Source organism: Pinus tabuliformis, chromosome 8 (genome assembly GCF_031772625.1).
Source record: "Pinus tabuliformis cultivar Carrire ecotype Pingquan chromosome 8, CPIR1, whole genome shotgun sequence".
Lineage (NCBI taxonomy): Eukaryota > Viridiplantae > Streptophyta > Pinopsida > Pinales > Pinaceae > Pinus > Pinus tabuliformis.
The window spans coordinates 114,954,666-115,531,381 of record NC_142294.1 but is presented as its reverse complement, the minus strand read 5'-3'; the positions used below and the strand labels follow the sequence as shown (position 1 = coordinate 115,531,381).

Here is a 576,716-nt window from a genome sequence, read left to right as displayed (position 1 = left end):
AAGAATTCAAGCAAAGAGATATATAGATGCCCTTTGTAAGCATGGGCATCTTCAATGGAGTATCCATGTCAGAATGTTCCTAGTTGTTGGCCAACGTGTCTATTGTAGATAAAATTGCTACAAAGTTTATGCTCCTTAAACAACACCTTTCTAACAGCTTCCTTAACTTTTTGCATCAATAACCTTTACCATTCAATGACAATACCTTTGACATCAATGATAATACTACTAACAATCTCCCCCTTTGGTATTGATGGAAAGACTAAACATTGCTACTCATGGAAGATAGTCGTATAAAATTTATTGGAAATCATTCATGGCAATAGGGCACTGGCAACAATTGTGGTTGGCCCTTGGGTTTATAGTGGTTAGTTAAAAATGTTGCATATGTCCTAAGTTTTATAAAAAACATACAACACTCGTACAACATTCTTTTTCATACCTCTTTTTATTTGCTTATTCTCCCCTTATCAATACAACAATGGTTGAATTTGACTTCAATATTTGCAATGTCTGTTTATTTCTCTAATGCTTGTAATGTTTGCTTATTTTCTCTCCCTTTGACAGCAATGACAAAGGGTCTAGTCTAATACACTCCTCCTAAGGAAATATAACAACGTTGTTGTTGATTGCTATGAAAAGGATGATGGGAAGTTAATACACCTCTATATAAATATATGCAAGAATCAATGATGTTGTTCATTTGATTGTTATACATTGCTCCCTCTGTGATTATCCTTTGCTTTTTTAATCAACCATCTATCTTTAGATGCCCCTTTTGAAGTGAAATTAGTGAAGAGAAGAATAAGGTACTACTCCCAACTTTTGTCTTAAATATTCAAAGGGCTATTTTTCCAAATGCTTGGTGAATATATAAACTACTCGTTCTGTAGTTGATATGTATTCCAACTTTATAATCTGATCGTCTACCTCCTCCCTAAGGAATTGGTACTTTATTGGAATATGTTTGGTCTTAGAATTAAGGATATGATTCTTTGATATGCTTATTGCACTTGCATCATTGCATTTAATAAGAATCAGTTCATTATATGTTACCTCTATGTCTTGAAGAGTCTGCTTCATCCATAGTAGTTGTGCGCAACAAGTTGTAGTTGTTATATATTCAACTTCAATAGTAGATAATGTAGAGGCCGAAGTTTGCTTCTTGCTCAACCATGCAACCAATGATTCTCCTAGAAAAAATGCATGACCACTTGTAATTTTTTCTGTCATCTATGCAAATGGCCCATTATGCATATGTGTAAGTTGTCAGTAAGAAGTTTTTTCCTCTTGGATACCATAGTCCATCGTTTATTGTGCCTTTTAGATATCTGAAGATTATTTTTGTTGCTAAGAGATGGATTTCCTTTGGTGATAAATGATATCTTGCTACTAATCCAACTGTTAGTGTTATGTCTGGTCTTGAAGCTATTAGGTACAATAAGCTTCCAAACATAGACCTATATAACTTTTGATCAACTTCTAGTGATTCATCCTCCTTGCTTACCTTGCATCCAAAAAGCATTCGAGTGGTGGCAGTGGTACATTCCTCTATTTTGAATATTTTCAACATTTCTTTTAAGTCTTTTCCTTGAGAGATGGACATGGCTTTTGAGTTTTGTATGATTTGCATACCAAGGAAGAAGGAAATTTCTACAATCATAGACTTTTTAAAATTAGATTTCATTTCATTAGCAAACTATTGAACTAGAGAATCCTTATTGCTTCCAAAAATTATATCATCAACATACACAATCACAATCAATATATTTTCATGATCAGACATTATGTATAAATTGTTGCCAGCTGTCCCTCTCTTGAAAACTTGCTTTTGTAGATATTTGTTCAATCAAGAGTATCATGCTCGTGGTGCTTGTTTGCGACCATAAAGTGCCTTCTTTAATCTGTATACTTTGTCCGAATTGTCTAATAATTGGAAGCCTTCAAGTTGTTCTATGTATACCTCTTCTTCAAGTTCTCCATTGAGGAAAGCGGACTTGACATCAATATGATATACTTTGAAGTCTTGATGACATGCAAATGCAAGAAACAACCTGGTTGCTTCTAGTCTTGCCGCTAGAGAAAAAGTTCCTTTAAAGTCTAATCCATCTACCTATGCATAACCTTTGCATATCAATCCCTCTTTATTTCTAATAATATATCCTTGTTCATTTAATTTGTTCTTGAAAACCCACTTCATAACTATGATATTTTTATTTGACGCTCTTTGAGTCAATTCCCAAGTCTCATTCTTTTCTATTTGGTCCAATTCCACATTCATGGCATCTATCCAATGTTCATCTTTGCTTGCTTCATAAAAATTCTTAGGTTCAATCATGTGTTGGGTATGTGTTATATTATTTCCATGAATAGCCCCATGCACAGACCCAAAGATGATGGGTGGACCTACCCATGGTTTTGTGCATGTGTTTTGCACATGATTTTGGGCATGATGGTTTTTTGTAGATACGGTCAAGGGAACTAAAGTTATGTTCTAATCGAGGGTTAATGGATTGGGATTTATGAATACACACACACACGCACACACACACATATATCCCAATTTATTAACCCTAAAAGGGATATACTGAAAAATCAATCTAGTAGTCCCAGTTTTGGGATCAAGGGGAAAATCTCGATGTATATTTGTTTTATGTTCTCATCATTTTAAATTTTTCTATTTTAAGAATTCGTTTGAAGGGAATTTTTGTATAGGTTTAAAACCTATGTCATGGACCACATGGTAATATTTGTTTGATTTGAAGCATTAACAAGTTTTCTTCTTGTTTGGACGACTACATCCTTGTTACCAAAAATTTTACTTCTAGGATGGTTCTTTTATACATGCCTTGAAGGTGGCTTTGAATGAGTGTTTGTTATCTCTAAATATTCTCCATTTGTTGCATTTTCAAGCTACTCTTCCTCTTCTTCTTCGATTTTCTGATCGGCTGGATTGATAAATCCCATATGCTTGCTCTTGAAAGGTAGTTCTTCATCAACTCTAACATCAATGCAATCAACTATTCTATGCAATATTTTATTGTAGCATCTATACCCTTTGCTTTTTTTCGAATACCCTAATAAAATTATTTCATCTACCCTAGCATCAAACTTACCCAGTTTTTCATTATTGTTTCTAATGTAACAATTTCTACCAAACACTTTGAAGTGTTTGATTAATGCATATTTTCCATGCCATAATTTATAGGGTGCCTTGTATATGTTAGGACTGAGATGTTCTTTTCTTAGAATGTTGATTGTTGTGTGTATGGCTTCTTCCCAATAGTTCTCTGGTATATTTATTTCATGCATCATAACCTTATCCATTTGTTGCACTGACCTGTTATGCATTTTAGGTACTCCATTTTGTTGGGGGGTGTTTGCAATTGTATATTGTCCCTTTATTCCACTTTCATCACAAAAATCCTTAAATTTGTTAGATATAAATACTCCAACTCGTGAATACACTTTATCCTATAGCCTGTTTGATTCTCTGTCAGCGCTTTGACGACTTTGAATTTCTCAAATGCATCTCATTTCTTTCCTAAGAGGGTTACCAACCTAGTCTAGAAAAATCATCAATAGTTAGCATGAAATAATGCTCACCTCTAGGTGCCTCTATTTTATAAGGTCTGCACATATCCATATATACTAGTTGAATCGACTTGTTGGTGTATAAATGGTATTTAGTCTTGAAAGGAACTCAAGCTTGCTTGCCCATTTGGCACAACTTGCAGATAGGGTTCTCCATTGTGATTTTGGGTAGATTTCTTATTGCACCGTTTTTGTTGAGTTTAATGATATGATCAAAGTTTATATGCCCTAGCCTTCTATGCCATAACCAACACTCATCTTGTTTCCCATATGAAATTCCCCATTGCCTTCCTTAATAACATATATTTTGTTTGAAGTTCGAACTCCCTTAGCCATTACCTTTCCTATTGTGGATGATTTTATTTCACAATTTTAGGCCCGAAAATTGACATCATACCCTATGTCGCACACCTGGATCATGCTCAACAAGTTATGTTTTATTCCATCTACAAATAGAACATCTTGTGCTTTGCCTCTGCCATTATTCAAACTCATCATTACTTTTCCCATAATCTTCCCTGGTGTGGCATTACCAAAGGTGACATTTCCATACTTGTTTTCATTTAGAGACAAGAACTTACTCTTATCATTGGTCATATGCCTAGAGAAACCATTGTCTTCGTATCAATGGTTGTTTTGGTTTTGAGTGTATAGGACAAGGTCGCATTTGTCCTTCTTCTCTTCCTTCTTTTTCCATAATTTTGGTTCCTCTTTCTTTTGTTTAGCTTGAGACAATGGTCTGAAATTTATAAGTTTACATTCATAGGATTTGTGTCCATGGTTATGACAATAGAAGCATTTAATGACATCAAAAAGGGGGCGGGGGGAGGGGGGGAATGGATTGTTGTTCCTACTTATGGTTCTACTTGCACTTGGAAGTATGTTGTTGGTTTCATTTCATCTTTTATTTCTTACTTGGTTTCTTCTAACATATGCTTGGTCAGTCACACCCTTGTGACCAAAGTTATTGCATAAATAACAAAAGCCATAGAAGAAATTTCCATACCTAGGAATAGTTGGAGCTTGTGACTATGATCTGTTGGGCATCTGATAGTTTTCTCTTTTAAAAAAATAGGAGTTCTGATAATTTATTGCCTTATTATCAAAATTTCTTGTATGTTGTTGAGTGTGGTTGCTAAGGTGTATTTTTACCTTGATGTTGTTGAATGGGATTGTTGCTTTGCTGCTATTGAGCGGGATGGTTGTTGTGTTGCTACTGAGGTGCATTTTTACCTTGTCGTTGCTTAGTGTTGTTGTCACTTTGTTTGTCCTTTAACTGATGATTGTTGTCATTGCGTTGATTTTTGTTTCCATTACCTTTTGTAAGTGCTTTGATGAAATTTATGGGCTTTTTCTCTTCAAATTCATTCTTACTAGTTTCTCCTTCATAGCCCAGGCCAATTTTCACGAGAGGATATATCTGAGCATTCATAATTTCATCTAACTTATCAAACCCTTTAATGTGATTTAAATTTATATTTAATTTAGCAAGAGTTTTTTCTAACTTCTCTCTAATAGGAACTACCTCTTCTTCCAATTTTTCACGTTCTTTGCTTTTCTCTTTTAGCTATAGTAATAGGATATCTTCAACCTTTTTAGCCTCTTCCAATTCAACCTTTAATATGAGAAGTTTTTATGCTTTAGGTTATTATTTAACATACTGAATCAATATTTCCTTTTGTTTCTTTTTTTTTTGCTTAAGCCTGACAATTTCTTCTAGAGCACTCATTAGTTCTCCTTTTATATCAACTTCACCCTCTTCTTCTTCACTCAGTTCACACATTAGGTTCTTAATTTTTAGATTCTAGGGTCATTAACATAAATTCACTGATTCCTTCTTCATTGAAAGATTCATTTGTGTCTTTGGAGGAGTTGTTATCTTCTCAGGTATAAAATCTTCTCTTTTTAAATTTTCTCTCACTCTTCACTCATTGTATTTATTATTTTCTTTACCTTTTGAATTTTTCTCTTCCTTTTTAAATGGGCATTTTGAAGCATAATGTCCTTCATTTCCACAATTAAATAATTTAAAAAGAAGTTTGACTTTCTACTTACGAGTTCCTTTCTTCATTCTTCTTATATATTTACCTTCTTCTTCATATGAGCCTGAACTTGAACATTCTTGGTCTTTTGTGAATTTCATGACTGCCTTAAATGTTGCTTCTCTTGATGTATACTTTCCATTTGTGATTCTCATTTCATATATTGTTAGTGAACAGTGATTGACCCATTGTTAAAGTTTGAATATTAGACATTTCTTCAATAACTAATACTTCAGGATTAAACTTGGCAACAAGATATGTCAACACATTTTGGATTATGGTGGATTCCTTAATGGTTTCATCAAGACTCTTCATAACATTTACAATTTCATCAACTCGAAGAAACAATTTTGCTATGTCTTCATATTCACTCATTCTAAAAGACTCAAAGTGCATTATGTCAACTTGTAACTTAACAATTTCACTTTATCATCACCTTTATGAATGTTTCTTAATATATCCCACATTTCCTTTGCAATCTTACAAAGAATTACTCTTACAAATTCTATTTCAATTAACCCACTAAGGATAGCATTCATAACTTTGGCATTGAAGGGAAATTTGAGTTTATCATCTTTATCAAAAATGACATGTGGTTTTTCATAATCATGCTCTATAGCACCCCAAATCTCTACTCCAAGGAACATTAAATATGTCCTCATTTTGACTTTCCAAAAGGTATAGTTAGTTCCATTAAACAAAGGATATTTGTTCGTAGTATTCCCTTCTTGACTGGCGATATCTATGGAGTAGATCTTCCTTCCAGTTGTTAGACTGATGTTGAAGGAACCCACTATGCTATCAATTGTTGGAAACTAGGTAAATACTGAGAGGAGGTGTGAATTAGTACTTATGACTTTTATCAATGAGCAATTTTAACAAATTTTAATTTATTCTTTAACAGAGGTTAGAGCCACATAAGTATTCAATATTTAGCAATGAAATTGACAAAAAAAAAATGAAACTCATGTAGACACTGTATGTAAGTGGAAACCCATAAAGGGAGAAAACTACAACTTTTGTTTTGATGTAAATGCAAGAACTCACTCCTTTTTACATCAATGTTTGTAGGCAACAACCTACAAGAGGCTCCAATATCTCCCTTTTTCGCAAGATACAACTCTCTAGAAGCACCAACTCCCTCTTCACACAGGCTCCAACTCGTTGTTCCTTTTTAGACCACTACTTGAAGGAGACACTAATCCCCTAATAGATAGAGAAAATAAATAGTTTTCTAATTGGCTTTTGTGATTTTTTAAATGTTGTACCTTTTCTTATCTTTGACACTACTCTTATTTAATCTCACTGCTCCTCATTAATATTTTTCTCCTCTTTGACACTGCTCCTCATTCTTAATCAACTCTACTTCATCTTTTGAATCTGACATATTTAACTTAAAAGTTCAACAATTCTTCCTTATCTATTTTTGTCTCTCTTTCCAAGCAATTTTAAATAAATGGATCGGGTCTCTTTAAAAATCAAATCATCAACAATTTTGAAGTCTCAATTTTTATATTAAATCTCTCTATTTGTTTGTATTCTCATGCAGTAGGATTTAATCGGTTTGGTCTGTCTTTCATGCTCTACGTGGTCCACCCATTCGTTTCAAATTCTTTCCAGGACCAAATAGTTGTAGAAAATTAAAATAATGGTTCCAATCAGGATCAGAATTGAACTCGTTTTAGAATCAAAATTCGAATCGACCTCATCAAAACTTGTATGATATGTACGTGTAGTAACCATGATGCCCATCTGCGTCGAAAGTTGAAGGAACACTACATTAAGAATTGTGATAGGATCTAGGTACTCTGGTCACAATTAACCAAAGTTGCTTTGATTACAAACCAGAGCTCACTTTGAAGGGCTTGTTGGTCACAAGAGTGCAACAATGGATCAACCATCGAAGTGGTATCTCAATATTGATTTAGATGCAATCATGGGCAATCATGGGATGCAAAAGGAAGTTCTCACAGAAACCTTGCGAGCCTTGAAGGATTGCAAGAATAGGGGGTGGGTAAGAAAATAATATTGAACATAAAAATAAGTTCTTCGCATAAATAAGTATTTAAAAGAGTCACTTCTGAATGATATTACATACCAATACATAGTTTGTCTCAAGATATAAGGTCCCTCTTAAAGATATATAATATAACTGGTTACATATTAAAATTGGATAACCACATCCTGTAGATCGGCGCAATAAGGCCACATAATATATGCACTTGTGGATAAATATTTCATTGCCCCTAAAGTGATTCAAACTACTTTGAAGGATGTCATGGTTGACCTAGGTGCTCAAGTTAGCATTATGTCCCTCGTATTTTGATAAATGTTATCATCTGAATTTCCCCCATAAAGAATTAGCCCCGAGGGAGATTGATTGGTTAGTTAAAGAAAGCACTACAACAATGTTTTGTATCTCACTTTTGGATTAGTGCATGCTAGTCTGAGGGGGTTCTTCCTAAAGACTTGAAGTTTTTGTCCTCAAAAGTCAATAGTAAATGTGCTTCAAATTTGCAAAATAACTCATTGTGGTGTCTACTTTCACAAGTTGTATATTTTCTCCAAATTTGAAGTTTTGAGTCACTCCAGTTTCGTTTTGTATTGACTTTTGTTCCTAGTCATCCTCTTTTCCCTCAAATTTATTAGGGCCAATGAATCCCTCAAGTTTTCCATTGTTGTCGATGTAAAACAATTGTTCTCTAATTGGACTTGCATTTGTTATGCCATCAACAATACTTTCTTGACATGCTCGATCCTGAACTTCATTCTTTTCCACAACTATATTATATTCTTTTGTAACCTCATGGGTCTTAAAAGTGGTATCCAATTGTGAAAATTCCTCCTTGCAGGTAGCTTTTGTAACAATCTTTAGGTTATTTTTTGGAACATAATCATCCATACATGAACAAAGGAATACATCATTATTGTCCATAAGATTGGACTTATTTAATGGATCACTAAAGTATATTCCAAACAAATAATTCAAGCAAGGAGATATATCTAGACCCTTTGTAAGCATGGGCATCTTTAATGAAGTATCCATGTGAGAAGGTTCTTGGTTGTTGCCCATTGTGTCTAATGTTGACAAAATTCCTCCAAAGTTTTTGCTCCTTAAACAATACCTTCCTACCAGTTTGCTTGACTTTTTTATCCGAATTGGATCATTATATGGTTTGTCATCCATATTGATGCATTTGGAGTGGAAAAAGTGGAGGAATCAACTCACGGGACCAGTTTTACTAGCGGGACCTAGTTTGGCGAAACGAGGTCTAAAACCTTTTAGGAACATTTTGAGGCATCAAATGACGTTTTTTGGGGGTAAAACTTTGGCGCTTTGGCGCACACCTTTTCATGCTATTCTAAACATAGATACCTTTCCAATCGGAGTTTGTATGAAAAATTTATGCCACTAAGAAGTTGACCTTCCTGTTTTCACACCTATAGTTCGGGAGGATGCCACGTCATCCCCCGTTATTCATGGAAAATGGGCTAGCCACATGTTTGTGATGTAAAAGACTCTAGAAAAGTCTATTTTTTAAACTCTAGTTGAGAGTTGATGTAGTTAAACATAACCACTAGTAGGCTATCAGGTTGTGTTATAACTGGACCACTTGGAGGAAGAAGCATTGCATTCTTTTGAGAACATTTTGTTCCATACCTAAGCAAAGATAGCCAGGAGAGATAGGAGGTAGAGCACACACAGAGGATATGTGCATTGTAGCAGCCCACGGGCCACAAGCATTACTTCTTTGTACTTGCGGCCATATTTACAGACAAAGAAACAAAGTGAAGTGGCCTCACCTTCTAGCTAGGTTTTCTCCTGAAAGGGTTTCCTAGAGAGCATATCTTGTTTTTTATGTGTGTGTGAGCTTATTTTTATCGTTCTCTACTTTTCTACATAATTTATATTCGCATGCATGCACTAATTATAGTTAAATCCACGGATCTTAAGTTTAATAAATTGTAATATTGTAAAATTTCAGTATTTTAATATATTATTATTAGATCTATTGTGACGAACTGTCTAGCGGAATATCCACGATAGTTTACGAATCACTTCTGGCATCAATACTATTTGTTATTCAATGACCATACCTTTGACATAAATGACAACACTACTAACAAGTTACATTCTATTCAAGTGCATTTTGTTCATTGGATGAGTAGAGTGGTTGAGAGAGAGAGAGAGAGAATAAAGAGGGTTTATGCATCCCATGGGACATATTTCTCACTTCTTTATACTTGCATCCATTTCCATTCAACGAAAGAGAGATCAAAGCAGCCTCACCTTGCTGTCAGGTTTTCTCCCGTAAGGGTTTCCTAGGTCATATATTATGTTATTATGGTTGTGAATGATTACATTTGTGTGTGTTCTCTATTTTAAGTATTTCATATTTTGCATAGATAAACCCAACATAATAATTAACAAACGCATAAATCTAAGGAAAAACTAACCCTCATTGTATAAATTTTGGATTTTCATTATGTCTCTAGTAGATATGTTGAACTATCTAGTGGAATATCCACTACAATTTATAAAGCATATTGGTTTCAAAGCAAGTGTCTTTAGGTATTTTGTCAGAAGTTGTTGGGGATGTAGATCAATTTAAGTATAAAGTTGTAAAACCCTAGCCATTGTCAACAAATCTATTAATATACCTGGAGATCCGACATGTTGAGTGCGTTGGAATATTCTTTGAGTATGTGTTTTCGTTGATGTCAAGTTCAAGGGGAGTTATTTAAGTGTTGTCAACTAGGAGCAAAGCCAATTTAAAGTGAGGAAAGACAAGCTCAAAAGGTGTCAAGGCCTGAGTAATGATGTCAATCTTGTGCCAAACCAAGAGAATTGTTACGCATAAGCTTAGAAGGGGTCAAGGCACACGTAATATGTCAAGACAAGCTCAAGAGGGAGCGTTGATAGTTGACGAGTAGTGAAACAACAAGCTATTAGTCACAATGTCATTCACAAGGAGCTTGGCAGTAAGCACCCATGCGTCTATTGGACCACTAGTTAAGACCTTGTTTACACACAACAATGAATTAGGCCAACATGTGATGGATCAGTAAGCCCATGGTCAGAGCGCTTGGTCACAAGGATACTAATAGAAAGCACCTTGGCATATATTGGATCATCGGTTAAAGTTTCCATTTGCACACAATAGAGCGACGACTAGTGAACTGGATAAACTTGTAATGGTACAGCCACTAACGGATCTATAACGGGCTATGCGGGCTATGCAATTAGTCCATAAACTGAGGCTGGTGGTTCAACCGGATCAACTGCTGCTTCTGTCCCTCCTTGTGCATTTGGATTTGCTACTGACCAGCTTTACAACGAGATCTGCTGCCTTAGCTACTGGGTCAGTTCGAACTATAACTGGCCCAGGAGGATATGAATCTGCTTCTGGCGCTGAACCCTTGCCTGGAACTGGATATGCATTATATATAATAGAATATATTGCCTTCGCTATTGGTGGTTCCGAGTAAACGGGCTCCGGGTCCATTCAATAAAAGGAATCCCGGACTGGAACTGGACGAAGGAAAGTTGAGACTAGACACTATACTATATGTATCTTTGCCCTGCCCTTTAGCCAATATGTGTTTCTTCCCACCTCTGTCATGTGCTTCCCTCTGCCCCCTGCCTATGTGTATTCCGACCGATTGACGATGCCGATCGACAATGTGTTATGACCGCTGTGTGCCCCTGCCCTGTGTATTTCCCTTGTTGATTCATGTGCTTTTCGCCAATCGATGTGGAAAAAGATTTGATAACTTGAAATGCCACACAGCTCTGTTTTCGTTACTAAATTTTGTCTATTTTGATTCTCCCGCACACCTGGAATCCATCTTACCGGCCTCGGAGTGCCTCACCGCTTTAGAGCTCTGGGGCATCTATTTTCTTTAGATAGACATGAACACTCTTTATATTTATATACGTAATTTGCTGATTGGAATCACACTTGTTTGAAGATGCTGCTGGGTACCATTATCACTATTGTCCCAAGCGTTGGCCGGATCCCGATGAAGGATTACCAATTGCTTTAGAGTAAGATCCCTCACCATATGAATAGTGAGTGACCCCTAAGAAGTAAGGGCCCTATTTCTACTTTTTTATACCTACTTCTTATTTGGATACGACGCTCTTCCGACGACGCTCTTAGACCTGAACCTCTTCATATTAGGAGGGAAATTTTTGATATACGCTATATAAGGATCTTCCTTATTGCGCACCCGCCTTTTGTTTCTTATTCGCTGCTGCGCACCTCTTTCTGCTGACACCTGCCGGATGGATGGGGTTGATTAGCAGCCGAGAGATAAGGTGGTGGTTTCCCTTTAACAGAAATCGTTGAACTGCCGGATTGGATTCATTACAGCCAGAAATCACTTCAGCTTATATCGTTGAACAACTGCCAGATGGCGGTCCATCAGAGAGCGAGCCTCGTTGGTATGGATGGATGTTCAGACAGGCTTCAGACTGCTAGGAGGGAGATGCCCACACAGCCAGGGGATGGTTTATCACACTTGCAGGAATCTTAGGAGGTTCGGGCACTTTCCTTGGGGCAACGCGCCATCTTTCACTCTTTCATTTCCCATATTGCCAGGTTAACATCTATCATCTTTATACGCCCACTTTGCTTACTGAAATTCCCACTTATTGTAAGGCTGGGGTCACGTAGGAGAACTCTTGATAGGCCACCTTTCAACTAGCGAATTGACCAGTTTCGTTAGGCCACCACCTTTCAGTGACACGCCATCTTTCTGTACTGACATTCCCACTTATTAGAAGGCCAGGATCAGGCCCGGTAGGGACTCACTATTCATATGGTGAGGAAATAAACATTACCAGCTACTTGCATTGAGTACCTAGAATGCATGGACACACATTGGGATCGACTAGCGGCTACTTTCGGCTCTTGGATCGAGTGCATCGACTAGCAGCATTGAGTACCAGCAGCATTTACTGTCACCGGCATCGACTACTCTTGGATCGGCTCTTAGATTGAGTGATCACCACCTGGATCGACTATCGGCATTGACTATTGAGTACCGGCACCGAGTGGATCACAACACCTAGATCGACTCTAGGATCGACTCTTTTCATTGAGTGCCTCTACACTTGGCTGGCATTGACTCTTGGCCATCGCCACCTGGCATCAAGTAGCATCATCGACTGCATCAACACCTGGGTCGACTACATTGACTACCGGCATTGAGTACTGGCACACCTGGATCTACTATTGGCTATTGGTCGGAAGATGGAAGAGGAGGACATGTTTTTATTTACACTTCGTTTCTTCCAGTCATGATGCGCAAGCAGGCTCGACCACTATTTACCCACCCACCCCAATCCCCGAGGGGAGAGGACTTCAATGCATAATTACATATATAATATATCGAATTGATGGCGGCGATGGCGGCCTGTTGTTCTTCAAGTTTCATTTTACTTATTGGGTGGCCCCTATCAAATAAGTAACTAAAAAAGTCACTAACGTACCTCTCCTCTCCTCTCCTTATCAGTCGAGCCCCCTAAAGGGTCCTTATCAGTTGAGCCCCATTGCCGGTCCTTATCAGTCGAGCCGATGGCGGCCTTATTAGTCGAGCATGCTACGCACCCTAACGAACCTCTCTTTTGGGGCCCCTCCCCCAAAACAGAGTTGTTCGTCTCCTCTCCTCTCGATGGCGGCCCTCTCCCTCTCCCTTCTGGTCGAGCACCTAAAGGTCCTTATGGTCGAGCGATAAATCCCTCACCATATGAATAGTGAGTGACTCCGTCCCTTAAGGTCGAGCAACTAAAGTTTCAATTTACTTATTGGGTGGGGGGGGCTTAAGGTCGAGCCCCGTTGCCGGTTTGGGTTTGCTTATATAACCGATAGGGCAAAAAAGTATTCACTCCCTATTCAATAAGTGAACGGGCAAAGCGCTATGCCTTCCCCTATAGCCTGACTAGCTAAAGGTAGGGAAAGGTATAACCTCATTCGGAGAAAAACTGCTATATTGAGGGAACCCTAGTTTACACCATACGTTACGACACATTGATCCACCACGGGGTGGATGGGGGCACGAAGCAAGCACCGGCGGAACTGGTACCACGGAACATGGTTTGCTTTGAGGCTGGTCGAATAACCCCCGGCTGGGAGAAGAAATGAAACGGGACGAGACGGGAGGGACAGGCGGCCTGGTCGAATAAAGAAATGACCTCGAATGGAAGAGGAGGGCAGGTAGCTTTTTTTATCCAAGTGATTTCTAATTGATTGATCGATTGACGGCCTACATAAATCTGTGGAGTGGTGGGGCGTCCCAAGGACGAACGACTGCCTACAGTGACCTACCTAACGGGGGCGTGGTGGGAGAATGAATGAAACCGAACGAACCGCAGACCTTATATCTTCGATCTTGCTAACTGTCCGGATCTCAATTGCTGCCCGGCTCTTTATACCTCCTTAGATCTCTTCTCTCTATACCTACTGATCTATGATCTATACCTCCTCGACCTTGACGCCTACAAAAAACAGACCACCAAGACGAACCTACACGAAACCACCACCAAGATGCAGATACAACATGGCGATACGTTGATTCAACTTTGAGTAGAGTTTGCAAAATACGGTGCTAAAGCGTAATTACATATATAATGAAATGTCTCTTTGTATACGAGATTCTTTTCCAGGAGAAAGACCTACCCTTATTTCTCACTAAAGCTCGGCACCTTCATCGCCCTACCTGCACTTTGCTAGCCCTACCCCTCCTTCTCAAGCCCTCTAAAGCTCTACCCAAACTTGATACCTGTTGTGCCCTACAACAACCCCCCATTTCATATCATCTGTATTTACAAACAATTAACATATGAAATGGGTCCCTTTTAAAAAAATTAATTGGTATTAATGAATTTTTTCGAAAAAGGTATGATAATCAAAAGTGTTAGTGAATTGGAGCCTTTTTTCGAATAACAATGTTTCCAAAATAAAACAAACTTTTGTTATTGCGATAAAGCGATCGCAAGATCGCATATCGCAATGACAAGAGAGATGCATTTAAACAGCACTTCGGTCCTTGCCGATGCGATATCGCTATCGGCGATCGGCGGTATTCAATGCATACACAAAAAAGAGCACATATCTTATACCCCGATGCGATGCTATATCGGCGATCGACTATCGGCACTGCCTCTTATGGGAAAACGCTTTAAGTTTTAAACCCCGACCCGATGCGATATCGCTATCGGCCGTCAGCGGTATCCTATGCACTCTCATAAGGCGCTCAGGTCTTTCCCCGATGCGATGCGATATCGCTATCGGAAGTCGGCAAATCACTTAATATGCATCTGGTAATGTGTTCACATGCTAGTCCGATGCGATATCGCAATCGGCGTTCGCCAGGGCTACTTTCAAACGATAGTGTAACTCTTTCCCCCATGCGATGCGACATTGAATCATCGGTAATCGGCATTTTCAAAAAGTGATTGCTTTAAACTTTAAAGTTATATTTAAATCCGGTTGATAAAGCGCAGTTTTCAAAATGCCGTTAAATGCAGGGATAAGGTAATGCATGCGTATTTAATAACTTTGCCCCTTCGATTAACGAATACTTGCGTCTAAGGCATATCATATCTGTTGCACGCGTTGGGAGGTCATCCAACTGAATAACAACGTAAAGGTCATTTAATGGGTAGCAGGCCTTAAAATCACCATTAATGCATATGCGATCTCTTACCAGTGATTGGATCCGCAGCCATTTTTTGAAAATTAATAGCGCCACGCTTCAAGTGATATATATCTTTCCAATTATGCTTTGTCTTCATTATTTCTCGTGTTACGATTTCTCTTGCGCTTGTGTAGAGTTCGTTTGTTGAGAAAAGCCTGAACATGATGGGGAAGAAAAATAAGAGGAGTTCTGGTTCTACTACAACACCTGTTGCAGGTCAAGCTGCTTCAATTTCGAAGAAAGGCTTAATCTCGGACACTACGTGCACTGGTCTTGCTAGGACCACATGGCAGGGCACATATAATCTGTTGGAGGCCGAGCAACCAAAAGTGACAGTGAGAAAAGCTAGTGTTGATGTACTAAGGAAATCTGATGCAACGCTCAAAGACTTGGCCGACTCCTTTTTACACAGAATAGCGGCCAGAGAGCAGGTTCTCCCTTACACAGATGTGGTGCGCTGGGCAATTGAAGAAATCCCCATCACTGATAGAACTTTCCATACAAGGGACGGAAGGATTTTCGGGTCATTCAAGCCTGATGACTTGAGGCGAATGTATCATCTGCCTGAACCGGAGCTAGTCTACAACAGAACCTTCGTGGAGAAATTCGCAAAAGAAAATGAATCACCATCCGAACCCCTCCGAGATTGGAGGCAGAACCCAGCCAAGCACAAGCATGAAAGTTCGGGTAAGTACTCCAACGTTTCTTTGGCTTCTCCCTATTGCTATGCGGGGATTATGATGTGTAGATTGTGGGGATTACATGACTCTGTTAATATCAATATTGACATGGTTCCCTTAATGGAAGCGGCTATCAATGCTATAATCATGGATTGGGCCACTATTCTTTCTGATAAGTTGGTCGTAGCTGTTCGTGAATTCAGAAACAAAACTATAGTCACCGAAAGGAAAATCCCGCCATTTTATTATTCTGCTTACATTATGGATACTCTGTGTCTTAATTCTGAGTTTCCTGTCCTCGGTTGGAGATGGACCACCCAAGCTCCAACACCCATTCATTTATACCATCAGAAATTGTGGAAGTCCTCTTACAAGGACCATTTGTACCAAATTTGTAATGGTTTCATGGTGCCCATTTACTATTCTATTTATGACAGACCCATTTCCAGAATTTCCTATGAAGCTTCTTTTGACTTACCAGCCGTAGCAAGTTGGTTCGGGGAGGAGTATTTCACCTATATCAGAGTTTTTGGGAGTAAGGCTAGGCCGCATGTCCTCCCTTTATATATCCCAGACAAGCTGTTAGCCCGGGAAATCTGTTACCAGATTATGGCCGAGAGTGTCACACAAACTCTCAAAGAAGAGAAGAAGAAAGGTTGGCCCTCTTTTCCTTTAAGAATTGGGGTTTTTACTCTGCTTAATTACAAGCACGCAGAAAAAGAAGCGACAAAAATCCAAGCTTTATCCTTGGCCACTCTCCCAAGCAGACTCTATGATCCAAAGCAAACTGCCTACACTGCCCTAGAACAAGCAAAATTAACAAAAGTTGATCATCAAGAGGATATGTTTGATGACCTGTTCGCAGGTACCGAGACAATAAGCCAAGCCAAACAGCTTGCAATAATGAAATACAATGATGAGGCGTTGACTGAGTTTAATAAACTTAGGGAACAGAGGTTGCAAACTCTGCCCCTAGAGTTATTATCCACAACCCCAGCGTCTTCCTCAAGCGAGCCTGGTCGGCAACAGATACATTCACCTCCTGTTACAACTAAAGAACAGGATAAACAACAGGAGGAAAGGCAGAAGAAGCTGCAGGCTGAGAAGCAGAGAAAAGAGCAAGCAGAGAGGCAGAAAAAGGAGCAGATAGAAAGGCAGCAAAAGGCAAAGAAGGAAGAAGAGCAGAGGAAGAAGAAGGAAGAAGAGAAACTAAAGAAAGAACTGGCAGATAGGCAGAAAAAGGAATTGGAGGAGCAGCAGCGGAAAACGCAAGAGGAGCAACAGCGAAAAGCACTTGAAGAACAGCAGAAGTTAGAACAAGAAAAAGAACGGAGCAAAGCCCATACAGAGCAACATAAGCAAACCTCCATCGATCCTGAATTGATTAAACAATGGAATCAATTCGATTCCATTATCAGTAGTAAGGAAGGCTCCAAAGACAAAGGCTCCTCTAAAACAAGCGATGCGCCCGATACCACTTCTTCTCAGGTTCTAGGAGGAACCAGCGGCCCACCCATTTCACAGGGTGTCGAGGTAATCAATAAGGACCCTTCTGATCAAATTGTTCTCCAGGTGGAAGAAATTCCTCCCCTGGATATTTTCTACAGCCCAAAGCATAGAGCCGTTATTAAGCGCTCTAAGAAAAGACGAAGGCTTGATCAACCTTCTATCTTTCCTAAGCAAACAGTCACGGGCAATATGGTCTGGAAGGAGGATTTGGATCCCTCCGATGATCTAACAAAGCTGTCTCAATTCGCGGGAGCGTATTCCGCAGCAACTATCGACAAAGCATCAGAGGTGAGTCTTCTCTTGAAGACTAAGGACCATGAAATATATGCATTACAGGCAGAGGTAATTGAAGCGAAAAACAAAGCAGCACAGGTGGAAGAGCAGTTGCTGGCTCAACAGCAGGAAAACAATTTGTTAACCCAGCAACTGCAAATTGAAAGACAAAGGATAGACCAAAGTGAAACTCAGAAGGCAAAAGAATTGTCGGAGGCATTGTCACAGTTGAAATCATCAAATGAGCTGATGATGAAATCGAAAGATGAGCGAATAGCTCAACTATCAACACAGCTCGAAGGTATCAAGAGCACACAGAATGTGAAAGTCTTCAGAGCAGAGGCAACTCAAATAAATGGCGCATTACTGTCTCAGATCAGACTTTTATGTCAAAAACTTGCTAAGGCTGAGCAATTATGCGAAATATCTACAACAGTGTGTGAGCAAATAGAGAAGGCCAGGAATGAGCTAGATCAGGCCGAAGAAGCCATATCCGATTATATTGAGTGGCAAGACACTGACGAAGGGAAAGCGGCGAATTTGTCCCGAATCCATGAAGCGTACAAAGACATCCTCTTCACGGAATGGAACACTCAGGTAATGAAAGCAGAAAGGGCGGCTTCCAGGTGTAAAATAATTGCCAGCAATATGATCGACCTAGTCAATGATACACTTTATTTGGCGAACATGATCTCCAAGTGCACACCTGGAAGCATAACAACAGCAGATATGCTTGAACAAACAAATTACCATGACTTGGAGGAACAGAGGAAGTTAATTACCGGAGTAAATACTTTAACCTCTGATGCATATTGGCTCTTTCTAGTCAAGCCACATACTCAAAGGTCTGCTCTCAAGTGTTTAACAGATGCCCTCGGATGCCTGATCCCCGACATTCAAGATGCTACATATGATGCCCAGCTAACTTCGCGTCTCAACACTCCACCAGAAGTAGAGCCAATCCTGGCGATATGTCAGCTAAGGAGTAAAGGCAAAGAACCCACCGAATGAAGCATTGCCGCCAATTGCCAGATTGCCAAGAAAGATGGAACAAACATTTATTGATGCCAATTTAATAGCTTTTCAGTTGTCTAGATATTTAGATTAGTATAGTATTTATAGACCCTTTCATTGTTTTGGAAAGGGTCGTAAAATTTTGTAATAAGACTTAAAGGCTGAAGTTTGCACTATTGTGCTTCAGTCTATATTCTTTTTGTGAAACTCGACCAACGGTTCTTAATTTTGATTAGAAGGCTGTTTTATACAACTGCGCACGACTGTCTGTTGTTTGGAATGCTTTCCGATTTGAAGGAAGGACTGCGACATAGTGATTAATATACTGGATTGATCGATCAGCTTACATGGTACTATTATCTGTATCTGTGTTCTTTCTTATTATATGAATTGCTGTGTTATTATCTTTGCTATTGTTGAATGCATGTATGCGATATAACAGCGAATCTTCATTTCGTTTCACTATTGAATGTTTTGGTGATTTGTTATCTCTTTCACTCATGTATGTATCAATGATATGAATGATTAAGTGTAGTAATTCGCTCTAATCGCTCTGCATAACTAATTATGCAGAGCAATGTTTAAATGGTTTAAACGTCTATGCTTAAAGTGTTAGAGTCATCTATATGCCTGCCTTAAAGCACAGATCATCAAACGCTACGCTTTGCCAAGTGATAAGTCCCGGGATCCAATTATAGTTATTACATTTTGTTCGTAGTTTATTTGTCCGCTTATTACCATCTTATGTCATAAGTCATTCATCCATCCCATTCACTTATAGTTCTTGGGAAACTGGTCCCATTATCCCCAGTCGGAACCACTATTCCAAACGGAAAAGGAGCTGCACTAAGGTTCGGACCGGGTGGTTTCCCCTTTGTTGTGGCAGCGATTTTCGAGGCCTCAACAAAATTGGCGCTAGAAGGAGGGCCTAACTGTGAATGGCAAGCCGACCCAAATCGGCAAGTCATTCTAAGAGTAATTCTCCCTCCAAATCTCCTCGTTCTTCTCAATTACATGCTGGTTCGCCAGCCCATAACCAAGAAGAAGAGGAATCTACCATCACTGCTCAATCCCATCATATCCCAGAACAACTAAGTCTTGAATCTCCTGAAGTTTAGTCTCTAATCCATAAACTTCAGAGCTTCTCGATTTCACCACAGAAATCTGAGATATCAGAAAGCAGTGCGACTTCGCAGTTCAACCTCACTCATCCTCTTACTAGACTTCAGAGCGAAAAACTTGGTATTGAACCTACTGAGTTTCCTTTACCCAAAAGGAAAAAGCCAAAGAAAAATACTGAAGGATCTGATAGTGGGGATTTTTCTTCCACATCCTCCATTTCATCTCCTCATCTGCAAAGTCAACCACCCACCCCTCCATTACAAATTGTTGTTCATCAGGGAACAGGAGCCTCAATATCCCAACCTATTCACTCTTCATCTCCAATACCTCACCCAACATCTGGAACCCCGACAGTAGTGACAACCACTGTCGCTAGCATAATGGCAGATCCATGGACTAGGCCGGGTGCTGTCAACATGCCTGGACCATTACATGATCTACCAGATGCACCCGAAAAATGGCTGCCTAAATTTAATCTAGATAATGGAACCCAAGCTGAAGAACACATCAACAACTTCATGTTAGCAGTTAACCTAAAAGGAGTGACAGAGCAAGATGTCGTAGTAAGACTGTTCCCTTACACTTTACAAGGATCAGCAGGATCCTGGTATTTTTCCTTACCCTCTGGTTCGATTACCAGTTGGAATACATGCCAAGAGCAGTTTCTCACCAAATATGGAGATGATCGGTCCCTAGCAACTTTAATAAATGACCTCTCCAATTTGAGAATAGAGCACAGGGAACCAATAAAGGAGTTTAATGCCAGATTTAATAAACTACTGAATAAAATCCCTACCGCTTCTAAACCAAGTGAGCAAATCCGAAGCAAATGGTACATCACTGCCCTACCTGCCAACATAGCTATCTTTGTAGACAGGGCTGGCAAACCTACCTTAGCTGAAAATATGAGAGAAGCACTTGCAGTTGAAAAGCGCATCAATGCTCTTGAAAAGAAAGCTGCTCTAGAAGATAGAAAAGCTAAAAAAGTCTCGTTTAAAGAAGATTCCAAGAAGAAAACCCCAAAGGACCCATATGACATGGAAGGTTTACAAAAGGTCCTTAAAACTTTGTCTAATGAAATGGTTGAGATTAAAAAGCAGGTGGCCGAAACTTCAAGCAAAAGACCATTTAGGACTTTTAAGAAAACTGAATCAAAGCCGCCTAATGTTATATCTAACGCCGATTCAGACCAGGAAGAAGAGGAAGAGGAAACACCTTCACAGACCGATGATGAAGAAGAACTAGCTGAATGTCATGGAATGTGGGATTTTATACTCCCAAACTCTGACACTGAGAATGAAGAAGAAGCCTTTCCGGTTACTACAAGAAGTAAAATTGCTTCTGAACTTCCCCAGGCAACTTCAAAGAAAAGGAGCGCAGGCGCTACTACAGCAAAGGAAAAAGTTCCCCCAAAGAAGCCACCTGTGGTAGTTCCTCAAAACCAGCCTACAACTTCTAGTACTCCTTCGACATCCAAGACTTTAGTGGTATCTGATTCAATGGAATATAACATTGTTGATGATATGAAGAAAACCAAGGCAAATATAACCATGTTTGAACTCAGTAAACTGAAACATCAGCAAAAGTTACTTCTCAAAGAGTTAAATGTTGTTCCCTCTATTCCCCTTCCCAGTGCAAGAGCTGCCAACGATTCAGGCCAGCCTCCCGCATGTATGGTTGAAATTACCGATTTAGTCTTAATCGGAGATAAATCAAATTCTCACACTCCACCCTTCCTGCTCACTTATGAGATTTATAATAGAAACCTACACAACTGTTTAATAGATTCAGGGGCCTCATCTAACATAATGCCAGCTTCAGTTTGCTCTAAGCTGAACATTGAACCCCAGAAGTCTGCCATTCATATTGTACAGTTGGATAGAACTAAAGTGCAGGTTGTGGGAGAAATTAATTCCGTAACCATCAGGTTGTCAGCCGACCCTAGAATTGTTCAAAGAATTGACATCTTAATTGCCGACATACCTGAATTTTATGGTTTAATATTGAGCAGAGATTGGTCCGAAAAACTGCACGGGTATATTTCTACAGATTGGTCACATATGTGGCTTCCCTACAAGGGAAAGCCAAATCAAATAAGGATCGATCGTGAGAAGCATATGACCCACACAGTTACTGAATTCGAGCAAGAAAACCAACCTGTGGCATTCAATAATAACATCTTGGGGAACTATTCAGCAGAATCATTCTTTGGCAACTTTGTTGCCCAACCATCTCCTTTTTCAGTCAATCATTTTACATCTCAAATTGAAAATTTTTCACAAACTGATAGGTCCAGGTGTTTTAATGATGCTGAGAAAATTGTAGATACTTTTGTTAATATTCCTTTATTTTGGTCTTTGTATTTTGATGGCTCTAAGTCCTCTGAAGGTTCAGGAGCTGGATGTATATTGGTTAGTCCGCAAGGAGAAAAGACAATGTTGTCTTGTAGGTTAGAGTTTGAGTGCACTAATAATACAGCTGAATATGAGGCTTTAATCCAAGGATTATACAAAGCAATCGGCCTGGAGGTGCGATATCTAAAGGTATTCGGCGATTCGGAAATCATTGTCAAACAGGTTAGAAATGCAATTCATTGCCTTTCGACTCACCTTAAACATTACCAATCGCTCGTTCAAGAGCTTACCTCACACTTTTTGGCATTCAACATTTCTTCTATACCTCGATCTCAAAATTCAGCCGCAGATTTACTAGCCAATGTAGCTTCAAAGCTTCTACCTTCTGAAGACTACAACCTTGATAGATTTTCTGTAGAATTACTTTTCAGACCCTCAATTCCTGACAATGTCACTAATTGGAGAGTATTTAATCATGATGATGATATTTTGCAATTTTTAACTTCTGAGAATTCTTATGATAAGCAAGTTATTGACGAAGATGATCATGATTCCCAGATGAAAGAAGTGCTCAAAGAAAATTCGATCCCCAAACCAGTGGTAAAATTAGAAGATCTTTATGATATTAAAGACAGGTTTAAACCTGTAATTAACACAAAGCTTCAAAGTTCTACCCTTAGGTTTGAATTGATAAATCTAGGAACTAAAGAGTCTCCTCAAAACATCAATTTAGGAACAGGACTATCTCAGAATGAAAAGGAAGCATTTATTAAATTGTTGAGAAAGAACAAACAGGTTTTTGCTTGGAAATATGATGACTTAAAGACATATGATACATATATTATCCAGCATACCATTCCTATGCTTCCTGATAAAAAACCAATTCAGCAAAAATTAAGAAAAATACACCCAAATTTGGAGAGCCAGATTAAGTCGGAACTTAATAAGCTTTTGAAAGCCAAAATTATTTTTCCAGTCCGACATTCAAACTGGGTCTCTAACATGGTGCCAGTCAGGAAGAAAAATGGCGACATTCGAATTTGTATTGATTTCAGGAATTTAAACAAAGCGAGCTTAAAAGAAAACTTCCCATTACCCACTATGGAGCAAATTCTCCAATCGGTGGCAGGTTCTGAATTGATGTCTTTTCTAGATGGTTTTTCAGGGTACAATCAAGTTCTGGTACATCCCGATGACCAGCTTAAAACTACATTCAGAACAAAATGGGGAACCTATGCATATCAGAAAATGCCTTTTGGTCTTATAAACGCCGGAGCGACATTTCAGAGAGCTATGGACATGGCCTTCAGAGGGTTAATTAATCGATCAGTAGTCGTCTATCTAGACGATATTACTGTGTATTCTAAGAAGAGAGATAATCATTTGCACGACTTAAATCAGATCTTTCAGAGATGCAAAAGATATGGTATTTCTCTAAACCCAAAAAAGTCCTTCTTTGCTCTAGACCAAGGAAAACTCTTAGGTTTTATAGTATCCAAAGATGGTATTTATATTGACCCTGATCGGATTAATGAAATTTCTGAAATCCCTTTCCCACATAACAAAAAATCAATGCAGTCATTTTTAGGTCAGATTAATTTTGTCAAACGATTTGTTCCAGATTTTTCACAGATTGTATTACCACTTCAGACAATGATCAAGAAGAATTCAGTCTTCAAATGGGGATCAGAAGAAAAACAAGCTTTTGATGTTATCAAACAGTCAATAATCAATGCCCCAGCCTTGAATACTCCAAATTTTTCTAATCATTTTACACTATATACTATTGCATCCAACACTTCATATGCCGCAGTACTCACACAACTGAATGATAACAACTTAGAAGCACCCATATCATTTTTCAGTTCAAATCTTCAAGGTGCCGAATTGAATTATTCGGATGTGGAGAAACAAGCCTTTGTTGTGTTCAAAGCAGTCAAACATTATAGACCCTTCCTTTTGAAAACCCATACGAAAGTTATAGTACCTTTCCCAGCGGTAAGACAACTATTAATTCAGAAAGAATTGGGTGAAAAAAGAGCCAATTGGGTTACAGCGCTTCAAGAGTATGACTTAGAAATAAAGCCAGCAAAGATTGTTAGGGGCCAAGGTTTTTGCAGGATATTGGCAGGAGCATCGAACATTCACGAATCAAGCGATGAAGATCAGATTAAATCCATCAATCAGATAAGTGTCACTGATTCTGAATCTCAATATGCTGATTTGATATTTTATCTGAAGAACGGTTATGCTCCTCTAAATTTATCTTACAAAAATAAGAGGGCCATTAGGTTGAAAGCTAAGAATTTCACTCTCATTGATGATGTATTGTTTAAACAAAATTATGATTCTATCCTGTTAAGATGTCTTGAGAAACCTGAAGCCCAAAAGGTTTTGCAGGAGCTACATAATGGACCAGCTGGGGGACATTTTGGAGCTGACACAACAGCTCATAAGATTATTCATGCTGGATATTATTGGCCTACTCTATTTAGAGATTGCCATGAGCACGTAAGAAAATGCCTTAATTGCCAAACATCTGGTGGAAGACAACGAAAATCAGCTTTCCCTCTTCAACCTGTCAACATTGAACAGCCATTCGAACAATGGGGATTAGATATCATCGGGGAAATTACTCCACCATCTTCCAAACAACATAGGTATATCCTTACCGCTACTGATTATTTTACTAAATGGGTAGAGGCTATTCCTTTGAAGGCGGCAAATGCAGAGGCAATCATCGAGTTCATTAACCAATTCATCATTACCAGGTTTGGTGTTCCAAACGCTCTTGTTTTTGATAATGCTTCTTATTTATCAGGAAACGCTATATATGATTTTGCTATTAAAAGAGGGTTTAAACTAAAATATTCTTCCAATTATTATCCCCAGGGGAACGGTTTAGCCGAATCTACTAATAAGAATCTCATCAAAATCATTAAGCGAACTGTTGAACAGAATCATAGAAACTGGCATAAATCTTTGGTCTTTGCATTATGGGCTGATAGAATAACACAAAAGGCTTCTATAGGGACCTCTCCTTTCAATCTGGTATATGGAAAAGAAGTCGTGTTGCCTACAAATCTTGTTCTTCCATCTTTAGCCCTAGTGCAGTTCATTCAAGAGACTCTGTCTTCTTCTATCCAACTTAGACATGACCAAATTCTCAAATTAGAAGAAGAAAGGGAAAAGGCCAGAATCACTCATGCCAAACATCAACAAATCATCAAAGCATCTTTTGACTCAGCATCATCCGGTTCCAAACAACTTCAAGTTGGTGACTTGGTTCTCAAATGGGACAAGGCCCATGAAGATAAAGGTAAGCATACCAAATTTCAGAAAATGTGGCTTGGACCATTTCAGATCTGTGAAAAGATAGGCCATTCAACTTTTATATTGCAAGATTTATCAGGGTTGAGAGATTCTCTCCCCGTCAATGGCCTGATCCTGAAGAAATTCTTTAATTGAGAAGGTAACCCCTTCTCCTTTTGTAGATTTGCGTAGTTTGTAGGATTGGTAGGAAATAAAACTGTAGAGTATCTCCATTGACCTTTTGTTGTGTTTGACGAAGCTGTCTCACAAAAATAATATAAATACTTGTTTTTAGATAATAGAACCCTCAATCAAAAGAAATAGTTTCTAGGAAATTAGATATCCTTGTGTTCTGAAACTATAATCTAAATTTTGAAGACTCCTTTCAGGAGGTAAAAGTTCTGAATCATTTTCTGTTTCCAAAACTAGTCTCCAAAGGTTATCTGTTAAAAGATAGAGGCTAACCCATTTTCAGTATCTTCAACTCTTCACCTGTCATCCACCTACTCTTAAGGAGAAAATTGTTCACCCCATTCACTAAAGGTTATGATTACTCAGAGTGTAATTCTAAAATATAAAAGATTAAAGATAAGAGGTCTTATCATAAGCCTGCTTACCATGTTCATAGGGAAATAGGTTAACTGACATTACCAATACTGCCTACCAAAACAGGGTAATGGCTTGAAGTTTCAAGACAAGGGGTCTCATCACGAGCCAGCTTGATCAGTTAAATTATTACCAGTGAATGGCATTGTCATAAACTGGCTACCAAACCAGGACAGTGGCTTTTTATCTTATTTATTACAAAGAAAAACAGATGAAAAATAAAATATGAAAACATTTTATGGATTCATTCTGTTAATCACACTCTTATGTGAATGGAAAAGTGGACAATACTATGGTTAAAAGGTATCCCTGTCGAGACTATAAATGTCTGCTGGCAACAGAGGCTCTACCTATGACAAAGGAGTTAATTATAAAAGCTGATGTGGGAAAGTTTTCTATTTTATCATTATGAACCAATAAAGACTTGTTTTTGAAACTTATTATGTATTTGGTTTCTTGAAACTAAATGGGACGAAGTTAACAAAATGGAGTTCACTTTAGTCAGAACACATGAATATCTAGTTATATTAGAAATTTCTCCTTCTGATTGAGTTTCTATTTATGAAAAGCTTGAATGTTTATGTTAATTTCAGAGATAACTGGTTCTACCAACAAATCGCCAATTGTTGTGCCCTACAACAACCCCCCATTTCATATCATCTGTATTTACAAACAATTAACATATGAAATGGGTCCCTTTTAAAAAAATTAATTGGTATTAATGAATTTGTTCGAAAAAGGTATGATAATCAAAAGTGTTAGTGAATTGGAGCCTTTTTTCGAATAACAATGTTTCCAAAATAAAACAAACTTTTGTTATTGCGATAAAGCGATCGCAAGATCGCATATCGCAATGACAAGAGAGATGCATTTAAACAGCACTTTGGTCCTTGCCGATGCGATATCGCTATCGGCGATCGGCGGTATTCAATGCATACACAAAAAAGAGCACATATCTTATACCCCGATGCGATGCTATATCGGCGATCGGCTATCGGCACTGCCTCTTATGGGAAAACGCTTTAAGTTTTAAACCCCGACCCGATGCGATATCGCTATCGGCCATCGGCGGTATCCTATGCACTCTCATAAGGCGCTTAGGTCTTTCCCCGATGCGATGCGATATCGCTATCGGAAGTCGACAAATCACTTAATATGCATCTGGTAATGTGTTCACATGCTAGTCCGATGCGATATCACAATCGGCGTTCGCCAGGGCTACTTTCAAACGATAGTGTAACTCTTTCCCCCATGCGATGCGACATTGAATCATCGGTAATCGGCATTTTCAAAAAGTGATTGCTTTAAGCTTTAAAGTTATATTTAAATCCGGTTGATAAAGCGCAGTTTTCAAAATGCCGTTAAATGCAGGGATAAGGTAATGCATGCGTATTTAATAACTTTGCCCCTTCGATTAACGAATACTTGCGTTTAAGGCATATCATATCTGTTGCACGCGTTGGGAGGTCATCCAACTGAATAACAGCGTAAAGGTCATTTAATGGGTAGCAGGCCTTAAAATCACCATTAATGCATATGCAATCTCTTACCAGTGATTGGATCCGCAGCCATTTTTTGAAAATTAATAGCGCCACGCTTCAAGTGATATATATCTTTCCAATTATGCTTTGTCTTCATTATTTCTCGTGTTACGATTTCTCTTGCGCTTGTGTAGAGTTCGTTTGTTGAGAAAAGCCTGAACATGATGGGGAAGAAAAATAAGAGGAGTTCTGGTTCTACTACAACACCTGTTGCAGGTCAAGCTGCTTCAATTTCGAAGAAAGGCTTAATCTCGGACACTACGTGCACTGGTCTTGCTAGGACCACATGGCAGGGCACATATAATCTGTTGGAGGCCGAGCAACCAAAAGTGACAGTGAGAAAAGCTAGTGTTGATGTACTAAGGAAATCTGATGCAACGCTCAAAGACTTGGCCGACTCCTTTTTACACAGAATAGCGGCCAGAGAGCAGGTTCTCCCTTACACAGATGTGGTGCGCTGGGCAATTGAAGAAATCCCCATCACTGATAGAACTTTCCATACAAGGGACGGAAGGATTTTCGGGTCATTCAAGCCTGATGACCTGAGGCGAATGTATCATCTGCTTGAACCGGAGCTAGTCTACAACAGAACCTTCGTGGAGAAATTCGCAAAAGAAAATGAATCACCATCCGAACCCCTCCGAGATTGGAGGCAGAACCCAGCCAAGCACAAGCATGAAAGTTCGGGTAAGTACTCCAACGTTTCTTTGGCTTCTCCCTATTGCTATGCGAGGATTATGATGTGTAGATTGTGGGGATTACATGACTCTGTTAATATCAATATTGACATGGTTCCCTTAATGGAAGCGGCTATCAATGCTATAATCATGGATTGGGCCACTATTCTTTCTGATAAGTTGGTCGTAGCTGTTCGTGAATTCAGAAACAAAACTATAGTCACCGAAAGGAAAATCCCGCCATTTTATTATTCTGCTTACATTATGGATACTCTGTGTCTTAATTCTGAGTTTCCTGTCCTCGGTTGGAGATGGACCACCCAAGATCCAACACCCATTCATTTATACCATCAGAAATTGTGGAAGTCCTCTTACAAGGACCATTTGTACCAAATTTGTAATGGTTTCATGGTGCCCATTTACTATTCTATTTATGACAGACCCATTTCCAGAATTTCCTATGAAGCTTCTTTCGACTTACCAGCCGTAGCAAGTTGGTTCGGGGAGGAGTATTTCACCTATATCAGAGTTTTTGGGAGTAAGGCTAGGCCGCATGTCCTCCCTTTATATATCCCAGACAAGCTGTTAGCCCGGGAAATCTGTTACCAGATTATGGCCGAGAGTGTCACACAAACTCTCAAAGAAGAGAAGAAGAAAGGTTGGCCCTCTTTTCCTTTAAGAATTGGGGTTTTTACTCTGCTTAATTACAAGCACGCAGAAAAATAAGCGACAAAAATCCAAGCTTTATCCTTGGCCACTCTCCCAAGCAGACTCTATGATCCAAAGCAAACTGCCTACATTGCCCTAGAACAAGCAAAATTAACAAAAGTTGATCATCAAGAGGATATGTTTGATGACCTGTTCGCAGGTACCGAGACAATAAGCCAAGCCAAACAGCTTGCAATAATGAAATACAATGATGAGGCGTTGACTGAGTTTAATAAACTCAGGGAACAGAGGTTGCAAACTCTGCCCCTAGAGTTATTATCCACAACCCCAGCGTCTTCCTCAAGCGAGCCTGGTCGGCAACAGATACATTCACCTCCTGTTACAACTAAAGAACAGGATAAACAACAGGAGGAAAGGCAGAAGAAGCTGCAGGCTGAGAAGCAGAGAAAAGAGCAAGCAGAGAGGCAGAAAAAGGAGCAGATAGAAAGGCAGCAAAAAGCAAAGAAGGAAGAAGAGCAGAGGAAGAAGAGCAGAGGAAGAAGAAGGAAGAAGAGAAACTAAAGAAAGAACTGGCAGATAGGCAGAAAAAGGAATTGGAGGAGCAGCAGCGGAAAACGCAAGAGGAGCAACAGCGAAAAGCACTTGAAGAACAGCAGAAGTTAGAACAAGAAAAAGAACGGAGCAAAGCCCATACAGAGCAACATAAGCAAACCTCCATCGATCCTGAATTGATTAAACAATGGAATCAATTCGATTCCATTATCAGTAGTAAGGAAGGCTCCAAAGACAAAGGCTCCTCTAAAACAAGCGATGCGCCCGATACCACTTCTTCTCAGGTTCTAGGAGGAACCAGCGGCCCACCCATTTCACAGGATGTCGAGGTAATCAATAAGGACCCTTCCGATCAAATTGTTCTCCAGGTGGAAGAAATTCCTCCCCTGGATATTTTCTACAGCCCAAAGCATAGAGCCGTTATTAAGCGCTCTAAGAAAAGACGAAGGCTTGATCAACCTTCTATCTTGCCTGAGCAAACAGTCATGGGCAATATGGTCTGGAAGGAGGATTTGGATCCCTCCGATGATCTAACAAAGCTGTCTCAATTCGCGGGAGCGTATTCCGCAGCAACTATCGACAAAGCATCAGAGGTGAGTCTTCTGTTGAAGACTAAGGACCATGAAATATATGCATTACAGGCAGAGGTAATTGAAGCGAAAAACAAAGCAGCACAGGTGGAAGAGCAGTTGCTGGCTCAACAACAGGAAAACAATTTGTTAACCCAGCAACTGCAAATTGAAAGACAAAGGATAGACCAAAGTGAAACTCAGAAGGCAAAAGAATTGTCGGAGGCATTGTCACAGTTGAAAGCATCAAATGAGCTGATGATGAAATCGAAAGATGAGCGAATAGCTCAACTATCAACACAGCTCGAAGGTATCAAGAGCACACAGAATGTGAAAGTCTTCAAAGCAGAGGAAACTCAAATAAATGGCGCATTACTGTCTCAGATCATACTTTTATGTCAAAAACTTGCTAAGGCTGAGCAATTATGCGAAATATCTACAACAGTGTGTGAGCAAATAGAGAAGGCCAGGAATGAGCTAGATCAGGCCGAAGAAGCCATATCCGATTATATTGAGTGGCAAGACACTGACGAAGGGAAAGCGGCGAATTTGTCCCGAATCCATGAAGCGTACAAAGACATCCTCTTCACGGAATGGAACACTCAGGTAATGAAAGCAGAAAGGGCGGCTTCCAGGTGTAAAATAATTGCCAGCAATATGATCGACCTAGTCAATGATACACTTTATTTGGCGAACATGATCTCCAAGTGCACACCTGGAAGCATAACAACAGCAGATATGCTTGAACAAACAAATTACCATGACTTGGAGGAACAGAGGAAGTTAATTACCGGAGTAAATACTTTAACCTCTGATGCATATTGGCTCTTTCTAGTCAAGCCACATACTCAAAGGTCTGCTCTCAAGTGTTTAACAGATGCCCTCGGATGCCTGATCCCCGACATTCAAGATGCTACATATGATGCCCAGCTAACTTCGCGTCTCAACACTCCACCAGAAGTAGAGCCAATGCTGGTGATATGTCAGCTAAGGAGTAAAGGCAAAGAACCCACCGAATGAAGCATTGCCGCCAACTGCCAGATTGCCAAGAAAGATGGAACAAACATTTATTGATGCCAATTTAATAGCTTTTCAGTTGTCTAGATATTTAGATTAGTATAGTATTTATAGACCCTTTCATTGTTTTGGAAAGGGTCGTAAAATTTTGTAATAAGACTTAAAGGCTGAAGTTTGCATTATTGTGCTTCAGTCTATATTCTTTTTGTGAAACTCGACCAACGGTTCTTAATTTTGATTAGAAGGCTGTTTTATACAACTGCGCACGACTGTCTGTTGTTTGGAATGCTTTCCGATTTGAAGGAAGGACTGCGACATAGTGATTAATATACTGGATTGATCGATCAGCTTACATGGTACTATTATCTGTATCTGTGTTCTTTCTTATTATATGAATTGCTGCGTTATTATCTTTGCTATTGTTGAATGCATGTATACGATATAACAGTGAATCTTCATTTCGTTTCACTATTGAATGTTTTGGTGATTTGTTATCTCTTTCACTCATGTATGTATCAATGATATGAATGATTAAGTGTAGTAATTCGCTCTAATCGCTCTGCATAACTAATTATGCAGAGCAATGTCTAAATGGTTTAAACGTCTATGCTTAAAGTGTTAGAGTCATCTATATGCCTGCCTTAAAGCACAGATCATCAAACGCTACGCTTTGCCAAGTGATAAGTCCCGGGATCCAATTATAGTTATTACATTTTGTTTGTAGTTTAGTTGTCCGCTTATTACCATCTTATGTCATAAGTCATTCATCCATCCCATTCACTTATAGTTCTTGGGAAACTGGTCCTATTATCCCCAGTCGGAACCACTATTCCAAACGGAAAAGGAGCTGCACTAAGGTCCGGACCGGGTGGTTTCCCCTTTGTTGTGGCAGCGATTTTCGAGGCCTCAACAATACCTTTGGGTTTCAGTGTGTGCCCCAATACCATAAAGACTGGGATAACCCTCTAATCTACTTGCCTGCCCCCTTCCTTCCCGCCCCCCTTACTTCTTATAAAGCCCACACCTCCTTGCACTAGGAAGCACAAGCCCCTCCGGGACCTTACTTACCGCCCTTTCACTTTCAGAATTGAACTAATTCACCTCCACATATGATGCTATTAAGAGTCTCCTTACCTTCTCCATATCACATTCCTTATCTTTGTTTCTCTTACTAACGTGAATGTACTTCTCAAGAGATCGAGGAAATGTGGAACGAAAAAGCAAGGTGCGAAGCCGCCAGAGAAGAAATAGGAGGGGCAAGGTGATTCAATTGGGAGCATAATCTAACCAGAGAGATTCTTCTCGCTCTCGAGCCGGTGCCACCTCAACCAAGAGAGTTCGATCGTTTCAATATTCTGTCCCACTGCACCAGATTCATAAGGGTAATATTCCCCCATCGAATAGCTAAGGAGATGAATTGGCCTATAACTACGCTTTCCCCCGCTCATTGGCTTTGCCATACTTCACTTGACCATACCTACGCCCTTCAATATCATATTTCTACTAATCCTTTCCCGCCGGTTCTGTTCAATCTGATTATTCCATTTTAGCTCTCGCAGGAGTCACTATAGCACCCCCTCATTTTGAGCTATAGCAGCAGTAGCACTACCTGTTATTTCTCTCTGGGAGTAGCACCACCTCTTTGTTCGCACCAGGCATTTCTATTCTGATACAATTATAACGTTCCGATACTTTGCCTTAGCATCCTCTTGACATATCCCAACGCTAGCAGATTCAGTTACCACATTGAGCTACCAGATCCGGAGAGCTCACGCAGATAAGGATACTAATTTGACTTAACAGTTCCAGTCCCAGACCGTATTGCACCAACAATGATGAGGAACTGACTCGGAGACACACACTTAGATGGGAAAATCGCTTGGAGAAGCGTATCAAGTACTTCGACCCATAGGACCCGCTCCCGCTATAGATCTAACTCTCCCACTATCCGGCCCCGCTACCGCCCACCGCCTCACTTTCAAATTGACCACCCCCTATTCTTTATTGTGTAGGCGAGGAAAGCTGGTGGGCTTGGCTGCATCTGCTTCTGGGACTGGACATGGAACTGGTCCACTCACCCCTGCTTCTGACTATTCAACAGCTTATTCAACTGGATCAATGTCCGCTGCTTAGGTTCTAGTTAATAATAAACAGCTCAATCAACGACTGGTGATTGCAGTAGGTCGGTCCAACAGAAAGTAATCCTTCCGGCTAAAGCAGTCCCTTCAAATAAGGGGCTGTATCGTGTCACCTTAAGTCTGTGTTGTGTCTAGGCCTGAACCTTGAAAAGGGAGCCTGCCTGTATAATAAAGAAAGCTAAATTGGGTCAAAGCTCTGGGTCAAAAGAAAGGGCAGTGGATAGGGTTCCTAACTCAAAGTCTGTCTGTAAAAGCAGGCACCCCTTGCCTTCCTTCTAGCTGGTGCTGTAGAGTGAGTTTACTGGCCCTCCTTCCCAGAGATATGGTCGGGTGAGCGATCACTTGCTATGCTTTCAACCTGAAACGAAAACCGAATCTCATTATATTACGTATATAATTCATGACCGGAAGATCCTGCTAAGAAGGTGCTTGAGCTCCCTCATATAGGAAGCATAATTACGTGTCTTGTTTAGTTCAAACGCGCCGCCTAAATCACTCCGTAAGCGGCGAGTTGGTCTCCGGTGCAAGTAGACTACTTTATTGGGAGGGAGCACCAGCAACAAAATCGATCGGAGAATCATCAGCCTTTCCCTCCCTCTCTCTACACACTCTTTCAGAGAATCTCTTAGCGAGAATTAGGAGGGATCCTTGCCCCCCGGAGGGACAAGCGGCTTCGCACCTTTGTTCCCTCGTTATTTCTAAGCTCTTGTTAGCATAAACTCCTATCTCTCTCTCAAATGGAAAAATGGCATTTTAGGACGTTCCAACCAATAGCTGGGACGGGCGCTTGCTAGCTGGCTGGCCCTGTCCTCCCTACCAACTTTCAAAGCCAACATATTTTATGTCCCCCGGAGGATTACTTTCGCTCTGAGGGAGGCGCATAGTGGAATAAACTGATTCGCTGAAGCCTCTCCATCACCAACCGATGCCCAAGGAAAGAAAGAAACCAAATCGGCCGATGGATGCCCACCAATCAAATCGAGGTTTGTAACAGTTACCCAAGTGGGTTCCTCCTTATCTAAGCCTCGGGAATCCTTTCTTGGACCGGCCATCTCGACGACGAACCAAATGAAAACCTTGCAGGAGACGAGACGGGTTGGAAGCCGACAAACAATGCTTTATGTGAAGCCCTTCCATCCGATCATCCAATGCTATAAGTTTGGGGGGCATTACAAAGTAGGATAAGTGAGGCAGGCAGTCAATATCGGTGGGTAAATAGAAGAGGTAGTTGGTGGTGATAAGAGGTACTAAAATGAAAGGGAAGCATATCCTAGCAATGTGGTCTGTCTTTATTCAGAAATTGTATCTGGGTGACCAGGTTCAGTTCAGCTCATCCCCCCGAGAAAGAATTATAACCTTTACTATTTACCTTCCATAGGCTCACTTACCTTAACTTAGAGCATTTGTATTGACTTCTTCAGCCTATTTCCCTTTACTTACGTGCATCCACCTGTTAGACCTTACTTTTACTTACCGCTTCAACCTACTTAGAATATGGGGGGAGGGGAGGCTGGATGGATGGAGTGCTGCCTGCCCAACCAATTCATTCTACCAGGAAGATTAGTAGAGTACGGCATCTATTCACTCTTGACTTGACCCTTACTTAAGTGCATTTACCTGTTCCACCAGACCTTTACTTACTGCTTGCTCTTACCAACCCATTGATTCAGCCAGAACTGATGAAATCATATCAGATCAGATATCAGATGATGGGGTGGGGCTCAACACTTAGAACCTTGACTATGAACCTTTTGTCAGCTGCCTCCCTTTACCTTGACTCTTACCAACTACCCACCTGCTTAACCTCACGACTTACCTCACCTATGCCCCATACAGCCTTGCCCATCTTCCAATAGAGAGAGCTTTTGGTTGGACCGCCATCTGGAAAACTACCGCAACATAGAGAATATATGCTTTGGCGGAGGTTTTCACATCTTTCTCTCCTCTCCCTCTCCTCTCCCTTATGGTCGAGTACCTAAAGGTTCAATTTACTTATTGGGTGGGGGGGCTATGGTCGAGCCTGCTTACGCATCCTCTCCTTATCAGTCGAGCACCTAAAGGTCCTTAACAGTCGAGCACCTAAAGGTCCTCTCCTTAACAGTCGAGCCTGCTTACGCATCCTCTCCTTATCAGTCGAGCACCTAAAGGTCCTTATGGTCGAGCACCTAAAGGTCCTATTCTTGCCATTTGAGGATGCGCAAGCAGGCTCGACCACTATTTACCCACCCACCCCAATCCCCCGGAGGCGGAGGTTTTGATGCGTAATGACATATATAATTCATTCATGCATAATGACATAGAGAATATCGAAATCTCTCTCCTTGCACTAGGAAGTGCAAGACCCTCCGGACCTTCTCTCAATCTCTCTGGTTCAGAAATGACATAGAGAATATATGCTTTTCATCTCCCTCCTTCCCTCACTCACATCTCTCTGGTCATGTCAGAAATGACATCTATCAGATCAGTCATCAATCTGGTATGACACATATCTCATTCATGCATAATGACATATATAATGAATGAAATGACGTAGATAATAGATAGAGATGATGGCGGCCTGTTGGTCGAGCCATCCTTCATTTTACTTATTGGGTGGCCCCTCTCAAATAAGTAACTAAAGAGCAACTCAAGTTTCAATTTACTTATTGGGTGGGGGGGCTTTTGGTCGAGCCTGCTGTCGCACCCTTAAAAGCCATCCATTTATTGAACAACTAGCAAAGCGCTCTGTCCCGCTGTTTATGTGTCTCACCTAGCATCTCCTGCCTCGTAGCTCTCTTATCTGCGCCTAAGCTTAGTTGACACGAGGACCGGCAGGATGCGTAAGCATGCTCGACTGTTAAGGAGAGGGGCTTGACCATAAGGAACTTTAGGTGCTCGACCATAAGGGAGAGGGAGAGGAGATCCCATTCAAGCCGAGCGAAGGACGCTACCGAGCGAGCGGCTCCCAACAAAGGACCGGCAGGGTGCGTAGCACGCTCGACTAATAAGGAGAGGGGCTCGACCATAAGGATGCCCCCGGCAGGGTGAGGTAACGAACGCTCGACTGTTAAGGCCGCCATCGCTCGACTGTTAAGGACCGGCAACGGGGCTCGATTGATAAGGAGAGGAACTTTAGTTGCTCGACCATAAGCCCCCCACCCAATAAGTAAACCCAAGAGGGAGAGGAATTCATTCAAGCTAAGCTTACTAGAGCCTTTCTCCCTTTCGTCATGTCAAGTGATCAACACGGAGTGGCCCCTGCCTGACTTGTCTAAGCTACTGCAGCTGTCCGGGGTAGTAAGTCCTATATACTGCGATAGGAAGGAGTCATTCCCAATATCCAAATGCTAGTGAAATGGGTGTTTTTCAAATGGAGCTACCACCGGAAGCTAGCGAGATGAGAAAACATTTCATGATGCCAGGAATCTGCTATGAACTCTGAGGCAGCCTATCATGAGGAGGTGAGATGGTATGGTTCATACATGTCTATGTATAAAGGGACTTTGATCCCGGGATCTGAAGATCTTTACTCTATAAGGAACAATCTCGCAAGTTTCGCCACATCACGTTCCTATAATAACCCCGTGCGTGCGCTTCCCCATTAGGGAACAACAGCCAAGATTGACCCCTTCATATAGATAGATGGACTGCCTTAAACAGCTATAGTGGGTTTCCACCCATTATTGCTTCTATTCCTCCGCGGTAAATAGGGGTCCTGACAGACAGAGGTTTTGGTTCCATGCCTCCCCCTCCTATAAGAATTCATTCGGGTGCTTTCGGGTAGAAATAGATAGCCAGAGTCTACTCTTTATATTCTTCCAGACTAATGGGCGACATGAAGGGATAAGCAAGCCGCCTTCTTTCCCTGTCAAATCAAATGCCGTAAGAACTTTATACGCTTTGTAAGCCCCAGGATCCCTGGCAAGTGCTTTCCCGGCCGCTGGACGGAGTTCGGACATAGCGGAAGCTGTGGGAAATGACTACTGGGGCTACAGGGTCTAGCTTGCTGGCGGTATAGATGAGCGACTGAGTTATTAGGTGGTTGTGGGTGCTCCCGCCTACCACATACAGTGGTGTAAGCCGGTAGTGTGGTTCATTCCATAGAGGTGGGGGAAACGGGGAAGAACAGCCCGAGCTTATGAGCCCGGATTCTTAGATTACGGCAAGGTTAGTGGTCATGCGCTGTGCCCTACTATTACAAGAAAGTGGCCAGGCCTTAAAGAGTAGGATAGCGATCAAGAGTATTCAAGTAGGGCAAGAGTCTCATCTATTCAATAGGTAGGGCAACAGAATAAGAATATCCTCTAACCTCTACCTCTTTTTTCTATAGGTAATCGTATTCCATCTCATTATTAAGTCTAGTCCACCCAGATGGATCTTTGATCACATTTCATTCCTCATTCTAGTTCTCGTCCATTATCTACGTATTAACAAGCTTCGGATCCTCGCATGCGACATTCTAGTTCCCGCTACCATTCGTATTCCATTTGACCAGGGCCAGAACCATACCAGATCGATGTATTCTGTGACCCACTATTCCTTCTCGTGCCATTAATTAATAATAGAGCGGGAGAAAGGGCGGTGATACAGTTTCCATTTAGGTATAAGCTTCGGATTCACCAACCATGGGACATGGAACTGGGTAGGGCTTATTATTATCCTATCCGAACAAGATAGAATGGATAAGAAAATAGATTCTCTCTATTTTTTTGAGCAGAACCAGTTGATCCAGCTACAGAGCCATCTAAGCCAAGCCATGCAGCTATTGTTTCTCCAGCAGCAGGAGAGGCATAGGTAGGAGAAGCACCAAAGGTATAGGTATATATAGAAGGCAGTAGATTCTCTTTTTGAAGCACACGTAGGGAAATGGGCATATCCAGTAGCTTACCCACAACCATATTGCCTAGCAGCATACCTTACAGAGCCAGATTCTGTCTTTCGAAAGCTAGATCCAGATATTGAGTTTAGAGATCGAGATTCTTCTGACCTTAGTGATCATGGTGAAGAGTCTGATGATCGTCATCGTGATCCAGTTCCCCTATAGATCCAGTTGGTTTAGTCAATGAAGCAGTTGCTTCTGTCGATCCAGCACCAAAGGTGAGAAAACCAGAATCCAAGTTCACAGCCGGAGTGGAAGCATAGCCCGTTGATCCCGCAGAGACAAAGGTGGGTACAGAGGCACAGTAGGCAAGGACATAGGCAGTGGTTCACCTTGTTGGAGATCCAAATCCAAAACCAATAGTTTCAAGGCCATTGCCCACAGTCAGTCAATAGCTTGGTGCAGAGCCCGCATAAGTAAGCAGGGATAGAGACAGAGACAGGGACAAAGCTAAGTAGGGAGGCATCGGTAGCAGCGGCAACAATCCGGAAAATCCAATGTCACCATCCAGCCAGCATCCATCAGTCCCGCATGAATCCGGAGAAGTGTATAACTGGCTTACCCACTGGAATGAGATTCTCACTGGACCGCCTAGCATTCGATACCTATTCTCATAGGCATTGGGTTACCACTGGGGTAGGGCAGTACCACCATGCATTTTGTCCCTAGTGGTCCAGCTAGTAGTCCATCTCTATACCATTTAGTAGCAATTCTCTCATTTCAGTAATAAGAATGACCTGCATGAATCCCAGATCGACAGGAGAGAAGTCCATCCATGTTGGATTGGTCGAGGACATTGACGCTTGATTGATCGGGACAGGTCATTTACGCTTGATTGCCAGATCGAGCACTCAACCGACTTCAGGTCTATTTGGTTTCACCATCACACCACCAGCGTAGCTCATAACACCACCATCATAGCTGGTGACCAGCATGCGTTAGCTCATGACCGGGATCAAAATGACGTATGTAATATGATCGATCACGCGAGAAATCAGTTTGACCTGAATGCGGGTGATTCATGACCGGTTGGTTGGAGGATGTCGAATCGGAATCACAAGAAATCGGAATTGACCTAGACCTAACCTATCGATCATATTACATATGTAATATGAATGTAATATGCTCGCGCTACAATGACCTCTCCCTCGACCTATCCATAAGCGCGACCTCTCCCTCGACCTAAAGCATAAATGACCTTTTCATTCGATCGAGGTTTCTTTCTTGGTCGAGGACCTTTAGGCGCATAAATGGGTTTAGTCAGGGGTCAGGTTGCTCCAATACCAGGGGTTGGTTTAGTGGTTCCAATACCAATAGGTAGGGTTCGGTTCCAGGGTGGAGTTGGTTCCAATACCAGCCAATACCAGGGGCAGGGGTGGAGTTGGTAAGGAAGGATGGCTCGCCTGACAAAGGTTCGTTATTGCTTTCCCGTCAGGGTGAGGAGATCAAGGTGAAAAACAGAAGGGATAACTCCACAGGGAGAAGTGCGAGCCAGCCAAGCCGTAAAGCATTCACCCATCGAAGGCCAAAAGCAGTTGACCGAGGGGAGACCTGCGATAAGGAGCGGGGTCTAAATAAGAAACATCTATGGAGTTGTGTCTGTCTTTGCTAAAGCGTAATGACATATATAAAGAATGAGAATGAAACAGCTCAATTATTGGCCTAAATATTGGGGTGTATTCGGTGACATGAATAAGAACAGAGACGCCCCCCCCTTATATAATGGTCGAACCGAAACCAAGAAAGCGAGCCGGCTTTCGTCTCTCGACGCCCGCTAATCAGTTTGGCATAAATGGAGATATTGTTCGATCCACAGAAAACACATGCCTCAGGAGTGGCTATCCTCCCCCTAAAAGAGCGGCCAAACGCCGCTCAAACTCTTCGGGTAGTAGTTCATGTAACAAGTCGCAACCAAAATGTATCACTCTATCCTTCTCAATCAAGTCTTCCTCCGGGGGGAGCTCATCAGAGACCCTTCCCCGACAGGCTCATCAGGCCATACCACGAGTATGCTGCCCCTGCCCCGCTTGGGCATCGGAGGCCAAAATGAAGAGATAAAGAGATGATCTCCTTCCCTTGCCCAAATGGATGGAAGGGTGAAGGGTTCATCAACGGCTCATCAACATTTCAATAACTAGGCTAATCAGTTACAGATACGAGAGCCAGTCCCTTTCTCAGAAACCTTGATGATAGATCGATGTACGAGATAGATTGATGTACGATAGATCAATGTGTGAAGGGGATAACCCCAGTTGTGAAGGGTGAAGGGTGTTAGACCGGTTAGAGAGAATGACTAATGAATGACTGGCTAATACAAGGCCCACGAATGACCGGCCTATAATGGATAGACTGGCTAGATAGCGCGCTGGATGCCCACAGATTTGTCACTAATCTATAGATTTGTCACTCATCTATAGCCCACCTTAGATAGGCTTTCCACCCTATAAATGACTGGCTTTCCCACGCTGGATGGACTCAGCCGTTGGACTTCGCCATTGGACTTCGCCAGCGAGTGAGAGCGGAGCGGGAGGGCCCCTTCTTATTAATATAGTGGACGGGCTTTCCTCTCCTTATCAGTCGAGCCAATGGCGGCCTTATTAGTCGAGCGTGCTTACGCACCCTGCCGGTCCTCCCTTTGAGATATTCTTGAGAGCCCGACCAGATAAGACAAGGTTATCACTTCCATACTTGAGTAAGCTATTGGCTTACTGGAGTAAGCAGAATGGGGTGAAAAAAGAGGTATACAACAATTCTGATTTTGCATGAAGATCATTCACTTTACTACAGAATGAATTCACTGGGGAGGGTGGATGTGGCATTGGATCGATAAGCCCATGGTCAGAGCATCTGGTCATAAGGAGACTAATAGAAAGAACCTATGCATCTATTGGACCATTGGTTAAAGTTTCAATTTGCACACAATAGAGCGATGACTAGCGAAACGTTGGTCGACACACGTGGCAAGTTGGTGGCACATTTTATGAGGATGATAGCTGGAGAGGAAATGGTTTCCATAATGGACATATGTGGCATACAGATGATGTGGCAACAGCTGGGGGTGACATGTGGCAGATGAATTCGACAATTTTGATGGGTCAAATGGTTAGTTGGTGAGTGACTCGTGGCAAGCACATGGGAGCAAGTGGACACATGGCAGGTTCTTAGTGGCAACAATGGATGACATGTCAAAACCTATGGTAGGTGATGTGGCAATAAATATCATCTTGGAATCGTGATCTTGGGACTTTGATGTCGAAGATTTGGTTCGACACCTTTGAGATCCGAGAAGGGATTATGCCATTAGTCACAACCTTAATCATGAAGGGGTTAGCAATGAATCACACAAGAGCTCATCGTATTGGGACTTCAATCTCAAATATTTTGTTTTGAGTCAAATGTTGAAAGGATCTCTTGCCTCCAAGATTCGAGAAATTTATTTAAAGCTAGCAGTCACAACCCCTGGCCACATCGACCTTGGGAATAAATTCCCAAGGGCCTTTCGGCCACTAGAACCCTAGATTCAGATGATGGTGCTTAAGCATTAAAATTGGTCGATCCACCAATGTCAACAAGAGATAAACCCAAGGTTCTAGTGCTAGGACACATGTGTCACTTGAGAAACAGAGCTTGAGGGCTAAGGTCAGAAATTTGAGGTCTTGTGCACCAAATATTTTAAAAGGATGCTAATGCCAAACTTTACTGAAAATGGCTTGATGCCAGCGGCGGATTTGAGCGCCAAAATTAGCTAAAATCAGTTAAAGTAATGTGGTCATGTTTAGTTACACAACTATATATAGAAAAGGAATGATGTGAGGAAATAATGTTCCCCACACATATTAGCTAGTGAAGTCGTCTCATGCAAATCAATGAGAGGAAGTCCATGGATGTATGCAAAGAAGAGATGCATTGTGTGAGATCGATGAAGAGCAGAGCCAATCCAGAGAAAGTAAGGAGGGCATGAAACTGACCAATGTGTGATGAAGCCAAGATGAAATATGATGGGTGAAAACCATGGATCGATGCCCATGGTAAAGAAATGGCATAATCTATAAAAGCATAGGAGAACTCTTGAAGAGTGGATTAGTTTGTGCAAACAAAAAGATCAATAGACTTGGAGCTACTGCATAGAAGAGGAAACACAAATCTAAAGATGCTTTGTGCTAGTTATTGTAGAACTGAGACAAAGTAGGTAGATAAGAGAACTATGTTGTAGAAAATAGAGTGAGCTAAATGAAAATTGATGGTTAGCTGAGAGAACTTATGCACAAGAGTCCCTGGCAGAGGCCAAAAGAACAAAATGTTGAGATCATATCTAGGCGAGAAGAGAGAGTAGGAAAGGATGACCAATGAAAAGAAACAAAGTTTGTTGCATAGAAAGAAAAGATTCATAGCAGATGTAAATGCTACAATCAAATCTGAGTTAAGAGAGAAGAGATGTTGAGTAGATTTGAATGATCTAATCAGATATGGGCCAAAGATGAAGAAATGCAGTGCAAATAAAATCTTTGACTACAAAAGAAGACTAAAGAATTGGTGTATGGGATCTCTATCAATGCAGTTAATTTTAGATCTAAAAGAACCGAGGACTAGAATAGATCTGAAATGAACAAAGGAAACCTTGAGAAAGACCAAGGTAGAGTAACGAATAAGAAGTTATATGAGATTTTTTATTTTATTTTTTAAGATTGTGGATCTAAGTTTCAAAATGCACTTAAAGAGGGATTTAATAAGTAGAGGAAGCAGTGCTTGCAGATAAGGGGATTGAAGTCTCTTTTAGGTACCTCCAGCCAGTTGGTGCCTACAAACAGTGGGAGTTGGTACTTCCAACGAGTGGGTGCTTGCAAGAAATGGGGGTTGGTGCCTACAAATAGTGGGAGTTGGTACTTCTGGTAAGTGGGTGCTTGTAAAGAAACAAGCGTTGGTGCCTACAACAACTAATGTAAATTTATGTTGGTGAATGTATTTACATTATAATTAAAAGAATATGTGTGGTTTTCTCATATATGGGGTTCCACGTAAATATCATGTGTTCAATATTTGAGTGATTGGTGCACTGTTGTATTGTTGAATGTGTTTGATTGACCAAATATTTTTTAAATTTTTTAAAATAATGATTCAACCACCCTCTCATTATTTTTTTGGTTTCCAATGCGTTAGAGGAGAGGTTCTCAAGGCCAAAAGAATATGTTGTAGAGATCAATCGTAACACGAATCTCCTTATGGCAACTTTTGCAAACAAGTTGGGAATCTAAGAAGATGAAAGTTCCAGCTCGGAGGTCAAGTCAAAGGGGAAATATAGGCATTGGGAAGAACTAGAGAAGGAATCTAAGAAATGAACTGAAAAAGGAATAACCCAATGTGAGTGTCATGAAACATCCACAGTCCATGTTCAAAATGGAAGAAAACATCGGCATCAAGCCAACAAGGTGCGTATGAGGATTTAAAGTTAAATCATTGGTTATTGCAGTTCGAGGTTTATTATAGTGTTCCCCATATGGAGGAAGAGCAAAAAATTTCATTTGCTTCTTTGAAATGAGTGGTCCATGGCCTAACCTAAAGGGAGAGCCACACAAAAATCTTGAGGTTAGAGGGAGATGCTCTAATGCTTAAGTGAGGACATTTCAAAACTCTCACAAAGTCATAGTTTTACCCTATCAGGTATGTAGACCAGTGGAACTGCTGCCATTACTTCAGACAGAGATAGGGGTGTTGGAAATTGTAACTAGGTTCGGTCTTCGTAATGACCTTTTCTAATCATGACATTGTATATTTTGTATAAAGAAATAATTTTATTTTATTCTAGTTTATTCAAAGCATGGGTTTCATGCTCAAGTCTAGGTCAAAATCATGTTCTTCGTTATTTTAGACCTTTCTAGGTCTTTCTAAGTCTTTCTAGGACAAAGAAGAATTTATGTCATGTATTATAGTCCCATTTGGACTCTTTGTAACAAAGAAAAATATTTATTTTTGTCAAGAAAAATACATTTATTCCTCCAAGACCAAGTCGGACCTAGCCAAGGGCAAGTCGACCTAAAGGAGGGTTTTTCAATTCCCCCAAGAAGGCTATAAATACAAAGAGCTCAACTCATTTGTAGCACCATTCATCCACAAGTTCGATTTGCAATAATGAAGGAATAAAAAGAGTTGGAAGGACGAAGGAAGGAAGAAGAAAGCAAAGTCTCTTGGGTTTATCTCTTTTCTTTCCACACATGTGAAAGTTCTTAGCGTTTCTATGAAGTTGCCAGTTGCAGGAGGTTGAAATTGCAGGGTAGAAATTCTAGAGCGAAGTTGCAGAAGGTCGAAGTATTGAAGTTGTCTTTTAGAGATCTTACTGGGGGGTTGACTTGGTTCTTGGGAGGATTTTGGGATTTGGTATTTGGGTCTTGCAAGTCTCACTGTAAGAAGATTCTATAAGAAGAGAAGTTTTCTTTCTAGGTTTTCCCCTTGGAGGGTTTTTGCCTTGACTTGGAGCCTATATCATGTGTACTGTGTCTCTTTGCGATTTTCATTCTTTTGGTAATTATTTGATGAAAAAGTACTAAAGAAGTAATAAAATACCAACTAACATCACAAGTAATTATCAAGTTAAGGAAAATCATCTATAATCTATAAGTCTCATGACTTTTCAACATGGTTTCAGAGCTAAGGTGCAAGAAGGAGACTCAAGATCACACCCTATATGGAATTATGGCAACGGTTATGAAGGGTTTCAAGCTTCTTATAAATCTCGCTACCTATATTAAGGGATACATCTTGAAGATATTTTCCAATTTATAAATGATGAATGGAAGTTTATTTTCCACTTTATTTAGGACTTTCAAGGACAAGAATGTACTGGTTATCGATAGTGGTGCTTCCAGACACGACATGAGAGTGCATCCAACTCCAAACTCTGTCAAATGGAACCCCCTCTCAGTCAATCGAACTTGGAGACAAGGAGAGATATCTAGTGAAAGGGATTGGATCTACTTCGTTGGATCTCGAATATGGTGGAAGTATTCACCTCAACGAAATCCTATATGTTCCAGGTTTGAAGAAAAAATCACTTTGAATTTCTTGTCTAGAGGATAAGGGTGATACATTTGCTTTTGTTTATGGCAAGGTTTTGGTTTGGGGTAAAAGATCTAGTGTTAATGATGTTATTGGGATTTGTGATGGGACATTATATAGACTTTTTACACCTATATCTAAATCCCTAGTTCACTTGAATGTGAACCCTTTCGAACTATGGCATAGAAGGTATGGACACCTTCATTATACGATTTTTCAATCTCTAAATCAAATGGTCAATGGTATTCCCGAATTGAAGGAAGAACATGAAGGGACCTATAAGGGTTGTTCTCTAGGAAAGAACGCGAAGAAGCCATTTGCAAGAAGTGGTACTAGATCTAAGGAAGTTTTGGATCTCATACACTATGATGTGTGTGGTCCTATGGCAATAAAATCCTTTGGTGAGAATCAATATTATGTGACCTTTATTGATGATTTCTCAAGTAAACCTTGGTTGGTCCTCCTCAAGAACAAAGACAAAGTGTTCGAAAAGCTTCAAGAATTCAAAAATGAGGTGGAGACGCTTACTGAAAGAAAGATCAAGATTATAAGACCTAAGAATGGTGGAGAATATACCTCCAAAGAATGCATATTTTTTTTCAAGAAAGCAAGGATTAAGAGGGAGCTCATTGTTCCTTATAATCCTGAATAGAATGGTGTGGTCGAAAGGAAGAATATAACAATTGAAGAATGTGTCAGGGCCATGCCACATGACCAAGATCTCCCTCAATTCCTATGGGGAGAAGGATATGTGACAGTTGTTTACTTACAAAACCAAAGTCCTCACAAGATTCCCAACAATATGACTCTAGAAGAAGCATTTACAGGAAAGAAGCCAAGTGTGGATCATCTTCGAATATTTGGGTGTTATGTTTATATTCATATATCAAAGGAGAAAAGGAAGAAGATGGATCCTACCAATATGAAGGGCGTCTTTGTTGGGTACAATGCTTCATCAAAAGCTTACAAAATCTATGTTAAGGAGGATTGTCGGATCGAGGTAAGCAGTGTTAGAAATTAATTAATGGATCAATGAAACACATACAATATGGTAGAAACACGAAAAAAAAAAAAAAAAAAAAAAAAAAAGCATAAAACAACATATACATAGATATACGTGGTTCTCCCAATTTGGGCTACATCCACAGAGAAACAACCAGTCCTTCCTTTTATATTATCCAGCAAAACAAAGAGATACAACCTACAACAGATCTGTTGTAATTTCCTCTTCGATCTCACACAATGTCCTCTCTCTTTCTTGCTCAAAATAATAATCCACAGCCACAATACAATTCCCTCATATAAACCAAGGGGGTGCCTTCTAGGGTATAAAACCTTAATTTAACATAACTTCTACCGTCAGATCATTTGCCTAATGAATGCCCCAGATTGACTAAGAAATTACAATATTTTACAAGGAAAGTTTTCATATATTTTTAGCTTTGGGGCGCTTCCCCTACAGTCCCCGCAAGGGGGGGCTCATAAAATTCTTCACCAACCCCCCCCGGGAACCCCCTGTGTTGAGAAATTTAGGGCATCAAGAATTAGGTGATTTATCTTCTTTAGATACTTGCTTGTGAATGCTTTTTACTTCTTATATTAGGATCTTCTTTTACTTATGTTATTATGTTGTTCTTCTTCATCAAACAACTATGAATGCATAAACACAAAGAGACAAGAGACACATAATATAAGCTATCATCCATGGCCAAAACCTCTCACTCTTCAAGAGGAAAACCTAAACAAATTATTCTTCTTATAGAGATTCCAATTGAAGAATACCAAGAACAAGACCCTTGACCTATTTGACCTATCCAAGACCTAGACACCAAGATTTTTATCTTGCCTTCTTGATTCAGTTATAGTCAACTGCCTGCTCCTTCCTTCTGCTTCGAATTTCTTTCAAATCTTGACTTCCTTTCCTCTGCTTCATGCCTACAACTTCTCGGCCTTAAATCATAAACCCTAGCACGTGTAGATGATTGTCTTTTTTACCTTTATTTCCTTCGCTTGAGGTGAAGGGTTCCTCTTTGGAAACTCGACTTGTGTTGCACCTCATTTTCTCCTAGATCCGACCTTCAAGTATCACAGTATAACCTCAGCTTCTTCTACAATATACAAGTCTGCAATTTCATATGTGTGGAGGTAAGTTGGCCCTCAAAACAGTCCCAAATAAACACTAGAGACCTCACTGCTCTTTCCTGCTTCCTCGCTGGTTATTAGATTCCCTTGATGACCCTCGCACTTCTTCCAAGCTTCAGATCTTGAACGAATTGTATCTCTGAAATTCTATTCATGTAAAATGTAAAATACCCAAGAAGGGTCCTTCATACATGACATTGACTCAATTTGACTTTATGACCAATCCTAAGGACTCACAATGGGAGTCATACTAAAAACAAAATTCAATGCTCATGAAACCCATGTGACATGCATTACAATAATAATTGTATTTTTCTTCTTTACATCAATTACATAAGATCACAATAACACATGTCATTATGAAGACTGAACCTAGTTAGATTTTTCAACACTCCCTCTTAACTAGGAAGCTATTCATAATGGTACTTGGTCATTCTCACTCTGAAGAATTCTCATAAGAAGAGTCAGGTTGGTAACTTGTCTGTATAGCATCGTATAAACCAGCATTGTCACATAGCAAGGCCTTGACTGACATCTCTATCTCTCCACAATATCAGAGCACAATGTTGGCGAGAACAATGATGTATAAACACCCTCATCATAGTCTCTCTCAGAACAAACCCCACCAGGGTCCTCAGGGTGTGTTCCACCATGACTATTCTTATCTTGGATTCCTAGTCCTCAAAATAAATTGGTCTTCAATGACTACACTTATCTTGGATTCCCTAATACATCCTCAAAGAGCATCGAATGCTAGATGTTTACCCATTCCTCCATTTTGTCTTCCCAAGTGAAGACAAGAATGATGTGTTTATATATCCCTCTAAATTAGGGAGGACATATATATTCCAATAAAGGAATGTACTCATTCCTATGGAAGGAATGTACCTAAGCTCCCTCTTCACTTATGAATTTCCAAGTTTCTTCAAAGTAAGAAACTTGTTTCAGGCTCCCTCTTAATTAGGGACCTACAACACCTCCTCGGGTGGAGATGACAGGACAACCAATTGGTTGAAGAACTCCTCCTCACAATGTCATGAACTTCTTTTCGTTATCTAAGAGTCTTCATGTTTGGGACATCTACATAGGGCACCGACCATCCATCACTTTCATCCATGAGTAAGCCATGACATCATCAGAAAGTGATCCATTAGTCCATATTTGGCCTTCCTTCATGCCATGACACTTTCTTCATGCCATTTTTACTTAAGGATATTTCATCCTTCTACATGTGCATCGGTGGTGGAAGACATCCATATATCTTCTCTCGACAACCCTGCATAAGCCCATCCAGATATTTGTTCAAAAATAAAGGAATGAACATAAAATCAACATTACTTTTGTGATGGTATTTCATCATGTCATATTCTAGTTTGCATCAACATCCCGCATACATATCGAGACATCTCCCAAAGATATATATTGTCGAGGGCCTCTTTCTTTTTCAGACTCCATTAGAGCCTTCATATATTTCATGGAGATATCCTAGTCAAATCTTCTTGGTCTTTTGGATCTTGATTGATTTTTAACATGGCTGCATATTCCACGATATCTTCCTTCCTTTCTTCACACATTTCATTCCCAAGAGCTTCCAATCAGCGTTCCTCAATTGTAGTCAGCCACCATATACTTCATATGAGGACATATTATATTGATTTCATCTAGTGAATGTGTAACCTGTGCATTCCTACATACCTTTTGAGAGAGGAGATCCTTCCTTTTGATTATGATATCAAGATAGAGCATTGATCCATGTTACCTACAACAATATGACATGACTCTTTAATATTGAATATAAGCATACTTACCTCATATTCCTTTGGATCATCCAGACTTCCTGCAACATCTTCCTTGATTAAAAGAGCTTCAATCCCTTGATTTTCTTCACTTTTATGTCATCATACCATCATCCCATGAATTCCACAAGTTTTGAATTCTTGGTGAAATAATTGCTTCTCCTCATGATCGGTGAACCTTTCAATGAAGATTCCATCAGAGAATCTTGAGGATCTAAAGTATCCCCATCAACAGATGTTTCCATTTGACATATGTATGATGAACCTTGTACTAGATGACCTTGCCACTTGCGTTTTCAATTAGATTCCCAAGAGTTATATACTTGACTTCCATAGATTCTAACTGTCTTTCCTACTTCTCTGTGATGATGTCCTGAGCTCTTTCTTTCAATGCTTCTATGATGCCTTGATGCATCCCATTATTTTACTTAGTAAATCATGATAGCTATATATTAGAATACTTGGGAACTTGAAAAAAACTTATGTGAGGAAGATTATCTCAATAGTGGAGATATATTACTTCCTCCTTCTTGGATTTCTTATTTTCATCTTCCTCCACTTCCTTGGTGATGTGGGCTTTTTATCTTCCTCTTTTTTTATTGTTCGTCTTGAGCTTAGGGCAATCTCTCCTATAGTTCCCATATTCTTGACACACATAGCATTGTATTTTAGCCATGTTCTTCTTCTTTTTTTAAGGACCAAATTTTCCAAATTGTCCCTTTCTCTTTGTCATTGCAGCATAAGCTTGATTTTGCTCACCTATTCCCACATCATATTTGGCCTTTAATCTAGATTCTTCAATCTTGCATAGTGACCATAGATCTTGGAATGGAGTAGCTTATTTATTCCCATAAATACTTGAAGTAAATTTACCCTGTTCCTTCGGTAGTGCATTTAATACAATTGTAGTCATTTCTCTATTAGACATAACTTCTTCCAGACCTTGTAGTTGATCCCAGATCTCAGATATCCTCATAAAGTATGAGGTTATTCCATATTCCCTTGACATCTTCAGCTTGTAGAGTTCTTACCTTAATGATATGACTTCTCCCAGAGTGCTTACATAATACAATTCTACCAGTTTGTCATAGATTTCTTTTAAAGTTTCGACTTTAGATACATTTGGGATGAGGGGATCCTTGATGGATTCTATGAGAATACTTTGAGCCCCAACTTTCCCTTTCATATACTTGGAAAGATATTGAGTATCTTCCTTTCTTGGTTTAGTGATAGAACCTTTGACATGTTCAATAACCTCATTTTCAATGAGATTCATATCTGTCCTTTTCTTGCATGTAAGATAGTTTGAAGCCCCAACCAATTCGTTTCTTTCCTTGCAAAAATACATTTTGATAGATTCAGATGTGGACATAAGTATAATTACTTGATAGGATGCTCCTTCTTCTTGTTTCTTCCCTGATGTTGATGATGATATAGAGGATATAAAACTTCTCCTTGATGAAGGTAGTTTTCTTTAAGATTTTTCTTAGATCCCACAAAGAGTGAGATGACACGGCCTTTTGATATAACTTCCTTTGGATGAATAGTCTTCAAAACAATTTGACTTGAGTAGATGTAGGGTTTTGGCCTTCTCCCTCTTGATGATGATCCCAATACTTCTTTGTAGACTTCTTTGATCTAGGGATATGATGTTTCCTTTGACTTCAAGATGATATTTGCTTTGATGCCTTCCTTGAGATTTTATCCTTGAGTGTCCCTTGATAAGATGCCCTTCCTTGACATAATCACCCAGCCAAGCAAGAAGTGCCAAAATTTTAAGTGGTCATAGGAAATTAAAGTACAACCGAACGAACAACAAGAAAAGCAATAAGAGAGTAACTGTTAAAGTCACATGGAATGTAAACAACAAATATGGATGATAAAAATTGAATGCATTGTTATTGACATGATATAAATTTATAGTACATTTGTGTGACTGTTGGGTTCCACGTCCCAAGGTCTCTTGGACTCTCATTGTTGTTCACATTCTTAACCAACCCATAGAGGGTTAGGTGTCCAACATTCCCCCCCTTAATCTGAAGGGGTATGTATGAGTCCAAGAAGAGAGTTGTAATACAAAATGTGCAAAAATGCATGGCAACATTAGGCTGAATGTGCTCTCTGAAATGTTGGTATAAGGGGAGTGGTTTAAGGATGACCACCAACACTGGAACGCTTAATGCAGTTCCCAAAACTCTTTCGAGTCTGGCATGAAGCTTAGGTCTTCTACTAGAGGAAGTGCTCCTGGTGTTTTTAAGAGGGAAACATTCAACCATGAAAGGGAGGTCTCACCCCGCATAAAAGGGAGAACCTCAACCTGAAAAGGGAGGTCTCAACTTGTGATGGTTTAAAGATGACCAACAACTCTGGAATGCTTAATGCAATTCCTAGAACTCTTCCAAAACTGGAAAGAAGTTGAAGTCTTCTACTAAAGGAAGTGTCCCCAATTCTTTGAAGAGGTATCACCGAATAAAGGCGTGCTCAAAGGCATCTTTGTTTCTAGCTACAACTCTAAATCTGGTATTGGCAAGTTATGGCTCATGCTCTCTTGATGTGGCTTTGAAGCTTATACATGATCATCACTTCCCCCCCTGTCAGATACAAGGTGAGAAGATTTAGAGATCTCAACTGCAAGACTTTTCAATATTTGAGAACAAATCTGGTTGTACGAGCAAAATATCTTCTTGGTTGTTGAAGCCCATTGCCATGAAGCGATCCATCCAAGATGAATCTTTGTTCTTGCAGGAGATTTGTTTATGAAGCATCTGTTTGAAGAATGACTGGTTTTATGGCAGTGCTTACATGGATGAAGATCAAAACAATGAGCTTTCTTATGGCCAACTCGGTCACAGTGTTGGCATTTAACAACTTTTGACCGCGAATGTGAAGGAGCAGAATCTGGAATAGGTGAAGGTGAAGTCTCATCAAGAAATCCTGCACTCTAAAATTTGATGGGGTTGGAATAGTTTGGAATATGAAAGGACACATCCTTGTCATATCCAAGACCAGTTTTGCACTTGTTATGGACAAGTTCTTCCCAAGGTCTGATGATGGGCTTGAGAAGCGTATGCTGAATTTCTACTTATGCATTCAACTCTGCTCTTGAGGTATTGCATCTGAATCAATCTTAATCTCATTGATATGATTAATTTCTGGTAGCTGATAGGAGTGTGTATCAATTTCTGAATAGAAACAGATTCAGAATGACAACTCTTTTGTTTTAATTAGTCTTGCTGAAGAAGAGATTCTAATTGCAAAAAATCAATCTTTTGATGTGCATCTTGTAGACATATTTGAATATGAGCAAGATTGACTTTGTTGATTTTTATTATGTCTCGAGCAAATAAACCTCAAAAAATAGTAAAACAATGAGAACTCAACGCTAAACTTAAAACTCCAATACAACACAATCAACAACAGAGAGGATATACTGCATATACCATACAGACCAACTTGCATGTACTCCCCTATTGCATCATGTTTGGGCAAACCTCTGCATTAATTGGCAACTACCAGTGCTCCCTTAATCTAATCACCTGTACTCCGTTAAGGACAAGAAGAATCTAAAAGGCTCAAACTGAATATATGACTATGGATGGAGTTCTAAATAAATTATTAGTTCAACGCAATTAAAATAAGCAACATCTCATAATTTTAGCCAATGTCCGACATAGTCTTTCAAAAATTTCAATGCACAGGAGTACTGGAACATGCCGATTTCAAATAGAGGGATTCCAACAGGTGCAATGGGGGACTTACATCACCAAAATTCCACAATAAGTATTAACAGGATGAAAACCTCGAAGTTCTACTCATAAATGGCATTGTTTGTGCATAGACAAATTCATTCACACAACATATAATATTTGTTTAAGTTACAACCTTCAATTCAAATCTTAGCTCACAATAATTCACTTTCAAACGCACAGTAGAGCATGACACCTCCAGTCACTTTACTATGCCAGTGCAATCAACTTATACATTGCTCAAATATATCAGCTAACATATGCAAATATATTAGCTAACATATGCAAGATATGGTTCCAATAGATCTTAAGTTTAAATTCCGTTGCAGCCAATTCTTGGAACTATGCTTCTCTAGAAGAAGAAACTGCATAATTTTTGCTGTGATCGATTTGTCTTAGGAATCTCCCTTGCCCAACATTGTGCATGTAACATGTGGTTTAAAATAGCAGAAGGACCAACACAGCACCAGAAAGGGATCGAGGAGGTATTACATAATTTCTGTTATACGAAACACACTTACAGCGCCAACACAATAATATGAATCCAAGCTCAGCGCACATGCAATATATATACCCATCGGCTTCCCAACAGAAGCAAGAGATAGACTTGGAATATAATGAAATTATTGCCTAAGAAAATCTGGAATACCTAGACCTCAGCTGCAATTTTAACTATCTTGTGGTTGCTCCCGTAAAAATAGTGATTACCAGGAGCTCAACGGTTTTCATTTCATTTAAAAATTTGTGTGCAATTTTTGAGTTTGAACTCCTGCAATTTCATTTCATCTAAAAAAATTGCACGCCAGACTGTTTGAAATCCTTTGCACAGTGGTGACATTGAATGCAGATTGGTGGATGTGAGGTGGAGCATGGGGAAGTTGGAGGCTCGGAGCAGTGAAGCGTGCTGGAGACCGAGCAATGTAGCTGCCAGAAAATTTGGAAGAGAATGAGCTGGAGGTGAGACCCAAAGCGATATCTGAAAGGACTCAAACGTTAGACGCCCGAAGGTTGGAAAGGCCATTAGTGACCTCGTGGTTTCATGCGCATTACAGGAAAGTCACCTCTGGTTTCACACACTTTCTTCCAAGGAAGGGTACCAAATATGCAGTCCCATAAAGATGAAGTAATTCTGAACCTGCTTGTCTAATTTCTAAAATGGTGGTTCAAAAAAACTCAGCGGACAAAACCAATTGAATATATTTTATTAACAACGAGTGGGAGTGTTATGTACCTAGGGGGGATAATATGGGGTACCAAGGGAGGTACCCAAGGTAATAATGTAATAATGGGATGGGTCATAGTAATAAATAAGGTGGTTAACCCATGTCATGTAAGGGACCACAAGTAGTTAATAATAATGTAAGGGGCCCATGGTATTAGTTGATGGTATGAGGAAACCATGGTAATGATGCATGGTATTGTATGTATGAGGCCTATATAGAGGCTAGAGACTCCACATGGAGAGATATGAAGATGAAAAGAAGGATTCTTGTATGAACAGGCATATGGCTTGTGGAGTGTTCTCCTTACCAATTGTTGTAGCTCTGATACCACTTGTTGTAGATCTAACCCGGAAATACTATAGATCTGATATAAAAATATGAGATAATGCAAAGAAACCCAGAAATAATATGAAATGATTCTTTATTGATCAAACCCTTAAGGTAGGGCAACACCATACATTCACTCCTTAAGGAAGGAGAACACTCCACAAGCCATATGCTTGTTCATACAAGAATCCTTCTTTTCATCTTCATATCTCTCCATGTGGAGTCTCTAGCCTCTATATAGGCCTCATACATACAATACCATGCATCATTACCATGGTTTCCTCATACCATCAACTAATACCATGGGCCCCTTACATTATTATTAACTACTTGTGGTCCCTTACATGACATGGGTTAACCACCTTATTTATTACTATGACCCATCCCATTATTACATTATTACCTTGGGTACCTCCCTTGGTACCCCATATTATCCCCCCTAGGTACATAACAGGGAGTCCAATAGTCACAAGGATTCACGCCATGTCTTGGATTTGTAAATATGAATCGAAATCGAAATGAATGAAACAACATCTCTCCAAACCGAAAACGAAAAAGATAATCTCTCAATTTGTTGTTCTTTTCCTTGCTTCGTAACGGTAGTGGAAAAACGTTAATAAAATACCTTTGAAATTTCAAACCATGAATGCTCACATGGAAAATCCTTGTTGGTAGTAGTAGAGAGACAAGATGTAATGTAATGTTTCATATGTGGTAGAGGCAGACTAACATACATGTAGTGTTGTGAGAACGAATGAGGAGGAACGGTTCAACAAAGATAACAGTTGAGCAACTAGGAAAGAATAGTTGAGAAAATTAGCAGCTTGAATTTAGCTTAAAGCCCTGGCGGATAGGAAGCTTGTCAGTGGCAGGAAAATGATGGAGGTGTCAAGAAGAGCATTTGCTGCAATTTCGCTGAGAGAGAGAGAGAGAAGTGTTTGCTAGTTTGATGGGTGATATGATGACACACTAATAATTCTTCTGATACATGTGCAGAGAACAGTGGGCAGGTTTGTTGGATGGTAGCAGAACTGACAGGCAGAGAAAGGTCACAAAAACAGTGCCTCACAAAAGATTGAGCAGATTATGAACATACCTGCTTTGATACCATGTTAAAGTCACATGGAATGTAGACATCAAGGATTGATGATAAACATTGAATGCATTATTATTGACATGATATACATTTATAGTACATTTGTGTGACCCTTGGGTTCCACATCCCAAGTTTTCTTGGACTCTCATCGTTGTTCACATTCTACACCAACCCATAGAAGATTAGGTGTCCAACAATAACTTTTCAGGATAAGAGATATTTTTTATCGTTATTTTTATTTTTTATTTTTATTTTTATTTTATTTTTAGGATAATACACTACTTACAAGTAAATACTACAACTAAAAGTTTAGAAAAATATTTACTTATAAGAATTACAAGTACTTGGAGCGAAGCTTGCAAAACAGTAAAGATCACAGAAAACTTACTTATTCTTTGGGGATTATTGTTGCATTTGTATGTGTAATAAACAAGGAAGGGACTTGAAGGCCCTTTCGGAGATGTGAGATATTTCGCAAGAGAACTATTGTAACTAATCGCTCAGAACAATTAAAAAAAATCCTCTGAAACTAATATTCTCTGGTTTCTTGATTACCAACAATTAAACAAAAATATCAATCCCTAATAGTCTCAATTAAGGAAAAATTCTGCCACTCCTACTAAATGTTGGTTTTGAAGGGATACTTAAATATTCCGTGGGAAATTAACTACATATATGTAGTAAGATTTGAAATGAAATGAAACGATATTTTAAGGTCTACGAGACTAAAAATAGTCTATGAGACCATTAGTTCCCTGTTTTTTTCTTTTTGCAATTCAATCCTTTTCCGATTCAAATTGATGATGAGCTGGCCCAACCTTCCAACAATCCCCTTGCTAAAAAGACAATGCCAAGAAACTGATGCTAACATGTTCTCATAACTTTCTCTGATGTCTTTGAATGCATCACATTCCAAAATGAAATGTCTTTAGGCCTTTACCACCATCCTGTTTCACATCGAATTTGATGTGAGTTGGTCCTTAATTGAGCAATAAGAACCTTTTCCCTCCAATGAACTCTTTTTATTGTAAATCACACGTAGGGTTGAATTCCTCAACGTAATATTTCTTTTTTCTACCCAACTTTTTCCCCATACCTTTTTACAAAACTTCTCCATAACAAAATCCTTTAGCTCCTTGCTATTTGTGGGACAGGCATTGAGGTAGATATTCCATTGTTGCATCCATGTGTAGTTTTGTTTCATCCATGATTTCTTTCTTTCGCTCATGCCTTCATTGAAGATAACATTAGGCCATCTACCTACTCTCATTTGCTATATTATTTTTAGATATCTTCTGAGCCGCATCATAGCAATTGCTTCAATGGGAGTTACTCATGTTTCACTCAATATTATCTCATAAGGTACTGAAATTTTTATTTTGAACTTGCTCATGATCAAGCTTTTTTGGATTTTCTTAATTTGTTTCCATTTTGAGATGGGAGTGTTGTGAGCCCACAATTCACACCCATATAGCATCACTAGACAAAGTAGGAGTCCAAAAAGCACTTTATTGTTTTCCAATCCCATAACTATGCCTCTCTACATATGTTTTAAAGAGCATATAATGCTTTCCCCTCTCCTAAAATTATCTTCTTTCTGCAGTCCTCCCAATTGGGTTTGTTGTTGAAATCAATCCCAAGGTACTTGTATTCTTTTAATTCTTTAAAAATGTTGTCTTCAAAGAAGAAAGTATGTTGGCTATTTAGAAAAAATCATTATTTTGGTCTTCCTAGTATTGACTTGCATCCCCTCTACTCTACAAAATGCCTCAAGGGAATATAAGTGCATTTGCAATCCATGGGCTGATTTAGAAATCAATACAATATCATCAGCATATAAAAGAAGCTTTATCACAAACTCCCCCAACCGAACACCATCTCCACCTTGCAGATTTAGCCACTCTTCCAATTTATCAATATATAGACCAAAAAGAGTAGGGGATAGAGGGAAACCTTGCTTGACTCCAATGTCACTTCTAAAGCTTTCTGAAATACCTGCTGAGGTTCTAATTTTGACTTTCACTTCTTCATAAAGTCTATGGACAACGACTCTATAATGCACAGGAATTTCAAGTTCTTCCATTCTACGCCACAACTTATCCCTAGGGACTGTGTCAAATGCTTTTTTGAAGTCAACAAAGCAACAAAATACTTCTTCTTTATCCTCCCAAACCTTTTCAACAATGTGTCTCAACATGATACCATGATCCACTGTAGAATGTTTCGGCCTAAATCCTGCTTGTCCTCTTGCCCTCTTTTCTTTTACTTCTTCCCACTTACTAATTTTGTCTTCTACCATGCTGCTGAAAAGCTTTGCAAACAAAGGATTGATCATAATTCTTATATAGTTGGATGAATTATTAGTGTATCCACTTTTAAAATGGGGTATTGCTAGGCTAGTTGTCAAGTCTCTTGGGAATCCTAGCTGAATGATGTTGTTGAATATTTCCATGATGTGCGGTGCAACAACATTCATTCCCCATTTTAGATACTCTGCTTGAAGTTCAACCAAGTCCTTTGCCTTTCCTGCTTTCCGCTTCTTAATTCTATTCTCCACCTCCTGTAATGTGAAGAGCTTTAAATTTGTGTTGATCCTAGGGGGGGAGTCCGCTTCAGATTCTTTCTCATAGAGTTTCCTTGCATATTCAAACCACTGATCAGTGGTAACATTATTTTCAATTTGCTTCTTCCTTGGTTGCAGCTCCTGCGATAAAAGCTTTGGATTATTCTTGCTTAAATATATTAACTCTTCTCTCCTTGTTTGCATGAACTCATCTTTTTTCCTTTTTAGTATTTGCTTATATAACTTTACATTTATCTTCTCCATTTCTTCCTTTTTAAAGGTTCTCCTTGCCATTTTGCATTCCTCATCAAACCAAGCATTTACAGGAAAACAATTTGATTCTTATTTCCTATTTTTTGCTCTTTTTCACTTCTCAAGTGCACTTTGAATTATATTTGTTAACTCATGACTGTTGAAGCTTTTGAAACCAAATTTCTCATTCTGAATTTATCTCTCTAACATTGCCTTCAAGATAGTACTATTTTATTGTGTTAGAAGAATTTTGCCCCTTGATAGTGATTATTGAGAGCATTAGGTTTTCCTCCTATGTTGCCTTTCTTCTAACCATAATAACCTTATATAAATTGGGTTATGGTCTGATTTTAAGTCCCAAATCTGCTCTCCAATACTAACTTTGTCTATCTTTTTTATCAAGCTTTGTCAACACATCACATAGTAAATGACATTTACCCCATTGTATGTGTTGCAAGTGAAGTTCCCGGACCTTTTCCATCTATCTAGACCATTGCAAATAATTAAGTTGAAAGCCCCACGCAGTGCAAGAAACTCCTTTCCAAAATGATTTCTAACTTTGTCATCTTCTGAACACCTCTCCCATTGGGGATTCACCTCTTAAGTGAGCCAAATAGGATTGTTATCCTCTTTGCAACAAATAATGCTAGCTTGATTATTTGTTGTTCTAGCATTGAAATCTCCCACTAAAAGAACTTCTCCCTGCTGAGAGTACATGACAATATCTTGTTTTAAAGCTGCATATGGATCCTTGCTGTCAATCCCCTTATTTTCGTAAGTTTTTAAGACTTGAGGGGCAAAATAGCATGTTGTAATTCTTATGTGATTACCATTCGCTGATATTTTCAACCATAAATATTGTTTATTTGCATCTTTTTAATTAACTGAATGTGATGACCTTCTTTTTATTTCACTAAAACTAGTATTTTCCCATACCCTTTTCCATTTTCTGCTACCTTGTTCCAAACTGCCAACTTCAAATAACCGTCAAACACGAGTTTCGCAACCATTGTGCTCATGAGTTTCCATGAGACAAATTATGTCTCTACCTTCCGCAATAGGCCTTAACCCAGGTCCTCTCCTCCAAGGATAACCTCTACAATTCCAACAAACTAAACTTAGGTAGACCTAGGTAGGATTTGACTGCTACGCAGTTTGGCACACAAGACTCAAATTTGAGTCTTCACCCCTTTTCTTCCATGCTGCTCTTGTTGTTTTTGTCCCTATTATTGAATTATTTGTTTTTTCTTTACTACCATCTTGCTTCCTGTTTTTCTCGAAGGCCCAAACACTGCAATAACGACTTTACCATTGTACAACCATGCCCTTTTCCCTTCATTTCTTGCTGATCTAATTTTCTTCACTTCATCCCTTCTCTCCTCTTGTTGTTTTTTGGTTAAATATTCATCGAGGAAGAAGTGTAAGCCTTTCAAGAGTTTCTTTTTGCCCAAAAGTTGGTGTTTGTCTTGTATGCTTGCCATGGTGACTTTTATGGGTCGAGGTATATCTTCACATATCCTCCCAACCCTTCTTGCTTGGCAAATTTTCCCTTTCCAATGTAGTTTCTCTTTCAGAAAGTCTCTTGTCAAATTGAGAGTACTTTCATTCTTCCCATAATCTCTCATTCCCCTGATAATAAAGTTTGTTTTCCTGTCCTGTCTTTATTTTCTTTCTATTTCCTGTGCTCTGTGAGCACTTGCATCTTCTTCTTCTTCTGTCCTTATGTAACCATTAGCGTGTTCAGCTCTAGCTTTGATTTCTTTTGGACTATCTTTCCCATTGTTCCTTTGTGCCTTCTCTTTGGGAATTTCTGTTTGTTGAGATACTTGTGCATCTACCTTAGTTTTTTAGAAATTATCACATCCCTATTTGTTGTTGTTAATTCTTTCATGTTTTTTTACGCTATCTTCATGCTTTGCCATTCTTGTTTTCCTGTCTCTAGAGCCTCTTGTAACATTGTTACTTGTTCTTTTAAAATTTTATTACCTTCCATTAGACATTGGTTTGCAACTGTGATCCTTGAAATTTTGCAGTCCCTTTCCTGTTCTCTAGCTTCCAAAATCTCCAGCCTTGTTCTGGCCTTCATCAGTTCTTGGACATATAGATCTGAGATCCAAGTAAGAGGTGTAGATGTGGTAGTTTAAATGATTGATTCTTCTTTATTTTTGTTTCTCTTATTTATTTTCTTTCTTTGGATCGGTTTTCTTCTCATTTGTCCCCATTTAAGGCGAGCATGCCTACGCCTTAAAATTCCCTCATGTTGCTTTTCATTTACCCAAATCCACTTTCCTGTTTTGTCTATTGAAGCAATTTTGACTTGACTCAAATGATTTGTTTCCACAAAATCTGAGATTTCCTTGCTCTTTATGCCTTGGCTCTTCTGAGCATTTTTCATATTCTCGGCAACTCTCGGTTACTTAAAAAGAACTCCTGTGTTCAAAAGATGGTTGTGGTTGAATACCAAGCAACGATGGCTCTAGTCGAACTAGGGTTCGAATCCCTGCACGTCGGTCCAAAATCCCTCAGGGTTTATACTCGCGCTAGGATTTGTATACTTATTTAGGTTAGTGAATTCATTGTCACCCAACCAAAATGTGGACAACATTGAATATAAATGTTATTAACCAATTATTACTTACATTATCCATTTGTTCTCGCGGATTTGACTTAGTCAGCTTCGTCGTTATTTACAACTGCTACCAATGCCTTTTAAAATTTTTCGCTTATACTCGGTAGTTGGGGTTCCGCCTTTTTCCTTTTTGATTTGGATAATTTCCTAATACTTATAAGATAAGAATCTTTCATCTAGTTAAAGCATTTCCCCTTCACTTTCAATAATCATTCCAAATTAAATTCATAATCGGGATAAGAGAAAACATGACTTTCAATACATGATCAATATCTCTTTTGTTGATTTTAGAGTTTGTGAAAACTATTTCAAAAAATCTTCCCAATTTCTTGAGGTGAATATCCATGAAACATATTATCATTCCCATTCGTTTTCCTTAGATGTCCTAAAATCATTGGTGATTTAGTATCTCAAGGAATATTTTGAAGAACATTTACAATTTTTTTCAAATTCTATTCACTTGGTGGAGTTGTGTAAGGAGTTGCACTAGCAAAAAATACTAATGTAATTATAAATTAGCGAGAATACTTCCCCATGGAGGGTGTCCTAACGCGAGTTCACCCCTCTCGAACATAATGTTTGTTCATAACAACAGGTGTCGTAGCATGCTAGCAACCTATCCCGTGGTTCGCTCACAAGGCACCTCGAAAAAATTCTCCAATACAAATTCTAGGCTCCAATATTATGCGAAGTAATAGGCAAGTACTAGATTGCGTTGGTAAATTTCTTATAGGATGGTGGAGGTATTTAATGATCATACCAAAATGATGGCCCCTACTCATAGAGAGAACACTTCAGACCAATCCTCTTGAGAAATGGCAACCATGGGAGCCCTTCGCTATAGGATCACTAAGACACAACACAATCAAAACAACATCTTTGAATAGTGCATCACACTCTCACATAATGTTTGGTATATGAATGATCAGAACTAAGCTCCTTGGATGACTTTATTACTTCGATCATAATGCTCTAGGTATCCTACCTGTGAATGTCACAAATGAGATGAACGCAGTGGCATTATGTGGAACACTTGTTGGGAAAATTTTCTTTGATTGGATGAGTGACAAAGTGGGATGAAAGAAAGTCTATGGTATAACACCCATGCTCATGGTTTCTTCCTCCATAGCATCTAGTGTTTCTTGGGTCAGTACACCCAAGTCAGTAATGACCATGTTGTGCTTTTTCAAGTTCGTTTTGGCCTTCGGCATCAACGGGGATTATTGTTTATCCACCACTATTATGTCTAAGTATTCCAACCAGAAAACCTGAAGGGCCTTGATGGCAATGATTTTTGGTATGCAAGGCTTTAGGATTATCACAGGTGGTGCTGTGGCCATTATTGTCTCAGCAATATTGAGCAAAGTTTAGAGGTGGATGTTAGCTCTGCTACATATTACTGATATTCGAAGAATCAGAAGCAAGCTCGGTCCTTGTTTTTTCTCAGAGAAAGGCTATAATGGTCATCCTCACCTTCTCCTTTACCTCTTTCACTCTCCCTTCATCTCCATTTCCTACGCTCTTTTGTTAAAAATCGTATAAAACTCCATTTTTCTTAAGCCCCAAGTGCTTAAACCCATACCCCCATAAACCCGCGCCCACAGGACCGCACGCCTTCACAAACCCTCCGCTGCAATCTTAGCCATTGATCTCTGTCACCCCGATCCAACAATCCCCCGTCACATCCGACAAAAAACCCGCGCAATCAAATCTCCACCGTCCGATCGTCTCCGCTGCAATCGGACGGCGTTCGCTCTCCCCATGCCCGCAAACTGTCGGGGCGATAATGCCCGATGGAAAGCGGTTTCGTCCTTCCCCCGCCACCATGCGTCACACTTTGAATGGAATCGCATGCCACTATCCTTTTATCGCCTTGTGCCCGAAAGCGGTGCGACCAAAACAGCTTACCGCTTAGCCTCCCATCGCCACCCGATAACTCTTGCGCGTCTCCTCCGCCTGATAGCCGTAGGATCTGCACGCCCGAAATCTAACGATTCACGCTCGCCCCGCTTCTGTATATCCCAATACTCTCCACCAAGCAATCCCCGTCGTCTATCCTCTTGATCCGACGGCTGATCTTCCTCCTCCATCTGACCCGTCTATCTGCCATGCAGTATACGTCCATGAACTGTTTCATTCACCCGAAGGATGAAGATGACTAGTTTCCAAAACTGTTTGCAGTTGCTCCCCAACAACCATATTTAACCAATAGTATGGCCGAGAAGGAAGAGGACAGAACCTGAGCAGGTGACTGCATTTAATAGTTATGGGTCCTCATTGATACAAGCACTCCAACCACCCGAGAAGGACAGCAGAGCACCTGGAAGGACTAGATTCATCCACTGAAGCAAACAAACGCACCAGAGACTCCATTAGGCAGTTAAAGCGGTTGGTGGTCAATTACGACCCCTCCATACTTATAATAGCCGAGTACCTTTGAAATGAAACTCTATATATACCCCCAAACAAGATGTAATCAGGGTTGATGGTTGATGGTTGATGTTTTGATGTAAGGTTCAACTTCTGGAGACTGTAACTATTTTGACACTTGCAGCGTCTCATCTTCATTTTCAGCTAATACAAGATTCTTTTGCTGTTAATTGCTCACTTTTCATGCTTCTTCTTTTCCAAGTTGTGCTTGATATGCTGTATTCCTGAACTCTGGATGTTTAGCATTAGAGTAGTTGTCATCCTACCTTTGTGTTAAATTCTTGCATGTATCAGTGAATGAGTTATTCAGGTTTCTGTTCACCTAGTGCCAGAGAGTTGTCATCCTGTCTGTGCATTAGGGAATTAGATTTGCAGACTTCTTTACTGGTTGCAGCCGGCCATCACATGGTCATGTGCATCTGCTGGTGTGGTCAGTATTCTCCATATTCACCCAATCCTTAAACTGTGAGTAATTGGTGGTCTAAAGCCTTGTAGTCTGGGGGTGTTCACGCATGTCTGGAGTCAAGCAAAATAGAAGTGGTTATCTGGCTTGGACAAGCATCATTCCTTCCATTCATCCATTTGCAACAATAAGTTGAATTTATATGTTCCCGAGCATCTCTGAGCTACAACCTAGGAGAGTTTCTTGGGGTGATAACATTAATTGGCGTCGTTGCCAGGGAGAGGAGATTGAAGCTCAGCTTCCCTGGGAGAACGACACAGTTCCAGCTTTGATGATAGACAAAGTCTGGACACATTTCTGGTTGTAATCATCTATCTGGCGACTCTACTGGAGGATCAACCTAGTGGCGACTCCACATTATAGTTCTGGCTTAGTTTGTGAGACATACTCAGAGAAATCCTCAGAAATCACCAGCTGACCCAGTTCATGACCCCGAGAAGATTGTTAAGCAAAAGAAAACATCACAGAAAGGAGCATCAGGATCAGGTAAGCCTACAAAATCTTATGTATCTCTGTAAGAGAATATTATAGATGAGAATGTGCAGTTTGAAGATATAGAGCCTAACGTTGTTAGTGAAGAAATACCTTCAGAGATTCATAAAGCTCCTTGTTCATTTAGTTCCCCTTTGGATCTCAGTCCAAAGAAAGCCTCCCATACAGTCCATCATATTCCTTTGTCTCTGTCATCTATTTCACTGCTTTCTACCATCCAATCTACTAGTATCCTTCCACCTATCCCAGCCATGGCAGGCCAACAGGCACCCACAAAGATGGAAAGAATCATAGCTGCAAGGTATGGACCCCTGGTCTTGCCTGTCCCTTTGAATGCCATGCCTGCTGGAGAGTATCATAAATATATGCCCAAGTTCACTGGTACAGAGGGAGTAACAGCTGAAGAACACCTTGAATCTTTTTATAGCTATGCTGATAACCTAGATATCAGTGAGGATGATGTGTGGATGAGAGTGTTTGTCCAGAGCCTTGATGGAGAGGCTAGAAAGTGGTTCAGAGAACTGGCACCTAGGTCTATAGCAGACATTGAAGCATTAGATGATGTATTTTTGAAGCATTGGGGAGATAAAAAAGACTTGCTATATTACCATACAGAGTTTGGAAACCTCAAGAGGGAAAATGGGGAATCATTGCCTGATTTTAATAAAAGATTCAATCGTATGTATAGTAAGATACCAGCTGAAGTAAAGCCAACCCCCACCTCTGCCAAACTCACTTATGCCAATGCTTTTGACTCTGATTTCTGCCTATTGTTGAGAGAAACAAGATGTGCCACTCTAGCTGAAATGCAAGATGCAACCCTAGAGGTGGAATCTAATATTATGGCTGCAGAAAAACTCAAAGGTCATGCGGACAGAAGGAGGCACAGAGGTGAGGCTTCTTCTTCCTCTGCTTCATCTTCAGAACCTAAATTAGATAAAATGACTAATATGATAGAGTCATTGGCTGTTGAGATATCTAAGCTGAAGATTGAGCAAAGTTCCGGAAAGGGAAGGCTTCCAAACACATTTGCTCCAAGAAACCTAAACCCTTTCAGAAGAGCAAATGAACAAATGCAAATCATTCAGAGGGGTAAGGAAGCAAATGAAGAACAAAACGTTAAAGCTCCTTTCCAAAACGTAGTCATGGAAGAAGAGCAGTTTGAAGAAGAGGATGAAATTCACTACATGGAAGGTAAAGGCAGTGCTGCCATTTTGACATTGGCTGCCTATGAAGAATCATTACTGCAGGACCAAACCAGTCAAAAGTGGGACAGAGAGGCTGTTCTGCAAACTGATGAGCAGAAAAGATACAATCTGAGGTCAAAAGCAAACAATGTCAAGGAGAATCCTGCCCAAAAAGTTGTTGTCCCAACAGAGCCACAGAATATCAGACAGAAAAGGCCAGTAGCTGACCCAGTCATCCTCAAAGCACTAGCTCAAGAGGTAAGAGGTCCTGACAAGTCCTCTTCCCCTTTCAGCTTTGAATAATAAGTCCAGAAATTAAAAATATCTGTGCCTCTGATAGAACTTGCAAAGAGTGAAGTTTTTAGAAAGCCTATTCTTGATGCTCTTGAGTTAAAATCCATACAGGCCCCCATCGACTATGTCAATTTGAAAGATGATAAGTCTGTTGTTGTGCTTAGCCCCATGAATGAACCTGCTAATAATAGTTCCCCATCCTTCTATGTCTCCTTGACCATTCATGACAAAACCCTCCATAACTGCCTGCTAGACACAAGGGCCAGCCAAAATTTGATGCCTAAAGTTGTCATGGAAGAGTTAGGCCTTGATATCACCAGATCATATCATGATCTATTCTCCTTTGATTCAAGAAAGGTGAAATGCTTAGGATTAATCAAATATTTGGCTATTGCCCTAACTCAGCTGCGCATGAGAGCATGGTGATGAACATTGTGGTGGCAGATGTCCCTCCTAAGTTTGGCATGCTGCTGTCCAGAGGATGGATCAAGAGACTAGGTGGGACATTGCAGAATGATCTATCTTATGCCACTGTCCCAGTCTTTGGAGGAGAAAGCAGGAGATTGTACAAAGAAGCACAACTAGCCTACATCATTAGTGATGAGAAGGACCCTTCTAATCATCCCATTTATGTTGTGGACACTGACTTTGGAGCATGTATTCTCCAAATTGAAGAATCCCAGAAGGCCTTATTGCAGCTAAAGAAACCAATAGTCCAGGCCGAGGGAGAGCAAGGAAGTCAGGTTTGGGAGATGTTCTTTGATGGAGCATGTTCAAGGGAGACTGCAGGAGCAGGCGTGGTGCTGATATCTCCAAAACAGGATAGCACACATTTGTCTTTTAAGTTGGCTTTCCAAGTCACCAACAATATAGCAGAGTATGAGGCTCTGATATTGGGCCTTAACGCAACAAAAGACAGAGGAATCAGAAACATAAAGGTGTTTGGAGATGTTGATCTTATCATTCAGCAAGCGAAGAAAACTTTTCAAGCAAAGCATCCAAGGCTGAAGGCATATAGAGATGAGGTATGGAGACTTAAAGATTCATTTGATTATTTTTGTATCTCATACATACCTAGAGTTAAAAATCAGCTCGTTGATTCCCTTGTTGTGTCTGCTAGCATGTTTATCCCTCCATGCCTCCCAGACTAGTCTATGAAGTTCAAATGAAATATAGACCATCCTTGCCTGATAATGTCTAGCATTGCAAAGTTTTCAAAGATGATGATGAAGTGAATAGGTTTTTGCAAGTCATTGATGAATTCTCCAAAATGCAAATTGATCGAGAGAATGAAGCCTTGGAAGAAAGTCCCCAATCCCATCTTAGAAACAAAATTGGAAAAGATATCATTGTCCAACTGCCTAGCAATCAGATACCTAAGGGTCTGGTCCCTTTAGAAAGGTTGTTTGACCAGAATGATGTGCCTTATAAGGCTGCCCAAAAATAAGACCAATCTACAGTCTCTACGCATAATATAGGGAATCTAGACCAGCCAAGACACATAAATCTGTCCACCCATCTATCTGCTGCCCAAAGTTCCAAGTACTGTAATTTAATGAAGCAATTTGCTGATGTCTTTGCCTGGGAATATAGTGACCTGAAAACATATGTCAAAAAGATCATCCAGCATAAAATTCCTTTAGAGAAAGACACCATCCCTTTCAAACAGAAGTTGAGACCAATAAATCCTTTGCTCCTCCCTCTGATTGAAAAAGAAGTCAAGAAGTTAATGGCTACCAAAATCATAGTCCCTCTCAAATATTCAAAATGGGTAGCTAATTTGGTGGTGGTGAGGAAGAAAAGTGGAGAAATCAGGCTCTGTGTTGATTTCATAAACTTAAACAAATGCTCTAAGAAAGACAATTATCCTCTACCCAAGATGGAGCACTTGCTACAAAAGGTCTCAGGGGCTAAAGTGATGTCTTTCCTGGATGGATTTTCAGGGTATAACCAGGTTGTTGTACATCCAAATGAGCAAGAGAAGACTGCATTCACCACTCCTTGGGGCACTTTTATGTGCTCTAAGATGCCTTTTGGGTTGATGAATGCTGGAGCCACCTTTCAGAGGGCTATGGATATAGCATTTGTAGGAGAGAAGAATAAGTTTGTCCTTATCTACTTAGATGATATAACAGTGTACTCCAGCAACCATCATGACCATTTGCAGCATTTGAAGAAAGTGTTCTTGAAGTGCAGAAGGTTTGGGATTTCAATCAATCCTAAAAAGTCACAGTTTGCTTTAGAAGAAGGCAAGCTGTTAGGACATGTGGTTTCTGCTGCAGGAGTCCGGATTGACCCAGAAAGAGTAAGAGCAATACAGACCTTGTCTATCCCGAGATCAAAGAAGGATATCCAGTCCTTTCTGGGAAAAATAAATTTTGTAAGGAGGTTTATCCCAAATTTTTTAGAACTTGTGAAGCATATTACCTCCATGTTGAAAAAGGGGTCAGAGATCAAATGGACTTATGCAACAAGCAGATCCTTTGAGTCCATTAAGAAAGCTATTATGGAGGCTCCTACTTTGATCAGCCCAGATTACAGCAAGGAGTTCCATATATTTTCATTTGCCTCTGATGACACCCTTGCAGCAGTTTTAATGCAAGCAGATGAGGAAGGTTCAGAGCATCCAGTGGCATTTTTCAGCAAAACCTTAAGGGATGCTGAGCTGAGGTATGATATCATTGAGAAACAGGCATATGCTCTTATAAAATCCTTGAAAGCTTTCAGAATTTACATTCTGCATTCCAAGATAATTGCGTATGTACCTTCTGCTTCAATAAAAGATGTCCTAACGCAGCCTGATGCTGATGGAAGAAGGGCTAAATGGATTGCAAAGCTTATTGAATTTAACATAGAATTGAAGCCCACCAAGCTTATCAGAGGTCAGGGCCTTACTAAACTAATGGTCGAAGAAAATTGCAGAATGTTAGATATGAATTTGATAAGCATAAATTCATAATATAGTCAGGCAGCAGAAGAAACAGCTGAACCAGGGAGAGATTAGTCATTGGCAGAAAATCTAGCTTCTCGTGATTGGTACTCTGCAATAGCTCAATACTTGCTGAAGCTAGAAGTTCCTCCAAGCCTTGGTCCAGGCCAAGCCAGAACGGTTAAGCTCAAGGCAGCTAGATACTGCATTCATGAAAATCTGCTCTACTGGAGGGACCTCTCTGGAATTCTTCTGAGGTGTCTGGACAAAGAACAATCCATGGAAGTGATGCAGTAGTTTCATTCCAGCATATGTGGAGGACATCATTATTGGAAAAATACAACTCACAAGATCCTCAGGGTTGGATATTAATGGCCCACCTTATTTTCTGATGTCTTTACATTTGTTAAATCATGTGACAGGTGCCAAAGATTTGAAGGGAAGCAGCAATTGAAGTCCCTTCCCTTAAAACCCATACATGCTAGTGGCCCTTTTCAGCAGTGGGGCTTGGATTTCATTGGAGAAATCAATCCACATTCCAGTGGCCAACATAGATGGATCTTAGTTGCCACTGATTATTTCACTAAATGGATTGAAGCAATCCCTACCAGAAAGGTTGATCACTATGTGGTCGTGAGGTTCTTGACAGAGAATATCTTCACCAGATTTGGTTGTCCACATAAAATAATTACAGATAATGCAGCAGCCTTTAAGGCAAAAGAATTGGTGGATATGTATGACTCAATGGGCATTAAGCTGGTTCATTCCACCTCATATTACCCTCAAGGAAATGGTCTAGCATAATCTTCCAACAAAAACCTGATAAGGATAATCAAAAAGCTATTGGAAGACAACAAAAAGAATTGGGATTCTAAGCTCAAGTATGCACTATGGGCTGACAGAGTAACCACCAAGAAATCCACAGGAGTTTCTCTTTTCAAGCTGGTATATGGCACTGAAGCTGTATTCGCAATTCAATTAATCCTCCATGTGGCAAAGTTCTTGCAAGAAGAGCAGAATGAGGAAGAAGACCTGGCAAAAAGGGATCACTGATTTAGCAGAGGTACATCAGATCAGAGAACAGCTGGTTGAGAAGTCTGTGGCACATCAAAAGAAGATCAAGGAAGCTTTTGACAGGAGGGCAAAAGTAGACAATTTTCAGGTTGGAGACTTGGTGCTTAAGTGGGATGCACTGAAAGAGAAGAAAGGTAACCATGGGAAGTTTGATGCTTTATGGACAGGGCCTTTTATCATTTCTCAGATCCAAGGGAACAATACTTTCATACTGCAGAGTATGGAAGGGGAGACAGTTTTTGATGGCCCAGTTAATGGGCGTTTTCTGAAAATTTATGTTCTTTAAGGTTTTCGGGCCTTAAGTTTGTAAATATGTTATTTTAATCAGTTTTAGTGTAGACTCAGTTAGACTCCATGCCCAATGGAACATTAGGGAATTTTGCTCATTTGGTTTTGACAGGCAAGGCATTGGTCTGCAAGTTCTTGAGACCTCACAAGGAGGATCTCATCCCTAGAAGGAGCCAGTGTTAGCTCTACAACATATTGTTGATATTCGAAGAATCAGAAGTAAGCTCGGTCCTTATTTTTGCTTAGAGAAATCTTATAATGGTCATCCTCACCTTCTCCTTTACCTCTTTCACTCTCCCTTCATCTCCATTTCTTACGCTCTTTTGTTAAAAACCGTATAAAACTCCATTGTTCTTAAGCCCCGAGCACTTAAACCCATACCCCCATAAACCCTCGCCCACACGACCGCGCGCCTTCACAAACCCTCTGCGGCAATCTTAGCCATTGATCTCTGTCACCCCGATCCAACGGTCCCCCGTCACATCCGACAAAAAACCTGCGCAATCAAATCTCCACTGTTTGATCGTCTCCGCTACAATTGGACTGTGTTCGCTCTCCCCGCGCTCGCAAACTGTCGGGGCGATAACGCACGATGGAAAGCGGTTTCGTCCTTCCCCCGCCACCACGTGTCACACTTTGAATGGAATCACATGCCGCTGTCCTTTTACCGCCTTGTGTCCGAAAGCGGTGCGACCAAAACAGCTTACCGCTTAGCCTCCTGTCACCGCCCGATAACTCCCGCGCGTCTCCTCTGCCCGATAGCTATAGGATCTGCACGCCCGAAATCTAACGGTTCACGCTCGCCCCGCTCCCGTATCTCCCGATACTCTCCGCCAAGCAATCCCCGCCATATATCCTCTTGATCCAATAGCTGATCTTCCTCCTCCATCTGATCCATCTATCCGCCATGTAGTATATGTCTATGAACTGTTTCGTGCACCTGAAGGATGAAGGTGACCAGCTTCCAGTATTGTTTGCAGTTTCTCCCTAACAACCATATTTAACCAACAGTATGGCCGAGAAGGAAGAGGACAAAACCCGAGCAAGTGACCGCATTTAACAGTTATGGGTCCTCATTGATACGAGCACTCCAACCACCCGAGAAGGACAACAGAGCACCTAAAAGGACCAGAATCATCTACTGAAGCAAGCAAACGCACCAGAGACTCCATCAGGGAGTTAAAGGGGTTAGTGGTTAATTACGACCCCTCCATACTTAGAATGGCCGAGTACCTTTGAAATGAAACTCTATATATACCCCCAAACAAGATGTAATCAGGGTTGATGGTTGATGTTTTGATGTTTTGATGTAAGGTTCAACTTCTAGAGACTGTAACTATTTTGACACTTGCAGCGTCTCGTCTTCATTTTCAGCTAATGCAAGCTTCTTTTGCTGTTAATTGCTCACTTTTCATGCTTCTTCTTTTCCAAGTTGTGTTTGATATGTTGTATTCCTGAACTCTGGATGTTTAGCATTAGAGTAGCTGTCATTCTACCTCTGTGTTAAAGTCTTGCATGTATCAGTGAATGAGTTATTCAAGTTTCTGTTCATCGAGTGCCAGAGAGTTGTCATCCTCTCTGTGCATTAAGGAATTAGATTTGCAGACTTCTTTACTAGTTGCAGCCGACCATCACATGGTCATGTGCATCTGCTGGTGTGTTCAGTATTCTCCATATTCACCCAATCCTTAAACTGTGAGTAATTGGTGGTCTAAAGCCTTGTAGTCTGGGGGTGTTCACGCATGTCTGGAGTCAAGCAAAATAGAAGTGGTTATCTAGCTTGGACAAACATCATTCCTTCCATTCATCCATTTGCAACAATAAGTTGAATTTGTATGTTCCCAAGCATCTCTGAGCTACAACCAAGGAGAGTTTCTTGGGGTGATAACAGTGGATGCAAGGATGGTCCTGGAGGTAGTAACACTGTATCATTCTTATGTTTAGAGTGAATAAGAATACGTTAAACAACTCGCTTCATGGCGCTCATCGCAAAAGATGGGAAAAGGGAAATGACCGACTTGTCCAGGGTTCTTCACTTAGAAGTCGAAGTATACCCTCAAAAATGTTGAAGGATTTAGACAGAATGAACTGAGGTTCTGTTTATTTTCCAAAGAGTTTGCAAGGAAACATGACTGGCATCTATAGGGCACTACAAGCATACGGTTTTCTTAGACATCAACTTCTATAGCAAAATTATATTCCAAACGAACATCTTTAGTGCCATGGAATGGCTTTCTGATGTTGTAAAAATGAATGCCATTTAATAAGTTTATCAAATAGCAAGAGTGTAATTGATTATTTCTCTAACATTGACTCTCTGAGGCTATCGGTTCCCAGTCGCCTTCCAAACATAGGAGAACATGCAAGGAGCAACGCTGGGAAAGTATCAGCACAAGCAGAGGCTAGAATCTGAAACTTGAGGTGGACCTGGTTTGATGACAACATCAACGAGGTAAAAAATGATTCGACTGAGGACGATGAAAATGGAGTGCCAGGATTGGCTGGGTGAATGAATAGTGTCTTGCTCGCCCCAAAGAGGATTGGCTCAGGTGAATGAATAGTGTACCTTCACCCCCAACCCCGCAAAGAAAACATTTTGGTGTAAAAATTAGAAAACCAATGATTTATGTTAATGAATTTAATGTCACCCAACCAAAATATATACAACATTGAAATTAAATGTTATGAACTATTTATTAATTACATTAGCCATTAGTTGTTGTGGGGTTGGATTGGCCCCAAGCTTATGGAACTTTTTCATAATTCACAAGTAATACTAATGCTTTCTCAACTTCTTCAATTTTCTTTGGTGGTTGGGGTTTAATTTTTATTTTTTGATTTGGGATTTTTTTTTTTTTGGTTCAAAGAATTTTTATTAATTCATAAAAAAAGTAGTATATCTTATATTCCAGATTGTTTTCATTCTCTCGGTTTTGCTTCGACTAGATTTGTTAGCTAAGAGAATGATATAAAAACATAAAATATATTGACAAGATCTACATGAATTCCATAGACAAAAAAGTCTTACAACCTAAAACGTAAGCAGAACAGAAAACAACCAGCAAAGAGAATTTACAATTAGTACATTGGCAGCGCCTTGGCCCAAAGGGTGGCCCATACCTTCATGGATATGAAAGTCGCCCCATTTCAATTCAATTTCATCAAGCCTTTTATTGTTTTAGCGTTGGCTTCGACAAACAGAGGCAAGACGGTCTAAGACTTCCCTTTGGCTAAACTGGATGTCGTTAATGTAGGAAATGGTCTCACTGTGGTCTTTGTATAGTTTTTCATGCAGGACATCCAACCTAGCCATAATGTCCCTCAGCTGTTAAGTAATTATTGCAAGTAAGGGCAGTTGCACCTCCCACCCTGGAGACTCATTGATGATGACCTCACCCTCATCATATGTGTTGACCTCCATTTCCTCATTCCTCACCCCCAAGTTTCCCTGATCACTTGACATCTCTTTAAGGCCACCACCCCGCTGAGCACGACCCCTCTCACGGTTCATATTTGTCGCTACTACGCAACACCGAGGGGTCAAAAATCCTGAGTCACCCGCACTCAGTTACTCACCACCGTTCCAACACTTGAGTGGGTGTGTTTCCTCCCATCACAATACTCGCACTTGAAAGCTCGCTCCCTGAGCGGTTACCTGACTAACCAAGTCGACCCCCTAAGAAGGCCATGATGTAGCACCACTCCGAGAAAAAATGCCAACTATCCCTTCCCCATAGCATTTTTTAGCACCAACAGTTCTTCTGTTATTATTCGAAACGTCGCCACCCTGCACCAACAACACCCTAACCAAGTCCCTTGTAAAATGGGGCCACATCGAACCCCTTTTCCAAACGCCCAGAAACAAATAACACGGAGAGACATGATCCCAACAGAGAATCAGGACCGAGAACTCCAGGTAAATCCCAATAATAGAGAATTGAGTGAAATTACTAACGAGGAAGAAACCTCCACTTACCCAAGTACCACCGCTACCCAACGAATTATGTCTAGGGCCGAACAAAGTCTCTCAGGTCAACGATACAAGAGTTGCGCTCTTCACTGCAATCTTGGTCGAGGAACAAACCCCGCTCCTTTCTCCTGGACCCCACACCATTTGGTTGGTCAACCCAACCATAAGCTCACGAAACTCATACCTTCTACAGTCAGACCAGAGCAGACACAAACTACCCAAACTAGGGGGCATGCACAGGAAATGAGCCTATGCAGACTCAATCGAAGTTCCTTCACTTACTGTCCCTCCCATACCTATACATAAAACAACGTTGAGAGCTCCATCCATCACAGTTATATAACCCATTGAGACCTTCTCGATGTTTCTCATCAACCCGCTTCACTTGGCTTGGCTACTGCCAAAGATTAAGCCACGTTGCATATTAATTAGATTCATAATTCCCTCTATCTTCCTGTATTGTCGGTTCATCCACCCCTATTGGGGTATTTCTTAATTTGGAATTTCATAAAACTATAAGGTAGGGATTCTTTGTCTAGTTAAGTCACTTCTATATCATTTTCAATAGCCATTCCAAGTTGAATTCATGATTAGGATAAGATAAAGTACTCATTTAATTCCATTTTAAATAATAATAAAAAATCTGTTGTTGACTCCACGGTTTGTGAAAACTATTTTGAAAATTCTTCATAACGAGTTGAGTGAAATATCTATAAAACCCATTTCCATACTCATTTATTTTCCTCACGTGTCCCTAAACCATTGGAAATTTGGAGTCTTAAGGAATACTATGAGCAACACTTATACTTCTTCCAAATTGTATTCCCTTTATCTCATGAATTGCATTCCATTTTTCTAACGAATTGTGTCTTACATTCCTATCCCTTGCAAATAATCAAATATTGTATTTAAAAAAATTACTATCATAATGTAATAATTTTTATAAACACAAGAAAAAACATTGTTGCTTGTATATTTTTTTACCTATTTGTTTATTAAGCTCAATAACTAAACTAGAATTGAGAATTGGTTTACAAAATATAGCCATGATAGAATTATTACAATTCACTAGAATAGACTAATTTAGTGGTGAAAATTATATGTAAATTAAAAAGCACAACACACATACATTATTATGATCCAAATACTTAAAAAACTAGAAGTATACACACCATGTACATCAATGTGAACTAGGAACATAACTCCAAGATAGATAAGAGAGATAAGTTACACAATAACTCCTCAGGAGTAGGAGAACCTCCTCCAAATAACCAAATATATCACACATCCAAATCACGTTCTCAATAATGACTATATGGTTTCTATATATAGTTATTTGCACATTGCACATGTTGCCCCTTTCTTATCACCCCAACCCTATTATGTAACACCTTGTTTTCTTCTTGTGTGTGGTAACTGTAACTTTGTGTCATTGTAAGCCATGACATGGACTCTTTGGTAATTAAAAGTATGATAGGCAAATTTTAGATTATATATAAATATAATGAAAAGTCATTGACCAATTGATTGGAGGGTGGAGGACTAGTACTAACCATGATACCATAAGCGAGAATAAGTGAGGGGTTGGGAAATCACCTCGCTTGATAAGAATACAACCATAGCCAAAAACCCATATTACCAAATTGCCAAAATTTGAATTTGATATTATTTCCCTCTTGCCCCCTTCCCCATGGTTACTTAACGAAGATAATTGGGTATAGATGGCGAACTCTGTTACGAGAATTTTTTTATTTTTATTTTTTATTTTTTATTTTTATTTTTTTATACTTAATGAAGATAATTGGGTACAGATGGCGAACTCCGTTCCGAGAATTTTATTTATTTATTTATTTTTATTTTATTTTATTTATTTATTTATTTATTTTATTTATTTTTTTTAGAAGAAAAAGTAGCATAGTATATATTATGTTCCAAAAAAAAAATAGTGCTGTATTTACAAATGTGGAGGGCATTGTCGTTACGAGAATTTTTTATTTTATTATTATTATTATTATTATTCAAAAGAAAAAGCAGCATAGTATATATTATGTTCCAAAAAAGACAGTGCTGTATTTACAAATATGGAGGGCATTGTCCCGGATATGTTCTCCTATTCCGCAGATATTTGTCATCTATATGTCTTTCGTTGCTACATTACATAATTTTGGACAGCATATAGAAGAATTTTCAACATAGAAATATTGCAAAGGATTTTCAGAATAAGTTAATACCTGCAAGTTGGGGAATTTTACAGAAAAAAGGGAGCTTGTAGCATACCAGAATTTATCTACCTTATATGCCTGGCATGTTGAAAGGCTGGATGATATGTGAACTTGATTCCATGGAGATGCTCAGATGCCACTGACCCACTGTATATTGCATACCTTTCTTTGAAAGTTCATCCGCTATCTCATTTTGATTGCGTTTTATGTGAGAGATAGGGAAAAAATCAGGATTCCATAGTGATACAATCCTGGTCAACCATCCACTAAGGCAGTCATTTTTTATGACATGAATGCCATTCATGTGATCAATGATTATTTTAGAGTCCCCATGTATATTGATAGGGCTGATGTCCATGAAAATACAGAAAAGAAGCAGCCCGTGCAGAGCCATGGCCTCTGCTTTGTTGTTTGTCCCGTTGCCACCATTCCAATACAGGAAATATTGGAGATCATTTGATATACCAATGTAAACCCCACAGGCGCATTTTCCATCTTTTGCCACACCGTCAAAATGGGCCCTTGGGAAGAACAATCGCTGAGAGTCCGAGGCTGTCACCTGTTGTATTTTCTGAAGGGGGATGTTATGGAGAATGGAGAGATAAAAAGGAATAGCCTTATCAATAATACGCCCAAAACTCTCCTTGCAATTCTGGAAGATTCTTTTGTTTCTCCACTTCCATATGAACCAGCAAACAATTAATGGAATGGGACGCCAGATAGATTTTTGAGATCCCCACCATTCAAAAGCATCCTCCATGGATGGGTGTGAGATTGTTGGTAAACCAAGGTAGTTCTCCATTTGCACCCACAAACTCTGAGATAGAGGGCATTTTAAAAAAATGTGCAGATTGTCTTCAATGTTGGCAGAGCATATGGCTGGTCCCTGCCAGCCTCTTTTCTGCAAATTAGTCCAAGTGAGGTTTTTATTGTGGAAAACTAACCACGAAAATATAATGATTTTTAGTGGGCAGCTTGTCTTCCAAAGAGAGTATGGAAATATTTTTTTTGAGGTCTCCCTTCTCTGTTCTATCAGAGAAATATATATGTCTCTAACTAATACAGTGGATCTACCTTTTTTTACCTGCCATTCGATGCAATCCCTGTCCTCTGTTTTATAAAAACCTGCATTTTTCAAGTTCCAAGCAATTCTGTTCCATTGGGCGGCCATTTCTCCTTCTAGTCCTAGATCTCTGTCCGATTTCCATTGTGGAATGTTATCCTGCCATCCATTCATAACCTGTGCCCAGAAGAAGAGACCTTTATGGTGGAGGTGTGATAGAAACTGTGGAGTGATTGGAGGATCCATTTCAACTCCTTTGATTTTATCAACTCCAATAAGGATGTTATTTCCAGTTTGTAATTTCCATATACAGTTCTTGCAAAAAAAAGGAAGGGTCTTTTGTAGACTTCTCCAGATCGCCGATCCTTGTGAGGGCCATTTAAAATTGTTCATGTACCAGAAGTAAATGTCTTCATTCCTCATATATTTCATTCTAATGGTTTGACTCCATAAGCTATTCCCAAAGACCGCTCGCCACATTGATTTGCATAGTAGAGCTATGCCAAAGCAACACAGATTCATGATGCCCCAGCCTCCCTTGATTTTTGGGAGAGTGATGCTTTCCAGTTTCGTGAGATGATACTTCCTCTTATCCTTGCATCCTCCCCAAATAAAGGTTGCCATTAAATTGTTCAGTTTTCCAATTATAGCCGAAGGTATGTAGAACAGATGCGCCCAATATACACAGATTTGAGCAAGAACCGACTGAGATAAGATCATTCTGCCAGCAACAGATAAGCATTTAAATTCCCACCCTGATATTCTCTTATAAAATCTGTTTAATATCAATGACCAATCAGAGGAGTTGTAGCCTGTGGGTTTCAGATGATACCCCAGATATTTTACCCCCTCTGTTATGGAAACAGCCTGGAAGTTAAAAAGCTATGAGATATAAACCATCTCTTCTGCAGAAACCTTACCATAATGAAAAGTAGATTTTCCTCCATTGACATATAAACCTGTGGCCTTTTGAAATAAATTTATGATCTCATGCATTTTATGCCAAGTATTCCTGCAAAGCAAAGTGAACAGAAGAACGTCGTCCACAAATAGATTGTGCGAGAGAGTGTTACCTCTAGAGATGGAAAGAGGTCTAATTTTCCCCGCAGCAACCACCTTTTTGATGTGGAGACTTAGGGTATCCATGACCAAAATGAATAAAAGCGGGGACAGTGAGCACCCCTGGCGGAGACCTCTTTCGACCGAGAAAAATGGTGTGGGGTACCCGTTAATGAGGACCGCATAGTTGACTCCTTCCACGCACGCCATGATTCATTTAGTGCACAGGTCTGATAGCTCGATCTTGATAAGTAAACATCTCAGATAGCTCCAGTCTATGCAGTCAAAGGCCTTTTTTAGATCAATTTTAAGAACAGCAGCATTAATATTCCTTGTTTGCATAGAATGCAAAGCCTCCTGAGCTATGGCCACTGCTTCTAATATGTTTCTGCCACTTAGGAACCTGTTAGCGCTTGAGATTTCACCCTAGGCTAAGGAAGGTAAACCTTCAAGGCAACATCAAACCATTTCACCTCGTAGCTAGCCCTACGGGGTATGAGAAGGCTCTCTCCGGTCAAAATCGGTAGATCTTTCAATAGGATGAGCTGACCCAATTAGGAACACTGATATTAGGCTAGTAAACTGATAAGGAGGGTTGATTTAAAGTTTTTGGGGTTTTTGGTGGCAATTGGAGGGAGTGCAATTCAGGGTGTGGGGATTGAGCTCAGTTTTTGCAGGTGGGTCTTTGGGGCAAGGAAGGAGTTTGTGCTGATGCCTTAAGATGAGATGGATGATCAAGGAAGAAAGAGAGGGAGCTAAAGAGGGCAAACAATGACTTTGAATCCTCTTTAGGCAGTGGAAAACATAAATATTAAACAAAATTGAAAGCTGAGCATGACATGCATGAATTCAAACTTTATCACTTCTTTTGTTTAATTGGCAGCAATAGAATAAGAGATGGAACACATAAACACACTTACAATGACAAGTAGGAAACACACCATCAACACAATAATCCACAAGAATCCACAATGATGTCTGCAAAACCCTGGCCTTCCTTTTCCTCAAATTGCAGAGATACAAGTAAAATATACAATAGAGCTTCTCCCTCAAGAGTCCAACCATGAAAATCAGTAAGAGAAGGCATAATATAGATCATCTAACTCCTTTCCCCACCTCTAGGGGTCGAGCTCAGCTTTCTAGGAGCAGTTTGAACTAATTCTAAACTAAGCACTAGATAATAGGCAATCAAAACAACTTGCCTCTAAAACTTAGGTAACCCATCCATGCATTTAATATTCACTATTTACATCAAGGAAACTTCTAGAAGGGTTAAAGGAGAGTAAATGTATCCATGTGCCATGAAAATTATCCAAGAATCCATCATTTACAAGCATTAAGAGTCAACCATAGTAAAAACTGAGTTTTGCAGGCCGAAATGGTCAAACTGGCAAAATTTCCCTGAGTGGTCGCGCCCCTGCCTTGGAGTGGTCGCGCGCATTGGCAGCTGTGTTTGAGGGCCTTCCTGGTGTCCAAATCAGGTGCAAGATAGCTCATTGGAAAGGTCTGTGAGTCTAATTTCCAACACAACTAGAATTTCTGAATTTGGAGTTGATTTGACCCCTCAAAAGTCATTTCTCCCAAGGCAGCTTTCTGCAACTCAAAAAAGGGGCAGAAAGTCAAAATTTGCATGTATTTTGAGCTTTTGTAAGTCCAAATCTCCATAAAAATTTGACCCCATGCATAGGCAAGTGTATTTTTGCATGAAAATTCCAAAAATGCAAAGTTTTTCTCATTCTGAGCTGTCCCCACGAGTGGTCGCGCGCGGGGTGAGACCACTCCAACGGCCAAAACCTGTAAATTGCACAAAAAATTCACAAATGACAAAATTTTCTCCAAATTTCTTGAAATTTGGGCTGGGAGTCCCCAATCAAGTACCATGCTCAGTAAAAGAGGCTTTGGCCAAAGTTTGGAGTGGATCGGGCGTTTTCCTTCGTTTTTGTGCTTTGGCCAACCGTCCTTGGAGCACCTTCGTTCTCGCCGGTATTTTTAACATTTCTCTCAAACCATGACACCTGTGTAAAAAGTGAAGGAGGTTTTTCTTCTTTGGCATGTTATAGACAAAAACCTCTCTCAGTTTTCCAAAATTCATCTTTGATTGCCCTGGAAGATCATTTGAGTGCAACTTGTCCCGATGTGTGAAACAAGGGATTTTGTCGAAATGGAGCGAAATGAAGGGGATAGGGGGCTTCTAAATTCTTGGGGAAATTTTTGGGAGTGGGGAGGGATGTTAGGAAGCATGGGAAAGTGGAATCTCAGAGATTGAGTGAGGGGAAGGGGTCGAAAAGGACAAAACACAGGCCAAACCTAGAAAATTGCCAGGTTGTAGCTAGAAACTAGGGTTTGTGCAAAAATGAGGAATTTGGCGGATCTAAGGGATGGGAAGTGTTTGATAAGGTACTTTAAGGATGGGGAAGGTGTATGAACATCAGGAAACAAGTTTTGCCGGTGATTTGACCATCCAAGAGAAATTTCCTTCAAAACCCTAGGAGAGGGAAATGACCTTGCCTGGGCGCAACATGAAGCATGAACAAGGTGTAAAATGACTCATTAGACACTGACATGATAATGACAACCCTAAGAATGATGATAAACTCAGCTGAATGGTGACATGGACTGACATTTGGGCAAACCCTAGACCTAATGCCTAGTGACCAAATTTTGCTTGAAGACTCACTGAAATGACAAAATTTGACCTTGACACTTCAAAATCACTTTGTAAGAGCACATTTGATCACTGTAGGAAGGTTGGAAAGATTGACACTAACATTGGCTCCCATGGGGATGGTAGCTCCTTGGAGGTGCCAAGAACCTTAGACCTCTGGGAGAGCAGACCAGTGCCTTACAATCATTGGGCAATGGAGTCATAAACTCAAGCTGAAATGCAAGACTGAAAACTGACACAAACTAACTTAACCACAAGGCTAAAAATTGACTCATAAAGGACTCATGACTCAACTAAAAACTGACTCGATACTTAAACACACTCGACCAACTGAAAATGATGCTCAAAGTGGAGCTTATTCATCAAAACCTACTCTAACAGTTTAATTCATCACCTGGTCAAGTGAAATGAAACAACCAATGTAACCAAGTAAGTGTCCCATTTGCTGTTCGAATTCTCCACAAGTGCTTGCTTATGAACAACAAAAGAGAACTATTGAAAGGCAACTCCCATGACAACTTAGAAACAGACCCATTGAATGATATGAATTCTCTATCCGCCTCCAATAACACTGCATAAGGATCTTGAAATTCAAGCACACTGGAACTTAGCTCATCCAATGGATTACTTCTCTTTTCCTCATTACATGAATGCAAACTTTGATTTGAACCTTGTGACGAGACCTCTGTTGAAAATGACAAAGAAACCGGCTGTCGGATCAAATTCATATCAGCACATGTTTCAAGCTCACATGTGGTCAATGGAGAAAGACTTTGACTGCAAACCTCATCCAAAACATCAGCTATTGGATTATGAAAAACTTGAAAAGACTGCTGCAATGTATCCATTGAAAATGTATGACATCCTTCTAGCTGTTCATCTTTTTCTTGAGAGATTTTATGAGAATTCTGCCTTATAAACTGAAATGATTCAAAACAAAAAGGTAGGGAACCTTCTTGTATCATTTGATCACATATGTCAGCTTCCATGCTTTCATCTGCAACTTGAAAACCAATGGCATTTGGGGGCTACAAATCTGAATATGAGAAGTCTTGAACAAAATTTTCATTGCTCTCAAGATGGTCCAAATCAAGACTTGTTGACAGCTGATTTCTAATTTCATGGAAGTTGTCTCTAATGAACTGACATGAATCAAAACAAAAAGGAAAAGATCTGCCACTTACTTCAAACTGTGCTGCACTTTCCTCGTCAATGTCATAGCTGATATGTGATGGCTGAACATTGTATTCAAGCTGCTGAAAATGAACCTCTTCCTCCCACAAACTAGCTGTTGGTTTATCTACAAGATTAGCTTCTGTTTGGAGAACATAATCATCGTCATATTGATCAAACCGAGGCAAATCATCGGTATAAAACATATCATCAAGCATGCAGGTCATATCAACAGTTCTTTCTTCTCCAAGGTGATCTACAAAGCAATCATTATCAGATCTACGACAACTAGGATAAGAAACAAAATGTTTTGGAGCAGCAACTTGTTCTTCTTCAATCAGCGAGCCATGATCCTGAACATCATAAGCATTTCTTGCATTGATCTTGTACATCATCTTTTCCACTGCACTTACCAAAATATCAAGCTTTACCTCTAGAGATGTTGATTTTTCCGGATCTATGTTTTTCATCTCTTCTTCCTTCAACCTTGCCCTTCGGATCAGCAGATGAGCTTCTACATTCACTGCACTGTTTTGCATCTCGTGAAGTGTTGCAATATTCTTTTCTCTCAACTGAAACTCCATCTCCGGATCAAAGGCACTCGGATAGTGCAAGAGAGCAGATCTAGGAGTAGGCCTTATATCAATTGGGATTGAATAATAAACTTGATTAAATCTGGCTGAAAACTGTTGTACTGTCTCCCCTGGCAATCTTTTCAGATGGTTATACTCTTCTACAATCAAGAAAAGGTTTTGCCTGATCATCCACCTGTCGAGAAAAACTTTGACGAACTGCTGGAAATCTGAGATGCTCGCATCAGGCAGGGCTTTGAACCAACTCTTCACTTTGGCTTGCAAAGAAAGAGCAAAAAGCCTTATACTAACATCTTCTTCATCAACTTCAAAAAGATCTAGAAAATCCTCAAAATTCTGGACATGTTGCTCAGCGTTGACATTCTTACATTCACCATCAAACATCGGCAAGTATAGATCATAGTTTTTGGGGAAAGCATGAAGAACAGGAGGTAAAACAAGAGGCTTATACCGATCTGGAATTTTACAAGGTGTATGGGTATGTACAACAGGTATATAATCGGACTTGGTCGCTTGGGGTTCATCACAAAATTCGGAAAAAGGATCTTGATCAAGCTCAAAAGCATGCAAATCTTTGGTATTCACAATCTTCGAAGGAAAAGAATTAACTGTAGGCTGAGGATCTCTTCTCAAATACAATATACTTTGCAAAGCCTTCTTGACATTCTTGGGAAAAGAGAAGAAATAATTTATGACAAAGAACAAAATGTCTTGGATGAAATTCCAACTTGAATACCTGATTTTGCCATATTCTCCTTTCATGTTTTTGCTGGTCGGGATCATCCTCCAGTGGAGTCTTTGGATCTGATCTCAAAACTGATTTAGAGTCGCCAGGTGAATGATTTCAGCCTTTCAAGTGTCTGATCGTTGTCCACCATCAACCATCAGATCTGAACTTGATACATGTACTGGGGTAAAATGCAAATGAAGCGCTGCGTTCACAAGCTCACGGAGATTGACTGAAGCAGCGTTTATCTACTAACGCTGATGTAAAACAAGAGCGTTTTCGAAGGCTACCTGGCGTAACTTCAGGCTCCGTCTAAGACTTATGAAATAACACGTCAATGAGCAAATGATTAGTTGTTCTCCCCAGTATGGTCGCCACTATGTTAGCGCTTGAGATTTCACCCTAGGCTGAGGAAGGTAAACCTTCAAGGCAACATCAAACCATTTCACCTCGTAGCTAGCCCTACGGGGTATGAGAAGGCTCTCGCCGGTCAAACTCGGTAGATCTTTCAATAGGATGAGCTGACCCAATTAGAAACACTGATATTAGGCTAGTAAACTGATAAGGAGGGTTGATTTAAAGTTTTTGGGGTTTTTGGTGGCAATTGGAGGGAGTGCAATTCAGGGTGTGGGGATTGAGCTCAGTTTTTGCAGGTGGGTCTTTGGGGCAAGGAAGGAGTTTGTGCTGATGCCTTAAGCTTAGATGGATGATCAAGGAAGAAAGAGAGGGAGCTAAAGAGGGCAAACAATGACTTTGAATCCTCTTTAGGCAGTGGAAAACATAAATATTAAACAAAATTGAAAGCTGAGCATGACATGCATGAATTCAAACTTTATCACTTCTTTTGTTTAATTGGCAGCAATAGAATAAGAGATGGAACACATAAACACACTTACAATGACAAGTAGGAAACACACCATCAACACAATAATCCACAAGAATCCACAATGATGTCTGCAAAACCCTGGCCTTCCTTTTCCTCAAATTGCAGAGATACAAGTAAAATATACAATAGAGCTTCTCCCTCAAGAGTCCAACCATGAAAATGAGTAAGAGAAGGCATAATATAGATCATCTAACTCCTTTCCCCACCTCTAGGGGTCGAGCTCAGCTTTCTAGGAGCAGTTTGAACTAATTCTAAATTAAGCACTAGATAATAGGCAATCAAAACAACTTGCCTCTAAAACTTAGGTAACCCATCCATGCATTTAATATTCACTATTTACATCAAGGAAACTTCTAGAATGGTTAAAGGAGAGTAAATGTATCCATGTGCCATGAAAATTATCCAAGAATCCATCATTTACAAGCATTAAGAGTCAACCATAGTAAAAACTGAGTTTTGCAGGCCGAAATGGTCAAACTGGCAAAATTTCCCTGAGTGGTCGCGCCCCTGCCTTGGAGTGGTCGCGCGCATTGGCAGCTGTGTTTGAGGGCCTTCCTGGTGTCCAAATCAGGTGCAAGATAGCTCATTGGAAAGGTCTGTGAGTCTAATTTCCAACACAACTGGAATTTCTGAATTTAGAGTTGATTTGACCCCTCAAAAGTCATTTCTCCCAAGGCAGCTTTCTGCAACTCAAAAAAGGGGCAGAAAGTCAAAATTTGCATGTATTTTGAGCTTTTGGAAGTCCAAATCTCCATAAAAATTTGACCCCATGCATAGGCAAGTGTATTTTTGCATGAAAATTCCAAAAATGCAAAGTTTTTCTCATTCTGAGCTGTCCCCACGAGTGGTCGCGCGCGGGGTGAGACCACTCCAACGGCCAAAACCTGTAAATTGCACAAAAAATTCACAAATGACAAAATTTTCTCCAAATTTCTTGAAATTTGGGCTGGGAGTCCCCAATCAAGTACCATGCTCAGTCAAAGAGGGTTTGGCCAAAGTTTGGAGTGGATCAGGCGTTTTCCTTCGTTTTTGTGCTTTGGCCAACCATCCTTGGAGCACCTTCGTTCTCGCCGGTATTTTTGACATTTCTCTCAAACCATGACACCTGTGTAAAAAGTGAAGGAGGTTTTTCTTCTTTGGCATGTTATGGACAAAAAACTCTCTCAGTTTTCCAAAATTCATCTTTGATTGCCCTGGAACATCATTTGAGTGCAACTTGTCCCGATGTGTGAAACAAGGGATTTTGTCGAAATGGAGCGAAATGAAGGGGATAGGGGGCTTCTAAATTCTTGGGGAAATTTTTGGGAGTGGGGAGGGATGTTAGGAAGCAGGGGAAAGTGGAATCTTAGAGATTGAGTTAGGGGAAGGGGTCGAAAAGGACAAAACACAGGCCAAACCTAGAAAATTGCCAGGTTGTAGCTAGAAACTAGGGTTTGTGCAAAAATGAGGAATTTGGCGGATCTAAGGGATGGGAAGTGTTTGATAAGGTACTTTAAGGATGGGGAAGGTGTATGAACATCAGGAAACAAGTTTTGCCGGTGATTTGACCATCCAAGAGAAATTTCCTTCAAAACCCTAGGAGAGGGAAATGACCTTGCCTGGGCGCAACATGAAGCATGAACAAGGTGTAAAATGACTCATTAGACACTGACATGATAATGACAACCCTACGAATGATGATAAACTCAGCTGAATGGTGACATGGACTGACATTTGGGCAAACCCTAGACCTAATGCCTAGTGACCAAATTTTGCTTGAAGACTCACTGAAATGACAAAATTTGACCTTGACACTTCAAAATCACTTTGTAAGAGCACATTTGATCACTGTAGGAAGGCTGGAAAGACTGACACTAACAGAACCCATGCTGTTCTTTTGTGATATGAATAGATAAATTACGGCAGATTCTCTCGGCTATTATTTTAGAAATGATCTTATAGATGATATTGCATAAAGAAATCGGTCTATAGTCAGCAAAGGCAGAGGAATCTTTTTTTTCGGAATCAGCGCTATATAGGTGGATGATATATAATGATGAATACTTCCTTGTCTTCTAGTTTCTTCCACCATTGCCAAAATGTCTCTTTTCATAATATCAAAGAAGTGGATAAAAATGTCTATGGTCCAGCCATCTGGGCCTGGGCATTTATCTTTTTTAAATGACTTCATTATAGAGAGAATTTCTTCCTCCTTTACTGGAGCATAGAGCCTTTTGATTATCCTCCTCATCGGACATTTTAGGAAACGGGTCTATACCCCATAGGATATCATTAATCAGCCTGTCAGTCTCCCGTTTGTATTTTCTTTTAAAATGATTGACAGCTTCATTTGAAATGTCTTCTTGTGAGTGTAGCTAGACTCCTTCATTCTTTATTTGCCAAATAGAGTTGGTTGCACATCTATTAGTAGCAAAACGATGAAAGGACTTGGCGTTTCTATCACCCTCCTTCAGCCAAGTGGCTCGATTTTTGAGTTGCCAAGAGATTTCTTCAAACTTTAATATTCTCTGTTTCTTTTTTTTAAGTGTCTAAATCCGAGCCCGAGTACTCCATGGAATGTTCTGGGAAGACATACCCTCTGCAATTTATGTTAGTTCTTTATCAATTTCCTTCAGTTCTTTGTAATTAGAATGTTTCTTCTGAATTTGCCATTCTTTCACTTTTGATTTTAGACTCCTCATTTTTACAATCAAGTTCTCCGATGGAGAGACATCTGTTGAAGAACTGTTGGCCATCCAAAATTCGTGAACCATATTGTTGAAAGCTTCCTCTTCTAACCAATATCTGTTGAAATTAAATGGGTAGCTTTTCCGCGAAATTGGATTCATCCACTGTAAAGAAACCGGTCGATGGTCCGAAATGAAAACAGGGAGAGTATGTGATCTCGGAATTCCATATTTCTCCAACAGATTCTCATGCATGATGTATCTATCTAGTCTCTTAGCAATATAAGCTTCCCCCGAACGACCATTGTCCCACGTGCGAGACAATGAATTGGGACAGATGTCAACAAAGTTGTTTTGAAGCATTGCTTCCCTGATTTTTTCTCCAATAGTATCTATTTTTTTCCCCTTCCCCCAAACTTCATCTGGTCCCATGGTGCAGTTAAGATCTCCCGCAATGAGGTGTGATTCATTGTCCAAAATTCCAGAGGCAAAAAAGAAGTCCCAGTAGGATACTCTATCCTTATAGGGCGCGTAGACATTCAAAATATGAAACCTGTCAGCACAACCTCTATATCTGACTGTAATCAAAATGCCTCCAAGGCATCGAAAAGTACTGGTAGAGATCCACCTCAGATCCCATAACATTGCAAGACCACCAAAGAAACCCGACGCCTCTGTTGCCGCTATATACCAGGTTGGGAACATTCGCCTAAAGTAAGAGAATTGGAGTGGCATTTGGTATTTTTCAGCGACTCATACAGGTGGCGAAGACTCGTCAACTCCATTACGAGATTATTAAAATCAAGGCATAACTGGAGAGGCATATGGTATTTTTCAGTGACTCGTACAGATGGCAAAGACTCATCAACTCCGTTACATGATTCTTAACATCAAGGCATAATTGTAGAGGCATCTGATATTGAATGAAGTCGCAGTCTCCTTCTCCATTTGGTGAATTTTAGAAGCATAAATCAGACCCTGATAAATATTATAAGGGTTGGTTTCTCACAGTTCTTCACCAGTTCAATGCCATCTGTTGAGTCCCAAACTTGCATCTTCCCTATATACCTTTTCAGCCTTCTTTTCCATTTACTTGATCCACCAAGCTGTCCAATCATTGCATATTAGTCTAAAAAGAGCTTATGAAATGGTTGCCTAACTATGTTTATGACTGCTGTTTGATTTAGATTTTTGTTCAATCAGCTGTGGAAACTTGTCACTTTCTACAGCCAGCTCAAGTTTCCGCAGCCATTTTGTTAAAGACTATGTTATAGGTGTCCAATGGAGAATCTGGCCACATGGGAAAGCTGCAAATGACATGTACATGGAGCGTATCCCCTTGGTTCAGCCGAATCACTCACAAATAGCCATGGTCAAAGACGGTCAAAGGAGGGGTCAAACCAAGAGTTTTGCGGTGGCACGACTCTATTTTGCCCACGTGAAGTTTTGCGTGGCAAGATCCTCAATCTACGGAGGTGTGTTAACACCTGTGGATCAATCCTTGAACCGAATCGAGCAGCCACCACTCCATGGATTTATCTGTCATGATTACCATACCACTAGATCTCAGGCCGTGGAGATTTACGTGTCTATTTGGCAGTGTAGAATCTAGGAATCAGTTATAGCATTTTCACTTATAAATAACGCGTTATCATACGTTGGATAGTTAGCTTTCATATGTAATCTTGACTGTGTTTTCCGAGCCCACTGTACCGTGCTCTATTTCTATGTTTTTACTGCACTTTAATATATGAGAAGACAACATTCTTGAGTTCCATTTGTGACTGAGTATTGATTGGCTGAGGTTGCAAAGGGCCCCTGTACACCAAAGCTCTGTATCTACTGTATAATTTCTCACCTTCTTTCATTATGTTACTGCTTTTATAATTAGTTGCTTGTATATACTTCCTGATATTTATACTAACTGTTGTTTATCTTTTCTTTTATGCTTTCTCATGGTTGCTAGCTGATCAGTTTTTGTCTTTCAGGGTCTTGTAGGCGGCCAGGAAAATTACATAGTTTTAATGACTACTGACATGAGATCATCTTGTCCTTTCTGCTGATTCATTTACTGAGTTTTAATTCCAACATTGTCATTTCTTTCAGTTTTGCTTTGCTTATTTACTTTTCTGCAACTTAGATATCATATTACTCATCTGTTTATGATTTCCTTCCTATAGCCAAGCGACTCAATTAGTGAGGAATCAGAATATTATTTGATGTAGTATGATTTAGTTTGCTTTCTTGCAAGTTAGTGATTAAATTACTTATGTCATTTTCAGGAATTGAAATATGAATGAGTAGTTAAATCTTAGTTTCATTTTATGCAATTTGATTTCCTGCAATTTAGATATCATATTACTCAGCTTGTTTATGATTACTTCCTATAGCCGGAGCGAGTCAAAAGGTGAAGGGTCAAAATGTGGGTTGAAGTAGTGTGATTTAGTTTGCTTTGCTTTCAGTCTTTGAGTTGTTTTGAGTTCAGTTTTTATTTTCTTTTCATACAGCAGTAAGGATACTGGGCCATTGTCACTAGTTCACTGTTTTGGTACATTTATTTTCTTTTGAGAATTGATTTCATCACAATCAGTTTGAAACCTTCTTTTTGAGAACTTTAAAGTTTGAAAAATCATTGTAGAAATCACCATTACCATCCATACTTGACTTTCAATTTCGCCATCTCACACTAGGGAATCCACAGAAGATAAACCCAAAAACAAACCAAAAACTCAAAAACGACAAAGAACTAAGAAATCGGTTATCTTGCATATACAGTGCACTTCACTTCAGCAGTTTACGACTCCCGGATTGACATTTTAAATAGCAATTTAGGACACACTAAATTGACCAAACATTTTGGTGCCGTTGCCGGGGAAGTGAAACTAGGTAGCCAATTTCTTAAAAAAAAACAAGAAGAAAATTTCAAGGAAGGAAAAATTGATAACTTCTCAAAATATGCTCTCCTCTTGCACCTAGTGTGATCTGGAGGATCATAAAAGAGAAAGTTATTGGTTTAATAATTTCTTGAGTATGCTCTCTTCTTGCACCTAGAATGACCTAGAAGATCAGAAAGAGAATTATTAGCCCGACTTGAAGAAAAATAAAAAAAAATGACATGCATAGAGCAAGAGATTCTAGGGGAAGGTTTTTAGCTAGGGCCAAGAGTTCGATTTTTACAACTCCATCTACTTCAAGGAATAGACAAGAGACACCTCCATCATCTCCAACTCACACTCCTAGCCTTAGGATTCCTGGAATTCAAGAGGCAGTAGTTGAATTAGGAGACTCTCCCACACCATCCATCGAATCTGAATTAGGAAAAGATCCTTTCTTTCCTTCTACAGGGAGACACATTGTAGTTGAAGAAGTAGAATCACCTGAAGAAGAAGAGGGAGAAATTCCTCCTCGTTCGCCATTAGTAGAGGAACCAGAGGACTCTGAAGTCTCTGAGGAAACTATCATGACAGAGGAAGTAGTAAACGGATTCGGTAGAGGTAGAGGTAGAGGAGGAGGAGGAGGAAACAATGGAGGAGGTAGAGGTAACAATGGGGGAAATAGGGATGGAGATAACTCATTCAGATTTCCTATAGTTGATGAGGATTCTCGAGCAACAATGAAAAACATCTCACCATCTGTCCTCCCAAACTTTCATGGGTTAAGAAATGAGGATCCTGAAACATTTCTATTTGAGTTTGAAGTCGTGTGTCGAACTTATGATTATCTGGAAGACTCTCAAAAACTCAAATTGTTTCCTTCAACATTGAAAGGAGCTGCTTTGAAATGGTTCATGGGATTAGTCACTCAATCCATTAGGACTTGGAATGATATGAAACAAACATTTTTGGATAGATACCTGGACTATTGTATGCCCACCAATCACAAGGATGAGGTATTCAAAATGGTGCAAAGAGAAGATGAAAACTTAGAGGATTTACTTGAAAGATTTCAATACAACCTGAAAAGAGAAAAAATGAATAACTTAGATGAGGAAACCTTGAAAGCCCTTCTATTAAAATCCATTAGAGATGAATGGATAGATATTTTGAACATGATGGGAAAAGGAGATATATCTCAACTTCCACTTCATGATATAGCAGAGCTATGTGTCCATCTCTCAAGGGGAAAATCTAAAACCGGAAAAGGGCCTAGAGATCCTTCTCTCATTAGAGCAAACAAATCTGCAACTAGATCAGTAAGTAGGGCTAAGATTGGCAACATGCTTGATGAATTCAAAACTGATATATTAGGGAGTCTTAGTGAGCAACTAGACACCCTTAAAATACAAAACAAGCAGTAAGCAGAAGCTGAAGCTTTGGCCATCTTCTTCCCAAAATGTAGAAAGAAACATGCTCTAAGGGAATGTCCCTTGGATGCAAAAGTTGTAGAAACATGTGTGATTTGTTCAGAAAACCATGAGACCAAGGATTGTCCTTCAATTCCTGGGCTCAAAGTTATCTTTCAAGAAGATCCAAATTCAATTGAGTCTCTCTGTTTTGTTGCAAGGAGACCTTGGCAGGGGCAACAAAATCAAGGGTTTAACAACTCTATGAACTTTCAACCCCCACCAAATTGGAATCCTTGGCAACAACCTTGGTCCCAACCTCAAAATCCTTTTCAATCATGGGTACAAGGTATGAAAAATCCTTATGGGAGATTTGCTCAATTTTATCAATATCCTCCATCTTTTCAAAATCATCAAGCTCCACAACTTCCAAATCAAAATCCACAACTATCATTGCCATTTCCACAACAACAACAACCTTCTCAACAGAATCCAAATTCTCAACTCTTGCTTCCATTCCAACAAAAGACAAATCAATTACCTTCCAAGCCATTCCCGAACCCCAACAATAAAAACCCTCAAAATGCTTACATGGTAGAAGGACAACAATTTCCTACCTATATGATTGTTCCTCTCAATGATGTACAACTCAGATCTGGTAGAGTTTTAGATAAGCCTTCTATAGATGCTCAAAAGCAAAGCATTTCCGAGGAAGATTCTCTTGAAGCCAATAAAGGTTCCGAAGCATCTCTTCAAAACCCAAGCACTCAAAAAGAAAAAGAGACAGAGTCAACCCCCACAACTCCTATAGTTGAGCAACCTGCATCTTCATCCACACCTCCTTTTCCTGAAAGATTACAAATTGACAAAGGGGTGGAAAAACAAATCCTGTTGCCTGACTATGATTTTCTAGATGAATTAAAGAATGTTTGTATCAAGATTCCCTTGTTACAAGCCATTAGAGAGATTCCTATTCTAGCAAAAACAATAAAGGAGTTGAGTCTTAAAAGACCAGGAAGGAAACCGAGAGATACAAGAAGAATCCACCTGGTAGGAAAAAATGCAGATATCATGATGGGAAAAATTACTATGCAGAAGTATGTAGATCCCGGTAGTCCAATTGTCAAAACACATATCAATGGGGTAGAAATTCCAAATACTTTGATTGATTTAGGGGCTGCTATCAACATTATGAGTAGACAGACTATGGAGTAGCTAAAACTTCCTAATCTTCTTTTTACACCTGCTTTACTGCAACTTGCAGATCGATCAATTATCAAACCAGATGGTGTATTAGAAGACATTTCGGTCTCCTTAGACTCTTGGGAATATCCAGTAGATTTTATGATTTTAACTCCCAAGAGTAATTTAGGAGGACACCCTCTCATCTTAGGAAGACCTTGGCTAGCCATAGCTAATGCTTTTATTAGTTGTAGGTCTGGGGATATGTATATTTCTAATGGTAATTCGACAAAGAAATTCAATCTGTATCCTCCAGCAAAAGCAATTTATAGAAATAGGAGATAATGAGTGGGTTGATGATGAGGATACTATACAACCTGTCTTTACCATTTCTGAAATCAGTGAAGATAGTCAAATTCTGAACACATTAGAAAACTTTGAAACATCTTCAGAATATGACCACACACAATTTCAGTTAGATTCTGATATTGAGTATCTATCATCTAGACAAATGTCTATTTTCTCTATGGAAGAGTCTGGTAGTTCCGCCATTGAGATCTTTCCAGGTAAAACATTGAATATCAACAAAAACTTGGAAAAATCACAACAGGGAGAGCTAACCAAAATCTTGCAAAAACATTCTACTGCATTTGCATGGGAGTATACCGATATGAAAGGTATTGACCCTAAGACTTTCATTCATCACATCTATATCGAGGAAAACAGTAGACTAATCAGACAACCTCATAGAAGGATGAATCCAAACCTTAGGGAGATAGTGAAAGAGGAGCTCCAAAAACTACTCAATGTAAACTTCATTTATCCAATTTCAGATAGCCGATGGGTTTCTCCTTTGGTTATAGTACCTAAAAAGAATGGTAAATGGAGGGTATGCATTGATTACAGGGAATTGAACAAAGCAACTTTGAAGGATCACTTTCCTTTACCCTTTATCAATCAGGTATTAGATACTTTAGCAGGCAAAAAGTATTTTCCATTTTTGGATGGTTTTAGTGGCTATAATCAGATTCAAGTAGCACCTGAAGATCAAGATAAGACCACATTTACCTGTCCATTGGGAACTTTTGCTTACCGAGTACTTCCTTTTGGATTATGTAATGCACCCGCAACATTTCAAAGGGCAGTACTAGGAATCTTTTCTGATCTAATCCATGATTGTGTAGAGGTTTATATGGATGATTTTACAGTCTATGGTAATTCATTTGAAGAGGCATTAGAGAATTTGGAAAAATTCCTTATAAGGTGTAAAGAAACAAACATTTCATTAAGTCATGAAAAATGCTTTATGATGTTTACTGAAGGTATTGTTTTGGGACATCATATTTTGGGGGATGGGATTAAAGTTGATAGATCAAAAGTTGAAGTCATCTCCAAGTTGCCTATTCCAAATTGTCAGAAAGATGTTAGAAGTTTTCTTGGATTTACTGGATACTATAGAAGATTTATCGAAAACTTCACCAAAATAGCATCTCCACTCTTCAAATTACATACAAAAGACTGTGAATTCAAATGGGATCCTAATTGTTAATCTGCATTTGAAACTTTGAAAACAAGAATATCTGAAGCACCCATTTTGAGAGGGCCAAATTGGAAACTTCCTTTCCATATTTCTATAGATGCTTCAGATACAGCTCTAGGAGCTGTGTTGGGTCAAAAGGATTTAGTTCCTTATGCCATTTACTACACCAGTAAAAATTTGACTCCCACCAAGTTAAACTATACTGTGACTGAAAAAGAGTTCTTAGTTGTTGTTCATGCAATCAATAAGTTTAGACATTATATAACAGGCTATGAAACTTTTGTCCATACTGATCATTCTGCAATTAGATATCTAATGAACAAACCTGTTACTAATGGCAGAGTTACAAGATGGCTCTTACTTTTACAAGAATTCAATATTACTGTGTTGGATAGACCAGGGAAACAAAATACAATAGCTGATTTCTTGTCTAGAATCCAAAATACTAACGAAGATTCTCCTGTAGAGGATAAGTTTCCAGATGAATATTTATTTGCAGTAACTACTAAAACTCCTTGGTATGCAGATATTGCTAACTATTTTGTTACAGGGAAGCTACCTCCACATTTATTTCCTAGTGAAAAAAGAAGAAGTATTCAGGAGAGTTCGAATTATTCATGGATTTCTAACGAATTGTTTAAAACAGGGCTAGATTGTGTGATCACAAGATGTGTTCGGGAAGATGAAATGCCTGACATCCTCAAGGCATGTCATGATGAACCATGCGGTGGACACTTTGCTGACAAAAGGACGGCCTATAAAATCCTTTCTTTAGGATATTATTGGCCTTCTCTCTTTAAAGATACAAAACTATATGTTAGAAGGTGTGATAGCTGCCAAACAGTTGGGAGACCGACTCTTTCAAATGAAATGCCATTACAACCACAGGTACTCATCGAACCCTTTGAAAAATGGGCTTTAGATTTCATTGGACCCATTAATCCACCATCTAAATAGAAGAAGTATATATTGGTATGCATTGATTATGTCACTAAATGGGTAGAAGCCAAAACATTGCCTTCTGCCACTGAAAATTCAGTTGTTAATTTTCTTTATGAGGATATTTTTACTCGTTTTGGTGTCTCAAGAGAAATTGTGACAGATCAGGGAAGTCAATTTACATCTAACTTGATGGAGAAGCTAATGGAAGAATACAAAATCAAGCACAAAAAATCTACTCCTTACCGTCCACAAGCAAATGGCTAAGTGGAGTCTACAAACAAAGTTCTTGAGAGCATCATCACCAAAACTGTCCATCTACAAAGAAGAGATTGGGCAGAGAGGCTTCCTGAAGCCTTGTGGGCCTCCAGAACTAAATGGAGGAATACAACAGGACATTCTCCCTATGAACTTGTTTATGGGAAAGAAGTCCTGCTCCCCATTGAATTTCAAGTCAAGACTTTCAAGATGGTAGTTCAGTTGGGGATGAATCTATCAGAAGCCCAAAAGCACAGAATGGAGCAGCTGAATGAGCTAGATGAGATCAGACAAGAAGCAATTTTAATAACTGATCTAGTTCAACATCAAAGAGCTAAGTGGCATGACAGATACATCAAAGAGAAAAAGTTTCAAGAGGGAGATTGGGTACTACTGTTTGATTCCAAGTTTAAAGACTTCAAAGGTAAATTTCAGACTCATTGGCTTGGGCCATATGAGATTGACAAAGTCTTTAGCAATGGAGCGGTAAGAATCAAGACCACTGATGAATTTCAAACTCCTCTCATTGTGAATGGCCACCGATTGAAAATTTATCATAAGCCACTCTCAAAAGAGGAATTTGTCAAAATGTTTCAAGAGAATTCTACAATAAGGCTGGTGAAAAAGAATCCTTCTTCCCCACGAGCCTAGACTTTGTTTCTTTCAGTTAAAAATAAAAAATAAAAAAAATAAAAAATAAAAAAAATTGTATAACTGAAAACCAATCACAGATTGGCGGTCTTATACAGAAAATGTAGAGTGAAAATCAGGAACACCTGACACTCTATATTTTCCAAAAAAAAATAAAAAAAAATCTCTTCTCTCCTTCTTTTTCCATCTTCACGCCACCTCATTTGCCATTCCACTCCATCTTCATCTCATTTTCATTTCACTTCACTCCACTTCATTTCACTCCATTTCACTCATTTCATTTCATTTCATCAATAAAAGTCCCTTTCAGGACTATTTTCACTCAGTTAGTTATTATCTAACTATCTTTGTTCAGCTAAGAGGGTGCTGTGTCAGTTTCCGCAACTGGTAGCAGTTTCCGCAGCTAGAAGCAGTTTCCGCAGCCACCACTCTGTTTTTCAAATTCACAGTCAAAATGTTAGTGCAATAATCATGAAAATGCAGGTGTGATTGAGCATATGTTATGAAGACATGGAGCATCTCCAAGACATCAAGGAAGAGCAGTTGGTTAAAAGCTAATGAGCAAAAAATGACAAGGTTTCCAAAGGTATGAGCAATTTTTTTTAATCAAATAGCAATTAAAGTCACGATTATGCATACTTATCAAACCATAAAAGCTCTACTATGTGCAATGATAGCCCCATTACCCACTACCATTCCACGATATTATTTTGCACACCATGCATTCATTTCTTAACGGTCTCATGATTGATTTTCGGGTTTAAACTCATAGTCGAATGCACTTATATTCACCACCTGTAATCATGAGATGTGACCTATCCCATTACGGCTCCTCTCCACTGCATTTTCTGCAGCCATCCATTAAAACGTGTAATATTTCGTACGCATCCGTTAATTCAAAATCTCGACCTCACTCCATCTCCTTACCATTCTATTAAGACCATCCTCTTCACATACGTCTGCACTTCATCTTGTGGACTCATTGCGGCTGCTCATCCTCTGTTCCGCCTGTAATCCCGAAGCACTCCCGTTACCTGCTATCCATCTACCGATTGCAGCCACTGTATTTTGCTATAAACCCTACAACCGAGCCACCTTCCCTCTGCTAAACCCTCACACGCAATTGAATTTTCAGTTGAAATTCAAAACAGAGGAAGGAATGGGAAGATTACTAAGAGCAGAACCAGAAGGACCTAAATATTTAGAAGGTTACCCTCAAGCAAAAGATTTGCTGAAGAAAGCCAAATGGTTACGCTTCATCCAAAAATTTAAGGGCTATAATAAAGAGGTAACCAAAGCTTTTGCACGGTCTTTCGATGGCCAGATGGTGGAAATTGGAGATTTGAAGCTCACGGTGACTGAAACAACAGTAGCAGCTGCCACAGGCTTACCCCAGGAAGGTGAGCGATGGTTTAAAAACAAAAGCGTGGATGAACAGGCATGGAGAATTATGCTAAGAAACCCAGGTATGGACACCACTGTGTTTGCAAAAGGAATTTATGTTCATGAATTGAAAGAAGAATGGGCCAGTCTGCTGTTAGTTATCCAAAAATTTATCACTTGCGAAGGACGCTTTGGTTCAATGTACATGTACCATGCTAGACTGTTGATGAATTTCTTAGAGAGTCAAACTCTTAATTTGCCTTATTTCTTACTGTTGAGTTTGAAAAAGATGAGTATCACAGTCCAAAAACACATAGGAAATATAGAACCTCATCTATATCATCATGGACTTGTAAAGATTCTCATTGAGGACCAACTGAAGAAAAACAAAGATACCTGGGAACAATTCTTGATAAGAAACTACTTTCAAGAGCCATCTAAGGCATCTGAAAGTAGTACACCAAAGACACCAAGAAGGAGTAGGAGAAAAGAAAAGAGTACCATAGTCCAAGACTCTGCTACTACAGAAACTCAAGAAGTTGGTCAAAAAGAAAAAGAGAACAGAACCAAGGACAAGAAACAGAAAAAAGTGAAAGGCAAAAGAAACATACAAGAAGTCTACCAATCACCTGATCCATCTATAGAGGAAGATTATCAAACACTGTCGGGGAGATTAGTGCATCTTCAAGAACAGGCTGCTATAGCAAAGAAAAAGGAAAAAGGGAAATAGAGCATACAAGAAGGGAGTACTGCTCCACCATACTTAAGGAGAAGCACCAGGCTTAGAGGAAAGGGAAGTAAAACACAAGTAAAACGGCCCCACTTCATTGACTTGGGTGGGGAAACACCCGAGAAACCTCCAGCTGGCCGTAGTCCACCTCGTCCTCAGCCAAGTATTGAAACTAGTCCTCCACATGTTGATGAAAGCCCTTCTCGGCCAGAGCTAGAAAGCAGTCCTCCTCCTCCACAAGATTTTGAACTCAGTCCAAGAAAGACACCTGAAATAGATCCCAGTCAACAGGAGGTATATGACTACCTTGAATCTTTAGAAAAAACAGCTGCAGGTCCGAGTACCACTCTGCCCCACATGACACCGGATGCACAAATCTAATCCTTAAAGCAAGAGGTATTTGAATTAGAGGTTCTAAACAGGCATATCAAGCAAGAAAATGAAGCACTTAAGGAGAAGAGCAAAGTATATAAAATTATTCATGATAACACTATGCTTCATTTGGGACTATGGCAAAAGAAAAACAAGAAACTAAAGAAAAATTGCAGAAAGTTGAGCAGAGAATTGATCAATCTCAAATTCAGATGTCTAATAAGGAAACCCAGGATGGTGATAGCACCAAAGAAGAAGAAAAGAGGACTAGATGTCCTAGCAGAGGCTTCAGAACATATGGATTAAAGGGGAATGACTAAATTTTGGTTGCATGAGGACATGCAACACCTTCACAGTGGGGGTATGTTGAGTCCCAAACCTGCATCTTCCCTATATACCTTTTCAGCCTTCTTTTCCATTTACTTGATCCACCAAGCTGTCAAATCATTGCATATTAGTCTAAAAAGAGCTTATGAAATGGTTTCCTAACTATGTTTATGACTACTGTTTGATTTAGATTTTTGTTCAATTAGCTGCGGAAACTTGTCACTTTCCGCAGCCAGCTCAAGTTTCCGCAGCCATTTTGTTAAAGACTATGTTACAGGTGTCCAATGGAGAATCCGGCCACATGGGCAAGCTGCAAATGACATGTACATGGAGCGTGTCCCCTTGGTTCAGTCGAATCACTCACAAACAGCCATGGTCAAAGACGGTCAAAGGAGGGGTCAAACCAAGAGTTTTGCGGTGGCACGGCTCTGTTTTGCCCACGTGAAGTTTTGCGTGGCAAGATCCTCAATCTACGGAGGTGTGCTAACACCTGTGGAGCAATCCTTGAACCGAATCGAGCAGCCACCACTCCATGGATTTATCTGTCATGATTACCATACCGCTAGATCTCAGGCCGTGGAGATTTACGTGTCTGTTTGGCAGCGTAGAATCTAGGAATTAGTTATAGCATTTTCACTTATAAATAACGCGTTATCATACGCTGGATAGTTAGCTTTCATATGTAATCTTGACTGTGTTTTCCGAACCCACTGTACCGTGCTCTATTTCTATGTTTTTACTGCACTTTAATATATGAGAAGACAACATTCTTGAGTTCCATTTGTGACTGAGTATTGATTGGCTGAGGTTGCAGAGGGCCCCTGTACACCAAAGCTCTGTATCTACTGTATAATTTCTCGCCTTCTTTCATTATGTTACTGCTTTTATAATTAGTTGCTTGTATACACTTCCTGATATTTATACTAACGGTTGTTTATCTTTTCTTTTATGCTTTCTCATGGTTGCTAGCTGATCAGTGTTTGTCTTTCAGGTTCTTGTAGGCAACCCGGGCAAATTACATAGTTTTAATGACTACTGACATGAGATCATCTTGTCCTTTCTGCTGATTCATTTATTGAGTTTTAATTCCAGCATTGTCATTTCTTTCAGTTTTGCTTTGCTTATTTATTTTTCTGCAACTTAGATATCATATTACTCATATGTTTATGATTTCCTTCCTATAGCCAAGCGACTCAATTAGTGAGGAATCAGAATATTATTTGATGTAGTATGATTTAGTTTGCTTTCCTGCAAGTTAGTGATTAAATTACTTATGTCATTTTCAGGAATTGAAATATGAATGAGTAGTTAAATCTTAGTTTCATTTTATGCAATTTGATTTCCTGCAATTTAGATATCATATTACTCAGCTTGTTTATGATTACTTCCTATAGCCGAAGCGAGTCGAAAGGTGAAGGGTCAGAATGTGGGTTGAAGTAGTGTGATTTCTTTTGCTTTGCTTTCAGTCTTTGAGTTGTTTTGAGTTCAATTTTTATTTTCTTTTCATACAGCAGTAAGGATACTGGGCCATTGTCACTAGTTCACTGTTTTGGTACATTTATTTTCTTTTGAGAATTGATTTCATCACAGTCAGTTTGAAACCTTCTTTTTGAGAACTTTAAAGTTTGAAAAATCATTGTAGAAATCACCATTACCATCCATACTTGACTTTCAATTTCGCCATCTCACACTAGGGAATCCACAGAAGATAAACCCAAAAACAAACCAAAAACTCAAAAACGACAAAGAACTAAGAAATCAGTTATCTTGCATATACAGTGCACTTCACTTCAGCAGTTTACGACTCCCGGATTGACATTTTAAATAGCAATTTAGGACACACAAAATTGACCAAACACCACCCAAGAGAATGCCCATAAATTGCTCATATTTGGGATTTTTCTCATTCGTGGGTGCTTTTAGATTCGCTATACAAAGCAGTTGAACTGTTTGAATAAGGCATGCGAGAACTGTTTGAATCCACCGATTGTCTTATTGTATGCATGTGATGATCATCCTAGCGTGCCAATGTCATCCTAATGCAAATGTCCAATGGTAAAGAAGACTAATTACCATGCACATAGACCATCGATTTTCCCATGGTTGCTCTTTGAAGGTTCGAATGGAGGTCAAATTGGTTCTCTGTGTGAATGAACACAATGATGAATTATGTAATGTCATAGTGGGTGAATTCAATTATTTTGGTCATAATGGAGTCAATTTATTGCGTTGATTTCGTCGAATGGATATGCAACAAGTCTCAATACATCAATATGGTCTTTGCATAAATGTGAATGCCTTGATTAAACTCTTGTGGATGGCATTGATTCTCCAAATATATCGTTGATCTTGTCCATCGATTGAGACGTTAGACATTAAGCTTAAATATGGCTCTAATGGTTCAATGTTGGGGTCGATTGGATAAAAAATGGAATGCAAAGGTTTCATAAATAGTATGTTGGTGTGAATAAAATTATGTGTTGGCTACCCAGAATTAAGTTGTGCATATAAATTTGAAATCAGAACGATGAAGTAATAAAAAAGGAGTTGATTTATTTTGGATTGAAAGAATGTCCTTTTAGTAGAGATCCAAGACTAAATTTACTGGTAATAATGGAAAATCTATGAGGCCTCTTAAGTGCTAGAGAGAGAAATGGAAAATCGTCAACGACGATGATCTTATTTGGGGAATGACCACCCTCGGATTTGAAGAAGTACAAGGAGCTCGAGGGGGAGAGGTCTTCAATGGAAACGCTCCCCAGACTAGGGGGATATGACGATGTACCATTTCCATCAAGAAAAATATTTGTTCCTAGTGCCGAAGGGGTGGCTCTTTGACGCGCAGGTCGAAGAATCGAACCGACCAAGGGTCGAGGTTGTCTTGCTCTTCTGCTCACTGCCAAGAACACCAACTTTAGGAGGTACCCACACACAAGGTCAGGGGTCAGGTTCTCTTGAGACGAGTTTGGAGGGCTTCCCTCCGACCACTAGCCCACAACCGACAATTCTTGGGCAGGTAGAGGATATAGATGTCTGGAGTCTAAATACCTGGTAGATTCATTGGTTCATTCACTGGGTACATACAGAGAGAAATTTCGCCAAGGATCATCAAACAAGTCTCCTCCACAAGCACATGGCAACAAGAAGTCCAAAGGAAAAGTCATTGATGATTCTGTCTTATATAGTCCCACATCCACACCTCTCACCTAGTCATCTGATCTTTATGTGAAAGAATGTTTAAATGCAAAACAAAGGTTGGAGGTTTTAGAAGCTAAAGGGTAGGAAAGAGATCATAAAATTCATATAATAATGGCTGAGAACAGGGCGTTAGCAGAAAGCAATAAAATTTTAAAAGAACAAGTGGCATTGCTACAGGAAGCTCTCCTGATAGGGAAGACAGAATGGTAATGCATGAAGGCGGATGTGCAAAAAATAAAGAAATTTGTAGTGGAAAGTATAGAGGTGGTGAATGTGGAATCATCCCACGATAAAGGGAAAATGATTGCCCAAATAAACAACCATGAAGAGAACGCAAGAGAAGAAACGAAGGGAGATTCCACCAAAGTTTTCAAAACTTGGGCTCAAGTTATTAGTAATTCTGCTAATAAGGAAGGAGAAACAAATATTCAGGTTGACAACATGCAAGATAGTGAAGACAAGGAAAGACAAAATAGGGCAGCAAACATAATTATTAAAGGGGTGAAAGACTATGGGAAAAATGAATGTACTCTTGACCTTGCAAGAGACTTTTTGAGGGAAAAGTTGATATGGCAAGGACAAATATGCCAAGCATGGAGGGTGGGTAAGTTTAACGGGAGAGAGCCAGGTCCATAAAAGTCATTATGCCTAGCTTGCGTGATAAATATATTACTCTAAGCAAGAAACATCTCTTGAGGGGTTCTCATTTTCTCCGAGAAGAAGATTTAACTGTAAAACAATAGGAGGAAAGAAGGGAGGAAATTTTAAAGGTTAGGGCAGCAAGAGATGAAGGAAAGAGAGCATGGATTTATAAAGGCAAAGCCGTGATAACACAATTTGGACCTCCTTCCAGATAAAAGTAGCAAGATGGTAATAAAGAAGAGGCAACAAACTCTTCAACAGGAAATCGCAAAGCAAGGTCGGTATGGGAAAACAGGGACAAAGACTCAAATGTGAGTCTTGCATATCAAAATAAATAGCAATCAAGTCATACCCAGGTCTCCTTAAGATTAGTTTGTTGGAACTGCAGAGGTTACCCATGGAGATGATGACCTGGGTTAGGGCCTATTGTGGAAATAGAGACATAATTTGCCTCATAAAAACACATGAGCATGAAGGGTGAAAGACATCTTTGTTTGAAGGATACTGGAAGATGGCAGTGTGGAACAAGGCAGCAGGGAATGGAAAAGGGCACGGGGGTATCATGGTTTTAGTAAGAGTGAAAGAAAGTTGTCTCAAAAAGAAGACTCAAATAAGAAATTCATTTGGTTTAAAATATCATAAAATGGAAACCACATCAGAATTGTAGCATGTTATTTTGCACCACAGGTTTCAAAAATCTACAAAGGTAGAGGGCTTGACCTCAAAGATCCATTTGCAGCTTTAAAAACGGATATTGGAACATATTTGTAGCTAGGTGAAGTCCTTATAGTGGGTGATTTCAATGTTAGGACTGCATGTGAGCAAGCTAGAATTCTTTGTTGTAAAGATGATTTTGGCCCTATTTGGCTTACAGAAGAAAGTAATCATCAGTGGGAAAGAGTTTCAGAGGACAAGGGTTGCAATCTCTTTGGTGAACAATTGCTTACTCTATGTGGGGCCTTTGATTTAGTCATTTGTAATGGCTTGACTAGATGGGCAAAGTCCGGTAATTTCACTTGCAATACTTACAATGGAGCAAGTGTGGTAGATTATGTTGCTCACATGGTTTGTGTGAGAAAATGGAAGAAGTTTTGGTTGGAGATCGGCTGTTGGATTTGAAATCAGATCACAAACCAATTTATTCATGTTTCTCTTGGATTGGAAAGAAACAATTAGAGTAAAAAATTCAGCATGTCCAACAAAATCTCCCACAGGGCAGAATTCTTTTGACCCCAGAAAATTGTAATACCTTCAAAATGACGCTAGAGAGGCTCTTTGAGAAGGAGAAAATTATAATTCACAGCCTTCATAGTCATGAATTAACACATTTAACTCAATGCACACTTGCAAAGTGCAAAAGAACAAAAATTAAGAAGTCCAAAACAAATTGCTTTCTAGTTAATGCTTGGTTTGACGAGGAATGCAAAAAGGCAAGGAGAATGTGGAAAGAGTCAAACAAGGATAACATAAAGCTCAAATCTTACAAGCAGTTATTAAGCAAGAAAAAGGCTGATTTCATGGTTTCAAGGAGGGAAGAACTAATCTTCCTTGGGAAAAGTAATCCCAAAGTATTCTGGAAGGAGCTCCAACCAAAAAAGATACAAAACGGAAATAATATTACAGCTTCTAAATGGTTTGACTATGCAAAACATCTCTATGAGCAGGTTCCCAAGGTTGACCCTGCCCCCTTGGTCAACACTGATACTAAACTCTTCACGGTATAAGAGGTAGAGATAGGTATCAAGAAGTTGGGTGTTGGAAAAGCAAAAAACTTAGCTGAACTCCAAGCAGAATATCTAAAGTGGGGCTCAAAGATTCTTGCACCTCACATTACAAAAATCTTCAACAACATCATACAACAAGGGCTCCCCACAGATTGGACAACTAGTCTGGAAATACCTCTTTTCAAGAGTGATGACGTCAATAATCCCTCCAATTATAGGACCATCATGATAAACCCTTTGTTTGCAAAGCTATTTGGAAGCATGCTAGAAAAAAAAAATAGCAAGTGGGCAGAAGAAAGAGATAAGCGTGCTAAAGGGAAAGCACGTTTTAGACCTAAACATTCCACAGTTGATCATTGCATAACTTTAAGGCACATCATTGAAAAAGTTTGGGAGAAAAAGGAAGAAGTCTTTTGTTGCTTCGTTGATTTCAAAAAAGCGTTTGACTCAATTCCTACGGATAAACTTTGGCAGAGAATGGAGGAACTTGGGGTTCCTAAGCATTTGAGAGCAACTATGCATAGGCTATATGAAGAGGTGAAAGTCAAAATAAGAACTTCAGCAGACATTTCTAAAAGTTTTAAAAGTGATATCGGGGTCAAGCAAGGTTGCCCACTGTCTCCTACCCTTTTTGGTTTATATATCGACAAGCTTGAGGAGTGGTTAAATTGGCAAGGTGGTGATGGTATCTATTTGTGCAAGTTTATTATAAGGCTTCTTTTGTATGCAGATGACCTTATTCTGATTCCTAAATCAGCTTTTGGTTTGCAAGAGCACTTACTATCCCTTGAGAATTTTTGTAGAAGTGTGGGGATGCAAGTCAATATCAGCAAAACAAAAGTAGTGGTCTTCTCTATTAAAGAAAACATAACCAACATAAGTTCTACTTTGAAGGCAACACTCTGGAAGAAGTTGTGGATTACAAGTACCTCGGAATTGACTTCAACAAAAATCTAAGTTGGAATGGTTGTAGAAAGAGAAGAACTTTGGGGGGTTGGAAAGCATTTTATGTTTTTCAAAATAGGTGTAGAGAGGCAAAGTTATGGGACTGGAAGACCACTCAAACTCTTTTTGGGGTTCTAGTGATTTCGGTGATTCTCTATGGTTGTGAACTGTGGGCTAGCAGTACCTCTGACATGCAGTGGAGACAAATTGAGAAAATTCAGAAGCGTTTGATTACAAACAAATTTAAGATTAAAAGTGCAGTTCCTTATGATATCTTGTTAAGTGAAACAGGGACTGCTCCTATTGAAGCAATTGCTATGGTGCGAGTCATAAGGTATTTACAAAAAAAATTGAGCAAATGGAAGAGGGTAGATGGCCTAAGGTTGTCTTTAATGATAAATTGTACAAGAGCAAAAAAACTTGGATGTAGCAAAATAACAAATGGTTTAGTAAATGGGGTATTTGCTTGAACGCATGTCCCATAAACAGCAAAGAGATAAAAGTTTTTGTTATGGAAAAGTTCCACAAACATACTTGGGATAAGGAGCTAGGAAGAAAGAAAAATTACTATATTGAAGTGTTTAATCCCACTCATAATCATCAACCAAAAGCATACATAGAGGCCAATATCTCCTAGAGAGCCAAAATTATTATTGCTCAGTTAAGGACTAATTCTCATCAACTTCGTTGTGAAACAAGGCGCTGGAAAAGGCCAAAGGAAGTGTAGGAGGAAAAGGTATGCATTTTTGTTCTTCCGGAAAAGTGGAAATAGAAAAACGTTTCATTTTAGAATGTGAGGCTTTCAAAGACAATAGGGAAAGTTATGCAGATATGCTGGCAGCTAGCTCTTGGGATAATCTATTTAGCGAGGGGTTTGTCGAGAAATTGGAAGCATTTATTATGAAGCTTCACAGAAAAGGGTCGAATACATCAAGTAGATGAAGAGACAATCTGTCCCATAAGCTATTTTTAGCCCATGGACTTTAAAATAATTTCTTTCTTTCTTCTTCTTCTTGATTCAACTTTTGAAGTTCACTGTTAATGTTGCTGTTGACTTCATATTAGGTCAAGGTGAGGCTTCGTTGCCTTCATACCACTTAACGCTGACAAAAATGAGTGTCGTATTATTAATACGACAAGGTCTATAGTATTTAATGGGATGTCGTATAAGATGATGTTCATCATCAAAATTAGTAGTAGGGGATGTGGCAACTTATTAATGTCATTACTTATAAAAGGACAAAAAACAATAGTTAATTTAGCAAATTTGGAAAAAAAAATCACAATACAAAGTAAAAATTTGACCGTACAAATTAGACAAATTAGATTAGTAAGCTAAAAGCTATCATAAACATAATGAATATTCTTGAAAGAATTATAATTTTTTAATTAATCTTATAAATAGAAAATTAATTAATTTTATTTTATTTTTTAATTAAATTTATTATTTATTTTGTTAAATTATATATTTTACTATGAATCGAAATATTTATAAAAATTAATACACTAATTTTTATAAATTTATATTAAAATAACTTAAAATATCTATAACAATTTCTTTAAATGTTTGAAAATAGTATATTTGATTTTTAGAAATGTTTTCATTCATATTAAAATATATAAAATTAAAATTATAAAAAGCTACCGAGTTTTAGGATTATACTTCAATGTCTGTCAAAAAGTAACATTAAAAGTTTTAGATATTAACTTTTTATAAATTGTTAAAAGCATAAGGATTCTCGAGCCATGTTGCAAATGTAAATGCTTAGAATTAAGTTTAAGTCTTAAACTTCCTAACTTAAAAATCACATTGAAAAAAAAAATAAAAAATAAAAAATCAAATAACTAAATTGTTATGAAAGTATCTATTTTGATTGGGGGAGGCTTGAGTGGGAGGCATTCTTAAGGATTTTGTTGAAAAAATATAAATAAAATTGCATAGCAGTTGGGGAAAATGACTAACAACCCAGCAGAATTTTTGGCCTTGTGGAAATGACTTGAATTGGGCTTGGTAATGAGAATACAACAATTGATAGTCTATGGGGATTCCATGATTGTCATTCAATAGGTGAGGGAACTTCAAGCGAGCAAGAAGAAGGCCCACACATCAATTTTAAAGAGAATAAGCCTACAACTGTCAAAATTTGAGAAGGTGGATTTCTTTCATGTTAAACGCCATCTCAACTTTGATGCTAATGTAATGGAAAACAAGGGAGCTAATATCAAACAAGGAATTTTGGTCTCACACAACACCAATGGAATCTTCAATCCTTTACCATGAAAAACAATTGTAATATTTTGGAGGGGTACTATTTGTTTTTATTAAACATACATATATGAGTTGTTAAGTAGTGGTCGGAAAATTAGGTTTATACAAGCCTCACTCTACAATTTATGTTCCTAGATTTGTATTCTCTTCTCGTTAGGCTACAAAGATCAATGTCCACTTGCCTTGTCAATACGCAGACATGTAGTGAATGGGACAGATGGATCTTTGCACGTCCCTAATAAAACTAAAGGATGGTAAGGGTGATCAAAATCATTCCCGAGGCAATCTAAGCAAGTCTCAGGTACAATTCGGTTTTAACGTAGAAGCATATGTGTAGTGAATTAAATGGCTCATATGGAAGAATGATGTGATGTCTGCATAACACAGTTAATGTCATTCAAATTGAGGAGGGTGTTTCCGAAATGGAGGCAATGGGTTTTGGCTACAAAAATTGTCCAATTTGTATTCTTTCATTCAAATACGTTCCATGATGTTCCTACTTATAGGAAGGCAGAGTATATTGTGGGTCAAACTTCAGTATGGCACAATCATGTAGCTCTAAAAAGGACGAATTCACTACTTGTTGAAAGTTGTAACTAGGTTCGGTCTTCGTAATTGTCATTGTCATTATGTATTTGTATATATTATGTAAAAACAAAAAGAAAGAAAAAGGAATTTTATTTTTCAAGCATGGGTTTCATGCTCAAGTCAAATCATTATTTTGGATAAGCATGTTCTTCATGCTTCTTGGATTTATTGAGTCAAAGAGTCAAAGTCATATTTAGACAATATTGTAAAGAAAAATGAAAAATAAAATTTCAAATTGCAATTTAGGTCAAAACTGCCTCAAGATGCCAATTCATCCTACCAATCATGTCGACCCTAACCCAAAAGACATGTTTGTTCGACCCCTTCTATACAATTATAAATAGAAGGAAGTTGGATCTCATTTGGACACACCCAATACACATAAGAAGTTCTGAAATTTCGCAGAAAAAGGAGGGTCAAAGTTTGAAATTGAAGAAGGGTTTGTGGAAGTTCTATCTTACAATATCTATTGTTGAATATTTGTTGTTGGTATCTTCTAGTTGATGAGTTTGTATTGAAAAATGAAGGTTTTACTTGGCATCTAGAAGTTCGTCGTGGGTCTTGGATATCTCACTTTGATTTGATTATATAAGAAGGGAATTTTTATGGGTTTTCCCCTTGGAGGGGTTTTTCCCTGGCTTGGAGCTTATATCGTGTGTTCATTGTTTCTTTCGTGATCTTCATGTTTACGTTTTGGTAATTGTTTGATGAATAAGAACACAATAAAGATTAATAAGAAGGCCAGTGAATTTCACCAACAATTATGAAAGAAAGAGGAATATAACTTAAATCGCAAATCCTCCCAAATTCTCAACATGGAATTAGAGGTAAGGTTTGATTAAGGAGGCTTGAAGATCACTACCAATTGGAAAAGATTCGTAGGCTAATACAATCTTAAAGATGGCATTCCTACAAGTTCGTTGATCTTCTGTAATAGTTTATGAGGATAATTAACACAAGTTTCTATGGAAATCCTATAATTTGAAGCTTATTATTGATGATTTTGTGGTATGAATTAACTTATGTGGCACATACTACAAGGCTAGATGAATATGTCCCAGTGGCTTGGGTCTCTACTTAATATATAGTGAATCACATTCTACAGTGGATTGTGTGACTTTGAGGTTGACATTCTATGATATAGTGGCTCGGTCTCTAACACACATTTACAAAAGATTGGTAATATACTTCGTGACTTGTATTTGGTAACTCACACACTTTGTTGGCTCGTATATATATTACAAAGGATCTCTCTCTCTCTCACACACACACACACACACATATGAATTTATCTTTGGGGTGAGATGGGCTTCTATTAGGACTTAGGGTTTCCCTCTAGGGAAATTCATCCTGAAGTTGCCCAAAATGTCAACACCACAAGGTGTGATTAATGTGTTATCACAAAGAGAGATCAAAGTGCCATTGAGATCTCTGTTTGTGGTATCACATTGATCATGCTCTATGGTGTTGACATTTTGGGCAGGTGTAAAACCCTCCTCCCACACTTACCCAAGTTTACGGGTCCACCAGGGTAAATATGTGACGAAGAGCTATTATGATAGGATTTTACCTCCCATATCACCTTAAGGAAGTGTAACCGACGAACCAACACTTTACAAGCCTCCCTAAGGTGTTACAGGACCACCAGGAGCTAATCAACCAATTCAAGTGCCCAAACCCTGAGTCAAATTACTTTTTCACAAAAAAGACCCCAGTCACATGCACAAGCCTACATCCATGTGACTGTAGGACTCTAGTCGCTCCCATAAGCCTACAAGGAAGAAACTATAGCCTTTTTCAACTAGTTTTGTGCCTGCTACAGCGATATTTGAGCCACTTTTTCAGGGCTAGTCTCCAAACTTGCTGAGACTTTTCAAGACAACAAAGGACATAAATACAAAGCTTCTAACACAAAACTTGATCAAGGACTTGGACTAACCAAGCCTAACCATGACAGATATTTTGTTGAACACATTGTGAACATGTAATCTACAAGCTATAAATGCATATCTAAACATAAGGGATTCTTACCTGAAAATCACTAATAGGGTCTAATACCTTCTCATAATAGTTGCAATAACAACTAATAGGTCATGCATTCAATCGCCATTCATTTACTAATCAAAACATTGTTAAGATCCATAACTAGAATATGTGATGAAACCATGCATATAACCAACATATAACCAGAATATTAACAATGATAGATCAACCATTAAAGCCACATAATAACAAGTACAAAAACTCATGAAATGCAAGGGAAAAGGAGTTTCCATTAACATATGCAAAAGCCAACCAAGTTAGGGACTTCCATTACCACCCGACCATAGATTGGGCTGAACTAAATCTTTCTTTCAACCAATCACCCCTGTGCCATATTCCAAGCATGAATGTGGAACTTACAACAAAACAACCAGGCTTTCCCACCAAGGGATTCGTAGGCCCAAACAAGAAACATACACTACTAGGATTTACCGCAATCCCACTATATACCAGTCCAGGGATCACTAGGCATATACAAGCATGGATGTCTTCGAATCTCTCCACCTAAACCGTGAGGAATTTGTCTGTCTCCACCTCTAGGCTTTACCATGTATCCCCCCATTACTGGTTAAGGGATTCCTAGGCCTAACGAAGCTCTACCCTCTAGTATTTACTGTGTATCCCGCCATTCACTAGTTGAGGATTTCTAGGCCCAAAGAGGGCATACACAATCAAGATTTAGCGTAATCCCACCTTCGTCGATCCAGGGATTCCTAGGCCTTATGTTTCTCCCCTTAGACCACTCTAATCAGTTTTGAAACCATCTAGAAATCCAGGTCAACCAAATAACAAAAACCTTATCACACCATGGCTATTCGGAAATGGAAAGGCAAGGTTGAAGGCCACTGTCACACCTGGAAAAACCCATGCCAACGACAACAAGAGAACCAAAAACACACATGCATGTCAAAACTAGTAAGAAAATCACACATGCAACTCGATACCTACAAGTAATCTCATTGTTGTTACTTGATCCAACTCTTCCTTGCTTGATCTTTGCTTTCCTTTTCATTCTTTGTCCTTCCTTTGTGTTCCTTCCTTCAATGCTAGAGGGCTCCAAGAATGATCAAAGTGTGCAAGATTATGTGGGAGAGAGAATAGAGAGAGAGATACAAGCTAAAACTGTCAAAATGCCATGAATTGATCCTCATAAGCCTTTTTATAAGTGAGGCCTCTATTTTCTTCATTTTTCCTTTTATTTCCCTCTAATGCAACATAATGACCATTCACCGTCCTTTTCTTCTAATTTCCTTTACTTTCATAAATAAAATGCCAAATAATTCCTCTTTCCTTTTCAAATCCTTTGCTATTGCCTTTGCTAATTTCCCTTAGCCATAATAAACCAAATGAACACCCACTGGGATGTTTTTCCCAACATTCAGCTTGGAATACATATCCCATGACCTTGGTCTTATTTTGTCATTATTAACTTTATTACATGGATTGTGAACTCGGGGTTGTTACAAATCCATCCCCCTTAGTGGAACATCGTCCTTGGTGTTCAATGACTCCTATAACCAGCAAACTGTTGAAAACAAAACATACTACCCATGGGGCTTTATATCACAACTCGTTGCAATATTTACAATGACCACTGTTGAAACATGACAAACATATTGTTTACCAGAGCTTTATAACACAACTCATTACAATATTTACAATATCAACCACATATATACTCATACACATATGCACATTTGCTCTAACCAACAAATAAAGGGATACGATACCTGCATCTACAATAAGGGAATCTAGAGGCTCACATCTCCACCCTAAAAAATACTACCAGGATTCAGATCTTTCCCAGGAAGTCCAGAATCCACTACCAAAGTCAAACTGCATCCAATGTTTAGCGCTACAATCCTATGCCACTTTTCCTCTCAATGAATAGTTATTGACTCAATTTGCCAGCTCCCACTCCCAATGTGCATCTGATTCCATATGGAAATGCTAATGACCAAAACAAATCCATCCATGACCTTCCCTTCTCTGGTACATAGTCCCTTTGACAATCCAGCCACCCCCTTCCATGCAGTCACTCACCCTCTAAGTTCCCCGACATCCCCCTTCCCGGGCGATCTGTCCCTTGGCAACGTTTCCTCGCATCGGAAGATACAAAAACCAAGGCATATCCCTGCCTCAAAACCATCACACTGGTCATAGCATGCTCATGGAAATCAATGGACATTATTGGTTACCAGTGTCCCATAATGGCCCTGCTCCTAAAGTCCTTTACCAACATACTACTACCTGTTCCAATTCCTTTTGTTGTTGCTGCTATGGCAGTCAATACAACCACCCAAACCAGACATTTCCATGTTTTCTTTTACCAACCACATAATTTCCATTAGATTTAAAATAAATTCAAATAAATTGAAATCATACCTCATTGGTAGCTCTTCAATAAGGTACACCTGCAATTATGTTTACTTCCTGTCACAACAAGTCAAACTAGTTGCTTGATGAAATCATCATGTATAAACATATCACATCTAGCTAGCTTAAAGCACAACCATCATAGATCAAAATCATGAATCACATGCAATCATCATAAACTAGAATCATATATCACATGTAACCATCATAAATCAGAATCATAGATCGCATGCATAATAAAACTGAAATAAAATGCATATACTTATCCTTTAATCAGTTTGTTGTTTCTACCTTTGTCCTTTGTCCTTTTCGTACACACACTAGATCAATTGCCACACTTGGCAAGCATAGAGTGCCTTCGCTTCTCTTCAAACTTGTACACATACACACAATATACATCACACACATACACCCACACCTACACCAAGTGTACATCACAACACAATACATACACCTACACCTGGTGTACAACACAACACATACACCTACACCAAGTGTACATCACAACACAATACATACACCTACACCTGATGTACATAACAACCCAATACATATACCTACACCCAGTGTACAACACAATACATATACCTCACAGAGTACAACAAAATGAATACATGTCACGATACAATGACTACACAATGCATAAAACACAATACCCCATGTGGACAATACAACATGTATGACATACACATAATACCATATGGATAACAGTACCACGTGTACGATATGTACACAGTACCCCATGTACATAGCACCACCTACATAACGTGTACACAACACCACATGTACACGGCACCACCTGCACAACGTGTACAGAACACCACATGCACACAACACCATCTGCACAACGTGTACACATCACCATTTTCACAATGTACACAATATCACATGTACATAACACCAATTGCACAACATGTACACAACACCACATGTACATAGAATCACATGCACACAACACCTTATGTATCGCATGTATATAACACCACATGTACAAAACACCGTGTGTACAACATGTACTTAGCACCATATATACATAATGCCATATGTACCATGTGTACACCACGTAACATGTACAAAGCACTACATATACAACATGTACACAACACCATTTGTACATAGCACCGCATATACGACATGTACATAACACCATTTGTACCTAGCACCACATTTGAAACATGCACACAACACTATACATACACAATACCACATATGCTACATGTACATAACACTAGTACTGCACAACCTAAGACAACACTGTCCTTACCAAGCAACCTTGCTTCTAATGCCTTATCTATGTTTGTCCTAGCATGTCGTAGATCACACTGCTTTCATTCATGCAATGTATCCTTCAGCGTTACCTATCATAACATAAACATAGGCATAATACAAGCATACAATATGAAATCATATCCACGTGATATTGACCTCATAGATCTGTTAGACTACTCTTCCACTTGATTCCTCGTAAGACCAGGAACCTCTTCATGTCATTCACCTGCATGAACAATCATTCTTCCACAATCATGATCCCTAATGACCCTGTCAGACAACGACATACATCCATACATATAAACATATAAACATTAGCATAAAACAATCACGATCCCTGGCGACCCTAGTACACAACAACATACATACATACATATATAGACATCAACATAATCATGATCACAACATAATGACCACATATCATAAGGTCAAGGTTACGAGAACTCCCTTTATCCATGGACAACATGCACAACATTGAGAACAACAGTTCCTAACACATCCAACACATATGACACCCCAAAGCCATTTACTTTACCTTTCTTGTTACCTTTCTCATGATTGTCTGACCACCACCCATTTATCCCAATGGACCCAACCAAACCAATCGACTATCATATTCTTGCCTTCAGTTGCCCTTTACTCATGCAATGAGCTTCATGTAGGTCTTACATTACCTGTTGGGTTCCATTCAACTCTCCCCAAGCTCAATTAACTTTCCTCTTTCCCAAACCAATTCCCAAGATGCTCAAAACATAAAAGGCAAGCACAAGAAACAAATAAGAAGAAAACCATGAAAAATAATAACAATACGACACCACAAACAAAGTGGCATGGTCGTGCACCAGACATAAACGAAATTGCAAATCAAGCACAAGCAAATCACAAAACACTGAAAGCACAAACTAGCAACAAACACCATGACTCAACCCCTTCGTTCCCAATGCCTCCAACGAAAAGCTCAACCCAAGATTTCTTCAAGATTTCATAGCAACCTATTTTGCCATGCAATCCCATGCATCATATTGGCATAAACACATAATTGTCAATGCATAAATAAATGTAACAATATACCAATTATCTTACCTTGTTGGGCAAAGGACATTGCCTTATAACTTAACACATCCATGCCTTCTCTGAAGTGACTCCAATTCCATTGACGGGTCCAACCGTAACTAGAAACTAGTTAATATACATGTCAAATACATATTCATGAATATAGCACATATCCATATAATGTCAAACGAAATTAAGGTTAAGAATACTTCATATATTCATACAAAACACCCATTCATTTGGAACTGTGGTTTCCAAACATTGCCAAAGGAATTCTTACCCAATTCCTTCCTTTTACCTTTTTCCTTACTGCAATTGAGTCTTATTATGTCCTCTCACATCACCAATCTATTAGTTATATAAACAAGTCAAACACTACCTTATCATGCTAATACCAAGCATATTACCATTCAACCTGTTCACACATGTTAATCACACATTCCAAAGATCAAGACACGTGTCTATTAATTTGAAATCAAGTTTTACCGAGACTAATAGTCATGTCATACTCAATAGTCAACTCACAGTCATCAATCATAATACTACAACCATCCCCTACCTACACTCAAGTATATATCAACTATCTCAACACATATTGTATTAGTAAAACCATCTTAAAACAAGATCATTCCTTCATGCAATGCTATAGAAACATACTCATATCTTGCAATTAATCAAACATTCAAACAACCTATAAACATACCATGTTAAATAAACCAAATAGATGACATAATCAAACTCATAACTCAATGTATCTCAGGGGAGGCTATCACATCTACACAAATCAATCCATATTAGTATGACATAATATCACAAATATATCAACTCATACCTAAATGTCATAACCCTAACCATTTGCACAGGCTAATCCATATTACCATGATACATATAACATCAAGATCTTAACGCAATAACCATACTCATCATGCATATGACCATAATGCATACAACAACAAGTTACTATCATTCATGACTATCTGACGCATATGCATATAACCACATTGATTAACTAGCATCTATCATACATGTAAGTACAACAACCATAGAATGACAAACATGTTCCTAACCCTAATTCTCATAACAACCATTAACCAACATAGCTCACTGTAGTTAAGGGAGGATATCTCATCTGCAAAATCAACCAAATTAGCACGATACATGTATAATCACAATCATAACAATATATAGATATCATGCATGAAAATATCAACTGCATATCATGACTTCATGCATGAAAACCATGCTCATAACAATGCATGTATAACGACATATAGTCACTAACATGCATTCATGACTAACGCATCCCAACAACAACATCATCAACTCCTACATGGCAACACAACTGTAACAATGACTACCACCATGTATACATAACAAGCACATATACATCCTTCATGCATGCATGACAAATAGATTCCGCCCGTCCAGTCCAAGTGTTGAACCATGCTCTAATACCACTCTGTAACACCCTCCTCCTACACTTACCCAAGCTTACCGGTTGACCAGGGTAAATATGTGACGAAGAGCTACTATGATAGGATTTGACTTCCTAAGTCACCTAAAGGAAGTGGAACCGACGAACCAACACTTATATACCTCCCTCAAGTGTTACAAGACCCACAAGAGCTAATAAACCACTCTAAGTGCTCAAACACTGAGTCAGATTTATTTTTCACAACAACAAAAAACCACAGTCGCATGCACAAGCCTGCATGGGAGATACTATAGTCTTTTTCACCTAGTTATGTGCCTGCTACCATGAGATTTAAGCCATTTTTTCAAGGCTAGTCTCCAGACCACTACCGAGAACTTGACGAGACTTTCTAATACAATAAATGAAACAAAGATAAAGCTTCTAACAAAAAACTTTATCAAGGACTTGTCCTAACCAAGCTTAACCATGATAGACATTTCATCAAACACATTGTGAACATGTAATCTATAGGATATAAATGCATATCTAAACATAAGGGTCTGATTCTTACTTGAAAATCACCAAGAAGGTCTAATACCTTCTCATAATAGTTGCAATAACATCTATTAGGTCATGCATTCAATAGCCATTCATTTACCAATCAAAATATTGTTAAGAGCCATAACTAGAATCTGTCATGAAACCATGCTTATAACCAACATATAACCAAAACATTAACAATGATAGATCAACCATTAAAGCCACGTAATAACAAGTACAAATACTCATGAAATACAAGGGAAAAGGAGCTTTCATTAACATATGCAAAATCCAACCAAGTCGGGAACTTCCACGTACCACCCAACCATGGATTGGGCTGAACCAAATCTTTCTTTAATCCAATCACCTCTGTGTCATATTCCAAGCATGAATGTGAGACTTACAACAAAAAAACCAGGGCTTCCTCAAGATTTACCACCATCCACCAAGGGATTCCTAGGCCCAAGCCCTCATATATACAACTAGGATTTACCACAAATCTGCCAAGGGATTCCTCGACTTAAACAAAAAAACATACACTACCAGGTTTTACCGCAATCACACCATATATGGGTCCAGGGATCACTAAGCCTATACAAGAATGGATGCCTCTAGATCTCTCCACCTAAATTGTGAGGAATTTGTTTGTCTCCACCTCTAGGCTTTACCGTGTATCCCCCCATTACCAGTCAAGGGATTCCTAGGCACAATGAGGCTCCACCCTCTAGGCTTTACTGCATATCCTCCTATTCACAGGTCAAGGATTCCTATGCCCAATGAGGGCATACACAATCATGCTTTACAACAATCCCACCTTCACTAGTCTAAGGATTCCTAGGCCTTGTGTTTCTCCCCTGAGACCATCCAACTTAGTTTCAAAATCATCCGACAATCTAACTCAACCAAATAAGAGAAACCCCATCACACCATGGTTATCCAGATATGGCAAGGCAAGACTAAAGGCCATTGTTACACCTGGAAAAACTCATGCCAATGAGAGTAAGATAACCAAAAACACACATGCATGTACCACGCATGCCAAAACTATCAAGGAAATCACACATGCAACTCGATACTTGCAAGTAATCTCGCTATAGCAATTTGATCCAACTCTTCCTTACTTGATCTTTGCTTTCCTTTGCCTTCTTTGTCCTTCCTTTTCTTTCCTTGCTCCAGTGCTAGAGGGCTCTGAGAATTCTCTAAGTGTGCAAGAGTATGTGAGAGATACCTCCAAGCTAAAATTGTCAAAAGGCCATGAACTGATCCTTAGAAGCCTTTTTATTAGTGAGACCTCTATGTTCTTCATTTTCCTTCATTTTTCTTTCAATTTCCCTTATATGCAAACTTGTGACCTTTCACTTTCCTTTTCTCCTAATTTCCATTATTTTCATAAATAAAATGCCAGTTAACGCCTCATTCCTTTTCAAAGCTTGTGTCATTGCCTTTGCCAATTTCCCTTAGCCACAATAAACCAAATGAACCCCTGCTAGGATGTTTTGCCCAACATTCAACTTGGAATATGTGTCTCATGACCTTGGTATTATTTTGTTTTATTAACTTTATTACATGGATTTTTAACCTGGGGTTGTTACAAACCCCTCCCCCTTAGGGGAACAATGTCCTTGATGTTCAATGACACCTATAAGCCAATAAACCACTGAAAACAAAACATACTGCACATGGAGTTTTATAACACAACTCTTTGTAGTATCTATAATGACCATTGTTGAAACATGACAAACATATTGTTTATTGGAGCTTTATAACACAACTCATTATGGTATTTACAATATCAACCACATATATATTCATACACATATGCACATTTGTTCTAACCAACAAATAAAAGGATACGAAACCTACATCTACAATAAGGGAATCCACAGGTTCACACCTCTACCCTCAAAAGTAGTACCGAGATTCACCTCCTTCCCAAGAAGTCAAACTGCATCCAATGTCCATCGCTACAATCCTATGCCACTTGTCCTCTCAGTGAACAGTTACCGACTCATTGTTCCAGGGAAAACTCCCAATGTGTATCTAATTCAATCTAGCAATGCTTATGACCAAAACAAGTCCATACCCGACCTTCCCTTCTCTACTACATAGTCCCTCGGCCAATCTGGTCACTCCCTTCCATGCAGTCACTCACCCCCAAGTTCCCTGACATCACCTTTCCTAGGCGATCCATCCCTTGGCAAGATTTCCTCGTATTTGAAGATACAAAAACCAAGGAATATCCCTTCCTCAAAACCATCATACTGGTCATGGCATACTTATGGAAATCAATTGACACTATTGGGTACCAATTTCCCACAAGTGCGCTGCTCTTGAAGTCCTTTACCAGCATATTGTTGCATGTTTAAATTCCTTTTGTTTTGATGCTAATTCTATGGCAGTCAATTCAACCACCCAAACCGAGAATTTCCATGGTTTCCTTTACCAAGCACATAACTGCCATTATATTTAAAATAAACTGAAATAAATTCAAATCATACCTCATTGGTAGCTCGTCAATAAGGTACACTTGCAATTTTGTTTACTTCATGTCACAACAAGTTAAACTAGTTTTTTTATCAAATCATCATGTATAAACATATCACATCCAGTTAGTTCAAAAAACAACCACCATAGATCAAAACCATGAATCACATGCAATCATCATAAACCATAATCATAGATCACATGTAACCATCATAAATTAGAATCATAAATCACATGCATAATAAAACTGAAATAAAATAATGATACTTATCCTTTAATCGGTCTGTCACTTCTACTTTTATCCTTTGTCCTTTTCGTACACACTAGATGAATTGCCACAGCTAGAAATCAACCAGTGCCTTCACTTCTCCTCAAACATGTACACATACACACAATGTACATCACACGCATACACCCACACATGATGTACTACCCAACACATACACCTACCCTCAATGTACAACACAATGCCTATACGTCCACAGAGTACAACACAACAAATACACGTCATGATACAACGACTACTAAACACACATAACACAATACCCCATGTATACAACACAAAATGTACAACATGCACACAATACCACATGTACAACAATACCACGTGTACAACAATACCACATGTACATAATACTCCTTGTACACAACACCATCTACATAATGTGTACACATCACCACATGTATGTGACACCACCCACACAATGTGTACACATCACCACATGTATGCGACACCACCTGCACAACATGTGCACAACACCACCTACACAACATCACATGTATACAACACCACTTGCAGAACGTGTACACAACACCACTTGCACAACATGTACACAACACCACTTGCACAACATGTACACAAGACCACATGTACAACATTGACACAACAACACAAACAACACCTTATGTACCGCATGTACACAACATTGTATGTACAAAATGTATTCAACAACAGATATACACAACACCATATGTACCATGTGTACACCGCACCACATGTAGACAACAACGTATATACAACATGTACACATGACCACTTGTACATAACACTGCATATATGACATGTGCATATCGTCATCTGTACCTAGCACCACATATGCAACATACAAACAACATTATATGTACACAATATCACATACGCTACATGTACATAACACCAATACTACACATCCTAAGACCACACTATCCTTACCAAGCAACCTTGCTTCTAATGCCTTATCCATGCTTTTCCCAACATGCCGCAGATCACATTGCTTTCATTCCCTTGATGTATCCTTCAACATTACCTATCATAACATAAACATATGCATAGTATAAGCATATAATATCAAATCATATCCACATGTTACTGACCTCATAAATATGTCAGACTACTCTTCCACTTGATTCCTCGTAAGACAAATAACCTCTTAATGTCATTCACTTGCATGAACAATCATTATTCCACAAGCATGATTCTTGATGACCCCGTTAGACAACAACATACATCCATACATATATACATATAAAAATCAACATAAAACTATCATGATCCATCGCGACCTTGTCAGGCAATGACATACATACATACATATATACATATATAGACATCAACATAATCACGAGCACAACATAATTACCGAATATCATAAGTTTAAGGTTATGAGAACTCCCTTTATCCGTCCACAACATGCACACATTGAGAACAATAATTCCCAACATAGCCAATGTATATGACACCTCAAATCCATATACTTTACCTTTCTTGTTACATTTAGTCCAATGGACCCAACCAATCCAATTGATTGTCATATTCTTGCCTTCAGCTACCCTTTACTCATGCACCGAGCTTCATCCGGGTATTACATTACTTGTTGGGTTCCATTCATCTCTCCTCGAGCTTCATTAACTTTCCTCTTTCCCATACCAATGCCCAAGACCCTCGAAACATAAAAGGTAAGCACAAGAAGAAAACCATGAAAAAAATAACATTACGAAACCACAAACAAAAAGTGGCATGGTTGTGCACTAGACATAAATGAAACTACAATTCAAGCACAAACAAATCATAAAAGACCAAAAGCACAAACTAGCAATAGACACCATGACTCAACCTCATGGTTCCCAATGCTTCAAAGAGAAAGCTCAAACCAAGCCTTCTTCAAGATTTCATGGCAGCCTCTTTGGCCATGCAATCCCCTGCCTCATACTGCCATAAAAACATAATTGTCAGTGCATAAATAAATGTAACAATATACCAATTATCTTACCTTGCCGCACCAAGGACATTGCCTTGTAACTTAACACATCCATGTCATCTCTCAAGTGACTCCAATTCCATTGACGGGTCCAACCGTAACTAGAAACTAGCTAATATACATGTCAAATACATATTCGTGAATATAACACATATCCATATAATGTCAAACAAAATCAAGGTTAAGAATACTTCATATATTCATGCAAAACACTCATTCATTTGGAACTGTGGTTTCCAAACATTGGCAAAGGAATTCTTACCCAATTCCTTCCTTTTACCCTTTTCCTTGTTGCAATTGAGTCTTATTATGTTCCGTCACATCACCCAATGTCTACTAGTTATATAAACAAATCAAATGTTACCTTATCATGCTAATACCAAGCATATCACCCTTCAACATGTTCACACATGTCAATCACACATTCCAAAGATCAAGACATTGTGTCTATTAATTTGAAATCAACCTTTACCAAGACTAATAGCCATGTCATACTCAACAGTCAACTCACAGTCATCAATGGTAATAGTACAACCATCACCTACTTACAGTCAAGTATATATCAACTATCTCAACACATATTGTTTTAGTACAACCATCTTAAAATAAGATCATTCCGTCATGGAATGTTATAGACACATACTCATATCTTGCAATTAACCAAAAATTCAAACAACTTATAAACATATCATGTTAAATAAACTGAATAAGCGACATCATCAAACTCATACCTCAATTATCTTAGGGGAGGCTATGACATCTGCACAAATCAGTCCAGATTAGTATGACATAATATCACAAATATATCGAGTCATACTTGAATGTCATAACCCTAACCATCAACACATGCTGATCTAGATTAGCATGATACATATAACATCAAGATCTTAAGGCAATAAACATACTCATCATGCATATGATCATAATGCATACAAAAAAATGTTACTATCATTCATGGCTATCTGACGCATATGCATATGACCACATTGATTAACTAACATCTATCATACATCCAACTGCAACAACCATAGAGACAAACATGTTTCTAACCCTGATGCTCATAAGAAACCAATAACCAACATGCCTCACTGTAGTTCGGGGATGATATCTCGTCTGTAAGATCGACCATATTAGCATGAGATAATCATAGTCATAACAATATATAGAGATCATGCATGACAATATCAACTCCTTATCATGACCTCATGCATGACAACCATGCTTATAACAATGCATGTATAACAACATATAGTCATTGACATGCATAACAAATGCATATACAACCAACATGCATTCATGACTAATGCACCCTAACAACAACATCATCAACTCCTACACGACAACACAACTGTAACAATGACTACCACCATGCATACATAACAAGCACATATATATCCTTCATGCATGCATGAAAAACAGATTCTGCCTATCCATTCCAATTGTTGAGCCATGTCTGATACCACTCTTTAACACCCTCCTCCCACACTTACCCAAACTTATCGGTCCATCAGCGTAAATATGTGGCGAAGAGTTACTATGATAGGATTTGACCTCCTAGATCACCTTAAGGAAGTGGAACCGACAAACCAACACTTTATAGACCTCCCTTAGGTGCTATAGGACCTCAGGAGTTAATCAACCACTCCAGGTGCCCAAACCCTGAATCATATTTTTTTTCACAAAAGAAAACCCTAGTCGCATGCACAAGGCTGCATCCATGTGACTGTAGGCCTCAAGTGGCTCCCATAATCCTGCAAGGGAGAGAATGTAGTCTTTTTCAGCCATTTCTATGCCTACTACTACGATATTTGAGCCACTTTTTCATGGTTGGTCTCCAAACTAGTGCCCGAAACTTGATGAGACTTTCCAAGACAATAAATGACACAAATACAAAGCTTATAATACAAAAATTGATCAAGGACTTAGCCTAACCAAACCTAACCATGACATACATTTCGTCGAACACATTGTGAACATGTAATCTACAAGCTATAAATGCATATTTGAACATAAGGTTCTGATTATTACCTAAAAATCACCAAGAAGGTCTAATACATTCTCATAATAGTTGCAATAACATCTATTGGGTCATGCATTCAATAGCCATTCATTTACCAATGAAAACACTGTTAAGAGCCATAAGTAGAAACCATACTTATAACCAACATATAACTAAAATATTAACAATGATAGATCATCCATTGAAGCCACATAATAACAAGTACAAATACTCATGAAATAAAAAGGAAAAGGAGTTTTCATTAACATATTCAAAAGCCAACCAAGTAAGGGACTTCCACATACCACTCGACCATAGATTGGGTTGAACCAATCTTTCTTTAAGCCAATCACCCCCGTGCCATTTTCCAAGCATGAATATGGGATTCACAACAAAACAACCAGGGCTTCCTAAGGCTTTACCATAGTCCACCAAGGGATTCCTAAGCTCAAGCCCTCATCTTTACAACTAGGATTTATCGCAATCCTATCAAGGGATTCCTAGGCACAAACAAGAAACATACACTACTAGGATTTACAACAATCCCACCATATACTGGTCCAAGGATCACTAAGCCTATATAAGCATGGATGCATCTGAATCTCTCCACCTAAACCATGAGGAATTTGTCTGTCTCCACCTCTATGCTTTACCATGTATCCCGCCATTATTGATCAATGGATTCCTAGGCCCAACGAGGCTCCACCCTCTAGGATTTACCATGTATCTCGCCATTCATTGGTTGAGGATCCCTAGGCCTAACGAGGGCATACATAATTAGGCTTTACCGCAATCCCACCTTCATCGATCCAAGAATTCCTAGGCCTTGTATTTCTCCACTGTGACCACCCCACTTACTTTTGAAACCATCCGACAATGCATCTCAACCAAATAAGAGAAACCCCATCACACCATGGCTATCCAGAAATGGCAAGGCAAGGCTGAAGGCCACTGTCACACTTAGAAAAACCCATTCCAATGACAACAAGAGAACCAAAAACACACATGCATGTACCATGCATGCCAAAACTAGCAGGGAAATCACACATGCAACTCGATACGTGCGAGTAATACTATTGTAGCTGCTTGATCCAACTCTTCCTTGCTTCATCTCTGCTTTCCTTTGCCTTCTTTGTCCTTCCTTTTCTTTCCTTGCTCCAATGTTAGAGGACTCCAAGAATGCTCTAAATGTGCAAGAGTATGTGAGAGAGACAATAGAGAGAGAGCTCCAAGCTAAAATTGTCAAAATGCCATGGACTAGTCCTCATAAGACTTTTTATTATTGAGGCCTTTATTTTCTTCATTTTCCTTCATTTTTCTTTCAATTTTCCTCTCATGCAAACCTGTGACCTTTCACCTTCCTTTTCTACTAATTTCCACTATTTTCATAAAATAAAATGTCAATTAATGGCTCTTACCTTTTCGAAGCCTTTTCCATTGCCTTTGCCAATTTCACTTAGCCATAATAAACCAAATGAACACCTGCTAGGATGTTTTTCCCAATATTCAACTTGGAATACATGTCCCATGACCTTGGTCTTATTTTGTCTTTATTATCTTTATTACATGGATTTTTAACCCGAGGTTGTTACAACAGCTCCAGGATGAATTTCCCCAAAGGGATACCCTAAGACCCAATATAATCCCATCTCATCCTAAAGATAAATTCAAATCAATTAGAGGAAAAATATTATTAATATGATTGGGACACTCCTACTGCTATTATTTTTGTGGCAAATCAATTTGGGGTAATTTCTCATTAAGGAGACAAAAATATATTTAAGGATCAAAATGAGCAAAATTTGAATTAAAATGTTTCCCGCCAAAAGATTATAAAGTCAGACTCAACAAGGATTATAAATAACCTTCATCAAATTGTATCAAAGGAGACCCTTGGATCTCATTCTAAGGCATCAATTATTATCATTCTCTATGTTCTGAATGGCTTACTTTATTTATGTTTTGTTTTCAATTCGTGAAGGGTAATAACTTAATAGAAGCTTGTGCTACTTCTATGAGTCTCGTGGCTCATCAATGAATTCACATTACATCTCTATTCATTACTATGGCACCACATTATGTTCCAAGCAACTCAGTTCCTGTGGCTTCACTTTAGATAACAACGACACCACATTATGTTATAAGCAACTCGGTTCGTGTGGCTTCACTTTAAATAATAGTGGCACCATATTATGTTACTATTAGGTCCCTATACTACTAGTGTAACCCCTTATTGTTATTAATGCAACCCCCTTATTGTATTATTGTGCCCATATAGTCCCCATGTTGTTATTATTGTGCCCCATAGAATCCCACTATTGTTATTGTTGCGCCCCCACAATATTATTATTATGTAGGCTCTAATTTTATTGGGACCCCTTAGAATCCTATATATAGAAACGAGGTCTTGTCATTTGTATCATCCAAGATTTGTTCATTTATGTAATGTAAAGGAGGTTTCTTCCTCGAGGAGGCTAATTTTTAAGTCATTGATCTATAGTTTCTTCTATTTTGTGAGCTGGTTGAATAACATTTGGTATTAGAGATTTGGATTCTAGGGTTTCGCTGCTTCAAACAAGCCATTGTGGAATTTTCGCTATAACTTTTTTTCTATGAAGTTTCAAAAGTTGAAGTTAAAACCCATTTTAGCCGAAATCTGAAGTGAACCTCGGGTTCGAATTTTAGATATTGTCTCACTATATTTTCGGATATATGATCCAAGGAAGTTAGGGTTTTTGTAGGCTCCCAAATTACATCCCAAACAATTGACATTGGGAAAATTGTCATAACTTTCTCTCTGAGCATCGGATTGAAATTTTGTAAGAAGTTACAGAAAGAGGATGGAGTGTAGTTTTTTGTGGATCGTTTTCAGGTCTGAAAGTCGAAACAGTGACACATGTCACTTCGTACAAGTTCACTCTACTGAAAAAATATATAATCAGGTCATCTTGGGAGATTGGACATAAATCTTTCTTAGAGAATCCAATTTCGATCAGACTGGTGGCATTGAAAAGAGGAAACAGAGAGATAACACAAATCGGAATTTAAGACCTTGGCGATCCGAAATTTCAAAGATACAACAGATTCAAGATCGAGCTCCTAAAAACAAGAAAAAGAATGACTCTAATCAAGAAAATAAAAACACCTAGTAAGAAAAATTGGAGGGATGATTTGAAGAATGTGATCAAAGATATGATCAATAAGATAAATGGTATAGAAGAAAAAATGAATGGCGAAATGGAAGATTTGAAGAAAGACATGGAAGGTTTGAAGGAAGGTGGGACAAAGTCACTACAAGAAAGACTTCATAATGTCAAAAAGGTAGTAGAGGAAACTCATGATGAGAACAAAAAAAATGTTAATCATGATTTCATAGACTCTAATGTTGGATTGAAGACCCACCATATTCCAAATATAGATATGAGGAAATTTGATGGCAAGGATTCAGTAACTTTGATACTACAGATGGAGCAATATTTTGATCTACATGATGTGCAACTGCCACAAAAGGTATTTATTGCATCTTTATATTTAGAACCGAATCAGTTTGTATGGTATAGATGGATTTGTTCTTGTAAACCACTTGTCACCTGGTCAATTTTCACAGAGGAAATGATAGCACATTTTGAGGATACAAAGAGAAACACCTTCTTTAGCCAATTGATAAATCTCTAACAAAAGGGTTCAATGGCAGAGCAAATTGAGGACTTCAAAATTTGAATATAAGGGTAAATGATATTCCAGGGAAGCATAGGATTGAAGTCTTCATAAATGATAACATCCAACATGAGGTTCGCCTTTGGGAACCTGATTCATTGGAGAAGACATACAAGTTGGCAAGAAAAATTGAAAGCAAAATTATGGCAACAAGGAAGCCTACCACTCATAACTATAAAGATGGAAGTGTTGTTTTTCCTAACCCTTCACCACCTACAAGGTTGACACCAGAACAAATGGAAGAAAAAAGAGCAAAAGGGCTTTGTTAAAATTGTGATAAAAAAATACAGTAAAGGTCATAAGTGTGTTGAGAAGAAATTAATTTACATAGATGGGGAAGAGAAGCAAGAAAAGGAACAAGAAACGTCAAAAGAAGAGGATATACACCAGGAACCAATCCCAGAGAAAGAAGAAATGAATCTGACCATATCTTGTAATGGATTGACAAGAATTACCACTCCTCAAATTCTTAAGATAGAAGGGCATATCAAGAAGAAAAATGTAATAGTGTTGATTGATTTGGGCAGTGCCCATAATTTTATTCATTGTAAGATAGCAAAAGGAATTGAATTGCTTCCTATATCCAACACCAGAGTGTCAAGTAATGGATGCAAATGGAGGAACCGTAAATTGTTCTGGAAAGTGCCATAATATCAAGCTATCCATGTGAGAATATGTCTTGAATAGTCCAATGCTTTCCATTCCAATGGGCGGTGTTGATGTTGTACTAGGAGTCCAATGGCTACAATAGCTTTTAATTTCCAAAAACTTTTCTTGAATTTTTTTTGGAAAGGAAAGGAAGTTGAATTAAGGGGTATTGCAGGGAAACTGGGAAAGATAATCATCTCTAACAGGATGAAAAAGCTTCTAAAGAAAGAACAATTGGGCGTAATTGCACAATTATGTTCACTAGAGGTTCCCACATCGAAATCATTTATTTATCTAGATCTCCAAAAAGTTTTGGACAATCATTCTAAGGTATTTGAGACTCCCAAAGGCCTCCCACCTATTCATGATCATGATCATGCTATTCATTTGATTCCAGGAAGTGTTCCCCCAAACATCAGGCCTTGTAGATATCCATATGCCCAAAAGAGTGAAATTGAACGTATGGTTGCAGAAATGTTAGAGGTTGGCATAATTCAACCTAGTCAAAGTTCTTTCTTTGCTCCAGTGGTGTTGGTACACAAGAAGGATGGATCATGCTAAATGTGTCCAGATTATAGGGAGCTCAACAATCTTACTATTAAAGATAAATTTCCCATTCTTATCATTGATGAATTATTGGATGAACTACATGGAGAAATTTAATTCACCAAGTTGGATCTTCGTTCCGGGTATCATCAAATCAGAATGAAGACTGAAGACATTCTAAAAACAACATTTAGAACTCATAAGGGTCATTATGAATTTTTGGTCATGCCTTTTGGCCTTACCAATGCACCTTCTACATTCCAACCTTTATCCATTCCAAGTCAACGTTGGGAGGAGGTTTCAAAGGATTTTATCATAGGTTTACTCAAGTCTGAAGGAAAGAGTGTCATCATGGTTGTAGTCGATAGACTTACCAAGTATGCACACTTTTGTGCATTATCTCATCCATTTAAAGCCAATACAATTGCTACTACATTTATGGAAAAAAATTCAAAAGCTACATGGAAACCCAAAGATTATTGTAAGCGCTAGAGATCCCATTTTCACTAGAAATTTTTTGAGAGAATTATTTTCTTGTTTGGGTACTAAGTTAACTCATAGCTCATCTTATCATCCTCAATCTGATGGGCAAACTGAGATAGTGAACAAATGTTTGGAAGGATATCTTCATTGCTTTGTCATTGATAAACAGACACAATGGGTCAAGTGGTTGCCTCTCGCTGAATGGTGGTATAACACTTCCTTCCAAATTGCATCAAAAATGACCCCATTTATGGCACTTTATGGATATCATCCACCGTCCATCACATCATCTTTAAAATAAAATTCTAAGGTTCAAGCAGTGGAAGATCACATCGAGCATCAACAACAAGTTTTAAAACTCTTAAATGATAACCTCACTTTGGCGCATAATAGAATGAAAAAACATGCAAATCAACTTTGCAGTGAAAGAAGTTTTGATGTAGGTGACTGGGCATTTCTACGACTACAACCATACAAACAAATTTCCCTTAAACAAGCTAAGAAGGATAATAAATTATCACCAATGTATTATGGTCCGTACAAGGTGTTACAAAAGATTGGTACCGTGGCATACAAATTGGAGCTTCCTGCATCTTCCCGAGTGCACCTAATTTTCCATGTTTCATGCTTAAAGAAGGTTACAGGTGGGAAGATCCCAGTTCAAACAATATTGCTAGAACTTGACGAGGAAGGAAAAATGACATTGGAACCTGAAGCAGTCACAGAAACAAGAAATCGATAGCTACGAAATCGATCAATTTCAGAGTATCTCATCAAGTGGAAGAACTTACCCGCTAAATCTTCCACATGGGAGGATGAGAATTTTATACAGAAGCATCCAAAACTACTATAGCATTGATGATAACACTTTTTTGAAGGAGACGGGCATGTTAGGTCCCTATACTACTAGTGTAACCCCTTATTGTTATTAGTGCAACCCCCTTATTGTATTTTGTGCCCATATAGTCCCCGTGTTGTTATTATTGTGCCCCATAGAAGCCCAATATTGTTATTGTTGTGCCCCTACAATATTATTGTTATGTAGGCTTTGATTGTATTGGGACCCCTTAGATTCCTATATATGGAAAGGAGGTATTGTCATTTGTATCATCCAAGATTTGTTCATTTATGTAATGTAAAGGAGGTTGCCTCCTTGAAGAGGCTGATTTTTAAATCATTGATCTATCTTTTCTTCTATTTTGTGAGTTCGTTGCATAACAATTACGACCAACTCTATTTTTGTGGCTTCGCTTTAGATAATAGTGGCACTGCACTGTGTTTATCTGAGGCTTGTACGTTATGTCAGTGGTTGTTATGGCTTAATATACCCTATAACATTGCATGGCTCACGACTAAATTTCAACGAGGCGATACAATTAACAAGCAACTCACATTTCATATGGAGGTTCATATTATACTTCTGGCATCGCATTTTTATGAGGTAACAAATTTACGGTTGGCAATGTAACAAATTTACTTGTGGCATTGCATCTATTTGTGATTGTATTCAATTTTATGGCATGCATACAAATTCCTTTTATTCATATTCAAATGTTCTTAAGTGATTCACATACCTCCCATTTTGGCTCACATATGTTATATGGTTCGCATGTATCTTTTATTGTTTGCATGACTTCATATGGCTCGTATACATATGTATACAGTTTACATAAATCTTTATGGCTCACATTATTAATTGTGCTATCACATCTCTGAGGATTGTATCATTTTCTATGCCTGTGATTCGTATCATTTTTTTTGTGGTTCACTATCTTACTGTAGCTCAACAACTCGTTCTTTATTATCATGGTTCATTCTTCATTAAATGGCTTGCCATACTCTCTACAGAAACAATGAAAAAGATAGTGACGTTATTATATAAAGTAACTGTATGAAAGATTAATTGTAATATTGCAATGACCTTAATATGACAAGTACAAAATACAAATAACGCCATGATATCTTGTAAAAATCCAATACAAACAATGTCATGATCAATACTGAGTGCCACACAAGCTTCAGGTGGGAGACAAGGTTTGGTTGCATTTGCAGAAGGAATGCCTTGCAAGGGCCCATCGAAAGCTTCAACCACTTCACTATGGACCTTACACTGTCACCAAGGCTGTGGGTGACAATGATTTTGAGTTAAGTATCCCTCCATTGCTTGGCCTGCACCCAATGTTAAATGTGAACAACCTTCGCCCATACTTTCCACCATTATTGGACACATCAGAAATCACAGAGCAGTTGAGACCGACAAAGCTCAACCCAGGCTGCATTATCACAATTGATCAGATCGTGGACACATAGATTAAGAGTAGTCGCCAACAGAGGGTCCAACTGTATTGGGATGTCAAAGCAGGCTCACCAGGGGCTAAGTTCAACAAAAGTTTCCCCGGCTAATGGAAGCACTTAAAGCAATGAAGACCATTGCTTCCTAAGGGGGGATGATTGATCCATGTGTATATTGGCCGCGACCCACCTATTCCACTAGCTCATAACACACTTTTCTATTTTGGTAGTTTTTTCTACAATATTTAGGTCTTGAATTTTCAGAGTCCTTTTAAGGTCATAAACGACTTTTTTTTGGGGAAATGAGCCAACAATAATCGTAGACTTCCATTGGCAATAAAAAAATGTATTTCTTAGATAGACCTTTCTAATGGGTGATCGTGTGCACCAAATGAAGATCATATGCCAATGTTATGACCCTAGGAAGTTGACATTCTAACTTACCCCATCGGGGCCCAAAAGCCTTTGACGCTTCATATCGTTGGGTTAGGCTGTTGGATGTTTAGGGTTTATCATTACTTCTTTATGATTAAAAGGTCTTCGAGTATCATTGTAAGATCATTCGACGAAGGCATGTATCCATCACATCTCTTATCAAAGACAAGCTACCACCATTCGAGCTAGTTTTTTTTCATTCTACATGTATATATTTTCAACATTTTACATTTAATAATAGAAGTGAAGTTTCACTATATCTCTGTGTTTTTGTTAAAAATATGTATGTCATTTCTTTCCCTTCATAAAATTGATTAATTGGTAATTAGAGCGGTCTACTATTTATCTATTTTTTTGTGCGTGTCCCCATTGACGTCAGGGTATAAGGAGTTAGGACTTGAACTGCTTGAGCCCTTGCAACACCGTTCTCATTGACCTTGACGGCCTCCCATGGCTAAAGAATAGAAAGACGAAGGAGTAGGAGATCTTATTAAACTATTGCTCAAAAAAGCTCTCGTGTGACAAAGGAACAAAGTGATTGATACATTTTTTAGACCCATTGACAAATGGCAGTAGGCGACACATCTTCATCAAGTTACCACTTTGGAGGTGCCACCCTCTTTAAGGTACAAGTTAATTTTGGTAATCTTATATTTGAAGAGCGTATAGATGCAAATGCCTTAGGCACATGATTAAATACGCTAGAAGTGTATTTTTTTGGTCCATACATTTTTTGATAGAGAAAATATTACCTTTGCACTCCTTAAGGCTGCCCCCCATGACAAGGATTGGTGGGAAACTTATTGTGACCAAAGGGCCATGGAGGAATCCACACTACTTTCAACCGCACCTACTTGGGACTCTGTTAGGGATGTTGTTAAGGAACAATATTACCCTATTGGAAGCTATGAAGACCAATAGATGAAATGGACCACACTAAGACAGTAAAGGGACCAAGCAGTGCTAGAGTTCACATATCTTTCATACCTTGTGCACCAAGTTGGGTATCAAAGACTCTGAGTGACATCTGCTGCTCAAGTACTGTTGTTGTCTACATAGATACATCCAGATAGAAATGAAGTTCCTAGACATCTCCTCGCTTGACGCAACATACTGATATGCTAACAAAATCAAGCAAAAATTTAAAAGAAGAAGTGAGACTTTGGATCTACAAATCCTTCATAGCAAAAGTAAGGCAAGGGCATCCCCGAATTGTAGAACAAAGGACAAAGCCCATGTGGACCACCCCACAGTGACCCATCTAAGTCGGAAACAAAGAATGGTAATGAATAGACGAAGAAAGACACGGAAAAGTGGTGCGAGTTCCACAAGAGCCCCACTCATAACACCAATGAATGTCACACAAGGTAGTAGCTGGTGGCCAAGCTAAAAGCCTCAGATTCAGACGCAAGTTCCAACATTGAACCAATCGTAGACAAGGGGAAATAGATCATTGATGCATAACTTAGTGCCATCGTTGCCACCACCAAGGTCCAACAAAGTGAGCCTAAAGATTCAGAGGTAGGTGAGAGCCTCTTTCATTGACAAATGTGGGTGAAGGGTGCTCCACTATGTTTCATTGTTGATAACAAGAATCAAAAGAACCTCATCTCAATAGAGATCGCTAAGCGGTTGGGCTTGTTGACAACACCACACCCACAATCATACACTAGCGAGTGCCTCCACCAAGGGCAAGATCTTTGTGTCAACCAACAATGTCGCCTACCCTACAAAATCAAGCCTTTCAAGGATGAGGTATTGTATGTTGGTGCTCCCCTTGAAGTTTGTGATTTTCTATTAAGCCAACCATGTTTTATCATTCAATGCCTTCATGATGAGATCTGTGATGAAATGTGGCCAGGTACAACTAGATATGATGGAGAATTGGTGGATGACATTGTAGTAGCCAGTGGCATAATAATAAATATTTGATGGATAAACTATTGAAGTGTCAGGATGCTATCACCGAAATTGTGCGAAGCTCGGTCGAGCTCAGATGCCCCTTGGAATAGTTTAATTCCCCCAAAGTGACTTTCATCCTCAACTCTTCCACATGAGGTTTGAACACGAGACTTGGTGAGGATTAAACCCCAATCAAATCAACTAGTTTACACCTCATGCATACTCAAGTACCAATATTAGTTAATTAATTTAATTGTTAAGACACTTGGTAATGCGATCTTTATTTTTATATTTTTAAAATAAGTTTTCACCCATTTTAATTTTTTTTAAAATATTCACTTTAATATTTATATTTAAATTTTATAAAAAATAGTAAACTAATATGATTTTTTAAAAATAAAAATAAAAATTAAAACATAATTGAAGTTAATTATATTTTACTAATAACCTTATTACAATATAAACTACAATTATGAAATACTCTTCTAGATAGAACAGATAACATTTAGAGTGCTTTATAAACCTTAAAAGAAAGAAAACAAAAGTCACCACTTCAATGTAACATTAAAAGAATGAAAACAAAATTGACCACTGCACTGTAACATTAAGGCTAGACCTTCTTGAGAAACACCTTTGTTTGAAAAAAATAATGAAAAGCTCTTAGATCGAACAAATAATATTTCCGTGCTTTATAAACTTTAAATCCGAAGAACAGTTATCTCTATGCATCACAAAAGTCTCAAATCTCGAAACAAAATTCACCATTTTCCTTTTCGTTTGCAATGTAAACTTTGCGTGAATGTATATGTCAATGTCGGGAGAGAAGGAAGCTCTCATATGTATTGATATACAGCCACTGCTTCACCGCAAAGGACAGGCCGACCAGCGCAGCGAAGTAGCAAATGGAGGCAGCACATGAAAATGAAATTGAGAATGAGGCATCTTCGTCCTCTCCTCAACCTTCGCCATTATTTCCCGTGCAATCTTCTTCCGATCCGAAAGTCTTAAAGGCAGCCGGCCATACACCATGGTTGTCAAACACCAGCTTCGACTCCATCATTCTTCCCACCAGTACTACCAGTTCTGCAACCCCACCTTCGGATTGGTATGGCGCCCTATTAGAGGAAAATGAGGGCACTGCTAGGAAAGCGTCATTGGAGGAGCCTTCCTATCCGATTTTGGGGTCCCCAACCTCAGAAGGCATAGAAGAATTCCCAGAAGAAAGTAGAAAGAGAGCAAAAAGGAGTAAATTGGAAAAGAAGAAGAAGGAGAGGGGCAAGGATGGAGACAGGAGTTCAAAGGTTAGTGCACGGGCTAATTCAGAAGGGAAATTGGCGAAGGATTATTACTTCGACACGCATGGAGACAGGGACAATTTGGCATTCGGGTCACTTTACAGGTATGCTTTCATAACACTCAAACTCAAAACCACTACCTTTGCATATGGGTCCTTCACCATAGTAGCGAGATTCGAATATGAATACGGAACCTCGTTCTTATGAATTTTTAATCCTAACTTTTTGTCCACATATGATTTCGCTTCAAGGAATCCCGATTGCTGTTTAGAAGCAATATGCTATAACATTCAAATGGTCTCATCAATAGAGAGTTATACAAAGAAGAGTGGATGGCAGGGCATAACTGGGCATATCTAGGATCAGTGAAGTCTTGACAGATTGAAATGCCTGTTGAATTGATCACAGCTGTATCCTAGTCACCTGGCGTTTTCTTTTGTTTGTTTTATTTTGGCAAATGCTAGGTGCAGTTATCGTCTACACCAGGGTTCAAGTCTCCCAGCAACATGTTTACCACTTTGTGGGTTTTGCTTGTGCACTTGCCTTTGCGGTGGGCCAGTTGCAAGTCCGGAGTGAATTTGGTGGAATAGATAGCCGTCGTGGCTTATCAGCGGGAGGATTCCGATTCAGTAATCTGGTTCTATTGATTATATTCCAGTCAGGCGAGAGCGAACTTGCTGCATCAGTAGAGGAAATACAAGAAATAAAATAAAGGAATCTGCCAAATTTCAAGTATCGGCAACCAAATTTGCTGGGTGGTGAACTGAGTAGTGCCATGTTTAATCTCTAGGTTAATTGTGGGCGGTAACTTATAAATTGACTATACTATGAGCCTAGGAGGCAGCGGAGGGATTTGACACATACAACCTGTTCATAACCTATGGAGAGCGACGTTTAGAAACTGCCGCTTTTAAAACAAAGATCAGAGTGTGGGGGGTAGCGTAGGGGGGAGGAGCGGAGGGAATGGCGGGATGGAGAACTCAATAATCAAGTTATTCCCGTATAACTTTAGCTGAGAAAGCTTGCCATTTAAGAGGAATAACCTCGTCTCCTTATCGAGTATGTTCGTCTTTGTGTCCTTCAGTAGTTTTTCCCTGTGTTTCTTGGCCTGTTTGTTCTTTTTTTTACTAACTTTGTTCTTGTAATATCTTTCTTTGGGTCCTTTCTTTTTCTGTGCCTTGATTGCTTCCTCCATTGCTTCTCCAAATTCCCATATTTAGTTTGTTTTTTCGCAATCTCAATAGTGCTCATAATATGAGCTCTTGACTTACACATTGCAAACTTTAGAAACTGCAAAATTTTATTTGTTAATTTGATACAGTTTTTCTGTTGAAATGTATGTGTGGATATCATAGCTGCTGCTAGCAAAATCAATGAACTTTATCAGGTTTGTGGTGTCAAATTTCATTTATTCCTTTAGCATTTTCTCTGAAAAGGGCAGGATTGGAGCCAAGTGAGCTTCTGCTTACTATTGAAGATCGTTGACAAGTTCCTTGAATTTCTATCTCAGCAACCCATTTTTTCAGCTTGGATATTTTTCCTTGAGTACTGTGTGGTTTATAGACCCTCCTCACAGAATTGCTACTTGAACTGATTCCATTTCTTTTCTTAAAACTGTTACAGCCATCTTTACAACTTATTTATTTGTGTCTGTGCTAAAGGGACCTGTCTTCCCTAGTATGGAGATTGCTTGACATGATGCATATACCATTATTGATTTCTTTCTGTAGTTTTCAATCAGTAACACCACGATGCTTGCGCTATCCAATTGTTGTTTTGTCTAGAATCTAGATTACTGTAAAAGACATTTCTCTTTAATTTCTTGATAGATTGGAGGAGTCTTTTCTTGAGGGGTATGTGAGATTTTACACATGTGTAGACAGAAATGCGCAGAGAGTAAGATAGTGATAAAGTAATTTTTGGAAATATTGAGGGGGGGGGGGGTGCATTAGTATTTCATTATGGGGGTGCATTAGTATTTCATTATTTTTAACCATTTTTATCTTTTAAAACATTTGATGACATAAAACATGAAACATGGATCTTTTCAAAAGAAACACTGATACAAATTTTCTTTGTAAATATTTTGTAAACTTCCTTGTACAAAGTAAGCACCAACTTTCAATTTTTGTAGGCACCAACTTACAGGAGATTTCATTCCCCTAGCTGAGCATCGACTCAACTAATGTAGGCACCAAACTAGAGGAGGCACCAATCCCTCCAACTGAGAACCAACTCAGCAAACTGTAGGCACCAACCTATGTCTTCAAGTTGTTCCTTAGATATGTCATCTAACTATGCAACCCTCAGGTTTGCGCCTTCAAACTTGATCATAGCCAGTTGAATGTACACCCTAACTTTTTGCTCTTCAATTAGGCTTCTTGACTTGGCTCCTTAGACTTGATCTCCTACATGTCAGTTCTCTGTATTTGATCAAAAAGAGGTCTGCCCATCTGGCACTTCAACTTCCTCAACTCTTGTTGTTCACTATTCAACTATCATTGCTTAGGCTTATTATATGTTCAAAGAGAAGGTCTGCCCACCTGGTAGCTTGTACTCAACACTGTAGATTTCTTTCTACTACATAGGGATTTTCAACACACTTGGAACCAAACAGGCCTTTACAACCTTGAAGGTCTGCTTCCTGCGGCCTATCAACCTTTGCACTAAACACTCACCTTATGCAGCCCACAAGCCTACCACAAAAGTTGTCCACGATAGCCTTCTTGTTACTGCACCTTTGTCCACTATAGGGCTTGGTCCTATCATCACCGTAACATCACAACTACTTCAGCTAACAACTCCCTTGACACTGCCTTAGCCAACTATACTCAGCCTTGCAATAGTTCTCCAATAGAGCTTGGCCACTTAAAAAATCAGATTAGAATTTGGTCTTTAACAGGACTGCAACTTCGGCCACATACCAGTCTTGAACTCGGCATTTAAACTAGTGTTGTTAAAATCGCGATTTTATCCTTTTTTCGGAAAATCGCGATTTTATCCCCTACCCGCTTAAATCGCGATTTTTATACCAAAAAATCGCGGCCTTTTTTTTATACCGATTTTTTCGGAAAAAAGCGCGATTTTTTTGAAAAAATCGCGATTTTTATCGAAAAAATCGCAGATGGTTGGGGCAGCGGGCTTTTAATAGGCAAAAACGATTTTTTTTATGTCATTATGCTGTCTGCGGGCGGAGGAGGAGGAGAAGAGGTGAGGGAGAGGAGCTGAAGGGTTTCCGTCGAATTTGGGAGCGAATCCAAGTGGTTTTAGGAGAAATCCAAGACAAGATCACCAATTTGTCCATAAAAAAGGGATGTAGATTAATATTTTTTTGTTTTGCTTCTATAAAAACTTTGTTTTACATTGTTTTTAAAGAATTTTTTGTAATTTTTCATTGATTTGGGATGGGTAATTTGTTATGACTATGAGAACCAATTTTTTATTTTTATTTTCTCATTTTTTTTAAACATTGTTTATTTTTTTTGAATTTTCATTGTTTTTTGGCATTTGCCATTGGCATTTGGTTGGGTAACTTGGGTTTGGAAATTGGGATTTTGGAAATAATTAACTTGTAATTTTGTAAATGCTAAATTGTAATTTGTATTATGTAATCCTAAATTCCTATTTCCTAATCCTTATTTTTCCATAGGTTTGCAAATTCAAAATTCAAAAACAAACATGCCAAGGAAATTGGATCCTTTCTGGGAATATGGTGAACCTAAAACTCCGAATGATAGACAAAACTTGTATTGCAAGTTGTGTGGAAAGGAGATATTTGGGGGGGTGTACAGGTTGAAGTTCCACCTTGCACAAATCCCTGGACATGATGTGGGGCCCTGTCTAAATACAACTCCTGAAATTATCCAAAGAGCCATGAGAGCATTGGGAGAATTAGAGCACACTAGAGAGGCCAAAGAAGAACTCAAAAGGCAACTAAAAAGGTCAGCTGAAGGAAGTGGGCCAAGTGGCACTGGTTCTACTGCAGCGTCAGTCAATCCGGTAGCTGCATCATCATATTTTGTTCCTCGAACCACACCTGGTTCACAACCAACTATCGGTTCAATGCTAAAAAGAACTGAAAAAGAACAAGTTGACAGGTTGATGACAAAATTTCTCCTCTGGAGTGATATTCCTTTCAGCATTATAAGGAATAATCCATTTTTCCAACCTACTGTTGATGCTATTGCCAGTGTTGGCCCGGGGTACAAAATCCCTTCTCTTCATGATTTCAGAGGCCGACTTCTTCAAGATGAAAAGCGTGACTGCACCCAAAGATTGGAGGATTTTAGGGCATCATGGGCACAAACAGGATGCACTGTTATGTCAGATGGTTGGACTGACCAAAAGGGGAGAACCCTTATAAACTTCTTGGTTAGTTGTCCCAAGGGGACTATGTTTATCAAATCTATTGATGCAACTCATCAAATCAAAGATGCAAGAACTTTATGTGATTTGTTGGATGTGTTTATTTTGGAGGTGGGTGCAGAAAATGTTGTCCAAGTCATAACGGACAATGCTGCAAATTATGTTGCTGCTGGTAGAATGCTTATGGACAGGCATCCTACTTTATTTGGACACCTTGTGCTGCCCATTGTATTGATTTGATGTTAGAGGACATAGGGAAAATTCCCTTTGTCAAAGAGATTGTTGATTCATCAAAAAGCATCACAAAATTTATTTACAATCACACATCTGTGCTTAGCTTGATGAGAAAATGCACCAACAACAAAGAGTTGGTGCGCCCCGCTATTACACGGTTTGCGACGAGTTTCATATCTCTTCAATCCCTCTTGAATTCTATGTGGGATTTGAAGAGAATGTTTCTTTCAGAGGAGTGGCGTGCTTCGTCAATGAGCCGCAAACCAGAAGGAGAGGCCGTGTGCAGACTAGTTTCATACCAGGAAGACTTCTGGGCGGGAGTGCAGGAGGTGTGCGCTGTTACTGAACCTTTGGTAAAGGTTCTTCGGTTGGTTGATGGTGAGAAGCCCGCAATGGGCTATTTGTATGAAGCCATGGACAGGGCCAAAGAAGCCATTCGGTCCTACTATGATGATAAGGGAGATGATGGGTTTCAGAGACAACTCCTTCTATGGGAAGTCATTGATGAGCGATGGAACAACACACTCCATCGTCCCATTCATGCTGCTGGGCTTTTCCTGAACCCTGCATTTTCTTATGCATGTGGGTTTGATTTTGATGTTGAGGTCGTGGAAGGATTATTAACCTGTGTCCAGAAGATGGTGAGATCTCCAGAAGAACGTATAGAGATCTCTAGACAAATTGAGACATATAAGATGTCAGGTGGCACATTTGGCTTTGAGATGGCTGTCACTGATAGGACGATTAAAATGCCAGGTATTTTTTAGTTTGTACTTTGTAACTTTGTTTCAAATTTCATTGTCTCTTCAAATTCCATTTTTTTCTTATGTTTATTTAAAATTTTATTTGTAATTTTGTTGTAGACGCATGGTGGAAGATGTATGGTGTTAGAGTACCCCTTTTGCAAAAGCTTGCCGTACGCATCCTCAGCCAAACATGCAGCTCCTCGGGATGTGAGCGCAATTGGAGTGTATTTGAAAAAATACACAACAAGAAGCGCAATAGGTTAACACTTAAACATTTAAAATATTGCAAATTTCCAAATAAATTTTTGAATTCATTAAAGTTTTAAACAATATTTTTTTTATAATATTAATTATTAATTATTATTTCATGAACTTTGTACAGGTTGGAGTCCCATAGACTTAATGACATGGTCTATGTCTACTACAATCTTCGATTGTGGGTGAGACAACTAGAGATGACACCTGATACGGAAGCCATCTCATTGGATGGGATTGACACCACTGCTGAATGGAGGGTTGAGACCGAGAGGCCTCTCATGGATCCCACTGATGATTGGTTAGTGCAGGATGAGGGGGAGGAGGAGGGGGAGGAGGAGGAGCAGGAGCAGGAACAGGAGGAGGAGCAGGTGGAGGAGGAGGAGCAGGAGGAGGAGGTGACACCGCCTACCCGGGCTACCACTACCACCAGTAGAGGATGTGGTCTCCGTCTACCTCAGCCTCCTGTAGCTGCTACTACTAGTTCTTCAGCTTCTAGAGCACGTCAGACTCCACTGCCATTTCCACCAGCACAGGCACCAGCTTCTACATCTAGAGGGAAAGAGAAAGTTGTGCCATTTTCTCGCAAGAGGGGCAGAGGAAATCAATAGGATTAGACTTTCATTTTATTGTATATGACATTATGACATGATGAGATACATTATCATATTTTTTGTTGATATTTTGAGGCTGAGTTGGGACTCAGGACTTACTATTCAGGACATGATTCAATGTTATGTGTGATTTTAGCGCTAGAAATGATATTAAACATCTTATATATTAGTTTTTTTATCATATTTATGTGTCAATGTATTTATTTTATGTTGTAGATGGTTTAGATATTAAAAAAATTGAAAAAAAATGAAAAAAAATGAATATTTTTGTGCCAAACGCTTTTTTCCCGCTTTTGTCGATTTTTTCCGCTTTTTTCCCGGCGCCGATTAAATCCCGATCGTGCTTTTAACAACATTGATTTAAACACCAGAAACCAGTCTTTAAACCAAACCTGAACTTGGCCTGCAATGCACCAGAACGTGGCCCTCAAACCACACTTGAATTTGGCCTTCAAATTTCTAGGATTTGACCTCCAAAAGAGGCTTGAATTGGGCTTTCAAACACCAAAATTCGGCTCCTAGAATAGACTTGAAACTCAACCTCAACAAGCCTGAAGTTTTCCTTCAATAGGGCTAAAACTTGCCTTCAATAGGGCTGAAACTTGGCCTCTAGAATAGCTCTGCAAATAACCAGGATTAAAAACCTTCCCAAAGTGTGTCAAAACCCTTCCAAAAATGTGCCAAAAATCCTTCCCACAGAAAAGCTCTTCAACTCGGCTTCACTTCACTTTGGTTCATGAGGTATGAACCTCATAATTGCTCATCCGCTTGCTTAAGCCTTAGACAGAACCAAATTGTCTTGAGCGAGGGGTTAGATATGCTCCCTCTCACGCCTATTTATAGTGCATTTGGGGTCTAGACTAGGCTGACTTGTCCATTGGCTGGGCTGACTTATGCAACTAACAGGATATATAATGAATATTCAAAAATTCATTTCTCCTCAAGCATGAGGAGTTAGAGGGATTGCCATATACTGTTAGAAAGGTCTCGAAATAAACTTTCCAACCACATATATTATGCTCCCATTTGGGCTAGTTAATTGGAGTAAAAATGCATTCAAAGATAGGGTATCTGGTTTTGAAACCCCATAGGTGGACTCCATTAACCTGCAACCATCGTACATAACTGTCCATGCTTTCCTTTCTTCAATTGCCTTAGAGCATTCAACCTTGCATGTACTTGAAGAAGCTTTCATCAAGAATTTAGACCTGTGTCTTGAGCATTTAGTGTTGATTTTCTAGGACACGTGCTAGAATTAAGTTTTTTTCAACAAAAAACTACTTCAATGATCAATTAAATATTAGTTTCACATTAAATTTAATATCATTTAGGCAGTTATACTGAAGAAAAACATCAACTAATAAACATGAAAGAGCAGTAAAGTAACCATGAAACAATGAGACAAGAGATACAAAAATTAGGCTTAAGGCTAGGGCAAAACCCACAAGGGGTAACCCATAAATGCTTTCCTTACGAGAGAGAGATAAAGTTCCAGATTCATCAGTACAACATAAATAACCATGACAGGATAATAGCCAAACCAGTAACCAAGATTATGATAAAGTGCTATGTCAAAAACCAAGTTCTTGAAATTTCAGGCCTCCCTAGAATTTTGGTGTCCTCCTGAAATTTCGGCCCTCTTGTAATTTCGCTAGAACAGAGATGCATAAGACAAAAATTGATGTGTCCAACTGAGGAGAAATGATCTCCTTTATGTAGCCTTCAAGTGGGGGTCGAATGGGTGCCTCTTAGGGGCCTTGCCGACCTAAAACATCATGAGGCTGACTTGAACTAATTTTAGAGGCAAATTTAAAAATTCAAATTTCCCATTTCTTTTCCAGCATTCCCTCTTATCCAGGGAGGTGCTTTCATTCTCTCTCTCAAGATCAATCTTCTTGACCAATCACAGGTCTTCACAGCCCACAACCTAAGGAAGAAATCACAAATACAAATCTCTCTGTTTGGTAGGATCAATCTCCCCGACCAATCATAGGTCTCACACTGCACAACTTAAGGGAGAGATCATTAGTCCCATCATAAGGAAAGATACATAGCATCCAACTCATCTCAATGCATCTCCCAGACCACAAGTTCTCACAACATACAACCTAAGGAAGGAATCATCAAATCAATACATCTCCAAGACCACAAGGTCTCACAGCACGCAACCTATGGGAGGAATCATCAAATCAATGCCCTCATATCAAATCATCAGACAAATACCCACATCTAAGCATGAGGAGTTAGAGTGTTAAATTTTAGGTATGTTCTATGCTTGGAGCAATTTATTTCAATTTTCACAGTGAGCTAAATATCTTTTCCAGATTAGCAATCACATCAGCATAATAGTAAATTGCAGATAGAACATAAACATAAATCGCAGAAGACAAGCCAAGACAAGAGGACACAAGATTTGGCTCTAGCCAGGGACAAACCCCAATGTGGGGAAACCCTTGATCAATTCTTCTTATATGTTCTTCAATAGTTCAGCAAAGAGAAAGAGATATAGTACATATACAACAGAAGTCAACACTTTGACTTATCTAAATAAGATCATAGATAATCTCTAAGAAGATGATACATGAGGTAGCTAAACTCAGTTGAAGACATGCTGCTTCAACTAATTCTCCAAGGTGACTCCATCACCATGTTGCAGCTATCATTGTGCTGCTCCTCATCATCATGTTGGACCTCACTGTGCTGCACCTATCATCACTATGCTACATCTCATCATGCTTCACTAAACATGATTGTACCCATCACTGTACTGCTGCACTATGCTGAGCTCTTCATTGCACTATGCTGCACCCAAATGCATGCTGCAATACCTCATCATCCTGCTGCTGTATGCATTCTTGCTGCTGCTATGTGCCCATCATTACCATGCTGTCTCATCGCTGCACCAATGTCCAACAACACTGATCTACACCATGCTGCAACATCACTACTAATGTGTGCACTATGCTGCACTGTACATCATGCTATGCATGTTGCTCCTATGTGCACTATGCTGCACTGTACATTATGTACTCATTGCTGTTATGATTGTGTTCTGGTTAGGGCATCACTGTGGCCCACGTCAGCCCTAAAACATACCCAATCCTATCACTACAAGATCTGCACCTATGGAGGCTCTGGAGGCTCTCGATCACCCAATCAAGCCTCCAACTTGGCTCCCACAGGTTGCTCAACAGGCTGATCCAAATCTGGTGACAACATTAATCCAACACACCACACAAATTGCTACTCCAAGTCTACTTTGCTTCTGTTAAGATAGTGACTGGTTAGGGCACCTCAGACTGCTGCAACAACCCTCAAACAGTCACCCAAACAACCCTTAATCTCTGCGGCCTACCCTAGTGTGAACCCTCTGCCTCCACGCTGAAGATTAGGGCACAACATAACCCCAAAACAGCCCACGCTATCCCTTGTTGTGGTGGTATGGCCTGCGGCCTACCACACAACCTTGCTGTAGCTTACGGCCCCTTCAAATAGAGTTTCTAGCCCACACATCAAACCCAAAACAACTTGAAACTAACCTCCTCTGCCTCGGCCCTCTAGGAAGGTACCTCGACCCTCCTAACAACAACTCGGCCTTCACAAAATGACCCTGAAACAACCTCCAAAACCCACGCTGTTCTGTCCCTCTTTGCTGCGGCTAAAACAGAGAATGTCCTCTTCTCCAACGAGCTGTCTTCTTATGTTTGTGTTGCACACATGGATTAGGGCTGTCTTCTTATGTTTGTGTTGCACACATGGATTAAGGCTGTCTTCTTCACAATATGATAATGTCTTCCTTGACAGTGTATAGGATAAGGGTTGACTACGCCTTCCTTGATTTAGGTCATGTGTAGAGTTGCTAGGGCATCTAGGACTGCATTTAGACTTCATGCTTAGGCTCCTTCCCTCCTGCGTCTAGGGCTTCCTCCTCTTAGACTTCTCTTCCACTAAAACCCAAAACAAGTGGAGAGAAATCAAGAGTGAAGTGTGTACAAATGACTATCAAGTCACCTCCTTTTATACTAAAACGTTGAGCACATGTGGGGGTTATTTGTTTTTTGGCCAACCTTGACGAATTGTCCAATAACACAAATAAATTCATATCTCCATGAATACTTATTGGAATCGGATGATCTTTAGATCAATCCTACATCTCTCGATGGGAGGGATCCAAGAAAAATATCAGCTACCATAAATAAGATGACCCACATGGAGTTTGGCCCTAGTTGCCAATTTTAACACTCCCTCTCAACTGGGAGAACTCCATCCGCTGATCCATCTCCTAGACTGTACTATCTTTGCCATTAGTGCCCTGCACTGCTCTGCTCTGCTCTATGCTGCTCTGCTGAACCATGAAGAAGAAGAATTGATCGAGAATGTCTCATACCATTCTCTATTGACTCGAAGTCAGTCCCATATGAAGAGAGTGTGTCATACCAGTCTTACTGATCCGAGATTAGTTTTAAAAGAGAGTGAGTTATATCCCTCTTACTGACTCGAAGTCAGTTTCATTGATCCCAGATCAATATCACAAGAGAGTGTCTCAAACCACTCATACTGATCCCATATCAGTTCCAAGAGAGAGTGAGCTATATCACTCTTACTGACCCGAAGTCAGTTCCAATTGATCCCAGATCAATGTTGGTCATCCTAGCATAGGGAGTATGGTAGATACACGATGCGTCCATCGGTACTACTATGGTCCTTAACCCCATTTCCCTACTCTTTGGCCGAATGAGAGGTACTTCCCATGAGTCTCAGACTGCATGGGTAGGATGCCTCGCAGGAGAACCACTCATCCTGACCACAAGTCGCCACGGGGTATCGCAGGGGAAGGCTGAACCATACACCCTGTACACAATGCACCACTAGGGGAGGGTGAGTCGCCCTATGGTCGCTTGTTGCTCCAAGAAGTACCCCAACCCCCCCGGAGCTCCCAGAGCTCAATGCATTTATCATACATGACCTTCATAAGAGGGTCTCTCAACGACTCCAAGTCGTTATGGAAATTCACAAATTTGACCTTTCCCCGGGGCTTCGACAAAATGTCTGCGACCTGCACATCAGGCCCAATGTGATGGAGTCTTCTTGCTCATCGATGTTCCATATCCCAGATAGAGTGGTCCCTGACGTCTATATGCTTGGAGCGATCATAACACATGAGATTCCTCAACAATCGAATCCTCCTCTGGTTGTCACAGAAGATCACGGTGGTATCCATCATGTGTCAAACAACTCACTGAGGAGCTTCCTCAACCAGGCAGCTTCACGCGAGGTCATACTCGTAGCTATGCATTCGGTCTCAGCGGTGCTTATAGCAACCGACTTCTGCTTCTTGCTCATCTAGGATATCGAAGCAGAACCCAAAGAGAACCAGAACTCAAAAGTGCTCTTGCGATACTCCACACTGCTTGCCCAGTTAGCATTTGAATAATCGTGCAGCTTCACATTTCCGGTAGTGTATCTCAATCCATGAGAGATTATGCCTTGAAGATATCTCAAAAGATTCTTGGCACCAATCCACTGAGGCTCAACCATTTATGAGCTCAACATGCTAACTGCAAAACATATATTCGGACGAGAGTTCACTAAGAACATCAATGCTAGAATGAGTTTATGAAACTCAGAGGCATTTCCCAAATCAGGTCCGACATCCTTACCACATAACTTCTGAAAGTTAAGATCCATTGAGGTAGTCATGGGCTTGCAGTTCACCATTCCAAATCTGGAATCCAACTTCCTCTTACTTTTGCAAATGATAGGGTCTGCACCTATCAGAAAGAGGTCGTCCTCAGAAGGTGCCAGTATGAGAGGTCTATCATCCACAACCTTCAAGCAATGGTTTGGATCAGCGTCACTCCAAGTGAATCTCAGTTTCATCAGACAATTATCAATCCTCTCATATTAAGCCCGGGGTGTTTTGCTTCAAGCCGTAGAGGGCTTTCTTCCACCTGCATACATGAGATTCCCGATCATGAATCTCAAACCCCTTGGGTTGTTCCACACCTATGGACTTGCTACATGACGGGAATGGTCCCCTTGTAAGATTTTCCTTCGGTACATCTCAGACATGTACCTTCATTGCCTTCTTGAATTTAGGCATCCTTGTCACCATCTGACTCACATTCGGTAGGGCCCCATAATAAGCAGACCTCTGGTGCTATAGATGAGATGTGTTAACTGACATGCTCTCCAATGGACTTCCTGCAACTTGATACAAATTGCCAACCCTGAACCCTTGAGTAAAAGCATCTTTGAAAATTCTATTTTCAAACACGTACCTTTCCATCGATGAATGCCACCTTGAAACCTTTGATTTCCATTGCCGAAATGGACACCAGGCTCTTCTGCTATCAGGTACATAAAAGAGAATCTTGTAAATGAATAGAGTTACCCTTATTCAATTGAGGGGTAACATTCCCTACACCCTTTATGGGATAGGTGGCATTGACTCCAAGTATAATCCCACGATTGTTTCCATCTTTAACAAATTAGAGAGAGCACCCTTCTATTCGATGAAGTGCCTTGAAGCACTACAATCAATTAGCCATATTCCCAAAGAGTCTGGAGAAGAAGGCCAATATAAGATAATGCTTCTTTATCTTATCAGAAACAACATTTAATTCTTCATACCTAGGGTATCTTGCTTTCTTTGAAGGGTCGACTATTTCACCTGCATTACCTGTCATTCCTCCGATCATTGAAGATGTTCCTGCAATGATTGTTATCTTCATCAACTGATGTGTCCCTACCATTAGGACACTCCTTCGCATAATGGCCGAACTTATTACAAGCAAGGCATCTGCCTTTCCTTCCACCCTTAGATCCAGACTGCCCATTGAAGTGATCTTTAGGTAGGCCATGAGAAGTTTCCATTGCGCCATTCTGATAAATATTCTTTGCTTCGACTTCACCCTTAGCGAATTTGAAGAGGGATGAGGAATCCATTGATCCTTTTTGTCCTTTACCATCTGCCTTTGGTGATTTCTCTTTCACTCTTGCTTGGGCTTTGTCTTTCTCAGTTTTGATACCATGTTAAATTTTAGGTATGTTCTATGCTTAGAGCAATTTATTTCAATTTTCACAGTTAGCTCAATATCTTTTCCAGATTAGCAATCACATCAGCATAATAGTAAATTGCAGATAGAACATAAACATAAATCGCAGAAGACAAGCCAAGACAAGAGGACACAAGATGTGGCGCTATCCAGGGACAAACCCCAATGTGGGGAAACCCTTGATCAATTCTTCTTATATGTTCTTCAATAGTTCGACAGAGAGAGATAGTTCATATACAACAGAAGTCAACACTTTGACTTATCTAAATAAGAGCATAGATCGCCTCTGAGAAGATGATACATGAGGTAGCTGAACTCAGTTGAAGACATGATGCTTCAACCAATTCTCCAAGGTGACTCCATCACCATGCTGCACTTATCATTGTGCTGCTCCTCATCATCATGTTGGACCTCACTGCGCTGCACCATGTTGCACCTATCATCACTACGCTGCATCTCATCATGCTTCACTAAACATGACTATACCCATCACTGTATTGTTGCACTATGCTGCACCCAAATGCATGCTGCAATACCTCATCATCCTGTTGCTGTATGCATTCTTGCTGCTGCTATATGCCCATCATTACCACACTATCCCATTGTTGCACTAATGTCCAACAACACTGATCTACACCATACTGCAACATCACTACTAATGTGTGCGCTATGCTGCATTATACATCATGCTATGCATCGCTGCTCCTATGTGCACTATGCTGCACTGTACATTATGTACTCATCGCTGTTATGATTGTGTTTTGGTTAGGGCATCACTATGGCCCATGTCAGCCCTAAAACATACCCAATCCTATCACTGCAAGATCTGCACCTATGGAGGCTCTCTATCATCCAATCAAGCCTCCAACTTGGCTCCCACAGGTTGCTCAACAAACTGATCCAAATCTGGTCACAACATTGACCCAACACACCACACAAACTGCTACTCCAAGTCTGCTTTGCTGCTGTTGTGATAGTGACTGGTTAGGGCACCTCAGACTGCTGCAACAACCCTCAAACAGTCACCCAAACAACCCTTAATCTCTGCGGCCTACCCAAGTGTGAACCCTTTGCCTCCACGCTGAAGATTAGGGCACAACATAACCCCAAAACAGCCCCTCGCTGTGGTGGTATGGCTTGCGGCCTACCACACAGCCTTGCTGTAGCTTGCGGCCCCTTCAAACAGAGTTTCTAGCGCACACATCAAACCAAAATAACTTGAAACTAACCTCCTCTGCCTCGGCCCTCTAGGAAGGTACCTCGGACCTCCTAACAACAACTCGGCCTTCACAAAATGACCCTGAAACAACCTCCAAAACCCACGCTGTTCTGTCCCTCTTTACTGTAGCGAAAACAAAGAATGTCCTCTTCTCCAACGAGCTATCTTCTTGTGTTTGGTTGCACACATGGATTAGGGCTGTCTTCTTGTGTTTGGTTGCACACATGGATTAGGGCTGTCTTCTTCACAATATGACAACGTCTTCCTTGACAATGTATAGGATAAGGGTTGACTGCGTCTTCCTTGATTTAGGTCATGCGTAGAGCTGCTAGGGCATCATCTAGGACTGCATTTACACTTCATGCTTAGGCTCCTTCCCTCCTATGTGTAGGGCTTCCTCCTCTTAGACTTCTCTATCAAGTCACCTCCTTTTATACTAAAACGTTGAACACATGTGGGGGTTATTTGGTTGCTGGCTGACCTTGACGAATTGTCTCATAACACAAATAAATTCATATCCCCATCAATACTTATTGGAATCAGATGATCTTTAGATCAATCGTACATCTCTCGATGAGAGGGATCCAAGAAAAATATCAGCTGCCATAAATAAGATGACCCACATGGAGTTTGGCCCTAGTTTCCAATTTTAGGACTACCACATCTAACAGATCTTATTAGACGATGTTATATGGTGGTTTGTATCAATTTGGAGTCAATGACAACTGACCAGGAGTTGTCCCAAAGGGATCCTAGGCAAGGGCATTTAATGCTTGCATGTACAAGGGCAACAGACAATGATGCCATCCATAGCTCCAAAAACACCCACAAATCTAGGGGTTGTTTGAAATCCTAGTAGGAAGTCTAACATGTGAATTTTAGAGTTGTTAGATGCATTGTAGATCTATATTTGTTTGAATTATTTCTAGGGTTTGCAATTTGTTGTAGTAAGGTATAACGTACCTCTAGAAGAAACATTGAAACCCAAGATGTGATAAGCATGATGTGAATGATGATGTTCTTGATAACTCTGATGAGAAGGATGGAAGCCATGAAAGATTCTTCGATGTCGTAGAAAAGAAGTTGAGCCCCTAAGTTGAGAGGGAGATTGGATGAAAGTTGATCTCCTTAGGTTAAGAGGGAGCGAGAGTATATTCCTTGTATACGAATGATTAGATCTGTCTTGATTAAGGGGAAATGATGGATATGGTTCTCTACTTCATGTGTCACGCACTAGACCAGGACTAACAATTGTAAGTCTTAGTAAAGGCCATGAGTAAGAGAAGAAAAATGCACAATATATTTTGAGGGGTTGCTGAGATAAGAAGAGCCAGATCTATTTGTAAAATATGTTGCGGCATGAGAAGTAGGAAAGGAAGATGCATTGTTGAGGAATCTTCTGTTAAGATTCATTGGGAAAGCTCTAAGTCCTACTGTGAAAAGTTGAGAAGCAACATCAAGTTGTCTGGAAGACTCCAGAGGTTTGTATCTATTTATGTACATTTGAAAGTTTGTCACTGATTGGGGTTGTGTTTGTACATATAAATCTCTCAAAGGTTTGATAGCATGTTCTATATGCTTAGAGTTGTCGATCAGTTTGATTGTGAGAGATTTGTTGCCAATCTATTTGATCGGGGAGGATTTGCTACTGATTAGAATAATCGAGAATTTAAGGCTTTGTGTGTGAGACATTGCCTGGAAGGACATCTAGTTGGCACTATGTGTGGCGTTGGTCATAGAGCTTTGACCTCATATATGCACCTAGATCCTTAGGTTGATGGTTAGTAAGTAACCATGATGGTACCTAGAGAGGGTGAAAGCTTTAGTCCATCTTAGTCCCACTTGGATAGATTGCCTTGGTCAGGAATCTAGTCTGTGGCACTGCAGTGCCTAAACTGTTGAGAGACCTTGGATAGATTGCCCTGGTCAGGAATCTAGTCCATGGCATTGCGGTGCCTAAACTCTTCATAGTTCATATTGTTTGAGATCTTCCGTATGAATACCACCCTAGTTAAGAAAAAGTGTTGAAAAATGTAACTAGGTTCGGTCTTCATAAAATGTATATGTCAAAAGAATTTTGTTGAAATTTGATGACTAAAAAAAGTTTCCTTCTGTTCCAACTCCGTTTTAATTTCACCTTATCACTCCCATTTAGTTAAATGCCCTTTCCCATAAACATACATTCAACATATAGAATTTTGGAAATGAAAATTTCAAATTAAAACACATGGGACTGTCAACACATGTTGAAAATAAATATGGACATAACCAGACCAACAACACACATAAAAATACACATAGATTTTTGGTCAACTTAGACCCAGGCAAAACCCCTTCAATCTTCCCCGGGGAAAACCTATTAGAGAGCTCCTCAAATTTATTTATCTTTCAAGTTTAGGAAAAATACATTTGCAAACAAAACATAACAGCAAAATACAACTTATCTCTTCAGCCCAAAACTCCTTGAAAACTGTGCCCACTTTGCCTCGATTTCTGTGCTCACTTGAAGCTGAAAATTTGTACCGTACGAATACGACTGTACGTACTGTACCGTACGGATTTTCGTACCCCTGTATAGATTGTACGGATATTTAAAAAAAAAAACTTTTCTTGAACGGTGTGCAGCTCACAACTTTCAATGTTGTTCGTACTGTACCTTCTGTTGTCTTCTATGCTTTGATTTCCATGCCTAGCTTTGCCCAGAAATCACTCCTTCAGCTTGTTGCAAGAAATTTCTTATTCAGAATTTTTCTCCAGCGCTCAGCCTCCTTTCTCCAATCTGCTCATGAAGAATGAATGCAGTCTCTCTTTTCTTTTCCCCCTTTTGTTTCCCTAAATGACTTTTGGGCAACCCTAAGATCTAATGGCTCAGATTCATTTAGATCAAGGGATGAGAATAAATGTGCATTTAATTCTCACTTTCTATTTTTTAACTCACTCATTAAATAAAGTACCCACATTGTACTTTATGTCTAAAGTCACTTTTCACTTTATAATTTAACATTGACTTTACCACTTATAAAGTCACTTTCACTTTATAAAGTCACACTTAGGAAAATAATTATTTTGGACACTTTTCCCTAGGTAGAGACTAACCCATGGGAAACCACTTGTCTAAGGTACATTAAAAATCAACAAATATTTATTATTGTTACAATGACTTATGAAAGCATGGGTTTCATGCTTGGGTCATCATTTTATTAGTCAAAGTCCCCATTGTGGACTCCTAGGATTAATAAAGAGTGATTAGAGTCATTGTATATTTTATGAGGCCCTTCTTGGGCTTTCGAACGATGCAAAATGAATTATTTTTGAGTCAAAAATGAATTATGTAACCTCCACACCAAGTCGGTCTCAAGAAGATCAAGTCGACCTCAAGGAAGGCAATTCGACCTCATTGGAAGGCTATATATACAAGGCAGTTCAAACTCATTTGGAGTATCTCACTCTCTCTCATATAGTTCGATATCTGAAGCTAGAAGCTGGGAAAAATGCGAAGGTGAAGAAGGAGGCTAAAAGGAGTGCGATTTTGGTTAAGAGTGAAGGGAAGGACAAAATCAAAGTTTTGGTATCTCTCTCTTTCTCTCTCATGTGGGCTAGTTTTGGAGATCAAAATCTCCCTGCCAAAGTCGACGCTGCCAAGTAGAAGTTGCTAGGGTCGAAGCGCTGCTGCTACTAGGTTGAAGGTTGGATCGAAGAAGGAGAGGCTGGCTTGGTGTGGAAAGACTCTAGGTTGAAGAGTCTAAAGGAAAACTAATGAAGGAAGAGATTTTGACTGGGTTTTCCCCTAGATAAAGGTTTTGTTGTGACAGAGTGCCTACATCTTGTGTCTTGTGTTTTTGTGATCGTCATGCACACATAATTTGGTGATTGCTTAATGAAAGATAATATAACAAATAAGTAAAAGAAGCCAACATAATTCACAAGTACTTATCAAGAAAGAGAAATCTAACCCTAATCCTACTAACATTGTTTGCCCATAATGCATACTTGATCTTATTTTCCCAAGACCGCTTATTATCTCCTGCAATCTTCATAATGATGGTTATCAAATTTTTGTTGCTTGATTCAACAAACCATTTCCTTGGGGATAATAATTTGAAGAATGAGATAAAACAATGTCGTACTTGAAGCAGAAATAAGAGAACTCGGAAGAGTTGAAAGCTTTGGCGTTGTCAGTCGTAATTTTGGCAAGAACACCAAATTGATTGATAATCTGATTCTCAAGAAAGTCTATGACAACCTTCTCTGTGGCCTGCTTTGTTGGAATGGCCTCAATCCACCCACTTTGTGAAGTAATCTATTGCAGTGAAAATCCATGAATAGCCATTGCTAAAAAGGAGCTTCTGCTACAACTGGCTAAAGAGGCAAGGCTGCTAATTTTTGCTTTCCTGTAAAAAGTTGGCACTCCTGGAAATTTCTAACAAATTTATGCACATTTGAGAAAATGGTTGGTCAATAATATCCAACACGTAGAATCTTGTGGGCCGTGGTCTTTGCCTCAAAATGGCCCCCACAAAACGTTGCATGAAACTTAGTGATAAGCTTCTTAGCTTCATCCTCATTAATGCACCTGCATATTATCCCATCTGGATTCGTCCATCCAAGTCCATCGTTCAAAATAATTATCTAGACACCTTTAATTTGAGAGCCCTCCTTTTATGAGCTACCAAGTGATCAAGACATGTCAGATTTGTCAAATAATAAATAATGTCCTTGTACCATTCGATCCTCCCCAACTTCTGAAGCTTGGGGGAGATAGAAGGCTCAACCAATTCATTCTGGCCAACCAACTCTAAAGCTTTCTCATCACTTTCTGTCAACATCTGAGCTAGTCCTTGGCCTTTGACAAGCTTGGTTGGTTTAATCTCAAGAACATACTCTTGGATTTTAGTTACCCATTTGGCACGAGTTCCTAAGCAATCAGTTTGAGTCAATATATCTTTGATAACAGAGTGCAAAACGAAGGCAATGACTTTGGAATAACCCAGATATGTTTTGAAATGCTTAAGGGACTTGACCAATGCAGAAGCTTGTTTTGCCATAATGCTGTAATGTTAAATTATGGTATGTTCTATGCTTAGAGCAGTTTACTTCTTTTCTTCTTATTAGCCACTGATTAGCAATCACATATACATTAAGTAAAGTGCAGATAGAACATTAAGCGATCAACAAAAAACAAGCCAAGACAAGAGACACAAGATGTGGCGGCTAGCCAGGGACAATTCCCAATGCGGGGAAACCCTTTGATCAAATCTTGTTTTATCTTCAATAGTTCAGTAGAGAGAAATAGTACAAAATCAGAATTTTGTAATTTTATATCAGCAGCTGCAAACCCTAGATCAACAAAGTCAAATTTAGTCAAACGAGATGAAATTGACCTCCAATATGCTTGGTCAATTTCTTGGTCATTTAGTCCTCGAACAACCTAAAGAGGCAGCCCATAAACAACCCCAAAAACACAGACAAACTGTAGTTGACTGAAGTCAACCTGTTGCCCCAAACTAGGGCAGTGAACGCTGGTCAAACCAGAGGTCAGATTGCCTCGGTTTGTGTGCTAAAATTTGCGGCCTGCCTAGGAGAGGCAGCCACACCAAAACCACACTCTTCTAAGGTCAATGCTTGGTCAATGTATCAAAGAGACCTTCTGCAGCCCTGGTCAAACTCGGTCAACGCAGTCAACTATTTTTGCATCCTTTTTCCTGCATCCTCCTTCAGCCTATGTCCTCTTACTTCCCACATGAGAGAGATCCTCTTCCTTGTGTGTACCCAATATGCAAGGAGAGCGAGAAGAATGTGAGAGATTAGGTGAGTTGAAAATGAATCAACCTCACTTGTATTTATATGATTTGCTGGGCATGTGTGCCACACATTTAGCTGCTGGCCGACCTTGACAATTTGTCAAGTAAAATACAAATAAATTCATATCTCCATAAATACTTGTCGGAATCGGGTGATCTTTAGATCAATCCTACACTCTTGACAAAAGGAATCTAGGAAAAATATCAGCTACCATAAATAAGGTGATCCACATGGAGTTTGGTCCTAGTTGCCAATTTTAACACTCCCTCTCAACTAGGGAGAACTCCATCTGCTAATCCGTTTGATCGTTGGTATTGGCCCTGCCATCAAATGCACCGCCTTGCACTGCTTGGCTCTGCTCTGCTGAACTATGAAGAAGAAGAGATGATCGAGGATGTATCATACCATCCTCCACTGACCCGAAGTTAGTCTCAGAGTGTGTCAACCACTGTCACTGATCCGAAATCAGTATCATTGATCCCAGACCAATGGAGGTCATCCTAGCATAGGGAGTACGGTAGATACAACGATGCGTCCATCGATAGTACTACTAATGGTCCCTAACCCCATTTCCCTACTCATTGATTAGATGAGAGGTGCTTCCCATGAGTCCCAGACTGCATGGGTAGGATGCCTTGACAAGAGAACTAATCATCCTGTCCACAGGAGAACGAATCATCCTGTCCAACAGTCGCCATAGGAGAACTAATCATCCTAGCCCACAGGAGAACTAATCATCCTATCCCACAGTCGCCACGGGAGAACTAATCATCTTGGCCCACATGAGAACTAATCATCCTGTCCCACAGTAGCCACGAGGTGTCACAGGGGAAGGTTGAATCTTTCACCCTGTACATAGCGCACCACCAGGGGATGGTGAATCGCCTTGTGGTCGCATGTCGCTCCAAGAAGTACCTCGCACCCCTTGGAGCTCCTAGAGCTCAATATATGCATCATCCACGACCCTCATAAGAGGGCCTCTCAATGACACCAAGTCGTTCTCGGAAAGTCAAAAATTTGACCTTTCCCAGGGGCTTCATCAAAATGTCTGCGACCTGTTCATTTGTACCGATATGTTGGAGCCTTATTGCTCTCCGCTGTACCATATCCCGAATATAGTGGTACCTGATATCGATGTGCTTGGAGCGATCATGAAATATGAGATTCTCTGATAAACGAATCCCGCTCTGGTTGTCACACAGGATCACGGTAGTATCCAATGTGAATCCAAACAGCTCACTGAAGAGCTTCCGCAACCAGACTGCCTCACAAGAGGCCATACTAGCAGCAATGTACTCTTCCTCGGCGGTGCTCAAAGCCACCGACTTCTGCTTCCTGCTCATCCAGGATATCGAGTCAGATCCCAAAGAGAAGCAACACCCGGAAGTGCTCTTTCGGTCCACACTACCTGCCCAATCAACATTGCTATATCCATGTAGTTTCACATTTCCGGCAGTGTATCTCAAACCATGTGTGATTGTGTCACAAAGATATCTCAACAGATTCTTGGCACCAATCCAATGTGTGTGGTGAGGCTCAACCATATGTTGACTCGACGTGTTGACGTCAAAGCAATATCCAGACGGGAGTTCACCAAGAACATCAACGCTCCGATGAGTTGACGATACGTGGTAGCATTTCGTAATATAGGTTCGGCAACACTACCGCTTAACTTGTTGAAGTTGAGCTCCATCGGGGTAGTCACGGGCTTGTAGTCCACCATACCGAACCTTTCCAATATCTTCACCACATATTTTCCTTGAGATAGGAAAATCTTCCCTAGTTTCTGCCAGACTTCCAGTCCTAGGAAATAATGCATCAGTCATAGGACCTTCATCTCAAACTCAAAAGACAACTCCCTCTTACATTTGTGAATGAGAGGGTCTGCACCTGTTAGAAAGAGGTCGTCAATGTACAACACCAGTATGAGAGGTTTGTCATCTTCAACCTTAAAGTAAAGGTTAGGAGCGGCTTCACCCCTAGTGAATCCCAACTTCATCAGGTAGCTATCGATCCTCTCATACCACGCTCGGGGTGCCTGCTTCAGCCCATAGAGGGCTTTCTTCAACCTGCACACGTGAGATTCCCAATCATGAATCTCAAATCCTTCGGGTTGTTCCACATAGACTTCCTCTTTGATCGAACCATGCAAGAACACGGTCTTGACATCCATCTGATGTAGGTTCCATCCTTGCGAAGCAGCAAAGGCTATGAACGAGTGGATGGTGGTATATCGGGCAACAGGTGCAAATATCTCATCATAGTCTATTCCTTCCTTCTGAGAGAAGCCACGAGCGACAAAACGAGCCTTATACTTTTCAACACTTCCATCAACTGCATGCTTTATCTTGTAAAGCCATTTCGAAGTGACAACTGCTTTGTCCTGGGGTTTGGGGACCACATCCCAGACATCGTTTTTCATGATGGACTCATATTCCTCAGTCATAGCATCCTTCCATACTTGATGCTTGGCAACTTCTGCAAAAGATGAAGGCTCATTTTGGATGATTGTGCTCATGATGGTCAAGTATCCCTGATACCTGGCCGACTTCTTACTTTCCCGGAAAGTCCCTCTGGGTGCAATGTGCCCTTCAACATCGTCAAGTGTCCCCCTAAGGCATGAAAGCCTTTTCCTAGAAGAGGAAGGCTCTTGCGGAGGGGGCTCGATAGGATCCATAGGTTCTTTCACATCGGGCATCGTCTCATCTTCCTTTTCCTTCGGTTCCCTGGTGTCAGCGTCTTTAGATCCCCTTTGAGTAGGAAGATTGTTGACTTTGCTAAGAGCCATATCTTTGTCAAAGGTGACATCATGGCTAATCTCGATTTCCCTTTGACCAACCACATAGATTCTATAGCCCTTAGTATTTTCGCTATAGCCCACGAAGATTCCTTTCTTTCCAGATGCACCCAATTTATTCCTTTTCTCCTTCGGCACATGAAAATATATAGGGCTTCCAAAAATTCTAAAATGAGATACGTTAGGTTTCTTACCAGTGAACATCTCTTCGGGAGTCTTGGAACCCAATGCTTGACGAGGGCATCGGTTTTGCACATATACGACAGTATTCGCAGCTTCGGCCCATAGAAACTTTGGAAGTCTTTGATCAAGGAGCATAGCACAGACAGCTTCCACAATCGTACGATTCTTCCTTTCCACCACACCATTCTGCTAAGGAGTATATGGTGTTGTAGTCTCTCTCTTAATGCCAACCTCTTTGTAAAAGTCATGAAACTCATTGGATTCATACTCAATCCCATTGTCAGTCCTTAAGATCTTGATCTTCTTTTCGGTTTGATTCTCGATCAAGGCTTTGAAGCGACGAAATCAAGAGAACACTGCATCCTTATTTTTCAAGAAGTATATCCAAGTCTTACGAGAATAATCATCTGTAAAAGTGAGGTAATATAAATATCCTCCCAAGGAGTTCATAGGCATCATACCAAATATGTCTGAGTGAACCAACTGCAATATAACGGAGGTCTTGCTTTGGCTTGAGGGGAATGGTCCCCTTTTGAGCTTTCCTTTGGCACATCCCAGACATACACCTTCTTGCTCTACTCTGAACTCGGGCATCCCTGTCACCATTTGTCTTGCGTTGGGTAGAGCTTTATAATGAAGGTGAGCAAACCTCCGATGCCATAGTTCGGACTAAAGAGATGTGTCACAAGACATGACACCCAGCGGACTTCCTCCGACCTGATATAGTGAATCAACTCGAAACCCAAGAGTGAAAGCTTCTTTAAAATTATTTTTCCATACACGTACCTTGCCATCGATGAAGGTCACCTTGTAGCCTTTGTCTTCCATTGCCGAAATGGACACCAGGTTCTTTTTGAGATCAGGTACATATATGACTTCTTGCAAATGAATTGTATTACCCTGATTCAATTTAAGAGTGACATTCTCTACGCCTTTCATGGGATATTTTGCGTTGTCCCCAAGAATAATTTCCAGGTTGGTCTCCTTCTCTATTAGATTAGAGAGAGCTTCTTTGAAACCAGTGAAGTGCCTTGAGGCGTCACTATCAATAAGCCAATTTCCCAGTGAGTTCAGGGGAGTAGTAGTAGAGAGGGCCGCTGGTAGACAATATTCATCTTGCTTATTGTTAACAATGTTAGATTCATACTTGGAGTTTCTCACCCTTTTGAAGGGTTGTCCTCTTCCTTGATTTTCGGCATTTCTTTTACCTCTGCCATTGGACCTGCCTTTCCTTTGATTGCCTTGAGAGTGATTTTGATCATCGTCATGGTGTGAGTCCCTTTTATCAGGGCACTCCCGCGCATAGTGGCCCATTTTGTTGCAATTGTAACATTGTCCTCTTCTTCCACCTTTCGTTCCACCTTGCGTTCCGACCTTTCCTTTGGATTTAGCCCTAGAATTGTTTCTTCTTTTAGCATGAGAAGAAAAGGCAGAGGGATTGCCTTTAAGTGGAGACATTTCTTGCTCTTCCATCCTTGTTTCTTCTTGAATACATCTAGCCATCAATTCCTCAAATCCTGGTATGACATTATTGTTGAGAAGAGTGGTTCTGAATATATACCATTCAAATGGGAGCCCTCCGAAAGTTGTGATAGTCATTTCCCTGTCAGGAACGACTTCCCCAATTGATAGGAGATCATTCTCGATCTCGGTGATCCTTAAGAAATATGCTTACATACTCTCATCTTTGACCTTCTTAATTTCCTTCAGCTTATTTCTAAGGAACAAAACTTGATTTGCATCATTAACTTTAAATAAGCTCACCAGTCTATCGTAGATTTCCTTGGAGGTGGTCAGCGCGGAAACATAGGCCACTAGGCGCTTGTTGATAGAGTCCTAGATGATCTTCTTTGCTTTGACTTCTCCCTTGGTCCACTTGCTTCTGGCAGCAACAGATGCATTTGATGGAGGCGTAACAATATTGCCTCACATGGTCCAACACTTCCTGATCTTCTAAAGTCAGATTGAGAGACATCTTCCATCTGTGATAGTCAGACTTCTCACAGAGCTTGTCTTCGGCGGGGAAGAGTGTTGAGGACCCCATGAAGTTTGTAGGATAGCCTTGCCAACCTTTGGTGATTGCTCTTGCTCTTGCTCTTGCTTGGGCTTTGTCTTCACCTCAACTCTGATACCATGTTAAATTATGGTATGTTTTATGCTTAGAGCAATTTACTTTTTTTCTTCTTATTATCCACTTATTAACAATCACATATACATTGGTCAAACCAGAGGTCAGATTGCCTCGGTTTGCGTGCCAAAATCTGCGGCCTACTTAGGAGAGGCAGCCACTCCAAAACCGCACTCTTCTAAGGTCAACGCTTGGTCAACGTTGGTCAAAGAGACCTTCTACAGCCCTGGTCAAACTCGGTCAACGTAGTCAACTATTTCTGCGTCCTTTTTCTTGTGTCTTCCTTCAGCCTGTGTCCTCTTACCTCCCACGTGAGAGAGATCCTCTTCCTTGTGTGTACCCAATATGCAAGGAGAGAGAGAAGAATGTGAGAGATGAGATGAGTTGAAAATGAATCAACCTCACCTGTATTTATATGATTTGTTGGGTATGTGTGCCACACATTTAGCTGCTAGTTGACCTTGACAATTTGTCAAGTAAATACAAATAAATTCATATCTCCATAAATACTTGTCGGAATCGGTTGATCTTTAGATCAATCCTACACCTCTCCACAAGAGGAATCTAGGAAAAATATCAGCTGCCATAAATAAGATGACCCACATGGAGTTTGGCCCTAGTTGCCAATTTTAACATGTAATTTAACTTTGAATTCTGCAAGGATTTGCTCATGAAGGCTATTGGCTACTCATGGCCATCTTTGTTCTTCTGCAAGAGGACACCTGCTATAGTATCTTTGGAAGCAAATGAAAAGACTATAAAATCCTTTGAATAGTCTGCGCTAACCAGGACAGGGGCTTTAGCTATAGCATCTTTGATATCTTGGAATCCCTTTTTACCTTCGTCTTTCCAAACAAATTTTGCATCTTTCTTCAAAAGGCATTGTATAGGCTTAGCAATTTCAGCATAGTTTGGAATGAATCTCCTAAGGAAATTTGTTTTTCCTAGGAAAGATTGCAGGGACTTAAGATTATGTGGCAATGGAATTTGTTGAATAGCTTCAACCCTTTCAGGGTCAATCTTGATACCATCTTTGGAAATGATGTGACCCAGTAATTTTCCTTCGGTTACCCCAAACATAGATTTGGCGGGGTTTAATGATATGCCAAACTCTCGACATCTGTCAAAAACCTGCTTAAGATGGTTTATATGAGCCTTACCATCTTTTGAGAAAATGGTGAGATCATCTTGGTAAATTTCAATGATTTTGCCAATTAATTCCTTGAAAGCATAGTCCATAGCCCTCTGAAAAGTAGCCCCTGCATTTGTTAACCCAAAAGGCATTTTAAGATATTCAAATGTACCCCAAGGCGTGGTGAAGGTAGTTTTATGACGATCTTCTTCCTTAACCTAGACTTGATTATAACTAGAAAACCCATCCAATAACGACATCATACCGGATCCGGTGATCCTTTGAAGCATATTTTCCATGTTAGGTAAAGGATAATTGTCTTTCTTACAAACCTAGTTAAGATTTCTGAAATCAACACACAGTCTGATAATACCATTCTTCTTTCTGACAATTACCAAGTTAGAACACTAGGAAGAATGCCGAGTTTGTCTAGTGATTCTAGCAGCAAGCATTTTCTGTAACTTCTTTCTGAATGAGAGGGGCCAACTTATTTGATTTGCCTAAGTTTCTGCTTAAATGGTTTAACATCTTCGTCTTTCAAGGGGATAGTATGTCCTATAACATCTGTTCTGTAGGCCTTGAGCTCATCATAGATAAAGACGAAGACATCACGATACTTAATGAGCAAATCAATCCGATTTTCCTTCTCCTCTTTACAAATCCCTTTACTAATTGCAACCATTTTGGGTTTTTGGGAAAACCAATGTTTACTTCAATAAATTCACCAGGATCGATTTTCCTCTCATCAACCCTTTTGGTGGCATCATTTCTGTCAAAGAGTTGTTACACAACTACCATATTTCCAAATCTGGGGTTTGTCACATCCTTACATTTAGAATCAAACCCTTCTTCCTTGGAGCAAGCTTGGAAATTTTCAAACTCATCCAAGTGATTAAGAAAACGAAAAATTTGCTTTTCATGATCAAACACCTGCCAATGTTCTACATTATCTGGGATTGAAGGTCTAAAATTGACTTCATTTTGGCCTTATCCTTTATCAAATTATCAAATATTTGGAAAGTAGAAGCAGCTACAACAAGTTCATCTGCTTGACCATTTTCTTCTCTAGGAATGATTTGCAGACCAAATGCATCAAACAATTCAATAGTATCCCATACAACGTTTCTGTACCTTTTAAGTCTATCACTTTTACATGAGAATATACCCTTAACCTGCTTGATGATAAGATTAGAGTCTCCTTTCACACTCAATAATTTTATTTTGAGGTCTCTGGCTATTTCAAGGCCCAACAACAAAGCTTCATATTCAACTATATTGTTAGTAGCTTCGAACTCTAACTGGAAAGCAAACTTAAATACATGCCCTGAAGGTGAGGTCAAAACAATTCCGGCCCCTTTACCCTGCTTTGAGCGAGCACCATCAAAACTTATGTGCCAAATCTGCTCCTTAGATTCTTTTTTATTTTCAAGCAAGGTTATAGGGTCAAGATGAACAACATAATTCCCAATGCTAGATTGCATCACAATAGGTTTTTTCGGAGGACCCTTGGGAGGAGACACCTTTTCTAGAACCTTCTTTATTTCCATCGAACCACTATATGGTAGACCAGGCAAGGGAGGTTGGTGCTCAATTTTGGGAAGTTCTACTTGAGTGATTTTAACAGTTTCTTTGACCATAACTCTTTGGACATGACTTTTAATCATTTCACAGATAGGCACAATTTTTTTGCATGGCTAATCCATTCCCCTAAGTCAAAATCCAAATCAACCTCCTCCTATTTGTGCTAAGAGTTCTAACATTATGGCCATTTTCGATAACTTCCATATGATCTTCTAAAGGCAAATGAAACTCTTTTCCAAACATATTGATTTGATTTGTAGCTGTTGGAAAATTACTATTTAGGATATTCTTAGCAATAACACAAGATTCTTCATCATGGAAATTTTGACATGGTTTGCAAAAAGGATGGAACACCATATTTGCAGATTCCAAGGGATTAGGAGGTCTCTGCTCAGTTGGAGAATTTCTTTTTGGCCATGTTTTATTGTTTCCTATATTGTTATTATTGTTCCTAGGCTGAATATTCTGAGCTTGATTTCTTTCCATCTGAATCAACCTAGACTGCATCGCACTTATTCGTTGAGCATGTTCAATTCTCATTTCCTTAACCATTTGCGTTAATTCTTTAATGGGATCATGCTCTACCTCCTTAATTTCCTTTCCTTTACACTTGACTCGATCTCTTTCAAAACTAGGAATCTTAGACTTACGTAAAGCCTTCTTATCTTTCTCTAATTCTTTCGCTGTATTCTAGGCAACACTTAAATTCATAGGCTTGGTACGTCTTATGATTTATCTCATATTGAGTGTCAACACAAAAAGCTTCAAGATATTGTTCTAAAACTGTCTTGTCAGGTGGCTTGTAATCTTGAGTCATGTCTCTGAGTATACCATTGAATCTTTGATTAAACTCTTCAATTGTCTCATTTTCCCTTTTCTTGATGGAGTTAAGCTCTTTAACCAAATATTTACCTTCTCTCTTGTACCCATATTTATCTTTGAATGCATTGGTGAGAGCATGCAAAGAATCAAAAGCATTATCAGGCTTGTCATGAAACCATTCCAATGCATCATCTTCTAATGAAAGGACAAATAACTTCATTTTGACATCCTCATTATTTTATGCAGTGGGATGAGCATAACTTTGCAAAAAAGTTGTGAACTTCTTTATATGAGCATCAACATTGATTGCATTATTCCCTTGGAATGTTGGAAACTTGTTCATAGTAGAGTCATCTGGAAGATCATGAGGATACCCTTAAATGTTGGAAAAGCTGCAAGGCCTGTAATAATCCATGAAGTCCTGATTTATGGGATCAAGGAAAAGCAAATGGATATCAGGGAGGGCTTCCTGTCCGAAAAAAATTAAATGCATACTACAATGTAATTTGTTTAACCAAGCTCTCAGAGCCTTTTTAGGGTCGAGAGTGGGGTTAACCAAGCTACCAAGATTTCTTCTAGAGTAAGCTCTTGTAAATGGATGAATAAGTGGAGTTGCCACTCAAATAGGAAACCATCTGGAATGTCTAGGTGCTAATGTTGTAGATAGAGAAGATGAAAGGATTAGTGAGAAGACAAAGGATAAGGTGATGAAAAGATGAAGAGATGAGGAAAATATCACAATGGTGCCAAAGAATGTTGTGGCATTGGTGGGATAAGGAATGATGAAAGAATGAGAAAATGAAGATGATCAAGAAGAATGTTGCAACTCTAAGGTCCAATAAATTGATCCCCAACAACGACGCCAAAAAATATTGTTGCTCAGATTGTACAGGCATTGCGACAGTGACTCAGGTCGGGGGCTATAACTCTGATCCTCGACCTCTCTTTTCTAGTTGTCTCCCAACAACATGCTATGGGGGATTGTCCCTATGAAATGTGAAAATGCAAGATTCGTTGGCAACCAACAAGTCCAGGAGACACGATTGACTGGCCTAGCCACTTGGTTGATTTTAACTAGCTTTTGGAGATTAGATTAAATTACTTATGAGACCAGTGCCTTATGGAGTCAACTTACTTGCTTTAGATCAATTATGAACCAGGTCACTGGATGAACAACCGCTGCTTAATGGATGCTTGACTATCCTAGATGAAATGCAAATCCTACAAACTAGGTGAAATGCAAGAATCTTGGTTGCTTTTAATTAGATGCATATTCTGTTGAATAATGTAACTAGGTTTGGTCTCCATAATTGTATTTGAGTCATAATGAAATGTATTTATCAAAAGAAAGAAAAAGAAATTATTATTATTATTATTATGACTTATTAAAGCATGGGTTTCATGCTTGGGTCATCATGTTTTAGGTGAAAGTCCCCATTGAGGACTTCTAGGTTTTATATTAAGTCATTAGAGTCATTGTCCATTTAATGAGACCCTTCTTCAGCTTTTGAATCATGTAAAAATAATTATTTTTGAGTAAATTAAGTCATTTGTCACCTCCATACCAAGTCGGCCTATGTAAGGGTAATTCGACCCACAGAAAAGGGTAAATATACAATGCAGTTTGATTCATTTGGAGCATCCAACTCACAAATTCGATATACAACAAGAAGGAGGAGAATTGTTGGAAGGTCAAATTTCTGGGTCATCTCTCTCACACGTGTGAATTTGTTGGGTTACTTCTGGAAGATCGAAGTACTGCATCAAGATCAAAGTTCTTCTGTGTTGAGAAATCTAGGGCATGAATAGTTAAATGATTTCTCTGCTTGATAATTGCTTGTGATATACTTTAACTTCTTAGCTTATAGTCTTTTCTTCGTTATGTTATTACTGTGTTCTTTTCATCAAGACAATTACCAATATGCACAATAAAAGACAAGTGACACAGTATGTAGGCTTATCAGCAAGGGCCAAAACCTCTCACCTCTTGAGAGGAAAACCCGATCAAAATTCTTCTTCTAGATCTTGAATTGATGATTACCAAGACCATGACAAAGACCCTTGACTCCAGTATCCTCCCAAGAACCTTGTTACTAACCTTGATGCTCTGCCTCTTCCATTACTCGACTTTCTTCTTGACCTCGAACTACTCTCCTCGGCTCCTTCTAGAGACACTCGGTCTCTATACTTCACACTGCTTCTTCTCGACTACTCCTAGAGAAACTCGGTCTCTATAATCTCACTGGCTTCCTCTAGAGAATCTTGGTCTCTAGATCCCTATCTCGACTACCCAGAACAAGTATCCCAAAGGAATCCTTCCTTCGCTGACCCAGAAGAAAATCTTCTTCGTTGTCCCTGAAGAAATCTCCTTCGGTGCCCCAGAAGAAACCTTCTTTGCTACCCCAGAAGAAAGCTTCTTCGTTGCCTAGAAGAATCCTCCTTATTACTTCTTTGCACTTCTGTTTAGTAGCCTTCTTCACACTTCTTCACCGAATGCTTGATGAGTTGCTTGCCTTTGAGTGAGGTCGAGTGTGGCTATATATACACTTCATCTCATGTCCTTTAAGCCGGCATGATCACAAGAGTTGGGCTGATTTCTTCTAGCATGTTTTCCATCGATGGAGGCCGACTTGAAGATGATAAGTGACAAGGTCGTGAAGGATACTTTACATAGACAAGTTTGACTGTATACAAAGTGTAACATGACGACTTCATTACATGACAATGACTCTATCATTTTATGACTAGATGACAAATAATTCTTAAAGACTCTCAATGGGAGTCTTGACTCAAAAACAAAATCTCTTGCTCATGAAACCCATGAAGCAAGTCAATACAATAATTTTTTTTTTCTTCTTTACATCTCATTACATAAAATCATAATGACATGTCATTATGAAGACCGAACCTAGTTACACTTCTCAACATTTTGTTGCTGGGTCGAAATTCTGTTGGGTTGAAGTTCTGCTGCTAGGGAGGTCGAAGTTCTGTTGCTGCAAGATCGAAGTGCTAGGTCGAAGGTGTTGCTGGAAGGTCATCATATATAGAAGTAAGGAAGGGATGACTTGGTCAAGGTCAAGGAGTCTTGGATCATCTCGTGAAACTAATAAAGGAAGGGTTGTTGATTGGGTTTTCCCCTAGATAGGGGTTTTGTCTTGGCTTTTTGCCTACATCTGGTGTCTTTGATCTTCGTGTTATGGTTTTGGTAATTGCTTGATGAACTAAGTTAAAAGAAGAACATAATAAAGTTAATAAGAACATAAGAATATCACAAGTATTATCAATATAAAGAAAATCTTTTTGCCTTTTTGATTTTCCAACATAATCTAGGTGTATCCTTCCCCTTAACTATTTTGAAGCTATTCTCTAGAGTAGGTTGTGAGAAAGAAGCCAAGGGGAAGCAATCAAAGACTTGATTAATGTTAAAATTGGAAACTAGGGCCAAATTCCACATTGGGACAACTGATTTGATGGAGATGATGATTGCATTAAATTCCTCTTTTCGAGAGGACCAAAATTGATATAAAGATCATCCAATTTGGACAAGTAGAAGTGTGTTTTTGAATTTATGCCCCACACATGTGCAAATTATTCAAGTTGGCTACATCATTATGTAGGCTCATGAAGCCCAATGGATGTGACTCTTCACCCTCAACGATTTGTATAAATACAAGTGCCCTTTCACCTCATTTGGCATCATCATCACACACATTTCTTCTCTCTCCTTCTCTCATTGGTTCGTACAACTATTGGGTATATCTTCTCTCTCTCACACGTGTGGCAGAAGGACAATTTTTCTGGGCAAATTGCATGGTCAAAGTTCAGGACTGTTGCAGGACTTTGACCAGCATTGACTGAGCAATTTGACTCATCCTTTGACTGCGATTTTTGTGGTAAAATATCCTTTTTTTGGTAGGTCGTATAGTTTGGCATAGGAACCGAGAATTTATGGGCACTTTGACCACAAAGTTGACCAAGTTTGATTACAGTTTCTAGGACTGTTTTTGGGTTGACTTTGACCAGTAAGGAAGGCGAATTTGATTGGGTTTGATCGAGCTTCAAGTGGACTGTCTGACTGTTGCGTTGACCATTTTTTACTTTTTGGTTAGGGTTGAGTTTGAAAGCCGCTTACTGCAGATTTAATAGGGCTGTTTTGACATTGATTTGGCAAGTCAATTTTGACTTTTGTACTCTCTCTCTTTGTTGAACATTTGATATAATAATAAGAAGAATTGGTCAAAGGGTTTTCTCCACATTGGGGTTTTTGACCTGTGTTGCACGGGTACCCGCACCCGGGGGTGGGGTTCTCGAACCTGTCCCAGGTTCCCGCACCCAAGTACCGGATTCGGGTACGGGTTCTTCCCAGACGAACCCAAAAGAACCGGGTTCTTCCATGAAGAACCAGGTTCTTCAAAAAAAAATTGGGTTCTTTTCCTTTAACGGGTTCTTGGGTTCTTCAGGTGCTTGGGTTCTTCGGGTTGGGTTCTTCGGGTTCTTCGTAAAAAAAACTATATTAAAAATTTAATTTTCAAATAATTTTTTTATTATTGAAATTTAAAAAATAACTTATAACAAAGGTAAAACTTATAACAAAACCTAAAAAACCCTAAATCACTTCTTGTAAATCAATTTGGAATGAAACATTCTTCCACGGTCCTTACCATCAAAACCTGTGTTGCACGGGTACCCGCACCCGGTTTTTTAAGTTTTTTACAAGTCTTGTTTTTTAAGAATTCTTGTAAATCAATTTGGAATGAAACATTCATTCCCGAGCCAAATAACCATCAAATTATAAATTGTAAATGCACACATACAGGGTCAGAGATTTTCGGTCAAATAGAAAGTAGGATTGAGACCAGCCATAAGCTGTAATTAGCTAATGCTGTTAAATGGCGAAGGGCTATTTTGGACAATGGCTAAATTAAGTATCAAAATCTGCCAATTTCTCACAGCATTTTGATAGCATCATGTTAAGATTAAAACTGGGAAAATATGCCTAAATCATATATGGTCTCTACAGACTTGTACACCAAGTAATCTCTAAAAACTGCGAAGATGTTTTATGTTTAGATAATTAATATTCAGGTAGAGCTTCGCACTCAAAGACAAACTATCCCTTAAGCCATCAGATGGCTGCTGTGCATTTTATTGGGAAACAAAGACTGATAAGCGTGTTTTGTGGAAGGGTAGGGCTGCCACTGTTTTTGGGATTGCTTTACAACAGAGCACACCATGCATGGGGCAGGTGGATGATTAGACATCAAGAAAATTCTAGACCACTATCAGGTTGAGAAGAATCTCCTATGAAAAAATTGTGTTTTTATATGGGGGAGACTAAACATTCAAAGCAAAGTTACAAGCTCAAGCTCCAGCCAGAATGAGCAATTTCAATAAGGAGAGAAGCTGTCTTGAAATTAGAGCAGGAGGCAGAAATGCTAACACTCCTTGGTTGTGTAGGAGGAAGGGTTTGTACGACCACAACCTGATTCATTGATAGGCATCCTTGCAAATGAACCTAAGCTGCATAGTTATTTTAAAGCCTGTGTGTGACAAAATCTGTCCCAAGTTTCACCAAAATCGCTGAGTCTAGCATTTATCCTAGTATGTATTTTGAATTTTTAGTGTTAGTAGTAGCCTTGAGCTCTCTCACATAGCTGTCACAGTGTCATGGTTACACGGAAAAGATTCAAAAGAACAGTTTTTTGGTGATAAATTTTGAAATTTCAATGTCAATGTTGAATGTTCAATGATGTGCATGTTTAAATGATTATCATTAAAGTTTTCTTGTTTAAAGTTGAAAAAATATACAAATTCAAATTTCATATATATTATTAATTATAAATTTATAATTTATAAAATATAATTATTAAAATTTAATATTATTATATTACCCGACGAACCCACGCACCCTGTTTCCAAAAATGCCGTCCCTGTCCTAGTCCCTGTCCCCGTCCCCGTCCCCGTCCACGCACCCACGTTTCCTGGCAACATAGGGTTTTTCCCTGGCATCCGCCAAATTTGATGATTTCTCCTCTTGGTTTGTCATCCGCTTTTTTTTATTTATGTTCTATATACAATTACTGTCAATGTGATTGCTATTAGAAACTAATTTGGAAATTGTCATTGGGTTGGTTAAAAGTACATTGAAGTAATTGTGCTAAGCATAAAACATACCATTGTTATCTAAATTTAACAATTAACGATACCTCCCCTTAGGTTCTAGCCACCTGATGCCTCCAGTGCTGCTGAGATTGTGGCTCTGATGACTGCAAGGTCACCGTGTTAACCACTAAAGAGGTGCTAGGATCCTCAAGCTAGATGAGAAAGGTGGTCCTATTCTCTATCAACCAAGCTTATGCTTGGAGGTAAGTTATTAATGCAAGACTAATTCTAGGATGAGATGCAAGATATGTTAGGTGCTTCTTGAGTTAAGTTTGTTTAATGACTTTAAGTACTTAGTTATGATTAGTCTTAGGACAAGAGTACTTAACAGTGAATTAAGAGACAATCTTATACGCAAGATAAAGTGACAACTTAACAAGTGCTCAAAAGATATGAGAGATAACTAAGATACAATTTGCCCAACAAGATAAATACTCTTCACAAGGATTATTATTTATTTATTTATTTATTTTTTTTCTTCCACAGAAAGAAGCGAACCATCCATTAATAAAAATAGAGAGTTACAGAGCAAATGCAGAGCATTTCGGAAGGACTCGTTCTTTGCTTTAAAAAAGGGAGAAAGAAAAGAGTCACAACTGGTTGACAAAGACCAGCGCAGCAGCCTCAACTGGTTGACATAGAACCAGCGCAACAGCCTCAGCTGGAGGACAAAAAAAAACAGAAAAAAAAACAGAACAGAGAGAGAAACCAGAAGAAATAAAGTACAAGAAGGGGAGGAAATTATGATTTTCTCCCTTTTTCTTCTCAACCTTTCGCCACTCCCCTTGAGTTGGTGAGGATGAAAAAAGAACAAGAGAAGAGTCCTCCACAATGCAAGGAGCTTCCTTATCTGTATCTGAGTGTTCTGGAGAATGATGTCTTTTGGCCCCGCTAGAGTCCTCAAGAACTGGATTTTTCTTCGGAAAAGAGGCCATCATTCCCTGTGCTGCCAAATTCTCAGGCTCTGGCGACTTATGATCCTGATTATTTTCTATGGGGGTGGTTGCTGTGGCTTCACCCCCAATTGGATCATCGTCATGTTCAGGTGGAGGATTATCTGCCTCCTCGTCTTCTGTTTCTTCTTCTGGATTCACTGTGTGTTGCCAGCCTCTTGGTTTTCTTCACAAGGATTATTACTCACAATAGATATCCACTTTAAACATGAACCAAAAATTTAATGACAATGAGAGCACTTAATTAGCCAATGATTCTTCAATGGTAATTGCTTAAAGAGACGACAAGATTATCAATGCTCTTTTAGACAATTAAAAGCCTTCCAAGTTATGTCAACAAGATAATGCCAATTAGGATAATTAGATTTCCGACAAGACAAGATTGCTCAAAAGATTGATGACATTAGCAATTTGAATTATGACAACAAATTACTTCAGTGTTTGTTAGACACCCATTCAATTGCTAATATGAAGAACCAAGATTTGCCAAAATGCTCAAGTCCAAGCGGATGATCACTTTAGTTAACACCAACTTAAGCACTGGAAAACATGCAACAAGAGATTATTGACTTAATGTCAAGTGCTTTAGAGAGTGTTCTTGTTTGTGTAAACTTGGAACTTATGGACAACAATATGTTAGTGTTCTTAAACCAATACCACCAATATTAACAATTTATTCCACAATAGAGATTTAACCAATTCAAGGATAGCATAACATAAATTTTCTTTAGAGCGCTTAGGATTGCAAATTATGAATGCATGCGAATGCCAAAATGCAAATGAGACAACCAACCTCTTTGCCAACACAAAAATTTTAAATGAATTAAGCTCTTCTAGGTACCAATGCCACTGTTAGGATTGTTACCACTCAAATTGGCAGGAGTCCTAGGAGGGAATCCTAAAGGGACAATTCCTAGGTCAAGGGCAACAATGGAGCAATAGCTCACTGTCACCTCATCTAAAGCTCCCTACTCTTTACAGACTTTCACTGATGGGAGCATACTCGATATGATAAGGGTCACAAAGATGAATAGATCAAAGATAGGATGAAGGGTGATCCTAGAAGCCTATTTACAAGAGAGGCTCAAGATTGTGGCTTGCTTGTCTTGGAAGACAAGATGGAAGGTTCTCTAGGAAGGGCTTGGGAATAATTTCAAGGGTTAGGTTTTGAGTATGTGTCTTATAAGGTCGATCCCTAAGCCCTAGAATTCTTGTTGAAACTTGGGTTTCAGGTGATCTTTGAAGAATTAACCTTGATAGTGCATGGGACCAAGTGTACTCGAGGTTAGGTCAAGGGGATAGGATTTAACAACCAATGATATACTTGACCTAATTAGGGAGGGGAAATGGATCAAGGAATGAATTTTCAATGAAAGGCAATGCAAGGATCTTAGTGAGGTTTCTAACCTAAGGGAAACCAAGGGCAAGAATTGGTCTTCGAGCTAGGGCTTGCGATATCTCAGGATCCCATTGTCAGAATCTCATGAAATTTGGAGGGCTTCTTGAGGACACACAGACGTTGTTGTGGACCGAAAATTGAATTATTTGGATGGCTATATTGTGAGATAATTGATACCCTTGGTGACCTATGTAGGCTAGGCCTAGAAAAAGAGGGGAAAGTGAAAGAAATAAGCTTTAAAGCGATCACCAGAGGAGGACCAGTGCTTTGTCCTTTAGGAGAGATGGAGTCATGGAAGATTTAGAGTTTGGATTGATTTCCACTTGTCAAGGAGGCCTAAAAGACAACTTCTTTGGGCATTAGGGCTTAATGGAAGTAGCTTTAAGGTCATTTACACTTTGTTCAACAATATTTGGTGACTTGTCAAGACAAGGATGTCTCTAGGAACATTCATTCATTCAAACATGGCCCAATCATTATACAGCACTATTTAGAGATTTAATTTCCACAATTTTGTTCCAAGAAAAGCAGCAAATTAACCCTACAATAGCGAAAATCCCAATATCATGAATATAGCAACATAAAGAATCAAAATAGCAAACATAGTACTTACATGTAAGAAGAATATATCCAATCACCAAGATATGCCAATCGTAAAAGCTCCAAGGCAAAGAAGAATAACCAAACATCGAAATTCATCCATTCATCCAAAAAGTCTCATCCTCAAAAGATAGCGAAAATCTCACAAGAAGATCTGATCAAATCCCAGTGATGATGAGAAATGAACTCTCATTTGTATTTATACACTCCTTATGAGTTCAATTTATCTATTTGAGCCTATATTAGCCCCTAAAATAAAAATAATGCGCAAATAACTAACTTTTGGTGACAAGCCCACCAAACTAGCTCTTAAACAGACTAACAAGCTTCTCAAGAGGTCAAATGATCAATAATACATATCGTTGAGCTCTCTATGAAGCTTGATGAAGTCCATAAGTGACTTAATGATGAATAGGATTCCCAAAAGTGATGGACAAGGGGTTGGTCCCTTGTTCCACATAAAAAATCTGTGGTGATCCCAATGGGTATGAGGGCACACAGGTGACCTCATGGGTCTCCATGTAAGTTGAAGATGCCTGTAGACCAGTAAGGGCTCAGATGATGGTGCAAGTGATGCCACATCAACATACAAGTCTTGGATCATTTGCCAAGCGCATGGTACAACTGTGGGGTTGTCTGGGCAAAGGTGAACCAAGTGCATCTTCCTTGTCCAATAGGTGAATCTTGAGCAACCTCTGAACATCTCTAGGGATCCATGGAGTGCTGTCTACTACTGTGGAGGCCCATGGCTCTCAACACACACCCTACATGTGCCAATGTAGCACTCTGGAGGGTTAGGACCCTGTATAGGGAGACCAAAGCAAAGATGGAGACCACTTGCAATCTTGCATAAGAGCCAATGCATCCCCTAGCCTTCCAGTACAACAAGTCATCAAGAAAACTAAGTAAAAGAGCTTACAAACCAGGACAACAAGTGGGGACTTCATAATGTCATGCCCTTCCATAATGGGCTTTGGCATGTGCTATTGTCTCCAAGCTCCAAATGGGGTTAATCAAGTATCTTATTAGGTGGTTTCTACTTCTAAAGGGGATAATATGTCCAAGGTACATCCTTTAAAATATAGTGGCATGTGATAAAAAGATGAATGGAGTAGGAATGAAAAGGGGAAGCCTTCAGCCACATGATGGGCTACAATGGTAGCTAGGAAAAGGGAAGCCCACATGTGGGTATATAATGTATAGGAGGGAGCAATCATGGTAAATGAGGTGCCCCGACCTTGATTTTTCCACCCTTCTTTATACGCCTTTTACCTTTTATGATTTTTCTTTAATTGACTGCTCGGGGCTCAAGGGGTAAGAGCATGATGTGTGAGATATAGCATTGGATACCCCCTTAAGGTAGGGCGGTTCATTGTCCCCAGGGGTTGCGACAATCATGGGTTCCTGAATGATAAAGGAGGCTCATCTAGGGCCTGTAGTAACCAGGGTGATGGCCATGATGATGGGGTAGAGCTCATGTATTGGCTCTTGCCCATATGCTAAATGTGTTTGTCCCGGCCATCTTTTGCATTTTGTGGTACATTTTCCTATTGAATGTAGCCAATTATGCTTTTACTTTTCTTTACAGCCACATTAACCTTCGGGGCATCATTCCAGGCCCCGACCCAAGGTGTGGGCAAGGAGAGGGGGGAAGGCTAACCTTATGTGTACCCAGGGAGGAATGTGGACCTAGGTGGGAGAAATGATGAATGGGATTATAATGAGTAGAAGGGGAGTAATATATATGGATGAGGGAGCGTGACCACACAACCAAAATCAGGGTTTCCCATGTAATACCATCCCTAAACCCTAAGTGTTAGTAAAAGAGATCCCACGAGACTAATGTCCAAGGTTAGCATCCAAAAGAGGTCTAGGGGACAAGAGCACAAACCTAGCCTATTCTTTCGGCCGAATCCCTCCATTAAACCATACCCAGAAGTGACCATGATAAGCAAACTACAATAATCAATTACCAAATGACAAGGCATACCTTTAGGTTCGGGAGGCCCACCTTCAAACATATGATCATGGAAGTTCGCTGAGGGACCACATGGCTGGCTTAGGTAGCAGAGGAATCACAACGAGCTAGTGGGTGGCTGTAAGGGGTTGCTGATTGAGGACCATCTTGGAGAATTTTTTTCTCCTAGTGATATGACTCACAAAATGATGGGTAACATCTGGCTCCAATTGGGATGCGATCTCTTGTAGAAGTGGACGAAGCTACTCGAACGAGAGGTCATGAGAATTCCAACAATCTCTTGGTTATCGTAGACCTGTTACCTGCACATATAATAGAAGCAAAACACGGGGCAACATGCTTTCGTAGCGTCTCATGATCGCACATGCTTGGATTGGGCCCATAAAATTGACTCATAGAAGTGAAATGCAGTTTTTAAATCTAAATGCAACTAATCTATTATGAGAAATATCATATGACATTAGTTCTAATGCGAAAATCAGCATGCAATGCATCCTACCCTAACATGCATATGGTAAGGCCAATACTAAGTTTAATCATAAAGCCAATGCAACCAAAATATCATCATATCACTGTACTTATGCCTGCCAGTATGATTACTCATGAAACAAAACCCAAGGTGAATGCGGACATAATCATATGTTGGATGAAATGTGTGGGAGGTGGGAACACATGATCTCCATTCGATGTAAAAGGAAGCCCTATGAGAAGGGGGGTAGATCAATCTAGAAGTGCGAGGCTTTCCCTCTAAGTACACAATGATGGAATGAAAAATCACTTTATCACAATCATTGCTTATAATATTATGCTTTGTAGATGCCCCAAGGTCGTGATGAGAGGGGAACGAAGGGTGAGGGATAGAAAGAGTGCAGCAAATAGGTTGCACACGGTGATGGTCACGTTGGAGAGGAGAGGTTGTGGAGTGATCATAATCTTGAGGATGTGTCAAAGGAGATAAAGTATATTCAATGAGGGGTTCTTCCTTGACACCATATTCAAAAGGGGGAAAGGGCTCATGGTCACTTGAGACCATATGAAAAGGGGCGAGGGACTCACTTGAGGAAGACTCGAGATGATGAACAAGAGGGAAAGGCAAAGGGAAGGGTAAAACATTATACTCAACGGGTTCTTCAAAATCATACTCTAAAGGCGTAAGTGATTTGAATGTGGACTCATAAAGAGGATGGGTGGGAGCCTTATCGATCTTCGTAGTATCAAAGATTGGGTCTCTCCTAAAAGGAGAATCAATTACTTCCATCTGCCCTTCTTCATGCAAAGGAAAATAATAACTCTCCTTCCTAAGGGTATCGATGGGTATGCCATCACAAACAATGCCCGAGAGAGGGAAAACCAATCTCAGTCTCATCTTCCTTGTCGGTATCAAATGAGAGCACAATCAAATTGAGGACCAATGATTTCCCACCTCTCCTTTTCAATGTGGAAGTAATCTCCAATGTCATCTTTGAAGGGGCTAATGGGATTAGGTTCTCAAAAGAAGATTCATCGAGAGTAACATCCTTGAGAAAGGCAAGGTTGATCTCAATTTCACTTTCCATAAACTCATCCTTCCCAACACGTGTTTTCACAGTGACCTCGTTCATCATGTGGACCTAATGAGGACTTGTCTTCTTGCTCATCACTAAGATCGTCAAGGTTATCTCCAACTTCTTCATCTTGACTAACGAGACCTTCCCTTCGGAGGGCTTCCTCTAGGCCTTCACAAGCAACTTCATTAGATTGGAATTTGGGTCCCTTATACTCTATGAGTTTGTTGAGTAACTTGATAAATGATGAAATGCTTTCAGGCTCACGAGTCGAGCCAACCTCAGTGCTTGTATTCAATAGAAGCAATAAATAATTCCGTGAGGCTGTCTAGATGAGCCACATTAACTACAGAAACATGCTTCATAAGTTTTGCTATGTGGTCTATTGCTGTGGGTGGATCACCCTTGAATTGTGGCATATTTTGCATAAACTTCTACTCCAAGCCATTTGGGTATCCTGGAACCCATGTGATATCCAAAGCAGGAAACCACTCATGAAGTTTTTTAGAAGCCATTGATCTTTATATATTGATATCATGGGAGTCGTCGGGGTGAGCTAAAACTGCCTTAACAAATGCTTGCTTCACCCTACAAGCATTGAATTTGAAATTCAATGAAGAACTAGGGCTTCATTCTTCCAACGTAGTCGTCAATAATGGTATTGTCAATATGTTGTATGGGGAACAAAACACACGTCTCATGTCCCCGACAACGACGTCAAAATGTTACCGCTCAAACTGGCAGGGGTTCTAGGAGGGGATCTTAAAGGGACAATTGCTAGGTCAAGGGCAACAATGGAGCAATAGCCCATTGTTAGCTCAGCTAAAGCTCCCTACTCTTTACGGACTTTCACTGATGGGAGGAGACCCGGTATGATAAGGATCACACAGATGAGTAGATCAATGATAGGATGAAGCGTGATTCTAGATTGTGGCTTGCTTGTCTTGGAAGACAAGATGGAAGGCTTTCTAGGAAGGGCTTGGAGAGAATTTCAAGGGTTAGGTTTTGAGTATGTGTCTTATAAAGGAGATCCCTAAGCCCTATAATTCTTGTGGAAACTTGGGTTTCAGTTGATCTTTGAGGAATTAACCTTGATAGTGCATGGGACCACATGGGACCAAGTGGACCTGAGCAGTGTTGCGGGGGAGCGCCCCCCCCCCTTCGAACCCGCTCCCGAAGCGCGCTCCGGGCGGGAGCGGGTCGGGAGCGCGCTCCCAAAATCGCTCCCGGACGGGAGCGATTTTCGGGAGCGCGCTCCCTTAAAAAAATTTACGCTCCCTGCTCTGATAGGGAGCGTTTCAGGGAGCGATCGCTCCCGAGCTCCCGGAGCGTTTTTTAATGCCCGGGAGCGATCGCTCCCCGATCGCTCCCTAATCGCTCCCGGGCATTAAAAAACGCTCCGGGAGCGATTTTTAACCGGCCGGGAGCGGTTCGGCGGAAAAAAATTCCGCCGGACCCGAAAAATTAAAAAAATTTAGCTAATTTTTTTTGTTTTATAAGCCCAATGGGCCAAAAACTTGTCATTACAACTTTGTTGAGCAAGTGATTGAGAGCTTGAGCAAGAGATTGAGAGCTGGAGCAAGAGCTGAGGAGCAAGGAGCCAGAGCTGAGGAGCGAGGAGCAAGTGCCAAGGAGCGAGGAGCAAGCTTGCAGAGGTATGTAACTTAATCATTTAGTTAGTTTAGCTGGTTAGGTAGTTAATTTGGTTAGTTTCATTTACCTGTTTGAGTTTAAAGATCATTAATTTAAATTAAATTAATAAATTAAATGAATTAATCCCAATAAACTAAATTAATTTGCAGATTCAAGACTCAAACCCTACAAACATCAAACACGATGGACCTGAGCATTTTTATTGGCATTTTCCTCTTCCTGGTCCCCTTTCTGGTTATTATGGTGGTGGAGAGTAGGAAACGGAGGGGGCCTGACCCTGAAGAGGTGGATGAAGAAGCCGGAGGAAGTCAAATAGATGAAAACCCCAGTGAGGAGGATGTGGAGGGTGAACATGAGGGTGAAAAAACTAAACAAGACCAAACTCCATTGTGGAAATATGTTCAGAGGCCTGAAACAGGGAGAGGGGGTGGAACCACTAAATTTCATTGCCCCCATTGCAACACTGATTTCACAGGCTCATACACCCGTTTGAGAAGACACCTTTGCGGGAAAAGGGCATGGGATGGAGAGAAACAAATAGGAATCAGAACTTGCAACGGGGTGTCAACAGTTGATAGAGCCAAATACATAAAGGAAGAGGAGGACGCCCAATACAAAACAAAAAGATCAAGGGGTTTCTTTGAACCAAGCTCACAAAGAACTCCTTCAGCATCCTCCCAAGGCAGTGGATATGGACATGGAGGCTCAGGGTCATCATCTTTACGCCGTAGAAGCATATCAGATTTCCTTGATGAGGGGTGTAGGAATGATGTGGATTCAAAAATTTACAGGTTCCTCTATGCAAATGGGATACCATTCAATGTTCTACGCTCACCTTATTGGCACAAAATGGTTTCTGCCATAAATGATGCCCCTAAAGGATACAAGAGCCCTGGGTATGACAAGGCAAGAACAGTTGGCCTTGATCATGAAAAAGCAAAAATATCACATTCTTTGAATAAAATGACAAGTTCTTGGACTGACAATGGGGTGTCCATTGTATCTGATGGATGGACAAATGTAAAAGGCAAGCCATTGATAAGTGTTCTTGCTGTGTCCCGAAGTGGTCCCATTTTTCTAGCTGCACATGATTACTCAGACAAGTTCAAGACCGCTATCAACATTGCAGAAGCATTGCTTGAAACAATTGAGCGTATTGGACCATACAATGTCATCCAAGTCATCACTGATAATGCTCCTAATTGTAAGGCAGCGGGAGCAATTATTGAGGATAGATACCCGAACATATTTTGGTCTGGATGTTTGGTTCACACATTGAACCTTCTGTTGCATGATATTGTCAAAAACAAAAATGAACAATACCAATGGATTGGGGATTTGTACAAGAGAGGAAAAAAAATGATAAAATTTATTACAAATCATAGCAATACCCATGGCCTTTTCCGCAGTCACTCGAGATTGGAGTTGCTGAAGATTGCGAGGACTAGATTTGGTAGCTATTACCTCACCTTCAGGCGCCTTTTGAAGGTAAGAGAGGGTTTAGCTAGCATGGTATCAAGTCCAAATTGGCAGGTGTTAAAGGAAAGGGCTACAAATGTAGCTGACATTGCAGGTTTTGATACGGTGGAGGAGGCCGCTCTTGATGGGCAGTTTTGGACAGCTGTGAGACAGGTATTGGATTTCACCAAGCCAATTTATAACATGATTCGGTTTGCAGATACAGACAAACCGGTGATTGGCGAGGTGTATGAGCAAATGGATACCATGTTGGGGGAAATAAAAGACATTGTTAATAACAGAGATCCCGACTTGTACAATCTGATTCACGATTGTGTGTGTGAACGGTGGAAAAAGCTTAACCTTCCACTACATTGCTTGGCGTATATCCTTACGCCAAAATACTACTCAGATTCTTGGTTGGGCAAACCTGCAGCAGGGGGTGGTGTTAGGACCAAACCCCATTTAGATCGAGAGGTAACTAAAGGATATCTGGATGCATTAGAAAAGTTGGTACCTGACAGGGAGGAATGTGCAGCTGTGCGCCTTGAAATAGGCAGATACTTCACTGGCAGTGGTTTGTATGGTAACTTCCATGCAATGGACGACAAAGATAAATTTGATTCTCTCACATGGTGGGAAACATATGGCGGCGACGGACTTTTGCGAAAATTGGCATTGAAAGTTCTTGCACAGGTTGTAAATTCTTCTTCTGCAGAGAGGTGTTGGAGCACCTACAGTTATATACATAATGTGAAAAGAAACAGGCTCAACGAAAACCGAGCAGAAAGCTTGGTTTATGTGCACTACAATTTGAGGTTGTTGAGCCATTACTGTGATCGGGCCAATGAAGATCCCACATATAAAATTTGGGACAGTCACCCTGAGGACGACAATTTAGAGGATGGCATTGTACATATGGAAGAACTAGAAGATGAGCTTGTACGGGATGAAGCTGAAGCAGCTGCAGCAGCCATGCCACCTCCACCATCCAGTAGCAGTTCTCGGGGCCCGAGTCTTGTTCCATTGCTGTCGCCACCTCCATCGACACCCTCGCGTGGAGGCTCGAGTTCTGGTCGTCGGTCTGGGAGGGAGACTCCTAGAAGACCGCCAAGACCTACTTATACTCCTGGAGACTCTCGTGGCAAGGGCCACTTGTAGATTTACAGTTTACTTGTCTTTTTTAGTTTCTATTAGACTTGTCACTTTAGTTTTCATAACTGTTCAGTGTTGAGTTTTGAGTCCTTGACTCTTGACTCTTGACTCTTTCATATCATTATGACATTATGATATTTTTTGTAAACATTATATCACTGTGACAATGAAAATTTGAAGTTTGAAGTTGGGCCTTGGCAATTATAACTCATTGGTAATGATTGTGAATTATGAATATGATGCTTTGTGAAAGACTAAAGTTGTTTCATTTCATCTCATTATTCATGTTTCATTTTATAAATTTTTAACATTTCATATCATGTTAACAGTTAGAAGTTAGGACTTAGAAATATCTTCGATATTACTTCTTGTAATGGTTAAACTTGGCTTACAAGTACAACTTGTTACTTTGGTGATCAATGATGATAAATGTTATTGAATTGAATGTTATTTTAATTTATTATTTTACTAAGGTTGATGACGATTATAATTTCTAGATGATTGATGTGATATGGTTCAATGATCAATTTATGTTTTTTTATGTTTTTTATGTCTATTTCATCATTCTACATGTTTTTGTTGACATATATGTATCAAAAATTAAAAAATATAAAATATATATATATTTTTAAAAAATCGCTCCGGGATTCGCTCCCAAACCGGGAGCTTCTGAAAATGGTCGCTCCCGCTCCCGCTTCCGCTCCCGCTCCCCGCTCCCGCTCCCGCTCCCAAGTAACACTGGACCTGAGGTTAGGTCAAGGGGATAAGATTTAGTAGCCAATGATATACTTGACCTAATTAGGGAGGGGAAAGGGATCAAGGAATGAATTTTCAATGAAAGGCAATGCAAGGATCCTAGTGAGGTTTCTAGCCTAAGGGAAACCAAGGGCAAGAATTGGTATTTGAGCTAGGGCTTGCAATATCTCAAGATTCCACTGTCGGAATCTCATGAAATTTGGAGGGCTTCTTGAGGACACACTAGCGCAGTTGTGGACCAAAAATCGAAGTATTTGGATGGCTATATTGTGAGATAATTGATGCCCTAGGTGAACTATGAGGGCTAGGCCTAGAAAAAAGGGGAAAGTGAAAGAAATAAGCTTTAAAGTGATCACAAGAGGAGCACCAGTGCTTTGTCCTTTGGGAGAGATGGAGTCATGGAAGATTTAGAGTTTGGGTTGATTTCCACTTGTCAAGGAGGCCTAAAAGACAACTTCGTTGGGCATTAGGGCTTAATGGAAGTAGCTTCAAGGTTGTTTACACTTCGTTCAAAAATATTTGGCGACTTGTCAAGACAAGGATGTCTCTAGGAACATTCATTCATTCAAACATGGCCCAATCATGATACAACACTATTTAGAGATTTAATTTCCACAATTTCGTTCCAAGAAAAGCAACAAATTAACCCTAGAATAGCGAAAATCCCCATATCATGAATGCAACAACATAAATAATCAAAATAGTATTAACATAGTACTAACATGTAAGAAGAATATATCCAATCACCGAGATATGCCAATCATAGAAGCTCCAAGACAGAAGAATAACCATACATTGAAATTCATCCATTCATCCAAAAAGTCTCATCCTCAAAAGGTAGCGAAAATCTTTCAAGAAGATATGATCCAATCCAAGTGATGATGAGAAATGAACTCTCATAATTTGTGTTCATACACTCCTAATGAGTTCGATTTAGCTATTTGAGCCTACATTAGCCCCTAAAATAAAAATAATGTGCAAATAACTAACTTTTGGTGACAAACCCAACAAATTTGCTCCTAAACAAAATAACAAGCCTCCCAAGAGGTTGATTAATCAATAATACATATAGTTGGGCTCTCTAAGAAGCCTGATGAAGTCCGTAAGTGCCATAATGATGAATATGACTCCTAAAAGTGATGGATAAGTGGTTGGCCATTTGTTCTCCACATCATAAACTTCTGGTGCTCCCAATGGCTGTGAGGGCACACAAGTGACCTCATATGTCTCCAAGTAAGTCGAAGATGCCTGTAGACCATCTGTAAGGGCTCAGATGATGGTGTAAGTGATGCCACATCAGCGTACAAGTCCTGGGTCATCTGCCAAGCGCATGGTACAACTGTGGGGTTGTCTGGGCAAAGGTGAACCAGGTGCATCTTCCTCGTCCAATAGGTGAATCTTGAGCAACCTTTGAACATATCTAGGGATCCATGGAGTGCTGTCTATTGTTCTGGAGGCCCATGGCTCTCAACACACACCCTAAATGTGCCAATGTAGCCTTTTGGAGGTGTAGGACCCCATATAGGGAGACCAAACCAAAGATGGAGACCACCTGCAATCTCTTGCAATCTCGCATAAGATCCAATGCGTCCCCTAGCCTTCCAGTACAACAAGTTATCAATAAAATTGAGTAAAAGAGCTTACAAACCATGGACAACAGGTGGGGACTTCATAATGGCATGCCTTTCCATAATGGGCTTTGGCATGTGCTAATGTCTCCAAGCTCCAAATGGGGTTAACCAAGTATCGTATTAGGTGGTTTCTACTTCTAAAGGGGATAATATGTCCAAGGTACATATTTTAAAAGGTGGTGGCATGTGATAAAAAGATGAATGGAGTAGGAATGAAAAGGGGCAGCCCTGGGCCACATGATGGGGTACAATGATAGCCAGTAAAAAGGAAGCCTACAATTGGTTATATAATGTAAAGGAGGGAGCAATCATGGTATATGAGGTGCCTCGACCTTGATTTTTCCTCCCTTCTTTATACGCCTTTTGCCTTTTATGATTTTTCTTGCCTTCTTTATATGCCTTTTGCCTTTAATTCATTGCTCGGGGCTCAAGGTTTAAGAGCATGATGTGTGAGATATAGTAATGTATACCCCCTTTATGGTAGGGTGGTTCATTTCCCACCAGGGGTTGGGACAATCAGGGGTTCTTGAATGATAAAAAAGGCTCATCTAGGGCTTGGAGGAACCAGGGCGATGGCCATGATGATGGGGTAGAGCTCATGTATTGGCTTTTGTCCACGGGCTAAATGTGTTTGTTCCAACCATATTTTGCATTTTGTGGTACATTTTTTTGTTGAATGTGGCCAATTATGCTTTTATATTTCTTTACAACTGCATCAACCTTCGGGGCATCATTCCAGCTCGATCCAAGGTGTGCGCAAGGGGAGGTGGGAAGGCTAACCCTATGTGGACCCAGTGGGGAATGGACCCAGGTGGGAGAACTGATGGATGGGGTTATAATGAGCAGAAGGGGAGTAATATTTATGGATGAGGGAGCGGGACCACACAACCAAAATCGGGGTTTCCCATGTAATACAATCCCTAAAGCCCAAGGGTTAGTAAAAGAGATCCCACGGGACTAAGGTCCAAGGTTAACATCCAAAAGAGGTCCAGGGAACAAGAGCACAAACCTAGCCCATTCTTTCTGTCGAATCCCCCCATTAATCCATGCCTAAAAGTGTCCATGATAAGCAAACTACAATACTCAATTACCAAATGACAAGGCATACCTTTAAGTTCGGGAGGCTCACCTTCAAATATAGGATCATGGAATATGGGTGAGGGACAACATGGCTGGCTCAGGTGGCAAAGAATTGACACAACGAGCTAGTTGGTGGTTGCAAGGGGCTGCTGGCTGAGGACCATCTTGGAATTTTTTTTCCTCTTAGGGATATCACCCACAAAATGGTGGGTAACAAGGATCAAAATTGAATATTCCTATGACAATCCGCAAAATTTCATGAAATATGCCAACCAATGGATGCCTATTAAATGCAATTAACTTATTAGCAGTGTTCCACGGGGACTCGCCCCCACCTGTAGGGGTCTAGTTTCCTGGCTCCCCTGCGCTTCGGGGACTTGGGGACGAGAAGGGGTCGTTTCCCCACGCTCCCAAAAAAAGGGTACACAGGGGGACGTGCCAGGGGGATGTTTCCTTGTGTTGAGGGGTCGTTTCCGAAAAGTGGATCGTGGGGGGTCGAGGGGGGACGTGGGGGGTCTAGGGGCACGATTTTTTTAAATAAACTTTTGTTTATAATTAAAATTTAACATTAGTTTTAATACTTTAGGGTTTCAATTCGTTCTCTTATAAATTTAATTCATTGTTCGCCCTGGCCCCTCATTCCATTCGCAAGACGCTCTTAGTTCCTCTGCAGCAGAGAGGAATTGGTCCACATATAGCTTCATCCACTCTATCAAGAGCAATGTTACTTGGGAGCGGGAGCGGGGAGCGGGAGCGGGAGCGGGGAGCGGGAGCGGAAGCGGGAGCGGGAGCGACCATTTTCAGAAGCTCTCGGTTTGGGAGCGAATCCCGGAGCGATTTTTTAAAAATATATATATTTTTTATATTTTTTAATTTTTGATACATATATGTCAACAAAAACATGTAGAATGATGAATTAGATATAAAAAACATAAAAAAGCATAGATTGAACCATATAACAACAATTATCTAGAAGTTATAATCTTCATCAACCACGTCCGCAAGTTAGTAACATAGTAACATACAACATATTGAGTCTCATGATTCATCAATCTTAAAGTTTCAAGCTTTCAAAATTCAATATATAACATTTATCATCATTGATCACCAAAGTTGTACTTGTAAGCTAAGTGTAACCATTACAACAAATAATATCTAACATGAAATGAAATGTTATAAAATGAAATGAAATGAAACAACTTTCAACTTTCATGAAGCATCATATTCATAATTCATTACTAATGAGTTATAATTGCCAACTTCAAACTTAAATTGTCATATATTGTTTAAAAAAATATCATAATAAATATGAAAGAGTCAATAGTTATAAAAGCTACTAGAAACTAGAAAAGAGAAGTAAATCTATTATCTATTTCTTATGCTTGGGCCTCTTGCCACCACGAGAAATGTCTAATTTTTTAGTCTTGTTGCAAAATCAGGATCTTTGTCATTAATATCACCCTCCAAGCATTAATATCCAGAGGTATCTTTGTCATTACCTTTGTATCTGTATAGGGATCTTTGTCATTAATATCACCCTCTAAGCATTAACATAAGATAGAAAAAGCATAGCATGTCAAGTCAAGATTTTGTTTGAGTGATGCGTACATTTTTAGAAGGGTCATGATAGAGGAGTTCGACAACCAATGTCACTAACATCAAGGTACATAGAGGGATTGGTACTCTTGATTAAATATGAGTTCCATACCCTAATACATGACAAAATTCAATGGAAACATTGCAATCCCCCAATCCTGAAATCCTGAAAAACTGATAAGTCTGCTGGATTTTGAATGAAATCTAAAATTCTACTTTCTCCATATGAAATCCAATGAGGACGAAACCACTCTCAAACATCCTGAGTCATTTCATGGTAATGTTAAAAATTTAAGTAAAAGGATGAAAATGAAAATTAAAGAAAATGTCACTTTTACTTTAAGAATTTAACATTACCATGAATAGCATATCAATACTAGGGCCTAGACTTGATCATTAAGTTGCCCCACTAAAAAACTATTTGTTTCTTTCAAAAAAAATTGCATTTCGAACATTACTACAAAAAAAAAATGCAAAAAAGGCAAAACGCTCCCGAAAACGCTCCCGAAAAGGCAAGGAGCGAAATTTTTTTTAGGGAGCGCGCTCCCGACCCGCTCCCACCCGGAGCGCGGATCGGGAGCGGGAGCGAGGGGGGGGGGGGCGCTCCCCCGCAACACTGATCAAGAGGAACAAGCTTACCTCTAAAAGAACGGAGAAGTTAGTTGTTGTGCACAGTGCCCTACGTCTTGAACATAGGAAGACACCTGAGTATTTGAAGGGACCAGCAACACGATGGGATGTTGATCCAGAGTATGATGCACAGGTAGATATGGAGGAGAGACTTGATGAGAGACAGATGGCGTTGGTTGGTGTGCCACTTAGCATGTTTGAGAATGCTAGTGATTCAGATTTAGATGGTGATATGGTTGATCCTTATTTATTCATGCAGTAGCTAGATGCAAAGACTAGTAGGGCATTACCTTGAGGCTTGAGCAAAATTATGCTCGTTTATCTTTCGATATGTTGATGTTCTTATGTTATTCTGACTCTGTAAAATTTTGACTCTTGATGTATCAGACTTGACTTTTATAATTTTATGTCAATATTCACTGTTCAGTATTTAATGTTCATAGTAGGAAGTGGAACATCAATATGGTTTAAACTTTAATCATAATGTATGATGTATGATTATAAATTAGAATTTTAAATTTATATGATATTAGATAATGATATTTTTATCAATGATCATGCTTTGCGGCTTTTCAATTCAAACCCAATTGTCATAGTGGACTCAATTTATAAATTATATTTTATATTTATAAGCTTTTAAGACTTTGACGTCCCCCCACGTTTCCTAAAAATTGGTGGGGAGCTTTTGCATAGGCCGCTCCCACGTATCCTCGCTCCCTTGCCCCCTTGTCCTGGAACCTTGGTGGAAAATTGCTTATTAGTGTCTTAGGCAACTTATGAGTTATTTTTAGGGCACTTTTAGGAGTGTTTTACCACTATTATGAAATGATTGACGGGCTATAGCAGGATCGTGAGAAGCACAAGGGTTATTTGTTGCAAACCTATAGGCCTTAAGGCCTAGAAGAAGACCCACTTGCCAAAATTTTCTGGTGGAATGGCTACCTGCAAAACATAAAATTCTACCCAATTGTTTTGCAAAACAAACAATGTATTAGCTCAAAAAATTATATGATAGCCAAACAGTGAGGGAAAGAGGCTAAGATAGTCAAGATAGGACAACGCTTGGCCCTAGAGGGCTAGCATTGGGGTAAAGGAAGGCTCTAGGCTAAGAAAGGCCCGCAATGAGGAAACTTCAAGGCCTTAAGGGGCTACGACTCAAGGCCAAGGTCTCCTAGAGGCCTGCGGGACCCAAGGAAGAGCCTCTAAGAGGTTGCCGCAGAGGTAAGAGGGCCTATAAGCTCACGACAGGGAGGAGGAACAACCCTTAAAGGGTTGCAGCAGGCTGCCAAGGGGACAACGAAGAGAGGAGAATGAAAACAAAGGGATAAGGAGGCTAGACAGATGGAAGGAAAGGAGGAAGAGGCTAAGGAAGAGCTTGCGGCAGGGCTAGAGGAGGCCGTAAGGCCGACGACAAGGAGAGAAAGGCTCATGGGAGGCAGGCCAAGGCCCTTAGAGGCTTGCGGTTAGGCCTGGAAGGCTTGGAAAGGCTGACGACTTGGGCCATTAGGCCAAAATTTGCCTATGGTTAGGCTGGGAGAGGGAACGACTAGGGCTAAGAGGCAACACTGGGCCTAAAGGCCCTAAAAAAATTGAAACCCTTGCCATAATTTGATTTGCTTTAGATCTTCAATATCGCTCAATTTGACTTCAAAATTCGTTGCTGCTGGCCCTACAAAAATTTCTAGAGTCTAGATCTTACCCTCAAGGGCTTAGATCTAGCTCAAACCCCAACAAATCTTCTTGAAGCTCACTTGCACAGATAAAAAATAAAAATACCCAAAAGCCCAATATATACAAAAATTTGAAATAAAGCCCCAAACCCCAATTAGCTACAAAACTAGGGTTAAAAAATTTTATTTACAAAAATTATTCCACAAAATAATTTACAAGTATACCTACAATTGTACAACGCTTGAAAATAAAAATATTTTTGAGAAATAACTTTTTAAATGATGAATAATGACAATAGATCAAATGTTTTTCGAAAGTTATGGTATTGCCCACATACTTAGTGAAGTAAGAAAACCAAACAAAATTCTCGGAGCCCAAACAAGGTCGATTCTCCTCCAAAGTTTGTGAACATGGAGCCTGTTGCACCCATTTTTTCAACATTCCAAGGAAGCAGGGTCCAAGAGCTTGAAGAATTTTTTTCAAAGTCAGAATCATTAGCCAACTGTTCATTCTGTCATTGTAATCCCATTTTGCAAATCTGTAATGTAAATGATGCTATTAAGACCGTGTATTTATGTAACCTGGTTAAGCCTATTATTTTTGGCAACGAATTTCATCCTAGGAGGTTTTTCGTTTCATTCATTATTTGTGTTTTAAAAATAGATGATCGACAAAGTTTTTTTTCTCCAGCCTCACCCCAAAACTAGGGTCAAATTTATCATCAAAGTCTTAGGTGAGTCCTAGTGTTTTAGTCGAGTCCATTGTAAAAGTGATTTGGGAGTAATTTAAGATAATTGGTTAAATTATTTATTACAGATCACTTGGTTTACTAGATCATATTGTGTCATAGAATTGGGTATGTTTGATGAGGGTTTATAACGAATGGGTATTCCCCCTTTGAGGGTTGAATTTGTAAAATCTTATTTAAAAAAATATTTTAGTGGATGGTCCCTCATACTTAGACACCATGGCTAAAATATTTGAGGGTGGAAAAATAATTAATCCCCTAAAGAATCAATTAATTAATTTTTCTATCAAAAATAAAATTAAATCCTTAGCCAGAAAATTAATTAATTTAGAGAAAAAATTAAAATGTTAGAGAAATTAAATTCTCCAAGTGGAAAAATTTGTGGGTCTAAAAGAAGTTAATTTTTGGAGGCCCCCCACCAAGGAAATATTGGAATTTCAAGAAAATTTGGACCCTTGGACTTTGGTGGTTAGTTCAAAGTCAAAATTTCGAGGAAATTAGCTCAAAATAATTATTTTTGAGCTAATAAAAAATGGTTTTAATGAGAAATTCGAAAATTCCTCAAAAATAAATATTTTCGACGGTAGAGATTAAAAGTTGATCAAGAATTTATCAATGGTGGAGATTATTTTGACAGGGATCAAGCCAAGTAGCTATTATTTTCCACTTGGAGCAATTTCTCTATAAATTGAAGCTTTTTGCTTCTATCTTATCTTAAGATGATCTAGTCCTGAAGTAATTTTGTAAACGTTGGTGTGAAACCACTGTTCTGTTGGGAACGTTTGAATATCATAATAAAGGACTTTGAAAAAATCCAAGAAAAAAAATCCCATTCAATGACACTCATACAGGACATAATTGTGGACATATAAGCAAATCCAAGAAAAAAAATTGATATCTGTTCATTGAAAATCCTTCTTGTGACTATTCATGCGGTCACGTCTTTTCAATTAAAAAAAATCAATTGGAATTAAAAGGTGAAGTATTTTATGAGAATATTTTTCTTAATTATAAAGAGGTTAAAACATATTACCTTATACCTTAATTGAAGTATTACAATGCTGAAGTAATATTAAAAGGGTTCGCAAGTTTAATAAAAAAAATACAAAGATATAAGGTAGAAAAGGGAAATATTAAAAGTCAACACTCACAAAGTACTTTAATATTGAGTTAGTGGAATATTAAAGAGTTAGTTTGAAATTTTATTAAATATTATTTTAGTGGGATTATATAAAAAAAATTCAAAGGAAGATTTTCAATTCAAAGGAAGGCTTAGTTAAAAAAAAAAAGCGAAAGAAGCAAAAAATAATTCAATATAAGACGAGAGAGAGGCATTATTATAAAACCCTAATAGTAAAGCAACTTGGAATCAACTAGTGAAGAGAAAAAAATGGAGCTAAATTTGAAAATGATGAAGGACGGACGATTTTCCTATAAGGATATTTTTATTACACATCGCAAGTTAATTACATTAAGAGGGACTATCCAAGAGAAAAAATTCAATATCGCTATTAGTATAAGCAATAACGAAAACTACATAAATATTAATCTGGCAAATCTACTGCTAATTTCAGATGCCAATATACGCGAAACAACGAATCTTTTTGGAAAGAAATACGGAATTAATAATTTACAAATAACAGTAGACCATTATGAGTACACATCCCAATTTAATGTTGTAAAAATGTATGACATGGAGGTTGGCATAATTCTGGGTCAACCTTAGAGAATTGGGTGTGCTCATGTTAAACCTAGAGAAAACAAATTTGATGTTTTCTTATAAGGGAAAGATGATCACATTTCGAGACATAACAATGAAATCAAAATCGATAATGTCCTCATCAGAAGATTTTAAAAATGTCATGAAATTAATACCTCAAACAAATCAAAATTCAATATCGAAGAAGCAAAATGAGCTTGAGGAAGCTATATCCAATAAAAATGAAGAAAATTCTTGTTTAAAAGATCATATCCAGAAACTTCTTGCACAAGTTTTAAAGTGTAAAATTAAGAAGCACAGTTAGAACAAGAAAAAGAAAGTTGTGACAAAAAATTCAACGAAAGTTATCAAAGAAAGAAGAGGAAAATTTATGCTTAAAAGACCTTAACAAAAAATTATTAGAACAAATCAAGTGTTTAAAAGATGAAAAGCTTGAAGGCCAATATAAAGTTGACTCAGAAAATGAGGAATGCTTACGTCTCAAGAATCATAACCAAAATTTGCTCAAACAGATTAAAAAACTTAAGGATGATAAGAAATCATTGACGAATAGGTTTGAAGAAATTGTCGCAAAAGAAGTATCAAAATCGCTAAATGAAGTAGTTCAAGTTGGGGAAGAAGAAACAAACATCGATCCCACTAATCTCACAGTTCAGGCAAATCCCAATCCTACTGAAGTAAAGACGTACTCAGAGGTTGCCGTTCAAACGACGAACATTCCAAGTGATGATTCAGTTGCCAACTCAACAACAACAACAACAACGTGTAAAGAAAATCAGGAAGCAACGACTAACATGATAAGGGGAAGTCCAACCAAAGGAACTATGTATCAACATCCGAATCACAAGAGTAGACTTTCCGATCAATCTACGTTCCAGTATCATTCATAAAATAAACGACAAGTTTATGTTCCCATGAACACTAAAGTTTGCAGAATCCAGTTCCACGATAACGATTCATCACAAAAGTTTATTCCGGAGAAGATCAATCTAGGATGGTCCGATCCGTTCTCAATATGACAATTTTATATATCACTTCAAGGATCATATCAACTTGTATCAACAAAGATGACCGTCCCAAGAAGAAAAGACATTTGCATCAGATAAGAGTTCAAGTCCTTTCATCATCAAGCTTTAAGGACAAAGCTTTTTGAAGGGGAAGGCAATGCTATGAACATAAATTATGTAAAAATAGATAATAAGTAATAAGTAAATCAACTAATGGTTAGTTAGTTAATAATGAGAAGGCGTGTCTTAGAGACATCCTGTTTGTGAAAGGGTACTTATCTGGCTATATATACAGGACCTTCATTCTCATTTGTAACCATCCTACATCAATTTCTTAATACAATATACATTTACAATTACTATCCTACAATGGATGTCTTCGTGTACGAAGTATTCTAAATATTTCTGCTGCGTATACGACTTTGGTTGTTACATTGTCTCTCATCCATCCTCCTCCGTCTGCCATTCCTCCCTCTCGACTTCTTCCTCTACCCAAGTTGCAACCTTCTAAGGCTTGCGACAACCCCTTGTGGGCCTCCATCACCCTAACGCAGGTCCTTGTTAGCCTCTGCTCCTTTGCCTTGAGGCTTTTTGGCCTCTAGGCCTTAGCCGCAGCTGCCAAGAGGCTTGCTCAACCCTCTTCTAGCCCTTCCCTTGCCCCTTGTTGCCCTCATTCATCTCTGGTTGAGTATTTCATTTCAAGACTGAAGATTGGTGTGTTTTGCAGAGGTATTAGTGTTTTCCAGGTGGCGTAATCATTAGACAAAATTTTGGCAAGTGGACTAGTTCTTCCAAGGCCCCAAGGCCAAGGGTTTGACCTTAAAACCCTCTCTTGCTCACTGTTTACCTACAATAGTCATATCTTTTCTTAATAGTGACATCAAATACATCTAAATGCTCTAAAATCAATTGATAAGCCATCTAACATAATTAGCGACTCATATAAGCGTTTGGGCATTAAGTATTTGGCTTAGATCTTCTATTTTTGTTGACTCTCATCTCAGTCATTTTCTGCATAATAAATCTGATATAACAATGACTAAGGTGCATCTTAAGAAGGCTAATTCACTCAAAATTCATATTGGCAAACTGGGTTTAACACTTGGGTTTATATTGCTCATATTTAACACACATATGCACCTTATTCGTCATCTAAAGGAGCTATAAAACTTGAGTAATTTTACTGCTGTCCTGTTGTTCGTTGACTATCAGAAGTAACATAAGAAATTTCCTTGCTTATGCTCTACAGGTTATAATTGTCTTGTTTCATGGTTTTATAACAAGTTGGTTTCTAATTGTTTTAAGTGCACTAGCACATTTGTTGTTGTGAGTTTAATAAAGTTTTCATAAGATCACATCTAACTCACTCTCTAAAGCACACGATCTAATGACCTTATTTCCCTAAGTGAAATTATCTAAGAGTTCATTAAATCTTGGTATCTTGTTTCTCTTTTGATACCTAATTAGAAACTTGGTCAATAAGTGCTCTCATATTGTCATTGACGAATCTACATTGGCATTGAAATTTCAAGCTTTATTTGTTTAAAGGCCTCTAATCTATATGAATTGGTGTTAATTGAGCATATCTGGAATAATATTGGCATTTATCTCATTAAAATATCTTGGGAGCTTTTAATTGAAGCAAGAGCACGGATAATCTTGTGGTAATAATCGTTGGTGTTTTGGTTGAATTTTTCTAAGTGCTTCAATTATCATTGAATAAATTATTACGAGATTTTGGCACATTCCGTACATGTTGAATAATTGCATATTGTGGGTATTTATCATATCTTTTTGGCAGTTGGTAACTTGGCACATTCTCTTGTGGTTAAAGATTGTCTCTCAATTTCCATTAATAAGTACTTATTGTCATAATTGAAGATTAATCATAACTAAAGTACTTAACATAAACAATCTTAACTCAAGAATCACTCAATCTATCTTGCATTGCATTGTAAGTCTAGGTGCATTAATAACTTACCTCTAAGCATAAGCTTGGTTAATAGATATTTAGAGCCACCCTTTCTCAATTTAGCTTGAAGAATTTAGCCCCTTTTTAGTGGTTAACACAGTGACCTTGCAGTTGTCAGAGCCACAATCTCTGCAGCGCCAGAGGTGTCGGATGGTTGGAACACAAGGGGAGGTATCGTTAATCAAGCCTCTACTTGCTTCCTGTTGGCTTCCATCCCACAACCTACTCTAGAGACCAACTCCAAAACATTTAAGAGGAAGGTTACACTTATAACAAACATCTAACTTAAAATCAACTAAGATTTTGCATTTCACTTGGTTGTTAGAATTTGCATAGAATATAATTTAGTGAAGCATCCAAGCAACGAATGTTCATCCGGTTACTTGGTCTCTAATTGATCTAAGAGCAAGTTAGTTGACTCATTTAATAATTAAATCTAATCCTTTGAAACTTGCTAAAATCAACCAAGTGGCTAGGCCATTCAATCGTGTCTCCCAGACTCGTTGGTTGCCAACTTGTCTTTCACTTCACAATTCCATAGGGACTACCCCCCATAGTTTGATGTTGGGAGACAGCTAGAACAAAGAGGTTAGGGATCAGGGTGACAACCCTCGACTTGAGTCATTGTCGCAGTGCCTGTACAATCTGAGTGACAACAGAGCCCAAGGGCCGAGGAACCCACAAAATTTATATATTTTCTTCAAGAAAACTTGTTAGACATATGGCGAATCAAATCACATAAAATAGACTCAAAATATATCAATAGAATGTTCTTATCACCATCTAATGAATAAACAGGCTTATAAAATTTTAAGCACAATACACCACAGATCATCGGGCAAAGAACAACATGAACTGAACCCCAAAGTCTTTTATTACGATATTTCAAATGTTCCCAGCAGATCAATGGAACAAAACTAGTGTTACAAAATTACATCGACTAGAGTCCGAGCTTTCATCATTGTGACTTGAGAAGCACATGGCTTCTAATTTATAGATAAATCCTCCAAGTGGAAAATAACCACTAGTTGGCTTGATCCTCGTCAAAATAATCTCGATCGTTGATAAATATTTGATTATATTTTAATCTTTGCCGTCGAAAATATTTATTTTCGAGGAATTTTCGAATTTTTCATAAAAACCATTTTTTATTAATCCAAAAATAAATGTTTTGGATTAATTTCCTAAATTTTTTGACTTTGACTTAATCACCAAAGTCCAAGGGCTTAATTTTTCTTAAACAATCCATTTTTGCCTTGGTGGGGGACCTACAAAATTTGACTTTTTTTTGACCCACTAATTATTTGGTCATTTTCCACTTGGAGAAATTAATTTCTCTAAAATAAATTTTTTTGACTCTAAATTAATTAATTTTTTGGTTTAGGACTTAATTTTATCTTGCCAGAAAAATTAACTAATTGACACTTGAGGGGATTAATTATTTTTTCACCCTCAAATACTTTAGCCATAGTGTCTGATTGTAAGAGACCATGCATTAAAATATTTTTATATTAGATAATTACAAATTCAACCCTCAAAGGGGGAATACCCATTCGTTATAGACTCTTATAATATTTACCCAATTCTGTAACACTATATGATCTAGTAGACCAAGTGATCTGTAATAACATAATTTAGCCAAATAGCTTAAATTATTCCCAAATCACTTTTACAATAGACTCGATTAAGAACACTAGGACTCACTTAAGATTTTGTCAATAAATTCCACCGTGGATTTGGGGTTTGCGCTGGAGGGAAAAACTTTGCCGATTATCCATGTTTAGAAACACACATAATGTGGTGAGACGAAAAACCACTTTGGATGAAATTTGTCGCCAAAATCATAGGCTTACATAGGTTGTTACATAAATAAACTGTTGTACTAGTATCATTTACATTATAACTTGTAGAAAACAGGTTTACAATGATACATCAAAGCGCTGACTGATGATTCTGAACTTTGAAAAATTTTGTACAACTGCTTCATTGGACTTGTGACAAAATAGGTGCAACAAAGCCTTCATCCTTGGGACTTCTTTGTAGGGAATTGGTCATCCATCACTTTCCTTTATGAACCATGTCGGTCATGTCATCCTTTTCTTCATCGGAAAGTGATCTTCTAGTCCATATCTGGCTTTTCTTCATACAACTACTTTTTCCATGTCATGTTTTTCTTTAGAATCTTTCATCCAAACACGAGTACTAGTTGTATGTGACATCCACAACTCTCTTTCGGTAGCCCTGTGTTAGCCCATCCAAATATAGTGCAAAATAAAAAATGAACATCAAATCAAAATCATGATATTTGCGTGTTGCAAAATCAACATCCTGCATTCATATTGACACACCTCCAAGATTTTCAGTTGTCAAGGGTCTTCTTTCTTTGTAGACATTCCCAAGGTCTTCATATCTTTCCCATGGAGATATCATGGCCAATCCTTCTAGTCATAGAATGTTGGTTTCCTTTTCATAGTTACATCTTTCACGATCTCTTCTTTCTTTCTTCACATATTGCTTCCCGAGAATATTTCATTCATAGTTTCTTCCTATTTTTCAACCACTTCATATTCCATATGAGGATATTTTATGTTGATTTCATCTAGTCAATATGTGAACCATGCCTTCATGCATCCTTTTGACGAAATAGATCCCGTTCCTTTGATCATACTCATGAGGTAGAGTATTCTCCCATGCAATCTGCAACTATATGATGACATGACCTAATCTATCAACCATATGCATACATACCTCTTTTCTCCTTTTGGTCATCTAGACTTCCTTCAACAACTTCCTTTGAGGGTACTTCAACCATCTCAACGTGTTGCATTCCTTTGTCATCATACCATCATTCTTCCAAACAATGAATCCAATCCAAGGTGGAATTCTTAGCGGGGCACTTGCTTCTTCCAAGAGATGAACTTTCAAATGAAGATTCCAACAGAGCATCTTGATTATCCTCATCCAGCAAATGCTCCTTTCCAATGATGTATGATGAGTTCTACACTAGATGACTTTCTTATAACCATAAGTACTACTTATGTTTTCAATGAGTTTTTCAAGAGCTACTTCCTTCTGACGATGACTGCCATAGACTTCTATTTCAGCTATCTCTCAAGCTTTTTTTGATGATGTCATGAGCTCTTGCTTCAATCATATGCTATTATGATGCCATCTCGTAAAATGATGCATCCTATCATGCTTCTAATGCTTCCTACCATGATAGTTATACAAAAACTGAAAAGAACTTGGTGGAGAAGATTATCTCATTCATAGTAATGATCTTTCACTTCTTCCTTCTTTGATTTCTTCTTTTCAACTTCTTCCACTTCCTTAGTGATATGGGCTTCTTCCCTTCTTCTTTTGTTGTTGTCCTTCTTGAGCTTTGAACAGTCTCTCTAGTAGTTCCCATATTCTTGATAGCCATAGCGTTGGACCTTGACCATATTCTTCTTCTTTTTCAAAGGACCAAACTTCTCAAACTTCCCTTTTCTCTTAGCTATGGTAGCAAATGCTTGTGCTTTGCTTGTTTGATCCTACATCACTTTTTTCCTTCAACCTTGTTTCTTCAATTTTGCATAATGACCAAAGTTCATTGAATGGGGTAACTTCCTTCTTTTCGTAGATGCTTGATGGTAGTGCATTGAGTACTATGGTGCAAATTTTCCTTACCTGACATTATTTCTCCCAATTCTTGTAGTCGATCTCTTATTTCGGATACCCTCATAAAGTATGAGGCTATTCCTTCTTCCTTTGATATCTTCATTTTGTAGAGTTCTTGTCTTAACGATATCACTTCTCCAACAATACTTACGGAGAATAATTCTACTAACTTCTCATATATCTTTTCTGCTGTCTCCAACTCTAATACATATGGAACGAGGGAATCTTTGATGGATTCTATGAGAATCCGTTGAGCCCTTACTTCCCTTTTCATATACTTTGCATGAGCTTGAGCTTCTCCTTTTGGAGGTTTAATAATTGAAACCTTGATATGATCAACAACTACATTTTCTATGAGGATCAAATCAGTGCTTTTCTTCCATGCAAGAAAGTTTGATGACCCAACCAATTTGTTGCTTTCCTTGCAAAGTGAAGTCATTTTGATAGATTCAGATGAGGACAGAGAGATACTTGTGAAGATGCTCTTTGTTGACTATATCTTCAACTTGCTGCCTTCTTGATTTTTGATGATAATAATGATGATAAAAGATGTCTTCTTGATAAAGATATATTCCTTCAAAAAGTGATCTTTCAAAGAGGGGGAGATCACCTTGGTCCCTTTGATGATGATGATAACGCCTTCTCGTGCTTCCCTTGGATGAGTGAACTACAAGATGCTTTAAAGTCTTTATTTTAGTGGAGGTAGGGTTTTTGAGGTCGTCTTCTCCTTGAGATGATGATTGAGCAAGGTTCCCAAGATTGCTTGAACTAGGGTTTTTAGGTCTTATTTTAGTAACTTTCTTCAAGATGATGATGTAATCCTTGTAGTGCCTTTGAGATGAGAGGTCCCTTTTGACGACTGATTGATCCAGGTGGCTCCAGACACATGCAGAAGTCCCAGAGGACTCAGAAGGGTCAAAATTCAAAGTGGTTAGATCGTTCCCAAGCCAACACTAGATCGAAGTGCTTGTCGCCCTGATTCCAATGGTGTGAGCGACACTCAAATCCGAGCTCGTATGAGGGAGAGAGCGAGTCAAAGTTTTGGTCAAAGTTGCCATGTGGGCCAGGTTTAATGGTCCTACAAATTGACTGAGTCCCGAACATGGAATCTAGCTCCCGAGGAGCGGGCGAATTTGTTGGATACTTAATTTGTCTAATATCCCTTATATTAGACAAAATAAAAAAATAACCTATTATATATATATATATTTTAAATTAAGTGGCGGGCCATGACCCCGACCACCTCCCTTGGACCATATATATAAAAAAATGTCAATTAAGAAGTGCTGACAGGACCTGACCCTTGCCGGCACAACCGCATAACAAAATTAATATTAAAAGAAGGGCCGATGGCCATGACCCCGCTGGACCCTCCAACCTCCACCATTAATATCAAACACGTATGGGCGGTGGGTGGGCCACCTCCGGTGGACTTGGCCCATGCCCCACCCATTACCACTTAACACAAAAATTGTTACGCCGTTACAAACCACGTTCATAAAAAAGGTTAATGTGTCACCCATATTTAACTTATAATGGTTATGTCTAGCAAAGAAATATCGCGTGTGTTTGGCAGGGGCGGGATTTGATCCCCCGACCTCTTGGCTTTGGTGCCTCTGCCTTAACCAACGCGCCCAATAGATTTCCTTGTTAAATCCGCCCAACCATGTTTACCCTTGACTTCATTTTTCACGGGGGACTGAACGGAGGAATGGAGTCGGAACAAAGTCGTGGTAACGTAGAAGGGTCTGCCTTGGGCACAAAAATCGAGATAGATGCCTAGAATATTCTAGGGAATATTCTCATGTAGATTCTTTGAGGATCTTTAAGATTCCCAGGGAGGTAAAAATTTCTTTTTATCAGAATGTAATCAAGTTTACAGTCATTTTTCTCAGATTTTCGCAGGGAATGCAACGGTGAGGTTGGATATGCCTTTTGAGCAGCGGATTTGTAGATTCGCAGCGAAGGAGAATCTTCAAGAATCTTGAGGGAATCTAAAAGATTCCTTGGAAGTTGAATTTTCCCAGATTCAAAATGCAACCAACTTTACACTCATTCTTCTCAGAATTTCGCAAGGATCTCAATGGTGAGACCATTTTGCTGATTTGAGCAGCAGATCTTCAGATGACCTGGAGGAGGGAATCTTTGAAGAATCTAAGGGGTATCTAAAAGATCCCTGTAGCCCCAGATTTTCACTTTGTCAGAATTTAGAAATTTGACAGTCGATTTTACACTATTCGACACCACAAATTTGATGGTGTAATCAGATTTTCCATTTGATCATTCCATTTTTCGGCCACTTTTCAAAGTGGAGTGCAGGTGTCAACATTCAATGTGCGAGCAGTCATTTCCATGATATTCGATGCCACGAGATTGATGGTATAGCCAGATCCAACAATTTATCATCCTCTTCTTCAGATAACTCCTTGATGTGAGGTATATGCAGTGTGATCATGTACTTCTTTGTCTCTTTGCTTGAGATGCATTGTGCTATATAGATCCTTGTTTGATGTTTGATGTGGGATCTTGTTTTGTTCTTGATGTGAGATGTACTTATTGTCATGTTTTGATTGAGATCCCTTTGTCGCCATGTTGACGGGATACTCATGTGTCGCCATGTATGTTTGAATTGAGATCCCTTTGATGCCATGTTGGCAGGATGCTCATTATTATCATATGTGAAATTATGTCATGCTGATAGGAGTCCTTTTGTGAATGAGAGTTCCTGTAGTGGAACATCTCGTGGAGCCACTTCTATGTGAGGGCATATTCCTTGCATGATAGAGAAAACATATTCATGTACATCATCACTCTTTCCAGCACTTAATGCAGCGAGCTACATCATCTTGACACTAGGGCTTGGAGACGTAGTCCCTCTTGGACGAACTTCGTTATCAACGTCTCTTGTTTTATGTTGCTGATTCTTGTCATGTTCCCTCTTCTTTACAACATGCATATATGTTCCTTTATGCTCTTTTAAATGCAATTCTAACAACATCACGGAAGTAAAAGATTTTGGTTAAATCCGGGAGTTGAGTCAACTCGGATCACTGATGCTCTTGATGATCTTCTTGTGCTTCGGTCCTTGAGTGTCCTTCTTTAAGCTGCCCTTCCTTGACTTGTCACCTTATCTCTGATACCATGTTGACAAATCTAGGGGAAACAAGTTAGGTGATTTCTCTTAACTTTGATAACTGCTTGGGATATATTTTTACTTTTCTTGATTTACTTCTTTCTTGTGTTATGATTAGTGTTCTCTATCGTCAATCAACTATCAAAACATAAAGAACAATGAGAAAATAGGACACAAGATCTAGGCAATCAGGCAGGGTCAAAACCTCTCCAACTTGAGAGGAAAACCCACCAAAATTCCTTCTCTTCTTATAGACATTCAATTGACAAATTCCAAGACCTTTGACCCTTGACCAAGAACCTCCAAGACCAATTCACACCTTGCTTCTAGTAATTCCTGCAAATTTGACTTCCAACAGTTTCGTCTGCAACTTTGACCTATCCAGTAGTTTCTTCTGCAACTTTGACCTATCCAGCGACTTATTTTGCAACTTCAACCTATCCAACAACAATTTCGACCTATCCAATAGCTTCTTCTGTAGGAACTCTAACCCTTGCACGTGAGATAAGATAAGATAAGATAATTTTATTAATGTCCAACAAATGACCATAATAGGTCAACGGGACTGTCGGTTACAATGATTACATCATGCCAAGCCAGTGGAGCAAATGGTCCCCTTTAACATTTCTTTTAAAAAGCAGAAAATACATCTATAATCTAAGTAAATGTGAATGTAGAAGCCAGAAGCTCTCGGCTTCGAAACAAAGCACTGCGATGAAGCAGAGAAAGAGAAGAAGAAGAAGGAGAAGAAGAAGCAGGGAAGGAGTCTCCTGTCTAGTTCCTACTCCTAACATCCGAGGTCGAGAGAAGAAAACTAAGAGAAGCTTGTCAAAGTTTGCTGTCTTGTGGGCATACTCGGCTGTCGCTGCTGTCGCTTGGAGGTTCTAGGGTGCCTCCCAGGGGTGGATCCAATCCTGGAGCGCTGGTGCAGTCTGGTGGGTCAGCCCCCTCGGGACCGCACTGATCTGGTCTCAGTGTTTGTGGGTCGGTCAATGGTTCTTTTGGTGCCCTGCGCTGATGGTAGCGCCCTAAAGAAGTTCGTGATCTTCTGCGTGGTGTTCGATTTGGTGGGGGGCTGAAGAAAGCGGGCCCGAAATCTGAAGGCCTCCTGGAGATAAAGTGCAAGGCATCTCAGATCAACATATCTGAGGAAGTTGGTCAAAGTTTGAGAAGACTTGAAGAGACAATGGAAACGACCTCGAATCTCGTTGTAAGCAGGGCATTCGAAGATGAAGTGTGTCTTTGTCTCTATCTCCTGTAAGTGACAGAGCTGGCAAATCCTATCTGCCCTATCGATGTGGTGATCTGTCTCCGCCCGGAGTCTGTGAGACCCAACTCTGAGCTGCCCGAGGGGGATTCTAAGGGCATGCATCCAATGCTGGAATGTGTACTGGGGTCTGATGATGAGCCCATCCCTGATCTCTAGGCAATGCTCCGTGTAGAAGGCCATTTTTGGACCCAACCCATTGGGAGGATTGGTCCATGTAATCTGAATGTATCGTCTGTAAATATCCTCCTTAATGATTTTATTCAGCTCTTGCTGATTGGGAAGGAGGTGGCTTGGAGCATTCAAAGAGTACCGAAAAGGAGGGAGATGGTCAATCTGGATTCCTGAAGCCTCCAGAAGCTCTGTCACACCGGTGTACCAACATATGGATCGGCCTGTTTGCATACGGGCGATGTTCTCCGAGGAGCAATATACTAAATATGGGTATCTGTCACTACCCTTCCTCGCGTCTGCCAGGCCTCAGAGCCTGTGCAGGAGTGACACTAACCTGAATTTCACCTCTAGGTGGAAAGGTTGAGCCCCGAACTCTGCTAGAATGATGTGCCGAGGAACTGTCTGCTTGCACCTAATGAAACGACGCAAAAGGAGGGTTTGGACCCGCTCTGCTGAAGCCGAATCTGACTCTGGGAGAGAAGGACCCCAAATCTCTTAGCCGTAAAGTACTGTGGGGCGAATCAAAGTGTCCATGATGCTCATTTTGGACGAGATGTCCTGGAAATGGTGCCGGAAACACTGCCTCGCCAGAAGGGCTGGGCGCAAGCTGAAGTGAGGCCCTGAAAACCGAACTCCCAAATATGTATAGGTGCTGACAATCTCGATCTCTTCTCCTTTAAATAGGAAGTGGAAGTCCGAGGTTTTCTTGACTCCATTGAAGATAATCACTTTGGTTTTACCTAAGTTCACAGTTAGATGCCTCCGGTCACAAAAAGCTGCGAGAGCATCCAGCTGTCTCTGAAGGCCTTCTTGGGAGGAGGCAATAAGGGCAATATTGTCTGCAAAGAGGAGGATGGAAATCAGGACCTGGTGAAGAAGACACCCATCTGTATCCTGGATATGCTCCCGGAGGAAGGACTCAAGCTCATCGATATAGATCCCGAATAAAGTAGGAGAAAGGGGGCATCCTTGCTTGACTCCAATGGTGCTTCGGATGAAATCCGACATTCCTCCGACTGTGCAGAGATGGCCAAGGACGACCTCATAGAGGCGCATGATAGCTGTCAGGAGAGTCGAGGAAATGCTAATCTCTCTTAGCCTCTGGAAAAGATCTTCCCTTGGGACTGAGTCAAAGGCCTTCCGGAAGTCTACAAAGTAGCAATACACTTTAGAGGATCGATGCCTAGCCTCCTCGATCACCGCACAAAGAGTAAGGATGTGGTCGATCGTCTGGTGGTCTGGGCGGAATCCTGCTTGGCCCTTGGCCCCAAGTTATCTCTGCTCAAGGAAATGGGAGAGTGCCCTGTGGAGTGCTGTAGCATATAGCTTGGAGAAACTGTGCCCAACCATGATTGTCCTGTAGTTGTTGGGGTCAGAAGTAGGCCCTGACTTGTGGGTCAGGTAGATAATGTGGTGTGACCAACCATCCGGAAATCCATCCCGAACCACCTGGTTGAAAAGGTCCACCAGATATTCTACTAGGGGGCGAAGTCCATGCTTGAAGAATTCTGCCTGAAAGCCTTCTTCATCTGCTGCCCTGCTGCTATTCATTGTCCATATTGCCTCATTGATATCTTTGTCGGAGAAAAGGTGGCAGGAGGTGGGGGGGAAGTGACCTGAATTAGAGGTTGCCCAGGAATGTCATACAACTGGGAGGTGTGAGAGAACATTGAGGCAGGATCAAGGTCGACTAGGGTAGTCGAGTGCCGGGAAAGGATGGTCCCCCATAAATCTTTAGGGGAGCAAAGGAGGAGAGTAGAAAGAACCTGTCTCCTATGGGCAATGAAAAGGCGCTTCTTGAGGCGAAGGAGGCGACAGTAGGCTGAACAGAGGTTTGGGTATGTTGGTAAGGAGTTCCGGAATGCGTGTCGGAGGTCCTGATGCATAGACTTGCATTCTTGGTCATACCATTTATTCATAGGGCAATTTCCCGGTTTGCCGGAGGTGGTGGTGGTACGGGTAGAATGGGGGAAGGATTGGAGCACAGCTTCCTAGATTGCATATGAGAGGCACTGGTATTTGTCCTTGGCGGAGTTGAGAGAGGCGAATTGGGACTTTGATGGAAGTGTCTGTCTGAGGATAGAGGAGAAGAGATAAGGGTCACCCTCCTCAAATCGAAAGGTGGTTCTGGGAGGGCTGCGAGGAAGAGTAGGAGATGGATCCGGGAGGTTAAACTGCAGAGAGAGTGAGAGAAGTGCATGATCTGCGAGAGGGATGGGGGTGATCGAGAAATTTTTGATGTAAGGGAGGAGATCTGGGTTTGCAATAGCGTAGTCAACCACACTTGCTCTGCCTCCAAATGGTCTACAAGTAAAGAAGTGCGAGGCTGGGAAACATGATAGGCCATTCAGAATTACTAGCTCATGAGATTCTCCCAACTGTAGCAGATATCTCCCATAGGCTGTGGTGGGTCCCAAGTGATCCTCGGAGGTCCAGTGCATGCCGATTGTGGTCGGGTCAATCCCCCAAGTGCAAAATATATCCTCTCTCCGGTCGTGCATAGAAGCCTGGAGGTCTTTGGTCCGGGCATTGAAGTCCCCCGTGAGAATGACGTCCCCTACTGCCGAAAACTTGGTGATGTCAGAGTACAAGTCTGTAAAAGGGTCTCTGTTTGAGCTATTGTGAATTGCGTAGGAAGACGAGATAGGTGGGAAGTAACAGACTGCAACATAAATGTCTCTCGGAGGTGATGTTCTGGCTCTGATTTGAATCCACATGAATCTGGCATACTCATCGGTTGCGACCACCGATACTCTGCTCCTGTGGCTATCACGGACGAGGCAAGCAAAACCCCCTGATGCCCTAACACCTCCTGAACTTCGTGTCTCCTGTCTGCAAACTGCGGTCCACTGGTATCCTGTAATGTCGGGGAGAGGTCGGACTGGGCTCGCATGAGTCTCGGTAACCAGGGGGATGTCTGCTGAGCTTAGGGATTCATATAGTAGGCCTGGTGAAGACCAGAAGGAGCCATTGCCATTCCAGCAGTGAACTGAGAGACTCGTGCCCCGCCTCCTCTCCGCTCGGGCTCGTCATTTGGAGCTACCTGAACGGGATGCCCATCTTGGGGGGAAGGTGTCCCGAATAACTGCCCGAAGGTTTCTAATCACTGCCCATTTCCCTGTTTGTCGCTGCTGCAACCTGTTCCCTGGCCTGTTACAATACAACTACTTGAGCTCTTGTGAGGTCTTCATCCAAAAACACTTTATTCGGAAGAGAGAATAGCTTCCGCTTGGCTCGGCTCGGAGTGCCTGAAGTCCATCCGAGGAGTCACGGAACCTGAGGAAGAGGGTAGAGTCCTGCCCTATCCAGGCTTTGTCCAAGGTTACGTCTGGTATGTTGAGAGTGTCGCATAGAGACCTGTTCCCCAGTTCCATTGGGTCCGCTGAGGGGGGAGGTGTAGGGAGTCCTCTTACCTTAAGATTTAATTCTCTTGCTCGTCAGGTTTTTTCCTCCACGAGCTTTGCCTGCACTACTTCCTCCACTGCTATGAGCGGAGGGGCCTTGTTCTTTCCTCTGACCACCTGTGCCCATGTGCTGATATGCGACTTCGTTTCCTGTTTAAAGGATATTTGTTGGGATCTAATTTCCTCCTGTTTGCTTTTAAGATCTCTGATCTCTGCCTATAAAATCTCGTCTGGATTCTGCCTCGCACTTTGTTCTCAGTATTCCTGCAGTGTTTTTCTGAGAGATGCGTTGTCTCCCTCTACCGATAGAACTATGTTTGACAAAGTGCCGATGTCGTCTCGCAGCCCATGATTTTCCGCCTCTAGGTGTTCCATTTTCCTCATAATTTGTCTAATTTGGGATGTCCAGAAAGCAAAATCTGTTTCTAATGCAATATCGGTGGGGCTATATACATTATCACCTTTATTTTGGCACTGTTGTAAGTACTTTAGTGGACCTCTGTTGTTGAAATCTTTGGACAGTGGCGTTTCGGCCTCCCTGGGGTCCTTGTTGTGTTGCTGCTCTTCATCATCAAAAACAATATTTCCAGCACCCATAGTGAAAGATTGCCTCGATTGCCGAGACTTCACCTTTGTGATAGCACTATGATCGTGGAAACATGAACCCAAACAGTGATCTCACTGTGATTGTTATTTGAGCAGTTAAGATTGTGACAACACTAGATTCTGTGGCTGCTTCGAGCCTTTATCACTGTGGCAAGACCGAACCCTTAACTCTGTAAAAGCGCTGAGCCCTTAACTTCACTGTGATCTCCGAACCTTGCAACTAATCTGAGTTTTGTGATGCTGCAATTCTATCTGAGAAGGATGTCGTGGGGCCAAAGTGGACAGGATTCGTGGTTTTGTTATGCGGACAGGGTTCGATCAGATAGAGTCAGGGGGGCAGGGACAACGACAGTTAACAGGGTTGGCGGAAATGGTAGGGACGTGGGGCTGGAGCGGCAACGGGGTTTGGCGGTGTCGGAGCAGGGAGTCGAAGCAGGAGGTGGGACGCGGGCGGGGTTTGGCGGTGTCAGGAGTCGGGACGCGGGGGCTGGAGTAGGGAGTCGGTATTCCTGCTCCTTTCTTCTTTGCTTGAGTAGATTCTCTCTCCTAGAGAATTCGACTTCCAAAATGGTGCTTCTTGAATCCCTGACCTCACTTCTATAACTCGAATTTTCTGCAGCAGCTTGATCCCCAATTCCTTCATACGTGTGGAGAGAATTAGCCCAGAAACAATCCAAAACTCGATTTTATCTTCCTCCTTTCGTCCTCTTCTTCTTTGCACTCCTTTTCTTTCTTGTGATCGAACTTGAGTGTGATTGATGTGTGTTCTAAGTGAAGTCGATGTCTCCTTTATATAGGCTTTTCATTGGGTCGAATTGCTCCTTTAAGGCCGACTTGATCATGAGAGTAGGTAGACTTGAATATTGGAGGGTTCTTTGACTTGCCCTTGACTCAAATAAATTGTTTTTACAATATGTAACATGCCCAAATGGGTCTTTCATACATGACAATGACTCATAAGCCCTAGAACCTCTCAGTGGGAGCTTGACCTAAATTCCTCTTGAGCGTGAAACCCATGCCTCAGGAAAACAATAACAAATTTATTTTTCTCATTACATTAAATACATAAAATGACTGAACCTAGTTACATATTTCAACATATTTTTCCTGTATGAGTAGAAGAAACTTGGATATTGTGGTGTCTATAGTATTTATTTGATGTTTCAGATTTCAAAATAATATAGGTTATATTATTTTGACCTGCTAATTTCATTATCTATTCACATGTTGGTTTCCGCTGTTATGAATATGATTCCTGCGGTACGAATTCCTTTCTAATTGAGTGAGATTTATTCAGCATGAATACCTTGTTTGATTTATTTGTTTCTTTGATTCCTCTACCTATCACTTCTCAGCTAAGTCACTGGACACGTCCCTCCCCCCCACGTGTTGCAAATCCTGCATGTTGAACACAAATCAAGCCTGACACATGTTCGACATGAGTTTGACTCGTGCCAGACATGAGCCCTACTGGTGTCCTGAAAACATGTCCTATGAAAAAAATCCTAGGATTAAATTAATATTTTTGTGATTAAAGGTCAAAATTAATTACGATTTAAATTAATTTGTAAACGTGTAATATTAATTGAATTTTTGTTTAATCAATTAACGAAAATAAAAATTAAATTAATGAAATTTGGCTTTAAGAGGGAAATGGTTTCACTTACCTGTGATCTCTATTGAGATTGAAAGTAAAAGGATAAATCTGTGGGATGAAATTTAGTCTTCTCTGAGATCTTGAATGTCATCATCAAGCAATGAATATTGATTCTAGATCTACATTCTAGTCTCATCTCGAGTGAGGGAAGGCACTGAAAAGTGTCAGGTCATCCAGTATAGAGGGCTTTTGTTCAAAATATCAGATCAATCTCAGAATTGAAGGCATTTTTCAGGCAACAGATCCACATTTCCGGGTAGAATTTGACCATACCTCCCAGACTTCAAGGCAACCAGTTCAACGTTGAAAAACTATATAAGGCAGCTCAAGTTCGAAAGGTAGGGGGGAGGGGTTTAGAGAGTTAGAATTTTGGCAAAAGGAGACTGTGTTCTTTAAGCCCAAGGGGCCATTTTTGTCCGTAAATTTTATGAGTCAACAAACATATAGTTGGACTCATGGCTTGAATAAAACAAAACCCTGTTTTCTCTAGTCTTATGTATATTTCTTATATTTCATACCTTTATTCTTCCATGTATGAGTAGAAGAAACTTGGATATTGTGATGTCTATAGAATTTATCTGAAGTTTCAGATTTCAAAATAATATAGGTTATATTATTTTGACCTACTAATTTCATTATCTATTCACATGTTTGTTTCCGTTGTTATGAATATGATTCCTGCGGTATGGATTCCTTTCTAATTGAGTGAGATTTATTCAACTTGAATACCTTGTTTGATTTATTTGTTTCTTTGATTCCTCTACCTATCACTTCTCAGCTAAGTCAACAGACACGTCCATGCCCCTCACGTGTCACGAATCCTGTGTGTCCAACACGATTCGAGTTTGACACGTGTTGGACCCATGTCAGACACGAGCCCTACTGGTGTCCCGAAATTTGGACACGTGTCATGTGAAAAAAACATCATAAAATCGATTTATTGCCTCATTCTCACGCAATTCAGTCAAATTTTTCGAGCTCTCGAAGGTTTTGAAGTGCAGCTAAAGGCGATTAAGCAATATTAGAAGGGATTCCAAGTGTTGGGAAGTGGATTTGTCCAGGGCCTACTAATGCTATTAATGGTAATATTAAATTCTTAAAGTAAAAGTGACATTCATTGTCACTTTTACTTAAATTTTTAACATTATCATGAAATGACTCAAGATGTTTGAGAGTGGTTTCAACCTCATTGGATTTCATATGGAGAAAATAGAATTTTAGAATCCACTGAAAATCCAGCAAACTTAACAGTTTTCAGGATTTTAGGATTGGGGGGATTATAACGTTTCCATTACAGTTTTCATGTATGAGGTTATGGAACTAGCATTTAATTAAGAGGACCAAGCCCTGTATGTACCTTGATGTTGGTGGCATTGATTGTTGAACTCCTCTATCACGACCATAGTAAAAATGCACCCATCACTCAAATAGAATCTCGATTTGACAAGTTAAGCTTTTTCTATCTTATTTTAATGCTAAGAGGGTGATGTTGATGACGAGGATCCCCAATATAGGCAATGATTTTGATGATACATAGTACTAGTTATTTGTTTTAGCATGATTTTTTTGGACTATAAAGGCCGTTTAGATCCTCTTTGTTGATATATTCTTGGTTCAAAGATGGATTGCATTTGCACTCAATGCTATTTTGGTTATATGCATTAGTTGTATATTGAATTTGTATCATCATCATCTACATGTTTTATATATTTCATATTTTATGTGAAATTCTCTAATTTTTTATACTTTTTAATATATATTATATTTTTTAATATATAATAGATAACGTGTCTTCCATGTCCTGTTTTGGGGGGTCGTCATGTCACCTGTCGGATACTCGTATTTTTGTGTCCTACCTGTCGTGTGTCCTCGTGTCAGGTGACTTAGCTTCTCAGCTATCTGTGCTTGGTTCTTCATGACTCCATGCCCATTGGACTAAGTCTTCCGCTTTGAGATTTACAGTCTATTTTATATTCCAGTCTTCTACCATCATTGCTCTCAGCCCTGTCCAACTTATCCTTTATCATCTAAGCCTGGCCTTTGTGCTTAATAGTTTAACTGCTGTTCAGTAACAGAGAGCAGCAAGTTTCATTGTAATATCTGAAGGAAACCCCTCTGACTGGAAGGGCAAGTTTGCAATCTAAAGCTTGGTTCAAGATGTGCTTGGCATGTTCCTTTTACAGCCAGGAACATCTCAAGTGACAACACCATATACAACAGTGGATGGTCCATTCATTTAATTCGTATTATCTTTTCCCATGCATAACTATTAAGTCCCAGTTCATCTGGACTTGCAATTCCAAGGCTTATATTTAGTATAGTTTCTAGGTTTTCTTTCTAGCTCCTTTCAGTTCTCTACATAATAAAACAGACATAGAACTAGGGTACACTTGTTCTTTGGTTATATAGATTGTTTAATTGCCAATAGAAATAAAAACTGTTTCTTCACAAGATTGGCATTATCTCGAGCTTTTATTCTTTAATCCAGAAATTGTCTGCCTCCCTTATTTTTGTATCCTTTTGACCTTTCTTATAATGTTACGATCTTCTGACATCAGTTTATTTTCCACAGACCTTTTTTTGTTTATGCTTATCAAGTTAGCTTCAAAGGCATTTGGTGTTAGATCCTGATCGTCTTGTCTGGAATATATGCAGATTGGATGTTGCTCGCTATAGGCCACACCGACTAATGGAGGAGTTACATCTGCCTGATTATGTTTCTTCCTACAAGGGTGAGAAAGTTATAACAATTTTGGATCCAGAAGGGGATAGCATCTCTTTAGATGATAAAGCAAGAGAAGAAGGACGTTATTGGTCTGCCAGATTTGTATCTATTGAACGGCGCAAGGACCTGAAACGTATACATGCTATTTCTAGTGGAAAGCCCATGTACTTTCCTTCAGAAGATTTTATTCCTTTGGAGCAGGAACCTGTCAAAGATCAGCGGAGTGAGCTGGAATCAGCATCAAACATGGAATGTGGAGAAACTTGGGATGAATTTTTCATGCGCAGAACAAGGGAATTCAATAAAATGACGAGGGACAGACCACATGATGAAAGTCTGTGGATAGCTTTTGCTATTTTTCAGGTGCAGCATATCCTCCTAAAACATCCTTCTCAGATTTCAAGAAAAAAGAAAAATAGAGCTTTCTTGGGTACTATGAATGGATTCTTCTCTTTGATTTTTGTTTGTTTGTTAAAAAATGAAGGTATATTGCCATATACAGGAAAAAGGTAATACCAGTACATGTATAAAACTGGCAGGCATTTGGAGAATCTTCCTTCCAGGACTACACTGCATAAGTATTAAAAAATGCCCTGTTTTACTTAGGATCAGCTATCTGCAAGATGCAATCAGCAGGGATGATCACTCCGAATCTTCATTTGAGCTTCCATCCTCAACCTTTGGACTCAGCTCCAGTTCCTGTCTTTTCACATAATGTCGCCCCTGGTCCTCTAATAAATCACTGCCTGTCCTCAAAACTTTGTAAGCCTCACTTTCATCATCAAACTTGTCAATCCAAATATTCAACTCACTTTTATGAATAGCTATTAGTTTTCCCACTTACAATGAAATTTTTGAATACTTTTCCTTAGGATATATGTAATGTTAATTTAAACTCTTATCAGCCCTGATTTAATTTCACTCAGCGATTTAACAATACTCAGAAAAATATTTTACCAAATAAATTTCAGAACTGCTGAAAACTAAATATGCTGATAATTAACAGGTAAATTTGCAGTGGAAATAAGTGAGAAATCAATGACAGGTGCAACAAATAATTCACACACAAAACCCTTTTGAAAATTTTGTTTACTCAGAAAATATGGGTTAGACCCACAGAGAAATACACCGGAAATTATAGCTGATAAGAAGGGCTGTAACTTGGCCTCCTACTTCCTCCAATTCGTCCTCTAGATTTCCTCCTGAAATCTTTTCAGCATCCTGCTGTTTCTCCTTGGTCAAATCGAGCCATCTCGGCAAATCACTTGTTCAAGCACTGAACAGTGATTGTGTGTCTTAGCATCTTTCCTTGGGCTCAATATATAAATTCATTAAGGCCTAAATCGATGTTTGAGTTTAAATCATCGTGTTACAAAAGACAATTCACTTAAATTAAACAACTTATTTTTCATGGGCCTTCTTTTCCTAAACATAAGAAGTTATAAATAGCTTGCATGTCATGCATGACTCATGCAACCTTTATTCGTGTCTCATGCCTCATGCAACCTTCATGCATACCTTGCATGTCACATGTAACTGTCATGCATACCTTGCATGTCGCATACAAACTCCCAAAGAGGCAAACCAAGATCTTTCCATCCAAGACACCAAGTTAGAAAACCTTTTGCAACTATAGACTTCTTCCTAGCCAGGAAGGGATTCTCTACCATGCGCAACTTTTCTCTGTAAAACACGAACTCTCCTGTCTCTAGAGGCTTGGTAAGAATATCTCCAACCTGCTCCCTTGTGGGTATCACAATCGGTCCCATCTCAAGATCAAATAAACCTTTGAGCATCTCGTGAAGCCAGTTGGCCTCACAACCCGCTAGACTTGCTGCCATGTACTCCACCTATGCTGAGCGAAGTGCCACTGAGTGCTGCTTCTTGTTGAACAACAAGATCATCGCTGACCCCAAGCTGAAACAATATCCAAAAGTGAATTTCCTATCCACTGTACTCCCTGCCCTATAAGAATCATTGTACCCCTGCAGCTGTTCTCAATGAACTCTGACATACCTCAGTCCAATGTCTACAGTACCATGACGGTACCTCAACACATGCTTCCCTGCCACCCAATGAACTTGCCTTGGCTTCATCGTAAACTGGCTGAGTGTGTTCACTGCGAAGGAAATATCCTGCCTAGTGTTGACCACATACATCAAGGACCCAATAAGCTGCTTGTACAGAGTGGGATCCACCACCTAACTCTCAGAAGCATCGATGTTTCTCAAGTTGGTGATCATCGGTGGAGACATGGGTTTGCAATCCTCCTATTGAATCTCCTTAGGATCTCAACTACAAACTTGCCCTGCCCAAGGAAGATCTCTCCTGGCTGCTGCCACACCTCCAATCCCAGAGAGTAGTGCATAAGCGTGATGTATTTTATTTCAAACTTAGAAGTGAGGTCCTCCTTGCATATCCCAATGAGCCTCTTCGATCCTATCAAGAATAGATCTTCCACATACAACACCAACATAAATGCCTCGTCCTCAACAAGTACATAGTACAAGTAGGACTTTGAATCACTCTTGGTGGAGCATTAACCAAGAAGGTACCCATTGATCTTGGAGTACCGTGTGTGTAAATCCTGCTTCAACCTGTAAAGGGCCTTCTTCAATATGCATAGAGCAGAACGCCTCCCATGCACCTCAGATCCCTGGGGATGCTCAAAATACACCTCCTCAATCACCACATTGAGGAAGCCAGTCTTCACATCCATTTGGTGTATCCTCCACTCCATCTCCAAGGCAATAGATATGACCACCCTGATAGATGCATATTTGGTGACAGGTGCAAAGGTCTCCTCGTAGTCCACTCCCTCCTTTTGGGAGAACCCTCTTGCCACCAACCTCACCTTGTACTTCTTTACACTGCCATTTGCTGCTTGCTTAATTTTATTGATCCATCGAGAAGTGACCATAGACTTTCCCTTCTGCCTTGGCACTATGTTCCACACGTTATTCCTCATGGTGGAACCATACTCCTCATCATGGCATTCCTTCAGACTTGTTGATCTATTCCCTCCTCAAAAGTAGAAGGCTCAGAATCATTGATGTTGCTCATCAATGCCATATAGCTGGAAAATCTAGCTAGTAGTCTACTCTGTCTAAACATCTTGTTAGGAGCCTCCACATGATCCTCTACATCTCTCAATGTCTGCTCAGCCAATCTCGGCCTCCTCCTAGTAGAGCTAGAAGGAACATTTCACTCCTCCTCTTGAACTGAATGTTGTGTCCCTACTGCTAGTGCTACTGGATCCTTCTCAATCTTTGGAGCCTCTCACTGCCACTCCTCTACCACCATTGCTTAGTATCATGCGACCTCCTAGAGGTCCTACCCTCCTCAAATTTGACATCCTGTCTGGTGATGACTCTCCTCTATCCCGGATTGTTGACCCTGAAGGCCTTTGAGACTTCACTGTAGCCCACAAAGATCCCTCTCTTAGGAGAGGGATCTAGTTTAGTCATCTTCTCTGAAGGAATATGGACAAAAACTGGACTACCAAATATGTGAAGGTGGTTCATCTCCGATCTTGCAAAGGTGGCTCATCTCTGATCTCACTCCTGTAAAAGCATCCTGAGGAGTATTGTCCTCCATTGCCTTGTGAGGACACTTGTTCTGCAAGTAAACGATTGTATTGCAAGCCTTGCCCACAAGAACACAAGCAAGTCCTAATCATGGATCATTGCCTTCACTGCGTCAATTATGGTCCTATTCTTCCTTTTTGCAATCACACAAGGGTTGTAATCACACAAAAGCAGAAAATTCTGCCCAAAACAACCTTCCTTCAATTTATATTACTCAGGAAAATTAGAGCCTAGACTCACAAAGACTACATAGAAAAATTACAACTGTTAGAACCTCCAAATCGACCCCTTTGGAAATCCGGCCTCAAGGAATTTGATCCACTAGAACTCGAACCTTCTAGAAGATTTTGGCCTTGTTGAATTTAGCCTCTCTCACTGACCAACTCAAGCCCCTCTTCTCACTTGGTACAAGGGCCTTGGTGAATTCAACCTCTCTCACTGACCAACTCAGGCCCCTCTTCTCACCTGTACGACCCTTGCGCACTTGAGAAAATCACCGTTGGCAATTTCGGCCCTCCAAAACTCAACCCTCCTCTTTAGCAATTTAACCTCTCTCTCCAAGACTTGGCCTCCCTGAAAATTGCTCCTATAATATCCTTGTTGCAATCCTTTTCCCTTCTCCTCAGTTTTGGAGTGTCTCATTCTTTGAGAAAATCATTCCTTGACAAAATCACTCTCTCAAGAATAGCAATGTGTCTCTTCATCCTCTCCATACGTTCTCTTTATAATTTCTCCATGGGCCAAATCTCTAATCTCCAAAGTGATAGACGACTAAGATTAAATCCCAACCTTCTTAGATCAACGATGGAGATTAGATCTAAGTCACTTAAATAATTTAATATTTATCCTTAGATAAACATTAGCCCAAAGTCAACATTAATTAAATAATTAATTAATGTACTTTTCCTAAGTTAAAACTTAGGAAGGAGACCATATTAGTTGTTTCTCTCGAACAACCACCTAGAAAGGACTTCTTTCTTGCATGTGAAGACACAAGCATATGTAGAAGACCTTCCAAAGCTACAAAATCAACACTCCCTCGTAGCAAGGAAGAGATTCTCCACCACCCTCCACTTGTCTCTGTAGAAAACAAATTTCCCCTTCACTATAGGCTTGGTGAAAATATCTGCTACTTGCTCCCATGTAGAAATGTATTGTAATCTCACAACACCTCTTTGGGCCATGTCTCTGATGAAGCGGTACTTGATCTCTATATGCTTGGACCTGTCACGAAACAATGGATTCTCCAAAAGCTTGATGCAACTTTGATTATTGCATTGAATCACCATAGGCCCCATCTCAAGACCATATGAGTTGCTTCTCTTGAACAACCACCTAAAAAGGACTCCTTTCGTGCATGCCAAGACACAAGCCTATGCAGAAGACCTTCCGAAGCTACAAAATCAATACTCCCTTGTAGCAAGGGAGTGATTATGCACCACCCGAACTTGTCTCTGTAGAAAACAAATTTCCCCTTCACTATAGGCTTGGTGAGAATATCTTGTTGAGAAATCAAGGCTTATAGGAATTAGGGTTTGATTCCTCTTTCTTGATAATTACTTGTGAATTATGTTGGCTTCTTTTAATTTTTTATTAGTTTATCTTTCGTCAAACAATTACCAAATTATATGTATATGAAGAACACAAGAACAAGAGACACAAGATGTAGGCACTCAGCAAACCCCTTCAAGGGGGAAACCTAGTCCAACTCTTCCACTAGTAGATTCAAATCAAGATGAGAAATCCAAGACCCTTTAGACCTATACAAAGATCTCCAATCACCAAGTCAACCCTTCCTTCCAATAGATGATCCCTATTAAAGTCTCCAAGTGACAACTTCCCAGTAGCAGCTACAATCCAGAATTTCGGTCCCCAGCAACAAACTTTCGGCCCCCAGCTTCAGAATGTGGGACCTACAGTAGATTTAGAGTTTCGACCCCAACATCTACCCATAAACTTCGGACGTGTGAGAGATAACTAGCCCAAAAACTTGTTTTAGGTCTTCTCAACTTCTTTCGTCCTTCTCTAGCTACTTTTCTTTCTTTTTTGCTTCTCTTCCTTATGGATCAAACTTGTTTAGTAATTGCTTCAAATAGGTCGAATTGCTTCTCTATATATAGCCTTTCTACTGGGTCGAATTACCCTAGTGTAGGTCGACTTCATGGTGACAGGGCCGACTTGGTGTGGAGGTGACAAATACCCTTTTTGAATCGAAAATAATTCTTATTACATGATACAAAATCCCATGAAGGGTATAATAAAAATGACAATGACTCTATTGACTGAAGACGAAACCTAGAAGCCTTCAATGGAGACGCTGACCTATAAAACATTGACCCAAGCATGAAACCCATGCTTTAATAAGTCATTTTCTTTAATAATAAAGTTTCTTTTAACAAGTACAATTATGAAGACCGACACTAGTTACATTCTTCATCATATCTGCTACTTGCTGCCATGTAGAAATGAACTGCAATTTCACAACTCTCTGGATCCTCTCTCTGATGAAGCGGTACCCCATCTCTATATGCTTCAACTTGCCATGAAACAATGGATTCTCAAAAAGTTTGATGCAACTCTAATTATTGCAGTGGATCACTGTAGGTCCCATTTCAAGACCAAACAACCCTAGGGCATCGTGTGAAGCCATATGACCTCGCAACTCGCTAGATTCGCTGCCATGTACTCAGCCTCTGCCGAGCTAAGTGCTACATCTTGCTAAACCATGAGAGCACTGCTGAATTCAAGATGAAATAACATCCAGATCAGTGTTGCAGGGGAGCGCCCCCCCGATCCCGCTCCCAATCCGTGCTTCGGGCGGGAGCGACTCTGGAGTGCTCTCCCTAAAAAAAATTGCGGTCCTTGCCTTTTCAGGAGCGTTTAGCCTTTTTTGCAACTTTTTTTTTTGCAGTAATGTTGCAAATGCAATTTTTTTTCAAAGAAACAAATAAGTTTTGAGTCGGGCAGCTTAATGATCAAGCCTATGGCCCTAGTATTGATATGCGATTCATGGTAATGTTAAATTCTTAAAGTAAAAGGATGAAAATGAAGATTAAGGAGAATCCTTTTACTAAAATTTTCAACATTACCATGAAATGACTCAGGATATTTGAGAGTGGTTCCGACCTCATTGGATTTCATATGGAGAAAGTAGAATTTTAGATTTCATTCAAAATCCGGTAGACTTATCAGTTTTTTCAGGATTTCAGGATTGAGGGATTGCAATGTTTCCATTGAATTTTGTCATGTATTAGGGTATGGAACTTGTATTTAATCAAGAGCACCAATCCCTCTATGTACCTTGATGTTAGTGACATTGGTTGTCGAACTCCTCTATCATGACCCTCCTAAAAATGTACGCATCACTCAAACAAAATCTTGACTTGACATGCTATGCTTTTTCTATCTTATGTTAATGCTTAAAGGGTGATATTAATGACAAAGATCCCTATACAAATACAGAGGTAATGACAAAGATACCTCTGGATATTAATGCTTAGAGGGTGATATTAATGACAAAGATCTTGATTTTCTAACAAGACTAAAAAATTAGACATTTCTCGTGGTGGCAAGAGGCCCAAGCATAAGAAATAGATAATATATTTACTTGTCTCTTCTAGTTTCTAGTAGTTTTTATGACTATTGACTTTTTCATATTTATTATGATATTTTTTTAAACAATATAATGCACTGCGTAAACCCCCTATACTTAAAATATATGACAATTTAAGTTTGAAGTTGGCAATTATAACTCATTAGTAATGAATTATGAATATGATGCTTCATGAAAGTTGAAAGTTGTTTCCTTTGATTTCATTTTATAACATTTTATTTCATGTTAGATATTATTTGTTGTAATGGTTACACTTAGCTTACAAGTACAACTTTGGTGATCAATGATGATAAATGTTATATATTGAATTTTGAAAGCTTGAAACTTTAATATTGATGAATCATGAGACTCAATATGTTGTATGTTACTATGTTACTAACTTGTGGACGTGGTTGATGAAGATTATAACTTCTAGATGATTGTTGTTATATGGTTCAGTCTATGTTTTTTATATTTAATTCATCATTCTACATGTTTTTGTTGACATATATGTATCAAAATATAAAAAATATATATATTATATAAAAAACGCTTCGGGATTCGCTCCCAAACTGGGAGCTTCTGAAAATATCGCTCCCGCACCCATTTTCGCTCCCGCTCCCCACTTTCGTTCCTGCTCCCAAGTAACACTGATCCAGATATACTCTTCCTGCCCACTGCACTCCCAACCGAGTCTGTATCTATATAACCTTGCAACTGCACTCCACCAACTCTGACATAGTGGATGTAATGGTTTGAATGGTAATTTACTTTAAAATTTGAAGTAATAGAAAGCTTTTAAATGTATATGGGAAGATATGCCAGATGGCTTTTAGTGCAATTCAATGTTGGAATCTTTCTTTTTGTATGAAAAAAACTTGGTGTCTGCATTGGTGCTTGAAATAATGAGATAATGATAAAAGTGCGTCTTTGTTGGCACATGAGAGAGCTTTTGCTTCTAATAAAGTATTTAGGATGCTATAGATACACATCTCTATTTGCAAGGCAGTACATGGCAGGCTATAGGAAACTCTACTTTAGTCTCAATATAAATTTTTGTTAAGAACAACACAATCTAGTTGTGTTGTATTATTTTAAATTTTTGTTAGGCACAAAACGATCTAGTTTTTGGTTGTAGAATTATTTCTAATTTCTAATAGTGACAGGATGAGCTTGCCACTGGGCAAAGAAAGAAGTCAGTTCAAGTACAAGCTTTGGAGAAAAAGATATCTGTACTGGAGAAGGCCATTGAATTCAATCCTGACAGTGAGGAACTGTTGCTTTTTTATTTGGAGACATGTAAGAAACGAGATAACATTTCTGTTTTGATGCAAAGATGGGAAAATGCACTAATGCAACATTCGGGTAGCTATAAATTATGGAGAGGGTTTCTGCACCTCTGCCGAGGAGAATTTTCTTCATTTACAGTCTCAAATATGAGAAAGATGTATAGCCATGCACTTCAGGCTTTGTCTTCTGCACGCAATCAGCTATATCGGAAGGTTCTTTACTTTAATACTTCATTGGATCATTTAATTCATTTGATTTTAGAATGCTCTTGCAAGTCAGATTGGATATGCAGCAGAAGGACAAAAAAATTAACATTTAAGCTGCAGATATTTCTGTTTAGTGTGGCTATTTTTTATAAAACGCTTTGGTAATATGCAGTGCATTCAATGGATTGGCTATCCTCTGTTATATCTTTAACAACTTAGAAGTAGCATTGTCAAGAAAAAATTGGTTGAAATATTTGATGAGATGCTCAAATGGAGTCATAAAACTAGCTAGCAGTAGTTTATAGAAAGAAAGAAATAATAAATTATATCAAAGTCTGTAGATGATAAAAAACAGTGAAAAAGACTGAAAAATTACAAGCATATTGGATATATCTCAGTGGAGTGCCTAAAATATCTCTTCAGAAAAAGGCAGAACAATAGAAAGCGTTGACAAGCAATTTATGAAAAGTGTTGCCATGGCAACTACTATAGATGATGCAAGCTTGGACCTGTAGTGCCTTCTCTGCACTTGGTGTGCTGGTGTTGAGAACATAATTGACTTGAATTTGCAAGTTTGAAATGACAAGGAGACAGAGTCAATGGATGAATAATAAGTTGTTTGCACATCATTGAATAAAGAAGAGAAAGTAAAAGACACAATTGGAATTTTAGAACATCATTCACAATACAACGGAATTATCATGGAAGCTGTTTTCAACTCACGGTCTACACAATTTAAAAATGATCGACAGAGTGAAATTTGAAGCCCTAGGTGACTGCTGTGCTATGTTTCTCTTAATTAAATAAATCATATCTGAATTTATATGAGCACAGAAATAAATGTTTTGAAAATGCAACAATCACACATATAGTTGAAAAATGAACGGCGAAAGCATAAACATGATACACCGATAATTACACCCTCAAATCAGCTCTTCAGTTAAATATGTGAAGCTTATAGGGAAACCTCCACAAGGTGTCAAACTGACAGCTGTACATTATACACAAAAAATCGGATCTGCACTTAGATAAATTTACCTTTTAGGCAACTGAGAATCTGTTTGCCTGAATTGCTATACATTACTATAAGGTCTGTACTCTGGCTTGCTTCTCTACCTTGTCCCCTCTCCCATGCTCTGAATCTGCTCAACTGATCTCACTTGATCTCTTGAATCTTCTTGGTGCACATAAATATATGTATTCAAACACTCTCATCTTGTTCTATTTATGTTATGAGAGAGATAACTAATCTCCTCATTTCTAGCAACTAATTTACCCAATCTTAAAAACTGTTAAATTTGGAAACTAAGGCCAAACTCCACTTTGGACAGCTCATATGATGCAACTGATATTTTTATTGGATTCCTCTCTCCGAGAGGTGTAGGATTGATCTAAAGATCATCTCATTCTGACATGTACAAATGGAATTATGAATTTATTTCTATTATGGACAAATTGTCAAGGTCGGCCAGCAAACTAATGTAAGGTTCAGAAGCCCAAGAGTCACGTCTATTTATCGTCAACGTTTGCATATAAATAGAAGGTGCCTCTTCTGTTGAAATTTCTAAGTCTATCAGCCCACGGGGCTTTGGATTGACGGTGAGTGGGTGTGCTGTTAAGGCACTCCTTGCGATAGGTCACCGGTTCAAATCCCCCGTGGGTACTTAGGTTAGTCTAATAGATAAAAAAAAGAAATTTCCAAGTCTACCCGTTAGAAATTTATTCGGTATTCTTCTGGTTTATTTCTTCTACTTGTTTAAATTTGAACAAGTTATTTAAAACATATAAATAACGAAATAAACACAATACAGTCTCAACATATACAGATCATTAGTTGAAAGAAAACAAACACACAAGTGACACCGTTATTTTTGGACAAATGTCCCCGGAAAAACCCAATGCGGGAAAACTGGTGCAACTATTCTGAGGGTTTATTATTATGCAGTATTTCCTTGAGTACAACTGGGTGCTCTGGCTCACCCGACAGAGAAAAATAACCGGCAGCAATACCTCTCTATTCGGAAACAGGTATTCAGAAAACCTATTTGTTAATTTTAGGTATGTTCAATGCTTAGAGCAATTTATTTCAATTTTCACAGTTAGCTCAATATCTTTTCTAGATTAGCAATCATTAAAGTAAACTGTAGATAGAACATAAACATAAATCACAGAAGACAAGCCAAGACAAGAGGACACAAGATGTGGCGCTAGCCAGGGACAAACCCCAATGTGGGGAAACCCTTGATCAATTCTTCTTATATGTTCTTCAATAGTTCAGCAGAGAGAGAGAGATAGTACGTTTATAACAAAAGTCAACACTTTGACTTATCTAGATAAGAGCATAGATCATCTCTAAGAAGATGATACATGAGATTAGTTTAAGAGATGCTGCTTCAACTGATTCTCCAAGGTGACTCTTTCACCTATCATTGTGCTGCATTTCGTCATCATGCCGCATCTCACTGTGCTGCACCATGCTGCACCCATCATCACTACGCTGCATCTCATCATGCTTCATTAATCATGACTGTACCCATCACTGTACTGCATTATGTGCCATTGCTGCACCATGTTGCCATACTGACCTATGTGTTGGTTGCATCTTGCTTTCTTGTTGTCCCTAGCTTGCTTGTTGTCCCTAGCATGCCTGTTGTCCTTTGCATGCTTGCTGTTGCATGCTAGCTGTCCCTTGCATGCTAGCTGTAACATTGCATGCTTGGTGTATTTGCTGCTAAGTACCATACAACTGTCCCAATGTTAGTTAGTTGTCCTTTGCATGCTGCTCTCCTTCGGAGATAGATGCTCTCGCTGTTTCGACAGTTGCGGCAATTTCGGCTGCTCCTGGCAGTTCTGGCATTTCCGACAATTCCGGCTATTCCCAACAATTTCGGCAGTTACGACAGTTCCGGCTTTTGCTCTTTGCATTAGCTTTCCCCGCTGTTCCGGTAGTTCTGGCTGTTCCCGGCGTTTCTGACTATTCACCGCAGTGCCGACAATTCCGACTATTCCCGGTAGTTCTGGCTTTTCCTGACAGTTCCCAGTAGTTCTGGCATTTTCGGCTATTCTCGGCAATTTTGGCTATTCTCGGCAGTTTGGCAATTACGACTATTCCCAGCAGTTCCAGCGATTCCGGCTATTCCCGGCTATTCCGACTATTCCTGCAATTCCCGCTATTCTCGGCAGTTTCGGCTTCTGCCCTCTGGATTAGGGCAGCATTATCCCTTAGGAATCTAGGATCTCTCCTCCTACTAAAACCCAAAGACAAGTAGAGAGGAAGAGATCCCAAGTGTGTTGAAATGACTTGAAGGCCACCTCTATTTATACCAAAACGTTGAGCACAAGTGGGGTTTATTTGGTTGCTGGCCGACCTTGACGAATTGTCCCATAACACAAATAAATTCATATCTCCATGAATACTTATCGGAATCGGATAATCTTTAGATCAATCCTACACCTCTCAATGAGAGGGATCCAAGAAAAATATCAGCTTCCATTAATAAGATGACCCACATGGAGTTTGGACCTAGTTGCCAATTTTAACACTGTTCCACGAAACCCTCTCCAACGACTCTGAAGCACTGCGCTGGCCCTTCTGGCCTCGGCATCAGCCCCAAACCCCTCTGTGTTAGCCCTCTGAGGCACTGCACAGCCTCTGGGACCCTCTCCATCACTCCAGCTGCACTTTGCATGGATGACGCAGTCCCTCTGGTCTCTGCTAGGCTCTGCGTGGCCTGCTCTGGCTGCTGCTTCTCGCTCTCTGCTTCTGCGCTGGTCTCTTGGCACTGTCTCTGCCTCTCTGTCCAGTACTCACTGCCCCTCGCTGCTGATCACTAATTTGACTTTGCTTAGCAACCCTGCTTTAGCAAATCGAATGACTGATCACTCTGATTTATCTTCCAACTGACCCTCAAGCCTCCTCTTACACTTTTCTGGTTGGTCCTTCAACGACCGAGATTAAATCTCTAATCAATGACTAAGATTAGATTTGGCTTGATCCATGGATTTTGGAACCTTCTAACCCAGTTTTATATTAATACCCATTAATATTTTATTTTTCCTAAGTTTAGACTTAGGAACTCCATTAAAAATATTTATTATTTTAATATCTTCTAAACCGGTTAGAATCTGCCCAAACCATTTCTGGGTTTTGGAGATCTCATATGTTTTAGCTTCTCCACCAATTTTCATAGCTAGAGCACATCCGATGCTACCCCAAATCAACACTCCCTCTTAGCGACGACTGTGCTCTAGTAATACTTCTCTCTGAGCATTACTATGATTATTTGGCACCGGTACCTGTGCTTATACTAGGCCTCCCAGCGCAACATCCTCTGCACTGCTGTATCTTGTACTGCTGCCCATGGCCCTATCATTGCCACTGCTATATCCGTATGGCAGCTCCCTCTGCATTCGTGCTGCTACTGGTCCATCCTCCCAATACTGCATCCCCTTCTCATCATGCTGCATCGTGCTATTGCATACTGCTACTGCACTGCAACTCAATTACTAAGAAGTAAGTAACTGATTCACCCAACTTCTGACATCCTTGTCAAGCTAGAAACACTCCTGATGCTAAAGCTCTCTCTGCCGCTAACAAGTACTCCCTCTACTGACCTCTGCGCTGCTGCAACAACTCCCTGCATCTTGCACCGTTGCAAACCTCTCTGTGCCATCCTGCACCGTTGCAACACTCCCGTACTTCTTGCATTGTTGTAGTTTGCTAGCCTCGCGCTGCGCGGGGACTCCTGCACTGTAGCACTCTCTGTCGCTTCATCTGCATTCGTCTCTATCGACATCCGCCAGTCCTGCTACTCCTCTTTGGGGTTCCCGTAGCAAGGTACAATCCAAGAGGTTGGGTACCTCAAGGATCTTGCCCCTCATTACCTATAGTCTTCTTGACTACAACTCGATGTCTCCTCACCTCTTCTCTAGAGGTACATGAGCACTCATGGCACAATCGTCATCCTCCTCGACTTCTTTCTCCGCTTTCGCTGGCATTGCCTTAGAGTCAGACGCCTCTCCCTTGTTGTTATTGCTTGGACACCGGTTCACATCATAACCTAGTTCCCCACAGTGGAAGCACTTGACCTTGGAGAGGTCCTTCTTCTTCCTCTTCTCCTGCTTTCCCGCAGATGCCAGAGCCGCATCCTCTTCCTCTTCCTTCTTGATCCTGACCCCTTTGCTACTACTTCCCACCTTGCTCAGTCACCTGATCTCCTCTTGATGAAGAGCCGCCCACAATTCTTCCCAATCTGGAACATCCGTGCTGCCTAATATCCCCTGGATGAATGTCTCCCACTCCTTGGAGACTGCGTTAAGTGCTGTCCTTACCATCAACTCTTCATCCGGCATGGCTCCTATGGAAGTCAGCTGGTCCCGAACCTCCTTCAACCGACCGAGGAAGTGATCTATCTGCTCCCCTTTCTACATCTGGTATGACCTTAGCTGATTCTCAAGTAACATCTTCCTCTGCACGAAAGTATGTTGTTTCAATGTCTTCAAGGTGTCCCACATCTCCTTTTCCGTTTCCTTCTCGGCAATATGTTGGACCACATGATCCTTGATCCCATCAAGGATGATGCATTTTGCCTTGGTCGTTGCCTCCTCGTACTTTTCATTAGCTACTGGGCCATTATTCTCAAGGCAAAGCCCTTGATGCGATGTCTATCTAGAATGGACAAGATCATGGCCTTCCAGACCACAAAGTTGGATGTCTTGTCCAACTTGCCTTGATCCCTCAGCCCATTCACGACCATCTCGCTGCTCATTTGTTGACTCCCCCGAGTCTCTCTACTTCCCGCCTGGAAGTTCTCTATTGGTCTCCCTCTGAGTCCTGATTTCCTCTTGGAAATCCTTCTACCAATCGTCAAGTTTCCCCTCTTCGATCGTCTGTGCACCTGCAACACTGATCCGGATTCCTTGGCTAGAAACCCGCCTTGGCAGCGACTCCCTCTACCTTGGTTTTACCCTATTAGGTACTGTTCTGACCACAGTACCCACCGACTTCACTCCCGCAAACTACCCACAGCTTCCTATGCCCCAGCAACTGAAGGAATGAGCCTCTAGTCTCTGCGCAATCCCGACACTAGTAAAAACAATTCCCTCAGTCACTGTGTCAGCCCTCCTGGTCTCTGTGTGGCTCTGCGTGAGCCTCCCTCTGCCCACCTCAGCCTCTGTGCTGGCCTCTCTCTGGCCTGGACTGATGACGTAGTGCCTCTGCGTCAACCCTTCCTCTGTCGCTTTTGCGCTCTGCTTAGCTGATGCCTTCAGCTCTCCTGTGATTTGCAACCACTCTTTGATACCATGTTGAAATTTCTAAGTCTATCCGTTAGAAATTTATTCTGTATTCTTCTAGTTTTTTTCTTCTACTTGTTTAAATTTGAACAAGTTATTTAAAACATATAAATAACGAAATAAACACAATACAATTTCAACATCTACAGATCATCAACTGAAAGAAAGCAAACACACAAGTGACACCGTTATTTTTGGACAAATGTTATGAATATAATTCATAACAAGTGACATAAATAAAATTAATGTAAATATTAAATAATCAAATATTAATGAGGTTAAATAGTCATTAAGTGAAAAGGCATGTCTAAAAGACATGGCCATTCACGAAATGACACTTGCTTAAGTATATAAATGCGGGTCCTCATTGTAACATTCATCACTTATACATCTTATATATATTAATAAATTATTATTTTAAATACCTGTGTGTATTTTTACATTCAAGTTTCCAAGCTATCAGTTTTCTTGCTTCAGCCATAGTTTTTATGCTTCAGTGGTATCAAAGCCATGGCGCACAATATAATGATGCAAGTCTTTGAATGTTGTTTGCTGCACAATGTACCATTACGTTCACGTCTTGATTGCATCGAGCAGTGTTGTATTCAAAAAGCATTTTAGCGATTAGAAAAATCAATTGCAGAAGTTAAAGAATGTCGAAAGGAAATTAAAAATAAGGAAGATGATGAAGAGAAAAATGTGGAAGAAGAAAAAGAAGAAGAATTCGATCAAAATGTTGATAGTGTTGAATATAAGCATGATACAGATCAAGATGATGATTCAAATGAAGATGTTGATGATGATAAAATTGTAGCAATTGAGGAAGTTAAGAAGGATATTAATGCGTTAACAAAAGAGCAGCAAATGGAAGTTGTAATGAGTGATGCTCCAAAGTTAGTGGGGCTGCTATCAAAATTTAAGAATGGACTTGATAACTTGAAAATTGTTCAGGTTCTACTGCAGAAGGTGAAATGTAACAAAAATGTAACCAAATTAGGAATGAACTATTTGGAGGTGAAGCAGCGGTTGTTGCTGTGCTATTGCCAATCCATTGTTTTCTACTTACTTTTAAAAGCAGAAGGTCGTTCTGTCCGAGATCATCCTGCGATTGCTCGTCTTGTGGAGATACAAGATTTCTTGGATAAGATTCGACCCATTGACAACAAACTTGAGAATCAGTTTGAAGGAATACTCAAGGAAGACAACACTGATTCAATTGAGGGTGCTCCAGCAAAATCTTTTGTGGACTTTATCTCAGCTAAGGATTTTATGTCAGAATTCAAGACAAGTGTGGTTAAAGCCAAGTCAGATCAGTCTGTGCAGGATGGTGAAGATAGAAATAAATCATTGACAGATTCAGTCATGCCCAAAGAAGATGTTGTCAATGAAAAACTGTCATCAATGACCCTGGAGCAAGAGCCGCGCTCAGTTCAATGGTGCTTAACACATGCATTGGATTGCAATCTGTCATGAAAGAAGCTAATGAGGGTGGTAGTCCATCGTCTGCTGTGATGGAACAGTGTCAAGAGGCCATGTTTTCTCTTTATTATTTGATTCAACAATTTCCACACAATTTTGCTGCACAGGGTATTTGTGATGAGTCGGTTGAGTGCCTAGATCCTCATTCTGACGGCCCAACTGTTTATGAAATAGTTGCAAAAACAATTATAGACATTTTAAAGTCCACTGTATTTTCAAGGGACTGCACTATAGCTGTTGGCGTTAGTTTCTATGTCACTGCTCTGATATGCATTATTGAGCTAGAGCTTGCGCTATTGTTTTCCACTGCTATTTTTTGTCAACTGAAGTTCTTGCTGGCCATCAGGGCATACAGGCCTTCCATCAACGACCTGTCTGCTATGTCATTGCTGCAAGGTTGAACAAGCAGTGTCCGCGTTTCCCTGTTTCCCTGGCTTTGTGGCGTAGAAGACCAGCACTCCGTGACCTCCGTGATGCTGGTACTCTATTACTATGTCAAACGTTGTGGGTTAACGTCATTGGAGCCACGAGGTCACGGTTTTGAAGTAACATGGGTAGAGGAGAGGCCACGGTGTGACGCCGGGAAAAGCACGGGAAGGGTCACGGTCAATAGAGGTGACTCAAAACAGATCCGTTGGCTGCTTACTCTGCCATCCACTAGACCTACCCTCGAACCGAATCTCCCATAGCAAAACTGTCCGACACTTTTCCTTTTCACTGCAGTCAAAATGTTGCAGCCAATCGAAGTTCAGGTTCCGTCAACGGTCACGTGGTACCGCTTTTTTTAACAATGAAACTATATATATATATATATATATATATATATATATATATTGAATTATAGAATTATATTTTATTATAGTTATAATATATAGTTTCTAGTTAATTAATAAATTCTATTAATTAAAAAAGAAAAAAAAGAAAAAGAAAAGAAAAGAGGAATTAAAAAAAATTGAGTTATTAAAAAAAAATTGATAAAAAAATAATTATTAGAGTTATAAAAAATAATAATCCAAGGGAATATTGTTGATGGGCTACATGACGAGAGGATGGCCAGATTATCCAAATTATATACATCAAGGCGACAGACAATAAGTGAAGAAAATCCACAACGTTAAAGCCTTGAGGACAAAGCTTCCGAAGGGAAGGGCTATGTTATGAATATAATTCATAACAAGTAATTAAATAAAATAAATATAAATATTAAATAATTAAATATTAATTAGGTTAAATAGTCTTTAAGTTAAGTGAAAAGGCATGTCTAAAAGACATGCCCATTCACAAAAGGACACCTGCTTAGGTATATAAATGCTGGTCCTCATTGTAAACATTCATCACTTATACATTTTATATATATTAATAAATTCTTATTTTAAATACCTCATGTATTTTAACATATTAAGTTTCCAAGCTATCAGTTTTCTTGCTTCAACAATAGTTTTTATGCTTCAACAAATGTCCCCGAAAAAACCCAATGCAGGGAAAACTGGTGCAACTATTCTAAGGGTTTATTATTATGCAGTATTTCCTTGAGTACAACTAGGTGCTTTGGCTCACTCGACAGAGAAAAATAACTAGCAGCAATACCTCTCTATTCAGAAATAGGTATTCAAAAAACCTGTCCCACGAAACCCTCTCCAGGTACTCTGAAGCACTGCACTGGCCCTTCTGGCCTCTGTGTCAACCCCAAACCCCTTTGTGTCAGCCCTCTGAGGCACTGCGCAGCCTCTGGGACCCTCTCCGTCACTCCAGCTGCTCTTTGCGTGGATGACGCAGTCCCTCTAGCCTCTACGCTATCTCTGCTGGGCTGTGCGTGGCCTGCTCTAGTTGCTGCTTCTCGCTCTCTGCCTTTGCACTGGTCTCTTGGCACTGTCTCTGATTCTCTGTCCAGTACTTACTGCCCCTCGCTGCTGATCACTGATTCCACTTTGCTTAGCAACCTTGCTCTATCAAATCGAATGACTGATCACTCTGGTGTATCTTCCAACACTCCCTCAAGCCTCCTTTTATACTTTTCTCGTTGGTCCTTCAACGACCGAGATTAAATCTCTAATCAACAACTAAGATTAGATTTGGCTTGATCCATGATTTTTGGAACCTTCTAACCCAGTTTTATATTAATACCCATTAATATTTTATTTTTGCTAAGTTTAGACGTAGGAACTCCATTAAAAATATTAATTATTTTAATATCTCCTAAACTGGTTAGAATCTACGCAAACCATTTCTTGGTCTTGGAGATCTCATGTGCTTTAGCCTCTCCACCAATTTTCATTGCTGGAGCACATCCGATGCTACCCCAAATCAACATCTTCCTCATTTGCTCACTTCACTTCTCACACATCTCTCTCCCCTCACATGATTGGGTATAGATTTCTGGGTAGCCTCTCCACACATGTGAAGAAGAAGATAGTCATTTTCTGTTTTGGTTCTTGACCAACATTGACCGAATTTTAGGAAGGGTTTTGACTAGCGTTGAACCTGTTTGATTGCGTTTTTGTGAGGGAAATTTCTGTTTGGGCAGACCACATTTCTGGGCACAGAAATCGAGGCATTCCTTACTGTTTGACCAACGTTGGCTGCAGAGAATTGACCGCAGGTTTGACTTCTGCTTTGACCAAGTTTGGCTGTGATTTTCGGGACTGTTTTGGGCTGATTCAAAGGACTGTTGGAGGCCAAGTTGATTGGGTTTGAATGAACTATTTTGGAGGTCAAATTCTGCCATGTTGACTAGCGTTGACTTTCCGGTTAGGGCTGCCCGTGGCTGTTGTTTGACTGGACAGATTTCACTTTGATTGGGCAAGTGAATATTACATATTGTACTCTTTCTCTCTGCTGAACTTTTGAAGAATAATAAGAAGAATTGATCAAAGGGTTTCCCCACATTGGGGTTTGTCCCTCGCTGGCGCCATATCTTGTGTCCTCTTGTCTTGGCTTGTTTTCTACTGTTTTATTTATGTTCTATCTGCATTTACTGTCATGTTGATGTGATTGCTAATATGGAAATTGATATTGGGCTAATAAGAGAATTGAAGTAAATTGCTCTTAAGCATAGAACATACCATTGTTATCTAAAATTAACATGGTATCAGAGTTGAGGTGAAGACAAAGCCCAAGCAAAAGTGAAAAGAGAAATCACTGAGAAGAGCAATCACTGAGATTTGTTGGACAAGGACAAGAGTCAATGGCCTCCACATCCTACTTCAAATTTGATGACAAGCTTCATGATAAGTCTGATTATCATGTATGGAAGATGTCTTCTGATTTGACTTTAGAAGAGCAAGATGTTATGGGCTATGTGCAAGGAAAGATTACTGAACCTCTTAATGCACCGGCTGCTGCTAAGACAAAGTACAAGAAGGGTGAAGTCAAAGCAAAGAAGATCATCAGGGATTCTATTCTTAAGCATTTAGTTGCTTACGTCTCCGATTTGAACACATCAAAGGAAATATATGTCAGGTTGGTTGGCATGTTCAAAGCTAGCAATGCAAACCAAGTTCTCTTTCTCAAAAACAAGATGAAGGATATAAAGAAGGGAAGAGGTTCAGACATTCAATCCTACTTCATGAGGATTACTGAGATAAAAAATGATCTTCTTTCGATTGGAGAAGCTATTGTTAATAGGGAGCTTACTGTCATCACCCTTGGAGGATTCCCTCGTGAATGGCATGTGTTCAACACTACTATTCTTAACAACAAAAGGATTCCAGGGTTTGAAGAATTGCTGACTAGATGTTCTCAAGAAGAAACAAGGATGATGGAACTAGATATGCCTTCAAATAGGAATGATCCTACTGCATTCTCTGCTCATGCTAAAAAGAAGAACAACGCAGGTTCAAAGAAGCAATGTCAAGGAAGACTGGGTTTCAAGAATGGAAGGAAGGGAAGATGCTTCATTTGCAACAAGTTTGGCCACTATGCTAGGGAATGTCCTAATGGAAGGGATACACCTCATGATGATGACAACCACCAACAACAATCAAAGTAATGGCAGGTTCAACAATAGAGGAAAAAGGAATGCTCCCGCTTCTCAACATGGAAATGGTCGCCCTCCCAAGAGATGAAGAAACACCAGGTATTATGAATCTAATGTTGTTGATAACAAGCAAAAATAATTTTATCTTATATCTTCCCTCTCTATTGCCTCTCCTTCAGATACCTTGGGAAATTGGTTGATTGATAGTGGTGCCTCAAGGCACTTCACTAGGTATAAGGAAGCTCTTTCAAATCTGATTGAAAAGAATACAAATTTGGAAATTATCCTTGGAGACAATGCTATCTATCCTGTGAAGGGAGTTGGGAATGTTACTCTTCAATTGAATCAAGGTAACGCTATTCATCTACAAGAAGTACTATATGTACCTGATCTAAAGAAGAACCTGTTCTCCGCAACGGAGGACAAAGGATTCAAGGTGACATTAATCGATGGAAAAGTACGTGTGTGGAATAAAAATTTCAAAGATGCATTTACACTTGGATTCAGGGTTCATAGTCTATATCAAGTTGGAGGAAGTCCATTGGGAGCTATGTCTTGCGACAAATATCTTCAATCCGAATTATGGCACCCGAGGTTTGCCCATTTACATTATAAGGCTCTACCCGATGTGAGGAAGATGGTAATAGGTATGCCCGAATTTAAAGTAGAACATAAAGGTGTTTGTCAGGGATGTGCCGAAGGAAAGCATACAAGGGGACCATTCCCCTCTAGCGATAGTAAGACTACCGACATATTGCAATTGGTTCATTCTGTTCTATCTGGTATGATGCCCTAAACCCTTTGGGAGGATATTTATATTATGCTATCGTTGTGAATGATTTCTCTCGCAAGACTTGGATTTATTTCTTGAAGAAGAAGGACAAAGTATTCTCATGGTTCTGTTCTTTCAAAGCTTTGGTTGAAAATCAAACCGGGAGGAAGATCAAGATACTGAGGACTGATAATGGAACCGAATATGAATCAAATGAATTCAATGACTATTGTAGAGAAGTTGCCATTAAGAGGTAGACTACTACCGTATACACTTCCGAGCAAAATGGTGTTCCTGAAAGGAAGAATCGTTTTATTATAGAAGCTACTCGTGCCATGCTTCATGATCAAAGCTTTCCGAAGTTCTTATGGGCCAACGCTGCAAACACTGCCGTGTATGTTCAAAGTAGATGCCCTCATCAAGCGTTGGACTCCAAAACTCCCGAAGAAGTTTTCACCGGTAAGAACCCTGATGTTTCTCACTTTAGAATTTTTGGTAGTCCTGTATAGAAAAGAGAAGCAAATTGGATGCTTCTGGGAAGAAAGGAACCTTTGTGGGCTACAATGAAACTTCTAAGGCATATAGAATCTATGTGCCTGGTCAAAGAGAAGTGGAGATAAGTCATGATGTCACCTTCGATGAGGACGCTGCCCTTGGGAAGATTAGTCGCCTTCCTATTTCAAGGAAGGAGAAAGAAGCAGATTCAAGAAAGTAGGGAGAACCGCAGGATGAGCCGATGCCCGATGCTGAAGGACCAACGGATCCCATAGATCAATCCCCTCATGAGCCCTCCTCCTCAAAAAGGATACCATCATGGCTTAGGGAAACTCTCGAAGATGCTGAGAGACATGTTGCACCTAGGGGAACATTTCGTGAAAGTAAGAAGCTGAATAGGTACCAAGGGTACTTAACTCCCACCATTGTTCAATTTGAGCCTTGCACATTCGAAGAAGCTGTGAAGCACCAAGTTTGGAAGGGTGCTATGAACGAAGAGTATGATTTGATTGTGAAGAATGATGTCTGGGATGTGGTCCCTAGACCCAAGGACAAATCTGTTGTCACCTCGAAATGGATCTACAAGATCAAGCATGGAGCTGATGGAAATGCTGAAAAGTTCAAGGCTAGATTTGTTGCTCAAGGCTTCTCTCAAAAGGAAGGTGTGGAGTTTGATGATATATTTGCACCTGTTGCCCGATATACCACCATCCGTTCGATTATAGCCCTTGCTGCCTCGCAAGGACGGAATCTACATCAGATGGATGTCAAGACCGCCTCCCTACATGTTTCAATTAAGGAGGAAGTCTATGTAGAACAACCCGAGGGGTTCTACGTTCAAGATCATCATACACATGTATGCAGGTTGAAGAAAGCCCTCTATGGATTGAAGCAAGCTCCCCAAGCTTGGTATGAGAGGATCGACAACTATCTGATGAAGCTTGGATTTTCGAGAAGTGAAGCTGATCCAAACCTTTATTTTAAGGTTGAGAATGATAGACCTCTCATCTTGGTACTTTATGTAGACGATCTCTTTTTGACTGGTGCAGACCTTCTTATTCATATTTGTAAGAGGGAGTTGGCTTCCGAATTCGAGATGAAGGACCTAGGATTGATGCATTACTTGCTAGGGTTGGAGGTTTGGCAAAAGCCAGGTGAGATTTTCCTTTCTCAAGGAAAATACATTGTGAAGCTACTTGAAAGATTTGGGATGGGGGACTGCAAGTTCGTGACTACTCCGATGGAACTTAACTTCAAGAAATGATGCTGAAATGTTGCTGGGCCCGATTTGGGAAATCCTTTGAGTATCGTCAACTTGTCAGGGCCCTGAAGTTCTTGGTGAAATCCCGTTCGGACGTATGTTTTGCAGTGAACACATTGAGTCAGTTTATGGTCGAGCCTCATCACATTCATTGGATTGCTGCCAAGAATCTTTTGAGATATCTTCAGGGCACAATCACCTATGGATTGAGATACACTGCCGGGAATGTAAGGCTCCATGGTTATTCTGATGCTGACTAGGCTGGCAGTGTGGTGGATTGTAAAAGCACATCTGGATGTTGCTTCTCTCTAGGTTCTGCTTCGATATCTTGGATGAGTAGGAAGCAGAAGTCGGTTGCTTTGAGCACCGTTGAGGCTGAATACATTGCTGCTAGTATGGCCTCTTGTGAAGCTGTTTGGTTGAGAAAGCTCTTTAGTGAGCTGTTTAGAGATGTGCTGGATACCACCATGATCTATTGCAACAACCAAAGTGGGATTCGTCTTTATGAGAATCTCGTGTTTCATGACCACTCCAAGCACATTGATATTTGGTACCACTTTGTCCAGGATATGGTACAACGAGGAGCAATAAGGCTCTATCATAATGGGACTGATGATTAGGTCGTAGATATTGTTACGAAGCCCCTGGGGAAGGTCAAATTCTTAACCTTCCATGAACGACTTGGAGTCGTGGAGAGATCCTCTTATGAGGGTCCCGTATGAGATGGATGTTGAGCTCTGGGAGCTCCGGGGGACTTGGGGTACTTGTTGGAGCGATGAATGACCATAGGGTGAGTGGTTCACCTTCCCCTAGTGGTACGCGATGTACAGGGTGAGTGGTTCACCTTCCCTTGTGATACTCCATGTTGAGATATGCATAGGCTGAGTGGTTCAACTTCTCCTATGGCATATGAGCAGGATGAGTGGTTCACCTTCTCTTGCCGATACATCCTACCCATGCAGTCTAGGACTCATGGGAAGTACCTCTCATCTGGCTAATGAGTAGGGAAATGATGATAGGGACCATAGTACTATCGATGGATGCATCGTGCACTACCGTACTCCCTATGCTAGGATGTTTGATAGTGATCTAGGATCAATGGAAACTGACTTCGGGTCAGTGGAGAGTAGTATGATACACTCTCAACCATTGGAGACTGACTTTGAGTCAGTGGAGAATGGTATGATACATTCTCGATCATTTCTTCTTCATTATTTCTTCACGGTTGAACAGAGCAGCGCAGAGAAAGGATGACAAAGATGGTACTGATTGTCAGATGCTTTGGTAGGTGGAGTTCTTCCTAGTTGAGAGGGAGTGTTAAATTTGGCAACTAGTGCCAAACTCCACCTTGGACAGCTCATATGATGCAGCTGATATTTTTATTGGATTTCTCTCTTTGAGAGGTGTAGGATTGATCTAAAGATCATCTCATTCTAACATCTACAAATGGAATTATGAATTTATTTCTATTATGGACAAATTGTCAAGGTCGGCTAGCAAACTAATGTAGGCTCAAAAGCCCAATAGTGACGTCTATTCATCCTCAACGTTTGCATATAAATAGAAGGTGCCTCTTCCTCATTTTCTCACTTCACTTCTCACACATCTCTCTCTCCTCACATGATTGGGTATGGATTTCTGGGCAGCCTCTCCACACGTGCAAAGAAGAAGATAAGTCATTTTCTGTTTTGGGCGTTGACCAGCATTGACCGAATTTCAGGAAGGGTTTTGACCAGCATTGACCTGTTTGACTGCGTTTTTGCGAGGGAAATTTCTGTTTGGTCTGGCCGTGTTTCTGGGCACAGAAATCGAGGCATTCCGTACTGTTTGACCAGCGTTGACTGCAGAGAATTGACTGCAGATTTGACTTCTGTGTTGACCAAGTTTGACTGTGATTTTTGGGAGTGTTTTGGGCTGATTCAGAGGACTGTTGGAGGCCAAGTTGACTGGGTTTGACCAAGCTGTTTTGGAGGTGAAATTCTGCCCTGTTGACCAGCATTGACTTTCTGGTTAGGGCTTCCTGTGGCTGCTGTTTGACTGGACAGATTTCACTTTGATTGGGCAAGTGAATATTACATATTGTACTCTCTCTCTGTGCTGAACTTTTGAAGAATAATAAGAAGGATTGAGCAAAGGGTTTCCCCACACTGGGGTTTGTCCCTTGCTGGCACCATATCTTGTGTCCTCTTGTCTTGGCTTGTCCTCTACTGTTTTATTTATGTTCTATCTGCATTTACTGTCATGTTGATGTGATTGTTAATCTGGAAATTGATATTGGGCTAATAAGAAAATTGAAGTAAATTGCTCTTAAGCATAGAACATACCATTGTTATCTAAAATTAATTAATTTACCCAATCTTAAAAACTAATTCCCAAATCTTAGCAACTAATCTCCTTAATCCCAGCAATTTCTTTATCTCAACAATTAGGTGTATTGTTAAGATTATGTCAAATCTAACTCACTAATATTCTATGCAAACTTGGACCTGTAGTGCCTTCTCTGCACTTGGTGTGCTGATGTTGAGAACATAATTGACCTGAATTTGCAAGTTTGAAATGACAAGGAGACAGGCAATGGATGAATAATGAGTTGTTTGCAAATCATTGAGTAAAGAAGAGAAAGTAAAGACACAATTGGAATTTTGGAACAACATTCACAATACAGCGGAATTATCACAGAAGCTGTTTTCAACTCGCGGTCTACACAATTTAAACATGATCGACAGAGTGAATTTTTAAGCCCTAGGTGACTGCTGTGCAATGTTTCTCTTAATTAAATAAATCACATCTGAATTTATATAAGCACAGAAATAAATGTTTTGAACATGCAACAATCACACATATAGTTAAAAAATGAATGGCGAAAGCATAAACATGATACACTGATGATTACACCCTCAAATCAGCTCTTCAGTTAAATATTTGAAGCTTATAGGGAAACCTCCACAAGGTGTCAAACTGACTGCTGTACATTATACACAAAAAATCAGATCTGCACTTACTCAGATAAATTTACCTTCTAGTCAACTGAGAATCTGTTTGCCTGAATTGCTATACAGTACTGTAAGGACTGTACTTTGGCTTGCTTTTCTACCTTGTCCCCTCTCCCATGCTCTGAATCTGCTCAACTGGTCTCTCTTGATCTCTTGAATCTTCTTGGTGCACCGTGCACATAAATATATGTATTCAAACACTCTCATCTTGTTCTATTTATGTTATGAGAGAGATAACTAATCTCCTCATTTCTAGCAACTAATTTACCCAATCTTAAAAACTAAACCCCAAATCTTAGCAACTAATCTCCTTAATCCTAGCAATTGCTTTATCTCAACAATTAGGTGTATTGTTAAGATTAAGTCAAATCTAACTCACTAATATTCTATCATATCTAGAATATTTCGTCTAGATATCTGAGACTAGGAGAATATAGGAAATTTGTGTTATGAATATAATTCATAACAAGTAAATAAATAAGATAAATGTAAATAATGGAATATTGATTAGGTTAAATAGTCATTAAGTTAAGTGAAAAGGCATGTCTAAAAGACATGCCCATTCACGAAAGGACACCTGCTTAGGTATATATATGCGCGTCTTCATTGTAACATTCATCACTTGTACAATTATATATATATATAATAAATTATTATTATTAAATACCTCTGTATATTTTTACATTCAAGTCTACAAGCTATCAGTGTTTATGCTTCAGTGGTATCAAAGCCATGGCGCACAATATAATGATGCAAGCCTTTGAACGTTGTTTGCAGCACAATGTGCCTTTACATTCACGTTCTGAATGCGTTGAACAATTTAGTAAAATTCAAGAAGCATTTCAGTGATTAGAAAAATCATGTGCAGAAGTTTCAGCATGTGTAAAGAAAAGTTATGCAGAGGAAGACAATGAAGAAATGAAACTAGGCAAAGTAGGGGAAGAAGATGAACAATATCATGAGGAAACTAACAGTCTGAGATTTGAAGGCGGTGAGGGTGATGTGAGTATTTCTGCTATGGTTGTCTCCATTCAAAAAGTGGAACTGAAAGAGCCTGAATCTGGTCCAATTAAGGTGGTGCCAGTTACTGACAGCAATGATGTGGTATCTATTCCACTACATGATTCCACAACCACTACCATATCTGAGAATGCAAGGAATGCTTAGGCTTTGCAGAATGCTGAAGAAGAGCGGGATAGAATGGTCAGAGAAGCACATAACTGTGCCATCGAGGCACAAAATAAGACAAGAAATGATGTAGTTATGACTATCCATGAGTTCCTGTTTTCACTTGATATTGACAATATCAACTTGGTTAAGTTGTAGCGTTACATGAAAGAAAGCAAAATCATTCATAAGCTAAGTAGCTATGTGGAGAAACATCTTCTTCCAGAGGGTGAACTTTTGCAATCTCAGCATATTGTAGGTTGGAATGTTGGAGTGGGAAGCAACGCGCTATCTAGTTTTCACACATTGGCAGATTTTCTTCTTGCATTAACAAATGTTGACAATGATGGAAGGATTATTGGTTCAAAGACAACCACAGCTAGTCTAGAGGAACATAAAGAAGGATTCCTTAAGTTTTTGATGCTTGATGCAGACAAGCTTTCTGCAGAGATGGTAGATCAAGCCCACATTGTTGTTTTGGCAGGTGGAACACTTCAGCTAGTGAATGAGATAAAGGAACAACTATTCCCTCACCCACTACCAGATCAACTGCACTTATTCTCTTGTGACAGTGAATGTGTTACCATTGATCGCTGCAATTTTACTAAAGAGCAGTGGCTTGAGTTCGTAGAGCTTGTAGGATCCCAAATAGAGGTGCATGCAGTTGTGCTTGACTTGCCTACTAAATTATGCATAAGCAGGGCAGTAAAACGTACTGAACACAATTAGGACTTACAACATGAATTTGCAATGAATATCGTATTGAATTTATCCAATTTTTCCAATGTAGTTTTGTTGGCTTTTAAGATTTATGCAATGGTTAGAAGTGGATCCATAGCTATTGCAGCATCAACATTGGAATCCTTGTTAGATCTGATGGCAGGAGGGATTCTATGGTTCACACATCTGTCAGTGAAGAATATAAACATCTACAGGCACCCAATTGGGAAACTATGGTTACAACCTGTTGGGATTATTGTATTTGTTGCCATAATGACAACTCTAGGATTCCAGGTGCAGATTGAAGTTGTTTGGACATTGCAGCAATACACAACCTTTGTTCCGACTGTCGACGAGTCAATTGGCATAAAAGGTTGCATTCCCCTTCCGTCAAGCGACCCGTCCTCCGTTAAACGGTGCAGGTTAATCAGTGCATCAAAAGCGACGTATTTTCAGTCAAGGGTCAATTTGCGTGTCTTGCGTCGATTCACTCAGCATGATATGTATATGGTGTCGAGCGTCGATTCACATGTAATACAAGCCTCTGCCGCTGTCCACGCCGAAAACGAAAACGTATTAGACTTCTCCCCGATCCCGGTTGTCATCGCTTTTTCCCCAACAGTCCAAACAACCATTGTACCCTTCCATACCCTTGTCGTCAGTGAATCGTGTCCCCGCGTCTGTGAAGCGTGGTCCTAGCCGTCTGTCGTGTCATTTAGTGGGCAGCGTGAATCTGTCGTACGTACGTTTGGTTTTTGGTTCAGATATATATATTATAGTTATTTATATATCATATAATTATATAACATATATATTATAATTATAATTTAATTAATTAATATATTTTAATTAATTAAATTATTATTTAAAAAAAAACAAAGAAAATTCTTAAAAAAAATTCTTAAAAAAAAAGGAAAAAAACAACAACCTTGGACTCAAAATAGAGTTACTAGCGAATTATAGACACTGAGCAATTAGTGACAGAGACCTTCCATCTTTCATATGCCGAGATGACAACCACAAAGACAATTGCCAGTGATATAGCTTTGAGGACAAAGCTTCTGAAGGAAGGGGCTATGTTATGAATATAATTCATAACAAGTAAATAAATAAGGTAAATGTAAATATTAAATAATCAAATATTGATTAGGTTAAATAGTCATTAAGTTAAGTGAAAGGGCATGTCTAAAAGACATGCCCATTCACAAAAGGACATGTCTAAAAGACATGCCCATTCACAAAAGGACACCTGTTGAGGTATATATATGCGGGTCTTCATTGTAAAATTCATCACTTGTACAATTTTATATATATAAAATAAATTATTATTATTAAATACCTCTTGTGTATTTTTACATTCAAGTCTATAAGCTATCAGTTTTTATGCTTCAATTTGACTTTTGTTTTTATTTATTTAATTAAATTACAAGATGGTATTATTTCCCACTTTTACTTAGTGGTCACTAGAAGTTGCCTCAAACTACTTCTCACACCCTCACACCTAACCTTTGCAAGAGGTTCTTGTTTGAGCTATATTTCTTAACACAGAGTTCGATCTATTGCCAATATAAATGTCTCTACTTGTAATGATTATTGTGATGTACATAAATATACTTTTTATTTTCAAGGAAAACCTTGTGGGGAAACTCTTGAGAAATTCCTTGCATTTGTGGATGGTATGCAGTTCAAACCTGTTGGCACTGATTTGCAGACATTGAGTGAGGCATGCAACAAAGGTAGCCAACTCGAGGAATCAACCCCAAGATATCCTGCATGATGGTCAAAGCAGTCAACCACTCAAGCTAGCCATTGATATTGAATGAAAAAAACAATGACTAATAATAATGATTAATAACTAGAGGTTAAAACCTTTCAGATATGTGGCTGGTGAATGATATTTATACCATCACAAGAGTCTTGTAAATTATCAGTCACATATATGTGTGTGTGTTCCTTCCCCTCTCCTATTTTTACTGAATGCTTTTATGGCTTTTGGACAAGTTTGTTTGTAATAGTGGCATTAGAACCTGTTACCACTATTTTTAGCATATATATATATATATATATATATATTTTGTTGCTCAGTATTACCTCACTTGATGATGCAGGGCAGATTGATGATATTTATACCATCACAAGAGGTTTTGTAAATCATCTCAGTTGTATTTTTGAGAATGAAGATTAGTGAATTTGATTTGAAGACCATCACCAATTGATGCTCCTCGTTGTATTGATGCTAATGATATATGGCACGTATTGTAACTCCTCTCAGTTGAGGAGATATGGGCAATCAAAGGTCAAGCCCCCATCCAGTGATTAAAGTCCCCAATACCAAGATGATGTGGCATTCCATCATTTGATGACCAAGGAGGAGTTTCATTAAAAAAATTGAATTAAATCATTATGATCAAAATAATTATGGGGTTTTGGGGTTCATGTCAAAGTTATTTTCAATTACATCTCCTTATGGATAAGTCAGCATAATTATCTGTGGGTTTCTTGGCTCCAAGTAATTTTCAAAATCAAATTTGAAAATGGTTCCCTCCAAAATTGATCAAGTCGCCTTACACCCTCAAAAAGCCTCCACGTCTAGTATAAAAAGGAACCCATCTAACCTTCATATGCATTAATTCCTAAGTAACCTGACACAGGGATTCCGGATCTTGAGGGGAGGCCCCCAAGATCTAAAAGATTGAAATGGATCTTGGGAGGAGAGACCCCCAAGATCTGAAAACTTGCATTGCCAGAAGAAAAATAGGAGAATGCCCAATAAACAAAACCACAAAGAAACTTTTTATTAAAACCCACTGATCTGGATTTAAACAGGAACGCAATAAAATACAAAGATAACCATAAAGACAGATATGCAGCGGAAATATTACTTCATTTCATTACTGTAATATACTGAAATATGCTTACAAACAGAAATGGAAATAACCAGCTAGGGCGATGGTAGCTTATCTCTGAGAAGAGATGTGGTGGCTACATGCCTCTGAACTGTTTTGAACTGTGTTACAATGAGGCTCGAAGGCCTATTTATTGTTGAGAAACAATGGAAAACCCTTCACATTCCAAAACCTAACCCTAGAAGATGAAACGCCAAATTGTGGGCCCCGTTTTTGGGTAAGTTGGTACATCAACTTCCCGGGGTCGCGAATTGGTCGTATTATCTCCGTTTGACGCGCATGATAGCCCGTTGGAAAGATCTCTCCGAGGACTACGACAGAAAAGACGATTTTTTGAAAGAAAAATCGTTGGCGGTAGATTTCCCAAAAAACGTCGTTTAGGGCCTCAAAACGGCTCCGGAAGTTTAGGACTCGAAAAACTGCTAAAAATAGTAAACTGCCCTATAATTAAGGAAACTAAAAAATTGAAAGGGACAGTTGTGGGGGTCTAGATGGGATAGGTGGGTGGCCACCAACATCCACCTGGATCATACCATCACAAGAGTCTTGTAAATTATCAATCATATATATGTGTGTATGTTCCTTCCCTTCTCCTATTTTTACTGAATGCTTTTATGGCTTTTGGACAAGTTTGTTTGTAATAGTGGCATTAGAGCCTGTTACCACTATTTTTAGCATATATATATATATATATATATTTTGTTGCTCAGTATTACCTCACTTGATGATGCAGGGCAGATTGATGATATTTATACCATCACAAGAGGTTTTGTAAATCATCTCAGCTGTATTTTTGAGAATGAAGATTAGTGAATTTGATTTGAAGACCATCACCAATTGATGCTCCTCGTATCGATGCTAATGATATATGGCACGTCTTGTAACTCCTCTCAGTTGAGGAGATATGGGCAATCAAAGGTCAAGCCCCCATCCAGTGATTAAAGTCCCCAATACCAAGATGATGTGGCATTCCATCATTTGATGACCAAGGAGGAGTTTCATTAAAAAAATTGAATTAAATCATTATGATCAAAATAATTATGGGGTTTTGGGGTTCATGTCAAAGTTATTTTCAAATACATCTCCTTATGGATAAGTCAGCATAATTATCTGTGGGTTTCTTGGCTCCAAGTAATTTTCAAAATCAAATTTGAAAATGGTTCCCTCCAAAATTGATCAAGTCGCCTTACACCCTCAAAAAGCCTCCACGTCTAGTATAAAAGGGAACCCATCTAACCTTCATATGCATTAATTCCTAAGTAACCTGACACAGGGATTCGAGTGTCAGATTTGGACACGTTGACCCCCCGGAACAGGTCACGTAGGATTTGTTATATATATATATATATATATTAAAAATTACATATTTCTTATACAAATTCTCATTAATTATACAAATTCATTGATTTCAAACATAGATCTTCATCTAGATGTTAGTTTTACTGTTTTCAAAGTAACTTAGTAACATTATAACATGCATCATTGCATAGTACATACAAAATTCAAATACATGTCACTGTCACATAAATCATAAATGATAAATCAATGAATCATAAATTCTAAATACATAAATGATAAATCATAATACATATTCAATTCATCAATGATCCAATAGGAGAAAGACAAGATAGTAAGATAAAGACACTGACAGCTGTAGTTTTCTCATTAAGTCATCAAATCAAAATGTGTTACGTAGGTAGTGCAATGCCAATGGCAAATAGAAATAGAAAATATAAAACAACTACAGATATACAAGCCTCAAGGCAATAGGTAGCCCATGACTCATGAGTCATCAATCCTCATAGTCATCATCAGAATCATCATCAATGTCCTCATCATCATGGTCACCACTACGTTCCTTTGCATCCTCCTCCTCCCCTGTATCCATAGACGCCTCTGCATCTGTTGGTGTGGAGGATGACCCCTCTACAATATCACCGTCATCAAATCTAACAGGCTCTAGCACTGGATCATTGAGATCCATGTTGGCCAATGCCAACTCAACACTGCTGTCCTGACCCATATCATCAGGAAAGACATCCCACATCTTTGTCTTTCCCTTCAACCACTCTTCTCTCTGCCTGTAAATAAGACGAAGGTTGGTGTGCACATACACCATTGTCTCTACCCTAGACTGCTCAAGCCTGCTCTTCTTCACACTATACAAATTCCCATATGTGCTCCAATTCCTCTCACAACAAGAGGATGAAGTCACCTGAGAGAGGAGCCTCATGGCTAACTGCTGAAGAGGATTGCTTGTTGCCCCATGATTTGCCCACTAAGAATAGGGCTTCTTAGCCCCCCTGTCTCTAATCACATCATATCCTGCAAATTGACCAATGCCAGTGGAAAACTCTGCAAAGGCATCCTCCACCTCATCAAGCAATGCTCTATCCTGAAAAACCTGCCTGAATGCATCTTTCATCCCCTGTAAGATTTCACCATCCATGTGAGGAGGGCATCTGCGGGAAGGTCCACCATTCAACCACTCATGGCTGTAGTATTTTGGGTTCAATGAGTGAGCCAAATAATGTAAAGGTGTGTAATTCTTGTCCCATTTGCTGACAAGAATATCCTGTATAGTACCACAGAAGGCCTTTGTTGATGTATCATACTTGAGGCACTCACCCTGTAGAATAATGCTCCTCACAGATTCAATCATGGAATCCCATCCCTCATAAACCTCTCCTAGGATGGGTTTGTCTGTATCTGCAAATCGAAGCAAAGAAATGATAGGGTCCATGATCTGAATAATAAGATCTGCCCTCTCCCACCAAGCATCATCTAGCATTGTGTCCTTCACTCTTTTAGAGGCTTCTTGATCTGTCTTTCTCCAAAAAGACTAAAACTCAGAAATAACCATGGCCCCAAGAGCGGTCTTTACCTCCCTCAACCTCTTCAACATGATGAATGAAGAGGCAAACCGTGTATCAACAATCTTCAACAATGATATATTGCTGTACTCCTTGTAGATAGTGAGGGCATTTGTATGATTTTGCACAAAGTTACGGATATGTTGTGCATCCTCAATAATGTTACCAATCCAAAGCACATCAGAAGCAATGGATTTCAGTGCTAAGTTCAATGAATGGACAATGCAAGGTGTCCAAAACACTTGTGGATATTTAGCTTCCACAATCATGCCGGCAGCCATGCAAACAGGTGCATTATCTGTAATGATTTGCACACAAGAATCAACACTTACATCTTCAATAACTTAAATAAATAACTCACCCATAAATTGTGCATCCTTGTATTTTCCGAGTGTATCCACTGCTTTCAAGAAAACTGGACCATTCAAGGAAGACACTATGTGGGTGTCGTGCTGGATCTGTCCATCCATAAAAAACAATGCTAACCCCAGATGTTGGCCATGATGCTTTAATAGGCTCAAGCATTTTTTGCACCTCTTTTTTTGCCTTCGTCAACAATTTGGTTCTAAGCTTCTCTGAACCAGGAGGCACATACCATGATGGAGACCCGTGAGTTAGAACTTGGCACATCTCAATAAATAGAGGTGAGCGTGCAACATTAAAGGATATGAAGTTTTGATAGAAAAGGAAGGCAATTGTGATATCAAGCTCTTCCCGTTTCTCTTTTTGAAAAATGTTGTCCATTGGACCAAGTGAAATTGCCTTGTCCATTGGACCAAGTGAAATTGCCTTTCTTTTTGTTGCTTGTCCCCCAATAGATCTCTCAAATGGAAATTTGGTGGTGCCTTTCCTCAAAAATGAAAGGGGGTCATCATTCTTGGTTTTTCTTGATTTTGCAGCCACATTTGCCATACCGACAGTGAACTCTTTTTCCATTTCTTTCCTCTTTTGTAAAGGAACAACTTTACAAGCTCCAACTCCACAACCTGGTAAAGCCAACAAATGGCCTTTCACACGGTAATATGTGTTTGTGAAAGTATTGTGGCAAAAGTTGCATCTCCAATGCATATTGCCTCCTCCCTTCCCCTTGGTGCTTGGCCCATCCTCTCTTCTGACATATTTCCAGAAGAGATATTTCTCAATGTTGTCTTTAGGAGGAAGTCTTCCCTCAACATTACTTGCAGCAGACTCTGATGATATTGGGGGAGGAGGGACATCTCTAATGGGGAAATTCTTCCCCTTCATTTGTCCCCTACCTACTGCCCTTGATTGAGCCATGAATACTATAAAAAAATAAACAAAAAATGCACAAATTTGTAAAAGAAATGCATATACAAACTGCTATAATAGAAATGCAAAAAAATAGAGATGAAATGCACTTACCTGATGCTTGAATCTCCTTGCTGAACGCTCCAAACCCTTAGCTCCTTGCTGCAAACTTCTAGCAGCAAACCCACAACTAGTAGCAAACGCACAAATCACTGTTTGCAAAAAGGAATGAGAGAAATGGTAAAAAATAAAAAGTAATGCATTGTTTTAAAGCCCGCAGGTTTCACTTTTAAGGGATTCGAATCCCAAAATCGGGACACGATGTGTCCTAACGGGACACGACCGGGATTCGATCGTGTCCCGTTTTTGGGATTTGAATTCCCTCGAATCGTGTCCGATTCGTAGGGTTCAGACACTTCACCAAAAATGGACGAATCTGGTTTCAGAGATTAATTCTATGCACATCTTTGACAAGTAGGTTTGCGGCTTAGCATAGTCTATCATATCTGAAGCTGTAAGTGAAAATTGGAGAAGGGTTTGGACATATAATTTTTGATTATGGTTTTTCGTAAGTTTTTTCGTGGCATAATCTGAGGCAAATCCGTTTCCAGTTCAAAGATTGCTTCTGGGCTATTTGCATCTCTCTAGCACTGTTTTTGGTCTGATATGCGGACATTGTTAAGGGCATACACAAGGCATTTCATGGTTTATAAAGTTTTATTTTGTTTGTTGAAATTTTGAAGTTCTATGCTGTAACAATTACTTGATTCAATAACTTCTTTAATTTGCAATATTAGTTAAGCAATTGTAGATAGAACATAAACCATATACACAATAGAAGACAACCAAGAACTCAATAAGCCACAATGGGTTTAGGTCCAATGACCAGGGTGAAACCCACAAGGGGAAAACCCAACTAGATTCTTCTTCTATTAGAAATCAAATGTTCAACAGAGATACAAAATACAATGAGAGAAAGAAGTTCACCCAAATCTAAAGAAGATCTTTGATAGCAGTAGCTGATGCAAACATTGAATTAGTTTGGCTCACCAAGTTTTGCTCTTACTCTTCAAGTCTCTCTCTCTCTCTCTCTCTCTCAATTCTTCTCTAGTCTCTCTAGTTCTCTCTTTCTCAAGTTCGTACTCTCCTTTCACAATGCACAAATGAGTAGTAGAGAGGATGAGAGGTACAAATATATAGGAAGAGCAAGGAGGTCAAATTTATGAAGGAGTAACTCCAATGCCTTGAGGAGAAGTTACATATGCCAAAATATGAGTTAACTTCTGCCATAAAAGAGGTATGCTTGCCTTAGTAACTCATGCCATCAAGAGGGAGTATGCTTGCCTTCGTGAGTTGTGCCTTAAAGAACGCATGCCTTAGTAATTCAAGCCATTAAGAAGAAGTGTAACATATGCATTAAAGAGGTGTAAGAGGAATCCATTTATGACGAGTCATTAAAGTGTGTAAGAGAATTAAAGAGAGAGAGAAATGAATCCTTTAAGAGAGAGAGAGAGAGAGAGAGAGAGAGAGAGTAATGTATCATTGAATGAGAGAGTTCGATTTGCCATCAAGAAGAGAGATGTGAAGTGGCATTATTGAGTGCCAAGTAGGAGAGGTGACATGTAATTCCTCTTTAGATAATATTCTTGTATCATAAGTGTAATAATAATAATATAAATAATATTGATGATTAAATTAAAAAATTTAAACAATTTAGATTGATTAAGGATAAGGTAATAAGTGATTTTCCATCATCTATACATGATTTCCAATTGAAGCAAGGTGACTTACTAATTTTGGAGAGTCATGGTTGCAATGGTAGACATGACTTTCTATATTTAGAAAGTCACTCTAGAATAGTTATAAATGAAATTTTATTCAAGGAAATTCATCCCTTAGTTGCCAATTTTCAACTTTTTTTATTATGGACATATTTGGATTATCTGAGGCTATACCAAAGCATTTTTGAAGCTGAGACCATTTGAGGCTTTCATGTTTGAGGCACTTCGACCTTGTCATAAACCTTTGCACTGAAGCAGAACAAACCTGTAACTGTTCATGGATTTCTGAGGCATAAGCTCGTCATTCTTGGGGCTAATCCAAAAGTTTTGAAGCTCTATCCTATGGAAAATTCGTGACTGTGATCACCAGATTGATGAGACAGAGTTTTAAAATGCCAGCTGAGTTTGGGAATGACATTGATAGAGTTTGTATTTTGAAGTAAAAGCTGAACTTCATTGTGCAATCAAAGACCACAACATTCCTTATACATATATCAACTGCAACAACTTTGTTGGGATTTTTGTCTCAAATCTCAGGCGGAGGACTTTGAGTTCCTCTGAGAAATAAAGTTGAAATACTTGGCAACTATTATTCCACGTTACCTTCTTTTTGCTCGATGACGGATTGATTATAAATGTGCCCTGCTCCTTAAATGACATGGCCGTCCATGGATATTTCCAGCAGAGGAATCAAGCACAATCTGGAAGACACGTCGAAATGCTTGTGAAGTATTGATTGGTATTCATCTCCACCGTGCCAAGTCATTAGTTATCGGTCTTCAATAGATGTGGATGCTAAGGAATTTGGTGAATGATACTAGGAGTGCGAACTTTATCCTCAGGCTCGAAGATTCATGATATTATTTCAATTACCCCCTGACTTTTTGTTGAATGCCTGGAAGTGAATTAGTAAATTGGAACCAATTTAACTTTTGCCCTTGATATACACTACACTTATGCATGGTAATTGGCGTGAATGATTCACACCTTTAAAAGACTGATTCACACGTGGTTCAAGTCTAACGCCCTCTCTTTATGTCTAAAATTGTAAGAGCAAGCGAAATAACAAGTTGGTACAAGTTGGTATGGAAATTCACTTGCGAAGTAAAGGGGTAAAAAATTAAGCTTTATTTGTTCCATTCAGTTCATTTCGTCGCATAATTAAATGCAAGTTTCTTTTGTATAAATATTAATTTAATATAAAGTTTCAATGGCTTTTCGAACTTAGTGCACTTGTTTTGATCCAAATTGGATTCTGAAAGAACCTTCATGATCAGGGCTCTGAGATGAATACGTCTGGAAGCTTGGAAAGTGTTACTGACATATATGATTTGAAGTCTCATGAGCAGATTGCAATATTCTTAACAATAGCAATGACAGTGCTTGTGACATTGCAAGGCTGATTATGTTTTACTTATATATTGCTGATCTGAACAGATAGGGTTTGAGATAACATAGAGTGTTTGTATGGTTTTGTGGCAAAAGTTGAGACAACCTAATGTTGGACACATGACATACTTGTGGCACATTGTGTTGAGAAACCGGAGGCTTGCAAATTAGATTAGATTTCTCTTTCTTTGATAACTGCTTGTGAAATTTGTTGGCTTCTTATTAATTTAATTATGTTCTTCTTCATCAAACAATTATCAAATGTACAAAACATGAAGATCACAAGAAAAACAGTGAACACAAGATATAGGCTCCAAGCCAGGGCAAAACCCCTCCAAGGGGAAAACCCAGAAAAATTCTCTTCTTATAGAATCAAATCAAAGTGAGATGTCCAAGACCCATGACCACAGAAAGACTTCAACCCTCTAGATGCCAAGTCAAACCCTCCTTTCTGCACAATAAATCCTATAGCAAGAGACCAACAAGAAATCTTCAACAAGAGATGTGATAAGGCAAAACTTCCACAAATTCGACTTCAAGGGAAACCCTTCTTTAGTGTCAGACTTTGTCCTTCCTCTTCTTCGCTATTCCTCTTTGCAATATTTTATATCCATTCATGTGAATTGTGTGTCCAAATGAGCTCAAATCACCCTTTATTTATATTGTCCAAAGGGGTTCGAATAGACATGTCCTTTTGGGACAGGGCCGACTTGATAGGCAGGGACATCTTGACATCTAGAGGTAATTTTGACCAAAATACATATTCAAAAATTCTTTTTCCTTGATCTTTACAATAGTTCCAAGTAGGACTTTGACTTTTTGACTCAAGAAACTTGATGAGCGTGAAGAACATGCTTATCTAATAAAATAATAATTTTGAATTGAGCATGAAACCCATGCTTAAAAATAAAATTTCTTTTTCTTTTTCTTTTTATATATAATACATAATGATACAAATTATGAAGATTGATCCTAGTTATAGTTTTAAACACATTGGACTGTGCTTGTGGACATGAGTTAGCAGTGATAACAATGGCATTTATACAGTTCAGTGACAGGGGATACAAGGCCTCGTATACATTTGTGAATCAAAGGTTGTTTATGTGTGTTGATAGGCTAGTGTAACTTGAGCATAATTGTTGTGGCAGTGGACTTGAGAGTTTTAAGCAGAGGCAAAACAACAATGTTATTGATAACAGTTGTTGAGCTGAGAGTGTTGGGTGCTACCACATTCACCAACTAGGGTTTGGTATTGATGTTAAGCAAAAGCGAATTTGATTGAGAAAAAATTGTATTGTAGTTTGTTTTTATATTGTTTTTGAGAAAAGGTGGATCTAGTTTGAAAATTGTGAAATGTGGTCCACCGTGGTGAGCTGAAGGTTGGAGCCTTTAAGGCAAGGGGCAGCTTGTTGAGCAAGGCGACAAGTTGGCGTTAGGGCAGGTTGGAGCTTGCACAGGATGTTGGAGCATCCTTCCAATCGGAGCTGGTAAACCAGGGCATTGGAGTGTCCTTCAGGTTGGAGCCTGTAAACTAGGGGTTTAGAGCCTCCTTTAGTTGGTGCCAAAAATATTGGAAGTTGGAGCTTCCTAATTGATGAAAATTATTGAAGACAAATATTAAGAAGCATTTGGTGGTTTTTCTCTCGGAAGGGTTTCCACCTAAAAATCCATGGTGTATTGTCTTTATTGTTGTGCATTTTTGAATGGTGTTGATGATTGCTTTATGTTTATTTGATGCTATTAATAATTAATGCTCTATGAATATAAAATTAATTAAATGAAGAGAAATACTTATTCATTCCCTTCTCAGTATTTCCAACAAAGAAAGGAGCTCTAAATGGCCTCTAAAGTGCTAGAAAAATCATAATCATTGCCTATATTGGGATCCTCATCACCAATATCACCCTTTAATCATTAAGTGATGGGTACATTTTTATTAGGGTCATGATAGAGTATTTTAACAATCATTGTCACCAATTTCGAGATATATAGAGGGCTTGGTGCTCTTGATTAAATGATGGGTTCGTATTTGTTGGAAATAGTACCAAGGAGAGGTGTTACTAGGCATTTATCCCTTTAATTGTAGTAGACACATTAATGGCTTTTGTCTTGGTGACATTTATGAGTTATATTAATGTCATGGGTGGAAAAGGTACCTAGAAGTGTTGTACCATGTACTTTTCTAATATTAAAATCACTTGTACTTTATAAAGTGACTTTATGTGTAAAGTACTAAGTGTACTTTTCTAATATTAAAGTGAGTTGAAAAATCACTTTATGAGAAAAATAGAAAAAGGTACACAACTTGAAAAAGGTACTAGGAGGCTTTTAAGTAATGGGGCCAATGTGTGAGGGGGGTCAATTGTGAGAGTTAATCTCAACCACACATCTTGAGATTTGGAGATTAAATCTCATCCATTGAATCCTAGGTTTAGGGATTCAATCTTTTCTAAGAGACAAAAGGGAAAACAACTTTATTGATAGGAGAAGAGGAGAGCAACTTGAGAAAGGAGGTAGGGTTTTGAGTAGAAGAAAATCAAACAGCAAGAGGAGAACTTCAGTTTAGTTGAGATTTGAATCTCTAGAGGCCGAGTTGAAGCATCAAGGAGGTTCGAATCTCTGTGGTAAGATATAAGAACCTTCAACAGCGAGGTTGAATGGCATTCCAAGTCAAGGAAAGTGTTTAGGCTCCAGAAATCATTATCTAACTGTTAGCTCAGATGAGGCCGAGAATTTTGGGCCTAGGCAGTGTATTTTTCCAGCCAGAATTTGCTGTGGGTATGGGCTGAAGAGAGTGTTGTCTGCGTGCTAGTATGAGGGTGAATCTCAGCTTTGTTTTCTGGGTGAGAAAACGTCAAACAAAATCCCTTCATATATGCTCAGTTCAGACCAAGTTTCCAGTGGATTGTCACCGAGAATTTTCGGACACTAACAACGCTGAAATCGAGGTAGTTTGGCCAGAATTTTTGGCTTGAACTTCAAGGAGGAATTCAACAGTTTTTGGTTCTAAAATTGTTGCAAATGTCAGAGACAATGGGCACTGAATTTGAGGCCAAGATATCAGACTAAGTGAAGATTGTGAGAAGACTCAAGTTCTGTGATATTTGACTGTACACTTAGCTGTAATAGCAACAAAGAAGAAGGGAAGAGATAAGTTAAACTCATCTAGTATTTTCTTGTTGTAATTTTCCTTTAAAAATCAAAATAAAATCCTCCTTTGAAGACCGATTTTCCCCAAGAGGCTATGGGGTTTTTTCCGTGGTCACGTTGACCAAAAGTAAATGTCTTTCATGTTTGAATGCTTGCCTAAATTTTGTATTAATTTGAGCTGGTAGGAAAAGTGAAAAATAGTAGCAGTACTCTTTGAATGTTTACAATTAATGCATTCTGAAATTTATATCAGCATGACAAAACATGTGCGTTGGGCGAAATAAACACATGCAAACTTGTATACTGAGGTAAGGGTGCAGATCATTAATTTTCTACAATATCGTCGCACATGACAAAATTGAGCGGAAATGTTGCAATCACCCTTATCCTAAAATCTTGAAAATTGTAGTCTACTGGATTTTGAGTGGGATCCATAATTTTTATTTTCTCTACATGAAATCCAATGAGGCTGGAATTGTTACTGCAAAATCTAGCAATCTTTGTTGAAAATCGTGTAGCTTGGGAGGTACTCCCACAAGTCCTAGGTCCTTTACTTGTGAGGAGAAAACCCACTTTGTGGGAAAAGTACCCAAGCCAGTGGGTTTTGAGCCCAAAGTCGTGGGCTTAGAACCCAGGTTTATTATTTGTTTATTCTAATTATTGTGGAGGAGACTCTTTAAGTGAGTTAAGGGTCACTAAGACAATTAATTGGAGAGCTGTATATTTGTGAGATCATGAGAGTTTAAACACACATAGTAATCCATTCTTGTGAGAACACAAGCCAAGGGGAGAAGAGCTGCAAATCCTCAAGGGTAGCTGCAGCTAGAAGGAGAGCAAGTTTTATGGTATGTTTTCGTTTTGTAAAGTGATTGTGCCCTAGGAAGGTCGAGTATCTTGTCTTCCATGTGAAGGAGGGTATTTTTGTTTGGTGGTCATTTCTGTTTGCTGTAGGAGGCTGACGTGAACTCTGTGCTGGCTGAGAGGATGGTCGAAACTGTACAACCGGGCTGAGAGGCCTCAGTACTAATTGCAGAAGGACAACTGACACATCTGAGGAACGTTGCAGGCAAGTAGTGGGGCCGAAAGGCCTCAGAAAGGCTTGTGGAACAGGTCGAGGTGCCTCAGGCTTGCGGTGAGGCCACCGAGGCATGGAAAGGGCTACTATTCTAAAGAAGAAGGGTTGTTGAGGTGTAAACTTGAAGTTTGTTAATCAAAGGAAGGTTGAACAACAAGGTTGAAGGCTGATTATGCAGTGAATTTGAAGGACTAAATTGATTGTGAGCAATTGTTGGTACAAAGGAAGAAAGGAGCTTTTCTCCGTGGTTTTGGAGGCAATGGATAGCTAGGTACATTAAGGGAAAGAGGACAAAAAGGGATGGAAGTGAGAGACTGATACAACAAGTCAAGTATTTGTTCTTTGTTGTTTTGGGTAGATTGAAGGTTAAAAGGAGCTGACCTCAAGCCCTAGTTGTATACTTTTCTATACTAGTCTTGTATCAGGTTTCATAAAGGGCCATGCTCCTTGGTATGAGAGCCCCATGTTTGTTTTATTGAAGGACAAATAATAAGAAGTTTTGGGCCTATAATACTTGTGTACTTTATTGTTTCACTGCTGTTATATTTCAGCTGTGCAAAGCTGTTTTGGTTGAACACTGCTAGTATGTTTGTGTGCTAAGTCTAGCCATAGACCAAACCTAGGGTGTAAGGAAAATTCAACATGGAATCAAAGCTACTTTGAAGGGATAGCTGAATCAAAGTGTGCAGAGGAAGTAGCCTAAGAGGGAGTTGGGTGATTTGTTGTTGAAGGACTAACAACATGGATAGGTTGGATGGGCTAAAAGCTGTCCAACTATAGCCCTTGGAAAGAAAGGATCAGAATGATCTTATTAGTGAACAAGATATGGGAGTTTGTTGGCAAGGAGATTTCTAAGACAACAACTCCTAATGAGTTGGCTGAATTTGAAGAGTTGGATGCGAAGGCCAAGCTGATCATCCTAGATGGAGTAAAGGATCACTTGATACCTCATCTTACCAAGAAGAACACTACGCATGATGTGTGGAAGGCTCTTCAGGACTTGTTCTCGAATAAGAATGAGAACCCGTTGATGGCATTAAGAGAGAAACTTCAGAGCACCAAGATGATGGATGGTGACAATGTAGCTTAATGTCTCACAAGGGTTTCTCAAGTTCATGATGAGCTTGTTGCCATTGGTGATAACCTTCTATAATTTGAATTAGTGAGGATTGCCTTGAAGTGCTTCACCGAGGAATGGATGCCATTTATGGAAGGACTAGTTGCTCGAGACAAGTTGCCAGATTGGAACAAGTTATGGGATGACTTCATCCAAGAGGAACTGCGGGACAAGGATCTACTGATGGAGAGAACGTGGCTTTCGCAAGTAAGGTGAAGGGTCAAGCTAAGGAGGACTCGAGCAAAGTGTTTCACTTGTGTGAGCATGGTCACTATGTGAGTAAGTGTCTGCGTTGAAAGAAATGAGATAATGAGAAGAAGAAAGAGATAGTAATGGCTTCTACATCTATAGCCGAGCAGGATGACTTTGTAAGAAGGTTCGAAGAGGATTTTGCTATAGTCTCACATTTCCATGAGGGCACCATTGATAAGGGTGCATGGTTCATTGATAGCGGAGCGTCGAAGCATATGACACGATCACTGGAAGTATTCAATGTTGATTTTTCATGATATCCTAATTTGATAATTAATTACTTTCCAATGATGCATTAACAAATTGATGTTATATCACATTCATCATTAAGCAATTATCCATAGGAAATCTCAATAATAAAACAATAATGACAGTAGGATCATGAAGAGACAACCAAACACAAGAGGCACAAAAATTGACCTTGGGAAAACCCTCTTCTAGGGAAAACCCAACAACCTTTTCTTAGAAAAATTATCCAATTCAACAAGAGATACAATTTGATCTTCTAGTAAAACACAAAGTCAAAATGACCACAAACATACCCAGGTCAAACCTGATCAACTAGAGACAAAACCGACCTCCTGAAATTTTGACCCCCCCTGAAATATTGGCCTGCTGCCTCAAAATTAGTCTACCCACACATGTGAAGTAAACAAATTCCAGTCAACTAGAACAGGGTTGTGTTAAGAAATCTAGGGGGCAAAAAGAGAAGGTGATATCTCTTTACTTTGATAATTGCTTGTGATGTATTTTTATTTTACTTGATTAAATTTTTGTTTCCTTTATTATTATTGGTGTTCTCTGTCATCAAACAACTACCAAATCATAAAGAACAATGAGACAATAGGATTCAAGATATAGGCGATCAACTAGGGCCAAAACCTATCCAACTGAGAGGAAAACCCACCAGAACCCTTCTCTTCTTATAGAACTTCAATTGACGAATTCCAAGACCTGTGACCCTTGACCAAGACCTTCCAAGACCAAGTCATCCTTCCTTCTTGATGAGCTTTCCTTACATAACTTTCATCAACAATCTTCGACCTTCCAACAACTTCGATCCAAGCAACAATTTTTGCAACTTCGACCTAACAACTTCAGCAACTTCGACCTAGTAGCTTCACAACTTCGACCTTGATGCAACTTTGACCTAGTGAATTCACAACTTCAATCTAGAGGCATCTTCACAAATTCGACCTTGCTGCTTCAGAGCTTCGACCTTGCAGCTTCAGAGCTTCGACCTTGCAGCTTCACAACTTCGATCTTGCAGCTTCACAACTTCGATCTTGCAGCTTCATAGGTTCTATGCAGTTTCATAATTTTGTCTAAGCTAGAAACTATAGAAATCCTAATGAAAGAGAGAGAGGCCCAAAAACTTTTATCTTGATCTTCTTCTTCTTCTTCTTCTTCTTTGTCATTTTCCAACTTCTATCTTGAGGAGATTGAACTTGCTTTAGTGAGTGTGATGTTGATTTCTGGTAGCATTAGATGTGCTCTAAGTCTCAAAATTTGCAGGGAGGCTTAGACACATGCATTCTCCAATACCTAGAAATTGTTTTGGGAAATTCCGCCCAGAGACAGTTTTATTAAAATAATTAATTATTTTTAATGGGACCCTAAGTCTAAACTTAGTGAATTAAAATAATTAATGGGTATTAATCTAAACTGTGGGTGAAACTTCTAGAACAAGGCGACGATCAAGTCAATATGATTCTAACCATTGATTAAAATCTAATTTGGGTCGTTGATTGATTAACGAGAGGATTATAAGAGGCTTGATGGGCACTCACACTAGAGGCAGATACTCAGTTAACCGAGTAAGACTGATTTTCTCACTGGTCGAAGTTCGGCAAGAGAAAATCGAATCAGAGGGAGAGTTGTTGGTGAGAAAGGAAGAGAGGGCATCAACATCTTTCGAGAGTGCAAGGCAACAAGACGTAGAGTAGGAACAGGGTGACGCAGAAAGAGGCAGATTGACGCAGAGCCTGTGTGGGCAGCTAGATGCTGGGCTAGTGTGAGAAGTTTGACGCAGAGGGATGCAAAAGGATTTTGGGGAAGAGGAGTACTTCACCTGGATCAGAAATTTGTCAGGAAGCATTTGTAAAATTTCTCACTCCTGTTTTGCTGGTTGTAATTTGTACATGAGAATTTTGCTAAAGAATAATAAAGAAACCCTCATATGCTGCACTGGTTTTCCCACATTGGGTTTTTCCAGGGACAATTGTCCAAAAATAACTGTGTCATTGTGATTGTATTTGTGCAAGTATTTTTCCTTACATTTACTTTCAGCAATATTTTAATTATGAAGGCTGCAGTACAATATATTTCGAAGATAATAAGTAGAAGAAATAATATTAATCACTGCAGTTGGATTTCTATTTAGAAATTTTGACATGGTATCAGAGCTAAGGGAAAGTAGAAGCCGAAAGACCCAACGTTGAAGGAAGAAAATAAATTCGAATTCTTGCAGGGGCAGTAATTTGAATCTCCAAGGGGCTTGCGCAGTTCAAAGCCAAGAGGATTAGATTTCGTGGGAAAACTCTCTCTGATTGAATCGACATAGAGGTAAGTCTTTCCGATCGAAATTTGTCAGTGGTGGAAGGAACAATGCAACAGAAGATTCAGCGAAAGGGATTGTTTCAGGTGGGACACAGTTTTTCCCGCAACAGTTTCTAGGACAGGTTAGCGTCGGAAATTGGCACAATATGGGTACTCAAAGTGTCTCAGATTTATCTACCAGATTAGATGAAGAATTAGGATGCCTAACAAATTCAGCGTCAACAGATGTTTGGTACATTGATAGCGGGGCTTCAGTTCATATGACTGGTGTACGAGAACATTTCTCGAGCTATCAAGAAGAGCAAACGAATTTCCAATCACTATGGGAAACAAAACAAAATGTACTCCAGTAGGGAGAGGCACCACAACATTTCATACGGAAGCAAGGACCAACCTCCGAGCCACCAATGTTTTGCATGTGCTAGGATTAGGAATGAACTTGATTTCAGTGTCCCAGTTACAAGACAACGGATACGATGTATACTTCATGGGAATGAAAGTATACGTCAAGCATCCAAGTTGGAAGAAGAAAAGGCAAATTGGGATTCGAAGCAGCAAGTTGTATAGATTGCATCTTGAGTCACCAATGGCACTAATAGGCAGCAACTATAATGGTGAGAAGGAGCGAAATGAATTATGGCACAGGCGAATGGGCCATTTACACCATGGAGCATTGAGGATGCTCAAAGAGACTATTACAGGGGTACTAGTCCTTAGTAATGAACATGATGACTTATGCAGAGGATGTGTACTAGGGAAGTATGCTAAAACAACTTTTTCCAGAAGTAACAATAGAGTAGAATGTGTATTAGGATTGATACACTCAGATATCCGTGGTCCTATGTCCACAAGAGCTCTTAGTGGTAGCAGATAGTGGATGTAGGGGCGCACAAATGTCCTCACGGGTCTCCAAATAGATCGGAGATGCCTGAAGACCATCTGCAAGGGCTAGGATGATGATATAAGTGATGCCACATCATCATATAGATCATGGACCATTTGCGAAGTGTATGGTTCAACTATGGAGCTAACTGGGCATGGTGAACCAGGTGCATCTTCCTTGTCCAATAGGTGAACCACGAGCAATCTCTGAACGAGTTTGGGGATCATTGGAATGTTTCCTGTTGCTGTGGAGGCTCATGCCTCTCTACACACACCCTACATGTGCCAATGTAGCCCTCTGGAGGGTTAAGACCCCGTATAGGGAGACTAAACCTAAATGGAGACTATCTGTAATCTTGCATAAGATCCAATGCGTCCCCTTGCTCTCCAGTAAAAGAAATTGAAGCTGTAGATGCTGAAACTAAGTGTTCCAATGGAAAGATCTCGAAAAATTAGGCCCATTTAAAAAAAACAGCTCTAAAAACGTCTTTCAGATGTAGAAGTTATGGCTTTTTGAAGAAAAAATGTTGAAGATGTCAACGAACTACGTGAATTTTTAGAAGTGAATTATAATTTTATATTTAAAAAAATTCCCCCCTTTTCCAAACTTAATTTATTTAGCTCACTTAAAAAAAAATTACTTTATGTGACCCACTTTTATAAATAAGTGAAAGTCACTTTTACAATGACACTTTATGATCTATCCACTAAATTGTAACTTAAATAAAAGATAAAGAGACTTTAGAATTATAAGTGACTCACGTTTTATAATGAGTGAGAACACTTTTACATAAAGTAACTTTAAAACATAAGTTACATGTGCTTTTTGAAAAAGTAACTCAACAAAAAGAAAGACTTGAACTAAAGACCTCTATTGTCATAAAGTAACTTTGGACCAAGTGAGCTAGTTTAAAAGGTTAGTAATTTTTGGAAAGGAGGAAAGGGGTTTTTTTTGCTCACTAAAGTTTTGGAGTGTGTGCTTACTTGAAAAACCCCTTTTTTGCCTACAAAACAACAAAAACGCACAACCCAAAACGAACAAGCAAAAGTAATCCAAGCCTAATGGCTTAAAGTTAGATTTGACTGAAAACTATATATTTTTCTCAATGTTTTTGATTTTCCGAGATCACATTAAGGTGCGACGAAAAATAGCACATGCATGAGAAAAATCATTTCTTTCTGTTTCTGGTTTTCCCAGATCACACAGAGTCGCGGGGCAAAGAGCATATGCAGAAATGAAAGATATAGATCTGGTAAATAAATTTTTTTATAGAGGACTATAAACCGAAATAAACAAAGAGATAAGTAACTATAACTACAAATAAACACTGTATACCTCCAGAGATTAAAAATGACGTAGTTAGGGCTACCAGAAACCTTTTCGCGTGAAACAAAAGGGGTTCCTCACTGGAATAGATGCTCCTGAGTCCTAACACAATAGAGCAGTGCTCTCAACTCGAAAGCAGTAAAAAACAATAGATCTAGGAAACAACAGTTGGATGCAGTTGTACCGGCTTCGGATTTGAATTAGCAATGTATGCGGCCCTCGAATAGCTCTGATACCATGTAGGAATTTACAGGGTAAATTCCTTAGATAGAACACCAAAGGACATCACTCAAAAATAGATCACAGATTAGTACAACAATATTCTAGACGTGGTTAAAGCCCTCAAAGAGGGAAACAATCCACGACCTGAGCCAATGCGGCCACTTAAGGCAATTTATTAATGTAAAAGAAAGAAAATTTACTTAAGCTTCTCTCATGAACGATCACTTAACAAATGACCCTCTATGCACTTTAAATAGAGATCATGGACCAATAGGGTGTTAAGCCGCAGATCAAGTGTCGGTAATACCAAGGAGAGAATGAATCGTCGGATCACTTCATGTCTAGAACATATCGTGACCGTTGGATTGTAAGTTACAAAAGGTACATACTAAAGAAACACAGTTTACCTAACTATACACTAGACCAAGTTGTATTTAATTATTTCCTATGTGTCAAAATATCCTAACATTTGACCTCTCTTGGCACTGTTCAGTGCAAGGGATTGAAGTGCTGTTGAGCATAGGAATTTCAAGCCGAATTCCACCACGGTTTGGGAGGATTTAGAGTGTCGCCCTAGTTGAGCTTTTGGAGGAGTCCATTCCGGGCTTCCATAGAGCCATACTTGCAGTAGATTATCCAGTTCTACGCACTTCTTGGGCATAGAGGCAGTACGAACTAGCTCTTATACCTTCGGTGGGCTGAAGATTGCAAGGGTATTTCCTCGTTGTTTTGTCAAGGTTTTGGTGTCAATCTCTTGGGCTGGTATTGGGCCATTCTTGTTGCCCGATTTTCTTATCTTTTGGCAGGGCGTGGAAGAGGACTGTGCAGTGCGCAGGGCTTCACAAGCATTTGGTGGATAGAGTTGGGAGTTGAAGAAGAGTGAAAATTTGTGTCTTTCGGGGTGATTCTCAGGGGATTTTGGGAGGATTCTAGTAGTGAGAAGTGAAGGGTTTTCCAACCCTTCATTTCAGTGAGTTTCCCTCTTCAGCTAGCCAGTTGGGCAACTCGCACTATTTGGGGGTCAATTTTGCCACTTGGTTTCAGCCCAAACCCTTTCTGGGTTTTTGTGGGCATGGAGGAGAGGCCACAACTGAAGTTTCAGAATTTTTTTAGTATACAGGGAAAATTCTTCAGTTCCAGTTGGTAACCAACAACAAAATTTCCTGGCAATGCTCATTTCTAGTTTGGGGTCATTTCCACATTTGGGTCGGTGAGATTCCTCCTGGGTTTTGCATAGCTTGCATAGCATGCGTAGGTTCTATTGTTCTTACTCATTTATGTACACAGATTTCCATCATTAATAAAAGGGCTCAACTATTCTGCACTATCTCATTGGTGTTTTGATTTGCATGCTTGGGTTTTAAATTTGTATTGCTATTCCTAGTTCATTGCTCTGTTATTTACTGTTAATTTTCGCTTAAGAATATTACAACGAGTTACCTCTTTCCTAGGCTTGCTTTTTCCACCCCTTTGGTGCACCTTTTACTTTAATGGTTTGTCTTTCCTTCTTGCATAGCTTAGGAGACCCAACTTGCTTTATGCTTTTCCAACACCCCTTAAAAATGTAGCAGTTTATCGCTTATTGTGGTTGGCACATTCATAAGTTCCTTTGTATAGATAGAGCATGAAATAGTTAGGAATTGGGTGATGGCTAATGAGGGGTGGTAGAGCTTTTGCTAGGATTTTGTCGATGTGCTTATTATGTCCCAACTATCTTTTGCATTTTTTATTTTCTTTCATTTGTGGTTTCAAATGCGTCTACCTTTCCTTTAGATGCATCAACCTCTTAGGGCAAAGTTTAGGGCCTTGACTCAATGTCGAGGATATAGGGTGCTAGTCCCAACGACCAATGACAATCAACCCAAAGAGTGGAAGTGGATATAAGAGAGAATTGGAATGTGGTAAGTATAGATTACAATGGGCGTGTTATATCAATAAATGCCTCCAATTTGTGCCCCACCTAGTAATGGAAGGAAAAAGCCTCAAGGGAGTTCTTGATGGACTTAGGGGCAAAGGATAATCTCCCAGCCTCTAGGTGAAGTATGGGAACCAGGGTACAATCAAGAGCAGTCAATCATACATCTTGGCTTCTGGTCCATATTAACATGCCCCAAGCATTAAATAAAAGCACATGATTATAGATATGGTTATTGTACCTTTTGATAGATGACCAACCTTCTTTCAAGAAGTATGCTAGATGAGAGAGAGCATTGACCGAAGCATAGTTAAAGAGCTTTCAAGTAAAGCTATCTGTGGATCATCATAGGGCTGCAGGATGGCTGGCTGACCAATGGGGAGAAATTTTCTCCTAGTGGTTAGCAACCTATCAAGATCTACACTTAAACATTTTGAAACAATTAATGGTAATGTTAAAATTTACGTAAAAGGGTACCTCACCTTTTGACCCCATTTAAGGCGCTAATTTTACTTTAATGGTTGAGATTTTGAGTGGGAATCCTCCCTTGGCCTTTTAGGGGGAAGTTGGTTCTAAAGAGTGGGAGTTCGAGTGAAAGTGATAGTGGGCCCTTACCCTCTATGTGCCCATCTTAGTAGGTTGAACAGATCTTTGCAACCCCGCTAATCAGATAAGGAACAGGGCCTTTCATGTTTCAAGATTACAAAATAGATGGGAGACAATACCTTTAATCTTACTTACCCATCCATATAAGCATACTGCAGTGCAAACAAGTTGAAACATGTCAAGTAAACAATACTCGATGAGGATTTGACAGAACCATTGTTGCCAAGGATAATTAACTTGGTGCAACACCAACATTTTAGGTGGGGAAGAAACCATTTTGCAGAAGAAGGTTCATGACACCCAGAGAGGTTTGTGAAAATTTCTAAATCTAACACATCAGAAACCCCTACTGTAATATTTGGTTTATTATCTCCTACTTGTTATATACATTATCAAGTTATTTAATCATATAAACATCAAAATAAACACAATTGCAACCTTCACAAATATACAGATCAACAACTGAAATAAATTGAGACAACACAAGGGACACCGTTGTTTTTGGATAATGGTCCCCAAAAAAACCCAATGCGGGAAAACCAGTGCAACAGATATGAGGATTTTATTATTATGCAGTTTTCTGAATACAATTAGGGTGCCAGAAATGGCTCACCCTTCAGAGATTTTCTTTGGCAGAAGTACCTTTCTTCGAAGATAGATATTTCGACTAATCAACAACCGGATGATTAGCCTTACAGCGACTTCGACTGCTCCCTTAGCTGGACAGCGAAAGCTGCTCCAAGCTACCCTCAGGAACTGTGCCACCCTCCAGAGACTGTGTCACCCTCTACGGCTCTGCGTCAGCTAACCAGCTCGCAGTCTACCCCACGAAAATTCCTCAGCACTGCCTCTTCAGCCCAGTATCAGCTTTGCAGTCCTCTGCGTTGCCTGCGTCAGCCTCTGCTACCTCTGCTTCAGCCTCTTGTGTTAGGGTCCCACCCTAACGCCCTTATTTATGTCACGGGATCACGTCATAGTCAAGAGTCAATAAAGCCCATATTAATATTTGTAAATGGTTAACCCGCAATTAATGACGGGACCACAGTTAGTTGCAAATGGGCCGTAGTATTAGATAGATGGTATTAATAAAACCCACGGTATTGGCCCGTGGTATTGCATGTATGAGTCATATATAAAGGATAGAGACTCCCTGCGAGGAGCATCGTGTCTTATTTTGTAGTCGAGCTCTGCTCTATTGGAGGTTGCCCCCTCGAAGAGGCAAGTGAACATTACTCTCTGAATAATAAAATCATTGCTATTTTGTGTTGTGGGTATCTTTTCTTCGCATATTCTGTATTTGGGTATCATTTTGCAGGTTAAGAGCATAACAAGTGGTATCAAAGCACTTTCCAGGGCCGGTGGGATCTCCAATTCTTAGCAAATTTTTTTTCGGCTAGAGACGTGTTCCGACGTCTTTAAACCACGGGATCTGTCGTTGAGCGCATAAACCTGCGGATTTGGGAAGGCATGCACGCAGGAAATACAAGAGGTGGTCACGTCTGTTGGACTCCCTTGTAACCCCTGTGGGTACCCCTTCGAGTAGTAGCGCATTAGACAGAACCGCGCATGGACTGTCTTCCACGTACCCTCTGGGTATATCGGAAGCCCCCTAGGCTCCCTTGAAACCTCGCCATAGATAAACCGTCGGCCGTCTTGTGGCTACAGTACACCGAGAACAACACTTGGAGAGATTACTCGCCCGTACGATAGGGTAGTCGGGTTGTACGGCTAAGGGTACGGTAGATCCTCCTTAGTTAGAGCCCTGAAACATTGGGCCGAGTACTACTGCCAGACCCTTATGTATATTGCGATCTGTAGCACTTGACACTCCTCAAGACCATAGTTCCCTTTTCTGTCGGGGGATCGCACATCATCTTGTGCAAAGGAGTGCAGTAGTAGCAGCAGACATCAGTCCCGCAGTCTCGAGTTCGCAGATCAGTCATTCCGATCTATTCGATCCAGCCGATCCGCAGCAGCACTCTGTTCCGCAGCCCAGAGCTATCCGATCCGCCATTCAGATCTCTCAGATCCACCAGATCGGAGTTGTTGTGAAGGGTTCCTATACTGTGGTATAATTTTCGCAGGACTTTTGGCCGCATTGACATTTTGAGGATTTGGCGACTGCAGTATTGATCAGGATGGAGTAAAACTCCGTTAGGAGTTAAAAGTCTGAGATCTTCCGGGGCGCTTATTGGTGATCTAGTCCATCAGAATTAGGACGACGAGCTGAGCACGGTGGTACCATTCAATTATTAGTGAAAATTTTTTGGGCGGTCCCAATTGTTCATCAGGTTGGTGTATGGTAGAAACTAGAGCCCAAGCGATGGCCAATGAAAGGATGGACAAACTTGAAGAATCCATGCAAACCCTCACCAATCAGGTTAACGGACTATGTATCCAGGTCCAACAATTAATCCCGAAGGGCAAGGAGCAAGCCCACGAGGAGGCGTATAATGGCCATGAATACAATGAGGGTGAGTCTAGCCACTCTCCTCACGTCTGGCACACCCACCAACCACCCAGTCAGCGACCTCCCAAGTTGGATATGCATAAATTTGACGGTTCACACCCGTCGGCATGGATAGCACAAATGGACCAGTATTTCAAACTGAATCGTATCTTAGATGATGCGACTCAGCTTATGTTGGGGAGCATGTACTTGGACAATGAAAGGTGGCAATGGTGGGAATGGCATCAATGTTGCAATGGACCTTTTAAGACTTGGAACCAATTTACAAAAACTCTTCAAAGCCGCTTTGAACAGGAGGACTCTTTTTTGGGTCGTCTTACTAAGCTCCGACAGACGGGTGCAGTGGATGAATATATTATAGCTTTTGAAGCCTTAGCCTTCCGCACTTGGGGTCTCTCAGATGTGTTCTACACGGAATGTTTTATCAGCGGTCTTAAAGAAGCCATCAAAGCTCAAGTCTTACTGCACCACCCTCCCACATGGACAGAGGCTTGCAAGGTAGCCCGTAACGTGGAACGTGCATTAGCAGCCCAATACAGTCGCCCAAATTTCTCCACTAAAGGTCGCCCCCCACAAGCTCACAACATGACTCAAACACTTAAGGTCCAAAAGGTGTCACCTGCGGAAATGGCCGAAAGAAGAAAGCAAGGACTATGTTACTACTGTGATGAAAAATACTCCCCAGGTCATAAATGCAAGGAGCCTAAATTTTTTCAAATAGATGCCACTGACTACAGCTCAACAGAGGAAGATCCACCACTTGAGGAACATGAGGCGCTAGAAGAAGACAACCAAAAGGACAATGTCTCTGACGAACCAGTTATTTCGTTGCATGCGTTGGCAGGGATTTCTTCCCCTCAAACTCTCAAAATCAGAGGTTTTCTTAAACATCGCCCAGTAGTAGTCTTGATTGATAGTGGAAGTACACATAATTTCATCCATCAAAAAGTCGCAGAAGCAGTGCATTGTTTTTTACGAGCAGTTTCTAACTTCCAAGTCCAAATTGCGGATGGGGGCACAATGAAATGTGAAGGCCGTTGTGAAAATGTCAAACTTCAAATGGGGGATTATCAGTTGAAAACCCACATGTTTGCCATACACATGGGGGGTTGCGACATTGTCCTCGGCGCTGAATGGCTCCGGACTCTTGGGCCAATCACAATGGATTTCCAGGAGTTATATATGAGTTTTAAGCAGAACAACTCCACACATACCCTCTGTGGACTCCAGGCGGGAGCCCCCTCTATCATCAGCTCGCATAGGATGGAAAAATTGTTAAAAAAGGGCCATCATGGAGTGGTAGCTCAATTTAATGCCATCCAGGTAGTCGACACCAAGTCTCTGCCAATTCATCCTGAGATGCAACCGATTTTAAATAACCATCTGCCGGTCTTTGACAAGCCTCATGAGCTTCCACCCTCGCGAGGGGAACATGATCATAGCATCACCTTGGTTCCAGGGGCCCAACCCCCAAATGTGCGGCCATACAGATATCCGTTCACCCAAAAGAATGAAATAGAAAAAATAATTAAGGAACTTTTGGAAGCAGGTGTCATTCGTCCCAACATTAGTCCTTATTCATCCCCAGTGGTCATGGTGCTCAAGAAAGATGGGGAGTGGTGGATGTGTCCCGACTTCAGGGCCTCAATAAACTGACAGTCAAAGATAAATTTCCCATCCCGGTGGTTGACGATTTGCTGGACGAACTCAATGGGGCTCAATTCTTCACTAAGTTGGATCTTCGCTCAGGCTACCACCAAATTCGCATGAAAGAAGTCGACATTCCCAAGACTGCTTTCAGAACTCATGAAGGCCATTATGAGTTCCTGGTCATGCCATTTGGTCTTTGTAATGCCCCCTCTACTTTTCAGAGCCTTATGAATCACATTCTCAAACCATATCTCAGGAAATTTGTCCTTGTCTTCTTCGATGACATCCTCATCTATAGTGGCACTTGGGCTGCACGTCTTCAGCATGTAGATCTACTCTTGCAACTGCTCCGTAAGCATAAATTATTTGTCAAGATGTCCAAGTGTTCGTTTGGCATGGAAGAAGTTGAGTATTTGGGCCACATTGTGGGGCGTGAAGGTGTCAAGGTGGACCCCAAAAAGATCCAGGCAATGCAAGAATGGCCTCAACCTAAGACCTTGAAGAGCTTGAGAGGATTTTTGGGTCTCACAGGCTACTATCGTAAATTTGTCCGCAACTATGGCTGCATAGCGAAGCCCCTCACTCAACTCCTAAAGAAAAATTCCTTCTTCTGGAACGAGGAAGCACAACAGGCATTTACCGCTCTCAAAAACGCCATGTGTTCCACTCCAGTCTTAGCACTACCTGACTTCACCAAATCCTTTGTCATTGAATGTGATGCTTCGGGGACAGGTATGGGGGCGGTCTTAATGCAGGAAGGGCGACCTTTGGCCTTCACAAGCCAACAACTAAGTGGGAGGAACCTGGGCCAATCTACCTACGAAAAAGAAATGATGGCTATCTTACATGCAGTCGAGACCTGGCGACCTTACTTATTGGGGCGACGTTTTCAAATCCGCACAGATCATCACAGTCTTAAATATTTTTTGGAGCAACGCCTATCCTCCCCACAACAAAATAAATGGCTCGCAAAAATGCTGGGATATGATTATGAGATCATTTACAAGAAAGGGAAAGACAATAGTGTAGCAGATGCATTATCTCGCCAATTTGAGGAAGAAAGTACTCTGCTAGCAATTTCCCTCCCCATTCCAGAGTGGATTGAAGAGGCTCGCAAGGAATGGTTTTCACACCCCGGGCTATCCCAACTCATTTCTCAATTGCAGGTAGATCCAAATTCCACCAAGGGCTACTCGTGGCAGGATGATATTCTTCGCTACAGGGACAGAGTCGTAATAGCACCAACATCCACCCTCAAAAGTCGCATTTTGGCAGAATTGCACTCATCTCCCATTGCAGGACATTCGGGCTTCTAGAAGACGTATGCTCGCACCAGAAGACCATTTTTTTGGACAGGCATGAAAAAGGACATCCTTACTTTCGTAGCAGAATGCGATGTCTGTCAACGCCACAAAGGGGAAACCGTCAACACACCAGGCACATTACAACCATTGCCCATTCCGACATCAATTTGGACGGAGGTTTCTATGGATTTCATTACAGGTCTTCCAAAGTCCGGGAACAAGTCAGTCATCATGGTGGTTGTGGACTGACTGTCGAAGTATGCTCATTTCTGCGCCCTACCCCATCCGTTTACACCAACTTTGGTCGCTCAATCTTTCATGGATCAGATTTTCAAATTGCATGGCATGCCCACTTCTATTGTGTCTGATCGCGACCCGATCTTCACCAGTAATTTTTGGCAGGAACTTTTCAGGATACAAGGAACTCAACTAAAACTCAGTACTTCCTATCATTCGCAAACGGATGGTCAAACTGAAGCCGTCAACAAATGTCTAGAAACCTACCTTAGGTGTTTCACTTCAGAAAAGCAACACCTTTGGGTACAGTGGTTACCTCTGGCTGAATGGTGGTATAACACCAACTATCATGCCACCACCAAAATGACTCCCTATGAAGCAGTATATGGTCAACTTCCGCCTTCCCCTACTTCTTATCTCAGGGGGTGCTCCAAAGTACAAGCAGTGGATCAACTCCTACAACACCGCGCAACCATGCTCGCCCATCTCAGAGAGAATCTTCATCAAGCTCAGAACCGCATGAAGCAACAGGTCGACCAGCATCGCTCAGAGCGCCAATTTCAAGAAGGGGATCAGGTCTTTTTGAGGCTGCAACCATATAAGCAAACATCCCTCAAAGACAAGGGTTGTCAAAAGCTCTCTCCAAAATTCTACGGACCATACCAAGTACTTCAGCGCATTGGAGAAGTGGCTTACAAGTTGGCTTTGCCACCTACTGCAAAAATCCATCCAGTTTTCCATGTATCGTGCCTCAAGAAAGTGATTGGGAACAATTGCCGAGTTCAAACCAGTCTACCTGAATTGGACGAAGAAGGGTCAATCTGGCTTCAACCCGAACAGGTTCTGGACACACGAGACAAGCACCTGCGCGGCCGCATGATTAAGGAAGTCCTTGTCAAATGGAAAGACACCTTTCCGGAAGATGCAACTTGGGAACCAACCACTATTCTTCAGCAGTTTCCGCAGCTTCAGCCTTGAGGACAAGGCTAGTCTTAAGGGGGAGGGCATGTTAAGGTCCCACCCTAACCCCCTTATTTATGTCATGGGATCACGTCATAGTCAAGAGTCAATAAAGCCCATATTAATATTTGTAAATGGTTAACCCGCAATTAATGACGGGACCACAGTTAGTTGCAAATGGGCCGTAGTATTAGATAGATGGTATTAATAAAACCCACGGTATTGGCCCGTGATATTGCATGTATGAGTCATATATAAAGGATAGAGACTCCCTGCGAGGAGCATCGTGTCTTATTTTGTAGTCGAGCTCTGCTCTATTGGAGGTTGCCCCCTCGAAGAGGCAAGTGAACATTACTCTCTGAATAATAAAATCATTGCTATTCTGTGTTCTGGGTATCTTTTCTTCGCATATTCTGTATTTGGGTATCATTTTGCAGGTTAAGAGCATAACATCTTGGCACTCTGCGTAAGCCTCTTGGCCCTCTGCATCCTCTACGCTGGCCTCCTCAGCCTCTGCGTCAGCTTTCCAAGGCTTTGCGTTGTCTCTCTGACACTCTCTCTGCTTCTCTGCTATGTATTCTCGGCCTTTTGTCGAATTGCCTCTCGTTGCAACAGATAACTAACTCGATTTCTCAGCAAATCCTGCCCTAGAAAATCAAATTCTTGATCAACTTGGTGTGTCTCCAACTGACCCTCAAGCCTCCTCTTATACTTTTCCTGTTGACAATTCAATGGACGAGATTAAGTCCCTAATCAACGGCTAAGATTAGATTTGGCTTGATCCTCGTTATTTAGAACTCTCATCCATATCATATTAATACACATTATTATTTTAATTTTCCTAAGTTTAGACTTAGGGGCTCATTAAAAATATTAAATTATTAATTATTTTAATATCTCTCCATCCGGGTGGAATTTCGCCAAACGATTTCTGGGTTTTGGAGATCTCATGTGCTTTAGCCTGTCGACCAATTTTCATGGCTAGAGCACATCCGATGCTACCAAAAATCAACACTCCCTCTTAGCGAGGAATGTGCTCTAGCAATGCTTCACTATAGAAGCATCACATTGATCTTCCGCATTGGTACTTGTGCTGATGCTCGACCTACTGCCTCACATCCTTGCACTGCTGCTTCCTGTATTGCTGCCCATGACATTGCCACTGCCACTGTTACATCTGTGTTGCAACTCGCTCTCAACATGCTGCCCATGCTACCCCTAGCACTGCCACTACTAACTACTGCACTGTAACCCAATTACTGATATGTAAGTAACTGTCTTCTCCCAAATACTGACATTTTGGTCAGTCTGCAACAATGTTGCACGAAGCACCCCCCCCGGTTCCAAGCCCGGAAGCGCGCTTCCGATTTTTTTTGCCGCTTCCTGGACTTTTCGGAAGCGTGGCTCAGAAGCGCGCTTCGTACGATGCTTAGGGCGTTGGAAGCGTGGCGCTTCGGAGGAGGAAGCATACGCTTCCGGAAAAGGCCGCACACAAGGTAAAATTCATTTTTTTTTTTTTTTTTTTTTAATTTTTGTTGACTTGGCATAAAGGGGGTGGGTTAGGGTGAGGTTAAGGTGAGGAATGAAGGGAATAAAGCCCTCATTCATTCCTCATTTTCTCACTTTGAGTTTATGAGAGTTGGAGAAGAGAGGAGAGGAGAAGAGAAGAGAGGAAAGGAGAGGAGAAGAGAGGAGAGCTTGGAGGAGTGAAGGAGGAGGAGCTAGGAGAAGGAGGAGGAGCTTGGAGGACTTCATCTACAAGAGTTAAAGAGGTAAGTTCAAACCCCAAACTCCCTTATTTTCTTGACTTTTTTTTTTTGTATTTTTTCTCCTCCCTCTCCTACTCTTTCCCATTGTTTCTACTTGCTCCTTTACTTATAGGTTGTCCACCACCTATATCCATATTCCAAGATGGTGTTCTTTTGGCTTCTACGTATCATTCCACTCTTGGTTTTAATGATGGCAACGGGGAATAGGAATATAAGGGAAGAAACACAAGAGGACAGTGGTCCCAATATGAGTGACCCAATGTATGATGAGGAGGAAGGGTTTGAAGAGGAAGGGGATGAACTTGAAGGGGAAACTGAAACACTAGATGGGAAAGCTGCATTAACACCCTTGTGGAACTATTTGACCAAACTTGATGGGGGAAAGGGTGGTGGAACTTGCAAATTTGTGTGCCCTTATGGTTGTCATGGAGGAAAACCATATTGTCGTTCATATACCCGTGTGAGGAGGCATCTTTGTGGGGTGTTGGACAGTGATGAAAAAAGGGTCCTGTGGGGGTACAAATTTGCCCAAACATTTCAACTGAAGAAAGAAGAAAATACATCTAAATAGAGGAGGCTGCACAACAAAAAAACAAGAAACAAAAAACTCATTCTGAATCTAGTGCAACCTCAAAATTTGGTAGCTACTCATCTCCTCATGGTACTTCTGCAAGCTCTGGAGGTAGAAGAACAATAGGGGATTTCCTTAATGTTGCTTGGAGGGATGATGTGGATGGAAAGATAGTCCGTTTTCTTTGTGCTTGCGGTGTACCATTCAATGTGCTTCGCTCTCCCTATTGGCATGAAATGGTAAAGGCCATCAATGAAGCCCCAAAAGGATACAAGGCCCCCAACTATGAGAAAGCTAGAACAGTGTTATTAGAAAGAGAAAAAGCTAAGGTTCAAAGAGCTTTGACACGTTTTACAAATGAGTGGGTAGATTTTGGGGTATCCGTTGTATTAGATGGGTGGACAAATATTAGAAACCAACATTTGATAAATGTTTTTGGTGTTTCTTCTAGTGGTGCAATATTTATTACATGTCATGACTCCTCCTCCATCACTGCATCTGCAGAAAACATTGCAGATCTCCTATTGAAATCAATCAAAGATGTTGGTCTGAATAATGTGGTTCAAGTGATCACAGATAATGCAACAAATTGTAAGGTAGCAGGAAAAATTATTGAGTGTACTTATCCACACATCTTTTGGTCTGGGTGCTTGGTTCACACATTGAACCTTTTGATGCATGATATTGTGAAGCACGAAGAATGTGGGTGGATTACCGAGCTTTACAGGAGAGGGAAGCAACTCATTAAATTCATCACCGGGCATACAAGGGTAAACTACTTCTATGGCACTTACTCCAAGTTGCAGTTGCTTAAAATTGCAAATACAAGATTTGCTAGTTATTACCTCACCTTTAGGCGGCTAGTGAAGGTGAGACAAGATTTAACTAATCTGGTGTGTGCTGAATCATGGGATGAAATTAACATTGACATAGATGGTGCTAATGCAGTCAAGGACACTGTTCTTGACAGTTACTTTTGGGCACAGGTTAAATATGTTTTGCAATTCACCAAACCAATTTATTACATGATCAAGTCTGCAGATTCAGATCGACCAGTAATTGGGGAGGTGTATGAGCAAATGGATAGCATGTTGGGGCAGATTAAAGACATTGTTGAGCCTAGAGATACCACCTTGTACAATTATATTCATGCAGAGGTGAAAAACCGATGGGAAATGCTAAATGTTCCATTGCATGCATTAGCATATGTTTTGACACCTACATACTATCATCCATCATGGCTTTCAACACCAGCACCTGGGGGGGAAGCAGGAGAAAACCACACCAAGATCAAGAGGTTCACAGAAAATATATGGCTGCATTGAGTAAATTAATCCCTGATGAGGAGGAGGCTGCATTGGTACGGAGACAGGTGAGCAACTCTACGCTTAACACTGGTCCATTTGGGAGCATGCATGCAATTAAAGATCAAGAGACTTTTTCTTCTCTTGAGTGGTGGAACATGCATGGAGGGGGTACTCCACTTCTACAGACTTTGGCATTGCGGGTGCTATCACAGGTGGTAAACACTTCTTCTGCAGAGAGGTGTTGGAGCTCTTTTTCTTTCATCCACAGTGTTAAAAGGAACAGGTTGAGTTTAGACCGGGCATAGAGCTTGGTTTATGTTCATTACAACTTGCGATTGTTGTCCCATTACTGTGAAGATGCAAATTCTAATAAAGACCTGTTGATTTGGGACAAGAATCCAGAGGAGCCCAATTTGGAGGATGGAGTGTTGCGATTAGACGAATTAGAGGATGCTCTTATCCAGGTATGTCCATTGTGGTATGAATTTTCCAATTTTTCCTTATAAAGCATTTCTCTAATTCATGTTTTTAATTTTTTTGTTAACTAGTGTTTTTTTTTGCATGAATTTTTTGAGCGATTCCAGGATGATGATGATCGTGTTAATATGCCACCCCCACCCCCATCTGGTCCCTTGGTTCCTAGGTTCCATGGTTCAACACCAACAGCAAGGGGTTCTTCTTCATCAGTTTCAGTGCCACTGCCACAACTTCCACATGCACCATCTTCTTCATTGTCACCACGTGGAGGCCCGCCACCACATGGAGGCTCACCGCCACGTTCTCTTCGTGGTGGAAGGAGGAGAGATTAGTAGATACATTCACAATCTACTACTTTTGTCATAGATTACTCATTAGACTTGTAGGCTTGTGAATTTGAATTTTGAACCTTTTTTGTCTTGGCAGTGACCAAGTGACATATTTTGTAAACATTATTATTTGAATTTTGGACATGACAAATGTTGACAGTTGCTCACTTGCTAGATAAATCATAATGTGCTCTATGTTTTATGTTTTATAATATGCTTAAATGTTTTATAATATGCTTAAAAATTTGATGTATGTTTGTAATAGCTAGAATATAGATGGTTGTTGTACATACTAGTAACTACAATGGAATCATGGATGCCATATCTATCTTGATTTATGCAAAAATATGCATGTTTTCATGTCTTCTACAATTAATTTGGTATTTGGGATGTTTGTTTTGAGTATAAATGCAAATATATATATATATATATATATATATATATATATATATAGCAGACGCTTCCGCGGACACTTCGCTTCCTAGATTTTTGGAAAATGATGCTTCCGCGTCCTCGCTTCCAAAAAGCGTCCCCGCTTCGTCCCTGCCTTGTGCAACGTTGGTTTGCCTCGTGATGCTGAAGCTTCCTTTGTTGCTATCCTGTGCTCCCTCTGCTGCCACTGCGTTGTTGCATACACCTATATGCCTCTCGTACTGTTGCAACCTCCATTACGCTGCCTCAGATTTCTGCCCTCAAGCATTGCCTTGCTACTCCACTACACTTTGCTCCACCTCAAATGCTACTGTCGTTAAGGGCTCTCGTAATCAGATGTGATCCAAAAGTTTGGGCACCTCAAGGATCCTGCCCCTAGTATGTAGTCCTCCTGACTACAACTCGATGTCTCCCCACCTCTTCTCTAGAGGTGCATGAGCACTCATGGCACAATCGTCATCAGTCTCAACCTCTTTCTCCGCTTTAGTTGGAGCTGCCTTTGAATTAGAGACCTCTCCCTTGTCTTTCTTCCTGGGACACTGGGATGCATAATGTCCCAGCGCCCCACAATGGAAGCACTTAACCTTGGAGATGTCCTTTTTCTTCCTCTTCCCTTGCTGTCCCGTAGATGCTAGAGCCGCATCCTCCTCCTCCTCTTTCTTGATTCGACCTCCCTTGCCACTACTCCCCGCCTTGGTCATCCTCCTGATCTCTTCCTGGTGAAGAGCTGCCCACATCTCCTCCCAACTGGGAAGAGTAGCCCTGCCCAAAATACTTTGGACAAATGTCTCCCACTCCTTGGAGACTACATTCAGGGCAGTCCTGACCATAAACTCTGGATTCGGTGCAGACCCCATGGAAGTAAGCTGGTCACGAATTTCCTGCGACCTGAGAAGGAATGGATCTATCTGCTCTCCCTTCTGCATCTGATATGACCGCAACTGATTCTCCAATAGCATCTTCCTCCGCACGGAAGAGCCCTGGTATAAGGTGGCTAGCGCCTCCCACATCTCCCTTGTTGTGTTCTTCTAAGCAATATGTGGTATGACATGATCTTTGACCCAGTTTTTTTAAAACCGGAACCGATGACCGAACCGGTCCACCTAATGAACTGGTTTACTGACCGGAACCGGTCTAACCAGGACTGGTTTGGTCTAAACGATCCGGTTTTATAAAAATACATTAAATAATTAATTTTTAATGAAAAAACTATTTTGAAGTTTTAAAACCATGATTCCAAGCCAATAGAGACAAAATATGCAAAGATTGCTCATTTATATACCATGTAAAGGTGAATATATCAAAATGGCACCGAGTGCAATACATATCATCGACAAAATACATAAACAATGAGGCTCTAATTGGCCTCTAGAGTGCAAAACAAAGCCTACAAACTATGGGGCCAGTGGCCTACGACAAGACTCAAGTCTACATATATGATAATACTATAATAGTGATCAACATTATCACTTGAAACTTCTCACGAGTCATCATGATCAAACTCAGTTGGTTGAGTCTCGACTCCCAAACTTTGCAGTCACAAACTTCTCTATTGGTTCAGTGACTTGAGTCTCAAACTTCTGAAGGTTTTTTGCCCTAATATGCCCTATTATTTCATTTGGTGCTCCACATGGCTTTACATGGCCTCCTATCCAGCCAAGTGTTGCTTGAACCTATTAATACCCCCTCTTTGAATGGATTTTTGGCAATATTTGCAGATCATTTTGCCATCAATCATATCACAATGAGCCCATGCAGTATCTCTGGCTTTTGGAGGCATGATGACTACTACTTAGCTTAAACTTGTTGTTCCACTACTCCAGCAAAAGCTCAACACTCTCCAAGCTCCCAAGCAAACTGACAAACACTCCAAATTAGATGTGTGAGATAAATGAGAGTGAGAGGGGCCTCTTAAAGGCTTGGAGAGGGTGTTTTTGGAGGGAAAGCACCCTTAGTTTCCCCCCAAAACCCCTAAAACACAGTTAGAAAGTTGCTTTTTCAGTTGACGGTGGGCGTGCCTCCTAACTGGCCAGTTTAGGACTGAACCGGCTAGTTTGATACAAACCGGCCGGTTCTGTCCTAAACTGGCCGGTTATGCTAACTGGCTAGTTAGATCGGTAACCGGTTAGCAAGGCCAGTTTTGAATACTATGCTTTGACCCCGTCTAGGATTAAGCATTTTGCCTTCGCCTTGGCCTCCTCATACTTCTCATTAGCATTCGGGTCAATTGGGACAACTATGGTTTTCAAGGCATAGTCCTTGATGCGATGTCTATCCAGGATTGCCTGGATCTTGGCCTTCCAGATGACAAAATTGGAAGCTCCGTCTAACCTGTCCTGATCCCTCAATCCATTGACTACCATCTCTGCTCCTCTTCTAGACTCCGTCTGAGTCTAACTTCCCTCTTGGAGATCCTCCTGCCAACTGTCGAACTACTCCTTTCCAATCCTCCTTTGCCGCTGCAACACGAATATGGATTTCTTGGCTAGAAATCCATCGAGGTAGTGATTCCCTCTACCTTGGTTCCTTCTCCTTAGACACTATTGTGCTTTGACAGAAACAACGTCCCACCAACTCCTCAAATCACAATCTGCACAGCTCCCTTAGCCTCGGCAGCTGAAGAATCTGAGCCCTTTTGGGTCTGCGCAATCACAGTGAGAGTTGGATCAACTCCTCCTGGCCTTAGTGCCAATCCTTCTTGACTGAGAAAGATGACTGGGCAATGCATAGGCCTGATCTGCCCCTCCTCTGCCTCCGCGCTGGCTTTCCTACTGGCTCAGAACGCTGATGCAGGCTCTGCATCAGCCTCTACATCACCCTCTTTGCACTGCGTCACTCCTCCGCTTGCCTCTTCAACTTTGGAACAACGCTGTCTCTCGGGACAACTGCTTCTCTGCTGCAAATCCTCAGATTTCTTTTGCTGGTGTCTTCAGTTCTCCTGTGATCTGCAATCCCTCTGATACCTTGTGAAAATTTTTGAATCTAACACATCAGAAACCCCTACTGCAATATCTGGTTTATTATCTCCTATTTGTTATTTACATTAACATGTTATTTAGTCATATAAACATGGAAACAAACACAATTGCAGCCTTCACAAATATACAGATCAGCAACTGAAATAAATTGAGACAACACAAGGGACTTCGTTATTTTTGGACAATCGTCCCCGGAAAAACCCAATGCAGGAAACGGTGCAACAAATATGAGGGCTTTATTATTATGCAATTTTCTTAATACAACTAGGGTGCCATAAATGGCTCACGCTTTAGAGGTTTTCCTTAGTAGAAGTACCTTTCTTCAGAGATAGATATTCCAGCTAGTTAGCAACTGGATGATTAGCCTTACAGTGACTTCGGCTGCTCCCTTAGTTGGACAACGAAAGCTGCTCCAATTTACCCTTAGGAACTATGTCACCCTCCAGAGACTGTGTAACCCTCTATGGCTTTGTGTTAGCCAACCAACTCTTAGTCTGCCCCACGAAAATTCCTCAGCGCTGCCTCTTCAACCTAGTGTCAGCCCTGTAGCCCTTTGCGCTGCCTGCGTCAGCCTCTGCTGCCTCTGCATCAGCGTCTTGGCCTTCTGCGTCCTCTACGTTGGCCTCTTCAGCCTCTGTGTTAGTCCTGGTCGCCTCTGCATCAGCCTTCCAAGGCTCTGCGCTTTCTCTCCGACAGTCCCTTTGCCTCTCTGCTATGTATTCTCGGCTTTCTGCCGAATTGCCCCTCGTTGCCACAGATCACTAACTCGATTTCTCGGCAAATCCTGCCCCAGAAAATCGGATTCTTGATCAACTTGGTGTGTCTTCAACTGACCCTCAAGCCTCCTCTTATACTTTTCCTGTTGACGATTCAACGACCGAGATTAAGTCCCTAATCAACGGTTAAGATTAGATTTGGCTTGATCCTTGTTATTTAGAACTTTGTCACCCATATTATATTAATACACACTAATATTTTAATTTTCCTAAGTTTAGACTTCGGGTCTTATTAAAAATATTAATTATTTTAATATCTCTCCATCTGGGTGGAATTTCCCCAAAACGATTTCTGTGTCTTGGAGATCTCATGTGCCTCTTTTGAAGCCTTTAAGGATTTTGAGTGAGCCAAAGCCTCCTGGGGGAGCTTTGATCCGTAAAGGATCAGTTTAAAACTTTTGACAAAATCAAAGGAAATTGAGGAATTTGAAAATAAGACGAAGCTGTGCCCCTGCCATTGACTTCGAACAATTGTGATTGACAGTAAGTTGATGAATGCATGCCTATGAGCGTCTGTACACTGAAGTTGATGAGCATCAGTGAACTGTTGACTGGCATTTGTTTACTGAAACTGACATGCATCAATCAGTCCTTGACTTGCCATAAGCTGATTTCCAAGAGAAAAGAGACAATGGATACTAGTTAGCAGAAAACTAGAGAACCAAAACCAGTATGGCTGATGACAAACAGAAGTGCCAGGGGACGAAGTGCCAGGCCCAAATCAGATGACATCTGTTGAGCTGCCATTTGGTTGTGTCCATGAAAATGTTTAGGGCAACGGAATCACTAGCATAACTGCTTCTAAATCAAGGATAGTTGAAGCATAAGATTGGAGAATTTGAGGAGAACATGATTTGGAGTCTGGACAATTGAATGCACATTTAAAAGCTCAAGAATTGGGAAGAGTTTGAGGACACTATTCTCACAGAAATTGGTACAGGTAGATAAGTGTTATGAAAAAAATAGTTAATTTTAGATTTATTATTTAATTTAGGTTTAGTTAGGCGAAAGGGCACGATCATAAGATCATGCCCTTTTCGAAAGGGTGTCCCTGGCGATATATAAGCCAGGCATCCCCACTGTAAACATCATCATCTGTAATTTTCATCATTTTAATAAAGTATTTTATTCATTTATAGTCTGCGTATCAGAATTTCTGTTTCATCTGGTATCAGAGCAGCGATCTTCTCGCCTGGCAACACACCCCGCGTTCACCAGTCTCTGTCATTGTCTCCACCTTGTCCCCATTGTTCAACGTAACTATATCCCCATCATCTCTCCACTGTCCATTGCTTGTTCCCTCTGCCCACGCGCTATACATTCTGCTGCTAGACAACCTGTCTACAATCAACTATCGGTCCACACTCCGTGCTCCCTGCCCACTGTATCATCGCTTCCTCCTGTCCGCTGCCGACCATTTTTCATACACCCCGGTCATTGCGTCCCCCATTCCATCCGCGGGCACCATATCCCAATTAACGGACGCTGTTTTCTTAAAAAAAAAAATCGTGAACTGAAGGAGTACGCCAACAGACGTGCCGGTTAGAAGTCATTCCATCTGGTATAACGTGCCGGTTAGAAGTCATATAAGTTGCCAACAGACGTGCCGGTTATAAGTTGCCAACAGACGTGCCGGTTAGAAGTCATATATATAAGAAAAACTATAAACGTGATTCGGTGATTCGGGTGCCGGTTAGAAGTTAAACCATATATTCTGTGATTCGGGTATATATATATCACATTATAATTATATATATTATATATATATAATTTAATAAAAAGTTATATAATTTATAACTTTAAATTATATATATATATATATATATATATATTTATAATAATTAATAATTCTAAATTAATTATTATAATTTATAATTAAATAAATATATATTTATATTAATTAAATTAAATTATTAAATTAATTTAATTTAAAATATATATTTATTAATTAATTAAATTAAATTATTAAATTAATTTAATTTAATTATTAAAAAAAAAAAAAAAAAAAAAAAGAGGAAAGGAAATATTTTTTAGCTGGCAAATAAATACACGCCTCCGCACACCCGCTCAATGTCGACAATGACAATGGCGGATTTCCAGAAAAGGTTGTTGGATGCAGAGCAAAGGATAAATAACAACCACGACGAAGTCAGTAAGAGATTAAATGACGTCGAGAGCAAGCTTGGGGAACAAGCAGACAAAATAAAAAATCTTGAAGATACGACAAATCGAATAGAGATAAAAATGGAAAGTCAACATGTCCAAACAGGAGTAAGCTTGAGAGAAGTTTTAACAATGCTGAAAAGTCTGTGTAAAAAGTCGAATTGTACACCCGAAGAGCTATTGAAAGAAGGTGAAGAGAATCAAGAACACATCTCGCCAGAGTCAACTAAGTCCACAGATTCTCATGACAAGGATGAATCCCCAAAAAAATCAATGACACACCACCAAGAAGCAAGTAACACTGCCTTCACAAACAAGCAACTTTGGGATACCCTTACTAGTCAACACCCTCTTTTTGCTCAACCATTAGCCACATACCAGAAGAGGGTAAAGGTTGAGATGCCTAAATTCGATGGGAACGAAAAAAACAATGTGGCATGGATAAATAAAGCAGAAGAATACTTTGAAATATATGACATCACTGACGATGACGAAAAGCTCAGACATGCATCCATGAAAATGGAGGGAGAAGCATATAACTGGTACATGTGGTGGAAAAAGACAACACACGTCATTAGCTGGAGGAGATTTAAAGATGCATTCTTCAAAAGATTCCAAGGTGTGAGGGAAGAAGAGTTCTTTTCAAAACTCATTAAATTACGACAAAAAGGGAGTGTGGATGAATACACTCAAGAATGGGAGACTTTAGTGACGCGAGTACCAGGATTATCAGAATCTCGTCTAATTCAGTCATACATCTCGGGGCTCAAAACCCATTTACAAGCAGAACTTGAGATGCATGATATTACATCTATAGAAGAAGCAAGACGAAAAGCAAAAACAGCTGAAAAGAAATCTGAACCAATGTTTTGGTCAACAACGGAAAAAGCTTATGCAAGACGAAGGATACCCCAGTATATGGACTCAAATAAGACAAGATATGTTCCCCCACATCGTCGTGAAGATGAAAAATCTAATGTGGAAAAGCAAAGGATAAAAGAGGGTAAATGTAAACGCTGTGGTGAGAAGTGGGACCCCAAACATAGGTGTGTTAAAGGAAAGGAACCAAAGAACCTATATAATTGTGAAGCAACCAATGATTCAAACAGTGAAGAGTCTGATATTGAAGAAACAGAAGATGCCCCAGAATTCTCACCAGAAATAGATGACGAAAGTATTCCACAAGTATCATTATCAGCTATGACAGGTATATCACAACCTCAGACCTTAAAATTAAAAGGACACATAAAGAAGAACAACGTAGTGGTTCTCGTCGACTCGGGAAGCACACACAATTTTCTAGATGCAACCATGGCAAAGAGACTCAATATATTTTCATTTCCCTTACCAAACATGAAAGTGATGATAGCTAACGGTAAAAAGATTGAAAAGGTGGGAAAATGCCATAAGGTTAAATTACAAATTCAAGACTTCAGTTTAGAATCGTCATTTTTCACAGTACCATTAGGAGGAGTAGATGTAGTTTTAGGTGTTCAATGGTTGCGAACCTTAGGTACTTATGCCGCTAACCACCAAATACAATTTATAAAATTCAAATGGGGAGGTCAAAAGTACAAATTACATGGGTTCCAAGCACCGGAAAATCAAATTGTATCATCATCTCAGATGATGAAGATGATTCGAAAAGGAGCACCTGCTTATGTAGTACAATGTCATCAGTTAGAAATGTTATCCGCAAATATGACAAGTGAAGAGTCACCAGAGATACAAGATTTAATTAAGAAACATGAAGAAGTATTTCAAGATCTACCTCTAAAGATGCCGCCTAATAGGGAAATTGAGCATACAATAGAAGTCAAGGCAGGATCAGACCCGGTTAACATCAAGCCATACCGATATCCACATCACCAAAAAACAGAAATCGAGAGATTAATCCAAGACCTCTTAAGGTGTGGAATCATCTCGAAAAGTAAAAGTCCTTACGCTGCTCCAGTGGTGTTGGTAAGGAAGAAAGATGGGTCATTCAGGCTATGTATTGACTATAGGGGATTAAACAAAATAACAATTAAAAATAAGTTTCCCATTCCCTTTATCGACGAAATGTTGGATGAGTTACATGGCGCAAGGTATTTCTCAAAATTGGATCTAAGATCAGGTTACTACCAAATTAGAATAAGAGTAGAAGACATACCAAAAACCGCATTCCGAACACATGAAGGTCATTATGAATTTAAAGTAATGCCATTTGGATTAACCAATGCACCAGCAACGTTTCAAGCAACTATGAATGAATTATTTCGCCCACACCTCAGAAAGTTTGTATTAGTATTCTTTGATGATATTCTAATTTACAGTAAAACTTGGAAGGAGCACTTGCAACATTTGGATAAGGTTCTTACACTACTTAAAGAACACCAATTTTACGCAAAAAAGTCCAAATGTACCTTTGGAAAGGAAGAAGTAGAATACCTTGGACACATCATATCCCATGAAGGTGTAAAGGTGGACCCTAATAAAATCAAAGCCATAAAAGAATGGACCAAACCCGTTAATATATCCAAGCTAAGAGGGTTCTTAGGTTTGACAGGGTATTACCGAAGGTTTATTAAAAACTATGCACATATAACTGCACCTCTAACAAATCTTTTAAAGAAGAACTCGTTTCTATGGGATGAGGAAGCAGGAAGGTGTTTTGAAAAATTAAAAGAAATTATGTCTAATGCTCCCGTATTAGCAACACCAGATTTTTCTAAACCATTTATCATTGAGTGTGATGCTTCTGGATTCGGTATAGGTGCAGTATTAATGCAACAAGGACATCCCATAGCTTTTGAAAGTAGGAAGCTCAATAAAAGAGAGCGCCTCAAATCCACATACAACAAAGAAATGCTAGCTATCATGCACGCACTAGCTAAGTGGAGGCAATATCTTTTGGGAAGTAAGTTTTCTATTCGAACAGACCATAACAGTCTCCAACATCTCCTTCAACAAAAAACGCTTTCCGAAGAACAACAAAAATGGATTGAAAAAATTGCCGCTTTTGACTTGGAAATACTACATAAAAGAGGTAAAGACAATGTAGTAGCCGATGCCTTATCCAGGAAAGATGAAGAACCAACATTACTTGCAATGTCGGTTGTTGTTCCTGAGTGGCTTAACGAAATTCGAAGTGAGTATGCCAAGGACCCAGAAGTAACAGCAATAATCAATAACCTTCCCAATAACTCAAAATTTGAGTGGAAGAATGACATCCTATGGTATAAAGGAAGAATATATCTAAGTACAAATTCCAAGTTTAAGTTTAAGATACTCAAAGAATTACATGACTCACCGTCAGCTGGACACGTAGGATTCTTTAAGACTTACTACAATGCACGTCAATCCTTCTTTTGGAAGGGAATGAATCGTGATATTCAGAAGTATGTAGCAGAATGTGATACATGTCAAAGGAATAAAAGCGAAAATATTACGACACCAGGATTACTTCACCCCTTAAACATTCCAAATCAGAAGTGGGAGGAAATCTCGATGGACTTTATTGAAGGATTACCAGTATCTGAAGGCAAGGACAAGATTTTCGTAGTAGTCGACAGACTCACCAAATATGCTCACTTTATGGCAATAAAGAAGTCATACTCAGCAAAAGAAATCGCTGAAATATTTTGCAAAAATATATATAAGTTGCACGGTTTTCCAAAAGTCATTATAAGTGATAGAGATGCCAAGTTCAAAGGTAATTTCTGGAAGGAATTGTTCAACCATGTAGGAACTTACTTAAATATGAGTTCCGCTTATCACCCGCAAACAGATGGCCAAACAGAAGTTGTCAATAAATGTTTGGAGGCCTACCTACGTTGCTACGCTACAGAAAAACAAAATAAATGGGCTCAATGGTTACACCTTGCTGAATGGTGGTATAACTCCACCTATCATACGTCAGCGAAAATGACGCCATTCCAAGCCCTATATGGATATGAACCCCCGAAATGGAAAGATCTAGCTATGGTCCAAACAAATCTACCTGCTGTTAAAGATCAACTAGAAGAAACCCAGAAAATCGTCCAAATATTAAAAGAAAATCTAAATAATGCAAGGAATCGTATGAAGCAACAAGCAGACCGTAACAGAACCGAAAGAGAGTTTGAAGTTGGAGAATGGGTATTTGTTAAGCTCCAACCATACAAACAATTATCCTTAAAACAGAAAGGAAAAAACAAATTGGCACCAAAGTTTTATGGACCTTATCAGATCAACAAAAAGATTAGCCAAGTTGCATATGGTTTAAGCCTTCCAGAGACAAGTCGTGTTCACAACGTTTTCCACGTATCTTGCCTTAAAAGGGCCCTAGGTAACAATCAAACAGCGCAAACAACACTTCCATCCCTAGATGATGAGGGAAGAGTTATTTTAGAACCAGAAGGTATTTTGTCTACTAGAGAAAGAAAGCTTCGTTATCGTACTATCAAGGAATATCTGATCAAGTGGAAGGACTTGCCCGAAGAAGAAGCTTCTTGGGAGAATGAAGCATTTTGTCAACAACATCCGTCGTTACGTATGCTTTGAGGACAAAGCATTCTTTCGAGAGGAAGGCAATGTTATGAAAAAAATAGTTAATTTTAGATTTATTATTTAATTTAGGTTTAGTTAGGCGAAAGGGCACGATCATAAGATCATGCCCTTTTCGAAAGGGTGTCCCTGGCGATATATAAGCCAGGCATCCCCACTGTAAACATCATCATCTGTAATTTTCATCATTTTAATAAAGTATTTTATTCATTTATAGTCTGCGTATCAGAATTTCTGTTTCAATAAGCCACACATTAGTGCAGGAATGCTCTCTGCGGTCATAAGCTATTGCTGTAATTTCTGTCATAAGCGAAAGGGCATCAACAGTTTAGTGAAACTCTGATTAAATGTAATGGCCAATTGACTTTTAATAACAAATCAGAAGTTTTTATTCGCAGAAAGGTTGTCTCCCTTTTAAAGCACTGTGACTACTTCTGTGATTGTATGAGTATTTTACATTTCTTATTGTTTAGTTATGTATGCAACTAACCTGTTGGCTGTAAATCTATTTCATGAGTGCCACTGGGAGATTCTGAGTTGCTCATTGGGGAGAAAGGATCTGTTAGTGTTCTGATCTCTTCCTTTCATGCTTTTCTCTATCATGCAAGGCTGCTCCTCTGATCTATTTCACACAGCGCCATATAGATTTGCATATGAGAATTAGAGACTGAAACACAAGAGAAACATCATGGTCAGAGCATATATATGGTGGATCCTTCGCAACTGAGTACTAGACTATGTAAGATGCATAGTTTTTTGTTAAAATTTGGGTACCAGAGGACAAGTGGTTCCCTAAGGCTTTGATCTTTGGCTTAGGGAAAAGTGTCCAAAATTTAATTTTACTTTTCTCCTAAAATGACTTTATATGTGGTAAAGTCAATTTAATTTAAAAGTGACTTATAAGTGGTAAAGTTACAATTTAATTTAAAAGTGATTTTATAAGTGGTAAAGTTACATTCTAATTTAAAAGTGACTTTATAAGTGGTAAAGTTACATTCTAATTTAAAGGCGACTTTATTAAAGTCAATGAAGAATTAGAAACTGAAAAAGTGACTATGGAAATAAAAGGCTAAGTGGGTCTTTATTTAAGTGGGTGAGTTAAAAAATAGAAAGTAAGTATTAAATGCACATTTATTCTCATCCCTAGATCTAAATGAATCTCAGCCATTAGATCTTAGGGTAACCCAAGAGGTTATTTAGAAAGTAAAAGGAAAAAAGAAGAGGAAAATATCATTTATTCTTTCACGAGCATTTGAGACAAAGAGAAGAGAGAGCAAAGAGAAAATTGCTGAGCAGTGAGGAAGTGAAGGAGAGCAGCAAGAAGACATTTCAACAAATCTGGGCAGAAATATTTATTGGCACGCATCCCAAGGCAAAACCATACAGCAGGAGAAAGACATATATCGAAGAAGAGGGACAGCAACAAGGGCACGAATTTCGAGGCAGATTTGGACACAAATTTCGAGGCAGCTGTACTGTTGAAATTTGTACAGTGCGTACAACAAGTTTTGGGCACGTTTTTCGACACTGGACATACAACATTTAATGTTGTTTTATTGTTGGAAAATCTGATTTGTCTGTTTGCTGATTGGTACGGTTTTCGAGGCAGAGTGCAAGCACGGAAATCGAGATAAGTTGTAATTTGTGGTTGTTGGAATTTTTATGGTGTATTTAATTTCTCTGTAAAAACATTTTCAGAAATAAAGCCGAGCTCTCAAACTGGTTTTCCCCAAGAGTTGTAGGGGGTTTTTCCAGGGTCAAATTGACCAAAAATCACTGTGTTATTTTCTATGTGTCGCTGTCATAATTTTGTTGTCTTTTATTTCTGCAATTTCATCCGTTGTGAAATCTCTAAATTTGTGTTTTCAAAAAAATATTGTCATTTCCAGATTTTAGAATTTTTATCATGCTTGAATTTAAAACTAAATGCATGGAGTGATAAGGAAAAATTGATAACCGGAGTGGGGGTTGAAATTTCTTCATTTTTGATGACTCTTCAGACCATGATCTTTTTTTAATTAGATTTGGCTTAAGCTTAAAGTGGAAGATGGAGGAAATATATCTTAATTTGAGATGTTAGTCTCTCACTCTTGTGAACCAACTGTGGCTGTACCTCAGTTTGGAAGGCCACATAAACTAACCCATCATATTATAACAAAAGTATATATTTTTAAGTGCCTAATGAAGTCCTCGTGTTTTTATTTAGAGCTGGGCTTAACATCTGACATGAAAATGTTGTGCTCTGTACTTTGTTAATTATGATACTTTACACTATGAATTTGTCTTTGTATTGCACTTGTTTGATTTTGTCTATAATATTGTGATGTTTAATTACAGGTTTGTGAAAATGCTGAAGCAATGTCGGTTCGTAAAGAACTGTTAGAGTCTGAGCAAGCACTTGTTGATATTTTTGTTAGTCTCTGCAAGTTCGAATGGCAGACAGGGCACCAAGAACTAGCCATTGGGTTGTTTCAAGCTGAAATTGAGTACAGTTTATTTCTTCCAGCCCTTAAGCTAAGTGAACAAAACAAAGAGAGACTATTTGAATACTTTTGGAGCAGTGAAGATGCAAGATTTGGGGAGGATGGAGCCTTAGGATGGGCTACATGGCTGGAGAAAGAGGAGGAACAAAGGCAGAAGGCAAAGCTGCTAACTGCTGATCTATCAGAGGTAGAAAAGGGAGGGTGGACAGGTTGGTCGGAGCCCCTTTCCAAAATTAACAATGAGATGACTGACAAAGATCAAACATTTGATGAGGTGCCACTCTCTGAAGATGAAACTGAGTTAGATGTTGAAGAATCCAAACAAGAGGATGATATACAATCTTTACTTGAAAAACTTGGATTGAACCTTGACAATGAGAAAGAAGTTGAGGTAAAAGACCCTAATATTTGGAAAAGATGGTCAGAGGAAGAGGCCAAGCGAGATCATGAGCAATGGATGCCACTACATGTGAAGTATGGTACCTTACCTGATATTTTAGTTTATATATAGTTATTATACAGTGCTAAGTGATTTACTTTGGATATATTGCCATATGAATTGGGGCTTATTTGATTTTTTTAACTTCAAGCTATGCTATTTCTCCCATCTGTATGATATTCTCAGAGATGATATTAGTCTCATGCCCTTTATGTAATTGATTTCTTTATCTCTAGTTCTAAATCTGCACATCCTCCTGATCATAATATTGTCTTTCATTGTTAGAGCCATGCTTGTTTACTTAGTTTATTTCTTTGATTCTGGTTGAAGAGCAGGGATTACTATAGATCATGATGAATTACAAAATGAAGATGGTGAGCAGCTTTCGAGGGTTATCTTGTTTGAAGATATTATAGATTATCTTTTTTGTTTGGATTGTGACGAGGCTCGTTTCTCCTTGATTGCCCAGTTGATTGATTTCTGCAATGGTCCCATCATTCAATGGTTAGTACCTAGCTACAATCATGTATATTTTTTTTTTTATATGTTCTGTTCCATTTAGGTTAATATTTTTTAAATCAGAGACATGTACCGAATCATAGTTTTTATTTTTTAAAATAGTGATAATGTATTGATTTTTTTTATATTTGTACGATGCCTACTTGACAATGAAATTGCGACTGCACAAGAGCAAATTGTTCTTCTGTTTATATGATGCCTCTGTTTGTTGGGCATATATTTGAAAAAGGGAATTGTTTTTCAGTTCTTCAGTTAAGTAACCATACTATTATTCTGTCATGTTTCAATAGTCTAAACTGTTGTGGGTTTTTAAAGTCCATTTATCCATAAAATGATATTATTTATGTGCAAGTAACCAGTGTAGGTTTGATTTGACTAATAAGTATTTGAATGTCAAATGTAGACAAATTAGCCTTAGAAAGAGTCCCTGTGGATGTTTGTAGCCCGGGCAGATACTTCTGCATAGGTCGAGGCGTTTAAGCATGCAGAAGTTGCCCAAAGTCTCCTTAGACACTTGCTCTAGTGTGAGCAAGTTGCATTTGTAACTTAGCCTAACTTAGGAAAAACACCTAATTATTGTATTGGCTTATTGAGCTAAAGAAACATTAGAAAAAATAAAGTATTTACTTTAGTAATTATGTTTAATCTTAGATGTCAATCACTTTGGAGATTAGGGTTAGGGATTTAGCTCAACAAGAAGTTATAAAAGCAACACTAAGGAGAGGTTGAAGAAACACAATACAACAACACAAGATTGAGAGAGGCATCTTAGTGAGGAGTGTAATATGTTGATTTGGGGTAGCATAGGATGTGCTGTAGCCACGAAATTTGGTGGAGAGGCTAAGGCACATGAGATATCCAATACCCAGAAAGGGTTTGGGCAGATTCTAAACAGTTTGGGAGATATTAAAATAATTAATATTTTTAATGGAGTCCCTAAGTCTAAACTTAGGGAAATTAAAATATTAATGTGAATTAATATAAAACTCTATTAGAATGGTCCAGAAGTCATGGATGATAGATCAAGCCAGATCTAATCTTAGCAGTTGATTAGGGACTTAATCTCGGTCGTTGATCTGTCAATGAGAAAAGTATAAGAGGAGGCTTGAGGGTCACTTGGAGAACATACCAAGAGATCAAGATTTCGACTTTCTGGGGCTGGTTCGCTGAGAAAGTTGAGAGTGTGATTTGGAGTTGCAACTGAGGGGTAGTGAATACAGAAGCAGAGAGGCATAGATAGTGCTGGGAGGATCAACACAGAAGTCGGGAAGCTGATGCAGAGGGCAGAAGCCGGAACCGCCGGGAACAGCCGGGCCGAGAATTGTCGGAACCGCCAGGAAAGCTGACGCAGAGGGCTGAAGCCGGAATTGCCAAGAACGTTGACGTAGAGGGTAGAAGCTGGAACTGCCGGGAAAGCTACAGAGGGCAGAAGAGGTTGACACAGTCCTTAGAGGCTGCTGCTGGGGTTTTCCGTGGGGCAGATTGGAGCTCAGTAGTTGCCAGAGTGTTTATCCGGTGTTTCAGCTGGAGCATCTGTCTCCGATGGAGAGGTACTACTGCCGAGATTTTTCTCTGTTGGGTGAGCCAGATTTGGCACCCAGATTGTATTCTGAAACTACTTAATAAATCAAACCCTCAAATCGCTGCACCGGTTTTCTGGCATTGGGTTTTTCCTGGGAAATTAGTCCAAAAATAACGGTGTCATTTGTGTGCTTGTTTTTGTTTCCTTCAGTTGATGATCTGTAATGTGTTGAGCATGTACTTGTGTTTATTTTCAGTGTTTACATGGTAAATAACTTATTAATTAATCAAAACAAGTAGGAAAGAATAAAGCATAAAGTACATGGAGGGTTTCTAACTGTTAGACTTAGAAACTTCAACATGGTATCAGAGGGTGGTTGCAGATCACAGGAGAACTGAGGACATCAACCAAGTAGAGCAACAACAATAGAAAACAACTATCCCAAGTGACAAAAGCTGTTCCTAGCAGCAAAACAGCAAGGAAGGGTTGACGCAGTGCCCGCGTCATCAAGTTCGGGCCAAGAAGAGGCTGCGCAGAGGCTGAGGGAGGCAAAGACAGGCTCACACAGAGGCCAAGAGCGCTAACGCAGTTGGCTTAGGGAGCTAGTTTATCGGTGCTGGGACTGTGCAGAGCCTAGGAGCTCTCACCTTCAAGTTGCTGGGGTTTAGGAGGCTGTGGATAAGTCGCAGAGTGGAGCTGGTGGGGTACTGTTGTCAGAACAGTGCTTAACAGGGCAAGGCCAAAGAGGAGGGAGTTGCTACCGAGGGTTTCTAGCTGAGAAATCCAGATCAGTGGTGTGGTTGCATAGACAATCAGAGTAGGGGGCATCTCGACATTGACAGAAGGATTTCCAGGAGGGAAATTGAGGCTCAGAGGGAGTCCCATCGAGAACTTCCAAGAGGGAAGTAGAAGAGCAGCGGAATGGCACTACACGGAGTAAGAGACCATGACAGATTGGACGGAGCCTCAAACTTCGTAGTCTGGAAGGCCAAAATCTTATCTGTACTTGACAGAAATCGTGTCAAGCACTTCGCCTTGAAGACAATAGCGGTCCTAGTTGACCCAGCTCACAATGACAGGTATGAGGAAGCAATAGCGAGGGCCAAGAGTATCATTCTTGACAGGGTGAAGGATCATATAGTATCACATATTGCTGAGAAGAATACGACACGGGAGATGTGGGAGGCCCTGAACAAGTTGTATCAGCATACTTCCATGCAGAGGAAGATGCTCCTAGAAAATCAGCTGCGGTCATACAAGATGCAAAAGGGAGAACAGATTGACACCTTCCTCGGTTGATTGAAGGAGATCCGAGATCAGCTGACTTCTATAGGGGCCACACCAGATCCAGAGTTGATGGTGATAACAACCCTGAATGTAGTCTCAGAAGATTGGGAGGTGTTTGTCCAGAGCATACTGGGCAGGGTGATCCTTCCATATTGGGAGGAAATGTGGGCAGCTCTTCGCCAAGAAGAGATCTAGAGGGTGACCAAGACGGGAAGCAACAACAACGGGATTAGAATCAAGGAGGAGGAGGTGGATGCTGCCCTAGCATCTGAGGATAAGAAAGAAAAGCAGAAGAAGAAGGACCTCTCCAAGGTCAAATGCTTCCACTGTGGGGAGTTGGCTCATTATGTGACCAAGTGTCTGAGGAAGAAGAGCAAGGGAGAGGCTTCCGAGACCAAGGCAACGCCAGCAAGGGCAGAGAAGGAAGTGGAGACAGACGATGACTGTGCCATGAGTGCACACACACCACTTGAGCGAAAGTGGGGGACATCGAGCTATAGTCAGGAGGACTACAGAAAATGAGGGGAAATATCCTTGAGGTACCCAACCTCTTGGATTATACCGGGCTACGGGAGCTCGAAGAGGAGTAGCAAGACTGGCGGATGTCGATAGAGATAGATGAGGATGGAGCGACAGATAGATCTACAGTGCAGGATTCCCAGGACAACGCGAGGCTAGCAGGCTGCAACAGTGCGAGAGGCATGGGAGTGTTGCACCAGTGCAGGATGGCACAGAGAGGTGTGCAACGGTGCGAGATGCAGGGAGTTGTTGCAGTAGCGCAGAGGTCAGAGAGGGAGCACTTGTTAGCGACAGAGGGAGTTTCAACATCGAGAGTGTCTCTAGCTTGAAAGAGATGTCAGAGTTGGGAGATTAGTTACTTACTTCTCAGTAACTGAGTTGTAGTGCAACAGTTAGCAGTGGCAGTGCTATGGGCAACACGATGTAGCATGATGAGAGGGGATGCAGTGCAGACGCAGCAGTGGCAATGACACAACCATGGGCAACAACACGGATGCAGAGGGAGTTGTCGTACAGATGCAACAGTGGTAGTGGCAGGGCCATGTGTGCCAGTATGGGATGCAACAGTACAAATGATGGGTAGCAGGCCTAGCATCAGGGACCAATGCTGGATGATCAGAGTAATACTTAGTGAGGTGTATTGCTAGAGCACAGTCCTCGCTAAGAGGGAGTGTTGATTTGGGGTAGCATCGAATGTGCTGTTGCCACGAAATTTGGTGGAGAGGCTAAGACACATGAGATCTCCAATACCTAGAAAGGCTTTGGGCAGATTCTAAACAGTTTGGGAGATATTAAAATAATTAATATTTTTAATGGAGTCCCTAAGTCTAAACTTAGGGAAATTAAAATATTAATGTGAATTAATATAAAACTGTGTTAGAATGGTCCAAATGTCATGGATCAAGCCAGATCTAATCTTAGCCGTTGATTATGGACTTAATCTCGGCCGTTGATCTGTCAACGTGAAAAGTAGAAGAGGAGGTTTGAGGGTCACTTGTAGAACACACCAAGAGATCAAGATTTCGACTTTCTGGGGTTGGGTTTGCTGAGAAAGTTGAGAGAGTGATCTGGAGTTGCAGCTGAGGGGTAGTGAATACAGAAGCAAAGAGGCAGATATAGTGCCGGGAGGATCAGCGCAATAGCTGGGAAGCTGATGCAGAGGGCAGAAGCCGGAACTGTTGGGAACAATCGGAACTGTCGGAACAACAGGGAAAGATGACGTAGAGAGCAGAAGCCGGAACTGCCGGGAACAACTAGAACTGCCGGGAACTGTCGGAATTGCTGGGAAAGCTGACACAGAGGGTAGAAGCTGGAACTGTTGGGAAAGTTGACGCAGAGGGCAGAAACCAGAACTGCTGGGAATTGCCGGAATTGCTGGGAAAGCTGACACAGAGGGTAGAAGCCAGAACTGTCAGGAAAGTTGATGCAGAGGGTAGAAGCCGGAACCGCTGGGAACAACCGAAACCGCTGGGAACTGCCGGGAACAACCGGAACTGCGGAGAAAGCTGACACAGAGGGCAAAAGCCAGATCTGCCGGGAACAACTGGAACTGTCGGGAATTGCTGGGAAAGCTGACGTAGAGGGCAGAAGAGGCTAACGCTGGGGTTTTTCATGGGGCAGATTGGAGTTGAGGAGTTGCCGGAGTGTTTATCCGAGGTTTCAGCCGGAGCATCTGTCTCCGAAAGAGAGGTACTACTGCCGTGATTTTTCTCTGTTGGGTGAGCCGGATTTGGTGCCTAGATTGTATTTTGAAACTGCGTAATAAATCAAACCCTTAGATAGCTACACCGGTTTTCCCGCATTGAGTTTTTCTGGGACATTAGTCCAAAAATAACAATGTCATTTGTGTGCTTGTTTCTGTTTCCTTCAGTTGATGATTTGTAATGTGTTGAGCATGTACTTGTGTTTATTTTCAGTATTTACATGGTAAATAACTTGTTAATTAATCAGAACAAGTAGAAGGAATAAACTAGAAAGTACATGGAGGGTTTCTAACTGTTAGACTTAGAAACTTCAACATAATACTGTAGTGTGTTGGGTCCAAGCTATGTTGCGGGAAACTTTCCCCTCTACGTATCAATTGCATTTGCACATCAAAACTTTGAAACTTGGCTGAAACACACTTCAATGCATATGAAACACATTTCGTATGCTAGAAATGTATTTCATACAAACTGAAATGTGTTTCAAATGTAATTTATCTGATTTTGCTTTGATTTAATGGTTGGGACCCACATTTTTTGTTTTATTGCCTAATTAGAAGTTAATTATGAATTAATGAGACTTCTAGAAACCTTCAAGACTGAAACTTTTCTTTTAAAAGGGTTATACCCTTAGTTTGCACCAAAATGTTGTTAATTAATGGTAATGTTAAATTCTTAAAGTAAAAGAAATCTTACTTTTACTCAATTTTTAACATTACCATTATTTGTTTCATGATGTTTGAGAGTGTTTCCAACCTCATTGGTCTTCATATGAAATAGTAGATTTTCATATCCTATTCAAAATTCAATAGACTTGACAATTTTCAGAAGTTCAGGATTATTTTCATCAAATTCTACAATGTATGAAGATATGGAATTGGTAGTTAATCAAGAGCACCAAGCCCTTTTTCTACCTCGATGTTAGTGATATTGCGTGTTGGAATCCTCTGTCACGTTCTTAGCAAAAATGTACTTGTAAGCAGTGTTGCACATATTGCAATAATATTGAAATTATTGCGATTTTATCGCTGAAAGACACTTTGCCAATATTATCGCTGGAATTTATTGCGATAATCTGCCCAGGTGAAATTATCGTGATAATATCGAAATTATTGCTAGATGATTGGAAATTATCACCCTGCTGAAAAAACACGGATATAAGTTGCATTTTCGGTTTTTTGTGTCTTTTTTGTTTTTCCTTGTGCTAAGATTGAGCTCTGAGGGTTGTGTGAGCCTTGTGACCATTTTTCATCAAGCAAACAAAGGGGAAATCCGTGGTTTTCTTTGTATTCCGCTGGGCATTTTTGGAGTGGAGATTTGCTCCAGTATTCCATATACATATTTATTGTTTCTAGGTATGTAAAAAAAATGTCTTCATTTTCTTTGTTTTCCAAAATTACTATATGTTATAAATGTAGAGTCTACCTCTTCTTATCCTCTTTTGAATTTCCACATTTGTTTTGTGTGGTAGGTCCAAAACCTGAAAATTTAATTAGAGCTCTACAAAATGGCAAAGCTATTGGACCAAATGTGGGAGTATGGTAAGCCATTTGAAGATGATAATAGAGCAAAGTTGAGGTGCAAGCTCTGTGGAATCTAAATGTTTGGCAGAATCAACCGCTTGAAATACCACCTTGCCAAAATCCCAGGGCATGATGTGCATGTTTTCCCTACAACTACCCCAGACATTGCCCTTATTGCAAAGAACTCAATTCGTGATACTACTAGAAAGAGAGAACCACAAGCTTAGCGGATTATCGTTATAGACTTATAGTATCTAGAATCTAGATGCCTCATGATGATCATCTCATGAGATACATTTATTTTTATTTTAATGTGATTTTGTATTAAGTTTTAACTATTATCTTGTCAGGACTCGGAACTTATGATTGAGGAGTCAAGACAAAATGACAAATATCATATTTCAGACTTCAGTATCTAGTAGTAATATCTACATCTTATACATTTTATATTGTAGTTTTATAATTTTATTTTCATATTTGTGTGACAATGTGTTTGTTAATTGTTTGATGTTGATGTTTGCTAAGTGCTTTAAAGGAATAAATTTGAAAAAATGTCATATTTCAATATCTATTATCTAGTATCAATGATTGATGTACCACTTGACATCTTATACATTTAATATTGTATTTTTATTTTCATATTTCTATGATAATGTGTTTGTTTGATGATGATGTTGCCGATAACAATAAATGTAACATTGCTTGTAAGATACCCTCCTGGAGATATCTCGAATATCTAACAAAATTTTCTGAGTTTTGTGGAGTTTGTCTCTGTGGACTTTCGTCAAACAGTTTGCATGTGCTTAGCTGTAGGTGTAATTTTAGTTGTGTTTTATTCCAAAATGAGATATACAATGCCAAGGGTATAAAAACAAGGACTTCAAACCAGCAGCTTGTATACTATATTACACTCAGAAATAACGTGGTTCATTAATATATGTTGCATTAATGATAAACTTGAGAATGCGCAGACATCACATTAGTTTGACAATGGAATTAGAGTGCTAACCTGATATATGCCCCAACAATACAATGACACAGATTTATTGAGCAGTCCAGCAATATAAGTCTCAGCAGTTCATTCTTCAGGATGGCTGTGGTTCCTCCCAATAGCTTCAACACTATAGCCATGTCCCAAGGAGATTCACAGCAGGATAGGAGCTCACTTCAGCCTCCAAAATATTGTGCATAACCCAGAAATTTATCAGCCCTCCAACTCTGTTCTCATGATATCATCTCAGTCCACAAAACAGAGGTAATACCCAGCCATAAACGAAATCAACAATAATGACATACTCACCCTCTTCTCAAGCTAACCTCAACCCCTCCAAAGGCACAATATCGACCAGCAGCTATAGGATGTAAACTCTGTCCAATGCTCCTCGATAACAGTGATAACTCGGCCAGCTAGAATAGGAGGGAACTCAACTTTCAGGGATGAAAGGATTCACCCTCCAAGCAGACAACTCGGCCCTCTCTAAATGACTGAACTCGACCCCTTTGCTACAGCATTTCAACCCTCTGAATAAGAGCAGAACTCGGCCCTCTGATGACTGAGAAAAACACCAACAAAAACAGAAACTTGACCAGCAATAGAAAGAGGGTAACGTGACCTCTCTTTCAGAGATAAACTCGGCCCAACTTAGCAACAGAACTTGGCTCAAATGCTCTAGTGATATCACAGTAACTTGGCCTTTCTCATGAGTTCAGAATCTCGGCTTCTCCAAGGAAATAAACTCAGCGTGTATAAAGATTATAGAAAACCAAAAGTCAGTACATAAAATCAACTGATAACAACAATGAATTACTTATGCAAATATCCTTTTTTGCTTGAAGCTCAATGTCGGAATCTGAGTGATTCCGCTCAAACACTAGCTAGGGTGTATAGTTTCAACACCGAAACCAACAACAAAAAATGAGGGTTTCCCAAAACCCTATACTATTCCTCAAGAGTTTTCCAAAATTCTATTTTTCAAGTGAGAAAATGCAAGAACGAGCGGAGACTATTCATTTTCCCTTTTAATAACTCTCTTGACTCTTTGCCACCCTTTCTTCTTTTTCACCAAAAGCACTTTCCACCTCTTTAAATAAAGTGACTTTTTTTTCAACTAACTAAAGTCTCTTTTAGCTCCAGAAAATGCTTAATTCGCCACCATGATCACTTTGACTATCCAAAGCCCTTTTTTATCATCTTGCCTTGTAGATCTTTTCGTCCTGTTTCCAATGAGCTATTACACTAAGGTGTTTGTAACGAACAAAGTTCGTACTCTGTAATAATCTTTAGAACACTTGGTATACAAAGACATCCATTGAGGATAAGAAACATATATTGAATAGTGTACAAAATAGTTGATATGAGATATATGAGATGATGATCGTTACAAATGAGGGGCCGCTTATATACCTAGGCAGGTGTCCCTTAATAAACGGAGATGTGCCTCTTCTATACTAATCACTAATTAATTAATCGTTATTATAATTATCATTATTATTTACACACACACACACATAACAATGTTCCTCCCAGTAATCAACCCAAAGTCACTCCTTAAGCGTAAATAATTTAAATATGCCTGATAATAATTTTATTTTATGGAAATTATTGGAATGTGACGAAACCAAGATCGAACTGTGTGGAACTGATTTTGATGATGAAAAATGGCAAGTGATCCTAGTCGGACCCATAAAACTCCTCCAAAACCCTCTAGGCTCTTGAATGGAGTAATCATGCTCCTATGATTGGGATGACACAAGCTTTGGAAATCCATCCGAACCACATCACAAGTTTATCCAAAATTGGGGACATTATAGTCTCCCCTCCCCAAAATTGCTTGTTGTTAAGTTTTGGGTATGTTCTATGCTAGAGCAATTTATAAAATTTTCATAGTTAGCAATCACATCAGCATTACGATAAACTGCAGATAGAACATAAATATAAAACGCAGAAGACAAGCCAAGGCAAGAGGACACAAGATATGGCGTGAGCCAGGGACAAACCCCACAATGTGTGGGGAAACCCTTTGATCAAATCTTCTTTTATCTTCAAAGTTCAGCAGAGAAGGAGAGAGAGAGAGAGTACATTTACAACAGAAGTCAATACTTTGACTTATCTAGATCTAGCATAGATTATTTCATATCATGATGAAATCAGTTGAAGACATTCTGCTTCAACTGATTCTCAAGGTGACTCCTTCACCTATCATCGTGCTGCATCTCGTCCATTTGCTACACCTTACTGTGTAGCACCATCATGCTGCCCATGATCATCATGCTGCTCATGATTGATGTGCTGCCCATACATCAAGTTATCCATGACCTCATACTTCAAGCTGCCCATGTGTCGTGCTGCTTCATGATTTCATCATACTGCCCATAATTATGATTACATTTATCATCATACTGTCCATGCTCCATGTATCATACATCATGCTGCTCATAAGGCTGCCCATCATGCTGCTCATAATGCTGCCCATGCTAACCTTCTATTCCTTCATTATGGAGTTCATACAATTATCAGCGTTAGCTGCTTGCTATGGCTTGCAGCCTAGCAAAGCAACTAGGCTATCCTCCACGTAGTCTCATTAATTTTTTCCCTTCAAAGATGACAGCGTATATGTATGCCCAAATCATACATCGTGCTGCCTTGAATGCATCATTTATGCCTGAGTATATATATATGTTGAACATTGTGTAGTATAGCCTGCGTATTATATGAAATGAATGTTGCGATGTGTCATTTCCTCCACTGCAGCTTCATCATGTGACTGCGTTCCATATAACTGTGTTCCACTGACTATGTTTATCCCTAGACTGCGTGTTGCTGTGTTAGGTTAATGCCATGACTGCATTCACCATTGGCTACGTATGAGTCATGACTCTTCATGTCCTTGTAGAACATTTCTTCATGCTGTGCGTAGTCTCCATTGCTGCATATATGCTAATGCTTCCATGACAGCTTATGGAGTCTTCATTGCTGTGCGTATATGCATTCAATGACAACGTATGGAGTCTTCATTGCTATGCGTAGTCTCCATTGCTGCGTATGTGCTAATGCTTCCATGACAGCGTATGGAGTCTTCATTGTTGTGCGTATGATCATGTACAATGTAGGTGGCTCCCAGATCTGCGTATATATATCTTCATTACTGAACAACGTATCATCATGTACATCGTAGGTGTCTCCCGGATCAGCGTATATCTGGATCTGCGTATATATATATATATATATATATATATATATATATATATATATATATATATATATATATATATGGTTCCATATTCATATCACCATTCCTCATGACTGCGTATAACGTGAACAATATATAACATGAACAGCGTATAGATATATAACATTATGTCTTGCGTTTTCTTCATAATTGCGCTTTATGTCCTCTGTTTACTTATATCCCTGCGCCTTTATTCGATGATGACTGCATTCTCCATTAGGGCATCGTAGATATTAGGGCACTCCTTTTAGATCTCTTTCTCCATCAAACCCAAAACAGGATGAAGAGAGATTCCGAAAGTGAGTGTGTAGAATGACTTAAAGTCTTCTTCTATTTATACTAAAATGTATATAATGAATAGTCATGATGTTTGGGCTTCTAGAGCCTACATAAGAGCTGGTCGGCTTGATAATAATTACATAAACAAAATAAATTCATATCTCCATAAATACTTATCGGAATCGGATGATCTTTGGATCAATCCTACACCTCTCGACGAGAGGGTTCCAATAAAAGTATCAGCTGCCATAAATAAGTCGACCCACATGGAGTTTGGCCCTAGTTGCCAATTTAACACTCCCTCTCAACTAGGGAGAACTCCATTCGTTGATCCATAAGTCCGACTGTACTATCTCTGCCATCAGTGCCCTGCACTGTTCTACCCAACTCTGCTCAACCCTGCTGGCTCTGCTCTACTCTGCTCAGCTTTGCTGGCTTTGCTCTGCTCTGCTGGCTCTGCTCTGCTCTGCTCAGCTCTGCTGGCTCTGCTAGCTGTGCTTTGCTCAGCTCTGCTCAGCGCTGCTGGCTCTGCTAGCTCTGCTGAACTATGAAGAAGAAGAATTGGTCGAGAATGTCTCATACCATTCTCCACTGACCCGAAGTCAGACTCAGAGTGCGTACCATTGGCCCCAGACCAGTCTCAAGCGACCCAAAGTCAGCGTCTTAGTAGGTACCACTCCTACTACTGGTCCCAGACCAGTATCGCAGTCTTAGAGAGTGTACCACTGGTCCCAGACCAGTCTCAGCGGACTCGAAGTCAGCGTCATAGAATGTACCACTCTCACTGGTCCCAGACCAGTCCTGCACTGACACGAAGTCAGTCTCGGAGTATGTACCACTGGTCCTAGACCAGTCTCAGCCGACCCGAAGTCAGCGTCATAGTATGTACAACTCCTACCACTGGTCCCAGACCAGTATCATTGATCCCAGATCAATGGAGGACATCCTAGCGTAGGGAGTACGGTAGATACAACGATGCGTCCATCGGTACTACTATGGTCCCTAACTTCATTTCCCTGCTCATTGATCAGATGAGAGGTACTTCCCATGAGTCCCAGACTGCATGGGTAGGATGCCTCGACAGGAGAACTTAATCAATCCTGTCCTCACAGGAGAACACATCAATCCTGCTACAATCGCCATGGAGAACATACCAATCCAGGCTGCCATGGAGAACACATCAATCCAGGCCTCACAGGAGAACACATCAATCCTGCTACAATCGCCATGGAGAACACATCAATCCAGGCCTCACAGGAGAACACATCAATCCTGCTACAATCGCCATGGAGAACACATCAATCCAGGCCTCACAGGAGAACTAATCATCCTGCTACACAAGAGAGCGAATCATCTTGTCCCACAAGAGAGCGAATCATCTTGTTTCAGTGCGCACCACCAGGGGAGGGTGAGTCACCCTGTGGTCGTATGTTGCTCCAATAGAACTGCAAGCCCCCTAAAGCTCCTAGAGCTCAATGTATGCAACATGCAGGACCCTTTTACAAAGGTCTCTCGACGACTCCAAGCCGTTCGGGAAAATCACAAATTTGATCTTTCCTCAGGGCTCTGTCCTGTACAGTGTACATCATCTCAGTGTGATGGAGCCTCCTTGATCATCGACTTACCATATCCCAGATAAGGCAGTAATTGATGTCTATTTGCTGGAGCAATTGTCAAATACGGGATTCCTCAATAATCGAATCCCATCTCTGGTTGTCACAGAGATTCACAGTGGTATTCATCATGTGTACAAACAGCTCACTGAAGAGCTTCAACAACCAGACTGCCTCACAGAAGGCCGTACTATCAGCAATGTATTCTGCCTTGGTGATGCTCAGAGTCACCGACTTCTGCTCCCTGCTCATCCAGGATATCAAGGCAGATTCCAAACAGCACTGAGAAGTGCTCTAGTGATCCTCCATACTTCCTGCCCACTCATCATTCGAATAATCATGTGGTTTCATATTTCCGGCAGTGTATCTCAATTCATGAGAGATTGTGCCCTGAAGATATCTTAGAAGATTCTTGGCACCAATCTAGTGAGGCTCAACCAAATATGAGCTCACCATGCTAACTGCAACACAGATGTCCGGACGGAGTTTCTCCAAGAACATCAACGCGAATGAGTTTATGAAACTCAGAGGCATTTCCCAAGTCTGGTCCGACATCATTACCATATAACTTCTGAAAGTTAAGATCCTCGAGGCAGTCACAAGCTTGCAGCTTATCTTCTCACATTCAGAATCCAACTCCCTCTGTCTTCTATAAATGAGAGGGTCTGCACTTGTCAGACATAGGTGCCGGTACGAGAGGTTTATCATCCACAACCTTCGAGTAATGGTTTGGATCGGTTTCACTCCTAGTGAATCTCAGCTGCATTAGACAGCTATCAATCCTCTCATACTATGCCTGAGGTGTTTTCCTTCAAGCCATAGAGGGCTTTCTTCCACCTGTATACATGAGATTCTTTGATCATGATTCTCAAACTCCTCGGGTTGTTCCAAACCTGTGAACCTGCTGCATGAGGGGAATGGTCCCCTTATAATATTTTCCTTCGGTACTTTTCAGATATGTACCTTCATGCTTCTTTTTGAATTCAGGCATCCTAGACACCATCTGACTCATAGACCTCCGGTGTTGAGTCAATGGACATGGTCCCCAGTGGACTTCCTGCAACTTGATACAACCCTGAACTCAAAAACATCTTTAAAAGATCTATGTTCAAACACGTACCTTTCCATCGATAAGTGCCACCCTGTAACCTTTCACTCCCATTTCCAAGATGGACATCAAGTTCGATCAGGTACATAAAAGAGATTTTGGGGTTCCTTGCTTTCGTGGAAGAGTCAACCATTTCCTTGATGACCTGCATTACCAGTTATTCTTTTGATCATTGAAGATGTCCCAAGAATGATTGTTATCTTCATCAAGAGATGAGTCTCTGCCATTCGGACACTCCTTTGCACAACGGCTGAACTTATTTCAACAAGGCATCCGCCTTTCCTTTCACCCTTAGATCTGAACTTCCCAATGAAGTGATTCTAAGATGGACCATCAGAATCTTGCGCTGCGCCATTCTGATAACATTCTCTTCTTTGACTTCACCCTAGGTGAATTATGAGGAACCCATTGATCCTTCTGTCTTGTCCCAATTGTCTTCGGTGATTGCTCTTTCACTCCTGCTTGGGCATTGTCTTCACCTCAGCTCTGATACCATGTTAAGTTTTGGGTATGTTCTATGCTAGAGCAATTTATAAAATTTTCATAGTTAGCAATCACATCAACATTACGATAAACTGCAGATAGAACATAAATATAAAACGCAAAAGACAAGCCAAGGCAAGAGGACACAAGATATGGCGCGAGCCAGGGACAAACCCCACAATGTGTGGGGAAACCCTTTGATCAAATCTTCTTTTATCTTCAAAGTTCAGCAGAGAAGGGGAGAGAGAGAGAGTACATTTACAACAGAAGTCAATACTTTGACTTATCTAGATCTAGCATAGATCATTTCATATCATGATGAAATCAGTTGAAGACATTCTGCTTCAACTAATTCTCAAGGTGGCTCCTTCACCTATCATTGTGTTGCATCTCGTCCATTTGCTACACCTTACTGTGTAGCACCATCATGCTGCCCATGATCATCATGCTACTCATGATTGATGTGCTGCCCATACATCAAGTTATCTATGACCTCATACTTCAAGCTGCCCATGTGTCGTGCTGCTTCATGATTTCATCATACTGCCCATAATTATGATTACATTTATCATGATACTGTCCATGCTCCATGTATCATACATCATGCTGCTCATAAGGCTGCCCATCATGCTGCTCATAATGCTGCCCATGCTAACCTTCTATTCCTTCATTATGGAGTTCATACAATTATCAGCCTTAGCTGCTTGCTATGGCTTGCAGCCTAGCAAAGCAACTAGGCTATCCTCCACGTAGTCTCATTAATTTTTTCCCTTCAAAGATGACAGCGTATATGTATGCCCAAATCATACATCATGCTGCCTTGACTGCATCATTTATGCCTGAGTATATATATATGCTGAACATTGTGTAGTATAGCCTGCGTATATATATGAAATGAATGTTGCGATGTGTCATTTCCTCCACTGCAGCTTCATCATGTGACTGCGTTCCATATAACTGTGTTCCACTGACTATGTTTATCCCTAGACTGCGTGTTGCTGTGTTAGGTTAATGCCATGACTGCATTCACCATTGGCTGCGTATGAGTCATGACTCTTCATGTCCTTGTAGAACATTTCTTCATGCTGTGCGTAGTCTCCATTGCTGCATATATGCTAATGCTTCCATGACAGCTTATGGAGTCTTCATTGCTGTGCGTATATGCATTCAGTGACAACGTATGGAGTCTTCATTGCTATGCGTAGTCTCCATTGCTGCGTATGTGATAATGCTTCCATGACAGCGTATGAAGTCTTCATTGTTGTGCGTATGATCATGTACAATGTAGGTGGCTCCCAGATCTGCGTATATATATCTTCATTACTGAACAACGTATCATCATGTACATCGTAGGTGTCTCCCGGATCAGCGTATATCTGGATCTGCGTATATATATATATATATATATATATATCTGGTTCCATATTCATATCACCATTCCTCATGACTGCGTATAACGTGAACAATATATAACATGAACAGCGTATCATCGTAGGTGTCTCCCGGATCAGCGTATATCTGGATCTGCGTATATATATATATCTATATCTATATATATATATATCTGGTTCCATATTCATATCACCATTCCTCATGACTGCGTATAACGTGAACAATATATAACATGAACAGCGTATAGATATATAACATTATGTCTTGCGTTTTCTTCATAATTGCGCTTTATGTCCTCTGTTTACTTATATCCCTGCGCCTTTATTCGATGATGACTGCACTCTCCATTAGGGCATCGTAGATATTAGGGCACTCCTTTTAGATCTCTTTCTCCATCAAACCCAAAACAAGATGAAGAGAGATTCCGAAAGTGAGTGTGTAGAATGACTTAAAGTCTTCTTCTATTTATACTAAAATGTATATAATGAATAGTCATGACGTTCTCTACTCGCCTGGGATCAGGGGCTGGGATCAGGGGTGTGATGGAATACCGGGCTTGGCTACTCGGCTGATTGAATTGGCTTGGATACCGGGATACTCGACTGTGGCTGCTGCGCTATTTGGCTGGACTAATCGACTGGGCTACTCGGCTTGGCATCCTGCATACGCCACCTTTTCATTCATGAATTTCCCCACTTTGACGAGCGTTTGAACTCTCCAATTTACCAGGTTCCAAGGCTACTAATTTCTAACTGATACGCCACCTTTCTGTACTGAATTTCCCACTTTTGAAAGCGTTTGAACTCTCCAATTTAGCGGGTAGCAGGGCTACTAATGTCTAACTGATAGGCCACCTTTCCACTAGTGAAATTCCCCACTTTTGAAAGCGTGTTGAACTCTAAGAATGACCACCTGGATATGCCACCTTTTCACTTTCCAATTGACCAGTTCTCGATAGGCCGGGGTCAGGCCCGGTAGGGACTTCTAGAGCCTACATAAGAGCTGGTCGGCTTGATAATAATTACATAAACAAAATAAATTCATATCTCCATAAATACTTATCGGAATCGGATGATCTTTGGATCAATCCTACACCTCTCGACGAGAGGGTTCCAATAAAAATATCAGCTGCCATAAATAAGTCGACCCACATGGAGTTTTGCCCTAGTTGCCAATTTAACACTTGTCCTCAAGCATAGCTATCACATGTTGTCGCTCCACCAGCGGATCCAAAACTAATCCTAGGGTCCCAACTGTGCCATTGCGTCACTCTAGGCCATTTTTCTATCCCAACACGAATGATTATCATGATATCGAGGTCCTGTTACTACTGAAACTAGTAGGGTCCTAGGAGGGGATCCTATAGAGAAACTACTAGGTCAAGGGGCAACCATGGAGCGATAACCCAATGTCACCTCAGCTAAGGCTCCCTGCTCTTTACGAACTTTCATTGAAGGGAGGAGACCCGGTATAAGAGGAATCACAATGATGAATGAATCAATGATCGAATAAGGAGTGATTCCTAAAGCGTATTCACAAGAGGAGACTCAATTAAATAGCTTGCTTGAGAAGCAAGGTGATGGGCTCTCTAAGAAGGGCTATGAGTATACCTTGGCCTAGGCTGTAACTGCTACTTTTATCTCTAGGAAATTCTATTTCATGAAATGATGGTGTATTTATGATTCAGTGTGCTCAGTTATCTTCCACATGTCCGTTGACTCAACCCTTTGAGTTAGGATAATTTCCAAGTTATTTCCATGTCATTCTGTCGCATGGAATAATTTATTTTTCTCTATTTTATTTAATTCTACCCTAATTAAATGTCACAATTTCTATTAGACTTAGGAAATGTGGGTTTTGAGAGTCCAAAAAAAATTAATAACCCCTCATAGTGTGTCATAGTAGAAAGTTGAGGGTGAAAGGTGTAATTTTGATTACTCATACCCTATACAACTTATCTAGCCTACACTTATTGCAATTTAAATACAATTTTATTTGCAATTTTTGACCTGCGAGAAATCTAAAAAATTAAAAAATGACTACCTAGACCTAACCAAATTCCACGAAAGTTTTTGTGTGATCTAGTGTGGTAATATACATCGACTCTAGATACTAAGATGTGTTAGGGGCTCAACCTTCAAACCGTCACCTCGACTTTGGGGTAAAAAGTGAGTGAAAAAACCCAGAAAATTATCTGCCTCTGGAAAAGAAGGGATATTTAACCAGATAAAAAAACACTCTAAGGTGTACTCGTTTGTTGATCGTGTCCCAACATCCTAGGCCAGTTACAGAGTCAAAACTTATCATTACTAGTATCACTTATTACAATTCCCCACAGGGTGTGGAATCTAGGTACAAGAAAGATGATGAAAAGATAGAAGTAGAGTTAAAAAATTTTGTTGAATGATGATATCTGATGGTACAAGTGTTCTTTGGAGCATTCCCGGGTATGGAGTCTTTCATATGATCATCAGGTGTCATCCTAGTGGTCAACATTTGGCTCCATATGGGGATGCATGCTAGATATTAAGTGATAGTGTGCAAGAACCTCGAATCTGCATCTACCGGCAAAAGACATATATCAACAATATCCATTCAAAAAATATCATCAAATGAAATAAAGTACATAAATGAAGAAAGGGAAATTTATTCTAAGAGCATAAATGTCAATTTATTCATGAAATAAAACTAATTAAACAAAAATGACACGAGATAAGGTTAGAAATATGATACAAAAAGATGCCCCATGGCATCAGATATTTTCTTTGTAGAACAATTTGAGTAGTTGGCCGTTCACAGGTAACTCGAGTGGTTCTCCATCCAAAGTGCTCAAATGGTAGGAATTCTGTCTAGCTGCTTCCCTGATAATGTAAGGTCCAAACCACAAATTGTCAAACTTACCATGATTACCTAGCTTTTCATTCCTGCGATCCCATAGCAAAACCATATCATTGTTAGAAAACATTCTATTCCTAGATGATTTGTCAAAATTTCTTTTTACCTTAGATTGATTTTTACAACAATGCTCAAAGGCTCTTCTTCTGGTTTCATCCAATTCTACAATTTGGTCAATCCTACATTGCACAACATCTTTATCAAATGTAAAACTTTGTAGCAATTGGTAAGCTGGTAGCCTCAAATGCACAGGAAGGGTAACATCCAAGCCATAAACTAACTCAAAGGGACTCTTCCTAGTAGAACTCTTCTTTGTTATCCTATCAGCGCACAAAGCATATTTAATTTTACTATCCCATGCCCGTTTATTATCCCCTACTATCTTCCTGATTATGGCTATCAAATTCTTATTACTAGACTCTGCTAAGCCATTACGCTGAGGATAGTAGTTCGATGAATGGGATAAAACAATGCCATACTTAAAGCAAAATGATAAGAATTCAGCAGAGCTAAAAGCCTTGGCATTGTCGGCAGTAATCTTGGCAGGGACACCAAAACGAGTGATAATCTTATCTTCAAGAAAATCCATCACTACTTTGTTGGTGGCGTGTTTTGTAGGGATGGCCTCTACTCATTTAGTAAAATAATCAGTGGTAGTTATAATCCATGAGTAGCCATTACTTGAATTTTCATTAAATTTCCCTATAAAATCTAGCCCCCAATGTTGAAAGGGAGTCTCCACGACCACAGGCTGAAGAGGCAAAGAAGCTAACTTCTGCTTACCAGTGAATAGTTGACAAGCTTGACAGCCTCTTACATACTTGTGCATATCATCAAAAATAGAAGGCCAAAAATAACCAACTCTCAAGATTTTGTGTGTAGTAGTCTTAGTAGCATAATACCCTCCACAAAATCCTGAATGAAGCTCAGATAGAAGCTTTTTGGCTTCAACTTCATCAACACACCTAAGTATTACCCCCTCCGGATTTCTCCAACCTAGACCATCCTTCATAATGCAATACTTAGTTGCTCTAAGCCTTAATGCTCTTCTCTTATGGCCAACTAAATGGTTAGGACATGTCAAATTTTGCAAATAATAAATAATGTCTTTATACCATTCAAGTTGACCCAATATTTGAAGTTCTGATGAAGTTAATTCCAAATAATTTTGACAAATCATTCTTATCGCTTTCTCATTCCCTTTAGTGAAGATTTTGGCCAATCCCCGACCCTTCACAAGCTTGGTAGGTTTAATATACAAATCATACTCTTGAATCTTCGAGACCCACCTAGCTCGAGTTCCTAAGCAATCAGCTTGGACCAAAATATCCTTTACAGTAAAGTGGGGAACAAATGCAGTTATCCTAGAATACCCCACATAAACTCTGAATTACTTAAGAGACTTGACTAAAGCATAAGCTTGCTTTTCCATGGTGCTATACTTCAACTCAGACCTTTGAAGTGACCTTCTCATGAAAGCAATATGCTGCTCATGCCTTTCATTATTCTTTTGAAGTAACACCCCAACAATGGTATCTTCGGATGTAAAAGAGAAAACCAAAAACTCCTTTGAATATTCAGGGCTTACTAGAACAGGTGCTTTTACAATAGAATTCTTTATTTCCTGAAAAACTTTTAAGAGTTTTCGGACGGGTTTGGCAATCTCTATGTAATTTGGAATGAACCTTCTAAGAAAATTATTTTTTCCTAAGAAGGATTGAAGGGTTTTAATATTATGAGGCAAATGAATCTTTTGAATAGCCTCAACTCTTTCAGGGTCAATCTTGATCCCATTCTTTGAAATGATGTGACCAAACAACTTCCCTTCAGTCACTCCAAAAATAGATTTAGCAGGATTCACCTATCAAAAAATTGCCTTAGATGGTCTATATGGGAAATTCGATTTTTAGAAAAGACAGTTAAAACATCTTGATAGATCTCAATAAATTTCCCAATTAGACTCTTGAAGGCATAGTCCATAGCCCTTTGAAAAGTTGCTCTAGCATTCGTTAATCCAAAGGACATCCTCAAATATTCGAAAGTACCCCATGGTGTGGTGAATTTGTTCTTATGTCTATCCTCCTTCTTCACCAAGACTTGGTTGTATCTTGAAAATCCATCTAACAAAGACATCATTCTAGATCTTGTTACCCTTTGCAATAATGTTTCTATATTAGGTAAAGGGTAATTATCTTTTTTACAAGCTAAATTAAGATTCCGAAAATCTGCACATAGCCTAATTGATCCATTCTTCTTCATTACAATAACCAAGTTTGAACACCATGTGGAATGCCTAGTGTGAGCAATAATACTAGCTTGAAGCATCTTTTGCAATTCTTTTTGCACCAAGGGGGGTAACTTAGGATTGATTTGTTTAAGTTTTTGCCTAAAGGGTTTGGCATTTTCATCTTTAAGAGAGATAGTATGTTCCATAATATCTTCCCTATAACCTTTCAACTCATCATATCAAAAAGCCAAAACATCTCCATATTCATGAAGTAAATTTATCAAATTCTTCCTTTCTTGCTCATTGGTACCGTTGCCTATTTTAATAATCTTTGGATCATGAAGGGTAGCAATATTCACTTTAATGAATTCCCCTGGGTCAATTTTTTTATCATCTTTTCTCTTTGATGCATCATGTCTGCCAAACACTTGCTCCAAGGCTACACGTTCGCTAGGAGTGGGATTTGTCACGACATTACACTCCTCATAATCACATCCTTCCTTTTTGTAGCCAACCTTAAATTCAGAAAATTCCTCCATGTTATTTAAAAAACGAACCACTTGGCTTTCATCATTAAAGATTTGCCAATGCTGAAGATTATTAGGAACTGATGGCCTAAAGATAATCTCCATCTTAATTTTATCATCTATCAAGTTCTCTCCAAGCTGTAATGTAGATGTAGAAACAACTAGATCATCAACTTGTTTATTTCCTTCTTCAGGAATTGCTTGAAGGTCTAATGTATCAAAATATTCCATATTATCCCAAACAACATTTCGATACTTCTTTAATCTATCATTCTTGCATGCAAATTGATTCTTAGTTTGAAGAATGACTAGATCATAATCTCCCTTGATACTAAGCAACTTTATCCTCAAGTCTTTTGCCAACTCAAGACCCAACAATAGAACCTCATACACTGCTATATTGTTGGTTGCATCAAATTCCAATCTATAGGCAAACTTGAATATGTGACCAAGAGGGGAGGTAAGGACAATTCCAACACCCTTACCATACCTAGAATGGGCACCATCAAAATTCATGTGCCAAACTCCATCTTTCTTACAATCCACCTCCTCCAAAGGAGGAAAAGAATTAGCGAGGATAGCATAGTTTCCCGAGTTATCAGATTCATACACAATTTCATTATGAGGCTCTTTGGAATTTTCTACATGAAACTTTCTCTCCAACTCCCTATCCAATCTAACCATGATGCCCTCACTATTAGGGATGGTAGCATAACTTAAATCCATTTGCAAACTACCCCCAATATCAACTCCCCACTTTCTAGACAATAACATCCCCCATGCATCAGGCACATCAATCACCACAATATCCATGGTGATCATAATGTCAGGATGTACAACCATGTGGACTTGAAGATCTTTTATCAAACCAAAAACTTCAATGATCTTTGAATCCATTGCACAAATGTTGTGGTAGGGTCTAGAAATCCTCAAATTTCACTGATTCATGACTTTCTTAGTCATGACACAAGATGATGCCCCTGAGTCAAACATACAATTGTGTAAAAGCATTCCATTGACCAAGATAGTGATGAAAAAATGTTGACGGTCTTTGTTATCTCTACATATATCACTACTTTGCAAAGTGATAGGGGCATCCTCATATCTATCCTTAGAAAAATTAGACGTTTCTTTTCCATTGGGAGCATCAATGGCTTTCAACAATTTATATCTTTGGGAGGGAATCTTCATGATTTCAGTGCCAGGAACTAAAATCTTAGCATTATTAATCCATCCTCCCAAGTCAATATTCAACTTCGATGTGGGTGGAGTGAAAGTTTTATTATGATTTCTTTCTTTATTCTTTCCCCTTTCCTTATCCTTGGCTATCTCTAAAATCTGAGTTGATGAATGCCGCTCTCCATATAACTCAGTGATCCTCTCCAAATCTTCAAAATTATTTAAACTTTATACTATAGGAGGATGGAGACTTTTTATTTACCTTCTAACTACTCTCCATAACTCCCATGCAATTTTCCAAGGACAAATGATGCTCTTTTCTAAATACATTGATTTGCTCACTTGTTCCCCCCATATCTCCTTCTAGGATCCTTCTTGCATAAGGACAAGTGGGTTCATCATGTATGTCATCACAAGGTCTACAATAATGCATGGAATCATCAACTAAATTTGTAGACTCCAATGGATTAGGTGGCCTATGGTCATTGGGAGGTCCTCTCTTTTGCCATCTATCATTTCCTCTATTTGGGAATCTCCCACCTTGATTTCTTTCCTTGGCCACTAATCGATTTTGGATAACATTCATTTGACTGGTGTGCTTTTCCTCCATACTCTTGAGTCTTGATGAATTGAGTTAACTCCTTAATAGTATCATGTGTAGTCTCTTCTTTGGCCTTCCCTTTGGAATCATTTGGTTTCGATGGCCCTCTAGTGAAACTAGGAAGTTCAGACGTTCCTGATTGCTTTCTAACCTTTTCCATTTTTAAGCCTCCTTCCTCCTCAACCCATAAGCAGTGTCAACACCAAAAGCATCCAGATATGAGCATAAAAGAAACTCATCAGGAGGTTTAACAATAGCAAGCATGCTTTTTACTAATCCATTGAATCTCTTGTTAAACTCCTCCATGGTTTTGTTCTCATTTTTCTTCATATTGCTAATGGCATTGATCAAATGCCTATTTTCCCTCCTCTCCAAACTTATTTAAAAATGCAGCTAGAATGGCTTGTAAAGAGTTATACGAGTTAGCCAGTTGCTCAGTGAGCCAATCAAGAGCATCTTCTTCTAAAGATAAAACAAAGAATCTCATCTTCACATCCTCATAATTAGCCGTGTTACACCATTTAAAGATACAAACATTAAAGTTTTTCACATGTGATGTAGCACTAATGGCATTGTTACCTTGAAAGGAAGGCAACTTTTCAATAGCCTTGTTAGGGATATTGTGAGGATAGCCATTTATGTTAGTGAAGTCACAAGGAACATAAAGATCATTCATGATGTTAGGGTCTACTTGTTCTTGAAAAAAAAAATGAATATCAGAAATAGCCTCTTGCCCAAGACTAGAAAGAGCTCTACTATGAGAAAGTCTATTCAACCTCTCTCTAAAAACTATTTCAAGATCAAGAGAGGGGCTAACTTGGCCACTTGAATTTCTTTTAGTAGAGACTCTTGTAAAATTTGGATTCAGTGGAGTCGCCACTTGAGCAAGAATCTAAATCTAAAGTTCAAAAAATGCTAAAACCAAAAGGTTAGTCGATTTCCCAGGTAGAAAAAAGCTTGTCCCCAACGACGACACCAAAAGATGTTGACCTTGCCACCTACACCTACCTACAAGTCAGTGAGAAAAGCGTTCAACCCCATAAAGTGTGGTTGGTGGTAGGGAACTTAGAGAAGGGGCTGCCAAACTAATCCCGACTCTCTTCGTTTGAGCTATCTCCTAGGTTAGCTAAGAGGGGTGGTCTTTAATGAAAAGTTAAGTTAAAAAGACGTGAGTTGTTAGGAGAATTGTTAGAGTTAAATAGATTATTTCTTTAAGATTTATAAGCAAAACTGATATGATCAATAACCATCAAAACATAAGATAAGCATGAAATACATCAAGAACTAGTGCCTTCAAAGTATTGCTCTTTAAGAAATGAACTTGTATTTTCATAAAATGAAGTGAAATTCTTTCAAATGGAAAGCCAAAATAATCCTGAAAAGTGAAACAGAAAATTGTTAGCACAAGATATTATAAATGCTTTTAAGAAGAATAAGTCTATAAATCAACTCATGAAAACTATCTTGCTCAAAAAAATAGAATTAGAAATCTACTTGTGAGAATGAGATGATAAAAAGAACTCAAATGTTAGACCAAGATGACAACATGCAATTAAACCAAAAGATAAGCCAATTTCCAAGTACAAGAAAATTAAAACTTATTGCAAAATTAAAAGGGATTACAATGCTTGCATCCAAAGTGCCTTTTGAAATAAGATTTGAATTTGAGACTTTAAACCATCAAGATAGCAAGAAATTTAAGAACTTTGCAAACAAAGCAAATGTGAGGCAATGAGTTCTTAGTTTATTTTATTAATTAGTGCAAAGGAAAAATTGCAATTGAGCTCTAGTCCTCAGATGTCATCTTCGCCCAAATATTTGGATCTCACAATGAGGAGTCAATAGAGGTAGAGGGTCCCTAAAAGTCTATTCAACCAACTTAAGTTGGAGGTAAGTTTTAGTGAGGCTTGGGGCCTTCCTATACTAAAATGCCTAAATGAAGTGCAAATTGTGTTAATTCCCCAAATTAAACTAATTCTTCAAAGAGAAATAGTTTACAAAACTTGAGAGGCTAGAGTGTAAATAAGTTTGTATGTGTTTGCACCATTGAATGGAAATAAGCAAGTAAAATGGAATAGATTTCTTTAAGCTACAATTGTTTCAAATAAATGATAGTGCTCCAATAGTTTTCATGACATATAGCATAAATTGACCAAGTAGTGAAGCATATACTTGAAGAAATTATGAAACAATTAAAACTTGCCAAAGTATGAAGTGTTTACACATAAGATGATATTTTCTCAAGTTTACAATTTAGAAGCATATGCATGTGGGAATTTAAATACAAGATTAGTAAAAATTTGCATGTAGAGTGAAATGTGTTGATTTTAAGCATGCACAATATGAAATTAAAAGCTAGAAAGCTAAGAAAAACTAGAAGCAAGATTAGGCCACCTACAAGAATCCCTACATTAGTGAGGAAGGGGGATGCCATGGGAAAAATCCCAAGCTCCCTCGAACAATTTTTTTATTATCTTTTATTAGCGCTTAAAGCGGGTAAAAATGCCTCTAAAATGGCAGTTCACAATACGAGAGAGATCTTTACAAAGATGAGACTCTAACAAAGCTAGTCTCTCTCCCCAAAAAATTATAACAACAAATTTGAAGATAGAAAAAACTCTCCAAAAGAGATTCACAAAGCTCAAAAAGGCCCACAGCCTAGTTGAGTTTGCAACTCTCTCCCAAGTGCTTTTGGCCTCCCTAGAAATCAGTCCTTAGATAGCGTGAGGGGGTCCTTCATACACACGAGTGAGTAGTTTTCCAAAGCTTCTCCTCAAGCTCCTTGCTGCCCAATGCTCAAGCCTATGGGCTGCAAAGCACAAAACCAATTGTGAGTGCGAAATTAAGAAAAATAAACCAAAACTAAACTTAGAATTTAATATACAAAGTACTAGTTCAAGTAATGGGAGTGAACCCCATACTTGCCTAGCTTTGGAAATGACTCTTGAATAGGAGATATAACTTTGAAAGAACTAGAATCAAAGAAGTATTTTGAATTTAAATGGAAGATCAAGTAGTTATATAGTAAGAAAACTACCTTTTGCTCTTCATTGGATGGAAAACTCGGAGCGAAAAAATTGCTGAGTCTTAGATTGTTGTGATTCTAGGAGTGAGTTGATCTAATTGAAATTTCTCCCATTTCCAAATGGATTCATGCACAGAATACAAAATATCTTTCCTACACACTTGAAGACGTATTAGTTTGCACAAGATTAGAGCGATATAATGAATAAGATAAGCCAAGCATTCCTCCTAAAATGAATTGGCAAGCTTATCCTTAGAATACTACTCTAAATCAATGATATGTGCAAGATAACTTGCACACATCAATCCAAGAAAGATGACAAGTATAAACTAATATTAATTCAATGTGCAAAAGAAATTAAACACAATAACAGTAGCATAAAAGGACATCACCTCATAATGCCAAGAGAACACTAGACAGATAGCCCTAAAGTCTTGATTCTATTAAGAAAATATGCAAGTACAAAATGACAGAGTTTCCTCAAGCCCAATAGCTCATTACATGATACAATATGATAGCATATAGTCTCATTATATAGAGAGTTGGGAGCAAATCCCAAGGAAGAATGGACGTGAGAACTGAACTTGGAGCAAATCCCAAGGAAAGATAAGTCAAGTTTGATGTGGAGAAGATAGAGATATCAGAACAAAATCAAATTACATATGTCCACATCAAGGGAAATCGAATTCCATATATGGCATAGTAAACTGATCCATGAGTGAATCCAAGTACCGTGATAATTCCAATCAATAAATGCAAACTCGGACTAAGTGATGCCACATATGTAGATGATCCTTAGATAGCTCTGCGCAGGTCCCTAGGAACTGCGTGATTCCTCCATTTGCAAGTCGTAGTCTAGCCAAGTGAAACTCGTAATCCTCAAGAGTGGAGTGCTAAAAGTAGAAGAATCGAAGATAACTGTGAGATGAGGCCCCACCTAATCTTCAGTCCAAATATACCATAAAATATTCCTTCAGTGCATGAGCTCGTCTAATAAATTCGATTTTCCACATATGCAACTGCTGCTTTTATTTCGAGGAAATTCGATTTCATGAAATAATGGTGTTTCTATGATTCAGTGTCCGTTGACTCAACACTTTGACTTAGGATAATTTCCATGTCATTTCCACGTCATTTTGTCGAATAGAATAATTTATTTTTTTCTATTTTATTTAATTCTAGCTTAATTAAATGCCACAATTTCTACTAAACTTAGGAAATGTGGGTTTTGAGAGTCCAAAACACATTATTAACCCTTCAAAGTGTGTCATAGTAGAAATTTGAGGGTGAGAGGTGTAATTTTGATTACTCATACCCCATACAACTTCTCTATACTACACTTATTACAATTTAAATATAATTTTATTTGCAATTTCTGACTTGTGGGAAATCTAAAAAATTAAAAAATAACTACCTAGACCTAACCAAATTCCACGAATTTTTTTGTGTGATCTAGTATGGTAATATACATAGACTCTAGACACTAAGATGTGTTAGGGGCTCAACCTTCAAATTGTCACATCGACTTTGGGGTAAAAAGCAGTGTTCATGGGGACTCGCCCCCACCCCTAGGGGTCTAGTTTCCTAGCTCCCCCGCGCTTCGGGGACTTGGGGACGAGAAGGGGTCGTTTCCCCACACTCCCAAAAAATAGGGTACGTAGGGGGACATGCCAGGGGGATGTTTCCTTGTGTTGAGGGGTCGTTTTCGAAAAGGGGGTCGAGGGGCCCGATTTTTTTAAATAAACTTTTGTTTATAATTAAAACATAACATTAGTTTTAGTACTTTAGGGTTTCAATTTGTTTTCTTATAAATTTAATTCATTATTCGCCCTGTCCCCTCACTCCATTTGCAAGACACTCCTAGTTCCTCTGCAGCAGAGAGGAATTGGTCCACATATAGCTTCATCCACTCTGTCAAGAGGAACAAGCTTACCTTTAAAAGAACGGAGAAGTTAGTTGTTGTGCAGAGTGCCCTACGTCTTGAGCATAGGAAGACACCTGAGTATTTGAAGGGACCAGCGACATGATGGGATGTTGATCCAGAGGATGATGCACAGGTAGATATGGATGAGAGACTTGATGAGAGACAGATGGGATTGGTTGGTGTGCCACTTAGCATGTTTGAGAATGTTAGTGATTCAGAGTCAGATGTTGATATGGTTGATCCTTATTTATTCATGCAGTGGCTAGATGCAAAGACTAGCAGGGCATTACCTTGAGGCTTGAGCAAAATTATGCTCGATTATCTTTCGATATGTTGATGTTCTTATGTTATTTTGACTCTATAAAATTTTGACTCTTGATGTATCAGACTTGACTTTTATAATTTTATGTCAATATTCATTGTTCAGTGTTCAATGTTCATAGTAGGCAGTGGAACATCAATATGGTTTAAACTTTAATCATAATGTATGATGTATGATTATAAATTAGAATTTTAAATTTATATGATATTAGATAATGATATTCATATCAATGATCATGCTTTGTGGCTTTTCAATTCAAACCCAATTGTCATAGTGGACTCAATTTATAAATTATATTTTATATTTATAAGCTTTTAAGACCTTGACGTCCCCCCACGTTTCCTAAAAATTGGCGGGGAGCTTTTGCATAGGCCGCTCCTGCGTATCCTCGCTCCCCCGCCCCCTCGTCCCGGAACCTTGGTGGAACATTGGTAAAAAGTGAGTGAAAAAATCTAGAAAATTATCCTCCTCTGAAAAATAAGGGATAATTAATTAGATAAAAGAAACACTCCAAAGTGTAATCGTTTGCTGATCGAGTAGTCAACATCCTAGGCCTGTTACAGAGTCAAAACTTATCATTACTAGTATCACATATTACAATTCCCCGCAGGGTGTGGAATTTGGGTACAAGAAAGATGATGAGAAGATAGAAGTAGAGTTAAAAAACTCTGTTGACTGATGATATCTGATGGTACAAGTGTCCTCTTGAGCATCCCTGGGCATGTAGTCTTTCATATAATCATCAGGTGTCATCCTAGTGGTCAACAGTATCTATATCAGAATTTTGCAGAAATCAAAGTCTATGGTTGTGAATTACCACCATATAAACTACCAGTTTTTGTGCTAATGAGGATTTTTTCTCTAGAGTTTATAAGGAAGAGAATGAATATGGATGAAATTCATTTTGTATCTAGGAAACAAAAATCCCAATTCAAGTTGAAAGCTCAAGTTGGTCCATTCATAGTAAACACCAGGGCAGCAGACAAGGAGGTTGAGAGTTTATTGAGACAGATGAATTTCAAGTTAAGTTTTAGCTGGCCTTATGACCCTTTGGGAGTGATCTCATCAATTAGAAGTGAACAAAATTCAACTCCTTATATTCATATATCAAAACCAGAAATTTAATAGTATGCAAATCAGGAAGTATGGGAGGAGAACACTTTGCAAGAAGTTGAAGAGCAGATTTCTAGCCAAACAACATTAGAGACTCCAAGATTGAAAGAAAAAGAGTTAAAGAGACCAAGTGAGATTATGTCCCCTACTGGTTCAGGTTCTAAGACAACAAAGTTCAAAGTTTTCAAAAGAAGAAAGACAATGAGTACAGAGGAAGAATCATCAAAGGTCAGAGATACTGAGGTCTCCACAACAGTTAGGTTATCAAGTGAGCCTGTGTTTTCTCTGCAACAAACTGAAGAAATAATTCCTGATACACTTGCTTCCCCTTCTTCTAGTCAACAAAGTATCTTTGCTAGGTTCAAAGAAATGAAGAAGAAGAATGAAGTGTTAAAGACTGCTACTTATTCTGAGTTTTGGAAGCAAACCTCTACTATTCAAACCAGACTATTGTCTGCATTGGACCCTGACAGAGGACAATTTCAATTGGCATTTCTTGAGCCAAAGGTTCCAGTTCCTAAAAGTGTAGAGGATTACAAAACTTCAATATTTTCTTTTGATACAAAACAGGTTCATCCCATAGATCAAATTGATCTACACAAACAGGTTGGTGAGATGATTTATTCATCTTTAACAAGTTCTGCCATGGTAGCTTCAAAGCTGCAAGCTTCTCTAAATAATATTCATACTCAACTCAAATTAGAAAATATGTCATCTTTAGCTAAAGACACTAGAATCAGAGCTTTAGAAGATCTTGTAATTAAATTAGGATTGGATCCTAATGATGTAAAGGTTGCTGAAGAAATTATTAAAAGTAGAAACACAGACATCCAAGCACTAAGAAAATAGTTGAAACTGCCTACAATAGAGCATCCTCAAGCTTAGGAAGTAGGGAAATTAGAGAAGGAGAAAGAGAACATGCTACGCATGATCGTTGAACAAAACATTCAAATACAAAAAATGGAGGCAAATATGGAAAAACTATTGAAAGAGAAAGAACAACAAATTAGTGCAGGAATTTCTACATTATAGACAGAATCAACTAGCCAAGAAGCCACTGAAAAGGTTTCAAAGGCCATGGGAGATCTATCATTAAGTAATCTTGAAATAGAGAAACTAAAGGCATCACTGCAAAGAATGGAAGACAATAAAATTAAGGAAGATAATGCATACTCAAAATTACAGAAGAATTCCAAGCTTACTAAACAACCTAAAAAATATATGGATGAGTTAACCAGTGCATAGACATTATCATGAGACAAGGAGAAAATTTGGATTGATATCAATTCAACCATTTCAGAATTGTAGACATCTATTGAAATTATTGTTGACCGCCCACTAGCAAATTTGTTGATGCCCACTGGCTGATTTGATGAAGACTGCCTACTGGCTGCTTTTTCTAATGTTGTCAAGACTTTTAGTCTAACAACCACCTTCAATTCCATTATCATTTCCCCCCTTTGTCAACTGAAAGGAGAGACAATCATCTGCACTTGATTTCTGAACTCCCCCCCTTCAGGTGTAGGAGAGTTTCACTGTTGTACTCCCGCTTTCAGGTGCATGAGAGTACCATCTTCATTTGACTGTTGGTTGCAATGGTTGTCTTCATGTGAGACTGAATCCTTCGGTAACACATAGACAATTGTTTGAATGTAGATGACCACTTCGAAGGATCAATCCATGCATAATTGATCTTTATTATGGGTGGTTGATTTCGCTTGCAACATCTTTCAGATGAATGATTTTTCTTGCCACAATGGTGACAAGGATGGAGGTCAAAGCATTTAGTCTCCATGTGGCCATTTCACTTACAATGGTTACACATAACCATATTCTGATCACTGTCTAGAAAATTGACACTTACAAAATGAACTGGTTTTGAGAAATCTGGAACAAACAAAGTGGTTTTTGTTGTTGTATCCTAGGCCATGTTGATCTTTGTTGAAGGAGATTTCTTCCGAAGGTCTGATCATTTTCTTGGAAAAACTATCTTGCTATTGTTCTTTATACTTGCTGCTGCTGCTAACATTTTGTCCTTGATTTGTTAAATCTTTTGTATCACACTGGGCGTCAATCATTAATAGGGCATTGTTTTGACATGTTGCATCAAACTGATCAATTTGATCTTTGGTACTACTTGTTGCATCAGTAAGTAGTACAACTGGCTGGATAAGATCACTTGTGTCGCAACTGACATCAACTTGGTGGATTAGATCATTTGTGATACAACTTGCATCAATCTGGTGAATTAGATCATATGCATCACAACTTTCATCAACTTGCTGGATGAGGTCTTCAATGTCACAACTTGTATCTAACTTCTCTATAAATTGGGCATCTAGTAAATCTTGTTTTTTGCTTAACTTAATTTGGAGTGCATTGATGAGTTTTTCTTTTATTTCTAGCTCAATTTAAAAATATTTTGCTGCTTCTAATGTGCTGGTCATTTGATTGATTAAGTTTTGATTTTGCTTTAACTTCCATTCCAGTAATTCAATTGTATTCTGTAACTCTTGATTGCACTCTTTCAACTCTTTAATTTCCATCTCTGCACTTTGAAGGCGTTTTCCTCCTTTACCCATGTTGATCTTTGACACGCTCGCTTGATCTTTGTGAATGCTTCAATCGACTTCACACTCGCATGCTTTTGTATTTGCTTGATCTCTCTAATTTGCTTGGTTAAACTTGTTTTCTTTGATTCATGCCCACTTGAATAATTAAATACTAGAACTCACGCTCGCTTGTTGTAGATATGAACATGCTTGATTGTTGTTTGAATATCACATTTGCTTGTTTCAGAGTTGAACTCGCTCGCTTGATGTTGTGCACTTGTTTACTTGCACTTTGCACTTGCTTGAACTCACTTGATTGATCAAAAGAAGGGTGTCGAATACTATCGAAAATGCACCCAAGAGAAACACTTACAATGATTTGAATGATTCAGTTAAAAAGAATGGACTCACTTGACTTAATTGACTCAATTGAAGAGAATTGACTCACTTGTCCTCCTATCAATTCAAAACTTGGGTGTTGGTTTCAATCTAGAATGCACCCTTACAATTCAACTTAATTTGAATTTGATTACAAGCTGACTTACAAAAAATAAATTTATTTGCAAGTTACACAATGACTAATTGTCGTTGAATGTTGATGTAGACTTTGCTTTGGAATGCTTGAGTTTCAAGCTTCATTAACTTGATTTGCCTTGAGTGAATAATGTTGAATTGCTTTGCTGATGTTGATTATGTGTTGCAGCTTTTGAATTGCTTGTACTTTGCTTATGTATGCTTGATTACATGAGTTTGAAGAGAATTTATTATGTGCATACAATTCTTTAACTTCTTGTGTACTCCATGTGTATCATTTTACAAAGAGAGTGTCAAAAGTAGACACAAAAAAATAAGCAACATCAAGAATCATGCGCCATCATACTCATGGTGTACCTAAGATCCCCTTATTCAATTTCGGGCAGATGTAGGACAGTTCAACACCAAAAAAATATGTCTTTATTAAGCATTGAGCACATCAACCTTTTATCTTTACAACGTCATCGTTGAGACTTCTCAAGTAATGAGAATCCCACGCTCGCAAACTCGAAAGCAAATTGTCTTCAGAGGTTGGATATTCACTGACTCAATGTCTCTCAAAGTAAAACATTACTTTGGATTACAACAATAACTTTCTCTAAAAAAATTCTCTTATCACTCCAAATACACCTTATCTCTTCAAAATTTAAAAACAACTTTATTACAATCTTTTTTTAGGACAGGAGAAATTATAAATGCGTACATAGTCTTCTACGCAAATGTATTCCAAGCTGGCTCAATGCACAGTCAAACGCCCACGACACTACTGTAGCCACACAAAGAGCAGAAATCGGCCAAGAAACTTACCCAGAAATATGTCAAGCTCAGCCTTCAGTTATGAAGAGAAGAATCAGGCCTATAAATGATAAACTTGGATTCTTCAGAAAAGGAATTCGGTCCTCCAAAGATGAAGATCTCAACCGTTAACCAACAGATGTAATATTCAACCACCAAAATAATCAAATGCTGGTCCAGAATTAATGATTTCTGTCTTTAAACTTGCAAGAATAATCCAGGTCTGTAGATGATGAGATTTTCCCCTTTAAGAATAATTCAGTACTCATAGAATTGCATGGATGGAATGTGCAGCAAACAAAAACTGAATCCAAATCATAGGAATTGCAATAGCAATGAGCGAAGAGGATGAAATCTCGTTACTTTATATTTTTAAGAGCAGCAACCGGAATCCAAAAAATATAAAAGTGCTAAACAAGCTTCAAAGTCGTATCAGCCACCATTCCAATGTGATAAATCCAGAACAGAAATATTTAAAGCACGAAGCTTTACCACTAGAGTTATCGGCTTTACCAAATTTGACTCGACAATCACCAATTAATGCAGAATATAAACTAGGTTTTGTTTTTACCTCATGAACATCTCAACCATACAAGTTCTTATTTATGTATTATTTCTGCAGAATTTACAAAGTATATGTTGAACGAATCCCAATATGCTTTTCTTCAGCTGCAACAAGCTTCTCAACATGAGCAACCTTCACGCTATTCTCTGGCTGCTTCAAGTACTGAACAACATTCACTGTCATGATTTCTCAACGAATCTCGTTCACGGAAGGCGATCAACAAGGGCGTAATTACTAATGGCAATGCCTCAACGTTGGCACTCCGAGGTTCTAAGAAGGAAATTGGGCATTCAAACTTTCCTTCTACAATTCAATGCAATTACTAACTCCATTGTTAAACAATCACGAGCTCAAAACACTTTAGCGTACAATCAATAACATATTATCTTCAACACTTGAACCACAACTCCTCCTTGAAAGCATCTTCAATGTTATTGTGGCTTTATTGCAATCGCTATGGGCTTTATGTCACTGCAATGTTATTGCGACTTCGATGATGATGATGTCGAGTGCTGCAATCGCTTTCTCTCTAGAATTCATACAGTTCTCTCCATCTGAAGATAAAAGCCTCGATGGCGTATGTCAGATTTATTATACCTACACAATAGATCCCCGATTTTCAAATCCTCAGAAGAAATTGAATGGAGTAAGCTCCAACCTTCAGAGCCCACCCATAAGCTCTCTTCACGGCTTCTTACATGATTCTCTTCACGCAAAAAAATAAAATTCAAAATCGTGTCTTGACCATATATGCCTCCTGCATCACAGTCGAGAGCTTACTCCATCGCTTTAATACAAGTTTTAATAACCATCTGCAGATCATGTCGCGCCTTTACACTATTTTCCATGCCTATTTTTCACATTGGTTCATACTCTAGCGATCTTCAATCAACAAACAATTTCACTCGAATACAAACATCAAGCGCTCTCCACTAGATGTGGTAGATACTTGGAAATTCAATTATCAATATCCAACTACCATAGTCACAACCAGTGGCTCTGATACCACATGAAGGATATTAAATAAACATAGATAAATTTATCAGAGACATACACAACGTAGGCATGGTGGAAAAGGCCTGAGAGCCTTACTGCATTCCTCTCATAATGTTATTGTACAAAATCATGATAATAATACAAATATAAATACATGAGGAACTTTGTCTCAAGATAGTGCGTCTATCTTGGACACTTCGGTTGTGCAAATATCTCAACCATACACTAATCTAGGAGCCTAACTAGTTGGAGAGAATCTCTCAACCAACTAGGCCTAAACTGACTCCTAACTATGAGGAACAAACCCAATCTAGAAAGGTAGGAAATGATCCAAAAATGGATCCTGGATAAACCTTTGAGTCTAAAAGACTTCATGCAAGAGGTAAAAGGTGCCAAATGGCACAAATCCTTTGTAAATCAGAGGAAAATGAAAATCGCAGGCTGCTCTCAGAAATAGTCTCATTGCAGGGATCCCTCCATTCTGAATCCAACGCAACTTAAATGGGAGAAAACAGACTTCAGATGGGAAAGCTATCATAATATGAAGCTGCCATTTTTCAAAGGAAAAAGAGGCAAAAATCCCTTGAATAATGGGTCTAAAAACCTCTAAGTCTTCCAAATCTCCCAAAAGGGCAAGATCACTGAAAAAGGAGAAGTTATGGAGAAGGCGGATAACACTATCGGGCTTTAGAAACATGAAGAAAACCATGAAAACAAGGCTATCAGAGGCTTAAACAATGGTTGCATAGGGGTCGTTGGATCTGGCCGATCAACGGTCCAGATCCGATCGGCATATCGCATCGGCGATGACAGGCCGATCGACAATCACAATCGGCGTTGGCATGAACAATGTATATGGGAAGGCCGCAGGCTTATGCGATATATATCGCATCGGCACATTACAGTGGAGCGGGGCTATATGTTATAGATATATGCGATTCGATGGTCGGACTCGGCGGCGATATAAACCGGGTTTTATATATTGTAAAGTCTGCCGAAAGGCATTTTTAACGCATTTTCGTATATCTCGCTTATTAAGCGAAATACAAAGGGGAAGCGCGATGCGATGTAAACCGAACTCGAAAGGGTTGCGGAATGAAAATGTATAACATTTGAAATCCGCCAAAGCGATGTTTGCATTATTTTCACCGTTTCAATGTATTTTAAAATACAAAGGGGAAACCATGGAGCAGGCCTTAGCGACATCCGATATGCGATACGTGCGGACCCGAAATATTATATATGCGGATCCATATCCCTTTGAGATCCGACTTAAGTCTTTTCACTCATATTTTCCTGTGTAATTCCAAATATCTCTGTGTATTGGAATTCTATTCCGTTTTCGGGAATTTGTCCGAAACAAAGGCCTCTGTGTATTTTCCACTGTAAAAACGACTTCCATTCCTTGTGCCACGCTGTAAGCATGCATTATATTACAATGATGCGTTTTGTAACAAGGATGCGTTATGCAAGACGCAGAGCCGCAGAGGATTGATTGCAGAGAGAGGAACAGACAGAGAACAGAGAGCCACAAAGGTGAAAAGGGAATGATTCCTCATGATTGGGGACAAAGGAATGACTGGAAGACAGGGAGCCCGAGAGGGACAATGAACAGGCAGCGCGATTTGGCTTTTAAGCCATGAATGTCAAAGACTGTGGGCTGCTAAGTTATTGGTGGTGGCCGAGTTGCTGTTGTTGTTGAAGGTTGCTGTTAGGGTTCTGCTGTTGAAGCAGAAGCCAAAGAAGCAGTGTAGAAACCGAGGAGGCAGCGCAGAAGAAAAAGACAGCCAAGGGAGTCACTTGAAGTTCAAGTGAAAAGAGCCAGAGAGAGCTGTAAACTAATAGAAGGCAGAAAGAAGCCAAAGCGGAGAGCCAAAGAGCCAAAGAGTTAGAGCGAAAGAGCCAAAGTCAGAGCCAAGAGCCAGAACTAGAGCCAAAGAGCCAGAGTCAGAGCCAAGAGCCAGAACCAAGAGCCAGAACCAAGAGCCAAAGAGCCAGCTTCAAGAGCCAGAGGGGATTAAATGGTGTCTGAACCCATTGTTTTTGTGTAAGAACAATAGGAGTTGGGCCAAGAGCTTGTAAAAAGACTTACACCATAATCCCAGATAGCCTAGTTGAATTAACTAGAGCTCACGAAGACGTAGCCTAAGAGTTGTGGGTGGACTCCAAATTAATATTGCTCTTTATGTGTCTGATTTATCGCTGCATTATCTCTGCTGCTTTATTTACTGTTATATGCATTTATATATCAGTTTCAGCACATTAATTTACAACACATAATCGGTTTAAACAAATACAAGCATACACCCATATTTTCAAGCATTTCCTAATTCCGCATTGGTTAATCAAATAGACTTGGGAAAATTCAAGCTTTGGAAGTGGGAGAGGTTCTTGTAAGCTAGACAAGAAGCCTAAATGCCCCATTTTCATATCAGGTGGTATCAGAGCTTAAGATTGATTAACCACACCTTTAAGAAGGTTATATTAGAATGCTTGATTGACAGAGCAAAGACTGCTTGTATGAAAGGTGTTTGAACAGCGAGACACTGATTGTATGCTTGTTTGCAGACTGACTATTTGTTGAGTTTGTAGAGGTGAAGGGAAAGCTATTGATAGCTCAGTCTAGGAAGGACAAGAAGGAGAAGGGCTGAAGGAATTCTTCTATCCCAAAGGACCTCAAGGAAATCCAAAGCACAAGAGGTTTTTTGCAAAAGGTTGTTGAATAAACTCTTTATTTATCTTGTTGAAGTTTTTTGTTCATTGACCTAATGACAACTTCTACAAGTGGGTCCTCAAATTCTGCTCTCTTCACAAGATTCTTTGATGAAGACATGAAGCAAGATTTGTCCACCATGATGGATATGGTGAGAGAAATGTATGAGGATGGAAGTAAGAGCAGCATGCTTAGAAAGCAGCTGAATTCCATGAAGGAAGAGAAGCAATTGCTTGCTGAAAAATTGTAGGAAATGGAGAGGCAACTTCATATTGCAAATATGAACCTGAAGAGGATGCATGAGTTGGAAACACAACTCTTTGTTGCCCAAGAAGCCTTAATCAAGTATCAACTTGAAGAAGAGGTAAGCCATTCCAATTTGTCGTCAAATTCCTCTGAGAATGCTTGTATTCCTTCTTTTGAAAAACATACTAAAGGCATAGGTTCCAAGCTAATGTCCAAGATGGGCTATGAAGGAAAGGGCTTGGGAAAGCATGCACAAGGTATTGTTGAACCAATAATGGTTGAGGAAAGGCCTAAATCAGTGTTGCGGGGGAGCGCCCCCCCCCCCTCGCTCCCGCTCCTGATCCGCGCTCCTCGGGATCGGGAGCGCGCTCCCGGCGAAAAGGAGCGATCGGGAGCGCGCTCCCTAAAAAAAATTTCGCTCCCTGCCTTTTCGGGAGCGTTTTGCCTTTTTTGCATTTTTTTTTTGTAGTAATGTTCGAAATGCAATTTTTTTTGAAAGAAACAAATAGTTTTTGAGTGGGGCAACTTAATGATCAAGTCTAGGCCCTAGTATTGATATGCTATTCATGGTAATGTTAAATTCTTAAAGTAAAAGTGACATTTTCTTTAATTTTCATTTTCATCCTTTTACTTAAATTTTTAACATTACCATGAAATGACTCAGGATGTTTGAGAGTGGTTTCGTCCTCATTGGATTTCATATGGAGAAAGTAGAATTTTAGATTTCATTCAAAATCCAGCAGACTTATCAGTTTTTCAGTATTTCAGGATTGGGGGATTGCAATGTTTCCATTGAATTTTGTCATGTATTAGGGTATGGAACTCATATTTAATCAAGAGTACCAATCCCTCTATGTACCTTGATGTTAGTGACATTGGTTGTCGAACTCCTCTATCATGACCCTTCTAAAAATGTACGCATCACTCAAACAAAATCTTGACTTGACATGCTATGCTTTTTCTATCTTATGTTAATGCTTAGAGGGTGATATTAATGACAAAGATCCCTATACAGATACAAAGGTAATGACAAAGATACCTCTGGATATTAATGCTTGGAGGGTGATATTAATGACAAAGATCCTGATTTTGCAACAAGACTAAAAAATTAGACATTTCTCGTGGTGGCAAGAGGCCCAAGCATAAGAAATAGATAATAGATTTACTTCTCTTTTCTAGTTTCTAGTAGCTTTTATAACTATTGACTCTTTCATATTTATTATGATATTTTTTTAAACAATATATGACAATTTAAGTTTGAAGTTGGCAATTATAACTCATTAGTAATGAATTATGAATATGATGCTTCATGAAAGTTGAAAGTTGTTTCATTTCATTTCATGTTAGATATTATTTGTTGTAATGGTTACACTTAGCTTACAAGTACAACTTTGGTGATCAATGATGATAAATGTTATATATTGAATTTTGAAAGCTTGAAACTTTAAGATTGATGAATCATGAGACTCAATATGTTGTATGTTACTATGTTACTAACTTGCGGACGTGGTTGATGAAGATTATAACTTCTAGATGATTGTTGTTATATGGTTCAATCTATGCTTTTTTATGTTTTTTATATCTAATTCATCATTCTACATGTTTTTGTTGACATATATGTATCAAAAATTAAAAAATATAAAAATATATATATTTTTAAAAAATCGCTCCGGGATTCGCTCCCAAACCGGGAGCTTCTGAAAATGGTCGCTCCCGCTCCCCGCTCCCGCTCCCGCTCCCAAGTAACATTGGCCTAAATATTTGGGTCTTGGCTATGGACAGTCTTATGGAGAGAATTCGAAAGCTGCCATGAAAGCCATTGAAACAGTCCCAAGAAGGAGTTTCATTTCGTGTTCTCTACCTCAGAAGTGTGAAGGTTGTATCCAAGAGGAATACAATAGCTTGAAACATCAATTGCAGGATGCAGGTGTTTAGAAGCACACACTTGAACCAGAGAGTTGGGGAGACTCTAACAACTTTGAAGAGTTTGATGGTGTTCCAAAGGGAGCCACTTCTTCATTTGCTTCACCTCCTCATGAAGGCAATAAAGGTGAAAGAGGCAGGTATAAATCTGGTTCTAATTATATTCCTTTTGATTTTGCAAAGCATCATAAATTTCCACATAAGTATGGGGAAAGAGTTGCATGTTCCTTTTGTGGTTTGTTTAACCATGATGTTTCTAGATGTTGGAAGAGAATGGCCGCATACTAGAAGCAGAAGAAGGAAAAGAAGCAAGCAGCCAAAGGTCCATTGGACAAGGAAAATCATACTATCAAGAGGATGCACATGCAGTGCACTTACTGCCATAAGTAAGGACACAAGTGTTGGACACTGAATCCAACAATGCTTCCACCAAAGATGAAGAAAGTGAAAAGAGAAGATGGCAGAAATGGAAGTGAAGATTCCATGAATGATGTGTCTCAAAATGATTCACATGTTGACGCTGATCTGCAGGCAAGGGTAGTACCGTTGTAAGGGATTGGTAAGGAACAGTTAGAGTTCTTATCCAATTAAGATTGCATGTCTATTGATGCATCTACTTATATTTCATTACAACTTCGAAAGTACAGTGTGCTTAAGTGAAATTTGAAGGATGAAATGCATGCATGAGCTTGAGTTGCATGAACATAGGGATGTCAATGATTTCCTTGTTTTTGAACATGTATGTGTAATTAACTTGTAGGGTTGACTGCTTTGACATGCATGTGATGCCATGTTGACTTGAAAGAAGTTAACTTGGTCTCCAAATGGAGATAATGATGAAAGTTTCATCTTTTGAAAAAGAGTCCTAATGGTCTTTTTCTACATGCTTGACTTGAAGGGTCATTTGTTTAAAGGCATGTTTTGTGGGCTTGTATCTAGTCCATCATTTGTATGCAGATATAAGACATGGAGGTGTTCACAAGATGTGAAATTTGTTTCTTTTGTTGAAGCAAGAGTTAGTCCATCCAGTTGTTGTCTGTATGCCTGTTGTTGTTAACAGTTGTTGTTGGCAGCTTGTCAAACAGGTACAAATGAAAGTTTTGTGGAGCAGATGTACTTCACATTTGTTGAGCCACCTTGGATCATTGATCAAGGCAAAGAAACTCAAACTACCTTCTATGACCATTTCAGTAGAAGTTCTGCAGGAAGGCAAGGAGGAAGACAATGCTTCTTAAGAAGACCAGCCCATCCAGAGAAGTGAAGTGGTCAGAAACTTTGGTTCAAAGGCACTATGCAAAGGCAAGTGTAGGGAGGCTGAAAGAAGAGGGTGAGTCACTCTCATTTACTGTTCAGATTAGTATATAGTCTTTTGGAGACCAAAAGTTCTTGTAGTGGGAAGGCGTGATCCAAAAATGGGTCCTTGATAAACCTCTAAGTCTAAAAGACTTCATGCAATAGGTAAAAGGTGCCAAATGGCACAAATCCTTTGTAAATCAGAGGAAAATGAAAATCGCAGGCTGCTCTCAGAAATAGTCTCATTGCAGGGATCCCTCCATTCTGAATCCAACGCAACTTAAATGGGCGAAAACGGACTTCAGATGGGAAAGCTATCATAAAATGAAGCTGCCCTTTTTCAAAGGAAAAAGAGGCAAAAATCCCTTGAATAATGGGTCTAAAAACCCTCTAAGTCTTCCAAATCTCCCAAAAGGGCAAGACCACTGAAAAAGGAGAAGTTATGGAGAAGGCGGATAACACTATCGGGCCTTAAAAACATGAAGAAAACCATGAAAACAAGGCTATCGGAGGCTTAAACAATGGTTGCACAGGGGCCGTCGGATCTGGCCAATCAACGGTCCAGATCCGATCGGCATATCGCATCGGCGGTGACAGGTGGATCGGTAATTGCAATCGGCGTTGGCATGAACCATGTATATGGGAAGGCCGCGGGCTTATGCGATATGTGATTGCGACAAGTCGCATCGCAATATTGCATCGACACATTACAATGGAGCGTGGCTATATGTTATAGATATATGCGATCCGATGGTCGGACCCGATGACGATATAAACTGGGTTTTATATATTTTAAAGTCTGCCGAAAGACGTTTTTAATGCATTTTCGTATATCTCGCTTATTAAGCGAAATATAAAGGGGAAGCGCGATGCGATATAAATCGGACCCGAAAGGGTTCTGGAATGAAAATGTATAACATTTGAAATCCGCCAAAGCCATGTTTGCGTTATTTTCACCGTTTCAATGTATTTTAAAATACAAAGGGGAAACCATGGAGCAGGCCTTAACGACATGCGATATGCGCAGACCCAAAATATTATATATGCGGATCCATATGCCTTTGAGATCCGACTTAAGTCTTCCCGCTCATATTTTCCTGTGTAATTCCGAATATGTGTATTGGAATTCTGTACCGTTTTCGAGAATTTGTCCGAAACAAAGGCCTCTGTGTATTTTCCACTGTAAAAACGACTTCCATTCCTTGTGCCACGCTGTAAGTGGGCGCTATATTACAATGATGCGTTTTGTAACAGGGATGCATTATGCAAGATGCAGAGCCGCAGAAGACAGGGAGCTCGAGAGGGACAATGAACAGGCAGCGCGATTTGGATTTTAAGCCATGAATGTCAAAGACTGTGGGTTGCTGAGTTATTGGTGGTGGCCGAGTTGCTGTTGTTGTTGAAGGTTGTTGTTGGGGTTCTGCTGCTGAAGCAGAAGCCAGAGAGGCAACGTAGAAGCCGAGGAGGCAGGGCAGAAGAAAAATATAGCCAAGGGAGTCACTTGAAGTTCAAGTGAAAAGAGCCAGAGAGAGCTGTAAATTAATAGAAGGTAGAAAGAAGCCAGAGTGGAGAGCCAAAGAGCCAAAGAGTCAGAGCCAAAGAGCCAAAGTCAGAGCCAAGAGCTAGAACCAGAGCCAAAGAGCCAGAGTCAAAGCCAAGAGCTAGAACCAAGAGCCAAAGAGCCAGAGCCAAGAGCTAGAGCTTCAAGAGCCAGGTGGGATTAAATGGTGTCTGAACCCACTATTTTTGTGTAAGAACAACATGAGTTGGGCCAAGAGCTTGTAAAAAGACTTACACCATAATCCCAGAGAGCCTAGTTGAATTAACTAGAGCTCACGGAGACGTAGCCCAAGAGTTGTGGGTGAACTCCAAATTAATATTGCTGTTTATGTGTCTGCTTTATTGCTGCATTATCTCTGCTGCTTTATTTACTGTTATATGCAATTTATATCAGTTTCAACACATTAATTTACAACACATAATCAGTTTAAACAAATACAAGCATACACCCATATTTTCAAGCATTTCTTAATTCTGCATTGGTTAATCAAATAGACTTGGGAAAATTCAAGCTTTGGAAGTGGGAGAGGTTCTTGTAAGCTAGACAAGAAGCCTAAGTGCCCCATTTTTAGATCAGGAATAAACCCTAACTTTCATGATTTTAATTAATTTAATTATTTTGGACTTAGAATTGTTTCCATCACATGAGAGTGAGGTTAACAATTACTTGCTTGAAACAAATTATTTACCAAGTTATCAGATGAAAAATTGTTGCTTTAAGGATGCTTCACTATCCTAAATGAGATGCAAACCCTACAATCTAGGTGAGATGCAAGATCTTGGTTTCATTTAAGTTATATGGCTATTCTAAGTGTATCCTTCTTGTTAATTGTTTTGAAGATAGTCTCTAGAGTAGGTTGTGAAAGAGAAGCCATGGGGAAACAAGCTAAGGCTTGATTAACGATGCTACACCTTAGGTTCTAACCACCTGATGCCTCCAACATTGCAAAGACTATGGCTCTGACGAATGCAAGATCACCGTGTTAACCACTAAAGAGGTGCTAGAATCCTCAAGCTAGATGAGAAAGGTGGGCATATCTCTCTGTCGACCAAGCTTATGCTTGGAAGTTAATTAATGCAAGAGACTAACCCTAAAATTCAAGGGCAAGATATTTTGTTTCTAAGGTGAATTTTTCTTAGGTACTCAATTACAATGATCTTCAATTATGAATAATGAAGTGCTTAAACAATAGATGAATGACAATCTCAAGCACAAGAGGAAGTGCTCAAACTCAACAGTGCCAGAAAACGTTGCCGATAATAGACAATACACAATCGCTAGGTCTGTAAGCCACACTTAATAGCATTGAGAGGAGATTGGGGTGGTACAATAGCTTAGCAGTGGTAGATATATAGGAAGAAGTCAATAGAATAGCAGAATGTGATAGCTCAACAATGGGGGTCCAGTCGACAAGCTGTGACAGGGCAGCGACAAAGGCCGAAGAGGTAAGATAGAAGTTGATAGAGCTAGTAGTAGCCAATTAGGCGAGCCAACAGAGGCTATATGAAGTGTACAAGTTACTCCAACAAAATTGGTAGAGGTCGACACTTAGAGGGAGAGTGCGAGATCGTACCAATCAGGGTTGGAAAAGACCATAATTTTTTGGTTGATTTTTCAATTGCAAGATGGCAACAAGCAGTCTGAGGTTCGAGGATAATTTGGATTGTGCTTACAAATTCAAACCATGGAAGGAGAGGATAACATTATTTTGTTGGAATATTCACCAATATTGAGAGGGGGACGGGGGGGGAGGGTGGGGGAATCAGTATTGGGTACTTTTTACTATTTCAATTATGCAAATATTAAGAATTAACAATACCATTCAACAATGCACAACCTCACACACTGTACACAAACGAAAACCATTGAACACTTAATATATATCTTAAAGATTACATCATCAGGAAGCACCAACTTCCAAGATTCTCCAGCAATGACTGGAAGGAGGCACCAATCCCTTGGATTTATCAGCTCCAATTTAAAAGGATGCATCAACACTTGAGAAGCACCAACTTGCTGCACCGACACCAACCTTCCCAAGCACCACACCCTGAAGATTGAAGATGCTCTCAGGTGTTAGAAAATCAAAGGAAAATGCAGATGATGATTGGTTTTCTTACTTGGTAATAACTTGTGAGAGTTAATCTTCTTCTTTTATTATTTATTGTTCCTTCTTCATCAAGCAATTACACTATACTATTCTTCAATATCACGAAGAAGCAGGAGACACAGAAATTTAAGCTTTCAAACCAGGGAAAAATACCACAAGGGGGAAAACCCAACATTACTCTTCTTATTGAATCAAGCCAGAATGAGATATCCAACGCAAGACCAAAGACTTCCTCAATGGTTTCAAGTCAAACCTTCTCCCAAGTCAAAGTCAAATGTAGTCAACTTTCTTCAAACTGATCAAGATGTAGTCAACCTTCTTCAAGATATAGTTGACCTTCTTCAAGATGTAGTCAGCGTTCTTCAAGTTTCAGTCCAGCTACAAAAGGTCAGATTTCGGTCCTGTTTACAAACTTTAGAGAACTTCAAGTTTTCGGCTCTGTCACAGATTGCAGGAAATTTCATATCCTTGGCCCTGTTGCAGATTACAGGAGACTTCACACATGTGAAGGATAAGATGCAAAAACTTCTTCTTCCACTTGAGATCTCGGTTTGTTTGCCTCGTCTTTGTTGCAGAGATCAAATTTCTTTTTGCTTACTTGCTTATCCTTCAAATGACCTCAAGTTGGTGCCTTTATATAGCTGTCCATGAGGTGCCAAATGGCCACACAGGTTGACTTGACTGAGAGAGGTCTGACCTGAACCTTTTGATTGATTTAGACAAAAAAAATAAAATTCTCTTCTTTTTCTTACAAATGTCAAATGTGACATGACTCAATTACAAATGTCTTTGACTTTTTTATGACTTTTAAAGCATGAAGAATATGCTTAATCAAGAATAGAATAAAAAATAAATTCAATAATAATTTTTCTTTCATTATGAAGACCAACACTAGTTGCATTTTTCCAACACTCCCTCTTAACTAGAGAGGTATTCATAATGAATCAACAGGTCTATCTCAAGTTGAAATATTCACATAAGAAGGGCTCTAGATTGATATGCATCATAGCTTGCATTGTCACATTACCAAGTCCTTGACAGGTACACTGTAGATCAGAGCACACTGCTGGGAGGCATTCCAAAGGACACCACACTGCCTCTCCGAGGCACATACTCCACCTAGGATACCCAGAGTATGTCCTCGACTGGACCATTCTTTTTCCAAGTCCATGTACTTGACTTAGGATGTCAATCCTAATCCATCACAATACATGACTTAAGAATGTTCATCCAAGATGCTTCTTTGATCCACCATTCTCCTTATCCATGTCCATGTACTTGACTTAGGATTTCAATCCTAATTTGTCACAGTGCTTGACACAAGGAGAACCGTGTGTCCAATCATTCTCCCTCTCAACCTGAGAGGAGAAATTCTTACTCTCCCTCAGGGAAGTAGCCCTCTTATTACTGAGTTTTCCTTGCTGCAAATTACTTGAACTAGGGCTCCCAAACTGCCTTCTAACAGTTCATGATCCTGCATTATGTCCAACATAGCTTCCTGCATTGCACTACTTCCTGTATTGCATCCTGCACTGTGAAAAGGCTTTTGGGCAGTGGCAAAGGACATTACAAAGTTGCTGTCTCCTCTAGGAGAGAAATGCTCATCCTTTACAGTGAAGGAGGTTATGATATGTTTTGTGGAGGTGAGGGGAGGAAGATGGGTTGTGTGTGAGGGTGAGACAAGATGTTTGTAGACAGATTTGCATTCATCATTAAACTGCTGATTCGTGGGACAATAGCCAAGGGATGCTTAATTGGTGGATACTGTTGATTTGGGGTAGCATCGAATGTGCTCTAGCTACGAAAATTGGTGGAGAGGCTAAGGCACATGAGATCTCCAATACCCAGAAAGGGTTTGGGCAGATTCTAAACAGTTTGGGAGATATTAAAATAATTAATGGAGTCCCTAAGTCTAAACTTAGGGAAATTAAAATATAAATGTGAATTAATATAAAACTGTGTTAGAATGGTCCAAAAGTCATGGATCAAGCCAGATCTAATTTTAGTTGTTGATTAGGGACTTAATCTCGGCTGTTGATTTGTCAACTAGAAAAGTATAAGAGGGGGCTTAAGTGTCACTTGGAGAATACACCAAGAGATCAAGATTTCGACTTTTTGGGGCTGGGCTTGCTGAGAAAGTTGAGAGAGTGATCAGAGTTGCAACTGAGGGGCAGTGAATACAGAAGCAGAGAGGCAGAGATAGCACTGGGAGGATCAACGCAGTAGCCGGAGAGAGGGACGCAAAAGCAGCCAAGTGTTCCTGTAGAGCCAGCCAGGGCTCACGCAGAGGCAACCAGGAGCTGCGCAGTGCCTCAAAGGGCCAACGTGGGTGACACAGAGGGCCAAAGCGCTGACGCAATACCTCTAGAGGCTGACGCAGAGGGCCAGAGGGCTGACGCAGTGCCTCCAGAGGCTGACGCAGACCAAGCCGGTGTGACACTGGGCTAACGCTGGGCCAGAGAGAGGCTGACGCAGTCCCTAGAAGCTTACGCTGGGGTTTTGTGGGGCAGATTGGAGCTGTGGAGCTGCCAGAGTGTTTATCCGGGGTTTCAGCCGGAATATCTGCTTCTGAGTAGAGAGGTACTACTGTCGAGATTTTTCTCTGTTGGGTGAGCCGGATTTGGCACCCAAATTGTATTCTGAAACTGCTTAATAAATCAAACCCTCATATAGCTGCACCGGTTTTCCCGCATTGGGTTTTTCCGGGAACATTAGTCCAAAAACAACGGTGTCACTTGTGTGCTTGTTTCTATTTCCTTCAGTTGATGATTTGTAATGTGTTGAGCATGGATTTGTATTTATTTCCAGTATTTACATGGTAAATAACTTGTTAATTAACAGAAGAAGTAGGTAGGAATAAATCAGTAAAGTGCATGAAGGGTTTCTAACGTGTCAGACTTAGAAATATCAATAGATACTTATTAGGATAGCACCCTTATAAATTAGTAGCTGGAGTAGCTTGAGAAGGGCCAAAACGCAGATTGTAGAGGTCCTGATTGGCATGGTAAACAATATGTGAGTGTCTTGACAACTCTGCCTGTGTGGGGCAATACATAGAGAAAAATTGTCGAAACATTGTCTCATATAACACTTGCTACCTAATCATTTTTCACTGCTAGGTGATGAAAAATGTAAGTTGGAATGGATTTAAATCAGGCGTGAGTGCATTAATACTAATAAAATTGGGAACCTGGTTGAAAATAATTTATGAACGTCTTAGTCTATGTCTTGATGACATAATCTGGCCTTTTTATAGTATATCAAAGGACCAATTTTATGGAACAAAGATGTCTAGCCTGGTGCTTGTTTCCATGCAGAAAACATATCTGGTTTGGAAACATATAGAAACACCTTGGAAATATCTCTGGGAAATGTTCCCCTGATGTTTCCTATACTGGAATGTCGAGGCAGATTTTCCATATGTTTCTTGGCTGATTCCTGTCGAAAGCTTTTGCTGTATGGTGATGTATGTGTGCTTCAACTTTCAATTGGACAAAAGGCTTTGGGCAATCACATCAAATAATTTACTATGAAAGTTCCTTTTGATACCATATATGTGCACACTATGTATATAGAATATTTCCTTCCTGCACATATATCTAGTTAAGGTGTTCCATTTCCAGTTTTCCTCAAATTTGATAAGTGCCAATTTGGTAACCTCTATCTTTTCTGGAACCCATACGTAGTTCTCCTTTAAGATGATCTCAGACCAAATTATTCCTTGTGCCCTTGGGGAACTGGTTCACAAGTTTACTCAAATGAATTTGTTCACAGTAATTTTTAGCTCTCATTTTTTGTGACATATAATTAGTAAGTTATGATAGGGTGTTTTGGATGCAAATATTTGCAAGGCAGGTGTGTCTATTCATTGAAAATATTTGATTTGTGCTGGGTATATGAAAATTAGGGTTCAAAAAGATAATGTGTTAAAAAGGTATTCTACCTCCATGCTGCCCTCTCTTCACTGTTTTGGCATGTTTTCTTCTTGATATTTCTTGTCTTTGGGATCTGTTGCACATTCTGATGAAGTCATAAACTCGTACTATGCATGGTCAATCTTTGTCACCTTTTTAGCAGTCTTTCTCAACTCTAAGGATGTTGCAAGGACTGTTGGCAATGGTTGCTGAGTTGTCTTGAGTTGAAAAGTTTTTGTAGGTGGTGCTAGCTATTTGAAACAATTGAAAGATTCCACATCAGAAAAAAGAGGTTGACAGAAATGGCTTATTCTACCTGGTTTAGCACGTAATTACCTACAAATCGGATTTAGTCAAACATATGACTTTCTTGGAGGATTCTTAATTCATGTTTTATTATCTGAACAACACTATGATATAAATAGACATTTCAAATATATCCCTGGCTTTGATCTGATATGGGGGAAAATAGTTGATGAATATTTATATCTAGTTTTATCCCCCTTTAATCCAAAATACAGCTGTTATAATTATCAGTGCCATTTCGGCGCATATCTTCCATTCTTGTTACTATCACTTCACAATGTAGCTGTATGGTTCCCTTGGCCTACTGTGCCTGTTTTTGGAGAATAGAAAATTTTCTTTTACTCTTGCAAAGAAGTAACAGCCATAAGGGATTTTGATTGGTTCCTTGGTAACTGTAATTGGAATGATAGTTATAGTTTTGTGAACTGCTATTTTATACAGATCCTTAGCTGTATTAATTGAAGATACTGCTGAGAAAGGATCCTAAGCAAGATCTATAACAAGAAAAATAGATACCATCAAAATGGAATTTTAATTAGCAGCACTTTAACAAGTTTCATTGTTCTTCAGGACCTCCACTAATAGTCCAAGCTGGAGAGAGAAAGTTGCTACTTTGGAAATGTTGACGGGTTCTCTACTTGAGGAAGTTCAGATTTCTCAACATGCTTTAGCTGAGAAACAATTGTTAAGTAATGTTGATATGAAATGTCTTGCTGGGAGTGTTGATTGGGTTCATGCAACCTGTGGTCGTGGAAAGTTTCTTCGTAATGTGTTGTTACTCAGTAGCAAAGCATTCCCTCAAAACCATAGCTTGAAAGAAGCCCTTCTGATTGCTGAAGGATATGCAGAAGCTGAAGTAAATTCTGGGAAGGGTGGAGTCGTTGCATCACGTGCTCTTGCAAAAAAACTACTGAAGAATAATCGCCAGGTACTCAACCCTTGCCCCTATCCCAATCTTTCTTGAGAATTTTGTGTCTCGATATATGCTCAAAAATCGTTTTGACAAATGAAAACTTGGACGAACATTAACGTATCATTGACATGCAAGATTTAAAGCATTTAATTAGGATACCCTTCCTAGGCTCCTAGCTATCATCCTTGGGTTTAAACTTTAGATTAGGTCTACCCTGTCACTACAAGACATTCACAGGAAAGGAAAACTGTAGTCCTATCATGGTATATTATGACTGTTTCACTTGTACATATCTTGCTTTTATGTTCTTTTGGTATCATTGATACAGTAAAAGCATGGTTCAGCAAATCACATGCTATAATAGAAAGTAATTTTCCCCCGGGCAACAAAAAAATTGTGGAAAGAAAAAGAAAATCGCCAGGTACTCAACCCTTGCTCCTATCCCAATCTTTCTTGGGAATTTGTGTCTTGATATATGCTCAAAAATCGTTTCGACAAATGAAAACCTGGATGAACATTAACGTACCATTGACATGCAAGATTTAAAGCATTTAATTAGGATACCCTTCCTAGGCTCCTAGCTATCATCCTTGGGTTTAAACTTTAGATTAGGTCTACCCTGTCACTTCAAGACATTCACAGAAAAGGAAAACTGTAGTCCTATCATGGTAGATTATGACTGTTTCACTTGTACATATCTTGCTTTTTTGTTCTTTTGGTATCATTGATACAGTAAAAGCATGGTTCAGCAAGTCACATGCTATAATAGAAAGTAATTTTTCCCCCGGGCAACAAAAAAATTTTGGAAAGAAAAAGAAAAGACCTAGCCATGCAAAAACTTCTAAGCAATAAATATTTGGAATTCTCAGAATTCTCATTAATTAAATGGGACTGTAGAATGATATGTGAACTGCTTGAAGCTTTGCAACAACAGATTATCAATCCATCAGTCAACCTGATTACAATCTTGGGGCTGGGTATAAATAGTTACACCGTTAGGTATGTCTATTTCGGAATAGGGCTTCCGGAATTTTAATTAATTATCAATAATTATTATGTGGATGGTAGGGATTTCATGTTCACAGGTGTCAGATTCCGTTTCAACTTTATTTTTATTTATGACATTGAACTCTTATTGCTTATTGTTGCTTTACTATATTCTTTTAATAAATAATTTAATATAAAGTTCAATTTAGTTAATTTTATGTTTTTTTTTCTTAAATATTGGCAATGTGAGATGTATCATGTGGTAACTTACTGGTGCAGATAAATGCAACATTAAACATAAATATGTATATATTTTATTAATAACTTGATGATTTACAGTGAGAGAGACCCTGGCTTAAATACAGCCCTAGGTGTCTCTTGGTGAATGGGCATGATCTTTGATCATGCCCTTTTGCCTAATTAACTAATAGTTACAGATTATTATTTTTTACATAACATTGCCTCTCCCTTGAAAAGATGCTTTGTCCTCAAAGCATATGTAACGACGGGTGTTGTTGACGAAATGCTTCTGTCTCCCAAGAAGCTTCTTCTGGTAAGTCCTTCCACTTGATCAGGTATTCTTTGATTACTCGTGATCGAAACTTCTTTTCCCTGCTGGAGATGATACCTTCTGGCTCTAGAATAATCCTTCCTTCGTCATCTAAAGTTGGAAGTGTTGTCTGTGCTGATTGATGTTCACCAAGTGCCCTTTTAAGGCAGGATACATGGAAAACATTGTGAACACGACTTTTATCAGGCAGGCTTAAACTGTATGCTACTTGGCTGATTTTTTTGTTGATCTGGTAGGGTCCATAAAACCTTGGTGCAAATTTGTTTTTTCCCTTTTGTTTCAAAGACAACTGCTTGTAAGGATGGAGTTTAACAAATATCCATTCTCTAACTTCAAATTCTCTCTCGGTTCTATTTCAGTTAGCTTGCTGCTTCATACGATTCCTTGCATTATTTGGATTTTCTTTTAGAGTTTTGACAACCTTTTGGGTTTCTTCTAACTGGTTTTTAACACCTAGAAGCATTGTCTCGATGATAGCAAAGTCCTTCCATTTCAGAGGTTCGTAACTGTACAGAGCTTGAAATGGCGTCATCTTCGCTGACATATGGTAAGTGGAATTGTACCACCATTCAACGAGATGTAACCACTGAACCCACTTATTTTGTTTGTTTGTGGCGTAGCAACATAAGTAGGCTTCTAAACATTTATTGACAACCTCTGTTTGGCCATTTGTTTGAGGATAGTAAGCTGAACTCATGTTGAGGTAGGTTCCTATATGTTTGAAGAATTCCCTCCAAAAATTTCCCTTAAATTTGGCATCTCTATCACTTACAATGACCTTGGGAAATCCATGTATTTTGTAAACATTTTTGCAAAATATCTCAGCGATTTGTTTTGTTGAGTCTGATTTCCTCATTGCAATAAAGTGAGCATACTTGGTGAGTCTGTCGACTACTATAAGAATTTTATCTTTACCATCAGATATAGGTAAACCTTCAATAAAGTCCATTGATATTTCCTCCCATTTTTGATTTGGAATGTTTAAGGGATGAAGTAGTCCGGGTGTCATAATATTTTCATTTTTATTCCTCTGGCATTTATTGCATTTGACAACATATTTTTGAATATCACTGCTCATTCCCTTCCAAAAGAACGACTGGCGTGCGGTATACAGGTTTTATAGTATCCTACATGTCCCACTGACAACGAATCATGTGACTTTTTGAGAACCTGTTATGAATATAATTCACAATAAAATAATAACTGTAAATATAAATATAATAATAATAAATGATAACTAATTAACTAATGATTAGTTAGTTAGTAATGAAGAGGCATGTCTTAGAGACATGCCTGTTTGTGAGAGGGTACTTACTTGGCTATATATACAGGACCCTCATTCTCATTTGTAATCATCCTACATCAATTCTTTATACAATATACAATTTAGAATTACTGTCCTACAATGGATGTCTTTGTGTACGAAGTATTTTAAATATTTCCATTGCGTATACGACTTTTGGTCTGTACATTGGTATTGGAGCCACGTCTGATCCAACCTTTGGCCATCAACCTTGTTGTCGTCATGATTTAGCCGTTTCGCCAGTCTGGTAGATTCTCCATTCCATTGGATTCGCTGTCAGGCCTTTGGCCATTAAAAAAAAGAAAAAGAAAAAAAGGAAGTATATATTGACACATACACACACACGCACACACATATATATATAAAAGAAAAATATTATTATTTAAAAAAAGAAAAGAAAAAAGAGGTTTAAAAAAAATTGGGAATAAAAATATAGAAAAAAGTATAAAAGAAAAGTGAAAAAAAATCAAATTGATATAAAAAATAGAATAGAAAATATCCACAAAAAAGAAGAGAATTATATAAAGATATTTAATAAAAATAAAAATAAAATAAAAAAAGAGAAAAAAGAGGGGCCAATACGACTTACCTGGTCCACGCAGCAGACAACACACAACAAAGAATTACGCTTTAGTCAAATTGCTGCTACAAATGACGCTGTTGCTCAAGCAGTCATTGATGTCCTTGTCCATCTTCATAACCAGCATCTTCAGAACCTTGTCGGGCCGCAGTCTGTCGTGCCCTCCGTCCTCCCCACTATTTTCATCTTTCCATCCGCCGCCTGCCACCTTCACTCCAACCGACCTGTTTACACCAATGTCCCTGTCTGCAACAAAATCTTTAAACTTTCATTTCCTTGCACCAAATAGGTCGACACCGTTAAACTTTCATTTCCTTGTTGGAACCATCTCCAATGGTGAATAAGCTTGCACAAGACCGTCGAACACTGCCTCTACGACTGACTCACTTCAGCGTTCGAACACCGTTGCAACCGCCATAACCGTGACAACCTGCTACCAGGCTTCTAACTCACAACTTCCAGCCGTCTCCGAGTCGCTGCTTTAAGCGTTATCTGACGACTGTCTTAAACGACTATCCGATTCGTAGTTGCCTAGGTTAATTGGCGGAGTCAACAGGGGACTCCAATACGTCACGTTGTTTCCAAAAGGCAAGGCACATTTATTAGTCGATTGACCATACATTTTTTGTTATATAATCACTAATTAATTTCAAGCATACCCAGATAAATATGTTATCCGTTCTTGCACGTGAATCTTGTGTGTTGTTACCACAAAATATGTTCATTGTGTTTGATAATACCTGTTCGACTCTTCTCTCAATTCACCTTGGACGACCTTGTGATATGCGCGACCCTAATGATTTGAATATTACGTGCCTAATGGTCTTCCATAGCGTAAATTCCAATTTCATTCTTAGGATTTCGGTCAACCACAAGGGAGAGACTCTGTCATTCTTGCTTCTAGATGCCACTGAACGAGAGTTGTGGGGAACTCGTAACCTCCGAAATTAATTTATTCATCTGCTTGGCAAAATATTGCTTGGCCCAGTCAGACCCTTTGACCAGTTCAAACCTAAAAAAAGCCTCAATCTTGTTTAGAGACAAACCTGACCAGTCCCAAGGTAAGTTCCGACCTTCAAAACTACTATGTGGATAATTGTAGGTATTCAACTTCAAATGGTTTCAAAATTGTGCCTTGACAGATGCGAGTTAGTACAGATAATTGAGATAAATGATGTCTCGAGTTAGCGACAAGAGTCAGAATAAGTGCGTTCTGCCCAATATTTGCCTTAGAGAAACATGTCCACTTGTTAGGATGACCTGATTCAGACCTTACACATATTTTTCGTTGCTCTTTTGAATAGAGGGAAAATCCCTGTGTCAGGATCAAGACAAGCAAGATAAAAATAAAACGAAGATTATCTACTAGGGTGGAATCTTTCACCACCAAAATTGATAGAAGAAAATGGGTCTTAAAACCCTCAGAGTCTCAGGCCCAAAGAAAAGAGAGATAATTGATCCAATTCCATGATGATCAAAATGAATTCATCCCTCGCATATTCATAGATTTCCTAGAGGTGTCTCTCTTCCTTAAATGATTGCGTAAATTTCATTTCAAATCCAAGTTTTGGGTTTCTTTTCCTAGCTGCCCCAAAGCTCATGTAGAGTTAGAGATTTTGGGGTTTTCCCATTTATTGAGGATTGTAGCGTACGGGGATCGATAGGCTATTTCATCCCTTTGATAATTAATTTTCCGGGAACATTACACCAAACCAAAAGTAATTTTCAAGGATTTCATCTCCAATATTGGTAAGGGTTGTCATACTCAAATTTTGATACTTTTTTCAAGGTTATTTCTTTCCCAACTGAGTATTTCTTTTTGCTGGTCTGCATTTTCTGCAGTAGTATATTTTATATCAGATCTAATTTATTAACTCTCTTTAACTCCTAATTTCACTCTTTGAATGGTTATTGGCACTGGCCATACTAAGGCTTTGGTGAACTTGTGTTGTTTAGGGAAGGTCCTTCTGGCATTCTATGAGCTAGGCAAAAGTGAGGGGAGAGTGCGCTGAGGTGATAATGGATGCATCTCCTGTGTGCTTACCATTTGCACTCTTGGCTGGTCCTTGCCAAACTTGTTGATTTGAGTTGTAACATGGCCCAAAAAGAAAAATGGCTATAGGTGCAGTTGCTGAAATGAGAGGTAACATGACAACAATTGTTATTTTTTTCAATGGTCCAATCTATTGAATTTTCTAAGTCTATCCGTTAGAAAATTAATCTGTATTCTGCTGGTTTATTTCTTCTACTTGTAAATTCTAAACAAGTTATTTAAAACATTTAAATACCAAAATAAACACAATACAGTCACAACATCTACAGATCATCAGCTGAAAGAAAACAAACACACAAGTGACACAGTTATTTTTGGATAATTGTCCTCGGAAAAAACCAATGTGGGAAAACCGGTGCAGCTATTCTGAGGGTTTATTATTATGCAGTATTTCCTTGAGTACAACTGGGTACCTAACCGACTCACCTGATAGAGAAAAAATACACGATAACAATACCTCTCTATTCAGAAACAAATATTCAGAAAACCTGTCCCACGAAATCCTCTCTAGCGTCTCTGAAGCTTTGTGCTGGCCCTTCTGGCCTCTGTGTCAGCCTCAAACATCTCTGCGTCAGCCCTCTGAGGCACTGCGCAGGCTCTGAGACCCTCTGCGTCACTCCTGCAGCCTCTGCGTGGATGACGAAGTCCCTCTGGCCTCTGCGCTGTCTTTGCTAGGCTTTGTGTGGCCTGAGCTGGCTGCTGCCTCTCGCGCTTTGCTTCTGCGCTGGTCTCTTGGCATTGTCTTTGCCTTTCTGCGCTGGTCTCTTGGCACTGTCTTTGCCTCTCTGCGCAGTGTTTACTGCCCCTCGCTGCTGATTACGGATTCGACTTTGCTTAGCAACCCTGCTCTAGCAAATCGAATGACTGATTACTCTGGTGTGTTCTCCAACTGACCCTCAAGCCTCCTCTTATACTTTTCTCGTTGGTCCTTCAACGATCGAGATTAAATCTCTAATCAACGGCTACGATTAGATTTGGCTTGATCCATGACTTCTGGAACCTTCTAATCCAGTTTTATATTAATACCCATTAATATTTTATTTTTCCTGAGTTTAGACTTAGGAACTCCATTAAAAATATTAATTATTTTAATATCTCCCAAACTGGGTACAATCTGTCCAAACCATTTCTGGGTCGTGGAGATCTCATGTGCTTTAGCCTTGCCACCAAATTTCATGGCTAGAGCACATATGATGCTACCCCAAATCAACACAATCACATGGTTGTATGGACATGAATAGGCAGTTGTACAGATGGTGTTTGTAGATACTGATTTAGTGATTGACGGGCCCAAATACATACTGTGGTTGCGGACTTATGTGTATAGTGATTGCAGACTTCTTCTATGTTGGCAACAATAATTTGTACAATGACAGGATGTACAGTTTGGCTCTTGTGCACACTGCACACTTTTAATTTTGTATTTTTTTAATTTCTTTTCTTGTAGCTGTTTTATTTATTTATTTTCTTGTAGCTGAATAATTTTTCATTAAAAGTTTTGAATTTTTAATGGCCACAGGCATGATTTTGGTCAAGGATCTCTGAATTGGAGAAACTCAAAAAATAATGTGGCCAATGGCTGAGATTAGAAAACAAAGCTTTGATAAGAGCATGGTCAAAGGCCAGGATAAAAAATGTAGCTATGATACCAAATGTGACAACCAATATGTCTCATTGATTATATATCCAAAATATATTTTATCCATTTAGGATAAAATATTTATATTGAACAATCTTTGAGAATTGATATGAGAGGATTACAAATGAGCGCCTCGTACATATATCTAAGTTGGAGTGGTCTTTCATTAAGAGTCATGTCTTTTAGTCAAGATATGTCCTTTCATTAAGATGTGTCTCTTCACTAGTTATTAATTATTATTTATTACTATATATATATATATATATATATATATATATATATATATATGACATTACATTATCTTATTTTATTTTATTTGTGATGGATATGTTTGCCAGAACAAATGCATCAATTGAACCTTCTCCAAAATCTTATGAGATTCCTTAGGCAGCAGGCTCTAGCACTGATACCTTGTTAGGAATTGAGGCAATACCTAGGGAGAAAGATATGAGAGAGGAACATGTTCAATATGCTTAATATCTTCATGGCAAATGCCATTTGCTTATGTTACATGTGTTGCTAAAGCTTAATAATAGTCTGCTTTATCTTCTTTCTAGCTTTTCCAATCTTTTTAGTTTAGCTTTCCTCATGTTGTTCATGTAGTTTGTTATTGTTATTATCCTTAACATGTGGATACGAATTACCAACTAGAAGCATTTAGGTACATAAAATAGAAATTAATATCTCTAACAGGGCCATGAAAGTTATAGATGATATTCTACTTGATACAGGATTTGCTATTGTGTGGAGCATATGCACGGATTGAAGCAGCAGCTGGTAATATTGAGGTGGCACGTAAAATTTTTGATATGGCTCTCTGCTCAATTTCTGACCTTTCCTTGGTATGTATTTTTATTTGACTTTAAATTATGCATATACATGGGTAGAGAAAATTTTGAGACCAACCCTTAGTAATGCATAATTTACAGATGGAATTCTTTTCTCTAATTTTTTTGAACCACATGTTGGATTACTTTAAGGTTTTCTGGTGGCAATTGATCAACTACATACCAGCAGTCTTTCTGCTAGAAAGTAACATTGATGAAGTTCATTAAAATAGGGCATTACACAGAAGTGACGTACTGCTTCTTGTATGCTTTGGGAGGAATACCCTATGTAGTCAATGGCCTAGTTGCTTCAAATTGAGTAAAGGATTGATTTTATGTGGTACATTATTTCTTTAGTGCTGAATATATATTCTTGACAGATTGACTGCTTATTTGTTAGGATCTGTACTCTATATGTAACCTTTTCTTCTTGATTTACTTGAGTTAATCCATGAACATTTGTTCCACTTGTTTTACTTCTCATGTCTATATATTTCCCTGTAAGGTTTAAGCACATTTTTACATTTGTTAAAAGGTTTTTCTCATGGAAGTTTATATGGGAAGGTGATAAAGCTAATCCTTTGATAGGAAAGCAAGCTAATGTTTATATCCATTACATAAACAAATTTTGAGCAGATCACATTTGCTTCTTTTCTTTGAATGGACTCATTAAATAGGAATGAAATATGAAATTTTGAGTTCAACATAAGTGGAGAAAAGCATACGACCTAGTACTGAGTGCTAGCTGATGGTCTAACATTATCAAATGTTTCTTTGCTATCATAGAAAGGACAGGACGACAATCTATCCTTCTGAAAGGTAGGTTGTGAATAGTCGAGGAACCAGTACCTAGTAAAGCAGAAGCTCAACTAAAGTGATGTTTAATTATGGTATGTTTAATTGAAGATGTGACCCATTTCCAAATTCGCTAAAGCGTAACACAAAACAGCTTCAAGATTTTATTTTGCTTGTGACACATGATACTTGGTGGCTTTGATGGCAACCATAGTAAAGCTATCCAAGTGGCCTGGAGATTGTGGATCAAGAATTAGGCAATGAAAAGCTGTTTTGAGCTCCACAAGGACCTTCGACAGCTTTCCAAACCTCTGCTAATTATAAGCAACGTTGGCTGTTGGACACCTTCTAAAGCTCATTTTGTCTATCAACTAGGTGTGGCTCAGAGAAGTGTTGAGAAATCTAGGGCAGCAAAGCGGATGATTTCTCTTCCTTGAGAACTACTTGTGATATATTTTTATTTCACTTAGTTAACTTCTTCTTTCTCATGTTTATTATTAGTGTTTTCTATCATGAAACAACTATCAAATCATAAATAACAATGAAACAAATGACACAAGATATAGGCGTTTAGCCAGGGCCAAAACCTGTCCAATCTTGAGAGGAAAATCCACAGAATTTTTCTTCTTATAGAATCTTCAATTGACGAATTCCAAGACCTAGACCCTTGACGAGAAATTCCTCCAAGACCTAGTCAATCCTTGCTTGAAGTCAAAAATCTATTTCTTCTTGCTTCTGCTGCAATTTCTCCTCCATTAACCCTTGGCCCTGCAACCCGAGTCTGAAATTTTCGGCCTTCATCCCTGCAATTCTTGGCCTCCCGTGGCTGACTGTACCTTTCACATGTGTGACAAGAATAGGGCAACTTTAGCCCTACTTCTTTGCTTTGCTTGAGCTAGCTTCCATGTGCTTTTGGCCTTCAAGGTAGATTTTTCCTTGTTTTGTCTCGGCTTCTTGGAGATGACTGTACTTCGGATTTGCTGCAGTGAGGTCAAGCCTAATCTCCTTGCACTTGTGAACAGAAAATGGCCAAAAAACATATCCAAAAATTCTCGATTTCTTCTCTCCTCTTCTTCGCTTGTCCAAGAGACTTCCTATTCGCACTTCTTGTCTTCACTTGTGATCTTGATGAGTGATCTCTTGAGTGAGGCCAAGTTCTTCTATATATGGGCTTCTCTCCCAAGCTTTTAAGCCGACTTTTCATAGTCACTTAGGCCGAGTTGTCTTTTGAGAAGGCTGACTTGTTGCATGTATTTTGACTTGGTCGTGGAGGGTTCCTTGACTTTGTTTTGACTCAAATATTTTTTTTTACAATATGTAACATGCCCAAATGGGTCTTTCATACATGACAATAACTCACTTGACATTATGACAAACCCAAGAGCTCATAATGGGAGCTTGACCTAAAAATAAATTTCTCTTGAGCATGAAACCCATGTCTCAAGATCAATAATAATAAATTTATTTTTCTCATTACAACAAATACATAAAATCATGATTACATATGTCATTATGAAGACCGAACCTAGTTACGTATTTCAACAAGAAGGGGCTGTCTCCTATTCCCAACTCTCTCCATTTAATCTCTCTCCTAACTAAGCTAAGTGGGATGGTCCCTATGGAAGATATCTAAGGAAAACTTATTAAGGATAACAAGGCCTAGGAGATAATTAGTAAGGCAACTACCATTCAATATAACTTGAAATGAGATTGGAAATTTGATTGACAAGTATAAAAGTTTATGAGCATATATGAATCAACAATTTAGATAAATCGATTATATTCACAAGATATCCTGCAAGCGAAAATGTAAGAGACTAGTGCCAATAGTATACTTGAAAGAAATATATTCTCAAAGGTGAAATAACAATACTTGCAAGTGAGATATAGTTTTCAAGTTATAAGAATAGCAAGCTGCAAAACAAGCGTTAGTGAAACAAAACCAAAATAGATTATATACAACCTTAGGAGATAAGCAACAAAATGAAATAAAACTTGTAAGAGAATGGAACTTGTGGTTAAAGAAAGATGCTCAGATATGATATACCATTATAGGGCAATGGAATAGAAAAGTACAAGAATATTAAATAAAATACTTGCAAGCAAACGAAATGCTCGAAAGCCAACATGTACCCAATTATGATGCAAAAAGAAGAATGTTATCAATGAGTGTGTGAGTTCAAGTGGTCTTCGTAAATTTTAATTAAGTGCCTAATCTAAGATTTGACTTCCCTTCAATTCCTTCAACTTGGTAAGGAGTGAGGTGGTTGCAAGAAGGCTAAGTGAGAAGGCTAAGGCTTGATTAACAATACCCCATTATGATTTTAGTACAACCCGCGTGCCTTCATTCCTACGAGGGACTCAACCACAAGGGGACTACGAGTTCATACGTTTCAACCTTTGTTCCAAACTCATATTTAGGGATATTGAATGACAGTTAGGGAAGTTTATCTTAAATATCTATCGACCAAGCTTATGCTTGGAGGTATATTTTAGAGAAATGCAAAGTGAAAATTAGATGCCAAATTAATACAAGTGCTCCAAGTGAGATGTAGTTTTGACAATTGAAACAACTGCTTCTGTTGGAAATAATACTGAGGGGGGGGGTGAATCAGTATTATCAGATCAATAATTTAATTTTCAAAAACTGATTTGTATACGCTACTTCATCTCAGTGAACTAGCGTGTATACCCAACTGTATTTAATGCAACCAACGCATATGCAAAGATCTTTAGATTTACTCAAATTATCATATATTGAACTTTAATCAGTATATCAGGAATTCATTAGACAGTGCAGTAAAAGCAAAATAAAGCATCACACATAAGTAACACACAAGAACACCAAGATATAAGGTGGAAACCCAATGTGGGTAAAAACCACCCATTGCTGTCGTCTCTGTCTTCTTTTAATAATAAGAAAAATTTGTTTACAATTTTTGAACTGGTGCAGTCTTATACCAGTACGCAGGCTTCTACCTGCAGAAGGCTACAACCTTCTCTCGTTCTCCAGATTCTACTGGAAGGGACCTACAACCCCCTAGCTTTTGTACTAGTTGATATGTTTACTAGTACGTAGGTGTCGACCTACATAAGGCTACAACCTTCTTTTTTCTACCAGGGACCACGTTTCATAAATTTTCAGACTGGATCCATCAACAACATCATTCAATCATCAAATATATCTGCATTAACCAATATCCTTTTGAACCAACCACGATCGAATCAATCAATCACTTTGACAACCCATCAATCTGATCATTCAGAATGTTGTCACCAGAATACAGTAACCAGAACCCAAGCCAGAACCCAGAACCCTGCAACAGCAACAGAAGCAACTAAAACATATTTTATAAGGTATACGCTACTTGCATGTGTCGAACCTGCGTGCATACGCCCTTTCCTCAAAACGAACTAGCATACAGATCTGCAAACCAAATTTATGATGTATACGCTGCTTTGATATGTAGAACCTGCGTGTATACGCTCCTTTTCTAAAGCGAACTTGCGTACGGATCTGTAAATGATGATTTAAACATTACAACTATTCCAGACTTCAGTCATACCCATATCATCATATTTACAGACTACAACATGCGCCAATTATTCAGATACATTATCAAACCACAGAGAGAGAATTCACTTCAAGCCTTAAAATCCTGATACATCATTAGATCTTATCCTTCATTAGACGCTAAGGTTCATCCTTGGTTCCGATCAAGCACAACACCATAAGCCAATAACCTGCATATTAGATCTCACACTTCATCAGATATTCGATACTCGCACACCTTGGCCTAATGATCTTCTCCTCCTTTTATAATTTGTATGCATTTCTTAATACCATGGACCAAAACCACTTAGGACCAATACGTTGGACCAAATACCTAGGGTCAATACCTTAGACCCGATACCTTGGACCAATACCATCGATCAAAATACCATGGACCAAATACTTCGAACCAAAAAACTTAGCTTTCCAAGGTATACGCGCTTTTCCTTTTGTGAAAGTGCTTGTGTACATATATGCGACTTGTATACAGTGAACCCACGTGTATACGCGGCTTGGCCAATGGTGAACCCGCGTATACCTCTCTTTCTTCATTATGTGAAGTCTGATCTGTAACTCTGTGCTGTTAACCTGCTGTATTGTGATCTGTCATCTGAGCGAGTTGCCATCAAGGACAACACCTGTGTCATAATGCCAACAATCTCCCCCTTTGGACTTGATGGCAACACCAAGTCACTCTCCCCCTTTGTTATCAAGGGCAAAGGGTCATGCTTCCCTTGAGTACATGCTGAAAATATCTGATATGCAGAAGTGTGCTGATTGAGCTCCTATGATCGAGTCCATGCTCCTCCTGAGCACAAGCAAGGTCTGCAAAAGATAACATGACTCTATACATACATCACCAATGACCTTCCTATCACCAAAGACTCATACATACATCCATCTCAAAATGGGGATATACCAAATTTGACTTATCCACCCAACCAAGTGGGGATATACCAATTGTTTATACAAGAAGCATTACATCATCCGTCCCATGCATAGTGGGGTTACAAATTAGGTCTTTTCATGACCTTTACATTAAATGATATACATGACATATATAACATAGACCAAATATCTTAAACAAGACCATGATAGTCATCAACAACTATCATCAGCAACATCTGTCAATCAACATCCAGACCAACAACCATGTTTTCCCCCTGAACCTGTTTCACCTGAATCAAAAACAACTATTTGAATCTGTACCAGATCTTCTAAGATAATTCCAACAATTAGAAGCATATGCTCCCCCTGAACCTGTGTCAGATGTTTATTGTCAGATCTGATCATTTCATATACCAGAAGAGTTATCAAGGCATCATCATCAATCAGATATACATCAAGTTATCAACAACTTTATGAGGACCAATATAATTCCACATGTCATCAGCAGATTGAAACCATCATCAAACAGAGCAGATAATTGACAAAACCATAGCAAACCCCTTTTTTTTGAGTCTGGCCCACTGCTTTTCTTTAAACCAACATATACACGTTTGTGCCCATAGAAACCCACTTATGTACGCGACTACGCTTTATGAAACTCGCGTATAACCACCTTTCTTTGAAGAAATTAGGTTTTAACAGTAGGATGATGCAACAACTATTCCCAGCTTTTGCTTGAGATATTCAAATGTCTCTCTAGGCACTGGTTTAGTGAATATATCAACAACCTCTACTTTGGAGGGAACATACTCCAATTTGACTTTTTGTTCAAGCACTTGTTCATGTAGAAAATGATATTTGATGGGTATGTGCTTAGTCTTGGAGTGCATGACTAGATTCTTTGAAATACTGATGGCACTTGTATTATCACATAGAATGTAGATGGGTGGAGTACATGTGATCTGAATGTCTTGCAAGGTTTGCATCATCCAAAGTAGTTGTGTGCAGCGAGATGCAACAGCCATGTATTCTGCTTCAGCTGTAGATAATGCAATTGAACTTTGTTTCTTGTTGAACCAAGACACTAACCTGGAACCCATATAGAATGCACCACCACTAGTGCTTTTTCTATCATCAACACTTCTTGCCCAATCTGCATCTGTATATGCATGAAGTGTAAGATCTGTATCTCTAGGATACCATAAACCAAAGTTTTGTGTTCCTTGAAGATATTTGAAAATCCTTTTGACTGCCTGAAGGTGTGATTCCTTTGGATTTGCTTGGAATCTTCCAACTATTCCACTGTATGCATGATGTTCGGTCAGGTACCTGTTAGATAAAGTAGATTGCGAATCATGGATATGTAAGTTGGTTGATGTACTGCTGCTGATTCATCATTTGAGCTAAGACTGCATCCTGTTACCATTGGGGTACATATTGGTTTAGAATCTTCCATGCCGTACTTTTTCAGGATCTATTTGAGATATTTGGTTTGTGAGAGAAAAATACCATCTTTATTTTGTTGAACTTGTAGACCAAGAAAATAGGTAAGCTCACCAAGCAAGGACATTCAAATTCTTGCTGCATTACTGAAGAAAATTCTGACTCATGGATTCTTCATTGCTACCAAAAATGATATCGTCAACATATGCAACAACTATTAGCAATTTATCAGTGTTCATCCTTGTATATAGATTGCTATCTGCTAACCCCTTTGAAAAACCTTGTTGGTGGAGATATTTGTAAAGACGGTAATACCAGGCCCTTGGAGCTTGTTTTAGACCATAGAGAGCCTTTCTGAGTTTGCATACAAGTTTTGCATCATTTCCAAGAATGAATCCTTCTGGTTGTTCAATATAGACTTCTTCTTCTAAATCTCCCTTAAGAAAGGCAGATTTTACATCCATTTGGTATACTTTGAATTTCTGAAAACTAGAAAGAGAAAGAAACATTCTTATGGCTTCAACTCTAGCAACAGGTGCAAAAGTTTCTTCAAAATCTATACCTTCTTGTTGAGCATATCCTTTGCAGACGAGTCTGGCCTTCTTTCTGATAACTTCTCCATTTTTGTTCAGCTTGTTTTTGAATATCCATTTGGTTCCTATGATATTCTTATCATGAGGTCTAGGAACTAATTCCCAAGTATTATTCTTTTTAATTTGCTCAAGTTCTTCATTCATGGCCTTGACCCAACATTCATCTCTGCATGCTTCATTTACATTTTGAGGTTCAGTGGAAGATAGTAATGCTAGATAGTTTGAAGCTTCGGCAATGGTTCTTCTTGTTTGCACACCTGACCTTTTTTCCCCTAAAGTTTGAGTTTCTGGATGATTTTTCTGAACATACCTGGACGGAGCCTTTTCTTCTATGATTATCTCTTCTTTTGGTGCTTCATTGGTTTCTTCTTCAAAATTAGTATGATTTGATGTGGGAAAATGATCCTCATCTTCTTCATTGTCATAATCTTCGGTTTTTATCTGTTTTGAATTTTTGCATGCTTCGTCAACCACAACATCAATACTTTCAATAATTTTCCCAAGTCTTTTATTATAACATTTATATCCTTTACTTCGGGAAGAGTAGCCGAGAAGAATACCTTCATCTGCTTTGTGTTCAAACTTACCAAGTTTTTCATCAGTCCTTTTGATGTAACATTTGCTTCCAAAAGCTTTGAAGTATTTTATAGTAGGAGTCTTACCATACCAAAGTTCATGTGGAGTTTGAGTGCTGTTTACCTGAACATTTAATGCAACGTCACCCCAGAAGGTCGCAGGAGTTCCAGATTCATCTAGCGTAGCACGAGCCATTTGTTGAACATTTCTGTTCATCCTTTCTACCACTCCATTTCGCTGAGGAGTCCTTACGGTGGAGAACTGCCTTTTTATTCCATGTTGTTCACAAAAGTCAAAGAATTCATCCGAGGTAAATTCCCCTCCTCTATCAGATCTGAGGCATTTGATTTTGCTATTTGATTCATTTTCAACTAAAGCTTTGAAGGCTTTGAACTTGTCCAATGCTTCATCTTTATGCTTTAGAAGACCTATCTAACACATTCTGGAAAAATCATCAATGAATAATATAAAGTATTCTTCTCCACGAGGTGACTTTTTCCTTGATGGTCCACATAAATCAGTATGAACAAGTTCAAGAGGCTTACTAGCTGACCCTTCCTTTTCGATGAATTGAGATCTGGTTTGCTTACCGAATTGACATGATTTGCATATAGTATTTTTAGGAATGTTGATATCTGGAAGATCACGAATAGCCTGGAATCTGCATGCTTTTCTTATTTGAGAAAAGCTTAGATGTCCCAATCTTCTGTGCCATAGCCAATTTTCATCATTTTTGCTTAGATAGCACTGTTTTTGTCCTCCCTTGAGTATGTATAGGTTGTTTGGAGTTCTTGTACCTTTAATCACGGTTTCTCCTGTATCAAGCTCACGAACAACACATCCATTTGATCGAAACACTACTTCATTTTCTTGATCACACATTTGAATCACACTTAGTAGGTTATGCTTTAAGCCATCAACATACATAACATTCCCAGCTTTAACTTTTTCTTTCAAGAAATTAGAGCCTTTACCTTTTATGACAACAGGAGTGTCGTTTCCAAATGAGACACTCTTTTCCTTTTCTAAGGCATTATATGAGTGTAGTTTTTCTTTGTCACCTATCATGTGTTTTGAGCATCCACTGTTGATGTACCACTGGTTTTCTTGTTCTTCTACATACAAGGCTATACCACAACTTTCTGTTTGCGGTTCTTTCTTTCTCCATATTTTGGGATTTAATGGAGTTTGCTCCTTTTGAGATATTTGCTAAAATTTACTCTTGCGTTCAGATTCTTCATGGCCAAAGTTGTTACAGATTGAGCATTCTATTTCATTTTCAAGAAGAGAAAAGTTATTATAGGAACTTTTCTTGATCCCTGTCACATTCCTTTGATTTCGTGCTTCTCTAGTCATGATGGTTTTGTAAGCAACACATTGAGCAGCTTTGTGTCCAAAATTATGACATGAGAAACATTGACCATTAAAGAAGTTCTTGCGATTATCGAATCTACTGACCTGGTGATTGTAGTTTCTATTCATCTTTGAAGCAAATTGAGTACGATTTACTTGAGGTTGGTTGTGGCTTTTGTTCATCCTTGAAGTAAATTTAGCCTGATTTACCTGGTGGTCTGTTTTATGCCTTTGCTGACGATTGTCAACCTGTTCACTGCTCTTTGCTGCATCAAGATAGCTTTTAGTGGAAGTTGACGGCTTCTGTGCTTGAGATGCTTCTTTAGTATATCCAAGACTTGTCTTTATCAGAGGAGAATGCTGCACTTTGATAATTTCATTTAATGTTTCTGATCCTTTAGCAAATCTAAGATTGAGAGCTTTTGTTTTCTCAAGATCCTTTCTTAGACCCACAATTTCACATTCTAATTTTTCATTGTCTTTTACTCTTTCAACGAGTTGGTATGTCAAGGTATCTATAATCATATTCTTTTCTTCTAGACAGATTTTGAGTTTAGAGATTTCTTCATAAAGGGCATCTTCATCTAAAGCATCCAAAAAATCATCATCTTCATAAGCCATCAGAAGTCTATAGTCATTACTATTTTCATCTTCATCACTATTTGATAAACCATTGCTATCTTCATGAGTATAGTAGCTCTTTTTACTTACACTTTGTTTTCTATTCCATTTTGCAGATTCCTTCCCTTTATCATATTTATCTTTATGGGGACATTTGGCAGCATAATGACCGACTCTACCAGAGGAAAAACATTTGAAAGGTAGTTTACCTCTGAATCTTCCGGAACCCCGTTGAGTCTTCTTGACACAATTTACTTCTTCTTCTTCTTTTGAAAGATGTCCTGATTCATTGAGTTCTTCTTTTCTTTTTGATGATACTTTAAATGTGACTTCTCTCATATCTGATGAACCTCCTTTTCTCATCTCGAAGGCAGTTAAGATTCTGTGCAGCTGTGTCATAGTAATAGTCTGTAGATCCTGCTTTTCTTCTATGGTAGATACTTTTGATTCAAACTTAGCAGACAAGGATCTTAAAACTTTTTCAATTAAGGTAACTTCTTTTATCTTTTCACCCAGATTCTTCATGCAATTAACAATCTCATATATACGTAAGAAGTAACTAGCTATACTTTCATCATTGTGCATCTTGAGAGTTTCATATTGAATTCTGAGAGTTTGCAGTTTAGCACGTTTTACCTGAGAGTCTCCTTCGTAGCTTAGAACGATTTTGTCCCATATTTCTTTGGCGGATTTGAGCTGCATAACTTTGACAAACTCTGATTGTGACAGACTTCCCAACAATGTATTGACAACCTTGGCATTGGTTTCATATTGCTTTTTACCTGCTGTATCTGTAGGAATTGCTGATGGAAATGTATATCCTCCTTCCACGATTTCCCAAACATCTGTTCCAAGTGATTGAAGATAGGTTGTGGTTCTTACCTTCCAATAAACAAAGTTGCTTCCATCAAAGATTGGCGGTCTGATGGATCCCCCGCTTTCTTGATTACTCATGATGATGGATCTTCCTTCAAGCGATCAAGCTTCTTCTGAAGGACCTGCTCTAATACCAATTATTGGAAATATTATTGAGAGGGGGGGTGAATCAGTATTTTCAGATCAATAATTTAATTTTCAAAAACTGATTTGTATACGCTACTTCAACACAGTGAATTAGCGTGTATACGCAACTGTACTTAATGCAACCAACAAATATGTAGAGATCTTTAGATTTACCCAAATTATCATGTATTGAACTTTAATCAGTGTATCAAGAATTCATTAGAAAGTTCAGTAAAAGCAGAATAAAGCATCACACATAAGCAACACACAAGAACACCAAGATATAAGGTGGAAACCCAATGTGGGTAAAAACCACTTGCTGCTGTTGTCTCTGTCTTCTTTTAATAATAAGAAAATTCTGCTTACAATTTTTTGAATTGGTGTAGTCTTATACCAGTACACAGGCTTCTACCTGCAGAAGGCTACAACTTTCTCTCGTTCTCCAACTTCTACTGGAAGGGAGCCACAACCCCCTAGCTTTTGTACTAGCTGATATATTTACTAGTACGTAGGTGCCAGCCTACAGAAGGCTACAACGTTCTCTTTTCTACCAGGGACCACGTTTCATAAATTTTCACACTGGATCCATCAACAACATCATTCAATCATCAAATATATCTGCATCAACCAATCTCCTTTTGAACCAACCACAAATGAATCAATCAATCACTTTGACAACCCATCAATCTGATCATTCAGAATGCTGTCACCAGAATACAGTAACCAGAACTCAAGCCAGAACCTAGAACACTGCAACAACAAACTTAAGCAACTAAAACATATTTTATAATTTATACACTACTTGCATGTGTCGAACTTGCGTGCATACACGCTTTCCTCAAAGCGAACGAGCGTACAGATCTGCAAATCAAACTTATGATGTATACGCTACTTTGATATGCAGAACCTGCGTGTATACGCTCCTTTTCTAAAGTGAATCTGCGTACAGATCTGTAAATTATGATTTAAACATTACAACTATTCCAGACTTCAGTCATACCCAGATCATCATATTTACAGACTACAACATGCGGCAGTTATTCAGATACATGATCAAACCACATAAAGATAATTCACTTCAAGCCTTAAGATCCTGATACATCATTAGATCTTATCCTTCATTAGACGCTAAGGTTCATCCTTGGTTCCGATCAAGCATAACACCATAAGCCAATAACCTGCATATTAGATTTCACACTTCATCAGATACTCGATACTTGCACACCTTGGCCTAATGGTCTTCTCCTCCTTTTATAGTTTGTATGCATTTCTTAATACCATGGACCAAAACCATTTAGGACCAATACCTTGGACCAAATACCTAGGGTCAATACCTTGGACCAATACCATGGATCAAAATACCATGGACCAAATACTTTGGACCAAAAAACTTAGTGTTCCAAGGTATACATGCTTTTTCTTTTGTGAAAGTGCGTGCGTACGTATACGTGACTTGTATACAATGAACTAGCGTGTATACGCAGCTTGGCCCATGGTGAACCCGCATATACCTCTCTTTCTTCATTCTGTGAAGTCTGATCTGTAACTCTGTGCTGTTAACCTGTTGTACTGTGATCTGTCATCTGAGTGAGTTGCCATCAAGGACAACACCTGTGTCATAATGCCAACAACTTCAAGAGTGAAATGTTTTAGATACACCAATGGAAAAATACCATTCCACTTTAAATGATCAAATTAATGTATTAGAGTTGTGTTTATAACCAATGAAGCAAGTGCAAGTTACTCAATGAAGCAAATGTAAATTAGATCAAGTTACTTTAATGCAAATTAAATCAAATAGCCAATTAAACTACTTAACGAACCAAAAGAGTTAGATCAAGTAAATAATGAGTGATTACTTGCAAATGAGAACAAGATATTAGATCTAGCCATTAAGTGATGCAATGAAACAAGCTAACAATGCGAAACGAAAGAATTAGTGATTAGATCTAATGACTAAGTTAGCAAAAGAAATGAAACAAGTTACTGACTAACTATCCAAGAGATCCTCCTACCAAATGAGGAGGTGGGATACCAAGGGGAAAAACCCCAAGTTCCCTCTAAGAAAAATCTTCTTTTATTATTATTACAAGTGAAATCCTCTTATCTCATGATACTTGACAACCGGAGAAATGAATGGAACAAATATATTGGAGCCCTTGAAGAGTCCCATGTCAGAATAATAGATCGACAGGATGAACTTATATGGGCCGCCTCTCCCCGAGGACGCTACACTCCCAAAGAAGGCTATTCATTCATAATGACAGAAATGAACTTGTTGTCACCAAATGGTGGTGGCGACCCCTCTGGAAACTAAAGGCGCCTCCTAAATCTTGACTGTTCATGTGGTGCCTATTATCAAATAAAGTACCCACTGATGATAATCTCAACAACCGCTCTATACATGGCCCCTCTTGATGCAGTCTTTGCAAGGCCCAGGCTGAAGATATAGACCACCTCTTCTTATTATGCCCTTCAACCAAACAAGTATGGCAACAAATTTATATCTCCCTTGACATCACCATCAGATGGAAAGGGGAACATCTTACCACTGCTTGGCAATCTTGGTGGAACTCTACACCATCACAGAAAATCCGAAATATCTCCCTCCTATTCTGCTGGGCCATATGGTTGGCAAGGAACAAAATTATATTATAGGACCCCCTCTTCTAGTGGGACACCATATACAACAACATTGAAGTCCTTTACCAGTTGATCCCTGAGGAGGAGCCCAAGAATCAGACCCGAATCATAACACCTGAAGCAATAGACAAATCCTACCCATGGGCATATTTTGATAGATTCGCTCAAGAAGCTGGATGTGGAGGATGTGCAATTCTATACCTCTCAGTTACAGATTATTTCAAGCTCAAAATGTGATTTAGCCCGGGCACAAACAACTATGTAGAATTAAACAACCTCAGACTCCTTCTGATATTTGCACTTTTGAAAAATTGTACCAAGATTCAGATTTTTGGAGACTCCAAAATTTTCATCAATTTAATCAACACTATTTCTCAATGTCACATGCACGCACTTAGAGGTTTACTGGATGAAGTTACAACTCTAAAATCACATTTTGATTTTATTGTCTGCTCACACATTTATAGGGAAAGGAACCAAATTTCTGATAGCCTTTCCAAGGAAGCTACGTAGCAGCCCAACGATCAATGGTTAATACAGGAACATCAAGATCAAGAATAGTACCAATACTACCACAGGCCTTTTATAGAGCATACAGGAGAAGATGAGCCAAATGATCAACCTTCATGATCTTTCGGCAGAATTTGCTAGTTTTATATGACTGATACTATGCATCACATGTTTTTATATTTTAGCACATTTACATATTTATGGTCACTTTTTGTATGAACTATGAACTGATATATTGGATAGATGGCTCGGTCCATCTTTGATACACGCATAACACTTTATATAACTGATACAACAAGTAATTTTCAATATTTTTGATAATGGAAATTACGATTTTTTCCTTGGAAAAAAAGAGAAATCTTCTGAAAGAAGGGTGAGGGTTTTAAATCTAGAGGTGGGTTTACAAAAATATGGCTTCAAGAGCAAATACCCTTCCTTAACGAGTTAAGAAAATTAGGAGAAATTATTTACAAAATTTATGATGAAACTTACAAGTGAAAATACCTCCAAAGGAATTTGATAATCTTCCAAGAAAGAATTCACTTTATCCTCAAGATATTTTGTCCAAGAGAAAGGGAATTTTCGCGCAAGAGGAAGAGAGATCCTTTGCTATGCTTGCGGCCAAGAGAGAACGAGCCTTAAAAATATGGATGACTTCCCAAGCAAATCAATCTATGGATTTTCCAAGCCTCCAAACAAAGATATCGTCGATATTGCTTTAAAACCCTAGACGTTTAGCCTTCTTCGAAGGAGATCTGAGAAAAAGGGTTTTAATCCACGAACAAAGGAAAAAGAGGCTTAAATTTTTTTAGATTTGCTTGATTTTCAAACCGCTCCTTCGATCCCTTGAAATTGTCTTTCCAGAACCCCTTCTCAAGCCATCACAAATAGATCTACGCAAATCAAGAGAGAGGGACTTAGATCTTAAGTGTGAAAATATAGATCTAAGGAATATACAACTAATAATACAAATTGCAAGCCTTAAGAGTGGGGTGAGGACAACTATGCTCTTGGGCATGCAAGAAATAAGCTCTAATTTAGCTAGATATGACAAATAAAGTGCATAAATATATAGATATGAAGGTTTAGTGATAATACTCACAAACTATGGCAAGGAAACTCCCTTTAAAATATATCTTTTTGCTAAGTCTTTGAGAGAACTTGATGTGGGTTCTTCTACTTCTATCTGCTCAAGAGTTGGTTTGTCCAACCCAAAACTTATCCAATGCTCAAGACCTATTTCAAAAAACTATAGATCTCTACACACTTGAAATAAATTTGGTAGAGCTGATGAATGGTGTTGCCATTGATGTCAAGGTCCGTTAATAAACACCCTTAATATTTGTCTAGATTATATTAGTTGGAAGCTCCAACGGAAGGATGGCTGGAAACCCTAATCCTAGCTCCAAGGTTTGGTTAAATAATGATCATACCGTCAACTTGTCAGAGGTTTTTGAAGAAGAAAATCACTGATTTGCCTTGGATATCCTCGCCATTGGATTTTCCTTGTCAAGCCGACTCCGGTGGTATGTGGCATGTCCTATGAGCCCTCACTGTTTGAGAGATATTCATATATGAAGTTGGACACAATTTGTGGGTAAATACCCCATGACGTGGTGATGTGGCAACTTCTCCTTGGTCGAGTCAAAAGTTGATATTATAAGGCTACCCACCATGGATTAAAATAGTTCTCCCTATGGCAAAAGATCACTTATGAATTATTATTTTCAAATAATCAAAGGTATATGAGGGTTTATAAGTTAATTAAATTTTAATTCTTAAGAAAAACCCTTAAAAGGTTTCCCTCCACAAATTAAATTTTAAATCAAAGACTATACCTCGGGATTTAGATCCCTCAAGAAATCCTTTCAAAACCTATAAAAGGGACTTGAGTCCTTCCTTCCGCATGAGTAATTCAACGATTATCTTTCTTGTGCTTCTCTCTGATTTTTTTCGACCCTGTGGTGTAAGGATATATTTGAAGAAAGGATTAGATCTGTGGAAGTGCAAGGGATCTTTGTGGTGCGTTTTGTGGGTATAAGGGCATCGTTGGATTTGTATTTCTCTTGCAGTAAGGTTTTAAGGGAATTTATTCGCTAGGTTACTTGCCCTCTAGGGTATCAACTGGGGAATTGTTTAGGAAATCTTTTTGTACCAAGAGGACCAATTTTTCTGTGGAATCTCCAAGTTTCAACTGTGGTTGATTAAAGGAACCAACAAAGTCTTATCATGTCTTGTATGGGTTAGTTTGTGACCTTTTTAGAGCAGTGAAGGAGCAAGAACATCAAGGGTTGAATGCTCAGTACATTCTGAAGTCTTTTGATCTCTGCGATCTTGTATTCTCTTGCACCTAAGCATGATCCTTTGTATGCCATGACCTATGGAGCATGGAATAAGGGTGTCGTCTCTATCATTGTTATGCGGTTGGTTTCAGGAGTTGACAATGTTTAAACCAATGTTACAGGAGTCTCCGATCACTTGCGAATACTCATGATTCCGACTTAGATCCTAAACCGAACGAGCAGATCTTGTTGGAAAATCAGAAAGACAGTAAATATTTTCTCGATCTTGAGCATTACTTGTGATGTTTCTTATTATTACAATACTTTATATCTTCTTTCTTTAGTTCGTCAAGCAATTACCAAAAGCAACAACACATAAAACAATGAACACAAGATGTAGGCACTTGCCAGGACAAAACCCCCTCGAGGGGAAAACCCAGTCAAAGTAATTCTTCCTTTCAATAGTATTCTTTGAGACTCTTCACCCTAGACCTTGAGCAAACCTTCCCTCCACACCAATTCTCCTCCAGAAGATTGACATCTTCCTAGCAACTTCGACTATGCAGCGACTTGCAGTGGCCAACAACCTTCGGCAGTAGTCCAACTTGGAAGACTTCATTCTCCCAATCTAGAGCACGAAACAGAGTGAGACCACCACCAAAATTTCGATTTTTCTCTTCTCCTTGGACTCACCCAAACTCTCATTCACTTCGGCTTCCCAGCAATAGACTTTCCCAGCTTTATACTTCACACTTCTGCCCAACAAACAAATTTTCGCACTTCTGCCCAGTGTAGAGAATTCAAACTTGATGAGAAGTGATGCTCCAAATGAACTTGATGTCCTTCCTTTTGTAGGCTTCTTGTGGGGTCGAATAGGGTCCTAGGCTGACTTGATCTTCCCTTAGGCCGACATGGTGTGGGGTTTCCATAATTCATATTTTACTCAATACTAAAGCATTTTACATGATTCAAAAGCCCAAGAAGGGTCTCCTTAAATGTACATTAACTCTATAGACTCAGAATAAATCCTGGAAGTCCTCAATGAGGACTTTGACCTAAACCATGGTGACCCAAGCATGAATCCCATGTTTTAATAAGCCACAACAATAATAATCAAAACTCTATTCTTTATTCTTTTGACAAGTACATTACATGATGACTCAAGTACATTATTGAAGATCGAACATAGTTACTTTTTCCAACACTCCCTCTTAACTAGGGAGGTATTCATAATGTACATATACAATGGAAGATCTCAAACTATATGAACCGTGAAGAAATTTAGGCAACACAATGCCATGGACTAGATTCCTGACCAGGAAATCTATCTAAGTGGGACTAAGGTGGACTCAAGCTTTCAGCCCCTCTAGGTACCATTAGGCTTACTTGCTAACCACCAACCCAAAATCCAGGTGTGTATCCAAAATAGAGCTCAATAATCAACACCACCTTTCCAACTTTGGGGACTCAGACATCAACACAAAGTGTTAGCCAGATGTCTCCCCAGGCAATGCTTCACTCGCAAAGCCTCAACACCCCTTGATCCAACAGATCAAGAATGACCAATCTCTCCCAATCAAACTAATTGGTAACCAACATGCTATCAAATCCTTTGAGAGATTCACTTGTACAAACACAACCCCAATCAATAATATACTTTCACATGTACATAATCAAATACAAACCTCCGGGGTCTTCCAGGAAACAAATGTTGCTTCTCAACTTTCCATAGTAGGACTATCAACTGAATCTTTGATAGAAGATTCCTCAATCATATTTCCTACTTTACATGCAACAACATATCCTCTGAAATTCATTCTTCAATTGATACCAAGCTATGCCCTCCCTCTCAACTAGGAAGCACCTCTTTATCCGGACTCCCTCTTAATCTTAGGGAGATCTCTTCTATTCATGCTTCCTCCAGGAGATTAGCTTCTTCTTTTTGACATCGAAGAATCTTTTGTGTCCTCCAACCATTTTATTAGAGTTATCATCATCCCCATCATGCTCATCACATCTTCACCAAGTTGAAGGTTGTGTACCTACACATCTTTGTTGAAATTTCTAAGTCTATCCGTTAGAAATTTAATCTGTATTCTTCTGGCTTATTTTTTCTACTTGTTTAAATTCGAACAAGTTATTTAAAACATATAAATAACGAAATAAACACAATACAGTCTCAACATCTACAGATCATCAGCTGAAAGAAAACAAACACACAAGCGACACTGTTATTTTTAGACAAATGTCCCTAGAAAAGCCCAATGTGGGAAAATCGGTGCAGCTATGCCGAGGGTTCATTATTATGCAGTATTTCCTTGAGTACAATTCGGTGCCAAACTGGCTCACCCGACAGAGAAAAATAATCCGACAGTAATACCTCTCTATTCGGAAACAGGTATTTAGAAAATCTGTCCCACGAAATCCTCTCTAACAACTCTGAAGCACTGCGTCAGCTTCCTGCTGCTCTGTGTCAACCTTAGAACTCTCTGTGTCAGCCCTTTGAGGCACTGCGCAGCCTCCAGGAACCTCTGCGTCACTCCTGTTGCCTTCTACGTGGATGACGCAGTCCCTTTCTCCTCTGCGATGTCTCTGCTGGGCTTTGCATGGCTTGCTCTGGCTGCTGCTTCTCACTCTTTGCCTCTGCGCTGGTCTCTCGGCACTACTCTGCCTCTCTGTCTATTAGCCATTGCCCTTCACTACTGATCACTGATTCGACTTTGCTTAGCAACCCTGCTCTAGCAAATTGAATGATTGATCACTCTAGTGTTTTCTCCAACTGACCCTCAAGTCTCTTATATTTTTCCTAGTTGGTCCTTCAATGACCGAGATTACATCTCTAATCAACGACTAAGATTAGATTTGGCTTGATCCATGTCTTTGGAACCTTCTAACTTAGTTTTATATTAATAGTAAATACCCATTAATATTTTATTTAATTATTTTAATATCTCCAAACCGGGTACAGTCTGGCCAAACCATTTCCGGGTCTTGGAGATCTCATGTGCTTTAGCCTCTAGACTTAGGAACTCCATTAAAAATATTAATTATTTTAATATCTCCAAACCGGGTACAGTCTGGCCAAACCATTTCCGGGTCTTGGAGATCTCATGTGCTTTAGCCTCTCCACGAATTTTCATGGCTAGAGCACATCCGATGCTACCCCAAATAAACACTCTCTCTTAGCGAGGATTGTGCTCTAGTAATACTTCTCACTGAGCATCACTCTGATTATCTGGCACCGGTACCTGTGCTGATGCTAGGCCTCCCCACCCAACATCCTTTGCACTGCTGCATCCTATACTGCTGCCCATGGCCCTGCCACTGCCGCCGTTGCATCCTTACAGCTACTCCCTTCGCGTTTGTGTTGCTGCTGGTCCTTTCTCCCAACACTGCAATGCCCTCTCATCATGTTGCATCGTGCTACTGCTAACCGCTACTACACTGCAACTCAGTTAGTGAGAAGTAAGTAACTGATCCACCCAACTTCTGTCATCCCTGTCAAGCTAGAAATACTCTCAATGATGAAGCTCCCTCTTCTGCTAACAAGTGCTCCCTCTACTGACCTCTGCACTGTTGCAACAACTCCGTACATCTCACACCGCTGCAAACCTCTCTGTGCCATCCTGCACTGTTGCAACACTCTCCTTGCCTCTCGCACTGCTGCAACCTGCTAGCCTCGCGTTGCCCGAGGACTCCTGCACTGAAGCACTCTCCGCTGCTTCATCCGCATTCGTCTCTACCAACATCCGCTAGTCCTGCTACTCTCTCTTCAAGGCTCCCGTAGCAAGGTATAATCCAAGAGGTTGGGTACCTCAAGGATCCTGCCCCTCATCGCCTGTAGTCTTCCTGACTACAGCTCGATGTCTCCCCACCTCTTCTCTAGAGGTACATGAGCACTCATGGCACAATCGTCATCCTCCTCAATCCGCTTTTCCGCCTTCGCTAGCGCTGCCTTAGAGTTAGACGCCTCTCCCTTGTTCTTCTTCCTCGGACACTAGTTTGCATAATGACCCAGTTCCCCACAGTGGAAGCACTGGACCTTGGAGAGGTCCTTCTTCTTCCTCTTCTCCTGCTTTCCCGCAGATCCCAGAGCTGCATCCTCTTCCTCTTCCTTCTTGATCCAAACTCCTTTGTTGCTACTTCCCGTCTTGCTCAGTTGTCTGATTTCTTCTTGGCGAAGAGCTGCCCGCAATTCTTCCCAATCTGGAAGACTCGCCCTGTCCAATATGCTCTGGACAAATGTCTCCCACTCCTTGGAGATTGTGTTTAGTGCGGTCCTCACCATCAACTCCTAATCTGGCGTGGCTCCTATGGAAGTCAGTTGGTCCCAGATCTCGTTCAACCGACCGAAGAGGTGATCTATCTGCTCCCCCTTTGGCATCTGGAATGACAACAACTGATTCTCAATTAACATCTTCCTCTGCACAAAAGTATGCTGGTACATCGTCTTCAAGGTTTCCCACATTTCCTTTGCCATATCCTTCTCAACAATATGTTGGACCACATGATCCTTGACCCCATCAAGGATGATGCATTTCGCCTTGGCCATTGCCTTGAAATTTCCGTTTTCAGCCGGGTCCACTGGGATCGCCATTGTTCTCAAGGCGAAGGCCTTGATGCGATGTCTATCTAGAATGGTCAAGATCTTGGCCTTCCAGACCACAAAGTTGGATGCCATGTCCAACCTGTGTTGATCCCTCAGCCCATTCATGGCCATCTCTCTGCTCTTCTGTCGACTCCTCTGAGTCTCTTTACTTCCCTCTGGAAGTTCTCGCTTCGACTGCTACTGAGTCTCTCTACTTCCTGCCTGGAAGTTCTCTGCTAGACTCCCTTTGAGTCACAATTTCCCTTCTGGAAATCCTCCTGCCAATAGTCAAGTTGCACCTCTTCGATCTTCTGTGCACCTGCAACATTGATCCGGATTCCTTGGCTAGAAATCTGCCTCGATAGCAAATCCCTCTACCTTGGTTTTGCCCTGTTAGGTACTGTTCCTCCCAGAGTACCCCACCAGCTTCGCTCCCACAAATTGTCCACAACTTCCTATGCCCCAGCAATTGAAGCACTGAGCCTCTAGGCTTTGCGCAATCCCAACATTGGCAAAACAACTCCCTTAGCCAACTGCATCAACCCTCCTGGTCTCTGCGTGGCTCTGCGTGAGCCTCTTTCTACCCTTCTCAGCCTCTGCGCTGGCCTCTCTCTGGCCTAGACTGATGACGCAGTCCCTCTGCGTCAACCCTTCTTCTGTCGCTTTTTGCAAGGATCAACTTTTGTCACTCGGGACAGCTGATTCTGCTTCACATGCTCTGCTTGGCTAATGCCTTCAACTCTCTTGTGATCTGCAACCACGCTTTGATACTATGTTGAAATTTCTAAGTCTATCCATTAGAAATTTAATCTGTATTCTTCTGGTTTATTTCTTCTATTTGTTTCAATTCGAACAAGTTATTTAAAACATATAAATAATGAAATAAACACAATACAGTCTTAACATGTACAGATCATCAGCTGAAAGAAAACAAACACACAAGTGACACCGTTATTTTTGGACAAATATCCCTGGAAAAACCCAATGCGGGAAAACCGATGCAGCTACTCTGAGGGTTTATTATTATGCAGTATTTCCTTGAGTACAATTGGGTGTCAAACTAGCTCACCCGACAGAGAAAAATAATCTGGCAGTAATACCTCTCTATTCGGAAACAGGTATTCAGAAAACCTGTCCCACGAAACCCTCTCCAACAACTTTGAAGCATTGCGTCAGCCTCAGAACTCTTTGTGTCATCTCTCTAAGGCACTGCGCAACCTTCAAGACCCTCTGCGTCACTCCTGTTGCCTTCTGCGTGGATGATGCAGTGTCTCTGGCCTCTTCGCTGTCCCTACTGGGCTCTGCGTGGCCTGCTCTGGCTGCTGCTTCTCGCTTTTTGCCTCTGCGCTGGTCTCTCGACACTATCTCTACCTCTCTATCCAGTACTCACTGCCCCTCGCTGTTGATCACTGATTCGACTTTGCTTACAAATCCCGCTCTAGCAAATCGAATGACTGATCACTCTGGTGTGTTCTCCAACTGACCCTCAAGCCTCCTCTTGTACTTTTCTTGTTGGTACTTCAACGACTGAGGTTACATCTCTAATCAACGACTAAGATTAGATTTGGCTTGATCTATGTCCTTTAGAACCTTCTTACCCAGTTTTATATTAATGCCCATTAATATTTTATTTTTCCTAAGTTTAGAGTTAGAACTCCATTAAAAATATTAATTATTTTAATATCTCCCAAATCAGGTACAATCTGTCCAAACCATTTCTAGGTCTTGGAGATCTCATGTGCTTTAGGCTCTCCACAAAATTTCATGGCTAGAGCACATCCGATGCTACCCCAAATCAACAATCTTAAATAACAAGTACAACCAAATCGATAGAAGCATGATGTTAGCCATATCAAAATCACGTAAGCATTTCAACTTTATTTATAGCAAATACCCAAACTTTTAAACAAGAGACATATACTCTTCAACAACTTGCTAGGGAATTTGTTATGCACCCTAGACTATTTCATAACAACATCCATTCCATCTAGAGTTTCAATATGTTTTCCAAAGGCATGACATACCTTATTACAACATATAGCAAACCCTAGAAACCATTCACACAAATATAGATCTTCAACCTTTCAAAACATATATGTTAGACTTTTCACTAGGGATTCATATAAATCCTAGATTTCATACATCAAAGTCAATCATAGCTTAACCTGATCGACTTTCACTAGGGATAGTTCCTATTGTCTTCTGAGATGACTCTATGTAAGTTAGTCATGCCATAGCATCTAAAATATTTTGTTGGTTTTAAATTTTATGGATGACCAATGATATGACTTATTGAAGACAGGTGCTTAAGCCTTAACAATTACTAAGCTAAATGAAGGGGCTGCTATTTGTCTAGCTATAGTTAATTGATTTAAAGTGGATTAATAGCAAAATATGTGGTGGTATAACTTGCTAAATATTCAAACAGAATATTTGATTGGTTATAAGCAAAGAATATAGACAAACAATGTTTCATGTAGAACAAAATATATTCAAACGAATGCAAATTTGTATGACAATTAATTGATATAGGGGAGTTTATAATAACAAATAGTCTTATAAGCTAGTCCCTAGGTATCGCTGATAACTTCAGAGGGGATTTAAGAGTCAAGACTGACTGCTACTCAGTATGATCTTACCCAGATCTCTGCATAAAGATTGGAATATATGAAGCAATACATAATGAAATAAGCAAATATGAAAACCTACAAGAAGACATAACTACAATAGGCAAATTTAGAATCCTTTCATTAGCTTTGCAAATCTCCAGTTTGGTTACAATTATGTTCTCAATGCTCATACAAGGGTTCAACCCTTAATAGCCCTTAATAACCAATTTTTTGTAAACTTCATCAACCTCGGTGTATTTCTCAAAAGTGGGCTTATTTACAAAAAGATGTTTTATTTCATGCTTAATAGTCCAATCAAAATCTAAAGCTTCTAATGCTTGTTTCCCTGTAATGTGCCCCTTTATACCTGCAAAGTTTGATTTATCAGTGGCTATGGTATAAAGCTTCTGGCAGTATTCTTCTAGACTAATCAACCTGTCATTTGGGGCCACTAATCCTTGCAATCCTTTCTGATTCAGTAAATTAAATTTAAAATGAAACCTCTGGACCGAAGTCTTCAAGGTTTGACACTTGGTCTCTAACTGAGTCATCAAGTTCTTCTTCTGCAACACCTTCTTGATTTCCAAGATGGTTTCTGTTCTATCCTGAATTTGAATCTGCTCCAATTTGGCCCTGGTTTTTGAGTTAAGAACTCTAATCATGTCTGCGGCCTCACTTGGTTTATCTTTGAGTAGCCTTTTCACTTGATCAATGACTACTTGACATCTGTTTATGAGTTCCTCTTGCTAAAAAATTATTTGAATGGAAGGCCATACTTCAGTTATGGCCGGATTGATATCTGCCCATATTCTTTCCTTGGATTGGGCCAAGGTCTGAGCCATCAAGGACTGACTCTGCAACTCTTCAATTCTTTTGTTCAACCTATGTGTTTTCTGCATTTCCTCAATACACAAACTATCATTCTTTATTTTTAGAGCGTCCAGATTTTGAAATTTTTTATGAAGCCTTTCATTCTCTTGCTTCTGGTGAGTGCACTCCTGTGAGAGTTTGTTCAAATCCTGTGTTGTCGATGAAGATTCCCCTATGGCTGATGTAGACTCCCTTGCTGTTCTGGGCACTGTGATAGGAATAGCAGTGATGGGAGCCATAGCTAACTGAGTAAATTGCTCTTTTTCGTTAAGCAATTTCTCAATTTGCTCCTCCATGGTTTTAATCTGTACATTTTGCTCACTTATCAGTTTGAGCATTTCTTCCTTATGCTGTTCATTCTCTGCTATCTCCTTGGTCTAGGGGTCCTCTGTAGAAGGTAGTTTCAACAATTTTCTCAATAATGCGATGTCTGTGTTCTTCTTCCTGATAATATCTTCAACAACTTTGACATCAATAGGTTCACATCCAATTTTAATTACTAAGTCCTCCAGTGACTTAACCCTATTGTCTTTAGCGAAAGATGATATTTTCCCAATCTTCAACTGTGATTGAACATTTGACAGAGCAGTTTTAAGTTTAGACAATGCCATAGCAGTGTTGGTCATGGTTGAGAACAACATCTCACCAGACTGCCTATGCATGTCCATTTGATCAATTGGATGTATTTGATTTGCATCAAATCAAAATACAGTTTTCATATAATCAGAAGAACCTTTAGGAAAATGGACTTGAGCTTGCAGAAAGGCCATTTGCATTCTTTCCTTCTCACTGTCAAATGCTGTCAACAACCTGTGCTGTGATGTGGAAGTCTGCTTCCAAAACTGTGCATAAACATTAGCTTTCAAAGCTTCACTCTTGTTCTTGATTTCAAGGAAGTTAGTGAAAACATTTGACGACTCCGTTTCACTTGCTCTCGCTGATTGTGTAATTTCTAGCAAGTTCTGTGAAGTAGAAGAAGAAGAAGCAGTAGTAATTATAGGTTCTTTTGTCCCTACAGAAACTTGTGAATCATCCAAATTGATGATGATAGGCTCCTTTTGACCCTGAGTTGTAGTAGTAGTCGTAGTGCCCTTTGATTCAATCCTTGATTTCTTCTAGTAATGGATGTATTCCTTCTCTCCAATTGCTGATGATGATGATCCTTCCCTAGGCCTCTTGTCATGTTTAGTTTGAGAAGTAGGAGTCTGAAGAGCAGAATGAGGTAAAACCTGTTCTTCTGCTTCTTGAAGGGAATTCTCTTCCCATTGTTCCTGATTTCTAAACTTTGTAATCTCTGGCCTAGGTGTATGATTATGAGGAGTGGTTTTGAGTTCCACCCATAAGTTTGAAATAATGCTGAATGGATCATAGGATCAGGTAAAGCTAGGTTGGAAACCCATCTGTTTCAAAATGGCATCTGCCTCTAAACCAACTGATCTGGTGTTACAGATGAATGATCCAACCTGTGCCTTTATCTTAAACTGTGATCTCCTCTTCCCTGAAATGAAATGGAGCTCATCCATGTTCATTATCTGCCTAGTATATTCCAAAGAAAACATTCTCATTGGAACAAATTTTGGCAACTTATATGGAGCCAACTCATAGCCATATACTCGGATCTTTGTGTAGTTCTGGTAAAGATAATAGTCTCCTATTCTGACTTATCACTGAGGTGTAGGATCCTTTTAATTTTTGAGCTGATCCTGGGTTCACTCTGACCGTTGAGGCACTGTGCAACTGGGTGAATGAAACAAGCTATGAAATCAGAGAATCTGAACTCAGTTGAGTTCTTTCTAATCAATGAAGTCCAGTGAATAACTGATTGATTCTCTTGTTGATCATCCTGCTTGTGAAAAACAATAGGCAACCCGTCTCCCTGCTGAAAAATAAACATATGAAATATAATAAAGGAGTATTTAAACACTCCTTCAGTAGTGAGGTTCATCAATTTCTCATGCATAGCTTCAGCCAAAAATTGACTATAGTTATACATGAAGGCAGGTTTATTTTCTTTGGAAAAGATAGACAAATAGCCTAGGATAGCTTCATCTACCCATTGGTCTAATTGATAACCTAACAAGCAAGAAATGAGGGAAATTATATGTTTGGCTCTTTCAGGGAACATAGATGCTAGGTAAGGAGGATTCTTCTTAAGGAGCTCAACATCTTCAGGGAGAAAGATCTCAAAGATTTGAGTTCTTTGAAGGAAAGTCAACTTGTGATACAGGTCAATTAGGGCTGCAGTGGAGAAAAAACTAAGGGAGTCACTGTCAGGTATCAAAAGCATTTTGTTTATGGTTTCTGCAGAAATAGTTATCAGAATGTCTCCATTTTGAGCTATAACTGTTCTCTGTAAGGGATTATATTTGGATTGGCACTAGATAACTAGGTCAGGAAAGGAATAAGTATGGGGAAACATGTACAAGGGTAAATTGGATTCCCAGAGGTTTATTTCATCCTTAGAATCAAAGTAAGTCTGCTTCAGCCAGTTGTGTAATTCAAACATGTCGAATTCACTTTCGGTGTCTGCAACTTTGAAGTATTGATTGGCTAATGGGATATGGTCCAGGTCCAAGGCATCAGAGGCCTTTGGGGTTTCCGGAGTTGCAGAAGTGCTGACTGAGGGTTTATCCTTTTTCTTGGGAGCCATGGGTATAACAGAGCTGTAATGGTACATGGCAGAAAAATGCAGAGGTAGCTAAGAGGATACTTCCAGTTACAGGCTCGACTAAACAGAGAATTTGCAGACAAGAGCAGTGAATAGAACTGTAGAAGAAGGCAAATGTAACGGGGGAAATGGATATTTAACAGGGATTTAGGATGACCATTACATAAGAGGCTGTTGTTGACCGGCTAATTGGAAAACTAATGCATTAACGGGAAGGAACTGCAGCAACATGAAGGCATTAATAGCGGCAATGGATACGCGGGAACGATTAAGAGATATCAGGCAAGGGCACATGGCATGGAGTGATTGGAAGAGAATGGCGCGGGAGGAGTGATCATTGGCGTGGTATTGGGAAGCGCAAGAGTGTGGATGGTGGATTTCAGGGGGGGGGGATTGTGGTAAATGGTTTGGAATGAGGGGGGTGCGAAGTGTTGAGGGAGCAACACATAGGTGAGGTTCCTGCGCTGGAAAAACCGTTTTCGCACCTGCCCCTCGCTGTTATCTCATTTCGTAGTGAGGGGGTGCGAAGAGCTTCCTTGCCGTTGATCTGGGTGGGGAGGCTAATAACTGTTGATCTTCGCCCGAAGCTTAAGACATGCCGACAAAGAATTTTGTCGTTTTATGACTTCGGTTTAAAAGCATAAGAAACATATTTATTTATAATAATTAATCACCCCTTTTACACAGTAATTAAACAATAATGAAAATTAATCTGAGGGTGCGTTTAGGCTAGTTGCCCCCTTAAACTATTTAACTAATCTAAACCTAATTTATATGACTTTAGGCCAATTTTTAAGCATATTAGGCCTTTTATTTGTCCTAATCTAACCTAATTTCTAATTTTCAACCAAGATTAAACTGTTTGGTTGAATTTATTCTCTAGTCTAGAACAAAAATTTAAATGATCTGATCAAGATTAAATAGTTTGATTCAGATTAGAAGAAAAGGTTGTGGCATAAAAACAAGCTGAACACAAACCTTTATTATTACAAATGGAATTTATTCATGAAGTGGTACTTAAACAAGCACACTTATTCAAATCTTTTTGACTTTCTTTTGATGGGGTTCTATTTCATCTCTTTCTATTTTTCTATTTTTTTTTTCATATATTGATTTTTTCTTTATTTTTTTCCATACCCCCTTTTATAAAATAACAACTAACTTATCAAAAATAAAGCATGTTACAACATCGGCTCCAACTGGGGATTGCTTCCTCCTGTAAGATGCAGAGAACTTGCAGATCCATGTGCCTTCTCCTCGGGCTAATGGGTCTTCTGTTGAAACAATTACACACTGCATGTAAAATAAAACTCTCTGGTAGAATAAAATGGTGAATAAATGCAAACCTCTTAATACTGAATATAGTGCTTCAAGTACTTCCCATTGATAGGGAATGAGGAATACTCTCCCTCCAAATTCTGCAAAATGAAAGTGTTATTACCCTTGACCTCAGCAATGCTAAAAGGTCTCAACTAAAGGTTGTCAAACTTACCATGTTTGCCTTTGTCTTCTCTCCTAGCATCCCATCTTAGTACCAAATCACCTTGCCCAATATCTCTTTCCCTGGTTTTCTATCAAACAAAATTTTCATTTTACTCTGATATTTCTTAAGCTTGTGCTGTACTTCATCTCTTTCCTCATTCAATTCTATGATTTGATTTATTCTTCGAGAGAGAAGTCATTAGTCTTTTCATTTGACTCTTGCAAAAACGTTAAAACAGGAAAAGTTAAATGTGTGGGAAATATTGCTTCTTTTCCATAAACAAGTCGAAAAGGGGATTTACTGTTGATCTTTTGGGTGAAACCCTGTTGGTCCAAAGTGCATAAATAAGATGACTATGCCATCTCCTTTTATGATCCTCCAATGTTTTCCTTATTACTTTAACCAAAATTTTATTTGAGGACTTCGCCAGTCCATTTCCCTGTGGATAATATGGTGTAAAATGATGCAACAAAATTTGATATTTTTGACAAAACTCAATCATCTTAGTACTGCGGAATTCTTGTGCATTGTTTGTCACTATTTGCTGGGGGCATCCAAATCTAGACAATATATATTCTTCAATGAACTTGATAACAACAATATCTGTTGCATTTCTGACTCGAATGGCTTCTACCCACTTGGTAAAGTAGTATGTAGTAGTCAATATCCATCTGTGCTGACGGCTTGATGGAGGATGAATTTCACCAGTGAAATCCAATCCCCATTGAAGGAATGATACTTGGATTAAGACTGGAACCAATGGAAGAGCTGCTAATCTTTGCTTTCCAACAAACATTTGACACTGTGTACAACTCCTAACCTTTGCTCCCACCTATGCAAAAAGAGTAGGCCAATAAAACCCTGCCCTTAAGATCTTGTATGCCGTGGCCTTCCAAGCATAGTGGCCTCCACATGTTCCTGCATGAAATTCATCAATGATCCCTTCTGTTTCATTCTCTGTTAGGCAAAGTAGAAGGATATTAAGAGGATCCTTCCAGTACAAATTTGCATTCACAATATAGTACTTAACAACTTTCAATTTCAGTGTTTTACATTGATTTCTGCTAAATTCAACTGGACATTCAAATTCTCTAAGAAAGTTCACAATGTCAAAGTACCAATCTGATAACAATTTTTTTTCATCAATGTGAATCAAAATTGTCTGATCTGATGTAGAAGGTTCTTGTGGATTCTCCTGTATGGGGATTTCAGAAGGTTCTTGTGGATTCTTCTCAGTTGGGCTCTCAGAAGGTTCTTGTGGATTCTCCTATGTAGGGGTTGCAAAAGGTTCTTGTGTATTCTTCTCAGTTGGGCTCTCAGAAGGTTCTTGTGGATTCTTTTGTGTAGGGGTTGTTGCAGAAGGGTCTTGTGTATTCTTCTTCGTTAGGATGTCAAAAACAAAATTTATTGCTAAGATCTTGCAATTGGATTCAACAAGGAGCTTGGCCAGGCCTTGACCTTTTATCAGTTTGGTAGTCTTGATGATGATATCATACTCTAAAATTTTAGTTATCCATCTCCCTCTCCTTCCATTAGTGTTGGGCTAAGTTAGAACAATTTTGATAGCACTATTAGGTACATAAGCAATGATAGAAGAGTGGAGGAGATGGACTCTTAAGGCTTTGAGAGCTTGAACTAAAGAATAGGCTTGTTTTTCAATGATGTCATACTTTAGCTCAACATCTCTCATAACCTTTCTAAAAAAGGCAATGGGTTGGTCATCTCCATCTTTGTTCCTTTGCAAAAGAACAACAACTAATGTGGTTTCAGAAGCAAAAGAAAAGACACTGAAAGGTTGGGAGTAATCTGGACTGGCTAAGATGGGAGCTTCTACAATAGTCTTCTTAATCTAATCGAATGCATACCTAGCAGGAAAAGTCCATATTTCGTGGTTCTTTTTCAACATATCAGTTATGTCCTTAACTATTTCTGCATAGTTAGGGATAAATCTTCTTAAAAAATTAATTTTGCCAAGGAAAGGTTGAACTTCCTTCTTGTTCCTTGGTAATATGAGTGCCTGAATTGCTGAGACTCTTTTAGGATCAATGACTACTCATCCTTTGGAAATGATGTGGCCGTGCAATTTTCCTTCTTGAAGTGCAAACAAAGACTTCTTGGGATTAAGAGAAATCCCAAATTTTTTGCACCTGTCAAAAACCTTTCTCAAATGCTTCAAATGCTTTTCATCAGAATTGGAAAAAACAGTTAAATCATCTAAATAAATAACAACAAATTTGTTGGTCTTACCTACAAATGCAAGGTCCATAACATGTTGAAATGTGGCTCTAGCATTAGCTAACCCAAAAGGCATATGATTATACATGAATGTGTCCCATGGAGTTGTAAATGTAGTTTTTTCTCTATCCTTTGGACTAACCATAATCTGATTATATCTGGAGAAACCATCTAACATGGAAATTCTCCGGGCTCCTGAAACTTTCTGAAGTAATTCATCCATCTTAGGTAATGGATAATTGTCCCTTCAAGGAAGATTTATTCAAATTCCTAAAATCCACACATAATCTAATTTCACCATTCTTTTTTGTCACTGGAACCAGATTGGCTACCCAATCTAAATATCTTAATGGAAGTATTATTTTAGCATCCATTAACTTCTTTAGTTTTTTTCAATTATAGAAAGAAGTACAAGATTAATTCTCCTCAATTTTTGTTTGAAAAGTTTTTTCCTCTGGTTTTAATGGAATTTTGTGTTCAATAAGAGATGCATCATAGGTTTTTAATTCACTATAAGACTAGGCAAAAACATCTTTGTAGGTTAAGGAGGGCTAAATATTTGTCTTTAGCTTCCATTGACAGGGATGCAGAATTTTTAACGTTTTTGATCTCTTCAGAACTTCCAATGTTATAAATTTCAATATTTTCATCAGGTGAATCAGAAAGTGGATTTTTGGGGACATCATTACGATCAAATAGCTTCTTAAGAGGAATTAACCCTTTTGGAATAAAATTGTTAGAGAGTTGGATAATGTTATGATCAACAATTGTAGAATCAAATTGTGGTGTTTGATTTTCGTTGTCAATTTCAAGATTATAATCAAAGTGCAACTGTTGCAACGACGGTAATGACTGTCTGTCGGAGTTGTTGATGGGGCAGATGGCCTGCAGCTTGGGCAACGACGACGGTGTCGATTTTTGGAGATAGCCAACGACAGAGATGAGGGGATGTACGATCGGGTTGTTGTAGTGCTTGAGTGCCAGCGACTGTTGAGTGTTGCAGTCAAATTGTTGCAATGCTTAGGCGCTAGTAGCTATAGAGTGTTGCAGTGACAATGGTGACGACATGAGCAATGGCAACGACGACTGAGCACTCGGTCGAGCAATGGTGGTAGCCTGTCGTAGATAGATGCTGCTCGGTTGCGGGGAAAACAGTTGGGCGATAGCTACTCCGTTAAGGGGAAAACAATCGGGCGACGATGTTATTCTGTTAGCAACACGACGGGTTGCGCAGGACCCTTCAACGGTGGCGGCTGCAGCGTTCTGGCGGTGGACAACTGTGGTCTGGCAATGGACAGTTGTGGTCGATGTCAACAACTGCAATTTCTTCTTATATATTTATTTTAACTTTTTTTCTCTTGTTTTTTCTAATAATTTCTTTTTTCAAATATTTTTTCTTTCTAATTTTCTTTTATATATATATGTGTGTGTTTTTTTTCCTTCATTTTTTTTTTATCAATTTTATTTATTTTTATCTATTTTTGTACTCTTTTTTTATATGCTATTTTTTAATTATATATATATATATATATATATTATTTTAAATGGCCAAGGCCTTGATGTGAAAATGGAGAATCTCCAGATACTTGTGTAGCGAAAGCACTTCAATGACAACAAGGTTGACGAATTTTATGGCCAAAGGCCTGGATTGAGAACAAGGCTCTTGTTCAGTGGTTGAGCGGCCAAAGGATCAAACAACTCTGAATGCAAATGGAATGAACAAAGTTCGTTCTTCAAGTTAAATACTCCAGAAGACTTGGAATATGTAGATCTCCATTTAGGATACAAGAATATATATTAAAATGTATGAATGAGAATGATATTACAAATGAGAGTGAGAGCATGCTTATACACCCTAGGCAGGTACCTCTTCATGGAAGGTCATGTCCCATTTAGACATGCCTCTTCAGTACTAATTACTAAGAAACTAATCATTATTACAATTATCATCGTTATTTATATATATTTTATTCATAACATTAAACCCTTTGTGCATAAAACAATTATATGTACCTTACGAACAAGGACTTCATACCTTTGAGTTTCATGATCGCTGGAAGCTGTTCCAAGGCTTGTCCAAGATGCTAAGCTTGCTGCTTCCTCAGGACACATTACAGTCCTTCAACTTTAACCTTCAATGAGACTCCTGCTCCTCTTGAATTCTTGTAGGTTTTCAAATGACCTCATACCATCTTCCTGCTATTTCCAAAGAATGCGGCTTTATATTTTGTATTTCCAAAGAATGTTATGGTTCTTTCCTTACGATTTTGATTGCACATTATCTGTTGGCCTTTAAACATATTGCTCGTGATGGTGCATCTATTGTTAGGTCTCTTACTCACTCTCATATAACCTAAGAATCTATTTGGATAGTCCTGGCAAAATCAGTGTTCTGCTTGACTACATTATTTCCATGACTTGAAGTCCTCCTTTGTATTACTTGATTCCTTAACCCTTGGATTGGCACTTGTCTTAGCAACCCAATAATCACTTAAATCTAAAATATATGAAACATCTTTTTTTTACTAAGTCTAACTGTCCACCTATGTTTGAGCCTTTATTGCATAGACTTATGCTCGAATAGTTTGGGTAAGCTAGCATGCTCTTTCCAGTCTAACTTAAATACGGAGAATCAATCCACTTTCTGATTTATCCTATGAGATAGTAAGAGATATGTCCCTCTGATTTTTTAAATATCATTACTTTATTCTGACTGAAAACTACCCATTTGATTATGCATTCAGGTTGTTCTTGATTATTATAATTCTATCAGTTTCTTTCATAATGTGCGATATTTTTCACTGCTCGGATTCTTGCTTCTGTCTAGTGATAACATTGCACATGCTTCCTGATTCCAAGATTTTTGTCATGCTTTAGTTGATGACATTGCTCACTGAGTTGATGTAAATATAGGTTTCCTTGTTCTATATTAAGAAATTGTTTTGGAAATTTACTTTGTGACTTGGATTGGCCATGCATATTATTTTAGGAAATTTGAATTTTATCTTTAACGCTTCAGAAGTGATTCCCTCTTTTCTACTACTTTGTATTTGTTATTGCATAGCAATTATAGCTAAATATCTGATTGAATCGAGCCTAATATATTGGTAATTGCCTTTTCAAAAAGTTTATTTTATCTTGTTTTACTTATTTAAGGTAAATCACACAGGAATCTGATTCTTGAACGATTGATTGGATCAGGATTGTCAGTTGAATGCCCCTATTTTGTACCTCTCGTATGCTGAAGCAGAGCTTGCAAATCATTCCAATATTGGCAGTGATACTGGCACGTCTTCTAAACAACGTGCAATTCACATTCTTTCTTGTTTAGGAAGTGGTGGGAAATACTCTTCATATTTATCAGAGCATCAAGTTTCAAGTACACAGGTACTGAAAGCACGCCGAGGGTTTGAAGAACAATTACGGAAGCTTCGCTTGCTGTGGGCTCAGGGAGACATAAAAGAGAGCTCTACAGCTTTGGTAGCTGCAGCAGCTTTGTTTGAAGATTTAACATCTGGATGGGAAGTTGCAGCTAGAGTATTCGAAGATGCCTTTTCCATGGTGCTTCCAGGTCTTGTTGATTTTGAATTTTTGATATTCTTCTCAATAGGCATACAGTTAATGTGTAATCCTAAATTGTTTCAAGTTTAGCAAGTATTTTGTTTCAGGTTGGTTGGTAAGCCATTTCACAAGGTTGTTTGGACAGTACTTCCTCTTTGTTATGAATAAAAATAATAAAAATTATATAAATAATAATAATCATAAATAATGATTAAATTAAACAATAATTAGTTATTAAAGAGGGATGTCTCTAATGACATGACCGTTCATGAAGGGGCACCTACCTAGGTATATAAGCATGGCCTCGTTTGTAATTACCAAATCTCGTATCAATTCTTATGCACGCTATTCCATGTATATATTCGTATCCTCAATGGATGTCTTCGTATTCCAACTGTTCTGAATATTATTGTAAGTACAAACCTTATTCCTTACATTGGTATCAGAGTGTAAAAGAACTTTGTTCGTTACATTTGTATCCGAGCTGTTCGATCCTCTGGTTGCTCAACCGTTGCGCAAAGCCAGTCTGTTACAGCGTTTGGCCATCAACTCTTCATCAACTTTGGTGCCATCACGATTCAAGCAATTCGCTACACAAGTTTTGGAGGTTTTACATTTTGCTGTCAGGCCTTTGGCCATTAAAAAAATAAAAAATAACGATGTGTTCTAGAAGAAGCAAGGTTAAAAGCCAAAGATGACACCGAATCTAATAATGAAGATGCTCAAGCTTTTGCTGCTAGATCAAGGAAGAAGTTTGAAAGATTTGTAAGGTTTAAACCTCGTCATAGGTACAACAACAACAATAATAATCAGCCATGTGGAAACCGAGACATGTTTAAAGTGCAATGCTTTGGTTGTAATGAATATGGACATTTTAAAAGAGATTGTCCCAAAGAACCTAAGAACAAGAAGAACAGGAAGAGGAAAGAAAGAAGTGAAGCTCATGTTGCAGAAGATGAAGAAACCGAGAAAAACCAAAGGTTGAAAATACCAAGGACCTTTACTATTGAATAAATTGGTGAATGCTAGGTTTGCAAGCAGTTTGATTTCATTAGAAGATAGAAGTTAAAATAGCAGATGCAGTTACATTTGAAGTATAGAAGATCCTTGGGTTTCACAAATTATAGAGTCATTAAAGAAGCATATAACATTAGAAGAAATAGAGTCTAAATGGAGTTCTAGAAGGGACACTCGGTTGCAAGGAGTTGAAAATCGTCATCACATCATTCAATCAGCTAGAATAAGAAGAGTTTGGGTCATTAGAAGGTGTCTACACATAATTCCACAAGTCACAAGTATTCCACAGTCATCGAAGCAGTTCGTTTCATCATCTAGCAAGCAAGAACTACAAAAGCAGAACAATAGCAAAGTTGAAGTCATTATGCAACATTATAGAAGTCTCTCCAGCATGATATTTTGATTCAAGCATCAATCAAGCAATATCACCAAAGTTTAACATTTGAATGGAAGAATCAAAAGAAACATAGCAGAAGTCTATTTTACAAGAAGAGCAAGCAACTTATCAATATGCATTAAAGAACAATCTAGAAGCAACGTGGAAGCTTAAAATGAGGTCACTCTTATCAAAGGAAGGAATCTCATCATTTCATAGTGTTGACGGTGCTGGATGCTGCCAACAATCAGGGGGTCTCCCCGATATGAAGTCCCAATTAGACTTGAAACCTTTTGGAGTAGGAACTGCATTCGGAAAATAGGCCCAACTATCGTATTCTTAATGATTTGCCTTGCCTGCAATAAGTGACACAAGAGAAAACACATATACTTTTGAGATTAGCAAGTTATTCTTGTGATGTATTCAATTGCAAAGTGTATAATGGTTCTTTCACGAAAAGGGAAGAGAAAGTGAGTCTTTAAAAGAAAAGTAATAGTACTACCCTAGTAAAGACACACACATATATCTGATAGAATTGTTATTTATATCATGAAATAGTTCACAAGGAAATAATGATCATGAAAACAAGAGACACGGTTCAAAAATGCATACTAAAGGCAACAAAATAGTTCATTTTCATTAGTCTGTAGAAACATAAACATACACCGCAAACAACAAAAGAATAGTCTTACGATCATTCATGACATATGCATCAAAGTGTGCCAGCTCCAGGAGCTTCAAATTAAGTGAAAGTCCTAGTATACACCATTACAATGATACAACACTGGTTCCAATAGTGGAACGTTACACCACTACTTGCTTCTTAAAAGACTAATCTTCTCTCCTATGCTTAGCTTTAGAAGCCAAGGCGAAAAGTCCCTTGCTTGAGCTATGAGGGTGTATATATAGTAAATGAGGTGAGTCTACACCTCTCTTTTGACTTTTGAGCTCCAAATTGACTTTTCGAATTCCTATGAGACCTTTGAGCTTCTAGAAACATGACTCTTCACATTCTATATGTGACCCTTGGGCTTCCACACATTTTACATTTTCTCATTTCTTGGAAAATACAATATTACATTTGCACAAATTTTTGGCCAAATACAATGAAAACATGTGACTTTTATGGTGACTCTTTGAGAAGCCACGACTTGGCAATGGTGACACGGAACTTCATTGTAGAGTATCAATGCCAAGCTCTCTCTCCTTCTTGCTATCTTCACATCTTCATGATAGATCTTGCATGTACTTCATCTTCATCCTCCAAAAGGATGGGAGATATGGAGCCTTTCATGTGATCTTGATCCTCTTTTTGTTGTGATCTAGTGTCGCTTTATCTTTTTGCTTGATGATCTCTTTGTGTTTTCAGCTTCACAAGTGTCTTCTTGGATCATCTTCTTGGTATCCTCCTTTAGCATCATCCTGCCATGTCAAGATAATAATACTTGCAAATGGAGTTCACTCATGAGTCATGATGAGATGACATCCGTCCCAAAATCACCTTGTCTATCTAGTTTCTCATGTAACATACTAACTAAGCTAGGACAATGCATCAGATTGAGGAGGCCTAAGGATTGTGCAGTGTGCAGGAGCAAGAGGCAGGGAGTGAGGTTCAAGGCTCAGTGACTGCGCAATGTGTAGGAGCAAGAGGTAGGGAGTGAGGGTCAAGGCTCTGTGACTACGCAGTGGCTAAGAGACAGTGAGGCTTGAGTACGCAGCTGGGGAAGTTAGGGAGGAAGAAAAGACAAACTTGCTCACTGTGATTTGTTAGTGCACAGTTTTGGAGGGAGGAGGCCAATGCATTGTGTAGTTGAGCACTACAGGGACTCAAACATGGCTTGATTGTTGACTGAAAGTGTGTAGTGTGTAGTGAAGGCAAGGCTAGGTAAGGATTGCACAATGGGAAATTGTAGTTGACAGTGACTGAGCACTGAGATTGCGTAGTGCGCAGTTGATGGAGGTAGTTATTTGTGACTGCACAGTGTGCAGTTCTAGGAGGAAAAGGATGCTTGATTGAGGCTTGTCACTGTGTAGTGCGTTGTTCTAGGAGGCAGAAGGATAGGTGCATGGTCAGGCAGGTTGTGAAGACAAAGAAAACTCCAAAATTGACTAAATATGGGATCAGTAAGGCAGAAAGATGGGAGTGGAAGTATGTAACAAGATTTGAACATGATCACACACTTATAAATGACCAACCACATGACAATGAGACACTCTATGTGCAAAATCGACATGCATTCATTGAAATGACACTCACCTCCAAGTGCGACACTTAAGATATACCCTTTGACACCAATGTCCACTGTGACAAGAAAGTGCGCAATACCTTGAGAATGGGTCCAGTGCATGTCTCCATGGTAGATAGAACCAATTAATGCAGGAGAAACCAATGGAGATGCTTCTTAATGATGTGTCATAACTGCCTTTTACAAAGAACGACGCTTACCTTTACAAAAGATGACACTTGGAACTTCTTCATAAAGGGACTTAGAAACTTAGGAAACAAGTATGGGATGACTCTATGTTAAGTTTAGGTGTGTTCTATGCTTAGAAGAATTTATTTCAATTTTCACAGATAGCTCAATATCTTTTCCAGATTAGCAATCACATCAACATAATAGTAAATTGCAGATAAAACATAAACATAAATCGCAGAAGACAAGACAAGACAAGAGGACACAAGATATGGTGCTAGCCAGGGACAAACCCCAATGTGGGGAAACCCTTGATCAGTTCTTCTTATATGTTCTTCAATAGTTCAACAAAGAGAGAGAGAGATAGTACATTTACAACAGAAGTCAACACTTTGACTTATCTAAATAAGAACATAGATCATCTCTAAGAAGATGATACATGAGGTAGCTGAACTCAGTTGAAGACACACTGCTTCAACTGATTCTCCAAGGTGACTCCATCACCTTAATGCACCTATCATTGCGCTGCTCCTCCTCATCATGCTGCACTTCACTGTGCTGCACCATGTTACACCCATCATCACTATGCTGCATCTCATCATGCTTCACTAATCATGACTATACCCATCACTGTACTGTATCATTGCTGTCCCATGTGCCATTGTTGCACCATGTTTGCCACTGCTGTCCCATGTGGTATGCTTTACCATGTTGCCATATTGCTGTCCCGATGTGCTTACTGCACCATGTTGCCACACTACTCCATGTGCTTGCTGCACCATGCTTGCCATACTGCTGCATGTGCTTGCTGCACCATGCTTTCCATACTGCTGTCCCAATGTGCTTGCTGCACCATGCTACCACACTACTGAATGTGCTTGCTGCACCATGCTTGCCACTGCTATCCTCTAAAGTTTCTGTCCACCTCAATGCAGCCCTAGACTACCTCCAATTGTTTCTATGGCCTGCGGCCTAGCAACAATTTGCTCAATTTGTTGTAGATTTCAGCCTCCTCCAAATGTGCCCAAACAACCAGCGTTTTGTTCCTACTTTACTCGGCCTAGCAGCTTGCTCTCTCAGTCCTAGAACTCGGCCTCCTGTTGCAGAATTCATCGGCCCTCCTTCCACAATCTGGTCACTTGAACTAGCTTGCGGCTAGGGCATCATAGGCCTGCGGCTATGGCATCATAGGCCTACGGCTAGGGTAGGATAGACCTGCGTATGAGGCAGCGTGTAGGCCTCCTTCACCATGTCATATCTCCATCTTGTTAAGGCCTCCTCCATAGTTGCGTTAAAACTTCTTCCATGATTGCGTTAGAGGTAAGGGCTCCTTTAGGTCAGCGTATAGGTTCCTACCATAACTATGATTTGATCTCCATTAGGGCAGCATAGAGGCTTCTTTCCATGGTTGTGATATGATTTCCATTAGGGCAGTGTAGAGGCTTCTTTCCATGGTTGTGATCTGATCTCCATTATGGCAGCGTAGAGGCTTCTCCTTTTTGACTGCGTCAAGGTCTCATGCTAGGGCTCCTTACCTTCTGCGTTTAGGGCTTCCTCTCCTAGATTTCCCTTCCACTAAAACCCAAAGCGAGTGGAGAGAAATCAAGAGTGAAGTGTGTGTAAAATGACTCTCAAGTCATCTCCTTTTATACTAAAACGTTGAGCACATGTGGGGTTATTAGGTTGCAAACCGACCTTGATGAATTGTCCTATAACACAAATAAATTCATATCTTTATGAATACTTATCGGAATCGGATGATCTTTAGATCAATCCTACACCTCTCGATGAGAGGGATCCAAGAAAAATATTAGCTGCCATAAATAAGATGCCCCACATGGAGGTTGGCCCTAGTTTCCAATTTAGTGTTGCGGGGGAGCGCCCCCCCCCCCCCCCCCCCTCGCTCCCGCTCCCAATCCGCGCTCCAGGCGGGAGCGACTCGGGAGCGGGTCGGGAGCGCGCTCCCTAAAAAAAATTTCGCTCCCTGCCTTTTCGGGAGCGTTTTCGGGAGCATTTTGCCTTTTTTGCATTTTTTTTTTGTAGTAATGTTCGAAATGCAATTTTTTTTTAAAGAAACAAATAGTTTTTGAGTGGGGCAGCTTAATGATCAAGTCTAGGCCCTAGTATTGATACACTATTCATGGTAATGTTAAATTCTTAAAGTAAAAGTGACATTTTCTTTAATTTTCATTTTCATCCTTTTACTTAAATTTTTAACATTACCATGAAATGACTCAGGATGTTTGAGAGTGGTTTCGTCCTCATTGGATTTCATATGGAGAAAGTAGAATTTTAGATTTCATTCAAAATCCAGCAGACTTATCAGTTTTTCAGGATTTCAGGATTGGGGGATTGCAATGTTTCCATTGAATTTTGTCACGTATTAGGGTATGGAACTCGTATTTAATCAAGAGTACCAATCCCTCTATGTACCTTGATGTTAGTGACATTGGTTGTCAAACTCCTCTATCATGACCCTTCTAAAAATGTACGCATCACTCAAACAAAATCTTGACTTGACATGTTATGCTTTTTCTATCTTATGTTAATGCTTAGAGGGTGATATTAATGACAAAGATCCCTATACAAATACAAAGGTAATGACAAAGATACCTCTGGATATTAATGCTTGGAGGGTGATATTAATGACAAAGATCCTGATTTTGCAACAAGACTAAAAAATTAGACATTTCTCGTGGTGGCAAGAGGCCCAAGCATAAGAAATAGATAATAGATTTACTTCTCTTTTCTAGTTTCTAGTAGCTTTTATAACTATTGACTCTTTCATATTTATTATGATATTTTTTTAAACAATATATGACAATTTAAGTTTGAAGTTGGCAAATATAACTCATTAGTAATGAATTATGAATATGATGCTTCATGAAAGTTGAAAGTTGTTTCATTTCATTTCATTTTATAACATTTCATTTCATGTTAGATATTATTTGTTGTAATGGTTACACTTAGCTTACAAGTACAACTTTGGTGATCAATGATGATAAATGTTATATATTGAATTTTGAAAGCTTGAAACTTTAAGATTGATGAATCATGAGACTCAATATGTTGTATGTTACTATGTTACTAACTTGCGGATGTGGTTGATGAAGATTATAACTTCTAGATGATTGTTGTTATATGGTTCAATCTATGCTTTTTTATGTTTTTTATATCTAATTCATCATTCTACATGTTTTTGTTGACATATATGTATCAAAAATTAAAAAATATAAAAAATATATATATTTTTAAAAAATCGCTCCGGGATTCGCTCCCAAACTGGGAGCTTCTGGAATTGGTCGCTCCCGCTCCTGTTTTCGCTCCCGCTCCCCGCTCCCGCTCCCGCTCCCAAGTAACATGGTTCCAATTTTAACACTCCCTCTCAACTAGGGAGAACTCCATCTGCTAGACTGTACTATCTCTACCATTAGTGCCCTGCATTGCTTTGCTTTGCTCTGCTGAACCATGAAGAAGAAGAATTGATTGAGAATGTCTCATACCATTCTCTACTGACCTGAAGTCAGTTCCATATGAAGAGAGTGTGTCATACCACTCTTACTGATCCCAGATCAGTTCCAAAAGAGAGTGAGTTATGTCACTCTTACTGACCCGAAGTCAGTTTCATTGATCCCAGATCAATATCACAAGAGAGTGTCTCAAACCACTCATACTGATCCCAGATTAGTTCCAAGAGAGAGTGAGCTATATCACTTTTACTGATCCGAAGTCAGTTCCAATTGATCCCAAATCAATGGAGGTCATCCTAGCATAGGGAGTACGGTAGATACAACGATGCATCCATTGATAGTACTACTATGGTCCCTAACCCCATTTCCCTACTCATTGGCCAAATGAGAGGTACTTTCCATGAGTCCCAGATTGTGTGGGTAGGATTCCTCGATAGGGGAACCACTCATCCTATCCATAAGTTGCCATGGGGTAGTGTTACTTGGGAGTGGGAGCGAAAACAGGTGCGGTAGTGACATTTTTAGAAGCTCCCGGTTTGGGAGCGAATCCCGGAGCGTTTCTTATATATATATATATATTTATATTTTTTATATTTTAATACATATATGTCAACAAAAACATGTAGAATGATGAATTAGATATAAAAAACATAAAAAAACATAGATTGACCATTGAACCATATAACAACAATCATCTAGAAGTTATAATCTTCATCAACCACGTCCACAAGTTAGTAACATACAACATATTGAGTCTCATGAATCATGATTCATCAATCTTAAAGTTTCAACTTCAAGCTTTCAAAATTGAAAATTCAATATATAACATTTATCATCATTGATCACCAAAGTTGTACTTGTAAGCTAAGTTTAACCATAACAACAAATAATATCTAACATGAAATGAAATGTTATAAAATGAAATGGCATGAAACAACTTTCACGAAGCAATATATTCATAATTCATTAGCAATGAGTTATAATTGCCAACTTCAAACTTCAAACTTAAATTGTCATATATTATTTACAAAAATATCATAATAAATATGAACGAGTCAATAGTTATAAAAACTACTAGAAACTAGAAAAGACAAGTAAATCTATCATCTACATCTTCATCTTGCCACCACGAATAATGTCTAATTTTTAAGCAGGTCGTGGTGGTCTTCTAGGAGTCTCCTCCCGCGTAGACCCACGACTAGAACCAGAAGGCACATGCCCTCCACGTGAGGATGTACATGGAGGCGACGACAACAAAGGAACAAGACTCGGAACTCGAGCACTGCTACTGGATGGTGGAGGTGGCATGGTTGTTGCTTCATCTTCCTCTCTCATAAGTTCTGCTTCTAGTTCTTCAAGATGTATAGTGCCATCCTCCAAATTATCATCCTCTGAGTGGTTGTCCCAAATTTTATATGTTGGATCCTCATAAGCCGAATCACAGTAATGACTCAACAACCTCAAGTTGTAGTGCACATAAACCAAGCTTTCTACCCGGTTTTCATTGAGTCTGTTTCTTCTCACATTATGTATGAAACTATAGGTACTCCAACACCTGTCTGCAGAAGAAGTATTTGCAACCTGTGAGAACTTTTTTTGCCAATTTTGGAAAAATTCCCTGTCCACCATATGCTTCCCACCATGTGAGAGCATTAAATCTGTCTTTAGCTTCCATTGCATGGAAGGAACCAAACAAACCAGTGCAATTGAAGTATCTGCCTAATTCAATACACAGACTACCAAATTCCTCCCTGTTAGTTATCAACTTGTCTAATGCTTGCAAATATCTTGTAGATACCTCTTCATCTATATGGGGTTTGACCCTAACCCCACCCCCCTAGTGCAGGTTGGCCCAACAAGGATGCAGAGTCGTATTTTGGCATAAGGATATACACCAAGGCATGTAGTGGAACATTAAGTTTATCCCACCATGTACACACACAATTGTGAATCAGTGTATACAAGTTGGGATCATCTTTCTGAACAATATCTTTTATTTGCCTCAACATGGTATCCATCTGATCTGCTCATACACCTCCCCAATCATTGGTTTATCTGTATTTGCAAACCGAATCATTTCATAAATGGGCTTGGTGAATTCCAATACTTGCCTCACATGTGCCCAAAACATACCATCAAGAGCGGTCTCCTCCACCTGTTCAAAACCTTGCTCATCAGCTGCATTTGTAGCCCTTTCCTTTAATACATGCCAATGTGGACTTGATACCATGCTAGCCAATGACTCTCTTACCTTCAAAAGACGCTTGAAGGTGAGGTAATAGCTACCAAATCTAGTCTTCGCAATCTTCAACAACTCCAATCTTGAGTGATTGCGGAAAAGGCCATGGGTATTGCTATGATTTGTAATAAATTTTATCATTTCTTTGCCTCTCTTGTACAAATCACCAATCCATTTTTATTGTTGGTTTTTGTTCTTAATAATATCATGCATCAAAAGGTTCATTGTGTGAACCAAACACCCAAACCAAAATATGTTGGGGTATTTATCCTCAATAATTGCTCCCGTTGCCTTACAATTAGGAGCATTATCAATGATAACTTGGATGACATTGTATGGCCCAATACAGTCAATTGTTTCAAGTAATGGTTTTGCAATGTTGATGTCGATCTTGAACGTGTATGAGTAATCATATGCTGAAAGAAAGAAGGCACCACTAATAGACACAACAAGAACACTTATCAATGGCTTGTCTTTTACATTTGTCCATCTATCAGAGATAATGGACACCCCATGGTCAGTCCAAGAACTTGTCATTCTACTCAAAGAATGTGATAGTTTTGCTTTTTCATGATCAAGTCCAATGGTTCTAGCCTTGTCATACCTAGGGCTCTTGTATCCTTTAGGGGCATCATTTATGGCAGAAACCATTTCATGCCAATAAGGTGAGCGAAGAACATTGAATGGTATCCCACATGCATAGAGAAACCTGTAAACTTTTGAATCCACATCATTCCTACACCCTTCATCAAGGAAATCTGACATGGTTCTACGCCTTAAACTTGGTAACCCTGTGCCTCCATATCCACTGCCATGGGAGGATGCTGAAGGAGTTCTTTGTGCATGTGATTGTGAGCTTGGTTCAAAGAAACCCTTTGATTTTTTAGATTTGTATTGGGCTTCCTCCTCTTCCCTTATGTATTTGGCTCTATCTGCTGTTGACACACTTGTACAAGTTTTGATTCCTATTTGTTTATCTCCAACCCAGTGTTGCGTGGGAGCGTCCCCCCCCGATCCCCCTCCCAATCCGCGCTCCGTGCGGGAGCGACTCGGGAGAGGGTCGGGAGCGCGCTCCCTAAATTTTTTTTTCGCTCCCTGCTTTTTCGTGAGCGATTTCGAGAGCGTTTTGCCTTTTTTGCATTTTTTTTTTTTTGGTAGTAATGTTTGAAATGCAATTTTTTTTGAAAGAAACAAATAATTTTTGAGTGGGGCAACTTAATGATCAAGTCTAGGCCCTAGTATTGATATGTTATTCATGGTAATGTTAAATTCTTAAAGTAAAATTGACATTCTCCTTAATATTCATTTTCATCCTTTTACTTAAATTTTTAACATTACCATGAAATAACTCAGGATGTTTGAGAGTGGTTCCGGCCTCATTGGATTTCATATGGAGAAAGTTGAATTTTAGATTTCATTCAAATCCAGCAGGCTTATTAGTTTTTTAGGATTTCAGGATTGGGGGATTGCAATGTTTCCATTGAATTTTGTCATGTATTAGGGTATGGAACTCGTATTTAATCAAGAGCACCAATCCCTCTATGTACACATCACTCAAACAAAATCTTGACTTGACATGCTATGCTTGTTCTATCTTATGTTAATGCTTAAAGGGTGATATTAATGACAAAGATCCCTATACAGATACTGAGGTAATGGCAAAGATACCTCTGGATATTAATGCTTAGAGGGTGATATTAATGACAAAGATCCCTATACAGATACTGAGGTAACGGCAAAGATACCTCTGGATATTAATGCTTAGAGGGTGATATTAATGACAAAGATCCTAATTTTTCAACAAGACTAAAAATTAGACATTTCTCGTGGTGGCAAGAGGCCCAAGCATAAGAAATAGATAATAGATTCACTTCCCTTTTCTAGTTTCTAGTAGCTTTTATAACTATTGACTCTTTCATATTTATTATGATATTTTTTTAATCAATATATGACAATTTAAGTTTGAAGTTGGCAATTATAACTCATTAGTAATGAATTATGAATATGATGCTTCATGAAAGTTGAAAGTTGTTTCATTTCATTTCATTTTATAGCATTTCATTTCATGTTAGATATTATTTGTTGTAATGGTTACACTTAGCTTACAAGTACAACTTTGTTGATCAATGATGATAAATGTTATATATTGAATTTTGAAAGCTTGAAACTTTAAGATTGATGAATCATGGGACTCAATATGTTGTATGTTACTATGTTACTAACTTGTGGACGTGGTTGATGAAGATTATAACTTCTAGATGATTGTTGTTGTATGGTTCAATATATGTTTTTTCTATGTTTTTTATATCTAATTCATTATTCTACATGTTTTGGTTGACATATATGTATCAAAATATATATATATATATATATATATATATATAAAAAACGCTCCGAGATTCGCTCTCAAACCGGGAGCTTCTGAAAATGTTGCTTCCGCTCCCGCTCCCAAGTAACACAACTCCAACCCATGGCCTTTTCCTGCAGAGGTGCTTTCTGGTATGGGTGTATGAACTTGTGTAATTATTGTTTCAATGGGGGCAATGAAATTTAGTGGCTCCACCCCCTTTCCCCCTTCAGGCCTATTAACATATTTCCACAATGGGGTTTGGTCTTGTTTAGTTTTTTGAGTTGACTCATGTTCACTCTTCTCCAACTCCTCCTCACCAAGGTACTCCTCTCCGAGTTTTTCATCAAATCCACTATAACCCACTTCTTCAACCCTTTCATTTTCGACCCTCCTTTTGCTACTCTCCAACAACATAATAACCAAAAAAGGAACCAAGAAGAAGAAAATGCCAAGAAATATAACCATGATGTTTGAAATTTGAAGTTTTGAATCTGCAAAAAAATGGAATGGGAATGGGAATGGGAAATAGAGAAAAAAATTATTTATTTATTTAGGAATGAACATAAAAAAAAGTTTGCTAGAATAAAGTGTAGATCCTACCTGTTTGGCCTCCAATCTCCCCTTGCAAGCTCTTTTAAGTGTTGGCATTATGATGCATGTGTTGTACTTGATGGCAAACAACTCATAGAAGATCAACTCACTTATATATATTTAGAGATATCAGATGACAATTCTCAGTATGACAAGTCCAAAGGGGGAGATTGTTGGCATTATGAGACAAGTGTTGTCCTTGATGGCAAATCACACAAATGATAAATTATAATGCAACAAATTTATTTGATAAATTATAGTGCAACTAAGTTTCCTTCATGTAGAGAAAAGTTCACGCACTTTTATGCAGAGAAAAGTTTATTCCATGTAGAGAAAAGTTCATGCACTTTTATGCAGAGAAATGTTTATTTCATGTAGAGAAACGTTCACGCACTTTTATGCAGAGAAGAGTTTATTTCATGTAGAGAAATGTTCACGCACTTTTATGCAGAGAAAAGTTTATTTCACGTAGAGAAAAGTTTACGCACTTTCATGCAAGAGAAAAGTTCACACACTTTCATGGTTGTTTCATGGTATTAGTCCGACAGTTTTTGATCCTATGGTTTTGGCCCGTGGTATTGCATCCAAAAGTGTTGATCTCACACACTTTCATGGTTGGTTCATGGTATTAGTCCGACAGTTTTTGATCCTATGGTTTTGGCCCGTGGTATTGCATCCAAAAGTGTTGATCTCACGCACTTTCATGGTTGGTTCATGGTATTAGTCCAACAGTTTTTTGATCCTATGGTTTTGGACCGTGGTATTGAGAAAGGACTAAGGTTATAAAAGAGGAAGGAGATCATTTGGCAAAGCATCATCTGAATTATTGAATATCTGATAAAGTGCTAGATCTGGAATACTGTGATTGGGTTATGGTGCAGATCTGGATCTGAGCTAAAGAGGGATCTCACCGGTTGATGGAGAACAAGATCTAAGGATAGATCGGGATCAAATGGTTTGAAATGAACTATCTCTATATATTTGATTATGCTTATTCTAGATCTGTATATTGAAAAATGATCTGAACTGGGTATAACTTAAGTTTGAAATCGCTGCAAGTCGTGTTTGAATATTTATAGATCTGTACGTGGGTTGGCTTTGGTGTAAGCGCGTATATATGCAGGTTTGGTTCATTGTAGTAGCATATACAATTTGAGCTATGATATTTGAAGTCACAGGTGGTTCTGGTTGTTGATGGGTTCTGATGACAGTTTAAAGGTGTCAGTATTCTGCATATCCTGTTTGGTTGATTGTGTTTAGCTTCAGTATTGATGGATGAGAACTACTATTGGATCAGGATCATAATGACCCATATTTATGTGATCTGATGGACTAGATCTGGGTGCTAACACATATATTATCCTTGTATATGTATTGATCTGGTGTTTGGGTGATTCAGAAGATTGATTGATTATGTGCTTCAATGATATTAATGGGTCCAGTATGAAAATTGGATGAAACGTGGCCTTTCAGATTATGTGTTGTGCTTCAGGAGTATCCAGTCTGAAAATGTATGAAACGTGGTACCTGGAGGAGAGAAGATTGTAGGCCGGCGCCTACATACTAGTATCTTAGCTAGTACAAGAGCTAAGGGGGTGGTAGCTCCCTTCCAGTAGCAGTTGAAAACTTTGGAGCATTGTAGCAGGTAGCAGCCTGCGTACTAGTAAATGGATCGGCTAGTACAAGAACTATGGGGGTTGTAGCTCCCTTCCAGGAGAGACTGGAGAACGAGAGAGGGTTGTAGCTCTCTGCAGGTAGAAGCCTGCGTACTGGTATAAGACTGCACCAGTACATAAATATTATAAAAGGATTTTCTTATTAAGAAGAAAATTGAGATGACTTGCAGCAGGTGGTTTTCTCCCACATTAGGTTTCCATCTTATATCATGGTGTTCATGTGTGTGGCTTATGTGTGATGATCTGTTCTATTTTACTGCACCTGTTTACTGTTAATATGGTTGATAATGTTCTAATGCACTCATTAAGGATCAACTAACTGAATCATAAGAAGTTGTGGAAATAACATATATGAATCTGAATATGGAAATGAAAAAGTTTTATTGATGTGATAATACTGATTCACCCCCCTCCTCTCAGTATTATTTCCAACATTAAGCTCTTCAATCTCCCCTTGGATGCCCCTCCTTGCTCTCTCTTGCAAGCTCTTCAATCTCCTCTTAGATGCCTCTCCTTGCTCCTTTCTCCTTGCTCTCTCTTGCTCTCTTGCTCTTTCTCTCTTTCACTCTTAGAAATGTAGAATGAAATAAATAACGAGGTAGTGGGTTTATTTATATTATCCTCCTCGCCTCCCTTCCCTCCCTCCCTTTTTTTCCACGCCGTCGCCTTATTTTAACACGCTATCGACTTTTTTTTTTGGTTGTTTTTCCTTGTGGGCTTCGCTCACTGCCGGTCGGGAGCAAGTTTTCCAACCTGGGAGCGGTTGGGAGCGATCGCTCTGCGACTGCTCTCGGGTTGGAAAAATCTCTCTTGGAGCGACGCTCCCTAAATTGAATTGAAAAAAATCAAGGAGCGAAAATTTTGGTTAGGGAGCGCGCTCCCGAAATCGGTCCCTTTTCGGGAGCGTGCTCCTGACCCGCAACTGAGTCGCTGCCGCCCATAGCGTGGATTGGGAGTGAGATCGAGGGGGGTGGACGGGCGCTCCCCCGCAACACTGCCACGGGGTATCATAGGGGAAGGCTGAACCATTCACCTTGTACACAACGCACCATTAGGGGAGGGTGAGTCGCCCTATGGTCGCTTGTTGCTCCAAGAAGTACTACAAGCCCCCGAGAGCTCCTAGAGCTCAATGCATGCATCATACAGGATCCTCATAAGAGGGTCTCTCAACGACTCCCAAGTCGTTCTGGAAAGTCACAAATTTGACCTTTCCTCGTGGCTTCAACAGAATGTCTGCATGTTGCACATCAGTCCCAATGGAGCCTTCTTTCTCTTTGATGTACCATATCCCAGATAAGGTAGTACCTGATGTCTATATGCTGGAGCAATCATAGAATATGGGATTCCTCAATAATTGAATCCCCCTCTGGTTGACACAAAAGATCCTGGTGGTATCCATCATGTGTACAAAACGGCTCACTTAAGAGCTTCCACAACTAGGCAGCTTCACACGAAGTCATACTCGTAGCTATGCATTCGGTCTCAGCGGTGCTCAAAGTAACCGTCTTTTGCTTCCCGCTCATCTGGGATATCGTAGCAGAACCCAAAGAGAACCAACACCCATAAGTGCTCTTGCGATCCTCCACACTGCCTGCCTAATCAACATCAGAATAATCATGCAGCTTCACATTTTCCGGCAGTTTATCTCAATCCATGAGAGATTGTGCCTTGAAGATATCTCAAATGATTCTTGGCATCAATCCAGTGAGGCTCAACCAAATATGAGCCCGACATGCTAATTGCAAAACATATATCCAGACGAGAGTTCATCAAGAACATCAATGCTAGTATGAGTTTGTGAAACTCAGAGGCATTTCCCAAATTAGGTCTGGTATCCTTACCACATAACTTCTAAAAGTTAAGATATATTAAGGTAGTCGCGAGTTTGCAGTTCACCATTCCAAATCCAGACTCTAACTCCCTCTTACTTCTGCAAATGAGAGGGTCTGCACTTGTCAGAAAGAGGTCGTCCTCATAAGGTGCCAGTATGAGAGGTCTATCATTCACAATCTTCAAGCAATGGTTTGGATTGGTTTCACTCCTAGTGAATCTCAGCTTCATTAGACAACTATCAATTCTCTCATATTAAGCCTGGGGTGTTTTGCTTTAAGCCATAGAGGGCTTTCTTCCACCTACATACATGAGATTCTCGATCATGAATTTCAAACCCCTCGGGTTTTTCCAAACCTATGGACTTGCTACATGAGGGGAATGGTCCCCTTGTAAGATTTTCCTTCGATACATCTCAGACATGTACCTTCATGCTCTTCTTGAATTCAGGCATCCCTGTCACCATCTGACTCACATCGGGTAGGGCCCCATAATAAGCAGGCCTCCGGTGCTATAAACGAGATGTGTTAACTGACATGGTCCCCAATGGGCCATCCTGCAACTTGATATAAATTGCCAACCCTGAATCCATGATTAAAGGCATCTTTGAAAATTGTATTTTCAAACATGTACCTTTCCATCGATGAATGCCACCTTGAAACCTTTGATTTCCATTGCCGAAATGGACACCAGGTTCTTCTTGCAATCAAGTACATAAAGAGGTTCTCGTAAATGAATCGAGTTACCCGCATTCAATTGAGGGGTAACATTCCCTAGACCCTTTCCGGGATAGGTGGCATTGAATCCAAGTATATTCTCACGATTGTTCCCATCTCTACCAAATTAGAGAGAGCACCATTCTATCCGATAAAGTGCCTTGAAACACTACAATCAATAAGCCAAATTCCCAAAGAGTTTGGAGGAGAGGGCCAATATAAGATAATGCTGCTTTGTTAGGATATTCCGACACATAGGAAATAGTTAAGTACAACTTGGTCTAGTGTAGAGTCAGGTATAGAGTTAGGTAAAGTGTGTTTCTTTACCGTTGTACATTTTGTAACTTACAATCCGACGGTCACGATATGTAGTGATCCGACGGTTCATTCTCTCCTCGGTATTACCGACACTTGATCCGTGGCTTGACACCCGATTGGTCCATGAATTCTATTTAAAGCGCATGGAGGGTCATTTGTAGGGTAATCCATGCATGAGAGAAACATATGTAAATTTTCATTCTTTTATTAATAAATTGCCTGAAGTGGCCGCGTTGGCTCAGGCCGTGGACTGTTTCCCTCTTTGAGGGTTTTAACCACATCAAAATACTGGTGTATTGATCTGCGATCTGGTTGTGAGCGGTGTCCTTTTGGTGTTCTATCTGAGGAACTTACCCTGTAAATTCCTACATGGTATCAGAGCTATTTGAGGGCTGCGTCCGTTGGTGATCCAAATCTGAAGCCGGTAGAACTGCATCCGACTGCCGTTTCCTAGATCTGCTGTTTCTGACTGCTTTCGGGTCGAGAGGACTGCTCTGTTGTGTTCGGAGCATCTGTTCCAGTGAGGAACCCCTTTCGTTTCACGCGAAAAGGTTTCCGGTAGCCCTAGCTGCGTCATTTTTAAGATCTGGAGGTATACAGTGTTTATTTGCAGTTTACTGTTATTTTCTCTCTGTTTATTTCGGTTTCGGTTTATTTAGCCTTTTTATTACCGGATCTATACCTTTCATTTCTGCGTATGCTCTTTGCCCTGCGACTCTGTGCGATCTGGGCAAATCAGAAACAGAAAGGAAGGATTTTTCTCATGCGTATACTCTTTTCCCTGCGCCTTAGGGTGATCTCGGAAAATCAGAAACATTGAGAAAAATATTTAGTTTCCGGCCAAAACTAACTTTGAGCCGCAAGGTTCATTTTTGAAAATATTTAGTTTTTCGGCTAAAGCTAACTTCGAGCCATAAGGTTCGTTTTCTTTGCATGTTCGTGTTGGGTTTTGTGTTTTGTGTTTTGTAGGGAAAAAGAGCTTTCTCAAGGCAAGCACGCAACCCAAAGCCCCCCTCCCCCTCTCTCTCTCTTTCAAATTTTTTGTATAGATCAATTGGTTCAAAGCTATTTTAAGAGAGTAGAGGTCTTGGGTTCAAGTCTCCATTTTGTGGGGGCGGACTTTTTCATTTCCGCACATTCCCGCACTTCGTCGGCAACTTCAACAACTTTTTTTCAAAAAGCCATAACTTCTTCATCCGGAAGCCGTTTTCAGAGCCGTTTTTTTTAAACCAGCCTAATTTTTCGAGATCTATCCATTGGAACACTTATTTTCAGCATCTTTATCTTCAGTTTCCATTGAAATGGAAAGTCAATACCAAGTTACCCTTGACAACACCAACTACTTCCAATGGTTGGCTTACATTGAGGATTTACTTAGAAGTAAAGGTCTCTTCAGAATAGCCTCAGGCCAAGAAAAGAAACCGAAGGATGAAGATAAGGCTGCTAAATGGGAAAATAGGCAATATCAAGCACGTGGATTGATAGGGATGTCTATTTCTCCAGATCTTAGATTCCATATTGCAGAAATTGATTCTCCTGATGAAGCAATGAAACAAATCAATAAAGTTTTTGGCATTAAAAATGAAATTAGAGCCCATCAACTTGAAAATGAGTTGCTTACATTGGACCCTAATAATTTTTCTTGCATTGAAGATTTCTTGTCCAAGTTCAAGACCCTTAGATATCTTTTGGAAGGTGTTAAAGTTAAGAAAGAAGATAGTAATCTTATCTATTCCATTCTTACAAAGTTGGGACCAGCCTACTCTGTGTTTGTTTCCACCTTCCATTCTACAAGAGAAGCCTTCATTTCTCAAGGAACAGACTACAAGTCCCCTTCCTTTGACTCTTTTTGTGATTCTTTAATAAGAGAACAAGAAAAACTCTTACACCTTGGTCTTCTTAATCTTGGAAACTCTTCCAAGAAAGCGTTAGCCGCCCAGCAGCAACCAAATTCAAAGAATCCCAAGAAGTCATATCCTAAAAAGAATGGTCCTAAACCAAACAAGGGTCCTAAGCAATTTCAGCCCCAAAATGAAAAATCATTTCAACAAAATGATAAGACAAATAAAAACAAAGGGAAGAAGACTGATAGACATTGCAATTTTTGTAATCGAGATGGCCACTTAGAATCAAAATGCTTTAAGAAGATGGAAGCCTTGGAAGCAGCAATGAAGAAGCATAACATCCATTTGGGGCAATCTTCAACTTCAACTTCATCTTCAGGAATGGCACTTTCTGCATGTGGTTGTCAAGCATCTCGGTCTGGCTATGCATTAAATGTATCTTCTTCTTCTCATTCTCATGAGTGGCTCATGGATTCTGGAGCTTCTTATCACATGGCCAAAAACAAAGCCATGTTTTCTTCTTTAAATGATTGTAACACCAAAAATATATATGTTGGTGATGATAGATCTCTTAATGTTGTAGGGACTGGAACTGTTCATCTAGACAATGGTCAATTTAATGATGTATTATGTGTTCCAACCTTATTCTGCAACCTTCTATCTGTATATCAGATAACTCATTCAGGTGAAGGTAAAATCGTTGAATTTTCACCTCATGATGTTGTAATCAAGGACTTAAGAGATCCTAAACAGATTTTGGCTACTGGCATTGCTGATGATTCCACAAGGTTGTATAAATTTCACAACTTTGGGTCATCAAATCTTCCCTCAGTATTTGTTGCTCATAACGATGAAGTGAGCAAACTTTGGCATGAGCGATTTGGTCACTTAAACTATCGCTCCCTTCAGCATCTATGTAAAGAAAATATGGTGACAGGTCTTCCTATGGTATCTTGCAGAGATGGTGTTTGTTCCAGATGTGTACTCAGAAAACATCATCGGGACAGTTTTGAAAAACGTGCCTCTTGGCACGCCTCAGCCCCTTTACAGCTTGTGCATAGTGATTTATGTGGTCCACTTCTAGTTATGTCATTCTCTGGCTGCAAGTATTTCTTAACTTTCATTGATGATTTTTCCAGACGCACTTGGGTATACTTCTTAAAACTCAAGAGTGAAGTATTTAACACTTTTTTGGCCTTCAAGGCCTTTGTTGAAAAACAATCTGGACATCAAATTCTTAAGTTAAGATCTGATAATGGCGGAGAATATGTTAAAAACACATTCATCAACTATTGCACTGAGAATGGAATTCAAATGCAACATACTGTTCCATATACTCCACAACAAAATGGTGTAGCTGAAAGGAAGAATCGCACCTTAAAGGAAATGGCTAATTGTATGCTACAATCTAAAGGACTTGGTCTTAGTTTTTGGGCAGAAGCAATTAACTGTGCAAATTACATAATAAATCGCACTCCTACTAAGGCTTTAAAGAATATCACTCCAGAAGAAGCATGGAGCTCAATCAAACCAGATGTAAGTCACTTTCGTGTTTTTGGAAGTGAAGCGTGGGCCCATATTCCAGATGAAAAGCATAAAGCTTTAGAACCTAAGAGTGAAAAATGTACTTTTGTTGGATATTCTGAAGATGTCAAAGGCTATAGACTTATTCCATTTAAGTCCAAAAATGTTATCATTAGAAGAGATGTAAAATTTGATGAAAATATATCGGCCTGCGAGCCTAGTCCGGCGGTTGTGCCACCTCTCCCTATCTCTTCTACTTTTGAAAACATTTCTTCTTCAGATGATGAAAGTGAAGATGACAATCCTCCCCCACCATCTCAGGATCCTCCTTCAGCTCCTGAGCTTCCAAAATGGGTTCGAGCTACTCGAGATGCAGCAGGTGATCTTGCCGGTGATCCTACAGATCAGCGACGTACACGTTCTCAGTTCGAGAGAGCCTCTTCTTTACTGGCTCAAGCTCCAGTAAATTATGATCCTGACATCTTTGTAGAGGCTTCAGGCCATCCAGTTTGGGAAGCAGCTATGAATGAAGAATATCATTCATTATTGGCAAATGATACATGGGATCTTGTTCCTCTACCAAAGGGACGAAAACTTGTCAGATGCAAATGGGTTTACAGAACCAAGTATGGACCAGATGGGAAAGTTGATAAACATAAAGCTCGTCTTGTTGCTAAAGGTTTTTCACAGGTTGAAGGCATTGACTACACTGAAACCTTCTCCCCTGTTGCCAAAATGAACTCTATCCGCCTTGTTCTTTCCCTTGCTGCCTCTTTCAAATGGGAAGTCCATCAGATGGATGTTAAATCTGCCTTCTTGCATGGGGACTTGCATGAAGAAATCTATATGGAACAACCCATTGGCTTCATACAAACAGACTCCAGCCTTGTATGTCGACTTAAGAAATCCCTTTATGGTCTCAAGCAAGCTCCTCGGGCTTGGTATGCCAAAATGGATAGCTTTCTTTTAGAATCTGGCTTTTCTAGGTGTCATTCTGACAATACTGTCTACACCAAGAAAGTGGGCAACTCTCTTATCATCCTTGTTCTTTATGTTGATGATCTTATCCTTACTGGTAGTGATCCCAACCTTATAAACCATGTGAAGTCTAGCCTTAAAAGGAAATTTGAAATGACAGACTTAGGACACTTACACTATTTTCTCGGTCTTCAAGTCTTGCAATCCAAGGAGGGTATTTCCCTTTCCCAGTCCAAGTATGCTTGTGATATTCTACGTCATTTTCACATGGAAGACTGTAAGCCAGCCCCTTCTCCCTTTCAGTCTGGAGTCAAACTTTCAGTCACTTGTACTTCTCCTGAAGTTGATGCTACATTATACCGTCAACTTGTAGGAAAACTCTTGTATCTAACTCATACTCGTCCTGACCTTTCCTTTGCTGTTGGCCTTGTTGCTCGGTTCATGCAAAACCCCCGTGAAAGTCATTGGAAAGCAGCTAAAAGAATACTTCGTTATGTTCGAGGTACAATTCAGTTTGGGATTCATTACAGTGCCGAAGCATCTCCTCTATTGGTTGGTTTCACTGATTCCGATTGGGCTGGTGACCCTGATGATCGGAAGTCTACTGCCGGTTATGTGTTCACTCTTGGTTCAGGACCTATTACATGGGCTTGTAAGAAACAAGCTGCCATTTCTCTTTCATCAGCAGAAGCAGAGTATCGTGGTGCCGTAGAAGCTAGTAAGGAAGCCTTGTGGCTTCGTCAGATCCTGTCAGAGTTTGGCTTTCAGTAGCAGCATCCGACTACACTTTGGTGTGATAATCAAAGTGCCATTCAGCTATGCAAAGATCCAGTCCAACATCAGCGCAGCAAACACATTGAACTGCACATGCACTTCATCAGAAAGCTCATTCACGACCATGTTCTTGAAGTGCAATATTGTTCAACAGATGATCAAGTTGCAGACATCTTCACAAAGGCTCTCACAGAGGTGAAGTTCACTAAACTTCGATTTATGGTTGGAGTTCAGGAAGTTGTCACTAAGGGGGGATAGGCTCTAGTGCCTCCTTCCTTCTCCTATTGTGTCATATTTGTAAATCCTTCAATCCTATCCCAAGTTGTTCTTAAGGGGGGATGTTAGGATATTCCGACACATAGGAAATAGTTAAGTACAACTTGGTCTAGTGTAGAGTTAGGTAAAGTGTGTTTCTTTACTGTTGTACATTTTGTAACTTACAATCCGACGGTCACGATATGTAGTGATTCGACGGTTCATTCTCTCCTCGGTATTACCGACACTTGATTCGTGGCTTGACACCCGATTGGTCCATGAATTCTATTTAAAGCGCATGGAGGGTCATTTGTAGGGTAATCCGTGCATGAGAGAAACATATGTAAATTTTCATTCTTTTATTAATAAATTGCCTGAAGTGGCCGCGTTGGCTCAGGCCGTGGACTGTTTCCCTCTTTGAGGGTTTTAACCACGTCAAAATACTGGTGTATTGATCTGCGATCTGGTTGTGAGCGGTGTCCTTTTGGTGTTCTGTCTGAGGAACTTACCCTGTAAATTTCTACATGCTTTATTTGACCAAAGACAACATTTGATTCTTCATACCTAGAGTTCCTTGCTTTCTTTGAAGAGTCGACCATTTCCTTGATGACTTGCATTACCTGTCAATCCTTCGATCATTGAAGTTGTCCCTGGAATGCTTGTTATCATCATCAAGTGATGTCTCCCTACCATTCGGACACTCCTTCGCATAATGGCCGAACTTATTACAAGCAAGGCATTTGCCTTTCCTTCCACCCTTAGATCTGGACTTCCCATTGAAGTGATCTTTAGGTAGGCCATCAGAAGCTTCCGCTGCGCCATTCTTATGATATTCTCTGTTACGACTTCACCCTTGGTGGATTTGAAGAGGGATGAGGAATCCATTGATCCTTTTGTCCTTTCCCAACTGTCTTCAATGATTGCTCTTTCGCTTTTGCTTGGGCTTTGTATTCACCTCACCTCTGATACCATGTTAAGTTTAGGTACGTTCTATGCTTAGAACAATTTATTTCAATTTTCACAGATAGCTCAATACCTTTTCCAGATTAGCAATCACATTAGCATAATAGTAAATTGCAGATAGAACATAAACATAAATCGCAGAAGGCAAGCCAAGACAAGAGGACACAAGATGTGGGGCTAGCCAGGGACAAACCACAATGTGGGGAAACCCTTGATCAATTCTTCTTATATGTTCTTCAATAGTTCAGCAGAGAGAGAGAGAGATAGTACATTTACAACAGAATTCAACACTTTGACTTATCTAAATAAAAGCATAAATCATCTCTAAGAAGATGATACATGAGGTAGCTGAACTTAGTTGAAGACACGCTGCTTCAACTGATTCTCCAAGGTGACTCCATCGCCTTAATGCACCTATCATTGTGCTGCTCCTCATCATCATGCTGCACCTCACTGTGCTGCACCCATTATCACTATGCTGCATCTCATCATGCTTCACTAATCATCACTGTACCCATCACTGTATTGCATCATGTACCATCGCTGTCCCATGTGCCATTGTTGCACCATGTTTGCCATTGCTGTCCCATGTGGCATGTTGTACCATGTTGCCATACTGCTGTCCCAATGTGCTTGCTACACCATGCTGCCACATTGCTAAATGTGCTCACTGCACCATGCTTGCCATACCGCTGCATGTGCTTGCTGCACCATGCTTGCCATACTGCTGTCCCAATGTGCTTGCTGCACCATGTTGCCACATTGCTGCATGTGCTTGCTGTATCATGCTTGCCACTGTTGTCCCCTAAAGGTTTTGTCCACCTCAACGTTGCCCTAAACTACCTCCAGCTGTTTGCTATGGCCTGGGGCCTAGCAACAGTTTGCTGTAGATTTCAGCCTTCTCCGAATGTGCCCAAACAGCTAGCGTTTTGTTCCTCCTTTACTCGGCCTAACAGCTTGCCCTCTCGGCCCTAGAAGTCGACCTCCTGTAGCAGAATTCCTTGGCCCTCCTTCAACAATCTGGTCACCTGAACTGGCCTGCGGCTAGGGCATCATAGGTCTGCGTATGAGGCAGCATATAGGCCTCCTTCACCATGTCATATCTCCATCTTGTTAAGGCCTCCTCCATAGATGCGTTAAAACTTCTTCCACGACTGCGTTAGAGGTAGGGCTCCTTTAGGTCAGCGTATAGGTTCCTACCATAGCTATGATTTGATCTCCGTTAGGGCAGCGTAGAGGCTTCTTTCCATGGCTTTGATCTGATCTCCATTAGGGCAACGTAGAGGCTTCTTTCCATGGCTGTGATCTGATCTCCATTAGGGTAGCATTGAGGCTTCTCCTTTTGATTGTGTCAAAGTCTCATGCTAGGGCTTCTTACCTTCTGCGTTTAGGGCTTCCTCTCCTAGATTTATTTTCCACTAAAACCCAAAGCGAGTGGAGAGAAATCAAGAGTGAAGTGTGTGTAAAATGACTCTCAAGTCATCTCCTTTTATACTAAAATGTTGAGCACATGTGGAGGTTATTAGGTTGCAGGCCAACCTTGACGAATTGTCCTATAACACAAATAAATTCATATCTTTATGAATACTTATCGGAATCGGATGATCTTTAGATCAATCCTACACCTCTCGATGAGAGGGATCCAAGAGAAATATCAACTGCCATAAATAAGATGACCCACATGGAGTTTGGCCGTAGTTGCCAATTTTAACACTCTAACAATTAGAAACAACAGTTTACATGATCAAAGGGAGGATCCAAAGTTTGAATATAGGCCAACATTTGAGGGTGTTCTAGTAGCAATAACACCTAGACATCATCTTCAAAGAAGATTAAGTAGAAACTTTGATGGCAACTTGAGAGGAAGAAGTACACTTACCATGGAAGAAGTTTTCATAAATCAGTTATAGGTCTCATATCTTTAGAGGGAGCTAAAAGAACATGATACTTGGTCATGGAATAGCAAAAGCATGATATGTCTTGGAAAGACAAGACCCTTCTAATGGTTTGTTTAGTAGTAGAACATATTATTGGCAGAACTTATGTTGACACTCCTATTGGTTGTTATTCAATGCAATGAAAACTAAGACCTCAGAGGGAGCTAGCAGCAAGGATTGACATAAAGAATCCTACAACTTCAATTAAGAATGTATATCAATAATGTTTGGAATATGGTTTAACTTCCATGAAGATTATATAGCAGAAGTGTGTACAAGGTAGCAAATTGATACAAGAAGTCATGAGACACTTTGTTGATCACTTAACGATATGATGAATTCGATATTGATCAAGAAAAAGTTCAGTTACCTAAGCAGGAAAGAAAGATCTATGATTCTACATTGATTGGTTTGACATGTATTGTTACTAATAGAGATACTACTAATGTTTGGGAGTTGATGTGGCTTCTTGAAAGAGAGTGAGGCAGAATTTTATAAGTAGGAAGAAGATGTGAAGGCTTGTGAAATCCACTGTGAAGAAGTTTGGCTGCATGAAGTGTTTGGTGAACTACTTGATGATTTGTTGAATTCAAAGATGCATGCAAATTATCAGAGAACTAGGAATGTCGAAGTGCTTTATGAGTTGAGTACAATGTAGATAAGAGCCAAGAAGCTACAACAAATCTCCACAAAAGAACTGGTAGCCAATGCATTGATGAGTATTTTTGAGACAACCTTAGGCTTGTGGTTATTCCTCCCTGTTTGAGAGAGAGTGAGGATCTCCTCCATGGTTGAGAAGGAGTGAGGGTGGATGTCATATTCTCCATGTGTCATGCACTATGGCCAGGACTAACTGTAAGCCTAGCGAAGGCACTGGTAGGGAGAATGGTGGATTGGATAAGCATCTGGGACTGATATTATTTGAGGATTTGTATCCAAGATAAGAATAGTCCCGAGGATCGATATTCTTCGAGGATAGGGTATCCAAGATAAGAATAGTCTTGAGGACATACCTGGTGAACATCTAGATGGGGTATGTGCCTAGAGAGGCGGTGGTGGTATCCATATTTGTTCCTCCCAGCATTGTGCTTTGATCTAGTGGAGAGATAGAGCTTGTTACTTAGGGCCTTGCTATTTTGGACAATGTTGGTGATGATGATGATGCTTATCAATCTGAATCCCTTATGAGAATATTTCAATTTGAGAGTTTCCTGTTGCGTTATTATGAATACCTCTCTAGTTAAGAGGGAGTGTTGGAGATGTAACTAGTGTCAATATTCATAATGTAACTCAAATGTGCTATTGATGTATTTATTAAATTTTTTTATTATATTTGTTATTATTATTTATTTTCTAGTCAAGGCATGTTCTTCATGCTTATATGGTTTATTGAGTCAAAAGAAAATGTATTTGAGTCAAAGTCCCATTTGAACTTCTTGTAAGAAAAAGAAAAATCATTTTATTTGAGTCAAAATGTCAAATTGTCATCCACAAGACCAAGTTGGCCCTACCTAGATAAGTCGGCCCTACCTGAACAATTTGGTCTAGAAGAGGTTACTATTCGACCTCCTGGACATGTATAAATATAAGGTAGTCAACCTCATTTGATCACTTAACCAATCACATGGATTTCTGTGCAAGAAGAAGAAGAATGTAAATGAAAGTCAAAGGAGAGAGAGAGCGAAGTCAAAGGAGAGAGAAATTTGAGTATTTCTGCCCTAATTTCTTCTCACACGTGCACGTTTTTTGTGGTTTCTAAGGCTATTATAGCACTGTAATTCGACCATCATTGCAGGTCTGAAAATTTCAGAAGTTTGACCAAAATTGTAGAGGTTTGGCGAACATTGACCGTGTTGAGTTTGACTTATTAGAAGAAGGCTTGGAGGAGGGATGACTTCGGGTATTTGTGGAATTATTGGTCTTGATCTTGAGTCTTGGATATCTCACTTTGATTTGATTCTACAAGAAGAAGATTTTCTTAGGTTTTCCCCCTTGTCAGGTTTTTCCTCGGCTTGGAGCCTACATCTTTGTGTTCTTTATCTCTTGTGATCTTCATGTTTTGTATATTTTTGTAATTGCTTGATGAAGAGAACATAATAAAAGAAATAAGAAACCAACAAAGATTCAATTATCAAGTGAGAGAAATCAACCCTAATATACAAGCATCTTGATTTCTCAACATTCGTTTGGGTGAAATCGTCCCACATCAAATCCATTCAAAAAGATGTTGACGAGTAAGAATCTCGTACACAAAAGTTAACCACTGCTTCACGCACGTAGGGTTGTGAGGAGCATGTAGATATACCTAGCTTGATGTAAGAGTCACCCTTGATGGAGATTCCTTTGATAGTTCAGGCTAACACCTTGGGGGAGAGAGTAGAGCACACACCCTTATAGTCATCCATTGACGAGGTGCCAGCAGACATAAAGGTGTCCACCATTGAGGAGGTGCCATCTCTTGTTGAGGTATCCATTCATGAGGTGTTCGATGCCGTGTCTGAGTTTTTAGGTGATGGTAGCGCACAACAAATTGGTGAGTTGCCAGGAGATATCCACCATTGATGAGGTGCTAGGAGACACTGAGGTATCCCCCATTGATGAGGTGACAAGAGACACTGAGGTATCCACCATTGATGAGGTGCCAGGAGATACAATGGTATTAGTTGATGGCCGTCCATAACAGTTTCATCAGTTCTAGGTCGGCCTTCTAGCATTGAGAAGGAAGGTCACGATAGTCGCGAGGCCATTCTACAGTAGAATGAGGGCTAGAGGGCATGAGAGTGGTTTGTACCGAGTTAGTGGCCAAGTTGGCGCACGTTAGGGAACAATTGGATTCCCTAATGGTACAAGTAGAGGAGTACACGTTGGAGCACGGGAGCAACCCTCTTCAATCATACATAGATGGGGCTGGCAGCATTGTTAGGTTACCTTTGCCCATTAAAGATAGAGAGAGGGTAGAGCTACCTAGTCAGATTTCATGTGTTGACCGAGAGAGCGAGATGAGGTGAGATGAGTTGCATAGGGCGCAACATTCGAATGTTGGGGTTGTTGCATGTTTGGGTACACATACATTTGATCTTGCCCTTGTGGTTGGATGGTGAGAGGTTCTGAGTTGGTACACAGTGGAGTGGGCTGGACTCATCATGGAGATGGCCGTAGTCTGGAGTGAAGCTCAATGGGAGCTCTCAGACATTGAGGGTACTGGAGGTGCATTGGGATCCAGGTGGGGCTTCCTATATGATATCAGACATGCGGGGTGGCTATGGCATAGATGAGATAGTTGACCTAGTGACTGAGCGCATACATTCCTTAGGGGAGGTCCAGCTGACGCTAGTGGCTATGCGGGTTGTTTTGGCATGTTGGTTGTGCATGTGGTTGTAGGATGATTAACATTCTTTGGTAGGAGCTGGTCGGAGTAGGTGGCATGGGTAGGCCGCCAGAATGGGCGTTGTATGGAGACGATGCTCTCTCGTTGATTTATTGGGCACAAGCGCCATCAAAGATCGACACAACAATGATATCCCTTCTAGTAGGTGTGGAGTTAGGCCGCTCAAGTATACTGGGACGGATGAGGAGATATGTCGTGTGTCATGATGGGTTCACTAGTAGAGTGGCAGATACTTTGGCACATGTGGGATACCATATGTTACAAGATGGTATGACAGTAGGAAATGGTACTAAGGATTGCACAAAGTTGTGTCGCAGTGTGCAATGTTATGCAGAGGGATGCGACTTGATGAGTACAAACCCAATTTAAGACCATCACATCTAGTGGTGTATGGGGCTATGCAGTGAGGAGCAATGGCCTGCAGAGGAGCATGGAGATGCATGGTTGTGTGCCGTAGCACATTGTTTTGTGCTGTGGAGTAAGAGTAGTGACTCACATTGCGTTGAGTATACGTGGGGTGTCAGGTACAATGACATAGGCAGGATATGAGATGGTACATGATGATACAACAATAGCAGGGGGTATTCATTGGTGTACAGGAGTAGGACATAATGTACAGTGGCATGGCGAGGAGTACAGGGATACTCGGTGGTATGTGTGAAAATTTCTAAACAGAAATTCTATTACTGCAACAATTGATTTATTTTACCTACTTATTATCCAATAAGTTATTTACGAAATTCTTTCTGTAAATATTAAAATAAATTCTACTGCAGATATCACACCATTATACATAAACAAATACATGCACAAGAACCAAACACATCAACACAATTATTTTTGGACAATTGTCCCCAAAAAAACCCAATGCAGGAAAACTGGTGCAGCAGAGGAGGGTTTTATTAATCTTCAGCAACAATCGCTTTTACAGAAATTTTTTGCATAGATACTGGGAGAAAACACCTGAGACTTTTCTCCGAGACTTTCTGACATCCTGGAGGACTTCCTTTCCCTACTGCGTCAGGCCTGCATCATTCTTCTTAGCTCTGCACTGCTTTGTCCTTCACTGTGTCATCCGCTACGTCTCTATGATCTGCGTATCCCTTTGTGCTGTCTCTCAAAGTCCCTGTGTCACCTCTTCTAGTGTTCCTGACTGCTGCTAATCACGCCCTCTTCCTCCACCCTGCAACTGTCCCTCTGAAATCGATTTTCCCTCTTTGAAAAATTGATTTTCCTTGGGATACCGAGTATCTGCTGGTGTGTCTCCAAATGACCCTCAAGTCTTCTCTTATACATTTTCTGTTGATGGATCAACGTCCGAGATTAAATCCCTAATCAACCGCTAAGATTAAAATAGACTTGATTCTCGTCTCTTAGAAGCTCCTCATCCTTATCTTTATTAATACCCATTAATATTTTTATTTTCCTAAGTTTAAACTTACGAACCCATTAAAAATATTAATTATTTTAATAACTCATTATTCAGATGGAATTTCCCAAAACAATTTATGGGTTTTGGAGATCTCATGTGCTGTAGCTTCTTCACCAATTTTCATGGCTAGAGAAGATCCGATGCTACCACAAATCAACACTCCCTCTTAGCGAGGAATGTGCTCTAGTAATGCTCCACCACTGAACATCACACTAATCCTTCCGCACCGGTACCTGTGCTGATGTTGAGCCTGCTGCCCTACATACTCTACACTGCTTCCTCTTGTACTGCTGCTCATGGCTTTGCCACTGCCACTGCTACATCTGTACTACAGCTCCCTCTGCATCTGTGCTGATGCTGGTCCTTCCTCCCAACACTGTATCTGCACTGCAACTCTCGCAAATGCTGCATCATGCTGCCCATAGCACTGATAACTGCTGCACGGCAACACCTGACACTTATCCATCCTGCTACTGAAATGGATTCTTTACCATCCCCATCTTGGCCTTCGTAAGGATGTCTGCCACATGTGCTCCTGTAGGAGTGTAGCTCAACTGTACAGCTCCTCGTTGGACACAGTCTCTGACAAAGTGACACCAAATATCAATGTGCTTCAACCAATCATGAAATACTGGATTCTTAGAGAGCTTGATGCAACTCTGATTATCACACATGATCTTGGTTGCCTCCATCCTTCTTCTGAATAGGTTCACAAGCAATTTTCTAAGCCAGATGGCTTCGCATCAAGCCATGCTAGCGGCCATATATTCTGCTTCAGCTGAGCTCAGAGTTACGAATTTCCGTTTCCTATTGCACCAGGAGGTCATCCCCGATCTAATGTTGAAACAATACCCAAAGGTACTTTTCCGATCTACTGAACTTCCAGCCCAGTCTGCATCAGTAAACCCACTTAGTCCGAATCAATACTTTTGGTGTACAATAGTCCATACTCGACTGTTCCCGGTATATATCTGAGAACATGTTTGGCTGTTGTCCAATGCGCCCTCTTAGGTTCCACCATGAATTGATTGAGGGTGTTGACAAGCATAACAAATGTCTGGCCTGGTATTGACCAGATACATTAGGGACCTTAAGAGCTACCTGTATAAGGTGGGATCAACATCTTTGTCTTCTGATGCATCAATTTTCTTCCAGTTGGTGATCATTGGAGTAGCCATAGGCCTACAATCTTGCATCCTGAATCTCTTCAGGGTTTCTGTAGTGTATCTCCCTTGTCCAAGGAAGATCTCACCCTTCTGCTACCATACTTCCAACCCTAGGAAATAATGCATCTGTCCCAAATCCTTCATGTCGAATTCTATGGCTAGACTCTTCTTGCAGTCCTCGATGAGCCTGGATGATCCTGTCAAGAAGAGATCATCCACATATAATACTAGGACTAGAGGCTCATTCTCTACAACCAGATAGTAGAGATTGGGGTCTGCATCACTGTTGACGAACCCCATCTTCTGGAAGTAGCTATGAATTCGACCATACCATGCTCTAGGTGCCTGATTGATTCCGTACAAGGCTTTCTTCAATCTGCAGACATGAGATTTTTTCTCATGTGTCTCAAAGCTTTCTAGCTGTTCAATGTATACTTCCTCTTCTATCACCCCATTCAAGAATGTTGTTTTGACATCCATCTGATGAATCTCCCACCCCATTTGTGCTGCAAGAGATATCTCGGTTCTAATAGATGTATACCTGGCTATGGGGGTGAAGGTCTCTTCGTAGGTTATTCCTTGCTTCTGAGCATACCCCTTAGCCATAAACTTGACTTTGTAGTTTTTCACACTGTCATCTGCAGCGTATTTGATCTTGTAGATCCATCTCGAACCTACCACTGATTTGTCCGGAGGCCTAGGCACTACTTCCCAGATATCATTCACCATTATAGCGCTGTATTCCTCCACCATCGCATCCATCCAAACTTGTTGTCGAGCGGCCTCCTGATAACTGGAAGGTTCCCCAACTTGAGCTACTAAGGCCTGATATCTATTTGGCTGTCTTCGCTCCCTTTTACTGTTCCTGGGTGCACCAATGAAATCTTCCGCATCTCATAGAATCTATCGGAGTTTCCGACTCGTTCTTCCTCTGTTAGTAGGTCCATCTATTAGCTCTTCCTCTTCCTGTGATTCCTCTTGTTCGGATGGAGAATTTCTGGTACTGGCTTCCATTGGTTGAAGTGGTTTGACCAACGACTCATCTTTTGACCGCTCCTTAGAAGGCATTTCTCGAGATTTTCTGAAAGCACTATCTTCCATGAACTTCACATCTCACTGAAGTATTACCTTTTTGCTCCCTGGAAGATAGATTCTATATGCCTTAGCATTCTCGCTATATCCTACAAGATATCCTTTCTCTACAGTTTGATCTAACTTCTTCCTCTTCTCCTCGGGTATACGACGATATGCTAAACTCCCAAATATCCTGAAATGACTAACATCAGGTGTCTTCCCGGTGAAGAGCTGTTCTGGAGTAATCTTGTCCAATGCCCTATGAGGAGTTCTATTCTAGAGATAAACTGCCTTGCTGGATGTTTTTGCCCTTAGGAATTTTGGCATATCCTGATCATACATCATAGCCCTCGCTGCTTCCTTAATAGTCTTGTTCTTCCTTTCTGCTACTCCATTCTGCTTCGGATTGTAGGGAGCTGTCTACTCTCTTATGATGCCCTCCCTAGCGCAAAAATCGGTGAAGTCCTTGTTGACATACTCTCCAGCATTGTCTGAGTGAAACACTTTTATTTTCTTTCCTGTCAGATTCTCCACTAGAGCCTTGAACTCATTGAATCGACAGAAAATCTCATCCTTGGTTTTTAGAAAATAGATCCAAGTGTTCTTGGAATGGTCATCGATGAAGGTGATGAAGTATTTGGCACGACTAAGAGCTTTTGTGGACATCGATCCGCAGATATCTGAGTGTATAAATCCTAGTACACTCTTGGCCCTATTTTTACTTCTAGGAAATGCTGCTTTAGCATACTTGCCCAAAGCACACCCTTTGCATACATCATCTCATTCTGTACTAAGATCTGGAACTCCTGTTACAGTTTTTCTGAGAATTCTCAGAGCCCCATGGTGCAAGTGTCCCATCGTTCTGTGCCATAGTTCATTCAAATACTTGTCTCCATTACTGCCTATCAGTGCCATTGGTGATTCTAGCTACAACCTGTACAACCTGTTACTTTTGATTCCGATCTGTACCTTCTTTTTTCAGCTTAGGTGTTTGACGTATAATTTCTCCTTGATGAAGAAAACGTCATAGCCCTTGCTTTGAAGTTGAGATACGGAAAGTAAGTTCATCCCCAGTCCTGGCACATGCAACACATTGGTAGCTCGGAACCGCTCTCCTGTTTCTGTTTGAAAAACTATAGTACCCTTCCCTACTAGAGTACACTTGGCCTTATTCCCCATGGTGATTTGAAAATTCATTCTTTCCTCCTGATAATTTGAGAAAAATTCCCAGATTCCTATCATATGCCAAGAGGCTCCACTGTCTATATACCATACCCCTGATGATGCAGAGCTTGCTATGCAAGCAACTTCTTCCTCCAATCTGGAAGCCAACATAGAGAAATCAAAATTTCTATCTCTTATGCAATCCTCTGAAAATCTACACGAGTCTCCAGACGTGGATGCTTCTGCACCAAGTTCTTGACCCATAATTGATTTTCCCTTCCTGTCTATGAATCTTTGCTCTGATACCATGTGAAAACTTCTAAACATAACTTCTATTACTGCAGCAAATGATTTATTTTACCTACTTATTATCCAATAAGTTATTTATGAAATTCTTTCAGTATTATTAAAATAAATTCTACTGCAAATATCACAACATTATACAAGAACAATTACATGCACAAGAATCAAACACATCAACCCATTTATTTTTGGACAATTGTCCCCTGAAAAACCCAATGCGGGAAAACTGGTGCAATAGGGGAGGGTTTTATTAATCTTCAACAATAATCACTATTACAAATTTTTTTTGCATAGACACTGGGAGAAAACCCTTGAGACTTTTCTCCGAGACTTTTTGACACCCTGGAGGACTTCCTTTCCCTACTGCGTCAACCCTGCTTCATTCTGCTTGGCTCTGTGCTGCTCTGTCCTTCACTGTGTCATCCACTGCGTCTCTATGATTTGCGTCTCCCTCTGCATTGTCTCTCAGAGTCCCTGCGTCACCTCTTTTGGTGTTCTTGACTACTGCTAATCACCCCCTCTTCCTCCACCTTGCAACTCTCCCTCTGAAATCGATTTTTCCTCTCTCTGAAAAATTGATTTTCCTTTGGATATTGAGTATCTACTGGTGTGTCTCCAAATGACTCTCAAGTCTTCTCTTATACTTTTCCCGTTGATGAATCAATGACTGAGATTAAATCCCTAATCAACGGCTAAGATTAAAATAGACTTGATCCTCATCCCTTAGAAGCTCCTCATCCTTATCTTTATTAATACCCATTAATATTTTTATTTTCCTAAGTTTAGACTTAGGAACCCATTAAAAATATTAATTATTTTAATAACTCCTTATCTGGATGGAATTTTCGAAAACGATTTTTGGTTTTTGGAGATCTCATGTGCTTTAGCCTCCTTCCACCAATTTTCATGGCTAGAGCACATCTGATGCTACCACAAATCAACAATATGCAGGGGCGTATGGTACTGCACAACAGGGTCTTGGAGTGTTTCCTCCAAGTAGATTTATGGACAAGGATACCAGGCACACCTTTGTGTGTAGTTCACTCATGATTGATGAGGGCATAGATGGGTGACATTTGATGATATTCGTGGGGACTCACATGCATGTCCCTCTTCTACACCGCTTGCAGGCATAGATGATTTTGCTGTTGTCCTTTGACACTGTGGGCATGAGTAACAGGGTGCGGGGAGCTCATCTGAGATATTTGGATGGGACTTAGCGCACCAAGGGAGAGACTTCTCAATGGTGGCATTGGGTCAGGGCACTTGCTGACAAGTACCAGTTTAGGGAGTGCATGGTTTGCGTCAGGGCTAACGTATTTTCCACCCTTGAGTTCACACTTATGCGGATGCATGCCACATTTTGGGCGAGGCACGTCGAGGTGTCACAAGAGCATATATAACAGGTGGATGACCTCTGCTGGAAGATGTTTAGGCTCCAGGTAGTATTGGGGTGTGCTTTTAGGAGGCAGGATGGCAGATTTCATGATGTGGTATGGCAGGCGCAGGGAAGTTTTGAGTACACCAGTTTGATTCATCATATGCAGAATCTATATATTGATTACATGTAGGGAGCAAAGATGTGGAACAAGAGGGTTCCAACAGTGATCAAGACTATGTCTTAACGGATCTGGTTATGTGATCCGAGGATTCAGTTGGCTGACAGGTCACTCCATTTCGTGATGAGCAGGGTCATGGTAGAGTGTGATCTAGCTCACTTTGAGGCTGACACATGGGGAATCACTGAGGCCTCCATTGTATGGCGAGTTAGGTTTATCCAGTTGTTGCTTAGGATCGAGATTAGTAATGGATGGGTAGATATTGACATCATAGAGATACCTGGGCATGATGAGCTTGATCTTTGTTGATATTTCACCACCAGGTTTTAAGGGAGGAGGATACAACGTGCCCACGATGGGCATACCATCAAAGCCAGAGTGGCACAGTGACAACATGGTGGCACCTTTCTGACACTAGCATGGGACCTGGGTATCACAGTATTGGACAACGCAATGACCTTCAGGGATGAGCTGGCTAACACAAGGGGAGATCATTCAGATATTCCATCAGGTTTTTGTGACTTGCTGATGGCATGGGGGATTTCATCAACATGGCAGGTTGGTTAGTAGGATGATATCAAGGGAAGCCCATGCGGGAGAGACTTCATCCCCACGGGGATTGGGTTGTATCTTTGGGAGTTTACCCTGGGACTGAAGGAGGTCGACTTCTCACTAGGGAAGCTTCATGGGGAATTGGACGAAGTCCTACATTATCATGATGCTCTACTTATTGATAGTATGCAGAGGGCTTCTGTTACCTATGCTTGGCTGGACAGTGAGTGGAGCAAGGGGTCTTTCATAATGATCAGGATGACTTGGGATCCAAGTATCGATAGATTCCTTCATGACTAGACAGTATAGAGATCAGGGATGACTCGGCGACACATTTGGGACCTTGGTATTACTGGTGGTGATAGTGGTGATCAACAGTCAAAGGGGGTGCTTGTTCAGCCATTGCTTGAGGATAAACAATTTTTGGCGTGGAGGACTGTAATATCCCCAATTTTGTTTTTCAACAATAGAGATGATTTTTTGGAAGAGGAGGCAATTTCGACATTGGGGCTTAGTAGGAAAAAAGGAAATTGCAGCGCTAGTGGAACGTGGGGCCTGCAAGAGAGAGAAATTCGACCCAAGAAGGGAACTTAGAGGAGAGAGAAAGAGGAGGGGGTGTGAATTAGAAGAGAGGAAGGGTGGGGGTCACCAAGGGAGAGGAGGAGGCCAAAAATTATAAACAAGGAGAAGAGGCCTTCATTAGCATCTTTTGACAATCCAACTTCTGAATGCAAGCTTTTCTTGAGCTATTTAGCCAAGTAAACCGATGCTATTTAGCACAAGGAATTCCTAAACGGGAAATCCACCTCTATCTTCAGTGAACTTCAAGTGTCACCATCGAAGAGTATTTGGGAGGTTGTTCTGAGCAATTGAGGTGTCACATTTGCAGGGAATTCTTCAACTGGTGCATGCTTCTCTTAGGGCGCAAAAGAAAGTTCGTGTGGGTGAGAAGAGCTCGCAAACAATGGAGCTTGGGCTGCAGATTTTGCAGGTCATTTCCCACAAGGAGGACGAGTTTATCCTTGGAGATTTGCAGGGCTAAAAGTGCTATAATTGGAGTGCCGAATTTGTGTATTGAGGGATTGTGCAAGGGTTTATTGGTAACTTTTGTGGACTTGTTGAGAGTAGGTGTTTTGGAGGCTCGAGGAGCTTGGAATCACTTGGAGATTGGGGGAGAAATTTTGTAGGAGTTGGGGAGGATTTCTTGAGGGAATTTTGGTCCATTTTGCAGCAGTTCGATTTCTGTAGCTTCACTGGCAAACTTGTGGGAGCTACACGCAGATTTGGGGTCACTAGTGACTTGTGGATTTAGCCCAAAACCTTTTGGGGTTTTTTGGGTTTGGTGAGAGGAGGCTATGATTAACTTTGCAGAATTTTCTGAGCACTTCTGAGGGCAGAATTCCTAGTTCCATCCAGTAGCCAATATAAAAAAATGTTGGAGGGCGTAGTTTACCCTGGGACCATTTCCACCACTTTGGTTCGTGATATATTTTTCGGTCTTGCCAAGTATCTAGTGAGGAAGCCACCATCAAAGTTTCAACTCATTTCGGGCATACTTCAGAGCAGTTCCTCCTGTTTCCTTCAAGCAACAACTAACCGATCTTCCTGGGCATGCACAGTTCTTCCCGGGGGATCATTCCAACATTCGAGCATTGTAGTCACACCTAGGTTCTTGCCATAGCTTGCAGTAGTAAGCCTAGGTTCCTCTACTCTCATTTATTGTACTTAGATATACCCATATTAATACATTGACTAAGAGTTTTTGCTCATATTTCCATGTTCAAATGTGTATGGTTATGCATATCCGAATTTTGTAGCTATAGCTAGTTCATTGCTTCGGTTATCCACGATGTTTTTCCATTTGTAATATTACAATAGGATTTGTGTAGGGACAATTTATTTTGAATACAATGTTTTTAGCTTGGGAGGCTATGGAGTGGGCTCGGTAGTTTGATCATAAGACCCTCTTCTTGAAAATTGACTTTAATAGAAGATATAACTATATTGATTGGACATCCATCATGGACATGTTGGCTTGTCTTGGTTTTGGCCCATCAAGTGTTAGTTGTGGGAATTTCTAAGTCTAACCCGTTAGAAACCCTTCCCCTTCATGTACTTTTTGATTTATTTCTGCCTACTTGTTCTTATTAATTAACAAGTTGTTTACCATGTAAAAAATGAAAATAAATACAAGTACATGCTCAACACATTACAAATCATCAACTGAAGGAAACAAAACAAGCACACAAGTGACACCGTTGTTTTTGGACCAATGTGCCTGGAAAAACCCAATGCGGGAAGGCTGGTGCAGCTATTTGAGGATTTTAGTTATTAAGTAGTTTCAGAATACAATTTGGGGGCCAAAATTGGCTCACCCAACAGAGAATAATCTCAACAGTAGTACCTCGTAGTCGGAGACAGATATTCCGGCTGAAACCTCAGATAAACACTCCGACAGCTCCCAGCTCCAATCTGCGCCACGAAAACCCCAACGTCAACCTCTATGGACTGCGTCAGCCCTTTCTGGCCCAGCGTTTGCGCAACATCATCCTAGCTCGCCCTGCGTCAGCCCTTAGAGTCTCTGCGTCACCCACGCTGGCTCTCTGAGACACTGCGCATCTCCTGGTTGCCTTTGTGTGAGCCCTCGCTGGCTCTGTGTGAACCTTTGGCTGGCTCTACGTCCCTCTATCCTGGCGTTTGCGCTGATCCTCCAGGTACTATCTTTGCCTCTCTGCTTCTATATTCATTGCCCCTCAGCTGCAACTCTGATCACTCTTTCGACTTCCTCAACAAACCCTGCCCCAGAAAATTGAAATCTTCATCAACTCGGTGTGTTCTCCAAGTGACCCTCAAGCCTCCTCTTATACTTCTCTCGTTGATAATTCAATAGCCGAGATTAAGTCCCTAATCAATGACTAAGATTAGATCTGGCTTGATCCATGACTTTTGGGCTATTCTAACTCAGTTTTATATTAATTCACATTAATATTTTATTTTTCCTAAGTTTAGACTTAGGGACTCCATTAAAAATATTAATTATTTTAATATATCCCAAACTGGTTAGATTCTGCCCAAACCATTTCTTGGTATTAGAGATCTCATGTGCTTTTGCCTCTCCACCAATTTTTGTGGCTAGAGCACATCCGATGCTACCCCAAATCAACACTCCCTCTTAGCAAGGACTGTGCTCTAGTAATACTCCTCACTTAACATCACCCTGATCATCCGACATCGGTCCTTGTGCTGATGCTAGGCCTGTTGCCCAACATCCTCACATCCGATGCTACTCGAAATCAACACTCCCTCTTAGCGAGGACCGTGCTCTAGTAATACTCTTCACTGAGCATCACCTTGATCATTCGACATCAGTCCCTGTGATGATGCTAGGCCTGTTGCCCAACATCCTTTGCATTGTTGCATCATGTACTGCTACCCATGGCCTTGCCACTGTCATTGCTGCATCCGTAGGACAACCCCTCTCATCATGCTACATCGTGCTGCCCATAGCACTACCACTGTTAACTGCTGCATTGCAACTCAGTTACTGAGAAGTAAGTAACAGATCTCCCAACTTTGACATCTCTGTCAGGCTAGAGACACCCTCGATGTTGAAACTCCCTTTGTTGCTGACAAGTGCTCCCTCTCTGACCTCTGCGCTGCTGCAACAACTCCATGCATCTCGCACTGCTGCCTCATGTTATCCTGGGACTCCTGCACTGTAGCCCTCTTTATCGCTTCATCCACATCTGTCTCTACCGACATCCGCCAATCTTGCTACTCCTCTTCAGGGCTCCCATAGCAAGATATAATCCAAGAGGTTGGGCACCTCGAGGATCCTGCCCCTCATCGCTTGTAGTCCGTCTAACTACAGCTCGATGTCTCCCCAGTTCCGCTCAAGTGGGGTGTGAGCACTCATGGCACAGTCATCATCTGTCTCCAATTCCTTCTCCGCCCTTGCTAGCGCAACCTTGGTCTCAGAAGCCTCTCCTTTGCTCTTCTTCCCCGAACATTGGCTTGCAGAGTGACCCAGTTCCCCACAATTGAAGCATTTGACCTTGGAGAGGTCCTTCTTCTCTTTCTCCTGCTTTCCCTCAGATGCTAGAGCAGCATCCTCCTCTTCCTCGGACATTGGCTCGCAGAGTGACCCAGTTCCTCACAGTTGAAGCATTTGACCTTGGAGAGGTCCTTATTCTTCTATTTCTCCTGCTTTCCTCAGATGCTAGGGCAGCATCCTCCTCTTCCTCCTTCTTGACTCTGATCCCCTTGCCGCTGCTTCCTGCCTTGCTTAGCCTTCTGATCTCTTCTTGGCGAAGAGCCTCCCACGTTTCCTCCCAATCTAGAAGGGTTGCCCTGCCCAGTATGCTCTGGACAAACACCTCCCAGTCTTCTAAGACTGCATTCAGGGCTGCTCTCACCATCAATTCTTGTTCCGACGTGGCCCCCTATGGAAGTCAGTTGATCCCGGATCTCCTTCAATCGACTGAGGAAGGTGTCGATCTATTCTCCCTTTTGCATCTGGTATGACCACAACTGATTTTCTAGTAGCATCTTCCTTTGCATGGAAGTATGCTGATACAACTTCTTTAGGGCCTCCCACATCTCCTTTGCCGTATTCTTCTCGGCAATGTGTGGTACTACATGGTCCTTGACCCTGTCAAGGATGATGCTCTTGGCTCTCGCCATTGCATCTTCGTACTTATCGTTATCAACTGGGTCAACTGGGACTGCTATTGTCCTCAAGGCGAATTGCTTGAGACAGTTCTTGTCTAGAACGGATAAGATTTTGGCCTTCCAGACTACGAAGTTTGAGGCTCCGTTCAGTCTGTCCTGGTCTCTTACCTCGTTCACTGCGATCTCGCTGCTCCTCTACTTACCTTCTGAAAGTTCTCAGTGTGACTCCCTCTGAGCCTCGATTTCCCTTTTGGAAACCCCTCTGCCAATGTCGAGATGCTCCCACTCCGATCCTTAGTGCAGTTGCACCACCGATTCAGATTTCTTGGCTAGAAATTCTTGGCAGCAACTCCCTCCTCCTTGGTCTTGCCCTGTTAGGTACTGTTTTGACTACAGTACCCCACCAAGTTCACTCTGCAACTTACCCATAGCCTTCTAAGCTCCAGCAAACTGAAGGTTTAGAGCTTCTAGGCTCTGTGCAATCCCGACACTAGCAAAATCCACACCTCTTGGCCATGGGCATCAATCCTTCCTGACTGAGAAAGATGACCGGGCACTGCGTAGGTCGAGTCTGCTCTCCTTTGTTGCTGCGCTGAGCCTCTTCCCGACTCAAACTTGATGATGCAGGCACTGCATCACCCTTTCCTTGCTGCTTCTCTTCTAGGAACAACTTTTGTCACTCGGGACAACTGTTTTCTGTTGCTGCTACTCTGCTTGGCTGATTTCCTCAGTTCTCCTGTGATCTGCAACCACGCTCTGATACCATGTTGGAATTTCTAAGTCTAACCTGTTAGAAACCCTTCATGTACTTTCTGATTTATTTCTGCTTACTTGTTATTATTAATTAACAAGTTATTTACCATGTAAATACTGAAAATAAATACAAGTACATGCTCAACACATTACAGATCATGAATTGAAGAAAACAAAACAAGCGCACAAGTGACACCATTGGTTTTAGACCAATGTCCCTGGAAAAACCCAGTGCGGGAAAACTGGTGCAACTATCTGAGGGTTTTAATTATTAAGCAGTTTCAGAATACAATCTGGGTGCCAAAACCAGCTCACCTAACAAAGAATAATCTCGGCAGTAGTACTTCTCAGTCAGAGACAGATGTTCTGGCTGAAACCCCAGATAAACACTTCGACAGCTACCAGCTCCAATTTGCCCCACAAAAACCCCAGCGTCAACCTCTAGGGACTGCGTGAGCCCTTTCTGGCTCAGTGTCTGCCCAACGTCACCCTAGCTTTCCCGCGTCAGCCTTTGGAGGCACTGTGTCAGCCCTTAGAGCCTCTGCATCACCCACGATGGCTCTCTGAGGCACTGTGCAGTTCCTGGCTGCCTCTGCATGAGCCCTGGCTGGCTTTGTGTGAACCTCTGGCTGGCTCTGCGTCCCTCTCTCCCGACTTCTGCGCTGATCCTCCTGGTACTATCTCTGCCTCTCTGCTTCTGTATTCACTGCCCCTCAGCTGCAACTCTGATCACTCTTTCGACTTCCTCAGCAAACCCTGCCCCAAAAAATCGAAATCTTGATCAACTCGGTGTGTTCTCCAAGTGACCCTCAAGCCTCCTCTTATACTTTTCTCGTTGACAATTCAACGGCTGAGATTAATTCCCTAATCAATGGCTATGATTAGATCTGGCTTGATCCATGACTTTTGGACCATTCTAACTCATTTTTATATTAATTCACATTAATATTTTATTTTCCCCAAGTTTAGACTTAGGGACTCCATTAAAAATATTAATTATGTTAATATCTTCCAAACTGGTTAGATTCTGCCCAAACCATTTCTGTGTATTGGAGATCTCATGTGCTTTAGCCTCTCCACCAATGTTCGTGGCTAGAGCACATCCGATGCTACCCCAAATCAACATTAGCATGATTAATATCTTGTTCTCACGTGCCTCAACCTTTGTTTCTATGAATAATGCTTTGTCTCCTTGCATTCGCCTTCATTCACCTATCTTTATGTGTTGATTGTTGATGCTTTTGGTTATCTATTGGAGCCAACTTCCGTACGAGGGCATCTTAGAGGTATCTCTTTGCTAGAGAATGATGATATGGCGAGCAACCATCTTGTGGATGATTCTCCTTTGTTTGTGATTGGTGAAAGGGTGTTTGTGTCACTTCCAGATATTGTTTGGTTGTGTTTGTGAAGCTATTGGGGCTATTATCAGTGATCAAATGATTGGCTCTTGGTTGGTTAGTCTTGATGAGTTGCTTGCCTAAATTCTTACTGCTTGGAACTTTGTTCATCATGGTGGTGTTACTGTGAAATATCATGGTATTCCATTTGGGGTTGGACTCTCTTTGAATGCTATTATGTGTGCTGTTGGCTCCCCAACAGGGTATACAATTTTGTTGTTTGGAATAGATTTTGTGCTTGTATTTGTGGGCCATATATTATAGGACTCATGGTCCAAGGATGAGGGGGGCCTTGGTTTGATGGATGTTGCTACATAAGGGTGCATATTTGTAGCTAAGTGGGTAGTTGGATGTCTGATGGGTGCCTCTCCTTGGAAGGTTTTGTTCTTGCATAAATTGCTTTTAGCACAACATGTTGGTCATATTTGGGGCTAGTTTGGCTTATGTGACATCGTATCTGCCCCTTGTAATTTCTAGCTTGCAAGATATTTTATATTTAGGAGCATTTGGGCAACCATGAGGAAGGTTGGAAGGTTAGTTTGTTAGTGGATGCGAGGCAACTGAGTTGGGTGGCACTTGGCTGGAAGGCTGATCTGGAATTGGAAGCTAGAAAGCACTTGTGTTTTGACCTTCCACACTTTCAAGCAAGAAGATTAAGTAGGAAGTTCCTTTTCTAAAGGAATCTATTGGATGCCAATTCTTGCTGTTGGAAGTGTTATCGCTTAGTGGCTTGAGAATATGCTTTATCTCCTATGGATTCACTCACCTTTTTGGAGATTGTTGGGCTCATCCTGCAGGAAGTTCTTTTCAAGAAGAACATTGATATGCTATGTCCCTTTTGGTGTTATTGGGATTGGAGTTTCTGGTACCCTGTGACATAATATGATTGTCTTAGGCTTTACTTCATTTTTCTTCAAAGACATGTGATAAGCCCACTCTTGAATGCACGGTGGGTTTCATTGGATGCTGAGAATTGTTAGATCAGAGATTGCATAGAGTTTGGTTGATGTGGGTTTCCTATAACTTATGTGTTTTTGCTTGGTTGGCCAATAGGGGCCTTCCAGATGGACTTTGCCTCCCTTGTCCAAAGGTGGAAACTGTGAAGCACATTTTATGAGATTGCTTCTCTGAAAGGTCTTGTTGGGATAAGATTCAATTGTAGTTGGCAATTATTCTTCAGCAGCACCTAAATTGGAAGGCAGTTTTGTTGGGGGATTCTAGATTTTTGATTCATGATTCTTTGGCTGGTGTTTGGCATTGTTTGAGAATTTCAGCATTATCTGTTCTTTGGTCACCTTTTGTCAACTATGGAGGGAGGAGATATGTATGCATCCGCTGGCAAAAGGATCATTATTGATTAAGGATGCCAAACATTTGGACTCTGCTGCTTATTCTGATTTTATAGCTGTTTTAGTTTTCCAGGGATGAGGATGTAGATATCATTGTATATACCCTTCTTTTCTTGCTGCTAATGCTAATAATTTTCTATATATATGAGAAGCATATTTTACCAAAAAAGAAAAAAATTATACTCTGGAGTCGTGTTCCCTATCTGTATATGCTCTATGCATTGTTTATAGTGCCGTCTTTGGTGATTTTGTTCTTACAAAGCCATCGCTGTATTTAATCTCTACAGATTCCATAATAGCACTGGTTATCATGAACTTTACTTCTTTTCTTACACTATGAAACAATTTCTATGGTTCAGAAGGGCTGATATGTTTGTTATGTGAAATGACAGGCAGGCGACATCAGAGTCTTCAGCTGGAAGTGCTCTATCTACGTTACGTTGAGATGCTTCAGAAGCATAAAGAGTCCCTAAGACCCTCTCAAACATGGGACATCATAGTGCAAGGTCTCAGTCAATATCCTTGGAATTCAGAAATGTGCTCTTCATTGATACGTGCCATCTCCCTGCCTGCCTTCACAAGCAAGCTTCGTCGCCTCTTTGATGAATACTGTCAAAAGTAATGCTTCTTTATTAGCCTGCAGACATATTGGTTTCTCAGCTATTTTCTCCATTAGTACAGTAGTAATTTGATTCAGTGCTTGAAAAAATATATAATTATAAGATATTTTGAAAAATATTTAAACATTGTCCTTACTGAATCTGCAATCCCATTTTATATGATTTAATTTCATAATCTTCAGGATATAAGATCCAATTTATTAAAGATATCTCTGAGCTTTGTAAGGAAATGGTAGGTGTTTTCTATCACTCTCTTAATAGTATGCTATGTTAATTTTTCTCACTTGCCCAAGAATACATCTCTATATGTAGAAGAACTTATGGGATATGTTCCCCATAAGTTTTCTGTCTGTTTATTTCCAAAAGATAAAGCATTACGTCTGCATATACTCCAACATTTTCTCATGTAAAACTTATGTCCTTGGTGGATTATAATTTCTCAAATGTGTCGATTCAGTTTATACTATAGCAATAGCCTAGTGTGTACAAAGTTGTAAATTGTTTGTTATTTCTTTCAGCCGCATTCTTGAAAGCAATGTTTCAGAAACTCCTTCCACGACCTCACTTGATGACACTTAGTCTAGTGAATATGTATCATAATTGTACTGTATGCCTTCTCCTTTCAGTGACTCAGTCCAAGTTGATCACTTGCTCACTTTATTTTTTTGTTATTGGTTACTTGGTCGGTTCTGATCATCCTCTCTCTTGCTTTGTATTCTATATATGGTTAATACAAGTGTACAACATGTAGAATCTTCTCATATACTTGCATAACGTGCTCTATTGTGTTTTCTTGTGTGTCTTTCATCCATTGCTTGTATTTTGCCCATGCCAATTGGTTTTAAAGCCTAAATATTAGGGCTTTCCTAGGGCTCCACAATTCTGACTTCCTTAATGATTTTCTCCTTTGGTCTCTCTTAAGTGGTTGGGAAACAAATAGGTAAGCTACTTTTTCGTGAATCTCCTTTAGTATTGTTTTTTGGCAGTTTCTTTCTATACTAAAATTTTTCTTTGGTTGTGGGTCTGGGCTGCAGGTGTTGAAATTTGTGATTTTAGACTTGTTGCTGCACAAACTAGCAGGCCTTGTGAAGAGGCAAAAGCTAGAGGGCACAACAACATGTGGGACAAAGGCCCGCTGTCACCACAACCTAGGTCCCCTGCGCTTTTCAGATTGTCACTGGCGGGAGGAGTCCCAGTGTTACTCACTTGTGATAAATGTCTTCATGGTAGGTTAGAAGTGAGGAAAGGAAGCTCATTCAATGGAAAGATTCAACAAAGGTGAAAGCCTTGGGAGAGACTAATAAAAATTTCCACGAAAAACCCCTTTGAGAATAGGTACACAAGACCCGGGGTTGAGATTTAACACGAGAAAAGGGTACATCCAAGGTCAGGGTAGATGAGAAAAAAGGCAATGTATCAGTTAGTTCACTAAGCACTAAAGGAATTGCCTTCAAAGAATCCCTAAGTTGAAGGATTAACTTCTAGGGTTCCCTATTGATGTGATAACTAGGGCATCAAAATTTAGAGAATCCACCATGGGAATTTCACCAAAATTTGAGGTCCTTTAGAGGAGACACAAAGAAAGAGTTCTATCTAAACAAAATTAAAAAAATTCCTCCTCCAAGATATTTCACACCAAGTCCTAGATGAGTCTCCTTATCCTTGAGGGATGAATTTTTAAAATAGAAAAGAATGAAAATTAGGGCTTAAATTTGTGTGTGACCACCAAGGGACTTTATTAGTGCCTATAACATTGGGAGTATGGAGTCATGGGTGCTTATAATTGGCTAAATTGACCTTCAAGGAGGCTAAAAGAGGATGCCTTAGTTACCGTTTTCAACTATCACTCTCTTTAGTATTAATTGATGGAGTTTCAAAATTAATTCATCCATTGTTATATGTCCAAAAGTATTTCTCCAAAAAATTATTATTTTGTGAATATTATACATTTGTAAATAATTTGTAAATGATTTCTAACCCATTTGTTTTGCAGTACTTGGGGTTTTATATTTTTGGGGTTTCATATTTTTGTATATATATTTGAGGTTTGGCATTGTTTGATTCATTTGTGCAGGTGGATTTCAAAATTGCTCAAGAGAATTTTGCTGGGGTTTTGAGGCTGATCTAGGCCTAGGAAGGCAAGATGTCGCTTCCAATCATCCTCCAACCTCAACGTCCAACACAAGAAGGAAGCTTTCTAGCATTTTGCAGTGATTTTGTGGCGAATTTGTGTTTTTTGCAATGTTTCAAATTTTTTTAGTCCCTAAGGCCTAGCCATCTAGCCTCTTTTCCCCTAGCCGTGAGCCCTAGAGGGCTTTTTATGCTCTTGGCCTCCCTTTTCCTTGAGCCACTAGCCCTCTAAGGACTAGCCACAACTCTTAGAGGCCCTTCCAGGGCCTCGACCGCCTTGATTTAGCTAGCTACAGGCCCAAGAAGGCCCCAGTCCCCCATGTTTCCCTTGGTCGTGGGCTTGGGGAGCCTCCTTAGGCCCTCGACCCCCATCAAACCCTTAGCAGAAGCCCTAAAAGGGCCTTTTCCTTGGCCGCTAGACCCTAAGGGGCCTTCTCCAGCTCAACGTCAGCCCTATTGTGCTTGACGTCAGTCTTGGAGGGGTTATTTGCCCTAGCCCTGGCCTTATTTGACCATTTTCCCTTCACCTCTCCCCATTGTCTAGCCTTTCTAGCCTTTCATTTGCCCTTACTAACCCTAGTCTTGGGGTTTCCTAGCCCTTTAACCCTTGCCCTAGCTCTTTTTTCAGTCATCTCTTGTACATTGTTTGAGTGGGCTAATGTTGTGGTTTTGCAGCATTATCAAAGCTAACTTGGTGGTTGCAAGTAGCCAAGCTCATTGGAAGTCAAACTAACCCTCAACTAGGCCTTTAGGCTTCTTGGTTTGCCTCTCTCTCCCTCATTATCTTCTCTATTTTGCTACAGCCATTTATGCATAGATATAACTCTAATAAAAAACATTAAAATTGACCAAAGATCTCCAATAATCGCTTAATTCAATTGGGTAGTCATTGGAGCTTATTTTACATTGATAATTTGGCATCTTGTTGGCTTATGGAAGACTGAATCACTAATTTTCTTTGTTATCACAAGTCTGACATATGCTCTTTGAGGTTTGATCTGAACATTAAGAGTCTGATCTATAACTTTTAAGAAATCTCATAATCAATCGGAAACCATTGGAAAGTTTAATGCATTGATTTTCTAGCTTATCTTTGACATCTTGCATTATCTCTTGACTGCTGATATAAATTTGCAGACCTCTGAAAACAAGGTTGCAACAATGATATATCATATATAAGTCTCTAAAATTGACTAAAGAACTTTTATAATTCATAATCATTTATGGTTGAAGCGATTTAGATTTAAAATTTGGTCATTGGCATCATTTGCACTCTTGCATTCACACACATAAGTGCTCTAATTGGTTTCATAATTGTTGATGAGATTGGCTCTAAGTGACATTGTGGATAAATGCTTTCCTTGTTATCATTGTTCCTTGGGTAAGTGGATATATTGCTCATTTTTTAATTAAATATCTCTTGTGGGTTTTGTGAATCTATGTCACTCTTAAAAGCGCTATAATTATTGGCATATTAGTGATTCATTATTATAATCTTGGAGATTGCTAATTCATTAATAACATTGGCCTTGTCTTATTTATCTCTTGAGCTATTGTCTATTGATATCATTGGCAACATTTTTTGGCACTTTTTGAATTGAGCACTTTCTGTTGTGGTGAAGATTGTCATTCATTTATTATTTAAGTACTTCATTGTTATGAATTATTGTAATCAAGTACTTAAGATGCTTAATAATCTCACCTTAAGAGCACTCTATCATATTTTGCATTTGCATCGTAGGACTAGCCTCTTGCATTAATTTATTAACTTCAAAGCATAAGCTTGGTCGATAGAGAGATAGTCCCACCTTTCTCATCTAGCTTGAGGGGTCTGTTGAAGTTTCTAATTTTCTTTAGTTAGAAACCCTTCATGCACTTTTTCTGATTTATTCCTACCTACTTGTTATTTTTTTTTCCTTTAACAAGTTATTTACAAAGTAAATACTGAAAATAAACACCAGTGCATGCTCAACATATTACAGATCAGCAACTAAAAGAAACAAGAACAAACACACCACATGACACCATTATATTTGGACCAATGTCCCCGGAAAAACCCAATGCGGGAAAACTAGTGCAACTATCTGAGGGTTTTCTTATTAAGCAATATCAGAGTACAATTTGGGTGCCGAAACTGACCTACCCAACAGAGAATTTCCTTAGCAGCTATACCTCACAGTTTGAGAGAAATCTCCTGGCTGAAGCCCCGGAAAATCCTTCCGGTAGTTCCTCAGCACAAAACTGCTCTTGCAACCCCAACGCCTGCCCAATCTGGACTGCGTCAGCCCCTCTCTGTCTCACGCTGGCCCTGCGTCGGCCTTTCTTGGCCTGCGTCAGCCTCAGCAGGCCCTACGTCAGCTTTCTGGGCCTTTGCGTCAGACACGGTAGCCTCTCTGGTGCTCTGTGCAGCACTTGGCTACCTCTGTGTGGCTCTGCGTCAGCCCTTGTTGGCTCTGTGTCACTCTCCTTGGCTGCTGCGCTGCTCTCCCGACACAATCTCTGCCTGCTCTGTTTCTCTGTACTCAATGCCCCTCAGCTACTCTCCCGATCACTGACTTTATCTCACTTAGCAAACCCTGCTGTAGAGAATAGAATGACTGATCGTCTCGTGATCTTTCCAAGTGACCCTCAAGCCTCCTCTTATACTTTTCTTGTTGACATATCAATGGCCGAGAATAAGTCCCGAATCAATGACTAAGGTTAGATCTAGCTTGATCCATGTCTTTTGGAACACTCTAACATAGATTCATATTAATACACATTAATATTTTATTTTCCCTAAGTTTAGATTTAGGGGCTCCATTAAAAATATTAATTATTTTAATATCTTCTGATTTGTTTAGAATCTGCCCGAACCCTTTTTGGGTATTGGAGATCTCATGTTCCCCAACCTCTCCACCAAATTTTGTGGCTAGAGCACATCTGATGCTACCCCAAATCAACACTCCCTCTTAGCGCTGTCTGTGCTCTAGCAATACTCCTCACTGAGTATTACTCTGATCATCCGACATTGGTACTTGTGTTGATGCTAGGCCTTCCTGCCCACTATCCTCTACCCTGTTGCCTCCTGTACTGCTGCCCATGGTTCCAGCACTGCCACTGTCGCATTTGTATGACAGCTCCTCTGCATCTGTGCTGCTGCTGGTCCTTCCTCCCAACACTGCATCTGTACTGCACCTCCTCTCATCATGTTGTATCGTGTTGCCCACTGCTGCACTACAACTCAGTTACTGAGAAGTAAGTAACTGATCTCCCAACTGCCTCCCTGTTGGGCTAGAAACACCCTCTGATGCTGAAGCTCCCTCTGCCACTGACAAGTGATTCCTCTCTCTGACCTCTGCGCTGCTGCAACAACTCCTTGCATCTCACACTATTGCACACCTCGCCGTGCCTTCCTGCACTGGTGCAACACTCCTGTGCCTCTCGCGCTGGTGCAACGTGCTAGCTCTGCACTGTCTCGGGACACCTGCACTGTAGCTTTCTCTACCGCTCCATCTGCATCCGTCTCTACCTACTTAGTTAGTCCTGCTACTCCTCATCCAAGAGGCTGGGTACCTCGAGGATCCTGCCCCTCATCGCCTGTAGTTCGCTTGACTACAGCTCGATGTCTCCCCCCTTCTGCTCAAGTGGCATGTGTGCACTCATGGCACAGTCATCGTTTGTCAAAACTTCCTTCTTTACATGTGCTAGCACTGCCTTAGTCTTGGAAGACTCTCCCTTACTCTTCTTCCTTGGGCACTGGGTCGCATGATGACACATCTCCCCACAGTGGAAGCACTTGATCTTGGAGAGATCTTTCTTCTTCCGCTTCTCCTGTTTTCCCTTGGATGCTAGGGCCACATCCTCCTCCTCCTGCTTGACCTTGATCCCTTTGCTGCTGCTACCTGTCTTCGACTGCCATCTGATCTCTTCCTGGCAAAGAGCTGCCCACATCTTGTCCCAAGGTAGGAGAGTCCCTCTACCCAGGATACTCTGGACAAACACTTCCCGATTTTTTGAGATAGCATTTAGGGCTGTCCTCACCATAAGCTCCTAATCCGGTGTCGCTCCTATAACAGTCAACTGGTCTCAGATCTCATTCAATCCTCCGAGGAAGGTGTCAATCGATTGACCCTTCTTCATCTGATACGACCTCATCTGGTTCTCGAGCAACATTCTTTTCTACACAGAAGTATGCTGGTACAAGTTCTTGAGAGCCTCCCACATCTCAACTGCTGTTTCCTTCTCGGCTATATGTGGTACCACATGATCCTTGACCCTGTTAAGGATAATGCACTTGGCCCTCGCCATTGCCTCTTCGTACCTTTCATTTTCAATGGGGTGGATTGGGACAACTATAACCTTCAAGGCGAAGTTCTTAACACGATTCCTGCCAAGCACTGATAAGATTCTGGCCTTCCAGACTGCGAAGTTTGATGCTCTGTCCAACCTATCCTGGTCTCTTACCTCGTGTAGTGCCAGGACGCTCCTCTACGTCCCTCCTGGAAGTTCTCTGTTCGACTCTTCTGAGTCTCTACTTCCCGTCTGGAAGTTCTCTTCTAGACTCCCTCTGAGTCCTAATTTCCCTCTTGGAAATCCTTCTGCCGCTTGTTGAGATGTCCCCTACTCTAATCGTCTTGTGCAATTGCACTGCTGATCTAGGTTCCTCGGCTAGAAACCCTTGGTAACAACTCCTCTAGCACTGCCCTGTCTGGTAATGTTTTGACTATAGTACCTCACCAGCTGCACTTTGCAATATTTCTGCAGCCTTCTAGACTCCAACAACTGCTTTTCTGTGAATTGCATTTGCCCCTCTCTGCCCCACGCTGGCTCTGCGTCAGCCCTCTGGCCTTCTGCGTCAGCTCTCTGGCCTTCTGCGTCAGCAACGCCGACCTCTCTGAGGTTCTGCGTAGTTCCTAGCTTCGTCTGCATGGCTTTGGTTGGCTCTGCGTCACACTTCCTTGCTTCTGGGATGCTAGAAACAACTTCTGTCACCTCGGGACTGCTGTTTTCTGCTGCTATTGCTCTGCTTGGCTGATATCTTTTAGTCCTCCTGTGATCTGCATCCTGGCTTTGGTACCATGTTGAAGTTTCTAATTTTCTTTAGTTAGAAACCCTTCATGCACTTTTTTTGATTTATTCCTACCTACTTTTTATTTTTTTCTTTAACAAGTTATTTACAAAGTCAATATTGAAAATAAACACTAGTGCATGCTCAACATATTACAGATCAACAACTAAAAGAAATAAGAACAAACACACCACATGACACCATTATTTTTGGACCAATGTACCCGAAAAAGCCCAATGCGGGAAAACTGGTGTAGTTATCTGAGGGTTTTCTTATTAAGCAATATCAGAGTACAATCTGGGTGCCGAAACTGGCTTACCCAACAGAGAATTTCCTTAGCTATACCTCATAGTTTGAGAGAAATCTCTTTGTTGAAACCCTGGAAAATTCTTTCGGCAGTTCCTCAGCACAAAACTGCTCTTGCAACCCCAATGTCTGCCCAATCTGGACTGCGTCAGCCCTTCTCTGTCTCACGCTGGCCCTGCGTCAGCCTCAGGAGGCCTGGCGCCAGCTTTCTCGGCCTCTGTGTTAGACACGCTGGCCTCTTTGGTGCTTTGCGCAGCACTTCGCTGCCTCTGCATGGCCCTGCGTGAGTCCTTGCTGGCTCTGCGTCACTCTCCTTGGCTGTTGCGCTACTCTCCTTGGTTGTTGTGCTGCTCTCCCGGCACAATCTCTGCCTTCTCGTTTCTCTGTACTCAATGCCCCTCAATGCCCCTTAGCTGCTCTCCCGATCACTGATTCTATCTCTCTTAGCAAACCCCGCTCTGAAGAATAGAATGACTGATCATCTGGTGTCCTCTCCCAAGTGACCGTCAAGCCTCCTCTTATACTTTTCCTGTTGACGTCTCAACGGCCGAGATTAATTCCTTAATGAACGGCTAAGATTAGATTTGGCTTGATCCATGTCTTTTGGACCACTCTAACACAGATTCATATTAATACACATTAATATTTTATTTTCCCTAAGTTTAGACTTAGGGACTCCATTAAAAATATTAATTATTTTAATATCCCATGATCTGTTTAGAATCTGCGCAAACCCTTTCTGGGTATTGGAGATCTCATGTGCCTCAACCTGTCCACTAAATTTCGTGGCTAGAGCACATCCGATGCTACCCCAAATCAACAGGGTGATGTTGAATTAAATATCTCTTGTGGGTTTTGTGCATCTAAATCACTCTTAAAAGCAATGTTTTAAAACTCCGACTCCAACCCCGACTCAGCCGAGGGTTGACTCCGACTCCGACTCCGACTCGGTATCGACTCGACTGGCTTGATTTCAATGACTCGGTCGTTGTAAAAAATACATTAAATATTTATTTTTTATAAAAACACATAATTTTAAAGACATTCATTCATGTTTCCAAACACACAACATTAGAATATAGATAGAAGACAACATATGATCAAAGTAGGCTCATGGATATATCCATTATATCAAAATGGCACCTAGTGCACTGTCCAATAAATACACGATGATGATATAGAGATCAAAACAAAAACACATAACCAAGGACGCTAGAAATGGCCTCTACAACAAAAGTCTGTGACCAGTACCACTGGCTACTGCTAGAGTTGCTAACATCATTTGGCTTAGTGTTACTTGGGAGTGGGAGCGAAAGCGGGGAGCGAAGGCGAAAACGGGAGCGGGAGCGACATTTTCAGAAGCTCCCCATTTGGGAGCGAATCCCGGAGGAGTTCGACAACCAATGTCACTAACATCAAGGTACATAGAGGGATTGGTGCTCTTGATTAAATACGAGTTCCATACCCTAATACATGACAAAATTCAATGGAAACATTGCAATCCCTCAATCCTAAAAACTTGATAAGTTTGCTGGATTTTGAATGAAATCTAAAATTCTACTTTCTCCATATGAAATCCAATGAGGTTGGAACCACTCTCAAGCATCCTATGTCATTTTATGGTAATGTTAAAAATTTAAGCAAAAGGATGAAAATGAAGATTAAGGAGAATGTCACTTTAACTTTAAGAATTTAACATTACCATGAATAGCATATCAATACTAGGGATCATAGTCAGACAGGGAAACCCATGAGTCAGACAGGGAAGCTTAGGGAGTTCCCCACCCCCCCCCCCCCCAAAAAAAAAAAAAAATAAAATTTTTTTTTGTGTTCACTGGCCACTGCACGTAAGCCGACCGGGTTAATACCGAGCTGGCCGAGTTATGTAACAACTCGGCCGGCTCGGTATTAACCCGGCCAACCGAATCGGTTCAATGGCCGGGTCACAAAATCCAACGCTGGCTCGGACCAACTCGGCCGAGTCGGTTCTGAGCCGGCCGTTTTTTAAAACATTGCTTAAAAGCACCATAATTATTGGCATATTAGTGATTCATTTTTATAATCTTGGAGATTGCTAATTCATTAATAGCATTGACATTGTCTTATTTATCTCTTGAGTTATTGTCTATTGATATTATTGGCAACATTTCTTGGCACTGTTTGATTTGAGCACTTTCTCTTGTGGTGAAGATTGTCATTGATTTATTATTTAAGTACTTCATTGTTTTGAATTATTGTAATCAAGGACTTAAGAAGCTTAATAATCTCACCTTAAGAGCACTCTATCATATCTTGCATTTGCATCATAGGACTAGCCTCTTGCATTAATTAATTAACTTCCTAACATAAGCTTGGTTGATAGAGAGATAGGCCCACCTTTCTCATCTAGCTTGGGGGGTCTAGAAACTCTTTAGTGGTTAACATAATGACCTTGCAGTCTCCAGAGCCACAATCTTTGCAACACCGAAGGCATCAGGTGGTTAGAATCTAAGGGGATGTATCGTTAATCAAGCCCTAGCTTGCTTCCCCTTGGCTTCTCTCTCACAACCTACTCTAGAGACTAGTTTCAAAACAATTGAGAGGAAGGATACACCTAGAATAGACATATAACTTAAAATAAACCAAGATTTTGCATCTCACCTAGATTATAGGATTTACATCTCATTAGGGTAGTGAAGCATCCTTAAGCAACAACTGTTCATCTGGTGACTTGTTAAATAATTTGTTTTAAGCAAGTAATTGACTCCATTTAAGGCATTGGTCTTCCATGATAATCTAATAAAATCATTTAACTTGCTAATTCAACCAAGTTGCTAGGCCATTCAGTTGTGTCTGCTGGACTTGTTGGCTGCTAATAAGTCTCCCATCTTCACATTTCATAGAGACTACCCCCCATAGCTTGCTGTAGGGAGACAACTAGAATGGAGAGGGTGGGGACCAGAGTGACAACCCTTGTCCTGAGCGTTATCGCATCTTGTCTGTACAATTTAGGTGACAATAGGTCTTAAACCCAACATTGGAGTCTGTAAAATCATAATTCATACTTCTTTGGTCCTCATCATGATTTTCATGGATTACCTTGTCACCACTAGGAAATATTTCTTGCTGCAACTTTGTCAAACCTTCCTTCAAACCTTCCATCTTGACATTCATCATTGCTTCCATGTCCAATTTTAAACCATCGTTCAAACCTTCCATGTCCCTTTTTATTTTTACTTCTAAACCATCCATCTTAACATTCATCATCGCTTCCAATTCATTTTTGGTTACTCTTTGTGAGAATAAATTTTGTTGCACTTGGTCTCGTAATTTTGATATATCATGTTGCATTTCTTTCTCTTTTTCCTGCGTCATAGTTGTTGATTTGGGGTAGCATCGGATGTGCCCTCGGCCTCGAAATTTGCAGGAAGGCTTAGACACATGCATTGTCCAATACCCAGAAATCGTTTTGGGAAATTCCACTCGGAAACAGTTTTATTAAAATAATTAATTATTTTTAATGGGACCCTAAGTGTAAACTTAGGAAATTAAATAATTAATGGGTATTATTCTAAATTGTGGATGGAACTTTTAGAAGAATGTAGAGATCAAGTCAAATGATCATAACCATTGATTAGAATCTAATATGGGCCGTTGAATGATCAACGAGAGGATTATAAGAAGAGACTTGATTGACACTTGGAGAACACAATAGAGGCAGATACTCTGTTACCCGAGTAAGATCAATTTTCTCACTGGTTGAAGTTTAGCAAGAGAAAATCGAAACAGAGGGAGAGTTGTAGGTGAGAAAGAGAGTGAGGGCATCAGCACATTCAAAGAGTGCAAGGCAGCAAGATGCAGAGCAGGAATAGGGTGACGTAGAAAGAGGCAGTGTAGAGGTAGTTTGACGCAGAGCCTGTGTGGGCAGCTTGACGTTGAACCTGGGATAGATGTTTGACACAGAGAGGATCAGAAGTATTCCGGGGTAGAAGTGCTTCACCTGGGGTAGAACTTGGTCAAGAAGTGTCTATAAAATTTCTCATTCATATTTTGCTGGTTGTGATTTGTATAAGAGAATTTGCTGAAGAATAATAACACCCTTATCTGCTGCATCAATTTTCCCACATTGGGTTTTTCCGGGGACGATTGTCCAAAAATAACTGTCATTGTGGTTGTATTTGTGCTAGTATATTTCCTTACATTTACTTTCTTCAATGTTTTAATTGTGAAGACTGCAGTAGAATATATTTCGATATTTGCCGTAAGAATATTGTGGATAACTTATTTCTAAGGTAATAAGTAGAAGAAATAATATTAATCACTGCAGCTATGTTGCAGGAAACGTGGCATAGAAGTCCGTTTTCGTACGGAAACGGGTACGAAACGCTGAAATGCGTTTGGTACGGCCGTGAAACGCGTTTCCGGCCGTACTGCCACATTTCCCGAAACGGAAACGTGGCCAGTACGGCCGGAAACGTGTTTCAGGGCCGTACGACCCACGTTTCCTCATTAACTTGTGTTTTTTAATTTTTTTTTTTTAAATTTGTTTTTTAATTTACTTTTAGGGTATGTTAGTGACTTCTAGATGTGTCTAAAGTTATAAAAGTGAATTTTTGCCCTAGTGTTGATATGCAGTTCATCAGGAAGTTTGAGGCATATGCAGTTCATGGTAATGTTGAATTCTTAAAGTAAAAGTGATATTCTCCTTTATTTTTCATTTTCATCCTTTTACTTAAATTTTTAACATTACCATGAAATGACTCAGGATGTTTGAGAGTGGTTTCGCCCTCATTGGATTTCATATGGAGAAAGTAGAATTTTAGATCTCACTCAAAATCCAGCAGACTTATTTGTTTTTCAGGATTTCAGGATTGGGGGGATTGCAATGTTTCCATTGGATTTTATCATGTACTAAGGTATGGAACTTGTATTTAATCCAGAGAATCAAGCCCTCTATGCAGGGGAAACTCCCAATAATCAAGATCATGTAGGGTACTAGGGTATGAAACGTGTCTTTAATCAAGAGCACTAAGGTCGTTCGACTATGTAGGAGGAGACTCCCAATACAACATTGGGCCTTCTAAAGAATGGGATGTGGATGCAGAAAACCCTGATTTGGATCTCTCTCTTGCAGCCTTATAGTCTTTATTGTACTTGCAGCCTCATATATTAATATAACTAAAGGCTGATTTTGAGATTTGTATATATAATAAACATTGCTTTTGCATATTCCGATATTTTTATTTTCATTATGTGATCATTCATGAGTAAATGTGATGTAAATTAAATCTTAAAGTTTAAGTGTAATAAATTATAATGTATCATTTATGCTTTATGATTGCACATATATATATATATTTAAATATTTTCAATATATATATATATATATATATATATATATATTCACGTTTCCCCGTTTCCAAAATTTGGGGAGGTCATGTTTCGTATTGCTTTTCGTTTCATAAACTCGTACCCGTTTCCCCGTTTCGTGCAACTTAGCACTGCAGTAGGATTTCTGTTTAGAAATTTTCACATGGTATCAGAGCTACAGGGAAGTAGAAGAAAAAAGCCGAAGGACCTATCGTTGAAAGGAGAAGAAAATTCGAAATTCCTACAGGGATAGAAACTCGAATTTCCCAGAGGACTGTGCAATTCAAGCCAAGGAGATTGGATTTCGTGGGAAAACTCTCTCTAAGTGAGTCAATAGAGAGGTAAGTCTTTCCAATCGAAATTTGTCAGTGGTAGAAGGAACATCACAACAAAAGATTCAACAAGGAGGGTTGTCTTAGGTGGGACGTAGTTTTTCCTGCAGCAGTTGTTGGGACAGGTTAGCATCAGATATTGGCATAGTATGGATACTCAAAGTGTCTCAGATTTATATACCAGATTAGATGAAGAATTCACATGCCTAGCAAATTTAGCATTAGCGGATGTTTGGTACATTGATAGCGGGTCTTCAACTCATATGATTGGAGTACGAAAACATTTCTCGAGCTATCAAGAAGAACAAATGGACTTCCAAATAACTATGGGAAACGAAAAAAAATGTACTCCAGTAGGGAGAGGCACCATAACTTTCCAGACGGAAGCAGGGACCAACATCCGAGCCATCAATGTTCTGCATGTGCCAGGATTAGGAATGAACTTGATTTTAGTGTCCCAGTTACAGGACAAGGGATATGATGTATACTTCATGGGAAAGAAGGTATACGTCAAGCATCCAAGATGGAAGAAGAAAAAACAAAGGGGTTCGAAGCAAGAAGTTGTATAGGTTGCAGCTCGAATCACCAATGGCATTGATAGGCAACAACTGTAATGGTGAGAAGGAGCGAAATGAATTATGGCACAGGGGAATGGAGCATTTACACCATGGAGCACTGAGGATGCTCAGGGAGACTGTTATAGGGGTACCAGTCCTTAGTAGTGAACATGATGACTTATGCAGAGGATATGTGCTAGGAAAGTACGTTAAAACAACTTTTTTCAGAAGTAACAATAGAGCAAAATGTGTATTAGGATTAATACACTCAGGTATCTTTGGTCCCATGTCCACAAGGGCTTTTAGTGGTGGTGAATACTTCATCACCTTTATCGATGATCACTCGAGAAAAACTTGGATCTATTTCTTAAAGACCAAGGATAAGGTCTTTGATTGTTTCCGAGAGTTTAAAGCTCTTGTTGAAAATGTGACAGGGAAAAAGATAAAGGTATTGCGTTCAGATAATGGTGGAGAGTATACAGACAAAGACTTTGCAAATTTCTGCGCAAATGAGGGCATCAAAAGAGAGTGGACAACTCCATATAATCTGGAGCAAAATGGAGTAGTAGAATGGAAAAAAGAACTATTGTTGGGGCAGCCAAAGCTATGTTGTATGATTATGACTTACCTAAGTATCTTTAGGCAGAAGCTTGCAACACAACAATATATATCCAGAATAGAACTCCTCATAGAGCATTGGGGAAGAGAATGCCCAAAGGAGTTTCCATAAGGAAGAAGTCAGAAGTCGATCATCTCATGATATTCAGAAGCATGGCTTGTTGTCACATTCCAGACTAGAAGCACAGTAAACTGGATCAGATTGCAGAAAAGGGGTATCTCGTAGGATACAACGAGACCTCAAAGGCATATAGAATCTACATTCCTGGCAGCAGGAAGATTATAGTAAGATGGGATACAAAGTTCATGGAAGATAGAGCTTTCAGGAAATCTCGTGAGATGCTTGCAGAAGATCAGTCAGGAGATTTTCCGTTATTCCAAAAGTAGCAGGGGCAACAAGGACAGGCAAGAGGACATACACTTGGATCGAGTACAGTGAGCAGCACCAGTATCTCCTTAGAAGGAGGAAATGCAGATGATTCTCAACGAACGGAACAACACGATTAGGAGGAAGAGTTGGTGGAGCCTCCTACCACTAGTGGTAGAACTAGCATAGAAGTATGACAAACACTGAGGGACACAAAGGAGTTTGTTGGAGCTCCTAAAGCCGAGAAGAGGCAGCGTAGACAGCTAGATAGATACCAGACATTGGTAGCTTAGGTTGAAGAACCCTCTAGCTTTCAGGAAGTTGTTCAACACCAAGTATGGGTGGATGCCATGGTGGAAGAATACAACCCCATCATGACGAATGATGTCTGGGAAGTAGTACCTAGACCAGAAGATAGACCAGTGGTAGGATCATGATGGATGTACAAGATCAAGTATGTTGTAGACGACAGTATAGAGAAGTACAAGGCAAGGTTCGTGGAAAAGGGGTATGCTCAGAAAGAAGGGATAGACTATGAAGAGACCTTAGCCCCAGTTGCTCGATACACCTCTATCACATCTATTATATCCCTAACAGCTGAAATGGGATAGGAGATTCACCAGATGGATGTGAAGACAACATTCTTGAATGGAGTGATAGACGAGGAGGTGTATATAGAACAACCCGAAGGCTTTGAAACTCATGAGAAGAAAACTCTTGTTTGCAGGTTAAAGAAAGCCCTATACAGGCTCAAGCAGGCACCTAGAGCATGGTATGGTCGGATTGATAGTTACTTGCAGCAGTTGGGATTTATCAAGAGTGATGCTGATCCTCTAAGTAACCGGATTCGTTAGGGAGGGGCCACGTGTCCGAATCCGGCATGTCGGACACGATTCGCCCAAAAAACGTGTCCAAAAAACATGACACGTCGAATCCTGTGCGTGTCCCGAAAATCGCCATCGTGTCACGATTTTGGACTGCGTGTCCTGCTTTCCAGGACTCGTTTAGCGGCAAAGTGACTTCCGCGGGTTAGAAAAAGGCCGCAATTGCTCATTATAGTCACGCTTTTCATCATTGGGCAAGCATTGTTTTATTAATGTTTGATGTATGGCTAAGTTAACAGCAATGGATGGCAGTCACATTTGAGTATTCTACGTTTCTCAAGAGATTTTGTTGTATGCTGTGTTCTAACAAAACATGTGCTTGAAATACCAGAACCATTATTGCCTGGAAACTCCGTGAACTCGCTCTTTTCACAGTTTCGAGTGACAGTTTTGATTGCTCAAATTTGCAAAACCCAAAGGACCCTTACTTCTTTCATATGTCGTTCATGGCTTTTGTTTACCAATTATTTCTACTACAGCAACAATTTCTTACAAGTTATCTATTGTGCCAGATAAGGAGTTAAACTAGTTCAGTTAAAAAAAGTGTAGTTTGATATTTGACTGGAAGATTATTCAGGATAATGTTTTGAATAACCACTGGGATGGGATTTGAACTGTTAAAGGAGATGCTGTTGACAAAAGCAAAGATAAAGCTGAACAATACATGAATGCAAAACATGAATCTGATCATCTCATCGACAACCTTCACGGGAATTCAAGAATAAGATTTCAGTTCAATATTTACTACGAGGGGGAGATGTAGGGTTGTCTTGGTGCCTGTAAAATTTCAGATCATACATATAATATCTTCTTTATTATTATTATTTTATTGACATATATAAATTTAAAAAAATAATGATAAGATTATATATGAAATGGGGTTGAAGAATGTTCAAGTAGTCTTGATGGTGTAAAAACTTTGAGGTTTGCATTTTTAAAGTTTTTGATGGTGTAAAAACTTTGAGGTTTGTATTTTAAAGTTTTTGATAATTCATGATGGCTATTTTTTTATAGGTTAAAAATTTGTCAGTGTGTTTATCCTACTATCTTGTAGTTGTAAGTTGTCTTTCGGTTATGAATTATGAATCATGATTTATCATTTATGTGACCACTGACATGTATTTGAATTTTGTATGTACTATGCATGCTATAGATGAAGATCTATGTTTGAAATCAATAAATTTGTATCATTAATTAAAATTTGTGTAAGAAATATCTAATTTTTAATATATATATATATTTTAATAAAGTAATATATAACGAATCCTATGTGTCCTGTTCTGGGGGGGTCAACGTGTCCGAATCCGACACTAAGAATCCTGAATCCCCGTGTTAGGTGATTTAGCTGATCCTATTTTCTACTATTTGTTGGTAGAGAATGAACCACTTATTCTGTTATTGTATGTAGATGACTTGTTCCTAACTGGGTCATCTAGGATTGCAATAAGAATCTTGAATCCGAATTTGACATGAAGGACTTGGGATTGGTGCATTATTTTCTGGGTTTGGAAGTTTGGCAGAAGAATGGGGGATCTTCCTTGGACAAGGAAGGTACTCTACAGAAATTTTGAAGAGATTCAGAATGCAGGATTGTCGACCCATGGCTACTCCCATGATCACCAACTAGAAGAAAATAGATGCATCAAAAGACAAGTAGATCCCACCTTTTATAGGCAACTCATTGGGTCGCTTATGTATCTAGTCGACACTAGGCCAAATATTTGTTTTGTTGTGAACACTCTTAGTCAGTTCATGGTGGAGCTAAAAAGGGTGCATTAGGCAACAACAAGACACATTCTTAGGTATGTACGCAGAATAGTGGGATATGGGTTGAAGTACTCCCGAGGGGAGGGCATCAGTTTGAATGGGTTCATCGATGCAAGTTGGGCAGGTAATTCAATAGACCGAAAAATTACCTTAGGGTATTGCTTCGGTGTTGGATCAGGGATGATATCTTTGTGCAACAAGAAGTAGAAATCGGTAGCACTGAGCTCAACAAAAGCAAAATATATGGCAGCCAACACAACTACATGCGAAGCCATAAGGCTCTGAAATTTGCTTGTGAGCTTATTCAGAAAAAGGATGGAAGCGACCAAGGTTTACTGCGATAATTAGAGTTGTATCAAACTCTGAGAATCTAGTATTTCATGATCGGTCGAAAGATACAGATATCCATTATTACTTTATCGGAGACTGTGTTCAGTGTGGGGAAGTACAACTACAGAATGTCCCCACAGGAGAGCAGGTGGATGATATACTCACAAAGGCTCTCGGAAGAGCTAAGTTCACTTAGTTTAGAGAGCTGATGGGTATGGTTGAAAATTCGTTTCAGTAAGAGCGACATTTTGCAGTGCAGGGATAGTTTCCAGTGGTAGTGCTAACAATAACATAGATGCAGACATTCAGAGGGAGCTATAGTACAAACGTAGCATTGACAGTGGCAGCCTCAAAGGCAATAGTACAGTTGTAGCAACAACGCAGTAGATGGTGGACAGCATGTCGAACATTAGTAGCGCAGAGGACGATGCTTCAAAGTCAGAGTAGTATGCAATAACAGTGTATTGCTAGAGAACATTCCTCACTAAGAGGGAGTGTTGATTTGGGGTAGCATCAGATGTGCTCTAGGCCTCAAAATTTGCAAGAAGGCTTAGACATGCGTTCTCCAATACCCAGAAATCGTTTTGGGAAATTCCACCCGGAAACAATTTTATTAAAATAATTAATGGGTATTAATCTAAACTGTGGATGGAACTTCTAAAAGAAGGCAAAGATCAAGTCAAATGATCCTAACCATTGATTAGAATCTAATTTGGGTCGTTCAATGATCAATGAGAGGATTATAAGAAGAGACTTGATGGGCACTTGGAGAACACATCAAAGGTAGATACTCAGTTACCCGAGTGAGATCGATTTTCTCATTGGTCGAAGTTTGGCAAGAGAAAATCAAATTAGAGGGAGAGTTGCAGGTGAGAAAGAGAGTGAGGGCATCAACACATTGAGAGAGTGCAAGGCAGCAAGACGCAGAGCAGGAATAGGGTGACGCAGAAAGAGGCAGTTTGAGGCAGACCATGTGTGGGTAGCTTGACGCTGTGCTTGGGAGAGCAGTTTGACATAGAGAACTTTGTCAAGAAGTGTCTGTAAAATATTTCATTCCTATTTTGCTGGTTGTAATTTGTACAAGAGAATTTGCTGAAGAATAATAGAAACCCTCATCTGCTGCACTGATTTTCCCACTTTGGGTTTTTCCAAGATGATTGTTCGAAAATAACTGTGTCATTGTGGTTGTATTTGTGCTAGTATATTTCCTTACATTTACTTTCTTTAATGTTTTAATTGTAAAGGTTGTAGTAGAATATATTTCGATATTTGCCGTAAGAATATTGTGGATAACTTATTAATGAGGTAATAAGTAGAAGAAATAATATTAATCACTGCAATAGGATTTTTGTTTGGAAATTTTCACAATAGTAGAACTTTTTGGTCGCTTACTAGGTGTATCCATTTTTTGTTTTGAGGCATTTTAGAATCAAACAATGATATCTGTGCTTCACTATGCCCTTTGAATCACTTCAAACTGATTTTTCAAACAAAAGTTATGCAAAATTTAAAAAAATACGCACTTTTTTCTTGCTTTTAGGAGCTTGAGCTTGAAATTGTTGTATCTTTGTAATTTTAGCCTCCCAAGGTTTGATATTTTGTTTTGTGGTAGCCCTTTGAGTCTTCTATCCAATTCCACAAGTTAGACCAAGATTGGATTCTTCAAGATAAAGTTATGCCAAATCTCCCACAATGACCTGATTATGGTCTGGTTAAGTAGAGTGAACTTGTACGGGATGCCACATGTCACCGTTTCAGCCTTCAGCCCTAAGATTGATACACGAGAAATTATAGTCTGTGCAATTTTGATCAATTTTTACGAAATTCAAATCCGATGCTCGAAGGGAAAATTATGACGATTTTCCCTAGGTCACTTGTTTGAGATTGAATTTTGTAGCATGCAAAAACGCTAACTTCTTCAGACCATATCTCAAGAAATATAGCAAACCAAGATCTGAAATTTTTACACGAAGTTCACCAAGAGTTCAGCTCTACATGGTCAAAATTTCAGCATTTGAAGATTCATAGAAAAAAGTTATAGCGAAAACGCCAAGATGACCTATTTGAAGCAACGAAATTCTAGAATCCAAAGCTCTAAAACCAAATGGTATGCAACCATATCACCTTACAAAAGAAAAGATAGATCAATGACTTGAAAGTTAGCCTCTTCTATGGGGCAAATTTTTTTACATCAAGTAAATGAACAATTCTTAGATGATTTAAATGACAAGGCCTCTTTGGTATATATAGGAGTCTAAAGAGTCACAATATAATCAGAGCCTACATAATAATAAAAATGTAAGGGCACAACAATAACAATAATGGGCTTTTATGGGGCACAACAATAACAATAATGGGCTTTTATGGGGCACAACAATAACAATAATGGGCTTTTATGGGGCACAACAATAACAATAGTGGGCCTACATGGGCACAACAATAAAAATAAGGGGCCGACACTAGTGTTATAGGGACCTAACAACATTCGATACTAAAATTGTATAGGAGTGTTGAAAGTTTGACGTGAATGTTGTTGAAAGTTTGATGTGAATGTTGGTTTCTGGGTTAATAAATTTTTGGGTTTCATTTGAATCTTCTTGCAGAAACCAAGTTGATAGCATGCTGGTTGGGCTCTAACGCTTACAATACTTCATGAAGTCACATTCTTGAGCTTCTATGAAACTGTATTTGATCCTATGGTTTAAAGATTTGGAAGTTGATAGCACTCTGGCTCACCATACTCCTATGCAAATGAAATTGTTGCGTTCTTGAAGTACGCTAGGGAAAATTTATGAAAAAAACTATTAACATTTACAGCACTGTCCTATTAGTGGGGCCAAAATATGTGATCAATCTTGAGCATGAGGTAATCGATCTTTTGGGCAGTAATTTAACAATATAATCCTTAAAGTCTTCACACAATCATACTTGTTGAAACTCTAACACCTTGAAGTATACTCATTGTTGAAACTACAACCCCTGAAGAAAAAGGTCTGAGCTCATAGCCTTCTAGCTTGGCAATTAGCTGTGAAATTTCCGTGTAAGACTAGAAAAAATGCAAGGCATTTTATATGTGGTTTGCACAAGCCTAATAGTATTTTGTCTGCAGCCTTGCTATCCAAGTGACCATTCTCTACAACAGTCTTCTGGGAATTAAATTAAACAAAATTTTGAGCATGAGTGTCACTCTCTACCATAACCGTGACAGATATACATATGACACAGTTCAACCCGTGACATCTTCACAATATCCTTGCACAGTGGGTTTTGGATACACATCAGTTGCCTCAATACTTGATAACAGGAACCATGTTTGTAATATATGTGTTGTATAGTGTAACTAGGTTCAGTGTTCATATGTACACTTGATTCTTGTATATTTTAAAAATGAAAAAGAAAATTATTATTATTTTTGTAGCATGGATTTCATGCTCCAGGTCATTTTATTTTAGGCCAAAACACCCAATGAGTGCTTCTAGGTTTTTATTATTGAGTCAAGAAGTCAAAGTCGACTTGGTAGCTAAGAAGTCAGCGTAATTAGGGCATGTCCTCCTCCTTGGAAGCCTATATATAAGAGAGCATTCGACATCCTTGAAGACTCTCACTCATTCACTCATCAATCAAGCATGGAAGATGAAGAAGAAGGCAAGTGAAGGAAGAAGGAAGAAGGAAGGAGAAAGTTTTGGGTTTCGCTCTATCTCTCACACATGCAAAGGTAAGGCTAGGATTTTGTTGCTACAAAGTCGAAGTTTTCAAGGTGTAGAAAGAAGGTGGAAATTGGTTGAAGAAAGGTCTATTAGGTCACTTACTAGACCTAGAAGAGGAAACAGCCCAAGCGAAGGAGCAAGGAAGCATTAAAAGCCCTAATTTCTCTCACACGTGTGGAAGCAACAACTGTTGCAAGGGCCTGAAAATTTCAGACCTGCAATAGAGGCTGAAATTCTATAGCTGAGGGTCGAAGTTGTGCAGTTGGAAGAGATTTGACTTGGTTTGATTTGGACAGAAGAAGCATATCATCAAGAAGGTCTAGCTTGGTCTTGGAAGGGTATTGTTCATGGTCTAGAGGCCTTGGAATTTGTCACTTGAAGAATTTATAAGAAACTAAGAGATTTGTGGGGTTTCCTCTCAAAAAGAGAGGTTTTGACCTTGGCTTGCAGCCTACATCTTGTGTCCTTTTGTCCTATTGATCTTCATGTTTTTGGTAGCTGTTTGATGGTAGGAACAACATAATAATAGAAGAAGAAGCTATTAATCAAGAAAAAGTAAAAGTACATCACAAGCAGTTATCAGGGCTAAGAGAAATCACCCTAATTATAGATCCATTGATTTCTCAACCATATGTAGTAGTGACCAGATCTTTAGACAGTGCCTTTATCCCTACTGTGACTATGATCCTTGATATGGGAGAAATCGTGTTTGACTGTGAACTTGTTGCTAATTGTGATGCTAAAGAATAACAGTGCTTTGGATATGACCTATGTGACTTGGTGATCTTGTGATATATGACTTAAGATGATGATAATAATAAGGGACAATGCTCTAACGGTAAACCTGGTGGTGTCGAGTGTGATGAATGATCCAGTATCTACAACATGCAGGACTACTTCTCGGGCATGATTGTCTTGAGATTGTGGGTAGAGTATTAGGCTGATACATATATGATATTGAAAAGGAGTAGAGAATAAGAGAAGGGTTGTGCTATTTGTGAAAATTCTACCACTGCAGCAACTGATTTACTTTTCCTACTTATTTCATCATAAGTTATTCATGAAATTACTTCAACAAATATTAAAATAAATACTGTTGTAGTTATCACATCATAATACAAAAACAAAAATATCCACACATTGACACAATTATTTTGTACTAATGTCCCCGGAAAAACCCAATGTGGGAAAATCAGTGCAGCAAGGGAGGATTTTATTATTCAGCAATTTTCTTGTACAACAGGGTGCCAAACTGGCTTAGCCACAGATAGACAAACTTCCAGCACTTTCCTAAACCCAGCGTAGGCCCTACTAACCTCTGCTACAACCTGAAACCCTCTGTGTCAGCCTATTGAGGCTCTGCGCAGCCTCTCTAGGCTTCTGTGTCACTCCTGCAGCATCTGCGTGGATGACATAGGCCCTTCTGGCTCTGTGCAGTCTCTGCTGCCTATGCGTGGCTTCCTCTGGCTCTGCGTCTCTCTTCTGCGCTGATCTCCTGTCTCTCTGTTTCGTACTTGCTGCCTTCTGATTGCTCTCTAGACCACTGGTTCAATTTCTCAGCAAACCCCGCTTCAGAAATTGAACTGATTGGTCTCCCTCAGTGTGTTCTCCAAGTGCCCCTCAAGCCTCCTCTTATACTTTTTTCTGTTGACATTTCAACAGCTGAGATTAAGTCCCTAATCAACGGCTAAGATTAGATCTGGCTTGATCCATGTCTTTTGGACCATTCTAACACAAATTCATATTAATACACATTAATATTTTATTTTCCCTAAGTTTAGACTTAGGGACTCCATTAAAAATATTAATTATTTTAATATCTCCTGATCTGTTTAAAATCTGCCTAAACCCATTATGGGTATTGGAGATCTCATGTGCCCCAACCTCTCCACCAAATTTCGTGGCTAGAGCACAGTATTGAGTGTTTTGGCATCATTAAACTGTGATATGATTTATATGGCAATAACAGTTGATGAATGACCTTGACTGAATTTGATAGGGATTTTGACATTTGTCAGGAACTCTTGTTGACAGTGTAGTTGTGATGGTGAATCAATGGCATTGAAGCATATGGCAGAGTGATAGTTTCCTCATAAGGCAGTTACCCTGGACAGTGACTTTCGCATTATATTGGTGACTTGAAGGCATGACAATATTGCAGTGAGACAGTGACATGATAAGGTCAAATAAGTAAGTCAAAGTTCAGCAGTGAGCAGTAGTAGACAATAATCTTTATGAGACATAATACATAATAACAGTGACTTCAGTTATGCCAATGACAGAAACAATAGATAGTGCTGATAGTGCTTCTATAACAGTGATGATAGTGCTTCTATGACTGAAGTGACAATATCTCTATGGCAGATGTAGTAGTAGTGGTAGTTGGCAATAATAGACAATTGCAGCAGTGATCAATGGCAAAGGCAGTGAGAGTGGTAGAAGGTGTGGCAGCAGGTAGATGTAGCAGTGGGTACAACAGTAGTGACAGTTGGTTCAGAAGATGAAGTGTGAGCACAAGGGTTGATTTGTACTAGGGGACTGAAGACCCCTTCAAATATATATCTGTGAACTCTTCAAAAACCATTGGGGAGTCCTGTGCTTCCTTCCAGCTCAGCTGGTAAAGTTATGTGACCCATACATAATCAAGTTAGTTGAGCAACAAATTTCCTGTGTATTATCATTGATGTGATGATGTTTTATGATGATTTATGTTGATGCCCTGAATAATTATAGAAATAAATTAAATAATTGTAAAATTGGGGAAATACTGATTCACCCCCCTCTCAGTGTTTCCAACAGACCTAACCCTAAGCTGTACATCAATAAGTACCCTAATTTACCATAAAACAAAAAGAAAAATGATTTTGTTTAGATTTTAAAAGTGTCACAACTGAGATAGATTAGTGTGTTCAAAATCTATAACAAATAGAGCGGGATATAAACTTTTCTAGGGTTTCTTTGGAGTGATTCTTAATCCAAATATAATTAAGATAAATAAAGTTACCCTAGGGTTTTTTATTTAGGTTGTCAATTTTCCGAATGATTAAGGGAAAGAAAAACTTACCTCTATTCTTGAAATACTTGGGGAAGGGTTTAGCTCAAGAAGGGACAATGAAGTCAATATCAAATAAACTAACTTAGCACAAGAACATTAATCCCATGGAATATAATAGCAAGATAAAGCAAATAAATTAACTTACTTCACCAAGCAACATTCAACATCCACCGTAAGCATCCTTTAAAAGAGATCATGTCACGTCACAAGATCCACCCAAGAAAGTTGCTCCAATGATACTCCATTGCACACTAGAGAGAAATATCATTATTGAATAGAAGTTATAATCCAAGTGTGACAACAAATCAATGAGAAAATTGTCTCCCCTATTTATATGTGGTTAACCAAATTGTTTTCCTTTAATTTAGACTAAAAATCCCTAAAAATTATTGAATCCATGATACAAGGTTCATAGATCATCAATCCGTTCTCCAAAGATAACCAAATCAACGAAATAACATGAAAATAATCCTCAAATAGCCCACACGTGTGTGCCTAATATCCTCCAAAGATGACCTCATCATGCAAGTGTCTCTGCACACTAAGCTGCAATGAATAACTTAAGGGATGTATCCTATGTTGAGAAATCTAGGGGCGGCTAGATTAGGCGATTTCTCTTACTTTGATAACTGCTTGTGATGTATTTTTACTTAATTTGATTATCTTCTTCTTTCACTTTATTATTGTGTCTTTTATCATCAAACAACTACCAAATAATGAATAACAATGAGACAAGAGGACACAAGATATAGGCTATAAGCCAGGGCCAAAACCTCTCCTCTTGAGAGGAAAACCCACAAGAACTCCTCTTCTTATAGAACTTCAAATGACAAATTCCAAGACCTATGACCCTTGACAAAGACCCCTCCAAGACCATGTCAACTTTCACAGCGTCCAACAACTTTTCTAACAACTTCGACCCCAACAATTTCTTTGGCAATTTTGACCTCAACAACTTCTCCATTAACTTCGACCCCAGTAACTTCTTTAGTAACTTCGACCACAACAACTTCTTGATTGCAATTTTTCGGCTGCTGCAGAAACCCTAACTCTTGCACGTGTGGGAAAAGATGGTGATTTCTTCCTTCTCTCTCCTTCGCTTGAATTGGTTCTTTCTTCTAGGAAACTCGACTTCTCTTAGCATGTTTGCAATTCGGTCTAGCTGCTACAATAGGTGCTCTATTTTTCTTGCACATGTGAAGGATAATAGCCCAAACACAGTCCAAAAGCATCACTTCCTTCTTCTTCTTCTTCGTTAGGTGTTTAGGCTTCTTTTTCATCTTCTTATCTTCCTAGATCAAACTTCTTTAGAGCTGAATTGATGTCCTTCAAATGAGGTCGAAGTCTCTTATATATAGACTTCTCTTCTAGGTCAAATAACTGCTTGTAGGTCGACTTGTCCACTCATGAAGGCCAACCTGTTCTTTTGATGATGACAAGGTCTTGGATGGTCTATATGACACTTTTGACTTTACATAGATTTTCTTTGACTTGATACAACAAGCCTAAAAGGTTTTCCATACATGACATTGACTCAATTGATTTGTTGACTCAATGACAAGCCCTAGAAGCACTCAATGGGTGCTTGAACTACAAATAAATTTACCTTGAACATGAAACCCTTGCATCAAGAATGAGAATAATAAATTTCTTTTTCTCTTTACATCAAATACATGAAATCATTATTACATATGTCATTATGAAGACCGAACCTAGTTACATATTTCTACATCTTATCCCATAAGTCATTCTTCTTCTTCCAAATGAAGTGTTACATCAATAGAATAGCCCTCATAAGTCCATGACATCCTGAAAAAGGCTCACATCATCATCAAATGAGGGACTAGGATGACATTGTGAGGTGGAAGGTGCATCTACCCCTCCAAAGGGGTCCCAAGTGATCATTTCTATCAATCAACATGAAGAGAAGTGCAATTTCAATCAAGAAGGTACAATGCCAACTTGGGGCATCCTATCATCTCAGGGGTACATCTCTCCAAGTCAATGTCTCACATTAAAAGTTAACATCCAAGGTCCTGGGGATGGAGGGTCAAATAATTAGTGGTAAGTCCTCATCAAGGATAATGTTCCTCAATGAGGCTCAAACGTCCAACATCAAGTGTCATGTGCCATCAAGGAATTGCTGATTTGGGTAGCACCAGATGTGCTCTAGGCCTTAAATTTTGCAGGGAGGCTTGGGCACATGTATTCCAAAGAGCCCAGAAAGCGTTTTGGGAAACTCCACCCAGATTTTTTTTTATTAAAATAATTAATATTTTTTTAATGGGATCCTAAGTCTAAACTTAGGAAATATCAATATTAATGGGTATTAGCCTAATTGTGGGTGTAACTTCTAGAAGAAGACGAGGATCAAGCTAATAAAATGATCTTAGCCATTGATTAGCTTTTAATCCAGGCCATTGAATGTCAACGAGAAGATTTTTTAAGGGAGCTTGAGGGTGATTTGGAAAATACACCGAGAGATCAAGAGATCGAATTTCTAAAGTGAGAAGTTCTAGGAGGAAACTCTGATCAAGTAGATTTCTTGTAGTTGAGGGGCAGGGATAGTTGGGTTGGAGTATCTTCTCCAGAGCCCAGGATACGTAGAAGAGAAAGGCAGAGAAACACCAGAGGGGTTCACACTGAGCTAGAAGGGCCCATGCTGAGCTTGACATTGAGCCAGAAGGGCTCACGCAAAGGCAGCTCATTTACCCATGAAAAAGTCTGAGTTTTGTGGAGGCGCTGACATTTCTGAGCCGAGAGGGTTGGGAACTGCTCCAGAAGGCAAGACGTTTCCCAGTTGAGCTGACACAGAGCCTCAGAGAGCTCCACGTAGACCCATGCAGTTACTGTGTAGGGGCAGCATAGTTGTAGCCAGGACAGTTGATTCAGCTTCCGGAACAACTGGGTTTGCCGGGTAGAGTGAGGAAATCTCATAATTCTTCTCTGCCAATTGTATTTCTCTGTAACTGGATTGCCGGGAGGGCATCCAGAGTTGTATTCAGAAACTACTGCTTAATAATAATAAACCCTTAGATTTGCTGCATCGGTTTTCCTACATTGGGTTTTTCTGGGGACATTTGTCCAAAAATAACAGTGTCAATTGTGTTGTATTTTCTTTCTTGCTCAGTGTCTTGTTTCCGCATAATATTTAATTAAGTGAAGGCTGCAGTGTATGTATTATGATATTTGCCGTAGGAAACTATAAGTAATTTGTTTAAAGGAATTTAACAAATAGAAGTAATATCATCATTTGCTACAGTGGGGATTCTCATTGAGGAATTTTCACATGGTGTTAGAGGTGTAGGTGAAACAAGAAGAGCAGTGCCAGAGAATCTTGATGGGCAAGATCCTTGAGGAGTCCACCTCTTGGATCAATACCTTGCTACGGGAGCCCAGTTTTGCAGTAGTAGGATGGACTAGTGTCGGATGGTGCCGGGGAGTGTCAAGGAGACAATTGCAGTGGCTAGGAGAGCCAGAGACTGAACAACACAGAGCAGAGTTGACAACAGTGTAGATGGCACAGAGCAGAGGTCAGAAGCAACGCAGTATATTCAGAGGGTCAGTGTAGAGACTAGCAACAGTCAAGCTTCAACATTCACGTGGTATCATACTAAACACTGTTAGTTCAGTAATTTTGGATGTTTTTTCGTTGTTGATAGAGTAGCAGCAATAGTTTGCAGTGCAATGGTAGTTGGCAATGTCAATGCTAGCAGCAACACAAATGCAACACTTGAGAGGGAGTTGCAGTACGGATGCAGTGTTGATAGTGATAGTGTCAGCAACAGTATAGTTGCAGCTGTGGCGCAGTAGTTGGTGAACAGCATGTCAGACATCAGCAACGCAGAGGACGATGCTTCAGAGTCAGAGAAGTATGCAACAACATATATTGCTAGAGCACATTCCTCGCTAAGAGGGTATGTTGATTTGGGGTAGCATCGGATGTGCTCTAGGCCTCAAATTTTGCAGGGAGGCTTGGGCACATGTATTCCAAAGAACCCAGAAATCGTTTTGGGAAATTCCACCCAGAAACAATTTTATTAAAATAATTAATATTTTTTTAATGGGACCCTAGGTCTAAACTTAGGAAATAAAAAATATTAATGGTATTAATCTAATTGTGGGTGTAACTTCTAGAAGAAGATGAGGATCAAGCTTAATGCTCTTAGCCGTTGATTAGCTTTTAATCTGGGTCGTTGAATGTCAACGAGAATATTTTTAAAGGAGCTTGAGGGTCATTTGGAAAATACATCGAGAGATGAAGAGATTGAATTTAGGAAGTAAGAAGTTCTCAGGAGGAAATTCTGTTCGAGTAGATTTCTTGCAGTTGAAGGGCAGGGTTAGTTGGGTTGGAGTATCTTCTCCAGAGCCCAGGTGTTATGAATATAATTCATAACAAGTAAAATAAATAAAATAATTGTAAATAGTAAATAATCAAATATTGATTAGGTTAAATAGTCATTAAGTTAAGTGAAAAGGCATGTCTAAAAGACATGCCCAGTCACGAAAGGACACCTGTTTAGGTATATATATGCAGGTCCTCATTATAAACATTTATCACTTATACATGTTATATATATAATAAATTATTATTTCAAATACCGCTTGTGTATTTTTACATTCAAGTCTCCAAGCTATCAGTTTTCTTGCTTCAGTAGCAGTTTTTATGCTTCAGTGGTATCAGAGCCATGGCGCACAATATAATGATGTGAGTCTTTGAATGTTGTTCGTTGCACAATGTTCCATTACGTTCACGTCCTGATTGCGTCGAGCAGTTTAGTATTCAAAAGCATTTCAACGATTAGAAAAATCATTTGCAGAATTTAAAGCATGTCGAAAGGAAAGCGATAACAAGGAAAATGATCTAGATGATGATTCTGATAAAGCTTATACAGATCAAGATGATGATCCAGATGAAGATGATGTGGATGAAGACTATCTTGAGAAGAAAGAAGATGAACGATGTCATAACAATGAAGAAGACATTGGTGATGATGAAGAGGAAAAAGTGGATTATGGGAAAGAGGAGGAAGAAAACCATGATAAAAATGATGAGAATGTTGTAAGGTCTCAAATGAAACAAAGTACTGAACTGATGGATTCGGACAATGAAATAATTGAACTATTTAAATGGTTGGCATCCTCTCAAGTTGCTGATGACTTGAATGTTGAAACTGGAGATGACTTGGCTAGAACACGAGCATTATGGGGTTCATTGCCCATAACTACTAGTGGCAAAGTTCAAAAGGATTCAAAAGTTTTAGGGGAGCAAAATTGTTTCTTGAATTGGGAAAATCCAGCTAAAGTAAAAGGGAAGTCTAAAGGGTCCTTTTGTAATAGTAGAGGAGATCAAGCCAAAAAGAAGAACCCAAGCCATAATTACAGCAGTGCTTGTTTGATACAACTAAGAAAAAAACATTCATTGCCGCATAAAAAATTTGAGACCACTACTCCATCGCGCCTTCCATTCCGCTGTTCCCGATATCCGATACACCTTAAACCAATGTTGTCTCCCTCCTAGCCATCAAGCGGTGTGCTGGTCGAAAAGTCAATGGGTTCGGTGTCGATTCGATGTGGAGGGGTGCGTGTTCAATGCGGTGGCTCAGTATATCTATATCTATATATATATGGATGGACATCCGTAGCAATTCTTTTCTTATATATATATATATATATATATATATATATATATATATATATATATGGACAGTCGTAGCAGTTCTTTGCTTATTCTTCTTGAACACTTCTTCGCTCCCAACGCGCAGTAACTGTGTGCTTTTCTTCGCTTGCATCATAGTAATTGTGGTATCTAGCGAACCAGGATGGCGGGAGGCAGTAAGTCTACTGCGTTACCTATCCTCCGTCCTTGTCTGTCGAAACTTTCGTCCAACCCTCTGCTGTGCCAAATCCAACAGCGTCTTTCGGTTCGCTGCTTATACACAGTCAACCATCACCATTAGTTGTTCTGCTCATGTCCAACGATTCTTGTCCCCTCGCATATGTTTCACCTACCATAGATGTTGCGTAAATCCCGTCAACTTCCCTGTCCGACGCCAGAATAAGCACACCCCTGCTGCTGCATAAATAATGATGGGCCGAGAGTTGTGCCCTTTTAATTCGGGTCAGATCGATTAAGTCGGCAACATTTTGATACACCTATGGGTCGATATATAATTGGGTAGATATATAGAATAAATCGAACTCAATTCATATAATTTAATTAATTAAAATTATTTAATTTAATTAATTAAATTATATAATTTATATATTTTTAATTTAAAATATATATATACATCTAGAAAGAAAAAATAATAGAGTTAAAAAAAATATTATTAAACAAATAGAGTTAAAAAAAATATTAAAAATATATATATATTTGAAAAAAAAATTAAGAAAATCAGTGTTAAAAAAAAAACAAAAATGAGTAATTAAAAAAAAATTATTATTATATAAGAAATTAAAAAATATCGTTAACCCTTGGTTCAAGACAATGTTACCAAGCAAATTATACACGCAGAGGTGCCAATGACATTGAATTACATATCCCGAGATGACAAACACAAGATGAAGAACAACGAATTACATATGCCAGGATGACAGACACTAAGTGAAGAAAATCGACAGCATTAAAGCTTTGAGGACAAAGCTTCTGAAGAAAGGGACTATGTTATGAATATAATTCATAACAAGTAAAATAAATAAAATAAATGTAAATAGTAAATAATCAAATATTGATTAGGTTAAATAGTCATTAAGTTAAGTGAAAAGGCATGTCTAAAAGACATGCCCAGTCACAAAAGGACACCTTCTTAGGTAAATATATGCAGGTCTTCATTGTAAACATTCATCACTTATACACTTTATATATATAATAAATTATTATTTCAAATACCTCTTGTGTATTTTTACATTCAAGTCTCCAAGCTACCAGTTTTCTTGCTTCAGTAGCAGTTTTTATGCTTCCCCAGGATACGTAGCAGAGAAAGGTAGAGAGACACCAGAGGGGTTGACGTTGAGCTAGAAGGGCCCACACTGAGCGAGAAAGGCTCACACAGAGGCAACTCAGTGACCCACCCAAAAGTCTGAGTTTTATAGAGGATCTGACATTTCTGAGCCGGGAGGGTTGGAAACTACTCTCGAAGGCAAGATGTTTCCCAGTTGCCCATGCAATTACTGCGTAGGGGCAGCGTAATTGTGGCGGGGGACAGTTGATTCAGCTGCTGGAACAATCGGGATTTGCTGGGTAGAGTGAGGAAATCTCACAATTCTTCTTTGCCAATGGTATTTCTCTGTAACTGGATTGCCGGGAGGGCATCCAGAGTTGTATTCAAAAACTATTGCTTAATAATCATAAACCCTCGAATCTACTGCACCGGTTTTCCCACATAAATTTGTCCAAAAATCACGGTGTCAATTGTTTTGTATTTTCTCTCTTTCTCAGTCTCTTGTTTTCGCATAATATTTAATTGAGTGAAGGTTGCAAGTGTATGTATTGTGATATTTGCCGTAGGAAATTGCAAGTAATTTGTTTAAAGGAATTTAACAAATAGAAGTAATATCATCAGTTGCTACAGTAGGGATTCTGATTGAGGAATTTTCACAGGAATGTGGATGGATATCCTCGACAAAGTGCTGGAGAAGCATCATCTCATCCCTCAACAGATCCTGGTTGCACGTGTAAGATTCACCAAATAGATACTCGAGGAATCAAGTGAGATCATCATCATGGGTACAAAAAACATAAATGCATAAAGGTGGACCATATTCAATGCCAGATCCATTAATGTACTTCTCACAAGTATCATTCAAATGTCTTACTAGCGTATGATTATGCACAAGTTACCATGCTTAGGTATGAGAGGGTTATCACATGGCCTTATTAGGTGCTTCCAACCCTAATGGGAGGAACAATTCCAAGGTCAACACTCCCAAATGATAGGTGCAATTATAGGTGTTATGGCTTGGGGTTTACTTCTGTCATGTCCCTAACAAATAATTTTGCTAAGGAGAATTCACAATTTTGCAATTTTGGTAATTAGCTAATGTTTTGGCTTAGGAGAAAAGGGGTTGGAGGCATAAGTTAATTTTGAAGAGGAAAAGATGTCCAACTTTGGGAAAAGGTGAAAATTAAAAGGTTGGTGGGTTGTGGGGGCCACCCAAAGAGGGAAACCGAACCCTGTGGTGAAATTCGAACCACAAGAGGAGGAAGGCAAGAAGGGATTCAAACTAGTGGGCCCACAAGGAATAGAAGGAGCAACAATTATAAATAGGAGAAGAAAAGTCATTTTCGGGGTTCCTTTATTGTGGAATTTCAACCTTAGAGTTTGCTTTCGCTGTTTAACCAAGTCAACTAGTGCGACTTAGCATAGGGATCCCTAAGCGGAAAATCCCAACTCTCTTTTGATGAACTGAGTGTGTCACCCTTGGAGAGATTTTTGGAGCTCTTAGTGAATGATTTCCCATCTATTGTGAGCCCATTTCATCAGTTGTTCTGCCAGTACGTGCTTCTTGGAGGACGCAGTAGCAGAAACTCATGGTACTTGGAGGAGGAGATTTTTGGGGAGCTACACTAGAAGAATTTGTAGAGACGTTCCTTGGAGGGGGACACAGTTTCTGGGAGAGTTTAAGAACTGGAGATTGTTGTTCCTGAGGGAGCTGAGATTGGCCATTTTAGGGCCTGCGCAGGGGAAATTCTGGGCAAAGTTGCAACATAGAAATTGAGTGGAGTTTGGTTGAATTGGGGGCAGGGATTTCACCCACATTTCCAGAGAAAATATTGCAGAGAATTTCCATCTAATTGAGGGAGTTTTGGAGCAGAACTTCAACATTATTTATGGGTTGGACATTGGGCCAACAGTGGGAGGAAAATACACTAAATTTGGCTAATTCCGGATAGTCAGAATTAGCCCAAAAGCTTTTTGGGTTTTGTTTGTCAGAGGTTGAGGAGCTCTGTCCCTTGTTTTCAGAATTTATGGAGCAGATTTGAGGCCCCAAACTACAGTTTACCTCCAACAGTAGTTGTAGAAATATTCTAGGTAGAGCATACAACTAGTCTAGCCATTTCCAACGAGGAGATTCACTCTTTTTCACTGGGGTATTGCAAGTCGAGGTGTACTCGTTCCACTACATATTGTACTCAGATTTGGCATTGTAACATAATAAAATTGCTCATAACTGTTATTTTTTCTGAATAGTGTTCTAATTCTATTTGCATGTGTGGAGTTTTAGATTTGTATGCTTATTTGTTGTTGTAGCTTAGTTCATGCTCTTGGTATTCACTGCATTTCTCTAGTTCGAATATTACAGTGGTATCAGAGCATGTTCTTGGCTAGCTGTGGGCTCAAGAGAAGGTAATGATAGGGTCGTTTGGTGGAGCAATGTGTTGATCGATGGTTGTCATTGACGTCAACCCAAGCAACACTAGGGGCTACCTCGATCTTTCATGGGCATTTTGACTTGACAACTTACTCTATTTTGAGTCAAGGATCTTCTAGATGGATTCTACTCGTTGAGATGTTTCCATTGATATATGGCACGCCAAGTAATTCTTCACGGTTTGAGAGATATTCATGTTTGAAGTTAGTAACCCCAGTTAGTGGGGTAAAACCCTATGGGGTTGTGGCATGGCACTCATAATTGGTTGTGGTCATTGAATAGTCAATAATTAATAATTTTTTATTTTTATTTTTTGCTTCGAAAGGCCCTCCAATGTTCACTTGTTGAGGACCCTCTCAACTTAAGACATTCATATAAATAATGTCCCTCATATCCTCCTCTAGTAGGGATTTTGTGGCTTCAAACAGGTTATCATGGAATTTTCGCTACAATTTTTTTTTCTGCAAGGCTTCAAAAGTTGAAAGTAAAACGCATTTGAGCTGAAATCTTGATGAACCTCGTGACTAAATTTCAGATTTTGGTTCACTATATTTTTGGAGATATGATCTGAGGAAGTTAGGGTTTTTGCAGGCTCCTGAATTCCATGTCAAATAGGTGACATTGGGAGAATCGTCATAACTTTATCTCTGAGCATTGGATTCAAATTTCGTAAATAGTTACAGAAAGAGGACCGACTGTAGTTTGTTGAGTAGTGTTTTCAGGGCCGAAGGTTGCAACAGTGACACATGGCACTTCGTACAAGTTCGCTCTACTGAACCAGGCTATAATCAGGTCATCGTGGGAGATTGGGCATAACTCTTTTTTGAAGAATCTAATCTTGATCAGACCTGTGGGGTTGGAAAGAGGACTCAGAGGGCTATCACCGGACAAAATTTCAGACCCTGGTGGTTCGAAATTAGATAGATACAATAGATTCAATATTGAGCTCCTAGAAGGCAAGAAAAAACATGCATTCAAGGATCACTGCAGGAAGGACCACACATCAATAGTCAAGGGTAAGTCTCCTACAACAAGGTATGTATTATTAGTGTTTACATTTGAATTTTGAGTATCATCTTTGACATATGTTTTTGCTGGACAATGTAAGTATATACAGTGTCTTAGTTATATCTCTATGTCTCTATATGTCACAATTAGTTTTTTGGATGTCCTATTCTTGATACTACACATTTTATGCTACATATTCTTGATGCTACACCAAGTTTGCTAAATCTATATGATGTTGTAAGTTCATGTTACTTGTCTCATCATAGTTGATAGAATGGTCTCTGTTGTTTTACTTAGAACTTGGTCCATCACAAGTCTAGGGTCTATCATCAATTTTTATTGTATATATCTTTAGGTCATTTTTGGATATAGTCTTTCATAGAGTCTAGGCCTATATCAAGAGTGGGGGTCTTTGTCTACTGCTGCAACAAGTCAACAACAAAAGTGACAAGCACATTTCAGGTACACATTGTAATTTTAATTTGTATTTATTCATTATTGTGCACTTACATGTGTTTTGCAAGCAGAGGAAAGTTGAACGGTATTTTGTTTTGTTTTGGGATTTGTTTCGCCAGGCAAATTTTGCATGCAAGTAGAAGAAGATTCAAGTACAACTTCAAGCAAGAATTCAAGAGCAGAAGTATCAAATCAAAGGAAGTATTGTAGCGGGACATCCTTTGAAGACATGACAACCATCTATATATTGTGATGAAGTGTCAAGGCCAAGAGTCATCATTGTAAAGTTCTAAAAGAGTCATCTGTAAAAGTGTCATCATTGGAAGAGTCATTATTGTAAAAAGAGTCAATCTGCCTAGAGTCGAAAAGACATTATTGGGAGGTATAGGAGTCTTTGTTTGGATGATGTCATTGTTGGGTTGCAAGTCATAGTGTGATTGGGTGTTTGGTCAAAATCATTGTAAATCATATTGTATCGTGGATCATTGTCCCTGGTACGGGATTCCACACTTTTGTATTTAATTTTTGTCTTTATAGGGTGGTGCTAGGCAGGTGAATGAAGTCACCTACAGGTTGGGGCTTGTAAACACTTCAGGGTGGTAGGGTGGTGCTAGGGAAAGTTGTGGCTCGCTAGGGTGTTGGGGCATCCATTTAGTTGATTACTGAAGAAACCAGGGCGTTGGGGCGTCCTTCTAGTGGGAGTTGGAGAAGAATGCTTTTCTAGAATTCTAGGAAGTTGTTGCTTTCATTTCAGTTGGGGTTGAAGATTAAAGAATTTATTAGAAAAGCGTTCGGTGGTTTTTGACCTGGAGGGGGTTTCCACCTAAAATTCTTTTGCCTACTGTGTTCTTTTATTTACTATTATTATTGCATAAACATTAATAATAATTGAAGATTAACTAATGCTCTGAAAAGATTTAAAAGTGCTAATTGCTAAGGAATACTGATTCACCCCCCCCCTCTTAGTATTTCCAACATAGTTTACCGTCCCAGAGGTAGAGGCAGAGGGAGAGGAAGGGGCTGTGGTAGAGAGGACGAGCCTGAGCATTTTTCAAACACAAAGTTTGAGAACGCTAGAGATTTCATTGGGGGAAATGGTGGTGATGAGCAACCAAGATAGGGTGGGCATGACCCACTATTGGAGGAGCTGGTAAGGTCGAACTAACAGATGATGGGAATGATGAGGCAAATGATGGAATTGCAACTGCAAAATATGCATGGTGGGTCGCAAGGAGGAACCAATGAGGGAGAAGGTGGTTCCCGAACTGGAGAGGGGAGCCATATACATCAACGCACAAATGAACAATCCACTCACATATACGACCAGACTCATAGACCCACCATGCCTCGCTTCACTGAGGATTCAAATCATGAGAGAGGGGCTGATGCATTCACTAAGTTGATTAGGTCCTTTGTTGATGGAGTTTATGAGTATGAGGTGTTGGATCCTAGGGTCAGGAGGATCGTCACTTCTGTAGATTATTGCCATCTGAAGGAGAAGTACAGGCCAGGGGTTGGAACTTCATCTAGAGGAAGGCAACAGTATTAGAGTTGGGATACTTAGAGGTTGGCCGGGAAGGTGACACTACCCAGTTTTGATTGGTCAGCCAAGAGTTCAGTGAGGGCATGGGTTCAAAAATTAGATACATATCTTAATCTGAACCCTATGAGGGAGACTAATGCCATCAGATTTGCCACGGTACATTTGGAGGGGGATGCACAATAGTTGTGGTATCATGGGTTGATCACATGACAGCTGGTGGAGAGGTTTGACAGGACGGCCCCGTAGCTGCACTTCAGGGAGCTGGCTAACTTGAAGAAGACATGCAACACAAATGCTTATATAGTTGAGTTTCTGAGAATGGTGGTGATGGTCTCAGACATTTCTGAGGTGAGGTTGATTATGATGTTTATAGAGGGGTTGGCAGAGCCACTACGAGGATGGGTGTGAGCATACATGCTAGTATCATTGCAGGATGCCATTAGCCAAGCATGGGACATGCTAAACATTGTTCCAAAGACAAGAGCTCCAACACCTACTAGACCCAATTTTCCTCAAAAGGGAAAAGGCACCAGACCTACTTAGAAGGAGTGGTCAGGGAGGGGACAACTAGATGATGAGACTAGGGGGGATCTCCGTAGGAGGAAATTGTGTTTCACTTACCATGTGTCGTGGGCACTAGGGAATCAATGTGCTAAGGGAATTGCCCACTACATAGAGGTATTCTTGGATAGTGAGCTAGAGGAGGAGGATGTAGAGAAGGAGGTAGATACAAGAGATTGTGGACCTCAGGACATGGGAGGAGGTGGCCCACTAGTACTACCCCCACTTGGTGGAGGGGCATTCTTACCTACTCGAGGGGTTATTGCTTCACTTCGAGGAGTTTCGAAGTACTTGACATTACGGATGAATGGCACGATACAAGGCAACATGTGTCAGTATTGGTGGACAGTGGGGCTACCTACAATTTATAGATGCGCAGTTGATTGAGCGTATTGATTTGGGGTAGCATCGGATGTGCTCTAGCCATGAAAATTGGTGGAGAGGCTAAAGCACATGAGATCTCCAAGATCCAGAAATGGTTTGGGTAGAAAATTGCACAAGAGACAATAATTTCGATTTCTCTATGTTGGTTTCGAGACTGAAAGAAGAAGTGGCTTGTGTGACCAGCTCTGCATCATTAGAGGTATGGTATATAGATAGTGGGGCCTCTTGGCTTACGACAGGAATCCGGGAATGTTTCTCAGATTATTAGGAGGAGAGGATGCATTTCCAGATCAACATGGGGAATAAGGCAAAGTGTACTCCAGTAGGGAAGGGTACCATAGTTTTCCAAATAGAAATGGGAGAGCGGTTCCATGCTAACAATGCGCTGCATGTACCAGGATCGGGGATGAACTCACTTTTCGTGTCGCAACTTCTAGGCGAAGGCTATGACATTTTCTTCATCAAGGAGAAAGTATACGTCAAACGCCCGAGCTGGAAAAAGAAAGTGCAGATCGGGATTAGAAGTGACAGGTTGTAGAAACTACAACTAGAATCATCAATGGCACTAATAGGCAGTCATGGAGACAAGGATTTGAACGAACTATGGCACAAAACAATGGGACATTTTCACCATGGGGCTCTGAGAATTCTCAGGAACACTGTAACAAGAGTCCCGAATCTTAGTACAAAATGAGATGTTGTATGTAGAGGATGTGCTCTGGGAAAGTATGCCAAAGCAGCATTTCCTAGAAGTAAAAATAGGGCCAAGAGTGTACTAGGATTGATACACTCAGATATCTGCAGACCTATGTCCACTAAAGCTCTTAGTGGTGCCGAGTACTTCGTCACCTTCATTGATGACCACTCAAGGAAAACTTGGATTTATTTTCTGAAAACCAAGGACGAGGTTTTCTGTCGATTCAAAGAGTTCAAGGCTCTGGTGGAGAATCTGACTGGGAAGAAAATAAAAGTTTTGTGCTCAGATAATGGTGGAGAGTATGTTGATAAGGACTTCACTAATTTTTGCGCTAAGGAGGGCATCAGAAGAGAGTGTATAGCTCCTTACAATCCAGAGCAGAATGGAGTAGCATAAAAGAAGAATAGGACTATCATAGAAGTAGCTAGGGCCATGATGTATGATCAGGATATGCCAAAATTCCTATGGGCAGAAGCATGCAACACGATACTCTACGTTCAAAATAGAACTCCTCATCGGGCATTAGGAAAGATTACTCCAAAGAAAGTCTTCACAGGGAAGACACCTAAAGTCAGTCATTTCAGGATATTTGGGAGCTTAGCATATTGCCACATACTTGAGGTAAAGAGGAAGAAGCTGGATCAAACCACAGAGAAAGGATATCTGGTGGGATATAGCGAGAACGCTAAGGCATGCAGAGTCTATCTTCCAGGGAGCAGGAAGGTAGTAGTTCGACGAGATGTGAAGTTCATGGAGGACATAGCTTTCAGAAAATCTCGAGAAATGCCTTCCGAGGAGAAGTCAAAAGAGGAGACGTTGGGCAAACCTCTTCAACCAACGAAAGTAAAGAATTCTTCCTTGGATCAGGAAGAATCATAGGAGGAGGAGGACGTAACAGAAGCACCTGCTGGAAGAGGAAGAACGAGCAGGGAACTTCATTAGATTCTGCAAGATGTAGAGGATTTCATTGGTGCATGAAGGAATAATAAGGGGGAGCGAAAACAGCCAGATAGATATTAGGCATTAGTATATACTGAGGGAGACCAGTCAGTTCGATTTCTGGAGCGGGGTTAGCTAAAAAATTCGAACTAGTGGTCTGGTGAGTAGCAAGAGGCAATTGGTACGGAGCAGAGAGTCAAAAACAACACAAGAGGATCAACGCAGAGGTTAGAGAGGCAAACGCAGAGGCAACAGAACTACACAGTCACTGGAGAGCCTGTGTGGGTGACGCAAAGAGGCAGGAGTTGACGCAGAGGTTCTGGGAGCTACGCAGAGGCCAGCAAGCTTGACACTGAGACTAGGAGAATTGTTGGAGAATTTTCTCTGTTGGGTAAGCCAGTTTGGCACCTAGTTGTATTGAAGAATTGCTGAATAATAAAAATCCTCCTCTGTTGCACCGATTTTCTCGCATTGGGTTTTTCCGGGGACAATTGTCCAGAAATATCTGTGTTTATGTGTTTGAATCTTGTGCATGTATTTGTTTCTGTATTATGGTGTGATATCTGCAGCAGAATTTATTTTAATGTTTACTGAAGGGGTTTTGTAAATAACTTATTGGGAAATAAGTAGGTAAAATAAATTAGTTGCTGCCGTGATAGAATTTTCACAGAGCGGAGAGGCATTTAGATGAAGTCCTTTGAGGGGTTTTCATTGTTGGTGTTGGGAGATAGGACCATGCAATGTACTAGATACATTTCCAGTTTGACTGTGACAATGGGGAACTACATGATGACAAATCACTTCTTTGTAGTTGACGTTCTCGACACCCATGTGGTGATGGGAGTTTAGTGGTTGTATTCTCTCAGACGAGTCACTACAGATTGGAAGAAGTTAGAGATGGAGTTCATGGTCCCGAATGGGACACTAGTATTGCTGAGGGGTATGCACTTATATCCACCTCAGAGAGTGGCAGCGCATAGGATGGAGGTCGATTTGAGGCATGGTGATATAGCTTCGGTTGTAGAGTTGACGATTTCTGAGACAGGGAGGCCAACGCAGCAGACACATCCAGACATATTGGCTCTTTTGGAGAAGCATCAGGTAGTATTTGGAGGGATCCCACCAAGCCGACCACTAGAGAGAGGGTTTGAGCACACCATTGAGTTGGAGGGGCTGGATGTAGTCATTACCACTCCCTACAGGCATCCCAAGGCGTATCAGGATGAGATTGAGATGGCGATATGGAAGCTGCTAAGGTTGGGGCACATTAGGCCTAGTTCTAGTCCCTTCGCTTCTAGTTGTACTGGTGAAGAAGAAGGATGGGATCCTTCGCATGTGCATATAGAGTATAGGACCCTCAACAAGAAGACATTGAAGAACAGGTACTCGATTCCGTGCATCGATGAGCTGATGGATGAGTTTAGAGGAGCTAAGTACTTCTCTAAGATAGATTTGCGCTCAGGATACCACCAAATTCGGGTGAGGGAACAGGACATCCCGAAGACTGTTTTCCGTTGCCACTATGCACATTTCGAGTTCTTGGTGATGTCGTTTGGGCTAACCAATGCAATGGTCACATTCTCGTCTTGCATGAACCATGTGTTCCGCAAGCAGCTGCGTAGATATGTTTTGGTGTTTTTCGATGATATCTTGATATGCAGTAGGACATGGGAGGAGCACCTCCAACGCTTGGAGGAGGTACGACACATTTTGGAGGAGCAACAATTTGTATGCTAAGATGTCCAAGTTTGAGTTTGGGCTAACGAAGATGCTGTATTTTGGACGTGATTGGGGAAGATGGAATATGAGTGCACCTGGAGAAGATCAAGGCCATCTTGGATTGGCCTACTCCTAGGAATGTGATAGAGTTATGGGGATTCGTTGGCATCTACACATATTATAGGAGATTTATGAAGGGGCTTTCCTAGTTGGCAGCACTCCTCACGGACCTGACGAAGAAGGGAGCATTCGAGTGGATATAAGTTGCTAAGGAGGCCTTTGAGTGTGATGAGTAGCTGTCCTATTTTGGCCTTACCTGACTTTTCCCAACGAGTTGTTCTAGAGTGCAATGCATCTGGAGAGGGTATTGGAGCAGTTCTGAGTCTTCTGACATAGGCAAACCACCCAATAACATTTGAGAGCTGGAAACTATAGCCACATGAGAGGTTGTACTCCATTTATGATAACTTATAAGGAGATGTTGGTAGTTATGTATGTGTTGGCTAAGTTCCAATAGTACTTGGTGGGAAATAAGTTTAAGGTGAAGAGTCAAGACTAACGACAATAGTCTTCAATTTTTTCTTGGAGTAGCAGAGCCTTTAGGAGAGCCAACAATGGGTCAACAAGATCCAAGCATATGATTTTGAGATTGAGTATGTCAAGGGAAAGCATAACATAGTGGCTGATGCACTATCACAGAGGCCCGCGACACTCTCATTGATGGACATCACGTAGGATTGGAGAGGACAACTATTGGTGGAGTACTCCAAGGATTAGCAGGCATCTAAGATTAAGGATGGTACTGACGGGGATGATAGGTATTGGGTGATGGATGAGGTTATCTACTATAAGGACAAAATTTACTTGGTTCCAGGCTCATAGTTAAGGGAGAAGATCCCGCACGCAACACGTGACTCACCTTTGGCAGACCACCAAGGGTTCTACAAGACATACAAGACCCTTAGAGAACATTTCAGTCGGTGGGGTCTTAAGTAGGGTGTCCAGAGGCATGTTAGGGAGTGTGATGTTTTCCAAAGGAACAAGGGAGAGCATACTCATCTAACTGGTCTACCACAACCTCTTCCTATTCCCGAGAGGAAATGGGAGAGGATATCGATGGAGCTCATTACAGGGTTGCTAGTAGTTTAGGGGAGAGATTGCATCTATGTGGTGGTTGACATATTGACAAAATTCGCCCACTTGTTCGCCATTCCAGCGAGATATTCAACGTCATAGGTAGCATCAGATGTGCTCTAGTCACGAAAATTGGTGGAGAGGCTAAGGCATATGAGATCTCCAATACCCAGAAATGGTTTGGGCAGATTCTAAACAGTTTGAGAGATATTAAAATAATTAATATTTTTAATGGAGTCCCTAAGTCTAAACTTAGGGAAAATAAAATATTAATGTGAATTAATATAAGACTATGTTAGAATGGTCCAAAAGTCATAAACCAAGCAAGATGTAATCCTAGTCGTTGATTATGGACTTAATATCGGCCGTTGATTTGTCAACGATAAAAGTATAAGAGGAGGCTTGAGGGTTACTTAGAGAACACACCAAGAGATGAAGATTTCGACTTTCTGGGGCAGGTTTGCTGAGAAAGTTGACAGAGTGATCTAGAGTTGTAGCTAAGGTGCAGTGAATACAGAAGCAAAGAGGCAGAAATAGTGCCGGGAGGATCAGCGCAGCAGCCAGGAAAGCTGACGCAAAGGGCAGAAGACGAAATTGCTGGGAAAGCTGACACAAAGGGCAGAAGTCAGAACTACCGGGAAAGCTGATGTAGAGGGCAGAAGCCGGAACTGACGGGAAAGCTGACGCAAAGGGCAGAAGCCAGAACTGTCGGGAAAGCTCACGCAGAGGGCAGCAGCCGGAGCTACTCGGAACAATCGGAACTGCCGGGAAAGATGATGTAGAGGGCAGAAGCCGGAATTGTTGGGAACAACTAGAACTGCCAGGGAAGTTGACGCAAAGGGTAGAAGAGGCTGACACAGTCCCTAGAGGCTGACGCTGGGGTTTTTCGTGGGGCAGATTGGACCCGAGGAGCTGCTAGAGTGTTTATCTGGGGTTTCAGCTAGAGAATCTGTCTTCGAAGGAGAGGTACTACTGTCGAGATTTTTCTTTGTTGGGTGAGCTGGATTTGGCACCCAGATTGTATTCTGAAACTGCTTAATAAATCAAACCCTCTGATAGTTGCACCGGTTTTCCCGCATCGGGTTTTTCCGGGGACATTAGTCGAAAAACAACGGTGTCACTTGTGTGCTTGTTTGTAGTCCCTTCAGTTGATGATTTGTAATATGTTGAGCATGTACTTGTATTTATTTCCAGTATCTACATGGTAAATAAATTGTTAATTATCAGAACAAGTAGGAAGGAATAAATCAGAAAGTACATGGAGGGTTTCTAACTGTTAGACTTAGAAACTTCAACATGGTATCGGAGCGTGGTTGCAGATCACAGGAGAATTGAGGATATCAGCCAAGTAGAGCAACAACAACAGAAATCAGCTGTCCCAAGTGACAGAACTGATCCTTGCAGAAGGCGACAGAGGAAGGAGTGACGCAGAGGGACCGCGTCATCATTCTGGGCCAGAGAAAGACAACGCAGAGGCTAAGGGAGGCGGAATCATGCTCGTGCAGAGCCACGCAAAGGCTAGGAGGGCTGACGCATTTGGCTGGGGGAGCTGATTTACCGGTGCTGGGATTGCGTAGAGCCAAGTGACTCAATCCTTCAGTTGCTGGGGTATAGGAGGCTGTGGGTAAGTTGCAGAGTGAAGCTAGTGGGGTACTGTAGTCAGAACAGTACCTAACAGGGCAAGACGAAGGGGAGGGAGTTGTTGCCGAGGTGGATTTCTAGCCAAGGGATCCATATCAGTGGTGCAGTTGCACAGACGATGGGAGAGGGGCAACTTGACGGTTGGCAGAAGGATTTCCAGGGGGGAAATCGGGACTCAGAGGGAGTCTAGAAGAGAACTTCTAGACGGGAAGTAGAGCGACTCGTAGGAGTCGAACAGAGAACTTCCAGATGGGAAGTAGAGAGACTCAGCAGGAGTCGAACAAAGAAATTAAAGGCGGGAAGCAGCGCAAGGGGATCAGAATCAAGGAGGAGGAGGTGGATGCTGCCCTAGCATCTGAGGGAAAGCAGGAGAAATGTAAGAAGGACCTCTCCAAGGTCAAATGCTTCCACTGTGGGGAGCTAGGTCATTATGTGACCCAGTGTCCAAGGAAGAAGAGCAAGGGAGAGGCCTATGAGACCAAGGCTGCGCTAACAAGGGCAGAGAAGGAAGTGGAGACAGAGGATGACTGTGCCAAGAGTGCACACAAACCACTCGAGCAGAAGTGGGGAGACATCGAGTTGTAGTCAAACAGACTACAAGCGATGAGGGGCAGGATCCTCAAGGTACCCAACCTCTTGGATTAGACCTTGCTATGGAGCCCCGAAGAGTAGTGAAGCATAAAACTTCTGGATAAACAGAAATATATATAAAAATATTTTATTAATAAATGAATAGACAGATGATGATGTTTACAATGGGGTTTCCTGGCTTATATATCGCCATGGGCACCCTTTGGGAAAGGGCATGATCTTATGATCGTGCCCTTTCGTCTGGCTAAACCTAAATTTAAATAATAAACCTAAAATTAACTAATTTTTTACATAACATTGCCTTCCTCTCGAAAGAATGCTTTGTCCTCAAAGCATAAGTAACGACGGATGTTGTTGAAGAATGATTCATTCTCCCAGGAAGCGTCTTCTTGGGGTAAGTCCTTCCACTTGATCAGATATTCCAAGATGATCAAGGTCCCACATTTTAAAAGGTCTTGGATTAATCTTGCAATTTCCGTTTTTTGGTGATGTGGATATCGGTATGGCTTGATGTTGACAGGATCTGATCTTGCCTTGACTTCTATTGTATGCTCAATTTCCCTATTAGGCGGCCTCTTCATAGGTAGGTCTTGAATTACTTTTTCATGCTTCCGAATCAGATCTTGTATCCTTGGTGACTCTTCTCTAGTCATATTTGCAGATAACATTTCTAATTGGTGACATTGTATTGCATAAGCAGGTGCTCTTCTTCGACTCAGCTTCATCATCTGAGATGATGATACAACTTGATTTTCTGGTGCTCGGAATCCGTGTAGTTTGTACTTCTGACCTCCCCATTTGAATTTTATAAATTGTACTTGATGGTTGGCGGCATAAGTGCCTAAAGTTCATAGCCATTGGATACCTAGGACTACATCTACTCCTTCTAACGGTACCGTGAAGAATGGAGACTCTAGATTAAAGTCTTGAATCTACAAATTGACCTTATGGCATTTCCCTACCTTTTCAATCTTCTTACCATTAGCTACCATCACTTTCATGTTTGGTAAGGGAAATGAAAAAATATTGAGTCTCCTTGCCATGGTTGCATCTAAAAAATTGTGTGTGCTACCTGAGTCGATGAGAACCACTACGTTGTTCTTCTTTATGTGTCCTTTTAACTTTAAAGTCTGAGGTTATGATATACCTGTCATAGCTGATAATGACACTTGTGGAATACTTCCGTCATCTAATTTTGGTGAGAATTCTAGGGCGTCTTCTGTGTCTTCTATGTCATAATCCTCACTGTTTGAATCATTGGTTGCTTCACAATTATATAGGTTCTTTTGTTCTTTTCCTTTGGCACATCTATGTTTGGGGTCCCACTTCTCACCACAACGCTTACATTTACCCTCTTTTATCCTTTGCATTTCCACATTAGATTTTTCATCTTCACGACGATGTGGTGGAACATATCTTGTATTTTTTGCGTCCGCATACTGAGGTCTTCTTCGTCTTGAATATGTTTCTTCGGCTTTTGACCAAAATATTTGTTCGAATTTCTTTTCGGCTGTTTTTGCTTTTCGTCTTGCTACTTCTATTGATGAAATGTCATGCATCTCAAATTCTACTTGTAAATGGGTTTTAAGTCCCGAGATGTATGATTGAATTAAACGAGATTCTGATAACCCAGGTACTCGAGTTACTAAGGTCTCCCATTCTTGAGTGTATTCATCCACACTTCCTTTTTGTCGTAATTTGATGAGTTTTGAAAAGAACTCTTGTTCTTTTACACCTTGAAATCTCTTAAAAAAAGCATCTTTAAATTTTCTCCAGCTAATGACGTGTGTTGTTTTTTTCCACCACATATACCAGTTATATGCTTCTCCTTCCATTTTCATGGATGCATGTCTGAGCTTTTCGTCATCGTCAGTGATGTCATATATCTCAAAGTATTCTTCTGCTTTATTTATCCATGCAACATTGTTTTTTTCGTTTCCATCGAATTTAGGCATCTCAACCTTTGCCCTTCGCTGGTATGTTGCTAATGGTTGAGCGAAAAAAGGGTGTTGATTGGTAAAGTTATCCCAGAGTTGCTTGTTTGTAAAGGCTATGTTACTCGCTTCTTGGTGGGGTGTCGTTGATTTTTTTGGGGATTCAACTTTTTCATGAGTCTGTCGACTTTGTTGAATCTGACGAGATGTGTTCTTAATTCTCTTCACCTTCTTTTAGTAGTTGTTCGGGTGTACAATTCGACCTTTTACATAGAGTTTTCAGCATTGTTAAGACCTCTCTGATGCCTGCTTCTGTTTGAACATGGTAATTTTCCATTTTTATTTCTATTCGATTTGTCGTATCGTGAAGATTTTTGATTTCATCAGCTTGCTCCCCAAGCTTGATCTGGAATTCATTTAATCTTTTACTGACCTCGCTGTGGTTGCTATTTATCTTATGCTCCGCGTCCAACAATTTTTTTTGGAAATCCGCCATTGTCATTGTCGACATTGAGCGGGTTTGCGGGGGCGTGTATTTATTTGCCAGCTAAAATGTTTTTCCTCTCCTTTTTTTTTTTAGCAAAAATAAATTATATATATATATATATATATATATATATATATATATATATGTTAGTTATATATATCATATGTCACGTTATATATATATATATATTATATATATAATATATGTCACGTTATATATGAGTTATATATATTATATATAAAGTAGTGTTATATAACGTTACGTATTTTTCACGTTATATGTCACGTTATATTTAAGTCTTTGTTGACCGTCACGTTCGCTGGTGGGGTCACCTCCGGCAGCAAATGATACTTACAGCAGACCAAATTAATAGAATCGTGGTGGCAGAGCTCCCGCAGAGGTTACTCCACGCAGCCACAGGTCACCCTCACTGAACCACCGCAGAGATTTATTCCGCGCAGCCGCAGGTCCACCACACGGAACCACCGCAGCTGGTTTGTATGAGGTTTTGGTCACCCGGAACCAAGTGTGAGCCGCGGAACTGAGACCGTGTACGAAAAGAATGACAAACAGCGGAAATTTGAATAGGAATGAAGACAGGGACGTGGGTACGGACAACGTTGTGGTGGACGGGTTGCTGGGGAGAATTGTATGGTGGAAGAAAAATTGGCGTGAGCTGCAGAGATAGACTATGAGCACAGCGGAAGTGGGGGATAACTAACCCGCTCTGATACCAGATGAAGCATAAAACTTCTGGATAAACAGAAATATATATAAAAATATTTTATTAATAAATGAATAGACAAATGATGATGTTTACAATGGGGTTTCCTGGCTTATATATCGCCATGGGCACCCTTTGGGAAAGGGCATGATCTTATGATCGTGCCCTTTCGTCTGGCTAAGCCTAAATTTAAATAATAAACCTAAAATTAACTAATTTTTTACATAACAAGTAGAAGTACTGGCGGATGTCAATAGAGATGGATGCAGATGGAGTGACAGAGGGAGCTATAGTGCAGGATTCCCAGGACAATGTGAGGCTAGCAGGTTGCAATAGTGTGAGAGGCACGGGAGTGTTGTACTAGTGGAGGATGGCACAGAGGTGTGCAACGGTGCGAGAAACACAGAGTTGTTGCAGTAGCGCAGAGGTCAGAGAGGGAGCACTTGTCAGTGACAAAGGGAGCTTCAACATCAAAAGTGTTTCTAGCCTGACGGAGATGTCGGAGTTGGGAGATCAATTACTTTCTTCTCAGTAACTGTGTTGTACTGCAACAGTTAGCAGTGGTAGTGCTATGGGTAGCACGATGCAGCATGATGATAGGGGATGCAGTGCAGATGCAACAGTGGCAGTGGCAGGGCCATGGGCAGCAACACAGATGTAGAGGGAGTTGCAGTACGGATGCAACAGTGGCAGTGGCAGGGCCATGGGTAGCAGTAAAGGATGCAACAGTGCAAAGAATGTTGGGCAGCATGGTTAGCATCAGAACAAGGACCGATGCTAGATGATTAGGGTGATACTCAGTGAGGAGTATTGCTAGAGCACAGTCCTGGCTAAGAGGGAATGTTGATTTGGGGTAGCATCGGGATGTGCTCTAGCCACAAAAATTGGTGGAGAGGCTAAGGCATATGAGATCTCCAATACCCAGAAATGGTTTGGGCAGATTCTAAACAATTTGAGAGATATTAAAATAATTAATATTTTTAATGGAGTTCCTAAGTCTAAACATAGGGAAAATAAAATATTAATGTGAATTAATATAAAACTATGTTAGAATGGTCCAAAAGTCATGGATCAAGCCAGATCTAATCTTAGCCATTGATTATGGACTTAATCTCAGCCGTTGATTTGTGAATGAGAAAAGTATAAGAGGAGGCTTGAGGGTCACTTGGAGAACACACCAAGAGATCAAGATTTCGACTTTCTGGGGCTATGTTTGCTGAGAAAGTTGAGAGAGTGATTTGGAGTTGCAGCTGAGGGGCAGTGAATACAGAAGGAGAGAGGCAAAGATAGTTCCAGGAGGATCAGCGCAATAGCCGGGAAAGCTAACGCAGAGGGCAGATGCCGAAACTGCTGGGAACAATGGGAACTGCCAGGAAAGTTGACACAGAGGGCAGAAGCCGGAACTTCTGGGAACTGCGCGGAAAGTTGACGTAAAGGGCAGAAGCCGGAACTGCCGGGAAAGCTGACGCAGAGGGCAGAATCCAGAACTGCTGGGAAAGCTGACGTAGAGGGCAGAATCCAGAATTGCTGGGAACAACCGGAACTGCCGGGAACAACCAAAACTGCCGGGAATTGTCAGAATTGCCGAGAAAGCTGACCCAGAGGGCAAAAGCTGGAATTGTTGGGAATTGTTAGGAACTGCTGGGAACTACTGGGAATTGCTGAAACTGCCGAGAAAGTTGACGCAAAGGGTAGAAGAGGCTGACATAGTCCCTAGAGGCTGACGTTGGGGTTTTTCGTGGGGTAGATTGGAGCTGAGGAGTTGCGAGAGTGTTTATCGGGGTTTCAGTCAGAGCATCTGCTTCCGAAGGAGAGGTACTACTGCCGATATTTTTCTCTGTTGGGTGAGCGGGATTTGGCACCCAAATTGTATTCTGAAATTACTTAATAAATCAAACCCTTAGATAGTTGCACCGGTTTTCCCGCATTGGGTTTTTCCGGGGATATTAGTCCAAAAACAACATTGTCACTTGTGTGCTTGTTTCTATTTCCTTCAATTGATGATCTGTAATGTGTTGAGCATGTACTTGTATTTATTTTCAGTATTTACATGGTAAATAACTTGTTAATTATCAGAACAAGTAGAAAGGAATAAATGAGAAAGTACATGGAGGGTTTCTAACTGTTAGACTCAGAAACTTCAACAGGTTGCCTAAGACGATTGTTATTGACCAGGACAACAGGTTCATGGGAGGATTTTGGCAGGAGCTATTTTGCCTTGTGGGCATAAAGCTTACCCCAGTACAAGCTACCATCCCCAGCAAACAGAGATAGTAAATAAGTGGTTGGAGGGCTACCTGCGCAACTATGTGACTAGGCAGTAGAGAGCGTGGGTGAAGTGACCGCACGTCATGGAGTATTGCTACAACAACACTTATCATATGTCCATAGGTATGTCATGCTTCCGTTCTTTATATGGTTATGATGCACTAACTTTTGTTGATATGATCTTTCGAGATAGCAGGGCCCTAGTTTGAAAATTCTATCACTGCAGCAACTGATTTACTTTTCCTACTTATTTCATCATAAGTTATTCATGAAATTACTTCAACAAACATTAAAATAAATACTGCTGCAGATATCACATCGTAATACAGAAACAAAAATATGCACACATTGACACAGTTATTTTGGACTAATGTCCCCGGAAAATCCCAATGTGGGAAAACCAGTGCAACAAGGGAGGATTTTATTATTCAGCAATTTTCTTGTACAACAAGGTGCCAAACTAGCTTACCCATAGATAGACAAACTTCCAGCACTTTCCTAAACCCAGCGTAGGCCCTACTGACCTCTGCTACAACCTGAAACCCTCTGCGTCAGCCTACTGAGGCTCTGCGCAACCTCTCTGGGCTTCTACGTCACTCTTGCAGCCTCTGCGTGGATGATGCAGGCCCTTCTGGCTCTGCGCGGTCTCTGCTGCCTTTGTGTGGCTTCCTCTAGCTCTGTGTCTGCCTCTTCTCCACTTATCTCTCGTCTCTCTTTTCCATACTTGCTGCCTTCTGACTGCTCTCCAGACCACTGGTTCAATTTCTCAGCAAACCCCACTCTAAAAATTGAACTGATTGGTCTCCCTCAGTGTGTTCTCCAAGTGCCCCTCAAGCCTCCTCTTATACTTTTTCTGTTGACATTTCAACGGTCGAGATTAAGTCCCTAATCAACGACTAAGATTAGATCTGGCTTGATCCATGTCTTTTGGACCATTCTAACACAGATTCATATAAATACACATTAATATTTTATTTTTCCTAAATTTAGACTTAGGGCTCCATTAAAAATATTAATTATTTTAATATCTCCTGATTTGTTTAGAATCTGCCCAAACCCTTTCTAGGTATTGGAGATCTCATGTGCCCCAACCTCTCCACCAAATTTCGTGGCTAGAGCAAATCCGATGCTACCCCAAATCAACACTCCCTCTTAGCAAGGACTGTGCTCTAGTAATACTCCTCACTGAGTATTACTCTGATCATCCGGCATCAGTACCTGTGCTGATGCTAGGCCTCCCTACCCAACATCCTCTGCGCTACTGCATCTGGCACTGCTGCCCATGGTTCTGCCACTACCACTGCTGCATCTGTACGACAACGCCCTCTGTATCCGTGCTGCTGCTGGTCTTTTCTCCTAGCACTGCATCCGTACTGCACCTTCTTCTGCATTTGTGCTGCTGTTGGTCATTTCTCCCAACACTGCATATGCACTACAACTCCCTCCACATCTATGCTGCTGTTGGTCCTTTCTCCAACACTGCATCTGCACTGCAACTCTCCCTTCATTCGAGCTGCTAACACACTACTTCTGAAAGGGGTTCTTTACCATCCCCATCTTTTTTCTGAAGTAGTCAAATTTTGACTTTCCAAGGGCCTTGGTGAGGATATCTGCCACTTGTTCCCTTGTAGGGGTGTAGCTTAATTGTACAACTCCACGTTGGAAACACTCTTTGATAAAGTGACACCATATATCAATATGCTTTGACCTATCATGAAATACTGGATTCTCAGAGAGTTTGATGCAACTCTGATTATCACACATGATCCTGGTCACCTCCATATTTCTTCTAAATAGGTTTACCAACAGTTTTCTACGCCATATGGCCTCACATGAAGCTGTGCTTGCTGCCATATATTCTGCCTCAGATGAGCTTAGAGCCACAGACTTCTGTTTCCTACTGCACCAGGATGTTATCCTTGATCTAATGTTGAAACAATAACCAGAGGTACTTTTCCGATCCATTGAACTTCCTGAACAATCTGCATCAGTAAATCCACTCAAGATGATATCCTTTCCCTTGTTGTACAAGAGCCCATAATCAACTATTCCCTATAAATACCTGAGAACGTGCTTGGCTGCTGCCCAGTGAGCCCTCTTTGTTTCCACCATGAACTGACTGAGGGTGTTGATAGCATAACAAATATCTGGCCTGATATTGACTAGATACATCAAGGACCCTATGAGATGTCGGTATAGGGTGGGATCGACATCCTTGTCTTCTAATGCATCAATCTTCTTCCAGTTGGTGATCATTGGCGTAGCCATAGGTCTACAGTCTCCCATCTCGAACCTTTTCAGAACTTCTTTAGCATACGTTCCTTGCCCAAGGAAGATTTCTCCTTTCTACTGCCAACCCTAGAAAATAGTGCATTCGTCCCAGATCCTTCATATCGAACTCTGTGGCTAGATTCTTCTTGCCGTCTTCAATGAGTCTGGATGATCCTATGAGGAAGAGATCATCCACATATAATACTATGATAAGTGGCTCGCTCTCTACGACCAGATAGTAGAGATTCAGATCCACGTCACTCTTGACAAACCCCATCTTCTGCAAGTAGCCATCTATTCGACCATACCACACTCTTGGTGCCTGCTTCAACCCATACAAGGCTTTCTTCAATCTGCATACATGAGGCCTCTTCTCATGAGTTTCAAAGCCCTCTGGTTTTTCAATGTATACTTCTTCTTCTATTACCCTGTTCAGAAATGTTGTCTTGACATCCATCTGATGGATCTCCCATCCCATCTGGGCTGCAAGAGATATCACGGTCCTAATAGATGTATACTTGGCTATCAGGGCGAAGGTTTCCTCATAGTCAATCCCTTCCTTTTGAGCATACCCCTTAGCCACAGACCTGGCCTTGTATTTTTCAATACTGCCGTCCGCAGCATATTTGATCTTGTAAATCCATCTTGAACCTACCACAGATTTGTCTTGAGGCCTTGACACAACCTCCTAGACATCATTTACCATTATGGAGTTATACTCCTCCACCATCGCATCTAGCCAGACCTAATGCTGAGCTGCCTCCTTGAAGCTGGTAGGCTCTCCATCCTGAGCTACTAACACCTGATATCTGTCTAGCTATTTTCGCTCCCTTTTATTGTTCTTGGGCTCTCCGATGAAGTTCTTTGCATAACACAGAATCTAACGAAGTTCCTTGCTGGTTCTTCCTCTACCAACAGGTGCTTCTATTTGCTCCTCTTCCTCATCCTAAGAATTTTTCTGGTCTGAGGAAGGATTCTTCACTTCCGTTGGTGGAAGAGGCATGACCAACGGATCCTCTTTCGATTGCTCCTTGGAAGGCATTTCGCGAGATCTTCTAAAAGCTATGTCCTCCATGAACTTTACATCTCGTCGTACTACTACCTTCCTGCTCCCTGGAAGATAGATCTTGTATGCCTTAGCGTTCTCGCTATATCCAGCCAAATACCCCTTTTTTGCAGTTTGATCCAGCTTCTTCCTCTTTTTTTCGGGTATGCGATAATATGCCAAACTCCCAAATATCCTGAAATGATTGACTTCAGGTGTCTTCCCACTGAAGACTTTCTCTGGAGTAATCTTGCCCAATGCCCGATGAGGAGTCCATTTCTGAACGTAGACAATTGTGTTGCATGCTTCTGCCCACAGGAATTTTGGCATATCCTGATCATACAACATGGCCTTAGTTGCTTCTACAATAGTCCTGTTTTTCCTTTCTGCCACCCCATTTTGCTCCGGATTGTAGGGAGTTGTCCACTCTCTTTTGATGCCCTCCGTAGCACAAAACTCAGTGAATTCCTTACCGACATATTCTCCACCATTATCTAAGTGCAAGACTTTTATTTTCTTATTTGTCAGATTCTCCACTAGAGCCTTGAACTCCTTGAATTGACAGAAAACCTCATCCTTGGTTTTCAAAAAGTAGATCCAAGTTTTTCTTGTGTGGTCATCAATGAAAGTAAGGAAATACTCAGCACCGCTGAGAGCTGTGTGGTCATCAATGAAAGTAAGGAAATACTCAGCGCCGCTGAGAGCTTTGACGGACATAGGTCCCTAGATATCTGAGTGTATCAATCCTAGTACACTCTTGGCCCTGTGGTTGCTCCTAGGAAATGCCGCCTTGGCATACTTTCCTAGAGCGCATCCCCTGCATACATCATCTCGTTCCGTATTCAGATCCGGAACCCCTGTTACAATGTTCCTGAGAATTCTCGGAGCTCCATGGTGCAAGTGACCCATCCTTCTGTGCCATAGTTTGTTCAAGTCTTTGTCCCCATGACTGCCTATTAGTGCCATTGGAGATTCTAGTTGTAATCTGTACAACCGATTACTTTTGATCCCGATCTGCACTTTCTTTTTCCAGCTTGGGTGTTTGACGTATACCTTTTTCTTGATGAAGTAGACGTCATAGCCCTTGCCTTGTAGTTGTGACACGGAAAGTAAGTTCATCCCCAATCCTTGCACATGTAGCACATTTGTGGCACGGAACCGCTCTCCCGATTCTGTCTTAAAAAACTATGGTACCCTTTCCTATTGGAGTACACTTTACCTTATTCCCCATGGTGATATGAAAGTTCATCTTCTCTTCTCGATATTCTGAGAAACACTCCCTGATTCCCTTCATATGCCATGAGGCTCCATTGTCTATATACCATACTTCTGATGATGCAACACTAGTCATGCACGCCACTTCTTCTTCCAACCTGGAAGCCAACATAGAGAAATTAGAATCTCTCTCTCTCTTGTGCAATCTTCTAAAATTTGTGTGAGTCCCCTAAGGTGGATGCCTCTGCATCGTGGTCTCGACCCATAACTGATTTTCCCTTTCTGTCTCTGGTTACTTGCTCTGATACCATGTGAAAATTCTATCACTGCAACAATTGATTTACTTTTCCTACTTATTTCATCATAAGTTATTCATGAAATTACTTCAACAAACATTAAAATAAATATTGCTACAGATATCACATCGTAATACAGAAGCAAAAATATGCACACATTGGAACAATTATTTTGGACCAATGTCCTCGGAAAAATCCAATGTGGGAAAGCCGTTGCAGTAAGGGAGGATTTATTATTCAGCAATTTTCTTGTACAACAGTGTGCCAAACTAGCTTACCCACAGATAGACAAACTTCCAGCACTTTCCTAAACCCAGCGTAGGCCCTACTGACCTTTGCGTCAACTTGAAACCCTTTGCATCAGCCTACTACCCTCTGCGTAAGCCTACTGAGGCTCTGTGTAGCCTCTCTGGGCTTCTGCGTCACTCTTGCAGCCTCTGCGTGGATGACGCAGGCCCTTCTGGCTCTGCGTAGTCTCTGCTGCCTATGCGTGGCTTCCTCTGGCTCTGTGTCTGCCTCTTCGACGCTGATCTCCTGTTTCTCTATTCCGTACTTGCTACCTACTGACTGCTCTCTAGACCACTGGTTCAATTTCTTAGCAAACCCCGCTCCAGAAATTGAACTGACTGGTCTTCCTCAGTGTGTTCTCCAAGTGCCCCTCAAGCCTTCTCTTATACTTTTTCCGTTGACATTTCAACAGCTGAGATTAAGTCCCTAATCAACGGCTAAGATTAGATCTGGCTTGATCCATGTCTTTTTGACCATTCTAACACAGATTCGTATTAATACACATTAATATTTTATTTTCCCTAAGTTTAGGCTTAGGGACTCCATTAAAAATATTAATCATTTTAATATCTCTTGATTTGTTTAGAATCTGCCCAAACCCTTTCTGGGTATTGGAGATCTCATGTGTCCCAACCTCTCCACCAAATTTCGTGGCTAGAGCAAATCCGATGCTACCCCAAATCGACACCTAGGGGCCAAGGATTAGATATAGGAGAGTCAAGATATCCTTAGAGCTCTTAAGGATAATTTGTAGACTGCTCAAAACCAGTAGAAGTTGTCTGTAGATAGGGGTAGAGTCGAGTGACATTTTGAGGTGGGGGACTTGGTTTTTCTGAGACTTTAGCCATACAAGTAGTCCACACTGAAGCAGAAGGGAGTTGAAAAGTTCAAGCCACGCTTTTATGGACCATACAAGGTGATTCGGCAAGTAGGAATAGTAGCATATGAGTTGGAGCTCCTACAAGAGAGTAAGGTGCACAAAGTATTTCATGTGTCCTGCTTCAAAAAGGCCTTGGGACAACAAGTGATAGCTACTACTGAGTTACCACCCATGGATGATGAGGGGCACTTAGTTTTGGTGCTGAAAGCTATCTTATAGGAGAGAGAAAGGAAGCTCAAGAGCAGCACAATCAAGGAGTTTCTTATGAGATGGAAGGACTTACTTGAGGAGGATGCTACCTGGGAGGGAGAGAAGATTTTACAGCACCTAGCATTACAGTTGCTTGACGACAAGCAACATTTGGGAGGGGAAGGCTGTCATGTCCCCAATGAATAACTTTGTTAAGGAGAATTCACAATTTGGCAATTTTGGTAATTAGCTAATGTTTTGACTTAGGAGAAAAGGGTTGGAGGCATAAGTTAATTTTGAAGAGGCAAAGATGTACAACTTAGGGAAAAAGTGAAAATTAAAAGGTTGGTTGGTTGTGGGGGCCGCCCAAAGAGGGAAATCGGATCCCTTAGTGAAATTCGAACCACAAGAGGAGGAAAGGAAGAAGGGATTCCAACTAGTGGGTCCATAAGGAATATAAGGAAGGGGCAACAATTATAAATATGAGAAGCAAACTCATTTTGGGTTTCCTTGATTGTGCAATTTAGCCAAGTCAATTGGTGCTACTTAGCACATGGATTTCCAAGAAGAAAATCCCAACTCTCTTTCGCTGAACTAAGTGTGTCAGTCTAGGAGAGATTTCTGGAGCTCTTGTTGATCGATTTCCAATTTATTGTGTGCCCATTTCATCAGTTGCTTAGGTAGTGTGTGTTCCTTGGAGGACACAATAGCAGAAACTCATGGTACTTGGAGGAGGAAATTTTAGGGGAGCTACACTTGAAGAATTTGCAAAGAAATTCCTTGGAGGGGGACGCAGTACCTAGGAGATTTTCAAAACTGGAGTTTGTTGTTCTAGAGAGAGCTTAGATTGGCTGTTTTAGGGCCTGCACAGGGGCAATTCCTGGCAAAGTTGCAACACATAAATTGAGTGGAGTTTGAGTTGAATTGGGGGTAGGGATTTCACCCACATTTCTGGAGAAAATCTTGTAGGGAATGTCCAACCAATTGAGGGAGTTTTGTTGCAAAACTTCAACATCATTTATGGGCTGGACGTTGGGCCAACAGTTGGAGGAGAACACACTAAATTTGGGTAATTCCGAGCAGCCAGAATAAGCCCAAGAGCTTTCTGGGTTTTGTTGGTTGGGGGTTGAGGAGCTCAGTCCTAATTTTGCAGAATTTTTGGAGCAGAGTTGAGGCCCCAAACTACTGTTTGCCTCTAGTAGGAGTTGCTGAAATATCCTGGGCAGAGCGTGCAACTAGTCTAGCGATTTGCAGCGAGGAGATTCACTCATTTCCACCGTGGTATTGCATGCTTGTTGTTGCAAGCCAAGGTGCACTCATTCCACTACATATTGTATGCAGATTTGGCATTAAACATAATAAAATGTGTCAGAATTGTTATTTTTGCTCAACCGTGTTCTAATTGTATTTGCATGTGTGGAGTTTCATATTTGTATGCTTATTTGTTGCTGTATCTTAGTTCATGCTCTTGGTATTCACTGTATTACTCTAGTTAGAATATTACAACTTCATGAAAGTTGCCATTGTCCTATACTAGGTTATGCAAACCATTGTCTATCAATTCCTTTGTAGAGGGATTTCTTTAGCTATTGCAGTTACCCTCATGTTACCCCTCTTTTCAAAAGGGGTGCTTATAGGCAATTCTTCACTTTTATTTTGTAGGGTAGATTGGAGGCAAGACTAGTTTGGGCCACATGTTTGCCTAGGCACTTCTCAGATCCTAATGCACATGTCTCTTGGGTCAAAATTTCAACAAGGGCTCATTTTGTTTAGCATGAGGCGTTCTTGACATGCCACATTGCAAATTTGGCAAAAAATTAGACATTTTATGCAAAATTTAGTCGTTGAAAGGAAACATGGGCATAGTAACCTATGAAAAGGAGGCAAAGCTTACTTTACATTACACGTGTTATATTTTATGTTGTGTGTGTTTCTTGTAGCTTCCTAAAGCACATGAAAATCGTAGAACCCAAAAGTAGTAAAACATTGGAGTTCTAATACACATGCAAACAAAAAATGTAATTTCCAACTTACAATTGGGAATATTGAGGGTAGTTTAGAGGTAATTCTCTAAGTCAAAGGAGATTAAACAAGATTTTGGTGGCATCATCACCATGATGACTACCTTCCTCAAGCAAAGCATTAAGCTTCCTTCTGCCACAGAATCTAGCAGGCCTTGGAGAGGGAAACCCTACAAGGTATAAACTAGACTTATAAGCAACAATGGGGTAGTGGCCCACTACCACCACGACCAAAACCCCCTCCTCTTTATGTACTTTCATCAATGGGAGGAGTCTCGGTAGGGAAAGATATCACTTATAATAGGTATTCAAGGGTTAATATATGAAATGATCTCACTAGGAAGTCTTTAAGAAAGACAAAATTTAGGTCCAAGGCTTCACAAGGAAGAAAATCGCTTTTTATGGAGAGACCTAGGAATAAGGGTATGAGACCTAGGGTTCGATAGATTTGACGAGTGTTGGAGCAACTCAAGTTCAAGAAGGAGAATGTTGATTTGTGGTAGCATTGGATGTGCTCTAGTTAGGAAAATTGGTGGAGAGGCTAAGGCACATAAGATCTCCAAGACCCATAAATGGTTTGGGGAAATTCCACCTGGTTGGAGAGAGATTACAATAATTAATATTTTTAATGGAGTTCCTAAGTCTAAACATAGGAAAATTAAAATATTAATGGGTATTAATATAAAACTGGGTGAGAATGTTCTAAATGACATGAATCAAGCCAAATCTAATCTTAGCCATGATTAGGGACTTAATCTCGGTCATTGAAGACTCAACAGGAAAAGTATAAGAGGAGGCTTGAAGGTCAGTTGGAGATACACCATATTGATCAGTCAGTTCGATTTTTTGGAGTGGGGTTTTGTTGAGAGAATCAAGCTAGTGATTTGTTGCTGTGAGGGGCAGTTCGACACGAGGCCAGGAATACATAGCAGAGAGGCAGAGATAGTGTTAGTGAGACAGCGTAGAGCCTGGAGAGGCTGATGCAAAGGCTTCAGTAGCTGTGCAAATGCTAGCAGCACTGACACATGGGCCAAGAGGTAGCGCCGGGAGATTTTCGTGGGGCAGACTGAGTGATGGTGAGCTGAGAGGGTGACGTAGCCCCTAGGATAGTGACGCAGAGCAGTGGAAGCTGTCGTAGTTGCTGTGGGATCATTCATCCGGTGATTGATCAGTCGGAATATCTATTTCCGAGGAGAGGTACTGCTGTCGAGGGCATTCTCTATTGGGTGGGCCATTTCTGGCACCCTAGTTGTGTTTATAAACTGCATAATAATAAAACCGTCATATCTGCTGCACCGGTTTTCTAGCATTGGGTTTTTTCAGGGACGATTGTTCAAAAATAACGGTGTCCCTTGTGTGTTTGTCTCAGTTATTTTAGTTGTTGATCTATATATGAGTTAAGGCTACATTTGTGTTTATTTCAATATTTATATTTATAAATAACTTGTTAATGGAATAAACAAGTAGGAGAAATTAAACCAGATAATGCAGTAGGGATTTCTAATGTGTCAGACTTAGAAATTTCAACATGGTATTAGAGCAGTACAGATCACAGGAGGACTGAAGGCACCAACAAAAATTTGAAATTTGCAGCAGTTACAGTTGTCCCGAGAGACAACGTTGTTCCAGAGCAGAAGCAGCAAGAGAAGAAGTGGCGCAAAGCCTGCGTCATCATTTCGAGCCAGGAGGAGGGTCAACGCAGAGGTAGAGAGGGGCAGATCAGACCTATGCAATGGCCGATCATCTTTCTTAGCCAGAAAGGATCGATGCTATGGCCAGGAGGTGCAGATTTAGCCTTGTCGGGATTACGCATAACCTGAAAGGTTGAGTTTATTCAGTTGCTGGGGCTTTGGGAGTTGTGGAAAGATTGTGATTTAAGGAGCTGGTGGGACGTTGTTTCTGTCGAAGTAAAACAATGTCTAAGAAGACAGAACCAAGGTAGGGGGAGTCACTACCTCGATGGATTTCTAGCCAAGGAATCCAGATCCGAGTTGCAGTTGCAAGGAAGATTGGAGAAGAGCGGTTCGACAGTTGGCCGAAGGATTACTGTGAAGGAAATCAGGACTCAGAGGGAGTCTAGAGGAGATTGGTCCTTGGGGATTTCTAGTGCTGAAAAAATCTAGATCCAAGTTTTGTTGGGGCAACAATGAAAAAAGGAGAAGAGAACCAGTTCGACATTCATTCAGTAGAGATAGCAGCCACATCTCTAGGAGGGAGGTGGGGTGATTTAGAGCTGTAGTTCGAAAGAGCTACAGAGGGGCAGGATCCTTGAGGTGCCCAAACTCTTGGATCATATCCGACTACGGGATCCCTTAACGACACTAGCAGGATGAAAGGGGTCGGGTGGAGCAAAGTGTAGTGGAGCAGAAAGGTAGTGCTTGGGTGCATAAATCTAAGGTAGCGCAGTGGAGGTTGCAGCAGTGCAAGAGGCACAAAGGTGTATGCAACAGCGCAGTGGCAGCTTCAGTTTCACGAGGCTTCCAGATTGACTGGGATGTCAGTATTTGGGAGAAGTCAGTTACCTACTTCTCGGTAACTGAGTTGCAGTGCAGCAGTTAGCAATGGCAGTGCTAGAGGTAGCATGGGCAATGTATTGAGAGGGAGTTGCGGTACATATGTAGCTATGGCAGTGTCATGGGAAACAATACAGGGAGCAGCAGTGCACATGATGTGAGGCAGCAGGCCAAGCATCAACACATGTACTGATGTGGAGAATCAGTGTGATGTTTCAGTGATGGAGCATTACTAAAGCACATTCCTCGCTAAGAGGGAGTGTTGATTTCTGGTAGCATCAAATGTGCTCTAGCTAGGAAAATTGGTTGGAGAGGCTAAGGCACATAAGATCTCCAAGGCCCAGAAATGTTTTGGGGAAATTCCACATGGTTGGAGAGATATTAAAATCAGTGTTCCACGCGGACTCGCCCCCCCCTAGGGGTCTAGTTTCCTCGCTCCCCCGCGGGGACTTGGGGACGAGTAGGGGACGTTTCCCCACGCTCCCAAAATGGAGGAAACTCAGGGGGACGTGCCAGGGAAACGTTTCCCTTCCCTGAGGGGATGTTTCCCCACGCTCCCAAAAAAATGGCCTTGCTTATAGTTTATGATTTAATAGACCTGAAGTGGTAGAAAGCTACTCATGTTCTGTATGGGGATAACGTCTTGTGCTGTCTTTTGGTTTCAACAAGCGTTATTTTAGAGGGTCAGTATCATGGAAATTTGCTGGACCATATAGCACGTACATGAATTTTCCCTTTTAAAACTTCTCCTTTTTTTCTCAAGTGATGGCTGGATTACAGTGGGGAGATAACTGGAGTGACAGGCAAAGAATATGAGACATTCAGTTTGTGTTTTTAATTTGCATGACATTTGACATACAAACTATGGAAGCAGCACCTATGTCATGTGGGAAATAATTGGGTGGACTATAGACTAACATGCGTTTACTGCAAGCATGACAAAATACTATGGGCAACAAGAAATCTCAGGAACTGTCGTTATATATGAATTTATACAGTTACAAAATTTACACAGAGCACAGTGGCTCAGCTTGAATTCTCAGGTCTGAAAATTATTTTCACCCCTGAAATACACTGCTAGTTTGAAGTTTGAACTGCATGGCATTGCTCTAATAAGGTAGACAAACTATCCATGCCATCGTTGGTCACCCAAGTTGGTTCGCAGATGGTCATCCTGCAGTCAATGTCATTTGATAGTAAACTGTTAGAAACTCTTTCATGTGATCTTCTCATCTCTCCTGGAACTAAAACTCTTCTTTCAGCATATGGTGTACTGTCTCTATTATATATAATATAACAAACTTTCTAGCTGTTGGATCCAATACAGCTGGACAACCCATTGTAGTTGCCCCTTCTACTGCCAATGCAGTGTTCCTGATCTGTTCATTTAGCTTTTCACAGAATTCAGTGGCTACCTTATCAAGCTGAAGCTCTCCTTCTGTCTGACCAAAATCTAAATTAGAATTTGACCAAGCTGAATTAGAATTTTAAATTTATTATTTTATATGATATTATAAATTTGGATAATGTCAAATGATATTCATATCAATGATCATGCTTTGCAGCTTTTCAATTCAAACCAAATTGTCATAGTGGACTCAATTAATAAATTATATTTTATATTTATAAATTTTTAAGACCCTGACGCTCCCCCACGTTTCCTAAAAAATGGTAGGGAGCTTTTGCATAGGCCGCTCCCGTGCCCCCTAGCTCCCTCGCCCCCTCGTCCCGGAACCTTGGTGGAACATTGATTAAAATAATTAATATTTTTAATGGAGTTCCTAAGTCTAAACTTAGGAAAATTAAAATATTAATGGGTATTAATATAAAACTAGGTGAGAATGTTCTAAATGACATGGATCAAGCCAAATCTAATGTTAGCTGTTGATTAGGGACTTAATCTCAGTTGTTGAAGACTCAATAGGAAAAGTATAAGAGGAGGGTTGAGGGTCAGTTGGAGATACACCATATTGATCAATCAGTTCGATTTTCTAGAGCGGAGTTTTGCTGAGAGAATCGAGCTAGTGATTTGTTGTAGCAAGGGGTAGTTTGGCACGAGGCCGAGAATACACAGCAGAGAGACAAAGATAGTGCTAGTGAGACAACATAGAGCCTGGAGAGGCTGACGCAGAGGCAGTTGGGAGCTACGCAGAGGCTGAAGAGGCCAGTGTGGGTGACGTAGAGGGTCTGAGGGTTGACGCATAGGCTATCAAAGTTGACGTAGAGCCAAGAGGTAGCGTCGGGAGATTTTCGTGGGGCAGACTGAATGATGGTGAGCTGAGAGGGTGATGCAGTCCCTAGCAGAGTGACGCAGTGCAATGGAAGCTATCGTAGTTGCTGCGGGATCGTTCATCCGGTGATTGATCAATCGAAATATCTGTCTCTGAGGAGAGGTACTACTACCAAGGGCATTCTTTGTTGGGTGAGCCATTTTTGGCACCCTAGTTGTATTCAAAAACTGCATAAATAATAAAACCCTCATATCTATTGCACCGGTTTTCCTGCATTGGGTTTTTCCAGGGACAATTGTCGAGAAATAACGGTGTCCCGTGTGTGTTTGTCTCAGTTATTTCAGTTGCTGATTTGTATATGAGTTAACGGTGCATTTGTGTTTATTTCAGTATTTGTATTTATAAATAACTTGTTAATGGAATAAATAAGTAGGAGAAATTAAACCAGATAATGTAGTAGGGATTTCTAACGTGTCAAACTTAGAAATTTCAACAAAAAAAAGGTTTCTTACAATGTGTGTTAGCTAGGCCAAGGGTCATGAAACCTTCAAGGAAGTCGTTAAGTTGAAGGAAGAAAAACTAAGGTTTCCCTCTTAGGGAAAACACCTAGGGAAAGAGAATTTATGGATGAAATTGAAGTGGTTGTTGAATTTTGTAGCTATGGTAGGCCTTCATAATTAGTATTTATAATGATAAATATAAAGCATGTTCTTCATGCTTCTTGTTGAGATCTTCTATGTAATTGCTTTTGATGAATTTGAATGTATGAAAAGATTATTGTAAGAAATCATAAGTAATTATCAGTTAAGAAGATCCTATGAAAAATTAACATGTTATCAGAGGCTGGGTAGAAGTGTAGCCAACTTGTTTCAAGTTGATCTTAAGGGTTTGTTCTTGCCCTAGTCCATCTCTGGTTGTAAGGAAGACACAAGTATTCCTAGACGAAACCAAGACTTATTTATGCCCTAGAAGACCCATTTTTCCTTCATGATAGACGATTTAAAGAGAAGTCAAAATTCTCTGATGGTTAAATAGAAGGGCCAAAGCATGTAGATTGCAGTGCGAATTCAAGAAGGCTGTGAATCTCAGATTTGCCTCAAAAAGACTGATCAAATATTGTGACCCATAATTAAGCCTATGAGAAGGCCAAAACATACTTGGAGGAAGATCAAAATCTTAGTGATGTTAGGTTGAAATAGACCTTAGTCTATAAGCCTCAAAATTTGTGACAGAGTTCCGAAATGAGCTCAGGATTATTATAGAGGAGGCCTCAAGATGATGTTAGGAAGGTTAAGAAGGCCTTAAGATGACCACAAGAAGGGCGAAAAGCCTCAGTATAGCATCCTCAGTCACCAAGAAGCCTTAGGTACGAAAATGGTTACGCTTCAATTGTCCAAGGTCTTGAAGAACAATAAATTGTTGGTACAATGATTGTTAGACTGAACTGAAGTCGAGGAACTTTTTTTCTTAAAGGGAGAAGCTGATGTCACTTTTAAGAAGTTTTTAATATCTCTATATGAGAACAAGCCAACAAAGTCATCTTTGTTTACTTTTAGTCCTAGAGTCATGGAAGGCACTAAAGAAGGGATTCAACTGGTGTCCTAATGACAAGTGTGAAAGTGTTTCATAGATCCCATTCCCCTTGAAGATCTAATATGACTACAAGATACAATACCTATTGTCGAAGTAGGAGGACTGATATTTTAGTATAAATTGCAAGTGTTATGTAACTCATGGATCTAGTTACCAGGTTTGATACAAGATACAATTCATACTATTCAAAGATGTTGATTCCATAAGCAGATTATAGTAATGATCAAGGACAACGTACGAGAACTAAGAAGTCAGACATGTAAAGAGATCTGAAAAACTAGAAGTTTGTGATTTGATGCTGGAATGAAAGGACCAAGTATAGGTCTAGTTGAAAGTTTGTAGTAAGACTTTCACTAGAGTTTTCTTTGGAACTGTTAGTAAGGCTAAATCTTAGTAATTGAAAATTCATTGTGAATTAGTCATGAGACTATAAGGGAACCTTGAAGAAACCTTTAAGGTCAGTTATGATGATTGAAGGAGTCCCTTCACCCACATTGCAATGCACTTATGAGCTTCAAGCATATAAAAATATTCTTGATATACGGCCGGTGCTAAAGAATGATATAACGACTTGTGTGTTTTTCTTAAAAGATGTTGCATTGTATTAGAAGCAGGATGTTGAAGCTACAAGCACTTAAATTTGTATCATGGACCTTGCACTATTAAGTAAAAGTTCTAAAAAATGCATTGCATATGCTGACGCTAAGGTATGACCTATGTTATAAGTATTTTATATGGATACTTAGTCTTGGAATCTATTCCTTGCACATCAAGGCAAAAAGGAAAAGGATCATTGTCATACCTTTGTAGAAAGCACACTTTGATGAAGGAGGTTCACCTATAGTGAAAAATAAACCAAGTTCCTCTTAAAAAATAGAGATCAAAGGTTCTCTTGATAAGTATTGCCCTGTCTCTAATATAGCAGGCCAAGGATATAAATAACTGAAGACATATGATTGAAGTTTTTGATCGAACTAATTGTTGAAAAGAAAGTATTAATGCCATATATATTGTTGTGGAAAATCTTGCATCTACTGCTATGGGTATTTGGGAGTTGGGATCTATTTTGTAAATATAAGAGTCAACCCAAAATGATGAAGTCCATCCTTTGCACATTGAAATAAAGATCAAGACTCTAAAGATAAAATATAGTTGCTACAATGTTTTGAGGAAGTCGAAGAGACCAAGGATAATCATTGGACAAAACATCCTTGATTGAGTGATGACAATAATGGATTTCATCACAAGTATAAAGGGCAGATTGATTCTTGGGTTTTGTCATTTGGATATGAAGTTGCATAATTGGAAATCTAGGGTTTGTAAACCCTAGCAGGCAAAAAGGGCTTGGATAGGAAATCCTCGAGGTTTATGAACAAAACCCTAGAACTAGACCTAGATCAACATTTCCGCTAAAAGAAGAAACCATAGCTCAGGCAAGGACCAAATGACATCATGTTGTTGATGAGGACAAGGTTGATAAATTTGCAAGTTGGATGCAAGAAGGCTAAGATCAAGAGGGAGTTGACATTTGCCTCTAATCCTCAAAAGATATGTATTTTATATCTCTCTTCTTTGATTATTGCTATTGTTATTGTTTTTCTTTTAGTAAGTCTCTTGTCCTTGTATCCTTTGGTTGTTTGTAATTGTTCTTCTATGACCTCCTAGTGAGGATTGTAGGTACATAGTAAAGGTTGTCGAGACTTTGGTAGCAAAAGGAAGTAGTGGAAGAACGATAAAAAGCGCGTGGCAAGAAGTCTTTCACAGAATCAATGATGTGTATTGAGAGATATTGTACTAAGTAAGATCTGAGGTCAAAAGGAGCAAGAAGATCATCAAGTATACCCTAATTGTGCTGAAGAAAAGTCAATGGTGACTTACATATGGGTCTACAAGATATAACGTGCAACATAGACAAGTACAAAGCAAGAGTTGAGAATAGAAGGTTCTCAAATAAAGAGGGAGAAGATCATGACAAGACGTTTGCTTCAGTTTTCACGTACACTTCTAATCATTGATTTGAAAGTTTCACTAGGTGGATGCACAGATGTTTTTGAAATAATTAAGGAAAAAGAAGTGCACACAGAGCTAACTCAGGACTTCGAGAAACATGAGAAGAAGTCTCATGATTGAAGGTGACCTTGTACAATCGCAACTAGACATGTTGGGCTTGATATTTTTGGATGGATGGATCAAGGTTGATCATATTTGATTTGTCTTTGATGAAAGTAGAAGGATTCATGAGTCAGAGGGGGCTGTTGTGGCAGAAATAATTGCTTCTGTAACAGAGGGAGCAATCAGAAAGCCTTATTTTAGCTTTAGAGGAAGTTGACCTCTAAGTTCGAGATGATGGTCTGTCAGGCTAAGGGAGCAACCAGAATTACCACAACAAGATATGTTTCAGTGTGAAGACGTAGCAACCAGTCAAGATGACAAGAAAGCATCTATGGTGATGGATCCAGTAAAGGAAGCAAATCAATTTATGGTTGAGCCAAGGCATGTTGCTCAACATGTGTTGGAGTACCAACATGGTACATTTGGTCATGGCATAGTCAATTATGGTTTGAGATATTAGTCAAATCAGTGAAGTACAACTATAAGGATTCACAAATTCAGAGAGGTCATCAGAATATTGCTTCAGTTTGGGCTCTATCATAATTTCTTGGATGAGTAGGAAGCAATCATTTGTCACACTTAGTATTGCAGAGGTTGAGTATATTGCAGCTGGATTGGAAAGTTGAGAAATAGTATGGCTTCAGAGGCTACTTGTAGGATTGTCTTGATTAGGTGTAGGTGATGACCACGATGATAGGCCGAAACAAAGTGAGATCTATGTAACAAACACGGTTCGTTATAACAGGCTAAACACTCCAAAAGACTTGGAATATGTAGATCTCCATGGAGGATACAAGAATATATATATATATATATTAAAATGTATGAATAATAATATGTTACAAATGAGAGTGGGAGTCCTGCTTATATACCCTAGGCAGGTACCTCTTCATGGAAGGTCATGTCCCATTTAGACATGCCTCTTCAGTACTAATTACTAATAAACTAATCATTATTACAATTATCATCATTATTTATATTTATATTATATATATATATATATATATATATATATATATATGTATATTTTATTCATAACATTGCCTTCCTTCTCAAAAAGCTTTGTCCTCAAAGCTTGCTGATGAAAAGGCTTGATCTCTTTTTCTGTTTCGAATGTCTTCTCGTCTCAGAACTGTCATCTTCGTTGATACAAGTTAATATGATCCTTGGAGTGATAAATAAAACTGTCGAACTGAGAAAGCATCTGACCATCCTAAATCAATCTTCTATGAAATCTTGCAGTTACTGGATACTTCTTGTGAACTTTTATCACAACACTAAATTGCACTAACATTAGTAGTCTTTGGAACAAAAGTTTGTTGTTTTTGATCTGAGTGATATAGATATGTACACTGATTGAGTTGCTTGCTCTTGTGATTCGGGTGTCGATAGGGAGTTCTTGTGGTTTGATTTGCCCTTATCAAGTGTGTAGCAATTTCCTGATTTATTTCAGGTACTATTGTTGTTGAGTTGGTTACAGAATCATCATTTGAAAATGCTCATCATCTGAATTGCAACATGTGTTTTTCCTTCAACCAATTTATTATCTTCTTGAGTTGTGGTATTGACTGGTTTGGTATTTGTTTCTTTATCTTCAACTAGAATTGTTACGACTGGTGACTTTGATACTTCCTCTTGAATACAATGTTCTAACTTGTCTTTTAACGACTTCTTGTCCTTCTTAAGCTTCTTAATTTGTGTTAGTAATTTTTTGCTATGGTCCTTAAGTCGAAAGACTTCTTCATTTCTATCAGTAGTGATTTTGTCAATTTCATTTTGCATATTTTGTAGTGCTCTTTTACCTTCTTGAAAAATTACTTTTGAAATATCTTGTATGTCTTCTGGTGTTACTGAATTCGGCTTTAATGTAACATCTTGTAGTGTTATTTTTCTCTTTTTGTATGAAAATGTCAAAAACCTCTTTTTCCCATTCAGGATGAAGGAACCTAGGGTTTCTATCCAGGGTGAACCTAAAATAATGTCATGTTGATCGCTCCATAGGGTTTGAACTGAGAATTGTGATATGAATGTATAATCTCCAATGTTTAATTGTAAATTGGTTTTGTCATATTTTTTTTGTCATAACAGTCTAATTTTTCGATTATATTTGATTCAGGAATTACTAATTGGTTTGTGATTTTAGGTTTTATGTAATATTTATCTTCGGCTGGCGAGATAACAATAGTAACATCTTTTCCTGCGATAGACCCTTTAATTCTAAATAGCACTGAGGCATAGTTATATGAAGTTTATGGAAATATTCCTTCCTTTATTTCCGAATTAGACTCCATTTTTTTTCTTCAATGGTATATACTCAATATTTGTGTTTTGTCAAAATTATAATTTTCCTTGATCACTTTAATCAATTGATCACTTTTTTTTTCTTTTTTTATAATTCTCCCACTTTTTTTTAAATAAATAATATCAATGAAGATTTTTATTAAATATTGTTTTTTCTTTTAAACCTCTTTTTCTTTATTTTTTTTATTTTTTTAAATAACCTTCCCTTTTTTAAATAACCTTCCTTCACCTTATCCCGATTGACTTAAATATAAAATATCGATTTGTGAATTTAAATGCTTAATTGTGTGATTTAATATCAGAGGGCATACGGACGCAATGATACCCGCTGGATGCGATGGTCGTAGTGACTGGTCACTGTTTGGATTCTATCCCTCGCCGTATATCCTTTTTAACACTGTAATTAATCTATTGCTCTTGTATTTTGGATGGCTTTAAGTAGCAGGTGGCTCCACTAATATTTTGGCTCGACAACGGATTGAAGGCAATAGGTAACAGTTGACCAGGTAGGCTGAGACGAGTGTAGCCGAATGACCGGAGAGGTGTGGTTACAGTTGTTATGTGAAACGTGGCCGCAAACTGGAGCATGGCTATAGACTTGTGTGTCCACTATCTACCAATGCAACAAACAAGAGCGACTGTGGATGCAATTGACCTCGCTGTGGTGGCTATGTAGAACACAGGAGACGACAGCGATGGACGCACGTGGTGAGAGACCCGGCCGTGGAATGCCGCAGGGATAAATAAAAAGGACAACACTGTCAAAGGGTGCAACTGCTGCAAATGTTCATGTGGACTAAACAATGATGGCGATAGGTGGTGTTGTTCGGTCAGGGCATCTGGTTGTGGCTGCTCGCAGCTGCATGCAAATGGTGGACTCCCACAAATCGCTATGGGAGGGGTATGTTGGACGATGGCTGTCGCTGGTTGCTGTCGGATGGTAGCAGGTAAGATAGGTAAGTCGTGCTTTTTTTTCTTTTAGTTTTGATGTATGATTTTTTTTTTAGGTATTTAATTTTTTATTTATTATCATTATATTTTTTTATTCTATTTTTTCTTTATATATATATATCTATATATATATATATATATATATTTCTCATTTTTCCCTGTTTCTTTTACTATATTTTTATTTATTTATTTATTTTTCGCTATGTTGCATGGGTTCCCGAACCAAGGGGTGGGGTTCTCGAACCCGTCCTGAGTTCCCATCCCCAACTTTTGGGTGCTTGAACGGGTACCTCTGAGAAGAACCCTAAAGAACCCAATTCTTCTTGTAAGAACCTGAGACTTCGAAATCATAAACCGGGTTCTTTTGATTCATCAGGTACGGAGAACCCTAAAAAAGGGTCCCTGGCGGGTTCGTTGGAGGCATGGGGAGAAAAAAAATATAATTTGTATTTAATTAAAAATCGTAGAACCCTAATTGAAGTCAATTTGACCAAATTTATTTGTTGGCGGCAAGACTTTTGGTTAGTTTTTCATTGGCGGAAAGAACTAGCTCCTCCCTACCCGAATTGCAACTCCATTTGCATAGTGTTGGTGTCCATTTCCGGTCCATTTCTACAGCAACAGTGAGCACAACGGGCATGCATTATCGCAGCAGTGAGCACGACGTCCATTTTCGCACGCACGAGTGAAGAGTCTTAGACAACAGCTCTGTTAGGGTATTCTGACACATAGGAAATAGTTAAGTATAACTTGGTCTAGTGTAGAGTTAGGTAAAGTGTGTTTCTTTACTATGTACATTTTGTAACTTACAATCCGACGGTCACGATATGTTCTAGACATGAAGTGATCCGATGGTTCATTCTCTCCTTAGTATTACCGACACTTGATCCGTGGTTTAACACCCGATGGGTCCATGATCTCTATTTAAAGAGATGGAGGGTCATTTCTAGGGTGACCTTTCATGAGAGAAGCTTATGTAAATTTTCTTTGTTTTATTAATAAGTTGCCTGAAGTGGCCACGTTGGTTCAGGCCGTGGAGTGTTTCCCTCTTTGAGGGTTTTAACCACGTCAAGAATATTGGTGTATTGATCTGTGATCTGTTTGTGAGCGGTGTCCTTTGGTGTTCTATATGAGGAACTTACCTTGTAAATTCCTACATGGTATCAGAGCAAGTTGAGTGCCGCATCCGTTGGTGATCCAAATCGGAAGCCAATACAATTGCATCCGATTGTCGTTTCCTAGATCTACTGTTTCTGACTGCTTTTGAGATGAGAGGACTGCTCTATTGTGTTAGGAGCATCTGTTCCAGTGATGAACTCCCTTCGTTTCACGTGAAAAGGTTTCTGATAGCCCTAGCTACGTCATTTTTAAGATCTGGAGGTATACAGTCTTTGTTTGCAGTTTTAGTTATTTATCTCTCTGTTTATTTCAGTTTATTTCTCTCTATTTTATATTATCGGATCTGTACTTTTCGTTTCTGCATATGCTCCTTGTCCCGCGACTCTGTGCGATCTGGGAAAATCAGAAACAGAAAGGAAGGATTTTTCTCATGCGTATGCTCTTTTCCGTTGCGCCTTAGTGTGATCTCAGTAAATCAGAAACATTGAGGAAAATATTTAGTTTCTGACAAAAGCTAACTTCAAGCCATAAAGTTTGGTTTTTTTTGCATGTCCATGGTGGGTTGTGTGGTTTTTGATTTTGTAGGCAAAAAGAGTTTTTTCAAGTAAGCACGCACCCCAAAGCTCCAGAGAAAAAAAAACCTTCCTCTTTTCCAAAAATTACTAACCTTTTAAACTAGCTCACTTGGTCCAAAGTTACTTTATGAGAATAGAGGTCTTGGGTTCAAGTCTTTCTTTTTGTTGAGTTACTTTTTCAAAAAGCACATGTAACTTATGTTTTAAAGTTACTTTATGTAAAAGTGTTCTCACCCATTATAAAAAGTGAGTCACTTATAATTCTAAAGTCTCTTTATCTTTTATTTAAGTTACAATTTAGTGAGTAGCTCATAAAGTACCATTGTAAAAGTGACTTTCACTTATTTATAAAAGTGGGTCACATAAAATCTTTTTTAAAGTGAGCTAATTAGATTAAGTTTGGAAAGGGGGGGGGAGAGGGATTTTTTTTAAATATAACATTATCATTCACTTCCGCACATTCACGCACTTTGTCGGCATCTTCAACAACTTTTCTTCAAAAATCCATAACTTCTTCATCTAGAAGCCGTTTTTAGAGCTGCTTTTTTTAATCGGCCTATTTTTTCGAGATTTTTCCATTGGAACACTTAGTTTCAGCATCTACAGCTTCAGTTTCTGTTAAAATGGAAAGTCCATGATAAGTTATTCTTGACAAAACCAACTACTTCCAATGGTGGTCCTACGTTGTGGATTTACTTAGAAGTAAAGGTCTTTACAGAATAGCTTTAGGCCAAGAAACTAAACCTAAAGATGAAGATAAGGCAACCAAATGGGAAAATAGGCAAGATCAAGCACGTGGGTTAATAAGGATGTCTATTTCTCCAGACCTTAGATCCACTTCCGCACATTCACGCACTTTGTTGGCATCTTCAACAACTTTTCTTAAAAAATCCACAACTTCTTCATCCAGAAGCCGTTTACAAAGCTGTTTTTTTTAATCGGCCTATTTTTTCGAGATATTTCCATTGGAACACTTAGTTTCAACATCTACAGCTTCAGTTTCTGTTAAAATGGAAAGTCCATGATAAGTTATTCTTGACAAAACCAACTACTTCCAATGGTGGTCCTACATTGTGGATTTACTTAGAAGTAAAGGTCTTTACAGAATAGCTTCAAGCCAAGAAACTAAACCTAAAGATGAAGATAAGGCAGCCAAATGGGAAAATAGGCAAGATTAAGCATGTGGGTTAATAGGGATGTCTATTTCTCCAGACCTTAGATTCCATATCGCAGAACTTGATACCCCTAATGAAGCAATGAAACAACTCACTAAAGTTTTTGGAATTAAAAATGAAATTAGAGCCCATCAACTCGAAAATGAGTTGCTTACGTTGGACCCCAATAATTTTTCTTCCATTGAAGATTTTTTGTCCAAGTTCAAGACCCTTAGACTTCTCTTGGAAGGTGTTAAAGTTAAGAAAGAAGATGGTAGCTTTATTAATTCTATTCTTACTGAGTTGGGACCAACCTACTCTGTGTTTGTTTCCACCTTCCATTCTACTAGAGAAGCATTTATTTCTCAAGGACAAGACTACAAGTCCCCCTCTTTTGATGCCTTTTGTGATTCTTGAATAAGAGAACAAGATAAACTCTTACAACTTGGTCTTCTTAATCTTGGAAACTCTTCTAAGAAAGCCTTAGCCGCCCAACAACAACCAAATTCAAAGAATCCTAAGAAGCAGTATCTTAAAGAGAATGGTCCTAAACCAAACAAGGGTCCTAAGCAATTTCAGTCTCAAAATGAAAAAACAATTCAACAAAATGATAAAGCAAATAAAAACAAAGGGAAGAAAACTGATAGGCATTGCAACTTTTGTAATCGAGATGGCCACTTAGAATCCAATTGCTTTAAGAAGATGGAAGCCTTGGAAGCAGCAATGAAGAAGCATAACATGCATTTGGAGCACTCTTCAACTTCAACTTCATCTTCAGGAATTGCACTTTCTACATGTGGTTGTCAAGCATCTCGGTCTGGTTATGCACTAAATGTATCTTCTTCTTCTGATTCTCATGAGTGGTTCATTGATTTTGGAGCTTCTTATCACATGGCCAAAAGCAAAGCCATGTTTTCTTCTGTAAATGATTGTAACACCAAAAATATATATGTTGGTGATGACAGATCTCTTAGTGTTGTAGGGATTGGAACTATTCAATTAGACAATGGTCAATTCAATGATGTATTATGTGTTCCAACCTTATCTTGCAACCTTCTATCTGTATATCAGATAACTCATTCAAGTGAAGGTAAAATTGTTGAATTCTTATCTCATGATGTTGTAATTAAGTTCCTAAGAGATCCGAGACAGATTTTAGCTACTGGCATTGCTTATGATTCTACAAGGTTGTATAAGTTTAACAACTTTGGGTTATCAACTCTTCCCTCGGTATTTGTTGTTCATAATGATGAAGTGAGCAAACTTTGGCATGAGCGATTTGGTCATTTAAATTATCGTTCCCTTCAAAATCTATGTAAAGAAAATATGGTGATAGGTCTTCCTATGGTATCTTGCAGAGATGGTGTTTGTTCTAGATGTGTACTCGGAAAACATCATCGGGATAGTTTTGAAAAACGTGCCTCTTGGCACGCCTTAGCCTCTTTACAGCTTGTGCATAGTGATTTATGTGGTCCACTTCCAGTGGTTTCATTCTCTGGCTACAAGTATTTCTTAACTTTCATTGCTGATTTCTCTAGACACACTTGGGTATACTTCTTAAAACTCAAGAGTGTAGTATTTAGCATGTTCTTGGCCTTTAAGGCCTTTGTTGAGAAACAATCTGGACATCAAATTCTTAAGCTAAGATTTGATAATGGCGGAGAATATGTTAACAACAAATTCATCAACTTTTGCACTGAGCATGGAATTCAAATGCAACATATTGTTCCATATACTTCACAACAAAATGGTGTAGCTGAAAGGAAGAATCGCACATTAAAGGAAATGGCTAATTGTGTGCTTCAATCTAAATGACTTAGTCTTAATTTTTGGGCAGAAGCAATTAACTGTGCAAATTACATAGTAAATCGCACTCCTACTAAGGTTTTAAATAATATCACTCCAGAAGAAGGATGGAGCTCAATTAAACTAGATGTAAGTCACTTTCGTGTTTTTGGAAGTGAAGCATGGGCCCATATTCCAGATGAGAAACATAAAGCTTTAGAACCTAAGAGTGAAAAATGTATTTTTGTTGGATATTTTGAAGATGTCAAAGGATATAAACTTATTCCACTTAAGTCCAAAAATGTTAGCATTAGAAGAGATGTAAAGTTTGCTAAAAATATATCGACCTACGAGCCTAGTTCGACGAATGTGCCACCTCTCTCTATCCCTTCTACTTCTGAAAATATTTCTTTATCAGAAGATGACAATCCTCCCCCACCTTCTCAGGATCCTCCTTTAGCTTGTTAGCTTCCAAAATGGGTCTGTGCTACTCAGGATGTAGTAGGTGCTCTTGCAGGTGATCCTACAGATCAACGACGTACATGTTCTCAGTTCGATAGAGCCTCTTCTTTACTAGCTCAAGCTTCAACGAATTTTGATCTTGACACCTTTGCAGAAGCTTCAGGCCATCGAGATTGGGACACAACTATGAATGAAGAACATCGTTCATTATTAGAAAATGATACATAGGATCTTGTTCCTCTTCCAAAGGGACGAAAACTTGTTAGATGCAAATGGGTTTACAGAACCGAGTATGGACCAGATGGAAAAGTTGATAAACATAAAGTTCGTCTTGTTGCTAAGGGTTTTTCACAAGTTGAAAGCATTGACTATATTGAAACCTTCCCCCCTGTTGCCAAAATTAACTCTATCCGCCTTGTTTCCCTTGCTGCCGCTTTCAAATGGGAAGTCCATCAGATGGATGTTAAATCTGCCTTCTTGCATGGGGATTGGCATGAAGAAATCTATATGGAACAACCTACTAGCTTTATACAAACAAACTCCAACCTTGTATGTTAGCTTAAGAAATCCCTTTATGGTTTGAAGCAAGCCCCTCAGGCTTAGTATGCCAAAATGGATAGCTTTCTTTTAGATATTGGCTTTTCTAGGTGTCATTCTGACAATACTGTCTACACCAAGAAAGTGGGTAAGTCTCTTGTCATTTTTGTTCTTTATGTTGATGATCTTATCCTTACTGGTAGTGATCCCAACCTTATAAACCATGTGTAGTCAAGCCTTAAAAAGAAGTTTGAAATGACAGACTTAGGACACTTGTATTATTTTCTTGGTCTTCAAGTCTTGCAAACCAAGGAAGGTATTTCCCTCTCCCAGTCCAAGTATGCCTGTGATCTTCTATGCCACTTTCACATGGAAGACTATAAGCCAGCCCCTTCTCCGTTTCAGTCTGGAGCCAAACTTTCAGTCACTTGTACTTTCCCTGAAGTTGATGCTACCTTATACTGTCAGCTTGTAGGAAAACTTTTGAATCTGACCCATACTCGTCCTGACCTTTTACTTTGTTGTTGGCCTTATTGCTCGGTTTATGCTAAACCCACATGAAAGTCATTGGAAAGCAGCTAAAAGAATACTTCGTTATGTTCAAGGTACAGTTTAGTTTGGGATTCATTACAGTGCAGAAGCATATCCTTTATTGGTTGGTTTGATTGATTCCGATTAGGCTGGTGACCCTGATGATAGGAAGTCAATTGTAGGTTATGTCTTCACTCTTGGTTCTGGACCTATTACATGGGCTTGCAAGAAACAAAGTGCCATTTCTCTTTCTTCAACAGAAGCAAAGTATTGTGGCACCGTAGAAGCTGGTAAGGAAGCCCTGTGGCTTCGTCAGATCTTGTCAGATTTTGGCTTTCAGCAGCAGCATCCGACTACACTTTGGTGTGATAATCAAAGTGCCCTTCAACTATGCAAAGATCCAGTCCAACATTAGCGCAACAAACACATTGAACTACACATGCACTTCATCAAAAAGCTCATTCATGACCATGTTCTTGAAGTGCAATATTGTTCAATTGATGATCAAGTTGCAGACATCTTTACAAAGGCTCTCACAGAGGCGAAGTTTACTAAACTTTGATTTATTGTTGGAGTTCAGGAAGTTGTCACTAAGGGGGCATAGGTTCTAATGCCTCGTTTCTTCTCCTATTGTGTCATATTTGTACATCCTTCAATCCTATCCCAAGTTGTTTTTAAGTGGGGATGTTAGGATATTTCGACACATAGGAAATAGTTAAGTATAACTTGGTCTAGTGTAGAGTTGGGTAAAGTGTATTTATTTACCATGTACATTTGTAACTTACAATCCGACGGTCACGATATGTTCTAGACATGAAGTGATCCGACGGTTCATTCTCTCCTCGGTATTACCGACACTTGATCCATGGCTTAACACCCAATTGGTCCATGATCTCTATTTAAAGAGCATGGAGGGTCATTTGTAGGGTGACCGTTCATGAGAGAAGCTTATGTAAATTTTCTTTCTTTTATTAATAAATTGTCTGAAGTGGCCGTGTTGGCTCAGGCCGTGGACTGTTTCCCTCTTTGAGGGTTTTAACCACGTCAAGAATACTGGTGTATTGATCTGTGATCTGTTTGTGAGCAGTGTCCTTTGGTGTTCTATCTGAGGAACTTACCCTGTAAATTCCTAGAAGCTCAAGGGACGTTGAGAGAGCTTGTGACTTGCCAACATTTGGGTGCAGTGCTATAGGAGGACCGCACGTGTTTTTTTTTTTCGATTTTCACCTTCCAGGCTTACGCATTTTCTGATTTTCATCGTAATTAATTTAATAATTTCAAGTTTCAGCTCTGTCATTGTGTAATCCGAGGATTGAATTAGTGAAATCTCTGACTTTTAGAAGACTCTATAAAAATGAATTAATCATCGACTTTGTATTAACTTTTTCTCGATATTTCAAATGCTTTTACATGATTTTTTGGCGACTGATATCAAGGCTGTCCTTTTAGACAATGTAATTTGATCTGACAACACTTCATTTTACTGTTTTAAAATAGGCTTACTTCATTCAACATTTTTATGTTATATTTTCTATGGGGATGGGGTATTATCCATGATATCTCAAGGGCTCTTATGTAATATTTTTTGCAACTGGATATTAAAGCTCCTCCTTTAGTCATGAGTAGATTTACACATTGTCTTTTTTGGTTTAAGTCTCTATTTCTTTTATTTTAAGTATATATGAATAACGCAATAAGCATCGGAGGTTCTCAATTTCTTAGCCTTTATTATAGAATGATAGAAATTGATATGGTTGAAGCTTGTTTTCTTCTGTCAATGATTTTGCATCTAGAGTCGTTTTTAAAATCTATGATATTTTCACTGATGTTTGCATTTAAGTTGTAAACTCTGATTAGTAGGATGCGATGTCAGTCTTTATCCATTTTCAGATTTAAGTTAATTTCTCACAAACAAGTCCTCCATTTCTCTCAAAATTTTGCGTATAGAAGGGGCTATATAGGTATGATAATTTCAGAGTTGGCTTGATCAATTGCTCTTCCTAAAAGTAAATATTAATTACCAATTCTTTTACATGGGTAGCATAAAAAAATTCATTCATTGAGCAATGAGAAGAAGTGCAAATATAAAGATCTCCCATGAAACGAACAAATCTCTCAAAACTTCAAAGTTCAAACAGTAAACTTAATGTGGCCTTAGCAATGTTCAAATTGGTGACCAGTCACATGCCATAACAACAGATATTTATTATTTTCCAAATTTCCCTAGAAACCCAAATAGAAAATTAAATAATAAAATTTAAAAACTAGCAGTTTACTGTTTTGGTGTTGGGCAACAGGGGGTTATTTTGCTCTGGAAATGGTTACATTGTACAAAGATGAGCCATTGAGTTGCATTCTCAAGCAGAGGGGCTGCTCCTCTGTCTTTTTAATTTTATGACCATACTCACAGCTCAACATATAAAGATTCAAGAATGTTCAATGTACTTAATTTCTGCTTGAAATAAATTAATAATTTAATAAATTATAAAAGTTACAAAGAATGTTTTCTTTTCTTTCTTTCTTTGATTTTGAAATTTTCACTTTCAGTCTTCACATTTTTAAATTTTTAAATTTTCTAATGTCTTTGCTTTGAGGTTTGGCCATTTGGTTAATTTCCAAAATCAAGAATGTCTTCAATATATATATATATATATATATATATATACTCGACGAACCCACGCACCTTGTTTCAAAAAGAGACATCCCCGTCCCCTAACCCAAGTTTCCTGGCAACATAGATCTCTCTCTCTCTCTCTCTCTCTCTCTCTCTCTCTCTCTCTATATATATATATATATATATGGCCAAAGGCCTAATGGAAGAATGGAGAATCTCCAGAAACTATATTGTGAAACACTTCGATCACTATGACAACAAAGTAGAAGAGAACTTGATGTTTAAGGCCGAATCATATTGGCCCTGTATAGCGGTTGAGCGGCCAGAGGATTGAACAACTCTAATACCAATGTAACGAACAAGGTTCGTTATAGCAGGGTAAATACTCCAAAAAACTTGGAATATGTAGATTTCCATTGAGGATACAAGAATATATCTATTAAAATGTATGAATGATAGTATGTTACAAATGAGAGTGAGGGCTTGCTTAAATACCCTAGGTAGGTACCTCTTCATGGAAGGTCATGTCCTATTTAGAGATGCCTCTTTAGTACTAATTACTACTAAACTAATCATTATTACAATTATCATCATTGTATATATATATATATATATATATATTCATAACAATCTAGTACCGAGACATAGTACAAAAGGAAGCTTTTAGTACTATTCTATAGACAAGCAGATTGCTAACAAAGCCTCTATCCCAAAATGAAGTCTATATTCTTCGAGGACAAGCTTGGAGTAATTGAGGATGTCTCTGTCAGCAAGAGGGAGTGATGAAATTGCAGCATCCAGGACAATCATTCTCCCTGGGTCAGGTTGACCAAGATCAGGGAAAATGGTCCAAAGTGATAACATCAGGGACAAACATTCTCCCTATGTCAACTATTTTGACTAGATGAGGGAGAATGGTCTTGCAGAGGACAATCATTCTTCCTGTGTCAAGTATGTTGACCTGATTAGGGAGAATGGTTTGGTAGAGGACAATCATTCTTCTTGTGTCAAGCATGTTGACCGGAATTGACAAGAATGGTCCTAGAGGCCCAAAATCACTCAGTTGAGTGGGTGTCCTTCAACATCAGGCTTAGATTATTCTCTAGATAGGTGAGTGAGCTCATGTAACATCAGGCTCCAAATTACTCAAGTAGAGTGTGGCCTTTGGATTTGGGACCATATTACTTAAATAGTTTGAGTATGTCCCTAGGGTTCACCACGAGTCAAAGAGATTGACTAGGATGGTGGTAAACCAGGACTAGATTTTGTGTAATACCCTACCCTCTTGATGTTTAGGTTCTCCAACCACCAAAATCCTCCCTCCCTAGAAATTCACACCAAGCCCTAACTTTCTAGCCTAGCCTTGAAAGGACTGTAATTAAGAGAGAGAAAAGATGGGTAAAAGATGAGATTGGTCGCCAACCAATTAGACCAGTTCCTTGTATCTTGGGAGAATGGAGTCTAGGATGATTTAGGTTAGCTAAACTTGTTTCCAAGGAGGCCGAAATTTGATGTTGTAGCAAACAAATTTTAAGAATTTTCCCACTCAATGAAAAATGGGTCTTTATGGGTGAGCTTCAATAAGTTCGCCACTAGGGCTATTCATCACATGTTATACATGAGTAATGTATGCAATATTCATCTAGATAATAATTCAATTAATCTTCAACAAATTAGGGCATGATTTTACCATGAGCTAGAATCAATAATCCCATACATTAGATATAGAAAAATAGATATTCAACAATACAATGCACTTACAAGACAACATGCAAGAATTCCTTCCATTATCCAAAGAATAGCTCCAAGAAATATCCAAGAATCAAGTCCAAATGACAAAATGCATCCAATGGATCCAAAACATCCACAAGAGAACACGTGTGTTTCCTCTAGAGGTCTAACTCCTCAATGAGGTCGAATTTCCAACAATGATGATGATGAGAGATCACAAATGAATGATCTCTAATATATACGTGTGCTACTAATGTCTAATTATGCCTAGAAGTCCCTTAAACATTAAAATAATGGGCAAGAACTAATCACAAGTCGACCTTGTAGCTAATGTAAAACATGATAAATCTCCAACAAGAGGGTCGAAATGCTCACATCATGCTTTCATATGCCCTTCTAGGGCTTGTGTTGAGCTCCTCTAGTGCCATGACAAATGTAAAGGGCTCCAAAAATCAAGGTCTAGGGTTTGGCCCTTAGATATCTTTGAAAATCAACCTATAGCCCCCAACTGTGGGTTTGGGGTATAGTCCTGAGGTTGTGGTCCAATGGCTACATGTGGATGTTTGGTCTCCACAAGTTCCGCAGTGTTAAAATTAATGTTGGACACCTAATCCTCTAAGGGTTATGCTGTGGAAGATAAACCCTCAAAGGGAGTCCAAGAGACCTTGGAATATGGAATCCAATGGTCACTCCCATGTATTATAAATGTATATCATTTGTTAATAGAAAATGTATTCATGCTTTACCTTATTTGGCTGTCCACATTCCATGTGCATCTGACATGGTATCAGAGCGCAGGCCATGCCTGGGCATTTTCAGATTCTAGAATTTGTCTGCCATTTCTCTATTTATAGAAATATTCTAATGTTGCTCTGCTGCACCTGGGTGCTCTAGCAGACTGTTTCATTACTCTTTGTGAATGTGTATGCATTGAGTGTTGGTTGGAATATTGAAAATTGTGCATTAAGATTGTTATACTGGAAGTCGTTGGAGGTTGTGTTACTTCATTACCATGACTGACTGTGTTAATTATTTTACCAAGCGACTGCGTGTTGTCTGCACACTGAGAGCTTGCTTATAACAAGTTTTATGGGGATGGTTGTTTTCTTTGTCCCTTTCCTGGAAGGCATTGTCACAATACTCGGGCATTCTTGCTATTCTTGGGATTGTCTTGTACGTCGTTTCATTTTCCTTAGGAGCTGGTCCTGTACCAGCTTTACTTCTACGTGAGATTTTTGCGTCACGCATCCATGCCAAGGCTATTTCTCTGTCTCTTGGAATGCACTAGGTTTCAAACTTCATTATTGCTATATATTTCCTCAGCGTTTGTAATAAGTTTGGAACCAACAAAGTTTATTTAGGATTTGCTATGTCTGCCTAACCCCGAAATGAGCGGTGTGCATGCCTTGCTAACGTCGTGAACTAGAATTGTGCTACAATGAAACAATATGCTGCATCTAAGAAACAACTGGTGAATATATGTTTGATCCACAGTTATAAATGTTATAACCCTTCCGCTCCATGTTTTCGTCTCTATATTCCTCAACCTTTTCAGCACGTTTGTTGAAACATACAAATTTTGACGTGTTGTAATATGCCTCACGCCCTCCGCTAGGATGACTTTCATGTTCAAACCGATTTGTAGTATCCTTCTCAAAATCCAAATTTCGAGAAATAACAGGTCCATAAACACGTGATTTGAACTTTTTGTCCCTTGAAGGGGCTCTTTTAGCAACTGCAGATGACCATAGTTCTCTTCCCCTTCAATACGAACTATTCGAGGTCATTCACATTACTCGGATTTGAATGCACAATCTTCTACTGCCTGCCCAAGGGCATGCTATTCACACAACATTTCCTACCGACTCCTCATAACTTATTACATATATCGCTTTGGCATCGCTCCTCCCTCACATACCGCCATTCCTCCAAACTGCCATACTACGTTATATTGTCGACCCAACTCCGTCTTCACTCCCGTGGAAACATTTGAATGAACTTCAAGCTTTAAAGCTCCCACAGTACTGAGTGTTTAAGAGCTCATCCATTACAGTAATCACGAAGGGAGAGCCCTAATACTTCCGGGTACGAAGCAATCGAATCTTAACCCAGGTTTCTGCAACTGGTGTCCAATTCGGGAAGAGGAGAGCCGCAACGAGCTACAATTAGGGCGTGGGAATGATACTCGCCGTGTACTGAGACTATCAGACGGACGAAATCATGGGAGTATGCCTCCGGCATGCGATCTATTCATAAGTTATTAGACACAGATGTTTTTGCAGGTTATCAGACTTGGTGCAGATTGGAACTGGAGCAACCTCTAATTTAAGTTAAATAGATTGGAGGACAAAAAAATTGCTTAACTCCATTAGTATCTTCTGCAGGAATTAACATAAAAAATAATAGTGACAAGGTTCGAAGGTGCCTTCACACAGGAATTAATATGTTGCATACTGCTTAAAGTGGAATTAATAGCTTGCATGCTTTCCTCGCTCGATACGTTGTGTGCTTTCACAAGTAAGTTAATGGTACAATGATTGTTGCTGAAATCATTTCAATTTGGTAAAGAATTCATGAATTCAAGTACTTAAATTTACTTTAAAAAAAGAGAGTTTTTCTTCTTAGCAAAATTTCAGAAAGTAGTAAGGCAGATACCCTCCATTGGCTACACCGTATTTCCTATTCTACTGCCATTGGCTTATATGCTTAGATTGAAGTATTGACATAGTATAGTGAAGTTGGTATTGAAGTTTTTTTAATTAGTTTTTTATCTAATCAAGAAGGTAGAAAGTTGAAAATTAAAAGCAGTATTTTTTGGAGGAGAGTTCAGTCATTTCCTGCCATTAGAACTATTACATGTTGATTGTAATAGTGGTGCACTTGTTATGGCTCTAATTGGTGGTGTATTAGAGTTTCTCAAAACTCTGATACAATCTACTGTTGAAGACAGTTAAAATCAACAAGAACACTCTTTGTGATATTAAAACATGTATGCAGAATACACAGGAAAAAATAGACTTTTTGGAGCTTGAATCTCAGCTTTAGCAAGCAGAATTACAACAATGGAGTCATCATTCTCAACTTGTCTCTGTTCAGAACATTGAAATAGACTACCTTAAGTAGCAAATCAATAATGTTGTAGTTGATTCAGATCCAATGCCCAATGAAGCAACAAAGTTGCATGCAAATGCAGAGACTTAACATATGCTTCCCAAGCTCATCATCAGACCTTGGGAAGAGCTTGTCCATAACAAGCATAGAACAGGGCTTGGATATGACAAGGATGTGTCCTTTCATATTCTAGATTACTCAAAGCCCATCCAGTTTCAAAGTGCTGGATTCCTTCATGATAGTTCACCTTCACCTGTTCCAAATTCTGCTGCTCCACATTCGCAGCCAAAAGTTGTTAAATGCCAACACTGTGACTGAGTTGGCCATATGAAAGATCACTGCTTGATCTTCATCCATGTGAGCATTGTCATAAAACCACTCATCCTTCAAACAGATGCTTCAAAAACAAGCCTCTTGCAAGAACAAAAATTCATCTTGGATGGATCGCTTCTTGGCAATTGGCTTCAACAGCCAAGAAGATATTTCATTCATATGTCAGAACTTGTTCTAGAGTATTGAACAATCTTGCAGTCGAGTTTTCTCCATCATCTCACCTTGTATCTGACAGGGGGGGAAATGATGGTCATGTACAAGCTTCAAAGCCACATCAAGCGAGCTTGAGCCACAACTTGCCATACCAGATTCAGAGTTGTAGCCAGAGACAAAGATGCCCCTAAGCATGCCTTCAGTCGGTGATACCTCTTCAAAGAATTGGGGACACTTCCTCTAGCAGAAGACATCAGCTTCTTGCCAGTTTTGGAAGAGTTCCAGGAATTGCATTAAGCATTCCAAAGTTGTTGGCCATCCTTAAACCATCACAGGTTGAGACCTCCCTTTTCAGGTTGAGGTTCTCCCTTTTTATGAGGGGTGAGACCTCCCTCTTTAAGGTTGAAGGTTTCCCTCTTCAAAACATCAAGAGCACTGTCTCTAATAGAAGATATCAGCTTCTTGCCAGACCTGGAAGAGTTCCAGGAACTGCACTAAGCGTTCCAGTGTTGGTGGTCATCCTTAAACCACCTCCCTTTATACCAACATTTCAGAGAGCACATTCAACCTAGTGCTTCCATGCATTTTTGCACGTTTTGTATTACAATGCTCTTCTTGGACTCATACATAACCCTTCAGATTAAGGGGGGGAATGTTGGACACCTAATGCTCTAAGGGTTGTGTGGAAGATAAACAGTCAAAGGGAGTCCAAGAGACCTTGGAATATGGAATCCAATGGTCACTCCCATGTATTATAAATGTATATCATTTGTTAATAGAAAATGTATTCACGCTTTACCTTATTTGGCTGTCCACATTCCATGTGCATCTGACAGGAAACTAGGGCCAAATTCCACCTTAGGACAACTCATATGATGGAGATGATTATTGCATTAGATTCCTCTTTTTGAGAGGTTCAATTTTGATATAAAGATCATCTCATTCTGACAAGAAGCAATGGAATTTTGAGTTTATTTTTTCTCATGCACAAATTGTCAAGGTTGGCCTTAGTCAAATGTAGGCTAATGAAGCCCAATGGATGTGTCTCCTCATCCTCAACGAAGTGTATAAATAGGAGTGACCTCTCTCTCATTTGGACATCATCTCAACACATCACATCATCACTTTCCTCTCTTGATTGGTTCGTAAAGCTCAAAGACAACCTCTCTCTTCTTTGCATGTGTGGCAGGGGGCTGATATTTTAAGGGAATAGGGCAGCGTTGACCAATGTTGACTTGGACTGTTTGACCATGCGTTGACTTTGATCTGGAGGGAAAAATTCCGATTTCTGAAGGTCGCATTGACTGGAACGGTTTTCAAGGTAATTGGGACAGTTTGGCTGATTTGACTTCAACATTGATTTTTTAATTTGAATGTAGAATTTACAGCATGGTTTTCTCTCTCCTTTGATTAGTTTGACCGATCTGTTTTGGGCTAACTTTGACCCTATTGGAAGGCCGAATTCTTCTGCTGTTGGCCGAGTTGGTTGGAGGACATTTTGGCACTGCTTTGACCACTGTTGACTTTCTGGTTAGGGTTGCAGTTGTCTGCTGATTTGACATGACTATTTTGGGCAAGTTAATTTGATATTTGTACTCTCTCTCTGCTGAACTATTGAAGAATAATAAGAAGATTTGATCAAAGGGTTTCCCCACATTGGGGTTTGCCCTTGGCATCCGCCATATCTTGTGTCCTCTTATCTTGGCTTGTGTTCTGCACTTGTTTTTATGTTCTATCTGCATTTACTGTCAATGTGTTTAAGTTAATGTGATCGCTACTGGATATAATTGGAAATCATCATTGGGCTACTAAAGGAACATTGAAGTAAATTGTGCAAAAGCATAAAACATACCATTTCTATCTAAAATTAACATGCGTTCCAATCTCGGGCAGAACTATGTATGCCTAAGAGTCGCTCTAGGCACAATTCCTTCAGATGAAAAAAAACACTCTACGTTCAGGGCACAAAATTGGGTCTCATGGGTCTCCAAGTGATGAATACGTTTGATTCTGCTCCAACGTTGAGGGCATTGGAGATGGTGCTTGCCCTCCCATGTCTCAAGGCATGAGATAAACCTCATTCGGGTCCCTAGATCAATTACTAAGGCATGTGATCATTGTTAAGCCCACTGGGGGTACGCTGGTCCAGGTGCATCATCCCATGAATAATAATGAATGCAAGTATGTTGTGGGTGTTGAAGGTGCCCATGGCTATGAATGATGTTCTACAATTGTTTGGAGTCCCATGGCTCTCAACGCATCACCTGCGAGTATCAATATGTATCTCTGGAGGACTTAGACTCTAGTTAAGTTGCCTAGACCTATAAATGGAACCACCTGCCAATTACACACAATACCCAGTGCTGCAACTTTCACCATCAGGTACATCAATCATTATTGCTTTAAAGTAAACCAAGCTTGAAAGAAATGGGAAAAATAACACTTCATATGTGGCTTCTTTTCCAAAATTGGGGACTTAGTCATTTGGTAGGAGTGATTAATAAACCATTCTGTTAGGTGTTCACAACCCCTAGGGGGAATGACATGTCCTTCGTCCACCATTCAATCGATAGGTGCCATGTGAATAATGATGGAACAGAGGGGAAAAGACTTCAGAGCCAAGTGCCTTGGTCAAAAGGACCGACTATGGTGAAGTACCTCATCTAGGGTGTATAGATGTGAGGAGGGAGCAATCGTGGATGCATGAGTTACCTCGGCCTTTGTTTTTCCACCCCTCTATATTTCCTTTTACTTTTTCTTGACTCTTATTTGTATTACTGCTCGTAGATCAAGGAATATAAGCTTAATTTGTATGATGTATAGCAGTTGCTATCCCCTTTAGGATGGGGCAGTTCATCGTCCATCAGGGTGCTAAGACGTGCAAGGGTTCCTTGTCTTCTATGAGATAGGGAAACATTGGCCTAGAGATTGGGTGATGGCCGCTAAGAGAGGTAGAGCTCATGCTTACCTTTTGCCCATGTGCTAATTTGTAAGTCTTGACCATCTTTTGCATTTTGATTTTTCTTTTTCTTTTCTTGGGGCCATCATATGCTCTTTCTTTTTCTTTTAGTTGCAGCAACCTCCCAGGGTGCATTTCCAGGACCTACCTAGCGTGGATGCCAAATCCCAATGAACCAATGGTTAGTTGAACCTTAAAAAGTGACATAGAATAAGGGCTTGTAATGTAAGATGGAAAGTGGTAAGTATGGAATAGGGACAGATGGGGCTACACTATCTCAATCATGGTTTCCCAAGTAATGACCTTTCCTAAATCCATGGGTCGTTAGGGGAGGTCACATTGGACTAGAATTGTAAATTAACCCCTCATTTAAGGTAAGGGAACAAGACTATGGGCCAAGACCCTTCTTCTTGCAAGTTACCCCATAATTCTTGTCAAAATGCGCAAATACAAACAAGCATATACACCAGATTGCAAAATGAATAAAGTAGCTTTTGATCAGAAGCCCACCTTTCAACACGTGCTCTTGACAAATGGGCAAGACATATGACTGATGCAGGTGGTGGAGATATGAATGGCATGTCACGTCGACTACAAAGTGGTTGTTGGCTGGAAGTGTCACCCACTTTTGGTGAGTAACACTTCCAATGCAAGGCGTTCTCTCCTTGAGGAAAATCATGGAGTAATAAACATGTCCTCAAGCTCACATGTGGGAGTCAAGGTGGGTCAAACTAGCTATGGGAGCTTCTTATGCAATTGTTGTGCTACTATTTGTCATTTTAGCTTTAGGTCAAGTCAAATGTGGCAAAGTTGGCCCATTTCATGGGATGTAGACACACCTTTCAAGGTCAAACAACTTTGTCAAGCATGAATCAAGGGAACATTGGTCATTATTTTCAAGAAAAATAATTTATGGACTTCTTCCCTAGTTGGATGGATTGATCCACTTTTTGTGGGGATGTATTATCTCTCAATGTGCATGTGAGTTTGATCACTTTATTTTATTGTTTCTTAGTTTATATAAGTAAACTAGATCTAGAATTTCCTTGCTAGATCTAAGGAAATTCCCCAAATGATTTAATTTCATTTAAAGGAAGTTCCTTACCACCTCTATATGAAGGAATGGCTTTCTTATTTATAATTCATAGCTGGATAGTGGGAGTATTTCTCTCCCTTGGGGATTAATGTAAATATTTGTTGGTGTCTACTAGGATTTCATGTTTACTATGTGGTGTGTGTTTTAACAAAGAAGGTTTTTCTTTCTTGGTTCCTTTTGCAATATTTTTAAGGGTTTGAATTTGTAAGTGATTCAAGATCACCGAAAGGCGTAGTGAGATTGATCCATCGAGGGGCAACATTGTCCTGTGTATAGGCATGTCAAAGACATAGGTCTTCATGTCTTCCTTGTTGGTGTGAAGTAATCACTGAGCCTTTTTTCTAGGCAGACACTTGTGGGGGTCCCCTTTGTAAACACTTGGTTTGTTTAATGCCATAGTCAATCCTTGGTCTGAGGGAAATCCTATCGAGGAATCCTCAATAGTGGGTTTTTGACTTTATAGTGTGCCATAATTGGCTAGAAAATTACCCATCGTTAGATACTAGTCTCTCCTCTAATCCAATATTTTGGGTAACTGACTAAAGGAGGGTCATTCTTCTTAGTATCCTCTCTTCATTGACATTCCCTTGATTCTATCACCCTTGAAGATTGACTTTGTTCTTCACATCCCTCCATCATCGATATTTTTCTTTCTCTTAAACTGAACTTTGATCACTTGGGTTATTTGTGATATCACCTTGCTCCTTGTTGCATGGCCCTAGTGATTCTTTAGGGAAGTTCCCTTTGAGTCGGAGGATAACCGACCTAAAGTGGCAAAGGTAGGTTGTTGCAGTGACAGTGGGTGACCTATCGAGGATCCACATGGATTGTACAATGTTGATTGAAGCTTCTACCATTATGATGTACAATGTGAGCAGTAACACTTCCCTTGCCTTTGTTTTATCAAGCACCCAAACTTGCCTTTTTCTTTCTTTCTTTGATATGGCTTGTTTAACAAGATTATCGGGTAATAATGATGATATGGTGCCCCTTTTACGATGGGAAGTTTATTGATTCATCAATGTCAGACTGCTGATTGAGAGTTCCTTTTACTTTGATAGGCTTTGTTACCGCCCGGGGAGGTACGCTAGTACTTTTCATGACAAGACCATTGTAGATCTAAAGAGTTGCAAGTCAAAAGCCTTGTAGGCCATGTGATGACTATGAATTATGGTATCTTGGGCCTATTATGATAGGCCTGCTCAATCCTTTTAGTCTACACTCTCAAGTCCATTCATCCTGGATAGGATTGGAGGCCTTGGGATTGATCTATTTAGACACATGGTTTGCAAGAGCCATTGGTTAGGGGTGATCGTAGTATGTAGGGCTTCTCCAGCCCATGTCATGAGCGCACCTATATCTTTTCCACATGGTCATGTCTCATAGAGTCTGTATGCATATTGTTTGGTCATGGTATAGTATAACGCAGTTTCTCCACATGGCAGTCTCATAGTTCACAATGTCCCATGTTTTATGGGGCACTCAGATTCATCAAGAACATGTGCAGAGCAGAAATATTGATTGAAATCCTGCATTAACATCACAAGGTCTAAGGTGAGAATGATATAGTAATGGCAATGTCCTTAAATCAAACAACCTAGATCCAAATATCAAAGCAAGTAAAACCCGAGGTTGTGAAAACAAACAAATGAAAAAAAAAGAAGGAAAAGTTGAAATTTTTTTTACAGTTTTTTGGTTGAAGAAAATGATGGACCAATGCCTTTTCCTACACAAAATCCAGGTGAAGCTTGGGGTGTAGGATGGGACAATGTCCTTAAATCAAACAACCTAGATCCAAATATCAAAGCAAGTAAAACTCGAGGTTGTGAAAACAAACAAATGAAAAAAAAAACAAAAGGAAAAGTTGAATTTGTGGAGTCACTACACAAAATCCAGGTGAAGCTTGGGGTGTAGGATGAGACAATGTTAAGGGGGAGGATTGCCTCTGAAATGTTATCTAGGGTTACGAGGATCTTTTCAAGGATGGATTGTGGGATTGGTCCACTGAGAATCCTCTCCAATTACAAGCAAGGTGATCTTAAAGTTTGGCCAAGGAAAGAGGGAAGAGCCCTAGGACATCCTAGATCAATGCAATGATACAAGTCTTAAATGGTCAAAAGGGAAAGGAAAGAGAACTATACATTGAGTTACCATCCAAGTGGAGCATGGTGCCCTTCTTTGACCTTGTTGTAGCTCTGTCGTCAAGCAAACCAACAAAAGTATCCTAATCTACCCTTGAATAACAACTAAACCATCACTGATTTAAGTTTGGTGAATCTCAAGATGAATTCAAAGCAAAACTTATTTGGCCTTAAATTTGTTGGGTGTGTTATATTCTTTCGACGATTAGCCCCAGGGGCGAAGCCGGGGGGGTTGGGGGGGGGGGGTGGCTAGAGACCCCTTCGTTGTGTTGAGCGCAGCGCCTTGGATTTGTTTTTTTAACCCTATATTAGGTGGGTGGACCTGCCTGTGGTTTTGTGCATGGATTTCACACATAGTTTTGGGCATGATGGTTTTTTGCCCATGGTATTTTGTAGATCCATTCAAGGGAACTGCGGTTATGTTCTAATCTATGGTTAATGGATTGGGGTTTATGGATGCTTCGGCATGTATATATATGTATTGTAACATTGAAAGGAATATAATGAAAAATCAATCTGGTAGTCTCGGTTTTGGGATCCAGGGGAAAATCTTTGTGTACATCTATTTTATGTTTTATTCTCTTGCCATTGCTTATTTTCTGTTTTTAAGAATTTATTTGCAGGTAATTTCTGTACAGGGTTAAAACCTACAAAATTCATTCCACTTTGTTGGTAATTCGTTTAAGAAATTATTAAAAAAAAGCTACCATCTAAAGTGATTGTTGCAGAGATCTGCATTTCTTCTCTTTTGAGCCATGTACTACATTCTTCCTCGCTTCAGTGTCATGTTCATTTCCTCAGACCTTTGTCATACTCCATGGCTCTTTCCGCTCAATTCCACATATGGTATTCCCTTGCCAGCTCTACCCTTTGCCCGCTCTAGGTTCCACATTTGAAGTTTGAACCCAACGTCAACTCTAGACCCGAGAATCATCGCTCATAGGGTTATAGGCTAGCCACTATAGTGTGAGTTGTGACAAGCTACAGCCCAACTCCACTAGTGACGGGCTAGCCGCTAGGGTTAAGGTTATAGTCTCCTTTGGAAATTCATTTTGAGAGAACAATGTATAATATTGGTGTATAATATTAACGGCAGGTACAAGGGTTTTTAGTTTATTTTTGGCTGTGTTTATGCAATGGAATTGTATGATACACAAGTACTCCTTTGAAGAAACTATGTTTTTCATTTAATTTGAAGGTTTATTTATTATTTCTCAACATACCTTACGTTTATAACTTTCAACATTTTTATGGACTTCTTGTGAATCTGCTTTTAAATTTTGAATAATATCATATGTTTTTGAAATATGTTTGATCATGTTTAAATGCTATTTTCATTTGGCTCATATATGTTCAGTGAGTACATTGAATTTTATGATATATATTTTTTTAATTTCCAAATTTTGTTGTGTCGTATTTAATGCCAATTGTTTTACTCTGTTGAAATTCAAGACCATCAAATTCAAACTCTAACCAGGTGACTTACCTTGCACATTATGGTTTATTTGATCGGGTTGATTACAAATGCAGGATGGATTAATCGTATGCAATGTGCACTCGCAACACTACATGTCGGATTAGAGTTTTATTGAGGTTATATCAACAGCATCATGTAGAACTAATTTCTTAATGTCTTGACAGGAAACCTTCAACAATTCTCTGGCTTTTTGCCTTGTCTTTTGAACTCGGGAGAGTAGGCTCAGGACCACGCATTCATGGGCTATTTGAACGGGCTTTAACTGATCAAGAGACCCAACAGTCGGTGATGTTATGGCGATGCTATCTGGCTTATGAACTCCATGTAGCAAATAATCCTGATGCTGCTCGGCGCATATATTTCAGAGCTATTCATGCTTGCCCATGGTAAGTATTTCTATTTGGCACCATGCCTAATTACTTACTGTTTTTCGCTGTTTGATGATTTTGTTTCTTTTGCTTTACATAATGTATATATGATACAGGAATGTCTTTAGTCTATTTATTACTTTGCACTGCTAGGCATTTTTGCCAAACACCTTTTGTTTTTATTTTTGAGTACGAAAAAAGCGTAATATATTATCATATGAGATCAAAATACATTTTTTGTCATCACCCATCCATGTCCTATACCTCATATATCAAATCTGGGCAAGCAGACACGCTTCCCATCCAGAAAACCAGATAGCAGTATATACATCATATTTCATAATATGGCCCAAATGCAGTTCAGCCATATAAAATAGGGTGCAAATTTAGTCAAAAAGATCAAAAAGTAGAAAAGCATCCTCCAGTGCATCATTGAGGATATATACATAGTAATCCAATGTTCCTTCCACATCTATTCACAACATGAGGAAAAGAGGCATTTTCAAAAAAGGAAAAAAAAATACAGAGTATACAAAAAGACAACCATAGTTACCTAGGAAATGGAAACACCCCAGCATCCAGAATAGTGTCTCCCAGTTTGATTTCAATGTGCATACCGCCCAAGTGTTCCTGTAGACCCCTCTTTGAAAGTTCATCTGCTTGTTGATTGTGCTCTCTTCCGATGTGCATGATTGATGAGTTACTGAACTGTGTCCATAGATTGTCGATTTTCCAGAGCCATCCAAGGAGCAATTGTTGTTTAATTTTTTCACATCCATTGACATGCTCAATAATAATCTTGGAGTCCCCAAATATATGGATGTCAGGGATGTTGAGGAAGTGTGTAAACCATAAAAGGCCCCAGAGGGCCATTGCTTCAGCCCTGGTATTTGTGCCGCTGCCCGCATTCCAGTGTACCCAAAATTCCTGTTCTTTTGAAAAAGCTATCCAAAAGCCGCATCCACATGTGTTTCTTTGAGCCACGCCATCGAAGAAACCTGCCGGATACTCCATCTGAGGGCTTGGCCGCTTGTGATTTTCTTTTTTATTTCTAGTATCAAGTGAAATAACCATAGAGTGACAGGATACAGAGTGCTCAAAAACCAGCATAAAGTTGTCATTTGAGTTTTCAAATAATTTCTTGTTCCACCACTTCCATATCGACCAAAAAAGAATTGGGGGAATGATCCTCCATGAATGCTTCTGTGTACTCCACCATTGCATACAAACCATGATGCTGTCAAAATGTTTATAAGGGAAACCAATATAAGTTGCCAATTTTTCCCATACCTGAACCGTGAAGGGGCATTTGAGAAACATATGTTCATTGTTTTCCTCCGCCATTCTGCAAATCACACAGATACTCGGTCCATGCCACTACCTCTTTTGTAGATTTTCCCAAGTGAGATTTTTGTTTTTGTAAACCAGCCAGAAGAAAAGGATGATTTTGATGGGAATTTTAGTCTTCCAGAATGTATAAAAATCACATATATGTAGGAATTTACAGGGTAAGTTCCACAGAAAGAATACCAAAAGGACACCGCTCACAACCAGATCTCAAATCAATACACCAGTATTTTTGACGTGGTTAAAACCCTCAGAGTGCAAGGAGGGAAACAGTCCACGGCCTGTCCCAACGTGGGTACTACAGGCAATTTATTAATCAAAGAATGAAAATTTACATAAGCTTCTCTCATGCACGGATTCACCGAACAATGACCCTCCATGCGCTTTAAATAGAACTCATGGACCAATCGGGTGTCAAGCCACGGATCAAGTGTCGGTAATACCGAGGTGAGAGTGAACCGTCGGATCACTACATATCGTGACCGTCGGATTGTAAGTTACAAAATGTACAACGGTAAAGAAACACACTTTACCTAACTCTAACCTAACTCTATACTAGACCAAGTTGAACTTAACTATATCCTATGTGTCGGAATATCCTAACATCCCCCCTAAGAACAACTTGGGATAGGATTGAAGGATTTACAAATATGACACAATAGGAGAAGGAAGGAGGCACTAGAGCCTATCCCCCCTTAGTGACAACTTCCTGAACTCCAAGCATATATCGAAGTTTAGTGAACTTCGCCTCTGTGAGAGCCTTTGTGAAGATGTCTGCAACCTGATCATCTGTTGGACAATATTGCACTTCAAGAACATGGTCATGAATGAGCTTTCTGATGAAGTGCATGTGTAGTTCAATGTGTTTGCTGCGCTGATGCTGGACTGGATCTTTGCATAGCTGAATGGCACTTTGATTATCACACCAAAGTGTGGTTGGATGCTGCTGCTCAAAGCCAAACTCTGATAGGATCTGACGAAGCCACAAGGCTTCCTTACTAGCTTCCACGGCACCACGATACTCTGCTTCTGCTGACGAAAGAGAAATGGCAGCCTGTTTCTTACAAGCCCATGTAATAGGTCCTGAACCAAGAGTGAAGACATAACCGGCAGTAGACTTCCGATCATCAGGGTCACCAGCCCAATCAGAATCAGTGAAACCAACTAACAGAGGAGCTGCTTTGGCACTGTAATGAATCCCAAACTGTATTGTACCTCGAACATAACGAAGTATTCTTTTAGCTGCTTTCCAATGACTTTCACGGGGGTTTTGCATAAAACGAGCAACAAGGCCAACAGCAAAGGAAAGATCAGGACGAGTATGGGTTAAATACAAGAGTTTTCCGACAAGTTGACGGTATAAGGTAGCATCAACTTCAGGAGAAGTACAAGAGACTGAAAGTTTGACTCCAGACTGAAAGGGAGAAGGGGCTGGCTTACAGTCTTCCATGTGAAAATGACGAAGAATATCACAAGCATACTTGGACTGGGAAAGGAAAATACCCTCTTGGGATTGCAAGACTTGAAGACCGAGAAAATAGTGTAAATGTCCTAAGTCTGTCATTTCAAATTTCTTTTTAAGGCTGGACTTCACATGGTTTATAAGGTTGGGATCACTACCAGTAAGAATAAGATCATCAACATAAAGAACAAGGATGATAAGAGAGTTGCCCACTTTCTTGGTGTAGACAGTATTGTCAGAATGACACCTAGAAAAGCCAGATTCTAAAAGAAAGCTATCCATTTTGGCATACCAAGCCCGAGGAGCTTGCTTGAGGCCATAAAGGGATTTCTTAAGTCGACAAACAAGGCTGGAGTCTGTTTGTATGAAGCCAATGGGTTGTTCCATATAGATTTCTTCCTGCAAGTCCCCATGCAAGAAGGCAGATTTAACATCCATCTGATGGACTTCCCATTTTAAAGAGGCAGCAAGGGAAAGAACAAGGCGGATAGAGTTCATTTTGGCAACAGGGGAGAAGGTTTCAGTGTAGTCAATGCCTTCAACCTGTGAAAAGCCCTTAGCAACGAGACGAGCTTTATGTTTATCAACTTTCCCATCTGGTCCATACTTGGTTCTGTAAACCCATTTACATCTAACAAGTTTGCGTCCCTTTGGTAGAGGAACAAGATCCCATGTATCATTTGTCATTAATGAATGATATTCTTCATTCATAGCTGCTTCCCAATGTGGATGGCCTGAAGCTTCTGCAAAAGTGTCAGGATCATGATTTACTGGAGCTTGAGCCAGTAAAGAAGAGGCTCTTTCAAACTGAGAACGTGTACGTCGCTGATCTGTAGGATCACCGGCAAGATCACCTGCTGCATCCCGAGTAGCACGGACCCATCTTGGAAGTTGAGGATCCTGAGAAGGTGGGGGAGGATTATCATCCTCGCTTTCATCATCTGAAGAAGAAAGTTTTCAAAAGTAGAAGAGATAGGAAGAGGTGGCACATCCGCCGGACTAGGCTCGCAGGCCGATTTATTTTCATCAAATTTTACATCTCTTCTAATGATAACATTTTTGGACTTAAATGGAATAAGTCTATAACCTTTTACATCTTCAGAATATCCAACAAAAGTACATTTCTCACTCTTAGGTTCTAAAGCTTTATGCTTTTCATCTGGAATATGGGCCCATGCTTCACTTCCAAACACACGAAAGTGACTTACATCTGGTTTAATGGAACTCCAAGCTTCTTCTGGAGTGATATTCTCTAGAACCTTAGTAGGAGTGCGATTGATTATATAATTTGCACAATTAATTGCTTCGGCCCAAAAACTAAGACTGAGTCCTTTAGATTGCAGCATACAATTAGCCATTTCCTTTAAGGTGCGATTTTTCCTTTCAGCTACACCATTTTGTTGTGGAGTGTATGGAACAGTATGTTGCATTTGAATTCCATTTTCGGTGCAAAAGTTGATGAATGTGTTTTTAACATATTCTCCACCATTATCAGTTCTTAGCTTAAGAATTTGATGTCCAGATTGTTTTTCAACAAAGGCTTTGAAGGCCAAAAAAGTGTTAAATACTTCGCTCTTGAGTTTTAAGAAGTATACCCAAGTGCGTCTGGAGAAATCATCAATGAAAGTTAAGAAGTACTTGCAGCCAGAGAATGAAGCAACAGGAAGAGGACCACATAAATCACTGTGCACAAGCTGTAAAGGGGCTGAGGCGTGCCAAGAGGCACGTTTGTCAAAACTGTCCCGATGATGTTTTCCGAGTACACATCCGGAACAAACACCATCTCTGCAAGATACCATAGGAAGACCTGTCACCATATTTTCTTTACATAGATGCTGAAGGGAGCGATAGTTTAAGTGACCAAATCGCTCATGCCAAAGTTTGCTCACTTCATCATTATGAGCAACAAATACTGAGGGAAGATTGGATGACCCAAAGTTGTGAAACTTATACAACCTTTTGGAATCATCAGCAAGACCAGTAGCTAGAATCTGTTTAGGATCTTTTAGATCCTTGATTACAACATCATGAGGTGAAAATTCAACAATTTTACCTTCACCTGAATGAGTTATCTGATAGACAGATAGAAGGTTGCAGGATAAGGTTGGAACACATAATACATCATTAAACTGACCATTGTCTAGATGAACAGTTCCAGTCCCTACAACATTAAGAGATCTATCATCACCAATATATATATTTTTGGTGTTACAATCATTTAAAGAAGAAAACATGGCTTGGTTTTTGGCCATGTGACAAGAGGCTCCAGAATCAATGAGCCACTCATGAGAATGAGAAGAAGAAGAAGATACATTTAATGCATAACCAGACTGAGATGATTGACAATGAGATGCAGAAAGTGCCATTCCGGAAGTTGAAGTTGAAGTAGGCTCCACATGGATGTTATGTTTCTTCATTGCGGCTTCCAAGGCTTCCATCTTCTTAAAGCATTTAGATTCTAAGTGGCCATCTCGATTACAAAAGTTACAATGTCTATCAGTCTTCTTCCATTTGTTTTTATTGGTCTTATCATTTTGCTGAAATGATCTTTCATTTTGAGGCTGAGATGGTTTAGGACCATTCTTTTGAGGATATGACTTCTTAGGATTCTTTGAATTTGGTTGCTGCTGGGCGGCTAACGCTTTCGTGGAAGAGTTTCCAAGATTAAGAAGACCAAGGTGTAAGAGTTTTTCTTGTTCTCTTATTAAGGAATCACAAAAGGAGTCAAAGGAAGGGGCCTTGTAGTCTTGTCCTTGACAAATGAAAGCTTCCCTTGTAGAATGGAAAGTGGAAACAAATACAGAGTAGGCTGGTCCCAACTTAGTAAGGATGGAATAAATAAGGTTACCATCTTCTTTCTTAACTTTAACACCTTCCAAGAGATATCTAAGGGTCTTGAATTTGGACAAGAAATCTTCAATGCAAGAAAAATTATTAGGATCCAAAGTAAGCAGCTCATTTTCAAGTTGATGGGCTCTAATTTCATTTTTAATCCCAAAAACTTTAGCAAGTTTTTCTAATGCTTCATGAGGAGTCTCAAGTCCTGCAATGTGGAATCTAAGATCAGGAGAAATAGACATCCCTATCAAACCACGTGCTTGATCTTGTCTATTTTCCCATTTTGCCGCCTTGTCTTCATCTTTTGGTTTCTTCTCTTGGTTTGTGGCTATTCTGAAGAGACCTTTACTTCTAAGTAAATCTTCCATGTATTCTACCCATTGGAAGTAGTTAGTGCTGTCAAGAATGACTTGGCATGGACTTTCCATTTTAAAAAAAACTGAAGCTGAAGATGTTGAAAGTAAGTGTTCCAATGGATAGATCTCGAAAAAATAGGCGGTTTTAAAAAAAACGGCTCTGAAAAAGGCTTCCGGATGAAGAAGTTATGGCTTTTTGAAAAAAAATTGTTGACGTTGCCGGCAAAGTGCGCGAATGTGCGGGAATGAAAAAATCCGCCCCCACAAAATGGAGACTTGAACCCAAGACCTCTACTCTCTTAAAATAGCTTTGAACCAATTGATCTATACAAAAAATTTGAGAGAGAGAGAGAGAGAGAGAGGGGGGGGGCCTTGGTTTGCGTGCTTGCCTTGAGAAAGCTTTTTTTCCCTACAAAACAAAAAACACAAAACCCAACACGAATATGCAAAGAAAAATGAACCTTGCGGCTCGAAGTTAGCTTTAGCCAAAAAACTAGAAATTAAAAAAAAAAAAAAAAAAATCTCAAAGTTAGCTTTAGCCGAAAAACTAAATATTTTTCTCAATGTTTCTGATTTTCCGAGATCACACTAAGGTGCAGGGAAAAGAGCATACGCATGAGAAAAATCCTTCCTTTCTGTTTCTGATTTGCCCAGATCGCACAGAGTCGCAGGGCAAAGAGCATACGCAGAAATGAAAGGTATAGATCCGGTTAAAAAAAAAGGCTAAATAAACTGAGACCGAAATAAGCAGAGAGAAAATAACAGTAAACTGCAAAAGAAACACTGTATACCTCCCGATCTGAAAAATGACACAGCTAGGGCTACCGGAAACCTTTTCGCGTGAAACGAAAGGGGTTCCTCACTGGAACAGATGCTCCGAACGCAACAGAGCAGTCCTCTCGACCCGAAAGCAGTCAGAAACAGCAGATCTAGGAAACGACAGCCGCATGCAGTTCTACCGGCTTCAGATTTGGATCACCAACGGACGCGGCCCTCAAATGGCTCCGATACCATGTAGGAATTTACAGGGTAAGTTCCACAGAAAGAATACCAAAAGGACACCGCTCACAACCAGATCTCAAATCAATACACCAGTATTTTTGACGTGGTTAAAACCCTCAGAGTGCAAGGAGGGAAACAGTCCACGGCCTGTCCCAACGTGGGTACTACAGGCAATTTATTAATCAAAGAATGAAAATTTACATAAGCTTCTCTCATGCACGGATTCACCGAAAATGACCCTCCATGCGCTTTAAATAGAACTCATGGACCAATCGGGTGTCAAGCCACGGATCAAGTGTCGGTAATACCGAGGTGAGAGTGAACCGTCGGATCACTACATATCGTGACCGTCGGATTGTAAGTTACAAAATGTACAACGGTAAAGAAACACACTTTACCTAACTCTAACCTAACTCTATACTAGACCAAGTTGAACTTAACTATATCCTATGTTTCGGAATATCCTAACAATATACCCCCATGCTAAACCTCCATTCCACAGAGTGTGTTATTGCAATGATGATAATATTGGCGATATATCGTTGAATATAGGAAATATCGCAATATTTTTGGCGAGCCGAAATATCGCCAAGAAAATATCGCGATATTTCCGATATATCGCTGATATCTCGGCAAAATATCGCGAGACGACAGAAAATATCACCGGGCATGTTATGCCGCGGCTAGAAAAAGGGAAAATCGTTTTTTTTCTTCATTTCTATTTCTGAGTGTTGGAGAAGGAAGGGGAAGAGTTTTGTGGTGGTTGTCGAGGAGGGTTTGAGGATCAAACAATGATTATCACCACCAACTAAGAGTTTTTTGTGGATCAAAGATTGAAGAACAGTGAGACAAACTTCATTTCTTCCATTAACAGATATGTTCTTAAAAACCCCTATGTTAATGATTTTTTCATAGATTTAGGGTTATGCTTGCTTGCCTCTTTGCCTACCAACATTTTGTTTCTTTGTTTTTTTTCCATTTGCTATGATTTTCATGCCCATGAGCCAATGCAAGGGTTTTCTCCATATTTGGACAACAAGCTTCATTTTTTTTTCAACTTTCTTATGCACTCTCTTATTGCCATTTTTCATTTACATTGCAAAGTGCAAATAATGTAGTAATTTTTTTTAAATGAGGTGGTCATTACTTATTATTTTTTGTGTTGGGGGGTTTAATGCCAATTTTTTGTTTTTTTTTTGTGCCCTAGGTTTGAATTAGTTCACTACAAATGTCAAATATGCCAAAATCCTTGGACCCATTTTGGAAGTATGGGGAGGCTGTTGGTGGGGCAAATCGGGCATATATATCATGCAAATTGTGTGGGACCAAGATGTTAGGAGGGGTTACACGATTGAAATACCATTTAGCTAGATTCACTGCACATGATGCAGATGTAATGCCTTGTATGGTTTCTAGTGGAGGTTATACAAAAAGCTCTAGAAGCAATCGCTGAACAAGACAGAAAGAAAGCTGCTAGGGAGAGGCCAATGGTCTCAGATAGATAGCTGCTAGTTTTATTTGTTTTGCAACTTTTGCTACATATAAGTTTATAACTCATGATGATGAAATACTTTTAAAGTTTTATATGTGTGATGTTATTTTGTTTGAGTGCTTGATTGGACAATTATCAGGGATCAACAAGATATGTGATGTTATTTTGTTTGAGTCCTTGATTGGATAATTTATCAGGGATCAGCAAGATTTGGTATCGCCTTGAAGTTTGATGTATCATTTCTATTTGACATCATATATATCAATGCTTTCTTCATATTTATGTGCCAATGGGTTTAGTTCATGTTGTTATTACTTTATATGTTTAGAAATCTGAAAAAAATGAATATATTGTGCATTTTTTATGCTTGCCGATATTTGCCGATATTTTCGCCGATATTGCCAATAAGATGTTTTCTGGACCCTTGCCAATATTTTGCCGATACCAATATTTTTAACACTGGTTGTATGTGTCAACAACCATGATATTCCCCGCCTTCATCTTCCCGTCCAGACAAACTGATCACTATTCCCTTCACAACAGATTCCTAGTAATTTCATGCTGGCACATATTTGATCCCATTCCCTCGTCATTTTCCCAGCCAGACCCTTCTCCTCTGTGCTTTTCAAAACAGGACAAGGACCTCGCCAAGTGGACAAGACTTGGCTCCAAAAATAAATACCACGTCCATTTATGCAGCGAGTGAACTCCTCTGGAATGTTGCATTCCAATCTAGCGCCTAGAATGCGATCAACACCAATGAGAATCCTGTGACCCAACCCCATAGACCATGCAAGATACTGTAAAAAAAAAATCTATCTTTTGGAAGCTAAGCCAAATTGCCCAGCCCGATGGGATCCCTATACATCCTTTGCGATACCAAAACAGAAAATCATGCTCCTTCTGGTATTTATATCTAATGATCTTACCCCATGTACCAACACCAAAAATCCCCCTCCATAATGATTTCAGCAATAATGCCCATCCAAAGCGACGAAGATTCAAAATCCCCCAGCCCCCCATACCCTTTGGAAGAGTAATTTGGGACATCTTGGCCAAATGAAATTTATTTTGTCGACTGCTACCTGCCCAGATGAAGTTGGCCATTATTCTATTAAGACTTTTTATAATAGAAAGAGGGATATGAAACAGATGAGCCCAGTATACCCCCAACTGCGTGAGTACTACTTGTGTCAGGATTATGCGACCTCCCAGTGATAGGCATCTAAATTCCCATCCAGAAATCCTTTTATAGAAATGGTCCACGAGCCACTGCCAATCGACGATCTTATAGTTGCATGGTTTGATATGATAGCCAAGATATTTCATACCACTCATCATCAGCTCCGCATCTATCCCAAAAAGACTTTTAATATAAGCAATTACCTCCATATCACATATGTCGTGATATACAATGGACTTTTGAAGATTCATATGTAATCCAGTGGCATTAGCAAATTTTGTAAAAACATGAAAAAGAGTCAGCCAAGCAAAATGGTTTAACATCCCCATAATAAGAACATCATCAACAAAGAAACTATGGGAAATTTTGATGTCATTTCCCATGTGCAGTGCTTGAAACTGTCCATCCAACACTACTTTTTTAATATGCAAACTCAACCCATCTGTTATGAATATAATTCATAACAAGTAAATAAATAAAATAAATGTAAGTATTAAATAATTAAATATTGATTATGTTAAATAGTCATTAAGTTAAGTGAAAAGGCATGTCTAAAAGACATGCTCATTCACGAAAGGACACCTGCTTAGGTATAAATATGCGGGTCCTCATTGTAACATTGATCACTTGTACAATTTTTATATATTAATAAAATATTATTTCAAATACCTTTGTGTATTTTTACATTCAAGCCTACAAGCTATCAGTTTTTATTCTTCACCATCCATTGCCAGGATAAATAAGAGTGGGGAAAGTGAGCATCCTTGTCAAAGACCCCGACCAGCCCTGAAGAACTTCGATGGATATCCATTGATGATCACAACATAATTTACGTTTGTAACACATGCCATTATCCACTCCACACATCTGGACTGTAAACCAATCTTTTGAAGAACCAGTCTGAGGTATCCCCAGTCCAGACAGTCATATGCTTTCTGTAAATCCACCTTCATGATGGCAACATTTAGATGCTTTGTGTGGATCGAATGCAAACATTCCTGGGAAATAGCAACATCATCATGTATTTGTCTATCTTGGAGAAAACTGAACTGTTCTAGTGAAATAAAACGCGACAATGTACTCTTCATCCTATTCGCAATAGTTTTTGATATAACTTTGTAAATAAGGTTACAAAGCGATATGGGCCGGTAATCAGAGAAAGTGACTGATGGGCACCTCTTCGGAATGAGAGCAATATAAGTGGAGTTTATATGTGGGTGTATGTCCCCCATGGTCCTCGACTCCTCCACCATGTCAAGGAGGTCGCTTTTAAAGAGATCAAAGAAATGAGTAAATAGCTCCACCGTCCACCCATCCAAGCCTGGACTCTTGTCGCCCTTAAAGGATTTTAACACCTCCAGAAGCTCATCCTTAGAGACAACTTTAAACAGTTCAGAGTTTGCATCAACATCAAACATGGTGGGATAAAGATCCACACCCCATATAAGGTCCTCCGCATCTATCCCCTCAGTTTGTCTGTAGGCCTTCTAGAAATGAGTGACAGAAGCATTGCAGACATCCCTTTGCCACTGAAACTGATTCCCGTTAGCATCAATAATCTCCCAAATTGAATTAATTTTATGCCTGTGATTTGCAAATCGATGGAAAAATTGTGTTTCGGTCCCCTTCTCTAATCCAGATAGCTCTGCTCTTCAGGCGCCATGAGGCTTCATTAATAGTGAGAATCTGCTTCTTTTTGAGTTCTAATACATGAATACGATTCCAGGTAGAATCAAGAGACAATGTGTATTCATCTGGGGGCGAAGAGCATCCAGTTCATGATTTATATCGAGCAAATCCTTATGCAATTGTTTCTTCTGTTTCTGCCAAGCTTTTACCTCCCTGCGAAGGATCTCTAGTTTATCCAGGATGTGCACCATGGGAGATGATTCCTGATCCCCATCACGGGTCCATACTTTGCGCACCAATTCATTAAAATCCGGGCCGTCCAACCATACTTGGTTGAACTTGAAAGGCAACCCATTTCTAAACTCCGCCCTCCTCCATTGTAAAGTAATGGGCCAGTGATCAGATAAAAAATTGTTGATCACCTCAGCATGAACATTTCCAAGGCGCTCCACCACCTGTTCATGCAATAAAAAACAATCCAGCCTCTTTGCAACATATGCCATCCCCACTCTCCCATTGTCCCATGTAGGAACCACCTTTTTAGGGCATATATCGACAAAGTTGTGATCCATAATAGCATCTCGGATCACCCCCGCCAAAGGGTCGATTTTCCTGGAATGTCCCCAGACTTCATCCAAGCCAACCGTACAATTTAAATCCCCCACGATGATGAGGGATACCAGCTCCAATATCCCTGATGAAAACAACTTGTCCCAGAAAACAACCCTATTCTTATATGGGGCATACATATTGAGAATATGGATGCGCCCCATCAGGCCTCGGATATGTCCTTCAAGCAGAATACCAGCAAAACATGAAAAGGCCCTGACCTTGACCCATCGAGGGTCCCATAGGGCCACAAGACCACCTGATAGACCAGCAGCAGCCGTGGCAGCCATATGCCATTCCGGGAACATTTTCTAGAAATATTGAATCACATGTGGAACCAAATGCATGGTTTCTTGTAGGAGAATGATATATGGACGAACAGAGAGAAAAAGTTGTTTGAGGGCCAGAAATTTCAAGGCAGCCCCCAGTCCCCGAATGTTGAGAGATAGGATGAAAGTCATGTCAACCCCTGTGTGGGCATCTGTGCTCCAAGGGCCCGAGAAGAAGGTATATCAGCAATAGGAACCTCAACAAGGAAACGATCGATAGGGGAATTAAGAGGGATAGGCCTGGGTCGCCCACGGAAATGTCGACTGCCACGATTTTGCTTTCGTTGGAAAGTGATATTGCCGGCGGAGTTAGGGCTGACGTGGGGGGAAGAGGAGGCAGGTGGTTTATGTATAGTGAGAGAGTGTAGATCCAAGGTCTTTCTCTGAAGAAGAAAGTCCAGGTCACTACCAACAAAATTTGTGGGGGAGGCGAGTGGCGAGTTAGGCGGTGTAAGGCTATGCCTAGGCCCCTGGGATTGATGAGGGAAACGTGAGGGTGACAGAGCAGGTATGTATGTAATATACGAGGATGAGGGTGCATCATGTGTTGATTTGGGGTAGCATCGAATGTGCTCTAGCCGTGAAAATTGGTGGAGAGGCTAAAGCACATGAGATCTCCAAGAACCATAAATGGTTTGGGAAATTTGGGTAGATTCTAACCGGTTTGGGAGATATTAAAATAATTAATATTTTTAATGGAGATCCTAAGTCTAAACTTAAGAAAAATAAAATATTAATGGGTATTAATATACAACTGGGTTAGAAGGGTCCAAAAGTCATGGATCAAGCCAAATCTAATCTTAGCCGTTGATTAGAGATTTAATCTCGGCCGTTGATGGACCAACGAGAAAAGTATATGAAGAGGCTTGAGGGCCAGTTGGAGGAAACATTGAGGGAGACCAGTCAGTTCAATTTCTGGAGCGGGGTTAGCTGAGAAATTCAAACTAGTGGTCTTGAGAGCAACAGGAGGCAGCAAGTGCGTAACAGAGAGTCGGGAGCAGCACCAAAAGATCAGCGCAGAGGTTGGAGAGGCAGACGCAGAGGCAGCAGTAGATTGCGTAGTCACTGGAGGGCTTGCATGGGTGACGCAAAGAGGCCTAGTGCTGACACAAAGAGGCAGGGGATGACATAGAGGTCAGCCAGGCTGACACTGAGACTGAGAGAAGTGCTAGAGAATTTTTCTCTCTATTGGGTAAGCCAGTTTGGCACACTGTTGTACTGAAGAATTGTTGAATAATAAAATACTCCCTTGCTGCACTGGTTTTCCCACATTGGGTTTTTTCGGGGACTGTTGTCCAAAATATCTATGTCGATGTGTTGATTCTTGTGCATGTGTTTGTTTCTGTATTTGTAGGAATTCACAGGGTAAGTTCCTCAGACAGAACACCAAAGGACACTGCTCACAAATAGATCACAGATCAATACACCAGTGTTCTTGATGTGGTTAAAACCCTCAAAGAGGGAAACAATCCACGGCCTAAGCCAATGCGGCCACTTCAGGCAATTTATTAATAACAGAATGAAAATTTACATAAGCTTCTCTCATGAACGGTTACCCTACAAATGACCCTCCATGCTCTTTAAATAGAGATCATGGACCAATCGGGTGTTAAGCCACGGATCAAGCGTTGGTAATACCGAGGAGAGAATGAACCATCGGATCACTTCATGTCTAGAACATATCGTGACCATCGGATTGTAAGTTACAAATGTACATAGTAAAGAAACACACTTTACCTAACTTTACACTAGACCAATTTATACTTAACTATTTCCTATGTGTCGGAATATCCTAACATCTCCCCTTAAGAACAACTTGGGATAGGATTGGAGGATGTACAAATATGACACAATAGGAGAAGGGAGGAGGCATTAGAGCCTACCCCCCTTAGTGACAACTTCTTGAACTCCAACCGTAAATCGAAGTTTAGTAAACTTCGCCTTTGTGAGAGCCTTTGTAAAGATGTCTGCAACTTGATCATTGGTTGAACAATATTGCACTTCAACAACATGGTCATGAATGAGCTTTTCGATGAAGTGCATGTGTAGTTCAATGTGTTTGTTGCGTTGATGTTGGACTGGATCTTTGCATAGTTGAATAGCACTTTGATTATCACACCAAAGTGTAGTCGGATGCTGTTGTTGAAAGCCAAACTCTAACAGCATCTGATGAAGCCACAGGGCTTCCTTACTAGCTTCTACGGCGCCACGATACTTTGCTTCTGCTGAAGAAAGAGAAATGGCACTTTGTTTCTTGCAAGCCCATGTAATAGGTCCATAACCAAGAGTGAAGACATAACCTGTAATAGACTTCCGATCATCATGGTCACCAACCCAAACGAAATCAGTGAAACCAACCAATAGAGGAGATGCTTTTGCACTGTAATGAATCCCAAACTGAACTGTAACTCGAACATAACAAAGTATTCTTTTAGCTGCTTTCCAATGACTTTCATGTGGGTTTTGCATAAACCGAGCAATATGGCCAACAACAAAGGAAAGATCAGGACGAGTATAGGTCAGATACAAAAGTTTTCCTACAAGCTGACAGTATAAGGTAGCATCAACTTCAGGGGAAGTACAAGTGACTGAAAGTTTGGCTCCAAACTGAAAGGGAGAAGGCGCTGGCTTACAGTGTTCCATGTGAAAGTGGTGTAGAAGATCACAGGCATACTTGGACTGTGAGAGGAAATACCTTCCTTGGTTTGCAAGACTTGAAGACCAAGAAAATAGTGCAAGTGTCCTAAGTCTGTCATTTCAAACTTCTTTTTAAGGTTGGACTTCACATGGTTTATAAGGTTGGGATCACTACCAGTAAGGATAAGATCATCAACATAAAGAACAAGAATGATAAGAGACTTACCCACTTTCTTGGTGTAGATAGTATTGTTAGAATGACACCTAAAAAAACCAATATCTAAAAGAAAGCTATCCATTTTGGCATACTAAGCCCTAGGGGCTTGCTTGAGACCATAAATGGATTTCTTAAGCCGACATACAAGGCTAGAGTCTGTTTGTATAAATCTAGTAGGTTGTTCCATATAGATTTCTTCATTCGAGTCCCCATGCAAGAAGGTAGATTTAACACCCATCTGATGGACTTCCCATTTGAAAGAGGCAGCAAGGGAAAGAACAAGGCGGATAGAGTTCATTTTGGCAACAAGGGGAAGGTTTCAGTATAGTCAATGCCTTCAACTTGTGAAAAACCCTTAGCAACAAGATGAGCTTTATGTTTATCAACTTTTCCAACTGGTCCATACTTGGTTCTATAAACCCATTTGCATCTCAGAATTTATCTTAATGTTTATTGAAGGAATTTCATAAATAACTTATTGGAAAATAAGTAGGTAAACTAAATCAGTTGTTGCAGTGATAGAATTTTCACATCATGTGACGAATAAGGGGCCGAAAGTCATGGCGGGGAGGAGTGATTCCTTGAGGGGCATTTAGAATATGCAGGGATGGAATATATTCGACAGGGATGTCTGACTTATCAGAGGACAAAGGGGATGAAGGAACAGTGTTGGGCGAGGAGCCATAATTCGAGGATCTGTTAATGTTGGAATTTCTAGGTTTAACTGGTTAGAAATTCTTCCCGTACTATCTGATTTATTTCTTCCTACTTGTTCAATACTTAACAAGTTATTTACCATGTAAATACTGAAAATAAATACAAGTACAATATCAATACATACAGATCATCAAATGAAAGTAAACAAGCACACAAGTGACACCGTTGTTTTTGGACTAATGTCCACGAAAAACCTAATGCGGGAAAACCAGTGCAACTATTCAGAGGGTTTTATTATTATGCAGTTTTCAGAATACAATCTGGGTGCCAGAATTGTCTCACCCAAGAGAGAATGCCCTCGGCAGTAGTACCTTTCAATCAGAGACAGATATTCCAGCGAAATCATGGATGAACGATCCCACATCAACAATACAACTTCTGCTGCTCTGTGTCACTTTGATAGGGACTACGTCACCCTATCTGGCTCTCCAGCTCTTAGTTTGTCCTATGAAATTCTCCCAACACTGCCTCTAGGGCCTACGTCAGCCTCTTTGGCCTAACGTCAACCTCTCTAGGTTCTGCATCAGCTTTTGGAGCCTCTGCGTCAGCCCCTGGACCCTCTTCGTCTCACATGCTGCCCCTCTCTGGATCTGCCTAGCTCTTGGATGCCTCTACGTGGCCTCTAGCTGGCTATGCGTCCCTCTCCCGGCTCTGTGCTGATCCTCCTGGTACTGACTCTGCCTCTCTGCTATATATTCACTGCCCCTCAGCTGCAACTCAGATCACTCACTCAATTTCCTCAGCAAACCCTACCCCAGAAAATCGAGTTCTTGATCTCTCTTGGTGTGTCCTCCAACTGACCCTCAAGCCTCCTCTTATACTTTTCTCGTTGGTCCATCAACGACCGAGATTAAATCTCTAATCAACGGCTAAGATTAGATTTGGCTTGATCCATGACTTTTGGACCCTTCTAACTCAGTTTTATATTAATACCCATTAATATTTTATTTTTCCTAAGTTTACACTTAGGAACTCCATTAAAAATATTAATTATTTTAATATCTCCCAAACCGGTTAGAATCTGCCCAAACCATTTCTGGGTCTTGGAGATCTCATGTGCTTTAGCCTCCACCAATTTTCATGGCTAGAGCACATTCGATGCTACCCCAAATCAACACTCCCTCTTAGCGAGGACTGTGCTCAAGTAATACTCCTCCATGAGTATCACCTTGATCATCCAACATCGGTCCCTGTGTTGATGCTAGGCCTCCTTGCCCGATATCCTCTGCATTGCTGCATCCTGTATTGTTGCCCATGGCTTTGCCACTACCACTGCTCCATCTGTACAGCAACCCCCTCTACATCCGTGTTGTTGCCCATGGCCTTGCCACTGCCACTGCTGCATCTGCATTGCATCCCCTCTCATCATGCTGCATTGTGGTGCCCATAGCACTGCCACTGCTAACCCCTGCACTGCAACTCAGTTACTGAGAAGTAAGTAACTGATCTCCCAATTCTGACATCTCTGTCAGGCTAGAAACACTCCCCATATTGAAGCTCCTTCTGTTGCTGACAAGTGCTCCCTCTACTGACCACTGCGTTGCTGCAACAACTCCGTGCATCTCACACTGTTGCCTCACGCTGTCCCGGGACTTCTGCACTGTAGCTCCCTCTGTCACTCCATCTGCATCCGTCTCTACCGACATCTGCAATCCTGCTACTCCTCTTCGGGGCTCTCGTAGCAATGTATAATCCAAGAGGTTGGGTACCTCGAGGATCTTGCCCCTCATCGCCTATAGTCTGTCTGACTATAGCTCGATGTCTCCCCACTTCCTCTCAAGTGGCGCATGAGCACTCATGGCATAGTCGTCATCTGTCTCCACTTCTTTCTCCGCTCTCGCTGGCGCTGCCTTGGTCTCAAAATCCTCTCCCTTACTCTTCTTCCTTCGACATTGGTTCGCATAGTGACCCAGTTCCCCACAATGGAAGCATTTGACCTTAGAGAGGTCCTTCTTCTTTCTCTTCTCTTGCTTTCCCGTAGATGCGAGAGTCACATTTTCTTCTTCCTCCTTGATTCTACCCCTTTTTTGCTACTCCCCGCCTTGGTCACTCATCTGATCTCTTCCTGACGAAGAGCCACCCACAGCTCCTCCCAATTTAGAAGGCTTGTACTGCCCAGTATGCTCTAGACAAATACCTCCCAATCTTCTGACACTGCGTTCAATGCGGTCCTCACCATTAGTTCCTGATCTGGCATGGCCCCTATGGAAGTTAGCTGATCACGGATCTCCTTCAATCCACCGAGGAAAACATCTATCTACTCTCCCTTCTGCATCTAGTATGACCACCACTGGTTTTCAAGTAACATCTTCCTCTACACGGAAGTATGCTGGTACAATTTCTTCAGGGCTCCCACATTTCATTCGCTGTGTCCTTCTCGGCAATATGTGGCACCACATGGTCCTTGATCCCATCAAGGATGATGCACTTTTCCTTGGCCATTGCCTCCTCATACTTCTCATTTTCAGCTAGGTCAACTGGGATCACTATCGTTTTCAAGGCGAAGTGCTTGATGCGATACCTGTCTAGAATGGACAAGATCCTGGCCTTCCAGACTACGAAGTTGGAAGCTCCCTCCAGTGTATCATGATCTCTCAGCCCATTCACTGCCATCTTGCTGCTCTTCTTTCGACTCTTCTGAGTCTCTTTACTTCCCATCTGGAAGTCCTCGGTTCGACTCCCTCTGAGTCTTGATTTCCTTACTGGAAATCCTTCCTCCTTGGTCATGCCCTGTTAGGTACTGTTCTAACCACAGTTCCCACCAGCTCCACTCTGCAAATTATCCATAGCCCCCTATACCTCAGCAACATGAAGAACTAAGCCGTTAGGCTCTGCGCAATCCTGACACCGACAAAATTCTGCACCTCCTGGTTACAGCGTCAATCCTTCCTGGCTAAGAAAGATGATCAGGCACTGCGTAGGTTAGGTCTGCTCCTCTCTGCCACTGTGCTGATCCTCCTCCTTTCTCGAATTGATGACGCAAGCACTTTGCGTCACCCCTTCCTTGCTGCTTTCTGCTAGGAACAACTTTTGTCACTCGGAACAACTGTTTTCTGCTGCTACTGCTCTGCTCGATTGATGCCTTCAGTTATCCTGTGATCTGCAACCACACTCTGATACCATGTTGGAATTTCTAAGTTTAACCCGTTAGAATTTTTCCTGTACTATCTGATTTCCTTCTTCCTACTTGTTCAATTACTTAACAAGTTATTTACCATGTAACTACTGAAAATAAATACAAGTACAGTATCAACACATACAGATCATCAACTGAAAGTAAACAAGAACACAAGTGACACCGTTGTTTTTGGACTAATGCAGGAAAACCGATGCAACTATTTAGAGGGAAAACCCTATGCAGGAAAACAGGTGTAGCTATTCAGAGGGTTTTATTATTATGCAATTTTCAGAATACAACCTCGGTGCCAGAATTGGCTCACCCAACAGAGAATTCCCTCAGCAGTAGTACCTCTCAGTCAGAGACAGATATTCTGGCTAATCACCAGATGAACGATCCCACAGTAACAATACAACTTTTTCCGTTTGCGTCACTCTGATAGGGACTGCGTCACCCTATTCGGCTCTCCAGCTCTCAGTTTGTCCCACGAAATTCTCCCAGAGCTGCCCCTAGGGCATGTGTCAGCCTCTCTAGCCCAACGTCAACCTCTCTGGGCTCTACATCAGCTTCTGGAGCCTCTGTGTCAGCGCCTAGACCCTCTGTGTCTCACATGTTGGCCCTCTCTGGATTTGCGCAGCTCCTAGTTGCCTCTTCATGGCCTCTAGTTGGCTCTGCGTCCCTCTCCCGGCTCTACGCTGATCCTCCTGGTACTAACTCTGCCTCCCTGCTATGCATTCACAGCGCCTCGGTTGCAACTCAAAGCACTCACTCAATTTCCTCAGCAACCTGCCCCAGACAATCGAGTTCTTAATCTCTCTTGGTGTGTCCTCCAACTGACCCTCAAGCCTCCTCTTATACTTTTCTCGTTGGTCCATCAACGGCTGAGATTAAATCTCTAATCAACGGCTAAGAGTAGATTTGGCTTGATCCATGACTTTTGGACCCATCTAACCTAGTTTTATATTAATACCCATTAAAATTTTATTTTTGGTAAGTTTAGATTTAGGAACTCCATTAAAAATATTAATTATTTAATATCTCCCAAACTGGTTAGAATCTACCCAAACCATTTATGGGTCTTGGAGATGTCATGTGCTTTAGCCTCTCCACCAATTTTCATGGCTAGAGCACATCCGATGCTACCCCAAATCAACAGTTAACAGGGGGATGAATAGAAAAAGGGGCATGTGGAATACCTGATTTTCGCCGAGAAGCATTTCCATGTTGAGGCGCCATACGATTGTGCTCTGGAGGACCATCCCCATATTGTGACAGCTCCAACGCACCAAAACAATTGCAACCATGAGAATGATCACTACCACCCAAGCGATGAGGGCAATGAGCCAAAAGGTGCTCAGTGCAGTTATAGTTTAAACACTAGAAAGATACTCCACAGAAATCCAACGTTGTGACAAATGAGTCTCCCCCCAATGCAATTCGATATGATCTGGAAAGCCACTCCTATATTCCTTCTCAATCAGAATCCAGGCGACTCTTTTATCTGAAGCCCCCAAACACCGTAGATCAACATTTACAAACTTATCGATGGCATTTCTGATATCCATGAAGACTTGCTTTGTCTAGAATTCTATAGGCAACCCTAGTAGCTTTACCCAAAAATTAGTTTGTTTTGTGGCGTGTCTTTAAGAGGATTAAACCCAATGTACCAGGAGTGAAGTGCCAAAAAACTGCTGCCATTTATCCACGGAATGGCCTTAATTTTCATAAGGTCATCTTGGCTGTGAAAATGGAAATTGTACCAACCCCGCAGCGGCGTCACCACAGTCGGCATGTTTCCCAGCATGGATTTCCATTTTTTGTCAACCCAGATATGCATCTCAGCATCACTTAGCTCTGCAAAATGCCACCGACCGACGAGAGCATGCTTCTGCAAACTGGTAATATGATTGATCAACACTTTGTGGTCGAAAACCAAAGTAGGTGGTGGGTTGGTAGTCCTAATAGAATGTTGTCGATGCCTAGATCGCCGTCCAAAACTTGCGTGATTGACACCATGCAAATCGAGGGCCGCATGCACACCATCTGGCACAGGAACATCTCCTTGAATTGTGTGCCAAGTGTCTAGAGACCGGGTGCCACCTCGTCGATCCACCCCAGTTGATTGAAGTAAATGTGACTCAGCATCCATGGTGGCACGTATGAATGCCTCATGGGCAGACATGTCAGAGTCCAACACATCCATACCCCTGGTATGGAAAGGATAAACAAGACCAATACAATAAAAAAGAAATTTGCCGCATCAGGTAGAAAAGGAGTGTCAGAGTGGTAGATGGAAATAAATAGATGTACCAAAGAAAACCGCCAGAAATCTAGGGATCATACAAAACACACTCCACGAGGATGTAAGGCATACAGAGAATAAAGCTTGCATCAAGCATAAGGAAAGTACCGCCGCCGGTGCATAATCCAAAACAAGATAAAAAATGGTGCACGTAATATAAAAATAAGAAACCTGATATGGGTTGGAGTACGAGGATCCCAAATCACATGGACATCAGGGCTGGATGACAAGTATAATTTAATGGTGGTAGATCCAAGACCAAACCGAGAGTAAATACCACCCACCACCCCGTGGAAATTGAAAACCGCCGAAATATGCAGGATTCCGGCGCCGGGAAATTCAAGCCAGTTCAGAGCCGAAGGCAGTGAGAAACAGAGAACAGGAAAGACAACAAAAGGATCCCACGCCACAATGCTTGAGAGAAGAGAGGACTAAAGATCTTCACAGCAACAACAGCCCATGCAAGTCCACCATCTATTACAAATGTGAAAACCAAAATATTTGCATGGCCGGGAGATAATGAAAGAGTTTATCCACTGATGCCAAAGTGAGTGAAAACTATTTGGATACAGGCAAGAACCCTCCCCGAAAGAGACTTGTGGACAAACAAGCTCAAAAATTTCTCAAAAATTTCAGTCCCGAAAGGCATTTGAACGCTTGGACAGGGGGGGAGTATGAGTCATAAAGATACAAAAAAGGATGTATATCGCGATAGAAATTAACATCAGAATGTGAAGGAATTCCGACTGAAGAAACCCGAAAGGGAACATGCTATTCATGCCCAGAGAGTAGTACAGAACCGTACAACTCCCATGAAATAAAAGACAGAGCAAGTAAAAAACCAGGTCCCACAACACATAAAGAAAACAATCCCAGTAAAGGTAGGCTCAGGCGAGGAAGGAGCTAAACACCAAGAAAACCCATAACAAACAGAAACTGTCCATAGAAATCTCCATCAAATAGACGAGAAGACGAACCTGTGTTGATTGTTGATGTTTTACTTTGTCTCCATTGCTTCCTTCTGCACACAGTAATCCACCTGTTTGCCCATATTAGATCAGACTCAATGCTTCGATTTCAGTGTTTTGCCGCTGGAGTGGACCCAGCAGGTATGGTTCAGAAGAAGTAGCGTTTAATTAAAACAAAGAGACAACCAAAAAAAGGGCAATTACTGAAAAGCAGAGCAAAAGAGAAAACAGGGCCGGCCGGCAACGAAAACCCATAAAAATAAACCGAAGAGAGGACTCGCCAAACACCTTTTGTTGTACATATAATGTATCTATTATGTAGGAATGTATATAATTCAAGAGGAAAGAGAATTGCAGGTTTCGGTCTTTTATCTTCTAGGAAAACTACAAATTCGTTATCATGCTCTTAACTGTGGGAGGTATTTCTAAACGTATACCAAAAGTTCCACAATCTAAAGAACTTTGGCTGTCAATGGATTGTCAACCATTTTTTCCCTTTTAGGGAAGGGTTTGTTGAGAAGCTGGGAGTGTTTATCGCGAGAGGGTTCACAAGAAAAGAAAAGCACTGAATACATCAACTAGATGAAGAGGCAATATGTCCGATAGGCTATCTTTAGCCTCATGGATGTTAAAATAATTTTCTCTCATTCTTGTCAATGGATTTGAAATGCAAACTTGAATGATTTCTTTGGAAGTGTATCATGTATTTCACTAATGCATCGTTAATCTGTGTTCTTACAACTAATGCATCGTTAACATGTATTCTTAGCGAAGGCATTTTATCTTAGTTATAATATTGAATAAGGCAATAGCATGGATTGGCTTTAGTCAAAATTAACTGTACTTATGATAGAGAAGGTATTTTCTGTTCGCTTGTTTTCGTTAGATTTACTGGTGACGTCATTGGGATGTCAATTGCATGACTTATTGCATCCTACATATTACAGGTCAAAGCTCTTGTGGCTTGATGCCTTTCAAAAACTCAACAACATATTGACTGCAAAAGAGTTATCTGATCTCCAGGAGGTTATGCGTGATAAAGAATTACGACTGAGAACAGATATTTACGAAATTCTTTTGGAAGATGAGACTAGAGTTTCATAATGTTGGAAAAATGCTATAGAATTTTTATGAGCTTTGTTGAATTGTACAAATAGAATTATCCTTTCAATTTGTATATTGTACTTCTATAGAAGTTTATGTTGGTTAGTGAATCTCTTCTGAAAGCAAATCATGGAGTTGGTTACCATGGACAGGAGTCACGGAGACAACTCCATGTCAGAGAGCCACGCTTACCTATAATCTGTACATTTTGCGTTTGAATAACAGATCATATCAATAGCAGAATTGCTCCGCTTTCAAGATATGGTTGAAGTTGTCAATTTTCGCGTGTCCACTTTACAAACTTTTAGATAGCTTTTCTTCTTCCCGTAGGGCTAAATCTTTTGAATATGCGAATTTATCCTGAACTTGTCTATTGTCTATATTTGTTTCCTTTGCATGAATCGGTATGGTTTCGTCGCGCAATTCCGATAATTCCCCAAGGGAAAGTGCATTTAGCAGATTGGCAAAGCGCAACTGCATATGATTAGGAAGGTGAGTTGGGTATTATTCACAAAACAACTGTTTGTATCCATTGATCAAATTAGTTTAAAAGAACAATGCTACAATGGCAATTTATTATTATTTTTATTATTGAATATTGTAATCATCTGAACATATATAACTCTATACAAAGTTTGCTTCCCTAAAACTTGCGTTGTGCTTGATCTTTATAGTTTGGAACTGAGAAATATATATAATCTATAATTTTGTACTACCCACAGAGATGCCATATTCTTCGAGTCCAAAAGTTAATATTTACTGCAAAAGTGATTTGTTTCTAAGATTTATTAGAAGTGCTTAATAGTTAAGGTTTTCGTGTAATTGGAGATCGATCTATTTACTTTGAAAGTGAGTTATTTCTAAGATTTATTAGAAGTGCTTAATAGTTAAGGTTTTCGTGTAATTGGAGATCGATCTCTTTACTTTGAAAGTGATTTGTTTCTAAAATTTATTAGAAGTGCTTAATAGTTATGGTTTTCATGTAATTAGTGATTTGTTTCTAAGATTTATTAGAAGTGCTTAATAGTTATGGTTTTCGTGCAATTGGAGATCGATCATATTCACTGGAAAGTGATTTGTTTGTAAAATTTATTAGAAGTGCTTAATAGTTATGGTTTTCATGTAATTGGAGATCGATTATATATGATTGACCATATTTAGTTGTCAAGTACATATGACATTTTAGAGATGATTTATTTTACAACTTTGCCTAATTTTATCAAATGGTTTTTTATTTTTTTGCATTGTCCAAAAAGTTTGCATCTCGAAGTGTTTGATCTCTCTTTCTATGGTTTTCGTGCAATTGGAGATCGATCATATTCACTGGAAAGTGATTTGTTTGTAAAATTTATTAGAAGTGAAGTGCTTAATAGTTATGGCTTTCATGTAATTGGAGATCAATTATATATGATTGACCATATTTAGTTGTCAAGCACATATGAAATTTTAGAGATGATTTATTTAACAACTTTGCCTAATTTTATCAAATGGATTTTTATTTTTTTGCATTGTCCAAAAAGTTTGCATCTCAAAGTGTTTGATCTTTCTTTCTATGGTTTTCGTGCAATTGGAGATCGATCATATTCGCTGGAAAGTGATTTGTTTGTAAAATTTATTAGAAGTGCTTAATAGTTATGGTTTTCATGTAATTGGAGATCGATTATATATGATTGACCATATTTAGTTGTCAAGCACATATGACATTTTAGAGATGATTATTTAACAACTTTGCCTAATTTTATCAAATGATTTTTTTTTTTTTGTTTAATGCATTGTCCAAAAAGTTTGCATCTCAGAGTGTTTGATCTCTCTTTCTATGAATTGAACCAACTTTTAAAGCCCAATGTAACATAGCTTAGGTGTAAAGTGTTGACAATAGCTATTTTAATATATGCTTTAATAAATCAATCCAAATAAATTAAGATCCAAATTATTTTGAATTTTCTAGGCGTTTTGGGTTTTGTTTATATATATATATATATATATATATATATATATATATATATATATCAGTCTTTGAGGGACTACTTATATCTTGATGAATGAAACAATCTCTTTTTCCGAGGGGAATTTTCTACAATGGGTGAAAGCTCGGTGAAAGCTTGATGGAGCAATGCCCCTTGAAGGTAGAAGGTCCACGAGATGAACTTCTTTTCTTAGAGAAGCAATGGCGGGATATGAGGATTAAGCATTAACATTTCTTCCAACCATTTGAGGTACATCCAATTGAATATATATATATATATATATATATATATATATTCAATTGGATACATGCTCTTTACGCAATAAATGTGAGCGTCTAATTGAAAGTTTAAGGGAAAATTCATTAAATGAAAGTTATTTTTACTAATAAATGGTGAGAGAGAAAATTGTCTACTAATATTCCTTGCCAAATCTGCATTTGATTGCCTAATTACAAATGTCTCAAGCAAATTGCGCGAGTCTAAAATAAAATGATTTCTTTGGTGTTTTTTTTTTTTCAAATTGTGTACGCTATAAAATTTATAGAAGGAGAATAATCACTACAATAAAATTAGTAGTCAATTTGATTTTTATTTATATGTACTGTTCAAGCATGTTTAAAAAAAAAGGAATCAGAAAGTAACCAAATTAAAATGCCAAAACAATTTGTTCCATGCAATTCCAAAACAAATTCATACATAGAACTCGGTGGAAGTTTATAATTTTATTCATATGATGTCAATGCACATTTAACCATGAATATTATATCACATGAATATATTTAAATAAAATTTTAACTCCCCAAGAAACTTTGGTTTAGCTTGAAAAGTTAATTCGGACTTTTATTTAATCATGATGAAATTGAAGTATTTTTTAAACAAATATATATTTGGAATGCATTTTACCAAGTTCGTGATAGAAATGTGTTACAAACTAAAGATATGTTTACCTTAACAAATAATATAAACCTGTTTCCTTGTGCAGCATTTCCTCAAAGACAATATATACCTTCAATGTTAAGCATCAATCTTTCAAAGGCATTGACTGGAAATTTAAGAATAGTTTTTAATATTATTTTTTTTCCCTATCCTTCCTTTTTAAAAGGTTTTTAGACCATATGAAATATGGTTATATGCTATGATTATTTCAAAATAAATTTCTGAGTTTTGTGATGGCTCTTCTAGAGAAGGTTCAACCGTGACATCCACATGATCAAATTTAAAAACAAATCCAAAAATAAATCATCACTTTTATTTAACTTATTGCTCAATTAGAATCACAAAGGCAACTTGTGAATAGATGGAGTAGGCAAGATTCGTATTTGTATCATAAGTTATTAAGGCGTCATCTTCATAACTATAATAAAAAACCAAGTCACTTTAGCATAATAAAAATGCTAGACATATTCAAAGTAAAATAATCTTGAACATAATTCCTTTGCCATTTTCATTTATTTCAGCATGTGAAAGGGAGTTGTTAAAACCAATTATGCATTATGGCATGAACAAATACTCACTTTACAAGTTTGATAAATATATTTGCACTTTTCACCTTGCACATAGTGACCTTTAACTCAAATGGCCTCCACCTTTTCCCTGCTCCAATCCACCCTAAACAAAACTAAGGAAAGTAGTACACACAGCAAAATATTTGTCAATCCAAGCATTGATGTTGGAGTGTAAATTATCTAGTTGATGTGATAACATCCTCCCTCACTATTTTAATCCCCTCCCAATGTTTAATAAATCTAGGGTGCTTATCTTCCTAAGATTTAATATATCTAGTGTTAATTTGGATTTGGAAGATAGTAACATACGATTACCTCCATTTATTTCTACACTTGATGGTAGCATGACTCAACAAATGGGTATCGATCTATACTTTGGCTTCGGTATCCAATTGCATAGATCATCACAACAAATCTTTCTAGAAATTTACTAGTAGAAATTGAAATAATGTGTTTACTATGCTGATGCAGGAGCATCGGGACACCTCAATGAAAGAAAATTAGAGAAAAAGGACAGGTGGACAACAACATGGACAGCCAGGCCAACCACAACTGAATTCTGTTAAGGAACTAATTTTAGTTTAAAAAATCAGTTAAGACTGAACGTATATATAAAGAACTTCAAGATTCCTGAGTGAATCAAGAAGAAAAAAAAACACAGGAAAAACCTGTGCATAAGAGAGAGGGCAAAAATGTAGTCGCTGGAGAGTTCTTGATTAAGGCTGAGATGCTTTAGATTGTAATCCGAATTTGTTTATAATGAAAATGTGTCATTGTGAATTTCTGTTGGTGTATTTGTTTTTATTTTATTTGTCAAGCTCTTCCGGCAATGTTGTGATTGACAGCAAGGGCGCCGGCATGAATTCCAACTAATAAACCAGAGGCAAACGCTAGCGATCCCCAATAATAATCTTGTGAATCTCCACTATCTTCCTACTGACCTTCAAAATCAATTTCGATATGAGATCGCTGGTAGTCTGTGAGCGAATGTCGGCCGAGTAATAACGGTAGTGTGAATCTCTCATTTGTTCGATATTTCTCAGACTGGAAGAAGCCGAGGCAGATTCGCCTAAATCTTGGAGGGCTTTGAACAATCGGAAATCGAGGTTTTACATTTGGGTTTCATCTGAGCTGTGAGGGAGAGCGGTCACATGGTTCCGAGGGCCCGAGTGGTAGTGGCAACCGGTGGAAGAAGATCGAGCAGCCGCGATGCTGACGAGGAGCCAGTCGCTGTGAATGAACCTGCGCCAAAGTAAGATGCTGCCGAGGAATCGAAGCCTCCCTTCGATGAGGATGATAAGGGGGAGAGACTCGAGCCGGATGATAACATGTCTAAATCACATGGTGGCTCGAGTTATCAGGTCGATGAATACCAAGAAGGGTAATCATACTGGCCGGTTTTATGGAAGGGACTATGTCGTCTCCAATGGAGAGTTTGTTGCGAATCAGCTGATGGGTTTGGACAATACCTCATCTGGTACTGATCAGTTTTTCTCTGGATTACCCGCGCTTGTGACCTTGGAAAACGAGTGCAGGAAGTTGGGTATAAGTATTTGTAGCGACGTGGGAAAAGATGGCAGTGTAAAGATCCAGGAAGGTGGTGGTATTTCGGCACCTGTTGGTTCATCACCCGGAGAAGAGGATGACGAAGGTCCAAAGGTTGATGCACGCACGTGTGTGGACTGAGAATGAGCCGAACAAGCAGAAGAAAGTTGTGTGTGGATGAAGAAGATGAATCAGATGAAGAGTCGGGAAGCAGCGGCTTGGCGAGAGATGACTTTTCTTGTGGTTGGATCAGTAGGAAGTGCTGCGCAGTCATGTTGAGAAGATTGTCAAAAGTCTCACAATGGCTTCGTGGGCCCATAACCCACAGGTCCCAAGATCGGACTTGTAAAAATAATTCGGACTTGTAAAAATATTGAAAACGAAGAGACCGAGAATTCGTTTTCATCATATGCACTTTCATATCTAGAAATGCATAACTATGCCATTCTTATAATAATATATAAGAATATAATTTGAACAACATGAAATAATTTTGTTTTTGCCATTTCTAGGTCACTCACCTAATTTGATCAACATGGAATAAGTTTTTTTCCAACCTCGCTGTCACCTATTTATCTCTCAATGCTTGATCAAGTTTCGTATCTTTGTCCTGAGGATGAGTCACAATCTTTGTCCTGAGGATGAGTCACAATTGATGGCTCGAAATGTCGACACTAAATTTTTTTATGTGAGTGATTTGTAAGTGCCAAAACAAAATTACTCTTCTCACATAAGCCTACACTCTAAAAACATGGAATAAATTAAAACTCTATAGCAAGTAATAACACTATTGAAAAAAGATTTTTTGTAGAGAACCCACAATGGGAAAACTCTCAACATCCAATCAACAACATACTAATTATGCACCCCCGTATAGATAAAATCAAGATGAAAACATTCTCATTGGGATTTCATGCATTCCTACTTGTGCTAATTTATTTTGAAATATGTTTGATGCTTATGAGTCACACTTATGAGTCACACTCGTAATTTGAGATTATTGTGTTAAATTTCCACGAATTGTGGATATTATTTTCCTAACTGGTTAGTAGTTTATTTGTTTATGGAAAATACCAAATAATTCACTGATGCATTATTATTTTCCTAACTGGTTAGTAGTTTATTTGTTTATGGAAAATACCAAATAATTCACTGATGCATTCTTCACAAATAAAATAAGCTGCGGAAGATAAAATTCAGGAACTCATAAATAGATGCACACACTTTAAAATGACACCATACTTTTTGGACTAATGTCTTCACCATACTTTTTGGACTAATGTCTTCAGAAAAACCCTGAAGGGAAAACCGATGTAGTATATGAGCGTTTATTTTATTATTATGTAGTAAATTTGGAAAGTACAATAATTTGGATCCCAACTGGCAATCCTCCAAAAAATTATTGGAAAAATATCTAAGATAATTTTCTCCCTCTGCAATTTAACTCGGCCTCCACTGGCCTACTCGCACTCACTTACAATTCGACCTCTGTTAGAAATGCTCATTGTTGGCTTGGAATCACATGCACTTCTTGCAAACTAGCTCTAAGTGAGTCGTCTTGCCTCCCTCTGCCACTAGAAGTGACTCACTCTGCCTCTTGGATGATCTTCTAGTCCTTGGAAACTTAAACAACCCCTTTCTAGCAACTTGAACTAGGGTTTCTGGCTACTCGCATTGGCCGCATGACCTCTGTGCGGATGAATTTCAAGCAACTTGAACTAGGGTTTCTGGCTACTCGCATTGGCCGCATGACCTCTGTGCGGATGAATTTCAGCCTCCCTTTTCTTGTTGCTCTGCCACTGTAAATCTGTTAGGAAACTCTCTTGAATTCTTCTCACAAATTTTTTGTTGCTCCCTCGATTTCTAATGCTCTCCCTCTGGCTTGAATTTTTCCCTCGTTGAATCACTATGTACTAGGAAATTCACATTGACTTGTTCACGTTGTAAATTGTGTCTATCTCCATCCCATCAACTTGCTCTTATAATATCTTGCTGGAGCATCAATGACCAAGATCTAATCGTGATCAATGGCTAAGATTATCTTAGACTTGATCCAAGTCATTTTTTGAAAGTCTTTAGAGCATAAGTCGATCTCCTCAATTAATTCCCTTTAATTACCACTTTTCATAAGCTAGGAAATAATTAAATGGTGACTAATTAATCTAATTAAGGTGTTTCACAAGCTTATCTCGTGAAACCTTTTCTGGTTTTGGAGATCCCATGTTCCTTAGCCTCTTATACATGAATTGAGACTAGAACACTTGTCTAACTGCTACCATGTCATCCAAAAACTAAAAGTGTCATAGTTTAGGCTTAGCGATGTTATAGTTCTATTGTGGAAATGCCACAATATTTTGAACGTGTTTTTTCTTACATTCTTCATAACAGTTTCTTTTGTTTGGATTCCCATGCTTCCTTTTCCAAAAATCTTATAATTGCCACGGTCCCACGTAATACCCCTGTTAGACCCTTGTATTGTACATATATGTATGTGGATATTGACACTGGTAATGTCTCCAGAAATATCGACATGATTAGGTCAGTGGATTGAGTTATGACTTTTAATGTTGTGGTGATTATATAATGGAACTAAGGACCATGGTATTAAGTTGGTGAGCTAGAGTTACATTATGAGATCGGTGTCCTCATGTAAAGATGTTAAACATGCTTTGGGGCCAACATACTCGGGTATACATCCTTTTAAAGGTTGTGAGTCCAGAGAACTTGAAGTTGTAATTATGATGTAATTAAGCATTAAAAATAATAAAATAAGGTTGGTTGCGAAGCCCACTCCACATAAAATAGTATGGGGGATGCAACTCCAGGGATAAGGCAATAATTGGGTGTTTTCTTTCGTTGGAAAGTGCACCCTATGGCCCATGTTTTCTACTCTACTAATTTGCGGAATGAAAATCACAATTTAGAACATGCATAGGCATGCAACAAGAAAACCCACAAGTACACAATGATTTCTAGGGGAACCCAACTGGGAAAAAACCCTCAAGCCTCTTTGCATTAATCAATTCAATAGAGAAACTATTACAATTGCATACTCCAACTTTGAGCACCACCTGCAAAAGCAAAATTGTTCTCTCTATTGAATGAGAACCTCTAGCCAACAATTTTCCAATTTCTACCTCCTCCAACCTCCTATTTCCTTGCGCAATTCGAAGCTAATTCGAGCTCCTAAACAATAGGGCTATTTCCTTGCGCAATTCCCAAGGAATTGATCTCTTGACTGCATGCAAAAAATTGTACACTCAACTTCCATAGTCGAGCAAAGACAACTTGCCTACCCTTACTAATAGTGCGTACCAATTATGGACTAAACTTCAAGCAATGAGACTGACAATTCTATGGTAGCTCTGATGACATTTTCATGTTTCTTTTCCCAGAAGGTCTACTAGTCTAAGGTTGGTAGGTAAGGCAATGCATTTGTGATAGGGACAACATTAGAGGATCGCATTAGCGGTGGGTACAACCATTTGTTGATATCATTTGTGGTAGAGAGACAATGATAGTATGCAATTAATGTTGCACTAGCCTTTGTCGCCTCCACTCCAGTTGAGAGATCAATTAACTGATAGATCGCCGAGTTAGACTGTTGTCTCACTACACAACTTACTTTATTAATTGTTATAGGTCAATTAATTAAGTACAAATAAAAATAACTAAACTAAATTGCTAAAATTTAGCAATCAAAACATGCAAGATTGAACTCGAAGCCCACTAACTCGAATTTGTTGATCTAACTAAGTGAAAAGAGCCATGTCACACTAGTTCATTGCCTCCAAGTTGTCCTACTGATGTGGAAATTCGATTTACTCAATTTGACTAGGGCTAAAGTCACATTGAGCCTTTCTTGCTACACTTTCTTACACGCCCTCTTAGCAAGATAGGGATTTTTCACCACCCCTATCCGACACCTGTGGAATTCGACTTTACCTCTTAATAATTCCTATGTCAAGATGTCAGCATCTTGCTCCTCAGTTGGAATGTATTGTAGCTACATAATTCTCCTCTGCACACAATCTCGCAAATGATGATATCAGATATCAATGTGCTTGGACCTGTCATGAAATGACAAATTCTTAGAGAGCTTAATGCATCTATGATTATTAGAATATACCATTGTTGTATCCATCTCTTGACTGAAGAGACCCACAAGTATTTTCCTCATCCATATGGCCTCACATGTTGCTTAACTTGTAGCCATGTACTCAACCTCTGTTGAGCTGAGAGCCACAAATCTTTGCTTCTTGATGTACCAGGAAATAGATGCGGAACCAACACTAAAAATAGCACCTGAAGTACTTTTCCTATCTGATGGACTCCTTGCCCAATCTGCATTGGTGAAGCCTTGGAGCTTTACTCCCTCTTTCCTCTTGTACCATAACCCATACTCAATAGTGCCTCTGAGGTACCGTAACACATGCTTTGTTGCCCTTCAATACGACTTGGTAGGCCTCACCATCGCTTGACTAAGCTGGTTTACTGCATAGTACATGTGCAGTCTTGTGTTCACAAGATACATTAAAGACCCCATACGCTTCTTGTAAATGATAGCATCAACCTCTTCACCTGAAGTGGAATTCTCCTTCCTCCAATTTGTAGCTAGAGGTTTATCCTTAGGCTTACAATTCTCCATGTGAAATCTTTGAAGTATTTCAAAGGCATACTTCCCTTGAGACACAAACAATTCACCATCACTTTTCCATACTTCCAACCCGAGGAAGTAATGCATTAAGCCCATGTCTTTCATCTCAAATTCCCTTGCAATATCCTCTTTGCAAGAATGGATCAACTGCTCATCACCTGTCAATATTAAATCATCAACATACAAAACAAGAATAAGTAACTTACCATCTACCACAATGTGATAGAGGTTCACATCTAATTCACTTTTGGTGAAGCCCAATCCACTGAGATAACTGTCGATCCCAGTGTACCACGCTTGGGGTGTCTGTTTGAGACCATACAATGCTCTCCTAAGTCTACACACATGCAACTCCCAATCATATGTCTTGAATCCTTCTAGATGCTCTATGTAAATTTCCTCCTCAACAACATCGTTGAGAAAGGCGGTTTTCACATCCATCTGGTGGATCATCCAACCCATCTACGCAACTAATGAAAGAATTGATCTAAAGGAGGAATACCTTGCCACAAGGGAAAATGTTTCCTCCTAGTCAACTCCCTCTTCCTAAGAAAATCCTTTGGCCACAAATCTAGCATTGTACTTCTTGATGCTCACATCCGCTACATGCTTCACTTTGTAGATCCATGTAGAACCAACCATTGATTTCCCTTCTAGTCTCAGCACCACTTCCCATACGTTGTTCTTCATTATGGATTCATATTCTTCCACCATGACATTAACTCAAACAGGTTGAGAAATTACTTCCTCAAATGAAGAAGGCTCTAACTCAAAGAGTTTTGTCATCATTAGGGGAATTTTGAGGTCTAAAATAGGCCTCCTAAGGAAATTATAAAATAATAGTGGAAACAATAAAATAAGATTAGATTACATCATCAAATTTTAGAGGGAAGAAAGAAAAAAAAAAAAAATCAACTTGTATTTTCAACTTATTTCTCACACTCGTTGGATGAAAAATTTCATTTTTCATCCAAGAAGTACCCATGTTGCATACTTTCGATGGACCTTATTACACAAAAAATGAAAAATACATGAAAAACATTATTGCAATCACATTTTTTCATGCATTTGTCATTTTTCGTGTAGTAGGGTCTATCGAAAGTATGCAACATGGGTACTCTTTGGATGGGGAATTAAATTTTGCATCCAACGAGTACTCCCACTCAAAATTTGAGTAAAACCTTAGGGAGATGAATTGAAATACGAGTTGAAAAAGTAGTTTTATTATTCTATTATATTTTAATCTTTTTACTTTGTTACTACAAAAATGGTGAATCATCCTCCATGGTTGACATCATCATCTCGAATCTTATTGGTTCTTATAAAGTTTATTTTGGTTGTACATTTTTCTTAGGAGGCCCATTTTAGACCTCAAAATTCCCCTAATGGAGAGCCATGTAACCAATGTACCTCCCAGGTGACCTCCTCTTCATGTGAGTTGATGTAGGGGCTCCCACATTCTCTTTAACATCCTACAACAATCTATCAACTTCTCTGGTTCTCTTTCTCCCTTATTTGGATGTTTTTGGTTGATTGGGTGTCTCCACTTGACCTACCCTCTTCTCATCCATTTGTGGTTTCTCCACAACTTCCTGAAGGTCATCCTGAGGCTCCTCCTATGGAGCTAAAATCTCTTGCTCCGGTGGGATACTCAACTCTCATTCCAGAGAGCATCTCATAGCCTTCTCTTCATCAAACTTGACATCTCTCCTCACCACTGTCATCCTCAATGAAGGTATACCTGGTAATTGTGTGGAGTTTCGGTGTATCCTACAAAAACTCCCAATTCTATTGTAGGCTCAAGTTTCTTTGTTGAATCCTTGGAGACATGACAATAAACGGAAACTCCAAAAATTCTGAAGTGAGACACATTAAGATTTCACCCAAAGAAAGCTTCCTCTGATGTGATCATACGAAGTATTATGTGAGGACTCTGGTTTTGTAAGTAAACTATTGTGCTACATGTTTCTTCCCATGGATGCAATGGCATCCCCTAATCATGTAGCATAGCTCTTGCAGTTGCAATTATGCTCATGTTATTCCTCTCATCTACCCCATTTTGTTGTGGGTTATGGGATGCTATCAATTCTCTTTGAATACTTTCTTTGACACAAATCCTTGATGGAATTCAAAAAAAATTCACCTCCATTGTCTCTCATGAGAGCATTCACCTTCTTCCCAGTCTCCTTCTCAGCTAATGCCTTAAATTCTACAATTGTGTAAAACACTTCATCCTTTTTCCTCATGAAGAAAATCTATCATTTTCTAGAGAAATCATCAATAAAAATTACATAGTAGTTACGTTTTTTTGTGGAGGCTATAGAGAAGGGTCCACAAACATCAGAGTGGACTTGGTCCAAGATTGCATCTACTCTGCTATCTCGGTCATGGAAGGTGGATTTGACATATTTCCCCAATCTGCAACCCTTGCAGACATCCTGTTGATTAAGGGAGCCTTTAGGGAGACCGATGGTAATTTGTTACAGGATTTTTAAGGCACCATGGTGTAGATGACCCAATCTCTTGTGCCAGAGTTATCCAACATCTCGACTCTGCACTTTTTTTTCCTTGTCGCTCAATGCAACACAATCTCCCATCTCAAGTTTTTATAGATTCTTCACTTGGTTTCAAATTTGCTTCACTTTCCCAGTAGTTATGTGCCTCAAAAATGATTTCCCTTTACTGAAAATAACATCATAGCCTTTATCCTCCAATACTTCTACATATATTAGGTTCTTCTTCAGCCAAGGTACAAACATAACACCTTTGAGGCAAAGAGGGGAGGCCTTCTCCCTATCAAAGATGACAATACCAATTCCTGTAGCACTAGACCTCCCATCATCCCCTAATTCAATATGCAACTGGAGATCCTTATCCTCCAAACTAATAAAAAATTCCCTACACCTTATCATATGGAACAAGGCACCAGAATCAAGGTACCACAGATTCCCCATAACAATGTTGGCCATGCATGCTAGTAGGGTGAAGTCTAATTCGAATTGTGAAGCTAGTGCTTCACCTCCTGCTCCTCCTGAAGGATTGTTTTTAGCCTTCTTGTGTAGACATTTTGTTGCATATTGCCTGTATTTGTGGCAATGGAAACATTTTATCTTGCTCTAGTCTTTCTTCTTGCCACTATTTTGTTCAGATTCCAGTTTTCTTTGGGCCTTCTTTCCTTTTTCCTTCTTCCCCTTCTCAACAGATGAAATTTTTTCTTCATCCTCTGCTCTGGATGGTACTCCATCTCTAGTATTTGTCCTGATCTCTTCTTGAACCAAATCTAGCCACAACATTTCCCAATTTGGTAATTTTTCCCATCCATTCACAGAGTCTTAGTAGATGTGCCATGATTTTGGAAGGCCTAGAAGAGCTAGGCTCACCAAATTAGCTTCTGCAACATTCGCCCCAATCCCTCCAATCTCATCTCAAACTTGAGTGAATCTAGAGAGATATTGTGGAATGGTTTAATTTTTATACATCCTAATGTTTCGAAGTTTGTCTTTCAGGGCCAATTTCCTATGGTCAATGTTCTTTTCGAATAGCTCATTCAGTGTCTTCCATAGCATATGGTGTTTCTTTGCCTTGGACATTTGAGATCACATGGTCTCTTACACCTTCCAGAAAAATTATCCTGACCTTTGCAACATCCTTCTTCCATTGGTCTAATTGTTGTGAATAAGACTGTTGAGGTTTCACAATATTAGTTTTAACATATTCTAACACACGATTATCATCAAGCACTGCTTTCGTTTGGTTCTTCCAGGCCATGAAATTCAAGCTACCCTCTAAAGAATACTCCAATCTCAGTGCGTTGAAAGACATTATCCCGAATCTGAAGAAAAGTTGCTACACTAGAGTTGCAAATTCGAAATTCCTGAGGGAAAAATTCAGAATATTGGTTCTAATGTGATTTTAGGGTTCTGATACCGTGTAGAAATCTGATAGAAATTACAATTTCTCAAGAAATCGAATTGAAATCAAGAGACACAAATTCTACTATACTAATTTGTGGAATGAAAAATCACAATTGTGAACAACATGCATAGACATGCAACAAGAAAAACCACAAGTACACAGTAATTTCTATGGGAACCCAACTAGGAAAATCCCCTCAAGCCTCTCTGCGTTAATCAGTTGAATAGAGAAACTATTACAGTTGCTACTACAACTTTGAGCACCACTTGCAAAAGCAAAATTGTTCTCTCTGCTAAATGAGAACCTTTGGCCAACACACAAACAATTTCTTCCTCATCCAGCCTTCTATTTCCTTGGGCAATTTGGAGCTAATTCAAGCTCCTAAATAGTAGGGAAGTCCCTATTTCCTTGCGCAATTCCAAAAGAATTGATCGCCTGACTACATGCAAAAAATTGTATACTCAACTAGTATACAATTAATGTTACACTAGCATTTGTCTCCTCCACTCCAACTGAGCAATTCAAATTCCATGCATGTCTAGGAAATTTTGGGCTGATTAATTAGTTAACTAATAGATCTCTAAGTTAGATTTATGTCTCACTACACAATTTACCTTCAATTGACTTTATTAATTGTCAGAGGTCAGTTAATTGAGTGAAACTGAAAATAACTGAACTAGATTGCTAAAATTTAGAGATCAACACATGCATGACTGAACTCCATGCCCACTAACTTGAATCTTCTTATCTCACTGAGTGACAAGATCCATGTCACACTAGCTAACTACCTCCAAGTTGTCCTGCTGATGTAGAAATTTAATTTACGCAATTTGACTAAGGCTAAAGTCAAATTGAGCCTTTCTTGCTACACTTTCTAACATCAGTGAGTGTCACATGACAAGTGAAAGCCACTATTTTGTAAAGGGAATGTTTTGCATGTAAAGGCATTCATTCATGGAACATTTGGGGGATTATTCAATTTGGATGATTGAGGAACTAGTGAGTCCTGGGAGTTGGACTCTGACACTGACCAATGGTGCAGTTATTTAATTAACCATACTAAATGGATGCATCCTGATTTTAAAGCTTGGCGCTTTGCTTATGTGATCATTGATGGTTTGGAGAGATCAATGTTCTGGTGGGGAACTTGATTCGATGATAATCAATGAGTCCTGGTTTGGACTCCGATATCAACTGTGGGGTTATTTCAGTTTGGTTGTTTGACACTTAGACACTGGACAACAACAAAGTTCCTATCATTGTAGGTTGAGACCATTCTGCCCAACTATAAGTAACCTTGGAAGGTGGGCACCATCAAGGGACATGAGTTGCGCCACTTGGGTGCCAACTTGGGGAACATGAGCCTATAGTTGGATACTGAGGTTGTTGGGGTTGGTGCCTTGGCCAACATTTTGTTTGTTTATCAATTATTTTTGGTGGATTTGTTGCCCTAGATCGAGGGTGACCCGTGGTTGAGACTATGAATCACATATTCTACGGTTAGGAGGAACGTGGAGACCCCACAACCAACTGGACAATTTACGCAAATAAGTGTCCACTATTCAATTTTACATTTTATGTATTTTTATATGTGTTTATGTGTTTGTGATAATAAACCCTAAAACATGTACTTGTCATATTTATGTTCCATGTGATTATTTGTGTATTATTTTGTTGTAAACCCTAGTAGGGCTTTGGTATATATGTGTATTGAATTCCGATGTGCATGCTTGTTTTTTAAAATGCATGAATAAACAGTTAATTGTGGCATGGGTATTGCCTAATTATGTCGATAGATAGGCATAATATATATGAATAAAATGATGCCAGTTACAGGTACATACCTTGCTAGCGATGGTGTGTTAAAATGACCCTGGATATGAGCAGGGCTTTGGAAATCGTACTAGGATTTTTTTTGTCTTCTGCAAAAAAATGGAAGTACCCAGCAGCTTGGCTGTATTAGCATTGCCCAACCAGGAGCCAAGAATGTTAACAAGTTACAACATTAGGTTTGAATTGGGTCAATTTATAGGTTAGCCACCATTTGTTTGACGAAAGTCCCAATGGTGGAAATAGTAGAAATCTTCCTAAATTTGATAGAAGTTGCCACATAGGGGAAATTGGCAAGTTTACAAGAAATAATAGATTAGAATTTGATGGTTTTTGGGCTTGATTGGGCTAGAATTGAAGAATTATAACTCTCCCACCAATTGTTTAACAAAAGTCCCAATGGTGAGATTGGTGAAATCTCACCTCAAAAAAAGAGTACATGTATCAAAAAAGGCTTGGTAATGGATACTCTGGTTGAATTACATGATAAATTTGAGGGTTTTAATTTCTGTTATATATGTGTGTGTGTGATTGTCGTATGGGGCATGGTGGACTCAATGTGGTTTATATGATTGATATATTATATACAAAAATGTGAAATGTATCACAACTTTTGTGGTCGATAGGATATGACCATAGTGTGTGGGTCGGCCCCTCTCCCCCCCATATTTTAATATATACGTAATACTACTTTGGTATTGGTTAGATTGGGCAATGTGGTGGACCCCATGGGCATGTGATGGACACTAAGGTGTAGGCCATGGCGCCATGTGGTCCAAGGTTTCCACGTGGAATTTTAATAATAAAGAAGTATATATATATATATATATATATATATAGTCAGAACCTAATTGTTGGAAATAATACTGAGAGGGGGGGTGAATCAGTATTATCAAGTCAATTATTTTTCATTTCACAATCAGATTTGTATACGCGACTTCAGTTAGTTAAAACTGCGTATATACGCAACTGTAGTTAAGGAAACTAGCGTATAACCTGCAGACTTATAATTTAATTTATTCTTCAGATTTTGATCATTAATCTGTGCATCAAAACCATATAAACAGTAACCAGGTATAGAAAAACAGAGCAGACAGTCACACACAAGAACACAAGATATAAGGTGGAAACATAATGTGGGTGAAAACCACCTGCTGTAATTCGTCTTTATCTTCTTTTAATAAGAAACTTCTTTTTACAATATTTCTGTACTAGTGCAGTCTTATACCAGTACGCAGGCTTCTACCTGCAGTAGGCTACAACCTTCTCTTGTTCTCCAGACTCTCCTGGAAGGGAGCTACAACCCCCTTAGCTCTTGTACTTAGCTGATGTACTAGTACGTAGGTGCTGGCCTACAGAAGGCTACAACCTTCTCTTTTCTTCCACGGACCACGTTTCATAAATTTTCAGACTGGATCCATCAATAACAATAATTAACCATCAAATACATCTACATCAACTAATCTCCTTTGCACCAATCAAAATTGAATCAAACAATCACTTCTCTGAACGCTATAACCAGAATACAGTAACAGTAACCAGAAACTAATCCTGAACCCAGAACATTGTAGCAATAAACATAAGTAGCTAAAACATATTTCATGAGACGTATGCTACTTCAATATGTAGAACATGCGTGCATACGCTTCTGTATTACGACAAACCTGCGTATACGCAGTTTCGTAATACCTAACCAGCGTGTATACGCACCTTTGCTATGTTGAACTTGCGTACAGATCTATAAAAGATAATTTATCCTTTTCAATTATTCAAACATCAGTTATACCCAGATTATCAAATTTATATATCAAGTTATGCGCCAAATATAACAGATCAAAATCACACAAAGATACTTCTCTTCAAGTCTTGAGATCTTGACCCATCAATAGAACTTATCCTTCTTCTAACACTCACATTCCTCCTTGATTCAGATCCAGCTATGTACCATAACCCAATGACTTGTATTCTAGATCTTGCTCTTCATAAGATATTCAATCCTTGAGTACCTTTGCCTAAAGATCTCCTTCCCCTTTTATAGTCTTAGGCCTTACTCAATACCATGGTCCAAAACCACTTAGAACCAATACTTGGGACCCAATACTTGGGTTCAACACTTCGGACGAGATACCATGGTCCAAAACCATAGGTCCAAATACCAAGGACTAAAAACACATTTTCCCACATGTACGTGCTTTTCCTTGCATGAAAGTGCTTGCATACGCATACACACCTTTTGATCGACGATCCCACGTGTATACGCGACTTGGTTAAGTGGAACCTACCTATATCTCTTTTCCTTTCATTCTGAGAGCCTGAACTGTGATCTGTCATCTAAGTGAGTTGCCATCAAGGACAACACGTGTCATAGTGCCAAACCTGTGTCATAATGCCAACACTTATCATATGTGACTAGCCTATTGGCCATGTGGAAGGAAAAGAGCCCAATAAATTTTCTCACCTCCAATGGGAACTAGATAAAATCTAAGAAAAATGAGAAGGAATCACTAACAGAGGAGAAAGGAAGTGGCTGGTTGAAAGCAAGCGAAATTGAATTTTCAGATATAGAAGAAATGGAGGAAAGCATGCTAAAATTAGCAAAGCCATAACTTTTAGCCCAAAAATCGGAATTCATCATGTGACAAATCGAAAGAAAGATAATTTTGAACAAAATATAACCACCCATCTAGAATTTTAATTGGAGGCCAAGAATTTTGTGAGAATTTAGAAGAAAGTTACTAGGTTTTTTTTACAGAGGTAAAAATGGTCTAATAGGCTACAAGATTCCAGATGGCATAACATTTTGGCCTGATATTAGAACTACACAAACTAATAGTCAATAGAAATCTATTGATGTGGGGATCCCTCTAGAAAACCCGAAATTTGAAATGGAGTGAGATTGCTAAAGAAAAATCTCATTGGAAGCTGCATGTGATGGAAAATAAATAGTCCAGTTAAAACTTCTAGAGGGCATAAATTTTAGCCCAGGTATTAGAATTTGGTAAATGAGCAATCAATAGAAAGATAATAGCTAGTAGAACATGTTGGTGAACCTGGAGTTTAAATATGGATAGGAATTGTGATGAAAATTTTCTAGAAAGTTATAGGATTATAGCCAAACCATGTTGTGTGTTATGATAGGATCATGACAGAGTAAACAAGTTTTATTGAAAGCCATAACAGGTGTTGAAATGGATTGTAACATGATTACAACAGGGATATGATGAGCTTCTAATAGGACTATGATCACTCAAGCATTGGATTGAGTTGAGTATAGTAGTCAATTGAGAACAAGATAACCATGCTATCAATTCCATGTTATGTAGGGAAATAAGAAGGAAAACATTCTAAACCTTCTCTCATTGTTGAATTATAAAATATTACATGTGATGACTAAGCTTTATGACTAACCTTCTCTCTTGTATTAGCTGATGTACTAGTACGTAGGTGCTAGCCTACAGAAGGCTACAACCTTCTCTTTTCTTCCAGGGACCACGTTTCATAAATTTTCAGAATGGATCCATCAATAACAATAATCAACCATCAAATACATCTACATCAACCAATCTCCTTTGCACCAATCAAAATTGAATCAAACAATCACTTCTCTGAACGCTGTAACCAGAATACAATAACAGTAACCAGAAACTAATCCTGAACCCAGAACACTGCAGCAATAAACATAAGTAGCTAAAACATATTTCATGAGACGTATGCTACTTCAATATGTAGAACCTGCGTGCATACGCTTCTGTATTACGACAAACCTGCGTATACGCAGTTTCATAATACCTAACCAGCGTGTATACGCGCCTTTGCTATGCTGAACCTACGTACATATCTATAAAAGATAATCTATCCTTTTCAATTATTCAAACATCAGTTATACCCAGATTATCAAATTTATATATCAAGTTATGCACCAAATATAATAGATCAAAATCACACAAAGATAATTCTCTTCAAGTCTTGAGATCTTGACCCATCAATAGAACTTATCCTTCTTCTAACACTCACATTCCTCCTTGATTCAGATCCAGCTATGTACCATAACCCAATGACTTGTATTCTAGATCTTGCTCTTCATAAGATATTCAATCCTTGAGTACCTTTTCCTAAAGATCTCCTTCCCCTTTTATAGTCTTAGGCCTTACTCAATACCATGGTCCAAAACCACTTAGAACCAATACTTGGGACCCAATACCTGGGTTCAACACTTCGGACGAGATACCATGGTCCAAAACCATAGGTCCAAATACCAAGGACTAAAAACACGTTTTCCCACATGTACGTGCTTTTCCTTGCATGAAAGTGCTTGCATACGCATACAAACCTTTTGATCGACGATCCCACGTGTATACGCGACTTGGTTAAGTGGAACCTGCCTATATCTATTTTCCTTTCATTCTGAGAGCCTGAACTGTGATCTATCATCTAAGTGAGTTGCCATCAAGGACAACACATGTGTCATAGTGCCAAACCTGTGTCATAATGCCAACACTTATCATATGTGACTAGCCTATTGGCCATGTGGAAGGAAAAGAGACCAATAAATTTTCTCACCTCCAATGGGAACTAGATAAAATCTAAGAAAAATGAGAAGGAATCACTAACAGAGGAGAAAGGAAGTTATAGGTTGGTTGAAAGCAAGCGAAATTGAATTTTCAGATATAGAAGGAATGGAGGAAAGCATGCTAAAATTAGCAAAGCCATAACTTTTAGCCCAAAAATCGGAATTTAACATGTGACAAATCGAAAGAAAGATAATTTTGAACAAAATATAACCACCCATCTAGAATTTTAATTGGAGGCCAAGAATTTTGTGAGAATTTAGAAGAAAGTTACTAGGTTTTTTTACAGAGGTAAAAATGGCCTAACAGGCTACAAGATTCCAGATGGCATAACATTTTGGCCTGATATTAGAACTACACAAACTAATAGTCAATAGAAATCTATTGATGTGGGGATCCCTCTAGAAAACCCGAAATTTGAAATGGAGTGAGATTGCTAAAGAAAAATCTCATTGGAAGCTGCATGTGATGGAAAATAAATAGTCCAGTTAAAACTTCTAGAGGGCATAAATTTTAGCCCAGGTATTAGAATTTGGTAAATGAGCAGTCAATAGAAAGATAATAGCTAGTAGAACATGTTGAACCTGGAGTTTAAATATGGATAGGAATTGTGATGAAAATTTTCTAGAAAGTTATAGGATTATAGCCAAACCATGTTGTGTGTTATGATAGGATCATGACAGAGTAAACAAGTTTTATTGAAAGCCATAACAGGTGTTGAAATGGATTGTAACATGATTACAACAGGGATATGATGAGTTTCTAATAAGACTATGATCACTCAAGCATTGGATTGAGTTGAGTATAGTAGTCAATTGAGAACAAGATAACCATGCTATCAATTCCATGTTATGTAGGGAAATAAGAAGGAAAACATTCTAAACCTTCTCTCATTGTTGAATTATAAAATATTACATGTGATGACTAAGCTTTATGTGTTGTATATGTACCTATGTATGAGCAAGCGTGTGATGGTTGCATGCTACTTGACAACAATATGTTGTTTTACCTATGCAAAAATTAACATGAGAAGCTAATCAACGTTGTTGTGTTGTTGATGTTCCAATTGCTCAAGGAAACAGTCGTACATAGCATAGGTCTTGTAGGCATGCACTCTAAATTCATGTGAAGGCCTTGGCAAAGGTGGATCACTCGAGGGACTATTAACCAATGAAGGGGATGCTTGAGCCTGGAAGGGTGAGTATAAAGAGAAGAGAAGAGAAGAAAAAAAAAGGAAGAGAAGATAGATGATCTAATTGAATCTTTGATGTGTTGGAAGACATTAAGTCGTCCTAGAGGTGGTGGCATGGGACCTGAGAGACTATTGGATGCAGTGAAGGGGTGCACCACTAGGCGTAGGCTGGTGTGTACTAAGTATGTACTCGATGATCGACAGGTAGCCACTTCATGGAGCTAACATCATCTCAACTCCTATAGATAAGCATTGATTCAACTAGCATATTTTATGCTTTTTTGACATGAACATATAAAATATAAATTCAAAAATATAAAGGATAGAATACTTATGAATCAAGTACTATTTATTGGGTGGAGAATTATTTTTAGTTGTCATAGATATAGGATTTATTTTTGGTAAAAACATTAGTGAAATTGTTGTTTGGTGCTCCAAGGTGAAAGGTAAGGACCATGGAATAGGCCCATCTTAACTATACATTTTGATAATGTTAAAGATGGGTCAAATTCCTTCATGTGCAAATGTTTTTTTATTTGCATTGTCCAATTTGTTTACATCTCAAAGTAGTTGATCCGTCTTTTTATGAATTGAACCAACTTTTAAATCCCAATGTAATATAGCTTAGGTGTAAAGTGTTGTCAATAACTATTAACATACGCTTTAATAAATCAATCCAAATGAGTTAAGATCCAAATTATGTTGAACTTTCTAGGTGTTGTAGGTTTTGCTTATATATATATATATATATCCTTGAATAAATTTCTTTAGTTTCAATGAGGAATAAATATATTTTATTCCTTGAGGGACTCAAACAACAAAGCTTGAAACAATTACAAGGATATACTTATTATGAGCTCTTCATGTCACATGCAAGAATTAAACCCAAGTGAGAGGATGAAATAGCAACCATTTTATTTGTAGAAATCTTCTCTTCTAATTCACATTAATATAGAAAGAATCTCAAAAAGAGATTTCGATAAGCTTTTTTGTTGGTAAGAATATGTTAAATACTTGTGACTTGGTGAATGAAATAGTCTCTTTCTCTGAGGGGAAATTTTTTGCAATGGGTGAAACCCTGATGGAGAAATGTCACGTGAAGGCAAAAGGTCCATGGGTCATGAAATTATTTTCTTAGAGAAGAAACAATGAAGGTATTCGAGGAATCAACATTAACATTTATCTCAACCACTTGAGCTACTGAAGCATGAAAACTGATAGCTTGTAGGCTTGAATGTAAAAATACACAAAGGTATTTGAATTAATATTTTATTATAAAAATTGTACAAGTGATGATGAATGTTACACTGAGGCCCTGCTTTTATACCTAGGCAAGTGGCATTTCATGATTAGGCATGTCTTTCAGACATTCCTTTTCACTTAACTAATGACTATTTTAGATAATAATTTTTATTTACATTTATTTATAATTATTTTATTTTTATGTAATTTATATTCGTAACATTGCCTTTTCCTTAAGAAGCTTTGTCTTCAAAGCTATATGTTGGAAATTGTCTTCATCTTGTGGTTGTCTATGGGTCTTGACATTACTGTTACCATAGTTTGAATAATTCGCATGGTAATATTGTTTTGACTCCAGGGTCATGTCTATTCCTGAAGCAAGGGTTATGTCTCCATTCTTTTATTTTTTTTAATAATAATGTTGTTTTTTTTCGTATTTGTTATATATATATATATATATATATATATATATATATATAAATTAAATTTTTTTGGATTAGTGTATTAATGTTGTATGAGTAACTAAAAGCCACATCCGCATTCGCAGTCCGAAATGACACACCCCCAGCCGACAGAGTATTTACAGGAGAAAAAATGTCAACGGAAATGTTGTGTTGTGTAGATGCAGGAAGAGAGAGAATTTACGGGAGAAAAATGTCAACAAAAATGTTGTGTTGTGTCACAACAATTGAATGGGACAGAGGAGTTAGACTATTGAATATTGACCATGTTTGTCGGATATTAAACTAAAGTCGCAGCAGAACATCATTTATGTTTTGCTTCCGGAGGAGCTAATTCTGGAATTTGGGATCTCAAAAAGTCTACAGTTGCAGCCTGCGTAAAAATGTCCAGAGTCAGTAGCGCATCTGGTAAACTTTTGTGTTTTTGCGTTCCAGAATCCAAGTAAATCGGCGCTACCCACATTTTCGAAGAATATTTTTGCGATTTCCAGTGCTTGGCAGGGAGATTATTCCAGTGCACACTCTGCCACTCAATTGTTAGTGTGATCATTTCGTGGATGTGCATCAATAGATTAATTTCAATGACATAAGTGAGCAGCACTTCTTGAGACTCTTGGGCAAACTGGAGCATTTCACGGAGCCAGAAAAGGGACAGTTCGATAGCTTCATAGGCATCCTCCACAATTCCTATGCGATCATCCTCGTTCTTGAAATTGCCCATTGTATATATCAGAATTTGAAGAAACGCTTACAGTATTTTTTTCTGGATTCCAATAACACCTGCGCTAGTGTTAATTAAAATATGCGAAAAATGACAGAAGCCATTCAAAATGCGAGCTAAATTTCTGAGATCTGTTGAAGAAAGGGGCATGGGATGTTTCTTGAAAATGTACGTCAAAATATGGCAAACCTCGTTGTCAGGGGAGTAAACCTTCGTCATTCAATAAGAGATTTCGAAGTAAAAATCCTCTAAACTGATCACACTCCGACGCATTTTGAGGCATTAAATGATCGCATAGTGGATGTGTAATCAAGTCGAGTGTGCGTATTGTTCTGAGAACTTCTCTGTGGAATAAGTCAGATTCTTCACTTTTTACATCATTCACAATTTCTGTAAGTTGCTGCCTCTCATAATTTCCAAGAGATACTACTTTTGTTCTATCATCAGTTACAATAGGTTCTATTGGAATCTCTGGAGTCAAACTATCATCATAATCTAATTCAATGTCCCAGGGCTCCTTAGGATCAGATGGAATAGACTCTTCATTTAAGTAAACTTCTTCCTTTTCCCGCTTAACACGTTCACACTGAAATTCCCCGCTAGAAAACCTCCAAACATGATCAATTATCATCTCTGGAGGTGTTATCCAAAGAATTTGAACCTCTTCAATCTGTATACTCTCAGTCAACGATGAATTTTCTGTAATAATGTGCTTTCCCATCTCCTCTACAAAATCCCCGTTTATGGCAAAGCTGTCACTGGCAGCTTCTGTAGCATGTTGGGACCCATGTGAAGTGACTTCTGAAATACTTGATTCTGGTGGACTGGCTTTGCTGCAGCTAGCTTTGCTGTAATCTTCTCCAATGGCTGATTTTGAAGGCTTTGTTTTCTCCAAAGGATCATCATCCAACTTTGAAACATCAAGTTTACCATACCTATTTTGCAACAAGTAAGCTTGCCTCTTTGCTTTCTGAATATCATCAGTGGAAAGGGGACGGAAACAACTTTTGGAAACTGTTCCACCAGCTTTGACTTTTCTCCTACTCATTCGTGGCATGGGCTCTTCTACTAGGTAGACTTTCCTACGTTCTTTTGTTTGATCAAGAGGAACAGAATGGGCAGGCCTCTTTTTTTAACCTTCAGATGAATCCATATTCAGAAGACAACCTTGCAAGAGCTTTTTCTTCTTGGTTGAACCGATGCCTATAAAAGAACGTGCACCCTTCATTTTTGAACACTCTCAAGGATCTTCAATACTTCCTATTTTGGTTCATTTGTTATTATTGGCAGTTTCTTCCCTTGATAATTCACTGGTCCTTTTGTTTGAAGGAGTATCATATTCTCATTGGAGACCTCCTTTTTGTGCATGGACTTGACTGCTTGAGGAGACAACTTTCCTTCCACTCTGACTTCTCCCAAATAGCTTGCTCCATCTTGCTAAAACAATCCTTGCCATGTTGGAAATATTTGATGTACGATAAAATTGAAGTTTATTAACAGTCTGCAAGACAGTTGACATTTGAACAGGGAGGGCATTATGCAGTGGCAAATGACAAAGAACCTTGAATAAAACGTGTAGCACAGTTGTTTGCTCCTCAACTGATGCTACACGACCATATCTTTCATTCTTTGTGATTGCTACTAGGCTTAGTTCCGATCTTCTTATGACTAGCTGAGGCTCAACACCAAAACTCAATATGCTCCAATTATTCCAGCCATTTGGTTCAGGTGGGCTTCTAAAGAATTCATTAGTGTGATGTTGGAAAGGCACCTGAGGGAAATGGTTGATTTCAAAATATCTGTTCGTAGGTGTTTCATCATCATTAAATCCTTCCTTGCATTCTCTATAAATTGTTAGGTTGTTGTTCGTTTGATTAGTCTCTGGAGTCTCATTTTGTTCATGCATTGTATACTGTTTTACATCCTAATTTATATCATTCTCATCCACATCAAGATCAACTTTATCTGGATTTTCAACATTATAATCTTCTTGATCTATATCAGCTTCATCGGAATCATTATTTAGATCATTTTATTTATTACCGATTTCCTTTCGACATTCTTTAACTTCTGCAAATGATTTTTCTAAACGTTGAAATGCTTCTTGAATTTTACTAAACTGCTCAACGCATTCAGGACGTGAATGTAATGGCACATTGTGCAGCGAACAACGTTCAAAGACCCGCATGATTATATTGTGTGCCATGGCTCTTATAAATACTGAGAGGGGGGGTGAATCAGTATTTTCTTTCAATTGTTATTATTACCATTTATATTATTCATAATTTAAATAGAGAAATGTATAAGTATAATTTTATTGAGTAAAATAATAAATACAATATAAATGTGTTCCAAGCTCCAACTTGGTTTTGATGAGGCTTCGACCTCTAGGGCTTCAACCCTATCTTGTCAAGGCACCAACCTTGGATTTAGGAGCAAGAACTCCAATGACACCAATCCTTCCAATTCTAAGGCACCAACCCCAAGGGCTCTAACCCTATCTTTCAAGATGAATCAGGTCAAATTATTGTCCTCCCTCTCTGTCTTCAACTTCCTTCTTCGCTCGGCCTTTGGCTTCTACTGCACCTTCTACGTCTGCTAGACCTTCTCTGTGATAGATCCCTAATACACCTCACAGAAGTGAAGCATTTCAACTTTATATATATATGTATGTATGATTTTTGCCAATGAATCAAAAGGACTCGTTCAAAGGTGAAGGGGCTGACCACGTCATCACCTTACCCCCACAATCGCAACCTTCATGAAAATCGGAGTTTTTCCTTTAATCCCGAAATCGCAACTTTCAAAGGTTTGCACCTAACATAGCCGATTCCCCTACTGTCAACGGAGCAGATGTGATATGATATTAAACAGTTGTTAATAAATCCATCGGGTCCATAGCCTTATCGCAATCGACGGTTTGATATCCCTTAGAAACTAGTGATATTGCAGATGCGATATTGTATAAAGTCATGTTATAATGGTGCAGCGGGTCTGCAATATTATATCGCAATCAGAGGTTTTACCGTGACAACCCTATAAGACTTGCGATATGGTTGATGCAATGTTATATTACGGCTGTTACTCTAACCTATTCGGGTCCGCATGTGTTATCGCAATCGCAGTTTTAGTGTGACATTGACTTCCGATGAGGCGGACACGATATTACATTAGGGCGTGTTCTATTGGAGCATCGGGCCTGCGTATTATATCACAATCTATGGTTTGCGGGACTTCAACTGACACACAGATTAAAACGGCCTTAACCCCCATAGTTGAATGTGATCTATGAGTTGAATATGAGATCGACGACTAGGATTGAGTGCGAGACTTATGCCATGATCAAGGAAATCTGTACTTTCCTACCCCCGTAGTTGCTAATCACCGTCGATCTAACTGATCTGTCGATCTGGCGATCCAGATCTATTCCTCCGCCATTCTTCTTCCGCAAGCACTTGGGTTTGATCTCCTGTGACTTCTCTTCACTCTTCCGCTCTTCCGATAGTTGTTGCTCCTGTGGCTTATCTTCCTATGACCTCCGATAACTCTGTTTATGCTCCTCCGTTGTTTTCTTCCTATCGGTTCTTCTTTGGAATATATTACATGTGATACTTCCGATATGGCTCCTCTGATGTTTTCTTCTTTACTCCTCTGATATCACTGTTAACTCCTCCGTTATGTTAGCTCCTTCGATATTTCATGTGATATCTCTGATATGGCTCTTACGCTTGACTTGGATTTCCTGTGGCTTCTCTATGATTTCCGATGGCTACTCTTGGATGGCTCTTGCTCTTGTCTTCCAATGGCTTCCTTGATGGCTTTCCTCCTTGGGTCTATTACTTCTATTATGTCTGTATATATATATTTATTCCATATGTTGTATTCAGTCCTTGGGTCCTTCATGGGCAACATTATGATCACAAGAATTTTCCATCACAAACACTGCCATATTGACATCAATGACAACCTTGATTAACAATTATGTGGCGAACAACGTTCAAAGACCCGCATGATTATATTGTGTGCTATGGCTCTTATAACACTGAAGCATAAAACCTGATAGCTTGTAGGCTTGAATGTAAAAATACACAAAAGTATTTGAATTAATAATCTATTAATATATAGAAATTGTACAAGGGATGATGAATTTTACACTGTTGCCCTGCTTTTATACCTAGGCAGGTGACCTTTCATGATTAGGCATGTCTTTTAGACATGCCTTTTCGCTTAACTAATGACTATTTTAGATAATCATTATTATTTAAATTTATTTATAATTATTTTATTTTTATATAATTTATATTCGTAAAAGCTACATCCAATTGACTATATATACTCTTTACACTGAATGTGAGTACCTAATTGAATTTTTAAGGGAAAAAGTTCATTAAATGGAAAATATTTTTTGCTAATAAATGTTGAAAGAGAAAATTGTCTACCAGTACTACTTGTGAAATCTGCATTTGATTGTCTAATTACACAATAGCCTCAAGCAAATTGCATGAGTCTAAATTGAAGGAATTTTAATAAATTGATTTCCTTTAGTGTTTTTTTTTTTTTCTAATTGTGTAAAAGATAAAATTTGTGCAAAAAATTTAGTTGTCGAATTGAATTTTATTTATATGTAATTCTCAAGCATGTTCAGGAAAAAAAATAAAGAATCAGGAAGTAATCAAATTAAAATGCCAAAACAAATTGTTTCATGCAATTCCAAAACAAATTCAAACATAGAACTCAGTATAAGTTTAAAATTTTTATTCATATGATGTTAATGCACATTTAAACATGAACATTACATCACATGAAAATATTTAAATATAATTTTAATTCCACAAGAAGCATTGGTCTATCTTGAAAAGTTAAAAATTCAGACTTATATCTAATAATGATGAAATTGAAGTATGTTTTAAACAACTATATTTTTGGAATGCAATTTATTGAGTTGGTGATAGAGATGTATTACATACTGGAGATATGTTTACCTTAACAAATAATACAAACTTGTTTTCCTTGTGCAACCTTTCCTCAAAGACAATATACATATTCAATTTTGAGCATTAATCTTTTAAAGGGACTCACTGCATGGAAATTTAAGAATAGTTTTTAATCAGTTTCATATTTTATCTCTCATATCCTTCCTTTTTAAAAGGGTTTTAGAGGACATGAAACTTAGTCATATGCTATAATTATTTCAAAATAAATTTATGAATTTAGTGATGGCCCTTCTGGTGAAGGTTCAACCATGACATCTACTGCATGGAAATTTAAGAATAGTTTTTAATCAGTTTCATATTTTATCTCTCATATCCTTCCTTTTTAAAAGGGTTTTAGAGGACATGAAACTTAGTCATATGCTATAATTATTTCAAAATAAATTTATGAATTTAGTGATGGCCCTTCTGGTGAAGGTTCAACCATGACATCTACATGATCGATCTAAAAAGAAATCCAAAAATATGTCGCCACTTTTATTTAACTCATTGCTCAATTAGAGTCACATCAAAGGCAACTTTGAATAGATTGAGTAGGCAAGATTCGTTTTTGTATCATAAGTTATCATTGCTCTTAATTAATCAGGGCATCATCTTCATAACTAAAATAAAAATCTAAGTCATTTTAGTGTAATTAAAATGCATTGAAAAATGCAGCAAGAAAGTCTCATTTGATTTTGCCTTGGCCAAATTGAGAAAATTCAAATTTCCACATCAATAGAGAACTTGGATGCAATTAACTTGTGTGACATGGCTCTTGTCACTCAGTTAGCTCCGTAAATTCGAGTTAGAGGGCTTGGAGTTCAGTTAAGCATGTGTGATTGCTACTTTGTAGCAATCAAGGTCAGTTATTTCAAGTTGTTTTAAGCTAAACTAGTTCTAACTATTGAAGGAACTAGTGGAAGGTCAGTTGTGCAGTGGGAAATAAGGAGGATGGAACTTCATCCAAGGTAGAGGATGAAAAAAATTGTGCATTGGTTAGAAAGGGAAAGAAGGAGAAAGCGAAGAAATATCAAACCAAACTGGAATCCAGCAAAGGGGGAAAGAAGAAAGACTTGTCCAAAATCAAATGCTTCAATTTTCATGAATTCAAGAACCATTCCACAAAGTGTCCACACAAAAAGTTGAGCAAGAAGACATCAGGAGGAGTAGTAGGTGAAGCCTTGGCTTCACAGTTCGATCTTGGCTTCACCCTTATCACAGGCATGGCCAACACAATGATGGAGATCATGTGGTACTTGGACTCAGATGCATTTTTCCACATGACAGGGTGTAGAGAGTTTTTCAACTACCTAGAGGAGAAAGATCTCCAGGTGCACATTGAGCTGGGGGGTGATGGAAGGTATGACGTGACCGAGATTGGTACAGTCACCTTTTAGGGGGAGTCGGGATCCCCTCTTCGACTCAAGGATGTCATGTTCGTTCTAGGCCTAAAGAAAAATCTCATCTCTATTGCAGGTTTGGAATACTGTGCTTATGATGTGATCTTCAGCAAAGGGAAAACATTCCTGAGACACATAGCCACTAGATAGGTGAAGAAAATAGGATTTTGTGATTAGAACCTGTATAAGCTGGATGTGGAAGACTGTGTTTCCTTAAGTAGTAAGGCGGAGAAAGTGCAGAGTCGCGATGTTGTTGAAATTTTGCATAGATGACTTGATCAATTGCATCATGTCGCCTTAAAGATTGTGCAACAAATAACCATTGGCCTCCCTAAAGGATCACTTGAGCAGCATGATATTTGCAAAGGATGTACCTTGGGGAAGAATGAAAAATCCACATTCCATGATCCAAACAACAAAGCATGTGTAGTCTTGGAAAGGATCCACTTTGATGTTTGTGGACCTTTCTCGACAGCCTCCACTGCCATACATAAATATTTTGTCAATTTTATTGATGACTTCTCAAGGAAGTGCTATATCTTCTTCATGCGGAAGAAAGATGAGACATTCTCCAAGTTTGTAGAATTCAAGGCACTAGTTGAGAAAGAGACCGGCAAGAAGGTGAATGCTCTCAAGAGCGATAATGGAGGTGAGTATGTTTTGAATGAATTCAAGGATTTCTGTGTGAAAGAAGGCATTTAAAGAGAGCTGACAAAAATCCACAACCCACATCAGAATGGGGTAGCTGAGAGAAATAACCAGAGCATTGTTGGAGTTGCAAGAGATATGCCACATGACCTAGGCCTATCACTACAGTTTTTGGTAGAGGCATGTAACATAATAGTCTGCTGACAGAACTGGAGTCCTCGTCCAATTCTTGGTATGATTACATTGGACGAGGATTTCTCAGGGAGAAAGTTGGATGTGTCTCACTTTAGGATTTTTGGACCGTTTGTTTACTGCCATGTCTCCAAAGATTTGAGGAAGAAGCTTGAGCATACAACAGAGTTGGGAATATTTGTGGGTTACATTGAAACTCCACATAACCACCATGTGTACTTACCCTCCCTCATAATGACAATTTTACAAACGGATGTAAATTTTGATGAGGAGAAAGCGATGGGGTGCTCTCTTGAGAGGGAGATTCATCGTTGGAAATACTGAGAGGGGGGTGAATCAGTATTCCTTTTCAATTGTTAATTTGACCAGTTAAATCAATTATATTTAGAACACAAAATGAGCAATAGGAATAAATTTTGTATTAATGTAATCTTTATAATGAATCAAATAAAATATAGAGGGCTCCAACCCTTGATGAAGACATCGATCTTCACTTCTCAGGCTCCAACTTGTTGCCAAGCACCAACTTGGTCTTTTGTGAGGCTCCAACCTCTAGGGCACCAACCCGATCTTCTCAAGGCACCAACCTTGTGTTTAGAGGCTCCATCCCCTAGGGCTCCAACCCTTATTTGGTACATGTTCCGACCTGGTTTCTTGAGGACAGCGATCCTCTAGGGATCAACCCTATCCTTCAAGGCAGCTACCTTGTTTGTTTGAGGCTCCAACCTTCAGGGCACCAGACCTCTGGGCTCCAACCCACTGTTATTCTTTGTCTAGATATGTTTGATAGTAATTCATAGCTCCCACAATATTCTTCACTAATATCTGTCAATCTATAATTATTCCTTCACTTAGTCTCCACACTACATAATCAATGACAACCTTGTCTCATAGAAGGTGTCACCATTTCTCTTCATTATATCCAAGAAAAATCTCTAAGTCACATCATGATGACTAATACATCATGGTCTTCAATAGTCTTCACACAACTTCAATGTGTCTACAATGAACTGTACTAAGCTTTGCACAAAAACAACTCTTTGTTTCAAGCCTCTATTCTCATTGTCGCAGTATCTGCTTCTGGAGTAACTGCTTCAGGAGTGACTTCTTCATAGGAGTGACTGTCGTGGTTTCATATTGCGTGTTCAATTAAAAACAACGCTGTTCATAATTAGATAATATTCTTAGATCCGCAGAGCGTCCTTTTGAACTGTTATCTGAATCACTGTTAAACACAGGTCTGAGCCTTTCAATAAATAACCCAGTCAACAGAATGCTCGACCTCCAACTTCCTTCTTCCGCTAGATGTTTGACTTCCTTCTTCTCTCGCTCAACCTTCAGCTTCCTCTTTCATTCGCTCGACCTTTGACTTCCTTTCTTCTGCTCTTCACATTCACGAGTAGTGAACTGTCCTTCTTCTCTGTGATAGATGCCCAAGATCAATCCTTGAGGTGAAGTTTTTAACTTGTGTATATACGAGTCTCATCAATACCCAAAATACACGTTTATTGGAGGAGAGGCCGACTTATGAGGTCGCATATTAAAATTATATTGGAGAGGCACCTTTTTTAATATTTGTCCAATAGACTTATTATTTACGAAAATCACATAGGAGAGGCTATACCCACATGGAGGTCCCACATCCAAGTCATCACTTTAATTGCAATCACAACTTCATGAAAATCAGAGGTTTTACAAGTCATGCTCATCCTCTATTTTCCAATATAGCTGATGCCCCTACTACCAACGGAGTGGATGAGATATGATATTAAACTTTTTTTGATAACTTCGTCAGTTCCATAATTCTATCGCAATTGTCAGTCTGTTAGGTCCATAACTCTCGCAATCGACGGTTTGTCGGATCCATAACTCTATTGCAATCGACGATCTGCCATCATGACATCCCTTAGAAAATTGTGATTCAATGGATGTGATATCATATTGATTTATGTTATAATGGTGCAGCGGGTCCGCATTATTATCACAATCGAAGGTTTTACCGTGACAACTCTTTATGATTTGTGATATGTAACTTCCGATAGGTGGATGCGATATTTCATTAAGGTGTATTATAATGGTCCAACGGGTCCACAATACTCATATCGCAATTGCAGAATTTGAGTGGTAACACATAATAAAGCTGTTGATATAATTCCTCCGATAACACTGTTAACTCCTCCGTTATGGCTCTTCTTCCCTTTAGATCTTTCTCTGTTGATGTGTTCCTCTTTGCTCCTCTGATAGCACTGCTCTTCCTGTGAATTCCGATAACCTGCTTCCGATGAACTCTTCTGATATCTCTTCTTTGACTGCTCTTGTTCTTGACTTCCAATGGCTTTCCTTCTTGGCTTCTTTCTCTTGTTACTTCACAGATCTGCTTCTCATTGGCTTCACATTAATATTTAGTATCTCAGAAAATTGCCATATTGACATCAATGGCAATCTAGATCAACAATCTCCCCCTTTGTCATTGATGGAAATATTCTTCTTCTCTCCCCCTTTGACATCAATGGAAAAGGAGTACACAAAGACTCCCCCTGTCAGGGTGCTTTTTTTTTTTAACTCAAGATAGAGGGATTGCTGCCTTATCATCAACTAGTGCATTATCTGTTCTTCATGTCTCAAAAGAACTACTTTATCATGGCTTCAACAATGCTACTCCAAGAATGTCCCAAACAAACCTTAAAAATTTTCTTTTAGCTATGCTCAAGTGTGGGCAACGATTCCTTAAATATGTTCCACTTCAGTGCTTCCAAACAGACTCCAAATAGCCACACACCACATGTCCAAGTCCAAGTTTTTATGCTTTTGCAATCCGAATTTTGTTGTCTCCGCAGTTAGAGTTAAGAGGTCTTCATAGTCTGAATCAAGAGAAAATGCAACTGAAATTGTTTTTCTCGCTGTCTCTCAAATCCAAGTTCCTTTGTATCTTTGTGCTTCTCCTTAATTCATTGCCATCCAATATTTCAACCTCATTGCATTCGGATGAAATGGTGAGAGGTTGTGCCTTACTATTGCTATTTTTCCAAGTGACCAGCATCAACTTGAGCTATATTCGATTGCACAACATTCTTCTTTGGAAGTTATCTCCATTAGCAGATTTCAATATCAATCTGTGACTGTCTTTTAAATTCTTTCTACTGACTGACAAATTTTTTCAATGCTTCAATTATGTTAAATGCTTCCAACTGCTCTTGCTTGTGTAGTGAACAAAACATTCAAGCTCCATTTCCAGATGTATCTATTTGTTTGAAGGTTGCATCTATTTGTGTTCCACAATTTACCTATTCTCACATCATATCCCTGAGTTGAGACATTCAACTTTTGTAATAACAACAACATAGTTATTTGCCTTATTATCATTATATGGCCTTATCTTTTTCTCCAATTTTTTCTTAGTGATGAAGTGAAAAAACATCTTCAACAACAATCCATTGGATAATTAAGAGATCATGTTCTTTCAAAGGAGTGTTCCTAAGAAATGATCCATCAAAGAATGATTGTCAATATAGCTCATCAAGGATTACATATGGTCCATTCATAGATGGCTTCTACAAGAATGTTTAATCATCATAAGCTCCCCCTAACTTCATGCATGATCTTTCTTTTGGCAGAGTCTCCCCATCAAATTCATAGATTGTCGAAGATTAGGTCAACAACATGTGTTGTTGGTTGGAGAATTCAGGAGACTTTCAGATCCATTTTGCTTCTTTCTCCATACTTGTGTAACTTTCTTCTTTGGTATGTTTCTAGTTTATGTAGGAGCCCAAGTCAAGTTACAATCATGTGCCATATGACCAATGTTATGACACTTGAAGCATTCTATGTTGTTCATGAATAAAAATTCATGATTTCTTGCAAAATTTCTTCTTGGAGATTGTCGGGGACCATAATATTTATCTTTGTGATATGCCCTACAATCTTTTTCCATGTGTCCAAAGTTTGTACAAGCATAACAATAACCAAGAAATGAACTTTGGTACCTTGGAGATGGATATTTCCTAGATGTACTTCTGAAGTCTTTCTACCTTGAGATCCTTTGATGATAACCATTTCTTCTTGCATCCTTGACACCATCTGCATTCTTCTAGGAACGAGACTTCCGTCATTGTTTCCTTGAACCTTATCCTTACCTTTGTTGAAACTGGGAGCATCAACATTTCTTTCTGACTTCCTCACATCTTTGTTGTTTGAATAACTATAATTCTTGCTTGAGGATTCACCTTCATAGCCAAGACATGATTTATCAAATGGAGATCTTTGATGGCTGAGCATGTCATCCAAGGCTTGAGAGCTCTTCAATATTTTTCCCATTCCTTCAACCTTTTTCCTGAGGGGGACAATCTCTTCTTTCAATATTTCACAATCATTATTCTTCTTAGCAAGTTTTTTCTCAAACTCTTCCTTGATACGTATTGCTTCATTTGCTTCTATTTTAAGGGAGATGATATCTGACTTCATTTTGAAGATTTCGTCATTTTCTTTTGCTAGACTGCTCTCCATTTCTTTCTTGATCCTAGTAGTTTCCATGTTTCGGCCTTGAGAAGGTTGATGTCAGATTTTAGTTTGAAGATTTCTTCATCCTTTTCTTTTAGTTGACATATCATGGTGTTTCTTTCCTTTTTTGCTTCATCAACATGTCCTTTTATGATTTCTTCTCAGCTCCTTGTACTAGCTTTCTTTCATATTCCAGTTGAGATTTAAGAGAGGATACCTCTTCCTTGTATTGACCAATCTCTGCTTCAAGTTTGTTAAAGCTTTTGTGCCTTTGTTCAAGGTGGATTGACAAGGTATCTTCTTATTTCTTTGCCTTATCTAATTGATTTGTCATGGATATGACTTCTTCATGATGCTTTCTTTTGTTTTGATGAAATTCCTCCTTAAGCTTGGTAAGCTCTTCATTCCTTTCTTGTACTTAAAGCTTGGACAAGGTAAAATTCCTTCCTTGTTTTGTCTTGGTCACCAGCTAGTGCTTTCTTCTGAAGTTCCTCGTTTTCCTTCTTCAAACTGATAATATCTTCCATGATAGCCATATGTTTAGTGAGGAGATCTTCTTCAAAATATTTTTCATGTTCTTCATCTTCTAGGTCTTCTTTAGCCTTGATGTTATCACTCTTATCTTTAGCTTCCAAGATGGGTTTTGGATTTCCTTCTTGCTTTCCATCATCTTCTTGACTAGTGGTCATGGTCAATGCTCCTTTTCAGTGAAGGTCATGAAGTTTGTCCCATATACCCTTTTATTGACGAATACTTTCCTAAATTTTCCTTTATAGAATCTGGTAGTCCATTCAAGATTGCCTTTATTGCTTTTGCATTGTACTCCTTGGATTCTCTATCCATCATGCTATCAACAATCACTGATTTCCAGACTTCAAAACCTTAAGTCTTTAAGAAATTCCTCATTCTTGCTTCCCATATATCAAAATTTCCATTGAACAATGGAGCTTTCACAAATTGATTGATTTTAACTTCGTTGGTTGAGGGAGACATATATTTAGGAGGATTGGAGACTTTCTTCCTTGGCTTCACCATTTGTGTTCTAATTTATCAATCTTCAAGCTGTTAGGCTTTCTGTGAAGGTACTGGCTCTGATACCAATTGTTGGAAATACTGAGAGGGGGGTGAATTAGTATTCCTTTTCAATTATTACTTTTACCAGTTAAATCAATTATATTTAGAACACAAAATGAGAAATAGGAATAAATGCTTTTATTAATATAATCTTTATAATGAATCAAGTACAATATATAGGGCTCCAACCCTTGATGAAGACACTGATCTTTAATTCCTAGGCTCCAACCTATTGCCAAGCTACCAACTTGGTCTTTTGTGAGGCTCCAACCTCTAAGGCACCAACCTTATGTTTAGAGGCTCCAACCCCTAGGGCTCCAACCCTTATCTGGTACAGGCTTCGACCTGGTTTCTTGAGGACACTGATCCTCTAGGGATCCAACCCTATCCTTCAAGGCACCTACCTTGTTTGTTATATACTCCAACCTTAAGGGCACCAACCCTCTGGGCTCCAACCCACTTCTATACTTTGTCTAGATACGTTTTCTAGTAATTCAAGGCTCCCACAATATTCTTCACTAATTTCTGTCAATCTATAATTACGCCTTCACTTAGTCTCCACGCTACATAATCAATGACAACCTTGTCTTATAGAAGGTGTCACCATTTCTCTTCATTATATCCAAGAAAAATCTCTAAGTCACATCATGATGACTAATACATCATGATCTTCAATAGTCTTCACACAACTTCAATGTGTCTACAATGAACTGTACTAAGATCTACACAACAACAACTCTTTGTTTCAAGCCTCTATTCTCACTGTCGCGGTAATTGCTTCAAGAGTAACTGCTTCAGGAGTAATTACTTCAGGAGTGACTTCTTTAGAAGAGTGACTGTCGCGGTTTCATATTGTGTGTTCAATTAAAAACAACCCTGTTCATACTCAGATAATATTCTTAGATCCGCATAGCGTCCTTTTGAACTGTTGTCTAAATCAATGTCAAACATAGGTTTGAGCCTTTCAATAACTAACCCACTCAACAGAATGCTCGACCTTCGGCTTCCTTCGTCTTTCGCTGGACCTTCGGCTTCCTTCTTCACTCGCTCGACCTTCGGCTTCCTCTTTCATTCGCTCGACCTTTGGCTTCCTTTCTCCTGCTACTTCACGTTCATGAGTTGTGAACTGTCCTTTTGCTCTGTGATAGACGCCCGAGATCAATCCTTAAGGTTAAGTTTTTAACTTGTATATCTACGAGTCTCATCAATACCCAAAAAACACATTTATTGGAGGAGAGGCCAACTTATGAGGTCACATATTAAAATTATATCAGAGAGGCCCCTTTTTTTATATTCATCCAATAGAATTATTATTTATGGAAATCACATAGGATAGGCTATACCCACATGGATTTCCCAATCCACGTCATCACCTTAATCGCAATCGCAACTTCATGAAAATCGGAGG

At 39.6% G+C, this 576,716-nt stretch overlaps 2 protein-coding genes across 3 annotated transcripts; one reads left to right on the top strand and one right to left on the bottom strand.

Annotated features, from left to right (window-relative positions):
- Positions 1-134,397: 134,397 nt before the first annotated feature.
- On the top strand, positions 134,398-539,181 carry LOC149234392 (uncharacterized). Of its 2 annotated transcripts, XM_089371822.1 has the most exons (11): positions 134,401-135,104; positions 210,206-210,638; positions 218,621-218,956; positions 285,718-286,337; positions 286,633-286,806; positions 336,371-336,728; positions 344,578-344,688; positions 378,587-378,956; positions 423,419-423,644; positions 515,408-515,629; positions 538,765-539,181. In XM_089371822.1, the coding sequence occupies exons 1-11, from the start codon at positions 134,608-134,610 to the stop codon at positions 538,919-538,921; spliced, it is 3,504 nt and encodes a 1,167-aa protein (XP_089227948.1). In that variant the 5' UTR covers positions 134,401-134,607; the 3' UTR covers positions 538,922-539,181. The 2 variants fall into 2 exon arrangements, with proteins under 2 accessions (XP_089227949.1, XP_089227948.1); XM_089371823.1 differs by lacking the exons at positions 515,408-515,629; positions 538,765-539,181 and adding an exon at positions 473,467-473,604 and having other exon boundaries at positions 134,398-135,104.
- A 23,539-nt stretch (positions 539,182-562,720) lies between these two features.
- On the bottom strand, positions 562,721-564,430 carry LOC149234391 (homeobox protein LUMINIDEPENDENS-like). Its single transcript, XM_089368259.1, has 2 exons — positions 563,918-564,430; positions 562,721-563,650 (listed from the first exon to the last, which is right to left on the bottom strand). Exons 1-2 carry the CDS (start codon positions 564,428-564,430, stop codon positions 562,721-562,723), a joined length of 1,443 nt encoding a protein of 480 aa, XP_089224385.1.
- Between the last annotated feature and the right edge of the window lie 12,286 nt (positions 564,431-576,716).

Coding starts and splice junctions, on each gene's coding strand:
- LOC149234392 (XM_089371822.1), top strand. CDS start 134,608: ATGGAGGCAGCACATGAAAATGAAATTGAGAATGAGGCATCTTCGTCC. Junction 218,957..285,717: donor GCAATCAGCTATATCGGAAG/GTTCTTTACTTT, acceptor GTTTAATTACAG/GTTTGTGAAAATGCTGAAGC. Junction 336,729..344,577: donor TACTGAAGAATAATCGCCAG/GTACTCAACCCT, acceptor TACTTGATACAG/GATTTGCTATTGTGTGGAGC.
- LOC149234391 (XM_089368259.1), bottom strand. CDS start 564,430: ATGCATGAACAAAATGAGACTCCAGAGACTAATCAAACGAACAACAAC. Junction 563,651..563,917: donor GAAGTCAGAGTGGAAGGAAA/GTTGTCTCCTCA, acceptor GGTTAAAAAAAG/AGGCCTGCCCATTCTGTTCC.